This window comes from Drosophila obscura, unplaced genomic scaffold, assembly GCF_018151105.1.
Source record: "Drosophila obscura isolate BZ-5 IFL unplaced genomic scaffold, ASM1815110v1 contig_186, whole genome shotgun sequence".
Classification (NCBI taxonomy): Eukaryota; Metazoa; Arthropoda; class Insecta; order Diptera; family Drosophilidae; genus Drosophila; species Drosophila obscura.
The window spans coordinates 4,455,718-4,929,988 of NW_024542774.1; the positions used below are offsets into that span (position 1 = coordinate 4,455,718).

Genomic DNA, 474,271 nt, shown 5'->3' on the forward strand with positions numbered 1-474,271 from the left:
CCCATCCATTTGAACAATTTTAATGCGCTCAATGGATGGATGGATGCGGCAGGGCTGGCAGGGAAAAACTCATTAATATGGAAAACTTTTATGAGCCCAGTCGCTCTTGTTAACTTTGGTTGTAATTTCGCCTTTTAGCAAGGTATAATTTTAATAGCATACTTCCCTCAGAGCAGAGCTCCGCGGGAAGAGCGATGAAAGCACAGTCAGAGAATGGCATTGCATCCATATCCATCTATATAGAGCAGAGCAGAGCCGATGGTAATGGTAATGGAGCACGCTGCAGCCATTGCCATTTGCAGCCGGGACGACAGCCGTATAAATTTCGGTTTGCATACTTTTTGGTCATTAGATATTTAGTATAATGTGAGTTTTATGCTCGCAGCGGGCTTAACAGCGATATCAAAAATTGTATTATGATCGATTGCATACCTGGAAAGAATGCCTGAAATTTTTACGAGCATGCCATTAAAAAATATTTCCCCCCATCCAACCATCCATGTATCCCATTCCCCTTTGTACCAAAAATATGATGGTCCTTTGAGAGCCAGAGCGATGCTAGCGAATAATTGAATTTCTATTATAATTTAATGGGCAACTAAACACTCGGAGCGGTGCTCTGACGGGGAACTAATTCCGCAAGGAGTCAGCATCTGGAACTGCCTTTAATGAATAGTTGCTGAGCGGTGGGCAGGGAAGCGTATACGTGATTTATTCGTTGTTGGGCTCGGAACAGACATCCACAATTGACCAGACGCAATTGATTGACTTGCTGAAGGGTTGATTGATTCCCCCTCTTGCCAAAATTCTCGGTCCCGTCAAAAAGCATTCCCCAGGTTTCTGCTGAAACGCCCTTGGATGATTCCTCCTGCTGCAGCACCTCTATTGTGAAATTTTAATCTGGGAACTATGGCAGACAAATGCAGTTGGCTTCCACTCTCCTTAACCCCCGCCAATGTTTATTAGTGCAGGTAATTTCAATTAGGCAGCAACAACTGATACCAACCGCTGAGTGAAGTGGCAGTGGCAGTGGCACTGGAACTGGCAGCTAATTAAATTACAACATTCACTTCGGTTCTCTGTATCTGTGTGTGAGCTCTATGCAAATTGGCGTGTCCAATGTACATGTCCATGTCTATGTCAAGATACCAACGATTCCACATGTTCCCCAACAGACCGCATCTGACCCCATCTCAGAATGCGATAATTTGATTGGATCCAAATTGGTAGGAAATAAAGGAAAAAATCAAATAAAAGAAGACTCTGATTTTTCATAAATTTTTGTACTGAAAGTCACGCAAAGAAAGGATCAGTTCTGCTGTAAGAAGACCCAGGGTACACACCCAAACCCTGTGAGGTGGAGACGTTGTGCATATCACTCTTGTTACTTGCTCGGCTCTGGAAAATAAAACGTTGACAGTATCTTTAAGACGCTGCCTTGCAAAAGAGCAACAAAATAAATTAATTTCGTTATAATTAATTACGCTGAAGCTGAAGTGTCAGAGATTCCCCCTGAGGCAAAACCATTCATATTAGAAAGTGGAAGAAAAGTGCCGCACTAACACGCATAGTTTGTGCGATAGTCCGCAATATGGTCGGAATGACAAAAGCCAAAATGCTGTAAATATTTTCGTTGTTGGATAGCAAATAAAACCGAAGCCATAGCAAACAATTGGCCAACAAATTAAGGATGGCACAACATGGAACAATGAACTGAGCAAATGAGGACCGAAATACTGGCTTCTGACAATGGCTCTGGGTCTGGCTCTGGTGTTGTCTCTGGTCCTGTCTCTGGTTCTTCCCAGCTTACACAGCTTGATTAATTGCATTTCTCCTGGCTCAAAGGCGGATTTTCATGCAGAGCATAGCTACCGCTGCATTTTATAAAACGCAAAAAGTCAACGTGGAAACTTTGCGTTTCTCACGGGTGGGTTTTTTATTTCAGCTGCATTTCATTTTCACCTTTGAATATTTTTGGTAAGCAGCAGCAGGCACTGCTCATCCTTTCCTTTCCAGAACGCTCACACAATATAATACGTTGGGTATGTACCAATAAAATGCAGAATGGCAGTGGTGCAAACATATCTAGACAATAGGGAGAGAAATGCCCTGTAGAAAAAAGATGCATACATGACTTGAGCAAAGGATTACAGATTTTTCTGTTTATTGCTAGCGCCAGGACTTGACAAAGTCCGTCAAAGTTCGATAGGTGCCCGTCGGTAATCAAGGGTATTCAAAGGCATTCCGCAAAAAGGAAAATACCTCTTGCTGCCGCAGAGGCAGAGGCAAGCTGGGTACAAAAAAATAACGAACCATTTTCCAATAAATTTGCATAAGTTGCATCGGCAGCGGCGGCTGAGTTGGCCGTGCTGGCTGCTGCATTTTTATTAGTTTTCTACAACTTTTTCTTGCTATCTTCGTCGTCGTCGTTGAGCTCAGGGCCTTTGTGCTGGAGTGTGCTCCGAGGCATAGTTGTGGGCTCGTCAGGTGGGCGAGGCGACAGTCGAGTGGCAACTTCTTTGGTGCTTCATGGTAGTCGAGCTGGCAGTTGTTGTCGTTTCAATCGTTTAGTGCTGGTGGGTAGGTCTATGGTCTATGGAATAATATATTTACTTTATTCCCTTCTCTGGCAGAGAAATGCTCATTTAATTTCTCTGAAAAATCAAGAGCTGTTCTGAGCATCGAACACTTCTGTTTAACCAAATTTTAAACTAGTATTTGCATCTCTCAGTGACCACAACGAATAAAAATACATGCTTAAGTATATTCAATTGACCCTTTGAACCAAGGTCCGAAAAAGGCCGAACAAAATTGACCGAAAACCACAGAAAATAAACATGTGAATAAAGGCAATTGGGATCCATTCACAATGGCTGCAAATAAAAGGCGGAAAGCCCACAAAGAACTTAGACAAACAAGAGCACACACATACGCGTGCGATTATAAATTTTCAATGAATTGACACTTAAGGTCATGTTGGACTAAGCTCTTAATTTTTGCACACGTAGCCGTTGCCTCCAAGGTGTTGTGGGCAACGTTGCGTATGCTTGTTAGGTTCCGTCCTCTGTTCGGGGACCGACCGAGAGCCTTCAAGGCGAACCGAACTCGGCAAACAGTCTCCTCTCCTCTCCTATCCTCTTGTCTTTTTCTTGTTTTATTTTTTCTTCTTTTTGGTAAAACTTTCATCGTCAATGTAGCCCTGAAGCTGCTGCACATAGAATCACACCCATATATTCCCCATACACTCCCACCTTTGCCTGGGACTTTGCCCACAAAAATTGATAGAAAAATGTAAAAGTTTTCATCGGGTTTTTACTTCAGGAACTCAGGAGGTGAGGTGAGTCTGCCAGCGGATGGAGGATGGCAGGATGACAAGACTTTCAAGGACACAGAACAGCTACGGAACGCGGACTCGAACGACACCCTTGGTATTTCTAATTACCTCGAGGCAGGGTAATAAATGTGCATTGAAATTAGTTTAACTCATTTGGCCACAGCCATGAAAGAGCTCCATCCGCAGCTATTGCGCAGCCGCACAGAGAGCAAAAGAATCTCAGAAGCAAGGGATATTTTCTCTTACGGTTTTTTGTCACTGTGTCAGCCCCCCTCCACCTGAGGCTGTTTTTCTCTAAGTTTCTTTCGATATGTAATAATTGAATACAAAATACAAAATCAAAATTAATATCATCACACACATTTTGGCAAATTGAAATATGACTTGATCATAAATTTCTAATTAAATTCCTTTCACGTCCTTTCTCTGCGTTCGAGTGAAATATTTCGACTCATTGCATTAATCTCTTAAGCCCACACCTGACGCAGGAAGCCAACAAGACAAATGTTAATCGCATCAATGGTCAGAGGACCTTCCCATACTGTCAGATTCATTGAGTACACTAATACATATACTGAATTTGATGGCTTACTCTGTGTAATAATTTCGAATTTACTGGGGGAAACTACTAAGCTGAAAGTTGTATTTGTCTTCCCATGAAGAAAAGTAACGAAGAATAAAGCATATGCAAGACAATTCATGCACAGTCCAATACATATGTATATGGCTAAGTACGGATGTTGCTTAATATATATTTAAAAAGTTCTGACAGAGTTTATACTCGTATTATCCAAAAATGAGCAGGAAAAGTTTATTTTTTCATTTAATAGTTAAGGTTAAAACTTTTTTTGATTGCCTTGTTCGCAGATGAGAAGTAATTATTTCAGTTTTTTCTCTTAGAAGTTGCAGATAATCTGCATATGTTATTTTTCCAATTATTTCGAGATATCATTTTCTATTCCAGTCCTTGGGGTCAGTCAGCTCCAAATCCATGCCCTGCTGCCAAAGTAAGTTTTGTGGAGTTTCGTTTGGCCATATTTTTAGTTGCTTTGTGCAGGAATTCCAGTTACTCCGGACAACATGTTGTTACTAAATGAATTCCCCTAAAAAACTTGCCTGTTCTGGCAGGCTGGCAAACTGGCAGGCAGGCAATTTCTATTTCCATTTAATAGCAAAAGTTTTTATACAGCATTCGAAATTTGTGCCAAAAATATTCTTGCTCGTAAGGCACCAAAGTTTCCTGCTTTGCCATAAAAGCAAAAGGTGTGCCCGAGCTGCAAGGTTTACCATAAAAACAGAATCCGGCTGGGATTCTGGATTTGCAATTTGATTCGAATTACTTTGAGCTGTTGCTGTTGCTTCCTGCTTCTTGCTGTGACTCCTCTCTCTCGTGCCGCCCCCTCCTTGGCCATTTATTAAAAGGTTAAATTTCAAAACTTGAAGATACTTCTTAAGGCTTCTTTATGCAGAATTTAATAACCGAAACACGAGGAAAATGTGAAATATTTATGAGACGCTGGTGTGGGGCCCCAAATTTATTTCCCTTCCCCGAGGGGATGGTGTATGGTCTTCCGTGGGTGGGGGGTGCAAGTATCGTGGGAGAGGGGCTTTGAATTTGCAATTTCAATTTGAAAACAATAAACTAAGTCCATCGATTAAATCCTGCGCACGTAAGGCCGGCTGGCTTAGTTATCCCCGCTCGCCTGGCATTGTCCCCATTGTTCGGCTGCTGCCTCCACCCGTTTCGCTTTCCCGCTTTCCCCTTATTTATGCGGATTTCACCATGAAGTTTGGGGGGTGGTCCCTCATTATGCCAGCGATAGTATCGCCTCAAAAAAAGAAGACAGACTCAGAGGAATGGCCGGTCTAATGCTTCTCGAAGGAGAGCATTCGCGTCGGCTGCCAACCGAAATTTAAGAACAAGAACTTACGACCATAAAAAGCGGCTCTCTCTCTCCCTCGCCTCTCTCTCTCTCTGTATCTCAATCATTCCATCCTTCTCTGATTTGTCAGTGGTTGCGGATATTGCCCGTCGCTGGCGTTGTTTCATTTGTTGGGAGGGGGGCCAAGAAATAAATTTAGCGCGTAATCAGGGCTTAATGCTGAGGCTGGCCAAATCCACATAACAGCTGTCAATTAAAAAGGATAATTTCCATGATATCCATCACACTGCAAATGGGAAAACTAACCGAGGCCTTCGGTCCAAAAGGAAAAAGGGCAAAAGGGACGAAGGATGAAGCTTGAAAATGTTGTAGACCTGCTCTTGGCCCTGGTCCTGGCCCTGCCAATGACTCTGGTTCTGGTTCTGCCTTCGACTGCGGCTGATGGGAGTGAAGTGAATTATGGCCAACAAATTAGTGCGGATTAACACGGCTGTGTGTGAATTGTGCAGAGGGAATGGAGCGTGAAGTGGAGCCTCGATTTCATTTCGTTTCATTCGAGGAAAAGCCCTTTAAAGCCAAAGTCAGCTTGATTCATTGTGCACACAAGCGAGATTTTGATAGATTTCGATTTTGATAGATGCGGGGCCAGTGGCTTGTCCAATTATTTCCGTTATTTTTTGTTGCGCCTTGCCACTTAAAGAACGAGCGGACACGCAGAACGTTTTTGGGGGCAAGAGAGTTGTGCAGAAGTGGATCGCCATTTTGTTGCTGTCAAAGTCATGTGACTGGCGCGTTTACCAACACAATGCCAGGCACACATGGACAAACACACACACACACATATAGAAAGAGAGAGAAAGAAAGATAGAGAGACACGCACATAGACCCGCACCACTAATCCACTGAACCAATTTGCTAGACAAGAGCCATGTACATACATATGAGCACCACAATGGATATTGACAGCCGACATTCGTAGATGGAGTAGAAAATGACTGCTGGCTAAAAATGCAGTGGATAAAAAACGAAGGATGGATGCTCTTTCACGAAAGTCTGTGAATTGTTACTCAAAGCTAATGCTGTCATTGTAGTACTGCGTAAGAAAGACTTTTTCCTGCTGGAAAGAAACTGAAAGCACCCTGAAGAAAAGGAACCATCTTTTGTCTTGAATATATGTTGTCTCTACGCTCAGTGTGCACAATTCTTTCTCTACGGATGAAGAGTTTGCAGCTCTGTCGCAGCTAACTCTGAAGGACAGCTGTCCTGAGTACAGCGCTGCATGTTGGATGCGAATTCCTTTTGACAGAAAGTCTATTGCATACACATATATATGGCACACACACGTCCACATACGCTTCCATTTAAAGTCGACAAAATGTGGAGCAAAGATGTTGAAGATGTAGGCGCCACCATTTCGGTCACTGACAAGGCCAAAGAGGCGTCAAAGGAGTCAGACAAGTTTTTGTTGTTACCCAGAAAGCCAGGGCCTGGCACCTTTTTTTTTCTACTGGCACGTGCCGTCTAGTGCAGGCACCCATATGGCCAGCACCCACGCACATTTGGATAAATGTTCAGACACATACGAGTGGATGTGTATGAGTTCATGTGAGTGTTTCTTGTGGCAGTCAAAGCCAAAGCCGATGTCGATGCTGAAGTCGAAGCGGCACTATTAAAGCACAATCTCATTTTGGCATTTATTGTGGCAATTTCGCCAACAAACGATGCCATCCTCCCACTCACTCTTGCCCCAACACTTGGCCTCTCTTTCTGTCTAATGGCTTTCTCTGGATATGCTCCATCTCCTGTTGCTGGACCCCCACCAACCATTGTAGCGTGAGCTTGTGTGTGTGCGTGTGTGTTGTGTTTCAGTTACTAAATTCAAATACCAAAAAAATTGGAACAGAAGTTTGAATCATCCAATTCCAACCCATTTGGATGTGTAGCATGTTCTGCTGATGACTCCCATAACCATACCAATAATAATAATAATAATAATGATAATAATAATAATATTACAAGTAAGAAATACATATAGTATTGATGTGCTTGATATTTGAAAGCGATCTGTTTAAGCCGCGTCCTAATTAATAGGAATGCGATGACCATTGAATGGTAATTAATTATGCCTCTGCTAACCACAATTCTATCGAAATTTAACCAGCACCCACCCATGTCGGATGCAAAAAAAGTGGTCAGCCTTTGCCACAATAACAACGCCACTCGCACATGTCCCATTCATCATGCAATTATATTGAAAATTAAATAATGATGGAAATTCGAGCGGAGGCCTGCTCTGCTGTTCGGACTGAGTATGTGCACGGAACTCGTTGGTTTTCTGGGAATGTCAAAAGCGCTACAGCTGTTAATTCAATCTACTCATATTATATACTACATATATAGGAATCTGCTCCAAAAACCCTTCATAAAACCACCGCACCCTGGCCACATCAAAATGAAATGAATGCAGTTCCTCTACGCGCTCCCCGTAGAGGGGGCCAACCAGTACAATATCGAAAAATAGTGCCTAGGCAATGGGAAATTCACATTGGATCCCATAATCAACTGAAGGTCTGAACAGCGGGCTGCATTTGCATGGCATCGAGTAAATAAAGTGCTGAGTATTCAATGCAATTACATGGAGATGGATAGCGTTTTTCGGGACATTACCATTGCCCATTTAGTAGAGAGGGTATTCTGGGACAGATCCAATCGACGAGTATTGAGAGAATCAATGAGGACAATATGTCTATCTATATGTGTACGTATATAGAAAAGTGGAACAGTGGTATTCCTGGCTGATAGCATATATTATTTTGTTATTGTAGTCGTTATATCTAGTACTGTCTCTTGACTTTTATCTTCCATAGTTCTAGAAAAAAATGGGTGCACCTGATCTGTGGATTGTCTATTTCTACGAAAGAATTTGTTTGGAATGTGGCTTACAATTTAGTGAACTGTTTAATGGTTTCGGGCCGCATTGAACTAATTACTGTGAGTAAGAACTGCACTAATTACCCCAGAAACTAATTGCAACGGTCGTTTGTTCGGGAAACTTTCAGGTGTAGTTCACGAAAAACCTTTTTTTTTTTGGGAATGCAAATTCGATCATTGTCCAACCAGTTCAAATATATATACTTAGTTTCCATTCCATTCGGGACCCATTATTCTCGATTCGCAATTAGAACTTGCCGGCAATAGTAGTTTATCAGTGGACATAGTACCAGCGGGCGAAATTGTTTTTTGAAACACGCAAATTAAATGATTGTTAACTTGTGCGTGCCGTTTCCATGGCCTTTTATGCTCTCTTAAATTCTGTCGAAAGTTTTTCCGAGCTGCAAATGGTAAGTGGGCCGTGGGTGGTGCAACAAAGATGTATGCCATTGTGGCTGCCGTTTCATTGGCAGAGTTGCCAGAGTTGCAATTGAATCAGAGTGTTTGTGTTTTGTCTTACGCGAGCAAACACAATACCAGCAGAGGAGCTTGTGTGTGGCGGGCGGGTTGGGAGACGCGCCTCTAATGACATGGCCACGCCCACATATACTAGCTGCTGTCTGTGCTGCTCCCTCAATGTGTGTCTTTGTGTGTGTTGCTTTCTATTACATCGGTGTAAGTATCTACAGTTTTACAAGCTTGTCGCCAACAGCTTCTTAAGAGTCGAGTCGATTCAAGTGGTGGCGAGGAGAGGAGTTTGTTTGTTGTAGTCATTGCTGTTTCTGTTGCCTGGTGGCTGTTGTATGTTTGTGCATTGTTACCCCTCCTGTGGGGCGAAATAAACAGTGTAATTACAACGGGAGAAAATTGGCACATGCATAAATGATGGCGTATACGAGCTGCAAACGATGTTGTCAATTAAAGCAATGAGGGAATCAATGCATTGTTTATATAGTCACATTAATGCGGTACAGTGTGGCCTCCACTCCATGGATAACAGCTTGCCAAATCACATCCAGATGAGCCACTTGGGGCGAGTCTCCACTGTTTCATTCGCTTCTTAATAGGCAACCTTTTGTTTGGGGGCCACTAAAACGAATGCGAAACAATTGTTACATCGACACTCATTGACGCTCATTTGTGGTTTCCCTTGCACTGTCTGCCCTCTCTCTCTCTCTCTCTCCCCCCTCTCTCTCTCACTGAGCTTTGCTTCCTTCCGTTTATTGCCATCAATTATTTATACATACAATTATTCTTTTACCTTTGCCTCTGTATCCTCGTGTACTCGTACCCTGCCACCAATATACCTTAATCGGGGCTGAAGAGCAGAGTGCAATTGCCCGCTGCCTCCTTACCTCTTATTCTGCTTCCTCCTGCCGTTTCGCTGACTGTTTTTCTTGCCAAACGAATGGCTCTCCTGCCCTGGCCCAATTAAAGGTGACTCTTGTGTGACAGGGACTGGGATACGGATAGGGACTTGGGTCGGGTGCTAGGCAACGCCAACTGCAGCTCTCGCAGCTCTTTCATAAATCAAGCTTGATTAATTGGGGTCAAAGTGCACTACACCCATGGCAATAAGGCGCTCGTTTATTAGTTATAGAATAGTCGAGTCCCTCCTGTTTGTGATACAAGAGTTCGTGTCCATTGTTGCGAGTATAATTGCAATTTGTCGACCCACTGCAAGGTGTCTCCCCTTTGTTGCCTTTGCCGCTTCTATTGGCCATTCATTTTTAATCAGCTGCCAAATCAGCTTTAATGTGTGGACAGGTGTGCCGCCGTGTCGGTGGGAGTGGTGTCTGTGCGTATTTGTCGCCTCTTGAGAGCGCTTCACACACGCACTCACGCAGATTTTGCAGCCCCGCCGAACATTCTCACCTTTGCCGAAGGTTGTTTTTGCTCGCTAGCAGCTGCCACGTGTTTTCCTCACTTGTTTTTATGGCTTTTCTCTTCGTTTCCATTTTTTGTTTGTTTCTTTTTACAGGGTACGCGAAGGTTAATACGGTATGCTGGACTCTTGATGAGACAAGTTGGTCAACACCTATCCGTTTTCGTAGCCGCCTTGATGATCGAAAATATAAGCAGTATTTGGGTCTTAAACGTAGAGTAGCGAGTGAAAAATATAGCAAATTATTGAAGTGATAAAATCAAAGAGAAAGAAGCCAAAGACGAAGCCGAATGGGGGACAGTTGGTTGGGTATAACTATGATTATGATTCGTTTCAAACCTTCGTTACGCAGTATTTTATAGTCCTTTTCTGTGGTGTGGTTTACTCTCGTTTTCGCTTTTATTTATACGTTTTCTTTTCGCTTTTCTTACTGCATTTGCCTTAATTGGAAATGAACTTAATTTGGTCGGTTCACAAACATTTTGAAATCTTCAATGGGGCACGCAGCAGCTCACATGTGGCTGGGGGAATTTAGTTAAGCCGTGAATTCCTATGAATATTCCAAAACTCATATCGTAGATGGCTTCATCGGAGCCCACGACCCACACAGTTTTTTGTTCCTTTCGAAACTGGCACTTTCTGCTAAATTAATAGAATCAAATTTCGGGCAAAATAAATTCCTGTGATTGTTCTTAGCCAACTTGAGGGAACAGCTGCCGGAACCAGAAAAACGGAAAACAAAAATTTTCCAATTTAGAGTTGATGGATACGGTTGGGTGTGTGGGTGGGTGTGATTCATAAACCAATACAGCAGCATAGCTAGCAGTATAGCAATCTACGACTTTTTGTTTTGCTCTTGCATTTCATTTTCCGATCTGGCATCTAATGATATGGAAATAATTATTGATTGTGTTGCCCCACACACACACACACACACACACATGCAAATAAACAAGAGCTGTATGTGTATATATATTGGATATGTATAACGTATTATATTCTCCATTGGAGCTTAATAGATGTTGGCGCCTTCGTGCGTACATTTCAGTTATCCTTAAACTTTTGCGCTCCTTCTGCCCTCAGCCACCACATACGCTTGTGTTTGTGTGTGTGTGTGTGTGTGGCATAAAAAAACAAAATCCTAAAAACGGAAAACGGAAAAACAAGGCAAAAGCTGTTCGTTCGGATGAATATATATGGCCAAGCCATTTGCAAATAAATTGAATGCTCAATTTCAATAATTTTGCATACTCTCTGGCGCAGACAAAGTTGTTTCTAATCCATTTCGATGGATATCAAGGTCCCAGGCAACGTACTCGTACGTTTAGTTGAGTGTAGAATGAACGTGATGTGTGTGTGTGTAGGGTGTGTGTGTGTGTGAGTGAGTAGATTTGTGTCTCTAAAAATACCCACACCTAAACGAAGCCGCCCATCTGCAAAATGCGCAAATTCATGATTAAAAAACTTTTCCATGCCTCGAAGCAATTAAAGTTTTGTTCTCAAGGGCCATCCAACCGATTGCATAACTATAGTATTGTTCTGGAGTGTAAAGGTCACAGTCTAGACGGGCCCACATATACAATGTAGAATGTAATTTCTTTCTTCATTTCTCAAGAATTTTAATGCTATTGACAACCAGTTGTGGAAGCGGAGGGAAGTTCTAGTTGGCCTTGGCATAGGATTTTCCACGCTTGCTTCATATGGTACGACTACTTCTCGGAAGAGTGCGGATGAGGCACTGTTCAGCCGTATGTAACCAAATCAACTGAACGAAAAAATGAACGAATGAGTGAATGAGAGGCTGACTGAATGCATGCCAAAAAATGTTGTGCACTTGAAATTGTAAATTTTATTTCCTTATTTTATTTGCATAAATTTCCCCAGGGAAATTGAAAAAAATATACGGAATGCAGAATAAATGGGGGAGGTATACGAGGGCCTATATCCCTCCATGGCCTTGTGGCCTCATCCTTGGGCTAGTCAGAACCATTACGGTTCCCCCCCTATCCATATGGGTATGCCGGCCATCTGACATTCTAGTTACTCGTATATTCGAGTACGATTTATGGCTTCTTTGGGGCCGCTTTTCGAGGAGGCCCAACTTTTAATTTGTAGAGTAAACGTAAACCCAGAACCAGACTTCAGTCAAGTGTCTCGGGCATCGCTTTGGCTCTTCATTTGTTGTCAGCAAAATGTGCATGCAATTTTCTCCGAAAATTCCTTTGAGCAGAGGCACAGAGAAACAGACAGAGAGAGAGAGAGAGGTCGATTGGGACGGACATATGAGACGCTTGTCTGCTGGTTTGGCCAGCTCAAAATTTACCTAGGGGAATACTACATCCAACTCTCCTGGACATAAATGGGTTCTAGCCAAAAATTCGTACACAGATGCAATTAGGGTTTAGCTCTTCACCGATGAGGAGGAGGAGTTGGAGTAGGAGGAGTTGGAGTAGGAGGAGCAAGAATGAAAAGCTCAAACAATCTACATAAAGTGGGGATTGGCTTGTGGCAGGGCCACAATTCTGCTCTGCTCTGCTGCAACTTCCGTTTTCCGTGCCCGCACGGTTGGAGTGGCAACAAGTGCCACTTGCACTTTGACTGACGCGCCATCATCTTGGCTCGGCTCGGTCTCTGGTCTGGTCTGGTCTGGCTTGGGCTGGGTTGGGTTGGGTTACTTTTTGGCCGGGTTTGGCTTGGCTTTGGCTTGGCTTTTGCGACTGCTAAAAAGTGCGCAAAATGAAGTGCCATGGCGCTGTCTAAAAGGTGCTTCACCCACTCAAGTGCGTGAGAAGAGGAGCAGAGCAGGGCAGACCAGAGCAGGAGGACGGGAAAGAGGAACTGCGTTCATATTTAGCGGCTTTAGACATTTGCCTCACTCGTGAGAGGCAAACGAGGCAAGCTGATGGTCCTCGACCAGGTGAAGGCAAGAGGAGAAGTACCACTGTGGCTGTTTAGTTTTGAAAATTGAATTTCGGTCCGCGGCAGGGTTGCCATGTTGATTAATTGCATTCAGGGTTTGGAAACGCATCTGCTGCAGGTGGACTGCAGCCACGGCCACGCCACTTCTACTGCTGGGGCACGTGCTTCACACTGAAAACTCATTTCCACGTATTTTACCCAGCAGATTTATAGGTTTTCCTAAAACAATTGCAACCAAAAACAAGGCTTATTGCCAGCAAAGAACAATAAAACCTAAAATGGCCCCATCAAATCGTGTAAAAATAAATCTAACTCTGCGCCGTCCATCGCCCGTCACCCATCGATGCATTGTTATACATCGATCTATACAGCCCGATACGCAACTGCTATTGGTGTGTTACCTGCCGAAAACAGTTTAACTAGCATATAAAACATATGCAACCCCTGGCAGGCTATTGCATGACGAACCCCGAGTTTAGCTCCAGGGCATCGCAATTATAAAACATTTAAAAATAAATGGTTGGCTTTGTCCCTGTGCTCTGTGCTCTGTTCTCTGCCTGCGATTGTTCGCGGCCATCAAAATGGGGCATGCGGCTCCCATGGATAATGATGCTGCTTTTGCTGGGCTGTTGTTGTCGCACCTGTGTCCAGATGGAAGCGTGTGCAGTCGATTTTGGTGCTCTTTTCGGCAACGTTATTTGGCCAAGGTAAAACCACAGTACTTTGATTTATAGTCAATTTGTCTTAAATTATGCATGTGGCTGGCAGCAGGGGGGGAGCCGAGCCTCTTCGGGGAGTGATACTGCTGCATTTGTGTACCAGAGATCTTGGCAGATTCTTGAGCATATATCATATTTTATCACTGCCTAAATGCGGGCCATAAATAATTCGTTCAGTTCTTTTTCCCAACTGATTTAATAGACTGAACGCTGAAGAGTGCTCCGCACACTTCCCATTCTCACCTGTAATATGGCTGGCGGGGTCTGACGCATAAATTCAAGCCACAGTCACAGCCACACGCTGCTCCACTCAAAAAGTCGCTAATAATTTGTCAGATGTGGTAGGCGGTGGCGCCCACCGCCACTGCCGGCACATGGAATTTATTGAGGTGCTTATGCCTTCGAACATTTTGTCTCATTTTGTCTCATTTCGTTGGGCACACCACCCAGGTTCCATGTCCCAATCGTTTCTGTCCCTGGCAGCCGCCGTTGTGGCAGTCATTGCTGATCAATTAAACTGCAATTGCAACAGGACGCGGCAGCTATTCGGTGGACAGGGGTCAGCTTATGTGACCGTTAATTGGTTGCGGGTACTTTCGCTGTGTATCTGCACCTACAGCACTGCCTCCGCAATAGTCGCTGTAACAATTTATTCATTTGCAGGGCCGCAGTTCGTCTGACCGCTAATTATGCTCTGGCCAAAGAGCAGTAGCAGTGGAATGGAACGGTGGTAGTGGCTATGGCAGTGGCAGTGGCAGGGGCTGCGGCAGAAGAAAGTAATTAGGTTGTTTATCGAGTTCGCGTGGCAGCCATCGAAGTTACTCGATATTAATTTTCAGGCTTATTCCTTGGCTCTCTCTGACTGAAGCGCCCCCCACCACCTACTATCTCTCCCTCTGATTGCCAATTATTGAATTGTTTTCTTAGCTCCGAATGCTAGCCTCATTTACCGCACATGCTGACCATTGAGTGGTCAGGAGGAGGGCCCTCAAGTGTGCCATGAAATAATTAAAACTTTAGGGCCCACTGAAAAGGCAAAAGGAAAAGCGTAAAAGATATAAAAGTGAGTCCGAGCTGACTGACGGTTGCCCAAGCACTTGGCTCCGTTTGTTTCCCTGAATTTTCTTGAAATCTCACAAATTGAGAGATAAACATGAAACAAAAGAAATGGCTGAGTCGTTTGAGCACCTCTTGGGAATTACGGATGTTGAAAATATTCTTGAACCACCAAAAGAAGAATATAAATCAGTACATATCGATTGAAATCGTTAAGATATATTTTCTAACAATTACATATTAGTTCGAAGCAGAAAACTGTATCTAATGATAGGTATTGCGGTTTTTTTTTTGTTAAGTACAGATAGCTCTAATGACCGTAATCACTTTTTCAGGTGGACATTGACTATTACCTGTGTATGTAGTAAATTCAATAAAGTTTCCCCGTGGCTGGTCACTGGCCGCATCTCCAGGGAAGGATGCAAGCGAACCCAAAAAACCGTCACCACAAACACTTACACACTTGGTTCGGTTCGGGGTTTTTGTTCTGGTTCGGATACAGCCGCAGCACGTGGAATGGGAAGGTGTGCTCCGGCACATTCTTTTGGTTATGGCCCTCTTTCAGCTCTTCTTTGGTGGGGCCATTTTACCAATGTGCTGAAAATCAAGCGGTCGAGTCGTAAACATTTTTTTAATTCATTCTCATGCGGGCCACTGGAAAAGCGAGGGCAGGGCCCTTCAACCACCACCCACGTCCATAGAGGGAGTGGAGAAGCCATTAAACAGCTGCATGAAGGGCAGGAGCAGCATCGGCATCGGCAGCAGCAGCAGCAGATGGAGTCTGGCCCAGGGCCGTGGCTGGCAGCGTGTTGAGTGTTTGCGTTTTTCAAATTGTGTGAATTTATTTTGTTCGTGCGGTTCCTTGTGCTTTTGTTTTTATGGCGCCTGGAATTATGCTTATTTCGCCATTTCTGCTTAGCTCTTAAAGAAATTAAAAAAAAAGAAAGGAACAGCAGCGAGGTGGCAAGGACCTTGAAGGTCTTGCTCTGTGTTTGAGGGTGCTATGCTGCATGTGTGTATGTGTGTGTGTCTTACGCTTTGGCGCCTCCGCCGTAGACGACTTTTGTTTTCGTTGATGACGCCTTGGGGCCCTGAGCGAAAATAAAACCCAAGTCGCTGTGTTCCCTAAACTTTTCGCTTGTCTTCGCTAAACGCTGCCCATGGAGGGGGAGACCTAATAGGAGCAACGGGTAAATGGCCAGGACCTGAAATCACCTTTTAAAGTAGAGCACATATGTACATATATATGTACGTGCTTTCTCACAGCTACACTCGATGCTGTATTTATTCAGGATGCTTTGATTTGTCCGACCACACTCTGATTACTTTGACAGCAACTGCCACGGCCATACATATTTCTGTGTCTCTGTTTATCTTTCGACAGCAAACTCTGTCCAAGCCTGACATTTCCGAAGCCATTTGCGAATTGACAGCAACAGGAAGGATCCAAGCGACTGGGGATGGTTCACATGGACGAAGGAATATCAAAAACTCATTAAAATCACTTTTGACGTAAATACACTTAAACGGGCACAGGGCACTTCGGGAACTTCGGGGAAGTTAATTAAAGTTCACCTATTATGAGCTTTTCTCATACAATAATTAAAACTTCAAGGGCCAACAAATAGATTTTGTATTAAAGACGAGCTCAAAGAGCCTTTTCATCAAAATAAATTCATTTAATATAAACATCAGTACATAATATATATATTTATTATATAGTAATAAATGGTTTTCTTTTTCTTTTTATCTCATTTGTCTAGGCAATTTGTGTCTACCATAACACGCACAATACAAATCGACATTAAAAGGCTGCTTGCCATTCAAATAAAAATGTGCTCTTGTGCTAAGCGAATCGTTAACAAACAAAAAGAGAAGAAAGCGTGGGTAAGGGCGAACACTTTTTCAAAATAATTTCACACAATTAATGTGAAAAGCCATACGCAGACGTCCATTGTCGTGAACAATGGCTAAATGGAGACGGGTAAGCGACGAGGATCGACTGAAGGAGAGTCAGACGATTTATTTGTTGAGTGCAAATTATATTTAAAACCCATACACGAAAATATAAGAAAAAAAGTCAAAAATTGCCGAACAAATTGCTTTAACAAAAACACAAACGAATCAAGTGTACATTTTTTTTCCTATTGCTGATTTTGCAGATTTTCTTTTTTCCCGCGAATCGGTGGAAATGCCGAAACAGTTTTAAGGGGAATTCCAATTTAATGTATGTTCTTTTGTGGGCTTTCTGGAAGATCAAATTTTTAATAACTGTGTTCCCAAGCACATAAAAAGGACGCATCAAGCCAACGTTTGTTGTTGTTTAGACAAAGCCAAAAAGTTCTACTAACAATGCGAAATACCATAAAAATGTTTGCTAAGTAAGTTCCACTGATATGACTAACTTCATTTGTATTTCCGCCGCTCCAAGTACTTCCGCCGCTGCAAAGCGACGCGACGGTTGCCAGGCTCGGGAATGGGAGTGGCTCGCAGTCCAAAACGGGAGCACTTCTGGAGTGTAGAGGCTGGCTGTGGCAGAAGCAGCATGGAGCATGGATGCTCGTATTTACATTTGAACAGAATATACTCGTAATATATAGTTTATGGGCAGCCGGCTAAGCCGGTTGGCATATTTATGGGAGGGACCTGGTCTGGGGTCCTGTTTTATAGTATTTTATTTGGCCTTTGCATAATTCATAAATTACGTGGTAATCTGCGTGTAATTGCCCCGTGCCGTGCCCCCGATGGCAATGCGTAATTACCTTCTTTGTTTAAATAATCAGCCGGAGAGTTGCCGAGGCAATACCAAAATATTTCTTCATCGATTTGCCAGATCCAGCATCGCCTCGAGCGCGCACAAACAGTGGTAATTGTGAGCCTCGCTTGGCTTTGAAGAACCCTACACAGACCACCGACCACCGAACTCCGAACCCACCCACATATTCGGCACAAACAAATTACGATGCTGACCTCCACCGATGCTGGTTGGGTAAAAGTTTTGCCTCCGACTCAATTGAATCCCACAAAGGGGCACAGACAATTCCCTAGCATATTTATAGGCATTATTGCTGCTCAAGGATTTCCAGTCAACGATTTTGGCTCGTTAGTGAACTGACTTCTCAGCACTGCTTCTGTTCGCTGTTGTTGTCCGCTGGCCGCAGATTTATGTATGCCTCTGCCAAAAGTTTTTTAACAACATCCAGAATTTACGATTTTCGGAACACGCACACAGCACTCCGAGCTGACTCCTTAGGGCAGAGGGAAACAGTTAACTGGTCCTGTCTCGTCCGTCCCTTGTACAAGTATCTGTATCTGCATCCTTGGACTGTTGTTTGTCTTGCTTTGGAATTGTTTTGATTTACTAATGGTGGGCGGGCATTTAATTAGTGTCGCCAGAATGTCTGGCACACAAAAAGAGTCCGATAAATAGGCGTACAGACATCAACTATTGTACGAACTTATAATATCCTTATAATGAGACATGCCTGCTGTCGCCACCTGCATCCTGGCCTGCCAAAACATGCCTTTGTCATTCAAGAATAATCATAAATGTGAACATTTAACGTGCGTCTCCAACTGATTTGAAATGTTAATCACAAGCGAGCACAAAAGCTTAAATTCGGTTACATTTTCCTTTGCCCTTCACTCGCGAGTCTGGTTCTGACAATCATGTTAATGATGCTGTCAATGTCAATTAGAGATGAATTTTCAGAACGCCCCATGGCGACATCAAATGTCAAAAGCGGCGGCAGATCTCCAATCAATTTTATTCGGTTTTTGGGCTGAGAAACATTTTATTGAAATTTAAAATCGAAGCGCTCTAGGCCAGTACTGCAATCCAAATTAAATGCGATTCGAAAATGCAAAAAAAAAATACAAATAATATGCTGAAAAAATCGTTTCGATTAAGGAATCAAATACTGTGAGGATTATGTGCCAATTTTTTATTCATTTAATAAATTAGAAATAAATATGGAATTAACTACTCGTTTTTTTTTCATCTGTCATTCCGCAGGGAATGTTCCGGAAGAGTGTTGGGCGCTTAGGGCGTTACGCATAGCAAGCCGAAGGGCGTCGGCTTGCAAATATTCGGAGGGGCTTCGGTGCTCTCGTCAGAGTCTTTGCTTGGTGGTGGACGCGGTGGTGGTGGTGGTGGGGGTGGGTAGTATGGGTAAGGGGGATAGTATTGTGGTGGTGGATAGTGTGGATAAGGATAATGCGGATAATGATTGTCAGGCGGGGTGGAATGATGAGGACCGCCACTTCCGCCAGAGCCATGACCGCCACTTCCGCCAGAGCCATGACCGCCGCTGCCGCCAGAACCATGACCGCCGCTGCCGCCAGAACCTTGACCGCCGCTGCCGCCGCTGCCGCCAGAACCATGACCGCCGCTGCCGCCAGAACCTTGACCGCCGCTGCCGCCAGGACTATGACCGCCGGAGCTGCCAGAATCGTGGCCGCCATGCCCCCAGCCGGGATAGGGGTAGCCATGATACGGCGGTGGTGGATAGTACGGTGGATAGTACGGAGGGTACTGGTGATGAGGATACTTGGGGGGATATGAATCGTGCGGCTTCCTTGTCGTTGTCGTTGTCTTGGGCTTCTTAGTGGACGTGGTGGTGCCCGGGAAGGTGAACACCAGGTTGCCGCTGCTGTCGCCGGTGCTGAACAGCTTCCTCCACAGGGACGGATCAGGCCCAGCGACGTTCTCCTCGATGCTGTTCACCTCCGCGCTGTTCTCCTTCTTCTCGACGACAGGCTCGTCCTGGACGTGGGCCAGGGCCAGGGCTCCGCAGAGCGCCAGGCATAGGCACAGAGCCAACTTGGTGCGCATGGTGTGAAATGTTCGCTGCGAACTGATTGATAGATCCCATCCCATGAGCTATTTATACCTGACCAACCCATCAGCCAAAGAATCCGTCCAGCGCCACCACTGAGTTATCTTCCAGACACAGTAACATTCGCATTGTTCAACTGAACACATTAACCCAATTCGAGAGCATTTTCAAAAGACCACATACAGAAACTGTCCCATCACCGTGCCCCCCAAGTTTGCATGCAAATTAATTCCGCTTTTAAAATCAGCACAGAACACGCCCCACAATATATTCGTAGCTGCGGCTTTATTTGCTCAGACCAGCGTTGGCGATTAGTCCAAAACTAACGGTTAAGTTTTTGTGGATTTTTGCATTTTTTTTATGGCCCGAAAGCTGAACTGCCTATCTGGTTTCCACTCCTCAACGAAGATGCAGATGAAACGATCAATGTTTCGTATTAAATTTGTATGGGAATTGAGACGTGAATTTGTCATGATCGATCATGCGAATTCATGTGAAAACAGGAGCGATAGTGACAGAAACAAAGCAGTTCTTGGCATCAGTACTATTACAGAACAGAAGGCAAAGTCCAGGAGAGCCGAATGGAAAAAAAGAATGTGAAGTAAGTTCCGTGGAATCGATAGTTATATATAGTCATTGGACTTTACCAAGTACAAATATGCAACTGCCCATACAATATATAGGTATGTATGTATGTACAGGTACACTTCAAAAACAAACTAATGCCGAGAGTCCACTTTTAGACACTGACAAGTCACCCAGAGGCCGACACCCATTTATAAATACTCGAAGTGGATGGTATGGATGGTATCTTTGACTGAAACACTGATCCATTAATTACAGCACAGATAAGTCGTAGAGTTCTGACTATATAAAAGTTCAAGCTGCCGGCTAGTCTACGATTAGTTGGGACTTGAACTCTGGCACTGTAGGAGTAGTTCTCAACATGTTGGCCGCATCACTTTGTCTCATTCTGCTGCTCCAAGTCAATACGATTCCTGGACAAATCTATCAAATCTCAAGGATACCCGGGAATGGCAACGTTCAGATAATAAGCCCATACGGGGGCCAAGTACAGGTCTTTGACTCGACCGAGCAAGTCCGTCCTTATCCCTGGCTGTATGAGATGTTGAATAACCTTAACATCACAGCAAAGAGAACCACCGAGAACGTCCAGCTGATCAGTTCGTTGGGGAACGGCAGCTTTCAGCTAAACACGACACCCACTCCGAGCGAAGAAAACACACCGCTGCGCACGCTGCTAAGGAACTGGTTCTTCCGACCCAGCCCAGCCCAGCCCAATTTCCAAGTGGTAAACCTCGGAGGTCGGAACCTAGGCGATCTAGGCGATCAGAGCTACTGGGAAGACCGGAATCCTACGCAAGTGTTGCTGCCTCGGAGGCGGGTGGCGACTACCGGAAGGCGGCATCAGCAGCGTCGCATTTTGATGAGGAACCTTAAATACGGTCAGGCCGTGCTGATGAACGCCGATACCCTAAGAATGCCCTTCTATGAGGATGACTGGGAGGTAAGCGGCTGCAAATTTTGACAAGATATATCATAAGAATATGTTGAATCAATCTACATTTCAGATCGGCTCCAGTTATTCTGGCTGAAAGTTTCAACTAATATTTGACTACCACTAATATCTGAATATGAAATAAATGATTTATGTGCGTTAACATTCGAGTTTAGAGTTAACTGGGAAAGCTCTGGGACAGATAGATATACATATACAAAATAGCTACAAAAACTAGATGGAGAGAAATATATGCAAAACAGCCTCTGTGGGAGGCACTTATCGCTCTTTATTTTTTTTTTTTTGTTTGCTTTATTTTTGATTATCATTCAAGTGAGACCGATCTCACTCTCTCCTTCTTTCTCTCTCTCTCTCTCTCTCTCTCTCGTATACGTATACTTGTTAAGTTAATTAAATAAGTAAACAAAAGTGTGAAAGGAAAGAAACTGAAGAGAGAGACTTAATCGATTTCACCACTGACGCACTTATTAATGAACCGAAATTAGCATTTGCGTATCGCTGATTGGAGACATTTGCTAAATATGCAAACCCCATGGCCCGGCAGACTTAGTTGGTCGCTGAACGCGTTTCGATATGAATCTAATCGAGTATCTGCTGGGTCTGCTGGCCTGCAGCTGTCTGCGGACAGGTCAGGCGTGGGCCAGCCGCTTGGAGGCGGAACAGTCCCGCACAGCTGGGCCTTTACTCTACTTGCTGGCCTATCCGGCGGCCCTGCAACAGCTCGGTGGTGGTGCACTGCCCGGGATCCCCATTAGGAGGCCTCAAGACGAGACGCCCCTCAGCAGCCCCAACACCCAAGCCTCGCCTCTGGCCGACGAAGTGCCGAGCACGCAGAACAATCTGATACGCGAGCAGTTTCTGCAGGGAATTCTGCAGGGCCTTCAGCAGTCGGCCGGCGGTGCTGGCGGACCCACCGTTTCCCCCGCTCTGCTAGCAGACTTTCTCTCCCAAGCCAGCATCACCAGCACGAGCACCACTCGACTGCCGGCGATTGAAAAAGATGCCAACGAGGCGGAGAGCGATGAGAACATTGACTACATAGACTTCAAGAATGGTTCCCGCATCAAGTACGAACTGGACGGAGAGCAAAAGCCGGTGAATAAGATTCTCCAGCAGACCACACGGCGTCCAGCAATGGCTCGTCCCCGTCCCCATCCACAGCGCCAGCCACAGCCACAGCCCTACCTCTACTATCGACCCTACACCTCGTATTACTACCGAGGGGGCTGAGATCCAACCAATAAAGATAATTTATTCATAAATTAAAGATGATTGGCAAATTAGAGATGTTTTGTAATAGAAGGGCTCATCCCGGGTCATCAGTCTACTAAGATATGCGCTGGTCGTGTTACTTCTCTTCTGGAATTTCGCCCATCAAGACGATAAATATTCAAATCACTGAAATGGATCTCGTTCCCAGTCCAGCATACCTCTTTCAGTCCAATCTGAAGTTTGATCTTTTGTTGGTCGCAAGCACAATTCAAATTTACGACACCCTGAAAAACTGTATAAAACTCTTCGTGTCTGGCCACTGGCACATTAGTTCTGAACAAACCGGAGCGCCGTAGAATCCCTCTCGAATCGAAATGATCATCAAGACTGTGTGTCTGCTCTTCCTGTTGGCTGGTCAAGTCTATGGCCAGTCATTCAGTTTTGGAGTCCCCATATACAACCTGAATAACATATTCTCCGCTCTTACTGGGACGGGAGGCAGCTCTAATTCTGGCACAAGTTCAGGTTCATCTGGCAGCAGCAGCAGCAGCAGCGACGACGCTCAGGCCGAATACGATGCATACCTGAGTGAATACTACAGCAATTACTGGCAGAACTTCTACCAGAACCAGGCGTTCAATCAACTCTACGGTCCCTATGGACCATATGGTCCCTATGGAGGAAGACCAACAGGACCACCAACATCAGCACCAATCACAACGTCCACCGCAGTTATACCCACTTCGACACCGATCACAACTTCCACCGCTGTTATACCCACTTCGACACCGATCACAACTTCAACCGCAGTTATACCCACTTCGACACCGATCACAACTTCCACCGCAGTTGCATCCACTGTGGACCCGGCTACAACTCAGCGTACAACTCCCACTCCAGTTCCCACTGTCGACCCGGGCACAACTTCGACGGCTCTTCCATCTGTAGACACGGACATGACATCGGACGCAGTTGGACCGAAAAGGTTCCGCACCACTCCCCTACCTTTCCACTACGTGCCAGGCACTCTCCTGAGTCCCTACGATCTATACCGCATTAACGCCTACCAAAACAATGTGCACGGTGCAGCCTCAGCCTCAGCAGCATCGACAGCACACGAATCGGCAGTCTATATCCCATACGACTCCGTTCTGCACCGCCGATCGCGGCCAAGTCCTTACTTTGAGCTGGAGGGTAAGAAATAGAGAGGTGACTTATGTTTACTGTGCTTTCGAAACGATTGACTTATTGAATAAAAAATAAAGAAACATTCGACATAAAATGTTATTGCCTGCCGTTCTGACTTTCTAAGACCCTTGCACGTGTGCTTGCTTTCCTGTTTAGACTTTGAATAGTCCCCCTACCCCATCCATAAACATTCGAAGTTTATGAGTGTTGATTAAGAATAGGCGCGTTCCACTCTTTTGTTCTGATGGAGCGATATTCTATTTTAACGACGTCAGTGGGCTGTATAAAGCTCTAGGTATCTTGTCGTTACCTCTTCAGTTCTAGGCTAGCCGGAGCGCTGAACAATCTGTGTCTTGGAATGATATTCAATACTGTCGGTTTGCTGTTTTTACTCTCTGGCCAGGCGTGGGGCCAGTCGTTGAGCATACGGATTCCCGTGTGGAATGTTGCGGATGTGTTCTCTCGTCTTACGGGTACGGGATCAACCTCAACAAATTCTGGATCAACCTCTGCCGCAGGGTCAAGCAATGAGAACAACCAGGCGAACGAATACAACCAATATCTGAGCGACTATTATAGCAACTACTGGGAGAACTTTTACCAGAATCAAGCGCAGTATGGGCCATACGGAGACTTTGGACAATTCTTTCCTGATTACGCAACCACCACCGAAGCTCCTGCTACGATTTCAACCACCGCAACACCACAATCAACCACAACGGAGTCGCTTTGTGCAGTATTTCCTCATCTCCCAGTGTGCCAAATATCGACCACAACTGAAGTTTCGACAACATCCACAGCAATTCCGCCAATAGATTCGACCACATCTGGAAGCTCAACAACCTCCACAGCAATTCCGCCAATAGATTCGACCACATCTGGAAGCTCAACAACTTCCACAGCAATTCCGCCAATAGATTCGACCACATCTGGAAGCTCAACAACTTCCACAGCAATTCCGCCAATAGATTCGACCACATCTGGAAGCTCAACAACCTCCACAGCAATTCCGCCAATAGATTCGAGCACATCTGGAAGCTCAACAACATCCACAGCAATTCCGCCAATAGATTCGACCACATCTGGAAGCTCAACAACATCCACAGCAGTTCCGCCAATAGATTCGACCACATCTGGAAGCTCAACAACATCCACAGCAATTCCGCCAATCGATTCGGCACATCTGGAAGCTCAACAACATCCACAGCAATTCCGCCAATAATTCGACCACATCTGGAAGCCAACAACTCCACACATCCCCAATAGTTCGACCACATCTGGAAGCTCAACAACTCCACAGCAATTCCCCAATAGATTCGACCACATCTAAGCTCAACAACATCCACAGCAATTCCGCCAATAGATTCGACCACATCTGAAAGCTCGACAACCTCCACCGCAATTCCCCAATAGATTCGAGCACATCTGGAAGCTCAACAACATCCACAGCAATTCCGCCAATAGATTCGACCACATCTGGAAGCTCAACAACATCCACAGCAGTTCCACCAATAGATTCGACCACATCTGGAAGCTCAACAACCTCCACAGCAATTCCGCCAATCGATTCGAGCACATCTGGAAGCTCAACAACATCCACAGCAATTCCGCCAATAGATTCGACCACATCTGGAAGCTCAACAACATCCACAGCAGTTCCGCCAATAGATTCGACCACATCTGGAAGCTCAACAACCTCCACAGCAATTCCGCCAATAGATTCGACCACATCTGGAAGCTCAACAACATCCACAGCAATTCCGCCAATAGATTCGACCACATCTGGAAGCTCAACAACATCCACAGCAATTCCGCCAATAGATTCGACCACATCTGGAAGCTCAACAACATCCACAGCAATTCCGCCAATAGATTCGACCACATCTGGAAGCTCAACAACATCCACAGCAGTTCCGCCAATAGATTCGACCACATCTGAAAGCTCAACAACCTCCACAGCAATTCCGCCAATAGATTCGAGCACATCTGGAAGCTCAACAACATCCACAGCAATTCCGCCAATAGATTCGACCACATCTGGAAGCTCAACAACATCCACAGCAGTTCCACCAATAGATTCGACCACATCTGAAAGCTCAACAACATCCACAGCGATTCCGCCAATAGATTCGACCACATCTGGAAGCTCAACAACATCTACAGCGTTGCCTAGTTCTAGTAGCACCGCAGAAGATGAAGAAACAACAACTGAATCTTCCCTTTGCGCAACGTTTCCTCATCTTCCTGTGTGCCAAGGAGCAAAAACTGTTGACTTGGAAAGTGGTAATATCGGATCGGGTATCGCTGAGTTGAAGCCGGATCAGCAGTTGTCCATCATATCGGAGCCTCACTCTGTGACCTCGCTTTGTTTTTACTATCCCCGTCTGTGTCTGAAGCCCGAGCAGGCGCAGTTCGTGCGCTTGTCGGATGGGACAGGAAAGCCGCTCTTGCTAATATCCCCCATCATCGAAGGAAAACCATCCTCAAAGGATCATCCAACATTGTGGCGTGCCATAAGAAGACACAGTAGACAAACAGCTTCTCATCCGTGACCAAGTAACACACTTAATGTTGGAATCTTTAAATATACATACAATACAATTTAGATATATTGAGATATTCTAATAATCGGTATTGTCTATAATCATACAGACTCCTAGTTAGTTAGACAATTTTGTTAACTTAAGAGCTCTTGTGTTGTAGATGGCCCAAGGGCATCATCATCAGCATTATTGTTAGTTTGCAGAGGGGTCTATAAAAGCATTTCTTCCATTTGGCTCTGGTTTCAGTTGGGATCTAGGCATCGAGATGCGTGCTTTTCTTGTGCTTTTGGCTCTCAGTTCTCCAGTATGGAGCGAAAATTCTGACGGAACTTTAAGATCGCTTATTCCTCTCTGGGAGATGTCTGACCTGTACTCTCGACTTTCAAACACTTTCAGTCCACCAAGCACCACGAAGATGCCACAGGAGACTCCAGGAGCTCCTGCTTCGTGGGATGATTATTACAATGCGATGCTCAGGAAATACCGCAACAAGAAACAGGAGCTTGGATTATATTCAACAAATGAGCTGGTACCAGTAGATCCGATTCCTCGTCCGCTGCCTCAGCGTCCTTTGCGACCACTGAGGCCACTGAGACCCCTTCGACCGAATCGACCAAGACCAAGGCCAACCCGAAGGCCTACTAGAAGAACCACAACAACAAGAAGGCCAAGAAGAACGACAACAACTATAAAAACATCAACCTCAACATCAACCTCAACATCAACCTCAACATCCAACATCCACATCAACCTCCACCTCGACATCAACATCAACGACTGTAGCCCCCTCGACTTCAACGACAAGTAAACCTTCAACAACGACCGAGGCATCCACCAGTACCAGTACAACAATTGCTCCTACAACAAGCTCCACAAGTTCGATCCCAATAATAACAGGATCTACAACAACAGGATCCTCCACAGAAACTTCGACAACGGGAAGTGTATTATCAGCCCGACGTAGAAAACCAACTGTATCGCCGGAATCATCGACTACTCATCCAATCTGCTCCTTTTTCCCACATCTGTCAACCTGCAGTGCATCTTCGTCCTCCCAGAGCACTGCACTCCGAGCCCCGACAGTGCTCAGTGTGGATGGACAGGCGGCATCGGATGTCGATCTACAACCTGAACAGAAGTTAACAGTGCAGTCCCCACCCCAGTCCATGACCTCACTGTGTTACAACTATCCACGCCTCTGTGCCCAGCCAGAGGAGGCGCAGTATGTCCGTCTAACCGATGGCCATGGGATGCCGATGCTTCTTATATTCCCAGGTGGGGATAAACTGCCTCCAGCACCCACGGAAGCCTCAAAAAGGGCCAGCGGAATACAAGTCCATAGTTTGAGGCCTCCCCGACGACCAGAGTGGCAGAGGCCGCATGACAGGAAATATGTTTTTCGTCTAATTAAAAGGAGCAGGAGTCAGCTATCATAATTACATAGATACATATATCAATTAACACTGTCATGAGGGAGTCACAATCCTATTTTTCAATATATCGATGGATCTATAAAATAATGGATGCAATATCTTTGGCAACTAGTTATCAAATTTATGGATTATCAGCGATTTTGGGAGTCATGGCTGTGTCGATTGGAATGAGGGTATTCAAGATTAATTTACATTTCCAACAACGATTCACTTAGCAGAGGCTCACAAATATATCAATTATTAGCTCTTTTGTTTTTGCTTCGATCAGGGATTAAATTTAGGAGAATTTGGCTGCTGGGGAAAGTGATTAATTGGCTGGTTATAGCTGGACCCATTTCTATATGCAAAAGAAGACTTTGAATTGGTGAAATGTCGGAGATATCTGGCGGTTTTTTGGTTAGAGATAGAAGAGAAGATATATTCACAATTAAAGGACAGTGCAACAGCCAAAGGGGGAGAAGTCTTTAAAGAAAGCATCAAAGAGAGGAATTCTCATAAATTCAAATTTTGTCATAAGCCAACACACCCCCATGAATATGTTTGGCAATAATCGTGCTATAATTTACAGAGTTATTTCTTGCAGAGCTGGAACACTGGTCCACTAGGAAACGGGTTCGCTGATTAACCTATTAGCTGCTGACTTTTTTAGTGTTTAGGTATTTCTCTTTGTTTTCTTTTTAGCAATTCGATTTGCAAATTTAGCTTCTCTTTTAGGCTTTGCCCATGAATATATATAAAGGGGCTAATCGCAGTTCTGCATCAGTTTGGTCATGCTGCTGCTAGGGAGCGCGTTTCTTTGGCTTCTGTTTGCCGGATCCGATTGGTTCGCACTGGAGGCAAATGGACACGAGGTTCCATCTCAAATTCCTGTATGGAAAGTAGGACACGTTATAACGCGATTTTTCCAATATGTGAATGGAAACGATACACAAGAAAAGAAGAAAGAACAGTTCATGCCTCAGGAACCGCCACCGTATTACTATTATCCACCATATATGTGGCCAAAACTGCCAAAAACAACAACAACGACAACAGCTCCAACAACAAATCCAACTGAACCAACAAGAATAAGTCCTCTAGAGCCTTCCCTGTGCGAAATATATCCGAGCCTTTCGATATGCCAAGAAATTCAATCTGGGAGTCTGGAAGACAGTGATAATAGGATGCCAACAGTTCTGAGTGAGAGCCAGGAATTTGGGTCTGCTCATCAGCTGCAGCTGCAGGAGCTCCAGAAGCTAACGATCACATCAGAGGCCCATTTAGTGTCGTCGCTTTGCTTTTACTATGCCCGGCTGTGCAGGAATCCGGAGAAGGCGCAGTTCGTGCGTCTCACCGATAGACATGGCAAGCCCATGCTGCTGATATACCCGGCCACGGGAGAAGAGTATCCGCTTGATTTACGTAAAACCTTCAGAGTTAGGTCAAGGCGCACTCGAAGGCCTTCCTGGGAGAGATTTCCCAGGAAACTGCTCAGTGAACAAAAGACCAAACCGTAAATAAAACCGAATCTGACGAATAAATAATGTGAACCAGGGCTTCGAGAGTATATTTTATGGTCCATTATACCCCACAAATTGCGGGCCATCGGAATGTCAATCATAATTCTTTTAGCGTGTCGCAGATGCCAGCACAAATTGTGATCTATTCATCCAAACTGGTTTCAGTGGTCCCACTCCATCTCCATGGCAGCGACTCTCGCACCCCGACCCAGCCAGTCGCAGTCGAGCTCCATGAGCTACTGGTAGGTGAAATTAAATGTGCTCCGTTCAAGCCGCTTCCCTGTGGCCACTGCTGCCAATCTTTTGGCTTGTGGCAGGCTCCAACTGGGCAACGGCTGCGTCCCTGGAAGGGACACTGCAGCAGATACCGAAGCTGAATCTGACGCAAGTGCAGCTCATAGCGAACAACGCCAGCCTCAGGTGCAGCCTCATTCCGGAGCTGTGCGACTGGCAGCTACAGCTGTACTCGGGCCACCCTTTTAGTGTTCCATTATCCTTCGGGGAGTCTATGGTCAGCACCACCACCCAAGCGCCCAAAGATGTTGTTGCTGCTTCCACGCCCACAGAAGAGGTATTTTCGCTGCCGTCACTGCTGCTTGTGGCCCAAGTTGAACCCAAGCCGCGGCGGGAGAAGCGCAGGAAAAGAAAGCTCCGGCGACGACCAACTTTCGGCTTCTTAAGTAAAAAGCGATTTGTTTGGCTTTACTTTCAATAAAAGAGTTCACAAGTTCAGAATAAATTTGGAATTAATACCCGAACAACAAGAAGATATATTTTAATCATTTCACATAATCATCTCTCATTAGGGCCAATAAATCAGTGACCAGAGAATTACTGCGCGCTCTGGCCCAATGAAATCCATTCGGCAGCCATAAACGAAATTCCCAGCTCATTAATGTCGGTTCAATTTAGGCTTTACCTGACGGCCAGCACAGCGTGACCTGTTTAGCCCAATCTGGAAGCTGCTCGACCACTTTCAACTTTAACCTGCGCGGGGCAGGTGTGTGGGGCAGGGGTCGTCTAATGCCCATTAAGCTGTCTGTAAGAACTTTATTTGGCGTTAAGTAAGCCGTCACGGTTATCGCATTATATATTTTCTTATTTAAATATTTATAGATGGCTTTTTAAACAGCGGGAATTTAATTAAGTTGTCATCTCTCATCGCCTATGAAATTTATATGCACATTATTATGATTCTGATGATTGATGACGCCACGAATAATAATATGTTCATGGTATGTATGTAAGTGTCGGGTTTCTATTATTATTTGTCAGATTTTCATTTGTAGTTTGATCCAAGGGCACAGAGCCCAACTTCGGCTGCCTATCAATCGCTATCGGGTCTTTCTTCGTCGTCTGTGCTCCTAAGATCCTTTCTGAGCGAGGTCTCTCAGTACCTACGCATGCGCAAGATTTTGCACGCCTATGGGAAGCACACAGATTCAATAAAAGTTTCATCAATCTTCATATTCGGTTTTATTGCAAATTGTTGTCGCCATCAAACTGTAATCAAATCCCATTGCAGACTAACTGGCAAGTTGATCGGGGCACAAAGTTAAACACAAAGTGTCTGCGGACGCCCCGGCGGAAATTCAATTCGACCTCCTGCAGGACCCGCCACAAACACTAGCCGCCCCGAAACCCACCGCGTGGGTAAAAAGCAGCGCCCGTGGCTCGTTCATCGTCATCGTTGTCGGTGATGGTATCATAAATCGTATTCAAAAATGTTCTAATTTCCGCATATGGGAGTATCTGCCACCAATTTGTCGTAGTTTCAATTTCCTCCTGCATGCCAGTGGTCGAGGGACGTCGCTGGGAGCCCGGTCGACGCTTACCCTTGCCTTTTCCTTTTCCTTTGCTCTTGGTGCCCACAGGAGGACCTTGCGTGCTGATTTCCGGTGATTGTGTTTCCAATTCCTTCACTGGCTGCTGCTTGTCAATCGATGAGCTTGTACTGGGCTGTTGCGGAGCTGCAATCGGAGAAGCTGAAGCTGGAGCAAGAGTGACTGCTGGGCTTGCTGTCATCTTTGTATCAATTTCATTAGATGCTTTTGTTCTTGTTCCTGTTCCTTTGTGTGCGTGCTTTCGCTTGGCCTTCAGTCGGGTGCGCTTAGCATCGGTCTCGTTTCTCCCGGAATGATGGACCAGCTCGGTGCCCAGATGACCCTTTGTGTGTATGTCATCGGCACTCTGCGCTGTCAGCTGGCTGACAATCTCCAGCATTCCATTCGATTCCATATCGATAATTGTCTCGCTCGGCGGCTCTGTCAGTGTTTTCTTTACACTTGCCAGGGATTGCCCTGCAGGTGCTGTCACATCTCTCGAGGCTTCCGTTGTCGTCGAGCTGGGGGCAGTTTGTTCTTCTCCTTCTTTGGTTCTGTTGGCCTCTAGTGCACCACCATTGTGGTGCGGCTTCTCCTCTTCCTCTTCCTCCTCGGGCAGCTGTGGCAGTGCTAGTTCTACCTTCAGTGGGTGTTCCTCCTGTTCCTGGCCCATAACTTGTTCTCGGACTGGTTTCCGTTCATCGCCGGCAGACAGGGTATTCAATTGCACAATTTTCTTTGGCCCCTATACTCTGCACATGGAACTCGCTCGAATATAAATTTTCATGTGCGTGCGCTCTGCTTAGACTCGAATCCATTTGCAGCGGCGTTAATTGCTTGTTTACGGCCCGGGATTCTATTGTTCTGTCCGGCTGTTTGTGCTGCTCCCTCTCCTCCGGCTGCATTCCATTCAGCGTGAACTGGGGATAAAGCTCTCCGGCTTTATCGAGGTTTCTATAGTGGGTGCTCTGGGCAACGGATCTACGGCTGTGCTGGGACAGTTGCTCCAGTAGCTGACCCATGGGCGGAGTCAGACCCAGATCGGGACTGATGGCCTGCCAGGTTCGTCCTGGGCTTGTTGTACGCATAGAGATCCACATTGAAAACCCCATGGGCTGGGGCACGGCGCCAGTGTTTGGCAGCAGTTCCTGGAATGGACAAGCAAATCTTATTAGTCGGACTCCCAGGGAATGGCAGGAGAGGCTAGGAAAGGCTTACCTCTGACCCTGAGGGCCAATAACTGGATTAGCAATAGCAGCAGTGGCAGCCTCATGCTTGCAAATACATATTTTAGGCGTTGGCTCTGCTCTGTCCACGACTAAACCGATTTCGGACCTCTCAACCAATTTTATGGCCATCCAATTTGGGTCAGTCCACAACTAATTTGCATCGACAGTGTTCTGGGAATGTGAAAACACAGTGCGACCCGGTTCGGGTGAACCTGCTCTGACAGCATTGAAGATCATCATCGGTTATTATGGACAGTCCACTGTCTCGGAGAACTCGTTTCCCCCAATTCGATTCGGAGCAACGGCACTTTTGGTAGCAGCTAACACAATGGCTCTGTCATTGGCCATGTTAATGCCGTGCCATAAAATATGATTGTATTGCCACCTCTGAGCCAGAGCCTTGGCCAATCTAGCTGCTTTCTGTTGTGATGTTGTGCCAAAAGCAGCGAAAGTTGAAAGTTGTGCTTAGCATCACAATGGAATGCTAATGGAAAGTAATTGCCATAAAATTCCTACGAATGCAAAACAAAATCAAGCTTTGTTTTCCAACGATATGCCTGGGATAGTTCTGAATGGGGATGCAGTGCGTGTTAAAACTGTCATCTGCAGCTTAAGACAAGTTCTATAATGTGCCATCCTCCATTAACAAATCGGCTATAAAATTGAACTTCGTCTAAATGTTTTATTGAGAAACATTGTCAGCATGCATCGCTACAGTTGACTTTCCTCAAATGTTGTATGCGGAAGCACTGCATGGTATTCTGTCCAAGTAAGATACATTGCGCCAGAGAGGAGTGACAATTTAATTCAAATAACCATTTGGGGAAATTGTTTATCTTTAAGAGAATGTCAGAAACAGTTGAGCAACCGGCGAGAGTCAAAGAGTCAGCAAACGGACAAAAAGCAAACAATCTTGGCCAAGAGAGAACAGAACGACTGACAGCCCACACTTGGAGCACTTAAGCCTCGTGGCCTCGTGGAAGGCCTGGCCCATGAGATGGAGCAGGGACCCCGAGTTGGGCCGGGCCCTCGGCAGAGTAAGAACTGAGGATGTCGTCCAATGGCAGATTTATGAAAACTGTTGACATTTAGTTCTTCGAAGCGTAAACACGGATCGAAGACACCAGGCAACAGGGGATCGAAATTTCCATTCTCACAATGCATGCGGCGGTAGTAACGGAAAAGAATATAAAAGAGATCGAAAGAGGGCCCGCAGAAAGGACATCAAAGTGTGAAATGGGAAAAATGCAGATGACAGCCTTCGAAGTCGGACAAAAGCGGGGGCAGTGGCAGCGTCAGCGGCAGTGGCATGCAAGGAAATTCAGAAGAAAACAGCACATAAAGTCGATGGCCTCGTGCATCCATGGCATCAGTATTGAAGGCAGCTCTCGTCTGCTGTTTTCCATAAATGGAATTTGAATTTAATCGAATCGAATTTCATGTGAATGTGGATTAAAACAATAAGGGATTTCATCCATTATTTGATTAATCTGAGGCTTTAATGCGATTACGAGTATATGGCTTATAAAGCGTAGGAATATTAAATTCGCTTTGAAACTGACGTTGACATGTCCATTCTGTTGGGGCGGACTGATAAGTAAATAAGCTGATTGCGGAGCTAAAGTTGTTGAGCTGAAGAGTGTGAAGCTGACAGCAGAGTTGAAGGTGCAAATAAAAATATGCTATGGGCGAAAGGCCAGAGATGCAAATGAAATAAACAGAGGAAGAGAAAGAGTGAGAGAGATGGTCAGGGTAAGAGTGAAAGAGGAGCAGTCGAGCCAACTGTCGACTACGTCTTAATTAATCAACAGAAACAACAACAACAATTAACCGTAGTTGATTGCTATTGTTGCATGCCTCCGAATGAAAGGAGCTCAGAGGGGGAGCAAGACCGCCAGGAACATCCACTGGGGGGGAGAGAGAGAGAGCGAAAAAACTGCAAGATGCTTGGAGCGGAGAGAAAGTAGGATAGACTGCTGAAAAGTTAAGTTCCGGTTGAGATGCTTCCACTTGTGGTTGGGCTGGCTGGGAGCAGGGAGCAGGGAGCAGGGGAATATCCCATGATTAATTCAATTGCAACGGCAGCTCATGGCTCAGGGAAATTGCAGAAAACTTTAAAACTTTTCCAATGATTGCGCCTGGATGATTGTTTGTTTGACTGTTGTTCAGCCAGTCGTCGTTGTTGCTGCTGCTGCTTCTGTTTTTGTTGTTGTTGTTCTTCTTGTGCAAATACACACAATTTGCTTTGTCATTAGACGAACACTTTAAGCACTCGATTGCACTCTCCATCACCCCACTCTCCCCGCCTGACTCAGTCTCTCTCTCTCGGTCTGGTCGTGTCTGTTCGTCTCTTTCTCTTTGTTATCTCTGTCAACTGCTTTGGCTGCTCATTTTCAGCTGGCGAGTTCTTTGTCCTGCTTTTATTTGACCATTTCATTTGTTGCACCAGCCAGAGCCAAATATGGCTGGGGAGACGAGAGATGGCCTCAAAAAGAGGCAGGAGACAGACAGATAAAGCAAGTGAGATAGATATGGGGTGGCGGGGGGCTCCATTCACAGCGTTTTGCACATTTTCGCTTAATTTGAATCTTTCTATGCAAATGCCGTGCAACGGGCCAAAAAAAGAACCGCTAAAAAGCACAAAAATCCCCGCAAATTTGACTGTTTTTCCGTTAAATATTTCTATTTTATTTTGCAACAGATTTTTTATCCGTTTTTTTTTCGTCTGCACCAAATTGTTATTCCAATTTTCTTTGTGTACTTTTGCAAAATTTCCAGCTCTCGCGGTTCACTGCGCTGTCGTTTATTTGATATTTGCACAAGTATTCCTGTTTTTGTTTTGATATACATATGCACATATACCTCGGATAAGGGAGTTAAGCTGTGCATATGGCGAGGTCTGTGTCTGGGTCTGCCCATTGAGTATTGGTAAACTATGGAAGATAAAAAAATACTCGCTATGCTGTTGTTTTTAGCACACAATTTATGCAGTAATATCTTACATACATACATATGTATGTACATATATGTATGCTGGATCCCAAGAGTACTTTCATGTAGCTGCGAACGAATTGACTACGAGATTTTGTCTCAGTGTATGATATTCTGAGGGCTGTGTATACTCTTTTCTTATGTGTCTTGTCTCCGTTACTTCGCTGCTCCGTTATGAGTACTGAAATAGACTCGCTCAGAGAGGATCATAGAAGCGCGACGATGAGAGAGGCTCTCGTCGTATGTGGTCCATGATGTTGCTCAGTGCGAGTGAGAGGTAAATATTTGGTTACGAATTGCGCTGTAGAAAACATTCGCCATAGTAAGAAAGCTTCACAAAGCGATGAAGTTGGCTGAGCATATCCCGGTCCCGATCAACGCTGTGTACGAGTAAAAACCTTAACCCGGCCAATATTTATTTCTGGGATAATCGTATTTAGCTTGGTTCAAATATTTTTAATCAGGGCTCTCGCAGTTCGCTATTGTACAGGGATAGTTTCTCCCTCTCATTTGTGTCCTCGTTTGGCTCTGATTATTTTCATTCAAACGTTTTCCGTAGTAAGCGAACAAAAAGCTACAGCCCCTGCACGAGCGAATTAAATTAAACGAAATCGAATCGCACCGAATCAGTCTGGCTAATTGTTATGCAAGAGGCCAAAATGAGGCCATAAAAATTGGGAATGCCAATAAACTTTCTCTATCCTTTGGTTTTTGGCAGAGGGGGTGGCAGAATGTTTGATTTGCTTGCCTCGCCTTTGCATGCCGCAGCCAAACGACACTTTGATTTAGTGCAACAACAAAAATAACAATGTCGAGTACACAAAGCAGTGGCGAAAATGGCCAAAATGGCAGTGACACAGAAGCGAGGCAAGTGCCAGGCATAATAAAATAAAACAAAAGCTAATGGCCAAACAGAGCGAAACCGATATGCAGGCGGCAATTTTATGGCTGGTATAAAAGTGCCATTCCCACAGCCACATCCACATCCCACCCCCTCTATCAATATCTCACTCTGTATCTTTGGCCGCCCATCTGTATCTGTGGCGGATGCGGATGCCATCTGAATGTCAATGTGCAGCCTGCCTTAAGGCGGCATACAGTGCGTGTGCGAGTCAGAATTTATCGCCCTGCCACAGCTCTTCATCCATAGTTGCGACAGCGGGACTTGTTGCTACAACAGATCCACAACTTTTGCCACCTAATGCCGCATCAATATGTAAAGCCGAACAAGTTTCGGGTAGCACAAGTAGCACAGTCAAAGCGCCCAGCTAAGCCGCTTAAAACACAAAGAACACGAACAACACGAAACTTTAAGTTCATTTAACTTTTTCGATCAGCAGGAAGGCAGAGCCAGCCATCCAGAGCCAGAACACGAGACATAGCCATGGCGTGGCCAGGGCAATTTATGATTTATTAACTAGGAGAAAAACTCAATTTTTGCCCCGAGACCAGACCCACAGCCACACCCCTCTTCTCTGTTAAGTCAGTTAAAAGGATTTCTTAAACTTGAATGCTTTTAATTATTGAGAATTATCGCGAGCGTTGTGGCTGTAATGGAATGTCTTTCGGTTGTGGATTTGGCTATTTAAATTAAAGCATTTCTTCTAGTTCCCCTGCCAGTTCTGCCCACCAGCAATTATCTAAGCAAGTGAGCGTGTAATGTGTCCGGTTTCTGATTTTTTTTTTCATTTTTCTGTTTAGTGTCCTGTCCTGTCCTCTTTTGTCCTGTCCTGTATTGAAGCTGACCAGATGATTTATGCTTGGCTTGGCTTGGTTATAGGAAGAGCAGGAAAGGAAGCAAGCAATTTCGTTTCAATAAATGCCCTGTTTTGGACATTAAATTTTAATAGTCTCGTCTTGGAGCTAAATAACGCCAGACAGAGAGAGTGGAGTTATTTATGAAGTGACGCTCTAAAATTTATTTAAAACACTTGCAATAAATTCCAAGAGATTTTCGTATGATGTATTTATGCAACTTAATGTTAATGCGAATTTATTGGCCAATGCAAGAGCAGTGCTGCCTCAAAAGAAAGTCCATATTACACAGAGAAAGACTAAAAGAGAGAGTGCTGAGTGGTGAGCAGGAGGGAGCGGGTAAATTTGCCCCCAATCAATCATAATTTGTATCTGTCAGCGCAAGCAGCGACCGCGGCCATTGAGTGATGAAGTTGTCGCCATGGCTCACACACAATCGCGCGAAACACACACACACACACAGATACAGATACTCGCAGTGACAGAAAAGCCAACTAAAGTCAACCACAAATCCCTGCACAGTGGGGCACGTGTCAGCAAAAATTAAACAATTAATTATGATTCTATTAGGTATCTCTTTGCCGCTCGAGAGCCGTTTTGCCTCAACCGTTTTTGCAGGTTTCTAAACCACTGTGCGCTGGAAACTGATTCACTCTCATGACCGCCTTGCACTTCAACCACACTCACACGCATATGCATCCATTCTCCTGTATTTATACATGTATGCACTTGTATGTGTCTGTGCAACTCTGATATATCGCGAATTTGGATTTGCTCTGACAAAAGCCCGAAATCTCAAACAAAAGAAAGGAAAAGAATGAAAAGCTGAGAAAAGTTTGATGTGCTCCGAACTTGACAAATGTCTGACAAATCCTGTCAGCATCCAGCAGGCCTAATGAAACCCAATTGCTGCTTAGCTGTCTCCCAAGATATCAGCACAAACAAAACAAAATTGGTTTCAGTTTAGGTCCCAGGTTCCCGGATTCCGGCTAAACTGTCACTGAGACTGGGGACTGTGGCTGAGCGAGAGAAAATCTACGGCACGTGATGCCGCTCATCTGCGGTGCCGCCTCGTTTCTGTTTCAATTTGGACTTTGCTTTATGCCGGCTCTTTCCACCATAATTCTCTCCTCCAATGTACACATATTTATTATGATTTTTTTTCACACACGTGTGCGCAAAAAGTTCCCGTTAATAACGATTAAATGCGCCTGGGGACGGAGAAGGGTATGTGGCTTTGGCTTTTGTGTATTCCCAGCAGGTAGACGGCCAACACATTAGACTTGACCTCAGATGGCAGCGCAGTCCCATGACCAATGTCGGAGCATAAGCCGGAATGGAATTTCAAGTGAAAGTTTTTCCAGCCGCAAAAAAGTGTGCTATGAGAAATATTTTCGCTCCTGCCAGGGACTCTTACTCATCCCCGTCGCAGAGTGTGGTTTTGGTTTGGGACCAACTCCCCGAAAAATGGGGCAAACTTTCACTCTTGCCATGGGCTGACATTTAAAATGCCTCTCAGATGTGATTTGTGTCAAACTGTCGATACTGGCCAGCTCGCCGTCAAGTAAATCAAAGTCCTCTGCCTTCTCCAGCACCACCTGGTACTCGCCCGCTCTGGCACTGCTGTTGCTCCCTGCCGGACATCTGTCATTTTTCATGTTTGCCAGGAGTCAGTAGCCAGGAGTGGAAAGAGGAAGCGGATAACCAAAGCGAACGTGATTATTGATTGGTGCTCACCTAAATTCATGGCATCGCCCCTCGCATCCAGTCGCATCATTTATCTAACTTCGAGCATAGCCAAAAGTCAAGAGCTTGTTAGTGTGTGGCCAAAGCAGAGGACGAAAAAAGGAAACAGGAAGCGAGTCTGTGTGGTTGGGCAGAACGATAGATAGATGGATGGATGGATGGATGGATAGATACTCGTATATACCCAGAGGTGCAGAGATAGATGGAGGCAAAAAGTAGCCATGCAGCGCAAAAGTTTGACGTTTATGTGACATTTGAAATCAATTTGCACAACAATTGAATTCGCCCATTATCGATATCTATGCATGTTTCATGGTTATTGTTTGTTCGATGTTGTCGTTATGGTTGAAGTTGTTGCTATTTTATAAATTTTGCTGTCACTGCTGATGGGCAATCGATGCGTTTACATGTCAATTAGCAGTTTAGTGCGTGCAAAGTTGTCATAGTGGGTATTTGTGTGCATCCATCTATACACGTACACACATGTATGTTGCATATTTAACAAGCTGCCGCATTGTGGATGGTACAACCGCAGAGAGTGCCCCAAATTAAACAGACGCCAATTTGATGCATTTCCAACATTCCAGTTGATCATCCATAAACATTTAATTCAATCGGTTGAATTTCGAAATGCGAAAGGAAATTGTAAAATTGGACCTCGACCTGGACATGGACACAGCCGTCGAAATGGCTGATTGAATGTTTGTGGCAGGGACTGGCAGGCAGGTAGGCAGAGCCTGGATTTTATTCACTTGCATTATGGATTCCCAGCCATTTTGAGTAGTGCCCGTAGCTCCAGTTAGGTTAGGAACCAATGCTAGCCACTTTACGATTTCGCACTGCAGTATTTGGCCCAGGCATGATCATAGGTCTGGATTTGCTGTGGCTTTGGCCAAGGCAAACATCAACAAGCCAAAAACGGTAATTTGCCAAATGAGTAGATGGGAAGGATGCTGCTGCTGCAGCTGCTGCTGTTGCTCCCTGAAACTGCAACTGCCCAGATTTATGCCGTCTAGCCGCATTCTGCCGCAGAAAGGCGAATTGGGAAAGCAGGGGAATGGTAAATAGACATCCGACAGTACAGTGTCGAACATTTGTTAATTACGCATTTTCCTGCCCAGACCTCTGCTTTAGCTCCAGCTACAGCTCCATGTTTTGGAGCAGGGAATTCCTGTTAAGTAAAGGAGGGGATCTGCCTTGCGGCTGTAAGGGTTCAAGCCGCTTGTCCATTGCCCTCACTAGCTGCTTCCCAGCCGCTCGCTTTGGCTTTTAATGAAAGCTGCCCGAAGTCCTTATTTCCTGGAATCAAGTGGTTTTGGCTCTGCCTCTGGATGGGGCATAGGAAGGCAAGAAGAAGCCCAAATGAAATGCCGGAAGTAATATTTTTCATATCAGCATATGTTGTGGTCCAGCAGGAGCAGATAAGCCCCACCATATGCGCATAGATGTGGGCGAATAGAGCCATTCTTTGTGGCACTCCTCGCTAGCATAGTCCAAGTGGCTGCCAACTTGGGCCAGTGTTTGCTGTTGCTGTTGGTGCTGATGCCGGAAGTGTCTGGAACCCGTTTGCTTACTGGTCCCGCTCTCTCCTCTCCCTTGGCCAAGACAGGACTCGGAATCTGCCAGCACTGTGCATATGCAGATGCAGGGCCACAAAGATATGGCTTATAATATATATGTGTTTAATATTAAGTGGCAGCTGCTGCGAAGTTTTGGGCATACGCTGCGTATGAGTGTTGCTCAATTGCCTGTGGTTCAGGAAGGATGAAATTGCACTCAGAGAAATGCCTCTATGCTGCGGCATAGCACCGTAAGCTATTTACCATTCTCAAGTATTATTTTTAGCCCCAAGAAATATAATTGGGATGTGTAAAAATATGTCAATTTTAATTTGAATATTTCCTTCAGTGTAGAGGGCAGGATAACTACTTTTGTTGTTATTTATGCCCAACGGAAATGGGGAAGTTGGCTTCGTATGCATTAGATCTAAGAAGTTTTCCGCTGGCGAAGTTCTCCGTCCATGCCACGCATACCGCCATGTTGCACATGCACTTAAACGGCCCACTATTTGCCGCAGTGGCTGCCCCTGGCAACGTTTAGAGAACAATTTATTAGCAAAACAATTAATTATATCAATGCGCCCCCCTGTTGGTGGCTGTATGGCTCTGCCTGAAAGGATTATTGATTTCTGCCCCACTTAACAGCGGGAAAAGCTATCTGGGTATGCATTGGGTGGCTGTCCTGGCCTAAACCACAACAAGCTCCACCTGTAACTGGCAAAAACAAAATAAAAACAGAATGCGAACGAAAACTCTGTAGATTTTGTGGCATTTTCATAATTTATTATGCTGCCAGCTTGTCGGGTACATATCACCATAAATAATATCTATCCCGCCCAGACACATGCTCATACATAGATATGGATATGGAAATATATATACTACATACATATACATATAGTGGAACCCTTTTTTTTATGTGGTTTGGCTGTTGGATGATGCTTAATCTACATAATTTTTGGCCCCTTTCACAAGCGGTTTGATTTACGCACTGTGCCTAGTCATTAAAAAGAGAGGGCCGGCAAATAAAAAACAATTTTTAAGTTGCCCTTCTCCACAGGGTTTGACCCCTGAACTTGTTTATTTATTTGAGGTGTATAGAATAGGGCTGCGGCTGGGGCCAGCGGAAAGGTCGGTTTGGCTGAATAATATACGATACCCGCCCCGAAGCCCCCATGTGTACATGTGTTTGTATGTGTGTTTAAGCAGGGGCAAGCGATTAGAGTTTTGGCCCTAGTTTGCTGCTCCTGATGGGAGTTTTTCCTGGTATCGTTTCAGGCTATGTTTTTTGGGGGAGCATTTACATAAGTGCCATGCCCAGGAAAGCCTAGACATCATCCTGAACCCGGCGATTATCCCTTTTTAATAGACTCATAAAACGGTTATTAACTTTGTTGCGCACACACACTCTGAAAACCACAAAAAAGACCACGGCTACACAGCGTACTTACAATGTTTTATTTCATTAAAGTCATTTCTTGGACACTGCCTCACTCAATTTATTATGTGTGTTTTCCTTTGCTTAGTTCTGCGTCGGGGGTCCTTTGTCCGCCATGCAAAGAAATTGCATTTGGCAGTTGGCGTTAATAAATGAGAAAAAATGTGGAACTGGAAAGCGCGGCAGGAGGGGGAAGATTAGCGGCTGGAGTATTTTGGTTAGCGATCTATTCTAAAGAAAGGTTGGAAAGATTTAGCGTACAGATTTTCTTCATAATTTTAAAGAAAATTTCGTTTTTCACGGTTGAAGAACAAAACTATTTTACTCGTGCTAGTTATTTCTGATTTTGCAACTGGCCAAATGCAATTTCACTATTATGCTGTTGCTCTGAAACTCAGTTCTCCTCGCCCTCTTTTTCCCTATCTATATCTCGTTCACTCGCTCTCTGCCTCACCCCCTCTCACAACCCTCTCTCTCCCTCTCACTGTGTGTAGAAAATCCACACAATAGTAGCAAAACAAGATAAATGAAATTCTGATGCAAATTTGATTTGTTTGTAAATGTTCGACGTTGCACTGCTGCTCCACAGGAGAGGTGGCCGGGATGTGGCAGAGCCAAACATTCCTCGCTCTCTCTCTATCGCTATTTCTTTCTCTCTCTGTCTGTTTCTGTTTTAGTCTATCTGTGTGTTGCAACTGCTGCTCCTGCTGATGCTAGGGGAGTGGATTGGCGAGAGCATGGCAGGACAGCAGCAACATGTTGCCGCTTTTCTTGCTTCCCAGCACTCCTTCCCCCTCCTTGTATTTCAGTTGACATTTTAATGCGCGCATGATTAATTATGCAATTTTGCCATCGCTGGTTCCGCTTGTTCCCCGCAGCTGGCTTTGGGGTTTGTGCCTGGAGCTATTATGTGCTCCACTGGGGCTTCTCCCGGCGCATCCATCAGCATCAACTGAATTTCTGTCGATGGTATTGATACAATAGTCATGCATGCAATTAGCGGCAGTCGAAGAAGGCCGGAGGAAAATTTAAAGGCTGTTTAAGGGACGAAATCTGGACGAGTCATTCAAAGCCCGGGGCCTGCGTAATAAGTGGGGAAACGTGAGTGGAGCCCAAGACTTGGGACTAGAAATTTGCACGCCAGCAAAGGAACAAAAAGAATGGTTCCACCAAATGGAGTTTCCTGTTTGCATGCCATTTTCCACTGCCCCCTGCAGACCCAGTATCAGTCAGAATCGCAGTGACAATCGCAGACTGTCGGAAGCAGCAGGCAAATAGAACCAGAAATATCTGGGCGTTAATGCTGAACGGCCAATTTGAGGCACGTTTCAGTTATTAACGGGTCTGGGAGTCGGACTGGAGCTGGAGCTGTGCTGGGAATGCCTCCGCGGCGGGGGTTCGGGATCTGGCTGCTTGTAAAGTGCATGCCACGAACCATTTGGACACTGGCCATGCCATGCCGTGCTAACGTGACCAATATGCTTGTCATTGCCATAATAATCAGCTTTTGTCAGCACAGTGGCCAGGATTCAGTTTTCTGCGACTGCCACTGCCCCTCTCTCTGTCACTGTCTCACCCTCTTTGTGGTTTGCTTCATAACACATGAAGCGGCGTGGGGAATGGGGCATGCGGCATGGACTATCGTTGTGTGGACATGTTGCTTGTCACGGGTTTGTCCTCGCTTGCATGCAAATATTTGCTGATCCAATCGCTGGAGATGACACAAAACTTAGCAACTGTTTGCCACACCACTTTACTCCGATTGAGTTCCGTGAAGGCGCGGCCGGGAGGTGGTGGACTCAATTAGGAAAAAAAAGCTATCGTAATTAACATCTCCTAAAAGGTTTTTCCCATGAAAATCCAATCAATTATCTTACATTCCATTCATTAAAAGATCGATGTACTATTTCCACGAAAGAAAATTAATTTGGGACAATTTGGAACATAAATAGTTTGATATAAATTCACTTTACAATGCCCAGCTTTGGTGCTTGGAAAAGAGAACAACAAATGAATTAAACGTACACATAGTCAATTATGTTGTAGGAGCAAAACGATAAGAAAGTAATGCAATTTAAGGTCTTTATGTTAAAGGTAAGTTAAATTAAATTGGAGGCGTATTATGTTTCCCTAAGAGAAAAAACCATAGAAAAAATAATTGCGCTTGATTAAAAGGGTATTTAAGCGTTGAATGATTCAGTTTTAGTTCCTTTATTTTTATTTCGAGCTCATTTTAAATGCTTTAAATGGTTTAATGCCATCGAATAAAAGTTTTGAAAATTCAATACAAAAATTTTGTATACGATTTGTAAACGGGTGTGTTTTGAGTTAAAAACTTTCGTATGGCCACGCGGCTTTTGTTTTATTTTAACTATGTTACGTATACGCCGTGGACGCATGAACAATCAAAGGCAGGGGAAAGTTGAATTTGATTTTTACAGCTGTTGAAAAGGCATGGCCAGACAATAATTAGATTTTATACTTGACGTCATTTGATTGCCAGATGCGATTGTTTTACGGCCCGAGCCGAGTTTCCGTTTTTGTTGGCCAACAAATAGATCGGAGCGGTATGGAGGACGAAGGACGACGGCTGGCGGCTGGCTTAATGAAGTTGTCTCGTTGTAATTAGAAGTAATAATAATTTCCTAGCCTGCGCGAGTCATTATGAATTTGGATTGCGGCCAAGGAAATGCCATTAATCAAATTAGCGAGCGCATAACTTTTTATGATTATGCTGCGTGATAAGCGCAACTTACAGGGTTTCTACTCTGTAGTGGTGTATTCCGAGGGAAAAACTTGATAAAGACCCGAGAGGAGAGTATGAGCGACGACAGAGCGAGAGCGACAGCGTCCTGGCCATTTGCTTCTTGCTTATTGTTTAATTCTATTTATTTTTTAATAAACAATTTTCCTAATGAAATGTCTGCCTAAGGGGGCGAACAAGCAAAAGGGAGAGCAAAACCGGAGAACGACAAAGCGACAGGACGACAAGGCGATAGGGAGGAGGGGTAAGCAAGCCAGAGCCGCAAAATTAATTACGATAAACCATCCAAAGGGAACTGTCGAGCGCTGGGAGGGAGTCACCGAGTCTTGTAATGAGTCCACATCAAGTTAATAGTAATTGAAAAATTGTATAATAATCAAATGCAGCTGTTGTGTAGGTGGGAGTGAGAGCCACCTTTTCCATCTCCTACGGACAAACTTAGCTTACACAACCCATACACAAAGTCCGTACTCATCCTTTGCTTAATTAAGGAAAATTATCGCTCTATTGTTTGGCTCTAATGCATCCCCTCCTATCTGACTGCTGCCTGCTTGTGGCACTTGAATCCTTGCCATTTGCAAGTGCCAATTAAATTTCATGTCTCCTGCCACATGAGTGTACCCACTGGAGTCAGGCCGGGCCCTCTTTGATTTCAGATGCGTCCAGTACAACCGACTAAAATGAGATTGAGCACTTCGTGTACAAAGGAAACTAGAGATATTTTCCTTTATGGATATGCCCAATAATATCTATCAAATCTACAAAATTTAATAGTAGTAGACTTTAAGCAGCTCGAAGAGCTAAACGCTGATTTCTCTTACAGATGGACAGACCTGCACATCTGTGAGTAGAGCAGGCTTTGGAAGTTGTTGGTTGGTCGTTAGCTAACATGTTTATTTTGAAATATCGTGTGGAATGGAACCCATTTTGACCTCATTTACAGAGGAGAAAGGCGTGCTGCTGCCAGCACCCCAAAAGCCAAGTCGAATCCAACTGCAACTGCAAATGGAACTGCACTTTGCACTGATTATGGACAAACAGAATTTTATTGGCTTCTGCTGGGGGGCCTTGGATGTTGCTGATCCTGCTGCTGTTGCAGTGTCTGCATTTAATGCGGCTTGTAAGTGAAATTAACAGCAAAACTGCATTTGTCCCTTACCAAATGCCATTTTCCATTTGCCAATTTAGACATAAATAGCCAACAAGACGGCCCCAAACTGTCACCAATATCTTAAAGTCATTTAAGCCGTATGTTTGCCAGGGATTAGGATGGGAGTGGCATTGGCAGAAGGAAGGATATGCAAATTCGGACAGACATCCTTTTGCCTCCTTGTAAGTTTCAATCAAAATGCAAATATTGATGCAGTTGACATATGACGTTGTGCGGGACACCAGGCGGAGCGGAACGAAACGGAGCCCAATCCCCGGCCCCAGCCCTAGCCCCAGGATTCATACCCGACTCAGGCTCGAATCAGTAACGGAGCAGGCGAAACATACCACAGCAGCATGCAGATTTATGATAACATCGGCTACATGGGGGAGTCAGGCGGCCAGGACCAGGCAAGGCCCAAAGTGGGCAGGAAAAGCCTTCCAGAATGCAATAACAAAGGATAAAATAATAAGATTTACTCATGACTTGCTCTTGACTCTGCCAGCAAATGGATGGGGTAAGAGAGTAGATCTCTGGACGGCAGTGTGGGGCTGTGGAGGCATCCAACAATGTTTTATTAAAACATAAACACAAACAAAATCCCAGCGACAACATCAAAAGCCTGTTATTAAGCCTACCTTCTGATACCCTTTCAATTTTAATACGATTTTCTCAGAATATCTTAAGTAACAGCGACATTTTCTTTCAAAAAAATATAGATTTCCGATCCTGGTGGTTACACCTCAAGTTGAACCCCTGAGCAAGGCACAAAAGTATCTATGTGATAAGTATCTGGTTGAAGTAACACTACAGCTACACTCTGAAAGGGTAGTTTGGCAGCATCATGAACATCAGCAACTATGACAGCCAGGATACCAACAGATTGAATAATGGCAACGGCAGTGCCCTGGATCTGAATCGGGACAGGTGCTGTAGCAGGATGGGGGAATGGCAAGTGATGCTGGCTAGTAGATAAATTAAAAACAAAAAATATAACAAGAAGCAGGGGAAAACTCATCGCATTAAATTAGAGAGAGAACAGCAGCAGCAGTAGCAGCACACCCGACAAAGACAACAACAACGGCTGTCAAGGTGACTTTTTGTTATTATTTTTCAATTTCTCTGTGTTCTTCTTGTTCTTTTTCAGACTTGATATAATTTTTCAAGTTCCTTGTGCTGGGATGCGTGCGTGTGTGTGTGCATTGCTAAACAATATTTGATTAAGTTTAGCATAGAGTCTACATTTTGTGTGGCTCAGAGAAAAAAAAGGATGTTGGAATATCTCAAGTATCCCAGGAAGACAGAATACGAGTACAGTACCGGGATTATTGCCCATATGAGAAGAGTCGTTATGCCTTTTTTTTCGATTCGACACAATCAACAAAAACACTCCATTTGAGTGCTGCGATACAAAGAATTATGTTTTTAAATAACAAGCTACTAGTAAGAAAGGAGATTGCTCAAGATGGAGATTATTTGGTGCGGAAGGAAATATTAAGGTGCTGGGTATTTTTCCCATGTTTTAATTCTCGAACATTCTCGGGTGCAAGAATATTGAATATTGAAATCGACTTTGAACGAAGTCACCTTTGACCTGAAGAAGATGTTTTCACCAAGCTCCATTTTGCAGCGGTCGCGGAGGCAGAGTAAAAACATTTCCCTCTGTTCTTGATTTTATTTGATAGTCTTTGAAAGGCAATTCATCAATTTGACTGGCATATGCACATAAATCAACCCAAACAAACCCATAAAAAGCAACCGAAATGGGAAAAACTCTTCAAAGCCATTTATAGTTGTATTCACAGATGTGTGCGCGATGCAACCAACGAAATAAAACGAATATACAATATACATATATAAATTTACTGAAGGATGAAGGGAGGAGGAGGATGGTTGGCTGAATGGATGCATGTAGATTGCCACTTAACAGCAAAATAAAGTTGAGCACAAATTTTTAATTGAATGGCAGCGCATTGAAAAACTTTGAGTTTCCACTAAAATTGATTACACTCACCCGTCCACAGCCACATCCACATCCGCAAGCACAGCCACACGCACTCAGAGAGCGACCGATGCTCGAAAAGTTTTGAGATACACGCAGATTGAGATATTGAGGAAATTATTGAAGCAGAAATCGGCACTCGTGTCAAATGCATAACGTTGAGCTCAATACCAGTCTGCAAACTGAAACCCATGCCTGGTACTCAACTGAACTGAACTGAACCGAACCGAACGGAGGCTGAGGCCTGTCGTTTTGCCAGCATGTTGCAATTTATTCTAATCGCTTGTCGAAGAAAAAAATAGACAGAGACCGGAGTGGCTGGAGGCTGGAGTGGCTGGAGGCCCAGCGATGCGTGTAACGATGCTGCACATGGAGTCAACGGTAAACCAAAGCCGAGACCAGGCCAAAAAGGTTGCCAATTGAGTGGCGCCAATCAATCCTAGTGCCGCTGCCGTTGCCGTTGCCGTTGCTGCTACGGAAAAGTGTGTCAAAAGCATTCCCCCTCTGAGTCGGAGAGAGAGTGAGACCGAGAGCGTTAAACTCCGTGCTGGATGGAGGAACGGACGGCCAGTGGTTCAGAGGAACAGACAGACCAACTGACGGCTTGTTGTGTCGCTTATGGTACTTAATTGACGCCAATCGCATTGACTTGCACTCTCTGCCTCAGCTCCTGCCTCCTGCCTCTGCTGATGGCAAGAAAAATCACAGCTCGTTAGTGTTGTGAGCATACATTACAGGATACAGATGGATGGATGGCTGGATGGATGGATGGGTGGCTCGAAGGAGGACAGGTCTCAGGTACGGCAATCATGCGAAATTGCCAGGTTTTCAGTTAGCAGATTATTAAATGCTCGTGCCAAAACCAGCTGCATGGCACAGTAAGAGCAAACTGTACACTTTTTAAAGGGATTTACACTAACTACCTCCATTCATCGAACTTACCATTCATCACTTATGCCGGGAGTTTTCACAGCCTAAGCAATTCGAAGTGGGTGCTGCCGATGATGCTTCAGCAACCGCAACTCAGTTTATCCACCAAATCAAGAACAAGCAAAGGGAGCTACAGAGGCAGCTACAAACATGACAGCCAACACAAGAACAGCCCCGTTTATACATTTCCAAACCTCTGCCATTTAAAACACGTTCGTCTGACTGCACTGAAACGAAAACTCATGGAAATATTGAACGGTAAACGCTCTGGTAATAAAAGTATTAACGGTGACTTTATTTTCCTTCTACCAGATTCAGTCTTCAGTTAGATGGCTCTTTTCTCGCAATGTATTTTTGGGCAGTGTGTGTATTTTGTTAATGATTATTTGACGCCATGTTTGATTGACGTGCATCGGCTGCTGGTTCTGGTTCTGGCGCTCCCTGCCTTGCTCTCATTGTGTAAATTGTATTATGGTCTCTCTCTCTCTCTGTCTATCTGTCAGTCTTTCTCTTTCCACAGCTAACTCTCTACACTCCTCTTTGCCTGTTAATGGGACGCTAAAGACCGCAAGAACCACAAGGCACTTATCAATTTTTGCGCCTTTACAAAATGGCACTCAAGCGTGTAGTCGTGTACGCACTTCCGTTGATATCAGAGACATGCGTATGTGTGAGTGGGGTGTCTTTTCATTGGTGTGCGTGTATTAATATTCCGTTAAATTGACATTTACATGATGAAGATGAGGCTGATGACGCCGATGCTGATGACGTGTGTGTTCTAAACGCTTGCCCGACTTTTCCCCTCGGAAAATAATTCAAGATCTACATACGGTTATGTATGTAATTTATCTTCATCACAGCATTGAGTGCTTGAGAAAATCAAAGACAAAAGCACAACTCAAGTGCTTAATGTAGTTTTGATTGGATGGCAAAATATTGCATAAATATATTTTCTAATTATCGCTCGGTATTTGGGGAGTATGGGCATTTTTCTGTCTGTTTTTGTGAATGTATTGCTGACCACAACCACCTGACTAGTGTGGTGAAAATATAGCTGAATTCATTGCCATCTAACAGTTTTATCTCGCATCAGTTTTAATCACCCCTTTTAGAAATTCACTTTTCAATTCTATAAATGTACATATCGAACTTTGTGGAGAGCAATTTGGAAATCGACTTTTCGTTCATCCTTCAATAATACGTTCGTTTAACAGAACAGTTTAAGTGGTGCACTTTTTTGTGGGTGCTTCTGTCTGAGCGACAGTTTTGTGCTGGTAATGCCCTCAGCAATTTGCTAACATTCAACTCAGCCATGTCCAAAATGGCCTACACTTGCATGCCACTACAACAAGCTCTCCTTCGTGTCCGAGTCCGTGTCCGTGTTCGTCGCGTATGTCAGCCAGTATGCGTGTGCCTGATGTTGTTGGATAAACTATGTAGAGTCCTTGAAAAACATGCAGGCCATAGAGGCGGAATGCCAGCGGCTGCAGAAACAACAACGAGCGCAACAAATAACTGAAATAAAAAGGAAAAGTTAACAGTTGACATAGTTTAGAGTTGCCTGGCCAGACGGGTAGGATGGGTACGACGGGTTGGATGGGGGTGGCCGGGGGTGGCCGGGCTCTCGACCGGCAGGGAGAAAGCTCTCGGCTTGGGTTCAACAGCCACAAGCGTAAGCCGTTGAATGCGACATGGAATGAATGTCTTAATCAGAGTGTGTAGCTTTCGCCCCATCCTTTCCGTTGAATCAGTGAGCGTTGGTCGTTGCACGGGGTAAAAGGAAAATTGGTGCCAAACTAAATGAATTTAATTGCCGCAGGATATGAAAGTAATTATTTTGCAGTGCATAGACACAACACAGCCAGTGGGGAGTCGCAGAGTGGTAGAGTGTAGTGGCAGGGGTGAAGTGACAGTGTGGCAGAGAGGCTTAGGCTAAAAACGCAATGAGGCCAAAGGCGAACCTACTTCTGTCTCATTCGCATGTGTGTTTTGGCATCGATGCACTTGCACTTAACAGCAAAGGGGCATACCAAACGCACACGCCCCACGCCTATGCCCCATATGCACTGCACCACTGCAAATTGCCCCGCGGTTATTTCGAGTTGTTCTTTAATTTATTCTCTTTTATGCCTGCTCGTTCGTTGTCCTTGCAACTGGATGTGTGTTAGTGTGTCTCTGTATCCAGTATCCACAGTGTGGAGAGCAACAGCAACAGCAGCAGCAGCAGCACCGAAGAGGCAGGCTCTACAAAAGCCAGCGATGTGTTACAATTCCAATTGTCGTTGTCTCTCAATATTTCCAGCCTGTGCTGCGTATGGTGTGTGTGTGTGTGTGTGTTTGTGTGTTGTGTTTCCATGTGTGCGTCGATGGGAGGTGGAAGTGTAATGCTGCTTGTTTACAAGCCGTGTTCTCTGTTGCCTAGATCAACGTTTCTTTCTGTTCGTTGTTGCATTGTTAGTCGCGGGACCTTGTAACACTTTCGATCAAACTCTCGCATACTCATGTAAAACCGCCTACGGGCACACACACACACACACACACACACACACATGCGAACAAATGAGCGATTCTGCCATTCAATTTCAAGTCCAATTATAAATGGCTGTTGCGCCTGGTGCAGCTGGATTGATGCACCGCTCTCTTGAATGTACCATATATACTCGTAAGTACGGCACGGCCTTTAATAAATTAAGAAAAAAAATATAGTTTAGCCAGGATGGAGGATGCTCTGCTCATGGTATCTATAAACAAGATATGTACATTTTTGAATTAAAGCCATTCATCACACAGCTTTAAATAGCAACGAAAATAGGAACAGTTTGTATTACAAATTTTCCTATTTTAATTCCTTCTAAGTCATACTCATACTCATGCAGCTGTCGTAATTGGACGATCAGTAGAAAGTAGAGTAAAAAGCTGCACGAAGTAAAGTGTTCTCTGTTGGTACGATTAGTTTAAAATTCTTTATTTGAATGGTTTGGCTTATGGTGTAGTGTCGCTACTGTTCCTGGTCAAACTGTGGCGTCCGCACGTAAACGGGAGCCGGATGGGTCAGGCCGTAGTTACGCACAACCTTTGGGTAGTTGGAGGCGTACTCCTGCTGGGGGTAGCTGGCTGGCTGGTACGCAGAGGAACTCTCTTGGCTGGCCCGAGATCCCTTGCGATATCTGGGCGTGAACTCCCTCGGCTGATAATAGTAGCCGTTGTAGGCATCGATCAGGCGACTCACGTCCACGGGTGCTTCGATCGAGCGATCGAACGATCGAGTCTTGTGTTTTGGTGGTGGCGGTGGTGGTGGGAAGGGGTAAGGGGGATAATATCCGGGGTAGGGGTATCCGAAAGGTGGGGGATAGGGCGGGTATCCCCCATATTTCGGCGGTGGAGTGTGTCCGGGTGGCTTTCCAGAACCGCCAGAGCTTGGCTTCGAAGTGGTGTCGGTGCCGTTGATGATCAGTATGCAATTGACAGTGGGTGTACCCTCGTCATCGTTGTCACTACCACTGCCGCTTCCGTGTCCACTTCCGTGTCCACTACCATGTCCACTACCATGTCCACTGCTGCTTCCACTTCCGTGGCCGCTTCCGTGTCCACTGCTGCCTCCACTGCCGCTGGAGCCGCCCGAAGAGGAGCTAGAAGCACTGTTCGACTCGTATGCCACGCTAATCGACCGTTTGCTTTCCTCATCGTCCTCGTCCACGTTTTTGTTGGAGATCACGCACAGGGGCTGGCCTTTCTTGGTGATCACCTCCCTGGGGCTGGAGCTGAAGAGCGCCGGAAGGAAATTGCCAGCGGCAAGGCCACCCGTAACTCCAGCAGCCAGACCCTTGATGCCAGCAAACGAGCTGCTGAGCAGCCGAGCCTCGGAGACCATCTCCTTGCCCTGGGTGAGGCGCAGGAGCTCGTTGTACTCGGAGCGTGTCACCTGATGGAGGCGCACCACATGGGGACGACTCGTGCCTGCCAAAGGAGATGTTTATTCGAAGGAACCTGCACGCTGCCTCTGAAGGCTCTGTTCAAGGGACACTCACCAGCATGTGCTGCCGCGAGGCAGAGCACGAAAACTGCCAGAACCGGAAAGATCTTCATTGCGATCGCGAATAAGCTGGACTAGCTCTGCTCCCTCGCTTATATATTTTGAAAGTTGACGACTTTCCTTAGGCCTTTGTCATTCAAATCATATGTTCATCAGAACAGATGCTCATCAACAGAAAAGCCAACGCCCTAATCGACTACGAATCTCCATAATTAATGCTCTGACCCAATTCTCCCAGAACATGGCCATAATCAGACTCGTTTTATTTATTGTTTCTTCGAGCATTTCGACCAAAACATTAATTGTTTCCCTCGTTTCAGCCGTTTGTATGATAATATTATTTTTTATGGCTTGGCCAAATTAAAGACAGACAGTCCACAGCAATGAGTCATAGTCCATCATGATTTTGATCAATAAATAGAACAGATACATATCATCAATCAGTCTGTTGCTCGAAGATTCTTTCAGTCGGCTTCATTTCCCAGGTAAATGCCAAAAACCATTCCCAAAACATATTTCGTTTAAATGTAAACAATTTTATTTAAAAAGAGCTAATTAGCCTAAACTTTTTTATAATAGATCATAGATTTTTTATCATAGCCGTATAGATCTTCATCTTCCGCCTCATAGGAGTCCTCGTTTTCGTCCTGATCATCATCGGCCTCCGGCGTCTCATTTGTGGCTTGGGGCTGTTCGAAGTAGGAGTAGGGACCATAAGGATTGGGCGAGGGTTGACCATAGTATGGCTGGGGGTAGTAAGGACTTCCGATTGGCGTCTGCCCACCGAATGGTTGTGGTTGACCAAAGGGTGGCTGCGGACCGAAGGGTTGCTGCGAACCAAAGGGCTGCTGTGGCGGAAAGGGAGACAGCGACTGTCCATAGGGGGGATAGGACTGTGAACCATAAGACTGCAGGGGGCTGTATGGATAACCACCATAAGGTGAATAGGCTCCGTATTGCGGGGTGGTGGTGGTGGTGGATAGCCAGCTCCATATTGGCGTGGCAGGTCGGAGTGATCCTCGGAGCTATCAGCCGTGGATTCACTGCTAATATTATGTTTCTTCGACTTGGACCTAGATCTCTGGGGAGTCTCGCTGGTTACCTCCACCTCCGTTTGCTCTTCCACTTCCTCCGCTTGCTCCTCCACTTCCTCCGCTTGCTCTTTTACGGCTGCTTCTTCCCCTGAAGGAACTACTGCCGATTGTGGGTACCAATATTGTTGGCTTTGATATTGAGTAGGCAGCTCAAGGTCCGGTTCCTTCTTCAGCACCACAATGCAGTTAATGGCCTCCTCCTCATCTTGGGTATCGGTGGCTGAGCTGCGGGCAGAGCCCTCCTCCCTGGGCGCGTCCTCCCTCGTCTTGATCACGCACAGGGGCTGGCCATCGAAATCGACCTTGGTCTCCTCATTGGCCTTGCTCAACGTGGTGAGCCCCACGATCCGCAGCAGAGAGTGCCAGCCGGAGCTGAGGCTATCGCTGACCGTGGCGAAGCCACCGTTGATCAGTCGCGCCTCGGAGATGACATTCTTGCCCTGCGTCAGCTGGAGAACCCTGTCGTACTGCTTCTGGTTGATGCTGTAGACACGAACTAGCTCCTGACGCCTGCTCTTCTTACTTTCTCTAGTCGACGGAGATGGTGCTGTGAAATGAGAGGTTTATCCACGTGGCAGAATTTTCAGAGGAGATCACGCACCTGCATCTAGACTGGCGAAAAGACCCAGCAACATCATCAGCAGCAGCAGTGCTAAGCCCCGATCCACTGAAAGCTGCAGCATGTTCTAAGATCTGGACCTAAAACGGACTAAAATGGGTTCACTAGTCTCTGGTTTTATTTATACATATGGCAAGAACGGTAAAACAAACAAAAAATCGCCCCTCATATGGACTGGGTGAAAAATTGCAATTAAATAAATTTTTGACGGACAGACATCAGCCTCTTGAGAATCGTGGCAGCTGGCAACTGTCAGCCGTCGCGTCGCATTGATTTGAATAATTTAGTCAAATTTGAGACACATTTATACAAAATCGAGTCAATGAACGCGTTATTTCCCAATCTACTAGCAAGTAGATGAGATGAACCGGTTCTGTTATTCAGCTGAGAAACACAGAACTGAATGATTAAAGTCAAGTCGTTAACGACCCCATTAGTGGAGAGCAGACCCAGAAAAAGACAAGCGCCAAAATTTATTAAATTTTCTAAATCATAATTTTATTTCATTTCATTTCATCTTTGTGGTTGTGTGGCTGTGTTAAACATTCCTATCTGTAGATGACACACACGCATATACGGTATGTACGGGTATATAGAGTACCTGGTTTATATGTAGATATATGTATGGTATGTATGTACTTATAGCTGCAATGCATTTCGTATTTTGCTAGGGTTTCATTTTGTTATTGTTTGCACTCAGGGACAGACCTTAGCCTAAACATCTATGGGGACGGGACCCCTGGGAGTGCAGGGCGTCCGTGTCTTTGGATAAGTTCAATGCCAGCTCTGATAATGCAAAATCCAATCATTCTATATACAATATGTATGTATGTACGACGGTATGTGGTAACCGTATTCAATTTAGCTAATTCTCTTTTCACGTATTATATGAACTCTGTGTGGTTTTTCTCTGGATTCTCTGGTTCGCTGGATAATTAATTTACTCGTATGTTATGTGTGTGGTTTATGACAATTTGGATTTACTGATGTGCCGCTTACAGACTACTCGAATCGTACTCGTATTTTTCGGTTAATAGTTAATTAAAATTACAGTTGTTTTCTACTAATCAATTTATTTACATTGCCCCTGCCTGGCCAATTTGCATCGTATTCGTATTTGTATCAATTATCAATCGATAAACACAATTATCCGTTTCCTTTTTGCTTTCTTTTTTAATATCTCCTCTTGTTTAGTACTTTTTGTTGTTTCATTCTCTTCCTATTTCATCCAAAACTAATTATATACAATTAAACGAGTCTCTACGCCAATTGGGTCCGTCATCAACAAGGCGTTTACGCATAATGTTCGACTGCTGGACGAGTGGAGTTAAATGTTTTCCCACTCGTGGCTTATCGGCTTACCGGCTATACACACACACACATACAATACATGCTCATACGATTACGAGTACTTATCCATAGCTAATACCTAAAACTGATAAATGTGCAAAGCAACTGAGAGAAATATTTGAAAACGAAATAATCGGATGAGTGTTGCTTTGAAGTACTCTTGAGTAACTCTCTGGAATGGCAATTATTTACAGCATATTTCAATCGGTTAGCTTGGTGCCGTGGTCTACAGAAGTGTGTATACGGTACGCGTCCAGTGTGGGTTTATTGGCAGTTAAGGATTCCATAGAAGGAGGTGGAGGCTCAACGGAAGAGCTCTACGCGGAGGGGTTAGGGCTTGTGTTCTGGTTCGGGTTCGGGTTCGAAGCATATTAATAGCTAGTAAGTCTTATTTCGTAATGAGAGTGTGTGTAGGAAAGCTTAGCTATGGGTGTGCCATCGATGATCTGTTAGCAGTGATCGCAATCGGAACAGCTATCGATGGTCTGTAATCAGTAATTGTTGATCTTTTATCCAGTGCTGATTATAATTATACGCTAACGATTAGGTTCGTCGGTTATTAATTCGCTTCAATCAATGTAAGAACAAATCACATTTAGATACTCGGCAAATACTAACATTCATCGATCAGCTTATCGGTAGCTGATTAACGGTAATCGAAAAGGGACAACAAAAACAAATTTTCAGAAATTTTAAATGGATTTTTCTCTAATTTATTATGTGACATTTTATATTGGTATTTATTACTGTCTATCGGTATCGATGCCTTAGTCGAATATGAATTATCGATACCGTTGCGGATATCGATCACTTGCCAACAAAATCATCACAAATCACACAAAGATTAATAAGTATTACATCGACTCTTGTTTATTCTCTGTAAACATTAAACTAGATTATGATAATCCACGGAAAATGCATAGGTTTTCCTCGTGCCAGACGCTGGGCTCAGGGTCAGGCTCAGGCTCAGGTTTCCTCAGCCTTTGGCTTCTTTGCCCTACCCTTCGCTTTTCCTTTCCCTTTGTATGTTATCGGATAATATGTTTTCTTTTCCACTACGTGCACTCATCATCTTAGACATTAATAAATACTTTTTCGTGAGCCAACACAGACCTGACCTCGCCCCCAAACCAAACTTAAATCACCTTGAATGTGGGCCTGGTGTAGGTATGTGTGTTTGCCTTAATAGTGTTCTGCTGATTCCTGTTTTGCCTCATCGGCGTGTTGATTATTCCTTCATCTCATGCACTGATCAGCCGCGGGGCGTACGCGCAACATATTTCCCGTTGCTGCAGCTGCAGCTACCGCTGCTCCTGTTTCAGTTTGCGCCGTGACTCCTAGTGCTCCTCTTGTTTTCAGCGCTGTACGCCGGGGGAACTTGAGCGCCATAACCGTACCTGTGTTTGCCGTTGTAGAGACGCATCCACTCCCGGACTCATACCACTGCTGCAGGCAGCAGGAGACAATGCTAAGCAGCATGCAGCAGATGCCGCAGTAGAAGCTGTTGCTGTTGCTGCTCGAGTTGTGTTGCATAGCCGCCGGGTGTTCGCCTGCGCGAAAAACAAACAAGCAAATAGACACATGGATACAATTGAGAGGGAAATGCCTTTCAGTTCATCGGTTAATTGGTAATGCAAGAGGCACAAGGCAAGGCACAAAGCAAATGCCGCTTCCGGCCCGCTGATTGCCACTGACAGTGTCACAAACACACACACACACACATACACTATCTACCCTTCTCTATATATTGGTAAGTATACAATATATTGTATATATTTTTATCCAAAGACTTCAGTTTGCATGCATGCAGCTCCTGTTTGCCCCAAAGAACAACATGAGGCTGCTCAAGTTGTTACAGTTTTCGATGAGCTCTTGAGCACACAAGTTGCTCCAATAAACCTGACGGGCCTCCCTCCTCATCCTGCTCTGAGAACATCACATGTTATTGGCCTGAGCACTTGCTGCAAACTTTTAGTTTAGTTAAGGCTGCAAGCTGCAGCTGGAAATAATTTCCGCTCTGCTGCACAAATACAAACAGGCGGAAGAATCGGAACGAAAAATATGCATCGAGATGACTCCAGCGCACCGAACCCTCAACTCTTTTATGCCGGTTTTACCTTTCAATTGCTGAAGTCGTATTATATACTAAAAAAACACATACCATGTACATATGTGTGGTAGCCAAAGGCCTGGGGACATATATTATCGATAAAGTCATCCGATGTAGATACAACTTAGCAGAATTGATCAATTGAATCAATAAAGTTATAAATAGAAATAAACGATCTGCCTTTATAAAAGAGTGACTCGTACGCCGAGCAAGCTCACATCTTAGGAGACGGACAGGAATTTGAGTATATGCGGACTGGGGTCAAAAATGTTTCCCTTCCCACTGTACCGCTCTCTAGGAGTGTAACAAGAAGTAACTAGAAAATTTCCTGCTGCCTTTACTGCAATGCAATTACTGCACTGCACTGCCCCGAACCATACCGCGCCCTGCAATTGGCATAACAAATGGCGAATGTTCAGCCATTGCTGCTGGCAGGCAACTTCCACTTTCCGTCATAAACATGCAAAACACTCTGACAGCACAGGCACACAGATGCACACAAAGTTGGGTGGGGGGATAGGGGATGCACTACATATACACTTACCAATAATTACGTGCACATAGACGCTCGAGGTTTTCGCCACCGTGGGCACACAGGTGTAGTTGCCAGTATCGCCGAGCATGGCGTGCTTGATTTTTAATCTGCTCCGCGGAGAGAAACAGAGAAGGGGAAAAATAGAAACGGAGAAACGAAAACGAAAAGAACAGAGAAACATGGAGAAAATGAATGTCAGCGAGGGAATGCAGTTAGAATAAACGTAAAGGGGCTGCAGAAAAAAAATACAAAAAACTTTTGCTACTTTATGCGATTGCATAATGTGTGTCGAGCTGCCGCCATCGCCATGACTGGCTCTAATTCCGAGTAACCCTCCTCTTCCACTCCCTCTCTCTTTCGCTTTCTGCTTTTTTTTTAAGTCCTTCCATCTCTGTCATCCGCACCTGCATTTTATGGTCGTCTGGGCCGTTAGTTAACAGCATAAATGGGCAATGATCAGGGGGCTGCAACGAGAGACGAGGAACTAACTACTGCGGCCCCGACTCTTGCTCCTACTCTGACTCTGACTCCGTCTGTGAGTCAATCACCGCCTCCTCCTCTGACTCCATCTCTGGCTACTGCTCTGACTTTCACCAAAGCAAATTAAAAGTCACACACGGCTAACTTGAGCATCCTCCGGTGAGGATGGCATGGGATGGAAACCCAACTACCGTGCTCCGATAATACCCTGCCAAGTGGAGCTCAGTGGCATAATGACTTAGAAAGACACACAGTGAAAGAAAAACTACTTCTCGTTTATGCATTAGAAGGGTCCCAGATAGTAACCAAATAGTAACTCTCAGGAAAGGCATTTAATTGCAATTAGGTGTTCATTGCAAAGCAACTTTTACATATACTACAACACCTTCACCTGCGGAGATATGTTAACCAATCGAATCTCTAATCTCTTGAGACTTCAGTTTCATCACTTCAGTGGAGACTTCTCCTTTCTGGCCTGGCTGGTAGTATCCCCTTTGTAGACAATGCTGACAGGCCCAGGCCTAACACAGTTTACCTCTCGAAAAAAAAAACTCCTGCTTACACAGCCATACGAAGACAGCCAGGAGAGAGAGAGAGAGCGAGCGAGAGAGCAGAGTCTCTCCAGCCCAGACTTGTCCTTCGCTTTGGCCTTAAAATGTCATTCAAAGTCGGAGTCCGTGTCTCCCCCGGCTGCAAGCCAGGTTGGTCTTAAATGCCTGCCCCGACTGACTGGATGGCTGGTTTCTGGCTTGTTCTGGCTCTGGCCTTAATTAAGTGAGGCGGCATTTTAATGCAAAATAACTGAAATGCTCGTCGTATGTAATGTAAGGATGGGGAGAGTCGTTACATACCTCGAAGTCAGGCCGTCCGACCAATCATCCTCGACGCGGATGCGGGCCATGGAGCTGTCGATTTCATTTTCGCCCTTGCCATCGAGCATTTCGGTGCCTGGAATGCGGAGTGAGAGCAAATTGAATTGTGCGAATGAGGTGCGGATGCCACATTATGCTGCTGCGACAGAGGTTCATTACGCATACGCACCTTTGTACCAGAATATGTTGCCCAGCTCATGGGGTCCCTGCATAATTTTACAGGTTAGGTTAATGTCGCTGCCTGTCTTCACCATCAGATCGCTGGGCCCGAAGATTTCCGCCTTGAGTTCTGCAAAAAAAAAAAGAAAGCCAAAGCGACAGAGAACAAAAAGTCACTTAAGTTGCCAACAGACAAAGGCAGCTTCCGTATCGTAACAATGATAATAATAATAATGTTAATGATAACGTCCAAGTGCGCGTTTTTCTGACTGTAAATGTGTATATGTGAGTGAGATGGAGAAGGGAGAGGAAGATGGAGAGGGAGAGCATGGGCAAGGGCAAAGGGATGGGGATGGGCCCTACTTTATTACACAGACGCGTGTCTCTATTATGCTGGCGATAAGCTTTTGTTATGCCATATAAAAGACAGTAATATGCCCCGTGCTCGTACTACCTGCACTTCCTTTCTTTCTTTTGCCTTTGGCCTTCTGTTCTCTCTATGGAATTCGTCTAAGAGAAAGTACGATGAATTTCGCTAGCTGCTTTCTATGCCATCTGGAGCCAAAATCAAAATGTCAACATTGAAGTGCCTTTTGTTGTTCCCAGCGTCAATGATTTCAATTGAGAAAAATTCTCGTGGACGGCTTTGAAATGCGATTTTTTCTTAAAGCTTATGACTGCTGACAGTTGCCCTAATGGAAAACGTCTCTGCCATCGACGTTCCCCCCATCAAAACCTAGTCCCCCGTCTACCACTAATGCAAGTGCTAAATAACAGCGAAGAGAAAACGGCAAATGGGGAACAAAAAGCAACTCTTCCATTGCTGTTCCACTTTCACTCTTGCTTGCCTCGTAAACTGGCAGGAGGAAAAACTTTCGCAGGTCCTAAACAACCGCAAAGCCCGTGGAAATAAATTGCAGCAAAGGAAGGGATGGGCGGGGGAGCAGAGAGAGTGAGAGAGAGAGATAGCGGGAGGGCAGGGCGGTGGAACTGGGAGTGCAACTGGAACATCTGTACACAGGATACAGCTGCGGCATAAACATACGCATTGATGTGGCTAAGCTTTGCTGTGAGGGCTGCCATTCAATCGTGTTGCAAAACCGAGTGAAAAAACGAATTCTGAAAGCTCGAAAAAACCCTTTGGCGGAGGAATATGTTGCAAAAGTGTTTCATACTTTGCATGAACTCAAGCAAAAGCCGCTTCCCATGGAGTCTGCCGAAGGGTATATAGATTTAGTACTAACAGACGATTCAATATAGCTAGAGCATTGGTGTGTCGATACCCTGCTAATACCCAGATCCAGAATAACAGGTATACGTTTAAGAACTGAACAATATTCCTCCATTTTCATCTGCACAAAGGATAAAATAAAATCCGTTTGGCAGGCATCCCTATGGCCATACTCTATGACTTCACATTAAATTTTTACTGAACATTCGCCTTTAAATCAGGTGGGTATGTGTGTGCGTGGGAAAAGATAGATCAGACTGGTAGGAACCCAAAAATGTTAATCTAAATGAAATGCCAAGTGGAAAAAGTAATACACATCCTCAAAACAAAGAAGGGCGAACAAAGGCAGAATAAAATGGAGGGGAGAACAAACCCCAAATGGAATTCGAACACGCTGGACGATTATCTGGCTGTTTTATAGACCCGCACAGAAGTCGCTTCGCTCCGCTCTAGAGAAAAGCGCTGAGTATGGCACATTGTTGTTGTTGTTGCCCCAACCTCGTGGCAACTGCTGCTGCTGATGGTTGTTGTACCTGGCAAAACAATTGTGGCAGCGAAAGCTAACCGTCTATGACTTCTGGCAACGGCAACGGGAACCCCAACGAAAGGCGGACAGGACTAGAATGGCTGGGAAAATTATTGCCGCACACATGCAGCTGACAACGCGCTTGTGGTTCCCACGAGAAGCACGGGTGCTGTGGCAGGGTGTGGTTGGGTCAGGTGTGAATGTATGCGGAAGCCCGCATGCGGCAGGGGCAGAGGCAGATATGGCTCCATCTCTTGACTCTCGACTCTAGCTCCAGCTCTGGCTCTGGCTACGACGCCTCCTACTGCCTAATGCCCTACCTGCTGACAGGGAATACAAATGCGAGCAGTTTGCTGCACGGCCACGACGTGCAGTGGCGTGGATCTCCCCGAGGAAATTGCTTATTTAACTATAATTAGATTAAGTGTTCCTGGCAATTGGCGAGCTGCATTATGAATGAGGAATGGCCAGCCTAGCCGATGATGCTAGGCCCGAGCTAAACCGACAGCTGTTTGAAGTTTTCATTAGACTTGGCCACAGTTGACGTTGACCCAGGCCGAAAAAAAGTTGCAAGCTCCACTGCTGGCCGCATGCCAAAGTCAGAACGAGAAAGTGCAAAGTGTCTGTGTCTGTTTCTGTTCCTGGATCTCAGGGCAAACAAAGTCCTTACTGAGTCTTGTTTGCACACGAGTCGGGACGATGTACAGGCCCAGCAGCCCAGGCCCAGTAGCAGGGGCCTGGAATACTTTTTTGTGCAGCCGCAGCAGAAAGCGGAAAATGGGAACTTGGAAAGATGAGCAGAAGGAAATGGAGGAGGAGAATGCATTTTCATTTTTCTTGATTTCGCGCATAAAATGCGCATAAGCCTATATGGCCATAAACATTTAGAGCAATGAACTTTGCACAAGCCAGCATGCTGGCTGCAGCATCATGCCCACACCCAGCCCCCGACATGGCATACTTTTTGGGGCCAGACCGAGGACCATTACCATTGCAGCCTTGCTCCCGGGTATCCTTACTCTCTTACTCTCGCTGCTGTGGGCCACAGGGACCGCCTGTGTAGGGGCTGTAAAAATTTATTACCCTTCGGCTATGTTGATGCATGTTTGCACACATGTAACAACATCTGAGTATTTATTGCCCGAATAACCATCCCGAACTGGGGCGCAAGGGATCTGCCCGCATTTAAGTCTTTAAATTCTGGAGGACAATTAATCGGAAGCGATTATTTGCGGGGCTCCAATTGCTTGGAACTAATTGTCAAATCAAATAAACAAATTCAATTTGTAAAAGTCAGCCGCATTGCCAGCAGCACAATTGATGAAGTATTTGTGTGTGTCTACCCTCCTCCTCCTTCTCCTCTTAAGACGAATCCACTCCACTCCATTCAGTTCGTATTTGCCTGTACAGATCTGGCTGCCAGTCCCAGTGCCACTCCCATTGCCGCCCATTCCAGCAATGGCAAAATGAAAATGCCCAAAACATCATCATCATGGGCCGAGTCCCGTTCCGGGCCTATTCAGTACCCTCCATTGTTGTGATTATTATTATTATTAATAATTCGACGATGCTGCAGAGACATTAATCATTTCCTTTCCCTCTTTCCCACTCTCTCTATCTGCCTCTGCCATTCCGTTGTGCAATATCTCAGTAATTTATCATTGGGGCATTTTTTGGTCTAGGCATTCGCCAGAGAATGTAATTTGAGGAGCAAATGAACGAAATGGGAAGTAAAACATTTGATTGCCGAGCAAATTGTCCGGACCTGCCGCTTCCCCCTCTGTCTGCCTCTTGGATTATGTAACACAAGTATTCACAAAAACTCATTATACCCCTTCGGATCATTTTAATACACAGTATTCACAAAACGGAAAGAGTCTCGTCTCCCCTAAAGCTACTTAATTAAATTCGGTTACTTTCCAGTTGTTGGATGGTTCTTGCCTCAAGTACCTTACCTTTTGCATGCAGACAAAAATCCTTCTGCATCACAATATTGAAGAAATCCTTTGTTTTTGACAATGTCATTAAATGTATATCAGTTACCCGAAATCAAGAGTTCATTCATGGGCATTCGTAAGTCTTTGCCCATATAGAAAGTCTGGTTGGGTAATGGGAGTTCGAATAGGATTTATCTTATGAGTTTTACCAGTGATTGGCTCTATTCTACTCCTATTCTGTATGCAGGAAGTAAGAAAAATGAAGCAGCGGCTACAGCTACCTCTGGCCATAGCTGGGGCAATGGTACTGCTCTGCCCCTCCTCTGAATAATTATTTGCGCTTGATTGCATGCAATTTGCCGGCTGCTAATGTCAACAGCATCGCAGAAGCGTCTTAGGACATCTGAGGAGCAGCAAAAGGAGAAGGAGCAGGAGTAACAGCACCAGTAGAGTGTTGCTTTATGGAGCCCGAAATGAGCCATCTACTTGGCATCTCCATCTTGCCAGCCACGTATTCAAATTGCCTTCAATACCCCGCCCGCTCTCTCTCTCTCTCTCACTCTCTCCCTATCGCTGACAACTGCAGCGTTTCGTCTCTTCCCTGTCTTTGCAATTTGTTTTCCACTTTTCCCTCCAGTCTCTCTCTCTCCTCTTACAGAAACTCTCAACCAAGCCCCAACCCTTCCCCCTTCCAAATCACCCTTAACTAAGGAAGGTGGCGCTTACGCTTGATTACATTCGCGCTGGTAAACAAATTTTTCCAGAAACCCAACAACACCTTTCTTTTTCTTAATACGAGTATACTCTTCCAGGGAGTATAATGATTTTGTGGCCAAGCTTCAACGATATCTGCCTGAAACTCTGCATGAAAAGTTATTTCAAATCTGACTACTCATATGGTTTGTAACCGTAATGGTAAACGGTAATATGCAAGAGCATCAAAAGCTTCGGTTTCTCCTCTCTCTCTCTATCTCTTCTCTTGGTTTCTCACTATACTTTTCCTTGTCCTTGTCCTTGTCCTGGTACTGTCACTCTGCCAGCCGCTGTCGCTCAGTTTGAGTGGGACAGGGACACATAATTTAATTTACAATTTGCTCACTTTATCAGCACGTTTGGTAATTTGCCTTAAATTCAAAATTAAATCGAGGACGGAGCAACAACTCAGCGTCGTCTCCAGTTATCTGGCTGCATATAAACATGACCTCCACTGTAGCACCTAGGTGGTACTTGCCCCCCGCTTCACACTCTGAGAGTCTGAGAGTCTCAGAGTCGAGTCGAGAACATAAAGTTGGTAATTTAAGCAATTGGAGCGGCTGCTGTTGCATTAAAATGTCAAAAATATGGCTGCCTGGGCGGAAGAGGAGGCCCAGCACCGAACTGATGGCTGTGGTGGGGGTGAGGGCGGAGACGGAGGCGATTTATGTTTATGATGCGCTGGTCAGCCTGGCGCTATTTTGTGTATCATTCTGTGGAGTCTTGGTCCTGCCCCACTGTCTCTCCCCCCACCCAACACCCTGTCTTTCCGACCTCTCCTCTGGCTGACTGGCGTGTAATAGAATTTCAGTGGCGTCGAAAAGAAGCACAAGAAGCGGAGTGCGGGGGAAAAAACACACAAATTTATGGAATTTTTAGTGCAATTTTTTATTTGCATAAGCGCATAAAAAATTTCTGCCATAACAACAAACTTGTTTGCAGCGCGACAATGGCAGCAGACACCGCACAGTGGAACCACCAAACAGTCCCCCAGTTGCTAGATAAATACTTAAGTATTTGAATGGTTTCCAACTCTGGGAATATGTCACACTGTTACAAAACAGTTAACGTTAACAGTGCCTTCCATTAAATGTACATTTTGGCATGCAATCGATGGAGTTTCATCCAAATTGCTTCCCTGTGGCGAAGAATGCACTTGATCTGGTTGTTTGCACACCACTGTGCATACCACTGACCTGCTGTTTGCTGTTTCCGCATGAGTGGCATGTCGAATATTTTACTCGCACGAGTATATGCACACTTCTTTTTGGGCATTCAGATGTGTGCGAACATGGAAGGAAGCTCTGGGAGTACTCCTGGCATGGGCACAGTTGTGTACACATGTACATACATACATACGTGTATACGTACTATATATACGTATGTATGCACCAGTTTGGCAGTCATTTGCATTTCCGCAAATGTAATATTTATGACTTCTATGTGTCTCTACCCATGAGTGGGTCTAGCTTGATGCTGGGTTTGTCAGTCTGTCAAGGGTCTTCTGTTGGTTTAGTATGCGTGTAAACTTATATGCAAAACACTCTTTCGTATTCCTGCCGCCACTAAAAGATTCATAACCGAGTAAGGGCTGACCAAAGCATTTTATGCTGCCCCAAAGTCGCTTGTCCATGTGGCTAAAACAACATCCAGGCACACACAGAAACTACTGGTAGTGTGAGTGCGAAATCAGAGATCAAATAAGCTCATCGAGGGCACTCTTCCGCACCAGAAGCTTTTAGCTAAATGCATTTTGCTAATACGAATTTCGATAAAAATGCACCAACATCCCACAAAGGTTTGGCCCACAGCTGCTGTTATGTTGGGTACTCCCAAGGATCTTTCAAATGGCCATATAATCATCCATCCATGCAGAACGGCTGACGAGGCAAGGGCAAGGCACACTGTGTGGGAAGGGTCGTGTTTGTCTCCTGTTCCCTGCCCCAAGCTGAGAGCAAACTAATTACAATACCCAGAGGTAAGTAATGTTTATAAAGAGCTTCTATATAATCGCATATCCCCTTAACAGCAACAAAAACAGCAACAGCAACTGCAACAGCTTCAACTGCTTGGCAAGCCAATTTGCACATAATCGAATTGAAAATTTTATAATCACAAGCTGAAGATGATGCCCCAGAACCCAGTCCAATGCGGGCCACACACGTGCAGATTGCGTATGCAAGAGAGAGAGAGAGAGAGGAGGGGAACGAAACTACTAAGGGCGTTATGGGGCATATAACATGCATATTGTATGGCTTCCTTAAGCTCCGCTCCTTAAATGTGCCTGGCAAGCTGGAACTTCCAAAGTACATGTTATAGTTGTCGGGATGAAGCATTCTCTCTCTCTCGAAACACATAAAAGTAATCACTTCGGTGGCTTGTGACCAGCTTTGAGCGAGTCGCTCCCCCCTTCTTCTCACACTCATTCACAACCCTTTCGATTGGGTGTTTGGTAATGGGCAAAGTTCTGATTATAACCAAAGGCTGACACACACATCAAGGATAATATTATGCAACCAATTTGTTCCTTAAGGATACCCAAGCACCTATTATGCCGCCCTGTGGGACTCCAAGACAAAGCTAGGAGGAAAAGATATGCTCTAATGCATTTTCCACGATCATCAGTCAGCAATGTAATGTGAGGAGAGGGAACTTCAAATGAGAACACACTAAATCCGTGCGGCACTACTTACCCACAACATTGAAGGTGTACGACAAGGACATCTTGGGCTCTGTGTTGATTTGGCACTCGTACACCCCCGAATCACGCGGCTGGGGATACTTTATTTGCAGTGTCCAATTGGCCGAGCCATCGGGTCGCAGCACCTGTGTAGATATGTGTACAGAGAAGAGAAAACATTTGTAATCCAATATTAAGTAAGACCGTGTAGGAAACGCTCACCTGGAAACGCTGATCGGATGTGTAGGTGGCGCCGCCGGCGGTGAGTATATGCAGATCACGTTTTCGTATCCAGGAGACCTAGAACGGGAGCAGAAACAGCAGAAAATTGCCATGAAGTGCTTTCCTCAGTTACATTGCTTACGCCTCGGCGAAACGAAAGTTCCGCGCTTGGGGAGCATTACAAATTCCGCACTTAAAAGTTTTTCCCCACCCATGTGTTTCTTTTTTTTTCTTTGTGGCTTGTGTCTGCCGCTGTTGCTATTCACACCACTTAAAGGAGCGGGAGAGCCGCAGCGACAGGAAGTGGACGAGGATGAGGTGGGTAAAATGAAAAACAAAGCGTAAAGTTTTCTTTTCCGTTCATTTTTTCTTGTTGCCGGTTTCCGCTTGCCGCCTGCTCCTGGCGCTGGTTAATCTTTAACATTTTGCTTTTTGTTTCTAGCATTTAATCAACAAACAAACAACGCTCAGCAAAAGAAAACACAGGCGCCAAAGGAGTTCCAAAGGAGAACGGGGGGGGAGAACAACCACGAAAAGTTACCGAGCATAATCCGTGTACATTAGAGCGTGAAAGGACCAGCGTCAGACCGTATGCGCCACGTTGCCCGGAAATGAAAAACGCTCTCAGAGACCGTCATATAAATTGGTCCTAACAATTGGCAACTCTTTAAGCCAGACAGACGACTAGTTGAAAGGTCACTCGTTGCGTCCGTAGAATGTCCCCGAAGCTGCCTGCCTCAGCGCAATTTCCAATTGTTTCAAATAGCCTTCAATCCTTTGGGCCAAAATGGAATCGGTTGGTTGGCGAACTGGTGGAAATGGGGAAAATCGAAAGAAGGGCAAGCAATGAGACAGCTTTGACGCCATTTTCAGCCTTTATTTGGAAGCATTTTTATTATTCCTTGAATTACATTTTCATTTGATTGCCCAGCGCCTTGGCCTTCGCCATTGTCTTTGCCCTTAGCTGGAAAATCTTTTGGGGAAAGCCATTAACCATGATTTTGTGTGTCTCTCCCCGGACTGGGCCGAGATTTTGTTTCGTGCGGCCCGGCATCGGCATCGGCATTGAGCCCTGGCACACTTTTGTGTGCCCTTTTTGGCACATTGTTGCCAATTTATTTGATGACCTTAGTTCTTGTTCCCGCTGTTCCCGGCTATTGTGATACTCAATTTTAATTACATTGCAAAAGTTTTTTCCACAGCCCCGCCCCTGCTCCTCCTCTGGCCCACTGTCCCCGTGAACTTTAAATGTTTGCTGGCTGTCAACATTAAAGTTGAAAATATGCTGTGCTGCCTCATTAATAAAGTTAATTGCTCAGCCCCTTGGGCTTTTACCAAAACCAAAAGTCATCTTAAACGTAAACCATTCAACTATGTGCCAAATTCGGACTCGGAGGCCGGGCCCAAAGGATTGGCCATCTAATAAATTCATTCGATTCGGCATCACCCAGCCATTGCAGGCGGGTCACGTAATACGTAAAAATAAAAATCATTCGCCTGTAAAACTTTTATGGGCTGTCGCTTTTATGCCCATAGGCGATGTCCTGGCCTGGCGTGGCCTGGTCTGGCCTGGTCTGGCCAGATGTAAATTAAATCGCTCAAATCCTGGCTATCCAGGCTATCATTGTTGTGCCAAGCCCTGCACACAGATTTACCCATTTTCATTTCATTGCGTTTCATCGGACAATTGTCGCCGGCACACACAGCGTATGAGCAATGCCATAAAGTTAGCTCGAAATGAACTGCTAAAAAGGGATGTGGCACACACTAAATAACTATTCGAATGGGAATTCAATAGGTGCAGTTTCATTTCAGTCCAAACAAAGCCCTACTAAGCAAAGGTCTTGGGATGATTTTATATTCCAGGCCAGTTGGACTGACCCTAGTCCTGGCCCTGGCCCGCTCTTAAATATTTCATTTTGTCGCTGAAAACTGCAGAAATCAAAAGTGAAAAGTTTTCCAAACCCCAGACGGGAGACGACTAAAGCCCTGCTCAGGTAAAGCCAGATCCTCTGTCAAGCTGGATCTGAGTCCTCAATCTCAGAGTTGCTGAATTCCCTTGAGTGGAGGGAAACTTTGCTCTGGGTGTAATTTTCGTAATGTTTTTAGGTTTAAATAAATACCACAAGCATAGTTTTATATTATTTAACACTTTGTGTTCGTTGTGGCTGAGCGCTGTGCGGCCAAAAACTTTCGCTTTGCTTGCCTCTTCTCCTCTCCTTCTCCTTCTTCGTTGACTACTCTGACTCTGACTCTTACTTTCCTTTTGTTTTTCTGTCATCTACGAGAACAGTAAAATGAAAGAAGTTTCCGCTGCTTGTATGTATGTCGCTGTGTGTCTGTGAGTGTTGGTTAGGGCGAGCGTGTGGAAAACTTGGCGAAAATACATTAAAAACTTTGCTGACGCATTTTCTGCGTCTCTAGCCAAGAGAGACTTTAGACCCGGACCCCACTCGACAGAGCCAAAAAATAGTTGCACTTCCAGTTGCAGTTGCAATTGTAAGTTTGTTGCAGCACTGCCAGCCAGCCACTGGCTTTGTCCAAGCTTAGAAAATGGTGTGAAAATGAACGGAAAAGCAACTCGATCTCGTTTCTCCTGAAGGAGATTCCAATTGGCAAATTACTTCGCATCCATTTAATGAACTCGATACAAATTAAATATTTCCCTTCCACCAAGGGCGACAGTTGCCAGATGAAGACTTCAATGGCAACTTTGTTTTGGAGCAGTTTGTAAACAGAGTTGTAAACAGATTTAAAATTTGGTTCTCCTTTCAGAGCTTTCCCCTTTTTTTTGTGTTGTTTCGGTGGGGAAAGAAGTTTGGTTGTCTGCCGAACTGGCATTAAAAAGGGTTCGCTGCCTTTCCAGAAGGCCTAAAACTTTGTTTAATATACGCGTTTGCTTTGTTGCTGCTGCTGCTACTGCTGTTGTTGGTATTACAAGAGTAAATTGCTCGTGCTCATGTTCGCTGATGTAGCGCCATGGATGGAGCGTTTATGAAAATGTTGGCGGCACTCGGTGCGTAATAAATCAACAGTGAACGGACAATCCTGTGAAGTCAAGTTGAACAAGCGGATTCCGCGCCAGCTTCCGCCAAGGGCAGGCAAAAAATAAAATTCGGTGAAAAAACCAAACCAGGCCCATCACTGAGGGGGGAGGGGGTGGCACCCAGCTTGATATTGTAATGTCGGACTACCGCCCACACGGCCAAAAGGGGCCGGGGTTTCGGTGGAGAGGGCCCGGGCTAACGAACTAGCGGCACGGGCATAAATTACACTCCGCCTTGGAGCGGAGTGGCGCATAATGGAAGCCAAGCGCCGGCAAAGTTATTTGCCGTAACTGTTACACTTTCAATTTTGAGTTTATGGATGCAGCCCTGTCCTAGGCAACCGAGGTGGGGACAGGACTGGGTGCCAGTTCCAGTGCCGCGAAGGGGAAGAGCAAGGGTGCTTTGGCATGTCTTCGCGGGCACTGACAGGGCGCGGTTCCAGTCTGTCAATTACAATTAATGTTTGCAACTTAGCCCGGGGACAAGTTTGTTTTTCAGCCAGCGCATGCTTAACTGCCTCCATTAGGGGGCCGTCCGACAAAGGGATGCCGCTACAAATTTACACACATATGCACAATAAATCGATTGTGGCACAAGGATCGATATTTCTATGCTGTGAAACCTTCTGCAGTTGTGAATGAATATCGCAAGCAGGAAGCATTCCTTGAGCTACACTTCAGCAGCAGGAAATATCTAATAGCAAAGGCATAGAAACGATAGCTAAAACATTCTCAATTTTAAACAGAAAATGTGTTAAAATTTTTGGTATACTTTTTTTGAAACGAACTACCCAAAGGTCTAGCCACAAAGGGAATTACAAACAGTTATGGAGTGCGAGAAGATTGGTGAGTGGGGGCCCGATACTGCCCGATATGAGATACACTATTCGAGGTACCCGTTCGCTCTATCTGCAGTTGAGGCCACCGGCATTGCTGGTGACCACAAACAGGACACGACCCTGGAGCAGGAGCTCGAGGGTGCCCTGTCCTCAAGCAGTGCCGATGATACGCCGCCGGGCATGATCATTGTGGGAAGCCGCATCAGCGGCAGGGAGGAGCTAATGGAACCAGGCGGCGCAGACAAGGATAAGCAAAAGGAGGTCGCGATTGGATTAGGGAAAGATTTCCAGAAGGATGTTGAACTGCCACGGGAGCAGCAACCAGCCTGCTCCATGTCCCTGGGCTTTAAGCCACACGTCCAGTTCCAGCGGGTGCCACATGAGAGTGTTGGCCGCCTCCTGGCCAGCACAGAGGCTGCCCTGGCAGCCGCCAATAGCTCGGCCTACGCCACACCCATGTCCGCGATTCCGGAACCGTTTTCCACATTGCGTCACGTCGTCGACGAGGCCACGCAGTGCAACAATCTGGGCAACGATGTGTCCGCCTCCAGTGAGTCAATGACCTCGCTGGGGTCGCTTGTCTGTCGTATTTGTCATAACGCCGATAATCCCGAACAGTGAGTAGCCCTTTGGATATATAGGCCTATCTATTTATTTATCTATCTATCAATTACGTATGCCAGGACAGAGATAATGGGGCATACCCTGTAGGGCGGGCCCTCTGACTTTTGGGGGTATATTGTTTGGCTTTTTGTATGCCAGATGGGTTCTCGGGAGACTATTGACTCTGTCGAATGATTTTAATCTAGGTGGTGTGCGTGTTATGCCCCACCTTCGCTGTGAATTTACAGGGTATCTTCACTTTCATTTAATTACGTTTGAGCAGCCGCAAATTGTGCAAAGAATTAATTGCGTGACATTTAATGCATTTAGCGAAAGACCCACGAGCAAATGTGAATTTATTTTAATTATTAAAATTAACACTGCACGAAGCTTTTCCTGCCTCTCTCTCTCTCTATCTATCTCTCTTCGTACTGTCTTTCTCTTGGCAGCCGCTTATCTCGCTGGTTGGTTGGTTGGTTCGCCGTCTCTTAATCCCCTGATTTTTCATTGTTGGCGCTGTTTACATAACCCACAACCACCCACAACCACCCACTCCCATCCGCACCCATCCACACCCATCCACACCCACCCACACCCATCCACACTGCTACGCCAAACTCACTGTTCTCGCTTCACTTAGAGTAAGCTCCCCTTCGTACTTTGCTGATGTTTTCATTCCGATTTGTTTGCAGACTGGTGTCGCCCTGTTTGTGCAAGGGCTCGCTGACATATGTCCATGTGCACTGCCTGGAGCGCTGGATTAGCACCTCGCACTGCACGATATGCGAACTTTGCCAGTTCCACTACAACACGGAGCAGACGCTGCGGTAAGTGAAAGAAGCAGGAAGCAGAAAGCGGGCACCAGGCAGCAGGCAGCTGGAGATCAAAGACGCCCTCGGCTCACAGCTCCACGGCTTTTTAATCAGCTGAGCTGCCGCTGAGTCGGCTTCTCCTTTTTTCCGTACTGCTAATTGCACGCCCTGTCTTCGTCAGTGGTTTACTGGGACTCTGATTCTGATTCTGTCTCTGTTTCTGATTGTGATTGTGCATCGCTTTCTCTCCTTGTGATGTAGGTACTCCTGTCTGCAGTCGCTGCGAATTTGGTATTCGCGTGCCATGAGCCGCCGGGCCCTGCAGGAGGACTGCCAGATGTTCTCGCTGCTCACTCTGGTGGCCTTTGGGATCATTGGCACCCTGCTGGTGGGCATCCAGTACTATGCCATGAACAATCAGTCCTGGGCCATGAGCAAACTCTGGACCAAGTCCTGGATGCTCTTCTTTCTGTTCATGACGGTGAGAGGGATTCCTCACAGCTCTAATCTTAGCCTCTAATCGGCCTCTGCCTTCCACAGGTAACAGTGTACTTTGCCAATATTTTCATGCTGGTCAAGTCCCAACTGACGCCTTGGTATCGGTAAGTAGATCCGTAAGCGACTCTTGAAACATCTATCACATAGTCTTCCCCCTTTTTCCTCCAGCTGGTGGCAGTCTGCAAGAGATATCAAACTGATTCTGGAGAATCGGCGACCCTTTCCGAACCCGAGTCGCCTGAAGCACCTGGCCGTCGACGCCGGCTCGCTTTCCGCCTCCATGATCACCCATCACGATCAGCAAGAGCTGCCACCACCCGTGCCCGTGACCTCTGTGCCGACAACCTCCAGCGAGGAGGAGCAGCTTGGTAGCAAGGCCGGCCGTCAGTGGGGCAAGCGTATGGAGAGCGCTATGCTGGCTGCGGCCATTGCAGCCACAGTGGAATCGATTGCTGACGCTAGTGCCCGGGAGAGCGAGAGCAAGGCTGAGCAGGAGCGCGGCCAAGAGCAGCGTCGTACCGAGCAGCCATCTGAAGGCACCGGCAACTAAAGGGGCAATGAAAAGAGCCACGCAGACAGACGGACATTGGAGACGGAAAGGAGCAAGAGGCATGGCGGTGGCATGGCGGTGTTTGCGTGTCATTTGTTTAATGTAGTTTCAATACTTTTAATGAACTTTCCCAATGAGCGGACTTCAATTAAGTCCGGGCCTGATGATGCTGCTGTTCTAGTTCCTGTTCCGGCTTCTGTTCGTGGCTGTGTCCTGTGTCCTGTGTGGTGCGTGGTGCGTGTCGGTGCCTGCACTTTGCCTTTGACGGCTTCCTTCCCTTCGAGCCGCATAACTTCCGTTTCCTGTCTCGCCCCTTCATACCCAAACCGCCAAAAGCGAGGAAATTAAAGCTGATAGCAGTACGAGGCACGAACCAGGAGAGACTGGTGCTGCTGGCACAAAATGGCTGATGGGAGAGGCAGTCACGTGATTGATGGCTCATAAATTAGTCATTTTCCTTTAGTCGGTGTGTTTGTTTGTGTGTGTGTGTGCGTGGAGGGAACTCGTTAAGGCCAGGAACACGCCTATGCCTGTGACGGGGCAACACCCACAGGACGTTGCTCAGTTGTCGCCTGTCTTGTTTGGCCATTTTTCTCCCACCTCGAGTGCAGCCTCCAAATCACCCAGTAATTTAGTCTAAGCCTCTCTCTCTATCCCTCTCTCTTTCCACCCCCGTATCTCCCTCTCTATCACTCTGCTATTATCTAATAACAGCACGAGTCCTGGTTGCCAATGTACACTGGTTCAAGAGCCGGATTGAGTCAAGGCAACCTCCGTGCGGTGTTTGAATTTTGAATTATTAGACGCACAGTCACCACTTGTGACCACTGTGAGCCAACGTCTGGTATGCTCTGGCCAGGGGCTACGGCTAAGCCTGGCTAAGTACGGGACCGAGCTGGACTGAGCCGGAGTTGGGCGCCTAACGTGCTGGCCATTTTGACATATTAGGCCCTGGCAACGTCAGTGCTCATTCTGAAGGGTTAACAACCCACAGCGACCTTCAATCATTTGCCTGTGGACCAACCCAATGCGTAGGCAATCACGGCCAGAATGATTGAGTGCCTGCAAATCCCAAGCGGAATTTTCATCTACGAGTATCTGGCACAGTTTCCATATGCTCTTTTTTCCATTCCTTTATAGCTGGATCATACCCTTTCCGCGGGTCTGCCCGTTTCTCTTACTTCCATTGAAATGATGAAAAATTCTACAACTTTTTTCTTAACTTTGAATTATTACAATAAAATGTGTACAATATACTTCTGCATTTCCTCTAATATTTCCCATCTACAGAAAGAGATTAAGAAATCAAATTTAGAATTTTGCTAAATATTCCAGGGTATTTGCTCCTCTAAAGCCGACGAAAAAAATCAAATATCGATTGTCCATTTTGTAAAAAAATTTCGTATGCTGAAAATAGGATGACCACAAAAATTCACAATTGAAGGATAACATTTTTGATGCCACTTTGCTTTAAAAAAAAAGAGTACATATCTTAAAGACATATTAATTCTCTTAGGCTTGATGTGAATATTGCATATACACGTTGGTATTATCTACAGGATCCATCAAAGTTCTTTTTTATACAAATTCGGAAAGAGAAATGTTTGAACAGCGATGATCTCAAAATATATATCTTTTCGTCCTACATTATTTTTTGTTCAAGTTTACTTACGTCCTTATCGCCCAGCCGCTCCACGCGGCAGTGGAGGAAGCCGGTCTGGCCGACGGTTACGGTCAAGTTGCGCGGCACGTCAAAGTCGAAGTAGGGCAGCAGATTCGAGGGCGAGATGGTAGTGGTCGTGGTCGTGGGCGGCGTGGGGGCAATCGCAGCACTGTAGCCTGGAAGGAAGAACAGATCGAGAGGGCGGGGATGTAGCATACATTGCGGCATAAAAGCTTGTGCCAAATGGAAATTTATTTCCATTTTCATTCACACATATGTGTGTATGTACGGGGCAACGTATTGTATTGTTGGTTTTAGCAGAGCATTCAAATGCCCCGACCCCAAAAGGCCTGGCCACAACTTTTGGTGGCAGCCAAAGCCCTAACTGAAACTGAAAAGTAATAAAATTCGCATAAAAACTCGGCTCAAAAAAACACACATAAACAGAAAACCAACAAACGGATGTAGCGGGGCATAAGTGGGGGGATATTTGTGTGTATGTGTGCGAGTATATGGCACAAAAAATCCTCAACAAACAATTATATTTCGCTTTTTATTTCTTTGGCATTTGTTTGGAGAAGCCAGACTTGTACCTAAGTGCTGAGTTTTCACTGGAAAAGACTTGAAAATCGTTCAAGTCATTTGTTTAACCACGTGGATGGTTTTTGTCTTATTTAATAACGAGTGCTTGTAGAAAAATGTTTTTGAAGATACCAAAGGAAGTGTTGGGCATTTTTTAAATGTCATTTGACAACAAAAATATTCGAATTTTCATAGTTTAAAGCGCTCAGCAGAAGTCGCTCTGAAAAAGAGAAAATTTGGGTAAGAAAAGCACAACAGTCGATATCAAGCCGTACCGTTTAAGTTAAATATTCTTATCCCTTTCAGTCTACCGCGATTTCATATAATGAATTAACAATGCAATAGATAATGCCTTACATACTTGTTTTTATCCAAGTATAATTATTGGAATTCCGAGCTTTGTCGGCGTTCGAATAGATGAATACTTATCCATATTTTATTCCTAGTGAACAAAAGCGTTGGTGGGTGTGGGGGGGACTGGGCCAATTATGACAGCAAAGAGGTTTTCCGGCCATCAACGCATTTCACAAATGTTTATGGGCGGGGGAAAAGTTGTCCATGCAGAGCCAAAAAGTTGGCTGCTGCAGTCAGTTGGAGCCAAGTTACTGTAGATAAAGCCCAAAGAAGCAGACGAAACAGGGTGAAATAAGTTCATCAATACGACACGATGGGGGCAGATGGGGCTCAGTGCAGAATGTGGGGTGGCGAAAACTTTGCTCACATCAAAGCAACGAACCAATCGTCGTAGATCACAAGCAACCAACTGGAATAGGAATAATTGAATGAGGCGATACGAGACGAGTTTCAAACTGCTGCTAGCTGGCGTCAGTTTATCGAACTCCGTGCTAAGCTCCGGACTAGCAGTGAGGAATCAAACGGTCCCCCGCCAGGCCATCGCCTGCCGAAGGAGAAAAACTGCTGTTGCACATTTCCGTTTCCGCACGCGCCAAAAAAAAAAGAAGTGAAAACTTTTCTTGGGCGCACGCACAGGGCACATGCACACACAGACAGCTGGAAAACATACGCAAACTTTTTCCACATGCGTAGAAACGTGAAAACATGAATCGACGCCACCACAGCGAAGGTGGGGGTGGGCGGTGCGTTAGTGGTGGTTGGGCCACAATGGAAATGTGGTGGGTGGTGTGTGCTGAAGACATGACAAATTTTGCGATTTACTTTCGTTCTTTTTTTGAAAAATTTTTAACACAAAGTTAGATTTAATGCGCGCCCGCATCATTTTCGTACGTGCGGCGTTCCATCGCCTGCCAATATGCAAAACATTTCGGCATAGATAATAATGTAAGAGGAGCATCGGCAAAAAGTTGGAAGCTTCTGGCGAATAGGTTATGCTCTAACCTTGGTGGAGCGAAAAAGTCTTTGCGTGTGAATAGAATAGAATAGAATAGAATAGAATAGAATAGAATAGAATAGAATATACGATAGGAAGGAACTTATTTCTTATGATACTAAACTGTTAGGCAATATTAACCAAACTAACATCCCAATATTGCCATGTGATTATTACCACAGGTGAGTGAAGGTCGCATCAATATTATTTCAGCCGCCCTTATTCCATATTGTCCTAAGAGAGCTACCTACAATCAGGACCCTTCATGATACTCTACACTCTACCTACCGCCAGACAGATACCTACAACAGGCTATCACAGGCCACCGAAAATTAGCTTAGCCATGTTGCACGTATGCGTGCGAGGCGCATAAACAGTGTGCCCCGCGTGCCAGTGGGAAATTCACTGAACGGGAGCAGGGTGTCATGAAACGGAACTTAATTTATTGTTTATCAGCAAGCATGCAATTTATGCCCAAAACGGGAAAGATTTTGATCCAAAAATGTATCCCCAAACTCGCGGACTCCCGCTCTGGCTTGCCCTGTTTTGTGATGTCTGTGTGTGCGATGGGAAGTTTGTGCTAATTTTAAGTTTATGCATGGAAAATTGGCTCATGCTGTGAAAATTAACGATCCGGCTGGCGTCGCCAACAGCCTGTCGATGCCTCCAATTTGCTGTTTGCCTGTTTGCTTGTTTGTCGTGGGCCCACTGTGACATTTGATAACGAGAGAGCACTAGAACGGCAGAACAGCAGCTGGAAGCTGTCGGATGCTGGCCTGGGCCCTGGTCGGCCGCTTAATCAAAAGTGTTCAACACGCCCGCGAACGCGAACTGGCATGATGCATGGCCAAAAACCCTCCCCCCCCCGCCACCACGACAAAGCTTCGTCTGCGGTCGAAGGACCAAAAATATTTGTCGACTTTTCAACCCGAAAATTAGCAAATGTGGTGGAAAATGTTGCGGTTCTGGGGAGGCGGGCATGGGCATATGAATATTTATGGAGGTAATCCATGTCGAACGGCCTCAACTCAAATTTCCCCCGAAAAAACGAATGGCTGACTGTTTAGAGTCGATGGGCACATCAATTGAGCGTGAAATGCAGTCGAAGGTGAATATTTGTTCGCTGGTTAATCTCTATTGAGTCTCCACTGAAAGCATATTTGCTGAAGCCAAGTGGAACGTCGAGACCCCTTTGGATTGTTCATGATCCCGTGCACTTAAGGTTTAGTTGCACTGACATCGCACTGAGGCATTGAGTGGCAGAGTGGCAGTAGAGACGATGCACCCAGCAGGGGCTTCCTTCGTCTTGCTTGACTTGGCACAAAACAGTCTAGACGCCAGTGGAGGGGAGGACTACTGAGAGAGTGATTGAGCCAGAGACAGCTTGAGCTTCCTTAAATATATGCTGAGCTATCGATTATGCTCCAAAGTGTTTCCGTTTTGGCGTCGAACGTCAGTACCCCCCGCCAACCATCCTTTAGTGGGAAACAGCTATAAATATTTGCTTAGCGAATTGCTCTTGCAACGCTGTGTGCTCTCTGTGCTCGGGAAAATTCAATCAAACTCTAAATTTGAAATGAAAACGCTGATCAAGGGGCAAATTAGCAAATGTACGTGGCTATAACTCTAAGAAATGATCCCTTGAGCTCGGAAAATGGCTACCATGCAATTAGCGAGTATCTTTCGATAATTCCAATAGTTTTTGTAATCCATGCCCAAAAGCTAGGCAATCAGCAAAGTTCCAATTGAATATGCTCAAAGTAATCTGAAACTGAGCCAACGGGGAAAAAGTTGATTTGGCTTACACTTGTGTCCTGGTTTTCTGGGTCTTGGGGTGTATTTTTTATGCCAGTTGAGTAAGCCACAAAGCAATCTTTCTCTTCTCTAAGGTCTGGGTGAGCGAAACTTTCCTTTTCGAGCGTCGCCATTTTTATGACCAACAATGTCTGCCCTGCCCTGCCCTGGTCCGCTTTCATTCCATCACTCAGTTGGCATTATTAGTGGCACATTTGGAATTTATGATTATTTTCTTGTTGGATTCTGGCTGTAATGTGGCCCCTCCATGAATGCTTAAATACAAATACGCATACAAATCGGGCGAAACTATTAAAACTAGGCAGCCATGACTCACAATGAGGCGACAACTTGGGCAATCAAATGATTCAAGCTGCGATTCTTGACATCCCAGAAACTGTCGTTAGACAGCGCCGAGCGATGTCGCATTTCAACGAGCATGAAAACCCATGAAAATGTTGCAAAGATGAACCGCTACCGCCATACCATACCATCCCTCATTGAAAAACCGCCCCCCGCTTACATTTGCATGCGCCCCACATGTCGGGCAGTGGGTGGGGGAAAATTCCGAATAAAAATCAACCAAAAAAATGAACAAAAAATCGGAAACGAAATCAGATAAACGACTGCTGAATGCTGCTACAAGTGACGGATGTGTCTCGTAAACGCTTCGTCGAGATCGTTTCACAGATGGAAAATAAAACTCAGAAATTATCTGGAATCGGTTTAAGCCCACGCTCATGCTCTTGCACAATCAGAGGTGCGAGAAAGAGATGCCACCAACCCCTGAACAGAGGTGGTATCATCAAGGAGATGCGGTGCTCCGTATATCTATAGCCCCTTGTGCGAGCCACATGCTGAAGGCTTGAGTGTGTTGACACTGCCACCAGCACCAGCACACACATATACACGTACAATGATTGTCTAGTGGCACAACTGCTGGCGTTGGCAAGTTCCCACATCGGGGCGGTATTCCAGCTGAGCTCAGCAGATGCCTCACCAGCACCAGAGGGTCCTCAGTGCGGGCCACACCACAAAGTGCGCTTCACTTAAATACAGACATTAATCGGAGCAGAGAATCTTATTTTCTAGCTGTTGGCATTCCACACACACACATTGGGCGTACTTCATCATCGAAATCGATTTGACCTCGGCTCTCCACCGTCCGATCCATCCGCCCTGAAACTGCAATTGTGAAAACAATTTCAGCTGCTTTATTGTTTGTAAATGCAATCCTATATTGGTTAACCGGCAAATAAAAGTCGCTCTCTCACTCTCTCTCTCTCTAGCTACCGCTGGCTTTTTCTTTTCGAAAAATTGATTACACTTAATGGCGCAGCTGAAACTGTAAAGTACCGACCACACGGCGCGTATGTGTAATGTTGGAGCAATTATCATTGGCATATTGCAGGCCATTCGCCAGCATTTGGCCTGTGGCCATATTTCACTTCCCTCTCTGCCTCTCTCTCTCTCTCTCTCTCTCTCTCTGTCTTTGTCGTGCTTTCTCTTTCTACAGGAGCGGCAACAGCAGGAGGAAGCGCAAGAGTCCTGCGCTAGCAATTTTCTATTAAGTTTGCCTCCGTTCTGCCGATGCGAGCCCTCTCAGACATTGTGCGCACTTAGGCGCGACAATTAATTTATGGCCTAGACGTCCTGCCAACCCATAAATTATGCCCGCGAATGCCAATGAGAATGCGGGAATGCGAATGGAGAACACGGCGTACGAGTATGAGTAACGAGAGTTGCCACAGATACGATAGACAGAAACAGTAGGAGCGTAAAACGATACAAGTATCAGGATCGCAGGATACCCACAACTTATCGAGTGGCCCTCTGGCAATGCTGTACACAGTGTTGATTAATTACCCGCTGATATGCCGATACACACCCACACAGTTAGGGCCGGTCAGTCGTGACTGGTTATGGGTTCTGTTACATGGCAGCAAGCTAATTGCGTGCTGATTGAATCCACAGATTGAGCACAAAGCAATCAGCATTGAGTTGCGCACAGATCCCGAACCACTTAAAGATATTCCACCGCCAGCCACTGACATAGTTTTGTGTGTGAGTTTCTTAACTAAAGGGAAATCAACTCGAGTGAGCAAAGCTGACTGAACAATAAACAAGTCCGTCCTGGCATTGATTTTTATCTTGGCAAACTTTCTATTTGTCCACTCGCCTGGCTTTGTTTGAATTTCCTTTAAGTTTGCCAAAGTGCGAGGCTGCCTTGAAAATTTTCCGCCTGACTTCAAAGCAGAAATGCAAAAATGACATTTAGAAGTGCCGGAAAATGTGCAAAAACTGCTGGGGCGGTGGCTCGTCGAGAGCCAATACCAAATTGTATTGTGTGGCAGGCATTGAACTTTCCCCCAAGTGAAACTAGAAACGAGGAAACAATACTAGTACTCGCACTCGTCCTCGTCCTTGTACGTATGTATACCTCCCCCTGCCACACTCGCATGTAGCTATATATAGATATAGATGTGACTGTAACTGTTACTGAGAATGAGAATGCGGCTGTGTGTGAGGGCAAAAGTTAAGGCAGTGGGCCATGCTGAAAACAAACAAGTAAGTGAGCTATCGTTGGGATTCCGACTATAGGATACCCGCTATTCGTGGGACACACTCCAACCTAAGAAACAGCGCTCTTGCAAAGGGAACTTTTGATTTATTTTCGCTGCAGCAATTATTATTCGATCGCTAGGATTTTTGGTCATTTGCTATGGCGGAAACGCTTCCTTATGCCTGTTTTCACACTTTTGCACGGACACAACATACCCTCGAGTGTGCTTCGAGTAACGGGTAGAAACAAACACACACAGACACACATACACAGAAAAACTGCTGCAGACTTCTGGGCGTCGCTTTTATGGCTATCTGTGTATGTTGTTGCTGTTCTTATGGCCGACTTTTTCATGATTATGTCCCTCATTTCAGAGAGGGAATACTCGCAGAGAGGGTTGGGTTTTTTTTTGCCAGCAGCTCTGATTTAATTTAACAAAATGCCGGCAGCTAAGAACTTTGCCCTCTAGGCCATTGCCATTTGGTCAATTTCTATGCGAGTGCGGTATCTCTTTCTCTCATAATTTAGGACATTTTATTGGCCGTTTTTGCCGTTGGTCGATAAGAGGAGACAACGCTGGAGACAGTCCTTACCCACTGTCAGGAGATCTAGCGTAGGTCGTTTTTGTGTTGGTGTCGCCTGAAAGGCGTTCGCATCAAATTAGGTTAGCGGGATACGCGAAATGCGTATGAGTGATTTTTATGGGATTTTTATTTGAGCCAGGAGACTGCAGCTTATTGTCCCGCTTGGCCTAAGCCTCGTCTAGACATCCTACAGCGACGGCTGCTGCTCATTAGCCCCCGATATTTATGAAGCCTTTTGCCGCACTCCGCACGCTACGCCACGCCACGCCACTCCCCTTCGCTGGCAGCTGGATGGAGCACATTAACACTGCAAAAGTTTTCGTCGACAAAAGTAAACAACTTACAAGAAAATGCAGAGTCAGCAGCAAGGAAAACCCAGATAAGAATCTCATTTAATATGCACGTGCAAGGAAAACTCTCGCCCCGAATGGAAAGGGAATGCAAATGGCAAAGTTTCGTTTGCTTTAATCAGTGCGTAAAATATTCAACTGCAAGTGGCAGCAAGCAGCAAGGGAAGCTGCCACAGTCCGCATCCCCCTCCCCAAACCTCATTCCAATCCCATTTCCATCCCATTGCCGCAAATCTTTCGCTGACTTTTGTCTTTCTTGCGTTTCTTCTTTGGTTGAGCCCAACACGAGCCTTAAAAGTGGATTTACTGCATCTGCAGTTCGCCGTTGCTGTCGCAGACATCCTCTCTGCGAAACAATAGACTCGTCTCACGACTGTGGCTCAGACTCGAAGGAGCTGGCAGTATCCTTGTGGCCACGTAACTGATTCGTTTATTGTGGGCCATGAATTTGCACATGCTGAATGTCTGACAGCTGACAGGATAAGTCCCTGCCCCTGCCCTGCACAAAAAAAAACCAAACAAGCTGCACCTTCTGCTGGGTCTCTGTAATTTCGCGTGCAAAAATAAAACCGAAATTCCGGCGGTGGAAAATGTAACGAATGGCACCAACATTTATTGAAAATATTTCGCGACATTTGCCTTGAATGCAAACGAAATGAATTTACAGGGGAAAACGAGATTAAGTAAAAATTGTCGCTGGGTGAAGTGTTTGTAAATGACAGAAATAATTTCCAATTTAATGGTTTTGTACAGGACCAAGTATCGGGCAATCCACATTATGTTGCAGTCCAAAGTCTGAGGCCAAGGGCAAAGGGGAGGCGTCCCACACCTCGCACAGGCCACGACCTTTGTGCTAATCTTTGCTTGGGGCTTGAACGTCCATACAATCAGCGATTTGGCATCCCACTACCGAAATGTTTCAAGTGCTCTCTTCTGTATGATTGGATCTATCCTTATTCAATATCTATCTATATATCTAACGCATCTATGGGTGTTCAATGTATGAAATGAAACCGAAGAATATCCTGAGCACATTGTAAAGCTCCACCCATTATGAATCTTTGGTAAAAAGTCAAATGGAATGACAAATTACTTTTGTATGTCTTTGCCTGCTCCAATTTTTGGGTATGTCATCATGTCAATAAGTTTTCATTACATTTTTGCAACAGTTCTATGCATATTTTCACATGAAGTAAATTTAGGAAGCCGCGCGAAGCAGATCTACAGACAGAGGCAGAGAGGAGGCAGTGTTCCTGGGAAACATGCGAATCTCAATGCATGATTTCTTCATTGGTTGACAATGCTGAGGTTAAACCTTCCATGGAAATCAGTCAAATGTAAATGCAAATTGATTGCCTCTTCATCTTCCACTTGGGCTGCTTTACATACTTCGTCTTCCATATGTTTTGATGGCATTGATGGGGGAAGGGATTTCGTTTTCGCTGGAATTTATGCTCTCGGTGGCGCCTCGTCATTCTCTTTAATATGCCGCCCCAGTGAGCTGGCACTTTAAAGCTTGCCACGTAAATATATCTGCTTACAAAACTCTCAAGTTAATGGCCGACTCCCAGACTCTATTGGTGCTCAGAAGTCAACAAGTTGCGCCACAGTTCATCCCGCTACCTCGTAAGATTCCTGGGTCCACGGGCTACGCGCCCCTTCTCCAATTCAATTTGCATTGAGTATCATTGTTGTGGGTCATGTTGTTCTTGTTGCTGCTGCTGGACAGGACACAATGAAAGCTTAACGACTGGACCGAATGGAAGTGTGCAAATAAATATGTTTGCTGAGAGGGAAAAAACAGTCGAGAAAAAAAGCCAAGAAAACTGTCAGCCTCCATCAGCCAGAACGAACGAACGCTTATTCACAGTCCGGTCACAAATTCGACACCTACGCAACTACATATTGTGCCAATTTGGGGACCAAGTTGACCTTTTTTTTATGGAGTAGTAGTAGTAGCTCCTGTGTTTTCAGGCGGCCCCCCGACCTAGTCAGGGCCTGACAATGCATGCAAATGACGGCATTTTTCCTTCAGCCCCAGCCCCAGACTCTGGGTAGAGTGAAATGTGGCTGGTGCTGTTACTTTTGCTGGATTTTTGCCATTTTCATTTTCGTTGCCCTTAGATTCCTTTGTGCCGGGGCTCTACTTCATTTTTGGGTTACTTTGCCCCGGCTCACTGCTAATGTCTTCACTCCGGAATGGAATGAAATGGGGCTGCTGGCTGATGTTGTGTGGTGTGGTGTGGCAGCATGGTCTGACCTGGTCTGAGGGTTTGTCCTCTATGAGCTTGTTAGCACTCATAAAAGTGCCTAAGAGTATGCCATTCCAGGAGGCCTTTGTAATTTTATGCCCAACGAAAGCCAACACCGAAAGCAGCCAGGCAGCCTGGCAGCCACAAAAGGAAACGGAAAACTTTAAGTCCTCAAATGTGGCTACGTGTCGCCCGTCGCCCGTCACCAGTCACAGGTCGCAGGTCTACAGTCTCCAGTCGGCAATGGGAATCTGTATGCTAATTCCTGCCTTCAGCCTGCTGCTGGAAAACAAAGTAAAGTCTATGCTTCGTTTAGCTTTAATGCCTCATAATCAACACAATCATAATTTGCATGGGGCATGCTCCGCATAATTTTCCACATCATTTCCCAGCCAATGTCAACTAATATGCCACGGGAGTTGGAAATTAGCAGGAAACCCAAACGCACCCTCCTTCCACCTCTCCAGTTTCCCCAGCCGAAAACTTACGCAACGAACAGCGACAGCGACAGAGGCGCAACACTACCGAAACTAGAACAAGAACAACGTCTAGAAGCACAAGTGCAGCTCATTTGCCACTTGGCTTTGTTCAGGCCACTAATTGAACTCCATCTCGCTTGCCACAAACACAGCCAAGATGGCATGCCTCATTTAACCCTCTGGGTCTTGTGGGGCATGGGCATGGGCATGGGCATGGTTCGACGTAAGGCCTAAACCTGGTTATGTACTTAAAGCAGTTGCCATGGCATTGTTGATACCTTTGTTGGCTCAAAGCAATTCACCCGAGACTATCCACCAGATGCCTAGTATTGTTTTTGGATAGCTCCACTCAGCACATTTCGGGGATAGTGAGAACCCAAATTCAGATGAAGAAAGATAGTAGAAATCAATTTCGAAATGGAACAATGCGGCAGGACAAAAGAATCGGTGGTATTCAGCTCTCCAGCGACTGGCAATTAGTTTAATAATTTACAAATTGTCAGACGAATTCGAACCGTTGTGCGCTTAAATGCTAATCAAACACGCGCTAAGTGCACTAATTATGAGTTAATCAATTCGCATTTGAGAATTATTAATGCACACCCGAATGACACGGACATCAAATGTATATTTAATAACTGATTGTATTCATTGTTCGTCCCTGGCTGTGCATAACAAATGTCCAGGCAAATGATCGAAGCCACAGAAACGTCACCATTTTAACAGCAACGAATTGGACCCACACTTGAGCGCTGTTTTTAAGTCCATGTTAACTTGGCCAAAGTAATTGAGTGCAGGCGGGGGATTAAAGTCGGATTTAACCAATTATTCAGTCAATTGAAACCGACAAACGGCCTTGAGTCAAAACAACTAAAACAAAGAACGCTCTGAGAGTGTATTTCGACTAAAAGATACCCACTATTGTGCATGTGCATGTCCATTTGCCAAGCAAATTTTCAATATTATGCACATCAGGAACCGCATTCTACTGCCGGTTACTTGTACTCTGTAGCCGCCATAAAATTCCTGTAGAGTAAAGCCAATTCAATTAATTTTGTCAACTATTTCATTGTTTGTTGGATAAGCCGCCCAACTGACCAACAGGCAACTCGAATCAGTCATGACAACGTGTCGTATGCGCAACACCAGATTTATGTGTGCCCAGTGTCGCTAATTGATGCTCTGCCACATGGCGTATGCGTCATATTTGAATAGTTTGCTTAATTATATGTGGGGCAAAAACGTTTTGCGGTTTCCACTCCGCTGTCACTACTGTCAGTACAGCTCTGTGCAGCGTTGTCAAGCACCAAATTGACTGAAAGCCACATGAAAGTGAGGTTGAAAATTCGCAAATCCCATGGAATTGTGGATGACACGCACTTTCCCCATCGAAATGTAGCGAAAATTCTCATAAATGGAGACAACTTTGATGAAATAAGTTTTCTGGTCTCTGCTGTTCCCACTGCCTCTCCCATCGCCCAGACACTCACACAATTAAAGTAAATGATGCTCGGAATGGGAATGGGGATGGAGCATCTTGCGGCAATATTAGAAAATAAATAACTTGATATGTAGGGGAATTACTTTTGGCCATTTTGTTTTGCATTTTGATGAGCTATACTACCATACGATGGCTGGCGCACATCCAATTTATGCCCACGGCTTTTTCTGTCTGCCTCCTACTAACAGAAGGATACACACATGTGTCCATATCTGTGCGTGTTTATGTTAATGCCTGTGTCTACTAATATATCAGAAAATCGATTTTACGCACAGATGAAGCCTCGTCTCCGCCTGTCTGAGCTGACCCGCTCCTGCACTTCTGGCCTCCTGTCCTCCCGGCCCCCTCCCCTCACACACAGCTTTAATGGACTTTAAGCTTTAAGCACATCTCATCACTCAAGCAAGGAGTCCATAAAGCATGGACAGTTTTTCCTGACCTTAAGCTAAGGCTGGACCACCGCCTTGGCTGTGGAATTGAATATTCCATTAATGCGCAGACAGGGACAGATGATTGTCACTCAGTCGGTGACCATTCAAATGAGATTTCCCCACACACACACACAGCATTCGTGAAGGGTCAGGGACAGGCACTGGGATTGTGCATAGGCATAAATTCCAAATGATTTGCGCTGATTGCCCGGAATTGTAATTAAAGTTTTACAACCTAATTAAGGCCAGCGAACCGTTGACGAACTGTACCGTACCGCACTGTATATGTAGGCTGGCTCAAGAGTTCTTCAATTAGGCCAAGAACAGAGAGGAGACTGTTGAACTGCTTGACTGGTAGACTGAGAAACCGAAACATAAACATTTTAATGACTGACGAAAAGGGCGATCAATGACAGGCATTGCAGTGCGCATCCATAAAAGTGACCATTAAATGCCAGACCAGGGACCTCGGACAACGTATTATCCTTGTCCGCATGAGGCCAGTGTGTGTGTGTGTGTTTGTAATGGATGTGTTCACATGCGGACACATCCACATGCGGAAATGTTGTTTCCTTGTCTTTGCTTTTTATGGCTTTCCAATCAAATAATCACAACAAACGTTTATCGCCTTGGCAGGCAGCAGACACATTCCTATTCATTAGAACCGGCCAGAAAGGACATAAAAAAAAGGGGTCCTGGTGCTCGGAAGCCCTTAGGAATCGCCTGGTGTTCCAGGAAATACGAGTAGCCACGCAAGAACTGAATACCACCACTAATTACTTTTGCTTTTCGAGCATGAAATGCTGTAACAATTTAAGCCAGCAGCAAAATGCAGTTAAGACACCTTTCTGTATTCCCTTTTCGCATTTAAATGTTGCATTCTTTGTCGGCCATTAAGAGGCGGTACTTTGTAGCCGGCGCAACGGCTACGGCAACGAGTATTTTCCATGATTAATACGAAGCTTATTTACATATATTTTCGCCTCCTATTCAGCACTTGTTTTCTCTGTTGCAGACCTTTTCCTCTTGTTGCATGATTTACTTATCTCTGGTACTCGTACTTTCTATCTCTATCTCCATCTCTATCTCTTGTTTGGCTATGTTTCCTTACGGCCATTGCCTCTGGCCATTAGAATTGCACTGTGTTTTTTATGGCCAGCGGACGGAATGCGCTGTGGCTGTGGCATACTTTCTGCGGCTAAATACATTTGGATGGCTGCCTCTTGATGCAATTTAAATGATTAACTATTTTGTTGTGCTTGCTGAGTGCAGCAAACTTTTCCCCGAGCTAGTCCCAGAAGTGATTTACAAAACATATTTCCATGAAATTCCATTTCCCATTACCCGGGGCACTCGTTGAAAAGTCTGCGCTGAAAGCGCGCCCTTTTCTGAAGTCAATTAAATAATTCTCGGAACTGCTTTAATGTGAAATTGGTCCGCACTCAAGCAGTTCTACCTGTTTCATATTTTTTTTTCGCCCCCAAAGGATCTCTGTTTCACATTTCGTATTTGTTTGCTGGCTCAGCATCGCAGAGGTTCCATTAATTTGGCCCATTCATTAATTGAGTCAGTCACTAATTTATAAGCCTCTGTCCTCTTTGTTCCTGAGACGGAGTTTTTTTGTACAGGACAGGACGGGACGGGACAAGACACAACAGGACGGGACAGGACAGGACAGGACAAGACAGGCCTAGAGAGAGGCTGCGGATACGGATACCGACAATGGGAAATGATGAAATGTAAACCAAAGGAAAACATCAGCAAACAACAGCAAAGGAAAAGGAGCAAACGGTGCAGGATCCGAAGCAAAAGGCAAAAGGGACTGAGACGGACAAAGCGAAAGCTTGGCGCAAATTACATGTATAATCAAGTGAAGAAATACGAGCGCACATTAATAATCCAGATTCATTAAGGCCTGCCACTGACCCAGAGAAAAAGAGAGTGAGAGAGAGAGAGGGACAGAGCTGGAAGATACGTATACATAACCCGAAACAAGGAAAAGCAAACAAATTGCAAATTGCAGTGGCCGAGCTGAAATCGGCAGAAAAAGGGCAGAAAAAGGTCTTGAAATAGCCGAACCTAAATGCCAAATTGCTTGGCCAACACTTTTCCGCTCCAAAGTGCGCTTTTCGCTAATAGCAGGCTGACCAGCAAGTGATAATGAGGTGTGGTGTGGTGTGGTGTAGAATGATGTTCATACTTTGGAATAGCATACTCTATGTTGAGGAAATATTTCCATTCCACACACGGTCCTAATGTAAGAGTTTCCTTTACAGGAAACAACTTTTATTTCCGTACAACAATACACACCAATATAGGTAATTTTTGGCTAACAATTTAATTAATTTTTCAAAAACTTAAAACATATTTAATAGGTCTTTATAATAACCAATAATAATAATTTGGCATGTAGTACGATTCTTGTGTCTATGTAACTAATCCCTCAGTAATAAAGATAATTTCTAGGTAGTATATTTCAAGTGATCTTAGAGACATATTCGGTGCGATCGGAATAGTGTGAGCTAACGAAAATTGTGATTTTCAGGGTATATACTCGTACTCGTAGCCCCCCGTTAAATTATGAAAATATACTTTTCTGCAGTTGCAGCAGCTGTTTCTGTAAAGTCATAACTGGCAAATGGAAATTTGTAGATGTTGTCAAATTTAATTAAACGCCACTTTCGGCCGGGGCCCATGAATAATCGACGGCAAATAAAGAGAAAATGAAATTATTTTGAATTTGTCACTGTCGCGGTTTGTTGGCAGTAAGTGGCTGACATCTCTCTGCTCCGGCTGTCGGTCCGTGCCGTCCCCGTGGTTGCCAATGAGACACGGAGCGGCACTCGAAACAAATTGCCACATCCACATTCAGGATGTTTCGTCGGATGGCGTGGAGCGACTCGTCTGGTTCGTGCACCTTAGCAACCGCAGCAATAACCTCGACTTTGCCGCATAAATCTTCATCAGTCAAAGTAAGAAGAACAACAGCGAAACCACTGCCACAGCTTCAGCCACTGTTACTGACACTGCCACTGCCTCTCCTCTGCAGCTATGGCAATTTTCAGTAAGAGTCTCAGTTTCATTCTCATTTATTTATTTATTTTATATTGCGTACAGGCTTTAATTAAAATTTATATAAATACATTTTTTTTCGGCAATTATTATGCTTGCAAGGAAAAGCCTGCGCTTCCTGGCGCTGCTTCTGCTTCTGCTCAGTGATTTATAATGAAAAGTTGGCTGTCGCGTCGCCGGTTTCAGTGCTAACGAAATGCAAACATGCATACTAATTACATTTAAAACCGTCGGCTAAGCCAAGTTAAGCACGAAAATAAATCCTTTTTGCCCCAGTCAGGAGTAGGAGCAGGAGGAACTGAAGCCGGAGCCGGAGCGAGATATGAAAAAAAATGATTACAAGTGTAGGATGTGTAAAGGGATATGATCTCCTCTCCGCTTGTCTCTCATCCTTGGAAATTATTTGTAAATGCTGTTTAAAGCCGCCGCTGAGAGGCTTTTTATTTCCTCATCCCACCCCCTTCCCCTCACGACTTTTTCCGCAGCTCGTGCTTATTATTTGCATATTTCTGCCGCAACAGAGAGCAGAGCGTAGAGCGCATAGCGCAGAGAGATGGAAATGTGTGTGTTTGTCCAAGTGGCAGCGGAACTCTGTGGTTACTCACACTCTTTGTGTGTCCTTTGGATGTGTCCGTGCCCGTGCCCGTGTCCGTTTTGTATGTGTTGGGACATGCTGCCATAATCAATCGCAGTTGGAACGAACAATCTATGCTAATTCTTGGCTATGCACATAAATAAATAAAAGAATTATTTTTTCCCTATGCCATGTCTCCTCCTTCACTGTTGGAGCGTCTCTTTCGCTCGTTGTCATTCAACTTTATTAAGAAAATGAAATTCCAACATGCCGCTGATGTGGTTCCACTCTTCTTTTCCATCCTTGACTGGCTCTGCTCTCTTTCTTCTTTATTCTTTCGTCTTCTGGTTTCTGCTTTCCCAGTTTTAAGCAGAATTTCCCCAAGCGAAAAGCACCAACAGTGCTAATCAAATTATGAGTGTGCGAGTGCGTGTGAGTTTAGGTGTGGGCTGTGAGTGCTGCTGTGGGTGCTGGTGTGGCTGCTGGGCGTGTGTAGGCGGGCTTACTTTTTTATGATAATGTATTTAATGAAATGCCATATGGATGTTTATTAGGATATTAAATATTTAAGCTGGCAGTCGGAGGGAAGGCCAGGCGATTGTGGCCACATCACGTACTTCAATGAGAGTCGCAGATAAACAAGAGACAAGCAAATAAGGTTGACGGATGTTTCATTTGTTTCTTATGTGCAGCATAAAATGTTAATTAGCTGCAATGCCTCCTCAACTTTTGATTCGCTTTAAGGACACGCCACACATTCCATATGTTGCTTTAATTTTCTGTCTGAGTGATTTAATTAATGCCGCCACCTGGTGTCTGTACACAGTTCGACAGAGATCCCCGATGCTGGTGTTGTTTGGCAAATTTGCGCTCGATTGGTTAATAGCGTCTGCAACTGCGACTATCATGTATCTCCTTCACTTTCTCCTTATCCCTCTACCTCTTTCTCCATTTGCCTGCGTATCTGCTTAGCAATTACGTGTGTGCCTAAGCCATAAGTATACACAGATACACCCACACACCAACACAGATGACAGATGATTAAGCTTGGCAAACATTCACACAAATAGACGTTTTGACTGCTTCACTGCATTTCAATTATTTGGGCTGGAGCTGGAGCTTGAGCCTCGGCAGAAGCAATTCAAGACTACCGGAATTGATCAATAAAATAGATGCATAGTACACCGTTAGAGGCTCCCTTTGAATATCAAATTCTGTCTGAACTCAGAACAATAATCTCCTTAGTACTTCTTGGAATTCCTAGCTCAAGAAACAGGCAAAATTTTCAAGGAAAATAATGCGGGGAAAAGCTGACTCTATATCGAACAGAGCTCAGCGCTCAGAAATATGTTTGTATATCAAACAGCCTGTTGTCCACTGAATTAATTGCAATCACGATCATTTCTGGATATTATATATCAACATAAATGTGATTATTGTGGATGTCTTTCTGAGAAGCGTAGTTGCACCAAGGCTCCGTCATCCTGCCATTCAGACAGAGGCTACATAACCATATACCCCTGTGCTGTACACAGTATAACAAAAGCCAGAAGCGTCGGAGATTTAGGAAAGTGATACATCAGCTGAAAGGAGATGGGGAATGAGAATGGGACTGGGACAGGGACTAGAGAAAAGGGCCTAAAAAGGGGTTAATGAAAATGAATGCTACACTGGCAGATTCCCGCTTCCGACTCTGCCCCCCACACACACACACAGACACACACACTCTTTTGTGCCAGAGTGTGCCATGTGTGGGCCCCTGCCCATCACCAACTCGCTGGCTCTCTGTTTTTGTGCACTTTCCCATGGATCCTTTGTGTGCTGTGCTGTGCTGCTCGTGTCCCGCGGGGGATTTCAACATAATGAATGAATATGAATTTACTGTGACATTTTTAACTGTAGCGATATTTTCCGTGTAGCTGGCTGGCTTTTAGGCGCAATGCCTCTTTGTTTTCTCATTTGTCTCGCTGGCGATGTCGCTGCCGCTGCCTGCCGTCAAGTGAGTGCACATAATGTGACCATCCAAAGACACACACTCCACTCCCATATCAATCATTGTGGATTATAAAATGTGCCACTGACTGACTGATGCAGGAATGCAAAGAGAGCTGCCGGCAGGGACACAAGTCAGCAGAAGAGTAGCCGCCGCTTGCCCCACCACCCCCCATCCTGGGTGGGAAGCAACCAGCCAGACAGATGGCAAATGTATCATTAATATATAATGCGCCAAAAAAAAGTATGCAAAACTTTACGTTGCCGCTTTTTTTCTGGCTGCCAGGACCTGTCAACAAACTCGACTCCCGGCCCGCACATTAAGCGAGTTTTGTGGCAGCTAAAAGCCAAAGAGGGATTAGAGTACGGTCTCATATTGGACTTTTATTTCGGATTCGGATGGTTATTAAATGATCTACCCAGCAGAGACATAACCACATAGAAATACAGTGACAGAGAGAGAGGGAGGGAGAGGGAGAGAGCTTCTCTTGGGAGTGTATGAGGTTGTGTGCTTAGGCTGTCAACATTTGCTTTGGAACTTTTGCCCGCACTCGAATAAACTTTAAGGCAGAAAGAACATCAAACTAACAGCCAACGAGGCATGTTAAGCCAACTGCAAATTGCCTCAGTGGCAGCCGCAACAACAGCTCCAAGAGCCCACAAAAGAGTCAGCTTATTAACTGCCTGACAACTTTCCTTCCCCAGCATATATCAGAGCAGCAACAGCAGCAACAACAGAATCAGCAGCTGCATCTGCAGCGCCATCCACAGAGCCAACGAGGAAAAACAAACAAAATGCTGCCGGCAGGAAGGCAAAACTAGAAACTGCACCTGCAGCAAACTTGTGGTTGCAACAGAAATAATTAAAAATAATTACGACCACAGCAACAGCACCAGCAGCAGCACCAGCAGCAGCAGCAGTAGCAGCAGCATGAGAAAAAGCTGAAGCCAACTTAGGATATTGCAGCTGCCGGGGATATGAAGTTCCAATTACTTTGCAGAAATCCTTCTCTGTGCCAATGACAGTCGCAATCCCAGCAGTAAAATTAATAACCACTCATACATCTACGAACGGGCCAAAGGCTAGCCATCACAGCACATAGGGAATCCATTTCCATGGAGATTTCCATTTCGTATCAGCTATTTACACCAGTTTCTCCTTGCTCCAGCAATTATGTGCAGCAGTGGTTTCTTCACAGAGGGAGCATCGCGAACGCGATGTGGTTCGAAGTGAAGGCATTTCACAGCAGCTCGTATTGAGTTACGACTTATGACATTGCAGAACTTTTAATCAAACGTTCCGAAATCAAACCAAATTCTAATTACACTTCGCTCCATTGGGGACATACATGCCCACAGCACACTCTCTCTCTTTCGTGTCCTGATAATGGAATGTGGCTTAAGTGCTACATGGAACAGGAACAACCATTAAGCAGTACGACATTTCTCAAATTATTTTAGATTGCCGTTCAAAGGAGGGGCAGAGGGAAAAAGAACCGGAAACAGGACATGTTGTACATCATAGGCCAGGGCCATTCACTCGGCTTTTAGCTAAGCATTGCTTATGGCTCGGCCAGCAAATTATCAAATCCATCCTACGCACAGCAGAGTCGCATTGGGGATTGTCCAGGCCCACTGCGCCATAGAGAGCCATCTAATGTCCGCACGTAGTCAGGGTCGTCCATTCCCTCGCCCACTCTCTCTCTCTGCTCCCCTCTTTTTCTCTCGCTCTCTCGATCCCTGTGAAATTTAACATATGTGCCCCAATTTGTAAGTGTGTCCTGTGTATTCGAGAATTGTGCAATTTTTCAGGCCTCCTCCCGCCCCCCAACCACAGCTGGCCCAAGGGATAATCAGATTGAGCGCAGCTGAAGGAGGAGCTGAGGGCAGCAAATATTCGTTGTGTTCCTTTTGACAAACTTTATTTAATGCCGTAATTTATTATGGCAGCTCCCGAAAAGAGCCAGCGCCTACACAGTTCAAGAAAACTAAATCCCTGAATCTTGCACCAGATTCTTAGCCAAGAAGTCTTGCCCTGCCCTAGCAATTATTGTGAAAAGTCAGTACAAATTTGCCCAGGCAGGCCCCAAACCAATCAACGTCCAATCAGCGCAGCCCCACTGCGATTCCAATATTTGCTGAAATTATTTGCAGATGCCGCCCAACTGTGCCTGTGGCCACAGATACGTCTTTATTTACCTACCAATACCAATCTGGACAGATACATATGTAGAGGTTGTGGCTGGCACTCATGCCAACCAATTTTCAAATCTAAGTGTTATTCGAAGTTTTTCTGTTTATATAAATCATCTGTGAGATGCGTTAAAATCAAGTAATTTTTTTGGTACTTTTTAATCTACAAGCTTTGTATTTTCTGGCTCTTCATTTATCGATTACGGCTGTAAGTCTGCAAAAAATTGCTTCCAGTGTTTGTGGGTTGCATTCACTGTATCTCCTTAGCACGGTTTTAATTACATGCCGGCATTAGGCTGAGAAAAAATGAGTCAAGGGTTTCCATTTCTTTTTAATGGGTTTTTCTACTCTTTTTTAGGGGAAATTCAAAGAACTGTCAAAACACAACGCGTTCAGATAACAAAGCAACCACGTACTCTGGCTTAATATTCATTGGGAGGGAGGGCCACCACACAACAACAACAGCAACCAAAATGGCAGGGGAGATGCGGTCCCAACAGCAACATTTGGCCAACGCACACAACCGACGAAAAAACACCCAAACAAATTGTCTCGCCCATCTGAAAATGCCTGGGAGCGATGCCATTTTGATCAGCCATTGAGGCGACTTAATTACTGCGAACAGGCAGCGCTGTGTGGCCAAACAGCCGACCAAATGGCCAACTGCAGGAGCTGCTGGCCACAAACATAAAAGTGAAATTTGCGACTGGCCATAAAAAGTTCAATAGACGGCAACGCCTCTCTCTCTCAGTCTCTCCCATGAATGTCAATGAGGGTGGGTCGTTGAGTTTGGGGGGATCGGGATAAATATGAAATGGAATTGAAATGTTAATGGGGCCGCTGCTGCTCTTTTTGGGTGTAGCAAATTGGTCGCATTTTCAGGGTCAGCGAAAGTTTTCCGCTCAATCTTTCAGCGCAAACAGAAGTTGTAATTACCCTAGCTGGACATGAATATGCTTGCTCACTTCGTATTACCGTTATGCATCTCACTGAGAGAAGGAGAAAGCGTACACAGATAGAGGGAGTGAGAGAGAATCGAGGACCTTTGCCTAGTTTCGGGCCTCGTGCACATTACGTATACTCAACGTCTTCCGGTCTCGTTTTTTTCGTGACCAAGTTTAATTGCTTTCTGCTGTTTTTAACGGCCCAAACCAATTGTGTATGTTGTTGTAGTTGCTGCCGCTGTTGGCCACTTGCCAATGCACACAAACAGTTGCATTACGGCCGCTGTTGCATATTCCGAGGCGCCTCGTAAAATTACCCTACTGACTGGTATTGAAATTTCGGCAGAGGCCAGACAAAGTCAAAGAAAATCCGCTGCTAGCCTCTGATTGGTGTATGGGATTGCCCCAAAGAGAGAATTACGATTTCGTAGCAATATTTTCGGTGAAAATTCGGACCTAGTCAGACATTTCTATCGTATTGATCATAAGTGTATGATTTTCCAAGGGTATTTGAAGCTTCGACTCGCGGCATTCTTCAATGTATCGCACAGCCAGCCTTGTGGTGTTGCTCTTTTTTCACGAAAGGACACCACAAAATTAAGGCAAATGCTTGAGTTCAGTGAACCAAATGTGGAACAGTTGGTGGCTGCTTTCCCGCTTGTATTTTCATTATTTTACTGCTTTTTTTTAGTGTATATATGGGAGGCTGTGTGTGTGTGTGTGCTCCCCTTTTTGCGGAGAAAACAAATGCGCATAATTGTCGAGCGCGAACCATAAAAATGTAGAACACGACAAGCTCCCATAAATGTTAGTTGGCTGTCAATTCTTGTTCGCAACTTGATAAACGAGTGAGGCTCGGCATAACTAACTGTTCTTTTGCACCCTCTCTCCTCAGTCACTGCTTTTCAAATCTTCCAATCAATGCAAAGTGGCAAAAGGATGTTGCCGCCTTCTCCTCTCACTGTGCATATCAAAGGACTCTGCTCGAAAGTTTGCCCCCCAACTTTCGGCCAACAAGGGCTAAGGAAACGGGAAATGAAAAACGCTTTGACTATATAAGAGCTCCAAAGCGGAAATGACACATCAACACAATTGCAAACGGCACATGCACACGTACACAAGTATACTCGCACTCTCACTCATACGAATAAAAAAATAGACCCTTGAGTGGGTGGGCGTGGGGCAAAAGGACGAACCAAGGCGAAATAAATAAATATGACACGCGCGAGCGCATGAGAAATGCGTCAGCCCCCCAGGCGCCAAACTCTGCTGACAATACACCAGCAACGGAGGCAGAGCCAGAGGCAGCAACTGCGACAGCAGCAGAAACTGCGGCAACAATAACAGCGCTGTGAGGCAGACATGTACAACAAATAAATACGAAACAAGTGAAAGTGCTATAGTGTAGGCTTGCGGCTCAAAGATACCCACTATTAGGAAACAAACCGAACTAAACTCCTACACAAATGTCTTTATCTCTAATCAAGTCAAAGACTCCCCATAAAATACTCTTAGATATATACATAAATACATACTAGCTGTCTAATTTCCTGCCCCTTTACTCTATTTATATCTGGTGGTCGACTTCAAACACAAATATTATTTTTGGGGTAGGCCCTAAATGAACACAGTAATAAATAAAACAGTGCACAAATAAATTCCGTTTCCAGAATGCCATAACCTTTCAAAATAAATCACTTTTCTATGCCAATATTGACAGCCATTTTTTGTATGAAGTAAGTGTACATTTCTCAGACATTTGTTTGGCAAAACTAAATAGTTTAATTCACTTCATAATCCCCATTGTAAGAAATACAAAATACTCGGGCAAAATTGCTTGCGCAAACATGCAACAATCTGCTTTAAAAGTGAAACAAATCATTCGGCTCAGCGAATTGAATTGTTTCACAATAATGCTAAAAGGATTTCTATAAATGCTTAATTAAAGAACTTGAAAGCCAATCTAGAATCTAAAAGAGGAATTTATTGACGATTAAAATTGCACAAAATAATTCAATAAAAGGACTGAGGATATACTGGGAACCACAGATGCCCAAAATACACAATCCGTAAGAGGTAACACCAAAAAAGACAGCGACGAAAGGATAAGGAACCAATGCGGCTCAGCTATGGTAGGGAGGCCACCCTTTGTTGCTACTGTCGCTGCCGCTGATGTGTCTGTGTGAAATATTTCGGAATGACAGAGCAATAAAACTGCTACATCAAGGGCGGGGAGGGGGGACACGCACACACAGCAACAGCATAGACAATTGTTGGTTGTTTCCTGCTAGTTGGGGGCCTTAAACATGCTTATTTCGGCATCTCTTCCATCTACATCTCCAGCTCCATCTCCAGGCACAGCGACACAGCTTCCCTTAGTTCCAGCTCCATCACTTCCATAGCCCTTGGCTTGCCCCTCCTCTCCTTGTTTTTGTGTGGAATTTTTAATAAAAACGGCTCAGACAAGCTCGAGGGTAGTCGGCTCAAAGCAACATCTCATGTAGGTTACCGTCACGCCCCGTGGCATGCAACAGCAACAGCAACGGGAACGGGAACTTGGTCCCTGGCACGTGTGGCGGAGTCTCTGTGTTAATAAAACCAAATTTTACTTGGGGAATCATTGGTGCCTATACGACTTTTTTGAGCCGCGCAACTGGTTTATGTTGCTCTTGTGGATTTATCGACAGGACACCCGTACAGCTCACCTCTTTCGGTTGTACCCTCAGAAACTAAGAGCGACAATATCCATTTGAAGACACTTGTCTGTCTCTATCTGCGTGTCGAGTGCTAGTACGAGTATCTGTTTGTCTGCCCGTATCTGTGTGTGTGTGTGTGTCTGTTAGTAGTATCTGCCTCTGTGTGTATCTATGTTTTAGTTCAATTTGGGTTAGCACTTTTGGCTAAAGGCTTTAAAATCGAGCTGGCTGGGAGGCAGGCCAGCTGCTCGAGAGTTGCCGCTGGTGGAGTGCTTTTTAATAGCCACGCCCAGGCTCAAGGCTGTTGGAAAGGTCGTAAAGCCGGGAGGTCTGGGGACGCGGACCGACCACACAATGGATTGGGTACAGAAGGCGGCTCCACTGAACTGCTCCAGTTTCGGGCTAATTTATGAAAGCAGCAGCATCTAATTTGGCCGACAATAAACAAAACAATTCTCGAGCCATGGTTGGACTCTGAAAATTAGTTGAAATCAAATGCATAAATTTCTGTTTTTCCGTCTCTCTGGTACGTGACCGAAATGATTCCGTTTTGTGTCTGTGGAAATTGTGTGCCAAGTGAGTCAAAAAATAATATCCACATACAGACGTACGTGCTGCTGCCCCCTTTCCTACTACTTCCCTCCCTCTTTCTATCATTCAACAAAAACACAAAAATAAAAATAGAAAAATTTGACGAACAAAACAAAACAAAAACAAGACCCACACTCACACTCAGGGGCCCAGAGGAAGCGGAAGCATCCATCCACTGCATAGCCCCGGCACACAAGCCGTAGCTGTCATATAAATGTCAGATCCATAAGTGTTACGAAAGCAGCGGCAGTAAAGAAATGCTTGCGGTTGACCTGTGTAGAGAAGAAAACTTAAAACGAAGAAAATTTCGGTTTGCTAAATATATATATTTGGAGTCCTCTTTTTATCCCCTCCCCCCGACAACACGATGCCTAAGATGATATGTAGCTACCAAACCTAAGTCAAAGATTCGAACAACTTTTTAGTGACTTTGGCTGTGGCATGGTCACGACAAAATGCAACCTCAAGATTTCCATACTGTGGGGAAACACATATGCTCAGCGGGGTCGACACACACCCGCACGCCACTCCATCACTGTTCCGGCTGAGCTTGTAACCCCGCATTCATCATTCAACGTAAATTCCAGTGAAACCATATGCCATTAAAAATCAACAAACATCACAAAGTTTGTTTCCTCAAGCATCTTGTGGGAATAAAAAATTTGTGTACTCCAGTATCTGCTTGTATCTGTATGTGTAAATATACTATATGGAGGAGAAATCAGGTCTGCTGCCCACGCCTTATTGATAATGTGCGTTGGCCTTGAAGCCTGGGCCCGTCGGGTCCTGGGACTGACTCGCCTCAAAGTTTGTGTGAATAACCTGGGCCCCAATAGATCTCATCTCTTCTCTCGCTCCACTTTCCTCTCCTCATCGCACAGTTGAGTATGTGCTTTGCATACTTTGAGGCGCCTTGAAAGAACTCATCGATTTGACTGTATTTATGGGGCGAAAGTGGGAGTGGGTGAGTGTGTGCGTGATGCCTGGCACTTGTCTGGGCCAATGCGTGGCTTCATTCATCAGTCTGACACCGCTGAATGATGTGCCCCACTGATTGCCAAGGGCCGCAGGCGAAGCGGCCTAAAGCAGAGCACGCTCTATCTCTTTCTTGCCATTGCAAATTCTTCCTCCCTTTCTTACCATTAATTATCCCTTTTCTATATGAAATATGTATTCCTGATCATTATCATCATCATCATAGGCACACAATTCTGTGTATGTGTTAAATTTTTCAAAAACTGTGCACGGCTTTAAGCGTTCAGTAAACTAAAAAAAAGGGAACCTTTAGTCAGCGTCGATGTTTGATATTTTTTCTTAATTCCGTCGCATTGTGTTTGCATTAACTGGACTCAACTGAAAATCACGTCTCCCATTATTGCTTTTGACAATAATAATTTACCAACTCTTTTTTGTGGTTTCGTGGAAAATATTCGCAAAAATATTTTACCGTGACATAGGGAAAAAAAAACATTCGACACGTGGTAAAAAGGAGAAGAAGGAAAGGAAAGCCGTTTGTTTGCTTTTCAATGGCAAACAGCTGTGCAAATAACTGCAATTTTGCATACTGCATACCGCAAGTACGAAATTTATTTATTAATAAACCAGAAAACCAAACAACAAGGGACATCAGGAGGGGAAACGAACGCTGGCTTTTATGAATTCATTACGGGAAATATGCGCATTTATTTATCAGGTTTTTACCCATCAATTAAGAGGTGGAAAAGTATCTGACAAACAGTTATCGATCAGAAAACAGCGTTTTATAGTCAATTTATTTGCAGGGAATGCTCAATGGCACATACCTTTTTTAATTAATTTTTTCTTATTTGCAGATTGCAGAATCTGAATACCATTCTGTTTTTTTCAACAGTTTTGGTTGGCTCTAATTCATTGATGAATTGTCCCGCTACGTTTCGATTCTATCATTTGACATTTAAGTATACGGAGTGTCACTCTCATCGCCTCGTCCATTAAGCAAATACATTTTTAATTGCATAAGTAGAGAGCACACAAGACAACAACCTCAAGGAAGATTCGCATGGAATTTGCTTTGATTGCTTTTTGCCTTTTTGCAAGTCCGTCCAGTCCCGTCCTCCTTAGGACGTCCTCAAATGCCAGAATGAGGGAATTCTGTTTGTCTGCGCTTAGCCCAGCTTCAAGTAGCTTTTAGCCAAATGAAATGTCAGACGGAGAGCAAGTCAAAGGAAAGGAAATGAAACAATTTGCGCAAAAGTGAATTGCATTTTGAAAGTACGAGTATTTCATTCGAAAATTACAAACCGAGAGACGAGACGAGTCGAATCGAGTCAAGAAGATGGACGAGAACAATTGCCATGGAAAATGATTTAAAATTATGTTAAAATTCATGTTGATGGCTGTTGTTGCTTCCACTCTGACTGGACAAAACAAAACCAAAGAGTGAGAAGGAGTGAAGGGAAAATGGGACACTGAAAGCTGAATAAAGCAAACACTGCAACCAAAAGCCAGAGGCCAAAACCCAATGGCAACAGTTTCTTGTGTCAACTGCCACATGCAACACAGCATCAGAAGCAGCAGCACGAGGGCAGCAGAGTGTAGGAGAAGTAGAGGGAGCTGCAACGACCCTGACCAAGCATCAACAGCATTTTCCAAGTGTCTGCCGCTCGTTAGTTTTTGTTTTTTCCATTTCCACATTTCTATCTAGTTCTGGTGCTAGTGATGCATTGAAAGTGAGATTTTTCTGCCCCAATGTTGCAGAGAGTACATATTATATAAAAATGTATGACACGCATGCCTTTGCATGTGGTAGGGCACACGCACACACTCTCTCTGTGACTATCTCTATCTGCCACAAGTGCTGGCTCTGCATGGTCTGCCATTCATTCTCAGACAGCAGCGGCAACTCTTCAAATGATTGCTGCACTAACCTTGACGGGTGTAGGACACGCACCAGGACTAGGATTCGGATCAGGACCATGGAATGTGCTCGAGCGCCCACTTCCACCCCCTCTTCACAGGGTCACACATTAAATGCTTTCACCTTTTGACTTGCCACAAAAAAAAAGGGAAACTTTTCCTCTGTCTCCCCACAGTTGAATTAAAATTCTCAGCACAAAAATTCAAGAATTTCAATTGGCAAACTTCCTCTTTTATGCTCGCCCCCACCACGGAAATTGGAAGGGAAATCCAGGGCGACAAAAGAAAAACCTTTTGGTGCGGTGGTGGAGCGGTGTGTGGCTGGAGAAGGCAACAATTAGAGCAGCCAGCGCTTGGCGCAAAACAAATTAAATTTAATTTGAAATTAAATGAAAATAAATTGGATTATTTAATTAAAAAGGCCGCGCCGAGAGGAGGGTAAGGTCTCACCTCTAAGCAGCACCATCGACAGCAGCAGCCAACTGATGAGCCAGTTGAGTAATCCGAAATTGGCTCTGGCCGGGAGCAAGGATGATGCCAATGCCGTAGCCAACGGGGGGGACAACGATGTCGGGCGGGCGGACATTATACTGCTGTTTCTGTAGTTGTTATCCGCAAGTTTATTGTTATTATCGTTGTACTCTCGTCACGCGATCCCCCTGCAAAACGCGGTGCGGTGGACAGGAGATGTCGGGGTGTCTGGTCAACTAACGATTCCGTCAAATTAGACCCGGGAAGCACTCTCTACTAAGCTCTGCCTGGGGAGCAATGAAAGTGTTTTTTTTTTTTTTTGATTCGTTGAAGGTTTCCCTTTTTCCGTTTTGTCGCACTGTTTCTTTTTAATCTTCTGCGGTTGAAGTTTTGCACAACATTTTCGGGGCACAATGTCTATGTTATTACGAAGGGAACTCTGTAGATCTCAGAACTATATACTATAGACAGCACTGTTTCACTGGAAAGTAAGCGAACCACAGAGGCTCATTCATAGGGTACTATGCAGGCGATTATTGCATTTTAATCGCCGGTCATTAATTCGCCATTAACACGCAAAGGGGCTCATTAGGCCTACGGAACACTTGGCACTCGGTAGTACTGAATCTGAATCTAGCCAGAACTGACCGCGCACCATAAATCAAGAGACGCGTGCTTCGCTTCCGAGTCGCAGGATGGAACTGAAAGGCGAGTGGCAGTCGTGGTCGTGTGCCCCATGCGGCATAACGAATGCTGCAAACCTCGCGCCACTCGTCGTCGTGCCCCACTCGGCTTTCCCCCAAAAAGAGAGCCCCGAAGAGAGCCAGAGAACTCTTAGAACTCAGATTATTGGAGCACGAAATTGCGAGCCAACTTTGAAGTGAAGCTATTTACATTTTATTTTTGTTTTGTTTTGTTTGTTTTAAGTGCATTACTGCCTATGCACTCGATTGTTGTACCCATTTCTGCCTGCAAATAATTTGTAATATATCTTTACAGTCTGGCACACACATGAAATAATTTTTATAGAATACAAGTGAGCGGTATTCGTGATCATTCGTTGGATTACATTTCAGATATATGACCAGGAATTAGCATTCTGTTGTTGCTTTATTAAACATACTCAAATGTAAAACTTTATAAAATTATAAAATGTATGCTTCTTTGGGGAATATTTATACATTCGTATAAATCAATATATATAAATATATATTTAATTTGATATTTAATGTAAAAACTAAATACGTTCAGAATCTAAATCTAATTGAATTCTGCTTTGCCAGATCTGCTCTTGTGATGTTCAATGCCTAATTATTGAAATAAACATAATGAATGGTAGTACAATTGCCTCAGTAGGCCAACAAGTTCTACGGACAATATGCAAAACCCAAAAACTCTCAAACTTATGTCCTGCCGTAGGTCAGTTAAGCAGCACGACTCGTACACGTATAAGAGATATGCCCGACTCTTATACAGCCCGATGGCTAAGAGAGAATTTCCTCCGCAATGAGCGTTGGCTGAAAACAAACTGTTGGTTTTTCTGGTCTCCTCGAAGTTCTCCTCCATTCAATTGGTCAACAAAAAAATGCATTTTTAATTAATGCCCGTAATTAGCCTTTTTTTTTCTTTAGCATCCCTTTCGTGGTTTTATTGTTGGGACCTGGTCACACCACACCACACACACAGTCGCAGCCAAACAGTCACAGTGGCAAATACACACAGACTCATGCATACGAGTGTGTATGTAGAGAGGAGAAATTTTCAATCAATTTGCGAAACTTTTAATTACAAGTCAATTTCATTTTGTGCAAACAAACAGATCAAATGCACTCGACGGACACATAGGTCAAGTCGAAGCGATTAAATCAATTAAATTAATTAGAGAGAATGTGAAATGTATTTGCAGATTGGCCAAAACTTTTCCAGCTGATTATATTTAATTAATTGGCCCCCGGCTTTTGGCTTTCCTGCTGTCACACTGGAGACTCGACTGTCTTATGCAATCAAGTTTTTAACTTATAAATCCTTCAAGGTCGTCGTAATTAGGACACACACACACACACACACAGAGCCCCCATATTCAATATGAACACAGTGAAAACGCATTAAATGGGCAAATAATGTAGCTGGCAGAGATGGAGGCACATGTCAATCGCAAGCCGATTATAGATAAAGTAAAAGGCAAAAAAGCAAAATTTGTAAACTTTTTAATTGAAACAATTTGTACGAATTTTGCCCAAAAGAACCCCCATGAAAGCAAAAAAGAGCAGACAAACTTTCAGGTTTTGCTTTTAATGTTCGTTATCAAGAGCCTTGAGCGATCATTTCCAATTACCTAACAGGACCACGACCAGAGCCAGGACAGACTCCAGGACCCTCGGTCCGTCTCGGCCTTTGGGTGATTTCTTTATTGAATTATTCGGCTGCTTTAACATTGGTGGGGAGTGGTAAAAATAATATTCTGTATTGATTTTCTATATTGACAAACACACTACACAGTCGCTGCCCATAAATGCGGCGAATCTGTTTCGTTTTCTATGCGGATTTCCTCTGGCACATCATTATTCCAATCAGAGACGCACGCGCGACTCACAATTGGATTCGGATTCGGCTTTGGATATGGATCTGGGTGCTGGGTGCTTGGTGCTGGTGCGGCGTGCCGGTTAGGGGTGAACAAACAAATCAAAAATCTATTAAGCCTCTCGGGGGACCGGGACCCCGTCTGAGCCGATTTCCTTGCGGTCACGTGTCACCACGGAGCTGCCTGCAATGATACTCGTATCTCGTGCTGCCTCTTGACATCCACGCCGAAAACGCCGAACACTTCCGGATCCCGTTTCGCTCGGCGTTTGGGGGCTTCTGGAGAGAGATGGCTTCATTAGGAGTGCAGCGGTGAAAGTGATGACCCTTTGGTGGGACTGGCGCAAGGGTGGAAAGTGCCATTAATTCAAATGCCAGGCAACAGCTTGTCACGGCAATGAGCCAGGGCCAAATTACAGCCGCACACACGCTCTCACGTCCTTTTCCCTTTCAACGAGTTCCATGCCCACCAACTTGTTTACTCTTTGGACAAGAAGAATTTTCAAATGATTATACCCGTTGCCCGTTTCAGTCGTTTACAAACATTTTAACGATCAGAAAATAATGCCACAGATGCCGATTTTTGCAGTACTTTTGCCCGTCTGTCTGAATGAAAAAATCTCGTAAACAAAGAGCTATTGTTTTAATAGCCAAAATATGGGTCTGGTCTTCTTCCACTGCCTGTTATAAGATTCGTTAGCAAAGGGTACTCTTCATTCGGCCTATCTTGGCTCCCATCAAATTGTTTTGATTTTGAGAATGCCCGAGTGTTCCACCTGCTCTCTCTCTCTCTATATATATATTCCCCGCTCTGTTCTCAAGAGATCTCATAAAACAAAGGGGACCAAACCCAACCAAAGCAAAAAAAAGCAAACCAAAGCAGAGCAAACAAACGCAAAAGGGAAAAGAAATGAGCGGCACTGCAATAAAAATCAAACCCGCATAATTTAACACGAGTGCGCGCGCTCTCTTCACAGCTGACTCGGTGGGGTTGGGTAGGGGAGGGGAATGATGGCTGCGTGTGTGACGACACTTAGGAATCCAAAGGAGGGGGGATGGGTGCCAAACATCTCAATTATTTGTGTGCTCGGGGGAACCTACCCTACATACACACCCCTCCGCACACGCACCGTGTTCTTCGAAGGCGCCTTATTTTATTATCAGCCCAGCGACAACAGCAACATTAACATTTAAAACAATTTTCAATGTAGTAAAAATATCTGTAAAAATGCTTGCAAAGGCCAAAGGAGTGGACGAGGGAGAGAGAAAGAGAAGGAGAGCCAGAAGCAAGAACAAAGAAAAAAATCAAAAGCATTTACTATGTGTATTTGTGTTTGTATTTTCACTTCCCGCACAATTCACACGCCTCGCCTTCATACTTAACACCAAAAGCAACTACACCTACACTTACCAGGAAGAAATGACAGCATCGGCAGCCGAAGCTTTGCATACCCTTGAATGTCCATCACCGTTCTGGAAGCTACTCGTACACGATATACATACATACATGTGTAGTTTTTGTTAAATTTTATTTAATCTATGACAATTGTTATATTTAAATTTACGTATCTGTATTGTGGCATCGAAAATCATTAATTCTCTGCCGGGCCAAACGTCTGATAGAACTCATAGAAGTTTCTGCAAGGGTACAGAACGAACAACCGCAAGGAGAGTAAACAGCTGCAGGAGAGCACTTGCCCTCGACCCTGTCCCATTGCCCACTCACTCCCTTACTGCCAGTCGCATAGTGTGAGAGAAAGGGGCGGGCTGAGAGGGCGGCAAGCAAACCAGCCAGCCAGCCACACAACAACAGTTTTTCTTATCGCTCAAATGTCATCGACTGTCGGCAGTTTTTGGCTTTCGCTTTTGCTTTGACTTTAGCTTTAGCTTTGCCTTTGGCTGCCCCTCCCACACCACCCATCTTCTGCCTCGACTCGCAAAAGGGCGTTCATTTGTGAAATTCTAGCCATGCCCTGGGGCGGCACTTGCGGCATTTAGTTAGTAATTTAGCGCATTTAGTACGCAATTTCTGCTCTAAGAGGGCTCCGTTTGAAGCGGGGGACCAGCACTAGGATTATAACTAAGATTGGGGGCCGAACCGGCAACTGCTCCACTGGGGGAGGTCACACACCCGGTCATGGCCTTGGTCATTAAGCTGCCACTACAAAATAATTGTAGTTTTTCTTCGTGATTCTCTCATATGTATGTACACATATGTATGCTGGTACACTGAAAAAACGTTGTCACAGCTACACATGAATCAATCAACAGTGCCGCTCGGGGAATCTGGAATCGTGTTACATCGAGTACATTCTGTTACATATTTTCTATATTCGACATTTTCCCTCAGTGTATGTGAACAATCTGATGCGAGTATACTCTCAACGGTAGTTTGGGCGAATCAGAGATATGGTAATTTGAGTTTGGTTTTCTTTTCGGTGATGGTTTTCTCTCCCTCCCTCTGTCCATCTATCCCTTCCTAATAGTCTACACAGTTTAATCACATCAACCACTCTTTCCGACTCTGACAGAACTTTCAAGGCATTAACATAAATAATAAATGATCCCTAATGCAATTCCTGTTTAGGCCAAGGCGGTTCGGTTCAGGCTAAGGGCAGACAATAACATAAACATTGCATTTGGCCAACTGGAGATCTGACGAACAAGAAGCCTCAGCTGGGACAACATTAATAGTTTGCTAGACAAAGACCAGCGTGGAGGTCCTTTAACCACATAAATTTCGCATCCAAATCAATAAGAGAAACCCAAAACACTGGAGCAGTGGAAGCCAGCGGAAGCCGTTGACATTGGCTTGTGTTAAAGTTAATAAATTGTGGCCAAGTAGGATTTATGTGCCTGGGCCACTGCCCTCGACGGCAATGACATTTCAATGTTTACATAAGGCCCAAAAGCAAACCATAGGCAAAGACAGGGTAAATTTGGCAAGGGGAATGGGGCATGGGGCATGGGGCAAGCTGTCTGTGTGTGTTTGTGTGTGTGAGGCATGCTTCGTGCGTGGCTTTTTGTATTAATAACCATTCTGGCACTTCGATGTGCGTGACGCTGCAAATGTCACTGTGTGGGCACATATGCATTGGGGAAGGAATCAAGGAACGCCCACGCCCTGGCCCATTCCTTGCACTGTGAAATAAACTCATTCGATATTCAATCTTAAAAGATATATTTACCTGGAACCTATGGCTATTCCTATGACGAACAAATTTCCTCTACTGGCACCAAGAATGAGATTACAGGAAAACTCCCATGGATTTACACATCCCAATTCCAAGAGTCTTTGCATATAATTAAATATCCATTGGCAATTTATTATTTTTTTATTTTTATTGATAGAAAAACTTTAAGCTCAAACTTGTTTTCAGAAGTCAGATTAAGGTACAGATTTCTTGAGCTACACTCCATTTTCGTGCAGTGTAGAATGTCGTCAGAGTGCATGTCAGCAAATCATAAAATATGTCAATGCAGAATTTCCCCGTGTCATCCGACCATTTATAACAGAGCGCACCCGTGAGGAACAATTAAAATTTAATAAACTTATCGAAATCAATAAATAAGTGATAGCTTAAAGTAGGTTACGGGTCGGTTAAGCCTTAAGTCTGGGCTCAGTGAACCCTCTGGTCGACTCGCCGCTTCGACTGGCGGCGGGATCGGTTGCGGTTGTATGTTTTTGTGGTCGCAGCAGGTCTTACCTCCACCTGACGCCGCCGCCTGACTCCTGAGTTGAGGACTATGCAGGTGACGCCACCGGATGACACCGTGCCCGTGCCCGTGCCCGTTCCAGTGCCAGTGCCCGTGCCCGTGGCTCGCTCCTCGCCAGACGGCGCTGAGCTAATTTCATCGCTATTGATTAAATCATCAGTAGAACCTCTGTGGCTGCTGCTCCGACCACTGATGGCCTCTCCATCGGCACTGCGGCTATTGAAGCAGATCTCCTGGGCGGTGCCACTGCTGCCTGTCGTTGAGGAGGAGGTGGAGTTCAGCAGATTGGACACATACTGAATAGTGGCATTCGAGGTGATCACATCAAAGAGTATGGAGCCGCCCACGCCCTTGGTGATGCCCAGGGCGAACCCTGTGATTCCGGACAGAGCCGAGGCAAGCGATCTCCCAGCCTCGGAATTTTCATCCAGGCCAGTCTCCCGCAGGGCAGCACGCAGCTCCCGCACCGACAACGGACGCAGGGCCAATCGACGAGCTACAAACCAAGCGAGAAAATTAATCGGTTCCACTTTGTCTCCCTCTCTGTCGATGTCTATTACCATCAACTCCTGCACTGAGGCCCGCGACGAGGATGATGGCTAAGCAGAATGCCCCGAAATTCCCAAAAGATTTCATTTTGTCGATGATCTTTCGCTCGGTCGCGTAGAAACCCAACTGAAACATTCGGCAAGTTCTGCCCGACTTTTATGGCCCACAGAGAGAAGACAAAGAAAGTTCAGCCGATCGTTTTGCATATGTAAATTCCAAACAAAACAAAAAACACTCTGACCTCTGGCAGTAGGCACTGCGCAGCCCCCCACCCAACCAGTTTTGAACAGATTACAGTCATCGGTCATTTTTATAGTATACAATACAGGTAGTCATCGCATTAGAACTCTTGAAAGATAATTCCTCCTCTACATCGGCATCGCCGTCGCCATCATCGTAGTAAGGTGTTAGATCGTTACCTGATTTCGATCCAGTGTCGAAGCAGAACTCCCTGACGGAGGCCTCACTTGCTGAACTTTCGCTCTCTTCGATGTCGGTTACGTTGGCGGTGATCACGTCGTAGATAAAGACCCCGGTGAGGGCCTTTCCCAGGCCTATGGCAAAGCCAGTCACGGCAGCAAACCCACTGGATACAGATCGTCCCAGAGGCTGAGTGCTCTCCAATTCGTGTATCTCTGCGCGACTCAGTGGTCGAAGTGTCAGATGGCGCGCTATCAGAACAAGGGGAAACCAATTAGTTGATGGACTTGGTGAACTCAGGACTCCGTCCTATTCACAACCTGATGTGTCGCCAAGGAGCAGCAGGGCCAGCAAGAGAATCTTCATTAGCGTGTGGCTGCTGTTCATCTTCAGCATCAGTGACTCGGCTGGGCCTGTGCCTGTCCTACACTTTGATTTATATGGCCGGGGCCAGTCTTGAGCATCCATTTGCATATCCACTAATCACTGACGAGGCTGGTAATCACTCATCACCGGCCCCATACATACTTATATATTCCCATTATAGGTAGCGAATTTCGTATGTTTCGTTTTCCTAATCAAGCACTTTCACTTTGCCAGATATGAATATGGAAACCTGGCAGATGAGCAGCGTTGAAGGCGAAAGCAACTGTGAGGTCTCAGAGATTTGCATTTCTCTCAGAAATTCGGCTGGAAACAACACACAAAATATTCTCGGCGGCAGATGACCTGCAAATCGAACCATGTCACAAGGTGAACCAAAACGTGTTGGTCCCCAAGCCACGATTCTTATGTAACCCAGTCGGCGACAGTGCCAAAACATTTCTCCTCGTTAGCATTTCTGAATTTTTTGCTTGTTAATGCCCTTGTGGAAGCATCCAAAGTCTCCGCCTGTCAGTTCAGCATCCAAGTCAGTGTATGAGTCCTCGTCACTCCATCCATCTGACCATCATCATATCCGTCTCATCCTCTGCTTCTCCTTCACTAATTAGGAACACGCTTACACAGATATCCAGCCGCGGTCCGTTCTATTTCTGCATTCTTGAGTTTCAAGTGTCAGCCGTGTTCGTTCATCTATCAATTATCTACAGTTTATTAGCTTGCATCTGCCAGGATTTCTGATTCAACCGCTGATCAAGCCACCGAGTAGGGCAGAACTATAGAAGGCATACAAGATTCATTTAAGATCTTTCCAGATAATCTTTTTCCAGTAAGGCATTCCAAGCTTCGCTTGTTTTCGCTATAAATTCTAAATCTGTGTCTGGGGCGGAAGTATTAACAGGATTTGATAGCTTACAACTGCATACTTAAGAGCAAACCAGAGCTGGGGAATATTGTACGGGTTTGTGGGTGGGTTAGGGCGTACTCCTTGAAGGCGACAGCAGTAGTCTCCGGTTGCAGTTTTATTTGCCACGTACAAGTTGTGAATGGCCGGGCAAAGTGGCGCATAAAAAGTTTTACTTGTAGCTTTGTCAGACATTTGCTTTTTAAAATGGCTTAAAGCTGACATCTGCCAATTGCCTGGGAAGTTTTTGGCTTCCTTTTGGGATTGGAAACCATCGCCCCTTTCCTATTATCCGTTTCTCGCTCTTATTTTTTTTTTTTTTGCGGGCACTTAAGTGTCAAGCATTTGTGCAACAGCTGCAATGGGGCAACAAGTGAAATGGATGCCGAGCTGTCTGCGCACGCGAACAATGCCACATCAACATAATCATTAGCATCATTATGGAGCGCCTTGTGCGCTTCTGTGGCACGCCTGATTGTTTGTGATTTACGCTGTGGCAGCGCTTCTTTCGCATGAAATCATTTGCAGCTCGTTAATCAGTTGTGACGTTGCCGGGGTCTGGAAGAGCTCCAAGCACGGAGCACCAAAAATATGCCTAGCATGTGGCAAAACTTGAATTCTGCAGCTATGCAACTTTCACCATAATCTCCCTTCACATGGCTCCAGCATCTGATGAGTGCTATAGTAGCTTTGGTGCTTACTATCTAACATCATTAATGTTGGTTTGTAAGCAGCAGAGGAAGTACATCAGGATTGTTATTAGGGTTAAATAGACATGTCTCGTAAAGCTCTCCCTGGCCATCGCATCTTCTGTGGAATGCGGGGCATCTGTGCAGCTTTGGGCCAATGTTCGTGGTTTCTTGTTCGCCACGCTCCTACACCTCCAGCAACACAATGAGCAGGCACCATAATTTCATCGCCTTTTTTGCGGGTTTTATGTGGCATGGCTGACTGAATTTTATGCTGTGCAACAGCAGCGGGAACAGCCAAATGAACATGCAACCTTCAGTAGCAGCAGCGGCAGCAGCAGCGTGGCCGGAAAGATGCGGCGATAGCAGGGTCAGCCAGCACAGAGCACGGAGCAACGAGCACCAATGGTCCCTGGCAGGGGCGGCAGGAGTGGCGGACGTGGGCATATTTCAGCAGCTGCGCGAGATAAAGCAGACGCGATGATAAACCTCAACTGTACACTCAGCGAAAAAGTCTGAGCCCTGAAATTGCTCTGCAATAAATAAAATTATAATAAATTCCATAAATATTTACTCCATCATAGAATAAGTTATTCTCATGCAAGTTATGCTTATTTTCCGCGAGTGTATTTCAATATATATATAACTACATATGTATATACACTTATCCACATTATGGATAACACAATTTATAAAGGGCAGCGGACAGGAGTGCAGTTACTTGAGGACCATTTGCTCGTTAACATTAAACGCCTTTTGTGCATTACGAGACATTGCCACTGCCGCATCCGTTGTCGCTGCCACAGATACTGACTGCGCAGATACTCGTACTCCCGTGATAACACTTTGCTTTGATGGGCGGACATTCGGGCAGTTGATGGGTCGTCGCCTCTTAAGTGTGTTCGATATATCCAATCAATGCTGGCCCATTAGCGCGCTTACGACCAAATATGGTTATAAGTTGCATCAAAAGTTGATGGCTCCATTGTGATGGTTTACTTTTTATTTACGATGCGATTTATGCGCCTGGCTGGGGTAACTGAAACTCCCACTCATCCACTCCTCTGCTGGGGGGCCAATGTCTAATTGTGAGAACAAGAACATGCGTAGAACGAAACAAAACGGAGCGAAACTTTAGTTAGCTTAGCGCCATAAATCATTCTTTATTTCGCTCACACTCACGCACATAGCCAACCCCCCATCGCATCGCTTGCATAATGTATGGGGCTGGACATTAGCACCTTCCTGGTGGCCAGCAAATCAAGTCTCGTGCTCGGTCCGAGTGTTTCTGTGGCCTGTAATTAATTATGGTGTTATTTTATTTAATTGTGTGCGGCATTAGCAGGACCAGGCACTCCACACCCGCGATGGTTAAAGGTGTCTGCAAATGGGTTTCTGTTTCTCCGCCTGCAAGCCGAGCAGAAATAGATCTCTTTTCCTCTGTTCTTCTGCATGCTCGCATTAAAATAAATATGTACATATTTATTTCTATTATTTATCCTATATGGTAAACTTCGACCTTTTTTGTGCGTAAGCATTTCCAACACTTTTCCCATTCGATGTGATTCAGTTATTGTCCCCCCAATCAAAGCTTGTTTGGACGACAGTCAGAAGTTGTTGTCCTTTCAATTGTCAGGACTTGAACCGCTGACAGCGAACTTTTGATGGGGGTCATGTGGAAAATTGGCTGGGAATTTTCCCTTTTCTGGCTTGCTTGGAAGCCGCCTACCCACTTATGTATGTTGGCATTTTAAATTAGCGTTAATTGAATCCATCTGGGCGGAGATTTGATTTCCTTTTTTGTGTTTCTGTCTTGCTGTGCTTTTGGACATGTCAGCCAGTCAATCAGTCGCTCCATCACTCAGTTAGCAAGCTGTCAGAGCTGTTTATGTGTGTTTGTGTGTGGTGTAGAGACGGAGATGGCCATGAAAGTGGATGGAAAATTCTCTAGCTAAGGCCCTTCCTTGAATCGAATTCGATTGGACTTGGCTTTGGTCTATATATAATTTGAGCGAGATTGTTGCGCATATGTTACCCGAAATGCAGTGATACGGAAAGCGATAAATAGTAATAAATTAAATATGCATTCTAATTAATTCTTAATGTCCTATGCATGGGCATGGAAAGTCCCTGCCCTAGATGATCAGAAACTAAGGGAAAAACAAAGCCTATACCCATTGCATTATGGCAGAGTATTCCCAAAAGTCAATGGCTTTTGTTTATATATTTTATTTATAACATTTGTTTCCCAACTAAGCTTCCAGAGGTTAATCAGCCAGAAAATCAACAGTTGCGCATAATTAATGTGTCCATTTCCATTTACATTTCAATGTGCATTGAACCACAAATGTGCAGCAAACAATTTATTAACTGGCTCCGCCTCCAACTCTTTCGGTGGTCATTTGCAACCATTTGACAGCCCGACCGTTCGCCTGTCCGTCTGTCCATCCGGACAGGCCCTAATTAATTTTACACTTTTCCACACCGCAGCTGTCCCTTATCGACGGTTTCTTTTGGGAATTTCATAAATACTTAATGCAAAATAATTAACAGGAGCGATGGGCGAACGGACGAAGGCAATGATTGATTGCCTCCCGTTGGCATTTTGACAATCATAAAATTTTCGTTAATCGAGTTTTATTAATTAAAGCCGACATCCTCCCTCCCACAGGCAGTTCAACAAACGCTTTTGAGGTCTGTCACCAGATACTTTTACCAGCTTAGCCAAAATCCCCTGCATACTGGAATTTATTGTGAATTTATTTTCTCTCTTATTTCTCTCTCTGTGTCGAAAGATGCAGAAATTTAATAACACATTTTCATTTATTGAAAAGTGCCGAAAATATTACAGGTTGCAGCCACAAATTCAATTCAGACTTTAGTTACTGTGAGACTATTTCTACGAATTTGATTGGAGATACAATTTCATTATTTAATTATGGCATAGTTATTGCATAAATGTGAATTATTATATTTCTTTTTTTCAAGTATTTAACAAATAATAATCAATACGTACCATACAATAGTACAACGGTATCAATGGCCTGCAGCTGCTGCATCCTTAGTCTGTTTGATTCCCTTGTAATTATCCCAGAAACTAAAATGATGTCTATTTTAATATTTACACTTAGATTTAAAAATGAATTTCAACATATTTGCTCCGATAATTGAACTAATTGATCTAAATATTACGTATTTACTTAAAACATTTTCATATTTTAATTAAATACATACATATATTTCCAATCAAATGCAATATATTATATTTATTTTAAAGTGTTTTTCCATTTAAATTGGTTTGTTTCTTTTTACTATGCCATTTTGCTTTAGTTTTATGTCCCTCCAGTAATTAAGCTCCGAAAACTCTTCGCTTCGGGTCGAACCCCGAAGCAATTCCTTACCTATTGTTAAGATGGGAATGCATGTGATATGTTAAATGGTAAAATGGTTTGCACTACCCATACACTGGATACGTTCGTGAGTTTCGTCAGATTATTGTATCAAAAAAATAAATCAAAGCAATTACTTAATGGTTATTTATGGCACCAACTACACAGGCCAATGGGTTAATGTTTATGGCCATCACTGATGGAACCACTTCCAAGGGCTCAAAGTTCAGTTCGTTTTCCTCCGTTCAACGCTATGGCGGTGCTGTACTTTTTTCGGGAACCGGAGACCCTCTATGACTGTGCCAGCGTCATCTGCGGCATTCAGTTCGTGATGTGTTGCAACGGGTTCAGAGGAGGGGGCTCCAGTTTCGCGATTACCCGCGGCAGAAGGATCTATTCACTGGGCGTGGCTGGGCTGACGGTCCTCGTTCTGATCGGCTCGCTTAGCGCCCTGTTGGGTAGCGAGGAGATCCGCAAGCGGATGGCGGCCGCCGACAAGATGGTTCTGAGCATTGCGGCTCTGGAGGTGGTCATGTCTACTCTGGTGTTCGTAGGCACGGTGGTGTCCCTGCAGGCGGCCGGCCGCCGCCACTTGGGCATCTATGTGCGCCTGTCCGCGATGGATGCGATGCTGATGCGGGACTTTGGGGCCAACCTTAACTACCGGAAGCTGCTAAGGAAGAACATTTTGGTGGTGGTGTCGTGCACCGTGCTCTATCTGGGGGCCATCACGAGCGCCGTGGTCCAGATGGCCACCGGTCAACGCACCTTGTTCCTGCTGTCCGCCTTCTGTTACGTCTTCGTGACGTGCGGTCCTCACTTCACCGGCTACGTCTACATGAGTCTCGTCGAGCTGCTCTCCATTCGCTTCCGGCTGCTCCAGAAGATCCTCAGTCCCAAGTTCCTCGAGTGGCGGTTCCCGCAGCGACAGCTTAGAGAGCAGCGCATCCGACAGGCCGTGGCCATGGTCCAGGAGCTCCATCAGCTCGTCCTGGAGATTAATCGTGTATACGCCATCGGTCTGTGGATGTCGATGGCCCATGATCTGGCCATTGGCACCAGCGAGCTCTACATCATCTTCGGCATGGGTATGGCCAGCATGGAGGAGGGCCTCGAAGACGAGGAAATGGAGCAGCAGAACGGCAGTCGCGTTCTGCTGGGCTACGTGGCCCTCTGCATGGCCGTTCCTCTCTACAAGCTGCTCATCGCACCCTTCTACTGCGAGCGCACGATCCTAGAGGCCCGGCGGTGCCTCCGCCTCATCGAGCAGCTGGACAACTGGTACCCCAGCAGTCCTGCGATCCGGCAGCTGGTTAACTCTCTGATGAGCTGGTGCCTGCAGTTTCGTCAGCAGTTCACCATCGGCCTGGGCATTCCCCTCAATCGAACGGTCTTGACTCTGGTAGGGGGCCCGTTGGATTGCCTTCCCCGATTCACAGTCTAATTTCGTCTGCTTCTGCTTCCAGTTCGTCGCGATTTTGGTCAACTATCTGCTCATTCTCATCCAGTTCGCCATGACCCAGAAGATGGGCGAACAGATTGAGCTGCAGAAGGTGGCCCTGCAGGATTGGATCGGTATCTAGTGGACACGAGAGCGTCCGACTCGTAATACAGATGCAAAGTCTCCTAACAATTATGAAACGCAGTGTACGAGGACACTAAGTATGTTTTGTGTGGGTGTATATTTTTCATGGGCTAAATTAATTTACTGGCTGCGCCTCGTTAACATGGAAACTCCATAAATAAGTCACCTCCCAGGTGGAAGGGAAGCTCCCTGTTGCAGGCATCTCGCGTCCACTGTCCAGGCCCAGGGACCAGCCTCACTGCACCCAGGAGAGCCGACATGGATGCTGGCTAATGATTATAAGGCTTGTCGTTTTATTTTATTTGAATTTTATGCAAATTTCCTGCCGGAAACCGGCTGGGTGGGACACTGGCGGACACTTTATCAATGCAGGCCATGCCCAGGTGGCAGCCCCCAAGGGCCCGGCCAGCTCTTTGCTAATTGTGGGGGTGGGTAGGGGGAAATAATGAAATGTCCATTGATTTTTCGAGCAAGCACCACACAGAAACTGACGGGAAGCAAACTTCCAAGACAAACCGATCGATCGGGAATGCCCAAAGAAAGAAAAAGAGCACAAAGAAGGAATTCCAATTCCTTTCCTTGTCCACAGTTTATACGTATTTCCGATTAATTTCGAAATCAATGTGGAAGCATACACATAAAGACAGCAACTACTCGTATTATCCCGGCCACAGAGCCACATGCCACATGATTGTTATTGCTTCAATTTACGGCCTGGCTGAAAGGGAGTCGTGGAATATTTATGGGAAGGCGGCCGTTATGCCCATCGTTACCATTGTCCAGGGAGACATGATTCGTAATTGAATATTATTTTCTCGATCTCTCTCTCGCTTTCTCTCTCTTTTGCTCCTGTAGGTAGAATTCCTTTGTTTCATTCAAGTATTTTCGATTGGCATTACTGCAAGCAAATACCATACGAGCACGAGTATATACGAGCGCCATATAATTTGCAATAATTACCAATGACAGCCTCCCACTCTTTGTCCCAAGAAATGTGTATAAAATTACGAGTCGTATTGCATGCGACTAATTGAAAATTGATTGCGTTCACTTAGACCAAATAATTACCGAAATAATGTTTGACCCAATAAAGTAAAATATCCCAGGGCAAAGCCATAGAAAATGTTGCATTAAATTTGGAATTCTGTTGGTCGGCAGCTAAAGGCGATTGTCATAATGGACAAAACGATTACATAGCCCATATATACAAACATATGTACAAATGTTATCTAAAAAAAAACTGAACTAATTTCATCATTAATTGGGGAAAAAAACCATCGGCACATAACAGTTTTTGTGGTCGAAACAGTTTTTCCCAACTAATGTTTGCTTTGGATAATGAAACTACGAGTATGTTTATAATCTACTTCGTAGCATTTGTATTCGATTGTACCAAAAATAAACTAAGTAGATACTGTCTTGTACACACATACATATGTAAGTATACCCAACGTATTTACCTTGGACTTCCACAGGAAATAGTGTGTGAAACTATTCCATCACTTAACCTCCTCCGACAAGTCCAATATATTGAGCATATTGTTAGCAGCGAGGGAAATATACTACGTCACAAAGGAAAGCTGCCAAGGCCGAAGTTTTGAATACCCTAGTATATCCATTGCTCCTTAACTAAAATTTCTAACGTTTGTTCGATTATTTCCCAAAAAAAAACTAGGCTTAAATCCTTTATCCTTTATAGGGATAGTATGTAAGAAGTATCAGTCAGAGGGAATATACATATGTACATATATATATGTGTATGTTCCTTCTAATCGTTGCAAACATCTGATGAAAATCATAATACTCTCTGTCTTGCTATACTTGCTATATCCGTACTCGTCCTAGCTTGCGCGAGCAGAACTGAGGACGACAAGCCTTTGTAATGTCCAAGCCGAAAACGCATAATAACGTAACCCGCTTTACTTAACTAACTCATTTAAAAGTTTCACTAATAGCATGTCACACATGGCCAGGACGGAGCACATGGCGTGTGCTTAGCCCAATTAAAATGTGGTCAGGGCTGAAGCTTTTACAGCGCGCGAGAGTTGCCCGCATCAGGAGGCGAAGCAGGAGCTTCCAAGTGTGAGAATGAGTATGAGGATTCAAAAGTTGAGGCAGAGCAGCAGACTCAGTGGCTGAGGTTAAGGCAGGGGCAGGAGAAGGAGGCGGAGGCGGAGGCAGAGGCACCATCTGCTTCAGTTTATGCACAAAAGTTGCAGCAACAATGGAGGAATAGTCGCGTTTTTACTCGGCGGCTCGCTTCCATTTTGGAGCTTAATTAGCGGGCGGCAGACATTCCAACTTTTTGCATTCGCACCTGCATGAGGAGTACAATGGGAGACAAGGTGTGTTTGTAGTCAGAGATAATGCAAGTTAGGGCACAAATTAGGGTTAAGTTAGCTGTCCAAAAGGATTCATTATAATTATGCGACTCAGCGGACCGGCAAAGCAGTGCCAGAGCCACAGATAGAGTCCAAAGTGATATATGTATACGAGTATGTACGAGTACACTCTCCGACTCTGAAATTTGTCAATGAGATGGGCATATTTCCATTAATTAGTTTTGTCTGTTTGCCCTCACATCTCCTCACTCTGTCTGCCTTTCTCCTTGTGGTACACACGCACCCTTACCTACTCGTATGTAAATATTCTGCCTGTCAAGTCAATCTACATTTATTTATTTGCATAACTTCCACTCAATGTGTCAAAGCTAGAGTCGAGTGTGGGCCTGGCACTTGTTTCCTTGTCAGATGAGTCCTGGCCATGTTTGCTCAGCATTTGACAGTCAAACAGAGAAATGGAGAGAAATATATGGAGAGTGTCCCTCAGCGAGCGAAAGCCAATTCACATGCAAATATTATAGCTATGCCACTCTGTGGGGGTGGTGGGGTTGGATTGGGGTGCAGGCAAACGTTTGGGCAGATTTTCATGAATGGAATCAAAGTGCAAGTGAAATATTACGCATACCACATGCATGACTGCAGCTTCCCAGTAAACCCTTGAATGCTACATAATTTATGGGCAATCAATTAAAATTTTCTCTCTCTCTTTCTGTTTCTCTCTCTTATTCTAACTGGAAAAGAAAAGGGAATTTGATTTGATCAACACCTTGTGGCAATCACCTTGGGGAGGGCCTTGGGGGTTCAGGGTTCTGTTCCATTTGTTTGTGTCGAATTTCGAATGCAAATCCACTCAATTAAGGCAATTTCACTGGCATTTTAACAGCTGCGGGTGGTGCGGTGTTGGATTTTGAATTAAATATGCATTAACCGACTAATGTATGTAGTTTCATTGCCCCTGGTCCCCCTCGTACCCATCAATGTGCTTTCCCAACTTCAATTCCTAATGAGGCCAGACACAAACATTTGCCCACGACATAAGCATTTTATGGCTGCCGCTGGCTTATGGCTGTTTATTTATTCAAATGCATCTAAAATAGCATGAAATGCCATAAGGAGGCGGCACTTAACGAGCCCAAGACGGAGGCTGGGACGGCACCGAGAGAGCGCGCAATCAAAGACGGCGAAAGCGACAGCGAGAACCCTTCAGGTTGAAGGATTCCCCATGTCACGGCATAAACACTAAAGCCCCCTTGCACCCAGGGCAATGTCAAGAGCGTCATACACACACACACACACACACACATATGTTTTTAAAGAGGGGCAGGAGGAGGAGAAGAAGGAGCAGCATCTGGAGAAGACGGTGGCGGCATCCATTAATGCATTCACTAGTCTTCCTCGTTTGCCAGGCTCCTCGCTCATTTTGTTTGCACAGTCCAAGCAAACGACTTTACAAGTGTGGCAGCTGCAAGGACATGGGACAGAGGAGAACCATTTCAAAAAACACGAAAAATTCAACATACCGACTACAAGACACCCATTATATGGTAACGGTTCAATCAACTCTCGCTGCGAAAGCGCCGCAGAGACTTCGAAATGGTTTGCTTTAGCGCCCATAATTGAGATCCAGAAATTCAAGAAATCAGGCACTTGTATGTATGGGAAAATGGTCCTTTTTTATTGGCATTTTGTCATGCATTGCCGTGAATGGAATATATCCTGGAGCCCTACGATGGCCTGGGTGTAATTTCAGAGCTGCATTTGTGTGCTCATCTAATTCAAGTGCAGAGAAACAAGCAAATTACAAGCATTTTGTGCAAGCTGCCTAGGCAAAAAAGAGCCAACGAAAGGGCAAAGGTTAAGGCCACTTAAGCAAAAGCTTTTAATGTGTTCACTTTTGCCACAATGGACAATCTGACAATCTGTAATTTAATGCACAGACCACGGGGGCTCTGAAAACCTTCCATCCTAGTCGTACGTACACTCACACATCTGATGACACCATAATGATCGATCCATGCAATAGCCCTTCGACTGCGAATACGCATTATAATTTGCAAATTGGATTTCTTCCACACCAAATCAATTGAAATCCCCCCCACACACACACAGACACACGTACACCAAAAATCAAAAGGCTTTGCGGTGGTCAAGCCACACCCTCCCTGCCCCGAACCGAACCAAATCCCAAACCATAAACCAAACACCCCGTGGGGGACAGACAGCGGGAAACCCCCCACTCAACCCAAAAATGCAGCGTAAATTGCCAAACATCAACAGCTTTGCTGGGTGTGGAACGAGAACTCATATGAAATACACTGAGAACGAAGTTCGCATACAATAATGAGCTGAAACTTATATATTTATATGGAACTCAAGCCAAGCTGACGATCCCTACAATGAGAATTTGAGTCATGGAAATGACATACGATGTAATATATATGTGCAATAAAGCTTCGTTTGCCAACGTATAAGGGATGTGTTCTAAGCTGTACTGTTCTTCTGTACTGAATCGAGACCATTAAATTGAGACATTTTTTCGCTGTGTATTTTATAATATTTACCCCATGGAGAGACAACGGCCGATTGCATTCTATCTCTGGCACATATGGCCCCACAAATCTAGGCATTAGAGGCCCTGCTTCCACTCCAAAGCCCCCCGAACACCCCCATGACCGGCAAATTGTCAGTGCAGTCTGTCATGCGTGTTTGGCACAAAATTCGATCAGAGTCGACAAAGCGACAAGTCAGCGACGCTAATTCCATTGAGCCATTCAGTCGAGGCCTCTTCCTGCTTCCCGCTGCCTCGCCCATTTCCACACCCATTTTGTATTTGGCTTCTGGGTGGGGGCCTTTGGGCGGATTCTTAAATATTCCTGCACAATATTCGGATCCCCATTTAGTGATAATTTAAAGCACTTTTTCATACACTTGCAGCGCAAAATCTGAGACAAGCACATCCACCGGATGTCTGGGACAAAAAACCGATGCAGGTTCAATATAGGAGGCAGATGTTAGAGGAATGGCGACACAAGAAAAGAGACGGATACAGGGGAGATACGGGAAAGATAGCGGAGAGAGAGAGAGAGATGCAGACTCGGACGGAGATAGAAAAGAGATGCCAGGAACAGCAGCCGAAATCGGTTTGTAATTTGAATTTGATTTTGGCAAACAATTTCGGAATGCGGAAATTGAAAGCGCATGCTGGGAAGCCGCTGCCTTTTCCACTTTTCGCCCTGCCACAGACAGCGAGGCTTTGCCGGGGTTCCGTAATTACAAACGGAAGGCTGATGGGTAAGTCCCCCCCACCTCCTCACCCCAACCACCTAGTGCTCTTCCTGTCTTTTCTCTCTTTCTATGAAAATAAACCCAGCAACAAGCGGCAAAACGCGTTAAGAAAGTTTCGCGGTGCCCAAATTCCAACAAATTGACAGACAAGACGTAGGTACATACATATACTTACATGTTTGTAGTGCAATTCGCGACTATATCCTTCTACATAATGTACTCATAATGGTGCGCCCGCCGCCTTCTCCTTTGGCCCCAGCCTCCTGCCGCACTCCTAAAGTGGTCGACCCTCGCGCATCCATTTAATTGAAGTGAAATAACATTTTGTATCAACGTCTAACGAGTGCAGCTCTCCTTCAGCTCTTTCTTTGCGCCTCCCTTCAACTGTTGTTGCAACATCTGGCATACATTGCGGATGCGCAACATTGAGCTCTCTGGAAAGTGAAAATGTTTTGTCCTGTGTCGTGGGAAGGGAAATCTGTGGCAATGCGACCAACATGCAATTTGCAGCATGCCCACCGACATTTTTGTGTCTGCCATGGGGGAGTGCTACTGTGTGTGTGTGTGTGTGTGTTTGTGTGTGTGTGTGCCCATGTGTGGGTGTTTGTCGTTTGAGTCAACTTTAATTGAATCCAGCCAAGATGCTGCCATATGGGGCAAATGCGTGCAGGTTGCACCAGCACGTCAAGGTTCAGCTAATGAAATTTGGATTGTTGATGGCATCAACAGGAAACAGAGTTCAGATCTGAGCGGAATTGCCATACGCCACCCACCCCCGAGTAAATGGACGATTACAATGGCACTGGGAGAGTACAGAACCATTTCATAAATGAGATTGTAAGGGAGATTCTCCATAAACGCCATATAGCCATCGATTACCATGATTACTGATCCACGGATCCTTCTCCTTCACAAAAGAATCCCCTAAAGAGTACTGCAGGTGGTCATGAAATTGCAGACTGAGAAGTGGGTTGAATATCTAGTTGGTATCTGTTTTTTGCGTTGTCCTTGCGCCCATTTCTGCTCCTGCTGACTTACATATGCTCGCCCCTTTGGTCAAGCCTTGCGTTTGACTTGTGCTGTGGCGCATTTCATTTTAATTCGTTTATGCTGAAGATGCATGCCACTCCCGGAGGGATGGACCGACACCCACTTCAGCCCCTAAATGTCCGAGCCTCAGTCTCCACATCAGCATCAGAGCTGCTCCATTACGCTAAGTGCCGTGTGAAGGAGCAGGATCCTGGTACTCAGTGCTCAGTGCTCGGTGCTCGGTGGACGCTGCCTGCAGGATATGCAATGCATTTGTCACTGTGGAATGCATTTTAGCAAATGTTGGCCACGTTTTCAAAATTACACAACACAAACAGCAGGAGATGGCGCTGCAGTCGGGGGAAAAACGTTCCGTTTCGGAAATGTGTGGACGGACTTCTCGTGGTGTTGCCTCCGCCCTTGTTGTTTGTGCGTGGTGTTGCTGTGGCGGCATCTGAAATTAATATTTGCACTCAAAATGCAATTTTCCAGGCATTTCCTCTTCTTTTTCGGTGCTGCTGCACTTTCAGGGGAGAGTTGCTGGAGGGCCTGTCACTTGTTAGAGCTGCTGTTGCCTCACGTACATGCCAGCCACTTCCTGTGTGCCTCGGTGCCCCCTTTTACTTCCCTCACTCCTTCTCTCCCTCTCTCTCTCTCTCTTTATTTCTCGCCATTTCTCTGTTGTGAACACCCTTTCATTTTGCATTTTCCGTTTAGTGGCGAGTGGGAAATGCAGCGCCGCGTAAATGAATTTGCCATTTCTCATGGAGCTCAAACCAGAGCCTGAAACGGAGTTGGCCCAGAGACCCGTGACATGGCCATTTGTCAAAGCCAGGCTCACACAAACACACACACACACACAGGCACACATACACAAACACATTAATAGTTAATTAAGCAGCAAGTGCTACTGCGACTGGTGCTACTTCTGTCTGCCTTCCTCGTGTTGTTGCCGCTTTTGGCTGCAACATCCCGGCACCTGCAACAATAATTGCATTATTCATGAGTTGTCGCATGTGGGGCTGCCATTTTGAGCAACTCAATGCCGTAATAAGCGGGTTGGTAATGCCGTAAACAACGGCCCAAACACAAGACGCTGCCAAGTTCAAGAACTCAATTAAGATGAGCGAGATAGCGATAGAGATGGTGTGCCTGGGAAGAAGGAGATGGAGACGGAGATAGAAAGGGCGCGGCAGGGAGACGACTCTCCCAAGAAGTTCCCTCGAGAATTCTGCGCTACCATCGTTAATCTTACATGCAAATTCATATTAAAACTATGCCCTTGTTCTGTCTCCCTCTCTCACTCTCCATCTTTCTCTCTCACACTCTTTCTACGCTCAACTGCCGCAGCAAAAAAGTTGTTAATTTTTTGTATGCCAACTGTAAAAGTGCCCCACCCCTTCCCGCTGTATTCCACATCCGCTGTACCGCTGCCACTGCATTGCGGAATGCTTCTCTTTGTAATAACATTTTGTTTATTTGAACTTTCATGATGGTAGGCCACGTCGGGGGTTGGCTGCATCCATCACTCCCCCCGATAGAGATGAGCAGCTGGAAAGCTGACGTAGATCCGCAGATCTGGCCTCCTTCCAATAACAGCAGCCATTCGCATTTTATGGAACTAAGTGGAGAGTTTGTGCCACCGCCAGCCACCGAAAATCAACAAGCAGAGGAGTACGAAAAATGCTAATGAGCCCCTCTGTAATTAAAATCCCACATGCAACATGCAACACACACACACACATGAAAGCACGGAAAAACACACACACAGATGGGCAATGCAATGGAGTCCTTGCAGCTTTGATGCAATTTCAACTAATTAGAATTTTATTAACTAGAAAATGGGCAGATTGCAGCTTGGCATTTGTTGAGGATTGATTTCACTTAGATAAACTCAAACATACAAATTGCCATTGCCGATTCGATTCGATGCGACTCGACTCGACAGCCAAGCAAACAGTTTGCCAGCTGAATATTATTCACATTAAGCACATATGTATAAGCCATGTCAGAGCGAATCTACATTGCAAATAGGAAGCCCCAAAACCCGAAACCCGAAACCCAAAACCCATTTTCAAGGCCAAAGCCAAGCCTGCTGGCAAACAAACAGAAGCATTTGCATTTCGCCAAATATCGAAAAGTTGCATATGCATAATTTGACAATAATCCCAGTGCAAAAGGAAAACAATGAGCAAGATGCCCTACGCCACTCGCATCGGCTATTGCGATTCCCTGAAATGTATAATGAAAATTGTCGAAAATTTTTTATTTGACTCTAGGCTGTGGCAACAAAGAACCATAAAAAACCCACTCACAATGCCAGAATACAATGCGTCGAACAGAAACCATTAGGTATGAATACGGCCTGTTGTAAGTGACATTGCTAACACATACTAACATATGTATGTACAGACCATTATGTACCCAATTAGCACGCTTTCAAGAATACGAGAAACACTCGTTACTAGATCAAAGAGTTTAGTCTGTCTGACAAGTCTATTGAGGCTCTCCTTTAGATTCAATGAAATCCAGCTCCCAGAGCATACGGGTGGGTGGGCCATATTGTATGTGGCATGGGGCATGTGGCATGTGGCATATATGGGTCAGTATAGCGGCCGTAAGAATAATTCAAGGTTTCAGTTGAAAGTTTTAGATGCACTCGGCCCATTCATATGCAGGCCGTGCGTTATGTGGAAACTTTGGTAAACTGATAAACCAGATTACTGTAGAGCATCCTGGCACAGTTTCAGAACTTGTACACAAACAAAGAAACATACATAGATAGACATACAGACAGAAGAAGTCGAGAAAGAGACAGTCAGACACTGTCGAGAGAGAGAGAGAGAGAGAGACTCTTGCCATGGTCTCGTTCCTTTCAATTTCCATAGTGTAGGCCATTTTATAGAGTGGGAGAATAAAAATATAATAATAATAAATGAGAATAAAAAATAAGAGGAAAAACAACGAAAAGCATACAAATCAGAAAGAGAGACGAAGCCACAACAAATTCGAATGAAAAACTTTCTAATGAGTCGGCATTACAATTTCAAATTTGTTGCGCAAATTATTATGAAACTTTTCTGTGTGTGCCGAATAACATGCTCAAACTTGTGTACGAGCTCCGAGAGTTGGCATACAAATGCCACAATAATTTTACATACCCTTGCAGGGGGTATTATTATATTGAGCATCTGCTTGTCCCTGCTTGTAAACATTTGCAATAAAGATAAAGATGCGCTCTGAGAGCGAGCTCGCGATTCACACGGCTCCCGAGCGGCATTAGCTTGTAAGCTAGAACCCAAAGATAAATTATAATTATATAATTGTGCATAGTACCCATGGATATCCGAGAGTATCTAAGCTTCATTCCCTTTGTTTTTTGCCCTTTTGCGCACTACAGCCCTACTCCCACTAGCACAGAGTCTATTACAAAGGGAGTACATAGAGACCATAGTTCTGTGGCATTGCTCCCCACCTTGTCAGAGACTTCAACGACTTGTGACAGTTTCAGTCATTTTCAGTTTTGACATTTAATTATTAAATTATGTTTGTTGGAAAACTCTAACGAGCAGCTCCATGGTATTGTTGAAAATGTGGCACTCTTCAAAGGCACATAGCGGCAGCAACAATTGAATGTTTTTGACAGTATTCTGAAATTAAAGTTTCCTTTTATGCGCTTGTCTTTTGCCCCCAACCGAAATCGTTTAAGTGGCATGAATAAAATATAAACAAAAAATATATACAACATATATTTGGAGGGAAGAGATACATATGTACATATTCATGTGTGTATGTATGTATGTAGGTAGAGAGAGGACTGTGCGGAGTGGCCAACAGTTCGCACCTAATTTAGTTTATTATTTCATGATTTCATTTATTTTGTGCCTGCGGTGGGCCAAAAAATTGTCGGCCAAAGTGGATTAGAGTGGGGTCGGGCCGTAAAAAGAATTTCAACTTGCTGCCGTGCTTTTTTATTATGCGTACAACATTTGCTGCTGTTTTGAATATTTAAATCATTTTATTTGCCACGCCACTTAGTGGGCCGCATTCAACATTCACCCCGGAGAGCAGTGCTCCCCGGCTTCGCACCTGGATCATTTATTCACGCAAAATGTCAGCCAAATCTGTGCCGTGTTGGCCAGTGTACACCGGCCCTGTCACCTTATGAATTTAGATTAAACAATTTGGCCATCAGGTTGAATGCGCTTTTCGCCTCTTGCAAAATGTATGGCGAATTTGTTGTACTTTGTTTTCGTTCTGTTTATTCCGTTGCATTGTTTTAAATCAGCTTTATTTTATTTACAAAAAGTTATCAACTATTTGACGCACTTAATTCAAACAATTTAGCTCTGGTGCAGATTTTCCAATCGATTTAAATACATTTGTGCCTCTTGACATTTAATAAGAATTGATTTAATGGTGGTGCTTCTGCTCTTCGATGGAATTAGAAAATGATTTTCATCTTAAACGCTTACTGATATTAATGTCCTTGCTCAAATAACTTAGTTCCGTCAGGAGTTTCCAGTTCCAAATATATCTTAATCGATTATCGAGTGTGTCGCCCAAAGAAAGAACTTTCTGCCCTTCTTCAAAGCTCACAGCAAGTGGCCAGCTAGCTACGAGTATTCCCAGACAATTATGCTCTGATTGCACACGTTTTAGCTGCCATCGAATGTCATTGCGATTCCGGATTGCATGTCCACCGGACAATTGTGCCTTCGTAAAGGTAGAGGTACCTTTGTTAATTGCAGTTGGAAGCGTCTTCTGGTCAATGAGCTGGCCGGGCGGAAGCTCCAATGGCACTTGATGTGCATTCGACATTAGTTCGTTAGCTGCAGCAAATGGCCAGCAAGTGGGCCAGCAAGAAAGGCACTTGAGCTCTGGCCTCAACGAGACCTGAGAGCGGCGACCTCTGGTCCGGCCAAACGGGCAAAAGGGTGCAAAATGTCAACTTAAGGCGCCGGCAGGTCAGGGCAGGGCAGGGCTAGGTAGGAATTATAAAAGGACTCACAGACGAATGCATTTGCTATGTATGTATGTATTTACTTGTCGTATAGTATATGTATTAAGGGAGGGGTGGGGATATACGAGGATGTGCATATACCAGGTGGACTGGGATACACTCCAGAAGGCATAACAAAAGAGCTGAAAATTAAAAAGAGACAAGCAATTAAAAGGGCTTACAGCGAGGACAAGGAACAGGAGGAGGGCAGGAGGAGGTGCTGGTGCTGGAACTGGAGCTTGAACGGGAACGGTAACAGCTGTAACTGTAATTGTTGTTGCCCCTGCAGCATAATTGCCGGCAGGATGCAACGCACGCGACCACTTCCGCTTGGCTGGCACTGTGTCCTCCCTGCCAGGACCCTGCCAGCAGAGCAGGCAACGGAATACCCGGCAAAGAACTCATAACGTGGGCACATTTTCCGCACAAAATAAATGGCAGGCCGGAGTGCAGCAGAAATTAATGGCAGTGCAAACAACAAAAGCCAGGCCCTGGGATCAGACGGGGATTGCCCACACCCCACTTGGGCACAGGACCTCTGTCCCGTTCCCCGCCTCCGTGCGCATCTGCTGATGCGTAAGTTGTCATCTGCTGAATGGCCAAGTCCGCAGTGCTGACGGCTCCTGCACCACTGCTCTTCCTGAGGCTGCGGCTGCCTCTGGCAGGGACTTTGCATAATGCGCATACGCCGTGTAAGCCAGTCGGGCAGTCGGTCAGACGCCCAGCCACCCAGCCACCCAGACGGCATTTCGCCATTGAGTGTTACTTCCGGTTTCAAAGAGCCCCCCCATGAGCAGGGCCCTGGCTCCTGTGGCAAGAACAATTATAACAATTGCCTTGTAGCTACACGAACAGCAAACCAACTGTGAGCAAAAAATTACTAACAAATTTCACAGTCTGAGGGGGTTTCGTTACGACCCATCCAATACCAATACATATATAAAAAGAAAAAATCTTTACCAGCTAATAAGAAATTTAAATTTCAAGCGTTTGTACATATGTACGCGGTTTGGCGAGTATTTATGACTAGACTAGATACTATTAAGATAATCAGATACTGGGTTCAGTTGTTAAGGTTATGAATAGTACAAAATGTATCCTGTAATTGCAATATTAATTCTAATTGTTTAACTTATTGAAAACTTATTGAAATTAAAAAATATTTATATTTATTTCCCAATCATTCAGTTCCCAAGTGCATGGACGCGCCTCGCAACGCAGAACTGTTCATGCCCTCGCTTCCGACTGAAGAAACAACGAAGCAGGAGACACGGCGATGAGCGGTGCGGGAGCACGAGCCCCAGAAACATAATGAAATACATGGAAGATGGGCAGGGAAACCCGGAGCAGCAGTACAATGTGTGAATGCAACTCCACAACATGTCGTGGCTCCAGCATCCTGTGCCGGTCTTCGCTACACACCACACCACCTCCGTTCCGGTCCGTTCTGTTCTGTTCTGTTTCGAGCCGTTGTGTGGGGCACAGGCCCATCATGGTGGCAATCATAATAATGGCATACAATTTAACAGCATTGCATATCGGAAGGAAATCTCAGTGGTCGCAATCTGGACCTCGTCTTCAGGCGGCAGCCACCTTTTGTGGCTGGGGCTGGGGCTGGGGCTGACGCTTGGACCTGGACTCATTGCATTTGCCTACTTATGTACTTAAGCTGGAAGAGGCGGCGCTGGTGTTGGCACAGTGGCTGAGGCTACGACTGCTGCAGCACGGTTAAAGGGGCCACTTTGAACGCTGTTCAAATGACAATTGCAGGTCTGGACCCTGGTCCCTGGATCTACAGGGAATTGTTGCAGTTGTTGGCCCGGCTTAAATGCGAATGCATTAACCAAATAAATTATGCATTTTTCTGCCATACAATTCTGTCGTAGCCGAGTAGGCCATGAGATTCTTCCCAGAACACTACAGTCAGAATGAAGAGACAGAGACCCTATATTACTGGTCCTTAAAGCCCCACCAATACCCCTGGCCAGCCATCTAATGAACATTCAAAGTGATGGGTGACAGGACCTTTCTACGACAATAAAAGCAGCCAAAAGGCACGATTTCCTTGGCATACTGGAGTCGGAGTCGGAGAACGACCGCTTTTCACAACGTGTCTAGGTCTTGGTCCGCTCTGATTGCAGGCGCCAATTAGCGTAATATTCGCAATATGCCTTTGTCTGCGTGTTCATTTTTATTGCATTTCTTGTTCTCTTTGAGGCGCCAAGAAGAAGACCCTGTCCTGCTTTCCACGACACATTGGCTGGGCCTGGTGTCGTGGTAAAAAGTTTGCAGTGGCAGATGGTTTTAATTGCTTCCTGGTTTGTTTTTTGCCAAGTCTTTGAGAATTAGTTTAAAGGCATACTTGAGAGCGAGAGCAAGCATCTAATTGATATTGCAAAATATTTATTGTTGCCAGGGGGGGATGCATAGCAGCCGGGAGCGCAATTTAACAAATGGAAAACCGGGAAATACAAATTGGAGCAGAAGGAGCCACAAGCCGCTTAGGGGCGAAGAGTCGCTCGGAGAGTCCGCTCGTCTGTTCAGAATCAAATGTGTGTCAGCCGCAGGTGAGTGCCCCCCGAATGCTTTTGAATATTTCCCCCTTTAAAATTTGAGTGCTGCTGATAACTTTACGCCTGTCACGCCCAAACATGGCGGGCGTTTTGTCCACCGTATGGAGTGCCGAAAAATGATTTCATTCACTAGCCAGCGGCGGCGCCATGACAGCGGTGTGCACACGGTCTTCTTCGGTCCGAGATATCGTTCCGGCTACAAACAGAACACGGAACGTAAACAAAACGCGATAGGGAAAGCCTCGAATGAAAATGGAAATATGTGCCAGTCGCTTATCGGTAAACAATGGAGAAAAAAAAGAGATATGGGGCTCGGGCGATCGACTTTACGACTGATTAACAGATCTATGGGTCTTTAATGCTATGCAAACAGTCCAAGAGGCAACTTATTTCTAGACTTAACGCTAAACTCGAAACTCTTCCTACAAAAATGGTTATATACAAAATCCGTCGCAAGCGTCGAGCTACTCCTCATCCTTGATGCAGTTCTCGACCAGTTCGCGCAGATTCGGATTCTCCATGGCTGCTGCAATGCGCTCCTTGTCATTGATTTGCTTATTGACTGTTTAAAAAGGGTGGAAAAGAGATACAATTTAGCAAATTCCCTACGCATCTCATTGAAGAACCATCTCACTTTCGTCTTCCGTTTGATGAGCTCCTTTTTTGATGTAAATGTCCAGCTTGATGTTGTGCGGCAGACCACGCTCCACCTTCACGCGTATACACAGCCCTATCAGCGTGGCTAGGGAGCAGTGCGGCACCGTTGGGTTGAACTCGATGCGTACCTAGCGTAATATCAAACAAATCGGCGATTAAATCACACTCGAGCAGACTGCGGGGCGTGCGTAACCTACAACAGATACATTCGAGCGTGTGGGGGGCTGGACAAATATGCCGTCCTCGTAGATCACATTCAGATCCTCCAGAGTGCAGGGCTTCTCCGGATCGCGTATGCCGCGCAACAAGTCTGCAAGCAAAAGACGCATCGAAATTACATAATTCTGGAGGGGGGTGTAAAAAAAGCGTAATTTTCCGCACCGTAGATGGTCTCCTGCAGGTCCGTGGCATTCCGGTAGCCAAGCTCTTGCAGCAGTGCGTCCTCGCCGTAGGCAATCGCTTCATTATCCATCGACATCTGACTCGTTTTGCGCACTAAATCGTCCGCTGATGTGCGGCCGCCAACGCTGTTGCTGCTGTTGGTAGTGCCGCTGCTGCTGCTTTTGTTGCTGCTGACGCCTCCGCCACACGACGACGTCACGGGTACGACGCTAGAACCTCCGTCGGACTCGGAGAGCTTGCGTTTGATGTAAGACAGCATATTTGAACGCCGTGTGGTGTTGCTCTTTGTCATAAAGGGGGAGCAGCTGCTCTCTTATCGGTAACAAACGATTTAATCTATTACGAATCACAACGGCTGCAACTGTATGAGGGTGCTATAGGTGTGGGTATGTGTGTGTACTCAGTGCAGCATAATTGTGGTTTATGTTTGGTCTAGAACGATTTTTTCGCCGCTTTTTGTTTAATATTTTTAATTAATTGTCACTTCACCAGCTGATTTTTGTTTGTGTAAATTCCAGGGCTGCACAGAGCCACCTTCTCTTTTCAACAGAGTGGCAGCGCTCTCGATACCATATTTTCGATAGACGATAGGCATTTCCAAACAAATTCGGCGCGCTTTTATTTCCAAAATAAAGTACATATAATTATACAGAAAATTAATCAGTTAATTAAATATAATTATGCAGATATCGCCTTGTCTGTGCAAATTGTTTGTTGACAGCTGACACTGCGGCGCGTTGGCAACTCTATGTTTTGTCTGCGTTCTTCTTAGCCGGCGCATTCAGCTCAAAAACGAAACGTTTTGTTTTTATTGCAATTCTACCTATCCCACTGTGCCCACAAATCTGATGGAAGTCGAATCGTTTTCGCACCATTGTACTTAACAACCAATCAGTCATAAAGCAGGCCTTGATTTCGAACAAACTCGGCCAATTTCGAGCTGCCCGAAAAAGTCTGACAAAAATTCATTACGTTTTATTTTGTCGTACGGATTGTTTCTTTTTTGTGAGAGCTCGTCGGAAAAAAGCAATTTTGCTTTTGCCTTTTGTAAAAAAAAGGAAAAAGTTCGTAAAACGCGAAAGAACCGGTCGAAAGTAAACGCGAAGCGGAATCAACAAAAAAAAGGTAGGCCAAGAAAATAGTGGTAAAGTGATAAAGTGCGTGTGAAGGCAGAGAAGAAAAATCAAGATGGCGCTGAAAGTGAACAAGGCTGGAAGTAAACCGTAGCTTTCCATTTCCATTCCGCGGTGTAGTGCCTGCAGCTACCTGCAATCCGACATTCCAAAGTCAAAACTTGGCACAAGCGGTTCGCGAATTTTTTTTGTTTTGGGAACAAATTTGCGGTTGCGTGAAAACTTTTAATTTGTGTCAAAACAGTAGGCTAATTTTTTTTCCGAATTTTCCTGGTGAATCTCAGATTGTATTCAAAATGGTTGCCGAAATTTCTGAATCTTCTGTTACCATTGCTGCTGCCGATCAGTGCGTGGACATGAAGGAGGAGCTGCCGGCAGGCAACTACATCCTGGTTGGCGTTGATATAGACACCACTGGACGTCGTCTGATTGATGAGGTTGGTATTATGCCAGAGGACAGGGTCGTTGACCCCTTGCTTCGGACATAACCCAACTTTTCTCTCCGTCTACCCTTTGCCCCTTTCCAGATTGTCCAGTTGGCTGCCTACACTCCAAAGGACAACTTTCAGCAGTACATCATGCCGTATATGAATCTGAATCCAGCCGCTCGTCAGCGTCATCAAATTCGTGTTATTTCGATCGGTTTTTATCGCATGCTGAAGTCGATGCAGACCTACAAGGTACATACATACACATACATACATCCCGTTTTGTCCACTCCTCAGATACATACATACATACAATATGCACTAATTCGAACATATTTTTCTCTTAGATAATCAAATCTAAGTCGGAGGTCGCTGCCCTCATGGACTTTCTCAACTGGCTTGAGATGCTGGTCTCCAAACAGGCCAACACAGATGGCATCGTAATGCTATATCACGAGGAGCGTAAATTTATACCATACATGATATTGGAGGCGGTCAAGAAGTACGGTCTGATTGATAGATTCAATCGGACGGTCAAGTCTTTTGCCAACACTTTCAATATGGCCAAGGCCTCCCTTGGCGATACTAATATCAAGAACTGTGGTCTACGCAAGCTTTCGATGCTCTTGGCCAAGCCCAAGGATGACATTTCCAACAAGGAGAATGAACCCGAGAATGTCAAGAGGAACGGCAGCAGCAACGATAAAGGCCCCAAGAATGGATTAAATCACGAGCAGGACTGTTTTGAGGGGAGCGCCAATGTGCGGGCCAAAATGGTCTACAACGTGGCCCTGCAGTTGAGCAACTCTGAAAGCAAATCCGAGCCAGAGACTTCGGATGAGGTGGCTAACCTTTTCAATGCCGTGAAACCATTTGCCCAACTTGTCAGCTCAGACGTCATGGAGCTGCAAACCCAGAACGAGAACCTGGGGCGCCAAAACTCATTCCGTCCGGTCTTCTTGAACTATTTCCGCACCACACTGTACCATCGTGTGCGTGCCGTGAAGTTTCGCATTGTGCTGGCCGAAAATGGCTTTACTTTGGATTCCCTAAAAGCTATTTGGACCGAGAAGCGCAAGGAGGGCTTGGAACTGGTTCTGACAGCGATTTCTACTCTGAAGCCCGAGGAAAAGACTGAGCTGCTGGATCTTCTGGACAGCTTCTACGACCCCAGCAAGGCGACCATCAAGCCGAGTTTCAAGCCCAATGGCACTCGTCGTCGCACTCGGGCCAACGGTGCAGCATCATCGAAGAATGGAGCCATGAGCTCCCGCTCTACCAGCGCCGAATTTGGTGCAGGTGGCGACAAGTCCCAGAGTCAATCATCTGTGCCCGACTCCACCACCAAGTCGCCCTCGCCCAGCAAGACGGTAGGACGTTCTCATCGCAAACGCAACAACACTCGCAACAGCTTTGCCAATGCCAAGGGACCCAAGAAGGCTGACCAACTCGCATCAAATACGGAATTGAACACATCGGCCCCGGAATCTGTACCCGTGGACAACGCAATGCCCACACAGCTGCCGCCAATGGCGCTGCCCACACAAGTGGCCATTGCGGCCACCAACTAAAGCTCCAAGGAGAGGGGAAACAGTGCAAGTAATTAAGTTCTTCTTTTTATATTGTTGCATAACTTTGCTTTGCTAGTATTGCTTTGGTATCTCCATCCCATGCCGAGATTTACCTTCTCGGGTGGGTTCGAGATTGTAGATTGTTGATTAATTTTATGAATTGCCTATGCTTGTAATATATTATTGAATTTGTACATATACATACATATAAATGAGAGAATCGAAACGTGATCTTTCAGTAGTTTTTCAGTATTATTGTTGGATTCTTATCAAGCATATCGAATTTGCAGCCACTAAAAGAAACAGACACTGAAAGCCCCACAAAAGGACGAAGTATGGAGAAAGAAATATTAACACTGCGAACTTTTCCCCTTTCAAGGCCCCAAACACAGATTAGAAACAATGTCAAAATTTTAAGTGTATACACAAATTTACAATGCAAATCTACATAGTACGCATATATGTGAGCGCGTGGCCCGTAAAGACTATATGAAGACTGAATGTTGTACAAAACACTCGCAGCCAGCCCGGAGCTTGCTGGCTGTCGAGAAGTGCTTAATCGAGACGTTTTAAAACTATTATTGTAACTTGGATGGTGCGCCCAGGTCCCAAGCGAGGTGCGCTGTGCTACGCTACCACACACGAAAATCAAATATCGACACATTGGAGCACGTAACTTCGTAATGAATTCGTAATTACGAATAGAGCGTACAAATCGTTGCGTTTAGGCATAGTTTTCCAAAAATACGATATACAACTGCACTGTACTGTCGAAGGGCTATTGGAAAAATATGTTCCTAATAAACGCCTCGATTAAAATTTTGCATTGGGCAGGTCGACATAAACACACTAATAATTAAGCAAACCCGTATCAGGTCCCTGGCCCAATGTTTAAAATTCCACTTAAAAGCCTAAGTACACACAAAAAAAACCAACACAAACCCTTCTGTATTCACACACAAACAATGAAATCAATTAAGAATGAAGCGAGAAGAAACTAAAAGCTCAAATCACCTGTAAAATGTCAAATACATTACTAATATCATGGTATATTTCATTTGTATGAATAAACGATTATAGTGTAACGATATATTGTGCGCATCACTACGCCCATAAGATGACCATCACTAAGTGTGACCGCATACCACTGGAAGGAAACATATGATTCGCCTGGCGATCGTTTCGTTTCCATTGCTAGTGTGGTTCAGTGCCTCTTGGTATTTGTTTTTGTGAAGGTTTTAAATGGAAGTCGATCCGGAAGAGCCTCAGGAGGCGAATACATCGTTCTACAATGGCTATCCACTTGACTTTGAGTACTTTAACATGGCCCACGGCATGCTCGTGGATATTAGCGAGGAGCTGCGCGAAAAGTTTCCCAATGAAGAACACTTCAAGTTGCAGCAACTGAACACTCTTTACCTGGCCGCTCGGAGCAGCCAGATGATGAGATTCGTGGAGGCTCTCAACACCTCCAACAGCAAGGCGGTGCAGACATACCTGGTCAATACAGTGAGTATCGTGGTGTGGCAGGTGCAGCAATGTTATGGCATGGAAACGAGCTGTGCGCTGCCTGTATTTACTACTGCGTCATTAATGAAAATCGTTGCTATATGTATACATATATGTATTCGGTTTATATGTAAAGTTGATGGTCTGCTGCCCGCATAGAGCGCATTTTATACGATCCGATCCATTGCTGGTTTTTGGGTATTTACTTGGTTTGTCATTGTTTATGGGAAAGTGAGAGAGAGCTATAGAACGGGAATGAGAAGCGATCCATATGCTCTTTCCAATATACAGGAGACACTCGATAAATAAGAAAATGCAAAGGGGAACGGTATAATATTTTTAGTTTCTAATGTTCTTGAGAACATGCCACAAATATTTACAGAACTTTATTTAAAAAATCGAATTGGCATAGCATCTGTCTAGCCTAACGGACGTTCACTGTACTCGTTTATAACTTTACTGCCTGCCAAAAAGACAAGTAAACAGTAATTGTGTTAATTTGCAAACTTAATGATCGATTCCACCGCACACTAAACTCTATTTAAGGCCTGAACAGTCACTGTCACATTGAAATATCTGATGGATACAGCACTCGGGGTGTACCAGTACCATCCATCTTTGACCAATTACTCATGGCTAGGCGTAGGGGGAGCGGCGGCGTCAGCACCCTCTCTGGACACGAACTTGGCCTGGCGCCAGATCGAATGATTTTCAGTTTCCTGAAATGTGCGTTTATTAATTTGTTTACTAACCAAATGTTCTGCACACCTTTTGCCAGGAGAGGGTATCGGATCGAGAGATTGCGCCTCTGCTGCGCCTTAATCTAATCGAACACAAATCAAATCCCATAAATAATGCAATCTTTATGGAGTCAGAAACACGATTGAAATTCGCTTTCAAAAGTCGAATGAATGCGGCGGCTTGGCTTACTCTGCCTCTTTTTCGATGACTCTCTGGAATGCAGGGTAACAGCTGCGGCCGGTAAACAAACCCCTGGATAGAATGCAAGGACCTCTCTCCGGGAACAGCTGTTTGGGCCGAGGGCTCGTGCGCAGGCGGCCGGCTCTCTCCCTTTCGATTCAACCCCCAAAGTCTCAGGGCAGTCTTTGGGCCCTTCCCTTTACGAGCATGTCTCTCATATGCAAACTTAGGGTTGGGAATCGAGCGCTCGTTTCACTGGCGAAGTTTTATCGAATTTTTTCGGTGTTCGTCCGGGCTGGCAGGACCTTCTATGCCTCGGCAGCTGCCAGTTAAGAATTAGATTCCAGGCCATGAACGCGGATCTGTATCGGTAAAAGATTTCCTCCTTCATCGCCTGGGACTTGGCTAACACACACACACACACACATCAATCTCTCTATAACATTGTTGCAGCACACGGAAGCGGTGGTACGAGTCCGCCTGGCCAGGACCGAGCTTCTGGCGTGGAGCTAACGACACCATGCCCGTGACCAGCTACATAACGTATCCGGCGGTGAGTGCCGGCCCCTGCAGCCATCAGTTTCTTGACCCAAATTCTCTCTAAATGCAAGGCCAATACGCAATTGCCAGCCGAAAATTGTCATGTGCTTGGACTTTGGCCAGCCTGGATGCTGTATGCCTTGCCTGCAATCGTATGGCGCTGGCTTGTAATTTGTACACTCGCCGTGCCAAAAGGCAAACAAAGAAAGCGCCTGCCCCCCCAACCGAGCCATCATTTGGTTCCGGCCAAGTGACAAGAGTTGTGCTCCGAACGGTTTTTCCCACAGATTTATGCTTTACATTTCGTTTTACATTTTCCGACGCACTATTTTCGTCCAACCTTGACTGTGAAACGGCTGCGCACGCACATCATAAGCTTTCCCGTCTAATTCTCATGCTGTCTCTTTTTGTTTTTCCTACGCTGTAGAATTTCGATCAGCCAGATGGACAATCGCTGACCCCGCTGACAATGGCCGCCATGTCGGGCAATGTGACGTTTGTGAAGACCCTGCTCTCGCACTACGACGTGGATCTGGAGCGGGAGTGCAACGTCATCTTCGATGGCCTGGTGGTGTATGGAGCCACAGCCCTGTGGGTGGCTGCTGGCATGGGACATCTCCAGATCGTAAAGATGCTGGTCCAGGCAGGAGCGGCCATCAATCACAATACCAAGGCGCAATCATCGCCCCTGCGAGCGGCCTGCTATGAAGGTGGAAACTGGTGTTTCTATGAGCTTCCTTCTGTGCGTCATTCATAACTTTTCGTCACATTTTAGGTCGCCTGGACATTGTCCAGTTCCTGATAGAGCACGGAGCTGATGTGAATGCCACAAATCTGTTCAACAACAATACATTGATGATTGCCGCCTACAAGGGGCACCATCTAGTCGTGAAAACGTTGCTGTTGAACGGTTCGCGTCCCAACGATCAGGCCTTGTGCGGAGCCACTGCTCTGCACTATGCCGCCGAGAGCAGCAATCTGGATGTTGTGCTGGTTCTGCTGGATCATGGAGCCACATTAAAGAAGAACGAAATCGGCATAACGCCCGCCCTGCAAGCAGCCGAGCGTCTGAATGACGATGTTGTCGAGGCGTTCATACAGCGGCCGGACCTGATGAGCCTGGAGGAGCGGATCACAGCACTGGAACTGCTGGGGGCCACCTATGCCAATGACAAGACTAAATACGACATCAATCGGGCCTATAGCTATCTGCTGCGGGCCATGCAGTTGCGTTATAGCGATCCCCGGGGCGTGATCCGCAAGAAGGTTCAGCCCCCAGTGCCCGCCTACGACAGTTGGTTCGAGACCGAGAACCTGCCCGAGCTGAACGCCATCAAGCTAAACCACCACTCCATACACATGGAGTCGCTGGCCATACGGGAGCGTATTCTGGGGCGCAACAATCCAGACGTCCCCCAGGCCATTGTCTACCGCGGAGCTGTGATGGCGGATCATGGTCGCTTCGACCAGTGCCAGATGCTGTGGAATTATGCCATCGATCTCCGCATGCGAAACAATGTAAGTAGAATTGGAGACTCGTCGTGATTAAGTATTTAAATTTAATTGAAAATCCATCCATCTGCTTGCAGGTCTCTGTGGATCGCGATCTGCTGCGCTTTGCGCAATTTTTTGCCCAGATTCTGCGCGCTGATAATCACCGCCTCACCCTCGATCACGTTCTGCCCGTGCTGACCAAGTGCCAACAGGAGATTGAGAACAACAAGTTCAAGATACGCCAAGCGAAGCCGAACACGTGTGCCAGTCTGCTGCAGGACCAGAACAACCAGAACTGCATCACTGCTTTGTATTTAATCAAGATTGTTACTCAGCTGGCGCGTCGCAAGAAGGACCAGGACATCAACGAGGCGCACATCCAGGAACTATTCATTGTGGTGCGCAAGTTCATACAGAACGACACTCGTCTCAACGACGGCCAGACGCTGCTGCATATCGCTGTCAATGGAGTGATGCCTGTGGATGAGTTCTACACGAATGAGATGTTCAGGTAAGCCATGAGATGTCCAGCTCCGACTGTGAGTATAGCCACCTCTCCTGCCTCTGCTAACAGGTTCCCCTGCTATGCCACTGCCCTGGTTTTGGTCCACTGCGGTGCCTCTGTGGTGGCCGTCGATGGAGCTCGCAACACACCTCTGCACATACTGGTGTCCAAAGTGAATTCCTCGCAGGACCGACAGGGCGAGATGGCGCGCATTCTTCAGCTGTTTGTGGAGGCAGGTGCCCACTTGGATGCAGTGAATGCCGCGGGACAGACAGCTGCCACCGCCTGCAAGCAGGGTGAGTTCCATTACTGCATAATCAGCGCATATCATCCACTAAGCATATCCTCCGTTCTGTAGTTACCTTGGCCAACCTACTGCACGGCCATCAGAATGCGCACACCAGCCTCAAGTGTCTGGCGGCGCGCACCATAGCCACACACAGGCTGAACTTCAAGGGTCTGATACCCACGCAACTGGAGGCGTTCATCCAAATGCACAGCGTGCACAAAGTGCTCCCGTAGATAGCCAAAATATGCCAGGATTACTGAGTCATTATAGCTGTGTGTAGTCTGTACTCTGAGTGTATTCTGAGCCATGTTGGAACGAGCACATTTACTTTTATGTATCAACAATATGTACATACATATGTGCAGCCATTAGCCAGCCGCCATGCGTGTGTGTGTGTGTGTGTATATCGAATTTAGCGACTTAATTTAGCCAAAATGAAGAAGGGAAACGTTTACGTTTTATTTTTGTACACTTTTTATTTATCAATCGCCATTCTTAATTTATTTACAATTACAATCTGCAACAACTTTGACTGTACTTGGACTGACTGTTTGTTTGTAACCATTAACCATTAATCGTTAATCATTAATCATAAATCATTAATCATAACCATACTTATTAATCATACTTCTGTAGAATCATTTATACATTTTTCTATGTAAAGCTATGTATGTACTATGAGTGGTGTAATTAATGTTATTATTCGCAGTGCAAGTGGGCGCAGGCCACCTAAGTTCAATCAATCGAATTGATTTTGTTTCGTTTAGGTGCAACTAAAATAAAAAGATCCAACTAAAATCTATCTGTAAATCACAGCGGACAATGACAAACTACCAGTATGTACAGATCAAATCAATGCTTAGTTAGGTGGACTAAATATCTAAATATTAGCATCGCTTATCTTGTGATTATTGTGGCGAACCTGTGGATAGACCTGTGGCTGGCGCATCACCTCCTCGTACGTCGGTGGCGGAGCTGAAAATTGATGGAGGAACAAGGTAGATGACTCCCCACACAGACACCACACTTGTCAGCTTGCTTACCATTGATCACATAATCCTCGTCGTGCATGTAGGCCGGATTAATGATGGCATCTGTGGGATAGGCACGCTCAACTGTGCGCTCTTCCAGGGTGGAGCGCTGCGAGCGATGCGAGTACCGCTGCAGGTTGTCAGTGTTCCGGTGAAAGCTATCCATATAGTGGTCCTCGCTCTCCACATCCTCGTGCTGCAACTGTATCACATGCACCGAAGGACGACGTTCTGCCAACCAGTTGAAGAGAGGATACAAAATACGCTCCCAATAATTACACCACGAACTCACCCGTATCGGCAATGGCATCTGTGTAGTTCTCGCCAAAGCGAAACGGTGCGGCCAAGGACTTTTTGCACTTGAGAAACAGCACGATCAGTATCCAGCCCAAGATGAGAACCAGATAGACAAACCCCAACATACTCATGTAGAGGCCGTACTGTGTGGGTTGCCCAGCGGCGACCAGAGCTGGAACTTTTCCTTGGAGCCAAGCTCTCTAATCCAATGTATATCCAAAATCGATAAATGCTGTCACGCTGGTGGCGGCGTCTTGTGGAGTGGTCATTGTTGTCGCCTGACGGACTGGCACTGAACAACTAACCCTGCACACAGTCAGCTAGCAAGCAAGCATGATAGGCGGGACCGTTGTCGAGACTGGGGCTGGCCGTCGCCATATCAGCGGCTGGCCACAACAGAGCGGGTACAAAGCGACAGTGGGCCAGTGGGTGGGCACACACTCCCGAGCGAGAGCAAGGGCCACCACGTAGACGCATGAAGAAGTCCAGTTAAAATTTTGGCCACCTTTTGATTTCTGGTTAAGCATTTAAAAATCCGATTTGGCCGTTAGACTAACGCCAAAGCAGCAATATACAAATGAAATTCCCTGTACTCGTACCATATGTGGATTTATAGTCCCACCCTGCACCCATTGCGCAGAGCTTCCCCTTGGGATGAGATATGAGCTCATTTCCATGTAAAATTAACTAATTTAGCGGAAAGTTCGTGTTGAGTGTCGCTGATGATGTTGCTGTGACGTCATGGCTATAAGGTTAACAGACCACTTAGCATTATGCGGCTATTTGGTAATGTGCCAACCAATAATAGACCCACGGAATTGGCCCAACAGTCCCTTATGAACAACGCTACGCTGCTTCGATTGCAATTGGCTTTTATTTCTCATTCCACAATTGTTTGCTTGCTCGGTGCCTTGGAATTGGTTAATAAATTATTAAAGCCTTACGACTAAGAGGGTCATGACTTATGGTTCCGCTCCTAACTTGAAGGAGGCGTACCCTTAGCTAACACTAATTCTAGATGAGCTCAAGAGGGCTGGGCTGGGCTGTCGCTGGCTGACTGCACCTGCACCTGCACAGTGGCGGCTAAAAACAATAGTAGTTGGAGTGGAGTACCTTTAATTCTTCATTGCTGCATTTTTTGGCGCTACTACTATTACTTTGGCCGCTGCTGTCAAGTGGCTCTGGGATGTGTATCGATTAGCTTATGGCACGAGTGGGTTAGTGTGGTGGCGCCAAGTATTTGGATTAGTGCAGTGGGTAGTGGTTATGGGGTCCTTAGGGCTACGGACTATTATCCTATGCAACTACGCAAGTCGGTACAGTTTCTGCTGTACTATCACATGTTTTATTGAGTGGGGATCCTGGTCCTGCTGCCTCCTCTCCTCTCCTCACAGGCTCGTCGTCGCCTGCAGCTTTAGATAGCGCGTTCCGCTCTCCGCGTCGGCGAGGCGGGCTATGTGATCCGAGGCGGCGTAGCAGGTGGTCGCCGTCGGAGTGCCCGGTCGACTGTTGTTGTTATTGTTGTGTATGCTGCTGCTGTTGCTGCTGCCAACGCTGCCACTGCTCCTATCCGCTCCGACGCCGCTGCCATTGACACCGCCCGACTGGCGGAGGCGCGTGGCGCCCCAGATGAGCACCAGCACGGAGGTGACCAGAACGCCCAGACCCAGGCCGGGCAGAAAGCTCTTGTTGAGGGAATCTATGACCGTGTAGCTGTGCAGCAGTGTCGACTGCTGGTGAGGATGCGTCTGCTGGCTGCCCGCCATCGTGTTGAACTGTCGCTGGTTGTGCTGATAGTCCTCGCTGGCCTCCTGCTCCTGGGAGTCGGGCTTCAGCTCGTTGGGCGTGTAGTAGGGGCGTCGCTGGTACTGGCGCGACACGGGAATGGAGCCCGGACTGCTCAGCTGCAGCTGGGTGATGTTGGAGCATCCGATGTTCAGGTCCGCCTTCGGATTCTGCTCCTGCACCATCACCAGACAGAATCGGTAGCTGAGAGTAAAATCGAGAAGGGATTGGATCGGTGAGTGGATAATCGGGAAAATCGGGCAATTCAAGCACTGCTTACCTCTCGCCTATGTCCAGGGAGGAGCTGTCGGGAACGATGACGCTGACCGTGTTCTGGCCATTCACCACCTTGCTCTCGCAATGGATCTGCAGATGGGAATGTGGCATTTAAGCAGGTGCAAGAGGCAGGAAGAGTAGACGTTCTACCACTTACCGGCGAGTTGTCGATGAGGATCTCATTAATGTTCTCCTCCTTGTAGACAAAGATGGCATCGCACATGTAGTCCTTCTTGCTGAGATTCAGCAGCCAGGTGAGGATCAGGCCATAGTCCGCCGAGTAGTGCAGATCGTGTAGAATAATCTGCGGAAGGAGGGAAACGTTTTGATTTATCTGCACATCGCACATCGCACTCTGGTCTGGTCTGCTCTGCTTCAGTTGCTCCTCTCACCTCCTCGGACAAATCCCTGACGGGCGACGTCTGATTCGGCTTGGCCAGGGTCTCCAGATGCTGCATGATATTGGCATTGTCCTTCTCCACATTGTCCATGTCGCAGCTGAGCGTCTCCACGGGCACCTGCAGCAGCGGAGCGCCCTCAAGGCGCGGCGGGGTCACACAGGAGGCCGTGAGGCTGGAATGCAGCTGGGAGACCTGCAGCCACTCGGCGAAGGGACGAATGCTGCAGTCGCAAGAGAGCGGATTGTCCTGCATCTGGAGGCTCTGCAACTCGCGGGCTCCATCCATGGCGTTCCTAGCCACAATGGAGATGTCGTTCCCGGCCAGCCGCAGCTCCCTCAACGATGGCAGCGGTGCTATCAGATCCGAGGTAAGGGCGCGCAGGAAGTTATGCGTCAGGTCCAGGACAGTCAATCGACTCAGATGCTGCAGCGAGGAACTGGAGATGGCCACAATGCCGTTGTAGCTCAGATCCAAGCTGTCCAGAGCGCCCAGTCCGTAGAAGGCGTGATCCTGCAGCACATCGATCTGGTTGTGGCGCAGCGAGAGGCTCACCAGCCGCGAGAAGTTGGCCAGCGCCTTGTTCTGAATGCTCTTGATCATGTTCCGATTGAGATTCAGGCTCTCCAGGTTCCTCATCCCAGCCAGCGTCTGTGCGCTGAGCGGTCCATTCAGATTGTTGGCCGTCAGGTCGAGTTGCCGCAAGCTCAGGCACTGGCTCAAGGATCGCAGGCTCTGGGCATAGTCGCCCAGCCGATTGCCGCCCAACTTGAGCACCTCCAGCTTCCGCAGATTGCTGAAGGTGCGCTGCGATATGCTCGAGATCTGATTGCTGCTCAGCTCCAGGTACACCAGATTGGTCAGGCCCACAAAGTCGGCCGTGCCCAAGGCCTTAATTTTGTTGTTGGCCAGGTCCAGGCGTTCGAGGGCTCCCAGCGTGGACAGGGCATTCCAGGGCACACTGAGCAGAGCGTTGCCGGGCAGCCCCAAGGCCTGCAGGGGACCCTTGATGCCCAAGAAGGCAGACTTGTGCACCCGCTTGATCTCCCCCGAGGAGATGACCAGCCCATGCAGCGAGACGCCGTCGAAGATCTTCGCATCGCTCAGAAAGGTCACGTTGCGCAAGGAGCAGTCGAGCAGCGATATGGAGTACGGGGAGGTGCGCAGCCTATCCGCCAGCAGCTGTGAATAGCATCGAGCAGAGTCCAGGGTTAGTATAGGTCTACCAATGCATCCGCAGTGGATATTCTTACCAGCAGTCCATGCAGATCGATGTTGCATCTGAGGGTATGTGGCAAGTCGCATCCGCACTCGAGCTCCGCATTCCGGGAGCCCGTTATATTGGGACACTTCCATTCCATGAGGCCATCGTCCACGGGCAGGGGCAGCGAGGAGACCTGCTCGGCCTTCCTCTTCCTGGGCGTGCTCTTGTTGAAGTACTTTACGGCCGAAGACTTGGACTTGCTCTTCCCCGTGGTGGATGTAACGGGCACGGCAGCCGCCGACACCACATAGGCAGTGGGTGTGGTTGCGGTGCTCGTTGATGTCATAGGGACACTGGTAGAAGTCGTGGAAGTCGTGGCAGCCACTGTGGTGGTGGTATCCTCAAGCAGATCCTTGAGTTCATTGGCCTCTGTCAGCGCAGAGACCAGACAGAGCAGCAGCACAAATAGGCTGCAATGTAAATGGAAAAATTTTCATGGAAATTATTATTATTATATTGAAAGCAACAAAACACTTGGATACAACAGCAGCAACAGCAGCAACAGCAGATTATGCGTTTTTAGGTCAAGCAGCCACTGACACTCTGACACAATATGTGGCACCCACACACCACCCAACCCACCCGAAGGTGTTTGTTTGAGTTAAAGCGGCCCACGCTTAAATTTGCATTGTGCCTGCATCCGAGCTGATCGCTGCAAGACAATTTGCCAATTTAGAGCTTAACGCAATCAAAACTCAAGCGATTTATGCACTGTGAGATAATCTGTGCGGCTTTTGCGGGTGTGCGCGGAACTCAATGAAAATTTCACATTTCACATGATATTTCTGCACCCCCAAAGAGATCATCTCAACGAACAGGCCACCACCCAGCCACCCACCCACCCAAGCGTCGCGTCGCGTCTCATCTTGTTGCGCCTCCGCCTCCCAGTGACACACTTAAGTTGCGTGCGAGGCTTTAAAAACCCAGAATTCAGTCGCTACGCATCCAGTGCCATAGAAATAATTCCGCAGCAAAGTGCCCAGTGCTCGCAGTTGCCGTGGAAGCCTCAAATACACACAGAGCAGGATTAGCAGTGGTCCCATCTACACTCTCACTATCACTCTCGTTATATCCTGCTCCTCCTCCTCCTCCTCCTCTTCCTCATATCCATGGCCAATCAGATGCACAAGAGTGGTGCCCTAGTCCTGGTCCTCAATCTGTTGCTGCTGACACAGTCGCAGACGGAGGCCAAGCTGCTGACACGCTGCCAGCTGGCCAAAGAGCTGCTGCGCCACGACTTTCCCAGGAGCTATTTGTCCAACTGTGAGTCGTAATCCCAGACAAAGCGTTGATTTAACCGAGCTCTGTATTTGCTAGGGGTCTGCCTGGTGGAGTCGGAGAGCGGACGCAGCACGTCCAAGTCCATGCAGCTGCCCAACCAGAGCGTCAGCTATGGACTCTTTCAGGTGGGTTATCTCATCAACACTCTGTGCATGTCCATGTAAATGACCCAAACCACAAACCAACAGATCAACAGCAAAAACTGGTGTCGCAAAGGTCGTCGCGGTGGCATCTGCAACATCAAATGCGAAGGTGAGTCGAGTCGAGTCGAATCGAGTCGTCTACCCACGCGCACAAGGAGAGAGTATGAAAGATATTTTTGTGTGTGTTTATTACAGAGTTCCTGAACGATGAGATCTCAGATGATTCACGCTGCGCCATGCAGATCTTCAATCGCCACGGCTTCCAGGCTTGGCCCGGTTGGATGAGCAAATGTCGTGGGCGCACGTTGCCCGACGTCTCCCGCTGCTAAGACGGGGCTCCAGACCTGCCCACAATTTCCCCGACTTGCTCTGTAGCCTTAAACGTACTCTACTATTAATCTAGCTACTAATTAATATACAGCTTAAGCCATGATGCCCCGTACGATAATGTATTCATTCTGCAAAATGCGCAGTTTCTCGCAATCATTTCCAGGAATCTCCACTATCAGCTCTGAGGCGATGCGATGCATCGCTGATACTTGGCTTGAACTTTATTGAACTTTGTCTCATATTCGACTGATAAGACAGCGCCCAAAGCAGGGGAACTTACGAAAGCTATGACAGACAAATGCAGACAGATATCAGCTCAGAGCCACCCCAAATGGGGGAGAGTCCCAACCCTCAGACCACAAATACACAGAGAGGAAAGCACTCAACCATGGCATTCATATCGTTCAATGTGCAAGTAGACTGCCTTATCAGCTTAATCATCCAAAACGGAGAGCATTCGCACTGAGAGACGGACAGAGAGAGAGAGAGAGAGAGAGTGGGAGAGGGAGGGCCCGACGATCGTCGGTGCGATCGGTGTGATCGGTGCGCTCGGCATTTGGGGAGAGAATTTCCTAAGCGCCCCCCAATCTATGGGAGCAATACTTGGGGAGCATTTGGCTTTCGATTTTAGTACTTCAGCTCGGGTCAGCAGCGTCGCACCTGGCACCTGGCAGCTAGCGAGCGACCGAGCAAACGACGTGTGCAAATGAGATTGAAAAGCACGCCATCGAGTACGAAGCCCACGAAACGCGGTAAGAAGATACTCGGGCACAGCAGTTTATAATTATACCTACTCATAGCTACAGATACTCCGCGAAACAAACTCGTTTCCTGTTGTGTTGTTCTGCCTCTGCGTTCATTAACAACATGAAGTAAACAAACAGTTTGCTCTGCCAGAAGTATCTGTGGGGAGAAGTCACTCACATTCACTCAATCCCATACCCATACCCATTCTCATTCTTTGCTTTGCTGATCCGTGTATGCAAATCAAACAAAAGTGAAACGTGTACGTGCGTGTACTTAATGATCAAAGTAGTACCAATCATAGTTTGTACGCTTTTTGGGTGCCTTGAGAAGGTTTGAGAGAGACAATGCTAAGATAGAAGATCACAGAAAGGTAGATAGTTCCATAGAGAGCAAGGTGGGGATTAGCACATCGATGGGCATACAGGGTTTGCATCAAACATTGAGAAGGAACCAATCAAAGGCATCAATTTCTGTGTCCATCATTCAGATTCAGTCTCACATGAAATATTACACCAAATACGAGTGTACTTAGGGGAAATAGTGCATATAGAACTCGTTCGTGTGTGTGTGTGTGTGTGTGCGTGTGTGTGTGTGCTGGTCTGACTAATTAAGTATGCCCATAAATGATTAGCAAGCCAACAACAGCACACCCAGAGCAGACTTATCAAAATACGCCGAGCAATTCGTTTAATACTTTGTACCTGCGGGCAATACTTTAATGTCGCAGTCTTGCAGTTGAAGATGAAACCTCTTTGGGTGTGTGTGATGCCCGTGCTGGTCCTGCTGCTGTTGGGATCTGAGCGGGCAGAGTCCAAGAAGTATCTGCGCTGTGAACTCACCCGCGTGCTGGTGGAAAATTACAACTTTGACAAGACTTTCCTCTCCAATTGTAAGTGGTGCAGTGGCTGGAAGTTGTGGGACTTAAACCCGGATTATGATGTATTTTTTGTGCAGGGATTTGCCTGGTGGAGCACGAGAGCAACCTGGACACCAGCAAGGTAACGCGCAAGGAGAACGACAGCAAAAACTATGGCCTGTTCCAGATCAACAGCAAGGACTACTGCGCCGAGGGACGCAAGGGCGGGCGATGCAACATGAAATGTGAAGGTAATTCCACTCACTTTTTAAGCCATGTCCTATGTACATATCCCACTGGTACGAGTATATCGCATTGTGTTACGTTCTTAGACTTTTCCAACGATGACATTGGCGATGATATTGCCTGTGCCAGGCTGATTCAGGAGCGCGACGGCTTCAAGTACTGGAAGGGATGGGATCGCTTCTGTCGCAATCCCCAGAATCTGCCCAATCTGCGTGTTGCCTGCAATCTGCGTAGCCTGTCGCCTCTGCGCACACCCCGCAGCTTCTTCTACATCCCAGGCTGATAACTTATCCCCTTTTTCAGATATACTATATGTAAAAAATACGATACTAATGTATATAATTGCTTGCTCAACTTTGCATTTGTTGCACACACACACGGGACACAGATCTGCGGCTGCAGGGCCCTGTCCTCTTTTCTGTGTCTACAAGTGGGCGACCGACCACTGGTGGGGGGGGCTGACAATGCTGGGACCAAGACTGCCACTAAGACCTTCACTGGGGATGGAGCCCGTGTAATTGATAGCTGCGGTGCAACATGCTGCAACTCGATTCCCATTCAAAGTCAATCGTACAGACTTACTTCTTGGCACAGAGCCATGCACACAGCACACAGCAGACAGAACAATATCATTTTGTATTTCCGTTCAACAAAGGCGGCATTTCCGTTTGCCGGGCAACAATTGAGTGCGAGATTGTGGTGGTGTGTGTGTGGTGTGTGTTCTACAACGCACCGCAGGGCATCGGATCAGGGAAGCGTAGCATGCAAAGCCATGGTAACAGGTGGAAGCTCAAAAATCAGAGCGTAACTACAATACAAATTGTACGAGAGACACAATGGCCAAACATGGCCAAGAGGAAGCACTGGCCTGGCCCTGGCTCCCCAACTGTCCGGTTGCCTGGCTGCCTGGGGTCTGTCTCTCCCGGCGGTTCCATTAGAATGCGCTTTGCATATGTACGTGGTCAAAATAAATCAGTTCTTGGTAGAACAGAAAAGTGTTGTGTTGACCATTGCCTGCACGTAGGGGCAGGGGCAGTTTCAGGGGCAGGGGCAGGGGCACTGGGGTCTGGCAACATCCTCAACAACAATAAAAATTATTTAAAATGCAGCTCAGACGAATAGCCCGACACCGACTCCTCCCCTGTCACGCTAACTGGTCAACGGCTCGCAACGTTTGAGTGCCTCTAATTTCCGCCCTGCCTCCCTCCCCCCACTCACCACATTGTGGCTAATTATGCATAAAATGCCACGCCTCACACCGCCAAGGATCTCTTTGGAGTCGGAGTCGGAATGGGAACGGGATCGGGTCGAATCCAACCGCTGACTCAGCCAGATGGGATGCACACTCAATCACATAGCAGTTGTTTGGTTTGGCCAACTAGCCGATGCTCCTTGGTGGCTGTTCTGTTTGACTTTAAACTTGCCACAGACTTGCTAATCAATCGACAACCAGTCGGCGCTCTGAGTACCAAACAAAACCGAAAAGAGCTGGAGTCGTCGTCGTCGACACCTCCTCTCTGTGTGGCAGACTGGAGACGCCGGCTTGGGTTGATTATTCTTCTGAGCCAGCTCCCACACACCGGAGCTACGAGCTGCGACTGTGCAGCAGATGGAAACGAATTCGAAATACTCTTTCGGGGTACTCTTCTACTACAGGGCTACGCCACCGATCCTTAGCTAACTTAAATTTGTATCCAAGTATCTTTTACTGCCTCCAGGCGAGTCCCACAGCTAATGGACTCCTCATCGTACACCTACCCAATGCCCAGGGCTCTGTGTTGTGGCTGGTTGGCTGTTTCGCGCGCTGTGTGTGTGTAGGCGCACAGTTCAAGCGCCATCATCATTATCATCGTCAGCCGGAGCCGGGCAGGCCAGCCGAAACTGACTGGAATTAAGGCACGTCAACGGAAATAAACCTTCGCGCACGCATCCGTGTATTGGTGCCACATATGCACATACATCTGTGTGTGTGTGTGTGTATCCGTGTGAGCCAAATGGTTGAAAATGGTTCGAGCTGTGTGGGTAACGGCATTGCAACGTTTTCTGTGGAACAGACCGAAGCGAACAGAAGAGACTTGGGCTGCCGCCTGTAGCCGGTTGATGCTGGAGCCAAGCGGCGATGTCGAGTCACAGATGAAGACCAAAAGATACAAAGATATGATAATGATGCCACAAAATGGGTGTGAATGTGTGTGTGTGTGTGTGTGTGTGTGCAGCTGACTCTTCAAACTTGCCGCAAAATACGAAATATACGAAACTGATTGAAAAATTCCAAAATGAAATCATTTGCTGCTGCTGCTGCTGCTGCGGCTGCTATTAACGAATCGTGTAAAAGTCGGGTGTTTATTTTTGCTTTTCTTATTTTTTTTTTCCATAAGTTAAAACTTAAACTGGCACACAAGCACAGGCGAGCCTAATATATGTATGTATTATTATTATTTGTTGTTTTTCTGCAGTTTAGTTTGCGCTCCCCAAATGGCCAAAACATGCGATAAGCCATTGAACAATTAAAAACGCGTTTTTTTTGCTGGCCTGCCTTCTTTGGCAACCAACAAACAAAAAACTAAAACCCAATAATTGTCGATTGTTTACAACGAAGTGCAAATTCTCTTCGGAAGGTAGTCGAATTAATTGCATGAGAAAGGAGTTACTAGAGGTATACTTTTGCAGCAATTAAAGGGTACAATTACTCCAGTTAAGATGTCAAATATAAATACTGTACATATCTAAAATTATTAACTATTTATTGGAAATTCTAGCATAAATGAAACGATTTACCACAAGTTCAGCTTTAGCTGATTCTTTTTCTTAAAGAATCTCTGGCTTGAAGTATCTTTTTTGGTTGTTGTTTAGTTACCGCAAGCGAATGACATGAATTGCTGTAAAAACAGCAGCGCAGCAGTAGCCAATTGGGCAACATGTTGCTAATCATAATGACAGCAGCATGTTGCATAGGTTAAAGGCGAAATTACCAATTTGCTATATCTTTCGGTAGTTTGGTAGTTTTATAGTTTTTTTTTTGCCATATTGAATATCAACCTGCTGTGGCATTGTTGGCGCGTTGAAAGCGCAACGAAATGTGGCTCTTGGATGTGTGTTGTGTCGTGTCGTGGCTGTCCCGCTTGGCGCGTTGTGTGTGTGTGTGTGTGTGGCAAATGAAATTTATGCCTAGCATGAAAATAGTAAAAGTTAGCTGCAACAGCCAGGCCAGCCAAAGGTCGAAATGTCACGCAAGTGGCAACCACAGACGTGTTGCACACAACAGGCAAAATAAAACCGAAGCAGCTGCTTTCGAAATTGAAGTAGCCACAGCAACAATTGTGGTCTGGCGTGAGTATTTAGCATGCCAAAAAAAAAAACGAAAAAACCAAATGAAAAGAAGGAGAAGACAAAAGGCGACAGGAAACACAGGCAAAGGGGATTTAATTGTGTGGCCCATCCTCATTCTGGGCCCCTGGATCAGTCCCTACCTCCTTGAGCCCTGTGAGAATTGGATGTGTGAATGACGGGACGCATTTGCTCCTCTGTGGAGGTAAGACGGAAACGGATGCTGGTCCTTGTCTGAATGCAGAACCACATCAATGTGTATTGTATTTACATTTACAACACGAATACTCGTACAATAATAATTCAATTATATTGCATTTGGAGTGCTATTCATGGATGCATTTGAAGTTATTTCTCTTGATTATTTGGTAATCAACTGCTACCGAATATTAAATTTATAATATCATTATCAATAATATAATTTAACACATAATTGATAATTTAAACAATTTGCAACTGCCTTCGCTCCACTATTTTCTTGTTGACAAGTGCCTGATGCCACGAATAAAATGCATGACATTCACTTGATTTTTAGAAAATACATACATACTCGTATGTTTGTATGGATGTACACAAAATACTCACCCCTCGGGGCAAGTGAAATGAGCTACAGGAGGAGACGTTCGATGTGGATGCCCATAAATTTCGAACCTCAAATTGCTTTTAGTTGTTCGCGGTGGCTGCCGTCTGCGACGGCCATATTAATATGCAAATGGCAGACAAACACACAGATTCCGAGCAACGAAAATCCAATTTAATTTAAATGAAACACAACCTGGTTCCCTGGTTCATTCATGCTCGGACAGGGCCTGACGCTGAGGCGCTCGTAAAGTGCAAGATTTGGTGAATAAAATAAAAATGCATGCGGACAAAAGCCGGCTTAAGACCGTTCCACCAAATAATGGTTTGTTTACCTTGGACCAGGGGTAATCGGATCGTATTGGTTGGGATCAGCCAGCCAACTGTTCATCCCAGAGAATAGCACATGTGCGGGGATTTGTGTAGACACAACAAGAGACCCCCGACAGAAGTTCAATTTTGCAGCAATTGCCGTCACTTACGGGCTACTTTGTCTCCGATTTGGTTAATTGTTCGAGTGCCGGTGCTTGTCCGAGCAGCTGCCCACGTGAGTGTTCCATTAAAAAGTAATTTGCCCAACAGAAAAACTTGAAAACAGACAAAAAGCCAAAGCCAAAGCCAAAGCTAAATCCAAATCCCATTCAAACAGCAAAAACACTGGCAGCCCCAACAGGCCGAGCCTCGGTAGAGACGACAGTCAGCCGCCACCCACACACTTCCGCTGACTTGTCTCGGCCCACTCTCGAAAAATAATACTCACTAATTTTATTTCTCCGACTTGACTTGTTGTGGCTGTTGTTTTGTCTCTGGTTTTTGTTTGGAGGAGAAACAAGTTTGTCAGCCCAGTGATTTGCAGTTGCGGTGACAATATTACCAACAATTTGAGACTAGAAGCGAGTCCACGCAGATCCAGAGAGCTCAGCAGCAGGCAGATTGCGATCGGAATGAATTTGCCAGCAGAAGGATGCCGCAAGGTTTAAGAATATTACAATCATTGGTAAAAAGAAACTCTGACTTATTCTAAACGCCGAGAATAATTGGTTTTATGTTATACTGCCCTGATCACAGACTGATATATAGTTGGTCCCTTAACGCTAGAATTTCATGACGATGCATGAGGAATTTCCCTGCTGCCCCTCTGCACACCAGCACAACCAGAGCAGGCCATAAACCACACAGAGAAGCCAAGTTCACAGCCCACACAGGCACCGGAGAGCGAGTGGAGGAGCAGACCGCCAACGCATGTGCATAATGCTAAATCGACTGTTAATTGCGACATTTCGAAAGCCGTCAAGTCAGGCCGAACTCACACACACACACACACACACACACACACTGAGTCTCCAACAGATCCAATAAAATGGATATCGCTGTTCGGCAGTCAAAAATTGAATCAATTTGGTAGGAAAATATTAAACAAGAAGAAAGCTGACTGGAGTCTGGGCACGGAAATGGGTCTGAAAATGAACTAAATTAAAGATATTATGCGACAACATACGACATGCCACATACACATACACAGATACAAATACACACACACACACACACACACAACTGTCGGGCCCACACCAAGAGCTCCACTCCGCAGCCCACACACAAATGCAAATGCCAGAGACAGCGCCAACTGCTGCGGCTGCTTGGATGCTGCGGAGGAGTATGCTAAGTGAATGGATGCTGGATGCCTCATGTGCACTGCCAGAAATCCACACAGATCATATGCCTGGTGAAGATGCCAAGAGAAACGAAATCCCCAACATGTTCATTCCCCAAGACAGTGTTTAGTTTCGGTTTAGAATCATCTTCGGGGTAGATCATCTGACTGTTAACTTTATTACCTCGACGGCGACACACTTTGGGCACAAAAGTAAGTGGGCAGGTAGCGGCAGCAGGCATATATATCTCTTGGTTGCTGGCTGCCGCTGTTGCGCTCCCATTGCCAAATTTGGCAACTTGTTGTGGAGCAACCAGCCAACAGTTAAAAGCCAAGAGGCAGCAGCAGCAGCCGCAGCCGCAGCAGCACCAGTAACCAAGTAAGTGGCACAAATGTATTTTTATTTATCTCTCTTTTTTTCTTGGTTATTTTTTTCCCCTGTATTTCTGTCGTTTCATTCCCGCATCAAAACGGACGCCCACAGACGAGCAAACAAAAGACTTAGGCAACGAACTTGCCGGCCCATATCCATAGACGACACACACACACACACAAACCGACGCAATGGAGAAGAACAGGGAGACGGAGCCCAAGCGGCTAATGAGCAGCATGTAAAGCAGTAAAAAATTATATAAACATTAATTATGAACAACAATCTTTGTTCCGTTTTCATTGTTGTTGTAGGCGTTCGAAAATGAAATGAAAATACAAAGATTTTCTTCAGCTGTAACTCAAGTAGAAAGATCCAGAGCTGCCTGCTGTGAAAATGATAAGTTATAGAGAATCGGGAAGAGTATATAAAGGGTTAGAGAGGAGGAAAGCCAACGACAAAGCGCTAATTGCGCGTAAAACCGAGCAGCAGATGTGGTGAGCCCAGGCCCCGGCCGCCTCCGTGTGTGGGTTCATTTTGAATTCCCTCCCCTCCCAACACTACCATTTCTTCTGCGTCTCCTCTGTTGCGTAGGTTGAACAAACTCCCCCTCCGTTGTTGCATGTATATTTGAGAGATATTAGCCCATTAAACATAACGAAAGATGAGAGAAACGCAACGGAAGAGTTGACTTTAAGTTGATTGAAATCTTTATAGCAAAAACATTATAATTTCCAACACGAAGCGGCCATCGGGCGACGTCGGAATTAAGACTGACTAAGCCGAATCGCAGTCAATTAGATTAGAGTGTTATTATTAGATTAAAAGCCGCTAAGTTCTCTGGCACACGAAGAGGCAAACACAAAATAGCCAAATGTATTTCACGACTCTTTTCTTATGCCATTCCAAGGCTGTCTGTCCCACCTCGATTTCTACAACATAAAACGTTGTGGGCGTCTCTTTTATTTGCCTTTTGTGGCGACTCACCTTAGCTTTGGCCACATCTTGCTGGTTGCTGCCAAAGTCCGGAGATAGTGTGGCATGGTTCTTTATCAGCGTGCGAAACTTAAACAGAGAGCAGGCAGGCAGGCAGGCGATCGCTGGCAACGTTCATAGAACAATAAACAGCATTAACCTGGCCTCTACCTGGCTCTGGCACTGACACACACACACACACAAACACAAAGCGGCTGTCTTCTGCCTTCTGCTCCAGAACGTATTTAGAATGCGATAAAGATCTTTACGGTGCACCGACGCCCAGGGAGCGACAACAGCGGCAATAAATGGATGGAATGGGACGTCAGTTGACACCGCTGGAGCTGGACAGAAGGCTCACACACACGCGCACACACACTCGCGGACACACAGAGGCACAGTCGAAATTAAAATTTCATTCATGAAAAACTACCGACCGACTCGGAGTGCAACTCGAATAATAGTCAACTGAAAGAACCGGAAACGGATGCGAATCCGACGCTGTTGATGTTTGTCTTGCCCCCCGCCAGGATTCCAAGAGTTTTGAGGGATGATGACGCGGACAAAGACGCTGTCGCAGGTAGGCTGTGTGCCACTCGCGATCGTAACTCCACTGACAACTGGCGACGACCGTTCGTTGGGTATTGTCAAATTTGCATTTTTCACATTTGCCGCTTGAGACGAACGTTGGCTGCATGCGGCAACAAGGTGCACATCGACAGAGAGGAGAACGGAGGAGAGCACACGCTATCAAATGCCACGAACTGAACACGACCACGTCTGAAACTCGACTGAGCGGCCTACGCTCAGGTAAGGCGGCTCGAGCCGCCACCAGAATGATTTCATATGCGTTGTCTGGGCTGTGCATCTGTATGGGTGTGTGCCTGGGTGTTTGCCTTCGCGTTCGGTCGATTCATTCACAAATACTGGTCCGGTCTCTGGTCTCTGGTCTGTTCGCTGTTGTTGTTGACTTCGGCTGAATGAGCCGCCCCGCCTCCGCCTGCAGTGTGGCAGTGTGTGGGCAGGCATGGAATTGTAAGAGTACATATCCACGCGGTTCAACTTAATTCTCATTTTTCGCTTGCCAAAGATCGCCAGAGCCCAGAGCCGCATTCGACTGCAGGCTTAACCCAAATACTGGCCACTAACTAGCCGTTTGACTGGCCATCGTCGGGCTGCAAAGAAGTGCTGGATGGAAAATAAATCACGCAGCGGAAAAAGTTCTCACACTCGACATGGCATCTGGCATGACCATCGCTGGCCGTGGGCTATTTGATTTTCACATTGAATGTGCCGCAAAACAATTTTCTTGTTTATCCATTTATTCCCCAAGCGGACTGGGAGTAGCGCAATGCACAAATATGGACAGTGGAAAACGGGTTACAATGATTAGCACGCCGCACACACGTCTACGTCAACTGCGTATGGTACGTATGCTACGAATGCTACGTCTGCTTGGTCGGCGGCATCATTGGCAGGAGCAGCCAGCCACTGGGGCAGCATTAGATCTACGTGGTAACGGAGAGTGCTAACTTAATTAATTTGTGCTATTGTCCACGGTTTCCGTCTTGAGGGGCACCATCGAGGGCGGTATGTTCAGCGTCTGCAGTGATTAGGAAAAACAAATTAGTTGCATAAATGTATTCGATTTTGAATTATTAACTCACCTTGCCCGGACAAGCAGCCTCGTACTGATGCTTTAGGCTTTCCATCTCGTAGATGCAGGTGGACAGGGCCGTGCGCAGCTCACAAAGCAACACCATGTCGGAACGCAGCTCGTTAAAGGATGTGCATATATCCTCGGTGGGCGGTGGCGCGGGATCTGTGAAGAACAATACAATTAGCAAATGTAGGACAAAGTCCCAGTTACTCAACCTACCAACTTTGAATTCCTGTATGGCCTGCTCGAGAGCCTTCACCTTACGCTGACCAATGTTGGCAGGCAACTTCATCTTCTGCGACCGCAACGAGACCCCAGATCCACGCAGATCGGCAAACTTGATGCCGCTGCTGCCTATTTCGATTGCATTCACCACCGAGTCCACCTTCGAGGGTCGCGGCTGATGGTGCACCTTCTTCTTGTGCAGTTTCTTTTCGTATTTGCGAGTGCTGGGCGTACTGGATGCATGCTCATTCTGCTGATCCGCCTGCGAGATGAGTTTTTGTAGATCCTGCGTTTTGCGCTCACGCTCCTTTTTGCGAGCCTCGATCTTCTTCATCTCATTAATGAGCATCTGCTCCTCCTCCACCTGCAGGGTGGTGCGCTTGAACAGTTTCTCAAGCTGCTCCTTGCGGCGCCGCTCGTGCTCCGGATCATACGAATATATTTTCTTCTCTATGGTCTGATTCTTGGCCTTGGCTAGCAGCGCCACGACCTCATAGTACCGCTCCTTGAGCTCCTCCACAGTTTTGTCCCCGTGCTGCTGACGGTTCCAACGATCCGCCATCACGATAAAGCGAAGATCAAAGCTGTGACAGGAATGGTTAATGAAATACTTTTCCAATGGCTAATTCGAGCTATTTACCGTCTTGCCAAGTCAAACAGATGATCCGTCTGCACCTTGCTCCAGTTGGTTATGTTGTTCCTCAAGTGCGCATTGTACTCCGTCATGGTGTAGGAGGGGATTTCCAGCTGTACGTTGAAATTGGCAAACGGATACTCTCCCGAATCATCGCTGACCCTTTTCCAGTGATGAAAGGCGGCTGAATCGGTGCGCGCCGGGTTGGCAAACGGCGCCCACTCCCACTTGCGCACCTTCTTCATCCCCAGCCGCGCCTTGGTCTGCTTGTAGCCGCCACCAATGCCCAGTGCCGTGTCTGTGGGCAGCAGCGGCGGGGCATCTTTCTTGTCTGTGTAGAGCAGGGCGAACACCTCGCGGTGCATGCCCTCGGGACGCCGAGAGGCATGTTTGGTGCTGGTAAATATAGTTTTTCTTAAAAATGCTCATTTTACTCAACAATATATTACTGTTTACCGTTCGAAGTTGCGCTTTTTTGTTGCAAGAAAGGAATCCTTTGTCACTTCGGGCGTATTGGCACGCTCCATGTCCAGAATATCACGTACGTCGGCCGACATTTTGCCTTCTTACTGTTACTTAATTATTAATGAATACGATTTAAATTTATATTGTTTACTTTTCGTAAAAATTCGCGAAAACGATACAATTTGACAATGAGACCGTATAAGAGATACCTGAAAATCTAACGTTTGCACTTCGGAAAATACCGATTTGTCTTTATATTACAGTATATTTCGGAGGTATATTTTATGGGTAAGTCCGTGGCCACACTGGTTGCATTTAACGTGCTCAAGACAGGCAAAAATTATGTTGTTTTTCTGCCCATCGTGCGGCAATATATTGATCATTGAGGAAGATACAGATAGCCACCGCTTCACATGTAACACCTGCCCATACATATCGAAGATCACGCGTAAGATATCAACGAAAACCTTTCCCCGCCTCAAGGTAAGTCCATCAATTTGATGATGCAATTTAAGTTCCATCAACAATAATGCTTGACTTTCCGTCCACGCAGGAGGTGGATCACGTTCTGGGTGGCAAGGCGGCGTGGGAGAACGTCGATTCGACGGACGCTGATTGTCCTTCGTGTAGCCACAAGCGAGCCTATTTTATGCAAATTCAAACCCGGTCGGCTGACGAGCCCATGACTACATTCTTCAAGTGCTGCAACCACCAGTGCGGTCACACTTGGCGGGACTAATGCTCCACCTAAAAACACTGATTATCACTCGTCTCCTTGGGCAACAAGCCCACCCCAGATTCAGCACAATGCAGCCCCGAACAGTGGAGAAGAAGACACCGGTGTGTCAAGTGGAGGATAGAGCCGCTCTGAAGGTGGCTCGGCAATGCCTGTTGGGCGGTCAGGTGATAGCACTGCCCACAGACACTGTCTATGGGCTGGCATGCGATGCCAACAACGAGCATGCCATCCAGCGCTTGTACGAGATTAAGGGAAGAGACGAACACAAGCCTGTGGCCATCTGCGTAAACAATATTGAGGCGCTGCGTCGCTATGGTCAGGCTGCACACCTCAGCGACGAGCTGCTAACTCGTTTGCTGCCGGGCCCTCTGACCATTGTGATTGAGCGGACGCCCGAGTTGAGCAATCGTTTCCTGAATCCCAGCACCTCCAAGATAGGCATCCGCATTCCAGACTTCAAGTTATACGCGATCTGTGCTCCGTGTGGCACGAACAGCCGCTTGCCCTGACCAGTGCCAATCGCTCCAGTGCCCCCAGCAGCCTCCAGGTGACCGAGTTCCGTTCGCTGTGGTCCCAGCTGGGCGCCGTCTTCGATGCTGGTCAGATTGGTATCACCGAGGAGCGTCGCCTGGCCTCTACTGTGATTGACTTGGCCACACCAGGATACTATGAGATCGTGCGTGCTGGAGTGGCCCTCAAGCAGACCCTGCGCTTGGTGGAGGAATATGGGATCAAGCCTCGCAAGGATATTGCTCAAATACTATAGAAGGATCGGTTCACCGATGAGTCTTTAAATAAACTATAACTTTATTTGGTTTAATTTTGATCATCCTGCCTTGCCTTGCTTGGGTGAGGGGACAACAAGATGGGATTAAAAAATATATACATATGTATGTAAATCCGTGGATGTACATGATTGGAACTATCATTGAAAAGACTCTTAACTGGTCAGTCTTCTAGCCTCGGGCTAATTGTAGTGGCTAGTCTTGGCCACTTGAATGGGCGCACGTCGTCTGGGCAGCTCGTTCTCCAGCAGTCGCCAACGCTCTGGAGGCCATACGATTGCCACCGCCTTCGCCGTCATCAGACCCAGTGCCACCGGCCCGAATGTATTGCTGTCCATGGAGTGACCCGTGTGATCACCCTCCACCCAACAATGGCCCTGTGGGACGCTCACTATCTCATCGCGGTAGCCTATCGTGGAAACCACATCGCCCTGCAGGCCGACCACACGTTTGATGATCTTCTGGGCGGGATCCTTCGGCGAGACGAGTGATATTATGTCCCCTCTCTCCACATCACAGTTGTGATTCCCCCAACGCAACAGGAACACATAATCCCTCACATCTGCCACTGGATTGAGTGCGGGCTGCATGGAGGTACCTGTATCGGATGCGATGTGGCGTGATTCTCTCTTAGTTAACAAGCAATCCCTATAGCAGGCAACTTACCGTCCACTCTGGCTACATAGCCCACGCAGTCGAGGAAGGTAATCCCCAGTGGCAGGCCGTAGAGTACAGATTTAGTAAAGAAACGAAATGCCATGTGTCAGGTACGGGCAGCTGATGCGGGTCCGTGAAGTTACAAATTCTCTGTTGGACACCTGACACCGGTTTGGGGCTGCAATCCCCAGCCTTTCGATTCCGCTTAGTTACAATCGACCAAAAACACTAGAATTAATACATAACCAGCCAGAATTTGGCTGAGTTTCGTCGCCCCAAGCCTTTTGGCATTCGCAGCGAACGACCTGCACAGTCGGTTGTTTATGCGCCAGTAAACAGGGTGTCTGAACGGAAATACAAATACGATATTTATTATAGTAATATAGATTATAGCAGTGAAAGCAAGTAAAAGTGAAGTTTCCAGCTATTGTACTATTGTTACAGGTGATGTGGCCAAGTTTTATTTTAATTTGTAGTGAAAAAGAAATGGGGTTGACTGCTCTTGGACAGGTCTCAGCAGCCCTCCAGCTCTCTCGGAATGGGAATATCGTTTTGTTTGGCAAAATGAAGGAGAGCCTTGTATTTGTTCTTCCAGTTTCCGACCTCGATGCGTATCAGCTCGTTGTCTTCGTGCCTTTGCTCTAGCTCGGTCCATTCGCACGATTTTTTCGTCTCCAGCTCGTCCTTTTGCTCGATTCTCTTGATGCGGCAACTGGCAGCATAGCCGCGGTTCTTCAACGTGCGTCTTCGCTGCTTCATCCGCACGATCTCCTCGCGGTTGAGGCCACGCATTTTCAGGGTCCGATTCAAGTCCCTCACTGAAATGGTGACCAGCTCGTCATCCGTGATGTCGGAAATGGGACAGGGGGAAAGTGGTGGCTAGAAAAGTTCATACAATATATGGTTTTATATCGTTTATAGTGAATTTCAAAACAACATACCAACGAGGACTTTCTTTCACGCTTGGATTCCATTTTAAATAGGAATAAATAACTTTTTAGCTAAATTTTTCTTCTCCGACGGAGTTTTTGCGTTGTTATTGTGGGACTGACCCTCAGAAATATACCGAAAATATATCGTAAATATACCCAGAAAAAAACTAACTTAACCCACTTAACACCCCTTTATTTAAACAGGTGAGCACCTTGAGGTAAACAGCAGATAATAATACTCTTTGTAAATGTAAATGTGTAATAAAGGAATTTAATAAATTGATGAAACTGATTAAATATACCATTATACACCGATGTACCGTAAAGATCCCTTCAACTTCATTTTGACGTAAAATATCCAGAAAAGTTATTGTTACATATTCGAGTGCTATAATATTTATCGTTCAATACAATTTATAAAAAGGCCGAGGTTTTTCAAATGAACCTGTAGTACATCTTCTGTCATTTCTGCATAGTTTCGATGCAGCTGCATCCATTTTCATAGCATTCAAAGATAAAAAAATTAACAACTGAAAGACCTCAATTCATTTTTGATTGTTTCTTACCCTGTAAGGGCAATTTTTTCAGTACTATTTTCGCTTTTAATGGGAATGGCAAATGCATATAGCTTTTCTAGCAACATAGGAGGGGTCTTCTCACTAAAATTATAGTTGAAATAATTCCTAATATGATTTTTCAGGTAGAAGGTGTGATAGAAGCGGCGCAGCATGTTTTTGTCGCTTAAGGTACGTGTGCTATGCGCTTTGCTGTGCAGCTCCCTCGCTAAATCCTTGTGGTTTATGTACATTAGGAATGTTTTCAGCGTAACCGGATATTCATAAGATACGCCTTTGAAAGTGATCACAGTCAGATCAGAGTCACTGTCTGTGCTTCCCATAGGGTCCGCCGTTTCATCTTTGCATCTCGTGGATGATCTCTCAGGACATCGCGGATCAGCATCTCGCGTATTTTAGAAAGGAACACTCTAAAAGCAAAAATAGAAACGCAATTAAAATGTCGAAAACTACAAAAACTCAGAAAACAGAGATACTTACGGGGCTGCCTCTAGTGGATCTGTACGATTCTGTTCGGCTGCCTTTTCAACTCCATTCGATGCCCTGCAATGTACAAGCCATTTCAAAATAACACGTAAAATGCATTCATATTTCCATTTACCCTTCTGACTCCGATTGGCGCACACGCTGAGCAAACTGGAGAAGCCTCACCCGCAGCTCGGGGGGCGCAGCTCTAAAGGAGTAGTGGTACCTTACCCGGAAGCCCTCATCTGTGTAGAAGGCGTGGTAGAAGCGTTGCATCAACTGTTCATCCGTAAGATTCGTCGCATCTTTCCTTATTTTCTCTTGGTCTGATGTCCTGATCTGGTAAATCAGGTCCTTGTAATTGATGTACTGACAAAAGCATTGCGGGGGTATGGGATATTCCCATCCCATATGAGGTGTGACGCCTTCAAAGGTTATAATTGGTTTGATAAGCTGTGGTTCGTCGAGTTCCTTGGGTTCATTAGGACTGTCGGCAATAACTGAGCAGGTCGGCCGACTCAGCAATTTTTCGCGTACCACTTCGGGACATGGTTTTAATTTGAACTGGAATCGTTCGCGGATTTCTGGCGAGCTGTAGAACTGTCTGAAGTATTCCCTGGTACACTGCCTTTTGGATAGATGCTTGTACTCGTCGCAGCTCCGCATTTGCTTGGTGATTTTATTTAGATTCTTGATGTACTTTTTAAAAATCAAATAGGCCACAGGTGCATCGTTATCCGTTTCCGTGATACAATCTGAGCTTTTGGGTCGCTTCAGATCTGGGGATAGTTTAATCAAATCTGGAAAAGTTCGCCTCAGCTTCTTAGCTTCCTTGCGACTGGGTATGGCCAGTAGGCGAGCGCTCATGTCCGAGGTACACGCTTTCAGGGTGTACTTGTATCGCTCCCGAATCTCTGGCGTCAGATAGAATGCCATGTAATAAGCATAGGCACAATCCTCAAAGCCCATGGGCGCATACTCGGGGTCATTGAGCTTCAGGTGACACGCAATACTGTACAGGTTTTCCAAATATACCGCGAATTCTTCATAGCTCACAATCGAAGAGTCGCTGTCAAAGGGACAAAGCGTTGAAGCGTTCAGTAGGTCGGACACACTCGTATTTATGTAACGTGGACTCACCTGCTTTTGTTATGTTCAGCCAAACTCTTGACTGCCGATTCATCCATGGCTTGGCCACATTCCAACAACTTTGGCATCAGAGCATCAGGTGCCTTGGGGAATATATTGGTAGACTTTCGCTTTTTGGGAAACAAGTAGAAGTTTTTGTAGAATCGCCGCCACCGATTTTGTTTCTGAGTGGCGTCGGGCAGGTCTGCTGGCGGGCTTTTATGCTTGTGTTTCATAAAATGGCGTACCTTCTTCTTGTCCACGTACTTTTTAAAGGTGTAGTAAGACACGGGAAAGTTGAACTTTCCCATTCTGTCAATGATCAAGAAAATTAGCAAAAAATGTGGCATAATGTGGTACGGTACTCACTTGCCCACTTCGACTGTTACACCATCGGCCGATTCATGCTCAAACTCTTCGGGCGATGCATCCTCTTCTGCTTCCGGCATAGAGAGCAACCTATCCTTGATTTGTTGGGGACACGCGCACAGCCTAAACGGGTAGCGCTCGCGGACAGTGGCGTCCTTGTAGAAGGCGTTGTAATACCACATTGCACACTTTTCCAGCGTTTTCTTGACTCCATCGACATCACCATTCCCAGCATGGTCGCATTGGACCTTGAATGCAATGCTCGGCAGGTTCTCTATAAGCTTAATAAATTCCTGAAATGATACTGGCTGACGCCTTTAGGTAGAATACATTTTTACGTTGTTACTTAAATTAAGTAAATTTCACAATGTGTTGGTAGACTTACTGCTTGCTTCTTGGCTTTGGCTTGGACGCCTTTTTACTATTGTTCGGACTAAACATGCTGATTTGAATTGAATATTGAAATAACGTAAGTAACGTAACGTAAACGACAACAAAATGATGGGATGGAACGTCAATAGGAACACCAGCTGTTCTGCGGCAGAGAGGAGCTGTTTTCGACTACCGTTTTTCTATCTATCGATCTATCGATATTTTTATATATCAATTAACTTACATCCCTATTTCGACGCCAAATGTTAGCGCGAAAATTCCTCCAATTTCTGCAAATGCACAGTGTTATTTCATCAAAATAAAATGGATTCGCAGCTAATTTATCACAATGTTCCAACACCGCCGGCAACAAACATACCGCTGGCGGTTGCGGCACCAGACGGCGGCTTCCTTTATGCCGGCGTACGCAGCATAAACTACATATCAGCAGACCCGGCAAACACCGCGGAGAAGTCGCAGGTTAAAATCATGTCCACGCGCTTCAACATCATTGCACTCGATGTCAGTCCCATGTGGGGCAAGCGGAGCCAGCCATTTGCCATAGTTGGCGACGATCTGAGTGTGCAAGTCTGGGACTGCATGCTGGGCGGGGCTGTTACCGGACACAAGGCGCATCAGCATCAGCACGAGGCACGCAATTTCAGGGGAAACCGTCCCTTTGAAACGTCTGTGCTGATGAGCTACATGAGCAACGGCAATATACTTTCGATAGATGCCAGCGATTTGGTTATCTACTGTGTGGCCTCTAACACCTATTGCCGTCGTCCCATATTCATCCCGTCACGCGTGCACCGCCTCGAAGTCCTGCGCTGCTCTCCCTATAACGACAACATATTTGCCGTGGGCACGGCCTTGGGAGCTGTTTTAGTGTGTGACCTGCTCAAGATGAGCATTCTTTACAAGTTCACTGGCCACAAAAGCTGCATCAATGGATTGGCATGGCGGCAAGTATCCCTTCCCTATGAGGAGGAAATGTTGAATGAGTTGTCCTCACGAGCTGAGCAGTGGCGCAGTCACAAAGCAAACGAGGATGAGGTAGCCGAAGCCAAAGTCGAGGTCAAGGTCGAAGCCGAAGCCGAAGCCCCTTCCAAACCAAAACCGAAACCCCCTCAGCTCGTCAAGTCGAAGGCAGCCGAATCCGATGATCCGTTTGACATTTACAACTTTGATCATCTGGAATGCGAATTCGGGGCCCCAGTCGATGCTCGTCGCAAGTCATCCGACGATTGCGGCGACGACTTTGTTGGCCTGGAGAAGCCAGCAGGGGCCGCTGCTCTGGATTTTGTGGAGGCCTGTGAGAGCATGAGGGCGGATATTATGGCAAATCGCTCGGAGGCAGGTGGCGAATCTGGCCACCAGCATGTGGAGGTCACCTTAGACGACTGCCAGCCTACAAAGCCAACTGGTCCCCTCAGCGATGCCAGCACCATAAGCAACAATGGCAGCCGAACAAGCAACAATCAGAATGCCGCCCTGCCCAGCGACTCGACCGAAGGCAGTCTGGAGGTGATCCAATACAGCTCCTCCAGCGACGATGCCGTGATCGTCGATGGCGATGCAGCTAAGCCGAAGAGAGAGGTGCTGCATCACATCTATCACCGGGCCGAAGTGCACGCACCAGAGACACCTCAAATTCAAGTGAATCCCGTGCCGGATTCAATAATCTCATTGGTTGAGGAGAGCAGCACAGAGTCCATCAATTTGAGTTCCATAAACTCGTCCATTCGGCCAGACGTACTCCTGGTCTCCATTGACTCCGAAGAGGTGGTGATGATCTGGAATACGAACACGGGCGCCCATGCCGGCAAGAACTACAGTCACATCAAGTCAACAGGTGAGCTCCATGTGAAAAATAAACAGCCCTGGACCATGCCTTTATCCCTGGATCCCATCTTTTCAGATCAGTACTGCAGTGTCCTGTGGCTAAATGACCGCACCATTGTCTCCCTGGGTCGGCATCAGTTGTCCTTCTGGTCGCTGGTATATGACCGCAAAGTGCTTCGCTACAAGATCAGCAAGGACAACGCACACAAGTGCGGCACAAAGGACATACTATCTGTGGCCAGTACTTGCAGCAATCGGCAGCTTTGGGTGTGCAAAACCAATCGCACAACTGGACTGATGGATCCCCTCACTGGCCTCACAACCTCCCACTATAGCTCACTGGCATTTGGAGTGCGGGCCATGGTCGAGTGTCCGGATGATATGAACAAGTAAGTAACCCGTGAATTTTCTTAATACATTGCTCATTTTCGTATTTTCGCTCCCTCGTTGTGCAGAATCGCACTGGGATGTTCGGACCGTCGCGTGGCTTTCTTTGATCTGTCTAAACTTCAGACGAACGGCGCGGCCATCAACACTTATAACGTTGGCAGCAACGTCTACTCCCTGGCTTGGAGTCCCGACTGCTTGCAACTTGCCTGCGGCACCTACGATGGAACTGTAAGTTTTTACTTTGATTTTATTTCAGAAACATTAATCAACGTTCAACAATAGGTAGTGATACTCGACGTGGAGAGCATGAAGGTGAAGAGAACCATTCAAGGGCCCCAAAAGAAAGAAGTCTACAGTTTGGTGTGGCAGGATAACTACATCTACTTCGTGGTGAACCGCAAGCTTTACCTCGTGGACGTGACCAAACCCAAAGCCGGTAAGTGAAGAAGCTCTGCTCAGCCTCGCCTCGCCTCGCCTCTCTCATTTGTGCTGTCGTGTGTTGTACATCTGGTTCTGTGCATGGCGCTGGCCATAGCTGATCTTTGTCTGGGTATCGTGGGTCTGTCGCTTGCGTATCTCTGCCATGTGGATGGTCTCGCGGTGGTAGTCCCACGCATTCCATGTCACATTTATCCAGTTGGGGGCCGACAGGTCGTTGGTGACCACCATTTCGGTTTGACCTGCGAAATCTTGTTGCTTCGGAGGTTCCACAATCAGTTCCTGCAGCTCTTGGGTTATCAGCGCTTCGTCCAGCTTGAAGAGCAACGCCAGGTTAGCACTATTGAAGATCACCTTCCTGAAGGCAGGTATGAACTGCTCGAAGCAGAGCTCCGTGAAGCGGGCGTACATGTGGTCCCTCAGCCCAAATGTTATGTTCACGTTCATGCAAAGCTGCCGCGTCACCTTTGCCGGCAACAAAAGCCCGTTGGTTATGGTCAAGGTCAGTGCACAAAAATCCTTGATATCCGCCTGAGCTAAGCTGCAAAAGTTGCCGTCCGTGTGGAAGTCCGTCAGTATGGCCATGCGATCAAGAAAGTTGGTTGTTTGCGGCTCCTGGATGCGTCTGTTCAACGCCTGAAGCTCGGCAATTGTGGCCTCTGCCAGATCCTTAATCTGAGGGCCCACCAGCAGTTCCAGTTGCTCCCGCAACTTGTTTAGCTCGACAATGTGATTGAGGAAGTTATTCAGATTGCTCCACACCTGCGAGATGTACACAAAGTGGGGCTAATGGATGCCCAGAGGGGTGTTAGAAGTGAGCTGACTCTTTAGAGGGTGAGGCTTTCCACTTACGAATATCAGCTCCGAGTCGATGGCCGTGCGCATGGCCAGCGTGTCATTTATCTTGGCCACCACACAGTCGTAGCGCTTCTGCTCCACCTCAATGAGATAGACGGTGCTCTCATAGCTGCCATGCAATGTGCGCAGGCAGCGCTGCAGCATGGCGTAGATGATGGAGAACTGATTCAGGCGCTGCAAGTGCTCAAGGGGCACTCGATAGGTCATCGTGGTGTCCTTGGGATCCAGGTGAATCAGCTCATCGATGGCGGTTTGGCAAATCGATTGCATTTTGGCCGCTCCATCCAGAGCCAGCTGGAAGGCAGAGCTCGTGTTCTTCTGCGCCATTTCCAGGTCGCCAACGACTGAGATGGGGGGAAAAATCAAAACCGTATACGGTTTACAGATCGCTGCACTCACCAAATCTCACATTCTCCCGGTCCCCATCCGGACCATCGTTGTTATAGATGACGATGCCGCCCACAGTGGCCGCCAGTCGCTGGAGGTACTCCAGTCGATGGTACTTCTTCTTCAGCACATAGTTCTGCAGGTCGCTACGCCCGATCACGCTGTTCAGGGCCTGGGCGGTCAGCTTGAGCAGCACGTGGTTCTTGGGACAGCCCAGGTTGTAGCAGGCCACAATGAAGACCTGCATCTTGGCAAAGAGCTGATCCAGCTGCGCCTTGCTGCAGCTCTCCGGATACTGGAGAATGTCGTCGATGAGCAGCTTCAGTTCTTTGAGGAACTTCTCCTCGTACTGCTCCTTTACGTACTGCAAGTCGATGGCCCGACCCTTTTTCATTACCCACGACATCTTCATGTTGGCCATGGTGCAGTCCACCGGACTCACATAGCTCTCTACAATGCCGTCCACGAATCTCATCATGGCACAGGCATTCTGCTTGTTCAGGTCGCTCTTGAGCAGGCCCCGCCGCAAGTCGCGGGCAAGCAGATGCACCACAAAGATGATGAACTCCTCCTCCACATCCAGGTCGAGTTGTTCGAAGCGCTTGATAATGCGCCGCCCAATCTCCACCAGGGTCTTGTGTCGCGGCATTATAACTGAACAATAAATTTGATTTGTTAAAGAGGAAAACTGGGGCTTCAACTGAAGGCAAATGTGGAAATGTAGGGGCTGCTTGTTATTTCTTTTTTTAAGCCGTTGCTCCTGGAAACGTCAGCCTACTTACTGTATTACTCAATACAGTGGAGGGGGGCTATATATATGTATATCTATGATCTGTTCCCCAAAAGATGTTAACAAGCTTCACTTCCTTTGCATTTCTTTGACAGAACCTCTTGTTCTAAACCTAATGGAACGCCCGTGTTTCTTGAGCGTTCGTGGACCTTTCCTGTTTTTGGGCTCCGAGGACGGTGTACTGCAGTTGCACGAACGTAGGCCCGACCGGAATCCCAGCTGGGGCCCAGCGCTCCGCCAGTCTGCACTGCTGTCTCGGTACGTTACGGACATTACCTGGAATCCGTTGGAGAGCAATGTGTTTGCCGTTGTGGGCCACGACAAGCATATCATAATACTGGAATTCCTTGAGGCAGAGCGCAACTGGAGGACGCTCCATACATTCACAGCCAGCGATCCAAAGGGCTCGATCACCTCGCTGAAGTGGAGCAACTGCCAGAAGAACCATTTGCTCAGCTTCCACATCGAGGGAAAGGTGTGCATGTGGGACACTCAGGATCCGAAGAAGGCGCCTCTGACCATCACCTACCACTGCCCCATGTGGTGCGGCATGTTCCTGCCCTCCGATGAGAATGTCGTGATGTGCTCGGGCAAAGCGGTCTCCCTGGAACTTATCAATATAAAAGACGCCTTGGCTGGCGACGAGAGAAACATTTGCTCTAAAGTGGATGGACTGCTCAATGTCAAGTGGGCCACCAAATCCCTGGTGCAGTCGTATGCACCGCCCGCCAGTGCAGAGGTTAAGAAAAATAGGCGCACCGGTCGACGAAGGTATCAAAAAGGCTACTCTGGAGGTGCGCGTAAAGTGCAAGAGGTGGGAGTCATCCCAGATCGCGAGGCGTCGAATGACGGCCAAAAAGTAGAAGAGATGTTCGGCGCTCTGAGCCTGGACCAAAAGAAACCAGAGCCAAGCCAGAGCACAAACGAGTGCAGCAAGTGCAAGGAGAATGACGCTGCCAACCAGGCTCCCGAGAGTGTCGCTACCGTAAGTCAAAGGTCAATCTAGATGTCACCATTGCACTTCATTACGCTTCATTCTGTTTTCAACCACAGAATAACCGCACCTGCCTCTACCTAACTCACAAGGATCTCAACAAGAACGCCCTGGCTAAGCTGGCCATTGTACTGACCGAAGATGCGGTAAAGATTGACAAGTCCGTGCTCCTGTCTAAACTGTTCGGCACCAAGGTGATGGCCAAGGAGCTCATTGAAGCGGAGTGTAAGTGAAGTTCAAGCTCGAGCAGAATCTCAATGACGTGAGAATTATTTCAGTGACCAACTTAAAGCACTCCAATTCGAAGGATATTGCACCACTGTGCCTAACCATATCCACATTTAAGCTGCGCAAGGAGTTGGAGGAGCACATTGCCAACAAGACACTCACGGAAGGTCACCTGGCTGTGGCCCCCTCAGTGTCCTATGTGTAAGCATTTGGCCACGTCCTTTGCATCACTTTGCATCACTCGCTTAAATCCCAAAATTTACTTTTTAGGTTTTGGAGAGACTGTTGCGAAGCCTATGCCAAGCAGATGGAGGAGAAGGGCTACATCATGCATGCGGCCACGTATCGCTTTAGCTTGGGCCAGCACAGGGAGGCCATCGATCTGCTCTTGGCCCACGAGTATTTTAAGGAGGCCTTGGTCCATGCCCGCATCAGCCTGCCGGCCACTGACCCCATGATAAAAACCATCATCAATCAGTGGTTGGAGAGGCTGGAGAAGACGGGAAACTTTGGAGCGGCTGCTCTGATGTAAGTGCCACATCGAAATGCATTGTAGATAGTGAAAAACTAATGCCATTCCCTCCACAGCTGCGTGCTGGACAACGAGATGATGCGTGGGTACACCTATCTGCGCAAGTTCCACAATTGCACGCCCGAGATTGCCGATCTAATGGCCCAGATTAAACGCATCGGCCAGCTGGGCGAAGTGCTTGATGGCTGTGCTCCCGGCGAGCCACCGGCTTTGAATGGCGAAGCTAGCGACCAAGTTGCCTAATTGTTATTAAGTTTGATTCAAACATAGAAAAGGCTGTACACACATGACATTTATGCATTTCATAGCAGAGACTAGAGCCTGCGCCTTAAATGAAGTATTTGATTTAATCAACGAAGAATGAAAATCAAAAGAAATTCACAATAGTTGGAGAAAACACCAAAATTGATTTTTGAATAAATGAAAATGAGAAACATTAATTAATTAGAACCCTAAGTCCCAGCCCCAGGCCCAGCGGCCTGGGCCATTCATTCGAGCCACTTCTTATCAGGCATAAGACCTGCGGCCCAGACAAAGGTATGACCGTTAGGCCTTATTTTTGTCTGGTCTGGGCCTTTGTTTTTGGCTGGAATCAAATTATGCAAATGCCGGGCGGGGAGGTGCCCGGCCTCTGTCCCCACCTCCCTCCCTGCCCAGCATCATTGCCAGTTAGAAATTAAGTCTTAATTGTTGGTACAAAAGTCAGGGCGAGTGAACTTGCTGCACGGCAGACGACCAGAAAACCAACAAAATCTACAAGCAGGCAAACAAACAAACAAACGAAATATTCAAATGAACGACAGACAGAAGCAGAGCTCGAGCTCTGGCCTGGTCGGGGGACCGGGCCCCGAGCACATTTCAGTTGCCAAACAGCCGTCGTAGCGCTCGCTCAGCTGGCGCGCAGATCAGAATCCATGGTTCGGTGTCGTTCGGCGTTCGCTTCGTTTCGTTTCGCGTTTCCTCCCAAGTCATTTTCGAATTTCACTTTTAACTGTTTGTAGGCAAGCGCGCCAACTCGAACGTACCGTTACCGCTGCACGTTACGGTTATTTATGTGAGTGACCGAGAGAGGAGAGGAGAGGAGAGTAGAGTAGAGTGGTGACCCATCCACACACATATGTATGTATGTACGATACGTACGATGCAGATTGTGTGCGAGTATTGTCAGCACATGGCATGTGCGTGTGGCTCTGGGGAGGCGGACTGAAAACACTCCGCAGTTCTCACGTCCCATCAACTTTGACTTGACCCAGCTTACGCTTGCGCTTATGGCCTAACCGTTGTACAATTAAATAACAATTAGATTATAATTATGTCCAAAAGCACATTTCGCTTTTGCAAAACAAGTTTTTTCAGTTTATTCAATTTGTGCGGGTAAAAGTGTTGAGAACAAAAGTGGTCCTCCCCCCCTCGTCCCCTCCACCGACTCCGCCAGCATAGCCTCAAGCTCTGCTCAGCGAACGACGCAATTTGCATGCGCGACAAGACAAGCCCAAAAGCTTCGCTTCTCTTCTTCGGGCATGACTCAACATTGAACAATTTTTGTCGTATGCGCATGCGTGTATGTCTGGTGTGTGTTGTGTGTGTGTGTGTCTGCGAGTGTGTCGTCGCTGAGGAGCAATCATTTCTTGGTTGACTGATAATTTGTACGATTTTCCTTACTCTTTTTGGTGTATTTCTTATGGGCTTGTTGTAACTGCTTGGCTTGGGCCGGGGATTAATTGGAAGTGAAAGGTAGTCATACACATAGTAAACCCATTCATGTAGTTTTGATTGCATTTTGAAACGCATATCATAACGGTAGCATTCATTCATTTCCTTTCCTCTTCATTTCGACTTCATTCCATTTCGACTTTAACTTTACAATATAATAATAACAATTTGCATAACTTTGCTGCTGCATTGTTGCTTATTCATGCATTGCATTCAGTTGGCAATGCACTGAATGGTGTTGCCATTGTTAATGCTGTGTGTTGTACGGTACGTAGCATTGTTGCACTTCTGCTATTGAACCCGCCGTCATGCCACCGACACGCAACGCAACTGCAGTCATAATCGCATTAACAACAATCACAAAATTAATTCAATTTCACGACTCGGAAAATACAATGCAAAAGAAATAAATAAAACCAAAAAATATACCAGAGACGACAACAAAATATTTTGAAATGTGGTTCAGATGGCCTGGCATGGCCTGGGTTCACAGAAATTATGTTGAATCTGCATAATTTCGTAATCATCGCAGCGGGAATACCTCGCTTCGACATGGGTGTGGCTTGGCTGGCACTCAGTCAAGGGCGCACTGGATTCGTTTTGCCACCTTTCCCTGCCACTCCACAGCCAGTGCTAATGGGTAGCAGCAGCAGCAGCAGCAGCTGCAGCCCCCTCTGTGATCCCGAAACCCGTTTCAATGGCGGCAGCTTTGCCCCCGAAAAACCGGACAACAACCCAAAGAGCTGGCTAAATATACATATGTATGTATGTACATGTGTATCTATTTTTGTCCAGAAAATTAGCAATAAAACGGAGTTGGCTTGCAATTCTTTCCGGCCACCAAAGAAAGCCAGAGGCAGGCCAAGCCACTGTGAGACTGGGACTCGAACTCGGACTAGGACAGGAAAGAGCTTAGTGCTGGCAGGGGGTTTGGGGGGCCCAACTGTGCAACGTCTGCGGAATGTCAATGGGGCAAGTCAACGCCTGACACATTAAGGTGCGCATATCCGGCGCGTCGCTCCATATGGGGAGGACGCAGGCAAAGAATAGCCCAGCCCAGTCCATGCCGCAGCCACAACACGCCCCCATCATATTCGATGATCATGATGATGATGATGAAGATGATGTTGATGGCACACCTGCGCGATGACGGCATTGACAGCGAGTTCGTCGCCTCGTCTGGATGACGCTGTCTATTATAGGAAGATTACCGTATCCGTCTAAGCCGCTAACTGCCTCTAGCTCTGACTCTGGCTGTGAGTGATGTGTTGGCGAGGCGTCTCAATTGCCTACACTCCACAACACAAGATCGTGGGCAATTATATTACCTCAGAAGTGGGGCTCAGCTCTCACTGAATGGGCTGAAGATTATCAGCCATTTAAATGGTCATTTAGGAGATGCTCTGGCTGCTTCTTCAGAGTCCTCAAGTAGCTAGCCCAATATACACGTTGACTTTGTAGTGCAGTGTAATTGATTAAATGATTTAATATTAGTTTTGCTTGGCTTTGGCGAGCACACAAATTCATTTGTCATGACATAAGGCAACAGGCACTCCACTCCACTCGGTAGCTGGCAACAGTTGGACAGAGTTAATATTTGAGCACGCGCTGGCCCCCTCACTATATATACATATGTATGTACATACATATATCGTCCATAAACATTGGTTTAGGGTCAAATATTTGCTTGGCTAGCGCCGTGGGGCATAACAAAAGATTTGGGCAAAGGCAACGGCAACGAACTGGCTTTGTAGAAAAGTGAAAATCTTCTAGAGAATATGGCACAGGCCGTTAGCTCTCGAAAGATACGACACTCGAGAGAGTGAATGTGTGTGTGTGTGTGTGTGTGTAAAACAAGTTCGTTGCCTAAGTCTTTTGTTGGACGAGTATTTTGTATATCGAACAGCTTGAATCGTCTCTCAAAAACACAAACACAAACGCTTGGCCACTCATTCGAATTCTCATTTCAGCATCAACCTAGCATGACAAGGCTCAATTAGGCCGCTTAACGCTTTCATCCAACCACACCAGACACCAAGCACCAGCAGCAGCAGCGGTCTGGACTCAAAACTCATTCAGACATAAACCAAGATCTAGAACTAGAGCTTCTTCCCGCCACGCATCGCACCACTGACCTCCTGCGGGCGAACCAAGGCCGGCACCAGCTGGTGGTTGAGCAGGCAGGCGGCTTACCATTCCCATCTCCCTTCCCTTCCCTTCCCATCAACACATACCACACTTTACTGAACAATCTTCTACTACCATCTTCTGCCGAAACCGCTAACACCAACCACAACTACAACCGCAACTGAAACCGAAACACGAATAAAATGAATTATCAGAAGGCCAGTGAAAAGCATTCGCCGTCCTCATTGAAGCAGAGGCCGTCGGCCAACGGCGGCAGCATACAAAACTTTTGGAACGAACGCATTATGGAGCGCTTTATAAAGGCGAATCTATTCATTATATGCTGCGTGGTGGCTGTTCTTATGCTGGTGAGTAGTAGCAGTAGTACTCGTAGTGCACTGGCGAAAAAGTCCTCTATATTCTCGATACACATTCAATACTATATACGTTCAGATTAAGATGCTTTAAGTACCAGATGAGCACCAACTTAGATAGGCAGATAGTTAATCTCTTTTGCTCCGGTGTGGGCACAACTTGGTGATATATGAGCAACATATCTTCTGCCATCCCTCCTCCGTAGATCTTTCCGTCTGTCTCTTTGGTCGTCTTGTCTCTTCAACTGTTTGTCCGGGTCTGTCCGCTATCAGTGTGAAAACATTTTTGCCCCATTAAGTGAAAACGAAATGAAATCGTTTTTGTGCATCGTGCAAAATGTTTTGTTTTGCTCTCTGTGTTTGTGCTGTCAGAGGGGCAGAGACTTTGCAGATGGGGGAGCTCATTAATTGATTGATGGATGATTGTGGGGCAAAGATGTCTCCGGTTTTTGTTCCGCCACATACGAGTACCGACCACATCACACAGCATCTTCTTTTGCCATCTTTTGCTTGATTTATGTTTTCGCTTTTCTTTTCCGATTGTGGGTTAATTTCCATTTCCATTTCTCTCATTCCGATTCGCCCGCCCCGTGCCACGGCAGATTGTCTACCTGGGTGCCTTCTCGTGTGAGGTCTCGTGGATACTGGAGGCCCATGGAGAGCTGCCCTTCGCCGCCTATACGCTCTGCACGCTCTACTTTGTGATGTTCGTGGCGACCACAATTCTGATCCACGGTCTGGTCAGCGGTCTGTGCTGGCCCCTCTTCGCCTGGTCGGGCATCATTGGCCTTCTCTCCATCCCGGAGCTGGTCTTTGTGATGATCATGACCACACAGCACTGGGTAAGCACTGAAGCCGCACCTGCTACTCGACTACTGTTCCATAATTCCATCTATCCGATGATTCCAGGGCCTGCAGTCCGTGCACGGTCTGACGGAGCTGACCTCGTACCTGATCCGCCTGATCATCAACTGTTTGGCGTTGATCTGCGTCATACCCACGGGGATTCGATGGCGCCGCGAAACGCAGGTGCTCAGCCAGCTTCAGGGCCTGGCCACGCGACTATCCCTGCAGACCCCGGCGCCGAGCGTGCCCATGACCAAGGCGGATTCCAGGCGCTCCAGCCAGCGGCTGAGTGGCTTCGAGAATGCAGGCTATCAGCTTTGCGACGAAACGGCTGCCAAGCTGCCACTGGGCCCCGGCTTGGGGATGGGACTGAACAACCAGTGCGGCAATGGCAGCCAGGCCTATGGCTCCCAGAACGAGTTCAATGCCAGCATGTTTGCACCGGCCCTGGCACAGCAGTTCAACAATGCCGCCCAGATGCAGAGAGCGGGCGGAGCAGGGGGAGGAGGACCTCCTGGACATCGCGCCCAATCTCTGATGGACCTGCGCTGCACCTTGCCGGGCATGTACAACCCCCGCCACGTCCTGGACACAGAGGACAAGAATGCCAAGTACTTCAACATAACCATCGACGACCTGAAGAACAATCTCCAAGACTCGCACCGGCCGTCACCTCCCTCGCTCATCGGCTCGACCAGCAACGATCCCATCTACTGCTCCATCGAGCCCAAGCAGATGACCCCGCCGCCGGCCCAACAGCGTCCCAACCACGGCCATCGACCCAGGGGCAGCCACAAGCAGCCGCCGCCGGGACAGCTGTCGAGGAACTGCATCTCGCTGGAGAACCTGGACGGGATCAGCAAGGTGCAAAACGACCTGAACGCCTACGGCAACAACCTGCTGCAGAACTACACCCAGCAGCAGCAGTACTACCTGGCCATGCTGCTCAATCCCCTGCACCAGCAACAGCAGCAGCATCATCAGCAGATGCAGCAACTGCAACAGCACCACCACCAGGCGGCAGGGGGCATCTACCGCAGGCCCTCCGCCTGCAGCTCGATTGGCGGATTCACCGGCACGGTGCTCGCCCAGCCGCGACGCGGCTCACACCACAGCCAACAGATGCAGTACTACGGCGGCTTTGGGTATGCCAACTACGCCAATCCCTACATCACGGCCAACAGCAAGCTGTCGCTGGGCAACGAGTCTGACGACTACCGCAAGTACCGCGATGTGGCCCTGTAGGCCGTGTCCAGATTCAGTCCAGTGCAGTGCAGTCAGTCCAGTCCAGTCCAGTCAGTGCTTAGATTTTACTTTAATTATAGATTGTAGGACATGCTCGACATAGAATGAGATTCCTCGGAATAACGACCAAAGAGCCACAAACTAACTCAGTTTACGTTCGCAGACCAACACGTGGTGGGGGAAGGAGAAGCGACAGACTAGACTCCATGTTAAGTTATAGTTTACCCAGAGAGGAACTTGCTAAAATCATCGACCAACCAACTAGCACCATCAACTAGATTCTCCCTAAGTTTAGACGTAAGCATCGACAGCGAACATTCATCGTTTAATATTGTAGCCTAGGTATACGAATACGAATAACAATACTCGAATAATCGAATACTCGGACTGATCGTCAGTCCCAATTGTAAGTAAAGGCAATCATGTTTCACTTGAAGCCCAACAGATCGGCCAGGGGATTGTCCCCAGAGCTGGCTGGAATGGTTGCTGCAGTGCGGGTTCTGCTGGGAGCGGGCTTGGCCACACCTTGGGGCAGAGGCACAGGCGTAGGCTTGGCCTGTTTGGTCGTTGCAGCCCCTCCGAATAGATCATCATCGTCTTCGTCATCGCTAAAGAGGCTCGTGCTCTTGCTCGCCTGGATGGGCGCGACCTTTTTCTTGGGAACAATCTTCGCCGGCAACTTGAAGTCCTCATCCTCGTCGCTGCTAAACAGAGATGCTGCTGGCGGTTTGGAGAGCACCTTGGCCTGTACAGTGGGCGGAGGGGCGGCCACTGCTGCACTGGCAAACAAATCGTCATCGTCGTCGCTCTCATCGAACAACTTGACAGGTTCCACCGGCACCGTAGGTGCTTGTGGCTTCAAGTGATCTTCCGGCGGCTCACTGTGCAGAGCAGCAGTCATTACCGTAGCCTTGGGAGCTGGCATGGTCGACAGGGTCTTTGCTGAAGGGGCCGACACTGTCATCGCAGGACCAAAGAGATCCTCATCTTCATCATCACTGTCCAAAAAAGATCGTACCAGTTTGGGCAGGGCGGGGGTCTGGCTTGGAGCCGCTGCTTTCGATTTTGGAGCTATCTCAGCTGCTGGCGGCTGCCCATCTTCCAGCACACTCTTGGCGTAGTTCTCCTTCCTGCCCTGCCTGGTCGAAGGTCGCCTTCGAGACGGGCCTCGAGCGCGTGTTTTGTTCACATGTTGCAGGCCGTTCTCCCTGCCGATGAGGGTGGAGGTGGAAGTGGAGTTGACGTCCTCATTGGTATCAGACACTGACACTTGTGCTTCTTGTGGGGGATGCGCAGGCTGCTGTTTCTTTGGGAACTTGGGCAGACCTCCGGCGCCAGGAAGCAAAGCCTGAACATTGATGTTGATGTTGGGCATCTTCAGTTTCTTCACGGGAGATGTGGGAGTTGGCGGGTCAGCTGCTTCCTGCACCTTGCTGTGGTCCACTTCATCAGATGGTGGATGCTCCTCCTCCTGCACAACGGAAGGCTTGGTGGGATGGCTTTGCCCTACCGCTCCTGCGCCTGCTCCTGCTCTAGCCGTTTCACTGAAGTCATCATAGAAAATCGTATGGATGCGTGTTGTAGTTGAAGTAGCCTCGACTGGGTGTGCTGCAGATTGTTGCAGCGTCTCAGCAGCATCCCCGTCGTCATCGGGTGGCACATCGCTGAACAACCCAATTGCCCCATGGTCGACTGGGGTTGCTGCCGGGGTCTTGTTTGCAACTGGAATCTGGGGCAGCGCCGGCTCAAAGAAGTCCTGCTCGTTCTCAAACATTTTCGAGGCACTCAGGCTGCTGAGACTGCTGCTGCCGAGTGTCTGGAAGAACTCGCTGTCATCCGGAGGCTCCTCGGAGAAGAGACTTGTGTAGTTCTGCATGATTTGCTGGGCAGCATCGAGGTCGGCATCGGGCTCAGTCGAAGTGGCTTCTTCTTTGGTCGATTTATTAGTGATATCAGCCACCATAGTTATGATGGGGTCTTCATCGTGATCCAGGTCATCCGGCGGAGGGGTCTCTGAGACCGTTGGACCCATCTGTGGGCTACCAAAAAGATCCGCCATGACATCTTCCGTTTTGTTCGGTGGCTCCAGAGTTGGGAGGAGTGTCTCTGTCCCTGGTAGTTTCTGTGGCTTAATCTCTGCGTCCAACACTTGTGGCTCAATCTCATTACTAATTTCCGTCGTAGTAGCAGTAGCAGCCTCTTCTGGCTTGCTCTTTGCTGTGCTCAAAAATGAATCATCATCGCTGAAATCTTCGTTGAACAAGTCAGCAGCTTTGAGTGGAACAGTTTCACGTGCGACCTGCTGAGGGTTCGATTTCTCTTCAATAATCTCAGTGGCTGGTGCGGATTTGTTGTGAACATATTCGTTCTCCGGTAATACCTCCCGTTGCTTCTCTTCAACTTCCTCCGCTGGCTGGGTGTTCCCTTGAACAATCTTTAATTTCTCTGTTTTGTTATTAGCTTCTCCATCTGCTGAGGGTTGTTCAGGCTGATTGTGATCCCCGCCTATGGCAAACAAGTTCTTGGACTTTGGCGTTCCGAATAGATCCTCATCCTGGATGTCATCAAAAAGATGCTTCTTTTGTGCCACATGCGTCTCTACTTTCTTTTCAACTGGCAGATATTTCTCTTTAGCTGACTCCTTCTTTGAGCCAAAAAAATCTGTGACATCATCCTGATCATCATCATCGAACAAAGAGGTTTTTCCCACCAATCTGTCCGAAAGTTTGTTTGGCTGTGTCGATGGCTTGACAAATATATCGTCTATATCCAAATCATCATCATCGAATAGCGAAGATTTTAGTTTTTGGTCTGGCGGCTTTGGCTTGGGCGAAAAGGAACTCAAGAAATCATCTTCCAGGTCATCATCGAATAGAGATTTTGGCAACGGTTTCGCAGGCTCTTTGGGAGGAATTTGCCTGGGCTTGATACTCGAAGACGACGGCCCGTCATCAAAGATGGGCCCTGACAGATCATTGGTCGCATCCCGAATCGGAGTTTGCGTTGGGGTGGGGCTCAAGGGTGGACTGTCATCAAAGAGATTAACAGTCTTGGGCTTGGGCTGAGTTGCTACAATCTCATTGATCTGCTTAGGGGCGTCCGGTTTGGGTACTTGATCCACTGGCTTCTTTTCTTCAGGCTGCTTGTTCCCTTGATTCGATGTTCTAGCGGCTGTTGAGTTGTTTCCCGCCTTGTTCTGCACCTTGTCCACGATTTCAGACACTAGCGAGTGGAACTCATCATCATTAAAGAGATTGACAGGCTTGCGCTTGATTGGGCTGGAATTAGCGTCGGTTCTCTTAGGAATTTGTGTGGCAACAGCTTCGCCGAATAGCCTTGGGGGCGGGTGATGGGCGGCGCTGCTGCTGCTCGAACTCAGGGAGCCCTCCGATGCGATGAGCAAGCGTGCTGCAGTACTCCTAGGGCCAATGGCAGGTGAAGATCTGGGCGAGGATGAAGTAGATGGCGGATCATCGCTTGGCGGTGATTGCCGAAGGGCAGCAAACAAGTCACGTTCATGGGGGTTCCGTTGGCTGCTTATAATTGGACGTGGCTGTGTCCTATTGACAGCAGGTTCCCTTAGATGGTCAGCAGGGGCTAAGATAGGAGCTGCAGTGGCAGGAATCTGCAGCTTAACAGGGGGCACAACTACCATGGTCGCCGAGGCCAAGGATGAAGAGTCGGATAGCTGTGGCTGCACAAATTTGTTCTCTTGCTTTGGTGTCTTACTAGAGACAGGCTCCCTCTCATCCGATGAGCTGGACGAGAATTCCTCTGACTTTTCATCATCGCTGTTCTCTTTGCTATCGTAGAGTCCCGCATACTTATGCTCCTGCCATTCCTTGGAGCCAATAATGTAGGGCAAGGGAATGGCATCGTACGGGTTCATGGCGCGAAAGATTGTTCTGTCAATTTGAAAAGTTAATAGGGAGGGAATCTTCGTAAACGTAACCCACATACGTAGAACTAACTGGCGCATCTTCATCGTCCGAATCGTTGGGCACGTCAATGGTCACCGGCTCAAAGTTCTTGCGAAACATTTGCAGATTGTTTTCTAGAAATTCTTTCGACATTTCCTGCGAACTTTTTGGGGGAGACTCAGGCTGCAAGCAGATATTGATCATAAATAGTTCCCCAATGAAAATTCATTGGCTTATGGCACCTTCTTTTTCTTGTCAGCTGGCATCTCAAAGTCGTCATCGTCAATCTCCTGCACCCGGTACTCCACAAACTGCTGCCCGAACTGAAGCGAGCGCAGGCTATTGGTGGCATTGCTCAGCGCTATATCGGCTTGCCTGACAGTAGTTTCGAACTCTCTCAGATTCCGAGTGGTCCGTTCCCCTCGTTCTTGCAAGTTCTAGGCAAGAGAATATTAATAAATAAATAATAATAATTTTTTTGATAAGCGAACTTGAGAGATGCGCTTCATTAGCGCCAGAAGAGCACAATCGCCAGCAAAGTTCCATTCCGGTGCCTGGGCAGTAATATCTGCTATTTCTGCACTTATATCCATTGCCACTTGAAAACAGATTGCAGATTTACAATTTAATAACAATAACTAATGAAGACAAAACAAAGAAAACGAAAAAGTGCACCACTGCACAACAGTGATGAGAGCCATTCCAATAACTGTTACTTGTTGCTAGCCAATAAAAATCACTGGTGATTGGGTTGATTCGGAGAGGCAACGTCGTATAAATGATAAGGAAACTAGAAGCTAAGCTATCGTTATAATTTACTTAATATAGTTATTTAGTATCTCATTTATATATTTAAAATAGATTTCTAGTCACGGTTTAAAAAGATATCACTGTGTTCTTAAAATCTATCGCTCATCACTATCCGGCCAGCTGTTTTTCAATCGCTATCGATAACGTCGATATTGATAGCACGTGTTGTGGAAGCGTTTTACTTTACCATACCATATATTTATTAAATATTAATAGCAGTTTTATTTAAAATACAATGGCTATGCTGGCAGAACCACGTCGCCGCAAACGGTATAATTTGTGCCCGCGCGGCAAAGCGCTCTACGAAGGTAAAGTATTCAAAATCAAAAGTTGAAGGAAAGATCTGAATAATGGCTATTTCGCAGATGATGCTCGCTTTGGCACCAAAATGCTGGAAAAAATGGGCTGGACCAAGGGTAAAGGTCTTGGCGCCAACGAGGATGGCCAACAGGAATTTGTTCGAGTTCGCTTGAAGAACGACGCTGAAGGATTGGGCTTCGAGGCAAGGGATGACCAGTGGACCGTTCATGAGGAGGGATTCAATGGGCTCCTTAAATCCCTCAATGGTGGCGCTGATGAAACCAATGGTGCAAACGGAGCGGCCTCCGCATCTGAAGATGAAGCCAGACCCATGGGTTTCGGGTTTAAAGCCGCAGAACCCGAGGAGCCACCTAAAAAGAAGCTCAAAGAGAAGATCAGTGGCATATCGCTGGAGGAGGCGTCCAAGGCGAGCAAGGCGCGAGTGCACTACAAGAAATTCACACGGGGTAAGGATCTATCGCAGTACAGCGAAAAGGACCTGGCCAATATTTTCGGCAAAAAGGCCACCGAAGATATTGCGGCACCAGTGAAAATAGAGCTGCCACAAGTAGAAGAAAAGGAGATAAACCCCAATTTTAGTGGCGTCACAACAGTTCCCACTGGGCTTTCTGTCCATGATTATTTCAAGCAGAAAATGGAAGCCATGAAAAATAGACTCAAAAATGGAAACGCAGCTACCCTGACGCAAAGCAAAGAGGATCAGACAGAGATCGACCAAAACGAGCCCATCAAAAAGAAGAAGAAAAAGGACAAGGAGAGAACGGTCGAAGTGCCTGCTGAGGTGGAGGAAAATGTAGAGCCTAAGCTAAAGAAAAAGAAGAAGTCGAAACGTGCGTCCGACCATGAAGTTGAGCCATCAGATAAAACTGAGAAAGAGAAGCCAGGGGAAGAATTATCTATAGATGAAACAGCTCCAAAAAAGAAAAAGAAAGCAAAGGAAATTGTAGAAACCATTGAGAGAGCCATTGCTCCAGAGCCAATTCAGGAAGTAGCAAACGAACCGTTGAAAAAGAAAAAAAAGTCAAGGGAAGGTAAAAAAGTGGTCGAGACCAAGGAAGTTGCAGAATCCGAAGAAGCGACGGCCGTTCCACAAGAAGCTGAGAATACACCATCATCCAAAAGTAAAAAGAAGAAAAGATCGAAGGAAACAGTTGAAAGCCTTTCAGAGCCTATTGAGGAGAAAGCCAGTAAAGTCTCAAAAAGTACACCTGAAGAATCCTTAGAAGAAGTTCCACTGAAAAAGAAAAAGAAGTCCAAGAAAGTCAAGGAGATAGACGAGGACATTGGATTGGAATCAGAGATCACTGAAAAATCGTCAAAGAAAGAGAAAAAATCCAAAAGCGATGTACCTGAAGATCCCACAACAGCACCAGCAGTTGACAGCGGAAGGAAGCACAAGGACGCTGTAAGTGCTGAACCCAACTCATCCGGCGATAAAAGCGATCAATCAGCCGATGAAGATCAGCCTGAGGAGCTCTTATCTCTGGACGAAATAAAAGAAAAAATCAAATTATTCAATATCTGTACCATCTCTCAATTTTGCGCAGACAAATTCCAAATGTTTGATATGAATGCGTTTCGAGACTCGACGCTGACTGAAATAACAGGCTACGGGAGCAGCGAAAACATGGAGCTGAGGGTGGAGGAGATGAAGCACGACGACAAGCGAATTATGGACCTTTGGAGGAATGAATCTTATGCCAGCTTTAAGAAATCTGATAGATTCACAAACCTCAGATATCCGCAGCAGGTGAAGCGCACAACGCTACGGGCAGTGAAGAAAAGATTCGCATTTCAGGCCATCTAATTAAGGCAAAACGAAATATATGTAATTCAACGTGATTCTTAATACGATTTGTTTGTACAGAAAGAACTTAATTAAGTAAATTTTAAGCTTCATGGTCTACATTTTAATGTGTAACGCCGTTAATTAAACTGAACTATACCCCGCAAAGCTGTGCCATTATCTTCAGTCTTATCCATAGAACCAAGATGCGGCGTGACTCTGGTGGGATATGCACTCCACTCCACTCTAATCCCCCTTTAGTCTGAGCTTCAATGCTAATTACTCACGCTGGTGTACATGTGTGGTATTGTAATATCAATGGGGTGCCGCCTTACAAGCTAATAATGAAATGTCAACATGCTTAAGACTAGTCCGGCGTCCCATTGCGATTCGCTAGACGACGTGAACGTCGCAGTGGTCTCTTGTCCTGATCGGAGCTCTGTTGACGTTTCTCCGACCGATTGGCGTTGTTTCGACTAAAGTTGTTCAGATGAACGTGCGTGTCCCACTGCGAAAGAGATACAAATGTGAAAAAAAGCCATCCACATGGACGCCACAATCTGTTTTTGTCAACTTACCGAACCGGACACGATTTCCGAGCGCACAGGATGCCAGTCCAAGTCCCTTACCACATTCCTGTGTCCCTCAATAGCCTCTTTAATTCTGCCAGTCAGTACATCGTAAACTGTAACCAATACGCAATTGAAGCTTATCTTATTGAATTTCTTTTCCATTTTGGCTACTCACTAATAATGCGCCCCGTAGAACAGCCTGTGTAGATGAAACGCTGCCCAGTCTGTTCCAAGGGCGAGAACTTGGCGCGCAGCAGTGTTTTGGTTACTCTATGGCCACGATAAGTCATTATGCTGGAGTCCCCCTCCATGGCCTTGCGGGGATCGTAAACTGCAAAAGAACCATTAAACAATAAATGCAGCCTGGAAATGTCTCGTATTCCTTACATGATTGTGGCACCCGGTTCCAGCGATAGTCCCACATCGATAGCTCCTGTCGCTCATGCCTGGTCCTGCTGCGATTTCGCGTGTTGCTGGGCTGCCTCAAGTCCCACAGCTTAATGCTTTGATCTTTGGAATTGGAAAGCACATAATAGCCGTCGTTGCGGGAATCAAGGTACGTGACGCCATCGTAGTGGCCGACTAGGGAGACCACAGCCTTGGACAGTTCCCGAGAGCGGAATGAGGTGCGCAGATCGAAGACCTTGATCAGACCGTCATCGCAGCCAGCGATTATCACATTTGGATCCTTATCATGAAGGTAACTGACGGTGTTCACGTCCGTGCCAGGCATCCTATGAGTGCGAAAGATTTGGGTGGCCCGCGTTTGAATGTCTGTTACGATGACCATGGAATTGTTGCTGCCACCAATAATGGTGTCGCCCGTGGGTGAGTACCGAAGCGAGAATATCGCAAGTCGCAGATTGGGCAATCCATGGACATCGATCCATTGGCAGTCGTCCTCAGTGCCGCTCACAGGCATAATGAAAACTGCAAGAACATGCGTGTACAATCGGATTTTGTAATTCCTGCTATGCGTTATGATGAACTCAGCAAGAGTAAAAAAGGGTCACACAACTTACACGAGCGGGACCAGGTGCTGTAGGCAAAGTGCTGGCCATTTGGACTGAAGTCAGCATCAATAATGCTCCACTCGACGTCGCGGGCTCTGATGCGATTCAGTAGATGATAGGTGCCCTTCGCTCCGTCATAGATGCGCACAAAGCCATCTGCAACAGGTAATACGTGTTTAGCGAGGTAAAACTTGACCGTTGTGTCAACCCATTCTGACCTTGACAGGCAATCAAGAGCTTGTCGCCCCGCTTATCAAACTTGGTCACAAATACTTTCGAGTCCAGCGACATCAGACGCGAGGACTTTTTATTTGGTATATACAGATTGGATATATAGCGCTGTTGGTTCTGCGAGAACGAGGCAGTGCCAGGCGCGGCCAGGCCATTTTCTCGCTGCTGCAGAGCGTGCAGGAGATTCCAGCGTTCGTTCAATGGCTTGCTGGCGAAACCACTCAAGGCCCTTATCTCTTTGTACATGTCGGAGCCCTGCAAATTCATGACGTACTCGTTAGTCTCGCCTCGATAGAAAGCTAGAGTATTTCATGATTACTTGAAATTTGTGCAGGTTTGGCTCTCCGCGAATTTTGGGCATTTGGTTTGTGTGAAAGCAAGTATTACGCATTTCCAGCTCCATCGCATTTACAGTAAAGTTGATATAATTGTTAATGTCACTGTTGCCTGAAGAATCATCGTCGTCACTTAAAAGACCCACTTGATTTCCCATTCTCCGTTCTTTTCCAAATGGGAATTAATTTTCTTTTTGTTATTAAATCCACAGTTTTAATACATTTGGTCTAGAGGTGTCAAACCAAAGAGGGCACTATCGATAGTACCGATATTTTACTGCTAGCTTCTACTATCGACGTTTTTGCGACTATCATGTGGTTCACACCACGAAAAGGAGGGGAAAGTCACCACGAAAACGCTCTCTTCCCTCAAAAAAGAGAGCCAATTTTGAAAACCCACCACGAATTGAGAGCGAAAAATGTCAGTATTTTTTGTGCGCTAAATGAATTTGGCGGTCATTTTCAAATGGAAAAATAAATAGTTCACTTGACTTGTTTTGTCGAGTGTGACTGGAACCTCAGAAACCGAGAAAAAATAGCTTAACCCCGCTCTATTTAATCAGGTTAGTAACCAGTAAATATCAACAAAAAAGGAATTAATAATTAATCGTTTGACAGCTCTAAGTTGGACATTTGTTCGAAACGTGAAAAATATGTGTGAATGCGTTTCGCATGCGGTCATACTTTTTGGTATATATTTGTGTGATACTAGGGCATACCGATTTCTTTTAGTGCTGAAAAACGAAGTAAAGCATTTAGAATTGCGTTGTTACAACAAAACACCTGATATGGTATATACCATGCGCCCAAACATATACGATTTCTATGTTGGAAAACAGCCAAGGCCCGCCAAATGATCGTATTCAACAAGACTTTAAGCACAATGGAGATTGCATTGTAGCATTGGAGGTATATTAGTAGTATAGTGGGCATTCGCTCACATCCGAAAAGGTTTTTACAGTCTGTTTGAATTCGACCATTAGGTCACATAAGAGCGGGATGGATGGCTGTACCTTATGATTAATTGTACCATGGTTCGTGGAATTCGATCTGAGACTCTGAGCCGAGCTTTGCTATTATTCGAGAAAGCGCTACATAGCTAGAAAAAGCTTGGCTCAAAGCGATCTCGACAACAAGCGTGGTTGGTTGGAACGGTCGGTCCAACTCGAATCTTGCAACTGTGTGAGTTGTGTGTGCGTTTGCGTGTGTGGTGTTGTATTTGTGTTTGGTAATGAAATTTGGTTACATTCCCAATCTGAAACTTGCCTTGGCTCTTCTCGGCCTAAACACACGAAAAATGCCAAAAATGTAATAAACCAAAACGAAGAATCGGAATTCCTCACACCATTTTACCAACTCTGCCGTGTTCTGTGCTTGTGTGTGTTTGTGTGTGTGCTTGGATTTTGCTGCTACACCAGCTCGTGGCGTTTGTGTGCGTGCGTGTGTGTGGAATTGATCATAAATACTTTTGCACAACGCGCCCCTCCACAATTCCAGAAGAAAGTTGTTTAGCATATGCGTCCGACCAGAGGCGCATAGACCCCGGGCAAAGCGGAAAGGAGAGGAAGTGGGAGGGCCCCAGCAGCACGGCAATAAGTATGTCAAAAAGGGCCTAGAACTGCAGCAACAAACAAGGCACGAATCAGCTACCCAGCTACATATATCGCGTGTGTATAATCAAGGCGAAATAATAAAAATAGTAATGAAGAAAGAGAAATAATTTACAAACAAAAACTGGAACGCGCGAGCCAGACTCGAAAAAGTGAAAGATTGCAAGCTGACGTTTGATGTTGAAGCAGACGCAGAGGCTGAGGCTGAAACTGTGTTTAACTGGAGTGACGTCGTTGTCTCAGTCATGGCCTAAACACACTCACACACACATATGTGCATTTGTGCACACATGGGTGGGGGGGTTGCTTAGATGCCACCACCACCTGTCATGGGCGCTGGCTGCACACACCGCTTCCCTTCCCTTCTGCTCATTCCGGAGCATAGTTCCAGCGACAGTTCCAGTGTCACTTCCACTTCCAGTGCTGTGCTGCAGTTTTCAATTACTGTTTTGCGACTCATAAATAATTTTCGTTTTCGGTGTTTCGGTGTTTGTGCTTCTAATTTATTGCCTATTGCGAGCTTGTTTTGGGCGATTTCTAAAAGCAGTCCATTGTGCCATTCAATTAGCACACAAGTGCCTGGAATCTGCCGATTTGCCCAAGTAATTCTCGTATAGTTTCTCTTGTTATCCGGTTCGTTTTGGTATCTCATGTTCAATATACATACATTTGTATGTATGTATCCCCCCCACCTCTTCCTGCATTCATCCAAAAGTGACGCAATCATTTGCATTTTATTTCAATTCCTATGATTGTTTCACTCTCTGGCTGAATAACCAGTTGCTGGCTGGCTGGCTGGCGTTCGTTTCGTTGCGTTTATCAAATCTCTAGTATCGGACTCTTGAATGCTATTAGCTCTGGCAATTATGCCAATTCAAGTTCATTATGCTGTTGCTGTTGTTGCCGATGCCGCTGCCGCTGCCGTTTACTGTTATTATTGGGTATTTATTTAATTGTCATTGTTAGCGCTTCGAACCGCAGCCCGAAACGAATCGAAACGAAAGACTTAGGCAACGAACTACCCTCCCATCGACCAAAAATTGAAACAGCCGCCAATCCCCAGATGCAAATGTCGCTGCGACCGTGCGACCGCTTATCAATTTATTTAAATGATTTCTGATTGCAAGCAATTGTTTAAGTCGAGCCACTTTCATTTTCCTTTATTTTCCGCCTCAGCCTTTGTCTTTTGCCATCATTTAAATCATATATTTACAGCATTCCATCCGCACTCGGATGGAAAGGAAAGCTGGAAAGAAGGCTAGTTTCCGACTCGGGCATACCCGCTAATCCACTATCCGTTCTACTATCCATTGATGGGATCAATAGGCTTAATAAATTTCCACTATATAGCATATCCTGCCCACAAGTCAAAAATATCTTTCAAATGCAGATCAACTATCAAATCATTTATTGACTCTGAAACCCTCCCTATTCTCTGATTTCGACACACATTCATAGAAACCTGTATACCCATCAAACAGTACGAGTACAGGGTGGAGTAAATACGGAACAGTGGAGAGACAATATGATGCTTTTGACAGGTATGCGAAATTCTATGCGAGCAGCTCCCATTTCCTCCTCCTCCTCCTACTCTTGTTCTGTAACCAAAGCAGAAGCTTCCCTGCTCGTCTCGTCTCAGTCACACCCAAGTGACCATGGTGGCATGACGTGTGATGTGAGTCGCACGAGGCGTTTTGTCAAAGACGCCCCCCTCCAGCCCCCCTCCCCCTAAGCTAATTGGCAGGCCAGGAGGAGGCAGGGCTACTCCTCAGCATTATGGATATCCGTATCCACATCCACATTTATGTTCATGTCCATTACAATTATCATTACACGCTAATTATGTCAAAGCAATGTCTAATTGGACCATTCAATCACACCGATTGTGATCGCATCAACGGATCATACGCTCTTTTCGTTTGTCGCCCTCGTGGGCGTTTCCATTCATGGATTGTCAGTTGTTGATTGATATTCGATTGCGGGGGCTGGACAACAAAACTATTCCGACGTAGAGATCAGTTACTCATCGCTGTGGACCACTGGTGACAATGTAAACTTGGGGGGTAACTTCTTGGGGCCGTTCACACACCTGGAACGGAGCTGCTGGAACGCTTGTCCGTCAAAAGCGGAACAAACTTTGATTCACAGCCAATCACAGTAATTTTGTGTTACAAAATATATTAACGGCCTTCGCCGCGTTTGCATTTGCATTTCCATTTTCCAACTCTTCATCTTTCAATCTTTCCATTTTCCATTAGTGCTGGAGCTGGAGCCCAAGTTGGAGCTGGCATGCCATCCGCCGTTCGACTGGGGCTCTGGCTCCGGCCAGCAACCTTCGGTGGGAGATGGCGGCGAGGTGACTATGCAACACACTCCCCCTCTCGATCCACTGGCGCAACGCTTAACGTTCATTAAACTTGAAAAGAAAGCAAAACGATGACGCTGACGAGGCTTCGACTTCGACTCTGACTTCCACTTGCAGTTTTGGCTTTGTCTGAGCTGAGCCGAGCCGCATTTGTTTTAATTTTGGTCAAAGCAACAGCCGCGTGGCAGCCACAGCAATAGCAACAGTTACAGCCGCAATGGCAGCCACAATAAGATTCAATTAAAGTTACATGCACTTGCCTCGAGGCGCATACCCGTAGATACAATATGCGAGTACTCGCATATGCTTTTTTCCACTTCAATTTAATTGTTGCAGCGAAACAACAACTACAACACGAATAACCGAAAGAAAACAACAATCGCGTCAATTAATCAAATGGAAAATGCAACTTTTGCTGGTGCCAGGCGTCTGTTGAAGGCGGTTCGGCGGTTCGTTCGTGCCACAGCAACAAAAGGCAGCAAGTTCAATTGTGGCACGTTCAACGCAGGCTCTGGCTACCAGCACGAGGTCAATGGCAAGGCGAAATACTTACCCGAAACCCAAGCGCAGGCCCAGTCCTATTCCGAACCTGTAACCCTTTTCGTACCCAAAAATGAATCGAATCCGCCTCTTGTCCACTTAATTAAAATTCATTAATAATCTGTTCACAGTTGTCCACAAAGCAGCCAAAAAGCCGAAAAAAAAAACAAATACAAAAAAAAATGAAAGTTTTGGCTCGGACGCCTGCGCAGAAACCAAAGTTTGTGTGGCTTTGACTTTGACTGGGCATTGGGGATGGGGCTGGTGCTGGGGCTGGGGCTTTGGGCTGTTGGCCAGTTTTGGTCTGGGCCAAAATCTAATCTCAACTTAAATAGGAAATCTGTCTCCCACTCAGCCAGTAATCAATTTGGTCATTTCTCGCTTATTTCCGTGGCACACAGCAGCTTCTGCCAGCAGCGGACGGATGATGAGGATGAGCGGCTGCTGATGACGAATGACGACGAACTGAAAGTGTCGAACCCCCAGAACCAGAACCAGCTCGACGCACCACAAACCAGCACCTTGTTCGGAAGCTGCGCCTGCAGAACAGATACGATTTCGAGTGAAATTAGAAGAGGAAAAGAAAAGTGACATATCCAACTGGCAACTGGCGACTGGCGGAACCAGTCTCCGAAATACCCAACGATACACACACAGAAGGAGCTGGAGAGAGGCAGGCAGCAGGCAGAAGCAGCAGCAGCATGTATCGCCCAAATTTCTACGAGTCGACGTGCCTGCGGTGCAGCGAGACCGTCTATCAGGTGGATCGTGTGGGGCCACTCAAGGATTTCACATTCTTTCATTCCGGTTGCTTCAAGTGCGTCCACTGCGGCACCAAGCTAACGCTCAAGACATATTTCAATAATCAACACAAGCAGGATGACAAAGAGGTAAGTGCCAAAGCCAAAGCCAGTGCCAGTGCCACAGACGAAACTACGAAAGACTCGGGCGACAAACGCGTCAAGCAGACACAGCTGCAAGATGTAAAAATGCGAAAATGCAAAAATGCAATTCGAATTTCGAACGACTCTACGACACTTTTCCGTGCCCATGCATAATAATAAATAACTCTGTTATTGCACTCTGCCGCAGCAGAAATGTGTGTCAGTGCGGTCTGGTCTGTCCGTCCGTCTGTCCGTCTGTCAGTCTGTTTGCCTGTCATCTATATGCAGCAGCAATATGCATATTTCTCGTTCATACATAAGTGTGCATTTATGTACACGAGCGTACAGTGCGTATCACAGTTATAAGACTATTACAGCTGTAGCAATCTTATAAATATTTACTCCAAAATTGGGTTGTAATTCAATAATTCAAATTATCAATTCAAACACACATTTTCTATGACAGGCGGTCTTAGATCGTTGACATTCCAAGCACGAACCGCGCTGTACTTTGGAGTACACTCGCACTGCCACCTGCTGTGTGTAGGTGCAGCGGTTTGGTGTTGCATTTGCAAGTGTCTCGTATCTTGGGGTCTGCTCACGCACTCGAAACGAAGCCGAATATGGCAATGGGGATATTGATTTGGGCATTAGATATAGATACAAAATATAATGATTCGACAATATCTTCCTCTAAAAGGAAACTCTAAAAGATAAACTTTAATTGGTACCAAATTAGAATTCGGTTAATAGCCTCCTCTGTCGAATGTGAGGGATCTAATGGAAGAATGGGCAATGACAAATCATTTCTCGCGCCTAGAAGCATTCCATTTATAAGTCAATTAATGCTGCATTAACCTCTTTCTTCTGCAGGTCTATTGCAGTTCCCATGTACCAAAGAGCGGACCCGGTCATCTCGATCAGACAGCGGTGGGCATTCGCCAGGCCCTGAATGCGCCGCGCACGAGCAAGTTCGTGAACGAACAGATTCGGGGCACGCGCACCGAGATTGACGGTGAGTAGGGGCTACAATTGATTCCTCGTGGCCCACAGCCTGGCTGACCGTTCTCCTGGCTTCGGCCTGTTCTGTTCTGTTTTGCAGGTGCCCCACTGGGCGGTTCGCGTCAATCCACGCCCAACGGCTACGTCGGCCGCGAGGTCAACTCCCCGTCACAAAACGAATCCGACTACAAGTACGGCCGCTTCGACGCCAGTGCCCTGCACATCGCCCATGCACTGAAGCAGACGGAGGTCCAGAAGGCCTACAATAAGGCGCGCGAGAAGCCGATTGATTTCTACCTGGTAAGTGACCATCGTTGATGGCAGCAGAAGCAGACCCAGACCCCACTCTGCCCCAAGAAGTGGCCGCAAATTAAGAGATTATTTAGTGCAGAACATGTAATGAAATTTTAAGTGGCTAGCGGTCCGCCGGCTGGTCAAGTGTGTATCCCCATCCCCTGTCTCTGCGTATCTTCAGTTGCCGCCAAGTTCTCTCCGAGCTCCAGCGATTGTGCAATGCTTCTGCGAGTATGTGCAGAGCCTAATTAATGCACTGCCAGCGCAAAGTCATGATTATGTAGGCTAGTGTGCTATTTGCACCTCTCTGAGGGGTTGCCTGCCATATCCAAAAGAAGCGAGAATGAGAAGAGGCTGTCCACGGGGGCGGAACACTAAGAAACCCTGCCAGATTGATAGAACATTACGAGTACTCGTATGCATATATAATAGTCATTCTCCCCTCTTCCAATATTCATCTAAAGACTATTGGGTACAAGTATTATTATCACTTAATATATAATGATTTAAGCAGCACCCAACTGATCTAGTTGGGGGAAATGGAAATCCACGCAGAGATTTCCATTCGAGTGGTGGTGGGGATGGACATGATCGCCCAGCTTGATTATAATTTATTATCGTGCTGCATCGGCACGGGTCCAGGTCTACGACTAATCTGGCTGGCTAATCTCTGCATGATGCTTGGGTGAAAGCATTATAATCGCATTCAAATCGCACAAGTTTTGCTTTTCTTTGCCACTGCCATTGCAAATGCCAAAAACCGATTTTTCTTTCACTTTCGAGAATGCCACACGCGAGTGGCCAGCAGCAGCAGCATCACCACCAGCACCACTAGGAGCATTAGCAGTACACCACCAACAAATATTTTTATTGCAACGCTCAATTTAACAAATTTCGAACAGGTGTCTGATGGCGGCACACACCACCGCAACAGCCACAACAAACAAACCACAAAAAAACAACATACATACATACATATGTGAAAAATTGCATGCATGCAATCATTAAAAATTTTCCATGTTTTACAACTGCCACGCACACTCCCTCCCTCACACACCACACACCAAACACTTGAGCCTGCGCCTGGGTCTAAGCCCGGGGCGGGCACACTATTTTGGCCAGCAGTGTGGCTGCCTGGAAGCATAGATTTCCATATACGGATACAAGTACAGCCGTGGCAGTGGCAGACATAGACACGTACAAGACAATGTGCCGTCACCGTCACTTGTTTTTCCGGCTGCGCTTGCGTTCGTTCGGTAAATCTAAATTATGCGCAGCACAGTGAAAGTAACGGCAAGCGAAGCTTTTGCCAGCGATAGCTTTTCTCTGCAGAGCGAGCGCCATTCTGATGGTGAAGCTTACGCTCCCACTATACTCTCTCTTCTGCACGCTCTCTCCTTTCCCTGTCTTGGGTGGTGGTGTCGGTGTCTTCAGACAAGCCATGCCCAGCCCAGCCCTTATGCAATGCACGCGTATTTAAACGCCATGTAATCGTCGTGTAATTTGGCGCGCCGATTCCATATAAAAGTCTCACGCAGCCGCAGCGCCAGCGGGACAGACAGGCAAAGCCACAGACACTTCCTCATAGCTGAAAGCTTTTTGCGCATTTCTGTCCAAACGCCAATTTTACAATTTATGCCACCGTTTTGGGCTTTTTTGTTGCTGCTGCTGGTTTTTCTGTTGTTGTTTGTGTGGCCGCTTGCGCAATAATTAATTTCAACATTTTTAGACTTTCGTTTTCGTTCGGTTTTGATTTGATTTGGTTTTGCTTTGCTTTTGATACGATTTGTACTCTGCTATTTCGCTATTCCGGTCTTTTTTTGCCTTTGTCACCGTGGGCGTCGCGTCGCATAACTGTACGTACTGCTTCTCGGCTTATGGTCATGTTCAAAACCAACTCTAAGCCGCTCACGCAATTCCCACCCCCATCCGCTGACCAGCGCAGCGCTTTGCCCATTGTCAATGGGGCTTTGAACCATTTAGTGGCTGCCAGCTGCTTATTACTTGATTTTGCTTTTGTTTCATACATATTTATATGTATATATGTAGTTATTGTTTTGAACTTGACATTGAATTTCGGCTTTAATTACACATTGTTTGGCCCGTTGCATGGCGCTAAATGCTTTCTGAATGCCCCTCTAGTGTACATATTCCCATGCGGAAGCTACGAGTATCAATTTGTCAGAGCTTTCAAACTGTATTTAGTTGGAAAGAATTGAGGTACTGGGGATACCCAAACCTATATTTTCTACTCTGTTTTGGTATATTTTAAAGACAATTGCTAATCTTTAGTCTCTCTGGGGGAGAGAGATTACATGTGGTTCTTGTAGTGAAATCTGTGATTGAGGTCCCACATAGGAATCATAAAGAACGACATTTTTTGTACCCTTTTGCCACACGAGTATAATGTAGGGAAATTGAGTGCAGCCCGCTGATGCGTAATTACGGCTGAGATCACTGCGAATGAGGTAACAACCATTTGTGGCATTGCCTGAGAAAACACTAGCCAGATTAGTGGTCACAGAGAGCGGGCGCACAGACCCGCAATTATTGTTGCACAAATGCAAACAGCAACGCAACGGTACATCCGATCACCGGCCAGCAATTATCGATGGACAGACGTGCACTTATCGATGGGCGCACGCAATGCGTGGCGAGTGTGTGGGCGGGATGGCGGCAGATGCAACTCCAGTTGGAGACGGGGTGGTGCCGGGCCGGGCCGGGCCGGCCGGTGCCTAATGCCAGACATTTAGCCGGGTCTGGTGGCAGCTCAGGCGTGGCATTATAATTAGCCAAGTTAACAAGCCAAGCATTGCAAAAACAACAACCCAAACCAAACGCTCGAAATGCATTCGGCGAAAATGCAGGTGGATGGATCGTTGCGAAAGCTTTCACCTAACATCTGTCCCGCTCTTCTGTTTATAGGCCCGCGAGGAGCAGGCTCACCTGGAGATGAAGCACCGCAAGGAGGAGGACGACCTGTATCGGAGATTTGCCAAGAAGCGCGAGGAGGAGGATCGCAAGATCCAAAGCGAGTTCCAGGACGAGTGGGAGCGCGAACTGCAGCGCCTGACGCACAAGTTCGAGAAGGAGTTGGCCACCTCACGACGCAGCCGGGACGAGGCCAACGTTCTGACGCTGCGGCACGAGCAGCAGAAGGAGGACCTGGAGAAGAACATGACCCTGCGCCGGAGCAAGAAGAAGGAGAGCATCACCCGGAAGATGCTGGAGCACGAGCGTTACGAGACCGCCGCCCTGGTGGACAGGCAGTCGAGCGAGATGCTGGAGCTGATCAGCGCCCGCCGCTCCGAGTACATGCAGAGCGAGAGCATCTTCCTGGATGATGAGTTCAGCGAGGGCGCCGTGCCCATCGAGTATCCGCTGAATGCCCCCGTTCCAGCACCGCCGGCGGTCAGTAAATTCCAGATCTACACGGACCCCATAGAGTTTGAGGATGTGGATCGCATTGCCATCTCCGTGGCCCAGGAGGACCAGAAGACGTTCACGGATCTGGTGCGCCAGCTGGTGGGACGCTGCACCACCGATATCGAGAAGGCCCGCACCATCTTCCGGTGGATCACAGTCAAGAACCTGAATGCCATGCACTTTGACGATGATCTGCGCGGCGACACGCCCATGGGCCTCCTGCGTGGCATCAAATATGGCACGGAGAGCTACCATGTCCTGTTCAAGCGCCTCTGCAGCTATGCCGGCCTCCACTGTGTCGTCATCAAGGGCTACTCGAAGAGCGCCGGCTACCAGCCCGGCGTGAAGTTCCAGGACTCACGATTCCGCAACTCCTGGAACGCCGTCTACGTGGCTGGTGCCTGGCGCTTCGTTCAATGCAACTGGGGAGCCCGCCACCTGGTCAATGCCAAGGAGGCTCCCAAGCAAGGACGCGGCAAGAACGACAGTCTGCGGTGAGTCCACTTAACAGCAGATCGAGAATGTGTCGGTATCTAATCCAAGTTTCTCCCTCTTCAGGTATGAGTATGATGACCATTATTTCCTCACCGATCCACGCGAGTTCATCTACGAGTTCTATCCGCTGCAAGAGGAATGGCAGCTACTGAAGCGTCCCATAACGTTGCGCGAGTTCGAGAATCTACCCTTTGTGCGCTCGCTCTTCTTCCGGTACGGCCTGCACTTTGCCGACGAGGGCTATGGGGCTGTGGTCTTCACGGACGACACTGGAGCGGCAACTGTGCGCATCGCTATGCCCACGGACATGCAGAGTTGCCTGATCTTCCACTACAATCTCAAGTTCTACGACAGCGACGAGGAGCTCTCCTACGATGGCGTCTCCCTCAAGAGATTCGTGATGCAGTCGGTGATCGGCAACATTGTGGCCTTCCGCGTGCACGCCCCATGTTCGGGCGCCTTTCTGCTGGACATCTTTGCCAATGCGGTGACGCCCCAGGAGTACCTAACCGGGGAGCCCATGAAGTTCAAGTCTGTTTGCAAATTCAAGGTGAGTTTCCCTCCCCGGACCTATATCCCTCCATCGTCTGCTCCTGCTAATGGGTGAGCTGACATTTTCTTCCGATCAGATCTGCTGCGAGGAGCTGCAGACGGTGATGGTGCCGCTGCCGGACTGTGCCAGCGGAGAATGGGGACCCACAAAGGCCACCCGCCTCTTCGGTCTCATTCCCATCACGCACCAGGTGGGTTAATTGGTCATTTACTCTGGTAAATATGTCAGTGCTTATTTACTTCGTGCTTTGCAGGATCCGCTCATCTTTGCCGGGCGCAGCCTGGATTTACAATTTCGTATGTCGCGTCCGCTGACAGATTTTATGGCCACGCTGCACAAGAATGGCATCGAGGAGAAGAAGCTGGCGAAATATGTGACTCACAGCACGCTGGACGACATTGTCACGTTCATCATTAAGTGAGTGCAGAAGGAAATGGAAAATTTAATAGCAATTCAGTGCAATCATTCCCGTTCCCGTTCTTGTTCTCAATCCCGTTTGTAGCTTTCCCGAGGAGGGTCAGTACGGACTCGACATTTACACGCGTGAACTGGGCGCCCCACAGCATCACCATCACCACAACAACAACTCCTCATCCTCCTCCGGCGAGAAACATTTGTTGACGCACTGTTGTAAATATTTAATCAACTCGTCCAAGCGGAATTGAATTGGTTCGGAGGGCGGAGCTGGACGTGGAGGCGTAGCTGTAGATGCATGGATGCATTCTTGGACATATGGAAGGCGGAAAGCGAAGCGGAGCAAACATACACACAAAATGCAATATTAATTATAGTCTATACTTAAGCGGGAGCTTAACAAATGTTTACCATATCACAAAAGTCCATTATGGAGGTGCTATCTGGCAGCAAACTGGCGAAAATTGAAATAATCCGATGATAACAATGCAGGAGGATGGATGGATGGATGGATGGATGATGACGATGAGAAGAATGATAATCGGAACTTGTAAATACTCTAGACTCTAATCATTAGACCTTAACGATGCCTAGTAATACCAACCCTAAAATCAGTTCTTAATTAAATTGTACATCTACCGATTAATGCTTAATAATTTATTACGTGAAACGCAATCAACTCTACATTCTACGAGTACACATATACATACATACATACATACACGTACGTACACACATATATACGCGTACATCCGACTTGAATTCGAAATGTTTAATGTTTTTGTTTTGTTTAAGCGTTCATAATGTGAATAAAACCTTATTATACAATTATCCTTCAAAGACTAATCGAAAGCACTTCCGTAGGCCGTCAGCCTTGCATCAAGTTTAATTATACTTTATTTGTTCATTCTTCTTATCGTACAGAATTTTAAGGTTGACTTTCCCCGTTCAAGAGCAGAAATGGTGTGGCTGAGAGAATGATGGTTGGGTTGTGTGGGGGAGGGAGATGCACGGTGTATGGGGCATGTGGCAGGGGACACTTATTGTTCCAGTTGTCGTCCTTTCCTTCTTTTCGGATTTTCTTTCTCTTTACGGGGGAATTTTTCACTTAAAGTTAAAGAAGAAATACATAAATTTCTTTCGTGTTTTTTTTGGAGGATGCTCTCTCGCTCTGTTCCTTTTCTTCTGTTAGTAAATTTAATTTTAAACGTGAAACGCAGCACATCTCGATGGTTATTGTTGTTGTTGTTTTTGCACTTGCATGTTGCTGTGTGTGGCTGTTGCTAAAGTTGTATTTGCCCACTTAAATGTTTCGCCTTCCATTCTCGTGCACACTGCAATGAGAGTTGTGGAGCGATGGCGGAAAGCCAAAGGAAAACATAATTAATTAACTTTTTAATGAACAGCAGATACAGCTGAATGAAGGTTGGTGTTGGTTGTTGGTGTGGTTGTATATAAGTGTGGATGGGTGTAGATGGGGGATGGGGTTGCAATGGATGCAGGATGCTGCGCGATATGCGATATGAGTTTGGATTGGGATAAGCCGTGACACAATTAGTAAATTAATAAACAAGTATTTTCTGTTTATTTTTTAATGCCGAGTTCCACTTAATTTGGTTAACCATCGATATACAATGAAGAGCACAGATGCACGCCGTAAGAAGACAAGGGATTTATTGTTATTAGCAGAGACCAAACAACAAAATCACTAGTCTTCCATACGGAATACACTCCCAGGAGAGGCCAATCGGTTAGTTAGTTTTGGATGGATGGTTGTTGGAGCGATTTGCGAGTTAAAAATATACGATATATAGATATGATACGATATCAAAAGCACTTAACACTTAGGACCCACGACTTGAGGCACCGTTTCCGAGTTAATTACGCACAGAATTAGCTTTTGGGGTGGGAGTTTGATTGGGATTAGGGCAGGTAATTTGTAATGTGTGTGTGTGTGTGTGTGTGTATGTGTGGTTTTGGGTTAGTCAAATGAGAAGGAGTTGAGTGCATACTTTGATCTGCTTAGTCTGTTTGCGACACCAACCTCTGTTGCAGCAGATACTGGGCCATTTGTATTTGCTTGGGCGTGCCCGAGATGGTGATTATGCGATCGTTCGAGTTGGGCAGGGGCTCGTCGATGGTTATGTACGCACTGGACTCATTCCGAATGCGGCGGATGCGGCCACCTCCCTTGCCAATGATGGCGCCAGCCAACTGAAAAACAAACAAAAATCATACAAATTAGCAATCAAATTGGACCCGAAACCAAGTCTGCTCCACCACTCACCTCCTTTGGAATGGTGACCTGTGTGCTGTTGTTGGGGTCATGACCCTGGGGCACATTAGTCGGAGCATTCGGGCTCCCGTTGCCGCCGTTGCTGCCGCCGCCAGCGTTGAAGCCACCAGCGCCATTAGCACCGCCCAGGGCTCCAACGCCCCCGTTGTTGGCACTGCCGCCTCCCAGGCCGTTGCCCAGGCTGCTGTTGCCGCCCTGATTCTGGCCGAAGCTGCCCAGGCTGGGCAGACTGTTGCTGCCGCCCTGGCTCTGGCTGAAATTGCCGAGACTCGGCAGGCTGTTGGCGCCCTGGCTCTGGCCAAAGCTGCCGTTGTTGCCCCCAAAGTCACCAGGACCGCCGCCAAAACCGTTGTTGCCAAAGCTGCCGCCACCGCCAAATGGCCCGCCGCTGCCACCACCAAAACCAGCGCCAGCAAAGCCACCGGCACCGCCACTGGCACCGCCAAAACCATCCACATCACCGCCACCGCCGTTGGCCCACGGATTGATGAAGGATTGTCGCGCTGGCCCATGCCGCCACCGCCGCCGCCGACTCCTACGCCAGCACCTCCGGTGCCTGCACCAAAGCGTTCAGCGCCACGTCCTCCACCGCCACTGCCGCGACCTCCGCCAGCATTACCGCCGAATCCTCCGCCGTTGCCGCCACCAGCAGCGCCGCCAGCACCAGCTGCTCCTGCTCCCCCGTTGCGGCTGCCTCCCCGCTGGCTGGGGCGAGTGCTGCCACTGCCGGTGCCATAGCCGCCGTACTCATCCGCATAGACGCGGTCGAAGTTCATCGGATCATAGTTGTGGATGGCCCCCTTGATGGGCGTGTCCCGAGTGAGGGTAATCACCTCACGCACCGCCTCGATGACCTGGGCCTGCTTGCCCACCGTCTGCACCACACGATCTGTGCTCTGCGGAGCCACATTGGAGAATACCTTCAAGAAGCGGCAGCCGATGCGCTGTAAGTGGAGAGATTAGAAAGGAGATTAGTTTCACATCGTACTGGATTTCTGGGAATATGGTTTTCCCGCTGAGACCCCGCACTATATCCATAGGACTAGGCCTAAGACTAATCCTAAGCCCAAAGGCCTATCATTTCCCGGAAATCAGAACAAAGAATGGCACACACACAGAGAGTGGTCAAGGTCTATTGAGAGCCGAGTTCAAATCAATTTGACCGTGACACAGACACTGGCCCTGACCCGTCCGTTTCTGTAGATATTCGTATGTGTGTCCTGCATCCTGCCACAGCGGGCAATGGCTCCTAAACAGCATGAAGCAGCAGCAGCAGCTGAAAGCGGCAGCAGATGTCAGAGGCAGGCACACAGAATGAGGTCTTCTACCTGCGGCATCGAATGGTTCGGGGCAGCTGCTTGTCTCTCGCTGGCTGCATGTAAAGTGGCAGGAAGTTCTTCTTGCCTCTGCCTCTGTCTGCTCCCCTCGGCTGGCTTTCTTGTCTGCAGCGGAAGTGTAAATGGGAAATTCGATAGCCACTTAAGAGGGGAAGCAGGTGGGGAGCGGATGGAACAGATTTCTGTGTGTGTGTGTGTGTGTGTGTGTCAATGCCTGGAGTCCCGAGTTCGTCCCGCTTCCGTTGCAGAGCCTTCGTTGCTTGGCGATTTCCTTAGTTTTTCATCAGTTTCATTGGTGCCGCCGCCTAACTGCTGCCTGCCGCTTGATGATTGCATCATTCCTAGGCCCATTGCGTGTTCCCTTCTCGACTCTCCCTGTCTTCGTGTGTGTGTGTTTGTATGTGTAGCAATGACCAAAGGCTGCGTCATGTTCCCTTCCAGCTATCCAGTTCTACCCTCTCCCCCCTTGGCTACAGCTACTCCCAGGCGACAACTCGTTGCGTGTGCTCCAGACAACAATGGCGACATCAAAATTCTGAAGTGTTTCCTCGACCCCCCACCCAATTCCCGCATGCCTTCATTCACATCACCCTTGTGGCAGAAGGGGCGCAGGATGTGGAGCCTTATGAATGGCCAGGCCAAATGAGTTGAGTCACACCAACACTCATACACGAAATACGAACATAAAAGAACGAGGTCCCATGAGCATTCCAGCGCCCAAGAATCCCTGAATCAAAATTATTAAATTAAAACATGACAATGCCACTACTCTCTCTCTGCCTCTGTTCCACTCTCGCTTGCTCTCTATTAACTGTATTTTTATGGCTGACACACATAGATAACAAATAGAAACTGTAGCATACTTTTTAGCTGTCCAACGAAACATACAATATTTATGGGCCAGGGCGTGTCGCCGCCTTCCCAAATCTATACCTTATATTCCCCAATTATTCGAGCTAACTCTTTTAGCTTTTTTCATTCTTTTTCTTTTTGGCGCCGTCCGACATGGACGCACACGCACATCCTCGCCACTGAGGCATGTGATGTGGATAGATATGCCAGCAATTGTTGTTAGAATTTGTACATAATTATTATTATTAATATAACTCAGGGAATCACCAACAACAAACCGATCATTTGAATGTGTAAATAAATATTTTAATGTACACAACTTTTTCTATACCTTTTAAAAGTTTGTTATCCACTTTGAAATTCCACACCATTTTCCACTTTACCGAATTTAAATTATATATTTATTTTTTTCATCACTGTTTTCTTAATTATATGAACAGCAGGAGCAGCAGCAGCACCGGACTGCTGCCAGATAGATGGAGACAACAGTGGAGGAACAGGACCGTGCACGACCAGCACCAATGTCGAAATAATTGGGTTCAACGATTGCCAGTTGCCATGTAAGGCGACAGAGACGCAGGCAGGACGTCGGCAGCGCACACACAGAGAGAGAGAGAGAACCAGAGAGAAAAAAATGGAAGCACACACAAACACGCGGCGCATATACAAAAAGGCAGGCAACAGCATGTGCGTCTCTTCTTCTTCCGATTCGTGTTAGCTTGTGTTTGTGTGTGTGTGTGTGTGTGTGTGCGTGTGTCATGTCAGGCCCAAAAAGGATACGCAGACAGGCTGCTGTGTGTGGCAGGGCAGCTGCTGCTCTTGCGATAACTCTGCCGCCGTCGCTGCTGCTCCTCTTCTCTGCTGTTCTGCTTTGCTCCCGCTGGCAGCAAACGGAACCGGTGTATTTCTTCAGTTCGCCTCATTTCAAAGTTTTCGTCTTTTTTCTTTTTTTTTTGTTGCTTTTTTGTTGTTGTTGTGTGCGCAGGCGCAGACGAGGAGGAGAACAAAAAAAAACCGAAAGTAAATGTTTTGGACATAATCCAACAACAACTTTACATAGTTCTACAAACACACACACACATTCGCACTTTTATATGTATGTGTGATATAAGACGAGAGCAAACTTCACACGAAGAGCGGGGACATCATTAACAACAAATCGCATTCAATTGATATGCAAAATCTTTAAGTGATTCATGTATGCATCGATGGTGCTCCATTAAAAGATTGTAGGGGATTACCAAGGCGGCTAAGATCCCCCTATCAGCCACCAGCACCAGAAGCAGCAGAATAAGCAGCAGCAGCAGACGAAGTAGAATATTGAGAGTGCCAGAGCCAGAGAAAGAGAGCATCTCAAGCACACAGTGCTGGTGGTTGGGTGGTTGGTGTTGGAGGGATAGCCAAAAGGCAATCAAAATTCACTTACGACAGCAGCAATTAAAAAACTTTTACCTACAGCTGCGGGCAAAATGATAGTAGTGCAAAACAGGCACACAAAATATGCAAAAAGCTGTTGGCTTTAATTGAGAAACAATTGTACGAGTATGTTAAAAGCTGTGATACTATTTTACTGACTACACCGGTTTTAATCACTCCCACACAGGCAGACAGGCAGGCAAATCTGGAGTACAGCTCTCCAGTTCTGTATCAATTACCGATGTCTGTTCGATATAGTACTCCTCCCTTCAAGTGGCTAGCTGAGAGCAGAGTGGGGAAGGAGGGATGCCACAAATAAGGCGGAAGAGTGGAAAAACCTTCAAAATAATTTTGTGTAGTGTGCGACCGAAAACTAAACCGGATATTGATACAATGTTTTCCCCCTTGCCTTCCCTGCTGATGCCACTAACTCCTGCTTCCGCCACTATAAACTGATGAATCAAATGATGATCAAAAAACTCGTTTTGGCAGCCAGAAAAGCTGTCGGATGCCAGGACGAAATTCGTTTCAATAAAGGGTGCCACAGAATTCTCGTCACAGAATTATATAGAAGGTTTGGTTTCTTAACTGAAGGTACTCTCAGTCCTATGGAATCAATGTATTTTCGAGTCAAGGATGGAAAATCACAGTAGTTTTCTCCCTCCCCCCTCCTCGTTTACTTACTTCAAAGTGTTTCTTTCTTTCTTTTTTGTAATAAATAATAGTATCTATTCTAATCTGGCCGTACCCTTACAAAAGGGCACCCTTTATGAGCAGTGGCATGTGGAGTTTACTGCGTAGCACCTGTTTGGCATTCATTAAGACGAACAGCGTGCAACAAATGTAAGCCGCAGGCGGCAGGCAGGCAGGCAGAGAGAGAGCAAGAAGAGTGCAGGAACAAAGCCAGGCGGCCCATTGGCACGCTCAATCCTCAAATGCATTTTAGGGCATTTTAGGATTTACAGACATACGCACAAAGGAGGACGGCTGCAGGATCAGTGTGTGGAGACGCAGTAGAAGCAGCAGCTGTCGCTCATTATTACTGCCGCTGCCTTGGCAGATGCCATTGTCCCCCGCCGCTCCTTCCTTGCTGCCTCCTTGGCACAGGACAAAATTTTACTGGTGGGGGCACACAGGCATGAAACCTGACGACTGAGTTGTTCTCTAGGCATTATATGTACACATACGAGTAGATATCCACATACTACCATAGGGAACACATGTCCGGACACACACAATGTGACAGGACCTGGCGCTCTGCGAGTTCGGGGGAGATGTGTATTAAGAATGATCTAGGGCAGAAATAGCAACAAGACTCTACCCCAGCCAAGATGTATTAGAAGCCAGAAGTAAGCAATTACTATAACCTCGGGCAAGGTACTTCCTTGGCAAGGGGAAAACCGAACGTAAACCGGCTTTGCTGAGGCCAAAGACAGAAAGCCAGAGCGGGAAATGGCTGAAGACAGAAGACTAAGGGAGAATGGGGAGACCAAATGGCTCACTAAATGGAAACAGCTGCTGCCCATGGCCAGGCCATGCCTTGCTGCTGCTGCTGCGGCTACGGCTGTTGCTGCCGCCGTTTTTCTTGCCGCAACAATGAAGATGGAAACGAGGACGACTTCCTTTTCAGCACAGACCAAAGAAAAGGTACAAATGTATAAACGACAAACACATGCTCTGAGGCAGACACAGTTGAGGATGCTGATGCTGCCCCACGGATGCTGATGCTGTTGCTGCTGCTGGAGGCTGATCGTCATCATCATCATCTGCTGTGGCCATCAAAGCAGTAGCTCAGCTCAGACGACAGCTGCAAGGATGCTGCACGTATAGGAAAGCCATAATAAAAGGAAGGAGTACGAGATAGAAGGACGCTTCTTTCTGCCTGCCGCCGCCGTGGACTTGTTGACCTCCATAGAAGTGTGCAGCAGCAGTAGCAGCAGCACAGAAATATGAATATGCATGAGGGGCAGCTTCATGGGAGACTAGGTGTGCGATATTATATTCAGAGCTGGCAGAAGGGGGAAACAAAGCAAAGTAAAGCAAAGAAAGCAAAGCCAGAAAAGCGTGCAGGACATTCCAATTAAAATGCAGTCCCACTCGTCGCTAATTAATGAGAGCCCTGCCAGCTCACCTGCTGCTGATACGCCTGGAAGGACATGCCTTCCACTTAACTGCATTTCCTATCCTAATTGAACGCAGCAGCACCTCTGATGGGGGAGACATTTCTGATTATTTTGAACTTGCGAATTGCGCAATTGAAAAGAGTTTCACGTCTGCTGCCACATGCAACCTGCCGACCTACCTATCCTCACGTGTCAGCAGTTATGAATGCACTAGACGAAGCTCAAGCCAGCTTCAGTAAAGCGGCGGCACTGACAAGTGTGTTATGAAAAAGGCGTAGTAGCAGCAGGACGTCAGCAACAGATTCCTTCTCCGCTGCATGAGCATTCACGTTCCACACACCCACACCGACACCGACACCGGCACCCACTTTCGCCCTTGTATTGCTATCCATTCGATCGATTCCCTCCCATCATCGATGGAGGTGCATTCTCCTGTCGCAAACAGAGAAATGCACGCGGAGCAGCCGACAGAAGGCAGCAGGAATGTATCCCCGTACAAAGTTTTCGATTTAGCCAAGCGCAAAGTTATGTTGACGGGTTTCAGCTTCACGTGGCACTGCCTCAGTCGCCCCCCTCACTCCGCTGCTGGGACCATCAAAAACATGTCAAATATTCCCACATAACCCATCCTGAATTGGATGTGCTTCTCATTCTCAGGCACACCATAACAGTTATAAGTCCAATTATGTTAACCTTCATGCCACAAGCGTCATGGATGGCTAGCGATGTCCGTTGACCGCAGACTACTGGGGTTGTGTGTGTGTGTGTGTGGTGGGGGATTGCAGCATTACAGGATTACCATGGACACGCGCGCACTCAGGACAGACATCTGCAGGGAAGGTACTCAAAAAGCGGAATAGCGGAAATACCTAAATTAAATAGGAGCATGTTTAAAATATTGAAAGGAAAACATGTTCCCAACGTTTTGCAGTAATTATTATGCCGACCATATTCATTACTGCAGCATTATGAAAATAGTTGGATCGAAGCATAATTAGTGCATACTTCAAGACTGTACTTCGGAGGTGGTAGAATACAAATAAAATATATATAATCTACCCCTTAATCATGCACACGACATGTATATATTTTTGTTTGCATACTCTACTATCTACTCTGTTTTTAGAGGAGCCCAGATTTAACGCGATAGCACGGAATGGAGTTTGAAGTAGAAATTGTTAGCATTTACTCACATCGCGTATCTCCTTGATCTTCTGTCCACCTTTGCCTATAACGCAGCCGGCCAAGCTCTGATGGATCAATAGGCGCACATCAAAGTCCTCATCGCGCTGCATGCAAAGAAAGCGATTGAATGGAATTGATTGGAGTGTTATCATATGTGAGGAGAATCATATCATATTACACTTGGGCGGGCGGCACTTACCTCTTCAAAGTATTTCAACATTTCGGTGATTATCTCCAGAGTTGCCTCGATATCCGCCGATATTTGGATGGTCCTGTGTTCGGTGTTGAGCGAGCAGTTGTTAGGCGTGCATAGAGATATGTATAGGATGGTGAGTGGATAGAAAAAGAGAGAGAGAGAGAGAGAAAAGTGAGGGGAAAAACACATATTAGAATTGCACATAACATTAACTAGAAATTAATTCAGGTCTAAAAATGGCCTTCTTTAATGTTTGTGGGGAGAACTAGAGAACAAACTTTGCCAGATAGAGAATCGGTGATAAAAATAGAGAACAAGAGGGAGAGAGATGGAGATTCCCCTCCCAAGTGCCATTCCATGTCACATCATATATCATAAAATACGAGTAATACCACCACAAGGACACACAAGACGCTTGCTGGGGGGACTTGGGATGTCGGCATATGGATGATCTCAGGATCTCAGGCCTTTCGATTCTCGGTTCCTTCAGAGTTTAAGCTCAGGCCGTGCATTTGGGATGGATTGGGCTTAGCATGGTACATGGACATGGTACATGGTACGGGGGTGCATTGTGGATTAGTATGCGATTAGGATTAGGTTTTTAGCGAGAGCGAGATCAAGTTAGATTCGGGCTAAGAAGGCTGACCTTCTGGTCAGCACAAACTACACACAAACTGGATATACGGGATATACATAAGATACTGTGCGCCTGGCATACGAGGAGGAGGAGGAGGCATAGGAGGACACAACACACAATATTAAGATAGATATTTGGATAGATTGTAGATAACTATAGCGCATACAGGACAAAGATATAGATATAGATATAGATATATATATATATCTATCTATGTGTATCTATATATGTATGGGTTAAGGTTAATGCTGACAAGAGCTCAAACTCGATGGGGTTTCGTGTTTGGCTCGGTTCTCGTCAATTCAATTTCAATATGGCTTGTACAGGAGGAGAGATGCAGATTATATAGTATCTAATAATTGGTAAGGTTAAAGATTTGTATGTGGTTTACCGTTCGGGGCCTTGGGAATCGTCGACAGACACAGCTGCTTTATACTGTGTGTGCCACACAGAGACGCACACACACACATATATAGTCGAAGACACGGGCGGACAGGCGGGCGTTATGTCAGGCAGGCGGGCAGACGGGCGGTCGGTCGGGCCAGACGGTCGATGGTTGGGCGGGCAGACAGGCGGTCATTCGGTCGATGGGCGTAATATACATATAGATTTTTTTTTTGTTTTTTCGATTTTGGATAATTTTTTTTTTTTTTTGGTTTGGTTGATTGATGCGCCATATATATAAATACATCACAGGGAGAAGGGACAGGGCCCAAGCATCCACATAGAGTGGGAATATGGGTTCATAGGCATATACATACACATATACATGGATGTTCAGATATCAGATTATATAGAATTCAATTCAATTCAATTCGATTCGATTGGATTTGGTATTGGTATTGGTATTTGGTATCATCGGGCCAGTTCAGATTCAGATTCGGATTCATATACAGATTCAGATTCGGGATACAGATCGATCGGTTACCCAGTACCCGGGTGGGACATATAGACCAGAGACCATGGAGACCAGCGGTGCAGAGTGACGGTGCGGGCGGGCGGGCCGGATGGTCGGTCGGGCGATTGTTTTTTTGGTCGGATCGGTTCAGATGATAATGTTGAAGATTTTGTTGGGCGTACGAAACCGACGATTTATTTCATTTTTCAAACAATTGGATTGGTTTTTGTTTTCGATTTGTTACATATATGGGGTTTACGCAAGAATAGAGAGAGAGAAAGAGAGAGAGAGAAGAGAGAGAGAGAGAAAATTGTTCATTTAGTTAAAAGGTTAATTAGCGTATAAAACTATCGTTTTATTGTTTGTTGTTGTAGATGTTGTTGCTGTTGCTATTGCTGCTGTTGTAGTTCTTGTTCCTATTTAGTTATTGTACTCAAAAACAGGGGGGGAAATTTTATTCTCCAAGTTTCATTTTAAACAAAACAAAAAAACAAAACAAAAAAATTAAGCGCCTTTAATACATTTCAGATTCAGATTTTTCTGCGATTACACATACGAAATATATATATAAGAAATATATCTATGGGTTGGAACTTCCTTTTTGGAGAAACGAAACGATAAATAAAGAGAAACCAGAGAAACTAGAGACGGTCGAGAGAGTGAGAGACAGGGGAAAGAGTTAAGCTGAGTGGCAGACACCCGTTAGTAAGTGAGAAGCGTGTTTTGGTCTTATTTTGATTCCTTGCTGCTGCAGAGAGAGACAGAGAGAGAGTGAGAAAGAGAGACAGACTGGCAGGATCCGCTTACAGAGACAGAAAGAGAGAATAGAGAGGGAAAAAGAGTGGTGGTGATAAGGGTGGTAAGGGTTTATGGTGTTGTAGGGACCAGACCGGCACAGAAGACAAAATTTGGTTCGGTTTTGGTTTGGTTTTAGCTTCGGTTCGGTTCGGATTGGATTGGAGCTCTCGTTCCTGGAGCTCCGAGTGGGTGGGAGAGGGGTAGAGACAGGATGCGAGATAGAGAGACAGTGAGAGAGTTCGCAGGAGAGAGACACACACACAATGACAGAGACAGAGAGACAGACGCTTTTGGGATGGAATCTCAAATGGTTTTCATTTGCTTTCGACTTTCTAATTTGTGGTGCAAAAAATAAAAATAATGTACTTGTAAATAATACTAGACTAGACGCTTTCAATTGTGATTGTTATGCAGATTTTTTTTTTTCTTTCTTTTTTTTTGGTTCTTTGAGTGATTGTCGTGGGTGGTTGGGAAGGGGTTTTTATTTCATATAGTACCTGAGTCCTCATCTTCTGGATGTGCTGTCCTCCCTTGCCGATCACAGCGCCAGCGATCTGCCAAAGAGAAAGAAATTAAAAGATCGAGAGATAAAGCGAGAGAGAAATTTTATTAGAAAAGACTCTCCACGGATATATGTACGTATATGCATGTATCACAGCAGCGATTCATCTGTTCATCGTACTTACACTGCTTGGAATTAGTATGCGCACGGTATCCTCATTACGGCGATTACGCTTCTGGTCCTGTGGTCCGTCTCCTGCATCGTTCATTTCACGCTTCATTCTTATACTCTCTGCAACATGTACAAGATCCGAAAAGGCAATTCGATTATACATTTATACCATATATATTTTAGGTAATGGTTCACTGCTCAGATACTACAATGCTGATCTCTGGTCGGTCGGAATCGAACTGATACACGGGGCGGAGCGGAGCTGCCTGCCGTCGCCAGATCAGCGACAAATAAATCGATGTGGGCCGATCAGAGTCACAGACATAGGCATCAGGTGAGTGGCAGCAAGTTGTCTGCTGCTCCACAATTAAAAAAAAAAAACAATTAAATTCAAGCCCGGCTTGGAGCCGATTCGTGAATCGCAGCTGCAGCTTCACATGGCTACGGATCCATCCGTGAGCCGTCGCTGGGTTGCATATACGCCCTAAAGCACCATCCAAAACAGAAATGGCGGAAATGCCAGACAGCCAACGCTCAACCAGAACTCTGTACGATATACGAGTGTGTGTGTGTGTGTGGCAGCCACTGCCACAACTGTCACACACTGTTTGCATAATTGAGAGCAAACGTGTGCAATAATACAATACAACATGTAACGAAAAATTATTCATTTATACAGAAAAATGCCAAGAGGCTGAGAGTTTGATTCAACTATTTGTCGGGGGGGCTTTGTCGGCGGACTCACTGCTGCCCACAGAAAAATACACAAACCTCCAATCATTTATATATAGATATATATATATTTTTTTTTTTTGTAATTTTTCTAGCACTTTGGGCCTTTTTGTATACCCTTTGACGGAAAGGTTAGCTGAGCTTTTTCAATCATTTCATTTAATATATGCAATATTACATCCAAACCTCTGTCTATATATCTAACATCTAACATTCCATTATTCTCCATCTTTATCGATTCATTTGCCAAACTATATTTATATATTTATATTTGTATCTATTTATCTGCTGGAAGGGTATTTGAAAAGTCGCCCTCTAAACATTTCGCTCTCTCATTTTGTTGGTACTTATTTGCTTTTATTTAATTTTATGGAGTTTCCATATGTCAAAACATCAATTGTCCAAGCTGCTGCTGCCGCTGCTGTTAAGTTGTCAAAAATCTGTCGGATATTCGTATAACAATGGCCAAAACGACGTCGGCAATGGAAGATTAAACGATTTTTTTCGAGGGCTCCCATTGGGGGAATGACTCAACTTGAAATTGAAATTAAAAATTGTTGAGCGAGACTGTACCACAAGTACTGTATAGGTGTTAGATGTGTGGGAAGAGCTTAGGGAAAGGGTTGCCAGCCATCGCCTTCAATTCGGGGGCACTTTTGAGATCAAATTGGCTAGAATTCCGACAAGGTAGCACACGGCCTCAAAAAGAGACCAAAATGTGGTTACTCTTTTTCTTTAAAAATTGTGAGAACAATTTAGGAAACTAAGAAAACTTCGGACAGTCTTATACTCCCATAAAATGATCTTGTAATCTATCACAGAATTACCTTGTTTTGCTTTTCAAACAAATATCACAATAAATCACAAATAAATATATTTGTGTTTTTTTTTAGGGGTACATCTTATAGATTTCCCTTACACATTCCACTGAATTTTCCAACTTTTTCACTCGACAGTTACATAATACTAAGACTTGTGACTTGTCTTTCGTCCAGATGATTTCAAAGGAGAGCAGAGCAGAGGTGCAGAGAGCACCGCTTATGTGTCCTGTACAAAAACTAATGAATAGTATCCGCCAGAACTAGCGCTATTTATATGAAAAATCCTTCGACATGGTGTCCTGGGGGCTGGCCAATCGGAAGCTATTGGGGATCGGATATATGACAGCGGAAATCGCTGACCAATAGAATTCGTACAAATGTACCAAGTGACAATACCTTAAAAAGGGGAAGTGCCTATGGGTACCGGATGCTAGGCAACCGCTATAATTGTACTGGACTGACCACAACACAAACTGTTCTATAGGGGAATACGGTATAGATAGAATAGTCCTTCCCTATGTACGAAACGTATCGAAGAATGTTTAGTCTCATTCTCGTGTATATACAATGATATTTTTGTGGGGGAGTAAGTGCATTTATTTCTATTGGAATTGTATGTACGCATATGTATGTTGTACGTATTTGGAGTATAGATTCTTTATATAAGAACACGTATCGATGCTCCACCTCCGAAAAAAACCAGCGTAAAGTACTATGTGAGTATTACATATGTATGTATATGATGACTAAATAATTTTATTCAAAATCAGATTCTTGAGCGCCTGCGGGATTCTTCTTAGCCCTGCCCTTGTAAAAAGTACCACAATCTTTGTTTATCTGAACGCTAGACATTAATGGAGAGCCTAAGTGGTATGTGGTAGTCAGTCACCCTGTACAAGAACTCACATCGCTCCACCTTTCCGCAGAACTATGTACATTATATACCTACATATATATATATATATACATATTGACAAATTATATAGTCACTGCCTATACATATGAACATATGTGTGTGGGGGGTGCGTAATGAATTTTCAGTTTGGCATTAGTCTAATAACCGAAGAAGTATGGGTGGGCCGTGGGGCTAATACACACATGTATGTGTATATAGACTCCCTTTTGGAGCAGCAGAAGGTAAAAAACTGCAGCCGTCGTGCAGTTTTCTTTGAATTTTAGATGAAACTTCAGCTGATGTTTTCCCATTATGCATATTTTAAATGGCAGCACCAGGAGTAGTAGTTGCCGTTGTCGTCGTTGTAGCAGTAGAAGGCGGTCGGTCCTCCCCGTTCTTCTAAGATAGCAAACCGTTTAACTATTGATAGAGCCCCCAATAATAGTCCCTCCAGAACGGTTCTACGGCTAAATGCCTGAGAAATGCAACAAATTGCGCTGACCTGGACAAATATCATTAGAGGGGTCTGGTCTATCTAGAATATGGATGTGAATGGATGAGGACGTCATTAGACTGCGATAGCAAGCTGCACTGTGGGGAAACCCAACACTTAAAATTCGCAGAAAAACCACACTGACTGAAACAAATATAGTTTAAGCGCAAATATGAATATTAAGTCGCAAATGAAGCTTCTATTCATAGCCAAAGTCATCTTGTAAGGGAAATGCCGCAAGCGGAGGTGGCCAGAAGATTGCTTCCGCTTTGCAGTACCTTCGATGGCCCCTGCGCACTGCTCTGATTGCATTTTGCGGTCAGTATGAGGCCAGCTCTTGTTTGCCAGGAGCATAACGCCGCCTTCTTCCCAGTGTACTGTACTGTAAATGCATTATTCAAGTAATTGCTGTAAAATCGAGAAACAGTAGCTCGTCAAAGGCATAGAACCCAGAGCCCACCCAATCCATGTGCTACACATAAAGCTAACCCCCACCACCCGACGCAAGCCACACCCGCACGCAGCCTAATGAAACTCTGAGAGCTGGAACAGCCGTTCCGAAGAGCTCAGAGATCTAATTATAGGGACAATTTCAAAGGCCCCAGGACGAGACCGAGGCACAGGCCCAGGCCCAGCCACAGGCCCAGGCCAAAAGAACCTTGGAAAGTTTGTGCCTGAAAGCGGAAGTGGCCAGAAGATTGCTTCCCCTTTGTGAGCACCTTCGATGCCCAGCACAGATTGCATTTAGCGGTCAGTGTGAGAAAAACGCTCCCATCGAGCGTAAGCACAGCTTCCCAGGAGCAGGGTAGAGGGCACAGCCAGGGGACAAGGACTGTGTAAAAGAGAGTGGAAGAGTAAAGCGAAGCTTTGGAATTCCTGAAAGTGACATAAATGACAGGTAAGCAATTATGTGAAAATCATTTGATTGCTGTCCACATCCTGTTCAAATAGCCTTTGACAGCGCACACGCCGCCGTCCCACCACCCATCGTTTCGACCTGGCCCCACATCCTCCCCCATCCAACAAACAACAACAAATGCAATAAGGACAATAATTTAAGTTGTTCGTCCCCCAGGCGAACGCGCTTGAAACTTTTTTTATACATATATGCCCCCCGGGCCCTCTGCACACACACACACACACACAAACATACAGGTGGGCTGGGTGACCACAAAACAAAAGAAAAACAGGAACAACAAAATAAATGAAGGGGGAGAGAGAGAGAGAGAAAGGGGGGATCACATGTCCAGCGAGACGTGGCAAACCACATGAAAACGCGCTTCGTGGCTACCCACCAAAGAGCAAAAGGAGTCGACCCCACACACAGAGGCACACACACTAATGCACACGCCCCATCGCTCTTATGCTCTGGCTTTCTGTGCCTGCTCTTTTAGAAGCATTGGTGATGTGCATGTGATTGCGCGTGCCAATCTAACCTTAAAACAAGATTATTCTCTTATGTAAATAAATGCCAAAGGTTCCATAGCTGGTAAGATGATTGAGGAAGAGCAATCTACTTACATTTTGTTTTTATAATAGAAACTAGCGAAAAATTGTCTATATGTATACCAAAATTTTGAATATTCAGCCTGGCTCAGTCTGCCTTAATTTTTTTTTTTTTTTAGAATTGGAATATAATTTCAAAGCCAGAAATAGAAATTTTCACGTTCACTTTAAACATATGTAGTTGTATTTGTATGGGAATCGGTAAAGATCACGCGATCCGTAAGCCAAAGTCGAAGACATGACGAGAAAGAATCGTAGAGCAATCGTGTCTCTTTCTTTCTATAAGTGGTGCCGTGTTGTATCACGTGTCACGTAGGCATCTCTCTCCTTACCGACCTATGTGTATGTGTATGTATGGCTAAGCCTTCAACTATCCCTTTCCTGTCCACTTCCACCTACACCCCTTCAGAATTCTTTTTTGCCAGCGTAATTGGGCGGTGGGTATATGCGTTCCAACTCTATAATTTAGCGGAAAAACAGCTAATGGACGCCATGTCCAACAACAGCAACAACAACAACACAATAACCCCAAGCCCAGATACCCAGACGAAAGAAGCAGGGCAAAGCGGAAATGCATACAATTGACAATTCTCATCGTCCGCGCTAGAAAAATAGATAGCCGCCCCCTTTTTCAGCCCTGTATATGCATATAAATATGTATGTGTATGTGTGTGTGTGTGCTGTCCACTTCAAGGCTTTTATGGACATGTCAGCGTGCTTAGCGAGCCAAGTCGGGAGCCAGCACCAGCCATCGACATCGCGTGTGTCTCTTTAGTGGGGGTGGGATAGGATAGGATAGGAGGTGGGGTTGATGTCGGGGTTCAGCTGGTCCCTGCGCTAATAACTAATGTGCTTATGGCGTGTGCCGTGTGTGTTCCTGTCCCGTTCTATCCTGTCCTGTCCCAACTTTCATGAAGAGTTAAACTACAGTAAAACTTGTCTTTGGCTGCCAGCTCTCCTTTTCTCCGCCCTAAAGTTGTTGAATTATTAAAAGACTTCGATTGAGAGGTACTTTGCTTCCTCCTCCTCCCCACCCACCCACTCAATCCTCTTTTCAGTTCTGTGTACCTTAAGCCGCCTTATCAACTGCATCTCGAGACATTCATCTTTGGCTAATTAATTGGAAATACAAGAATCATTGTGCAGCAGAAATAGAAATACCAGTCAAGGCTTCAAAATCAATAAAACTCGTTCGAGCTGTGCGGGAGGGTTGGGGTAGAGGGAAACTTGTTTCAAGTATTATTTTACGATTTGCATAAAAAAACATTCGCGCTGCTTCGTTTTTTCATTCGTCATTCGAGAAGACAAAAGCTATCAAAAAAGAATCATTGAGTGGAACATGTTTTGCGATTGCGAATGGCAATGGGGCTGAAGAGGCTCCCAAGAAGTGGGGAAAGAGAAGAGCGAATGATAGTCACATAGCATTTGCGTCAATGGCTAACAATTTCGTTGTTCTTGCATGGAGACCCCCCCCATCCGTCTACCCATGTCAACATAAGCCCAATAGATACTTATTAGATACATTTAAATGCGGGCAAGGGGAACAGACATTTGTACTATCTGGAATGGAACTGGAACGATGGTCATATGGGAAATCATCAAAGCGGGCAACATCCGACAGCGAATTGCGGTACAATGGCAGCCTCCCAGTTCCATATTATTTGTTATTTATTTCATTTTCCCCATGCTAAGCTGAGTGCATTGGAAACAAGGCGAGCATCATAAATTTTACATGATATATGGAAGCTCCACTCTGCCACTAGAGATGGGCGCGTGTGCAGCACGAGTACGCATGTAGAAAAATTACCAGTGCAGAGCATGGATTAGAAGAGTTTTTTATATATATTTAATTATTAGATATATTAGCACAGTCGATGACATATCTGTTGAATGATAAGATGTATTAAATTTATGGGATCTATTTACTGCTCGTGCAGGTGAGGTTTACACGAGCACGCACGATGTGGAGAAGATCACATCTCTAGCTCCTATTTACGAATGTACAAGAGAGTACACAAACAAAAGCAAAAACAAGGAGAGAACGAGTGCGAGAGCATTTGCGAGTGTATGTGTGTGGTTCCTAAAATATAGGCCGATACACCCCTCTAAAGAGAAATTTGTAGACATGTTTTGCAAAAGAACAAACATAGCCATAGAGCTCGCTCAATAAGCTGCAAAAAACATAATGGAAGTTCACTATTTACTAGAGAATTCAGTTCAATGTCAATGAACGCGCACAAACGGCTGGGAAATATCTATGCGATTGCTTCATACGAAATAAAGAATGCCGAAGCTACATGCCATCCTCATACATACACACACACACACAGAGCAAGCACACCAAACAAGGCAAATAAAAGCGAATTTTTTGCACAAAACTGGAAACTAAACAAAGCAAAAGAACAAGAACAAAAAGCAAAAGTCGAGGTCTCATAATAATTAATGGGAAAGGGAGAGAGGCTGTGACTAAAGTTAAGAGTGCCAGTGGGTGAGAAATCACAGCGAGGAGTAAATGGGGGGTAATAATGAGGTGTGCCTAGGTGGCACACACTCATTTATTGAAGATTTGTTTGCTTCGCTCATTATCAGACGACACGCAGATGTGTGTGAGAGAACACACAGATAACTCTCTCACTCTGTTCGACTCTTCGATAGATGCTGCTGAGGCAACAACAACCGTAACTATGAATAAAATATAGGTTAGGCCTCTTCCTAATATGTAAGTGGTCGAACGTTGAACTCGACTTGTTGTCGGCTCCAGCGAAGCGTGGGAGCTGTTTTGGAGTAATAACATCAGCGGCGAACGAGAGACAGAGGGAAATGAAACTATTTTGTTTTGATTTTATCTCTGCCGCAAAAAGAAAGACAAGACAAATAAATTATAATGAAATTATATGCGCCAGCACATGCGGTTGAGCGGGCGCTTCTCCCCCCGCCTTCTGTGGGTAAAAGCGCGTGGAGAAAAATAAAACAAAACAAGAGACTAAAGCGGATGAGACAACAACAGCAACGGCGGCGACTCTGTACCTGGGCCAAACGAAAGCCGGCCTGAGAGCGCAAGGGAGAGGACAAGAATGTATGTGTCTGTGTGTGCTCTGGTGGTTGTAAATGTAAAAGGGAAGCCAAAAGAACGATCTGGGCTGCGTGCGGGAGGGGGTTCCAAAGACACTGGCGGCGAAAAGTGAAGAAAAATCGGCATGCACTGTATGTATTGGCAAAACTTTTCACAGAAAATGTATCCGGGAAAACACAACACTTCACACACACATTCACCCCGTTTATTTGGCCCGCAAATTCGCTTTTTTCCCGTTTTCCAGCGCGTTCCCAGGAATACACTTACCTATCTGGATGGTTTGTCGTAGCTGCTTTGCGTTGCTACCACAATTTAAATGTTTGCTCTGATAAGCAATGCACAGAAATATATTTAACCACGAGTTGGTTACTTCAGCACTTGCTGAAAATATTTATTATTCAATTGTACAGAAAACACACGATAGAGTTAAAATTCACAGATGAATTGCAAAATGGCAGAAAAACACAAGAGGTGTCAAACCAAAGAGGGCACTATCGATAGTGTCGATATTTTGCTGCTAGCGTCTACTATCGATGGTTTTGAGACTATCATGATAGTATTGAGCTACAGTCGTTGCGCCTTTGATATGTTTGGATTGGCCGCTATAAAATACGAAGACAAATTTGTAAACAAATCGACAAACCATTTTTAGAATGGACAAGTTCCTAAGAAGTTTCAATGGGTTTTTAATTATTATTTGAGCCCGATACTATTACGATAGTATCGACTGTTTTTTTCAAAACATTCAACGTTGATATTCCTCGATTTTGATATTCCGTTTAATATTACTAGCTAGTTGGCACTCTCAGCCCTAAACAAATAATTTTATCCGATAGATACATACATTTTCTACAAGATTGGCAAGTTCTCAGAACTCCTTTATATTGGAATATTTACATATTGAGGCTCAAACAAAAACAACATAAAACGAATCTGACGTCGTTTTTGTGGCGCTGCCAGACTCGTGCAATTCGTAGTTGCTGCGGGCTGCCATACCATGATATTTTGTGATATGAAATTCGTCAATTTTGATATTCAGTTTAATATTACTGGATAGTTGCCCTCTCAGCCCTAAACAAATAATTTTATCCGATAGATACATAAATTTTCTATACCTTTGTATACCTTATTTCATTTAATTGATGTTAAATTTGTTGTTCCAAGCCCCATTGAAACATTAATAATGATTTTATCCTAGAAACGCGAAATCAAAAAAAAATCGTCAAACAGGAAGAAGAAGAAAAACAACCAAAGTTGCACAACAATGCTGTGCAACATTCTCATGTTGCTGAAAGAGAGCAAATTTTGAAAACCCACCACGATTTGAAACATTGAAACATTATTTATGATTTTATCCTTGATTGACATGTTTTTTACCTATTAATGCACATGTTTGTGTTTTATATATACATTTATCCCGGTTCTGATACCAATTATTGGAACCCGTGAGCTGCAAAATTTCGTTAATATCTTTAAAACAGAGAATGAGTAGTTTCTGCATTAATTGGAGCCTGAAATTACAAACAATATCTCAAGTCCATAATATCCAATTTTCCCAAGGTATGCAGATTGTTTCTCATTCCGTGCCAAAGTTGCACAACAATGCTGCTACTTCATTTCCCCATGTTGCTGAAATTTTTCCCATACAAATAAATTTATCTTACGGGAACGCCTAGGAACGTCGTAACAATGAATCTAAGTTTCACGTTCCCGTAAGATAAATGTGGCTCCCACCACGAAAAGGAGGGGAAAGTCACCACGAAAACGCTCTCTTCACCTCGGAAAAGAGAGAAAATTTTAAAAAACCACCACGAATTGAGAGCGCAAAATGTCAGTATTTTTTGTGTGCTAAATGAGTTTGGCGGTCATTTTCAAAAGTATATATATGGAAAAATAAATATTTCACTTGATTTGTTTTGTCGAGTGTGACTGGAACCATATGCCGTAAATATACCGATTAAAAAAATAGCTTAACCCCGCTCTATTTAATCAGGTTAGTAACCGGTAAATATAAAAAAAACACTTTTTTGAACAATCTTAGTATTATTTCGCTTAAAATATAGCATTTAATAGAATTTTTTAATAATAATTATTTGAGCCCGATACTATCAGTGATACCGATATCCTCGTTTGGATAAAATATATCAAATACGATATTTCAGTGCGATAGGTGGAACGAATTCCGCGTACTATTTTGAAAATACTTTAGCCGGTGGATGAAAATACAATTTTTTCCCGCACATATCATACAAAAATTGATGGTCTGAATATTTACACAGGCCCCATTTAGACACACAATGCTCTTCCAATGGCTTTTAAAAAAAAAAAAAATTTAATCGTTTTTAGTATTTTCTAAAATTTTCATTCCTTACTTTCTCCAAACTGGTCACACCTAAATAGGCAAACACTTTGTTGTGCATTTTTTGAATTAAATCGCATTTGGCTGTTTCGCTTTTAAAGTGTAATAATGTCTGCACAGAACACCGAACCAGGCCACGAGGACATAGAGGCTGCCTTCAATCGTCACAGCAAAATTGTGCCCGAGGTGAAACGGGCCTACCAGGAAGCTATTGATCAAGTTTTTGCGGATCTCAGGCATGCGGCAGATTCTTGCAACTAAAAACAATTTTCCTATTAATGTCATATATATTTTTCACCATGCAGTGCGGAAGATCTGGCGCCCTTTGCGGCCATTCACTCAGAGCACGGGGACACTTACTTGGCCACCGATGAACTGGTGGGTTCCATGCGTAACAAAATGACGGCCATACTGAGCCAACTGAACCAGCACTTTTTTGACAGCAACGATGTGGAAAGGAAGCTGGTCGAACTGGAAATGCTAAAGGAGAAGTTTGCCCCCTATGAAGGCCACAATTGGTTGGTTCTTCGCCTGCACTTGTCGCCCTGCATGCCCTGACTTGCTTTCTTTTCAGGAACGTCAACCGCTTGTCCCCGGAGGACTACACGCGTCCGGTGCGCATGCGCCTGTTGGATTCCAGTATCCGCGTCATGGAGAGGGAGTTGGCAGCACAGGATAAGGCAATTGAGGTCTGTCTTCCGCTCAATCGCCACTAAACGCGAGGATTAATTCGTAATTGTTTCATTACAGGTTGCTGTGGCCATAAGCAAATCTAATCGAGAGCTATTGCAGAGCCTGCAGAACGAACGCGTTAAAACGAACGCCGCGATGGAAAAGCAGATAAACCAGTACACGGAACTGGATCCGACCCTATTGCAGCTCGAGCAGTCGATCAATGATTCGTTTTTGCCACCAGGCTTTGATCCACTATAATCCAAACGATATTGTTTTGTTAATATATTTTGGTTTACATATACATAATGTTTGATGTCTTTTTTGTGGTGCCACCATACCTTGTGGTATATTCCGTGCAGGACGTGCAGCAGCAAAAGGCAAAATCAGTTATTCCCAATGGAACGCTCGAGCAATGATTCGATTTTGTATCTATAATAAATGCAATATTGTTCCGTGTTCATGGATTGGATTATACCGCGGTCGAATTTGAGCTTTGATTTTGGTCTGCATATAAAACAGTCTTTAGCCGTAAGAGTCGATATTGGACAAGAATGGACTCCTAAAATGTTCATCATACATACATACATATATTCCGGGCATGTGTTTTTTTTTGTAAATCGAGGCATGCATATACACACATATAGAAGGCCATGTGCGTTAGTGTGTGGCTCTTGCGCGGAGTTCGTCGGTAAATTCGAACACTTGTGCAAATTGAAAGTGCTGCCTATTTTTTATTGTCCTATATAGGACATATGGAAGGGGAAATACGTGTGTGTGTGTGGCCCCGCTTTTGTGCTTAAATTCGCACGAGAAATCAATTTTGTCAGAATCGATCGTTATTCACAGTCCTCCTTCTGATATATTTCCGCATTCCTGGCGTATTTTTGTGGGTCTACCACCAAAGCTTAGGAAAAATCGTGCACACTTATTGAAGGCTACACGTGTTTGTTAGTGTGTGGGTATTGCGCCGGCATTCATGTATAGAAAGCTGCACACTTGTGCGAATGGAAAGTGCTGCCTATTTTGTGTCGTGTGTAAATGTGTTGGTGTGTGCTTTTTGAGTCGTATTTTGGATTCAATTTGAACGAGAAATACAGTGTTCAGAGACGAGTTAATCATTGATTAGAATCCTCTTATCTTTTTAAATATTCCTGGCTTAGGTATTCTGGGTCATATTACCAAAACTCCGGCAAATCAGCAATTTTCACACCTACACCTGTGTTGGTGTGTACTTTTTGCGAGCGTTCATGTATAGCCGCACACTTGTGCGAACTGAAAGTGCTGCCTATTTTTTCGAGCTGTCATTCGATGTCGCTGCCGCGCAGGGTCAGAACCCTATAAATTCGGGGACACAGGCGATTTCGTTCTTTTTAATTCCCAGTCGCCGAGTAAGTAAGGAGGTGAGCTCGCTCCCTGACAAACAAGAAAGTGAGAAATCAAAGTGAAAAAAAACGTGCTCCGCATTTATGTGCAAAACTATTTTCGGTTTCAAGGCTACGATTCCGTAAATATTCGAGGTGATGTTAGACTTATCTTGTTACTGTACGATCAGTCTTTCCTCACCTCGAAAATTTGTTGAAAATTGTGCATTTGCCAGTTCGAGTGTGCGGAAAACTTACAGCTTGAGACGCCACGTGTAGAGTTGCGCCATTTTGTTTTAACAGAAATTAACACGGCGCGTTGTGACTTTGTTCTTTGCTATTTAAACGCCACAATTTGCCAGGCGTCGATCTGGAATGAGCATTCAACCAGTTTTAAACGATTTGTATTAATAAAAATTCCGCTTTGATTCCGCTTGGAAATTTTAAAAATTGAATATCAGTTTGGTGGTGTGCTCTCCATAGTGCAGCGTGATAATTATATGAATGCGTATTTTGAACTAAACATTTTGTGCAAATATTAAAATCAAATTGGGTTCTGTTTAAGTATTAGTACAAATAGGGCCCAGTTTGGTTTTCATATTTAACCAAATTTTACACCGACCTTCGCAGCGCTACAGTCGCTCATACAAAAACACATGTACATACATACATATGTACGAGAACGCATGATTCCGCCATTTTCCAAGAAATTCTCGCTGTCGGTTGCGAGCTTCGGGACAAAAAAAAAAAACACCAATACCAATGCAAAAATCCGTCGTGCTGCCTGTCTCTTTCTAGCGGCTCGTCGTTGATATCGGCATACCCATACACATATGTACCTATGCGCACATCTCGAATGTTCATATGTTATATATGTATATTTCTATGAATATTTGGAAAATTTTATGATCCAATTGGACACCGTTTGAATATTGTTACAAATTGTGTTTAGTTTGATCATAATATTAAACCAAATTGAAAATCGCCAACATAAACATAAAAGGTTTTCCAAGGTTTCTCGCCTTGCTTCGGGCTTCAAAGATCCGTTTTGGCGCCGTTGTGGTGCCTCTATGTTTGTCTCGTTTTCGCGTCGTTTGCTGTCCAGCATATTTTTTTCATTCCCTTTTGTCCCTGCCGAGGCAGAGACAAACAAAAGCTATGGCGAATGATGTGGACAAAGAAGAGATGTCAAATGTGTTGTTGTTTTTCTTTGTGCGTTTGACTTCTATTTCTTTGAGATCGTTGTCCGATCTGCTGCATTCTGTTTTCGGTAGTTCGCGAGTGCGGCGAAAGTGAAAAGTTAGTTGCGTATTGGTTCGGTCGTTACCTTCGGGTTGGTGGATGGGCAAATACTTTGTTTTATTAATCAGTATTGCACGTCCTTCAGCCTGAAAGTGCCTGTTGCTGGGTTCATCAAATAAATAGGGAATTATTAATCGGTAAACAAAAAATGATCAGTGAACAAGGGAAGCCTGTGATGAATCGAACTGCTTTGATTTGTAGGCCGGGGTTCCTGCAAATGCGGATTCTTAAACGTATTGCACTAGCCCCGGTCCATAGAATAATAGCAAAAAGCTACGATTTAAATATTGATCGGAAGAAGCTCAAAGAATATCTGTGCTGACGGCGCATTGCTACGTAATTCTAAAAAAGTGCAGATTGAGAAGTGAACAAATGACCGGCAACTAATTTATAGGCACGAACTAGTGACAATATTTTGGTTATTAATAAATATTGCACTTTTTCGTGCCTATAAATTTGAATGTCTCTTCTACTATTCAGAAATATCTTAAAAGTGATTCGATTTATAGCTGAAACTAATTTCAATGAAGACATAAACATCAGCGATCAACCATTTAAATTATTCCTTAATTATTTTCAGGACAGAGATTGTGCAATACATTTTCGTTTTTTAAATATATTGTCAATCTCTGTCACGAAAATATTCAAGGTTTTCTGCAAACACATATCGGTAGAAAGTGGAATATCATAAGTGAGTCAGTTCTGTGAATAATGACAAAAAATGTATAGTCTTGAATCTGTGCCAATATATAAGTTCTTAATTATTATGGCACTTTTTCAGGCCTATTCATTTCAGTGTCTCGGTCTACAGATTAATTTCTTCAAAGTGATTTCAAATCATAACTAAAGGTTAAATGTGCTGTGATAAACTACAAAAACATTTATAGGTGAGAAACAGTGTCAATGTTTCTTTTATTTTTGTAATATTGCACCGTTTCTTGTCTCTAAATTTAATTGTCTTGTCTAAAAGTAACTCTAAAATAATGATATCTTGGGCACTTTATTTTGCCCTTGTTCTCTTTGAAATTCCTTTTCGCGAGAAATAAAATGCCGTTATACGGAACAGCAGTGTAGCAGCACACGAAGTCAAGGGGTGCGAGCGAGATGGAGATGGATACACAGTTACAAGCACACATTTATTTTGTTCCTTTCTTTCCTCTTTGTGCTTTTGGATCAGAGAGGAATTGCTGGCGTACCGAGAGTGCAAAGCCGTAACAGTTATAAAATGTATATTTGTGTGTGACTTTGTTTTTTTATTCCTCTTTGCTCTTTATTGTCTTTGAATGTTTTGCAGAGTTGCCAGATGTGCGCATTGAGACGTTGGATCTAGTTCATACTATCTGGTTCTCTCTTCGTGGGTTCTTATATTATATTATTTTTTTTGGTAGGGGCTATTAATTGAATTGGGTTAAAGACTGGCATTAAATAGTTTAATTAACATACATTCCTATAATTTAATTTTAGCTGAGTATTCCCCTCTAAATGTTGCAACAAAGTAATAATAACAGGCACTCCGAATGAAATCAGCAATTTTAATTAGTGAGCTCCGCTGGTTGCATTTGTTTGCACGTGATTTACCGTTGCCGCCATGCATTATCTGCCCGCCACCAGCTCCATCGCGGCGGAGAGCCTGTGGCCAGTCTTTTGTCTAATGATGGGATGGTCATTGGTTTGGAAAACTAACAAGAAGAGGCAGCACCTCTTGAATAATGCACCAGCACGCGCGAAGCCAACAAGTGTGAAATTGGGCGACGGTATGGTGGAATTAAAGGTGTTGGTCCTAACTGTGCGCCAGATGACCACCAAAGGAACGGTGCACTGCATCGGCCTCTCCAAGGGAGGCGCCGCAGATGAACAGCAAGTACCGTAAGTTTCAGCGTTTATCCATGTGTTACATTTAACTGATTTTGAACTGATATTTCCCAACCCACTCCCCGCAGGGCACTTGCTGACATCGGTGAGAATCTGCCATTCGTGCTGATAGCAAACACAATTACATAAATGTTTGTTTGGCCAACAATAGACAGCTGCAGCAGTGGCAGCAGCAGAAACGGCAACCACAACGACAAGATTGCATAATTGCTTGTAGCAAAAATGCTCCCACAATTTCTCATCTCCGTCATGAGACAAACGAGCCGGCTGATTGTTATCTCTCAATTCTGGCCGACAGAGAGGGAGAACGAAACGAGAGCAGCGCTACGATACAATCCTCCAACAGTAATGTAAGCTTCTGTTACTCTCTTTGGCAAGCTTTTGCATGGAAAAGCTTCTCTGTTGGCAGAGATGCGTAGAAGCCACAGTGGATCGACTGGAATCGTGATTAAATTACGTCTGCTTAAAATCGTAAAGAATTATCTTATCTATTGGGAACGAAAAACGAGCGTTCGAAGTTTCATATTCCGATGGGAACTCTTTCTCTTCCTCGTCCAGTGCGGCGCCTCCTGGGGAGTGGGGTAGATATATGGAATATAGGAAATATACAGGGTAGTATAACGTTGTGGCACGTGTGCTGCTACTCTCAACTTTTCTACTGGTTCAAATGACTAACTTTTATGCAATGCAGTGCACTGTAGACACCGCGCAGCGAATTTCTCTCTTTCGTGACTCTGACTCTGCCCCTCTTTGTGGGCTCTCTCTCGCGATCGCTAACGCTTGCTCGGGGCTGAAGCGGCTTCAAGTGAGTTTGTTACCTGGCGACCAGCAAACAGCTAAGACGTGTCCGTACTCCTCCGTCTCGTGGTCTTCCACTCAGCATGTAAGGCCCCCGTCTGTCCAGTCGTGTTTTGTGTTGTGTGTGTTCGCGTTTCGTTTTTTATTTGCCGTTGTCATTTGGTTTTTGATTTGTTGAGTATTGGACGGACTCCATTCGGCCGCCACTTTGCTGCCTCTTGGGCATTCTCTTCTGGCTTTGTTTCATAATAATTTGCCGTCTGTGCGCCGCCAAGTTTGTGTGTGTGTGTGTGTGAGTATGTGTTGTGCTTGTGAAAACGACAAAAAGGCCAAAGAAGAATACAAATGAAATGTTATGGCCCGCCGCCGCTGGTTGTGGAGCAAGTGCCGTTTGTTCTGAATGATTATAATAAATAATATGCCGTTTGTCTTTCCGTTTTCCGACAAATTAGATTCGAAATTTTTGGGAAATGCCGCCTCGTTCAATGCAAATGTGGCGCACTCTGTGGCTGACGGCCCTCTGCTGTGGATTAGCCCAGGCCAAAGGTAAGCTAAGCTACACGCCGTAAATTAAGCTCAAGGTGCAAGCTGAAAGCTTTGCAAGCTCCCCTCTTTCTGCCAGCCAGCAGCATCGCAACGTGATGTCATTTTGTGCGCAATGAAATGGAAAATATTTGTGTATTTTGGCCACACCGAATCCGCGCTAAGGTGACCTCGTTTTCAGTCATGTGGAGTACACATTTTGTGGCCATTTGAACTGATGGCCAAATTTAACGATCGTTAAGTGTGCGGGTGCGGTTGCGGGCGATGGTCATCGCTGCGTCACAGCAAAGCTTGTTATTTCTTTGACGAAAGACTGAGGCAACGAACTTGGTGCTCAAGTGTGTGTGGCCCTGTCATGATTTACTCACCGACAGCCAGAGCTGAGCTCTCTTCCTGCCTTATAAGCGGAATGGTTTGGGACTGGGATTGGGATGGATGGCCATGCACGGCAAATTCTCGGCATATGTATGCCCTGGCACATTAGTCATTAGCTGAGAACCTGGTACTGGAACTGGTAGCCGTAGCCCTGCTGTCTTACAACTAAACAAACGAACCAACGATCAAGGCGCGGCGCGGTGCGGCAAAAAAAACAAAAGAAACAGCAAGACACCTACACAAACACACCTGGTGACGGGGAGGGGGTTTGGGGTGGGGCCTGGAACATGACACGTTCAAAACAAAAAAAAACAACATCCAAGGCAACGAGATAATATCGAAGAGAGAATTATGAAAAAAAATGCGATAAATGAAAAATAAAGCTATAAGCCCCCACAAGGTAGAAACGATCGAGTATTGGTTGGGCCTTATTAAAAGGCAAATCAAAAAGGAAAGGAGAATTAACAGCCCGCCCTCTCCCGCCAGTCGGTCCTCTCTTTGGCAAGTGCAAAAAAGTTACGCGAGAAAAATGAAGAAATAAAAGCGAAATAAAGCTGAATCAGGCGACACTCGACTCGACTCGACTTGGACGCCGACGTGTAGGCGAACTGGTCTCGGGAATTAAGATGCAGCCTAAAAATACATAAAACAGATACAATATATAATAATATATGTATATGTGTGTGCATCTCCATATCTGGTAGTACACACACACCCATACAGTAAGAAATCTATAGAAAAAGCTGAAGACGAGGCTATAATTTACGGGAGAACTCTCCTCCGTTTGCTCTCCTCCGAAGCGAGACAAGAGCGGCACCAGAAGGCGGCAGCAGCAGCAGCAGCAACAGACGGAGCTGAAAGCCAAATTATATCTTTGCCAACTGTTGAATCGGCGCGGATGACGAGGAGGAGGAGGAGGCAACGGGGGCGTGTCTGACTAACTAAAGCGAAACTTTTGTTTGTCTGGGGGTCTGTTGCATTAGGAAAAGTAAAAGTCTCTGGCTTGTGCGTTGAAAACTCTTCGAGTTTTGTATGAAAGCCAGTAAAGTTCTCTTCGTATTTCTCCACTGAATCTTTGCCACTGGAGTGGAGATCGGTATCGGATGCTCGGATTGTCAAATTGAGAAGAAACGACACTGGATGATGTCATCGCTGCCTTGGTGGGCAGCGGCAACGGCAGCCTCCACAGTCCAGTGCACACAATGATGGGATGATGACCTTCCCCACCAAGCAAACGTCCGCCCCCCTCATGCAACAAAACTGACAAATCATCGAACTGTGATTAACTCGTTTAATTGCCGGCTGTGCAGCGCCAACACGCGACCTTGTGGAGCCTCCTCGTTCTCCTCCTGAAGACCGCTGCCGCTGCCACAGCCACATCAAGATCGTTTAATTTATGGCCAGAACGAATGTATGACTGAAGAACTGGCCATATAGATATAATAAATTGTCGTCTATCGCAGAGGCTGTAAATCTTCCCATCCGCCGTTGTCGCTTCCACAGCCGCCCTCTCTCCATTTAAATAACATGAAGAGAGCGAGACAGGAGGCAGAGATCGAGCATTGTCGCATTAAGACAAAACATTGACATTGCATTGTGATGGGATGGGATGGGGGATGGGATCGAAGGAGGAGCAGTCGAGGGTGGGTCGCGACAACGTGGATGGAACAATAATGATCAGCGGATCTGTGACAGGCAACAGAGAGCTAGCCACAGGGGAGACTCTCCGCCCCAGCGGCCAAGAAGGACAACACAACAAACGAAATGCTCGTAATAAAGAAATTGCCAAAGTCTCGAGACCCAGAACCAGACCGAGACCAAGACCAAGACTCCAAGACACCACATCTATGTCCATGTCCATGTCCAAGCTTCGCCACATTATGCCAGCGGGCTTAGGCTCAGACTCAGAGACAGAGCATTGGGATGACCACAGCAGCGGCCAAGAGGAAGAGCCAAGACCAAGACGATGACCATGATGATGATGATGAAGCTGATGCCACACAAGGCAAATAAACCGCTTCGGCATCGGCTGTGGCTGTGGCTTTGGCCAAGAGAGACTTGGACTTCGCTTTACATTTTTGCCTTATGTGTGCGAAAAATGCCAATTTTAGAGCAAGTCCAGCTCCCCAATGGCTATGTCTGTGTGTGTTTTGGTGTCTGTGTGTGTGAAAAATTGCCCGTCTAGACAAGCGCAACAGGCCATAACAGCCCCAGCAGCAACAACAACAACAGCAACAAGCAACGAGAGGAACAAGAACAATCAAAGCCTTTTGCTAAGCTAATAAAATCGAGCCGCTGCTTCTTCGGTGCAGACTCGTGTCTGCTACATGGATGCTGGGTTGCTCCTGCCACCTACCCTGCCGCTGTCCCTGCCGCTATATACCCACTCCCGCTGAACTCTTAACCCATTAATGGCACTCAATGTTGGAGTGGCTGACCCAGAGAAATGATGCGGATGGGTGAACACGTTTGGGCCTCATACGAGTACGAGTATTTGATCGATGTGTGGGAATGTTTTTGGTGGAATGTCAATGGATACATGCTGCACATGGGATCCTTTAAAGTTTAAACACCTGCAATGAAACGATGCCTGCACTTCGGTTGGGTCTACAAATCAATACAGAAATTGATCCTTGAACATTGAAGGCATTCGCTGATTTGACTCTTGGGTTAAGTCTGTGGTTTCTGCTGCTGAATGCTGTTTCCTCTTTTGCCATTCATCCTCTGTCGCTTAACTCTTAGCCCATTAAGGAACACTTCTCATAAATGATATGATGGAAATCGGAAAATATCAATGAATACGAAGAGATATCTCTTTTTTTTTTTAGCTATTTCCGCAAGTTTACCAAGGGTTAAGGTCGTTGGTGGCTGCAACAATGCCTGCTGCCCTTGCCCCTGGATAGGTGGGAAGGGGGCTGGGGTCTGAAGCCTGGCCCAGACCTTCTTCTTCGCCAGGCTCCGCGCGGCAATGGGCAGATTAAAAGCTCGCGATAACAAAACGAGCAAATCGAATAGAGAGGCGGCTTGCTTAAAGGGCAAGTTCTGGACCTGCAGCGGACAGCCGACTCTGAAGATCAGCCGGAGGCAGGGGCCCTGCCCAAGTACTCGTACTTTGGGCCGCCCTTTGTTGGCCGCCCAGGCATTTGTCATCAAGTGCCTGGGCATCCTTTTGTTTGCCGGCACATCTTTTATTGAATAATAATCCGATTGCCCTTTCGACCAGACAAAGACAACTTCACTTGTTCTGGCTTCAGCTTCAGCTTTGGCTTAAGCTTGGATATGTGGATATGGATATGGTCATGTCTTTGTTGGCTTTGTCTACGATTTGGGGCTTTAATTAGTTCAACTTTGGGCCCAGACGCAGACAGCGGAGCAGACAGGGGAGGGATTTGGCAGCTTTGGGGCAACACTGCATCGATTGGCGTTTACCGTTATGCGCTGACCATTTTGGCAACAAGTTGCTACTCGAAATCGGAGAGAGAGGGAGAGAGAGAGAGAGAGTAGAGGTGAGGCGGCCTAAAAGGCTTTCGGCTTTCAACTTTTCCTTTGGCCACTGTACAATCAATTCGCGCGTCCGTCCCAAGGCAATTTCAATCGGTGGCGACTCCAAAACACATGTGCGGCGTGTGGCGCGAATTGCGTAAGAAGAGTGACCAGAGCGGAGAAAGAGAGTAAGAGGGGTGGGAAGCAAGCAGTGGCTAACTGTATATGTACTCTCGACCACTAACGGGTTTGGCACGGCACGGCACTCCTCCGGCACCGGCACTGGCTCTCGCTCCGGCTCCGGCTCGAAGCCAACCCAAGCATAAGGCATGCGTATTACACAAGACTAATTGTATTAGGCCAAGATGTGGCAACAGTCGCAGCGGCAACAACAGCCACAACAACTGCAACTGCAACTTCTGCGAAATTTGCATGTTCTCCATGTGGACATGCCTGCCAAGAAGGCGAAACTGAATAATTTTATGGGAACTCTATGATAAATACCTGTAGAAGGAACATGCCCCAAAGATAACCAGACAGACGGAGAGAGAGAGAGAGAGAGAGAGAGATAGGGGTAAGGGGCAATTTAAATGAAGTTTTGATTGAGTTTCAATCTATTCTTTCTCCTTTTTAAACCACAAATCAATTGCCAAACCTCTCAACACCAAAATAGAGAGAGAAATAGCAAAAATCATAGAGAGATATAGGAAGACGAATTTCATGTAACATTTATTCAGGGAATATGAAACTATTTAGATATAGATCGATGATTTCGTTCCATTTTCAGTGGTGAACTATTCTCAATGGAGAGAAGAGGTACCGTGGAGCACTGTGGGGAAGGAATTCAATCTATTTGGGATTCCATTAATCTTCATAGCGCAAACTTGTGAAATATGCCACTTAAAAAGAGAAAGAATGTAATAGCTCTTTGATCGAGCTACAATCTAGTCAAGATTCTTCAATCTGCAATCCACTTTCCATGCTTTTTGCATACCAAAGATCCACCACTCCACACAACTCTCCCCAACCATTAATTTCCGCTCTCATTTCATGCAGAAGAAAAATTTACTTTAAAGAAATTGTCAAGTGTCGAGCGCCCAAAGGCACGGCCGAGAACATATTTATGAGGCCTGATAAGACGATCGACTCGAACTGTGGCGATGGATCTTGGCAGCGGAGATCTTGGCCCCGCCGCGACTTGGTTTATGCGTGTGAAAGCGGCCCGAGGGGACAAGATGGAATCTAGAGCAAATATTATGTAAATTGTGCGGCGCGGCAGCAGCCGAAGAGGGAGTCGCCTGGGGCGGTTGTAGTGGTGGTGGTGTTGTGGTAAAACCTGTAGCTAATCCTGGTGGGCGCTCTCGTGGAGAGTAACCTGCTTACCGTTAGAGCCAACTCTGTGTCCGAGTCGAAGTCCCCAAGCGGCTCGTTGGGTTTTTAATTACCAAATACGCGAATGCAAAATGCAAAATGCGAAATGCAAGCGGCTGCGTAGAGCGTTTCAAACGCAGCCGACAGCAGCAGCTAACGGAGCTGCAGTGGTGCCAGAACAGGATCAACTCCACATGGAAATAAATAAGGCGTAGAGGAAAGCGTAGAGAGAGAAGGCCGAGAAGGTGCGTAAGCCACCGTCCGGCCCCTTGGGCGGGTTGCAAGCAAGAAATATGGCTGCCACAATTGCATAATTTATGCGAAATTTATTTAATCTATTAGACGCTCTGACCCGCAACGGCGGGGAGTGTTCTACTACCTCACCTCCTCTACCACTGCGCATGATAAATTGCATGTCTAACTGCATGTGGCAAATTTATCATATTTATTTGTTGTCCCACTCGACGAAGCAGATGGGGCATGTGGCTGTTTCTGCTGCTGTTGTTTGAATCGATTGAAGGGGCAACATAGCAGCCAGCACTGCCAAAGATTGATCGCCCCTGGGACCCCACAGTACGAGTATTGTGCAAACTTTTGGCTGAAAGAAAGCTTGTTTCTTTTGTTCAAAGATTTCCATATACTCTGGCCAAAGGTATTGAGTTTTAGCCAAGAATTATTTAAAATTTAATCAAAGGGTATGAAAAGCTTTGATCTGCGGCAGTTGAATAAATTTCGGTTCATTTTCAGGGAGTCACTGACCGTCTTTGTATTTCTTTCTATCTCTTTCCCTTAAATGCAGAGCATATTAACATACGTAAATAGATTTCCAAAGAAGCAAGTGCGTGTGCGGGAATGGATCGGATCTGCTCTGGGGGATGAGTGGCTTTAAGAGGGATTCCCAGCACAATTTGCACACGCCACACGCACCAAAGTCAATGACATTGCAAAAACAAAAACAAAACGAAACGAAACGAAGACAGCAGAGCGGGAGAGAGCTTATCGTGGCTGTGTTGTTGCTGTTAATGTTGTGTGTGCTTTGACTTTTAATGACAATAATAACAAAGGCTATTAAAAAGGAGAGAAAGAGAAGAGCAGCAGCAGCAGAAGGAGGAGGAGGAGAGCAGAGAGACTCTCGAATGTCATGTGTTCGGGCTGTTTATTCTGCCAGTCTCTTCGCTTGCTCTGATTAAAAGTGTTGACGTTTAATTATCCCAGTTTCCATTTTTAATGGCTGGCAGAGCGCATCAAGGCGTGGAGGAGCAGCAGTTCTGGGCGATAAAATCAACGAAAAATGGCTGTTAATTAATTTATTGCAATTCGAAGCCTGATCTGAGCCCCAAGAATCAGCACACATCGAAATGAACTGGATTTTTGAGTTGGTTGTTGGAGATTTGCCAGCGTTAGCAATAACTAACGAGGAGGGAGAGCCAGTTCGTGTCCCGACTCTTTTGATGTGCTCCTCCCTCATGTTGCACTGCCCGCAGCAGCTTATCAAAGAGAGCAGAGCATAGCAGCGCACCGCAGCGCAGCGGTGGAGGAGAGAGGGAGCACGTGAATGCGTTTGAAGTCCAAATTACATAGAGCACAGAGGGGAGGTGGAGGAGGAGCAGGAGGAGGGAGTGGCTGCTTTGGTAATTGAAAAGAAATGCCCAGAGATGCATATCCAAAAAGAGAAGTGAATAAAGCTCAGGCATCCCACCAGGAAGCAGCACGGGAGAAGACAGTTAGCCGGCGGTCAAATCAAGCAATTTTCCACTCCCCTCCCTTAACCCCCTGCCCCATCAGTTTGATCGGGAATCCAGGAAGCAAGCGATTCTGCATTCCATTCTTTGAATGGTTTCGCTTTTCTTCAAGGGCAAATTGGATTTGGATTGCATTGGATTGGATTGCAGCCAGCACAGTAGATGATGACGCATAATGCACTCTTGCGGTTACACCACGCAACACGGTTGAAGATTACTTTTTTTCCAATTAAATAATAGTCTGGGCATTTTCCCCGATCTCCATAGAGAGAACTTGGAAACTCAACTCTGGGAAAACAATGGAAAAAGGTTCCCACTTTTTCAGAGCATGCGACCACTGTGCTTGGAGGTTGTGCCCCCCTAATGTTAGTGTTTCACACTGAACAATTGCAGCGTAATATTTTTCAACCTAGAAACTTGACAAGTCATAGTTTTGTTTGCTTATGTAAATTGCTCCAAATGTTCTACATAATTTCTGTAATTTCTGTAATTACGTTTACTTACTATTTTGCGGCAATTTTTAACACAATTTCCAACCGAATTTCAAGCCATGTTGGTGTGTTGGTATCTATTAAGAGTAGAAAGTGTTTTCACAACAGAAATAAATTAAAATTTAGGGAAAACTTTCTTTAGTTTTAAACGTTGTTTCTCTCTCTCTCTCTCTCTCCCTATCATTCGGCAGATGCTGGTCTTAGATTATTCTTTATCTTGTAACAGAGTGTTGCTATTTCTGTAGAATTTCAATTAAAATGTCGCCCAGACTCCTCCTTCTCCTTCTCTCTCTCTCTATCTCTCGTTCTGTCTCTCTTTGTGGCGGCAATTAAAAGCGCCGCAGACAAACGAAAAATAGAGAAGAGCTACAGAGAAGAGATAGATAAATAAAAGGAGAAGAAAATGCTGTTAATAATGCCGCTTGGCATGTCCAAAACGGTTATTAACGTGGCCAGATGGCCAGGCATGCGATACACGACCGACCACAAATACGAGTGGAGTACTCGTACTCCACGGCCCGCCGCCTTTCAACAAGTTTGTGCCCGGACAAGCGATGACCGTGCCGAGATGCAAGTTAACCCGTCCCCTGCCACTGCCCACTGCCCCCTGTCCGAGTCCCTGGTCCCCCGGTCCCTGGTCGGAGCCATGGCCATAAACTACGCACTTATCAAGATGCGTAGAATGGAATGCCTACCCAAAAACCCAGTTGGACAATTATAAATCAAGCTGCAACAGTCTAGTCTCTCTCTATGTGCCGCTCTTCCCTTTGGTGCACGCAATCCGCGGACACACTGCAAAATAATAATGTCAATTGCAGGTGTGGGCCAGAACACGACACTCGCATGGCTACCTCTCTCTCTCTCTCTCTCTCTCTCTCTCTCTCTGTTTTGTCTGTCTGTGGCTAATGCCCAATGCCCAAATGTGGCCAAGACAACGCCCACGGGTAACGTTTTTGGGCATTAAGGCTCTTGGCGACTGGCCCGCTAATTCAATGCAAAATAAAATATTACCGCTTTCATATGGCAAGGCATTCCCTCCTTGCCTCCTTGCGTCCCTGCCTCCACAAGTGTCTCCTTTCATCTGCAAAGCCAGGGCTTCGATGCAATAAATTTCCCAGTTGTTGTAATTTTGGCTGGCGGTCACTTGGTCAGTTGGTTGCAGGCCAAAGCTTCACAGCAGGCCATGTCCCATATACGAATACGAGTACGAATACTCTCGTTCGCTGTGCACAATATAGTAGATACACAGCTGCGGTCAAAATAATAGAAGCGTTCTCAATCGCAAAAATCCAACTGCTCCATGAGATTATTTACTGTGGCAACTCTCTGGAAATATTAAAGAAAGAATTATAATGGAACAGAAACCCTGTCTGCTGAAAATATAATTTTGGAAGCATTTACTATTGGTGTGACCGCTGCTGTAACGAGTACTACCACAAGTACCGGGCATGGCACGGCATTGGCATGGATGTGTGGATGTCTATGTCTATAAAATATTTCCATTTCGTTCCTTCTGCGGATGGACGGACGGGACACCTTTGGCGGTTCCGAGAGGCGCTTCAGTTGATTAGCCTAACCCCGGCAGAGATTTATGGGCTGACCCTATCGATAATTGTGAGAGTGGAGACTGCGACTACGACTGCGACTGGGCTGCTTTGTGGCCACAATTAGCAATTGGGTTAAGGGTTCAAAAGGTGTCCGAACCTCTTTGGTCATTGGTCAAGACTCTGCCCCCACCCTCTCTCTCTCTCTCTCTCTCTCTCCAATAATCATTTGATTAATGACCAGTGCTGAAAATTTTTGTGTGTCATGGGCCCAAAGGAAATGTGTCAGATTCGAATCAAAGAGAAGCCATTTGATAAATGAGACTCGCAGCATTCGAGCCATGGCATCGGGGCAATGAAATTCTCATTTGTGGCCAACACAACAACAGCAACTTTTATGGCCAATTAAGCGTAAAAAGGCATCGGGCCATGGTAACAGCACAACACCAGCCCGGCCGGCTGCGGCCATTTGGTCGTTACATAAAAAGAAAACGCAATTATATGCCGCCACATCGAGCGGAGAAAACTTCTTCCAGCGAATGCTCTTCGTTAATTTCCATGGGATTAATATGGTAAAAACAGTTGAAGAAGAGCCCGACCGTCGACAGCCGAGAGGCAGCAAGAACAACACTTTCTCGTGCTGCCAATTGAATTAATTCGTATGATTACGAGTAGAGTTTCTCCTAAGTATTTTCTTATTAATTTGTCTTCGGTGTACACTGTACACTGTACAGTTAGGCATGTGGGGAGCGAGCTTTTGCCTCTTAAGCAGAGCTCTCTCACAGCTCCTCAATGTGCATAGTATGTACAATGTACATATGTATGTATGTATGTACGTACCCCTCTCGTAGTTACTGTAAACGCATTCTCGTCAGAGGCAAATGACTCAATAGGGGCAGAACAATGCACCAATTCGCTTTCATTCGAAACTTCTTAGCGGTAAATGCTGCAGTTTCTGCTCTGCTCATTACCCGTACACAATGCCATACCCTTACACAGAGGGTCGCATCATTCTAGGAATGTGCAGATATGTATATATTTTTAATAGAACTTCTTCACTCGAACTGCAAGGGTGTTGCACACTTCGGTTGCCAAAAGTTCGACTTATTGCCGTGGTTTTGCTTTTTTCCTGCCACGAGCATCACGAGGGGCCAAGAGAGAGCCAGCGTGGCAGCTAAAAGGCGGAAACCAACAATTTAAGCTGAAACGCCGCCGTGCTGAAAAATGTGTAAATAAGCGAGTGACTGAGCGAGTGACTGGAAAGCGATAGAGAGACAGTTAGAGAGATAGAGAGAGAAAGAGAGAGCGACTGAATGAAGGCTGAATGAGTGAATGAACAATGGACGTGACGCAGAAATTGCGACAAATTGTCAAGGCAGAAGAATGGGAACCAGAGCCGAAGTCGAAGCCAGAGCCAGAGTCGGGAGCCCCAAAACACGAGTAGGTTTACAGTTACGTCACGCATTTGTCATCGAGTCGGTGTAACAAGGCCGAATTAATTCAGGCCCAAAGAACGATCACAGATCGCGTAACAAGATGCTCGGAGAAAAGCAGAGAAAAGCTTATTGGTGGGCTATATTGATACACTTTCTATGCGGCGAGCAGCAACCGCTGGTTAGCCCCCTCGGAACAAGACGAAACTCTTTTGACATTATAAGCACCGTGAAAGTATCGACTAAAACCCCTCCCCCCCACCTCTTTGCTGGCTGCCTCCTACCCTGGCAGTTAATAAATTTTGCTCAACCTCCCACCAACAAAAAAATAAAAAAGAGATGTGCAGCAACAGCTGCAGTCAGGTGGCAGTCCCAGCCTAGTCATGCCTCATGTACCAGCCGGCCTGGCCACATGAGGTGGCAGCACGGAACAGCTTTTTGTGCATGCAACATTTACATTTACATCTGTTGACGCCGCTTGAGCATTAAGCTTAACCGTCTGCAGTCACCGTCGCAGTCACAGCTCTGAGTCAAAGTCAAAGTCAAAGTCATGGGTAGCGTCCATGAGTTGGCGAGAGGCATGGCCATGCCACACAGTTGTGCTGCATCCGTTCTTTTGGCCAGGTTTACTGTTCGTCTGCCGACGTTTCCCTCCTGCTCTCACTTTGGCCGGCACTCATGTCCAAACTGTTGTGTAATTTAATTAGCCAGCTGCGCATAATGTTCACGCCGGACAAGTGGCCGGACAAAGTAGACTCTTGGCTTGCCTTGCCTTGCCGCAGATTTACCGTTCCCCAGCTGCTGACGAGACTATCTCGGACAGACGAGGGAGGAGGAGCAGCATTTTGCATCTCATGTTTTAAATATGGCCAAATGTGATGGCAGATCTCCTCCAGCTATCCAGCAAAGCCAAGTTGGTTTTTTCGGTTCGGTTCAGCTCGGTTCACCCAATTGATCATGCGTCTAATTTAAGCATTGCAATTGCCCCAACCACTGGGGGGGAACAGGAATAGGAATAACGCTTTCTAGAATCAAGTTTCCACTGATCGATCTCCAAATATTATTGATATTAATTGAAATGCTGTGACTGAGAGGAGATCTGAGATTTATCTAAAATTTCCATTTGGCTTAAAGGGACAGCTCTTTGGCAGAACTGTCCAAGAGAGATCTTTCGCTAGACTGATCCTTCTTGACTGTTTGTTCTCAGTTTGTCTGTGCAGAGAAGCGGCAGGGGTTGATCGGTTAATGCCACAATTTATTGGCTCAGTATTTGGCCTTAATGCAGTGTTATTGATTGGCCGCCAGGCGTAGCACATAATTTCCGGCTACTGCATCGAGTGTTGAGTTGATGGCTCCGACTCTCGACTCCCGACTGGAGCAGTGGAAGTGGCATGGCCATGGAGCAGGGCATTCACATTGGCTCCGTGGCGATGGGGATGGGATGGGATGCTGCTACTGGACTGAGACTGTGGCTGAGACTCTTGGCCAAAGACTGCTGACGCAATCAGCTGACGGAATCAGAATTCTATAAATGGCAGCTAGAAATTGCGTCATTTGAAACAATTAACAAACAAAAAGTTGTTTGCCGATAATGATGCGAGGCACCAGAGGAGAGAAGTTGAAGAAGAAGGAGGAGGAGCAGGAGGAGGAGAAGCGAGAACGAAATGGCAATTTGCGCTGGCAGCATATACAATTGACAGCCACTGTGTGCACACTGAAGACTGAAGTGGCACGAAGATGCCGCCGCCAGCCAACAGCCAGGGCGTGCAGATCAGTTCAGGATGGTTCCTGGTGCCTGGTGCCTGGTGCCTGGGCAGGAGCTGTGGGTCCGAGGGAGAGAGGGAGTCGGAATGGATCTCTAATATCGCAACTAAATGCTTTACAATTATCACATTTGTAGCCAGTTTGTGGTACGACGGGAGTGGGTGGTGGGGGGGGGCCCAAACGGGTTTTCTTTGTCCATTGCATCTCTCTCTCTCCTTTTTTGATGGATTTATGCGGCAACATTGACACATTGACACTGCTTAGCATATTGGTGGAGCCATTATCCATTAGGCCTTGGCAACACCCACTGCGACTCCGAGTGGCGCTGACCTCCACCTCCTGCTTCTGCCACCCCCCTCCAGCTCCTCCTCCTCCTGCTCACCCGTTCGCAGTACCATTCCCATCTGCAGTTGAGGTTTTCTAATTTATTTTGTATGCATGGCCGTTAAGTGTAATTGGTCATTGAAAAGGATGATGGGGCTGGCTGCCAGTGGTGCAGCAGTGCAGCAGTGGAGCGGTGGGGTCTAGAAAATTACCAGTATTTCCTGTGCCCCAGCCCCCAAGATTGATGATAATCGTGCGTCGTGTGTGTCAAGTTAGTGGCCCAAGCAATTCCATGCCATGGCCATGGCCATGGCCCGACCAGACCAGCCCAGGCCAGGCCAGGCAATTTCATTCGATAAGAGATGGAGGAGAGCCGCAGGCACAACGAATTCTCTTCGCACAGAGGTTATTTGCTATCAGTCGACGCGAAGCCTCTTGTCATAAATGTGAAAGTCACAAATGGATTGAACCCCCTCTGCTGGTGTAGCACCCCCACCCCCCCCATGTCTCTTGAGTGAGGATCTGTCTCCCCGTTTACCGTTTAGTGGCCAGAGTGGATAGACGCCTGCGGGCCTAACACTTCCCATCTGTTGGACCACAAAGAATCCCGAAAAATACGAGTAGTTTGCTGATCGCCCAGATCTACTCGTACCTAGTTGGTGGTGCCGATGCCGATGCCACCAGCAGAAGCAGCAGCCAGAAACGTGACTGGAATCCCACACAGACAGAGACCAGGAGACATTGAGTCAGACAATTGCATAATCTAGCCATGGCCATGGCTATGGCCATGGCAATTGCCATTGCAATTGCAATTGCAGTTGCACTTGCAGTCCCAGACACAACATGGAGATGCATTTGAAGTTGCCACACACACACACACACACACAGAGCTCATGAAACAATTGTTTGCCACACTGCTTAGTACATCAAGAGAAATTACATGAAAACTATTCAGAATTTATTTTCATCTGCATGGCAGTGGGAACATTTCTCTATATGTATCGAATATATGTAGTACATCCATATGATTCCCAAATAATACAGCACAACAGATTGTTAAATGGATTTATTTAATAATCAATTCTTAGTGGATCGTGGTCGAAGCGCACTACGACAGCAGCAGCAGCAGCAGCCGAAAGCTCAGATCATATGCAAGCAGAGTGCAAGCTTTGACGGGAGAGAGGGAGCTTTGCGTTAAGAACTTGAATACATACATACATATGTGTGTACTCTTATGTAGAATGATTAGCAGAGCAAACATTGTGCTCTATAGCATTCACTTGTGATTTAAACTATGCAATTTAATAGCGTTCTGCTCCTTAAATAGTTTTTGGTAGCTTTTATTATACATATTGTGATCTGCTGGAGGCCCTTAGAATCTGCTCCTGCAGATAAAATTTCTCTCAGTGCAGACCAGCTGAGCAAAGTATAGGAGTAGGAGGGATGGTGGAGGCTGAGTCAACTATTCCCGAACCGAATGAGTGGTAGGAGGAGGAGGAGGAGATGTCTTTCCCACCTTTCACGACTACTCTTCTTCCACCCAGCAACAAAAAGACAGAGAGAGAGAGATACACAGATAGATGGAATGAGAGGGAAGCTGGCGATGACTGAGGCAACAAAACGATGCCATTTGCATGGCAATGATTTGGTTATTTTGGCCCAAGGAGAAGCTTCCCTTCCCGTTTCTTTCCCTCTCCCTCTGCGCCCATTCACTAGGCTTGACTTGTTGCGGCTTGGCGTGGCTTGTAAACGGTGTTGCACGTTGCAATTGTCGGTTGTTGTTGTTGCTGTTCTTGCTATTGTTGCAGCAACTGTTGTCTTATTGATTTGTGCATTCATTTGATTGTGCGCGCGCATTTGTTGCCAAATTGTTTGAAGGAGAGCCGTGGTGGAACATTGTCGTGGCTGCTGATTGTGATATGAAGGAGGAGCCTGAGGAGGAGCAATGGATGGCTGGCTGCTGACTCCCCCTGTCCACAGTCTGTCGCTGGTTGATGGCCCACCGAATTGGTGCTGCCTCTGCCGTGATATTTCAAAGAACCCCCCTCTCTGCACTGCTCTCAGCTGAGGTTCTTTTCCGCGGAATTTCGCTACGGGTCATTTTGGTTGTAATGTAATTTCTTTTAAATTTATTGGTAATGGAAATTTATGCCTTGCTGCAACGATTGCAGCGCAACTCAGCCTGCTTACATGACGATCGTTCGATGGTTGCGGGGAGTGGGGTAGGGCAGAGACAGAGGCATGTTCATGCATGTGGCACGTTTTGCTGATTTGTCATGTTCACAGGTTAAATGCTAATGCCCGAATCTGACTTCGATCCGACCGGCCGCCCACTCCACTCCACTCCCAGCCAGCCGCCTTTCAATCTGATTCCAAGTGCGCCAGGAGCCCCTCTGCCCCCCCGACTAAATGTGGGTTAAGTGGTTTAGGGTTCTCGGTTCTCACGAGCTGACTCCGCTTGGCTTGGCCCATAAAAATGGTGTCAAATAAATTGTAATCAGCGGCGGGCAATAAAAATTCAATCAATAAAAGAACATGCAGAACATCTAGAAAAGGGCCCACCGCGCATCGGAATTCAATTATTTCGCACCCAAGTCGGTCGCGCACTGTCCCGCCCACGGACACAGACACCATTCGGAGGCAACAGCTTCATTCGGTCTGGTCCGGCATCGGCATCGGCACTGGCATCCCAGTCTTGGTCATCGTTTCGTGGGCGTCTCTCGATCTCAGATGCCCAGTAGACACCAACATCGAGGGTATATGGGTTTGAGGCAGGGGTTTTCGTTCAGCAAATCAGAAATGAGCATCAGATGTTTGCATCTTTTTCGGTTACTTTGCGGGGCATTTAAATCGAATCAACGACAGGTTCCCCTCAATTACTGGCGAGTGGCTTCTTTCATCCTCTCAGTGGAATGGATGTGGCGTCCATGTCTACCCTAATTTCAGGGTACATCAAGCCTTTTCGACGCCTCATCTCCGACATCCTTAATGCACTCTTAATGCCCTCGCATTTCCTTCTCCATCTGTTGTTCTTGGCGGAAGTCATTCCCCGCTTTGTGGGTCTCTGAATTTTAATTTCTCGAGGCGCCGCTTGCATTACGCCCACCTTGAGGCTGCTACTACGATTACACAAAGACCACGGGGCCCCCTTCCGTTCTGGTAGAGCCGGAGGCGCCTGCAGCCACTGCAATTGCAATTTTTAATTACCTGTGCCCAGTGCGTTTCCGCATTGGTTAGCCCTATCTCAATGTTCCCAGCGGATTTCACTCTTTTGTTGGCTAATTAAAAGCGAATTATTGCATGTCCATAGATCAGAGACAGAAACCAAGAAACTGAGAGAGAGAGAGGAAAGCTGCGAAATTCCGATCTGGCAACTGAAATTGTGAAATTGTTAGATTTGTTGTGCCATTAGTACGCAGATTAAGTAGTTATAGTCAATTATTTAAATTAGTTTTGCCGTCTACAGTGAATTGCAGTAATAGTCTGATGTGATCTGCCCTCCTGCACTGCACCCTGATCCGCTCCAGATCCTTGCCCGGCTAATGGCCTCGTCGGCAGAGAGAGCATTTAAGCCGATAATTTTGTGGCATCCTACACATGTTCGACGGTAATAAGATTTTGATTGCCGGCCCCGGACGGGACCGAACATGGCTTGGTACACTCGGCCTGAAAATTATGCCACAGCCAGAGACCGACCGACCGATAGACCGACCGAAGCGCACCAAACTAAACCAAAGCAGTGTGTGAGTGTGTCTGGGGCCTAATGTCAGGTTTTTGCTTTCCACCAGCCTCGAAAAGCAGCCCTGCGGGTCCATTAAGCCAACTCAATAAAAAAAGAGCACCCGACGTGGGGCGGGAGAGTCAGAGAGAGAGAGAGTGAGAGCGCGATAGAAGGGGCGCAAAAAAAAAAACAAAAGACTTTAGCCACAAACTCGCTCCAATAGCAGCACATGGCAATTATGTTTGGCAATTGTTTAGTGTTAGTGCTGCTTGGGTCCATCTCGTCAATGTCCGTCCGTTCGTCTGGATGATGATGATGGCGGTGGAGAAGGCGTGGCTCTGGCCAGACCAGGCCTAGTCCAGTTCTGGCCGTTGACGACATGCTAGCCCACTTTTTAGTACATATACGAAGAATGCGGCAAAAACAACAATTTGATTTCCATTTTCGCTGCTTTCAGGCTCCCACAAGGTGCACTGCTCGGAGGATCAGATGAGGGTGGACATTGGCCTGCCGGCCGCTGAGAAGGACGAGAGCCCACCACAGATCTATCTGGAAGGTCTCAAGGGCTATCCGGATGAACGCTGCCAGCCGCAGATCGACGGCTCCCTGGCCGTCTTTCGGCTTTCGCTCAGCGACTTTTACGAGTGCGGAGTCACGCGAATGGTCAACCAATTAACGGTGCGTCCCGACCATAGGAAACATAGATAATTTCGATCCTTAACTCTCTTCCTGTCTGTGTCTGTAGGGCAAGAAAGTGTACTATCATAAAATCATCATCGAATCGGCCAGCAGCAAGGAGATCGTCAGCGTTAAGTGCATCACCACCACAAGTGGTCCCGTCTATAATGTCATGATGAATGCCACCACTACCACAACCAGCACCAGCTCTAGCACCAACTCCAACAACAACTCTGGCCGCGGCCTGGTGAAGCGCGATGTGCTGCCGGCGGGTTTCCAGGAACCAGAGTAAGTTTTTGGCCGCCCGCTCCTGCTGCCGCTGCCACTGCCACTGCTGTCTCCTTGCAATTTAATTGCCCATAAAAAATAGCATCTATGCATATTTTTATGAGCAATCTATGCAAAAGTTTATGGCATATTAAATGGACCATTTCAGCCCAGTGCAGTTCCAAGCCAGGCCCAGACTATCATTGGTCCAACTCCAAGCCAAAAGGGCCATAAATCAAACCTATCCTACGTCTCCCCTATCGCTCCCAGTGCTGTCTTGCCATTACCAGGAGGTAATTAGCCGCAAAATCGATGCCGGCGGCTTCACATGCGTTAATACCTCCACAGTCAATTTAATTGCGGGGCGTGTCCACGACTCTGTCTCTGAGCCAGCCTCTCCTCCAGCCTCCAAACCAATCCGATCCAATACAATGTTTGTTTTTCATTGCCCGGCGTTGATTTACAACCACCTTTGGCGGGGAGTCTGTCCATGTCTGTCCGTTCCCGTTTCCGTTCCTCCGTGGCTGGGCGTCGGACATCAGCTCATTACAGGACAAGGAACCCCCTGAATCACAATGCCACAATCGAGAGAACTGAACCAGTTCTGTTTCATACAACTGTTTTGCAGGGATCTGGAGATCACCACGTCGCTGACCAAACGCGCTCCGGAGCCGCGTCTCTCGATTGGCGTCAGCCAGGATGGCCAGAAGTTTACCAGGGATTTGACAGTCAAGTCGGTAAGTTGTCCAGAAATCAAAAAACGTTGAAATTGTTTAGCTGATTTTATGCAAAAACCAATCGAAGGGAACTCCTTTGACCATGGAAATCAACTTGGACGAGGACTCGGCTCCTGTTTATGGCTTGGGTGTAAACTATCTGGATGTCACGGACACGCACACCTCCTCGGAAACATTGATATTTAAGGGGTAAGTCTGTCGGCCGGTCCTAGCCCACTGACACACCGTCCATGACACTTTTCTGCATTGCCCCTAGATGCACTGTGGATCCTTATCTGTTCGAGAACTTCAACACGATCGACGGCGACATTTTGAGTGCCAAATTCAAGGCCTTCAAGTTTCCCGACTCCTCGTACGTGCAGTTTCGAGCCACGGTGAATGTGTGCCTGGACAAGTGTCTCGGCACGCAGTGCTCCAACAACCAGGTGGGCTTCGGCAGACGCAAGCGGGAGATTAGCTCGGCGAATAAGGTATACGAGATTTCGCTGGCCATGTTCCTGCAGGTCAACGACATCGAGGGGGTCAACAAGAGTGAGTTTCTGAAATTGCCTTTCCACTGCCGGAACTTTTGCTAATAGTCACCTGTACTCCGTGTTCTGCCCCACAGATGAGGTCCTGCAGCTGGAGGAGAAACTGCGGGAGTTGAAGCTGGCCAATCAGCGCCTGGCTCGCAACAGTCGTGGGAACTTTGTCGGCAGCTCTGTGGAGCAGACGCCTGCCAGTGCTGTGCCCGCCTTTGTGGTGGACGAGCGAGAGCTAGGACATCTCAGTTCGGGTTCGGGTACGGGTACGGCCGGTCTGTCCCTGGCCTGTGTCTGGACGCTTCTCTGCGCCCTGAGTTGGCGGCTGATGTAGAAAGCATTGGCACACACACACACAGGGACAGGGCGAGTTGTAAATCTCTCAAGCGGCTGGCGAGCGGAATAGCAGAGCGATGAATGTTAATCAGGTTGGAATTGCGTGCAGTGGCAATGAAGGAAAGAAGGAATATTAATGTACTACCTACTACTAATATACACCTATACAACTTTGTGTAACTGCCATTTACAAAACGTAATTAACTTTAAATGAATGCGGCAACTTAAGTAACTTTCAACGACTTATGGCAGCCGACAGACATTGCGACAGACAGACAGACAACAGTGATTCTTATAAAAATACACAAACACACACACTTTAAATATAAATATATACATATACAGATTTGGAAAAATTGAACTCGGTCTAACTCGTAAGCACCTACTAGTCTCCTAAGTGTAACTGTTAAGCTAATTTAAATAACGACTAAACCTAAATGAATTAATTGATTAAACGAAACTCTGATTGAAAAATGTCTTTCCGGGGGCCACGTTTGGTTGGTTGTATTCTGTCACGCAGAAATCCCAATCCCTAATTAATATTCAGCCATCAGTCAAAACAGTTTCAAAGAGGTTTTTGTATTTTTGTATTTTTCCGTATATGTATTGCTATATTTCACCGAATTACGGTCACACCATTAACCAGGGATGATTAAAAGAACATCGATATCTGAAGTGCTGCCATTTTAGCTTACTTCTAGCATTTTTTTGAAAATCAAAATGTAATCTCTGTTACGAGACTGCATTGCTATGCTTTCCATAGCTAATGTGCTGCGTGCTCTTAGAAAAAGTCATTATTGATATTTCATATCAGCTTGGAACAACAAATTAAACATTAACTAAAGGAAATACGGTATAAAAATGTCATACGCGTAGCAGAAACTTGGTTGACCAGCAAAAATGACGTCACATTCCGGTACACAGAAAAGATTTATGCTTTTGGCCGTTTTTGTTGGAACACAATCTTGTCGAGCTCGTCAGTATATTTACGGTATATTTTGATACTGACAAGGTATATTTCGGCGGTATAATTTATAGATAAGTCCGCGGTCACACTGATCTCCAGCTGTACAGCGTTTGCATAGTTTATTTTGTTTTTGTAAACTATGCAAACCGAGAAATTACAAGCATACAATACAACAGCTGTCAATGGTAGGAGGCAGTAGCAGCTACACAAAACAAAAGAAATCAGAAACTTGAGTCCACCAACGGAGGGAGTGACATCTATATGAAATCTGGTACCACCACATCACAACGTGTAAATTCCTCAATTCGATTTCGCGAAAAAATTATTATTTTGCCAGCCTGGCGGTTAGTCCACGACGACAGCAATGAATCTGAAAGTAAATATAGCCAGCTTGCACAGTGCCAGATGCTAATGTCCGATGCTTTACACGCTTTTTGGACACGGCTGCTCAACCAGAGGGCTCAACCAATACGACAACAGCCGCTACACAGGGCTTCCATACCCACCGCCACCGATTAAAAAGCAAAGCGAAACGCGTGACGATCGTCAGTTTAATGCCAATGCCACAGTAGACAAGGAGTGCAGTGAACGCCCACCCACCAAACCCCCCAAAGATGCGATCGCGGAAAGTGCTGCTTATAGTTGGTTTTCTAATTACGTGGACCTACGCCACCTACTACCTACTGCTTCGCAATACCGGAATCAATTTGAGCAGGACTCAAGCGCATCAGATGTACCGTCTGAACGTCGAGGCGAGAGATGCGAATCAGAAAAGTCACGAAATGGCCAAGTATCTCTTCCAGTTGGTCAAATCCAAGTATGACCAAGCACAGACTGTATCGACGCCCCAGATAAGCATAGTGGCGGCAGAGATCTCCGGGGAGTTGCAGGATCAACGAGTGGCAAAGCAAACCCCGGCGCCGATTCCAACGAGAACATATATGGGCGATGGACTGCCTGTCTTTCCCGTTCTGGTATTTGCCTGCAATCGGGTGTCCGTAAAGAAGTGCATCGATAATCTGATTCAATATCGTCCCAGCATGGAACAATTTCCCATTATTGTGTCACAGGTACGAGGAATGAAACATAATTTCTGCAGGCGGCTATCCTTATCGTTTTTAATTCTTGGTTATTTTAGGATTGTGGCGATGAGGATACCAAGGAGGTTATCCTTTCCTTCGGCAATCAAGTAACCCTCATTGAGCAGCCGGACCAGAGCGACATCAAAGTTCTCCCCAAGGAGAAAAAGTTCAAGGGCTACTACAAGATAGCCCGACACTATGGCTGGGCTCTGAATACAACATTTAAAGTTGGTTTCGATTTCGCCATCATTGTGGAGGATGACTTGAACGTGGCGCCAGATTTCTTTGAATATTTTCTGGGCACACACCAACTGCTCAAACAGGACCCTAGTCTGTGGTGCGTCTCCGCTTGGAATGATAATGGCAAGGCTGCTGTTGTGGACGTTTCGAAGACAGAGTTACTATATCGCACCGATTTCTTCCCCGGTCTCGGCTGGATGCTCACCAAAGAGCTGTGGAGCGAGCTCTCAGTTAAATGGCCCAAATCGTGAGTGGATCAATTATACCGACACCAACCAATTGCTAATTGCCTCGAAACTGTTTTAGCTTCTGGGATGATTGGATACGCCATCCGGCCCAGCGAAAAAACCGCGTATGCATCAGACCGGAGATATCTAGAACTCGTACTTTCGGAAAAATAGGCGTATCAAAGTAAGAGATAAGCGCCACAATTGTGGAAAACGGTCCACCTGATTTCTCTTTGTTCTTTTTTTAGTGGGTTGTTCTTTGATAAGTACCTAAAACACATTAAGCTCAGCGAGGACTTTGTGCAGTTCACAAAAATCAATATGAGCCACTTGCTAAAGGTTTGTACCTTTTGTATATCCCTGGCTAACCCACATAATGACTCGCTTCTCTTTCAGGATAATTATGATAAGTCCTTTGTGCAGAGTGTCTATACGTATCCCATTGTCACGTACGACGAACTGCGTCGCAACTTGATAGCCGCCGAGGGACCAGTCCGCATCCAATACACCACACGGGAGCAATATAAGCGGATAACTAAGATGCTGGGGCTCATGGATGACTTTAAGGTGAACCGATCGATATATATATTCATTCCCCTAATACGAATTTGTATTTCATTGCAGAGCGGGGTGCCACGCACTGCCTATCACGGCATCGTCTCCTTTTACTACAACAAGCGACGCGTGCATCTGGCACCCAATGCCAACTGGAAGGGCTATGATCTCTCGTGGAGCTAACGACGCTAAGAACCAACCAACACCAACCGAACCATCACCTACACACACACACACACACACACACACAGCTACGTGTGCTTGCAATACCAAAAAGTAGTCCTATGTTTATTTTTACAAATTTTGTTTGACCAATTAGTTAAGTTGTAACTATGGAATCTCCTTGAGCAGGCAGCATTGCTGCACTGCATGTGTAACTGAACAGAAACAGAATCAGAATCAAATCAAAAGAGTCTCCGCCATGTATACATAGCTCTTAATTAACTAATCTGTGTGGCTCTTGGGAAGCAATGAAACGCAACGCAACGTAATATATTGTAAATAAGTCAGTGTTGTTTGCTTTTGTTAGAGCTTACTAACTCACTTCACTCCATTGTGTTAAATGCAATTAGTAAAAGCTAGCAATAAGAAATAGTTTTAAGAGACAGGATAATAACAAAGTTTGTTTCGAATATTTGTCATGTCCCCTCCGCCACCGAAAATAAGGTCTCGAATCCGAGTTATACATATACACAACAAATATCTACCGATCTGACCAATAACTCACGATCGAATAGTTCTTAATTATTCTTCTGGTGTGGCCAATTAGATCGTTTTCAGTTGAACGAGTAGTACGATTATACTGAGATGACATACTTCAAAATTAAATTAATTGTATAAGCGAATACGTATTACGTGCCGACTGTAAATCGGAAAGGGCTTACTTTGTAGCCCAAAACAAACTAAATGTAACTTCAAATGCAATATCAACGGAATGTGGTGCCCTGATGAATGGTGCGACTCCCAATTTACATGTTTGGAAGAACTAGCTAAAACCAACGCGACTTTGTACGCGGTAACACTTTCAAATAAATGTAAACATTTTTTTGTAATCCTGGAGTTGGATATTATGTACACCGTTCAGAGGGTATTATAATTTTGATAGTATGGTTGGTGTTTGTATCACCCAAGGGAATCTCACTGGTCGATTGGAATCGGTTGTTTTGCCCAGTGCTCTCACTCTCTCAATACGAATACAGTATAGTATTGCTTGATTTGAGGTTTTCTCCGCTCACACACATAATGTGCACTTGTTATGACGGAGATCAGCTCATACTGCGCTATTTTCAAAATGTTCCGTATCATCCCATCTTATCAATTTAGTATTAAAGCTGTGGGGTTTTCCCAAGCCTGCAGGAATTTACATAATCTGGTGTTTTCATCAGTTCGCAGTAGGTTCCCACTTGTTCTGTTTATTGACTTTTTTATTACCGAATTCCCTTGGCATTGCTAATTACGCAAAAGCAAAAGTGGTTGTACGTCATCGTTCGCTTCCATAGACATCTCGTCTCGTTGTTCGTTCCCTTGATTGGCTTTATGCGGGTTACAGTGCCAGCGAAAACGATGAAAACAAACACCAAAGTGTTACAAGGTGGGTTGCGCACGCGTGCTCAGCCACCCGCAAGCAATTTGTGCGCCACACAATTGTCAATTTCACCTCAAATTCTGATAAGCGGTTGCTGGCCTACACTGACAGAAATGGATGCGTGGCTAGTGACAAGTGAGGATGCATCACCAGATACACCGGGGGAGGTAATTCTGAATCACATTCATTCTATACAAGTGGCTTTCAGTGAGCATCCAAGTTGCATAAGTTGGGGCCCCAGATTGTTAGTCATCCTAATTGCCCGCAGTGTGGCAGTGTTCTCTTATCAGCGAGTGGAGCTGCTGCCCTCAGCACTCGTAATTTTCGCTTTCGTCTACTCATTACGTAGGGCCAAGATCCGACTGAGGCTACCCCGCTCCGAGGGACTGGTGATCAGTTTCAGTTGAATGCAATCGGCTCACGACAACACAACGCGCTAAAATGCAGTTGACGCTTACATTTCCGGTTATTTCGCTGTGGCTGCTGCTGGTGCTCTTGGTCGTTGGTGCTCGTGCACAGGATATAAGGCCTGAGTTCCCTGAGGATTTTCCACGGCCGACAACGGAAGAGGCCATCACAACCACAGAGGAGGGTACGGCAGAAGAACCTACGACGGCCACTCCCACAGAAGAACCTTTTACAAGTGCATCAGCAGAAGAAGCTACGACTCCAGCATCCGCAGAAGAAGCTACGACAAGCGGATCCGCAGAAGAAGCTATGAGTGCAGGATCCGCAGAAGAAGCTACGACTCCAGCACCCCCAGAAAAAACTGCAACCACAACCAAAGAACCATCAACCATCACAACCACAACCAAAGAACCCATCACAACCACGACAACAGAAGCACCAAAAACCACCCAGGCCACAGAAGCACCTCCGATCTATACACCACCATACGCACCACCAACAATTGCCAATCGACCTACTTACACCACCAGAAATCCTTGGATCTTGAACGAGCAGGCCGAGCGGTGCTATCTGAGAGATCAGAGGGACTACGGCTATCGGAATGGCGGCTGTGGACGTAAGTATCTGCTCCGGATTGAGGAGAGAGTGAGAGAGTGGGTTCGAGGTCAGTTTTTTCATTGTGTTTGCGCTTTAATTTGCAGCTTGGGGCTGGCGGTCGACGATAAGCTGCTATCGCTGCTGCTACTTCGCCAGCCATAACGTGGCCGGTTGCAGTAAACTCCATCGTGGCCGCTGTGGCTACTACTAGTGAGGAACGGAAACTCCAAGAAAACACCAGCTGTAATAGTGAGTGAAACACGGTTGTAATAAAAATCTCGAGCACAAATGGTAGTCAAATTGAATGAGTCAGCGGCCAGCAGACAGCAGCTTTGAATCAATCCAGATTGTACACATTGCCTAGGTTCAGGAAGCAGTCCTTCAGATGCTGTTGGCTCTCACAGTAATCGGGGAACGGGGGGGCCAGCACATCGTACATGATGCGGATTAGGTCGATAAACTTTTGCAGCGCCTTGGCATATTCCCCGGTCTCGTAGAGCCGTTTGCCGGTGCGCGTCATCATTTCCGTGTCCTGCATGACCTTGAGTCCCTTCAGGATGTTGGTCACCTCGCCGCAGGTCACGCACTTCACAATAAAGTCATTGCAGCTGGGTGGCACCTCGATCACGGCCGCACAGTTGTTGGGCGCCTCGCAACGGAAACGGATCACGTCCCGTGGCAGGTCCTCGAACAGGGGCCAGTTGTCGATGCACGCATCGCAGCAGCACTCGAACCAGTACAGCTCCTTCATCTTGGCCTGGCGCTCCTCGCGCTTGTCCTGCGTGTAGATCGGTCCGTAGTTCTCGTTGATGGGCAGGCCAGCCTCGATGGGTCGAACACTGTTGATGTGGATCGTGGTGCCCCGGAAGTAGCGCACAACTCCGGGATCGCACGAGTGATTGAATAGGGCCAAAGTGGGATAGATGGCACCGCCAATGAAGATGGATTTCTCCCTGCCCGTCGAACGGAACTTGTGCAGTTCCGCCACCTCGTGGGTGTTGAATTGGATGAACTGCAGACTGCGCAGCACCAGCGAGCAAATGGCTCGAACCTGATCCGGCTGTGGCTCGGCGCCAAAGTAGCCTGATGCCTCCAGGCATTTGGTCAGGAAACGGGCCATCAGCACGTGCTGGAAGAAGTTCGATGGCTGGCGCTTGTTCTGATGCCGTTCCAGCTGGGCTACCCGCCGGAAGTCGTCCTTGGGAAGACTTAAAAGGGTTTAGAATCTGCGAATTAAATCAGGAAGCATATTAGACTCACCTTAGTAGCTCCTCTGGCGAGAGTTCCTCATCAATCGTTGGCTTCAATTGCAGAAAGTATTCCAAGGGTTTGCTGGCAAAGATCCTCAGCGCAATGTGATTGTTGATGGATGCTCCAGATCTCCAAATGATGGGCACGATGCCACACTCATATTTATGGTACTTCTTGGCCGCTTCGTCCCGACACTGTTCCGAGCAGTATATGACATCGGCACACCGAGGACAGGCGACAGGAACCACACTCCTGGAGGGGAATACATGTACTCAAAAGATCTCAAACATATGCTCCCATCATCTCACCTCACAAAGCAGTTCTCGCAATGGCTCTTGGCAAATTTCTCCAGCAGGACGGACACAAACGGCCGCTCTACGAGCAGCTCCTCGCCGGCCTTCACATCGGCTGCGGCCCGGGCAAAGCGTCCCTCCTGCGGGCTGCGATCGATCCTCACCAGCGGACTCACATACTCCTTCTCCGCCGGCAGAGCTGTGGCCTGATCGAGGTCGATCTTCTGCTTCTGTTGCTTGGCCGCCTGCTTAGCCGTGCGCGGATCTTGTAATAGCATTTTGATCATAGTCATGGCATCCAGATTTAGCTTGGACTTCTTGTCGAATGTAAGTGCGGAGTCGTCCATTGCTGTGATGCACTTTCTAGGTAAAACAGAGGAATGTTAGAGTGAGGTACAGGAGCGTAGCTGATAATTTGATCTCACTTGAAGGCTTCAATCGTATGGGGATAGTCTTTGAGGGCCATGTAGCATCGAGCCCGTCGTTCGTACAGCTTGTAGATCAAATCCTTGGGGTAACCCAGGTCGATGGCTCGTCTGATATCGATCAGGCACTCCCTGCAAATATTTCGAAATAATTCCCAAGAACTTTCCTCTGGCTTTATCCTTACTGATATTTCTGCATGTGGTACAGAGTGGCAGAGCGATTGGCCAGCACGATACAGATCTCAGCAACTGTTGGATACCAGCAATTAAGAAACGTGTATTAAATCCACTTTAGGAACGTCTCACCATTCTCATTGGGCAATGACATATAGCTCCTGGTATAGAGCACCATTGCCTCCAGCCATTTCTTCCCCTTGAAGGCAGCCGTTGCTCGTTCCTTGATCTCCGCGGCCAGGGGGGCACTTTTGCCATCGAATTCCGGCCGAATTCCGAATTCCCCTGCCTGCACCCAGGCCAGCTGATCCACATAGGCCACGCGCTCCTCATCGCTTCTACACCCCGATAATTTGGCTATATCCGCCTCGCAGGTGTCGCCCGCCTGCCCCTTGAGCTTCAGATAGTATTCGGCAAAGAAACCCGTCTTCTGGCTGAGTGGAGTTTTCATTTTGTTTTATCAATTTTTAGAGTCACAAATTATGCAAGTTTTTAAATAGCTTTTGGTATTCGAGTACTCCCGGCACAAAAGCTGCAGACAAACTGAATCTGAAAATTCGGGAAAATGAGACGACGACGACAACGTGTGGTATAAAAACAGCATTTCGGCATTTTATTTATAGATCCAAGAGAATGCCACCCAAATAATAAAGAGCAAGGGCAGAAAATGAGAGAACAGATCGCTGAGAGAAAGCATTCTAAGAGTTAATAGCGTTTGTTTACTAACAAATTTTGTTGCGGAGAGGCACCTATAAACGAAAAAAAATCATCCCCATATCATTCGACTATTAATTCGGTTCGACACAGTATTTACCCTACACAAAAACGCTTTTATACTAAATTGAAAGTTCTCCTCAATTGGGGTAAAAGTTAAAAAACATATAGAGAAGCTTCATATGAACTGGGTTCTTTGGCGCGATCGGGTTGTTCGCCTCTTTAGCTCAGTGGTAGAGCACTGGTCTTGTAAACCAGGGGTCGTGAGTTCAATCCTCACAGGAGGCAAGAATCATCTGCAATTATTTGAATTCTATTTTTTTGTTAATATTTTGTAGATACATTTTTATACAGATCAGATTGATGATTAAATACTGATAAGATCATCATTACGTTAATGATCGCTTATGGAAATTCGAAACGAACTCAAAATATAATTAAGCAAAAATAAAACCAGAGCTTTTTAAAAAGTTGATTTTTTCTTTATAAATAAAATCATAAAATAAAAGTTAATAACAGTAACAATTAAAAAATAATTGTTTTCCTTTTTTTTGTTTAAAAATTGCCTCCTGTGAGGATTGAACTCACGACCCCTGGTTTACAAGACCAGTGCTCTACCACTGAGCTAAAGAGGCTTGAGGGAGGCGCGTGGCAAAAGCAGAACATGAAAATAGCGCCCTCTAACTGTTGTGGTTGCTGTTGCTATCCGCGGGTTGTTCAAAAAGTTTCAATTACTTTGGAGAATTGAGTGCATGACAAAATAAATTAATGTTTACGTTATCTGGGAATCGGCACTTGAGTTGAGCAGCTGCTGTCTAGCATCTTTGACTAATGAAGGAAAGTCGAAGTTCAATGAGAACGCTCCATTTGCGGGTGTATTGGAGAGGGAGCTCATTATTCCAAGAGGCAATTTGTTATGGGTAAATTGTAAGAAAATGTCGTGGGAAGTGGCAAGATGTAACACCTAATTGGGTCGCTCCGACTGTTAGTAACAGAATTGTGCTGCCTTTACATCTCAGAGCATCGCAGGCACAACTGTACGAGTGCTGTGCTTACTCGCCGTCAGCACCATTCCACATATCAAATTACCATAGTTCAGCCCTTTGGCATTTAAGCTGGATGCAAATCCGTTAAAGCGCCCAAAAAGAAAAGGTGAAATGCGTAAATTACAGTGTCAACATTACAACGCCCACTTTGCCCGTTCATTTGCTTCTTTTACGGGGTGTCCCGCCGTGAAATGCATTATTATGCACAATGAAAAGCGAAACCGAACCCAAGCCGCACCTTAAGGGTGCATCATGTTGGTTACGGCTGTATGTAAATTTCCCTAAGCTGTTGAATAGAAATAGGAGTGGGAAACGGAACGGAATCGGAATCGGCGTCCTCGCCCAGTTGTTGACTTTGGCCATTGTAACCCGCTTCGCACCGGGACTGTGGCCTGAAACAGCGCCAGAAAATATTAGCTGGGCCCGACAACTGTCAACTGGACATGACAGCGTGTCGTCAGTCATCAATCATGGAAGGGGTTTCAGGCGCTTCTTGCTTTCTTTATTGTCTGTGTCAAAAACAATGTAATCATCAGGGCTTATAGCGGATTTGCCATCCCTTGCCGACAGCTGTCACTTGTAGTACAGTTGAGGCACTCCAAGGATGCCGCCTCGTCCTTCCTGATTGAACATTGTCAATAAATGTAATCGCTTCGAGCCACTGCCACAGACGTCATTGGGCAATGTTTATGAGCTGTCATCCAGGCGCAAAATATTTATCACTCTCAGGGAGTCGCATCCTTGCGTCCTCAGCCACCCCTAATTATAGTGCATTGTGGCAGTGCAGCTCTGGGGTCCTCCGGCAGGATACTACTGAATGCATTTCGTCCACTCCCTGACCCTTCGTCTGTTGCGGAACTTGCGAATGTTAATGCAAATGCGAATGCAAATTCAGGCGGAATAAATGACCGGCCTCCCCCTTCCAGAGTTAGACCCCAGACCGCTTTGATTCATGTTCATTCGAGAGCCGACAGTTAATTACAGTTTATTTTGTTTTTTCCTCTTCCCAGCCCATTCTGCGTACTCCTCTATGGTTCTCGATTGCACACAAATATGCGAGTATTTCACTGGACTTCCGTTGCACTTTAGTTTTTTGTTTTGTTTGTTTTAATACCCTTCAGAATGGTCTGTTTGCTTGTGAAACTCCCTATAGCTATTGGAGGTGTCTTTTCAACCTTACACCTTTACTTTTCGGCATAATCTTTAAAACTTAGAACTTAAATTTCAACCATTTTAAAGCTCTTCTTATTTTGTTGGACGAAAGGGTATTTGTTTAGTATTTGGTAGACATTGAGTAGCTATTTTCCGCTTTGCAATCAGCTTCCGTTTTCGTTTGGAATGGGTTTTGTGGCGTAATTCTCTCTGCTGGCAGATCTGTTTGTACTATGGCCATTACTCGTAATGTCAACTCGATTCGCACTTAAAACACATCCAATTGAAAACCGACAACGCTAAACCGTGCACCTGCACTCCTTCCTGCCAACAGCAATTACAATTACAACAAAAGAAATAATTATACAAAATTTACCCCTTAGACAGCCGCACCAGCCCAGCACCCCCCTTCCTGCATTTCAAATGTTGGCTAAAATGTCATTAAGGTGGGCGACGAATTTGGCTGTTGACATTTTAAAAACGTCATAAATAATTTATAACAGACATTTATTTTTGCATTTTGGCCATTGTCTGAACGAAAAGTCTTGAAAATGGATTTTATAGATCTTGTACTTGATTGCTTTGATTTTTTATATTTTTTTTTTCTGTCCCAGCTTTGGGTATTGGCCATGTCGGTTTTATATGCAAATTAAAGTGTGCCACTTAATTAATTTGAGTCGATCGGATCAGCATTTAAATAAATTAAGGTCTACGTTGATCGAAAAATCCAGTTGTGTTGGCAATTTGTGGTGTGTCTGGGTCTGATTTGTATAGTGGCGAATAATACGACAACGTGCGAATTTGAATTCAACATTTTACTCAGCGCTCATTCGATTGAGGCTCCCTTAAGTTCTTAGTCCCGCGATCAAAGGGAGGCATCAAATTTCCACTATTCCCGCAACTTGAACAATTGCCATTCATCAAACTCTTTTCTTAGTACCGAATACTTCCTGCATTGACATTTTCTTCTGTGATTCGACGTTTCCCATTTCCCTGATCAACCAATAAAACCCTCCTCTCCACATGTGGCGCCCCTTCTTTCTTGAGTGGGAATTGTCAAAAAGCGATAATTTAATTTGTATGCCATTAGGGGTAAACGCATTGCTTGGAAAGCGCTTCAGACCGGAATCGGTTCAAATTAATTAAAAACTCGAAAAATGCGAAAAGAAAGCAAAACACGAACGGAAAATGCACTGCAATGTGTGTACAAAGGCAACAATGGAAAGTGCTTCAGCTCAAGTGGAAAACAAAAGCTAAACGGGAAAAAGTAGACTGCCAGCCAACATTCCCTCCCTACGAAAATCCCCCGACAGAAACCCCTTTTGAGGGGGTTGAAAATTGTGAGTCTCGAGTGCGAGTGCGGCGGCGTCGGCGGCAACAGCAGCTGCACAAGGGAAGGGACCGGACAGGACAGCGACTGGATGTGGCACGTGGCGCAGGCGCTGTGGCAGTCGGCGCTGCAGGGCTAGGATCTGCAGGGAACAGGCTGGTAAGCTGTTACATCAAGCCGTCTGTCCCTGTAATACAGTTACAACCTGAGATTGATGGGCCTGGCCAGACGAAAGACAGGGATGAGGAGTGACAGACTGTGATGAATTGGGCGGCTCCCCCCTGCCAGTATTCCATCTCCCTATGCCATTTTTTGTCGTTCGATCTTTTTTCGGGATGCTAATGACGATCCCTTTGGCTGTCGGCAGGCATTAGCCTCATATTTCTATTCCGTTATGTCTGAGTTTTTTTTTGTTGCCCTGCAATTTTACACTAAATCAGGCAATTTTTTACCCAATTCTGTGGTTCTTTGTTTCCATTTGACACATTTCGGATAGATTGGCAAAAAAAAAAAAAACAGATACAGAACGAGAGAATTAAGAGGTTTACGATGCGTAGAAAATCCTTTTGCGGTTTATGTGTGCTCGATTTAATGCGATTTAATGGCAATTTGGGCATTCTGCGTAATTTTGGGTAATTCCATTTTCCCCTATCCAATTCCTATCCCCAACAGAGACACATTAAGAGCAGCTGTTAAAATTTTAGAGGTGCACAGCACGCGACAGTTGTCCTGCAGTTTTCTTGTCCTGCTGTGCGCCTTGTGTCGTCATGAGGTCCCCAATCGATTGGGTTTTTGGGTAGTTTCTGAAGGAAACTCCCGGCCAAAGATAGACAGCCTTCCACTCGCGACCTGGCTGCAACTGAAGCGCAAAGATCGTTGATCCATTTTGCACGCACTGCTGCCTCGAAACTGAAATCGAACTGCACTCAACACTCAACACGCGGGCACACGCAAGGAGAAACACACACCCGCGGACATGCGTGCCAATCAAAATGATGATGTGAAAATATTTGTTCATTGGGCATGTCGTTTTCATTTCAGTCCTAATGGCTCCATCTCCCATCAACAGCTCTCGACTCTTGGCAACAGGTGAGCCCCGAGTTGGAGTTGGCCCGAAATTTCTTTGGCCCTAATTGTCATGGGCCACTGAAGCGCAGCGCCCAAAAGCCGATCTTAATGTTGATTATCCGCCGAATGTGTGTAATTTTTGTGAAATTAATATCCGGTCGGCCCGACCTTGGGTCTTCCATCTCCCCTTCCCCCTTCCCCCGTTTCCCTTCTCCAGCTCAAACTCTCCTTCACCTTTGGCACAGCATTTTCCTTTAATTACATTTAAAAGCATTTATCAGCTCGAAGACAACGAGGCACAATAACAAGAAAAAGAACAACTGTGTCAACATATGTTCTCCCCTCGCTTTCGTTCGCCGTCTGTCGCATGCTATCTTTTGTGTCGCAGATACTCGTACAAAGATACAACATTTAGTACACTTAGTAGTGCAAGCTCAGCTCTTGTTCTGAGATAGTTGGCTGTAGAAATTGGGTTCTGGGACGCCCTCAAAATGTGGGCCTCTTTAGCTCAGTGGCAGAGCACTGGTCTTGTAAACCAGGGGTCGTGAGTTCAATCCTCACAGGAGGCATTTCCCAAGCTTCAAGCTCAGCTCCCAACCAACCACCCATCATCACCACCATCACATATATCTGATGGGATGGTGGGAGTTGAGGCAAGCTCTCTTTTTGCATTTGTTCATCTAATTTAACTAATGGATAGCTAAGACATGTCCCGAAAGATTTCAGTTTCATGGATCGCGGATTAAATCTATTATGTATCCCTGCCATTGGATTGGGAACTGCAACATGGCGAAGAAAATTTCCTTTGGAAAACGTTGAGGTTACTGCAAGCTTGCAATCCCTTTGATATTTGCTCCTTTGTACATGGGAATGGGAATACATACTACATTTTTAGTGGCTCCTGTTTTACCTACGTGGAGCCAATTCGGCTTAAAGATCCTTTGAAGTGCCGTGACAATCTTCACTTAGTTCTCCCATGCTCTTCCTTCCGTCTGCTTCTTTATGACCTTGTCTGTTCCAGCCACGGATACTCGATTCGTGCACCTGTCCCACCAGTTGAAGGACTTTCTGGCGTTCCAAATATGCGATCAAGTTCCGCTCTCATTCGTGTTTAGTTAATACCAAAATTGCAGTTAGTGGCACAATTTATGTTGTCTCGCGATCTTCGAAATGCTCCATGGACACGCACACCTTTGGAATGGGAAAAGGGGAAGGAGGAACGGGGAAGAAGAGACACGAAAAGTGTCTCCAGGTAGCAGCACAGCAGAGTGTTTTCTTTATGGCTTTTCATTTGTGGCATAAATTCAGTTTTAATTGAGGTTACAACTGGCTACTTGTTCGGGGATCGAAATTCCATCCACTTGGCATAAATTACTGCATAAAAAACCCGATCCGAGCTGAGCTGAGCCAAGCAAAGGCGACCCCTCCCTCGCCTAGCCTCCTGAGACGTCTCCGTTCTGTTTTCAAGTACCACAAAAATGTTCGAATTTATTATGTTTACTGTGGCCTTTGCCCCTCAATCTGGTTCTGGGAATCCGAGAGTGGAAAACCCAAAGCAGGTCGAGTTTTTCCAGGCACTTGCGGTCTTCTTTTTTTTCCCTTTTTGTTTTTTTTTTGTTGTTTGTTGATGTCGGGATGGAAATGGAAAACCATAAAAAGTGTAGCCATGTATAACTGACAGCGACAAGTGATTTCCCTTTGTTTCCCCTCTACTTCTTCTTCATCTTCTTTATGGAGAGGAAGTGTTGTTTCTTTGGTTAAATTATTGTTTGGCAGGCAGCTAATATCTCTTCGATTCTCCATTCTGGCTGGCCGACGAAATCTTTTCTTTCGATTGCTGGAGAAACGAAAGACTGAAGCGACGAACGCGTATGGAAATGAGCTAACAGTTTTTGGACCATTTTGTAATACCCGTAGACGCCGGTACAGCCCAGCCGCACAACGGTAAAGCACATTTCACTCTCCAGCTTTTTGGTATATTTTGTGATGGGCTGGCCCGCACTTTTGTCGGGTGGTTTTGATTTATAGCCAGACAGACGGGGCCGCACATTAGCTAATCGAAACGATATCAACTCGAAAAAGTTTCGCAATTAGCCGGGTCATGAGGAGGGGTGTGGTGGGGTGGCGTTGGGTTGGTGTGTCGAGCACTTTAAGCGCGTGAGAGGCGCATGTGTAATCCTTTTTTTTCTCCTTTTTTTTTCATTTGTATAATTTTGATTTATGTGTGCTCTTGAATTTTGGTTGTTGTGTTTCTATTTTGGACTGCATTTAATGGACGGAAATACAATCAACGCCGGCAGGAAGAGCAACCCCTACACACTACGGTCCCACCCTATATCATATCATATCCTATCGCATCCTATCCCTCGGACCGGGTGAAGGGGTTCGTTCTTCGGGATTGTTGTGATCATTTTAATTGACTTTGCGCACGAGCGCGTTCACTGGAGCGTTGCGCACTGTCGAGAGATAAGCGTGAGTGCGCCACCATATGTCCGCCTGGCGATGATGCAACTGCAGCGGCAGGCAAATGAGCAGTCCCAAGATGCGGCAGTGCTGGTCGTAAAAATCTCGGATGCTGCCGCAGCGCAACAGCAACAGCTGTCAAAATATCCAAGACACCCACAAGAGCTGGGGCGAGGCGAGGGAGTGGGGTTCAATGCACTGGAACTCTATTAACCATTATAATCACCATCGGGTCGCGTCTGGCCCAATAAATCCACAGACCAGCCCAATGCACTTCTATCTCTCGCTCTCCCTCTCTCTCTCTCTCTCTCTCTCTCTCTTCCTCTCTCCGACTCGCGTTCTCACTCTTGGCACACAAACATCCACCCAGAGAGTGTATTAATAATAGTCTCACACAGAGCGAGGAGTGTTTGATACCAGCGAAATATCTGACTCGTAGCGCTCGAATTATACGAGTATATGCCTTGATCCACCACCACCACTGTACGCAGAGAGCAGCTCAAATAGAGACAGAGAGAGAGAGGGAGAGCAAATGTGCGCCTGCGTTGGCTACTGATCAAGCCATGACGTTCAGTCTTAAAACAGACGCGACCAACAACGTTGTGGCTCTCGCTCTGCGTGATATTTCGTTTCATTTCGTATCGTTTCGTTTCGTGTTGTCGTCTGCGCCTGCGCGACTTTTGAACCTTCTTCAATCAGCAATCCACAGGGGAAGAGTGAGAGAACGGGAGACAACAGCCAACTCCTACGCCTGCGCCGCTGTCTATGTGTGTGAGTGTGTTTGTTCAGTTATTTCAAGAGTAAATTTCCTGTGTCCGCCCGGAGGAAGACTCTATAAACAAAAGGAAACACAGACATAATTCAACGAAAAACCAACGGAAATAATTAAGCGAAAAATTTAAAAATATAATTTACAACAAATCTGTGCCGTTTGCCATTTAGTAACGGTCGCGATGTGGTTTTAAATGGCAATCCAAGCCGAAACAATACAATCGGCCTAAGCATCGACATCATTGATTTATGTCTCAAGTGTAAATAATTGGCACAAAAGACCAAATTGAGGCTTTCCGCCCTGCCCCTACCACTGCCACTGCCACTGTCCTGCTCTGTCCCATTCCATCGCCAATCAAATGCAATGAAATGAAATGTTTCCATTGACTTGTGCACATTTGAGAGCATTTCCATTGTTCGGGTATTGGTTATTGGTTAAGCCCCTGTCGATCTGTGCTTCGAAACAGTTTTCAACAATCGTGGAAATCACTTGCTGAAATCGAAAGGTTCATCATCGAATCAATTGTCGCTGGCTTAGTGCATTCTAAATACTCGTACAGTGCAAACAAACCTCCGAGCCGAACGAGGTCGTCGTCACAGCAATAATAATGATGATGGAGCAATTTTCACCCTGGTTTTTTGTGTGCCTCTGCTGGAAGGCCACTCCTCCTAAATATCTTCTTTTGGCACCTGCCTTACATAATCCCCCGAACAAACGCTGGGTGTACGGTTCTGTTCTTATATTTGAATATTTATGGTAGAGTGGAGTGGAGGGACTTTCAGATCTGCCATCTTATCATGACAAAAGAGTTGGAGAAAATTGAAATCTCATAAATAAATTACTTGACTGGAATCGGTTGGCCATTAAAACGCGATTTGCCTTCTTGATGGGGCTTAGATAAACAGCAATGGCAATCAAGTTCAAAGTTTCTCGCAAAAACTGATTCACTGATGAGGTTGGAACCTCTATTGGAATTCCTAAGCAGCCGCAATCAATCAGTCAAATATGAGTCGCCGTCTGAGTATCCGATCTCTGACCATATAATTACATATGAAGTTTCTGCGGTTGAATCACGATCTCAGGCTCTGTCTGAAACGTTCTCTGGGTTCTATTGAATTCGAAGGTAAATGCAGTGGCAGTTTCTCCTCCCACCTACCTGCCTCCATCTCCATCCCGTCTCTGCATCTCGATTTTGTCATTAATTTTAACTAGAAAATTTACTTTTGGGAATCGTTGATTGCATTTGAATAACAATTGTTAGTTCTAACCGAATTGTGTGTGTTTCTGTTTCCATTTCCTCATTGAAATGCCAAACCCTTTATCGACTTGACAGGATGTCTAGGCTGGGTCTCGGGTCTCTGGAGAGGCTTATTTACATATTCTTTGGATTCTTCTGCTGTTTGCCTTTGACTTTTGTCTGCTTTTTGATGTTTTCAATGCTAACAACCTAATCAAAGTTTTGTTGTGTTTCAGGCATTTGTTGATATGTAAATTTTTGGATGACTGTATTTTATTTTTATGTGGGCTTCAGGTCGTGTGTGTATGTGTTTGTGTGTGCGTGCGTGGACTCAGATGCAACAGGGGACTGTGTGCCGCCTTTTGTTTTTGGCTACTCGACTCGTAACTGGGAATAGAAAGCACAGATTTGATATAACTTTGCATACATCTTCATGCTGTTTGTGTGCATGCGTGTGCGTTAACTAATCTGTCCAACTGTTTCGGCTGGGGGTTTCACTTTCATTCAAGAGAGAAGCTGTAACAATTAAAATGAGAGTAGCAAATCTCCATTTCGAAAATAAACCAAGCCAAAGCTATTGATGCTGAATTCGCTTTCGTTGCGATATGAACGTATGTATATCCGATCAGGCCCGGCCATGGGCAATTTGCACTTTCCTAGCCACCGATCTGAGTCCGGTATTAAGCCGACTTTCTAGAATTGATTTGCATAGATGATTTGTCCAGTGCAAAGACTTTCACGACCCCAATCTGCACTGCCAACCAACCAGCCAGCCAGCAGAGAGTTGAGCGAGCAGCTGACATTCTAACTGTGCGCGATATTCCCTCTCAGTCATTTATTCGAGAATAATTGCCCACTGAAATGATGGGCAATTATCAGCTGACATGACGGCAACAGCTGCACAACAAACAACTAGCACGGTGGTGCCTCAGTTGATAGAACAAATTAAATATTTTTTCATTTTAAAAATTAAGCTAGTACGGGTAATAAGACTGAAGTGTGTAGAATGCAGTATTTGCCATTAATCTTACAATATCGGAAAAACTAGTTGCTAAAATTAAAAAAATTAGCAAGTTTTCATTCAGTTTCTCAAATCGAAGCTTCACTGTGCTTTCGATTTTCGGTTCATCATAAATGCATAGCCACACGTACAGCTACTTACAAGTATTAACCCTCTATATTATCACAGCTAAATGAATACCTGAGAAACAATTAATTCTGATAATAGTACGTAGTATATTTCACCTCAGTTCAGACTTAAGCCCTGATGACAGATGTTTCACTGTACAATTGAGTGTTAGAATAACCTAGCAAGTGAGCCAGCCAACGACCTCTCAGGCAACTCAAATAGATAACTAACTAACTCTTCTACCCCAACATAAAACCCGAACACAACAAAGAAATCTCCATATTTATGTCAAGTCCATTAAGCTTATTCTCAGCCAGATGCCTTTACTGGTCCATTTCGTAGGCCATGTACCAGCCAGCCTCCGAGTGTGATTAAAATTATCAATGTCGCGACATTGCCTTAGTGACACTTGTGCAAAGTACAAAATACATGCCAAGCCGGGCCAATTGTTGGGTAAATTTGTATCTGCGAATGTGTGTGTGGAATGAACCCATAAATTACTCAACCACATACCATATCACCGGGGAGCGCAGGTGTTTGGTAACTACGACCTAGCAGGGTTAAGGTATAAGAGAAAACCCCAATAAAACATAAAAAGAAAAACAAACTCTTTGCGCCATTGCCCCCTTGGGGCAAATGTTTATTCATAAAGGTTATTTATAACTGAATTAAGCTAATTTTAATAATTATTTCAACCTTGCTGACACTTTGCAACCCATGAAATAAATATATTTAAAATTAGCGGAAATAAATGGAAAAAAAAGAAAATTTGGCAATTGCCTCCTGTGAGGATTGAACTCACGACCCCTGGTTTACAAGACCAGTGCTCTGCCACTGAGCTAAAGAGGCCTCTGGCAGACGGGCGTCTAACGGCGCATACAATCTACGCGCCAACAGAATGCTTCTTAACAGAATTCTGGAAAAGCTTAACAGTGACAGAGAGAGGAAGAGAGAGAGAACAGACCATTCGATGTAGATATCATGTAAAGTTAGCTTGAGCGCAGGAGGGCATAATTTGCATTAAGCGAAGCGTCACAGATCTAGCTTGGAATCGAGTTTTTTATATAAATTTACGTACACATATTATACACATATTGTTAGAACCAGGTGTCATCTCCATTTAAGCAATTGAGCAATTTAATTTGCATTGTTCCACAAGCTGTGGGGGCGGGCGAACACTGGCTGGCACTGAGCTCATCTCGCAACAATTTTGTGGGCGCGTTCAAAACTAAATAAACAGGCTTGGGGCCCAACAGAAGAAGGGGCGTGTCAAGAAACGCCTTCTAAATACATTAGAGATTTTGTAAATTGGATTTTGATTTTGTTTCTCTGCATTAGATTAACACAAAAGTTTTATTCGATGTGTGGGAAGTTTTAAAAATCCATAATAATACTCGTATTATTGACTTTTCTCACATCCCAACGGAATGCATATGATACTCGTCCGAGCCAGGCATCGAATACTAATTGAGATCTTTGCTGATTGGAATTTACTTATGATCTGCAACAGAGTCGCAGTTAGAGGCCTGGCACCGATCCCGCGGGGACCTTGGCCAACAAGTTAGGCGACATAAGATTCAACTGCCATCGAGACAAATGATACACGGGTAAAACGGAATAAACGTGTCATCGTTTTGTGGTTTTTGGGTCATTTGGTGTGTGCTTTAAGCCAAAGCGGAGCAGCCGACGGCACGTCCAATGGCAATGGCGGGCTGGCTTGTATGAGATCTCTCGGCTAGACCGGAATTCGGATTCGAACAAGTTTCACTTGCCACCTCGACCTGCCACTTGCCACTGTCCAGTGGACATCGTTCCAGTTGCTTGGCCATCATCATCATCTCCGACGAAAATGCAATTTGCAACTTGAATTTAAGAGTACAGTACGGTTAGGTAGTATCACGATTTGCAGCTTGTTCTTGGTTTGAAACATTGTTTCGGTGCCTTGAGCCAAATTGCTATATAAACTTGGCTCTTTGTCATGTTTCTATTTCTGTGGCTGTGGCTGTCTCCCTCTTACAGCCGGACGCCGGAAACGCGCACAAAATAAACGTAGACTAAATGGAAATGATTATAGAGCTGACTGTACTTCAAGCGATAGAGATGGACTCGTGCGGCGATCGTGTAGAGCTTGTGGGAATTTGAAAAAAAATTGATATAAGTACCTGTATTAAATAGGTAGCTGACAAATGATACAAAGGTTCTCAAGACTAGAATTTGTTTTTCTTGCTGGAACCCCGATCACGCAACCATCGCCAATAACTTAATTATTAGGTAGTTGTACTTGTTCTTGGTATGGTTGCGCTTCAGTGGCTTCAGCGCCCACATCACATGCACGAGGCCGGCCTGGGAAGCACCTGAGCCTGAGCTGGCTCTCGCTGCACTTGCTCTCGTTCTTATTAAATGGGAGAGAAGACAAAAGGAGAACCCTTCAAAGTTGGCCACGCAAATTTAAGAATAATAATTACATGCATATAAGGTAGCTCCCAGTGGCAGTGTCTGCATATACTCGCACCCTCGTAGTTGAACGATCTTCATGCTTGACAGACTTTTCCCACAGCCAATTGTAACCGACACTGCTGCAATTTGAGGATAGTTTACCAGCTAGATACCGGCATTTTCTAGCTAGATTCCTCTTGGATCCCCTTAATTTCATCCCATTAGCAAAGCGATCCAACAAACTTCAACCAGCGACAGAACCAAATCCGACTGCTAATGTGCGAGTACTCGGCGGGGCCTCTCTAAGCCCGGCATCTAGTCCATAATTAGACACTAAAGCGAAATTAGATTAATGATAGGCCCACATTGGGTGAGCTAACCAAAACAAGCTAGTGCCACTCGTCTCCCCGCCCTGTTTTGCCCAGCTAGTTCCTATTCCAGCACGCAATGCCAGAGATAGGCCCCAAAAGACAGACGTAGACAACATGCTGATGGAGTTCTTAGCTGAATTTTGTAGAACGCTGCTCGAAGCGTTGCCAGCATGATGATTATTCTTCAAGACAAATGACTTACTTGCTCCCCATCTTGAACGCTGACAAGCAAAATAGTACAATGTCAAAGTGATGTTGTTATATACATAAGATAAAGATAAATAGCAGAGGAAGCTGTACCCCACCTCTTACGAAAAAAAAGAGCAAAAAAAAATATTGCTGGACAAGGCCAACAACACGCGGTGTTCCCAAGCGGTCCCCTGACCGATCTAAGTACTAACCGCGCCGCGCCCGACGCTGCTTAATTTCGGTGATCGGACGAGAACCGATGTATTCCAGCGTAGTATGGTCGTTGGCGAAATTCGACTGCTAAAACTTCTAGTACAAGCAACTAAAGCTCATTCCATCGAGAGCTTTTCAACGAAAGTTTTTTCCTGTTGGTTGGTTGGTTGGTTGGTTCTAGGTCGGTGGTCTTCTTCTTCACACGGTTTTCCATGGAACTCGTTTTCCTGCCACTTTAGAGCTCAATAAAAGCCAAGATAACGGTGTTTGGCAAGCGCTTTTCCTGCGTTCATATGAGATAAATTTAGTACGAGTGTGTCACAAGTATCTATGACAATTGCAGCCAGAGCCCATATACATACATACGAGTATGAATGGAAGGGCTTTGTCTTCCAAAGCCGACAAAGGCAAAAAATAAACAAGTGAAAACCCATAAAGGGAAGAGTGGAATGGGCGGAGAGGGAAAAGAGTTGCCGTTGTCTTTGCCGGCACATTAAGTAATGTGATCTATGCAACCTCATCTGGGAGATTGTATCTCCCAGAGCGTATGTACATGCATATATGTTGCGGCTGTGCGAATCTGCATATCGAATGCATTTCTTTGTTGTGCCACTGGCACTGCCACCACCGAAAGTGCGTCCACAGCTAAACCATAGCTCATTTGCATATGATGAACATCATTTCTTTACGCCCCAGCTCTTTCCTCGTTCCTACTCGTAATATGAATGATATGACGGCAAAAAATCTTGACACATGGGACGGAAGGAAGGTTCTTTTTCTCGGCTAATTAAACTGGCTTCAACGAATCGAATCGTAAATGTAACGTGCCAAAGTTGTTAAGAGCGGCGAACCGAAAATTGCAAACCAGAGAATCGTGCCCCACAAGAGTCGCTCAAGAGTGCCCCGACTAGAAGGTACCCTCTAAAATGGTGGGATTTATGTATGGAAAATGATTTCACGGGAAAGAAAACTCTAAAGGCTTGAATAAATATATAAATGCATATTTGGAATTCTATTAAACGTGTGGAATATTCATTTGTTGCATTTCCAATAATGTAACTTTGGTATATATCTTTGGCTGTATCTTATCGATTTTAAACATTGCTTTCTGCGTATTGCAATATACCCTTATGCTCTACCATTGAGGGCCTTAACAAGCACATGCACACACAGACATACAATACATACACATGTGTGTACATACATGCATATGCATCTGTCTGGCAATTGTTTATGTTTTGCGAAGCGGAACGCAAATTAAAGTGACTTTTGAGGAGCTACAGCCTGGGCCTGTCTTGTGGGGCTGTCCACTTGCCAAGCGATAAGTTCAAAGTGCACTCACAAACACGAAATATATCACTGTCAACTTACCCAAGCCAAATCAAACCCACTACACTACACTCCCGCTCCACCTCCGCTCCAGCATGCCACTTAAAGTTTCTCTCTTTTGTCTCTCTTTTTTGCAGTGCTGAGAGCTGAGCGATTTCCATCATGGACACCGGAAGTGTGGTTAGCGAACCGATTTCCGCGCATCATCGCGCCTTTGCCAAACAGAAATCCGCCTCCATGGTAAGTTCATTCGATTGCAGAAACAAAAATCTATATATGTACATGTATCTGTTCAAGCCGATTGTGTAAGGCCGGCCACATTATAGAAACCGAACTAGCAGAAACATACTCGTGTATGTGTACACATAATTAATGCAACAACTATCGCTTGTTGCCTGTCCCGCCCTGCCCAGCCCTGCCATGCCCCATTGTCTGATTCGATTATATAAGAGCGCAAATGCTATCTACGCTAATTAGATGTTGACACGCACATCCCAACCCAAACCATCCCAGACAGACATTGGCCACTAGGCAGATGGGTACAAAGCTACCTCGAATACCCTCTAATACTTTGCATCGTTTCACGCTAGAAAGTTTTCAAAAATGAAAATTCGAAAATTGCCAAAGATAAATCACAGCTACATGCAATCAAATACCTGATGAAATATACGCAATGAAGGCAATTCGAAGTCTTAGTACCTCTTGTAGTTCTTTTGGTAGTTTATTTTTTTCTGTGAATTCTGTAGGCTAACTTAAGGAGTGCTATACCAACACTTCGTTCGTCGAAACTTAATCGCCAAGAAATATGTAACTGCCAGCTGGCATCAAGAGTGGAAAACACCGAAAGATGGAAACACCCAAACCGTTTTCGACAATTAATTGCAAATTGCATTTGAATGCATTTTTAAGCAACACTTTCACGCGGCCCACAACAATGCAGAGTCATTCATTGCGATGCAACCTGTGCATTCGGTTGCATTCAACCGATTGGGATTGGGTGTTCAAGTATCTAAATATTTTACCAGACACGAGTACGAGTACGAGTATTATGTGTGAAATAATGCATGTGGGGGGGACTGGCCGAAGCAAGTGGAATGAATAAGTGTGTGAAAAGTGAAATTATGATTCAATAGATTTAGCATACAAGAGAATTCCATGCAAGCATATCCTAGGAAGTGCAGCCAAACTGGTAAAAGTAAAAGTGTTGGCAACGCGTAATCTGGGACCCCACACCACACAGATCTTTAGCATTTGGCTTCTGTAGTAACAATCATAATAGCCACATGTAAATTTAACTTCACCCAAATGAACCTCTCTCACTTGCACAATACTCGTAAGTTGGAGATACTTTTTATTTGTGCGGTGAAATGGGGAGAGGAATATTCACAACAAATGATTTCTGCTTAGCAATTTAGTAGAAAGAAGTCCGGCGACCACAATGGAACTTTCACTCGCAGCGAAATGATTGAAAGCAAGAGTGAGTGACGAATACTCACTCTTACATACAGTACATACTCGTATGCTTTGTTGTTGTCTGCGTTCGAGCATCGATCATCAGCATCATCCATAGCGATGCGACTCATTAACCGGCAGGTGTTTAGTCAAGGGGTGTTGGAGAGGAAACCATAGCAATAATATCTATAAATAGTCGCAGTAAATTGGCCATAACTAATGTCTGAACAAATATATTGTTAGCCCAAAGATTGAGTAACGACTTGAACGGAATACCAGCCGTACACTTTTCAAAGTACGCTTTTCCACAAACCTCACCCCAAAGTCGGGTCTGCATTTCACACCCTTCTTGACGACAGATACAGATCCGATCCCTTTGCTACCATTCCAACGGTCAATTAATTCCTTCCACAAAATTACATCAATTACTCAACAGCATTGAGCAAAAGATTCCAGCCTGCATTTGATATTCGAGACTCTCTTTTAATATATGCAAATTTATTTATGATCTGAATGGAAAAGTCAAGAAATTTTATAGCCCAATCCGCTGTGTGAAGAAGTTCTCACGTTCTCCCCTGCTGCCTGGACTCCCGGCTGGACTGGACACTGTCCAGTCTCGATTTCCTCGACTTCCCCTATTCGTTATTAATTTTGTACAAATTTCTCAACAACTGCAACTTTCTTGAGCAAAAGGTAAGGGTTGCCAGCGAGGGGTGAAAGGAAGCTTCAGTTGTGTCAAGGCGGTGGTTGTTGCACTTCTGTAAGTGCAGCTGAGACAAGACTTTGTAACGGTTCGGCATTTATGGGGTGGTGTGCAAATTGTTTCATGTGCCAGAAGGAAGTACACACTGTGCAGCCTTATCCTTTGGGAACGAGATTAAAAACTCGCATGCGGATGAATAAGTAAATATGCTGCAACTGCAAATCAAAAATTCATCACAAAAAGGCGTGCCACGCCCAGGTTGGAATATACATGTAATAAAATCAAACGCTTTTAAGATAACCCAACTCATAATATTCTGTGGTTTGCCGCCTAGCATTTATATTCTATAAACAATATGATCCGATAAATGAATAAATTTTCTACAGTTGTGGCTAACAAATTCTAAATTTCCAAATTTAAAATTCGAAACACACTGCTTTCCGACTTTTTTTTAATGTTTTTTTTTACATTTTCAAGAGTAAATTATTATTTTTATCTCAAGCGTTCCGAATTTGTATGGAGATTACTAATTAATGTTCGGTAGGGAGTTGGCTTCTTTCGCTTTAAAATAAAATTTCTACATGATTTTTACATGGCAAAATACATAAGCACATACATATGTACGTACATGTTTAGCTTCAAGCTCGAAAGCCCCAAAAGCTCCAACAGCGCCAAAACGAATCTCACCTCATCAGCTGATTTCTCTGTGGCACCCCACCACGGCCTGCTGACGTTCTGTGTTTGTTTGTTCAAATTTTTGTTTGTATTTCCTTTGAATTGGCCTTAAGATAAGTGTTTGTTGTAAAGTACAATACATTTCCATTGATTTCGCGGGGGCTACCTCTGATACCTCTGATAATACCTGTGATAAGTGTGATAAACGAGACAGATTGTACGCGAAACTCTAGCAACAACAAAAACAACAAAGTGGTGCTCAATTATCAGTAATTTACAATATTAGGAAACTTGATTCCATAAGCCAACTGAACTGATTAATGTTTAACCAGAAATGAGTCTGAGCTTATATAACAAGTAAACAGAACAGAACAGAAACCGAAGTACAAATACGGAATACCGAATACCGAAACCGATCGAGCAAAAACCATTAGAACCGAAGCTCACCTCGCCGCCATCGTACCGGGAAATTGAAAATAAAATGCGAATCGTTGGCCCCAGTATGCTGTCAGCCCTCAAGCGGCTTTCAGTCAGCCATCAGAATCAGCCGATATTGGCCAGCAAGCGCGTCAGAGCCCAGTGGAACCCAACAGACGCTATCACTACGATCAGTCCACAGTCAATACGGGACAATGAGCCTGCCGGAACGCAAACCCTTCACGCCGGACTTCTTCTTCCGTCAAGTACGTAATCCGAACGAATCCGAATCTGATGAAATTTCCCAGCCGAGATTAACCATCACTGCCAACAGCTGTTCGATGGGGAGAGCAGCACCTACAGCTACCTGCTGGCGGATCTGAAGACTGGCGAGGCCGTGATCATTGATCCCGTGCTGGAGCAGGCCAAGCGAGATGCCCAGCTGGTCAAGGAGTTGGGCTTCAAGCTCAAATATGCCAGTGAGTGAAAGGGGAGGGGCACTCTTATCACCTTGGAGATAATTTCATCATCATACGCACGTATTTCAGTCAACACACACATGCACGCGGATCACATAACGGGCAGCGGTTGGCTCAGAGAGCTGACGGGCTGCCAGTCGGTGATTGCCGCCGCCAGCGGTGCCAAGGCGGACTGCCACTTGAATGAGGGCGATCGCGTCGAATTTGGTAGCCATGTCATTGATGCACTGGCCACCCCGGGCCACACCAATGGCTGCATGAGCTATGTGATCAAGGATCAGGGCTGCGTCTTTACCGGCGACACACTCCTAATACGCGGCTGCGGACGCACCGACTTCCAAGAGGGCAGCCCCAAGAATTTGTATGAAAATGTCCACAGCAAGATCTTTACGCTGCCCGAAAACTACCGCATCTATCCGGCCCATGACTACAAGTGAGTTGAAGGAGGACACAAACAAAGAGTATATCGAGTGCTAACACTTTGATGCTTGCAGAGGACAGCTGGAGAGCAGCGTGTGGGAGGAGAAGCGCTATAATCCCCGCCTAACCAAGGATCTGGAGGAGTTTATCAAAATCATGGACAACCTCAACTTGCCTTATCCCAAGAAGATAGATGCGTCGCTGCCCGCCAATCGGGAGTGCGGAGTCTACGATATACCCAAGGAGTAGCCCATGCCAATAAAGTCCCCACAAGTGCATCTAATTAAACGAACATATATCACAGTACTTCCAAGAGATTTGTAATCTATCAAATAAATATGCCTGTGTAAAATCTATATTCAATCCTGATTTCTTACTGCCGAAACACTTAGCCTTTTGTATGAGGAAACTGAAACTGATTTCTTGCGCATTTTTTACTATTTTTACAGACCATTTTGAATCCGAAGGGCTGTGGCAGTGCTGCCAAGTATAGTCTGCACACGGCAGTGACTGCCGAGAGCCATGAGCCGGGCAGTCACACGTCCACGCACAGCTCCACCACGGGAAGACGACGCAAGGGCGGCTCCCTGGGCGGCACGCTCTCATCCCGCTCCACGCGCAGCGAGTCGAAGGAGCTGCGTTCGGCTCTGCAGGATCGCGAGGCCGTCATCCAGAATCTCCGCATTCAGCTGTGCCTGGGAAAGTTGCCACGCCCCAGCGGACCGCCGCTTGACGATTCGGAGAAGCCGGCGGCGGAGCAAAAGTTGAACCGACTCAAGTCCGAGGCGGAGAACAAGCGCATCAAGATCAAGAACCTAAAGGGCGCCCTCGAGAAACTAGACATCACAGAGTAAGCAATGAAAGCAGATCAAACCGAAGCAGACTGGAGCTAATCCGCATCCCATTCTCTTCCTTTCGCAGCAACATAGACATACGCATCCGTCAGGCAGAGCTGGAGTATGCCCTGGGCCGGGAGGAGCTTCAGATGCTGTCCATAGTGGAGGAGGCGCGCGCTCTACAGGCCAGGCTGGAGAAGTCCAAGCCGGAGGCCCAGACCCTCTACAATATTATCAGCTCTGGGGTGTCGCTCAGCCTGCATGCGGTGCATGCGACGTCCGGGCGATGGGCAGCCCAGCAGCGGGCCGATCAGCCGGGATTCTATGTGGAGTGGGCCCTGGAGGGCGACGGACTGTACAAGGGCGATCGCATACTGGAGATCAACGGACGCCTGGTGACCAGCAAGACCAAAGAGGAGCTGCAGAAGCATGTGGGCAACTCCGGCAAGTGCCAGATGGTGGTGCTGCGCAAGAAGTCCCTCCCCATACCCCAGAAGCAGCTCGACCAGGAAAAGGAGAACAACATGCGACTGCAGCATCGAATCTCTTACTTGGAGGAGCAGGTGCGAGAGCTGCAGACAGTCAAGGAGCAGCCGCATCACCAGCAGCAGCACCAGAACCAGCATCACCACCACCAGCAGCAGCTGCATCAGACACCCATGCGACAGGAGTCGCAGCATGTGACCAGCATCAGCATCTCATCTCCCCCCTCGACGCCGCCCGAGAAGCCGCTCATCTTCCAGCGGGGCAACTACATCACCACCCTGGTGGGGGGCAAGCCAATAGAACTGATGGGCGACGACGGCGGTGCCCAGACGCCCGCGCATGTGACCAAGACCCTGATCAAGGAGAACACCCACATCGACATGCGCGAGCGACTGCCCCACATGTATTCCATGCCCTCCAAGTCGCTCTCCGCCTCGAAGATCTCCATCAACAGCGACTCCGCCTACATGCAGCACCACAGGCGCGAAAAGGAGCGTCACCGGGAGCGTCGCGATCGGCCACGCGATCCCCTCCAACAGCAACAGCAGCTCCATCGCGAGCATCTGATGAGCCATGCCCGCAGTGTGGAGCACCTCAACCAGTACAATGGGTACGTAAACAGAGCTGTTCCACGGGGTTCCATCCATACTAATCTCTATGCTAACTTCAGACTGGAACGTAGACGGGACACGCCCCGCCAGAGCGAGGCGCAGACCATGCGCAACCGCCTACCCAGCGACATGAGGAGCGTCAAGTCCCTGGACTTTGACAGCGAAAACGAATCCAGGCCAGCGACGGAGACACGCACGGTGCGACCCACGCCGCCCAAGAAGCCCCTGCGACTGTCGCTGCAGCGGGCTCAGAGCCTTCAGACGGTGGAACTGCACCCTGGCCACGACCTGGAACGGAAGCGGCCGATGAAACGAATGCATCACAACAACAACAATCACAACAAGAGCGCAGCCTCGCCCACGGACGAGGGTCAGACGATGCTCATCGAGAACTGCAATCCCCTGCACACAGCCTCCCTGGGCAGGCACAAGCTCATCTAAGGGGTGGTAACACGAACACACCCCCACCCCCCACGTAGTGTTAATCTAAACCCCCCGACTGCCAACAGATGGCAGTTAACACCAACAGGCGGACATGTGCAAAATTATAATTAGAATTACGTTTACCTTTAGGCAGTCTTCTCTCACGTAAGGGGGAGACGAGACTCACTGTGCACTGTACTCACTGTACTCCATGCACACTCTACATCGATAAGTAGGGCTTGGCTATAGTCTTTAGTATTAGCAGTAGACCTGATAATTGAGAGATCATTGTATTTTATGATGATTTTATTAGCAAAATATTAAGCAGACATTACTGTAAATACACGAATAATTCATTTAAATTGCTTTTGTTGTTGAATTTATTTTTATATAATATTTTATAGCCACCAGTGTAGGACCAGCCCTCACACACTCGTATATTTTGTGTGACTATTGAAGCTGATAAGATTTAATTGATGGCACCTAAATCATTGATAGATAAGTGCTGAGCAGAGGTAATCCCCATTCGAAAGTTGATTTCGATTCACATTATTCAAGACTCGAAACAGTTTCGCAGCGGTACTCCAGCAATAAGGAGTTTTGGTTAATTTCTCAATCGAAACAATTAAAGGTGAGACTACTTTTAAATGAAAAGAACACGTTCAAAAATATAAATAATTTTTTAATTAAATTGGATATTCAAATTCATTAAGCACCAACATTTGAGTTTATTTAGTTTGGTCCGTAAATCAGTTTAAGAAATTACGAAGTATTTTGGATCACAATCAGTTCTTCAGATAGGAACATTGACAAATATCAGGCAGACAGGAAAATGTAAGCCGTCCATTACCGTGAGAATCGTAAATTAGAGATAGAGCAGAGCAGGTACCTATCGGCCCAGACCAAAAGAGCCAGCCAAAAATATTCGAACCGAAAATGGAACAACGAGAGGCGGGGTACCTGTCCAATAAACAAACACTCATAATTCAATCATTGGTACCTGAACTGAAGTGCTGATACAATGGTGCGTCCCTTTATCGTTTTCAGTTTGGAATATGTTGCGAATTCTTGCGATTGCACTGGCATTCTATGCCACAATACTATGTGCGACTGCTCAGCCGGTAAGCCTCTCGAGGATTAACCAATACTCCATACTCCATACAATAACTATACATTCATAAATTCTAATACGGCCATTTGTTCGCCCTCGGACGACGGAAAATATCCAGAATAATTCATCAAGTCTGCCGGAACGCCAGCCCTTTACTTCGGACTTTTTCTTTCGTCAAGTACGTAGTCCGAACTTCTCCAGTGAAAGCCTTTCAAAAACTGTCTCAACTGATTCCACAGCTGTTCGATGGGGAGAGCAGCACCTACAGCTACCTGCTGGCGGATCTGAAGACTGGCGAAGCCGTGATCATTGATCCCGTGCTGGAGCAAGCCAAGCGAGATGCCCAGCTGGTCAAGGACTTGGGCTTCAAGCTCAAATATGCCAGTGAATACTATATTATATGTAGAACTTGAATCACTTATTTAATATTTTCCCAAAGTCAACACACACATGCATGCGGATCACATCACGGGCAGCGGTTGGCTCAGAGAGCTGACGGGCTGCCAGTCGATGATTGCCGCCGCCAGCGGAGCCAAGGCGGATCTGTATCTGAGGGAGGGCGACCGCATTGAATTTGGTAGCCATGTCATTGATGTCCTAGCCACCCCGGGCCACACCAATGGCTGCATGAGCTATGTGATCAAGAAGCAGGGCTGCGTCTTCACTGGCGACACGGTTCTGATACGCGGCTGCGGGCGCACAGACTTCCAGGAGGGCAGCTCCGAAAGTCTCTACGAAAATGTTCACACCAAGATCTTTACACTGCCCGATAACTATCGCATCTATCCGGCCCATGACTACAAGTGAGTTGAAGGGGGATTAATATAAAGAGAGGATCGAATTTTAATCCTTTCATTCTTGCAGAGGACAGCTGGAGAGCAGCGTGTGGGAGGAGAAGCGCTATAACCCACGATTGGCCAAGGATCTGGAGGAGTTTATTCAGATCATGGACAATCTTAACTTGTCATATCCCAATAAGATAGGTACATATGTTTATGGCTGCTACTGTACACTGAGATTAAAACTAATGGAACTCTTTCAGATGTTTCTCTTCCTGCCAATCGAGAGTGCGGAGTCTACGATATACCCAAGGAGTAGTCCGGGAAAATATATGTAATGTTCGTGTAATTAAATTGTTTAATAGATGCATTGAAAAAATATCCAAGTTTATGTAAAATATAATTTCTGACCAAAGCTTTGGCATACATGAGCTTCAAAGCATTTCCACTATTTTTATCCACCACTGTCGGCACGAGCCGAGCACGTATTTTGAGACGCGATAGTGAATGCAGCAGTGTGCAGCATGATGCTTATGCACTCGAAACAAATCTGGGCGCCAGTGTGTGGGCTCGAGCCGAGCACGTATTTTGTGACGCGATGGTGATAAACTTTTAAAATAAACCTCACGTTAGCGTGTCTCTGCAGCCGTTTGAACGCTAGCGAAGAATGCAAACATTGTATAAGGGGGTTAACCACTCATTGTTAAACTCGTAATTGAACAATACAATTGAAAAGTAAATCTAAACGATTGATAAGTTAAAGCTATTTCTGGTGTTTAAATGCTTCGACTAACCGTTCAAATTCAGAACTTGATAAAGCTTTGCGAATGTGCGAGAGTAATTCAGAGAGGAGAGAGCAGAGAGCAGATTTCTCCCACACACGACACGATCCGATCTCAGGTGCGCTAAAGCTCTCTTCCCAGTCAAAAAAAGTTGATTTGCGGCAGCAGAGCCCGCAACTTGTCCGCAGTTCTCAGTCGACTAGTGCACAAAACGGTTGTTTTTTCGGGAAATATAAAGAATCATATCAGCATTAAGTACTACACTCCATAGGCGCTAACAAGGTGAGTTACTGGGTACCCAGCACCCCCGCTGAAAACAAAAACAAAAAGAACAAGTGTGAGTGAAACAATTGGCGAAGGTGAAGATAATTACTAAAGCTGAGACGTAGATCTGTTTGAATTTATTTATTTATTTATTCCTGTGAGCCAGTTTTCATTTATGAACTCTGATACTTCGCATTGAAACCAGTTACCTTAGCGCAAAACGCAGCTTACAATTACTCATTATTTTACTGTTGTTTTTTTGGGTTTATTTTTTCGCGCTGCGTTCGTCGTCCGTCTTGCCCTTGGATGGGTTAAAGTAACCAGTTATTCTTATGTGTGTGTGTGTGTGTGTGTGGGTGCAAGACTGCACTTGAGTCCCAATTTAAGCTGTCGAGAGGAAGCCAAGCTTCATTACAGTCCCCACACAATCCACGATGCCGCTACCTACGGCTTCGCTTTTGCTGAGTTTCTGATCAGAGGAATGCCACTTCCCACAGAACAGAACACTGTGGAACACTTGTTTGCCATCTTCTACCTATCGTATTGAAACTAATGTAACACTCTTATCTGCATATTTGGCATCGTTTACTCAACTCCATTGTTTGCAAATTCAATTCTTCAGCATTTTCAATGATGGGTACTAAAATTCTAACAATTCTATAAAAATAATTACAAGTATCATGCTGTTAGAATAGGCAAAAATAGCCAAGTCACATTCGAAAACTTTCCAGAAACTAGGAAAAACAGCAAAGCTGATAACTCTTGATTGAGCTTGAACGCTTGGCCATTAGTTTTCAATCAATTACGTTCGCTGACAGGTATACCTTTAATACCAGCCATTTGATGGACAACCGATGATTATTATCCGTAATTTGTCGCAAGGGTCTGAACTATTTCCTCCCATATATAAACAATGATTGCATATTAAAACAGGAACAAACTACGAGTGGCGCTGCCCTCAAATAAAGGTCCGACAATCGCATTTGACTTTTTTCTCAGATAGGAACTCCTTGGGCAGCCATAACCGTGAGAATCGTAAATTGTCGCCACACGCTTCGAGTGCAGATAAAGCAGGTACAAAAGAGCGTAACCAAATCTCCAGCATATCGGGAATACCAAACTGATAAGCGGCCGGCAGGCCTGGCCATTAAACGAGCATTTCTTTTGATGAACTCATAATTCCAGCTCATAATTCATTCACTGAGCATTGGAATTGAAGTGCGTATGAAAAAGAGATTGTTGATTGACCTTCCCCCAAGCCACGCTTAACCCTGTGTAAAATGCTGCTCAAATGTTGATTGGTGTGTGTGTGTGTCTGTACATTTATACGGATGGGTACTCGCATATACATATATCGTATATCATATATGACCCACAAATCGTTTAATAAACTGAGGTTAAAAGCTTTTATTCCGCCTGCCCGATTCAATGAACGGACAGTGTTCAAATCAAGCGAATATTCACCCGATGACGTGCTGGGTAGAGATGAGCGATAGCATCACAGGAATACCTTTTTCACCTTTTTGGGGGGCGCCTGGAACTGTTCGGACTTCGAACTACTTTATTTCCAGGCATTTAAGTCTGTCTGCCTGGATTGTTCACTCTCCTTGGAAGCATTACTCTACCCTTAACTCGAACCCTTGTTCTATTTCAGCTTGGAATATGATGCAAAGTATTGTCATCACTCTGGCACTCTGTGCCACAATCTGTGCTGCTGCTCAGACGGTAAGGGCCAACAGAGCGAGATGATGCTCCACAGAACATGCTTCTAACTTCTAACACTTATTTAATTTAATCCCGATTGCAGCGTAATACGCCCATACAGGCCATAGCCTATGTGAGCGGACCCGTCCAAGCGGACGGCAGCCAGGTCAAGGGGAATGTTACCTTCACACAGAACGACTGTGGCCAGAATGTCCATGTGCGTGTGCAATTGGAGGGTCTGAAGGAGGGCAAGCACGGCTTCCACGTCCACGAGAAGGGGGATCTGAGCAACGGCTGTACCAGCACGGGGGGTCACTATAATCCCGACAAGGTGAGTTGTCTGCGTTGCAAGTCTCCTTCTGCCTCAACTAATGAGTATTTTGGATTCCTTTGATCTCAGGTTGATCATGGCGGTCCCGATCATGAGGTGCGCCACGTGGGCGATTTGGGTAACCTGGAGGTCAACTCCACGGGCGTCGTTGACGTCACCTATACGGATAAGGTGATCAGTCTGACCGGCAACCGTGGCATTATCGGACGTGCCGTTGTTGTCCACGAGGGCGAGGACGATCTCGGACAGACCGATCACGTGGACTCCAAGAAGACGGGCAATGCGGGTGGCCGTATCGGTGAGCAGTCTGATCTGCCAAAGCCCTTTACATTTGATTCTAATTCAATATTTGATTTCCCTTGCAGGCTGCGGTGTGATTGGTGTTAAGTAAATATCTCTCTCTCTCTCTCTGTTCTCTGTTCCGTCAAAGAAAGACAAACTCGAATGGCTTTCGAATATTCTTTAATAAGTACTCGTATACATGTAACTTCGGTGCCCTGGCTAATGGATTGTTCTTACCCTCTCCCTGAGACTCCATTCCCAACCATACCATCCTGTCCACATAAACACCTCCTTCTCTTCCATTAACTGTCGCAGTTCACTGACTCTCTCCGCCTCTCTCTCTCTCTCTCTCTCTCTGTCTGGGTCTGTGTTTGTGTGTAATAAAAACAACAATAATTAACCGAAATCTAAGCTAAACATATTCATAGTATATATATATACCTATATACATATATATATATATATAGCAACTCATTCATATTTTTGTTGGCCTAAACAAACTCTTGCATCGATTGTTCATTCGGGGCGTGGGGAGGGGGTGGCCACGGCGTATTGCCTGCCACTTTTACCCCTAATTTGTACTAACATCATTACCATTAATGCGTATCGAACATATCGTACATATACGTATGTATGTATGTATGTATGTTTATGTTGGGGGGGGGGAGGTATTGTAAGGAGTAAGACCATCTGGAATGACTTACACCCTAATGAAACTGGAATTCAGTTTACCTAACCACAACGCTCTCGAGCTCATCAATCTATGCTAGTAGCTTCAACTTCTGGTCTGGCTTCTGTCTTGCAGTGGCGCCCCACAACAAGAGGCAGCACAAGTGGCAGCGCCTATACGAACACCATCAGCACATCATGTCCATCATCAGCCCCCACTGTACTATGTGCCCCATGAGGAGCCACAAGATCATGTTGTCTATCCACTCCAGCGCTATCCATCGTACCCATACCCATACCCATATCCGTATCCGTATCCGCACCCGTTCTATCTGTGAATCCGTCCTCACCCCGCCCTAGCTGAAGATTAGAATACATCTGTGCACCCAATCTTACACTACTTACAGCTCGGATGTGGACGAGTGGCCATGCCGCGATGGCGGCGTCGGAGGCCTGCGAAGCTCCCTCTCCATTCTAACCGTTGTCGTTGCTCTCTTCCTCTCGCGCAGCGTCTAACCCTGGCATGGGATCGTTCATCTAGCACACACACACCCACACACATACATACACGTACATTAATAATACTCCAACAGCATTATCCACCCAAACTAGAAAAAACTGAAGAAAATAACCAACTAAGTTAATTGTACGAGTATTACGTTTGAAATATTTGCTAATAAAATTTGTTATAATGTCAATCGGATTGAACCTTTTGGAATTGTTAAGATAAGTGACCAAAGATAGCACCAAGCGCTTGTTCCGATAACCATATCTTAGCCTTTATAAATTTACCAACAGAAGTCAAAGAGAACTTCTAATCTACGGCATGTTTCATACCAAGTAGTTCCACAAATTGTTATATTATTTTAAGACCTGCAATCTAGATGCCTGTTTCTTAACACTTTTAACTCACATTCCCATTGGACTTTTACTTTCTTAATCATTAAGTGTCCTTCGACTCCCACTCGGGGACTACAATTAAGCGGAAACCTTCAGCAAATGTTGGCCATCCCATAATTCATAGAACTGCTGTTTCTGTGGATTGTCCAGCGGATTCTTTCCAGAACTGTTGGTCAAGCAACAGTTTTTTATTTTTTATTTTTTTTTTTTGGTGAAATTGCCTAGATTTCTCCGATCAGATAGGACCTCTCACAGGGAGGGAGTCTTGAGGCACTCTGGAAATAAGTCGCGACACGCAACATTAACATCACCCAAAGCCTCTCTCTCCACCCCAGACCACACCACAGAATCACAAATGGGGCCAACTGATGACTCGACGGTAGCATACTTCTGGGCGCCTTCAATTATTTGCACAGTCTTGAATTCGGGTTCTTGGAGAGCGTTTATAACTTTCGTTTTGTTTCCTTTCGTTTCCTTTGCACCTCACACGAAAGCACGCAATTAATTTCTCCTTGAGCCCGGTCTAGTCCAAAGTGTGAAGTGCCTGGCGAGCCGAAGCCGGAGCCTTAGTCTGAACTTTAAAGGGAAATTCCAGCAGCGTTTTTTATGGTAATAAGTGCAATGACCCGCCAGGAAAACAATGGTGCGGTAAGGTAAGCTTCACGCAACACAAAAATAAAGAAAGGAAAGAAAAGGAAAGGCTGGTCTGGTCTGGTCTGGGGGGCGCACGTAAGCAATCACCCTGTCCACTGTGGTCAAAGTTGTTTGGCTTTTGGTTCTGTATCGAGTTACTATTCGAAATGGGTTACAAAGCATAAAACCAGCACCCCATTCCCTCTTCACAATTCCCTATTCCCTATGCCCATTCCTATCCCAATTCTGAACTAATCATGCCTGTCCGGGGCTGGCTTGGCCTGAATTCGAAACGGGCCCCTAAGACTTTCACTCACTTTTACTTTTGTTACCCACTACTGCCCACTACTGCCCACCGCTCCAATCCGTTGCCAGCGCCAACCTCCAACTGGCCACAACACCAGCGCTCGAGCGCCGAGCGCCGAGAATGCTTCTAAAGCCCAGCCGGACCGTGGCTCTGGTCAGTTCGTGGTTTAGCTTCCCATTGACCGCACGCGTCTACTGATCACACAATTCCCCGGCATTGCGGTTCTCTGTCTCTCCTGCAACTGCGTTCCATCCTAATCTAAAGTTGCAATTGGAATTGGCTTCCATTGAGTAAAAATCAAAATGCGTTCTTGCGGTCCGAGCTTAATCAAATATGTTTTGTTTGCCTTCAATGTGCTCTTTGCGGTGAGTGTTAATTAGTCTTGAATACATCAAACTTCAGTTTTAAATGTGACGTCAGAGGGGTCTTCTATAAGGATACGTAATTTAAGTAACAGAGCCATGGAAGTGCATGTTGCAGGAACTGATGATGCTTGGCATTTTCAAGCAATTTCTTTAAACTAAAGTAAACTATATCTTCACTTTCAATGGCAATCCCTAGCTATCCCCGCTGATAAGCCCAAGGAATTCCAATCGAACCTAAATCGTATTGATTTCCGATTCATATTGCCAAATGGCCTGGAACATTCCAACTATGTGTAATTCGCCCTAATAAATCCACTTTCAGCACTATAATCACGCTCATGCACAAAGTCTTGTTTAGTTGCCTCATTTAGATGATTATCGCTGGAGAATGACATTTGCATTGGCCATCGAATGGGCTCCGAATGAGCCTGGTAGGGGGGGTAGTTGCAGCTGGCAAATGTGATTTGAGTGTATTTGATTGTGCCAGCATGCAATTGGATGTACGATGTACGACACGACCACAGAGTGTCCTTCGCATTGACCAACAGAGCAAACAACTCACTGGCAATGACATGAACGTGGACATGAACATGGAAATGCCATTGACGTGGCGTGGAAATGTCATGGGCTGTGGGTGGCGCTGATGTCAATCGTGGGACAATTAGATTTGGAAATGTAAATACTAATACGACTTGATTGGAAGCCATTAGCCTAATTGTACGCGGGATATACGTACACGTGTATTGGGGGACTCTGTGGGGCTGCACTCTCTGGCATTTGTTAATTGTTTTAATCGAATCCGATCACACGCTTACAGCTCTCGGGCCTCGGCATACTCATTGCTGGAGCAATTGTGCTGGCCGATGTCAATGAGTTCAATCACTTTGTGGAGGGCCGAGTGCTAGCACCGCCCATTGTCTTGATTGTGACGGGTCTGATCATATTCCTGATCGCCTCGCTGGGCTGCTTCGGTGCGATCAAGGAGTCACCAACGCTCCTGCTAACGGTAGGTGTTCTCGAACAGCTCCTGCCCCACCGCAGAAAACGCTTCTAACCAAGGTGCATTCCATTTACAGTTTGCTGTCCTGTTGGCCGTCATCTTCATCGTTGAGCTGGCCGTGGGCATTGCCGCCAGCGTGTTCAAGAAGGACCTAGAGATGATGGTGAAGAACTCGCTGCAGGAGTCCATTAAGCGCTCCAGCAGCGAGGACACCGTGGCCTGGGACAACATCCAGCGCAAGCTGATGTGCTGTGGCGTCGATACCCCGGCCGATTGGAGGGCCATCAGTGCCAACAAGACGCTGCCGGCTAGCTGCTGTCAGCCGCAGTTCATCGACACGACTGTCGGGCATTGTCTGGACTCGCCGGCCCTCGGCAAGGACAAGTACTACCAGGACGGATGCGTGGGCAAGCTGAAGGATCGCATCGATAAGAACGCCAGCATCCTGATCGGTGTGGGCATCGGCATTGCCTTCATCCAGATCCTTGGCATTATTCTCGCCTGCTATCTGGCCTCCTCCATACGGCGGGAACAGGCCAAGTAATCCACATCGCATTCCCCCTTCCTGTTCGTTTACCCATTCATATCTCTATTATTGATAACTATTGAAATGTATGTAGTGGAATTTGTCTAATTTACGCTCAACTAATCGGAACTGCATACGAAGAATATGAGCAGCAGAAAGCGCAACAATCTCACAGCTGTCAACTGTCCCCCAACCCCCCCAACCCACCATCCACCACCCACCCAATCATTGCTTCCTCTTTGTCAATTAAACTATTCCAAAACTTAATTTCTCTCCAATGTTTGCAATGCTCGAAATGTAACTGCAAAGTTATATAATCCGCTGACTGGGAGCCTTTCTTTTTCTCTCTAATCTTCTATAGTTCTCCCACCTACTGTTCCCAGTTTCTGTAGCTTGTTGCGCTGTACGACAGACTCAAACTAATTGTTGCTTTTAATTATCAAAAATAAAAATAAAAATTACATAAAACAAGACAAAGGAAGAGGCACTTGGTGTCATTTGGTGTCGTGTCCTTTAGTTATTTATTGTTTTTGTTATTTGGAGGGAACTACTCGTACATTCGATTGCAATTGGCCAGGCACAACGTCCACACAAGCTTGGATTTGATTTGCTAGCCCCTAGGGGGCCGTCTACACCAAAACAGTTAAGCTAACAGAGGGGGCTGCATGGCCTACACAGCTACGCAATGGAATGGAATGGACGCTGCTGATGTGTCTCAGCCGTGTGTGTGTGTGTGGGTGCGATGGCGGTATAACAAGTGCGGCAGGTTCGGCTACTTCTACGTCCACTAGGGGGGTGGCAAATGCAATAGTAATGGTCATGGTCCATGCTCCATGGACCGGAGTCTACGGCTGACTAATCCTCCACTCTCACTTGCTCTGCAGGAGGGACTCGGAGAGGCGCTCGATGGCCGTGGCGGCTGGCATCTTGCGCGAATCCTTCTCGCTGACCTCGAGTGCCGCTGCCGCTGCCTCGGCGGCCTCTGCCTCCTGCTGGACGCGGGCCTCCTCCTGCTCGCGCTGCTTCTGGAAGTGACGGAACTCCGTGGGCGTCAGCATGCCGCGCAGCACCGTGTCATAGCTGACACTCACGCCCTTGGCGCACATCTTCTGGAAGAGCTTCCAGCACTCGCGCTCCTTGATGCTGCGCACGTACGGCGGATAGTTGTGGTCCTGCTGCTCGGAGCAGTTGGCCGCGTTGTTGTTGTTCTCCTTCTTGGCCTCCTCCGGCGACAGCATGCTGGAAGGGGCATCGGCACCACCGATCGGCCCACCCTGGGCCTGCATGGCCTGCTTCCTCTGCGGCTGATCCGACTTGGAGCCGGACCCTTCGCTCAGAAAAATGGAGACAGGCGGCGCCGTCGGCGGTCGATTGGCGCGTATACGGGCAGCTAGAGGGGCTATCGAGCCGCGTCGGATCATGTGCGAGTACTCCTTGGACGCCAGTTGGAAGGTGGGCGGATAGCTGTCTTGAAACGAGACTGCCAAATAGCTTTAGCTCAGTCGCTAGCGTGGGGGGTTGGGGTGGGGGTGGGGGGATCAGCTGGGATCTTGAGACTTACCCGATTTGCCCGTCTTCCGCAAGAGCGGAGCCCTTCTCTGGGGACTGCGCTGCGTGGCTCCCGGCGGCTGTTTGTCGCCACCGCCACCTGGCGTGGAGGTCGCCGAGTTGTTCTCCTCCCGCTCCGAATCGCTGCCCTCGGAGCTCAGCAGGGACACCAGAGTGATGACATCGGGGGCCACAACGCTGCGAGTCCTGCCCAGGGTCTTCTTGCTGGAGGCGTCACTGCCACCCAGGAGGGAACTGCCCTCGACTCCCGCGGTGGGCGATGCCCCGCCAGCCACCGAGGAGGCGGTGCGCGTGAAGATCTTGCGGCGGCGCAGCTTCTGCTGGCTCCGCTTGCTGGCCGCAATCACGCTCTTGCTGTTCTCGTCCAGACCCCGCACCGGAGCGGACATAGCACGCACCAAGGGCGGACGTCGCTGTACGGTCAGAGCAGTTGGCGACACACTCAAGGGATGGGCTTGAGTATTGGGAGCTGCCGCTGGTTGCGGCCTGTGGGGCTGCTGCTCACCGCTCTCCGTGGCGCTGTCGATGTCACTGGGAATGGGCTCCTGCTCGTTGGTGGCCCGAATCGTCTGGGCCAGCACAATGTTGAGATTGATGCGATTCTTGTCCGCCTTGGCGCTGCTGCAAAACGGAAATGGATGGAAAATTGGATGGAAAGAAGCGAAAGTTTTGAGTGACCTGACCTGACCTGACCCGGCCTACTCTTCCCCTCTGCCTGTCTGCGTCGCTACCACTGTGCTCAGGTCTAAATTTAAATCAAATTATTTGGCATTAGTTTGAGGCAATTTATGCTGTTCTCGATTCCCAAGCATGCAACACACCCACACCCGACCAGGCACAGAAATAGAAATTAACTGGCGATGATTCCGGTTACTCCCACAGCCGAACCCACACCCACACCCTCAACCACTGCCAGTGGCAGTCCCTCAGTCGTGTGTGTGATTGGGTAAATGAAACCATGTCAATTACATTTGCAATTTGCACCCGAAAAAAGGAAACGTACAGAGCGAGTGGAGTGGAGTGGAGTGTGCTGCCACGAAAGTGAGTCCATAAATCTGTAGGAGTTCGTTGAACCCTCCACACTCACACAGTACACATACTCCCACCATCCCCCCCCTAGCAGCTATCTTGTCAGGCAATGATCGACTTAAGTATGCCGCAAGTCGGCTCCGGCTGACTCGGGAGTCGAGTCCTGCTGCTCCTTGCTCCTAGCTGCTATTGCGAGCATGTCTAGCGTGTGTTATGCACTGCACATAAAACTTTGACGTTTGATTCTGGTGTTAAGCATGCAAATTGTTGCCCCCTCCCTCCCTCACCCCATCCCTTCTGGGGAAAGTGTCATTTTCGGCATAGTTATATATTTACATAGATAATATCAATGGGGAGGCGGTGTGGGTGTGGGGGCTAATACGCACCCACCTGACACCAAGGTCAAACAAATGGTAAGCCCCAAAGCATATGTAGAGGTATTCCATGGGTAAGAATGTCAGAACTTTCGTTCCATATACTGCCTACGAGGAGCCACACTGACAATACCGCAAACGAGGATTCTTGGAGCCAGAAATCCTTGCGCAAATGTTCCTTTTGTTCCCCAAAATCTAATTCGTACTTACTTCTTTGGATCCGCGTGATCGGTCGGAGGGAGCCTTTCCGGCTCGTGGTCCAGCGATGGCTTCAGCAGCGAGGACGTGGAGGACCAGGCCGCCAGACTCCTCTCTCTCGGCCGCAGAGAGCTCTGGGTGGAGGTTACGCGCGGGGCAAACTTCGGCGTCGGCTCATCGACGGCGAGCGTTGGCTGGCGGCTCACGGGATAGAGCTTCTGGCGAATGTTCTCAATGGAGCGGCCGACGGAGAGGCCGCGCGATAGGTAGCCCCGCTGCTGGGCCGTGAACTTCGAGGCGGGCTCGATGAAGGAGTGCTGCTTGCGCACACCTACGGGCGGAGGTAGCGGAAAGCGCGCAGAGGTGGCGGTCCTGGCCGTGCTGGATGATCCGTTCGACGTTCCAGCTGTCTGAAACCGACGACGGCTCGACACAGACAGCGACATGATGGCGACAAGCAGGCCGACCTTTGATTAGCAACGGTGACAATGATAACGGAACCAAATGGGAGTGGGAGTGGGATTGGGTATGGGAATGGGGATACGGGATTGTCGATTGTCGAGAGGACGGGGCCTGGATGACTAACAGTCAGTCCTGTGTGGGCTTGGGGTGGGGTTTCAATTGCCAATCAATGTGGCACATCGAATGCAAATCAATTACGAAGTCATTAAGCCCCCCCCCAGAGGCAATAACTTTGTCAACAAAGCACAGCCCAGCCCAGCCAGGGGAAACAGAGAAAACCGAAAGCCAAAAAAAAAAAACACCAAAAACTGTAAACCAAAAGCAAAAGCAGCCGCAGTCACGAAAGCGAAAGCCACTTGAGGGGAAGTACCCCAGCCCGCCGCTCCGCCGGAGCCTATTCGACGCGATGTTGTGGCCGGCCCCAAGCTCTACTTATGTTCTGTGTTTGTGATTGTGGAGGCTTCCACGTCCACACTGTTTGCCTGCCGTGCACCGACTGCGTTTTGTGAATGGAAAGCTCCGGCTCCTGCACCAGCAGGACCAATCAGGCTTCGTATCGAATCCGCTTTCGGGCCTGTGTCTCACTGTTTATGTTACCAACAAACAATCAACAAAATCATATCGTTGGCAAGGAGTCAGCCAGCGCCGCGGTGCCTGTTATGCTTACGCTCTCTCTTGGCTCCGGCTCCGGCTCCAGTTTGGTTTGGTTCGGTTCGGTTGTTTGTTCCATTTCCGGCCCACACGACCACCCCCACACATCAGCGCCGCAGACACGTGCAACTAGAAGCCCTCCCCCCTGCTCCATGCCCCGTCTGTGGATGGGTCTGCCAAGTTTTCGCTCAACTCAATGAACTCGCACGAACTTTTGTTTTCATTTGGCTACGCCTGCAGCCAGCAGCCACAAACCAGAAATGTAATCGAATTCAGCTGAAACGAATGAATCCTTTCTTATTTTATTGTCACATCTCTCACACAGGACACGGGCTGTACAGATGCCAGTGGGTCAGAACTCTAAGCGAGGACTTGTTGCACCGCCATTACACACGCTACACGCCATTGCTTTTCAGTTCTACTCTGTTAGGTTCAGCTGCTGCTCACATCGATCTATCTTGAGGCTCAGAAGCCGATAAGTGGGTAAGCCTTGCCCATGAATGAATGTGTCCTCCGGAAGGCAGCAAGAGAGAGAGAGAGAGAGAGAGAGAGTGAGAGGAAATGCGTACGAGTTGCTCAATGTCAATATGGAAGAGTTAGATGTGTGTGTGGGGAGCATGTCTTTGGGGTAGGTATTCTCCTCTCCCGTTAGAAAGTGAAAAAACTTTCATATTTGTGACAATTTCAAATTCATCAAAGACATGCAAAAGTTGCCGTGCGCGTCGGCAATCAAAAGAAAACGTAACGTACACAGGTGAGACGAGGCGAGACGAGACGCAGGCAGGGACGTAGCGAGAACAAACAGAAATGGGCATAAAACGGAGCTGAGAGCTGAGCAGCAACAACAGGCAAAAGGAATGCCCAAAACTAAATCAAGCCCAGTCCAAGGTCAAAGCCACATCAGCCATCAAGCAAGTCATTTCCATATATGCCAGTAAATACGAGTAGGTACTATATACATACATATACCTGCCTATCCTACATGTTGGCGTTGGCTCTGCTGGCATCACGGCAAATAAAATGTACTTAAAACAAAACTGAAAGGCCCCTTAAAGTACGGAATTGCGGGTGGTAGTGGTACCCGGCATTAATCATTTCAAGTCGATATTTATTGCAGGTGCTCGATGACGCGACTTTGACTTTGACGACGGGCCATGTACCCACACCGATCAGACACACAGGCAGAAACCACGGACCACGGGGGCGAGTGGGAGCGGGAGCGGGAGTGGGAGTGGATTCCGTTTCGCTTTTTGCAATTTATAATCAATTACAATGGAATTGCCGTAAATAAGCAGAGCCAAATAAATGCATATTAGACAGAATGGTCGTAACCAAATACGGAGCGGTACCAGCAAACTTTATTCCGCTGTCATGTCAAAAAAAAACAAAAAGAAAAAACCATTTTAATTGAGAAAATCGGCATAGAGGAATTTACTGTGCCTGGAACAGGGTAACCAAATAAAAAAGATTGCAATTGTATGGAGTGGATAACGTAGGATTAGCAAAATAATACACAAATACATGGATCTAAAATTCAGTTAACAAAACGAGTACTATTCAAAACGTAACAGCAACTCAAGTATCGATAGCTACTTGCTACCGCAATCGATATACCGAAACTAGCAACGCTGGGGAGCAGCTGATAGTGTGACCATCAACTATCGCCAGACTTCGTAAAATTTCGTCAACACTCGAGCTGTCAAATGACGTCGCTGCTGTCGTGGCGTTCAAAGTAAAAAGAAAGTGTCAGCGGTTTTGTTGGGCGCTCCTGGAATTAAGCGAATTTTCAATTAAAAACCACAGCAAAACCTACCGGAAATGTGCCGTCAACTGGTTGCCCTCTGCCTGATCGCCCTGATGGGTGCATCCGGTGTCTACGGAAGCTGCAAGGCCACCGTGTCGTCGTTTAGCACACAAGATGCCACCATTCTGATGCAGCTGGCGCACGTTGCCGAGCTCACGCTGCAGTGCAGCAACTCTGCACAGCCCAGCCTGTTCGCCGAGTTCCCCTGCGGCAAGGTTGTGCCCGTGGCCAAGATTGGCGACAGCAAGTACCAGGTGAGTCCCCCCCCCCCAATCCTCACATCGCACTTCTTGAACGAAATATTATAATATGCCGATTGCAGGTGAGCTGGGTGGAGGATATCAAGCAAGGTAGCAGCGGCAACGTCCAGGTGCGTCTCTTCGATGAGGATGGCTATGCCAACGTACGCAAGGCACAGCGCGACGGCGATAAGGTCTCGTCGGTTAAGTCCCTGCTGGACATCACCGTGCCCACCAAGAGCGCTTACAAGGGTCCCTGGGTAAAGGCCGAGATTCTTGCCGCCGTCCTGGTGACCGGAGTTGCGTACTTCGCGTTCACCACCAAGAGCAAGGTTCAAGCCTAGGATTGCATCTCATTCGATGTAAATTGCCGACCCATTGAATGAAATTCATTCACCTATTTCACGTAGCAACAAATTAGCGACTCCGAGCTGGATCCTAGAGATTTTTTACCAATAAGCATCCAAAATTGGGTTGAAAATAAAAATTTTAAAAAACCGAATGCGTCGAATTGAGAAACGAGCATAATTAAGGATGCGCGGAGTTGTACAAATACTTGTCAATTTGCCTTGTCAGACCAAGTGTCACTTGGTCCGATTGACAAACGATGTATTCAATTAGTCCTATCTTATCTCTGTGCTCTTAATTACTTGTCTGTGCGAGGATAAGAACCTCTGCGCGCCTCTCACCAGGCTCATTCATTGGCGGCCACGGCTCATCTATGCTCGGCAACCCTACAGCCCCTACTGGGGACCGATGACATTCCGGGTGCACACCCTGAGTGACGGCGGAGCAGCTTCCTCGCCCATGAGCGTGGTGTATGCGGTCTGCGTCCGGCTGTTCGCCGTCTGCGGCTACCTGGACAGCGTGCTGATTAAGCTGGAGGATAAGCGAATGGCCGCAGGTTGGGGTCTTCCAGCAATGGCGCATGCACAACAGGCAGGCGGCGATCATGGGGAGCAGCATTCCGCTCAATGTGTCCACGATTTCCATGGTATACAACGGCATGGCCAACTATGTGATTATCCTGGTGCAACTGCTGTTCCAGCAGCAGCAGATCAAGGATCGGCAGAGGGCCATGGGCAGGGATGTGGACATTGTAGGGCCAATGGGTCCCACTACTCATATGGATTAGCTTATCTCGTTTACCTTTAATGTTCATTCATTAGTGCATAGCTAAAGAATTCTCTCTGGACAGTTCTTCCTGTTTATCACAGAACAGAAGATTGGTTCAGCCAGAAGCAATGACTAGTCGATACTCGTATGCGGTGTATCTTAACTAAATGAATCTTAATCTGTTCTATTACTTGAAGAAATAACTGCGGCAGCTCCCCGCGGCGAGTTTTTTGCGATGGGAATAGGTGGAGAGCGTCCTCATAGCACTCTTCAGAACAGTCGCATATTCCGTCAACTCGGCCTTGGTGAAATTGCTTATAAGACTAAGATCTTCGTAGCAGAAGTAGCAAATGTATTCATCGTCCATGCCATCCCACAGGTCGAGAAGCAACTGCAAGGAGATTATTAAATAAATTAATCAATGATGGATGGATGGATGGGGGCTAAGGATACGCACGGCAAGGAAAACAGTTGTCAACGTTGATTCTGGGTTGATTTCTTTCGAGTGGTGGAGAAGAATGACCGTGGTGACGAGGTGATAGTTACGAATCTTGGGCAAGTCCTTCGCAATGCACAGAGCCTGCATCAGGAGGATTGCATCTTTGGCGGCTTTGCTCGTCTTCTCCAGCAGCGACAGCTCGTATTCAGCGGCGATCATCAAGAACGTGGTGGCCTTGGATCTCTTCGGGCCAGGCGCCGCCTTCGGTAGAGCCTGGCACCTGGATCCGTTCGATATAATTTTTACGGCTGGCGCGAAATCAATGAAAAACTCGCGGGCGCTCGATATGGCATGGATGGTGTGGCAGTTGTTGCGCCTCTTGTAGCGCAGCATGTAGATCTCACGCCTGCCCCTGACAGTGGCGCCATGGGCTTTGTCGAGGATGGCCTCCATCCAGGCATGGACATCCTCTCGTTTCAGCTCGGATGCATCAGTCAGCAGATTGTCCAACACAAACTTGCTGCAGGGCACATTCTGGAAATTCAAATGGCAGATCCCCGGCCGGTCCTGGTCCTTTCTCACGTTAATCTTCTCATAGGAGGGGAACTGTATCTCCATCATGACGTCGTACTTGTTGTCGCTGCACAGGCGAATGCCGTGCCCGCCACTTCCTGAGAAATGAGAACGGAATGAGAACTTCCTCCCCTCCCCACACCACCCTCTCCATGCACACCCATCACTCACCAAAGACTATTGAGTTGATTGTACAAGTTTCCTTCAGTTTTTGATCGTCCCGCCACATTTTTACCATAAAATCGAGAATATTCCTAAAATCGACATCATTCTGACCATTGAATGGGTTGCGCAGCTCATCGGCAATTTCCTGTAGCTGCTTTTCGAACACGGAACTCATTTTGTGCTTAAATAAAGTGGATAAAAAGGATAACCATGCATTGAATGAAACAGTTTGGCGATACTTGTATTCCTTCTACGAGTATAGTCGCAAAATATGATATTCGATATCAGTTTCAAGAAGAATCCCGAAGCATGATTCTGTTAATGAGTAGCACTATAAAATGTCTTACAAGAACAGAGCGAAATCGCATATGGACTTGTATTGGTATTATACATATGGTAAGACAGACTAACCTCCAAACACACCGCAAAAGGACCGTTAGACATTCTAGGCTATGCCTTATGAGCCCCAGATCATATGGGCTAGTACCTCCTACTCTTGCGCTTGGCATACTTGAGAATACTTTTCATCCATATTCCAGTGGAGAAATGCCTCTGAAAAGGATCTTTCAATAGGTTAATGATTCCAACCGATCCCATACATATGTCCCATACGGGATATTGGGCTACTTCCGAAAAGATCGACGCTCCATGTCCATGTCCAGCTCAGTCACTGGAGCTTACTCTCCTCAAAAACTTATGGGGGAATTTCAAAGGCAAATGCAAATACTTCTACCCAAATCGTATTAAAGTGGTGAAGGGAATTTATTGACCAAAGCCAGGCCGGTGCAAGAAGTTCATATTAAACATCAAGCAAAACTACCAAGTATTTTAATGAATAGCATTTTAATGAGAAACATGAATTTATCTCTGTTATCAGTCTATAGTTGAAACTATTGTGAATAGCATAGTGCATATATAGAAGTATTTATGTATCTACGAGCATGATTGGAGTTCTACGACACATCGTAGACAAATCTAGAAATGAATGGTCAAAAATTGTATTATGGGTCCAGTGATTTGTGTCCACTCTAGGAGGGGTTTCCACCTGAGTGAGATGATCCAATAAGCTCCACCTTTCGGTGCAGTACTCCCAATAATTGGGACTTAGTAGAGCTGATTGAGAACTCTAAATTTTGAGCTAGAAATGGATGCTTTCCTTTTGGTCTGAAGATAAATTTAGGTATGCAAATGGATTGAAGTTATGGCTACGAATATATTGAAAACATAAGATGTAATTTGATGAGACTTGGAATGAGGCATGGCGAATAGGGAAAGGGGGTAAGGGCAGGGCAGGCGGGTCAGGTCAGGTTCATACGGGATACGCTGCTGTATGGGTTTGACCACATGCATATGTAGTGCAGTTTGCATCAAACTCCAGAGTGCCGCTGACCAGCCGTGGGACGTACATATGTACATATGTATGCTTTGGTCCGCTTTGCACCGACCAACATTCACACCAATGCACGTTGTACATAGACCTGCATGTATATGGTATGTACTGCATCCAGATTATATAGAAAATCACACACACATGTACATAGAACATACACATACATATGGATGTACATATGTATGTAGTGCATGTGAGAGGGAGGTACACACGCAAAGCGCTCAACAGTGCCGCACTCCGGACATCGTTTATCGATTTACAAAAGGCAACAACAACAACAAAAGCTCTTCCAGCGGCAGTAGGTAGGCCGCTCTCTGCACCGTCCACCCCCTCACCCGCTTCCTCCACCGCTTCCTCCCCCGCTCCACAAACACAACCAAAACAGCGGCGGAGAGACAGAATTACACACACATACACAACTAATACATATGTATGTATGTACGCCCATGCATAGCCATGCCTTCACCGCCGCCGAACAACGACGGGTAGGGCAAAACGCCCAACGCCCCACCTTCCCCCACCCATGCATCCATCCTCCCACCCTGCGGCACATCTTTCCACAAAATGTTGCTGCTGCTGCTGCTTGGGGGAGTGGGGGCAGCTGGCAGAAGGCCATGATGATGATGGCGATGATGATGATGACTATGGAAGAGGCATGCCGGGAGCTGGCAGAACGGTGGGAGGGGGGCCGGTCGCCAGGACGAGGCAGGCGGCTGCCACTGACTGCCTGAGTGTGCGTGTATACAGTGAAAGAGAGAAACAGCAAGCCAGGGGAGCTAGGTGGAACGGACGTCGCAGTAGGAGCTGTCGCTGGCTGAAGGCTGAAGGAAGGCACGGGCATAGAGAGAAAAGCGAAAAAATATAATAAAAGCAACAAAAACCCGCACAAGCGAAAGAGATACAAACACACACACGGACAGAGAAACACACGCAGCTGGCACATACACACACACACACACACACACAGGCGCCATCTACGTGTTAGTTTGGGGCTCAGCTCAGTCCGCCTCGCACAAGTAGGCAAGAGGGCGCGGACGAGAAGGCGTGCAGTGGCTGGCTGTCGAGAGGGGGGTTAACTGGTCGTAGGTTCGGTCGCCAGCAGTCAGCACTGGGGCTGAGTGGGGCCTGAGTGGGGGCCGACGCCAACGACGACGACGACGACGACTACGTCGCTGGCAACAAAAACAACTTGGAAAAGGAAAAAGAGTCGCAACAAAAGCAACAACACGAACTGTTGTCAGAGGAGATGAGGGAGACGTGGGGCGTGGGGAGAGACGACGAGAGAGCGGCGGGCACAGAAATTCTACGGGACTTGCTTGGATCGATGGAAATTGAGCAACTTTTCTGGGCTCCCTCGCCTGCTCTCTCCCCTCCTCTTGGATGCTGGGCTAAAGCGGTACAGCATAGATATGTATGTACATGTACATATTGATGTACGTACATACAAACATGCATACATACATATGTACAAATGTGAACAACGCTTTCACAGTAAAAGCTCTGACGCAGCGACGTCCGATAAGGACAGCGAGCGAAGACCACAGTGATCTGTGCTTAAGCAGGCCATACCCCAGCATTGGCACTTGCGATATTTCTTCCATTTCCGTATGCCTCCAAATCAATGACCTTGAACTTCAGAGTTGCGTCTGTGTGCTATGTGTGCGTGCAGGCAACAACACATTCTGGCGGCACGACACGTGATGAAGGTGCAACAGTTTCTGCATCGGAAATCAAATAAAGGTGCATAGAAAGCTAAGGAGGCTGCGAGAAGAGAGGCAGAAAGAGAGAGAGAGAGAGAGGTAGGGTGTGGGTGTTCACATCCACTGCCTCGCACTGTTGCGATTTTGTCGCGCTCACGCACACATACAGCAACAACAAAATGAAACGGCAGCAGCCACAACTAACAACTAACAACAACAACAAAAACAATCTCATGTTTTTGCCTTGTGGGGAGGGAGGCGGCGAATGTGGGCGGTTAACGTTTCTGCTGGGGCTGCGGCTGTTGGAGCGGTGCGACGCTGCGCGTTTTATTGCGAGCGCCAAACTGCGCTGCTGCCGTCTATATGTCTGTTGTATGTGCCTCCTCCTCTGCCTCTGCATCTGCCACTGCCTCTGCCACTGCCAGCTATGATGATGATGAGGTTGCCTTCTTGTTCTTCTTTACACGTCCTCCAACGACGGTCGGGTCGGCCGCGTCGCTGTTGGGGCCCGCTTTTGTTGTTGCTGCTGGTGGTGCTGCTGCTGCTGCTATGTGTCTGTGTGTATATGTATGTGAGTGCGCAAGAAGAGTGCGGGCCGGAGGGTGGGTGGAGAGGCATGGTCTCCCTGCTGCCTGGCTTGGCGCCGCTGCTGCTGCTGCCGTTGCCGTTTCTGCTGCTACTGCTGCTGTTGGGTTTGTGCATGCAGCTCATCGTCTCATTCAAGTGTCCAACTTTTGTCGAAGCGGTCATACAAAACGGCAGTCGGACGGTTTCTCGCTCACAGTTTACTCTCTCTCGCTCTCTCCGTTGGCGTTCCGTTCGGCTCTCTGCTTACGCCTGTGCTGGTGGCTGGTGGAGCGGCCGGGGAGACACACAGAACGCGGCTGGGCGGTCAATAGAGCGCCTACCTACACGCCTATAAAAAGACTTCGCCCGTCCCGAGCAACAGAGGTTTTGGGTTTTCGAATAACCGTTAGCAGAGCCAGCCCCAGTGAACCGTTGACAGCAGGATGAAGGACACAAAAGCGGCGCGCGCAATTAGCGAGTCCTCAACCACGTCCGATAACACCTCCGACTTCATCGATATCGTGAAGCGGTACGACGTGGTCTACAACAACCACAATCCGGACTACAAGAACGTGGAAGTAAAGCTGAAGGTGTGGACGCAAATCGCGGACGAGATTGGGCTGTCAGTGGGTAGGTACCAAACATAGTACCTATGTAGGTCTAGAAATAGCAGCCCTGCGGAACACGCTTAGTTAAGGTATACCAACATATGTACACATTTTTGTAGATATTTAAGTATGTACATACATATGTATTGAAAGGAAGTCTTGTGCCTTGAATGCTCTGGCGGCGGTTGAAATTGAATTACGTAGAACATACGTACATACACATGCATGCAAACATACATATGTGTGTACCTGTCAGCCGCCAGCGGACAAACTCTGTCGCCGACTCTGCTGCGTCGCTGCGAATCGCGAACCGCCGGCCTGATACATTTCGTACGCTTGTGTTCGTACACCTACAAACGTATGTATATACATACGAGGCGATGGTGGGATTGCGGAGTGGGGAGCGGGCAGCCGGGACATGGTCATGGACAGGACGGGGGCGGGTAGCGCGACTGCGGTCGGCAAATTGCAGCGAGAAGCAGAAAAAAGAAGCAAAACACTGCCACTGGCACGCAGCAAAAACAAACAAGCACAGAAGAGCGAAACTGATACAAACTGCGCGCTCTGATGCTGAGAGAGAGCGGCCAAACGACCGGACAAAGAGAGAGAGAGAGCGTTTGTCAAAACAAAAATATTGCGCGGCGTTGCCAAATGGGAGCCAAAATAACAAACCACCTGTGCCAAACATTCGTTAGAATTGAAAAGGTGATTCTGCACGAGACCAAATGATAAGGCGAAGGGAAGCCGTGGGTTGGCAATCGTTAGCTTGCCCCGAAAATAGCTGATACCGTACTTGACTCCACGTGCTCGCGAATGTGTTTGATATTTGGAGTTTAAAATCGGGCAGCATGCGTACCATATACTTTGTACATATGCATATCTCCACATACATATGTATGTGCAGTAGCAGTAGTAACCATTTCAGTTCTTGCACAGACGTCTTGCGTCTATTTTTGGCGGACAGGAGACACGCTCACGTTTAAGTCGTTCTTTAAACTAACCCATTTAAAGAACCCAATGCAGCGCGCTTCTAAGCAAATGGATTATGCTAATAACTCACCATCACTTCGAAACGAACATGTTGATTGGAATGCGTGCAACTGAGTTTTAAGCAAATTCTTATATTTTTAACACTTACGTTCTTATTTAGCTTGTAAGTTATTTGTAAACAAACGGAATGTCTTCTCCACACTAACTTTGTTGCTTATACTCACACGTTTATGGTGCCAAATTATTTTTGAGATGCCGAATATGCCGCGCCGTTTCAGCGCTTGGCCTGCTACCGCGAGTTTGCTATCGATATCGGAACTGTTGGTGATTTTTGTGCTGAAACGCAGAAAGAGCCAGAAAAAGCTATGCAAATTATCGAAGATTCCGAATGAATGCACCTGCGTTCCAAAATAACTAAAACCCTGTCACATCACACTGCAAAGAAGCGTCTAATCACGTCCACACTATTTTTGCAGAAGCCTCAAAGCGAAAATGGAAGAACTTACGCGACAGTTACACAAAATATCTGCGCTCCTTTCGAGTGGGCACCAAAACCTCCAAGAAATACCAGTATTGGGCCCATGCCGATCACATGGAGTTCCTGAAGCCCTTTCAGGGACCGGGCAGGTAAGAGGACGAACTATATGACCCAATTGATTTGACCTTGCTGATGGAATCGAATCTCTTATTGATTGCAGAAACTCCGCCAACGGCAATGGAAAGTCAAATGATGAGGAGGACACCGAATGCGACTTTGGCTACCAAGTTCTGGCCAAGGCGACTAGCAACGCAGGCGAGGATGAGCTGAAAATTACCATAGCCACTGCATCGGCCAGTTGCTCGGCTCTGAGCACGAACACGGTGAACACCTACACGACGGCCGTGACCAGCACAGGAGCACCCACACTAACGCCCAGCCTGGGCGTGGCTACTCCACCGAATCTGATCTCCCCTGGCAGCAACATAGGAATGGGTCCCCAGAACCATAACAGCAACAGCAATGGCAGCCTCAACTGTGCCGCAGTGGCTCCTCTCAGTGCCCTGACGCCGCCTGCCACCACGAATTCCAATAGCGCCGTTGTCCTGCCCCTGCCCGCCACCGTTAGCAAAGCCAACTCCAACGCCAATGCCCTGGCCTCTCTGGCCTCTCATCTGCCCCTTGGCATGGGCGTGGGTGTGGGTGGACTGGCACAGCAGATGTTCCCACTGGCCACGCTAAAGGCGGCTGCGGCCGCTGCTGGAATTCCGCTGCCTCCCACTGTCACGCCTCCCAGCTGCAGCAACGCCAGCAACAGTAACGTGGGCTGCCTGATCATCGAGCCGCATCTGTTCGCGGCTGCCGACAACTTCAAGAAGGAGCTGAACGCAGCTGCTGCGGCCGGAGCACCGCTCGGTCTCTTCCAGAACTTGGCCAATCAGGTCCAGAACGCAAACAACCTAAGCCTGAGCCGCCTGAATGGCAGCAATGGACTCCTGGGCAATCCCACACCACCACCTCCACCCCCGCCCGTTACAAACGCAACGAAGGTGCGACGCGTCCAGCCCTCTCCCCAGACAGCGGCCATCAATTTAAGTTGCTCGGCCCCGCCCAGCCAGCAGCCGACTCAAGCCAAGATGCGCAAGATCAGCGATCCCCGTTTCCCCAGCGACTGGGATGTGTCCGCCGTGTTGCAGGCCAACCGCGAGCTAGACGCCAACACTCTCTTCTTCCTGAGTCTGGCGCGACAGGTGCGTGCCATGCCCATGAAGTTCCAGTCGCTGGCCAAGATGCGTTGCATGCGCATCGTGAGCGACATCGAGCTGGAGCTGGAAAACTATGACTGCAACGGGGGAGCGCCGCCCGACGAGACGGTCGCAGCCAACATGAAGTACTGCAGCATGGACACTCCGCCACCTCCGCCCCAGGACGGATCCATGATGATGGCCCCGCATTCTATGGCCCCCGAGGGTTCCACGGAACACTTTGTGTACGTTATGTCCCCCTCGCGGGTGGAGAGCATGATCGACATATCCTCCGACGAGGAGACCACAATGAACGGTGGCGCTTCCGCCGTGGGATCGGGATAGGTTTACTGACATGGCGTGGCGTGTATTTATGTACAATTTATCTTTAATTATACCACTATGTATATCAATTAGAAGCATTTGGACTTTTTATATCTTGCATGTCTAGGATCCAGATGTTTGAATGAATTCCATTCAAAGGGTGAACGCGACGATCTTGGTAAAGACCGGTGATATCCAGCAGGGGAGTCAGCGAGCTGAGCCTTGAGTTCGATGGCACAGCCGTCCGCATCGAAGAGACGCACCTGTTCACCTGCAATCGTCATATTTGGTCGTTAAAATTTCGTTCTAGAAGTGCGTTTAGATGGGGACTCACCTGGTACTTGCTTTGCTGGCATCTTGGGTCCTGAAGTGTCCTTACAGCTTCAGTGGAAACCGTGCTACCAGTTGACGGGACATTTGGTGTTTGCTGAGGTGTGATTACAACCGTTCATTGTGGTCTCCTCGTCGGAGGATATGTCGATCATGCTCTCCACCCGCGAGGGGGACATAACGTACACAAAGTGTTCCGTGGAACCCTCGGGGGCCATAGAATGCGGGGCCATCATCATGGATCCGTCCTGGGGCGGAGGTGGCGGAGTGTCCATGCTGCAGTACTTCATGTTGGCTGCGACCGTCTCGTCGGGCGGCGCTCCCCCGTTGCAGTCATAGTTTTCCAGCTCCAGCTCGATGTCGCTCACGATGCGCATGCAACGCATCTTGGCCAGCGACTGGAACTTCATGGGCATGGCACGCACCTGTCGCGCCAGACTCAGGAAGAAGAGAGTGTTGGCGTCTAGCTCGCGGTTGGCCTGCAACACGGCGGACACATCCCAGTCGCTGGGGAAACGGGGATCGCTGATCTTGCGCATCTTGGCTTGAGTCGGCTGCTGGCTGGGCGGGGCCGAGCAACTTAAATTGATGGCCGCTGTCTGGGGAGAGGGCTGGACGCGTCGCACCTTCGTTGCGTTTGTAACGGGCGGGGGTGGAGGTGGTGGTGTGGGATTGCCCAGGAGTCCATTGCTGCCATTCAGGCGGCTCAGGCTTAGGTTGTTTGCGTTCTGGACCTGATTGGCCAAGTTCTGGAAGAGACCGAGCGGTGCTCCGGCCGCAGCAGCTGCGTTCAGCTCCTTCTTGAAGTTGTCGGCAGCCGCGAACAGATGCGGCTCGATGATCAGGCAGCCCACGTTACTGTTGCTGGCGTTGCTGCAGCTGGGAGGCGTGACAGTGGGAGGCAGCGGAATTCCGGCAGCGGCCGCAGCCGCCTTTAGCGTGGCCAGTGGGAACATCTGCTGTGCCAGTCCACCCACACCCACGCCCATGCCAAGGGGCAGATGAGAGGCCAGAGAGGCCAGGGCATTGGCGTTGGAGTTGGCTTTGCTAACGGTGGCGGGCAGGGGCAGGACAACGGCGCTATTGGAATTCGTGGTGGCAGGCGGCGTCAGGGCACTGAGAGGAGCCACTGCGGCACAGTTGAGGCTGCCATTGCTGTTGCTGTTATGGTTCTGGGGACCCATTCCTATGTTGCTGCCAGGGGAGATCAGATTCGGTGGAGTAGCCACGCCCAGGCTGGGCGTTAGTGTGGGTGCTCCTGTGCTGGTCACGGCCGTCGTGTAGGTGTTCACCGTGTTCGTGCTCAGAGCCGAGCAACTGGCCGATGCAGTGGCTATGGTAATTTTCAGCTCATCCTCGCCTGCGTTGCTAGTCGCCTTGGCCAGAACTTGGTAGCCAAAGTCGCATTCGGTGTCGTCCTCATCATTTGACTTTCCATTGCCGTTGGCGGAGTTTCTGCAATCAATAAGAGATTCGATTCCATCAGCAAGGTCAAATCAATTGGGTCATATAGTTCGTCCTCTTACCTGCCCGGTCCCTGAAAGGGCTTCAGGAACTCCATGTGATCGGCATGGGCCCAATACTGGTATTTCTTGGAGGTTTTGGTGCCCACTCGAAAGGAGCGCAGATATTTTGTGTAACTGTCGCGTAAGTTCTTCCATTTTCGCTTTGAGGCTTCTGCAAAAATAGTGTGGACGTGATTAGACGCTTCTTTGCAGTGTGATGTGACAGGGTTTTAGTTATTTTGGAACGCAGGTGCATTCATTCGGAATCTTCGATAATTTGCATAGCTTTTTCTGGCTCTTTCTGCGTTTCAGCACAACAATCACCAACAGTTCCGATATCGATAGCAAACTCGCGGTAGCAGGCCAAGCGCTGAAACGGCGCGGCATATTCGGCATCTCAAAAATAATTTGGCACCATAAACGTGTGAGTATAAGCAACAAAGTTAGTGTGGAGAAGACATTCCGTTTGTTTACAAATAACTTACAAGCTAAATAAGAACGTAAGTGTTAAAAATATAAGAATTTGCTTAAAACTCAGTTGCACGCATTCCAATCAACATGTTCGTTTCGAAGTGATGGTGAGCTATTAGCATAATCCATTTGCTTAGAAGCGCGCTGCATTGGGTTCTTTAAATGGGTTAGTTTAAAGAACGACTTAAACGTGAGCGTGTCTCCTGTCCGCCAAAAATAGACGCAAGACGTCTGTGCAAGAACTTTCAGTTCTTGTAGTGGTTACTACTGCTACTGCACATACATATGTATGTGGAGATATGCATATGTACAAAGTATATGGTACGCATGCTGCCCGATTTTAAACTCCAAATATCAAACACATTCGCGAGCACGTGGAGTCAAGTACGGTATCAGCTATTTTCGGGGCAAGCTAACGATTGCCAACCCACGGCTTCCCTTCGCCTTATCATTTGGTCTCGTGCAGAATCACCTTTTCAATTCTAACGAATGTTTGGCACAGGTGGTTTGTTATTTTGGCTCCCATTTGGCAACGCCGCGCAATATTTTTGTTTTGACAAACGCTCTCTCTCTTTGTCCGGTCGTTTGGCCGCTCTCTCTCAGCATCAGAGCGCGCAGTTTGTATCAGTTTCGCTCTTCTGTGCTTGTTTGTTTTTGCTGCGTGCCAGTGGCAGTGTTTTGCTTCTTTTTTCTGCTTCTCGCTGCAATTTGCCGACCGCAGTCGCGCTACCCGCCCCCGTCCTGTCCATGACCATGTCCCGGCTGCCCGCTCCCCACTCCGCAATCCCACCATCGCCTCGTATGTATATACATACGTTTGTAGGTGTACGAACACAAGCGTACGAAATGTATCAGGCCGGCGGTTCGCGATTCGCAGCGACGCAGCAGAGTCGGCGACAGAGTTTGTCCGCTGGCGGCTGACAGGTACACACATATGTATGTTTGCATGCATGTGTATGTACGTATGTTCTACGTAATTCAATTTCAACCGCCGCCAGAGCATTCAAGGCACAAGACTTCCTTTCAATACATATGTATGTCATACTTAAATATCTACAAAAATGTGTACATATGTTGGTATACCTTAACTAAGCGTGTTCCGCAGGGCTGCTATTTCTAGACCTACATAGGTACTATGTTTGGTACCTACCCACTGACAGCCCAATCTCGTCCGCGATTTGCGTCCACACCTTCAGCTTTACTTCCACGTTCTTGTAGTCCGGATTGTGGTTGTTGTAGACCACGTCGTACCGCTTCACGATATCGATGAAGTCGGAGGTGTTATCGGACGTGGTTGAGGACTCGCTAATTGCGCGCGCCGCTTTCGTGTCCTTCATCCTGCTGTCAACGGTTCACTGGGGCTGGCTCTGCTAACGGTTATTCGAAAACCCAAAACCTCTGTTCCACAGTGCTCGGGACGGGCGAAGTCTTTTTATAGGCGTGTAGGTAGGCGCTCTATTGACCGCCCAGCCGCGTTCTGTGTGTGTCTCCCCGGCCGCTCCACCAGCCACCAGCACAGGCGTAAGCAGAGAGCCGAACGGAACGCCAACGGAGAGAGCGAGAGAGAGTAAACTGTGAGCGAGAAACCGTCCGACTGCCGTTTTGTATGACCGCTTCGACAAAAGTTGGACACTTGAATGAGACGATGAGCTGCATGCACAAACCCAACAGCAGCAGTAGCAGCAGAAACGGCAACGGCAGCAGCAGCAGCGGCGCCAAGCCAGGCAGCAGGGAGACCATGCCTCTCCACCCACCCTCCGGCCCGCACTCTTCTTGCGCACTCACATACATATACACACAGACACATAGCAGCAGCAGCAGCACCACCAGCAGCAACAACAAAAGCGGGCCCCAACAGCGACGCGGCCGACCCGACCGTCGTTGGAGGACGTGTAAAGAAGAACAAGAAGGCAACCTCATCATCATCATAGCTGGCAGTGGCAGAGGCAGTGGCAGATGCAGAGGCAGAGGAGGAGGCACATACAACAGACATATAGACGGCAGCAGCGCAGTTTGGCGCTCGCAATAAAACGCGCAGCGTCGCACCGCTCCAACAGCCGCAGCCGCAGCAGAAACGTTAACCGCCCACATTCGCCGCCTCCCTCCCCACAAGGCAAAAACATGAGATTGTTTTTGTTGTTGTTGTTAGTTGTTAGTTGTGGCTGCTGCCGTTTCATTTTGTTGTTGCTGTATGTGTGCGTGAGCGCGACAAAATCGCAACAGTGCGAGGCAGTGGATGTGAACACCCACACCCTACCTCTCTCTCTCTCTTTCTGCCTCTCTTCTCGCAGCCTCCTTAGCTTTCTATGCACCTTTATTTGATTTCCGATGCAGAAACTGTTGCACCTTCATCACGTGTCGTGCCGCCAGAATGTGTTGTTGCCTGCACGCACACATAGCACACAGACGCAACTCTGAAGTTCAAGGTCATTGATTTGGAGGCATACGGAAATGGAAGAAATGTCGCAAGTGCCAATGCTGGGGTATGGCCTGCTTAAGCACAGATCACTGTGGTCTTCGCTCGCTGTCCTTATCGGACGTCGCTGCGTCAGAGCTTTTACTGTGAAAGCGTTGTTCACATTTGTACATATGTATGTATGCATGTTTGTATGTACGTACATCAATATGTACATGTACATACATATCTATGCTGTACCGCTTTAGCCCAGCATCCAAGAGGAGGGGAGAGAGCAGGCGAGGGAGCCCAGAAAAGTTGCTCAATTTCCATCGATCCAAGCAAGTCCCGTAGAATTTCTGTGCCCGCCGCTCTCTCGTCGTCTCTCCCCACGCCCCACGTCTCCCTCATCTCCTCTGACAACAGTTCGTGTTGTTGCTTTTGTTGCGACTCTTTTTCCTTTTCCAAGTTGTTTTTGTTGCCAGCGCCGTAGTCGTCGTCGTCGTTGGCGTCGGCCCCCACTCAGCCCCAGTGCTGACTGCTGGCGACCGAACCTACGACCAGTTAACCCCCCTCTCGACAGCCAGCCACTGCACGCCTTCTCGTCCGCGCCCTCTTGCCTACTTGTGCAAGGCGGACTGAGCTGAGCCCCAAACTAACACGTAGATGGCGCCTGTGTGTGTGTGTGTATGTGCCAGCTGCGTGTGTTTCTCTGTCCGTGTGTGTGTTTGTATCTCTTTCGCTTGTGCGGGTTTTTGTTGCTTTTATTATATTTTTTCGCTTTTCTCTCTATGCCCGTGCCTTCCTTCAGCCTTCAGCCAGCGACAGCTCCTACTGCGACGTCCGTTCCACCTAGCTCCCCTGGCTTGCTGTTTCTCTCTTTCACTGTATACACGCACACTCAGGCAGTCAGTGGCAGCCGCCTGCCTCGTCCTGGCGACCGGCCCCCCTCCCACCGTTCTGCCAGCTCCCGGCATGCCTCTTCCATAGTCATCATCATCATCGCCATCATCATCATGGCCTTCTGCCAGCTGCCCCCACTCCCCCAAGCGGCAGCAGCAGCAACATTTTGTGGAAAGATGTGCCGCAGGGTGGGAGGATGGATGCATGGGTGGGGGAAGGTGGGACGTTGGGCGTTTTGCCCTGCCCGTCGTTGTTCGGCGGCGGTGAAGGCATGGCTATGCATGGGCGTACATACATACATATGTTTTAGTTGTGTATGTGTGTGTAATTCTGTCTCTCCGCCGCTGTTTTGGTTGTGTTTGTGGAGCGGGGGAGGAAGCGGTGGAGGAAGCGGGTGAGGGGGTGGACGGTGCAGAGAGCGGCCTACCTACTGCCGCTGGAAGAGCTTTTGTTGTTGTTGTTGCCTTTTGTAAATCGATAAACGATGTCCGGAGTGCGGCACTGTTGAGCGCTTTGCGTGTGTACCTCCCTCTCACATGCAATACATACATATGTACATCCATATGTATGTGTATGTTCTATGTACATGTGTGTGTGATTTTCTATATAATCTGGATGCAGTACATACCATATACATGCAGGTCTATGTACAACGTGCATTGGTGTGAATGTTGGTCGGTGCAAAGCGGACCAAAGCATACATATGTACATATGTATGTCACACGGCTGGTCAGCGGCACTCTGGAGTTTGATGCAAACTGCACTACATATGCATGTGGTCAAACCCATACAGCAGCGTATCCCGTATGAACCTGACCTGACCCGCCTGCCCTGCCCTTACCCCCTTTCCCTATTCGCCATGCCTCATTCCAAGTCTCATCAAATTACATCTTATGTTTTCAATATATGCGTAGCCATAACTTCAATCCATTTGCATACCTAAATTTATCTTCAGACCAAAAGGAAAGCATCCATTTCTAGCTAAAAATTTAGAGTTCTCAATCAGCTCTACTAAGTCCCAATTATTGGGAGTACTGCACCGAAAGGTGGAGCTTATTGGATCATCTCACTCAGGTGGACACAAATCACTGGACCCATAATACAATTTTTGACCATTCATTTCTAGATTTGTCTACGATGTGTCGTAGAACTCCAATCATGCTCGTAGATACATAAATACTTCTATATATGCACTATGCTATTCACAATAGTTTCAACTATAGACTGATAACAGAGATAAATTCATGTTTCTCATTAAAATGCTATTCATTAAAATACTTGGTAGATTTGCTTGATGTTTAATATGAACTTCTTGCACCGGCCTGGCTTGGGTCAATAAATTCCCTTCACCACTTTAATACGATTTGGGTAGAAGTATTTGCATTTGTCTTTGAAATTCCCCCATAAGTTTTTGAGGAGACTAAGCTCCAGTGACTGAGCTGGACATGGACATGGAGCTCCGATCTTTTCGGAAGTAGCCCAATATCCCGTATGGGACATATGTATGGGATCGGTTGGAATCATTAACCTATTGAAAGATCCTTTTCAGAGGCATTACTCCAATGGAATATGGATGAAAAGTATTCTCAAGTATGCCAAGCGCAAGAGTAGGAGGTACTAGCCCATATGATCTGGGGCTCATAAGGCATAGCCTAGAATGTCTAACGGTCCTTTTGCGGTGTGTTTGGAGGTTAGTCTGTCTTACCATATGTATAATACCAATACAAGTCCATATGCGATTTCGCTCTGTTCTTGTAAGACATTTTATAGTGCTACTCATTAACAGAATCATGCTTCGGGATTCTTCTTGAAACTGATATCGAATATCATATTTTACGACTATACTCGTGGAAGGAATACAAGTATCGCCAAACTGTTTAATTCAATGCATGGTTATCCTTTTTATCCACTTTATTTAAGCACAAAATGAGTTCCGTCTTCGAAAAGCAGCTACAGGAAATTGCCGATGAGCTGCGCAACCCATTCAATGGTCAGAATGATGTCGATTTTAGGAATATTCTCGATTTTATGGTAAAAATGTGGCGGGACGATCAAAAACTGAAGGAAACTTGTACAATCAACTCAATAGTCTTTGGTGAGTGATGGGTGTGCATGGAGAGGGTGGTGTGGGGAGGGGAGGAAGTTCTCATTCCGTTCTCATTTCTCAGGAAGTGGCGGGCACGGCATTCGCCTGTGCAGCGACAACAAGTACGACGTCATGATGGAGATACAGTTCCCCTCCTATGAGAAGATTAACGTGAGAAAGGACCAGGACCGGCCGGGGATCTGCCATTTGAATTTCCAGAATGTGCCCTGCAGCAAGTTTGTGTTGGACAATCTGCTGACTGATGCATCCGAGCTGAAACGAGAGGATGTCCATGCCTGGATGGAGGCCATCCTCGACAAAGCCCATGGCGCCACTGTCAGGGGCAGGCGTGAGATCTACATGCTGCGCTACAAGAGGCGCAACAACTGCCACACCATCCATGCCATAGCGAGCGCCCGCGAGTTTTTCATTGATTTCGCGCCAGCCGTAAAAATTATATCGAACGGATCCAGGTGCCAGGCTCTACCGAAGGCGGCGCCTGGCCCGAAGAGATCCAAGGCCACCACGTTCTTGATGATCGCCGCTGAATACGAGCTGTCGCTGCTGGAGAAGACGGGCAAAGCCGCCAAAGATGCAATCCTCCTGATGCAGGCTCTGTGCATTGCGAAGGACTTGCCCAAGATTCGTAACTATCACCTCGTCACCACGGTCATTCTTCTCCACCACTCGAAAGAAATCAACCCAGAATCAACGTTGACAACTGTTTTCCTTGCCGTGCGTATCCTTAGCCCCCATCCATCCATCCATCATTGATTAATTTATTTAATAATCTCCTTGCAGTTGCTTCTCGACCTGTGGGATGGCATGGACGATGAATACATTTGCTACTTCTGCTACGAAGATCTTAGTCTTATAAGCAATTTCACCAAGGCCGAGTTGACGGAATATGCGACTGTTCTGAAGAGTGCTATGAGGACGCTCTCCACCTATTCGCATCGCAAAAAACTCGCCGCGGGGAGCTGCCGCAGTTATTTCTTCAAGTAATAGAACAGATTAAGATTCATTTAGTTAAGATACACCGCATACGAGTATCGACTAGTCATTGCTTCTGGCTGAGCCAATCTTCTGTTCTGTGATAAACAGGAAGAACTGTCCAGAGAGAATTCTTTAGCTATGCACTAATGAATGAACATTAAAGGTAAACGAGATGAGCTAATCCATATGAGTAGTGGGACCCATTGGCCCCACAAAGTCCACATCCCTGCCCATGCCCCTCTGCCGATCCTTGATCTGCTGCTGCTGGAACAGCAGTTGCACCAGGATAATCACATAGTTGGCCATGCCGTTGTACACCATGAAAATGGTGGACACATTGAGCGGAATGCTGCTCCCGATGATCGCCGCCTGTCTGTTGTGCATGCGCCAGTGCTGGAAGTCCTCCACCTGCCTGCGGGCCAGTGCCTGGTGCGGGAAGTGCTGCGCGTAGAGGCCAAGCAGGCGGAGGCAGTTTCGCTTCTGCGGAGGAGGAGGAGGAGCAAGAATGATCTCCTCTCGCTTAATCTCAGCTAAGGAACACTCACCTCCCGCTGAAGCAGATAGCCATAGGTGCTGGTGATGATTAGCTTGTAGGAGTGCAGCGCGACGTGGAGCAGCATGAATGTGTACTCCAGGTCCCAGGCCTCGGAGCCCAGAACCTTCTGGCAGATCACGTACACGAAGCAGGTCATCAGGGTGAACTCGTAGAAGAATCCAGCGGCAGCGGCGAACCCAAACACGCCGTTCAACTCTGCCAGCAAATGGGAGCAGCGCTTGGAGAACTCGAACAGCTTGGCGATCTTCCGAAGGGCCGTCTCTTGTGGACCAGTACTCGGCGCGTACTCTTGATGCAGCAGCTTCTGGATGAGGCGCAGCCGCAGCCGCACGAAATCCATGATGCCAATGTGAACAAATCCCACCAGCCCCAGGGAGCTCGTAAGGAGGGTGTAGGTGACGGCCATCAGCAGGGTGGACGGTAGGCCGCAGGTGCACCGAACGAGGTCAAAGATGAGCGACACTGAGAAGGAAAAGAAGCAGATGGACACAATCCCCGTTCCGTACCAGTACTTGGAGCGGGTGCGCTGGTATTGCCAGCGCACGGAGGGAAACTCCACGGAAATGTCCAGGTCGAAGCCCTGCATGTTGGCCAGGAGCTTGACGTGGCGGCGTCGCTGGACGTCCAGCGTGAGGAAGTATTCCACGTAGGTGATCGTAGAGCTGAGGCACTCCCACATGACGATCATCTTGACCACGGGTGTTAGGTGGCCCATCATGGCGGCGCCCATTCGCTCATCCTCCAGCTTAATCAGCACGCTGCCCAGGTAGCCGCAGACGGCGAACAGCCGGACGCAGACCGCATACACCACGCTCATGGGCGAGGAAGCTGCTCCGCCGTCACTCAGGGTGTGCACCCGGAACGTCACCAGTCCCCAGTAGAAGAGAAGGCTGTATAGGTTGCCGTAGCAGTAGATGAAGCCATCGCTCGACGATTTGCGGGGCTTCATGTGGCCGCCAATGAATGAGCCGGGCGAGAGTCGCGCAGAGGTTCTTATCCTCGCACAGACAAGTAATTAAGAGCACAGAGATAAGATCGGACTAATTGAATACATCGTTTTTCAAGGGTGGTTCATTAATGACACCAACAATCATACAATCTCCTATCACAGATCTCCAGTTAGCTAATGCAAGTGGCTCAATCGAAGTAACGAGCCTTACTGGATTTAAGCTATGATATTCATAGGATCCTTGGCCAGCCGTACGTATGTTTCTATAATTAATTACGATTGATTATTACGCATGCATATGTAGATATGACAGCACAATTAGACAGCATTTGCCATTGCCAAAGCGGTTTTATTTATTTGAAATTCATACAAAAGTGTACTGGCGTACTTTACTTCTTGGATTTTGGTTGCTGGCGTTGCTGTTGGTGCTGGTGCTGATGCTGTTGGCATTCGGTGGGTTGCGTCGGAGTGCCTTCTGCAGGACATGGGCATCCGCGGGCTCGATGCGCTTGTAATACTGCTCCTTGGTATCGACGATTTCGAAGCCAAATTTCTTGTAAAACTCAATGGCGCCATCATTGTTGATCTGCACATGCCTGAAATGCGTTCAAAAGTTAGTCCGTACAATCTATCTGCAATATTTTGTGGTTCCCTTACAGAAAAATGCTATCAAAGTTGCCGTCCTTCTCCGCGTAGTTCAGTATGTGCTCGAACATCACGGTGCCGATCCCCAGGCGCCGGTAGGGCGACAAGCAGCCAAGTGTCATGATATAGAGGCGTCTCTGGTTCTCAGTTGTATCGATGCGGCAGCAAACGGCCCCGACCACAATGTCGTTGTAGTAGGCCAATTTGGCCAATTCGCCAGCCTCCAAAACATCCACATAAAACTTGTCGTTGTAGGAGACCGGGAACACCACTGTATTGAGCTTCTTCAGTTGTTTTATGTTGTGCGGCGTAACGTCGCCCAAGTCGATGCTATTTCTACAAAATTAAAAAACCCAAGAAAATCAGACCCGCGACGACGCACACTTTTAGGTTAGAATTTTTTGGGAACCTCTGGCATGCGCTATCTAGGCAGAGGACACTTAACTCACCGAGTCATAGTTGTTTAGTAGGTCCTTACGATTTAATAATGCGCCTAGCGCCAATTAATTATGATAGAAAAATGTGTTTTAGCCGGACAGCTGTTCGGAACCGAACCCGGGTTGCTAGAAAAGCTATCGGTTTTGGTATCGATAGTTTCAGCGCATTTGTGAGCAAACAAATATATCGAATAAGTGTGTCGTTTCTGAATAAAAAAATACGCAGGCATTTAAAATCTTTACCAATTTTTAAATTCACTCACAAAAAAGCAAACATGAACCCCAACATGAACATGATGCCGATGTCGGGCCCGCAGATGATGCAGGTGATGCAGTCGTCGCCTCAGCCCATGATGCCGGCAGTCCCACCCGGTCCCGTGCCCCAACAGCAGCAGCAGCCCTTGCAGCAGCAACAACAGGCCGAGAAACTGGACAACATATCGCGGGTTAAGAGTCTACTGGGTCCGCTGCGGGAGTCGATGTTCCTAACCATCCGATCGAGTGCATTCACGCTACAGCAGAACAACCTGGCGGACAATCTGAAGCGGGATACTGGAGCCCATGGCCATCATGTGCCACGATTCGATAAGCATCTGGAAGACTTCTATGCCTGCTGTGACCAAATCGAGCTACATCTGAAAACGGCGATGCAGTGCCTGCAGCAGCAGAATTCCTCCAACCATTATCTGCCTGGTCTGGTTACGCCGATGCGAATGGAAAGCTTCATGCCCGAAAACACCGGACCCATTCCTTACCCCACTTACTTGAATACAGTGCGAGTGCACGTTCAGTCGGCGAAGGACATTCACGACACCTTGATTAGTGCAGCCCAAAACATATCCCAAGCCGATTGATAGTTGTAGTGCATTTAGGTTTACACTCTTATCTTATTTCAAAACACTAGCTCTAAGAACAAAAAAGCCGGGTTACCTATTGTATGGTATGTACAACTAGTAGTACTATATTAACTGATTGTATAGGATGTAAGTAGTTTCTAATAAACATATATTTAGCACATTTAAAATTAATCATAAATATCGGCAAACTGCTTATCCCTATGTTCTTTAGCGTGATTTCAACATTAAATGCAACATGTCTTCTCCGAAAAAGACGTCCAAGCTGAAGACAAAAAGAAAGCGGTAAGTCTTCCAACGAATTGTGGAAGTTCGCTTAACTCGAGTAACAATACGAAAATGTATTCTGCCTGCAGGGATGAAATTAGTCGGCCAGTATCATTCCAGCAATTTAGAAAGCTAATAGAGAACCTTCCGGACATTGCATTCGATGTTCAAAGCGACCAACGTAAGAATGATGTAGGATCCGCTCCGGATCTGGAGCGACCCCGAAGCACCGAAGTGGTCACAGAAAGGGCTGTTCCACCTGTACGCTTTGACTTTTTCTGCGACGAGTATAAGCATCTATCCAAAAAAAAGTGTGCCAGGGAGTACTTGCAGTTCTACAGTTCGCTCGATATGCGTGAGCGATTTCCGTTCATATTAAAGCCATGTCCTGGAGTGGTGCGCGAAAAATTGCTGAGTCGACCGAACCGCTTATTGCCCGATGTCATTGCCGAGAGTCCTAGCGAACCCAAGGAACTGGATAGCTCTGGTCAACCAATTGCAAAGACCAAAGCCGATCGTTAGCCAGGTCATCGAAAAAAGTTAAAAAGGCACCCGAACAGATTCGAACAGCTCCAATAGAGGCAGACCCGTAAGACCCGTATTTCTGTTTTCCTAGTTTTTGTAGTTTTCGACTGTTTAATTACGTTTCTATTTATGTTTTTAGTAAGCCCAGAATATTGAAAGAGGCAGCCCAAGAAAACGCCGCAGACCCGGCCGTTTGCGAAGGTGAAGCAGCGGAAAGCACGGATTGTGAAATTCTTACCCAAAATACTGAAAACATTCCAACTACAGGGTAAGAAACAATCAAAAAAGTATTGAGATCTTTCAGTTTTTAATTTTTTTGTTGATCTTTGAATGCTAGGAAAGTGGCTGAAAGGTGTGTGGAGCCCGCAGTGCAGTCTGAAAACAACCCGCCTAAGAATTTAATGTAAGTATTTTGGCTTACACTGCTGGATTAGACTTTGAATTTACATTACATTTTTTAGTGTCACATCCAGCCAGCCGACTTCGTTGAGCTCCGCGAACCAGTATGATGTCATTGTCAATTGGGAAAGGTAAGACTCATCATCACTTTTTCTGGTACACCTCTTGTGTGTGGGTAATAACTCTCATGTTTCACTATTGAATCAGACATTACCACATCCACACCATCTGGTAAGTTGTTTGTCAGATTTGCTTGCCCACGTACTCACTGTTCTGCATTTAGTTACCGTTGTGTCCATTTGCCCGCCCACCAAACTCAACGCTCAATCTACCAGCTTTGTGGACATGGAAGAAGTGGATCCGGCCTCCCAGATGCCAAACACACAGATTGATCCGCTTATGGAGACCATGCAGGTTCCGGTCAAGCAGGAGACAATCACGTTTCTTGACAAGATGCGCGGCAGCTGCATCAACAGCGAGGATATTCTGTGGGAAAACATTGATACGGAAGACAAGATTATTAACTTGGACGACAGTCAGGAGTCGCTTTCGAACTTGGCCTGCTTTGCCATTCCCACAGTTCCGACAGCAGTTTCGCCATTTAACGGCGTTACACCTCCACAGTTTCCAGAAAGTGAGCCAGCTGTAGAAGTTAAACAAGAGGATGGAGTAGAGACTGCCTGCAGTTATCCATACAGAATTCGAAGTCGCGGCTGAGCCTGAACCTGTGGCTGTGCCTGTCGCAATGCATCAGCTGAATATGATGCAAAAGAATGCGGCGGCGCTGCCTCTACATGAGCCCACAAAACGCAAAAATATAATGCCAGTCGCAAACCCAGGTTGCATCAAGAAGCCGCGTCTGATGAAGGAGACGGTGCCACAGCTGCGACACGAATTCCGGGCCCTACCACTACACGCCGTGGTACGCATCGAATCGTCCGACTTTGATCCCGGCTCAGAGAATGAGCAGCCAACCACATCCTCGTCACAAGTTGCTGAGCAGCCAACCACATCCTCGTCACAATTGGCTGACCATGACAAGCAGATAACAGTAACCCCTTCGCAGGATTTTGCCTCGGGAAACACTCTTCTAGCATCCTCCCAGCTCGACGACCTGTTAGATGCTCCGAATGTTACGCAGCGCAAGGTAAATGAAGACGATAATGTAGCAGGTAGCGATAATATTATCAACAAGGGGCCTCCACTAACTTTAAACCTAAAAAATTGTGTTTTTATCTTTTCAGAAACTGTAATGCCATTGATAGCGTCTCAAGACGTCAGACTTAAATAAAATGTTGAATTTTTCCAATTAAAAGTTCCTTTTTGGTTTGGAGAAATTAAATTCGAAAAAGTCGCGCCAATATATTTCGATAGCTGAGTATCGAAACATCAAAGCGCTGCTCTGCCGATAGCTTTAGTCTAAATTGCACTTAATAAAACCAAATGCGTTTCTGTTGATTGTTTACAAAATTGAAATTATAAGATTGAAATTTTAAAAAGCTCAAAACGACCCCTGAATGGATCGTCTAGCGCAGGTTTTCACCCAGCAGGACGAGCTAATCGCTCCGGTTGGGGTTTACCAGAATGAATATGAGGCCATCAAGGAACTGTACTCTCTGCCAGCGGAAAAGAGGCAGCGCTTCCAGGAGCTGACGCTTCTGGTTCTGGTGGACCTGGAACAGCCGCATGATAGGAAATCGTTAGCCGAAAGATCACGGATGTGGCGCGATAGGGGCAACCGTCTATTTAGATCCTCCGCAAAGGAACTTGGTCCAGAGGCGGAGGCGGAACGGGTCCTCGGGGCATGTCGCCTCTACACAAGGGCCGTGCTAGAAGCAGAAGACGTTGAAGGTGAACTTTGTTTCGCATTTGCTAACCGCGGAATGGCACTGCAAGAATACGGCTACTACCAAGAGGCCTACGACGACTGCGCCAATGCCTTGGAGTTCGGGTATCCCAGGAGACTGCAGCACAAGATAATTATACGGCAAGCTCACTGTGCCTCGAAACTGAAACGAACCGAGCAACTGGCGGAGCACATAGCGTGCTTGGATAAGTTGGAGCTGAATGAAAGCTTTCGCCAGCAGCTGGAGGATCTAAAAAAGAATCTGGAATTGCTGCAAAGCCAGTCGTCAAACGAGGAATCAGTCGATGATCAAGAGACGTTCGATCCCATCCAGGAAATGTAATTGTCTTGACCAATTAATTGACTTTCGGGTGGTATGTTCTAACCCATTTTCATTATTTCAGCATCAAAGAGTCTGGCAGCCGTGGTCGCTACATGATTGCCAAGGAAGCCATGCCGCAAGGCAAAATCATATTCAGGGAGCAGGCCACCTGCTTTGTGCCCCTGGAGCAGAGACTAATTTGCCAGCAATGCGCCTCCAGCCTGATGTGCGCTCCCATTCCCTGTCCCCAGTGTCGGCAGCGAGTGGTCTACTGCTGCCGAGGATGTCGCGAGCGCCACGAACCCATCCACAGATTCGAATGTGTCGCTTACCGCAAAGATCTGCTCAAAATGGTAGGCGTTTCGCACTTGGCGCTGCGCATGGTCCTGAGCTATATGCCGTCAATGGTGCCACAGCTGCAGGCATGCCCAGACTCGTCCGAGATGTGGTCTACGCTCATGACTCTGGCCACGGGAGCCGACAAGGAAGATGAGCAGACACCGCAGTATCTGCAGAGCCTGCGCATGATAAGTCACCTGGACAAGGCGCCTCAGGCAGAGCTGGTCTACCACATGCTTTGCGCCAACCTCCTGCAACTCTATCTAAAGGAGTACACTGACTACTTTGATCAGTTCCAGGCCATGAATGCCTCCCTTGAGGACTGGCACTTGATTGTAGCCGCTTTAATTCTACGTAGTGCCGGTCAGCTCCTGGTTAACGGCCATGTCGGGGACGCCCTGCTGGCAGTGAACCTGGAGGCCAACGAGTTTGGTCTACTGCAGCCGGACATGTGGCGGAAACCCCGCCACCTCAAGCTGGGTCAACTGCATAATCTCAGTCAAACAGAGCCCCTCACAGCCATCAATCTGCCCTATCTGAGCCTCTGCAATCATGCCTGTGCCCCCTCCATACGCACCAAGTTCGACGGCTGCACGGCGGTCAGCTACTCGGCAGTGGAAATTGGAGCGGGCGAGGAGATCTTCAACTGCTATACGATGGACTACAAAAAGAGCATGATCTGCCAGAGGTCGCAGCCGTTGCAGCAAGTGTACAAATTTGACTGCAGCTGTGAGAAGTGTACTCGACCAGATCCAGATCAGGACTACGTAAATATGAAAATTTTCTTCGGATTCAACAATTAAATAATCCATCCCTCACTTGCACAGTTCAAGTTCCATCGGTATCGCTGTGATAACCCAAACTGTCTTCGAGAATTTTCGCCCGAGCCACTGCCCCACCAGACTAACCTCAACTGGTGGATGCAGCGCCCGGATGCAGCAGAATCTTCCGTTTCCTGCCCTGTCTGCAAAGAGACCCAAGTCTTCGCCTGGTACAATGATTTTATGTGCCTCATCGACGGCTGTGGTGAGGTCAAAGCAAGACGAGCACTCTACAAGGCATTCGATGGTCTGGACAAGTGGTTGTTGGGACACCACATCTTGAAGAGGAAGCTGGCGGAGGTGCTCATCGAACCATGCTTTGCTGAAATGGACGGTAAGATACGATACTCGTAAGATACATTTCAAGAGAATTGCAATTATTAATTCCCTTACAGAGGGTTGCGTTTTGGACGACGTGGACCTCGAGAATCTGACGCGTATAATCGAGACACAGCTAGAGGGCACTGCCGCTCAGAGTGGCGCCAACTCGATGGAGTACCTCAGCCAGATGACCTATCTGTGGGATCTATGGGCATTGAGCAAATGCAAGCGAAGCGACCAACAACTGCAGGAAATGAGGGGCAGGCTTGAGTATCTTGCCGCTGAGCAAAGGGAGATCTTCGAGAATTATTACAACGAGTTTATTGAGCAACAATGTAAATAACGCTTTGTACAATATAAACCCATAAGTTTTGAGTCGTGGAACAAAAAGGTCCTCTGCTGAATGTTTGTAGCTCGAAACTTAAAAGGCGTTTACATTGGCAGACGTGCGGTCTGAATTTTGATTTGGGTGCTTGATGACAAGGAAAGAAAAAGAAATTTTGAGAAATCAAGAGAATTATGCAAGACGACAAGAAAATGGACGAAAGAGAATTAATTCTCACATTTATTTATTATTTTTAGACATTTCTTTGTAGAGTTTGTGGGAGTTCTTCAAATTATGAAAACCATCGAAGTTCGTCTCCAGCAGCAAAAAAAGTCTCCAGGGGTCACAAAAATGTCGTATGATAATAATACAATCACTTTCAAGTATTTTATTTAATGATTTTATGTATATGTATTTTCACCTTTTTGCACAACCATACATTTTTAGCGCCAAAATTTAATTTTAGATCTACAAGTTTTGGTTGTTATGCTTTTAAGCGTAAAAGCAATCGAATATATCGAATAGACGCACATGAATCAGAGACCGACGCAACTTTTTGCCACCTCTAGGTCCATATGCTTAACCTATGTAAAAAAAAAAATGCGTCTCGGGCAAGCCTCAAACTTTTGTCTAATGGAAGCACAACAATAAAAAGAAATCGAACCACATAAAGACAGCTGTTTAATGTTCACGAACTAGTTCCGTGTAAGCCGCAAAGAAGAATGAGAAATAAAAAGCGCAAAAAAATTAAAAACACATTGGCCGCTCTTCTGAATTAATACGAAATACTAGAGTTATATTAAATGTCCGTCAGTCGGTTTCAAGTTTAGAAGGGTCATTTGCGTAGAGCAGCTAACCGTTGTAAGCTGACTTATCTGCCCCCGATCGTGTTGTGTTGTTAGTCTTATCAAAAATACATTATTCATTTGGTGCTTAAATAGAATCCCTATAGTACATACATATTTGTACATATGTATATTTTTGTTTGCCATAAAAAAAATTGCATATTCAAATGTTTCCGTCCCTGCAGTGCGTCGAATTGATTGTATTGTGTGAAAATAGAAGCCAAACAACGACAGCGCCACACCAGTTGCTCTGATTCCGAGTTGCTATGCCCTCCGTGTCCCGTTTACGCCTCTCATACCGACGGACAGAGTTCGCCGGGCCAGGTCTTTTGAATACTTGTGAGTAATTTCATTTCATAAAGTTATGCATTGGTTTATCTATATATATAGTACAGGCATCGTAACATAACCTTTCGATCTTGGAACCGATTTAGGGGCATCCCGTTAAATACCCATTTACTCATTTCATACTCCTACGCACACTGTATTTATGATTCATTATTAATCAAATCGTTCTTAAAACACCCCCTAAAAATAGTATAAATTGTAAAAAGAATTGATAAAGAAATGTTACATTTCAACGGTTCTCTCTAAATGCGATAAGATTATTTCAACCATACCCACAAACACCTGGTTACTGCTCGTCTGCCCAGTCTCCTCCCATTGTATTACTTTGTTCCTTTGATAAACAAAAAATAAAGAAAAAGCTAAAAATAATAGCTTTTGGCCCATGAGGGGATCGAACCCGCGACCTTCGCGTTATTAGCACGACGCTCTAACCAACTGAGCTAATGGGCCGCGGTGACTCGGTCCGCTAAAAGGCAATTTGATGTGAGCTACAGCGTACACATTCACATTTCCTACCCTACTCGGAAAAAAGAAGCACGATTTATTTAATTTTAGGGGGTATTCTGCCTTTGTATTGCTACTCTCCAATTTATCTCCTAATGCATCCTGATTCACATATGAATGTATTCAGTTCTATATGGCATAGTACATGTATGTATGTTTGTATGGTCCACTTTCACTTCGGCCAACAGAGCCGATGGGGTTCGTGGTGCGACCGAGTCGTTGGAATCAACTTTGTGCCTTCGCCTGTGGAGGATCCGCAGTTGCTTTTTGACTTCTGTGCGGCTTGGTCCTGTTTGCCCCAACGGTGTGCCGTTTCCGTGTGTATTTTGTTGAAAACAGCGAAACCCGTGGGCCATCCATCGCATTTTATGAGTTGGCCTGAACTGAAGCGTGTGAGGAGTGTAATTGGAGAGCCCTAAACGCTTAATTTATGGCTGCAGTTGACCATTTCGTAGGGCTAGTGCCGCTAACAAGAAGTTCAATAATTTGAAGGTTCTCCGCCTGAAGTATTTTAATTATTAAGACTGCCACACTCGCAGCGGGGTCGCTAGAGACAGATTTATTAGAGCTTTCGTCGAAGGTGCTTAAGCCACTAACTAATCGTATGTTGTACATATATGTGTCTATACTGCAAAGGGACCAATAAGGAAATAGCTCCGATGTTTGAGCTAAGTACAAGCCCCTTGGCTTTTGAGTTTTAAGCAAAAGGCACTCAAAAATAGATAATTTGTGTGTGTGTCCCCCGCTCCAATTGTCGTTCTGGCTCCTAATGCATGTGCGTGACAAGGAAACGCTTTTAAATGCCAGAAATGCAATGAATTTTTGATGTTTCCTAACTGTTGAGAGTATTTCGACTACTTGCCAGCCATTTCGGCATTCGAGGCGACATTTGGGCTCCTCCCGCTCCCCTTTAAAATTACACATTGCCGGATGGCAGGGCGCGGGCGCCTGCTCTACTACAGCAGGTGACTTGCCTTGCCAGTTGTTTTGGTTCTCAACACCTGTCTGAGCCAAGGTTGGACGGGGAGCCGAGTCGCAAGGCAATTGCCTACGGATTTTGATTTGTATTTGGATATGAAATCGGAACATCCCACCCGGACTGGGACTGGTACTGGTACTGGGAGTGGGACCCACCGCGGCACAGCAACGATTTGAGCCAACCGCCTTACATAAGCGATGTAAAAGTCGAGTCCCAAGAGACTACGGAGCAAAAGTGCCTTCCTTGATGGATCCCACAACAAACCGAGTGCCTATCAGTACACGGACTGAGCCTTAAACCTGAGTGCCTTAGGAACTAAGCGGAACAAGCAACCAAATACACCAACATACACAGGTGAGATGTCGGGGAGAAACTATCAGCGCCAGAGCCTGGAACTGCGCAGTCCGGATCAGGACAACAGTCTGGAGGATGTCGGGGACAGCCGTTTTCGGAACATGCTCGGCTCCAGTGCCAGCCAGAGGCGTCGCCAACAGCGGGTGGCCCAGCACCGGCAGGAGTCGTGGTTCCGTCACTCTATGCCGCCGGCCGTCAATCGAGACTTTGAGTCTTTGGAGCATCTGACACCCAAGACAAGCAGCGGACTGGACGAGCAGTTGGCCGCCTCCGTCTCGAACAGCGTCCACAGCGGTGGGAGCTCCACGCTCTGCGGCAGTCGGGGCGGCAATACGGACAACTTTAGCATCCATCTGAACAGTGCGAACAGCAATCTGGGATTTATAGACTCCGACACTCCCAATACGCCGATCACTCCACCCAGATCGGCCTCGTCCTCCATCAGCGGTGGCCTGCAGCCGCCCGCATCCGTCTCCACCTCGGTGGGTGGCACGCTCTCATCGCGCCAAGGCGCCGCCGGGCTGCCTCAGAGCTCCCATCGCAGTCGTAAGGACTCCAAGAGTTCCATCCTGTCCAGACAGAGCCTGGCACAGCGTGGCCTGCGAATGACAGCCTCGTTTCTACGCAGGAAACGAAAGGAGTACGAAGGTGAGTAGGATTCCTGGTCTTATATTCCGCCCCATGGCCATGCCCCATCCGAGATGTGGCAATAAGCATAAGCATCCCATTTTGTCGCGACAGTCGTCGGATCAATATTGTCGACGCCCTGAAGTCTGTCCTTTGGTGGGGTGTGCGGGACCGTGCGGCATTCCGGAAAGAGTCACTGCCAGAAAGCTAGAGTAGTAGGGATTGGAGAGAGGGGGTCTCTACCAATTTAAGTATTTAAACATGTTTCCCGTCTACGTTGCTCCACTTATTTTTTAAGGGCCCGCGCCTCTCCACAATCCCTTCGCAAAGCACAGTCCGAAGTCAGTTTTGTCCCCTTTGCACCGCTTCTAGGCAGACTGACCTAGATTCATTTTACACTACCGCACACAACAACCCACCAACACCAACACCAACCCCATCCAACCCCACAGGATCCGCACGTCCTGTCGCATGTTTGGCCATGTGTGTGCAGAATGGGCAGGGGGGCGCATGCATCGTCACAGTGTCAGAAGCAGAGGCAGAGGCAGAAGTCGTTAGGTGAACAGTTAAATGAGCGAAAAAGTCATTCGAGTTGCATTTGAGAAGAGATTTTATATTATTTTGCACTACACAGTATTTTGGGCTGCCAGCAGCCATTCCCTGAGGGCTGCCACATCGGCAAACACTCCGGGATAGTTGGCGAGGGCGCATTCGCGACCCCAAGAGACGACGCCCACGAGCTGGCCCCCGGATACCAGAGGTCCGCCCGAGTCACCCTGGCACGCATCCTTGTTGGCAGCCGCCGCACAAATCATGGTCTCCCGGATGAGGCCCCCATAGCCGTAGGTGGAGCTGCCGCACTCGGACCGTCCAACGATGCGCGTGTCGATGTACAGCAGCTGGGAAGAGGAGGATCCCGAGAACGAGGTCGATCCCCAGCCGGAAATGCTCGCTGCTGCTCCATGGACAGGCGCGGAGGTGGCCAGTTCGATTGTCTTGATGGTGGAGCTCAGAGTGAGCTTGGTCCTTAGGCGAATCACTCCGATGTCGTTCATCTTCGAGCTGGCGCTGTATTCCTCGTGCACCCGGAATGCGGCCACCTGGACGAGGGACCCGCCCAGGTTCTTGTAGCTGGTGCCGGCTCGCACCTTGAGGTTGGAGGTCGTGACCGGAGACAGCAGACAGTGGGCGGCGGTCACAATGATGGTGTTGCTGAGGATAGATCCGCCGCAGTAATGGGAGCCCGAACGCTGCAGCGACACTTGCCAGGGATGGTCTGCAATGGAGGTCTTCGTTCCGCCTACGATCCTGCCACTCAGCGGCGAGTGTGGCTCCAAGCCCGTGGGTATCACAGCTCCATACGAGGAGGCCAGTATGGCTAGCAGGGTGGCGAATTGAAAGAACATTTCTCTGGGGCGCTCTCTCTGGCATTCAATGGCTAAGTGGCAACCGAGGCGGGCCTTATATAGGAGTAGCTGCCAAGCGATTATGGTTATAGCCAAAACAAGTGGCTTTATGAGCAGGTGGCCATATATCAAACCCAATAAGACTGCAAATAACTGATTGCAGTGCTCTAACCCTCCTCTAACGTGCAGGTGATTGCTGCCATCACTCTGGCAGTCAGTCAGTCAGTCAGAAATTGTCTCCTGTCTCTTCCCAGTGGGTGCTATAAATTTCTGAATGACTATTGATTTCACGGCTCGGGAGCCGTGCATCGGAAGGCGCAGAGCGTGTGCATGTTTGACGTAGGTCAGTGGCCCTGTGACCAGTGCAGTGTCCCTATCAGCTGGCTGTGTTTTTACGCCTTGAAAGGGCCATAAGGCTCTTTTAGCTCACGGATTGATTGGGACTTACCAATTGTAAATAGTTTACTGCAGATAACTCCTTCCGTCCCAAGAGCCAACTCGTTGTAAATTGTCTTTGTTTGCCCCCCCATATATATTCGTATTGTATTTATGTATATTTGCTCGCAGATAGCACAATCCACCTGCTTGTTTGGTAAAACCCAAACATTTGGATGCAGAAGAGCGGCTAACGCGCTGCGTTTAAAAGTACAAAAATGTGTCATGAAATATTGTACATATAAAATTGCTTGCCCTGCCCCATCCGCACGTATTACATTCATGTCCTTGCCCATAATAAAGTGCAAAATATGGGGCACAATTAAGTTAAAAGTGTCACGTCGCCAATTTGAAACATCCGTTTTCCGCATCCGCATCCGCTTCTTTCTGTTTAATTTTCCGAGAATCGAATCGTAGATGGGGCTGGAGCATGGAGTAGTTACAAATTGGCCTCCTCGCTGAGGCGCCGCGTTGGTATATCTACCCCACTTAGATTCTGCACAACATACATAGTCCACAATCAATGTTAGATCAGATATTTGAACATTCGCTCTTACCAAGTTCTCGTCCGGGAGCAGAGACGTCTTTTCCAGACGCATCTTCAGGTTGTCAGAGTAGGTGTAGTACTCGACGACGCGCTTGAAGGTGACATTCTTTTTCGCCTTCGTGCTTAACATCCCATCGCCACCAGAGCCAGCATCCCTCAGGATTAGTATGGGCTTGAGTAAAACTTTCGGAGTTTCTAGATCAGTCATTATAGTTTCTAGCAAAATATAGTACTTTTATATAATATAGACAGTAGAGAATTTCCAAGAGATATATTCAAAATGAATGCTTTGTCATGGGTATATTGTCACTAAACAAAACGACTAAAAAAAAAATTTGTCAGAAGTGGGATTCGAACCCACGCCCTCAGAGAGGACCAGAACGCTCAACACTTTCGTTCAGAAAGCAAGATTCTATATCTTGAGTCTGGCGCCTTAGACCGCTCGGCCATCCTGACGCTTGCGGAGGGCATCGCTAAAAAAGCTCCGTTAAATAAAAACAAATATAATTGTGAAATTTAATTTATTTTAGTGTTTTCGGCGAAACAGCTAGTACTTTCCTTGAAAATCAGAACGACCATAAATTTCCCATATCATACCATATTCACTTAGAATAGTTCCATTGCTAAACCATAAATTTTATACAGAGCACTTGGAACTAATTTCCCCGATTAGATCCCGCAATAAACCGTTTAAATTGATTGAAAACTGACATTAAGATAAACCCATACCAAACGCTTACTCAATATGGCAGGGTCTGCTTGCCCGGAGGTTGGGTAATTCAATCATCCTTGATGGCAAATTGAATTGACATTTCACTTGGCTGGCTGTCTTGCAAGGAACTGACACGTTAGATCATCCATCGCTGACATCCCATGACATCATCGCAGGGGTTGTGTCGGCCATTACATGGTATCCCTATGTGCACGGCATGAGATAACATAATTGCGCAAAACCTTTAACGGGCTTAGCTTATCTGGCACGGAATTAATTGCATCCAGGCGAACCACTTTTTAATTCCCAGAGTGCTGGAAAATTGAAAAAAAAGAAAAATGTATACAAAAAATAAAAAAGTATTTTCTGGCCCATGAGGGGATCGAACCCGCGACCTTCGCGTTATTAGCACGACGCTCTAACCAACTGAGCTAATGGGCCACGTGTCTGCTGCTCGGCAAAAGCCGTATTACAGCCCCAGACAAATTTGACTTTACAGTGGACTGCTTGCTCAAAATGTTTAAGTGAAACATTGACAGAACAAGAACTGTTAGTTCGACATAAGCTGATACTGTTAAACAACATTTAGCGCTGCTCACAGAAATGGGGTTTGTGACACACAGTCAGCATGTGTCAGGATGGCCGAGCGGTCTAAGGCGCCAGACTCAAGATATGGAATCTTGCTTTCTGAACGAAAGTGTTGAGCGTTCTGGTCCTCTCTGAGGGCGTGGGTTCGAATCCCACTTCTGACAAACCTTTTTTTGTCACTTATTTTTTGTCGTTCTTTTTTAAGGTTCATTTATTCTCCTTTTCTTTTCTGCGGCAATATGTATAATATTTAAACTGAAAATTCTTCTCCGGTATGAACTTGCCCTTGTGAAAAGATTGTGAATTGAATAAATCGGGCTTTTTTTAACAGGCCCATTAGCTCAGCTGGTTAGAGCGTCGTGCTAATAACGCGAAGGCCGCGGGTTCGATCCCCCCATGGGCCAGGTTTATTTTTTCCTTTTTTGTCCCCTTGTGTTCTTTTTGCATACTATTTTAATGTGTGCTGATGGAAAATAATGATAATATTTGGGCCTGGGCTTGGTGTGTCCCGTCATTCTCATCATTTGTCAGACGACCATCCTTTCATTGCTTGACAGCAGACCTGTGTCTGTTTGTCTGCTTTAGATGGCTATGATAAAAAAGCTATTTTGCTGAGGCTAATTACTAATTTTACCTAGGTTGGCGGTACAAGCCCCCGTATGTAAATCAGCGTTGACCACAGAAATGGAAAAGATTCGCGTAGAGTAAAATTGATTTCTAGCGTGCGGCGTCTAGTATGTGCGGTCTGGCAACGCTTCCACGCCAATACGAAAATCCACTAATAAAATCTGCCTTTGTCGAGTCGAGTCTTGAATGCCCTCGATCTTCGAGAATACATATGTTAAGGCTATCTTAACATTGCTTTTTGCTATTGTAGCTATTCGATACTTTTTCGGTACCGGAAAATGAGACACAAGTTTGGATAGAATATACATTTAATATTGTATGCTATGCGTTACAAACATCTGAACAACTATAAAGTACCCTCTTCAAGGGTATACAAATCGCCTCTCTCTCCCACACGCAAACACTTGATGCCCAGTGCGACTATGCTCAGTTGCTTTCCGAGCTCCAAGAAAAACGTTTGTGCGCCAGGTGGGGCTCGTGTATGGGACCGGTTAACGAGGTCGACGTGTTTAGTAAACGGGAGATAATATTGTAAACCAAGTAAATACTGTGGATGCTAATTTCACATTAAACATTGTTTTCGGAGTGATCACAGTGCGTATCGTCGGCTATCGGATGCCTGAGAACGGCTGGCTGGCTAATTAGATATTAGTGACTGTATGAAAAGTACTCGTGCATGGGCAAACAACACCAATATAAAGGTCAATTTAAATTATATTAGATTGAACGTTTGTGGCATGGACATGGAAACAAGAAAAAGCATACCATGTACACAAGTAGAGAGCTCCGTCAATTTATGGTTTGATTTTCATACGCCGTGCGGCCCCAAACGAAGAGAAACAGCTGTGCCAGAGCATACAATTTGTAGAAGCCATGGAATTGGCGATTTTTCATATTGTTCAATTGTCACTCAACTCTCCTCACTCCCTGTGTACCACCCACCAATACGAATGCAAATGCGGACTCTCGTGTGTGCCGTTTCGCATAGAAAGTGGTTTTAGATTCTCTCTCAAGCCGTTATTCACTCCCGAAATCCTCTCTTTGGCCTTTTCTTTGCTCTCTACGAGTTTTTTAATTGTTGTAACTGCTGCGCGATCGCTCTCTTTGCCAATCAGAGCCTCTCCTTTGGAGAGCACCGAACAGGTGGAACTGTTGCATTTTGCTGTCAAGATTGGAGATACCTCTTTCCTCCCGTGGGTTGACTGGGCGTGACATATGGCATCAGACTTCGTTCTAGAGAACACAATACACACACTCAGAGATGAAGTCGACTCGAAGGCATCACCTTTTCGTGAGTCAGTCAAATGGTTCGTCATCGTTATAATGTGGTATTTTGAAAATAAAGTTAATACACAGCTGATTTTTGCTGATCGGTTGCCAAAACTGTGCCGCAGTGACATTGCACCACACCGCACTGCATGTAGAAAGTTGTTTCTTTTAATAATTTTCGTCACTTTTGCTTTCATTTGCCAAATGCTAAATTAATGAATATAAAGAGAAACATTATTTGTTTGCTAATTAAAATAGGTGATTCGTCTAATCAGTCATACTACCATTGGCATGGCATTCCATTTTCCCCCCTCAATTACATAAGAACAAACAGTACCTTTATTTACTACATCTGCAGTGTGAAAATACAGTCAAAGCTCTCTTTGGCGGACACCAACTAAGGCTTTAGGTGCTGTGGTGCTCTCTCCCAGATAAATGGCTAAAGCAGAGACAGGACTAAGATACCTTTCCATCAAGAGAGTTTCCACTGTACATTTAGAAGTCCATATGGCTGCTAAAAAGCGATTTATTTCGGCGCTTAGTGGTGACATCGAAATGTGTATTCCCCCGTCCAATGTTGGTCGATTGCCAATAATTGCTATCGATTTGATTTCACAATTGTCTGTGGGACGTCTTTGTTGTACTGTCGCCTGGCCCACGTTCGTTCTGACTTCACTGAATCGGTGACATAGTCAAGTACATATTTTCTCTGTATCTTTAGGTGCGACGGATGTCTGTGTTTACCTTTGTTATGGTACGAAGCCCCCGTTACCCCACCGCATGATAAACATGACTCAATAGAGTATTCGTATGAACTGCTCTCATTGTTGTCATGTTCTATTTGTAGGGGAGGCCTGAGGGGTAATTATCACCTGTTTGCATTCTGCGCAGTCTTTCCTTGCGAGTTAACAACAGCTTCTCCCGATACTACGACAGTTCATGTGCACTCGTTGCGGTGACCTTTTCCAGTTGAGAATCAATTAGAAATCCCAGATTTAGAGATGTTTGCTTTAGTATACGTTCTACTCTCTACTTGCACATGTGGCAGTACATTCCTGCGGAATCCATTTAGTTATACGATATATGAAATCCACAAATAAGTAAATACGCTTGGAATGAATCCAAAATACTTATTTCTATGTTGATGCTGGTATTTTTAGAACGCGTCGCGGCTGGGGGAATAAATTTGAATAGCGTCGCGAATATACATACATATATATGTATGTACACATGTATGCCCACACTAGACAGATCCCCACCCCTATCTGTCGGAAGTGATGGCCCCCCCAAGCTATTTACGTCAGACTCCATACAAAACATACCAATTTTCGTGGGGTTCTTCCCTTGGGTTCGGGAGAATCGTCTGCTACAGCTCGTATTCCGGCAATTGTTATATGTGGAAACTTGCTAATAAATATTTATGGCCAATTTCCTCTTTAACCAGTGAAACCTAGTATATAATTACCCGATTTGCCAGCCTGTGCCTAGTCAGCCCAGCTCCAGGTGGACATATCAAGGACAGGCGCGGGCGTGTAGCGGGATTTGATGTTGATTGGCACCACCCACAGAGTTGGTGCCTGAAGAATGCAGGACAGGACACTTGTAAGAAAGTGGAACAATCGATAAGCTTACTCACTCGCATTGGCATTTGCCAACTCAAGTGTATTATTGCCTTTGTCAATGGTATCTAATTTTAAGCTATGGACAATGGCACTGCACTGCCCTGCACACTCTTGATGGCCATTTTAAAGCATATTGAGTGCCATGGTTTGGTTCAGACGAGTATGTTTCGGTCAATGGTTACTACGAGTACGTATGCATGTATAATGACCACACAGTTATTGCCGGAAAACACGTAGGGCATAAAACAGTACACGCAAATGGAAATTTCTGCGCTTCGCCTACCTTCCAATCGTTTGAAACGGAACAGACAAACCGAGAAAGTTTCGTTGACTTCCGCCTTCACAGACAAGGTCGATGTTCCCTAAAACTCCCCCCAAACCCTTGGTACAAGTGGTTAATTATTTTGATGACTGTCGTCTATGGGTCTATCTAGCGTGTTTATCCCCCCAGGTGCTTGACCAATTGTCGGCTTTAATTATTTCCAAGTTTTAGGGTATTGGGATTTCGGGATTTTAGGGTCGATATCTGGCAATCAAAGCTAACTACAGTAAAAAGGTCCCTTGGCGGCCCAAGAGAGCGTTCACTGTACATGAAAATGTGTGCTCGGTCCTGTCGGGACACTTGGAGGCGGAGTTGTTTACCATTTCTAGATGGCTAACGATAATGGAGTTGAGTGCCTATACAGACAGCAGTAGAATAGAATAGAATAGAATAGAATAGAATATAAAAGCCGCGCTCTGGTCAGCAAATCAATACAGTATAATAACAATAAATACAGTAATAATCGCAGCAAGCCTGTGAAAATCAAACACATATGTACATACATATGTACATACATATGTATGTACATACAAATATATTGCTAATAACTGAACAAATCAAAATGACATAAACGTAAAATCAAAAGTGCAGTGAAACCTTCGAAAAATCAAACTAATGAACTAAATTTAAACGCATTAGATCCGAACAGTTGAGAACGAACTTGAAGTGGGCGCGGCAGTGAGAGTGTACTTAATGGGTGTTCCAAAACCATGTTAACATGGCAGATCCCGGCAAGAATGAGAGCGACCGCATCGCAGGGACAAGGAGCAGCAGCTCAGAACAGGACGGGGGAGTCCGCCGTACTGGCAACGGGCAGAGCCAGAGACAGCGGCAGCAGCAGCAGCAACAGCAGCAGGAGACAGATGGGAGCAGGACACATCCGGCGGCGGACCCCGCCCAGGCCCCCCTCGATGTGTGGGGCCTCCCGGAGCGGGCGCAGACTTGGATCGCAAGCAGCGTGCGCTGGTTGAGGCGGGAGGCAATGCGGAGGACAGCAACCACGGGACCAACGAGCTTGGGAATTTCCGCCGAGGAAGGCGACTCCCCTGGTGGAGAAGACAGTGGCAGGCCGCCACCCGATCGCAGGCCTCCTGCGGAGATTGAGCCGTCTACCGATGGAAGTATAAGCATCCAAGCGGCCTCCTCCTCGCGGCTAGGCGAGAACGCGAGCGTAGTCGACCGCTCGGAGACCGATGCCAGCATCAATCATAGCCGCCTGCCTGGCTCGCTCAGGGCGGTGAGTAGGCTCTCCTTCCGCTATCTTATGGACAAATCCGGCCTAAAAAGGAAAACACGTAAAGGTGCTTTCCCTACTCTTATTACATATACTTCTAAAACTTCATTCCAGGGTATATTTACATGTGCATCAGTCTTTGGAAAAGCGAGTCCTTAGCTTTATTTTATTTGTTTCGGTTATTTTATGGGAAATTCGGAAAGAACTCTTGCGGAAGGAAGGCTGTTTCCGTCCGTAGTATTCGGTGCTACCACGGACGGAAACAGCCTTCTTGACCTTTTCTTTTCCGTTTAAAGTTCTTTCAACCGTTTTGAGGACAGTTTGAGTCTAATATTTTCTTTAGTTAAGAAAGGAAGTTTATCCATAAAGAGTAGAACCAAAATAAAATATCTACATATGTATATGTATATTTATATGTTACATCTTTTGTCTATCGAAACCATGGAAAAGAGTATCCCATAGTCGAGACAGTTTACTGTCTCTCTCTCTTGCGCTCTCTTTTCTCTTTTATTTTATTTTATTTTTTTCTGTTGTGTTGTTGCAGCTTAATGATTTCGATTAACAGCGCTCTATTTTCCCCTCTCTCTCTCTCACTACATGTATATATTGTTCAGTTGCGTGTTTTGTTTTGCTAACCGTATTCGCTTTCGCTTTTGTATTTGCATCACCATCTTCCAACCCTCCGCGTATTCCCATTTCCACCCTTCGTTATCTGCACACGCATGGCGCATCTGTCTGTGGACGTCTGCTCTGTCGGTGGCTGCGGCTGTTGTTGTTGTTGGGTGGCTCTCTTGGCACAATAACCTGCAGCTGAAACGAGCTCTTCTTCGTTACCCCCTTTTATCGTTGTCCTTTTTGCTGCCACCAACGGCACACATTCCGTCGTGGATTTTCAGTCGCAGACGAGAAGCACATCGCAAAAGTTCTCGAAATACGCTGCTCGTGGATTTATTTCGCGTGTGTGTGTGTGTGTGTAACCCCTCCAGGATAACAGTTTAAATGCAACTGTTTTTTTGTCATCGACACCACCGCTCCAGCAATCAAAACTTCCATAGACTTTAAAGTTAAAGAAAACTTTTAGCTGCAATAAAGCCCTTAGCCAATAATCGGCCATCACGTGCTCTACACCATTCAAGGTGTGACAAATCGATACCATTAGAAAAGGTATCCAGAGAATGTTACGCATGTTGTTGCCAGGTGATGGGCCAACCAACAGTACTATGTTCTATGTCTATGCTAACGACAGCCAGGAAAATACCGTAGAATTCTAAAGTAAAGAGCAATTGCCTGCAGCAAAAGCAGAATTCCGATTTGATTAGAAATAAAAAATACGCATTCGAAAGCCAAGTGACAACAGTGTGACTGAGTGGAGCGCAGGCGTCCTTTCTGAAGAGCTCGCAGCTTCTCTTATATCGCGTACGTTTACGTTTACGCCCACTTGTAGCGTGGCATCTCTCTTGGCGTCCCGAGGAGTAGTCGAAACCTGCCATCCTGCTGTTTTCCAAACGCCAAAACGAGTCTCCCGGCGAGAGCATTGCCTTCGTGCCCGTCGGTGAGTGCGATTCAGGATCTGAAGAGCTACACCAGCTCGGGGAAGAGGAGGAGGAGGAAGATACGCTGGAGTCGGGCGGCGCCAATGCTGGCGCATCGTCTTTGGATAGGCGCCAGCGAAGAGAAGGTCGTTTCCAGCATCCTGCCCAGCATCAGAACGAAAGCCGTTGGCACAGAATGGCCCTACGGAATGTCTACAAGGCGCTGCGCATTCGCTGGAGCAGTAAGTGTCGTGTCGTGTCGGGCATAGCTCTAGGTCTCTTTGGAAATTCAATCAATTCTGTACCGAATCTCGAAATTGCTGCTGCTGTACAAATCGATAGCGCCATGTTTGTGAGCTGCCCTCCGCCGAACCCCAGGGGCCAACTCACCAAGATGCTTCGGCACGCTCACATCATCCCGAATGTGCTGCCCTGCGAGCCGCAGGCAGTCATCCAGGTGCTGTACCCTTGCGACATCGTGGTGGAGCCAGGCACCACCATTTCTGTCGATGCGGCGGTCAAAGAGCCCATCATTCGATGGAAACCCGAAACGCACCGGCTCTACACCTTTCTGATGATCGACCTGGACATGCCAAAGTCCATGGGCCAGTACCTGCTTTGGATGGTGGGCAACATCCCCGGCTGCGATGTGGTGCGGGGAGAAACCATTGTTGCCTACATGCCCAAGCGCACGGCGGAGGGCAAGCAGTACCATCGCAGTCTCTTCCTGGCCTACCAGCAGTACCTCGAGTTGGACTTTGACGAGCCGTATCTGACGGCCTCCGACACGGTGGGACGCGCCCACTTCGATGTGAATCGTTTCGCGATGAAATACGCCTTGGGCAGTCCCACGGCTGCCAATTTCTTTGTGGCCGAGTGGGATTGGGGTTGGGAAGCCGATTAAACTAATAATAAACCGGTGGACTATCTATTTTAATAGTTTTTCAAAGCGTTTTTGGGCTGGAGTTGGGGATGCGGAATCTTTGGCTCCCAGAAAATACTAATTCCTCGCATATTTATTGCCTGCTTTCAGATGATGAGGACATCACCTCGTCCGCTGGCTTCGATGCAGAGGATGGAGAGAGGCGTGTCATAATCCTGAATGGCGCACAGCCCGCTAAGTACTGCAACAATCGCATAACGACGGCCAAGTATAAGTAAGCAGCATTCCGGCTATCAATTAATGTGACATTAACTGTATCTGTATCTATATCTGCCTGCAGCATAATCAGTTTTCTGCCCTCGTTCCTGTTCGAGCAGTTTCGACGATACTCCAATTGCTTTTTCCTGCTAATCGCATTGCTGCAGCAAATCCCAGATGTATCGCCGACGGGTCGCTACACAACTCTGGTGCCCCTGATGTTCATCCTGTCAGTCAGCGCCATCAAGGAGATCATTGAAGATGTGGTAAGTATTTGTTAGCCGAGCATTTACGCTGCGCACGGGGCTCATATGGTGTCTTTTCCGCATCCACAGAAGCGCCATCGCGCCGATAATGAGATCAATCATCGACACATCGAGCGGCTGGAGAACGGCACCTGGTCGACAGTCCGCTGGTCGGAGCTGACCGTGGGGGACATTATAAAAGTAACGATAAACACATTTTTCCCCGCGGACCTGATTATCTTATCGTCGAGGTAAGCGCCAGCAGACTCCATTGTTGCCATATGTATGTTGATCCCCGCCCATTGACCCACTTTCCCATTTTCCAGTGAGCCCCAGGCCATGTGCTTCATTGAGACGGCCAATCTGGATGGGGAGACCAACCTGAAGATACGACAGGGAGTGACTGCCACTGCGGGACTGCTGGAGACGAAGGACCTATCAATGCTGCAGGGAAAAATCGAGTGCGAGCTGCCCAATCGGCATCTGTACGAGTTCAACGGGGTGCTAAAGGAATTCGGAAAGCAGTGAGTAGTTCAATCATTTGGCTCTTTGTCTTTGGTTCCGTCATGATTTCAATCTGTGTGTACTTTGCAGATCCGTGCCCCTGGGCAACGATCAGGTGCTGCAGCGCGGCGCCATGTTGCGGAACACGGCCTGGGTGTTTGCGGTCGTCGTCTACTCGGGCCAGGAGACGAAGCTCATGAAGAACTCTACCTCAGCGCCGCTGAAACGGTCGACCGTCGACAAGCTAACCAACACCCAGATCCTGATGTTGTTCATGATCCTGATCTCGCTCTGCATCACCAGTGGCCTGTGCAATCTGTTCTGGACCCGAGAGCACTCGGAAACGGACTGGTATCTGGGCCTGAGCGACTTCAAGAGCATGAGCCTGGGCTACAATCTGCTCACGTTCTTCATTCTGTACAACAACCTGATACCCATATCGCTGCAGGTCACCCTCGAGCTGGTGCGCTTCCTGCAGGCCATATTCATCAACTACGACATCGAGATGTACTACGAGCCCTCGGACACGCCCGCGATGGCACGCACCTCGAACCTCAACGAGGAGCTGGGCATGGTGAAGTACATATTTTCGGATAAGACGGGCACGCTCACGCAGAACGTGATGGCCTTTAAGAAGTGCTCCATTGCGGGGCATGTATATTCCCCTCAGCGCACACCGGAGGAGTCGCTGCTGGTGCAGAACATACTCAGGCGCCACGAGACGGCTGAGGTCATCGAGGAGTTCCTGGTGCTGCTCTCCGTCTGCCACACCGTGATACCCGAGCGGGGGGATGAGGGCATCATCTACCACGCCGCCAGTCCGGACGAGCGCGCCCTGGTCGAGGGCGCCCACTTCTTTGGCTACATCTTTGACACCCGCACGCCCGAATACGTGGAGATCAACGCACTGGGGCAGCGCCGTCGCTATCAGGTGCTCAATGTGCTGGAGTTCACATCGGCGCGGAAGCGCATGTCGCTGATAGTGCGGACGCCGGAGGGCAAGATCAAGCTCTTCTGCAAGGGCGCCGATTCGGTGATATACGAACGCCTGTCCGCGCATGATCGGCAGTACCGTGACCGGACGCTGCAGCACCTCGAGGAGTTCGCCTCGGAGGGTCTGCGCACACTGTGTCTGGCCGTGGCCGACATCCAGCCAGATGTGTACGAGGAGTGGCGAAACACCTACCACAAGGCAGCGACGGCGCTCCAGTACCGCGAACGCAAGCTGGAGGATGCGGCGGACCTCATTGAGATCAATCTGCGCCTACTGGGCGCCACCGCCATTGAAGATCGCCTGCAGGACGGCGTGCCGGAGACGATTGCGGCGTTGCTGGAAGCCGGCATATTTATTTGGGTGCTAACCGGCGACAAGCAAGAAACGGCTATAAACATAGGATACTCCTGCAAGCTGATCTCCCACGCCATGGACATAATCATCCTCAACGAGGAGAGCCTCGACGTAAGTCCAATTGCCAATTGATCAACAAACTGAGATACTTATTCAATTGTTCCCACTCTCCTCAGGCAACCCGCGACGTTATCCTACGCCACTTTGGGGAATTCAAGAGCTCGACGGCCACCGACTCAAACGTGGCCCTGGTCATTGATGGGACCACACTAAAGTACGCCCTGAGCTGTGATCTACGGGGCGATTTTCAGGAGCTTTGCCTGCTCTGTCGCGTGGTCATCTGCTGCCGCGTGTCGCCGATGCAGAAGGCGGAGGTGGTCGAGATGGTCACCCAGAGCACCAAGGCGGTGACGCTGGCCATCGGGGATGGAGCCAACGATGTGGCCATGATACAGAAGGCAAACGTTGGCATTGGAATATCCGGCGTCGAGGGTTTGCAGGCGGCCTGCGCCTCGGACTATTCGATCGCCCAGTTTCGGTTCCTGCAGAGGCTGCTGCTCGTGCACGGGGCATGGAACTATGCGCGCATCAGCAAGCTGATCCTGTATAGCTTCTACAAGAACGTCTGCCTGTACGTTATCGAGCTGTGGTTCGCCCTCTACTCCGGCTGGTCGGGGCAGATCCTGTTCGAGCGGTGGACGATTGGCCTTTACAACGTGCTCTTCACGGCCATGCCCCCCTTCGCCATGGGTCTGTTCGAGAAGTTTTGCACGGCCGAGACGATGCTTAAGTACCCGATGCTGTACAAGCCGTCGCAGAATGCCAAATTTTTCAATGTGAAGGTCTTCTGGATCTGGATCTTCAATGCCCTTCTGCACTCGGTGTTCCTCTTCTGGCTGCCCATGGCCGCGTATACATCGGATGACATCTGGAAGGATGGCAAGACCAATGACTACCTGATGATGGGCAATTTGGTGTATACGGTAAGGCATCTATCACATTCTGATCAATTATCAGTTCGAAACTAGTTTGAATTTCGTATTTCACTTTGATTGCAGTATGTAATTGTGACGGTATGCCTGAAGGCGGGCCTCATCACGAACTCCTGGACCTGGCTGACGCACATGGCCATTTGGGGCTCCATAGTGCTCTGGTTCGTCTTTGTTGTGATTTACAGTCACTGCTTTCCGACATTCAACATAGGCAGCAACTTCCCCGGAATGGACATCATGATGCTGTCCACGCCGGTGTTCTATTTGGGACTGGTTCTGGTGCCAGTCACCACCCTACTGATCGATGTCATCTGCAAACTGTGCGTCAATGAACCTTAACTCTAACCATTCGATATACTATAATGTGTGCTCTCTGCAACCGATCTCATTGCAGGATACACAATACTGTGTTCAAGACCCTCACGGAGGCAGTGCGGGAGACTGAGATTCGGCGCAACGATCTCGCCGAAGTGATGAACGAGCCTCGATCTTCGTAAGTATCGATGCCACGCCACGCCCCGCACCTCTCGTAGAGTCACGCTTTCCCTCTGCAATACATATCGTAGATGCATATGTACTCTTATTTAGTTATTTGTTTGTCTCCAAACAGAGAGTCAACAACTACATACCACATATATATTTTCAATTTGAATTGTTGCGCATTTGTTGAAACTTGAATCTGTAGATCCCTCTACCTCTACCTCTCTACCAACTCTAACCAATCAAAGGCTGATTGAATCTACACATACGTGCCTTACACATACATATATATATCATAATATATCTATATATATATATCGATATGCTTCCTGTAGTAAATAGTTTGCACCACAATTTACAGTACAGTACCTACCCTTTTAGCTCTAATTATTATTTAGCGTTTGTTTTTGGGTCATTTATGCATTTGGCATTTACTTAAACTTACGCCATGCATCATGCCTCATGCCTCATCCCAGTAATCGCACTCCCACTCCGACTGCCACTTCCACCTACCCAAATTGTGTTTGTTGAACTTTCGATGTATGTTAGTGATTACCATTCGTGTAACCAAAGTCTCTTGTTGAACATTGGCCACTAAAAATTGCTCGAACCCTATCTAAAATTGTATACAAAATAACCATACGAAACGGAACACAACACGTAATAAGGACATAAGGATACGAGGACGCACTGGTACTGGTGCTGGGTGTACCAATGTGCATAATCTACAAGGAAACGTGTACTTAGAATTAGAGATTAAATTGTGTACATACATAGTTTTAGAGCTGAACACATTGTTGGTTGTTCCAGTGAAGCACACACACACACACATAAATGATCATTCATACAATGAACTGTAACAGACAACTATAGATCTATAGATACATAAATATACAACTTAAAGCACACTTAGCTAATGAAAAGAACAGATTTCCCTACATACGAGTATATACTGTACATACATATATGTTTACTTAGTTTTGTACGCATTTTGTAGATCTAATTGAGCAATTTTGAATGCAATTTAAATTGATAAAATTGAAACTGAACTGTTTAGTTACTATTGTTGAGGCAGCATCGCATTGCTTAACAGTGCATAATTGATTGCAATCAGCGCATTTAAAGAAACAAACACAATTTCACTGGCTCCAGTCCAGAATGCAAAACAATCAATCAGAATCAGACTTAACTCTTACTCTTAATGTTACTATTACTCTTACTATTACCACATGGATTGTTATTCAGTGTTTTAATCAGTTTTGAGCAAGTATCTTTTGAATTGAACTCCCTAAAATGTAATCTCTTTATCCTTCTCTATCCCACATCCATCCATAAACAACTTGCAAACTCTTTTGTAAATCATTTTCGCTGATGGCTCCTTGATCTTATACTTGCAATCAATCAATCAATCAATCAAACAATCAATATCCATGCACCCATTTGCCGTCATTAGAGATTCTGGTTTTGCTTACGCCCTGGGCAAGCTAATGCGTTCCAGCTCAGTCCTCATATCCCGCCGGTCCTCATTCACTGGCAGCAGAGACTACACCCTCTCAGTCGTCCAGCCAGGCTCAAGCCTACGCATAGAGAACCTAGATATCGAAGACGACAGCGTCAGTCAGCAGCGGAGCAGACGGCGGCAAAACGAGGCAGCAACGGGAACCAGCAGCAAGCCGCGACGTGTTGCCGGCGGCACTGCTCTGAGCGCCAGCTCCACCTCCTCCACTATCACTACCACGCTGCATATGTGAACAACTGGAACCAGGCAAGGAAAAGCAAAGCATTATGGCAGTCAAATTGTCTTAATAGTGTTATATTGTTATTAAATAAGTATACATACCTTTTTAAGTGGGATATTTACCTGTATGCGCATTGAGTACCTTCTAGTAACTGTCGAATTCATATCATCTATCATATGTATAGACTTAAACGTGTGAATGCGGAATATTTATACAAAGGAGTATATGGTATTGTATGTGCTAACTATTTGCCAACTGTGATAGTGTCCGAAGAGATACTGTATGTAGATCGATGGACACGCTACGATAGACAAACTAATGTCAAAGCATTCCCAACATATAGGTATACATATATGTATGTAAATGTGTACATACAATTAATTAATTATTAATATTGTACTTTAGTTTTATCTTTTCTATGGCTGGATGTACTATAATTTACAGTTTTAAGAGACGTGTCAGGTTGTAAAAGTAAAAATTCAGCGACTACTCGTACTTAAGTGTGTTCCCGTTCCCCCTCAGTAAGGAGGTGCTTATCCAACAATCGATTATTAACTACGTATACCTCCTACCTATCTATATACATACTATTTACGGAATGTGATGTATATTCCCAGATGATATTTATGTATGTATCTATGAATGTAATGTATTTATGTATACCGCACCGTCCTTCACAGACCGCATGCAATTTTACTATGCCGATGATACTATATGTACACTTACTCTATGGCTGTTGAATGATTTAATCTTTAATCTGATCTGATATGATCCGATCTGCTCTGCACTTACATATGTATTTTGTATTTATATGATTTTATTTTGTATTAATTAACACACAAAAATGCGACTTTAACCAATCAAATCCAACCACACCCAACATTTGAAACCTGAAACCCAAGAACACACAACAATAACCAATAATCAATAATATAATAAATCAAAAAAGTCAACAGCAAAATTCTTTAAAATGTTTACTTGAAATTTTTATGAACATTTTCTGCGTAAATGTCTGTGTGCGCAGTACTATGTATGCCTTGGGATCGATTCTTCGGTGTAAGTAAATCGTAGATAAACCTGAAAACCCATTCCCACACCACACCACACCTCACCACACCTCACCACACGTACTCGTACAACCCAAAACACCCACAAACATACACTTATATTGCATCACACTGTCATACCATACCAGGATTTCGATAGGATAGGGGGATTTAGGACGGAATCAGTGGTAAAACCAATTGGGATTAGAACAGGGCACTCAAATAAATAAGAGTTTATATTATGTATAGTCAAACACTTGATTTATGGATTTTATTATTTACTATTATTCGTAGTGTCAAAGATTCGTTTTAATTTTTGTAAGAATCGCATCTTTGCCTTTTATTTGCCATCTCCCAAATACTAGTAGGCTCTTCTCAATTTATTATGTACTTTGCATGGCCCTACAATTTTGTACACCTGTACACACCTCGTTATTCATCCTGATTTGATTATATGTATGTACTTAATGCCCCACCCCCGCCAAGAGCCACGATCTGTCACCTACGTTTCTATATAATTTAGAGATTGGATTGAGTACTCGAATAATTTTAATTGTTGTGTAAAGTAAAGTGCTAACAATTCAAAATGGAAAATTCTAGATTAAAATTAAATGCAATAACTCAAATCCTTTACAAAATTAAATTCCGTTACTAAATCATAACCGCCCCCCCTCAAAAAATTAACCCTACAGATTCACGGAAACTGCGAGGCTGCTACGTAATGTATTTACCCGTCGGGCCAACACGAGAGTCGAAACGGAACTAGAACTATCCCGTGAGTACAACCGAACCGCCTTAACCACTCAGTTTCTAGGAATAAGACTGTACTCGTAGAACGCAGTGGTAGGACTTGACCTTTAGGTTTGAAATCATGTCCGAGCCGCACTTCTAGAAAAAATATGGTTAATATTTCGTATTTCTGGGCTCCTTCAGAAGGGGAGAATCTTTATACCGTGTACCTCAGAACACAGATAAACACAAAGCTCATCCACACATAACCGATACTACACATCAAGAACTGCACATACATATGTACTACATTGATTGCCATGTATGTTCGACGATTGTTAACTGAATTATTTATGTCCTCAGATGGCTACGCATTCTCACAAGAGGAGGGCGGAGCTGTGTCCCAGTCTATAGTTATACGTGCATATGATACCAATTTGCCAAAACCCGAAGGCAACTAGTCCAGGAGCGCCGACGTTCGAACCGATGTGCACACAACATTTAATGATAACTTATCAATGTACATATAGCATCAACATTTAAATATCAATACACACAGTTTGTATGGAAGCGATAGCTGACATGCCCATGAACATATTACGATCAGTTCACCTGAGCAGAAGTGAAAGCAATCACTATTCTGGTAGGCCAAACATCACACTAATCACATTTATTCTTTATGTGTCTTACATTAACAACTTACAGTAACTTAAACGTCTTGTAGAAGCAACATACGAACATACATATGTTATATTAAATATGGAACACGCATGCATACACATACATACGCGATATGCGAATATCTTTGCTGTTATTTATTTTGTAAGATCGGAAAAGATAGTGAAGAGGCTAGAAATTCGTTCGATCGTGTCATTCGTATCTGTCCTTATACTTTGTGCTGCTTTGTGATACGGACACAGACTTGCATTCTTTTTCTAAAACTAAATCTAAGTAACTAAATACTGTAAACATTTGTACCTATAAGCATTACATTTCAACAATTGATGTCGGCAATGATCCTGTATTTTTTTGTCACTAAATCATTTACAAATGTAGATTCGTTGAAAATAAATCATATTTCTCGACAATTAGTTTCATTTTTTATCGCACGGCGGGACAGTTTCAAGTGCTAGTGCGAAATTAGATTTCAAGTCCAATCTCGACCGCAAGCCAGAGACGAGACACCATGAGAAACATGGATAAAACGCACAGGTGATTGTGTTATACTTTTAAAAGCTGCTTGTAAAACTGAAAGATGGAAACAGGGTATACAAATGCCCATACTACCGGTATGGCAAGCAACAAGTGTTCAAATGACGTAACATTTGATGCCCACTTACGTTTGCGCTGCTATTTTGTGTTGACCTTTTTTGTTTAAGCATTTTATAAACAATCAATTAAAAATTTTTCCTTAAAATTAGCCAACTTTGTAGAAAATTTATTCTTCTATAGGATAAAATTATATGTTCAGGGCTGAGGCTCCTAGCTAGCTTGTAATATTAAATCGAATATCAAAATCGAGGAATATCAACGTCGAATGTTTTGAAAAAACAATCTAGTATCGATCGTGATAGTATCGGGCTGAAAAATTAAAAAAAAACCATTGAAACCTTTTAGGAACTTGTCCATTGTAAAAATTAGATGCCACCTGTCGATTTTTTTACAAATTTGTCTTCGTATTTTATAGCAGCCAAACATATCAAAAGCGCAACGACTGTATAGCCACTAACCATACAGTATATAGATGTGCCAGTTCATACAACGAAAGGGGCGCAAGCTGAGTGTTCTGCCCGGCTCCCAGCGCTTCGGCTTGAGGCTGGACACGGTGGCCCCACGGGTCGGGCTGGGCCGTCGGCATGTATGACTCATGTCGAGAAGCGAAGCAAGCTGAGAATGTGCAAATGTATGTGTGTAAAAGACACGAAAATTTTGTATCAATTCTTAGCTGCCGAAACCGTTTGAGTCGTTTCCAGTTACGTAAAGTGTGTGTGCCATGTATTCACACATACTGTGCTGTGTGTGGGCTCTACAATTGTTGGCCGCTTGAATTGGTTTTTCGTTTTGTTTTGAGGGCTGATGTGATGTAGCGACCTATTCAGGGCCGGATCAACCCTCAACCGGGCCCTGGGCAACCATCAATCTGGGGCCCTCCTTTATTTTGTATTATTTCTCAGTGGCTATTATATTATATATTTATATATTTTTATTCATTATTTGGAGTTTTGTTTTTTCAACAAAATTTTTCTGTTATCCCTAGGGGGCCCTAGGCAACTGCTAATCCGGCCCTGGACCTATTCCCGTCGTAAGACTTCATATTTTCTTGGTGTGTTCTGTCGCTCGACTCGACGCGGGTCGGGTCGAGGCATTGACGAAGCGGTTCATAAAATATTTTTTCGTTTTGTTTTGAAAAGCGAGAATGGGGGGGTATTTCTTCCATTCTCTTTTAGGCTAGCCTTTGCCTCTGCTTTCGGCTTCGTCAATGACTCAACCCGCGTCGAGTCGAGCGACAGAACACACCAAGAAAATATGAAGTCTTACGACGAGGTCCAGGGCCGGATTATCAGTTGCCTAGGGCCCTCCTAGAAATAACAGAAAAATTTTGTTGAAAAAACAAAACTCCAAATAATGAATACAAAATATAATAGCCACTGAGAAAAATACAAAATAAAGGAGGGCCCCAGATTGATGGTTGCCCAGGCCCGGTTGAGGGTTGATCCGGCCCTGAATAGGTCGCTACATCACATCAGCCCTCAAAACAAAGCGAAAAACCAATTCAAGCGGCCAACAATTGTAGAGCCCACACACAAGCACAGTATGTGTGAATACATGGCACACACACGTTTACGTAACCTGACCCAAACCGGCTAACACACCATCATCCTAATTTGGAGTGTACACGTACACAACACATGCATGCTTGCTGCCATCGGCTCGTGTGAGCCCTAGCCCAAGGCGGCCATTTCCAAAGCCGAAGATCTGGGAACGTACGCTGCAAACTCAGCTTGCGCCCCTTTCGATGTATGAACTGGCACATCTATATACTGTATGGTTAGTGGTATAGCGCAACCGTCGATAGTAGAGACTAGCAGTAAAATATCGATACTATCGATAGTGCCCTCGATGGTTTGACACCTCTAGTAAGCCGGGAAAACGCTAAAAAATTTGGACCAACATGGTAATGTATAATCTGAATCTTTTGTTTGAATCCTTCTCATGCGAAACACACATAGGCCAGCTTCATGCTCTCTCTCGCCATCAGTATTTTCTGTGTTGCCTGTGTCTTGGGTGAACAGTTACCCAATATATTGCTAATCTTAACAGATGATCAGGATGTGGAACTGCACGGAATGTACCCGATGTATGAAACTAGCAAGCTTCTGGGACGAGCCGGAGCACAGTTCCACAATGCCTTTACGCCGACGCCCATTTGCTGTCCAGCCAGAGCAAGTGTTCTCACTGGACAATACGCACACAATCACAGAACCTTTAACAACTCTGTCAGTGGAGGCTGCAACGGCCCAAACTGGCTGGATCGGTCGGAACCCCGGGCTTTGCCAGCTGTTCTTCAGAACCACGGCTACCGCACGTTCTTCGCTGGAAAATATCTAAACCAGTTTAGGGGGGCGAAGGTGCCGCCCGGTTGGAACGAGTTTCATGGCTTGCACGGAAACTCCCGCTACTACAATTACACGCTGCGCGAGAATTCCCAGAATGTCAGCTATACATCAACTTATCTTACTGACCTGCTGCGCGATCGCGCGGTTGACTTCCTACGCAGTGCCACTCGAAGCGACGAGCAGAGGCCATTTTTTGCAATGGTTGCCCCGCCAGCGCCGCATGCCCCATACACACCTGCACCACGTCATCGGGGAGTATTTTCCAATACGAAAGCTCTGCGCACCCCCAGCTTCAATAATCCTACAGAGGGTAAGCTGTGCCACATGTGTATATATATTGTTAAGTTCTTTTGTATGACCGTCTAATCGAATGCCCCAGATAAGCATTGGCTGGTTGGATCGTCCGCACGTCTGGCGGATGAAACTGTCGCCACCATAGACAGATATTTTCAGGGGCGCTGGGAATCGCTTCTGGCTGTCGACGAGTTGGTGGCCGCCTTGGTGGCGGTGCTAAGTGAGACGAAAGCCCTCGACGATACCTACATCATATACACCTCGGATAATGGGTATCATATGGGGCAGTTCGCACAGCCGTTTGACAAGCGGCAGCCGTATGAAACCGACATTCACGTACCTCTGCTAATGCGGGGTCCAGGCATAGCAGCAGGAAGCCATCTCCACGTAGCCGTCAGCTTGATAGATCTAGCTCCGACAGTTCTGGATTGGGCCGGCATAGCTGTTCCCCCCTACATGGATGGGCGGTCAATTCGCGGGGATCTGTTACAGGCGGGTCGGGCAGGCCGGGATATTACGCTACATCCGCCATACCGCCACTCGTTGCTGATAGAGTATTGGGGCGAGGGCAACGATGACACCTACAACCCGTCCTGCCCTTGGGAACGCAGTGATCGATTAGCGGAATGCACACCTGAAGCTGCCTGTCACTGCCAAGATTCGTGGAACAACACATTCGCCTGCCTGCGAGACTTTAAGTATAATGTCGATCGCATATACTGTCAGTTTAATGATAACGAGGTAAGTCATCATCCCAAAGAAATACAGTTTGAAATTATTGTTCCTTTGTACCAGCACTTTTCAGAGGCATATGACCTCTTGCAGGATCCTTATCAAATGTTGAACATTGTCTACGACCTGCTGCCGATTGAACGTGCGATCTATAGGCTGCGGCTTCAGAACCTAACCAAATGCTCTGGCCACTCGTGCTTAGTATAGTCAAAGCTGATGGGGAAATTCCCAGTGCAACTTGTTATTGCTTATAGCCAATGAACACATTGCGGTGAGATAGTTTAATCTTGTTGATCTGTTTGCTATAATCTCAATGTCAAGGTGCATCATGCTACAAAATTTCTCACTACTTGCAGTCGCAAGTAGCACCTAAGCCAAATGCAACAACTAAATACATTTATAGTAAATATAATTTATATATTAGACTGCAAGTTTAGTTAAATTTGTTTATTTGTTTATCATAAATTTGTATGATTTAAGTATCAATGTGTATTTAAAGTTGGATATTCCAATTGAACTAGCGGGAGTACTGCAAATTTAAAGGCGTTTAGAAGTTGAATTCTTTTGATTTAGCTATCACTTACATGCTGGGCAGGTCGGCCTCGGCCTGAGACAATCGCATTTCCGTTTTGGTCGACAGAAACAGTGCGTCCATCCGGACGCGTCCATACTGAAACTTTTTTGTTCCACACGCCAGCCTGATCATCACGGGCTACAAAGTTTTCTCCTTGCACCCGAGCATCATTAATGCCGCGGCGTCCACGTTGAATAACATATCCTCCGGGACCAACATCTACAGTTCGGCCAGGACGCTCAACGTGAAGTTGTGGGCTGCGGCGTCCACGTTGAATAACATATCCTCCGGGACCAACATCTACAGTTCGGCCAGGACGCTCAACGTGTAGTTGTGGGCTGCGACGTCCACGTTGAATAACATAGCCTCCGGGACCAACATCTACAGTTCGGCCAGGACGCTCAACGTGTAGTTGTGGGCTGCGACGTCCACGTTGAACAACAAATCCTCCCGGACCGACATCTACTGTTCGGCCAGGACGCTCAACGTGAAATTGGGGCTCTCGTCGGTTACGGCGTCCGGCGTGCAAGCCATTGTCAGCAATGTTTCCATTACCAATTTTATGCTGTCCATTTGTAGCTGAAAAGCTAGGACCGGTAATGCTGTGCGTAGCTATAGAAATGCACATTTAGTGGAATTCTTAGATAGTTCTTATAGCTGGACTGTACCTGGTCCTCCGGCATTTTTTCGGTTCACAAAAGTGTTGCCACTCCCATCCGTATAGACGTGTTCGCCCCGCGATGGAGTGTTCTGAAATTTGCCGTCTACTCCGGGCACACTATAGGGGCCTTCATTTTGTCCGCGTATATATACCTGATTGCCAGGAGCTCCAAATACATGGGGCCCATCGCGACCGTCGTATGTGTGTTGGGGATCGGCAGCTATAATAAATATATATCTTCGGTTAGCACTGCTGTGGACATCTCGACCAGACCAGGTTGCTCACCGACGCATAGAACGCCACAAACCACTAAGACGACTGAGCCAAAAGACTTCATTACGCGAATATTCAGTGATGTTCTCAGACAGAATGCTGAGTTGCAACTGAGCTCTGCTTGATCGGCTACTAGTATTTATAGTAGCTAAGCGACTGACATAACATTAGCTCAGACACCTATCAAATTAGCAGCTGGGTGAGCTTTCAGCAGCCGCCTCTGAATTTCCCCAAACGTCACAATCTTATTTGATAAGGCAATGCGATCGGGAATTTCAGAAAAAATCTTACACTATACACTCGTATCACATATGTAATCGTATTGCATACAGAGAGCACTCAGGGTTGTACAGTACTATTCGAGCCGTTGTCTACCCATCCGATTGAGTTTATATTGTAGGTGGTACATTTCTTCAAATCGATCGAAAAGCCAAAACTTTGGCAAGGAAAAGAACAATTTGTATACATTATAATTATTTTATACGTTTAAAATCCTTTCTTTTCCATAGTTTTAGTTACAAAGCGCATAGACAAACAAATTCAATTCCAATTGAGAAAAAACCATAAATTTAAAGGAAAGCTGCTGTTTTCAGATCGGTATAGCGTTTGTACTGAAGTTGAATTGGCATTGACAATGAGTGGCTCGAGCTCGCCAACGAGCTATTCCTCCGGCACTTTCCACTGCAGCTGCTTTCCACGCTCGTACAGAGTTTTGAGGGCACTCGTGAACTTTTTGTCCGCCTGCAATTTCAAGTAGTGCTTATAGAGCTGCAGAGTGGTCCGTGCATCCTCAATGGAGTCGTGAGTCTCCGACTGTATCTTTGTGCCTGGCAAATTTAGGATATATTTAGCAAAAGGTATTCCCAGTCAAAAAAAAAAAAATACGATTACAAACCCAAGAAATGCCAGGCCAGAAAACGCAGCGATACCATTCGATGGTGTGGCATGTGGAACAGGTGCACCGTGTCGATTATTTGCTCGGAGGGCACATAGATGTTGATGACCCTAGAGTGGCCCGAATCTATTGTACCATCTGTTAAACGTTTAAGTATTTAGGTTTCTCACCTGAAATCATTTTTGAGGCCATGTCCCACAAATATGACACCAACATCAACCAGATATTTCAACTTTTGATATGAATACTTGAGGGCCGTCAGTCGCTTATTGCTGAAGTTCGCATCCAAGTCGCCGGGCTTGATCCCAGAAAATTGTGTTAGGTAATCCACGACCTTCTCTTGTGTCGAGATGTAGTCGTCCATGAATGGTACTCCTTCGCTCGCTCCTTGTCTGTGGGCAACGATTTTCTTGATTAGAAAGGCCATTTCGTTGAAGTACTTGACTTGCAGAATTACTTACCCGCGAATACATGAAATGCGGGCCACGCTCATATGGCATGGCTTGATGGTCGCTGTTTTACCATCCGGACGAATTTCATTCTCCTCTGGATTAAGTGTTACGAATTCTGCATCCATTGCGACCAAGTCTCCTGACTGGGGCATTTCGTTGGATTGCAGCGGCTTCAGAGTTGCGTCTGTGCTCAGGTTGCTTGAAATGGGACTCACCATGTCCTGATAAAGTCCACCGATCATTACTACTTGCCCCATACTAATTGTTTGTTACACTCACTTGTAGAAACGGATTGGACAAGCATACAGGTGAATCGGTTGCTTCGTCGGATGGACGCGACTCTTCGGGTACTTCTGTTGTGTCTGGGCTGCTCGCCAAATCCAATTCCTCCTCAATGCTTCTGTAGAAGAGCACGCATGGCACTTTCCAATCCAAAGTGAACCAAACCGACTCTTGCGGCGACACAGGTGAAATGCTAAGGATGCTCAGTTAGCGTCAGTTAGTTGGCGTACCAAATAAACCTACCTGAAATCGTTAAAGATGTACCACTGGTGCTGCGAATCCTCCGAGGTCTCTGAAGCTGCCAGCTTCATGGTGTGGTACTGCCGCTGCACATTTATCAGGGAAACAAGGTTCTTTTGGGTGCCATCATCGACTTGGCAGACGACGGCGTGTAATGCATACATTCGATTGATTTCGCCTTTTTTTATGGATGGTTTCTCCCCCTCCTCCTCCTGTTCGGCTTTCTCTGTATCTGATTGCGTTTGCACGATGAGCTCGCCCTGGTCGGTGATGGTCATGGTAAAGGTCAGCGGGAACCAAGATTTCTGGCGACCGCTGGGCGAACTGCTCGAGTTGTTTGATTGGCTCGTATGCGACGGAGACTTTCTGCAAGAAGTTCATAAGTATTTATATAGACGTCCCTTTGGAATTTATCTAACGGAGCTAACCGATCCGGGTGCATGAAGTGGCAGTCGCTCCGCGAGCAGTTGGCTCCATAGCGACAGGGTTTGCTTGTGCTGAGGGAAGCCGATACCTCCACAGACGGCTTTTCGTTGCAGCGATTGAGATGGCGCTTCAGAAAGCCAATGTCCTTTTCGTTATTGAGGCCGCAATTGATGGCTAGCATTTGCGGAAGAGATGACACCTGGTAAGAGTAAATTCGATTAGAAATCTCAATCCCACAGTCAGGTGCGTGAAATCTCTCACCTTTACGCTCTGATTAGTTGGCGAAAACTTTTTACAGTTCTCGCAGAATGCCTGAATGCTCTTTTCCGAGCTGAGAGAACGCTTCAAAATAGTTCCAAAGTTGAAATACTGCTCACTATCTTTGATGTGAGTGGGATATGACATGTTACAGGCCAGCAGCAGGTTCTCCTTCGATTTCTGTGAAATTAAGTCGTTTAAAAACTATGCTCGCAAACAATTGTATTCATTTATCTCTACCTCAACGTGACATTTGATGCAGCGGTTTATGCAGATCTGCTTAGTGCCAAATATTTTGCTAATGTCCGTTTCTGCGTTTATTTTGCTGCGTTCCCTATCATCATCCTTGGCGGTGTCATCTATTAGTGTGGATTAAAACGGGGATATACAACAATACAATCGAATGCAAAAAGTCACCTCATACCTACCACAAATTGAGTCGTATAGGTCTGTGGAGACGCTTGTGTCGACTGTGCTTGAGCTCTCAGCTAAAACATAAACTTTGTTTAGTATTCACACCCAATCAGGATTTTTCAGGTTTACCATTATTCGGGGCATGCACAGTGCCGCCTCCCACAGACGAGTTCTTGCTGGAATCGAAGATTTCGTAATGCATTTGATGCAGTATAAATCGGTTCCAGTTCTGTAGATGGTTTTGTTATCTCCAAAGTTCAGAATATTACCAAATATATGTATAGAACTTACCTGTATCAATGTGATTAGGTTTACATTTGCCGACCGGTCCGTGAGGATCAAGCCCAAGGCGGAAGCCTCCGGCACTGTGCGAAAAGAACGCAGAAAATTGCTGGCTTGACAAGGCGAAGAAGCTGCAAAAAAAGAGCGAAATCAAATTAACTTCACCGCTGGTAACTGGGGCAGGTGTGGACCAACCGCTACTCTTGTCCAGCATGTTGAATAGGAAGCCCAGCTCACAGGACAAGCAAAACTCCTTTGTGCAGACATGTTCGATGAGTTTCATGCGCAGCGGCTCTGTAAAGTACAGGATCTGCAGAAGGTGTGAGCGTATAATTATTAAAATACATTGGCTATCATTAGCTGATAGGGATGTCAGACCTGCAGCATGGAGTTGCAATAGGAATTCGGCAGCGTCGCCTCCAATCCTGCGAAGCACGTCTGATTGTGTTGATCGAAGTCGAAGTCCTGAGTGCCAAGCTTTGTGTACTTGAGCTCAACTTTACGATATCGCCTTGGAATGATTTTGACGCCGTTCTCTGCCTTGGTAACCGCCGTAGCTCCGTTCCCATTAGTGCTGCCTGCTCCCCCTGGTTCAATTACATACGGAATCTGATTCCGTCGAGCTGTGCGTGGATTCGGCGAGTACCCAATAGGGCCTTGCATTTTCATGCTGCTCAGTACATCGGGCTCAATGGTCTTGGGTCTGTGGTAGCGATAGTGCAGCAGCTCCTCGGGCCAATCGGAGAACCACTGTGTGCCTGTCGTCAGGTGGGGCAGCATGATCGATGACAGCGGGAAGTTCGTATCCGTAATCGAAACTACAGGCAGCTGCGGCACCACATCTGCGAACTCGGTGTTGCGCGAGAAGGGATTGAACTGCGGCTGAGGCGTTTGCACTGACGCAATCATGTTTATGTGGCCCGACTGGTCGCCGAATGCCATCGCCTGCGAAGAGGAGCTTATGTCGAAGCTGAGGCACTGGCTGCCATTTGTGTTGATCTGATACATTGAGACTCGAGGCTCGCTTAGCTCGACAGTGTCGACCAACTGAATTTGGCCGTAGCTGGAGACGACGGCCAAGCGGGATGTCAGAGATGGGAGAAACTTGAGCATTTGGGGATCAATGAGAACTTGTATGGGGGAAATTAGTCGCAGCATACGCAGGTCGTAGACCATGAGGAAGCGATCTATTGCCAAGTTGTTCTGCCGCCCGCTATAGCCGCACGAGATAAGAAGGTTGCCCTGCACACTAAAGTCGGAGAGGACATTGGTATGAGTTTTAATTGTATGCTGCACACTCAAGCTGTTCAAGTCGCGCAGCGTGACCGTCCCAAACTGATCACCGGCAAAGAGGTATCGCGAGTTCTTGCGTAGCACCGTGCAGCCGGCGGCGCCTACGTGTTCCAATCGGGTTTCCTTTAGCGTACGCAAGTCAAAGTCAATCAGCTCCTCCTGGAGTCCAGCCATAACCAAGCGATTGGGTGATAGTTGCAGCATGCACACCATTTCCGCCATATGATTGGATCTGTAAGGATCCCAGCCGATCCATTGATATCATTCATTTGCTCAGACATTTCTTCACTTACTTGTGAGTGAACTTGGGAAGACCTCTTCGAATTTGGTGTCGCAGCGAGGTCTGCGTTAGCACAAGCACTCCCGAGTCCAGGGTTGCGATTTGACGGACTATGTCGCTTGCGTGCACTTGGAATGATGTATATTTTTGCATGGAGCTCGTATAGTAGGAGGTGACATGGCCCTGAAGATACGACTTGCGTTAGCAGAGAAATATCAATGCCCAAACGGGCTTCCTCTTACTCCCTGGTTTCCCATCCACAGCAGCTCCTCATAGTCATCGAAGACCACACTGGAGACGCCGAAGTGCTCCCCACCATCGGCGAGAACTGGGACCAGTTCCACATAGTCAGCATCGGTGGTGCCTATATTGAAGCCATTGAAACTTGGGGAAAAGTGTCCAGTGCCGCGCGCTGGTCCCCCATCGTAGACATCTGAAACGTAAACAAAGGAGAAAGCTTTTCTGATTTTGTGCGAATTTCAATAATGCACACGCATACAAATGCAAGCGTTTGTGTTCGTATGCACATATCTGTGGAATGAGAATGGGACGACTGACGTTCGACGTACTTAATATATCCTCTGAGGCGCCGATTTGATCGGAGCCACAATAAACGTAATCCATCTGATCTACTACACTGTGCTTGTGTGCATATATATTTTTTGTTTGTTTTGTTTTACTTCTTGCTGGTTGCCAGCCGTTTTCGTTTGCATTTGGGGCACTCTATCGATACCACAACAACAATTACATACATCGACACGAAGACAGTGCTGCCAACTTTTCATCAGAAAAAAGTTTACTTGGACAAGAGACAAGAAAAAGGCCTAAAGCCAAGTACTCCATCGGAAATTAGCTCGCAAACAGAATCGTGTTAGATATTAAAAAAAAAAACCTAATTTGTCTAGTAACGTGATACGATACTCAATAGTGGTTTTACAGTGAACCTGACACCCATAATTACGATGTTACGATTTTTAAAGCATATTATCTTTAATTTATAGATTTTTTTGTGTCTTGTCCAAGTTAGAAACGGCTTTTTTTTTCTGATGAATTATAGTGTTATCAAATCAAATTTTTTCGATAAATACACTGATCGAAATACAATGCTGCGTACAACATCCACCGTCAGCAGGAAACACGGAATATATTTTGTCAACTTTTTACGGACAAAAATTAAAACAAGAATGGCAGCTTTGCAGCAAATTGTGGAAAATAATGAACGCGCTGAGGCGTTAGTTGAGTCCCTCAAGTCAGAGGCAAGTCAAGTATTCTGGGACTCTAAAAAAAAAAAAACTATTTTCATCTCACTTTTGCGAAAACAGATGGCCGGGATCCAATATCAGCTCGTGCTCCGCAAGAAACAAGAGCTCATCACGGAAAACGCCGCACTGGAAAAGGAAATCGAAGCTGCATTGGCAGAGCTAGTGCAACTCGAACTCAAGAATGGCAAGCCACAGATATTGGTCCCAGGCAACCGATCATTCTGCACCGACGCCGCCGCAGCAGCAGCAGCAGCGGTTGCTCCTTCAAATGGACCTGCAAGTGAGACGAAAGCGCCTTCCGCTCCACCAAAGGAGAAAAAGGTAAAGGAAAAGAAAGCAGCTGCCGAGAAACCCAGTCCTGTTGCAGAGGCTCCAGTTGATGTCGGCCGCTTGGATCTGCGCGTTGGAAAGATTATTGAGGTGGGTCGTCACCCCGATGCGGATAGCTTGTACTTGGAAAAAATTGACTGTGGCGAAGCCGCCCCACGCACGGTCGTCTCAGGCCTGGTAAAGTTCGTGCCGATCGAGGAGATGCAAAACCGTATGGTTGTGGTCATGTGCAACCTGAAACCAGCCAAAATGCGCGGCGTGACCTCAGAGGCTATGGTGATGTGTGCTTCGACGCCGGACAAAGTGGAAGTGCTGAGCCCACCTGTGGGCGCAATTCCTGGGGATCTCGTTCACTGCGAGGGATACACACGCCAGCCGGATGCTCAGCTAAATCCTAAGAAGAAGGTCTTTGAAGCGTGTGCTCCCGATCTAATGACGAATGCCGACCTGGTGGCATGCTACAAGGGCTCAGCTCTGCATGTTCCTGGCAAGGGCAATGTTGTCTCTCAGTCTCTGAAAAACGTGAATGTGAAGTAAACCAATAAACGAACAAACTCCGATAATTCTGACACGCCTCGTACTCCACTTGCTCAGCGTTTCAGGGATTTGATTTAATTTTATTTTACAGGATTTTACATCAACATAACGACATTAAATTTAGTATTAACAATAACTTTTGTATGTATGTATAGATAAAGCATATGCATAAATACTCCGTACACAATTTGGCGGTTCGTGTGGGGGGTGGGGGTTCCTATAACTTCCGACTGATTGTTAGCGATTACGTTGTGGTTGCTGCGGCACATCGGTCCGGTATATGGCATTGGAATTGGACTCGACGACTATCGTTTTTGTCAATATGTCGTAGGCGGTTCGATTGTTCTTGAAAAATATCATAACAACGCAGATGGGAAACAGCAGCGTCATTACAAGGTTCTTCGCAAGGGCTCGCGCGAAGGCCCTCAGCAATTTTGGGGTCTCAGCGGGATAGAGCAGGGCTCTCAGTGGTTCCCGCTGCGGCTGGAAAACAAATTGTGGCACGACGGGTGCCTGCAGAGGAACAACTGCCTCCACATAGTGTATGCGTATCTTCATCAGCGATTTGCCAGGCGTAGCTCCGTTGTACCAGACAGTCCAAACTGCCTCATAGCAGCACACTATCATCTTGGTTAGCATCTCGATCATGAGCAGATCGGACGACATATTTATAAAGTCCATGGAGATGTCGAAGAAGTTCACAAAGAGATCCTCATCTTCCAGTGTCCTCCGCATAACGTCCTTGTCAAAATCAATATCAAATAGATTCACTATGCCAAAGGTCACAATTATTTTCAATATGAACAGGATGAGCATGTCGATTGCCTCCGCAACGGCTCGCTTCCAAAAGGGCGCGACCACATACTCATAGCCTCCCACACGCTGTATGGTCTCGTGCTGTTGGATCTCGTCCAGCACCCGGAATCGGTTGAAGGCGGCCGGAGCTGCCGCAGGTGCTGGCGCACTTCCAGTTTCCTGTGCCCTTAGCGGGGGACTCGACAGGATGGGATTCGGTTGAAAGAGCTGCGGGTAGTTGGCGAGCAAGTAATATGGAAACATTGCCATTGCATTTTGTGAGATGGATGCTTGTTTTGCCCATTCGGAGAGACTGGCGAAATACGCTTCCTTCGTTGTCAGTTCCTGGCTGATGGCTGGGTCAGTAAGAAGCTTTTGCAGCTTCTCTTCGATTTGCTCGGTCATACTGTCGACCGTATGAAGTAATTTATTATTGTATTTTGTTTTTTTTTACTTTTTTTTACTACCTCGGGGTTGACGTGTTTTTGAGCTGCTGCTAGAGGTGGAAAAGCATCGATGTCGTTGTTTTCGATGTTTCAGATTAAAACATCGATGAAACGTGATGTTTTGCAAGGTAAATATTTAAAATCGAGCGGGAACTTTGTGAGCCTCGGGCAAACGCCCAACTTTTATACCCCTTATACGACTATATGTGGGATCCCTTCCATAACAATGAATGAACGGGATTTTTAATCAAGTAATATTACACAGTTCGAAGTTGTTTAATTTATTCCTTAAATGTAGCCACTTACAAAACGAATGCATACATTAATCCAACACTCCAGCCATGATATTTAATATTCACTTTGAGAAACAAATGTGAGATTATCTTAAGATGCGGACCGTACCGATTAAAAGTACATTGCCAAATCTTTTACTTAACATACTCTCTTTCTTGCATGGATGATTTATGCACGATATATGTATTAAATCCTAGCTAATATTTCAATAGAACGCGTACATACACATAATTCGGAAGTGCATTATAGGTTTTAGTTGTAGTTAGATTTTTATTATTTTGGTGTTAGACAAAGTTATGGTATAATTGGAATAGATTCGGCGAACGGGCGCCGCACTGCACACCCTGTACTGCCCTGCAAACCTTGAACATTTTCTAATACATGGCTCGACGCGAGAGGCAAGTGGATAATTCTGCTATCAATACGTGTGTTTTGCTCAAACGCGTCTCTACACAACTAACTAACTGGCAAGTTGTACATCAAATGGATATAACCTTATCATCTCATCACACATACACTCTCATCTGCAACGCGAGACATACGCTTGTCTTAAAATTAATTAAAGGAATACATACATATACATAAATACAATCTGTATTTATTGCCAAACATTACCGATATTTAAGTTTCCGAATTGCTGATTCAGATTGGATGGTACTGAGGAGGCAGTGGGGCCAGCCGAGGCGGGGAATCCAATCGGTCCGGTTTGGGGAGCCATAGGCAAGCCAGTGGATAGGGGTTGCATGACATTCATGGAGAGGCTCGCCAGCTGTGGGTGTTGCTGCTGCTGTGAAACCGCCTGCGGGTGTGCCCCAAACAGGGGCATCCCACTAAGAATGCTTTGATTTGTCTGCATCAGATTCGAGCCAGATCCTTGCACAGGTAAGCTACCGCCTGCAGCATAAGGACTGGCGCCAGAGTTCAGAAACTGTCCACCGCCAAAGCCGACTCCACCCACACCCGCCATGCTCATTGAATTGGCACTCGAGCTGATGGGGGCGTTGCTGAACGCGTTCGGAGCAGCCATTACAGGGGCATTGTACATGCTAACTGAGTTCGGGGGCGTCATAAATTGATGTGGAATCTGCTGCTGCTGTTGCTGATGCATGTATCCGCCAGGAGCCATGCCTGTGAATCCGCCAAAATTCAGTTGCGGATTATGAGTGGTAGGTGTATTTCCGTACAGAGCCAGGATACTGTCCTTAGACAGCTTGCCAGACTGGTCCTTGTCGTTGGCCCCATTCCCCAGCGAGCCTTGGTTGAAGAAGTCCTGCTCCTCCTGTGCCAATGAGTTGGGCTTTGAGGCCAGCAGGGCATCACCATTGTTCCCATTAAATTTCTCCTGGTGACCTGTGGCAGTATCAGTCGGGATGATGCCACAGCTGCTGGCACTTAGAAAGCTGGTGAAACTTTCGTTTTGAAGGTCTTGGCTAGCAGTGGTGGCAGCCCCACCGCCCACTATGGGCTTAGTGGGCGATGAAAGCCCCAAAAGATCACTTTCGCCGGCGCTGCTATTTAATTGTACACGATGTGAGGTCTTTGGGCTGCAGCCGCCAACTTGGTTCGGCTTGGGCTTGGGCAATGGGGCGGGTAGTGGCGAGTTTTTGGATCCAGTCGCCGATGTGGAGGCGCGCTTGTCGACAGCGCTTGCAACGCCACTGAGACCCAAGCTGGCTTGGGTACTTTTCTTTTTCCTCTTCTGCCGCTCTAGTTCTTCATCGATTTCCTTGGCCCAGTCTACTTTGGGTGGTGACGGCGGCACCCATTCGCGGGCCAAATACTTTTTGTGTTCGTACTTTGCACGAATAAAGTTCTCCAATGCGGTGTCCGTTTGTGGCCGTCGGAATCCGTCCGGAAGCTGCGCCTCGTACACGGCGCGGGCCCTAGAGTTTCCCATTTGCTGCAGCGAGATCACTTGCTCCGGCGTCCAAGTATCCAGATTCACTGACTTGACACGTGATATATGAACACCCAAATTCCGGTGGATGCCAGCGCAGCGGATGCACAGGAACATGCCCAAGTTCCAAGACGCCCAGCGGGGACCTGTTAATGAATGCAGTTCATATTTTATAGTACTCTCAAACTCACGACTGTACATAGATGTACATATTCATGTAAATGATGAAGAAAATTTCTTTGCAATCCTGGCAAGCTATCAATTTTATTTATCTCACCAGTCAACCCATTCTATTATGTTGTGTACATAAGTTCACATATACATAGATAAGTATGGATGCATATGTGTGCTGATGTACATCCGTACGGTCGCCAGTAGCGAAATAAATCATAAATTATGTATTGCACCTACCTTTGGCATCGCAGTCAACGCAATATTTGTTATCTTCGTCGCGTAGCATTTGGGTTAATAGGGTTTGACATTTTTCCTGTATCAGTTTGGTGCGTTGGCCTGCATTTGAAGAAGAACTCATTTTCCTGCACTTGTCTCTTCGCTCCAATGTATTGATGTTTGCGAATGTACGTGGATGTTATGTTGTACTGTACGTGTGCGCTGCTGCAACGTGGCGTTGGAGACGAAGAGGTGCTTTAGACCTTATCTACTCTTTTGCATGGATACAAACACAAGCAAATTTATTAATTTTGGTTTTTATCAGAAAAGTTTTGTACCGAAAAGAGTACGGAATACGTCTGCGTAGGGTATATATCGATATATATATTTTGTGTAATATATTTCTCGATGATAGTTTTTTGCCCGATAGTTTTGTTTGATATTTAAATTTTTGCGAATTTGACGGACTAAAAACAGCTTCATTCCAATAACAATTTTTACTGAACATAAGTAATTGTATGTAAATTGCCCATACCAACTAAAGATTTTAGAAAACATCGCAAGGTACATCCAACATTGATAGTACTACATCTACATGTTTTTTGCCATTCCTAAAAAATAAAATTGAGCGCTTAAATACGAGCAACCGGGCATAATTGCTTTTTTTCGATCTACTTTTTCTCACTTTCTGCCTCCTCCTTTCCAGCGCTCAAATGGCAGAAAACGGTTAAATTCAAATCTGAGATACCAGGCGAACAGAAATCAGCAGAAGGTCGCTGCTTTTTTAATTTCTCTTTTTTCTTGTTTCTATTTGTATTTCGTTGCTCTCTCTTTTCGCTCTAATTTATCTCATTTTCTGCATCCACTTTCCACCGCTCAAATGGCAGAAAACCGTTAAATTCAAATCTGAGATACCAGGCGCACAGAAATCAGCAGAAGGTCACTGGTTTTTTTAATTTCTCTTTTTTAGTGTTTCTCTCTATATTTCCACCGTAAAGTGGAGGCAGAAAATGAAAAAAATGAGAGCGAAAAAAGAGAGCAACGAAATACAAAGAGAAACATGAAAAAGAGAGAATTAAAAAAAATCAGCGACCTTCTGCTGATTTCTGTGCGCCTGGTATCTCAGATTTGAATTTACCGTTTTTTGCCATTTGAGCGGTGGAAAGTGGAGGCAGAAAATGAGAAAAAGTAGATAAAAATAGGGAGCAACGAAATAGAGAGAGAAACACAAAAAAAAGAGAAATTAAAAAAAGCAGCGACCTTTTACTGATTTCTGTGTGCCTGGTATCTCAGATTTGAATTTAACCGTTTTCTGCCATTTGAGCGGTGGAAAGTGGAGGCAGAAAATGAGAAAAACTATATCGATAAAAGAGAGCAACGAAATACAAAGAGAACCAAGAAAAAAAGATAAATTAAAAAAAGCAGCGACCTTCTGCTGATTTCTGTGCGCCTGGTATCTCAGATTTGAATTTACCGTTTTTTGCTATTCGAGCGGTGGAAAGTGGAGGCAGAAAATGAGAAAAACTATATCGATAAAAGGGAGCAACGAAATAGAAAGAGAAACACGAAAAAAAGAGAAATTAAAAAAAGCAGCGACCTTCTGCTGATTTCTGTGCGCCTGGTATCTCAGATTTGAATTTAACCGTTTTCTGTCATTTGAGCGGTGGAAAGTGGAGGCAGAAAATGAGAAAAACTATATCGATAAAAGAGAGCAACGAAATATAAAGAGAAACAAGAAAAAAAGAGAAATTAAAAAAAGCAGCGACCTTCTGCGGATTTCTGTTCGCCTGGTATCTCAGATTTGAATTTAACCGCTTTCGGCCATTTGCGCGGTGGAAAGTGAAGTAGTAACTTGGTGCTATATTTGGTGAGTTTTTCAGACTGTTCATTTGCCGTGTCAACAGCCAGAGATATCGCCCTACCACCAGCAGCAAATTCATGAAACGACACATTAGCAGCAACAATTGAAAGCAAAATTACAGTTACAACAAGTCCTTAAACTCTAACAGCAATGGAAACACAAATATCCAACCGCAATATCAACAACAGCAGAGTCACCAGGAGACGATGGCGCGCCCACATAAGAAGCCTCACCAGCTATAAGAATGAAAAAAGCAAGCAAAATGATTGAATTGTTTTAAATCAGGCAAAGATTTTAGAGACGTGTTAGGAAAGAAATCTTGGGCGTGATTATTTCGAAATTATATTTGTTTGATATTTTCCTCCAATTAGCCAGTTAGTTATTCCTTTAGTTGGTATGTACTAAGTACTAGGTCCTCTGGCTTTTACATATCTCGTACTAAAAAGCGGAAAAATAAAACCAAGCGCCGTTAACTATATAAATTTAAAATATTTTAGAAACCACCTCCCCTCCAGTAATAGAAAGTTGTTAAAGTATACGAAAAAAATAGTTTATCAATGAACACAAAAATAAATATTTTGAAAATAACGAATACGATGCATGTGGTCTTATCGAAATGCAACAGTGTGTACCTGGCTTTGCGTTTTACGAGTGCCGCTTCAAAACAAGCCACCTTTCAAATAGATTGTATACCTTGCCTCAACTCTCGATTAAACTCTTACTTATGGAGGACCTGAAGAAAAAACTAGAGTCGTGTCTTCTTATACTAAACAATGGTGTTGAAGCCACTAGTTTTAGAAATATGAACTGGCTGAATGTACGGTAAAAGAACTTACAGTGTCAGAGAAGATATTACGATGGTTCTTTGTTCGCAGGATTTCTGTGCGGCTCTATTGGAATTTTCATCTGCTGTCCACAAATCTTTAAGCGATCGGAAGCAGAACGACAAAGGTCACGAGTCCGCAGAATTGGTTTGTCTTTGCCTAACTCAGATTATGGTGTGTGTGCGGCAGGTAGAGTGCACAATGAAACTGGCGTCTGGCTCTGCAGTTTCGGTAAATATCTCAACAAATCTCATATTTCTGAATCTTTTAACACGTTTATATATAAATTTGTTTGTTATGTTAGGCGAGCCACGTTTATTTCTTCGATCGCATACGCTGGTGCCTGCAACGCCTGTTGCATCTTTATTCGAGTGAAGAGTCTATAGATGATGGTCAGGGTCGCTCCTTCCTCAAGTTGCTAGACTCCACGTTGGACACGTTAGCTCTGTTCAGTTCAAACAATGAGGAAAACAGTGATTTGATGAACTTTCCGAATACACCTGCAGAAATCCTGGCCCTAAGCGCACAGCTGCGCATTAACATCGATTTGCTATTGGGCCAGACATTGGGGTTCGCGAATGTGGCCCTGCAGCAGGATAAAAGGGCACTAAGTGCCCTGTGCCAGAAGGTAGGCAGATCGATGTACCTTCCATTCCTTATTATACTTATATTTTGTTATTGAAGGTAATTCGCGAGCTCAGCGCATTTCAAAATGAATGCAAAGTCCGGAACTCGTCGAGCTCCAATCTCAAACTTAAGGCCATGACACTGGAACAGGCGCTTTATCAGCTAGAAGATTTCATCAATGATGCCTTGCTGCGTTTGGTGTTCACCTGCTTTTTGGATTTTCAAAAGTTCTCGGTGGACAAGATACGAACCCTTTTGAGGAGCAGTTCGGATGATGAAGCTATAGCTGATGAATTCATTGCCGATTTCGATGTGAATATCGATCGAGCCACCCAGATTGGTATTTTTGCAATTGCCTTTGCCCCCAACTTGAAAAGTATGCGATCCTTGAATTCCGAATATTACAAATAGAAAAATGCGCTAATCTCATTCAATATTTTACCGCAGTGAAAACGATGATGCGCAGCTGTCTGGCTTCCTTTGAGTCGTTGGACACTAGCCTGATACCTTCCCTGCAGGCCATCGGTTCCGACCTGCACTCGGAGGTTTTGGAACAACACTTCGACGAGGAAGTGTCCAAGTTTAAGGCTGCGCTACAGGAGATTATTGACAGTCGCGCGTTTCTTGGCTGTTGCTTGGAGATCCTCACGGCAGGCATTAGTGTGGCCGAGAAGCACTACGAAAAGGGCGCATTGGAGGACTTGCTGCAAATGGCTCTGTTCGTGCTGGAGCATTTTCAAGTGGAAGTCAATCGAACGGTTTTGGCTGAAACGAAGCTTCAGATCGGGCAGGAGTACTTGCAGCAGTTCATACAAATAATACGCGAGTGCAAAGCCATACTGATGTGTGCGTCCCAGGTGGAGCAGAAACGTATCATCAAGCGCTTCAAGATACTGCGGACGGTTTTGCGCAAGCTACATGGCTGTATCGGAGCTTCAAGTCATCGTGAAGAAGGACCGAACTCCTTGGAATCTCATTTGATGGACGAAACCCAAGCAGAGCTGATTGAAACCAGCTTTTCGGGTATTGCGACGACCCAATGCAGCATCCTCTACGACACAGTGCGTAGGAGGAGATTGGCTAGAGCCCCCGAGACAAAGCCTAAGGAACGTAATCAGCAAAATCTAAAGTCAGTTAACTATAGTGTGCGGCGCCGTAAGTAGAATTGCTAGAATTATAAATTATGAAATTATCTCTAAAACTTGTGCTAATTTGCAGGGGAAAGTCTGCGCACTGTGATGTTTAAGCGACAAAATATGGCGGAAAGCAAAAGAATGTATACCACAATCAGTAACCAATCTACAAACCTACAGATAACAGGTAAGTCGGACATGCTTACTCGAATTTATTTGAATACATGGCTAGTTAAAACATTATTCTAGATATACTCGAACAACTTACTGGAATGTCAACGGGTGTCTTTCAATGCTGACTGCGCGCATCTTCCATTATCAGATTGTAAATAACTAAAAATAGTTTTAAGCACTCCATAATCGAAGCCCCACGATTTGAATTAACGTACATCAGAAGCTAAATGCCATTGGGCAGGTGCGACAAGTACAGGGAGACATACACACGCAGATATGTATGGTATTTTGGTGGTGGAGAGTGTGTTAAGAGAAACAGTTCTTTGGCTTTTCCAAAAATAAAGCAATACATTAAGTTAAATACAAAGTAAAAATTACACTTGGTGGTGCAACGGAGCAGCAGCCTTTTTAGGCATCTGTAGGCCAGCCAATTCCAAAATGTGAAGCCGTGTGGCAGTAGTAGTCCCTATCGATTTTCCAACTCGAACAGAAGTACGACTTTAATCACTAGCAGATACATACAGCTATTTGAGTGATACATGGTTAGACGTTAGACCATGCAATCACAATTCAGCGACAAGTTAATTTCTGAGAATGAAGTCGAGGCCCCGTCCACGGCCAGCGAAGTAAGATACAGCGGTCCAGGCAAAGGCGATACAAACAACCACCATGTGGTCCCGCTGGGAATCCTCATGGTACTCTGCACAGTGTATCTCGTGGCTGTTGGGGCCCAACGATACTATTTCGAGCCCGGCGTTGCTGCCCTCGACCTATACAGTTCCGATGTTTCTCTCGACGAAGGCTATCCGGAAACTATTGAGGACATGCCAGTAAACTACCTGAGATGCGCAAAGCTGGAAATCTTTGGAAAAGAAACCGCACAAGATAGTGACAGCACTCCGTCTGGCAACCAAATGGCCAAGCCACCCCAGTCCAGGGCTGGCAAACGAACTAGAAATGGACCAGCTGGAGGCGGTGCTAGTAAGCGTCCTCGCGGGGGTAAAGCTGTGGAGAGCAACAGGAAAAAGCAGGAGCAACCCAAGAAGAGCAACACAGCAGAGCCCATAATATATCTGTTTGCCCTGGTCTTTATTTATCTGCTGCTGAAAGCTGCATCCGACATTAATCAGCACTACAAGTCGGTAAGAATAATACATTCTGATCCTTCTACTAGATGTGTTTCAATTACTTCTGATTCTTTTTATAAACAGCAGAACAAAGGTGACAAACGTTTGCGCCGTTGTTCGTTGCAATCCTATGCACAAATACATAAGCAGGATCGGAGGGCCTCAAAAGGTATTTCTCCAAAAACTTTGCCAAAATTTTAGGGGTGTCATGTAACTCGCTGGGCCGGAGATTACACAACAAACAGTTCAGGTTAATGAGGGAACAACTTAAATATCTAAATGTACTCTACTCTACTCGTATTTATTACTACTATTTGTGTACTTAGTAAACTTTCTGTACTGTGAAGCACTTGTCCACTCATATATATACATACATATGTATGAGAGATATCTTTCTGACTGTTTCAGAATAACAAACTCTTTATATATTGTATACTTTTGATCTCTACAATCCTTCAATGGCACCTCTACTATAGTGATATATGTATTTATACTATCGTGTTGATGTACGTTTATGTATGTTTTTGAATCGTCCTCACACTATGCCTATCTTCCACTCCTGCTGTGTGAAACTGTACTGAATGTAAGATATATGTATCTATTAGATTACTTGCTGGCATACTCTGTCCTACGTAGTACTATACTATATATGTGTATGTGTGTAATCGTAAAATAAATCAAATACTGTGCGCTTCCTGTGATCACTTTACGAATATGTAGCCATGCCCAGCTTGCGTTTTATTTAACTTTTCCCATGGGTGTGCTACTGTTACTGAAAACATTTTGCTGATCTATGAACTGATCTGACACTATCTGATCTTCACTTTCTGCACGCACAACCGCTCTTTCATCACGCCACGCCTTTCATCACAGTACTCGAAGAGTCACCGATTTTCCGGCGCAGGCACATACTATTGGGAGAGGTGCGGGCCTCGTCGGTCGATCGCTATAAGTACACACTGAACGAGGAGGGAACCCACACCGTGTGCACCCCGCGGACACTCTATCATCAGCACAGGGCTCCAGCCGCATCACCGTTAGCATACAGACCGGCAGGAGATCGAGATTCTGCAGCACGCACTGGTAAACGCACACAGTTACAGTCACGGTATGGTATGTCACGCAAACAGCTCTAAGCCAAACTGTTTTCTCCCTCAGAGACGCGCCAAAATCGCCGCTCATCCGTCCCCATCAGCATAGACTATCAAACAGTTCATGTATCAAATATCAGTCCATATACTTCCGAATTGGCCAGACGCGGCTCTGTTATCAGCCTCACAGGTCCGAATCAGCCAAATGTAGATCCAAATGCTGTGTCCAGTGGAACACTTGATCCGAAACGTCGCGTCCGCATGATAAATCGTCATTAAATCCAGGATTCATTCAACTCAATCAATCCTTCAACAACGATCAACAAGACAATCAAATCAATAGAAGACAACAGACGACAGTTTTTTCCCCATAATAATTGGATAAATCATTGTGTCATCATATGTTTGTTGTTGTTCTTAATGCGTTTCTTTTAATCAGTTAATTAATTCATTAAGCTATAGTATTATTCAAGTATTTTAAAACGTACCCGCCCATGCAATCGGGAGACACCAGAATTTGTACACACTTTTCCCGTATTGCACAAGCGGCGTGCGGCAGAACGAGGAAAATGTATTCCCATCCATTATGCCGATTTCTATGGTACATTATTCTACTTAAGGCAAGATTAAAACCATCTTAGGATAGCGTACAGCGTATTTTGGAGCTCAGTACCTACAACATTATCATTAACTACGAACTAACCTACAATCTTGTGATGCTCATTGCAATGACAATTACATACGTTTATGTATCTTCGAAGCGGATGACAGGGTGTAAGAAAACATTAGTTACATATTTATACTCGTATCGTATTGGATTGTTGAGTCGGAAACTTTATTTTGGAGATAGAGTAATGGAATTTGGCCTGCAATCAGCAGGGGCACGATGTGGCTTAGATCTAGTACACTACAAGGATATTCTACAAGGATTCTTCTTTATCGAATTTTGCGCTAGCTTCTCCTATTATATTAAATTTTAAAATAAATTACGTATTTTAATTGCATGTGGTTAGACAGGACTGGACAGGACAGGGTGCTATTCCATTCCGTTGCATTTAACTAAGCTCGTTGCCCTCGTAGAGACTCTCGCAACTCTCCAGCAGGCGCAGCACCGGCGATATGTCGTACGGGTAGAGCTGGCGGGAAACTAGGCGAGATATCTGCAGGCGCAGTCGGATCAGCACGCCCATGGCCTCGTCCAGCATGGCGTTTCCCATGCCAAAGCTGTGGCAGCTGTGCACAAACATGGTCCAGTTCATGCGGATGTACTTGAGCAGGCGCAGCAGATAAAGCAGGAAGCAGGTCTCGTTGCTCACCAGCAGATCCAGCAGCAGGTCCGAGCTATTCGAAGTCATCTTGAGGAACTCCAAAAACGTATACACAGGATTCAGCATGGCCACCAGTTCGGGAAAGGCATTGTTGCGAAAGGAGATGCCCGACGTCACGTCCAGGGTGCAGACCATGGCCTCGATCAAGTGATCGTCCTGGTCATCGAATAGGTGAATCAGGATCTTGCTGAAATGACACTCCGGGTGGAACTCCAGGGTCTGCTTGATGAACGTCTCCAGCTTGCTCAGCACATCCCGAATGGAGCGCTCAATCAGCATCATGTCCTGGAAGGCATCGTAGTCGCTCGAGTCAATGGACGAGTCGGACGAATCGCTGCGTATCTCCTTCACTGTCACCGCAATCGACTTCAGCACCAGCAGCACCATCTTCTGCAGCAGCGTCTTGTCCATTTCTATTAGGTCAAGCGGCGGCATTGGCGCTCCATCCTCGCCGGCATCCTGCGGTGCAAGATCTGCGGACCGAGCCATTATCGATATGGCGATAGCCCCATTCGCATAAACGAGGGGTGTGCCGTTGTAGCCAATCAGGCTGACCATATTGTCCGGCTGGCGTCGCGGCAGGGATTCGAGTATGCGAAACCCACGGACATGGCACACGATCTGGTGGGCCAGCTTGCAGGTCTCCTCGGGCAGCATGTCCTGCAGCGCTAGCGTGGAGCCATAGCACAGGGCCTCATTGAACAGACACAGCATTTGCTTGTACACGGTGCACGACAGACTGTGGTTGAGCAGCAGCTCAAACTTGTCCAGCTGGGCGTAGTAGGGTCTCGTCTCGTCAATGGATAGATTGGCCTTCACCGAAATGATGTTCTCCCAAAGCTGTAGGAAATTGAGAACGCAGTGCTCCGCCGTATCCTGGTGGGTTGGAGCCATCAGCTCCGACATGTTCTTCACCAACGTAGGCCACTTGTGCTCCAGTTTCTGTATCGTGATGCACTTCAGATGTGTGGTGTCAAAGCTCTCGGAGTCGGTGAGAGTGACCACGTGACATCCGCCGGGAACAGATGCTGGTTGTGCGGGATGAGGGCTAATCGTATCATCATCGTATAGGCCGCCGTTTTGCCTGCGTCTCTCCGTCTCCCTATCTCTGCTTTCTGGCTGCCTCTCGGTCTCGCCCGCTGCATCGTCTCTAAACTGTAGCGCAAAGTAGTTGGTCGCCAACGGCTGATCCTGCACGGGGAAGTGCATATAGCTCACAGCGGCGTCTGCTGGCAGGGCCATAGACGATGCAGCAGCACCAGCAGCACTCGTGGTCGTCATCCAGTCATCGTCTAACGGATGCGTCTCCATATCCTTCCATTCGACGATGCGCTTGATAATGTCCAGGCTGAAGTGGATCTTCTGCACCGCCGCCTGGTCGAGATGCTCGAAGTTGAAGAGTTGGTCAACGATTTTCTGCAACCACTCATCGTTCAGTTCCTGTTTGGCAATCACCAGAAATGCGGCTAGCACACGTCCCGCCAGGAATTGCACATAGGAATTGTTGTAGCCCGCCAGCACGATGATCTCGTCGATAAGCTTGTTGTCGTTTCGAATCAAAGCATCGCACACGTCCATTATTCTCGTACAAATGAAGCCCTTGGCATTCTGCTTCAGGTATATGTCGAACAGCAGCTGCAGATTGGACAGGAACTGCAGCAGCTTGTTGGTGGGCCACTCCCTAAGGTAGGCGATACGTTTCTGGCCGTTTGTGTCTTGCGAATAGTGCGACTGGAACGGCTTACGAAGTGTTCGCTCCGAAACGCCACACAGGCACTGGCGCGTCAGCGACTGCTCGAATTCCAGCATATCATCAATCGATGAAGATGCCGACGCAATGCAGTTGCTCCTATTGCTAATATTACTACTACTACTGCTGCTGGTGGTGATGGTCAGCAGATCTGGCAGTTTTGCGGCGCGATCCACTTCGTCCTTTGTGGCCTCCGGTTCGGTTTGCAGCTCGGATTGTGGCAAGATATTGTGGACTAAGCTCTGTACACTGAGCAGCTGCGCATAGGAGGCCGCCCGGGAGCTGCATGGCGTCGCTGTGGGTGAGTTGTTGGTGCTGCTGGGCGTTGACAGCGAGTGTGTGGAGGACGAGGAGAGCGATGAGCATAGATGATGATTCTTATTGTTGTTGCTATTGGCATCGAGGGCATCCCGCCGATCTAAGATGTCCGGCGGTGACGGTGGCGGGGGCAATGACTTGGAGCCAACTTTGATTTGTTTCTCAATTTTCTGTCTCTTGGTCTGCGGCTGTTCGTTGTGAGCGACTGTTGAGCAGGGACAAGCATCGGCTATGCTGCCACTTGAACCACTGCCAGATCCGGCTCCAGATCCAGCTGCAGATGTAGTGTCCATGTTCTTTGACGTACCCGACGTCTTTGGAATATTTTACTGGATAATGCTTCACGTGCCCGCTGTAAGTTATAAGTCCGTTTAGGCTATAAAATCAAAGCAGCAGCACGAATCGAATCCACATACATACGAACAAGTATTCCGATTTCGTTGGCGTTGCACTGCCACAGCCCAAGCCAGTAACAGCTTCCGTGCTACGCGCACACAAGGTTACGTGTGCAGAGACTCTGTTCCTTGGTTGGAAATGCTCTTTTCTACCAGTTATGCCTGTTTATTCGTGGCAGATGCAGTCGATATACCTGTAGCCAGGTGGGCTAATGGCTTTTCCTAACATTTTATACGACCACAATATGTTTTATACACACTTGTTGCTCACTTGCCACTGGACATGCCAATGTTTGTATTAGTTTCACTTCACTCTCTCGCCTAGCCGATTCGTTTGCCAGTGTTTCACTACAGATTGCGATGCGCACGGTTGGTCAGAACATCTAGCTCCTCTTGTTTATGTGATTTGCACCAGTTTTATTTTGTTTTATTATATTTTTGTTGGAAAAACAACTACCTCTCTTTCTGGTTAAAGTAGCGAGCGCGTCGCCATCTTTTAGGCAGTGTGACCGCGGATTTTAAGATCAAATATACCGTCCAAACTCAGAATTATACCGAAATATACCATCTCAATTTCAAAATGTACCGTAAATATACCGAAGAAAATATCGAACTTAACCCACTTAACACCACTCTATTTGAACAGTTGAGTTGAACACTTTGAGTTAGTTTGTACATTCTTCTTTTAGATAAATCAAATCAACTGAACTGCATTAACTGTTCAATTATTGGATTACTTATAAAAATGGGTTTAAACAAACACGGCCAACGCATAAAACGGTTTTAGCTACGAGCATGGACATTTGTAAACCCTATTTCCTTAAATTAATATTAAATTTCAGGTAAAAAAGTACGGTCCAGTGGCTCAAATATTTAAATAGAGGCGTATTAAGTGTTAAGGGTTAAGTTCGTTTTTGCTCGGTATACTTTTAACGCAAAAATGAGCAATTTCCCATCGAAGCTATCGGTATCAAGAAAAAAATGAAACTATCAATGAAAAAATGAAATGCGTTTCGTAGTTGCCATCTTGGCGGAAAAAGGAAATTACAATTTATTTAATTCACAAAAACGATCATTAACGATCACCAAAGGTTGTCAAATTACAGAAGTAAATTCAAAATTGTAGGTATTTCCGAATACAAATCCAATCAATTCGATTTGATCTGCAAATCAAAACAAATGCTTGGCCGGCGACCTGGCAACTCCGCGTCTTGTTTTTCATTTGACATTGAAGGAATTTTTGACAAATTCCAGCGGTTGCCGAGAACGAAAAGGACTTTGGAAAAATTGCTGCGCGGCTCAGTACGTAATAATTATAACGGCGAAGTTGTGGACCTGTGTTCCGGAACTATACCGGATCCATAGAAAACAGAACCTGTGTCTAGTGCCAGGAACAGTAACAGCTGTATTTAAGTGAAGTGTCGCGATTTGCTCTTGCAGTTGACTTTTGTTTTTTGCGACTTTAAGTTGTGTTAACGAGACCCCACCTCCCAACCTTCCTAAAGAAAAATGGCTGGAACCCTGCCCGCTCTAAACGAGGACCCCGCTTTCAAAAAGCTTCAGGAGTACTACGATGCTAACCACAAGAACATTATTATCAAAGATTTGTTTGTGAATGATCCAAAGCGGTTTTCGAAGTACAGGTGAGTGGGTGGCAGAAAGGACAAACCTTTATGTATCTATATGCATAACGAGGGAGTATACCAACAAGTTTTTATGCATACATACATAAATTGACGAGTATGTGTATGCATACACACTTTCATAAGCATGTGTATGTATGTACTTTTACTTTCATCATCGAATGTAATGTTTCAAGTTCGCTCCCGACGCGTTTGTCCTTGCATAAGGTCAAAGTAACGACCTTTGCTTGTATCACTTGTCGCTTTTGCTTTGAGGTCAAGTGATTTTCCATTTAAACGTTTACGTTTACATTTTTATCAGCCTACGTCTGCGTACCCCAAATGATGGCGAGATACTACTGGACTACTCAAAGAACCGCGTCAACGATGATGTGTGGCCCTTGCTCATCGAGTTGGCCAAGTCGCGGAGAGTGGAGGCGGCCCGCGAGGCAATGTTCAGTGGCCAGCACATCAACATAACCGAGAACCGAGCCGTATTGCACACCGCGTTGCGCAATCGGAGTGCGGACCCGGTGCTGGTGGATAACAAGGATGTGATGCCAGATGTGCGTGCCGAGCTGCAGCACATGAAGGAGTTCACCAACAAGGTCATCTCTGGAGTGTGGCGTGGAAGCACTGGCAAACAGATCACCGATGTGGTTAACATTGGAATCGGTGGCTCCGACCTGGGACCCTTGATGGTCACCGAGGCGTTGAAACCCTACGGGAAGGGCTTGTACTCCCATTTCGTGTCCAACATCGACGGCACCCACATGGCGGAGGTTCTGAAGAAAGTCAACTACGAGACAACATTATTCATTATCGCGTCGAAGACCTTCACCACTCAGGAGACCATCACCAATGCGACATCGGCCAAGTCCTGGCTGTTGGAGCATACCAAGGATGTAGGTGGATTGCCGTTTCAGTTGTTTGAATTTATTTTAGATTTCCCCCATTTTGCGCTTCTAGGCGGATGCCGTTGCCAAGCACTTCGTGGCTCTGTCGACCAACAAGGAGAAGGTCACTGCCTTCGGCATCGACAGCGCAAATATGTTCGGCTTCTGGGATTGGGTGGGAGGACGCTACTCGCTCTGGTCGGCCATTGGGCTTTCCATTTGCTTGTCCATTGGGTTCGAGAACTTTGAGCAGCTCTTGGATGGTGCCCATTACATGGATAATCACTTCAAGTCGACGCCATTGGACAAAAATGTAAGTCAAGATTTGTGTGGAATATTTGTGAGCGACTCATACCATGTTGAAATATTTGGTGGTATGGTTTTCAGGCCCCTGTCATTCTAGCTCTGCTTGGCGTCTGGTATTCGAACTTCTACAATGCTGAAACGCACGCCCTTCTGCCATACGATCAGTACTTGCACCGCTTCGCCGCCTATTTCCAGCAGGGTGACATGGAGAGCAACGGAAAGTTCGTTAGCAAGTCGGGCAAGCCAGTTAAATATAGCACTGGTCCGATTGTGTGGGGCGAGCCTGGCACCAATGGCCAGCACGCCTTTTACCAGCTTATCCATCAGGGCACTCGCCTGATCCCATGCGACTTCATTGCCCCCGCCCAGACGCACAATCCCATTGCCGGCGGCAAGCACCACAAAATTCTACTCTCAAATTTCCTAGCCCAAACGGAGGCTCTAATGGCCGGCAAGACGGCCGATGAGGCCAAGCAGGAGCTTACCAAGGCCGGATTGTGCGGCAACGAGCTGGAAAACTTGCTGCCACACAAGGTGTTCGCTGGCAATCGGCCGACGAACTCAATTGTGGTGAAGAAAGTGTCACCATTTACACTGGGCGCATTGATTGGTACGTTTGACCGAATTGACTTTCACAACATCAATTAATCAACATTTAAATCATTTAATTTTTCAGCACTCTACGAGCACAAGATCTTCGTGCAAGGCATCATTTGGGACATCAACTCGTTCGATCAGTGGGGCGTTGAATTGGGCAAGCAGCTGGCCAAGGCGATCGAGCCGGAGCTCGACACTTGCGTCGAGGTCTCTTCTCACGACAGTTCCACGAACGGTCTAATTAATTTCCTCAAAGCAAACTGGAAGTAAATTTGTTCGACCATTTGCTGACAATTAAAATAAAATGAAAGCGCTCGCGCGAACACACCACACACACACACACCTATTAGTAGTTACTGAGCTGTTATTGGATGAGCTTCTACTTATGTATACTCAAACTACCTACAGAATAGAAAAACCGAACCCTGTTCTTGGCACAATATTCTACCATATTATTATAGATTGGAAATGGAAATGAAATGTTTACGTTTGCTTGCTAATGACAAAATCTCATGTCGGTAATTAGAAAATATAATTGGCTCCCTATTTGTTGTTGCACGTAGTTACTAAACACAAAGAAAAATAAAAATTGCATAGAATTCAGTGTGGAAAACTGTTTGGAAAACTACTCTAGTTTAATTGGTTCGGCTGGGTTGGGTTTGGGGTAGGACAAAAAAGAAATTGCATTGGTACCTAACATATCGCACAGAGGAATAAACTAATCCGTTGATTCTCGCTCAATCGCTGTCGCTCAGATCGTCATCGTCGGAGCCTTGTGTCATTGCCAGATCCTCCTCATCGGCCGCCACGTCATCGTCTGCTGCCAGGTCATCGTCCGCAATACTGTTTGAGCTAATGTTCTGATCTTCTAGGTCGCTCCAGTTGCTTTCACCCTTTGCGCTGTCACTGAGCGCGTCTGCTGGATCATCTGAAGAGCATAAAGATTGATTTATACGATACGACTGGACTGCTAGTGCTATTAATTGCATAATACTGACCTTCCTCTTCTTCGTCCACAATTAAAACGTTGCTTTCATTCAAATGATTGTCTGCATTTCGTTTCATTTGACTTATGATCAGGTTGACGCGACCAGAAATTCTAAACGTAGACAATATAGAAATCCGAGTTGAAACAGTATACATTTAAAATATTTTCATTGGAATCAAAAACGACACCAAATTTAACAAAAAATGGATAATAACCCCGTCTCGGACTCGGATCTTATTGACCGCAAATATTCGCAAGCCTCTATTCTGATGAGATCGCGTCGATTGAAAATGACTTCGGACAATGAAAAGTCGGACGGTTTAAACGCGCTCATTGTGCCCCCCATAGCTGAGGTCGAAAGCATCGCCAATGCAGTGGCCCAATGCAATAAGCCAGTTTGTGATGACGCCGACATGCAGTGCATCATGGACTTGGTGGACTCCACTCTTTGCGAAGCCCTGACCATAGTGCAGTCAGATCCACGGGGACTGTTTTGCTACAAGTTGCCTGACACACCGAAATGCGCTGCCGCCAAAGTGCCTACTCTGGTCGATATTCTGACGAACATGGAGGAAAATGGCCTCGCCACTTTTGCCACAACAGTGGCAGTGAGTGATTATGGGCCGAGCTCGGGCTCCAGCGGATTGCTTCGTAAACAGACAACTATTGGGACATTCGAGTACAGCACGGTACTTTCTGAGATCCAGGACTTTATTGGCCAGTGGCAGCTGTCGCCGGACACAAAGTGTGCGGTTCTGAGCAACCCCATTCAGCACGATATTCCCATTAAGGGAAAAATCTACTTTGTCGATGCACATTTCTCTCGGCCGACGCCACGTTGTCCCAACCCGCTGGCTGTGGCAAAGGTGCGTTTCATCATAACAGTTTCAAAGGTCCTGCAGAAGCACTATCCAGTGATGATCACATATCGCTTTGAGGGCTACAACACTCTGTACTACGCGGTGGGCGAACGTTCGCTGAGCTCTTTAACTTTTCAAAGATTCTACATTGATACCATTCTACACACCAAGTTGGCCTTTTACGCTGAGGTCTGCGAATGTCGCCACGGCACTGTCGAGAAGCCCAAGAAGTCCAAGAAGGGCAAAACCTGATGCCAATAAAACTTTCTCGATTTACCAAATACTTACTGTAATGCCTCCGAAAGACAATGCATGCGTTGCTCCGCCACACCTAGGCAAATTCCCAACTTTTCGCGCAGGGCCTGTTTGTCTTCAGACATCAAAGCACTCGTGTGCGTGCAGGCCAGTATTTGAAGCCAGCGTAGGGCAGATGTAACACTGTAATTTATGGAACCATTTAGGTAAATCTCACATTCAATGTACACGCAACTAGGAAATGCACTTACTTGGCATGCTTTCCTTGTATAAGTATTGAGAGTTCGTTCACCAAAGGGTTGACATATTCGAGCGGCAGGCGGTCCAATGTCAACTGTATCGTCTCCGTATCATGTGTACTGAGGACTGCGTCAATCATGCTAAAAAGGAAGACTATTAGGTGGGCTCTTCGGCATAAAATAAATCAGCATCGTACGCCTGATCCTTGCTGTGCAGCGCCTGCATAAGGAGCTGTGTCTTGCTTTGTGTCTGCAGTTTTCCAGCACCCAGTTTGTTGGCCTTGATCTGCAGGTGCTGCAAGCGCGCCTCCATCGGAACGTCATTTTGCACTTTCTTCTGGGAAATCGGCAGAGCACTATTGTACTCGACAATCTTCTGACTCACTACAGGAGTGAGAGTTTTTTGGGCGACCTGCGAGGCCTGCACTTTGCCCTTCTTCTTGGCATACAGTTTCTTCGGGTCGGCGCGAACGATAACATTCAATTTCTCAGCATAGTTGGGGGTGAAGCGTTCAAATTGTATTTGTTTGCGATTTCCGTAACCAAACAGAATCTCGTGCGACCGATTTGTGTCGGTTACAAAGTGAGAGGCCAGAGCATGTATGGGCTCGACAGTATCGGCGCCATCTGAAACGATTTGCAGCGATGTCTTCGGCTTCACGAACTTTTCGGCGGACAAACTGCGATGGTAAAAGCATGAATTATGTATTGTTTCTGAAATGTCAATGGTTTTTTACCTATTCACATTCAACAGATATATGTGTATGTTGCCGTTGCGCGTCACACTCGCCACCCGCAGCTGTCCGTCGTCGTGAACCTCGCTGGACAGACAGTAGGCCAGATCCTCCATGAGCAACGTGCAGGAAGACGCCTTGTTTTTGCCCTTCTTCTCAATCTTCCAGAAGCAAATGACTCTCTCCATTCGAGCTGTGGTCAGCACGAATTCAGCATTGTCAGTGCCCACAACGCTGCTGATGGCATTAACCTCGCCAGAGTGCCCGGTAAAGGTTTCAACCAACTCCTTGGTATCAACATCATAGACCTTCAACTGGCGTGAGCCAACTGCTAGGGTCCGGCTCTTTGGGAGATACACAATGTTTCGTGGTTTCTCGGGTCCAATCTGCCAGTCGCTGATGCAGCGCTCTTGCTCAAGCGACCAGACAAGCGCCCGGCAATCGACTCCCACGGTATACAGATGCCCCGCATTGTCGTACACAATCGAGGTGACTGGTCCGTCGTGACTGTCGCCACTTAGAGTACGTTCAATCTGCAATGGCACGAGAGCATTACTGGGTTATGCGCTTCCATGAACTAATCGATTCTTACCTTTCCCTCGGCCAATGAATATATAACTACGATGCCTTTCAACGTGCCCAAAGCAATGTAGAGTTGGTCGCTGGCCGCATCTTGGGTCGGCAGACTCTTGCGCGACTTCTTGGGTCGCGTCGCGGCCACCAAGACCCACGTGAGCGCTGTGCAGGGGCCGGATACCTGCAGGTTCGGGGTGAACTCCTGCTTCAGGGTGTTTGTTTCTGTGTTCCATACTCGCAGTATTCCCAGCTCGTCAACAGAAGCAAAGAGTTGACCACCATTGGGAGAAAACCCCAACACGTGCTTCTTGCCTTGCGACATTGTTATTTTTCCAAATCTACGTATTTGCGGCAATGGGGCTCTTATCGATACCTATCGATATAATAACGGAATATATCGCTAGTCACTATTAAAAGTTCCCAATTCAAATGGTAATGCGAAAACGCCCAACTGTTCAGACAGTAAGCTTATTCTAATAGTATTTAAACTTCACTAATTTCATTCGGGAATAATATGTGTTCTTAGGTACAAACTGTCAACACTTAATGAAAGCTGTGACTCAAACGCACCAAATATGGTCTAAATCAGATTCTAAAGCCTGCAGAAGCGTATTTTAAAAAAAACTATAGCGAATACATATATAAGCCATTTCCCACAATCTCTATTTTTCTAGATAGCCAGTCTAATAATGTCATAGCACCTTTATAAAGATCCGATAGATTCCGATTGAACTATTATTTGCTCTCATCGCTAGCAACATCGATACATTTGGTCCAGAATATTCGCCGACCGCCGTCAAATTTGAGGTTAGACAAACTCTTGCTGAAACCCGACCGACCTGCTGTGTGAAATTGAAATCTGTGTATAAAAATGGCTTTATCTGTACCAAAAGCACCCGGAGTATCGCAGATGCTAAAGGATGGCGCACGGGTAAGTGTAATATGAAGGATATATAAGAAATGGCCCAAATAAACTCCGATTCCATTGAAATTCTGTGAAAAATAAAAACATGCCTTCTCGGGGAGGCGCGTGATTAGTCATCGCCATTGCAAAAGTCATGCATTTTCTGGAAAAATGTCTGAAATGATAATTTGTCTCGTATCCTCAGATGTATAGCGGGCTGGAGGAAGCCGTCTACCGCAACATTAGTGCCTGCAAGGAGTTTGCTCAGACAATGCGTTCCGCCTACGGCCCCAATGGCATGAACAAAATGATCATCAACCACATCGAGAAGCAGTTTGTGACCAGCGATGCCGGAACCATAATGCGTGAGCTGGATGTTGAACATCCTGCCGCTAAGCTGATCGTTATGGCCAGTCAAATGCAGGACGCTGAGGTCGGAGATGGCACAAACTTCGTTGTGGTGCTGGCCGGCGCTCTGCTCGAGTCTGCAGAGGAACTGCTGCGTTTGGGCATCACCACCGCCGAAATAGCCGATGGCTATGAAAAGGCACTGGAAAAGGCACTCGAAATTCTGCCCAAATTGGTTTGCCATAAAATTGAGGACTATCGTAATGTTGACAAGGTTAAGGATGTCCTTCGCACAACCATCATGTCGAAACAGTACGGCCAGGAGGACTTCCTCAACGACCTGGTGAGCAAGGCCTGTGTTTCCATATTGCCTAACGAGGGCACATTCAACGTGGACAACATTCGCATATGCAAGATCCTTGGCAGTGGTCTGCACAAGTCGGAGGTAGTCCGCGGAATGGTTTTCAAGCGCTTCGTGGAGGGTGATGTCTCGTTTGCCGAAAAGGCCAAGATCGCCATATTCTCGTGCCCCGTTGACATTATTCAGACGGAGACCAAGGGCACAGTATTGATTAAGTCGGCGGATGAGCTCATGAAATTCTCATCTGGAGAGGAGAGTCTGCTGGAGAACCAAATCAAGGCTATTGCCGATGCTGGTGTAAAGGTTATCGTTGCCGGTGGCAAGGTTGGTGACATGGCCTTGCATTTCCTCAACAAATATGGCCTCATGGCTGTGCGTTTGAACTCCAAGTTCGACTTGCGCCGTTTGAGTCGTTCCGTAAACGCGACAGTTCTGCCGCGCATTACCACGCCTAGCCAGGAAGAGTTGGGCTACTGTGACAAGGTGTGCATTGAGGAGCTAGGAGACACGACAATCGTGGCATTTAGGTGAGTAATCCCATTAAATACGTTGAATAAAACAGTCCAAATAAAGTGGTGTTTTCGTTTCAGGAATGAGGGCAAAGACTCGCGCATTGCCACAATTGTGATCCGTGGTGCCACAGACAACTTCATGGACGACATTGAGCGCGCTTTGGACGATGCCGTGAACAGCTTCAAGTGCCTGACACGCGATGGACGCTATCTGCCAGGAGCCGGGGCCACCGAAATTGAGCTGGCCACCCAGCTGTCTGCGTATGCTGACACTTTGCCCGGCCTGGAGCAGTACTCTGTGCGCAAGTTTGCCAACGCTCTCGAAGTCTTCCCCAAGGCCCTGGCCGAAAACTCTGGATTCAATGGAACCGATGCTGTCAACCTACTGTATTTGGCTCACAATTCCGAAAGCGGCAAGAACATCGGCTTCGACATTGAAGCGGAGACGGCGGGCACAATAGATGCGACGAAGGCAAAGATCTTCGACTTGTACCAGGGAAAGTTCTGGGGCCTCAAGTATGCTGTTGGTGTGGCCACAACCATCTTAAAGGTGGACCAGATTATCATGGCCAAGCGTGCCGGAGGTCCCAAGCCGCGTCAGGCTGCCGGCAGTGATGATGAGAGCTAAGCATCTCCCTTAACATCTAATATACTACCCCTAGTTTCTCCCGCTCCTACAAAAAAAGCTTCACACACGACTCGCCGTGGAAATTATAAATTTCATTAACATCTCTCACACACTCACATGCCTTCACTCACTCACCTACATGCACACACACAGTTTCTTGTATTAATAAACGTAACTTACGAAAACTGAGACAATTGTCTTTCATTATTCAGGAAATAAAACAATTTTTGGTTGTGTTTTCGCACCAAACCTGGTGCCTCCGCTAGGATAACTCATCTATGTTAGTTTCCGCATTTTTATTTTTGGAATATAAGCAAACGATTAATTGTATTGTTCATTTGAGTTGATTACAATAGATATTTCAAATGCTTATTTGCAGATACATTTCAATAATATTTGTGTGGGACATTCAGCAAACGTCTCCCATCATCCCAGTGCGGAGACAGTGCCGTCCCAAAATATTTGTATTAGTTTTCGAATAAAATACGATCTCGTTGTCGCTTTTCAATTGAAGTGAATAAAACTTGTTAAATCTTGTGATATCTGATTCGATGTACATGCTCTCGACTAAAATGCTTGTGCTGGTGATTCGTTATTTTTGGTTACCTTTTAGTATTAATAGTGGTAATAATTGCACGAGGGGTATGCCCATAGCGAACGGAACGGGCACGAGCCCATCCGTGCTCCAATGGATGGTTCGTTCACCTCTCCGCCGCAGCATACCTCCTGGCTCGCCCTAACAAATGAAAGTATATTTTAAAGAATAAATATCTGAATGCAAAGTTTTCGGCAAATCGAAAATTGTTCTGCTAGATGTCGGAAAGTATGTGTGGGCTTCTAAACCAACTGCAGTTTTGATCTGAAGGCCCCCAAACTAAAAATTCTCAAAATCCATCCGAATGCTAATTTTGTGCCACATTTTGCTGTTTGCTCACGACAGCAAACTGTGGCTCAAAATCTCGGACAAAGTTCTCAAACAAAATGCCTCTGCAAAAATGTGTGATTCTTAAATTAACTCTGCTCTACGATTTTTCATTATCAACTAAAGTCACCGCCAATTTATAACTATTTAAATGCAACACTGGAAGAACCGACCGATTAAATTATATAGTTGCATCATTTTCATCATCACAACCCGTCTTCTCTCTGTCTGGAGGCTGACCGATTGTCACGATGAAAATCAACACATATATTTTTTTTTGTATCTAACATGTACGAGTATGGTATGTATGATATGTGATACTATTTATGTATACGCGTGCCTTCCTAGCTGAAATCTCATTACTATTCATTCCAATACCATACAAATATGCCCATTGCCACGTTAGAGAGTATAAAAATAACATTTCTCCTGTGATTACTTTGCGTTTCATGCTAATTACATTTTAGTATATTGCCCGTATCTCAGTTATTTCTATGACAATGAATAGATGTGGATGTGGTTGTCTGTAGGAAATAATACAAGTGTTATCAATTTAGAATATTTTCACAGAGTATTGGAAACAAAAATCACACATTCTTTTCAATTGTCATTTTCGGTAAGATTATCTTAAAATGCAGAAAATTTACGAATTATTGCCTGGTTCAACTGAAATTAATTATTGTTCTAAAATACAAATACAAATCTTTAATTTTCATTGGATATTGTGTGAATCAAAATGGATAAACTACGCTAGAGAGAGTTAAATATTGGATTTGTTCCATTCTTTGGTATTATATGCTTGCTGCCGTTACTACAGCGGTTCGTAATATATTTGGACTAAGAAAAACTTGATAATAAACGCACTAAAGTTTGCGATAAGTTCAACTAGCTTGTGGGTTTGTTGCATTTCTGCTAATTTTAAAGCTTTTAAAGTAATTCGATAATATATTTGCGTATATTTAGCTTTCTTTGTTTGTTAGTAGTTTCCATGATCCAACCATTGCAATATGGTCTGGTGGTCAACGAGCTGCGTGGCTCTTTTTCAAAATACAACGATATTCTCTTCATTTCATTGTTGTAGATGTCTTGTCATTTATCAATATTCAATAAATATAACAGATATTTCTCGAAATAAGAAGCCAAAATATATGTATCTTCTGTTGGGTTTACGTTTATTGATAAATTTGTTTGTCGGATTATGATGATAATAGGGTATATAGATATATATATGTGTGTGTTTCGGTTTAAACTTTTAGTTTAGGTAGTTGTAGTAGTAGAAGTTGTAGTAGCAGTAGTAGATGCTATAGTCAGCGCATTGATTTTCGTAATAGTTGGGATACTCGGGTACCGAACAGCATTACTATTCGCATAGAGACAACTCTGATATATCTTTGGGACAAATGCTTCGATTATGAATTTGGAATCTTTCTGTGGGCTTCTGTGTATAAACTTGTACACCTGTTAACGTGAATGGTACATATTGATATATCGTTATATATTATTCATAGCAATCGTAACTTTATATATTGCTTGAGACAATTTGTTTTGTTGTTATAGTTTTTGCACAAAGAGAGTATATTGAGATATATTGATCCAGGTGGCGTTGACTGGTACTGGTGTCATTATTACACATATACATATTTATCCATCTTTCTAAATTAAAAATAACCTATACGATCTGCATATTAATGCAGAACTCAACTGCTTCCGCCTTCAATCGCCAACTCCAATCTCCTCCTTAAAGAACGGTGCATGAGGACTTTTCACGGAATGGATTTACCTTCTGGCTGGTGAATCCAGTCAAAAGGTAATCCTCCTGCTCGTGCTCCGTGATGTACTTCATCATTTTGGCGCACGACTCCGAAATGGTCTGCCGTTCCATAGACGCCTCGCGACGCAGCTGGTCGACGACAATTCGCTGCTGTTGTAGAGATGATGACATTACGTCCATGATGGCTGTCTCGGATAGGCCTATGGTTGAAAAGTTTCTCAGTGATACTGTGATATGCAATTACAAGGGTGGGTGGGGATGGTTGTGGTTGTGTGGTCTGGATAAGGTTAGCGAGTTCAAAAGCTCTGCTCTGATTATTTCTGTAGGGATGTCGGTTTGGTGTTTTGGATGATTCTTAATTGTTCGCTGGAAATAATAATAAAAGAAGTGCATTGCAGCATGGTAATCGTTTAAACATTTGTTTCAATTGTGTGATTTCCACACCAGTACAACATTAAACAAGCGACAGCGACATTTACTATAGATATTCTGTTCTGCAGAAAGACACAGCTTGGAAGGGAGTTAGATAGGAGTTTCAGACATTCGAAAGAGAAATAGATAGATTAGTGAGTCACACTCGTAGATACACATGTAAATTAGGGGATAATCACAGCGCGACATATGGTATGAAAACGTGAGTAGGCATAGTTTAATCGATCGATAATTAACCGAAACCTTGACTTCTGCACAGAGCAAGAGCAAGGTTTTGTTTAAATTATAGGAGGAAGAGAGACGGTAGCATAACATAACTTTGAAAGGATTTTGCAATAAATAAAACTATATATATATATATTTTTTTTTTTTGCAGCTATAAAGTACACATGTGCATACATACATACAGATGTATGCCCATATGATTAACAGATTTTTCCCGACACAGTAACAGAGTTAGAAGTAAGGAATTTAGTTAAATGCACACACAACACACAACTACAATTTCATGAAACTAGTTTTATTTACCAGCTTTGTTGTTTTGTTATATATTTTTCTTTTTCCGAAACGCAGCAGAGATACACACCCAATAGAGGTGTCAAACCATCGAGGGCACTATCGATAGTATCGATATTTTACTGCTAGCCTCTACTATCGATGGTTTTGCGACTAGCATGATAGTATCGAGCTATAGTCGTTGCGCTTTTGATATGTTTGGATTGGCTTCTATAAAATACGAAGACAAATTTGTAAAAAAATCGACAGGTGGCATCTAATTTTTACAATGGACAAGTTCCTAAAAGGTTTCAATGGTTTTTTAATAAATATTTCAGCCCGATACTATCACGATAGTATCGATTGTTTTTTCAAAACATTCGACGTTGATATTCCTCGATATTGATATTCCGTTTAATATTACCAGCTAGCTGGGACTCTCAGCCCTAAACAAATAATTTTATCCGATAGATACATAAATTTTGTAAGAGATTGGCAAGTTTTCAGAAGTCCTTTTTATTGGATTATTTACATATTTAGGTTCAAACAAAAACAGCATAAAACGAATTTGTCGTCGTTTTGTGGCGCTGCCAGACTCGTCCAATTCGTAGTTGCTGCGGGCTGCCATACCGTGATATTTTGTGATATGAAATTCGTCAATTTTTATATTCAGTTTAATATTGCTAGCTAGTTGGCGCTCTCAGCCGTAAACAAATAATTTTATCCAATTCCTCAATAAATTTTGCACAGGATTGGCTAGTTTTCAGAACTCTTTTTCATTGGATTGTTTACAAAATAGGGTTAAACAAAAACGGCCAAAGCATAAAACGTAAGTGTGTACGAAATTTGACGTCATTGTTGATTGTCCACCAAGTTTCTTCTACGCGTATGGCTTTTGTATGCCGTATTTCTTTTAATGGATGTTAATTTTTGTGTTCCAAGCTGCTTTAAAACATAAATATTGCATTTTTCTTAGATTGAGATGATAAAATAAAATACTTTTTGCTCAATTTTGGCATAAAAAATACCATAAAGTATTTAAAATACGATAAACGGTCACGCTACATGGACTGGAATCAAAAAATAACAGTGTTGGTAAACGGTCAGCGTGCTAAGGCGTGCTTTAGAACACTCCCCCCTAACCAGGTGTGTGTGCGTTTTCCCGGCGAATGTCAAATAAACTGTTACCAGTCGCTCGGACAATTTTAAAGCGCTAAAATGGCAAACGTGCGCTGTTTGGAGAAACTATTCCGTCTACAGAAGCTCCTGCTGCCCCTTCGTAAGTAATCCGTCTCTAGGCGCGAGCCTGTTATCACAGTCCAAAGCCCCATTTCGCGCCATCCAATTCGCAGTTCTCGGCCATTACGAAAGAGAAGCGGGGAACAGCTGTTTTCCGATCGAGAAACGAAAGGGTAGGGGGGTGAATGTCGAATGCCACTGCCGCCGGTCATAGTTTTTTAGAAATTTTTGTAGTAAAAATTGTCAGTATTCCTGTGAAAAAATCGTGTGAATTTCGTGCAAATTGAACGTGGACATGGAGCCAGCTATCGAGGCAAACGCCGCGGCAGCTAACCTGCTGAGGCTCATCAAACAGCTTCTGCTGGAGAAGGCCTACGAAGGCGTCCGAATGCTCTTCCTGAGTCCCAACGAGGCGTCCAGGAACATGCAGCACATGCCGCTCATCGCCATGGACATATACAACGATATTTGCGTCGTCAACCTGGTGGACGAGGTCAACGGCCGGGAGCCGGAGCTCTTCGATTGCGCCAACGAGCTGCTGAAACTGGTCGCCGAGCACGCCCCGCTGCAGGAGATGATGATGGAGCTAATGGAGAAGATTGAGGAGAGCAAAAGCCACGCTGTCTTTGCAGCATACCTGCGGGCCATGCAGGTAATCCTCCTGCGCCAGGGCCAGGACAAGCCCCAGGCGGTGATGTGGTGTCTGCAGAGCGTGGCCACCTGCCTACACGATCTGCCGCTGCCGGAGTATCTGAGCGAGGGCTACGACGAGGCTGCGGGCCGCCTCGTGGAGCAGGAGAAGCAGGTGGAGGATCTCTTGGCCCACTACATAACCGTCGGCTTGTTCGAGGCTCCGCTGCTCGTGGAAATTTTGCAGCGAGACGCCCGCCCCGACACAGTGATATTCCGCCACTGCGCCATGTCGCGCCGCAACGCCCTAGCCTGCTTCCTTGTGCAACTTCTGGGCAAGCCGCTGGCCCTTCTCGAGATGAGCTACGTGAAGGACGACCTGACCCACACCTACGTTCATCAGGTGGTGAAGAACCTCACCCAGGAGGCCACCAAGACCATTGGCGGCGACCCCTTCTATCTGCTTGCCCTGGTGGAGAAACGCGCCCGTTGGGAGCGCAAACTGAACGCAGCAAAGGGCGTCTACGAGATGACTAGCCAGAATATTTTTCTCATCGAGGACTTGATGCCCCTGCATGCCCTGGCCATGTACTACCACGCCATCTTCGTGCACGACCTGTTGCCGCCAACGACACCCAAGATTTATTCGCCAGTCTTCCTGTTCGAGTCGGTCCTCTATCTGGTGACTGAGCTGCTCCGGCAGCCGGAGCCACCGCTGCAACACTGCGGCCTGCGCCTCTTCGAGCACATTTTGATCAACTGCGGCGTCACATCGGTGCCCCATTCCTCGCTGCAGCTGGACGTCCATAAGCGATTATGCGATGAGCTCTGCAAGATTGTCGGCTACTCGCCACAGGTGGCACTCCGCCAGCTGGGACTGCACGTGCTCCGGCACTACATACTGGCCTTCGATGACCAGGGAAAGTACTTGATCCTCAAGAACCTGCTGGAGACGCTGCAGCACGACGGCCTGATGGGCTATCTGAGTGCCATGTACAAGGACCTGGTGGACAAGGCCCTGACGGCCCACAGAAAGTGCAGCGTCAGAATTCCCCCTGAATTTGACGGCAAGCATTTCCGGGAGATGCTGATGCTGTGCGTCTTTGTGCTGCCCAACGACGTGAAGTCGGATTTGTTGCTGCACGCTGACCGGATCTGCAACGCCATCAACATCTTGCGGTACTTTGCAGTGATAGACAAGCAGAACATCACCGGATTCTGGGACGTTCTGCCGGAAATCGAGAAGCGGCTTCTGGTGCCCCTGGGCACGGCCCTGGACTTCTCGATGGCCCACTACAAGGCGTACAAGGAGCGCGTGGAGAACGGCCAAAGTGCCTCGGACGACGCCCTAATGAAGAAACAGCTGCAAATGCTGGCCGTGAACATCAGCAACAGCGGCATCGCCGGTGATGGCGACAGCAGTCTGCCCGATATCGGACGCCAGGAGAAACTCGATGTGCTGGCCAGCTCCATCACCAGCCTAGAGTCGCTGCGTTCGATTTATGTGCGCGCCAACGAGGTAATCGAGCAGAACGCCCGCCAGCGCAAACTCCTCCAAGACGCGGGCTCAGCTCCATTCCCAGCCCCAGCACCCGTGTAGGCTCTTAACTTTATATATTTGTGTCCATAACGAAAGCGAAATGATAGCGTAAACTAATTGTATGTGTAAACAGATTAGAAACCGAAACCGATACGAACAAGCGAACTGTGTGGTGTGTTTGGGGGATCTACGGGGTGGCGATAATTGGCCGACAAATGGCATATGGAGCCGCTGAGTGTGCTAATCAATTGGCCACAGAGGCTGGCTCTGTCTCTGTCTCTGCCTCTGCTTCTGCCCGTGTTGTCCGTGACTTTAATTCGGGGCTCATGCCTGCCTGTGTGTGGCTTCTTTCTATTTGCAGATGCACAGAGCTGTCGCCTGTCCTCCCTGCACCGACAGCTGCCCCTGGCTGCTGCATCGCTGGCGCGGGGCTATGCCAAAGATGCCACAGAGAAGACTAGTGGCAACGGAAGTGGCTTGGAGGACTTTCGGGCACGCGAGGAACAGCTGGAAAGGGAGCGGGATGCGGCCGAGGAGGCGGCTGCAAAAGCCACACAAAATGAGTCCGGCGGTGGGGGAGGAGGAGCAGGCGGCAAGCAGCATGAGTCTGACGAGCAGAGCGCCAAGCAGGCCAAGGTGGATGCCATACGCGACAAGATACTCGATGCGGCTCTGGAGCATGTACCACAACACGGCTGGACAAGGCAGGCGATTATCCTCGGGGCGGAGCAGTGCGGCTATCCCAGCGTGGTGCATGGCATGTTCCCCGAAGGCGGCTTTGCCCTCGTCTCCCACTTCAACGGCAGATGCAACGCCCAGCTGGTGCAGAGTCTCAAGCAGAAGACGTGCAGTGGCCAGCAGGATGTAGAGAATCCGCTCGACTTCCTGGTGCAGGCCGTGCGTCAGCGCATGGAAATGATTTCCCCGTACAAAGCCCAATGGCCGCAGGCCATGTCCCTAATAGCACAGCCGCAGCATGCGTCGACGGCGCTTGCCCAGGTGCTCACACTAGTGGACGACATCTGCTACTACTCGGGCGATCGATCCGTGGACGTGAGTTGACGCGAGTAATCGAAATGACAATAGATCTGATTGTCTGATTATCCTTGCAGTTTGGCTGGTACACGCGGCGCATTGGCCTGGCGACCATCATGAAGATGACCGAGCTGTACATGCTGCAAGACACCTCCGCTGGCCATGTCCAGACGTGGGACTTCCTAAAGAACCGCATGGACGAGGCCGTGCAGCTGCAAATGGCACTCTCCCAGACCGAGGGCATGACGCACACCTTTCAACGTTCCTTTAACTCGGCTTTCATAACGGTGACGACCCCCCTGCCCCCTCCGATCATCGACCCACTCACTCTTCAACTTTTTTCTCCACCACACAGGCACGGAATATACTCGGCCTGGGCTTCAAGCGGAATTAGCCCCGAGACCTCTTTGCTTCACGCAGTCCAAAGAAGGAATGGCAATCCATTGGTGTGGATTCCATGGATCCTCCCCCCCATTCAACGATCTACACTTATATATATACCTTAACCCTACATGTTTATATGTATGTACATATATGTACGTACGTCTTTCTACAATCCTGTGGTTTAGCTGGAGCTGTAGCTGGAGCTCGCCTGAGGCTTCTTTCGGCGGTGATGATTATAGTTCTTAAATGAATATCTTAATAAGAATTTCTTTGGGGGTTTATCGCTTATGAGGGGGTTCGACCACAACTATATTTTAAATTTGAACAAAACAAACTGCATTTATCCAGGAGGCAGCCGATGGCGACAGCAGCTACCCCAAAACAGGGTAAACGTTTGAGGGCAGCAGCCATCGCCAGCAGGCACCTCCCTTGACTACTCATGCTGCTTCGTCCTTTTTCCGGTCTTACTGGGTCGGCAGAATAAAGCCTTTCGAGACGGAACTCTTGGGCAGCACGCTACACGTTTCCGACGGAGCCCTTTTGGTATCCAAGTGTTCCTTGAAGAGTTTACGCAGCTCGGTAGCAAGATAGCTATGATTATGTCGCGAAGGCTTGGATGTGGTTAGCTCGACCACACTTCTGTTGCTGGTCTCCGGGTCTGCCGTTTTATATGCCGAAAACCATGGGGGATTTACGATCTTCTTTGCAACACCTTTACATGGGGGGCGATGGGGTTTCTGGGGTCCCGCTACACCAGCGTACAGCTCCGAGATGCCCCTTATCATGCTGGAGCGCTTTCGATTCAACGTCCCCTTGCCGAAGACGACAAACAGATCCAAATCGAGCAGCGCCGTGAGCAGACACCTGATGAACAACGAGTCGCTGTCCCTGAAGGTGCCACGCAGCAGCTTCAGCAGCTCGTCCTGCTGCCCCAGCAGGCCCACCAGGTCGCCCTGGTCCTGTCCGTTCCTGAACCACTTGTACTGGTGGTTCAGCAGCTGCATTTGGAACACATAGTCCTGCATCATGCGCATCAGCTTCCCGATAGTCTCCGGAGCCATTGGCAGGGAGACATACCCCTCATCGTTGAACAGAGAGAAGGTGGAGAAAAGGGCATCCGGATAGCCACTTATCTGCACCTTGTACGCTCGTCGCCTCCGCACGATCTGCAAGAGACCGGAGTAGTTGGCGTGAAGCAGGCGCAGCAGCATGTAGTGTATGGTCCGCGTGGAGCGTTGCATCTGCACGGCCAACGTGGCGATCAGCTTACAGTTCAGCTCCAGCCATTTATCGGGCAGCGTGTCGCACTGGTTGGGGTAAGGCCTGCTCTTGTCCGCCAGGCACTGGCACCCAGCGGCGTCACGGTAGTTGAGGCTTCGCTGCATCGAATAGCTGCTGGCTATGGCCCGCACCGGACAGTGCGGACAGGCGTAGGGAATCTGCTTAAGGCTGCGCGGGCTGCGGTAGTTGCACATCGTGGGTCTTGATAGTGAGAACAATCGCAAGTCTGAAGGGTTTTTTGTACTCTGATATTTTCTAAAATTTTGATAGCTTTTAAGAGCTGAACGAGCAAATGTCCAAAGGGGCCAAATCGAATAGAGGTCTACACACCACTGAAGAATAGAAAGAATCGTACGTTTGGGAATGATTAAAATTGTTTCTGCTGCCAGGAGCACTTGCCCGCGTAGCGGATGACAGAAATGGCACAGCAATAGTTGGAGCCTCAGGTTCTCTTGAATCTGTTTTCAGTGTTTATTTCAAAGAAATGGTAATCTACTTGTAGCTGCTTCCCAGCGTTGTCTGTATTTGATTCGAATCTATCATATTGCACATTAAACGCATTAATTTGCGTACTTAATGAACTCCATTTCGTCTGTCGGTTATCCCACTAATGCAAAGGCTCCAAGTAAGTCTCTTCCTGCTTGGCTCTGCTGCTGCTGCTCCTCCTCCTGCTCCCCTTTGCTGCAAGGCTCTGGCTGGGGCTGTGCCTCTGTCTTGGACTTCAAATTGGCTTCTGCTTGCTTCTGCAGGCGAAGCGGCATCTCGTTGGTGGCCAAAATCATGCCGCCCAGACGCTCTTGGAGACATGTGAACGTGGGTCTATGGGAGGGTATCGAGCTCCAGCAGCTCTCCATCAGCGCGAACCTAGACAAGTGGCGGAAAACCAGTTGGCAGTGGAGATTCACTAGAGTTTGCTTTCACATACGTTTCGGCTGTGCAGCCCTCCGGCCGCTTCATGCGGTGGCCTTGGCGCAGCATCTGGAGCAGGTCGCCTGGCGACACAGATGGATAGGGCATTCCGCCGAGGGTCGTAATCTCATAGAGCAGCACACCAAAGGACCAGCTGAAATAAAAATATGTAATCGTGTGAAAAGCAATCGATTTGGGGACGACTTACACATCGCTCTGACTGGTGTACACCTGGTGGGTGAGTGACTCCAGGGCCAGCCACTTAATGGGCAGCTTTCCGCTGCCTCCGGTCTTGCGGTAGACGTTCTCGTGGTAAACATCGCGACTGAGCCTGAAAGCAGGTGGGGACGATGACTGTGAGAAAGCAACGCTACGCCTCCGGTACACTCACCCAAAGTCGGCTATCTTGATGCTGCGGTCCAGGGAGATCAACACATTGCGCGCTGCCAGATCGCGGTGGACCACTTTATTCTGCGCAAGGAACTCCTGCAATGCGAGAGATGGGATATGGGATATGGTGTCCCTCGATCACATATGAAATGCGGCTCCAATCACTCACCATGCCCACGGCGACCTGCTGGGCAATATCCAACAAATCCGCGTACTTCAGTGGCGCTCGTTCGGGACTCAGCTTGGGGTCTGTGCGCGAATCAAAGTATTCCTTGTTCTCGAAGGTACGCTTAGTTCCTAACCCTTCCCCTTTATCTGGATCGACCTGCTGGGGCTTCAACACTTTCAGGACTGATGGCAAGGTCAGACCACTGCCAATGTTTTCAATGTCATCGAGTCCATAGGACTTGTTGTCTGCGGCATGGCTAAATCTAGCCAGAGAGTAGGTCTCCACGCGGCTGCTGGTGCGCGTCTGATCAGCGTCGGACTCCTCCTCTACGGTGGACAGCATGGAACAGTTGATCTCCTCAATGCGCATGTTCTGATCCTGATCTAGATCCAGCGAGGGACCACGCCTCGAACGTTGCAGTCTGCGCTTCTCCAATTCTTGCTTTTGCTTCTGCTTCTGCTTCAGGTGGACTCCACTGCGCTCCTGCCGAAACTTCCACTCCTCGCTGGATAAATGGAAATTAGATTTGGCTGCCGCTGGGCATTCCCTCCATTCAACTTACCGCAGAAAGTTTTGCAGGCTGCCGAGGCTGCAGTACTCGATGAGCAGCATCATGCGATTGCTGAACCGTGTCGAGTAGCCCACTATGCCCACAATGTTGGGATGCTTGCCCACCGCCTTGAGCATCTGAATCTCACACTTGAACGCATACACATCCTCTTCGTTGGGCTCATCTTTCAGCAGCTTGACGGCCACCTGTCGCTTCTTGTACACGCCGCGTCGCACCAGGCCAAAAGCACCCTCGCCCAGGACATCCATCAGGAGCACAGTATGCGGCTCCACCTCGAGATCATCCACAAAGTCAAAGCTCTCGTTGGCCGAGAGGGTGACCAACAGGCCGCTGCTGTCTATCAGTGAGAGGTGGAAATCGTTCTGATTGGCCTTCTCCTTAGACTCCATATCCACGGCCTGAGCGTCCTGCCGACTGCGCCTGCAGCGTGTCAGAGAGCACAGCATGGTGAGGCAGCAGATGGGGACAATTATAAAGGCGATGAGCTTGATCAGGTGTCCCTCTATGCGAGTGAAGGAATATCATCAGTTATATGATTGCGGATGGACCTGACTACGCCTCACCCTTTAGCCACTCTTCGCGAGGCGCCTTGTCCAGCAACACCCCAGAGGCATTCCGGCCGCCCGCCGTATGCGCCACCAAGTGCACCTCAAAGCTGGATCCTAGCACCTTAATACTGGGAATGAAGCAGTAGCTCGCATTTCCGTCCAATGTGAAGTTCGCCTCTTGGCTTTCCTGGTGCAGATCGAAGATGTGCAGTGTGTAGTAATCGGGCAGGTGGCTGGGCCGCAGCCAGCTGACATTTAGTGCCAGGGTGTCCGTTAGATACTGCTTCTGAGTCACGGACAGATTTGACGGTTTGGCGGGTGCTATAAGATGGATAATGTTAGGTGGATTTCATTACCCACCGCCTTGGGATGGGTTTGCCTACCGCAGAGCGTGTAGTTGAAGTGATGCCAGTCCAGACAGTTTGGAGCCTGCACCTCCAACCACTCCAGGTCGCTCTCCAGCCTTCTCTGTGTGTTCACCGTCCGCACGCCCACCATGTACTTCTCTCCGAACTCCAGGCTGTCGATGGTGTGTCTGTACAGCTGACGCGGCTGTGGATGGCAAGACGTGGGAATTATTATAGTCCGGTCCGCCTACTTCTACATTGCTGCCACTTACATCGCGAAACTCCACTTGCATAGGCGTATCCATGGTCTCGCTTTGCGTTGAAAAATACACCAAATCGAAGAAACAGTTGCGGTCTGGAGCGGAGCAGCAAACAATTGTTACGGTTGCAGATGGGATAAGATAATGCAAAGCACCCACCTGCAGTCGGCTGCCACTCGATCTCGGCGGCAATGTGTTGCCCATCGTCCTGCGGCTGAAGAAATCCACGCAACTTAACGGCACCCATCTTGCTGGGCTGATAGCCACGCTTTAGGGTGCCAAATGTTTCCTCGTTGGCTATCAGGGAGTAGCTGCCATCGCTGTGCACAGCCAGAGCGGTGATGTTGTGGTCAGTGTAGTTTTTCAGTGAGTGCAGGACCAGGAAGTTGTCATCTGACTGCAAGGGGAAACGATTAGCCTCAACAAAGATCGCCAGCACGTCTTCCACTCACCAGAAACAGCTTCGACTCCACAATGTCCTCACTGGCAGCATTCACCTTGATTATGTAAGTGGCGTTTGGTGTCTGCCCCGGCTCCAACCGACTGTGCTGCACCCAATCTATGCGGAAGACCAGCATGGACTCTGTGCGGCATACCATCTTCAGTTGGTAGTTCTCCTGGACTCTGCGCAGCGCTGCGGGTGCATAGTCGCTGTCCTCGTGCTCCCTGCACGTCTTGAAGCACTCGAGAAAGCTCTGCAAAGCGACATCCGGTCATTGGGATCGTGTTAGTAATCCCTTCTGGAGGCTCACCTTTGTTTCTTCCAGACAACGCTGGGTGCAGGCGGACACCTTCAGCAGTGTCTCGTCCTCCGAGATCTGGCTCATCAGCAGCAGCTCTCCGCGGTTGCTGCCAATCGTCAGCCAAAAGAGGAACGCGTATTTGACATAGAAAATCATCATTTTGGTATTCCTGTTTGATTTCTTCAGTTCTTCTTGTTCGACTTATGTATATACACGCGGATGTATGTGTGTATGCAAAATATATTTATTTCTTCGAGGTGCTTAATAGGTTTGCTTTCTTTCAGGGCAGTTCACGCAGCGGTTATTGCACTTTCAATTCGTATGCACTTTGCATCTTCAATCGACTTCCCTGTGGCCTTTCAGTTAATGCTGGATTACTCTGCACAATATGTGATTTTATAGAGAAATTAATTCTTGTCGAAATCTGAACCACCGCACACGGATTATTCAGCTAGAGTTAGGCCGTGAGAGTGAGACGACAGTGAAGCAGCGAGAGCAGCGAAAAGGTATGATAAAGGCGGTGAATAACAGAATGGAATAAATTTTATTCTGTTTTGTTTTGTGCTGCTTCGATGTCTGTCTGTGTGCCGTATGCCTGTCTGTATGTCTGTGCCATGCATTTGAAATGCAAAAATTCGAAAATCATATCATCAGGGGATCAGGGGAATTGGGCAATGGATCAACGATGCAACGGAATATTTACACCCGCAGCTTTTTAGCAGACAAGCGCATGTTTGGAATGTGCCAGGAATCTCCGCTCCTAAAACGCGTACATTACCTTATCCTATTTCATGTTATATTTTATTGTAATAATCATATTTGTCGTTCCCGCAGTGTAAGTAAAACTCGGATTCGTATTTCTATGATCGTTCTTCTACCAGCATATCAAACTGTTATTAAAGACTGGGACTTAAGAGTCTGGAAGCTCTGAGTTATGTTTTATTTATAATGCCAAATATCAACTACATTTACTTTCACTTGCACAAATTCGTATTCGCCAAATAACTGTTAGTTCGAGTTTTCGAATTAACTTTCCGAAGCTAATTCGAAGTCAACGCATAGCGATACTTATGAAAATGCACCTCTGTGAACGCAAGAGTGGCGCCTGAATTTAAAATGCGTTGTTTCGAACAAGGAACAATTTCGCTGAAAATGTATTTATTGTAACGGACAGAGAGGAATGGAACCGTGGGTATCTTTATAATTATTTAGTTATTAATTTAGTTTATCTAAATTACGTTCCCTTAGAAATTCCCACCCATTATCAGAAAATGATTCACTAATCTCAATAGACTACCCATAATTTCGACAATCCCAAGTGCCTGTTGCGACCCAGAGTTGAATTGAAATTTACCTTTCACTCATTGTGCTAAAGGTCGAAAAGCGTCTAGCTATGATACAGAGGAATATGTAGATTTCGGTAGCAGTATTGGTGTAGTACCATAGTCGACTTTGACCCAAAATATATGATTTCACAGAGGCTGATTAAAAGCCAACCAACCATTATCATCATAATCGGAATTCTGTCGCCCCCAACAAACAAAGAACTGTTGAGCAGTTGGTGGCTTTTAGCAACTATTTCATCAACTCAAATACTGATAATGATAAGTATAAGTGTTATACATTGGAAATTGTCTGGCTACTGCTCTGGCTGTCGCTCAGTAGCTTTTCAGTAGTTAGCAGAGTCAGAAGACTGTCTTTCGATTCGCAAATTGGTTTTGTGGGACAAGTGGAAACATGAAAATCGAATGGGCTCCTCTCAATGTTTCGCCGGCCAGGCGTTTGCAAACGGCAATAACGGCTCTCTTCACCATGGCGTTCTCCGTGCTGTTGTTTTCATCCTACCTATTTGTTGCTGCTTCACTGGTAAGCCAGAGATTGCTATAATTGTCTTTGGTTCAGTACTCGTATATACCATCTTGTGTCTAGATTTATGGCGGACTCATACTGCGCAGCTTGATACTCATCTACTTGGTCTACATGTACGTGGACCACAAGAGAACCCACTCCATCATTGATAGCAATGGGTAAGCCCTGCCATAACCCTAGTGGAAGTATTCCTAGTACCCATCCTCCACAGGTGGATGTTAGCTCGTACCAATTACCTGTATCGGAGCTATCGCAACTACTTTCCCGTGGAGCTAGTGAAGACAGTAGAGCTGCCCCCAAACCGAAATTATATTCTGGCCAGCTTCCCTCACGGCATACTCGGGTAAGTGCGTCGGGCAGGGCCAATCTTATCTAAAGCCACTCCAATTTCGATTCGCTACTGATTTCCCGCAATAGAACTGGAATCGGGATTAACATGGGAGTGGACATATCGAAGTGGCTGGAGTTGTTCCCCCAGATCCGGCCCAAGGTTGGCACTTTGGACCAACATTTCCTCGTGCCATTTATGCGGGAGGTGCTGCGTGCTTGGGGTCTCGTGTCGGTATCGAAGGAGGCTCTGACCCACATGTTGACCAAATCGAATGATCCGAAGCATGCGGACAATCGCGATGGCTTCACATCCAATGCGGTGGCCATCCTTGTGGGCGGAGCCCAAGAGGCCATGGACTCCCATCCAGGCCAATACACACTGACGCTGAAGAGCCGCAAGGGATTCGTCAAAATGGCCATACGAACAGGGTAGGGTAAATGCAGGAAATAGTCCGTCCACATCTTAACTTAAGTTACCTTCCTCTTGCTGCAGTTCATCGATTGTGCCCTCATTTTCCTTTGGGGAGGTGGACATATTCGATCAGGTGCCCAATCCCCCGGACTCCCTACTCCGTCGCGTGCAGTCCGTGGTGAAGAAACTGACGGGCGTTGCCCCGCTCATACCAGTGGGTCGCGGTTTCTTTAATTACACCTTCGGCTTCCTGCCCCAACGCCGTCGCATCGTTCAAGTTGGTGAGTATCTGTTGAAATTAGGGAAGTAGAACAAACCTTAATACCTAATATATGTTCTAAATTCCACAGTGGGTGCTCCCATCGATGTGGTGCAGACTGCTCAGCCGGATGCCGCCTATGTGGACAAGGTGCATGGACAAGTTATAGAGCAACTCGAGCGGATGTTCGATCAATACAAGGGCCAATATATACCGCATTCAAAGAACACCAAGTTGGTTATACAGTAACCTGAAAAACAGCAATACAATACATGGATATTTTCATTGAGACAATGTGATCTTCAATCTGCTTTAAAAGCATTTATTAAGAGTATAAATACATACATATATGTTTGCTTATTTTAATTTAATTATTCTGCTCCCTATTGTGTTTACTGCTAATTTCTTGGACTAACATATGATCAAAATTTGTGCAGAATTTTGTAATTCTACCGAAAGATACTTCCATCTAGGGCTAGCAATTATCGTGAGATATATTCATGGCTTCTGGGAGTATACTACATGGATATTTGTAGTACATATATTTTCACCATACGTCACTACCTTCGATGTTTGCCGCTTATAGCGCACATTCTATATAGTATATAAGTAAATGACTCAATTAATTCGCTAGTCGCATATGTTTGTCGTGCATTACATTCAGCCTTTTGCCAGTTGAACATTGTGCGCCAGCGTTGACGGTTCTGTCTGTTTGCTAAATGCGAGAACATTCTTGGCACGGGATCGCCTTCTCGGTCAATATATAAGCGAATCGTCAGCATAATTTACGCAGAGCATGAATGACCGGCATTGAATGATACAAATCTTTTCCACGCGCTCAATTCTCAGTGAATTTTCATTAACGTGGGAGCGCTGAGAACGGGTTGCAATAACACTTTGATATAAATTGTGAGTATTCTATATACATATGTGCATGTACCCGATACTCGCCAGACAGGTCGCATTTATTGCATTAATTGCACAAACGAAATCCGACTCTTATCAAGAAAGAAACATTTGGCATTTGGCTGGACAGAATGCATGTTGGGGAAACATATTTCCCAGAAGCCGCACTGATTACGTGGAGAGTGAAGAATAATGTTCTAAAGGTCGGACATGACATGCCAAACGTATATCGAAATCGCAACGGCCCCAAACTCTTATCGGGGGCCCACTTTGAACCCGAAACATATAATTTGCCAGACGATGATTAAAACTCAGCCACTTGGATTATTATTACTGCCCGAACGACGATACTCGTAGATATACAGTAGGAGGGGTTCGGGGCTATTTAAAGCGTTGGGATACCAGTGATAGCTACACTCTTAGTTTCTGCGAGACGAGTACCGTGTACACACATACACACTAACAAGTTTTTAATCGTTAACACCTATTGACAGCTGGGGGGCCCACTGCCCACTGATAAGGATAAGTGCAAGTGCTTGTATTACGAGTACATACGAGTATATGTACATATTGTATATTTAAAATCGTTAAAATCGTGACTGACATTCAGTCGCTGGAGTGCCGTTGAAAAAGGCGGTTGATTGTTTGTATTGGTATTGGACTGCGGAAAATATGAAAATTGAATGGGCTCCTCTCAAAGTGCCGCCACGCCGGCGACTGCAGACCCTGGTCACGCTCTTGATCACGTTCACGTGTTTTATGCTATCAATATCTGCCATACCGATTATTGTCGCTTCGCTGGTAAGGCAATGGATGTTTTACAGAGCTATGGGATCATTGGATCAGCTAAATACATTTGCACTCCCTTCAGATCTATGGCGGACTCATTCTGCGTAGCTTGATACTCATCTACTTGGTCTACGTGTTTGTGGATCACAGGAGAAATAACTCCGTAATTGATGGCAATGGGTAAGTGCAGCTCACAGCAGACTTTTAGGAAGTAAATCCCATTTAAAAATCTCTTTTAGCTGGCTTTTGAACCGATCCAATCGCCTGTATCGGCACTATCGCAACTACTTTCCCGTGGAGCTGGTGAAAACAGCCGAGCTGCCACCAAACAAAAACTATATCTTGGCTAGCTTTCCGCACGGCATACTGGGGTAAGAATGTCGACAGATAGCCAATCTTATCGAACCACTCCAGTGACGTGTACACACATATGTACTGATCCCCGAAATAGAAATGGAATCGGCATCAACATGGGCCTCGATATCTCACGGTGGCTGGAGCTGTTCCCCAAGATCCGACCCAAGGTCGGAACTCTGGATCAGAACTTTCTGATACCCATTGGACGTGAGGTGCTGCGATCTTGGGGCCTGGTGTCGGTGTCGAAAGCCGCCCTCAACTATTTGTTAACCAAATCGAATGATCCCAAGCATCCGGACAATCGCGATGGCTTCACATCCAATGCGGTGGCCATACTTGTGGGCGGAGCCCAAGAGGCCATGGACTCCCATCCAGGGCAATACATTGTGACGCTGAGGAACCGCAAGGGATTTGTCAAAATGGCCATACGAACGGGGTGAGTAAATGTCGGAAATACGAGTAGTAAATATTTTAATATGGAACTAACCTACGCTTCAATGCAGCTCACCGATCGTGCCAACGTTTTCCTTTGGGGAGGTGGACATATTCGATCAGGTGCCCAATCCCCCCAATTCCCTGGTCCGTCGCGTGCAGACTGTGGTGAAACAGCTTACGGGCATATCCCCTCTGATTCCAGTGGGTCGTGGCATCTTTAACTATTCCTTTGGCTTCCTGCCCAATCGCCGTCGCATCGTACAAGTTGGTGAGTATCAATCAGGTTGCGATTTTTGTGAAGGGGAAGACTTAAACTAATGAATCGAATTTCCACAGTGGGCGCCCCCATCAATGTGGTAAAGAGCGATGAACCGGATGCCGCCTATGTGGATAAGGTGCATGGACAGGTTATTGAGGCTCTGGAAAAGATGTTTGAAAAGTACAAGAACCAATATATTCCGAGCTCAAAGAACACCAAGCTGGTCATCCATTAAACGGAAAAAAAATCCTTAAAACATTGCGACGAAATGTGATCATAGTTCAACTTGCATTTAATATAAATCTTAATTTGTTGTTGTTTATTCCAGTTTGTTTCTCCCTTTTTCATCCCTCACATTTTAAATAGGAGTTGGGCGCCTGGCAACATTTGGTTTTTCTTTCGCAGCATTGGTTTTTTATTCGCAACATTTGGTTTTTTCGCAACATCTGGCAGCACTAGGAAAATTTGATTTTTTCATTCGAATATTTTACATGAATAGGCGAATATCTTACATATTAGTTTCTTTAAACTTTTTGCCACTTCCACTGAATATCAAAATTGACGAATTTCATATCACAAAATATCACGGTATGGCAGCCCGCAGCACGAGTCTGGCAGCGCCACAAAACGACGACAAATTCGTTTTATGCTGTTTTTGTTTGTACCTTAATATGTAAATAATCCAATAAAAAAGACTTCGGAAAACTTGCCAATCTCTTAAAAAATGTATGTATCTATCGGAGAAAATTATTTGTTTAGGGCTGAGAGAGCCAACTATCTAGTAATAGTAAACTGAATATTAGGAATATCAACGCATCTTGTCGTGTCCTTTTGAATACTTACGGTATATTATTTAATCAAGTTCCAATTTATTTGTTTATATATTAAGATACGCTTCAAAATGACCGCCAGACTCCATTTATCGCATAAAAATATCGATATTATTCACTCTCAATTCGTGGAGAGTTTTCAAAATTTGCTCTCAATTCGTGGAGAGTTTGCAAAATTTGCTCTCAATTCGTGGAGAGTGCTCTCTTTTCAGTGGAGAATAGGGTGTTTTTGTGGAGACTTTCCCCTCATTTTCGTGGTGTGGCAGCATGTTGCTGAAATTTTTCCCATACAAAATCAAATGTATCTTACGGGAACGCGTATGGAATAAAGATTCATTGTTGCGTCATTCCATACGCGTTCCCGTATGATACATTTGATTTGTATGGGAAAAATTTCAGCAACATGGGGAAATGATTTAGCAGCATTGTTGTGCAACTTTGGCACGGAATGAGCAACAATCTGCATACCTTGGGAAAATGGATATTATGGACTTGAGATATTGTTTGTAATTTCAGGCTCCAAGTAATGCAGAAACTACTCAGTCTCTTATTAAAAGACATCAACGAAATTTTGTAGCTCATGGGTACCAATAATAGGTATCAGAACCGGGATAAATGTATATATAAAACACAAAACATATGCATAGATAGGTAAAAAATAACTCAATCTTACGAAAATGCAATATTAATGTTTCAAAGCAGCCTGAAACAACAAATTTAACATCAATTAAAGGAAATAAGGTATACTAAAGCCCATACGCATAGAAGAAAATTGGTTGACCAGCAACAATGACGTTACATTTAGTCAACATTTAAGTTTTATGCTTTGGCCGTTTTTGTTTGAACCTTAATATGTAAACAATCCAATGAAAAAGAGTTCTAAAAACTAACCAATCCTGAACAAAAATTATGTATCTATCGGATAAAATTATTTGTTTACGGCTGAGAGGGCCAACTATCTAGTAATATTAAACTGAATATCAAAATTGACGAATTTCATATCACAAAATATCACGGTATGGCAGCCCGCAGCAACTACGAATTGCACGAGTCTGGCAGCACCACAAACTACGTCACATTCGTTTTATGTTGTTTTTGTTTGAACCTTAATATGTAAATAATCAAATAAAAAGGACTTCTGAAAAATTACTAATCTTTTAGAAAATTTATGTATCTATCGAATAAAATTATTTGTTTAGGGCTGAGAGTCCCAGCTAGCTGGTAATATTAAACGGAATATCAATATTGAGGAATATCAACGTCGAATGTTTGGAAAAAACAATCGATACTATCGTGATGGTATCGGGCTGAAATAATTATTAAAAAACCATTGAAACCTTTTAGGAACTTGTCCATTGTAAAAATTAGATGCCACCTGTCGATTTTTTTACAAATTTGTCTTCGTATTTTATAGCAGCCGCAACGACTGTAGAGCGCAACCGTCGATAGTAGAGACTAGCAGTAAAATATCGATACTATCGATAGTGCCCTCGATGGTTTGACATTTCTGTCAAAGTGGAAAAATAGTAATAAAATAGTAATTTTAACAGCATTGTGTGTGTGTCGGACATCGGGCGAATACCGCCTACCGCAGTTGACAAAATAGCTGTCGCCAATACGTCAATATATCAAGTTACCCATCACATCACATCATCTTGGCTATGTACATACATACATTGCCTACGAAGAAGGGCAGAGCAGAAGAAAATTCGTGGTCAATCGCTGTAATTTTGTGAAAATTCGGTGGCCGTCTCGGTAATATCGTAATAACAAAAGGCAATAAATAGCAAGAGAAAAAAATCTGATTGAAAACCAGAGCTACTGCTGCTGCGAGCGAACGAGTGAGTGTGTGAGCGAGTGAGAAAGATATGTATGCATTTGCATTTCGTTGTGTGTGTCAGTTGTCGTCTCTTTCGACTCTGTTCGGTAAAAGTCGGCCTTTCCACTGAAACCACTGTGTGTGAAAATCGGAGAGGAAAAGAAAGGAGATAAATTAAATAATAATAATGTGTTACATCGATGGACACAGTTTGTGCTGAATTAAGCACTGTGCCTGCCTAACCCCCCGAAACCCAAAAAGAGAGCAGCCACAGCAAACGCCTAAACACTTCTTCGCCCCGGCCCGATCGGAAATTTTATTTTATTGGTAAGTATAAGAAGAGTGCCGCGCAGTTGGACGGATGGGATGGCGAGTCGGGGCAGCCAGCGCCAGCAAATCAATACTTTAAGGGGCTGCCATTCCGTTTCGTTAGTTTTTCTTTACCATTCGTTGGCAGTACCAGCCCCCGCCTTGTCCGCCAGCGACACCGCCCCCGCTTCCGCCCAGCATACAGCGCTTTCAGTGCTTTTGTGTGTGTGTGCTGCTCTGTAACAACGAGTACAATTTTCTGCACATACGAAAAAAAGAAAGACCGAATAAAGAAAGAAATTCACATAAATTTATGTACAAGTGTCTCTCTCCCTTCGTGACCATCTCTGTGTACGTGTACGGTTGCGTGTGTGTGGGGTGCTGTGTTTTGCGTTAATTTTTAAAAAACAGTTGTTTGGCAGAAAGGGAATTTTCGGTGCTTGTATTTTTAGCCTCCAAGCTCCCGTACTTAAATTATTTATAACCCACTCGAACGTTTCCACGCAATGATTTACGCGATAAACGCTTACGAAGCATTAATGTTCCCAAAACGAAAATCCATTGGGGAAATGTAAGTTTCCTATACATGTATGTACTTGCTTACGTATGTTCGTTATGTACAATATGTATATATACATACCAATGAACAGACCTATTCCCATGCGTACATACGTATGTACATGGGTGGGCGTGTGACGACCCGACCCAATCCTGCCCCCCGCAATCATTTTCCCGGCTATTGAAAAAAAACCGAATTGATGGGATAAATAATTGATTGGCCCTTAAATTTCCGTATTTAGATTCGGGGGCGTGGCAAGGAAAAAAATACAGCTGTTGCGAATGTTAATCCATCTAATTTATCCAACAAAAATTAAAATTTCCAAAAGGAACAGAAGAATCGTCTGTAAAGAACAAGGACAACCAGTTTCCATTCAAGTTTATCAAAGTTAAAATATAAGTAAATATGTGTAAGCCATTGAAAAATGTCAATTGCAGTTTAATTAAATAATAATTATGTGTAAATAATAAGGAAAGTCATTAAGTCATTGAACAAAATTTGTGAAATTACCCTAGATTTGAGTTCATTTGAAGCGTGGTTACAAGTCAAAGCTACCTCATTTACCCAAGATTAATATCTAAGATAAAAAAATCTAGCATTATATCATTAGGAACAGAAAATGAGCGACGATGTTGAGGGTATTGTGGTGCGACTCTTGGCGAGCTTGGTGCTCCACGGCGATGCCACGTTCAAGATACCACGAATGGGCCTGGTCTCGGGGAAGCCCGGGAATGGGAACGGATATCGCCGAGTTTCGTACAACAATCGACGGAGTCGCCATCGATTCTGCTTGGTTGTGTACATGCTGGCCAAGATTCACCGCCTGCAGGTGAACGGCGGCAGCTACACCGTCCGGGGGCTCTACTACGGCGATCCCCAGCTGATACGGACGCAGTTGCACATTGCCGCAGCCAGACTGGACGTCTGTCGTATGCTGAACACGTCGCCCACTCGTTTGGGAGTGCTCTCCGCCTCCAAGGGTCTCATGGCAGGTGAGTCGTGGTAGCTAGGCGATCCGCACTTCTCATGCTAATCAACTGTTGATCTCTTGCAGGCAACATACGGATGCTCATGACTAACGGAGATGTCCTGGACTGCAGCGTATATAGCGGAGCTATCACGTTGCCCACGAATACCGAACAGGTGGACCGCATTGTCACCCAGGCGGATCTTGTGCTGGTTGTCGAAAAGGAGTCTGTTTTCGAGAGCCTACTGGCCCGCGATGTGTTCAGCACCTTCGGGCGTCGCTTCATCCTGGTGACCGGCAAGGGATACCCGGACTGTAGCACGCGGCGCATCGTACATCGACTTTCCGTAGAGTGTCACTTGCCGGCCTACATACTCGTCGACGCCGATCCTTTTGGCATTGAGATAATGCTCGTCTATCGCCTCGGCTCGCAGTCCATGAGCTTCTCATCGGGAGACCTTGCCACGCCTACGCTCCGGTGGATTGGCCTCCACCCCTCCGAAATACCGACACTCTCCAGCGGTGCGGTTGCCCTTAGCAGTAGGGATAACAAGAAAATCGATGACATACTCGCACGCGGCCACATAGGTCTTGGAGTGCGACAGGAGCTGCGCTCGCTGCAGCAAATTCAGCAGAAGGCCGAAATCGAGAGTGTCATTGACTTCCTTTCCACCGACTACATTCCGAACAAAATAAATCGGAATTTATTTCTATAGACTCTCCGAAAGAGAATTATTGTACCCACCTAAAACCGAACACTGAAAGTGTTCTTAAATAATTTTAAAGAAAGAAAAACAAAAGGCAAAAAATCAATCATGTCAAATCCATTTTCAACTATATTAAAAATATTCGAGTATTTTTATTATAATTTCCTTTATAAGTAAGACGTAAATGAACTTCTGCTTGGTCTACGAGTATTACTGATTGATTGGTTAAATTCAATTCAGTTCAACATTTTTGTAAAAAAAAATTAAACTTGTGGCAGAATTCTAAAGTTTCTATCAAGTAGTGTAGAGTTTAAGCAGAATCGATTTTGATAATCCATAAAATTGGCACAATGGAAACTCGTTTAATATCAATAATCAACAGAAATATCAAATTAATTAACTAATTACATTCATCTTTTTAACCACCAAACGCAATGTAAATGGAAAAAAAGGAATATTCCGATTCCTGAATGGACTTTTTAAAGCGTAAATTGTGTAAAGTATTAGACTTAATATAATATATAACTGGTATAACATATGGTCTGAGATTAAAATTAGTGACTGGGAGATTAATTTAGGCAGGGGTATGAGTAAACAATCGATCAAATAGAACAGGGTTTGTTATTGTTGATTTGCAACGATATTAATGTATTTTTTACTCTCACTCTATTTCCAGATGTTAAGTAGCTCCACGGATGAGAAAGGAATGAGGAAGGCCCCCTGGCATTAGGATAACTTTAGGAGGAGAAACAGTATAGACTCACCGGAAAGTACTCAAGTGCAGTTCGGGCAGGAGAGAAGAGCCGATACGCCCGATTGAAACTCACGATCGTTGTGGACGTATCAACCCCAGCAGAACCTGCACGGACCTCACGATTACTCATTACTGAGCCATAAGCAAATTGGATTTGGTAGAACTATGTCTACAGCAATGCGAACCACACTGCAGCCAGTTCCTGAAGCCCTGCCAGCCGAGAGCGTTTCAAATGGCACTGCAACCACCGTTGCCGCGCCATCGGCCACAACTTCGAGTGCCACTGCGACGCCTCCCCTGGCGGCTGTCTCAAGCACAACCACCTACGCAACCAACTCGATCAGCACATCCTCGCATTCTGTCAAGGATCAGCAGCAGCATGATTCCGCCAATGCCAACATTGTTTCACTGCCACCAACGACAACGTCTGTAGCCAGCACAACGGTGATGCCCATCATAATATCCTCGAACGCGGTTAGCAGCAACAGCCCTGCGGCAGCTCCCACGCCTACGGTCACGGCCACTCCTGCGCCGGGTGTGGTGACATCTACTCCCGCTCCCGTGCCTGTTTCGGTGTCCGCTGTCTCGGCCACGGCAAATACAAACCACTCGCACCAGCACAGCCATCAGCACCACCATCACGTGGCCAACAACATGACCACGGACGGTGCCAGACTCTCAAGCAATAACGCAACTGCTGCGGCCTCCACGATCAACCATCACCACCACCACAACTCTGGCACCGGCGTGGGCTCGGTCGTGCCCTCCTCCGTCAACAAGAACGTTCTCAGCACACACTCGGCTCACGCCTCTGCCATCAAGCAGCGAACCGCATCCGCCAAGGTGAGTCCCGTCCCCAATTGATATGCGTTCCATTCTGTAGCTTTAGCTGTATCTGTTACCCGTCCAGAACTACACATGTCCACTACTCATCCTTCTCGTTCGACCTTCTCCCTGTTACTCAGAGTATCGTTGTACTCAGGTTTGGGTTATCATTATTCCCTGTATAGTCCATTAATTAAGAGTCAAATGTCCTATATTCTCGTCGGATGGGGGAATTTACTATTTAACTTATGTATAAATATTCGTAAACCAATCTATAATTGGGGTTGTCGAAATATATCATTTGTGAATGCATCATGGAATATTCGGCACAGATTGGAAACCATTCAGAGTGGTTCAGACTGCCTGAGTAAACTGTCTGTTGTACGAGTCCATTAAGGCCCATGTGAACTCATTACCAATTCGTACTCGTATGTCCTATGATCATATTTCATTGCTTTGCTAAGGCAGGCGGCTCTTCAAAATTTGATTATTCGGAATCTAGAACATTTTTGTGATTTTGGGAATCTTAGAATATTGAAAATTAGTATACTACGTATTAACCGTACTGTCAGTGTTGGACAGTGCAAAGATAAAAAATACAAACAAATGGGGACTGAATAGTGTTGGGTAACAGCAAGAGCAACCTCGTCAAGATTCAAATTTAAATTTTAAAGATATTAAGAATTGCTACGAACGTGTAGGTGTAGGTGGTATATTATCTGTTCCCTCAAGGCAATAGTGAGATCAATAACCAGCTGCAGCTGTAAATGTGAATACATACATATGTATGTTCATAAAAAAGAATGTTTGTGCAACTTGTAGACATGCTAATTGTTAATCAAATCGCAAATCAAACAATCTTTAAACCACTTTGAGTTGGATTCGCAATGGGAAGACACATTCTTAGAAAATATAACAAGTGAGTCAATAAAACAATGCACACCTTCTCCATTCAGGAAACCACATTTATTGTATTTAAATGGTCAGCTGTATTGATGATAAAGCTGCCAACTCTTTTGTTGTGGAGGGAGGGATCTGCAGGCGCTCACAGAGAGCAGTACAAACTTGTAACTGTTTTGATTTCCATTTGGTGTGCGTTATTAAACACGACCACACATAAAGTCTACAATAAATACATTGGTATATAGATACAGGCGAGTAAATAAGCTTAACAAGCTGCCTTTTTCGATTACGATAGGTTGTGTGTGTGTGGGCTCGTGAGTAACTGTGGGAATATAACCGTTCCTTTGCCATTCGCATTGTTCGGTTGCAACAAAGCTTTCGCAAGCTCCAATCCAATCCACTCTTTGTTTGGAAGCCAAGTTTAAACTTATGCTTCCTACTACTGCTGAAGATCCGTTTGAAGCATGCCAAAGCTTCCTATTTCTCTGGCTGTCCCGCTCTATCTCTCTCTCTCTGACGAATATCTTATACTCGCATTAATATCAGTGTGTGCGTGAGATACACACATATGCGTTGTGAATCACCTGCAGTTTACCTGCGCCCGTCTCCGAAGACTGTGTCTGTGTGTATAGGGTGTGTCGTGGCTGTCTTTGCACATTGTACGACCGAACAGCCGCTCTGAGTAAGCCCCGATGCAGAACTTTTGCGAAAACACAAACAAGCCCGAAGCTCGCCACAATAATAACAGTACGAGCAACAGTCGAGTCGCCTCCACAGCCACAGCAATAGATACAAGCGATGGTCGAAAGCTTGTTTTAGTATTAAGTTCCACTTCACTCGTGTGGTCACTGTCGTCGTGTTCGTCGCGCCTCGCCGTGCCGTACCGTCGTTGTTGTCATTATCCGTCGCGTCGCTGCCTTCCCCGTCGACGATCCGACGATATCGTGGTGGTTATCGCCCAGCGATGATTTGACTCGGAACTTTTTAGCATTATTCGCATTATACGCGTTTGCCATTGTGACCGTTATCGCGCCGAGCACAAGGGTAACGGGCGGGCGTTACGTCAAAAAAAAAAACCTTAAAAAAAGATTGCAAAAAATATAAAAATAAAAACGAAACGCAGCAGCAGCAGCAGCAGCCAACGCTCTCCGGTTAGTGGCTGCGCAGTTAGTCAGAGATCTCCCCCAGTGGCAAGAGTAATCCAACAGCATCCGCGACAGAACTATATACATAACTACATAGGTATTACGACTGTGTATTAGACAGAGGCTTGAGATGACATCAAGGGCAGCAGGACGGGCGGGCGGCTGGAGAGGGTGGGATTGGGGGAGTCACAAATACACACACGCACGTGCGGACTTGTTTAAAAATAAATTCGGTAAAATAGTGTTTAATTTATAAATTTCAAATGTATGCCAGTGTGTGTGTGTGTGTGTGCGGGAGAGAGAAGAGCAGAGCGAAAAAAAAAACCACAACAAGGCAATCACAAGCAACAATTCCAGTGGAATGAGTACATTCAGCTGGAAAGTAGCTTTACAGCCACTTCATCGCCGCAGATTCAATAAGAAAAGCCAATTGGGATGATAAGTTAATTTAATTATAAAGTATAAAAAAGTGGCATGGTGCAACAAGCAAGCAAGAGAGAGATAGAGAGAGAGAGCAAGAGCAAGAGCAAAGGCAAGAGCCAGAGAGCAAGCCAAAAGAACGAAAGCGGAATGAAAATGAAATATGAACAAATTCCTACACACAGATACACATACACACCGCTACATTGCAGCAGTGAATGAGAGTGAGACGGAGACAGACAACAGCGGAAAGCTAGTGTGTTTGTGTGTGTGCGGACAAGTAACGCTTTAAAAACAACGTAAACGAGGTAACTAGCAGAAACAGCACCAAGATAGAGTGATAGATAGATGGATAGAGGGAGGGATGGGGGGGTGTGGGGAGGCAACAACAATAATAGCTTTTGCCCCCAACGTGTGGGGCTTCATCGTTGTCTGTCTGTCTCTCTGTATCTCTGTCTCTCACTCTCTCGCTCTCACTCACTCTCTCTGTGTCTCCGCGTTCGCCAGTGTGGCAGTAGTTTGTTGTTGTTGTTGGTCATCTACTCTCTGTATCTACGTTTTCGCCTTCGGTTCGGGCGTGCCGAGGCTTACGATCCACACCTAGACATTGAAGCTGATTCTGCTGCCGTGTGGATCGCATTTAGGCGACAGTGGAAATTATCGGGAATGCGTCTTGTACACATAGATACGGATATGTAAAGTGCGATAACTGATAAGAGCAGTTCCCTCCCCTCGGTCTCTTTTAGGCCTGAGCAGACTCTGTGATCTGATATACAGGAAGGTAATCTAGATATGTAAATAGAATGTGCAAACACCCGTACATCTGGATTTAAGAGGCGTATCAGACAGGAATAATAAAGACCAGAATAGTTTGCCATAGGCTATAGGATAGGTTACTGTTACGGTGACTGGGAATGTTGACTGCGATTGCGACTGGAACTGAGACTGAGAGACAGAGACTCGCCTCAATTCTCATTTATTTGTGCTGTTAATGCTCTAATAGAATTAAACAAGATGAACTTTTGAAAAGTCGCAGATACAAAGCTGCGAACGAATCGTGATTGTGCCATACAGACGAACAAGTTTATCATACAATAACAATAACAATAACATAAAATACAATACAATACAGTACTCGTATGTATGTATGTACATACATACATATAAATATAAATAATTCTGGAAAAGGGCTCTCAATGCTGACACACGAAAGAATACTATTGCTGTTTGGTGGAAATTGCATCTCCGTGGAAAGGAATATGTGTCACTGCTTCATTGGAATTGGGACAAAAACTGTAACAACAAGAATCGACTGCGATCATCCGTAAGGCCATAAACAACCATTCAGCAGACCAGACCAGAGCAGACCTTCGAGAATCAGTTGGCTAACAAAGAAACCAAGCTCCCATCATGGGCCAGACCTCGAGTCACCGCCAGACCCACTCGAGCAGCCACAATAACAACAATAAAGAGGAGCCTCTCGCCACCGCCACCGCAACATCACAATTTGGAAACCGGCGCACGTCGGGGCGCAAATCCACATCGTCGAAGCATTACTCAACACTGGTGCAGCCGTTACGCAAGGACGAGCTCTCCCTCTTGCGCGACTCCCTGCTGCGCAATGGCAGCATTATGCGCAAGAACATGGGCGATCCCCAGCGAAGGCCAGTGACGATCAGCGAGCTAAAGCCACCCCAACCGGCTGCCTCGTCGAGCGCCGCCCACGGAGGATTGGAGGATAATAACGGGTCGGTTGTGCCGCAACCCGGGGAGGCGGCCAGCAGCAGTACCAACCTGATGGCCTTTCAGGTGCCGGTGGACCGCAGCGCCAAGACTGCCGACCTGGCCGCTGAGTCGGTTGCGGCTCCCAAGGAGAATCGCAACGAGTTCTACATTGTGGGCGATGGCTACCACCGGACGGACCACTGCTACTTCCGCGGCCCCAACGGGGAGTTCCACAAGCTGCCCTCGGACTCGTTCCACAAAATGTCCGAGGGCTGCTTTGTGCGCATGGCGGACGGGGTGTTTCGGCGCCTCGAGGTGCCCACCAAGGCGCAGATCTCGCGGCGCTCGTCCAGGGCGGAGGACATGGGCGGCGGCCCCGATGCCACCAGTACCGCCAGCACAGCCACCAATGTGAAGAGCCAGCTGATGAAGTTTCTCAAGCGATCGAAAAGCCATACTCCTGCCACCATTGCCAAGCTGCAGAAGGACAAGGAGGAAGCCCGTCTGGATCGGAAGCAGCGGCTCGCCAATGCCATGCGCCAGAAGAATCTTGCAGCGACTACTGCGGCGGGCCAATCCTCATACGGAACCTCATCCGGCGGCGGACCGTTGGGCAGCCGGAACAACAAGATTGTGGTGACCATGATTGAGAACGGTGGACTGCCAATTGTGGCCACCAGCAAGGCGGAACGACCTAAGGCCAAGGATACCACATCTTCCAGTGACAAGGCGCGCGCCTCTAGGGTATGTATACGCAGAGCCTGGGGGATGTACTTAGGGAATGATGGGGATGATCTGATTCGCGCTTTTATTAGTTTTAAGTCTCAGATTGATAGGGTTTTAAGCAACCTACACAGGCTCAGCATTTGTTTTTCTTGTTTTTTTCCCGGAATTCTCTCTACTCGCATTTGTTGTAATCTTGTCCGCAATTAGCAATCCATTCATTCTCCCCCAAGCATAGCATTTCACATACGAAAATTGCACCCTGTCGTTACGTTCATTCAATCTAATCGTAATCGCCTCTTTGTCGTTGTTTTTTTTTCATATATGACAAACTTTCTGTGACTATCGGTTTTGGTGTCTGTGTGTGTGTGTTGTTCGTGCTACAAATTGAAACAATTTTCGATTTGGTCTACTAACATTTCTATTATTTTGATTATGGCTTTTGTTTTATTTCAGATTTTTTGTTTCCCCCACCCCCCCTACATTAGATTCCACCCTTCCCCAAAAATCCGAGCGGAAATTAACATTTGTTTTTGCTAATTGCACACTTGACCTTGACCGGGTTTTTATTGGAGCTCTGATACTGGAGACTAAATCATATTGATTAGAGTGGTAGCTGGGGTAGCTTCTAATAGGTTCAATAAATTATCGTAGGTCATATGAGCATTTAGTGGCGAAAGTCGAAAAGACATTAAATTCCCATGTCTATCTGGCATCTAACAAATCGTAGACTATCACAGAGATAGGATTAGGATCTTTTAATGGAATTTAATGGAACGGGGTCTTAGCTCCTCCCTAGGAGTCGGATGTTGTTTTCCTAGTTTAATGTGGACTAAGAGGCAAGTTATTCAATTGCCTTAATTAATGCAAACATGTGTGCGATATTATGTAGATACGAGTAGCGTAGAGCATACCAGGCTGCACTTGTGGATTGTTAATTAACTGAAATTTCCGTAACGACGAATGTAAGGAAACTGTTTCAGTTATCCAATTTCTTTCAAATGAAATCTCGCACATATGCGAGTACACACGTCGGTTGTTGAAAGTATTTTGGAGGAATTTGAGCTCTGGAGTTTTACTGCATTTGTAGAACTCGTTCCTCGGTTGTCTGACTCTCTTATGTTTACCTTTTCCATTATATCATTTTGCACATTTGTATCTCGATATCTTTAGCTGTTGTTCCTGGCTATACCCTGGCAGAGGGTATTATGATTATTCCCAGAATTGTGCAATCCCGAAATCGCTACGATCAGATCGCTAAAAATTAAACACGATCGACTTACAAGAGTATGTCAAGCGAGCTAGAGAAAAAACTCTTGTTTGATATGAACTAATTTGCAAGCAACCAAGATAATCAAAGCAGGAATTTAGTTGAATATCCGATCCGGAGTGGTCTTTCCTATTAAGTAGTCATGTCATCTGATGGGAAAACTTGAATTTTGATATTTTAGACCATTTCAAAATTCGGTCATTTCCCCCCACTTATGTCAGTCCACAATCTGGGGTTGGTAGTCATGTGGTTGGGATCAGCCATAAGCCAAGCCATTCATCCCTATAGACATTGAACAGCAGGTTGCATGAGCGTGCTACATCAGATCGGGCTGAGCAGCAACCATTTGCATAACACGAAGATTTGCGTCAATCATTGGAGGTGCTCCAGACCAAGACTCGAATTTGTTTAAAACTGCTCTCAGCAATCTCTACCTATCTCTGTCTCTCTCTCTCAGTCTACGCGAGAAAACGGTTTCTGCTCAGCGTTACGCTCAGGTGATATCAGCTGCACACACATACACATAACCACATGCATGCACACGCGCTCACATCCGCACACATTCATAAATCAGCGCTCCAAAACGGGGCTCTCTGTCGAGATACTTTTTTTGGGGGAATGATGGGGGCCTGCAGCAACGTGTCTGTGTGTGAGTGTTTTTTTTAGAGAGAGAGAGCAGCCCATTGAATCCATTCGTGTGAGTGTGTATTAAGGCCGACGTCTCTGCCTCGGCTCGGCCGCCATTCTACGATGGCTCTGCCTGTGCTTTGGAGTACTCGCACTCGCTCACTCGCACTCCAGTTGCTGCTGTTGGTTCGTGTGGCTAAAGTGGCTATTGCTCTTGGCTCTTGGCTGCTGAGCTGTCGTTGTCGGTTGTCGTTTGCTGTATTCTGCTCCTCTGCTGTCCGCTGCCGCCTGTTGATTGTACGAGTAGTTGGCTCTGAAGCTGGCGGCGCGTTTACGTCAGAGTTACACACGAACGGATGGAAGAGACGGACGGCCGTTAATAAAGACAAATAAATCTTAAATATAGTACTGCCTACACCTCTCCGCTGGGTGAATGCAAATGCGAAAGAACTTTCGAAAGCCCCGCGTGTGTGACTGATAAGATAACTGCGCGAATAAAGAACAAAAACGGGATTTGTGCGAAAAAGTGATACTCTGCTCCCAAATAAGGGGGCAAATATAAAGAAATATCTATATATAAATCCTAACTGTTATGAAGCAGTGAAAAAGTCGGCTTAATTGTCTAAAAAGTAGTTCATTTGCTTTCGACTCTTTGCCTGCCTCTGTGTTGGTGTAAAAGCTGCATTGGTGTTGGTTGTGTGTGTGTGTGTGCATTGGAGCTTTTCAGCTGCTCACTGAACCAAAAAGAAGCTAACGAACAAACGAATTTTAGATACTTGTACATAGATACATAGATAGATAGATCCCAGGCATTGCCACTATTTGGGCAGTAATTAAAACAACAACGGAAAAATAGTAAGAATTGCGTTCAGGCAAAATGAATCATAAAGCGAAAAGAGAGCTTGAAACGAAACAGCGATGGGAGAGGGAGAGATGTAGATGGAGCGGTGGAAGGGGGAGGGTGACACACACTGTTAAGCTGGAGAGCATCTCAGCTGGGCCTCCCACAGAAAGAGAGAGAGAGAGCGTGAGAGCAACGAAAAGCCAACATACACACAAACACACACACATGCTCAGGTAACAGCTTACGGCGCAGGTGTGTGCGTTGGCCGGAGCGTGTGTGTAGGTGTTTCTATCTATCTCTCACTGTAGCCCCTTCTCGCTCACTCCACTAACACATCTATGGCCATTTCTTTCTGGCACTTATGTATGTAGCTTGTGTTTATTTCAGTGTCACCGGGGAGACAGATTAGCTCTTGTCCGCCTTTTGTCGTAAATATTACGCTCACAGCAGTTTTTTTTTTTATACATTAGATATATATATGTAAGTATGTATACCTAACTATACATACATGCATACATATGTACGGATGGAAGTTAATTCATTTTCGAGGTTTAAATGCGCCTCAACTGCGACACGTGTGTGTTTGTGTGTGTATGGTGTGGTTTGTGGCCAGGCGACAAAACAAACAAAGGCGACTTTGAATTTGTTCCCGTTTGCCGATCAGCATTTAGAAAGCAACTGTAAAGACGTGCACACACACACACAAACACAAACGCAGACACATAGGCACACACAGGTGTAAAGTGGAGTAGAAGTAATAAAGTAAAGCGAAGTAATTAAATAAACGAGCAAAAAGCCAATGTTCTCAAGCGAAAACTTTAAAATGTCAGCCCTAGACACACACACACACACATCCAAACAAAGCTGTCACACCCACACAGGTGCACTAGCGTGCCGAAAGCAGAGAAAATAATCTCACCCTACCTCCTCCCCCCTCACCAAACACTATCTAAACTTACAGTGTAACAAAAGGAAGTGTGGCCAGCCGACATAAAAGAACAATAGCTACAAAAGCTACAAGAAAAAGTTGTGATCTCTCCGACAAGTACTTATGTACATGGTGTGCAGTGCACCCCACACACACACACTCGCACTGAAGACAACAAATACATAAAGCAGCGAAGCAGCAGCTAAAGCTACAAGTGGAGCTACCGTTGGAGAAGCAGAATCAGAAACAGCAGCAGAAGCAGATTCAGAATCAGCAGCGTAATGGAAACACCTGACCTGAACCGTGGCGATACCACACGGAAGAGTGTCCGGCTCTATGCAGCACGCAAGGGGGCCGCACCGGCGCCGCCCAAGCTGACCGTACCTCTTCCCGCTAGCACCAGCATTAGCACCACCACCACCTCTAGCAGCAATAACAACAACAACAGCCATAGCAGCGAAATCTTGCCGGAGCGCGAGAGAACACTACTTGCCAGCTCGCTGAGGACTCCCGCTGGTCCCAGCCACAAGGATCTCGAACCCGATCTCGATGGCAGCGCACAGCTGCAGCATGACGACAACAACGGGGACGGGTTGGGGATGGTGGAGCTGCGGCGACGCGAGGCAAAGCCGCCCCTGCCGCGTGTGGCCGTCTCTGCCATGCCGACCCTGCACCCACAGCCCAAGGAGCGACAGAAACCGCCGCGCACACTGATGTCTGCCGAGGACGATGTGGGAGTGACCTTCGCCCTGGGCTCCATAGAGAAGCACATCCACAATGTCGAGGAGAGCTTCAAGCAGCAGCAGCACCAGCAGCAGTCGCAGTCCTCGATGGACGTGATGAAGATGGAGATAATGCGCAAGCAGAGCAAGCGGTACGGCGAGACGGAGAACCTTCTGCGGCCGGGCATCAGTGACATGTCGTCGGAGAACGACTTCCAGTACCTGGGTGGACGGCGTGCCGAGCTTGATGACAGCAATGAGCAGATGCTCTCCGAGTTCCAGCGGGGCAGCGACGGCCGCAACTCCATCGGTGCCTACTCCAAGAACACGGCGGTCGCCTCCGGCGGCTCTGGCGCCGTCAAGAACAAGCTGGCGCGCACCGCCTCGGATACCAAGAACACGGACACTGTGCTGGCCATGCGGGCCACGCTTAAACAGAAGCACCAGCATCCGGATGAGAAGCAGTCGACTCCGGCCTGGCGACCAGCTGGTACGGCACCCACGCCGGCTGTCAGGACCTCGACAAGCCGTGGAGGCAGCAGCAACAGCGTTGTGGACGGTATCAGCTCGTCCAAGCTGACTGCCACCACGATATCGGCGTCCAAGCGGCGTGAGGAGAACTTGCGCCAGTTCGAAGCGCTCCTGGCACAAAAGTCCCATCGCCATGCGGCATCGGGCGGGGCTGCCGGATCTGGGAGCAATGCCAGTTCCAGCTCCAAGCGGCGCTCGGAGCGGCCCATTGTGGCACCCATTCCGCCGTACAGCTCGATTCGAACTGAAGCTGTACCCAGCTCGCATGCGGTCCGGTCAAGCGTGGATCCGCGCTCCACATCTGGCTCCAGCTCGGGGTCTGCATCTGTGGCGGCTGCCCCAGCTGTGGGACACCATCGCACAGCTCCTCCGGCACCCAACGCGGTGGTGAACCGCAGCAATGCGTACAGCAACCATGTTGCACAGGTAAACCCTCTCTCTATAAGCCTCCCGACCGACCAACCGAAGAAGCACCTGAACCCATCTTACAAACCCCCTCCTTCTGTCGTACCAATCGTAACAAATCAATCCCCTTATTCACTGAGACGGCTAGTGGGGGGTAACAGATATTAAATATTTCCCCTCCCTCCCATAGAGATATAGTGAAAGTTGAACTGATCCATTTCTGCCTTACTCTTCCAGGGTTCCCCGAACCTGCAGATGCGAAGCAGTGCTCCCATGCGATGGCGCGCCACCGAGGAGCACATCGGCAAATACAAACTGATCAAGACGATCGGCAAGGGAAACTTTGCCAAGGTGAAGCTGGCCAAGCATTTGCCCACTGGCAAGGAAGTGGCCATTAAGATAATTGACAAGACCCAACTCAATCCTGGGTCACTTCAGAAACTCTTCAGAGAGGTTTGTCCTTTTGTTTGTCTTCCCATTAAATTAATGTCCTCAATCGTGCATTTATTTTCTCCACTCCACTCCAATCTGGCACACAGGTTAGGATAATGAAGATGCTCGACCACCCCAATATTGTGAAACTGTTTCAAGTAATCGAAACGGAAAAGACCCTGTATCTGATCATGGAGTATGCGTCCGGGGGCGAAGTCTTCGACTATCTGGTACTACATGGTCGCATGAAGGAGAAGGAGGCGCGCGTTAAGTTTCGACAAATCGTCTCAGCTGTGCAATACTGTCATCAAAAGAGAATTATACACAGGTATGCGTCGTCATCTGGGGCTATCAAATGAGGCCATAGAATATTTTATGCAACATTCTCTTATTCAACAGGGACTTAAAGGCGGAGAATCTGTTGCTGGACAGCGAGTTGAACATAAAGATCGCTGACTTTGGGTTCTCCAACGAGTTCACGCCCGGCTCCAAGCTGGACACGTTCTGCGGCAGTCCACCGTATGCGGCCCCAGAGTTATTCCAAGGCAAGAAGTACGATGGCCCCGAGGTGGATGTATGGTCGCTGGGCGTCATCTTGTATACGCTGGTGAGCGGTTCCCTGCCCTTCGACGGCTCTACATTGAGGGAGCTGCGCGAGCGTGTACTCAGAGGCAAATATAGGTATGTGATGCGATAAGATGAGAATTTATATATAAAGTTGCTACATATAACTCGAATTTTTGGATCTTTACAGAATCCCCTTCTATATGTCGACGGATTGTGAGAATTTGCTACGCAAATTTTTAGTACTGAACCCCGCAAAGCGTGCTAGTCTGGAGACAATCATGGGCGACAAGTGGATGAATATGGGGTTTGAGGACGACGAGCTCAAGCCGTATATAGAGCCAAAAGCCGATTTAGCCGATCCCAAGAGGATAGGTAAGACGGGTACTGTATACGAAATTCATTACTAATATTATTAACGATTTGTGTGTGTGTGGAGTGGAGTTTTGCCTGCCAATCTATCTTTTGTTATACTCATTATGTATCTGCAATGTAATATTACTAATTACTTTACCCAACAAACCGTTGTTGTGTGTTTTGGGTTTTATATTTTCGTAGTTTGTAAAATTGTTCACGGATGTTCACCCAGTGTGGCCCCAGAGAGCACCAGCAGCTGTTGTGTGCTGTTGGGCTCTGGCAAAGCGATGGGAGGGATACCAGTAATGCCTTCTCGATCTTGATTTTCGTTTGTAAATTCTCACTCACATAGCTGCGGCGGGGCCACAAACCGGTGTCAAAGGTTCGCTCTCGATTCGGCGTAGTGCCTACAACTTGATGTTGATGGTGAATTTTCTGATCGACGAACGGAAACCACCCCAAAATGTATGCAATAACGTCGAGAGAAACGCTATCTACGTCACACAGCAGACAGCCCCTCGCATTAATCGCATTAATCTCTGTTCTATTTCCCACTTGTGCCTTCTTTTTCCTCTACCTCTGCCTCGCCCTCTGCTCCAACAGACCGACCGGGAGGAGGCGAATGCCAAACGAGCTCAAGAGAACGGAAAGTGTTGAATGTTGACACGAAATTGGTTTTTCCTTTTCTTTGGTTTTTCTTTCTCGTTTCTCGATTTTTTTCGTTTTCTTTTCTCGCATCTTTTGTACATAGCATAGCTATCCTGTCTGTATACACACACACACACCACAACTCACTTAGTAAATGTTTTGTTGATGTACGAGTTTAAATATGGGAAATAAATTGATTTCTCCTGAGAACTGAGAACTAATTTCAATGCGAGTCGAGGCGTTCCATCAAGTGTAAAGCTGTGAGAATATTGAGTCCGGTTTGGGGTCTGCTGCAAGTCGAATGTCAATCTGGTGATGATCCTTAGCTAAATATCGTTTATTTTGCTCGCTGCATGGCTACACTTACATACATATATAATCTATGGCTGGTGCGCCCCATGCTCCACGCTCCACAAATGCTCCCAACTCTGAGTTCAGATGAGAGCGTGGCCTGTGGTGTGGGAGCTCCTGGCTCCTAAAATATAATGCAACTGTAATGATTTTGCATGCGATATCTAAATGTGCTACATTCTTCCACCAATCCATTCAATGATCACCCTACTCACACTTCTCCTGTTTGTCCTTTCGCGCGATGCACAGAAGCTCTGGTCGCGATGGGCTACAACCGACTAGAGATCGAAAACTCGCTCTCGCAGGTGCGCTACGATGATGTGTTCGCCACGTATTTGCTGCTGGGACGCAAGAGCACAGACGTAAGTGTGGCGGCATTTTCTTGATTTTCCATCTTGCCCTTATTGTTCCCTGGTCTCTCCCTCTTCCGCCTCCAATGCAGCCGGAAAGTGACGGATCGCGATCGGGCTCCTCACTCTCACTGCGCAACATCTCTGGCAATGATGCGGGCGCCAATGTGGGCAGTGCGGGCGTGCAGAGTCCCACACATAGAGGGGTCCACAGGAGCATATCGGCGTCTAGCACTAAGCCTAGTCGTCGGGCCTCGTCCGGTGCGGAAACATTGCGTAAGTCCCGTCAAGGGGCTAACCGCTTATCATATGTAATGCGACCCATACTAATCAGAATCTCACTCTTTCTCATCGCAGGCACCGGACCGGCAAATGCAGCCGTCACTGTGGCGGCCGCGGCGGGAGCTGTGGGCGCGATCAATCCAAGCAACAACTACAACGCTGCAGGATCAGCGGCGGATCGTGCATCAGTGTAAGTGGCATATGCAGATTATGGCCCCTACAATTGGTTGCAACTTTATCATTTCCCATTGCAGTGGCAGCAATTTCAAGCGCCAAAACACCATCGACTCGGCCACAATTAAGGAGAACACAGCGCGCTTGGCCGCACAGAACCAGAGACCAGCTTCGGCCACCCAAAAGATGCTCACCACGACAGACACAAGTATGAGGATGCCTAAAGCATAATGGAGACCAAGCTTCCATCTGACCCGATCAATTCCCCTTAATCTGCTTGCAGCTCTGAACAGTCCCGCCAAGCCGCGTACGGCAACGAAGTATGATCCGACGAACGGCAATCGCACGGTGAGCGGCACCAGTGGCATCATTCCACGCCGCTCCACAACGCTCTACGAGAAGACCTCGTCGACGGAGAAGACCAACGTTATCCCTGCAGAGACAAAGTACGTGAGACCGGAGCTTGCCAGCTGTTTCTGCCACCCGTTGCCCTGGGCAACAGTAGTGCCTTTGTTTTCTTATGCTGAATTAGTTTTCCTTACTGCTGTATCGAATCCCGGTTATTGTTTGCATTGTCATATATAATACCCTCGTTTGGCAGGCACATTTAGTTGTTCAGTTCGTCGTTAGTTCGTGGAGCCTGTCCTTTATAGTTTTGTCTTTGGTTTGCGCACGGCTGCCCGTTCACGGAACCGCTCGGCCTAGAAAGCATTTAGTCTGCATTTTGGCCAGTGGAGTGCAGTGCCCTAAAAGGGGGTCATACAGTGCCGTGGAATTGGCGACAACACCACCAAAAAAAAAAAAAACCCCCCAATAGAAACGTAATTGTATACCGTCACGCACAATTCAGTTCTCTTTAGTTGCCGTGCAATCAGCACAATTCAAAAGTGATTTCGTTTTAATTTGACTTTCGTTTCATTTTGTTCCAATCAAACCGAAAAACCTTAACCCATCTAAAGAATACCAAATCAAAACCAATACAAAATTACTCGTAAACCACAAGCAATACATACGATACCTACAACCTATTTACGATTACGATTCTACCATCACTATGCACGTAACCAGCAGCGGATCGGCAGCTCCCGCTGGAAAAGGTCATACGAAAAGCGCGTCTGTATCGAGCCCTCGCCCTTCCACAGACGGATGCGTCTCAGTCTCGAATGACCCGCTCGGAACGAGGTATACACTTGTCTAATTAACAATCAAAAAACGCAAAAACTGTATACAACATTTTGTTACTTTGATTATCGGATTATTTGAAACTCAATTACTTCTTATCATTTCAAAGATTGGCTGCCATTTGATTTATTTGGGAGAATTATTGTGCATTTTGACATTAATTTAGACATGTCACCTCCATAAATCACAGTTTTCATATCAGTCACCATGAGCTCAATAGATTCAGTTTTCAATATATTTAAACTAGGCCGAAAGCAACTCCCCCTCCCTCATTGACATATAAACCTTCATTTATGTACATACCTTCGATGTTATTCCAAGAAAAGCCTCCCAGATAACCACAATTTAAATATGTACCTTGGCGGGTTGATAGATAGATATGGGCAATTTTTTGCTATATAACACCGGAGGCCACGTCCACGTCCTTGCTACCAACCGCTCCTTGCAAAGAATTCAAGTGATTCTCGAATCCTAATCAAGAATTTTGTTTGATTTGTATCTTAACCTGTAATTCATCGTTTCTCTTTGTATCTGTTGCCCAATTAATACCCATTAGCAAGTCATTTAGAGCGAACCGGATCCCAGAGACTGACAATAATTCTCACCAATCTAAATTTAAACCGAAAATCAAAATTGAATTAAAAAATTCGTGCTGTGCGTGTTGTCTGAGACTCGGCTGTCGCAAGTAATAGATCTGTCACATGGTTCTGTATGTATAGATATTTCAGATTAGAATTGGAGCGATATTGACAGTGTGGATACCTTTGTATTTTTAAGCGCGTCCTTGGATCATTGGCCATGTGGATCAAGCCCTTTATACATACATATATGTACATATGTATACATATGCCTGTTTCTATAAATAATTTCAATGTATTTCATTTGAATATTATTACTGTCTGCTGACTCTACTATTATTAGTATTTATTGTAGTGTTGGCCTTTTCTCTTTTTGGTTCTCTATTCGTTTTGTATTCTATTTTCGATGTATTTTTACCGATCTAACCATTTGATCAATTGAATAATGTAAATCTCTTATCTTTTCATGTTTTTTACAATTTTAAACATTGTCTGTTTACAAACCAAATGTCTAATTTGATAACTACTACACTACCACATATGTACATCCATTCTTTGTGGCGTTCTATATCCGAAACAACAAATAACACCACCAACCAACCACCACCTACGAATCTGAATCTGAATCTGCAACAACCTTCTTCGTCTTCCTATCGACGCTCGCCCAATTATTGTATTACTCTACTACTACTACTACCACCTTTTCGTTCGTAATCGCAATTCAAATTGAAAACCTCAACCAAAAAAAAAAACCAACAACTAAATTCAATTTATGTTCGTTTGCAAATGAAACTAATGAAATGAATTTTGGTTTTGAATTGAATTCAATTTGGATTCGAATCGAATCGAAACAAATCGAACAAATTTGGTGAGTGAATATCCAATCTTACGTTAAGAGATTTTTTATTGTGCCTCATTTAACCAAGGGTCGTGAGCGTCTCCATATACACACTGCAAGTAATGCTAGTGAATACAAGTATAAGATAGATCTTTATTGTAACATTCGATAACTATGAATGATCATTTGTATTTTTGAAGTTGTTTGGGTGTACAGAAAGCGATCGCGACCCTTCTCCCCATATACAGATACAGATGCTATGTATAATTAAGTGTGTACAACTAGCGTAGGACTTGGCTTTATTTTTCCAATTTCTGTTCGCATACTTTCGCATAATTTGTCATTCATCTGAACGAGATTCAATTCGCGGCGATGTCAAGGCACACATACTAATACTACTTCTATAAACATGAATTTGAATAGCAACTTGCCCGACAGTTGCCCAGTAATTGGCGGCCCATCCGATTAGAAGATCGATCTGTTTTGCGAGGGTTATACGAGACTGATCAAGTGAATAGTTTTTTATATCGTATTCGCATTTGGATTGTCCAAACACTGAGTCAACCAACACTCAGCAAAATCGGAATATCTGAATATCCGTTTCTATAAATTCATAATTTCTATTGTTTCCGTTTCCTCTCATGCATGTCTGTCTTCGTCAGTCTAAATCTATTGACAACTCTACCATCGCCCGTAAATTGAATTTTCTCCATTATTGTGTGTTTTTTTTTTTCGTTTTTCGTTTACTGTTACTGTTAAATGCTTACATATATCCCAGATTTATACTCGATTTGAAATAGCTTGTTATTGTGCTGCTGTTGTAACCTTGTGTACCCGACTGATCATACTAACTATATGCTCTTCAATGTACGACTTCGATGTGTCTACTCCATGCGTAGTTTCTTCAACTGTAACTCTAACTGTTACCTAAAAATTTCGAATATCAGAGATGCAGAGAGAGTCCCATCTAAATACTGTCGAATGTATCTGTTGTGTCTGAAGTACTCAAACGTCGCAAGCATGAGTCATCCAACGCTTTCATGTAGATCAGGAACTGGAACATTCGGTTCCCTGTATTCTCTTCATACTTACACACATACAATACAATACATACATACATGCATATGTATAGATATATTGTACCTGCTCTCTCAGCTTTCCAACGTACTGCATTGTGGCATTACTACTATGTTCTACTATATTCATGTTCATTCAGGAATTGATGTATCCAGCATATTTGATAAGAATCGTATCTTTAAGTGCTTGTCTTCTTGAGAAATTTACATGATCTATTTTTATTTTTTCTTTTCATTTTGTTTATGTCTACGACGCGATTGATAAAAATACAAAAACCATCAACTTTTGGTTATCGCCATATATTTATCACATAAACCAAACAAACAAACTGCTTGATTCGCGCTGTTCTGAACACCCACCCGCCTGCCGCCATCCTACATACATGTCGTCATTGCCAAATGCCAAAATCAAATCGAACCGAATCGATATCAAATACAAATCCAACCCCCAATCAATCGATAAATGATGTCCAAATCGATGACACAATCGTCACTGGATGGGAACGAAACTCCAAAAACCCCAACCGAACCGAATCGATGATGATGTGGCGCCGCTCTCCTTAATAATCATCCGAAACACTCATCCATCCAATCATTACTCATCCCCATACGATCAAACACTCACCCTCGAACGGTTCTTGTACAAACAATTACACAAACAAATATTTTATGGAAAAAAAAAACAAAAACAAAAAATTAAACAAACCAAACCAACATTTGTATACTGATAAAAACATATTCGTTCCCTGAAATGCGATTCATTGGATTTGAATGTACTCCGACGAACCGATTCGAAACTGATTTGATTTCCATTCATACCTATGTGTGCATACATACGTATTGTACTTGTACATATATAGTCTGTTCGATCGACTTAGAATGGCATCGGCTGTTAAATCAAGCAGACACTTTCCAAGGAATGTTCCATCACGTTCAACCTTTCACTCTGGTGAGTTTTCTGTTCACTTATTTTTATTAGTTTTAATGATAATAATTTAATTTTATCCACACCTACTAAACCCAACCCAAACCCCCGAAAACTAGGCTACTTAAATCCTGCATAGCTGTTAATCGAGTAATCGTATGATAATCGATAACTAAAACGATAAATCATTTTGTTCATTCGATACCAATTAAATCCTGCACATCCACATCCATATCACATCCAGGCGCGCTCCGATTATTTTCAGTTTTCAATCGATTATCTAGCTATCGACTATCAAATCATTTAGCTGAATGTTAATTTGTGTTATCGTACCGTTCCGTATCCGTAATATACCGCACCACATCGCTTATAATTTCCGCGATCTGTTGCACACACCTTCCATGCACGTTTGTTTGTATGTACGTATGCCTTCTGTACTTGATCCTATCCCTAATAGCCTCTGCCTCTGCCTAACCTTCCCATACCGCCACGCCTGTATATATCTTTGTGTGTTTGGAAATACGAATGGAAAACTATTCATAGCAACACAAAATGTTCAACGATAGATAGAAACAGAGACATTCGTCTGTCCACATTCAGCTACCGCGATACCCATAAACCACTATACAAATAAAATATAGAAACTATTGTTAATCTAAAATCTGGCATAAATACCATCGGGGGCAAAGTGCACTGGAAGCACTGTTGCACAGTGCACTTTGTGCCGACACATAGGGCATATGTGCGAGAGTGTGTGTACATATACAAATAAACATCGTAACGCTCTAATCCTAGTACATATGAATGTACGTCAGTATTACTAAGGAGCTATCCAGCTCGTAGATTGTGTCCGTGTGTTGCACAAGTATGTTCGCTGCTAACCGATATGATCGTTGCTCTCCACAGGTCAAACCAGAGCACGAAACAACACGGCGCTGGAATACTCGGGCACAAGTGGCGCCTCCGGCGACTCGGCCCATCCGGGGCGTATGAGCTTCTTTTCCAAACTCTCCTCTCGTTTTAGCAAACGGTAAGTGCGAATCAAAACTATATCTACATATATCACTCGAAATGCCAATTTGATTTCTTCAGTTAATGGAATATTAGAAGAAAAGCAAATGCAAACTGCAAACTGCAAATTCGAATTTGTTTACTTTTATCGTTATTCGTTTTTAATTTCTTTCTTTTTATTATAAATACATCATTTATTATTTTTCGTTTTCGTGTTTATTTACTCTGTTTTCGTTTGTTTAATTTTTTCTTGTTTTTCATTTTATGTTTCATATATTTTTGTTTCGTTTATTGCATACACCCGTGGGTATATACTATTTAAATATGTTTATGATCATGGGTGTGTGTGTTTATGTTCTGTACTGTACAAAGTCCATTCTGCATATCAATTCAGTCCAGAACGAGTTTTTGCTTACCCAAGCCAGCTCCAAGTTATCGCTAAAACAAAAAATACGCATTGAGCATATGACTAAAAATCGTTCATAAATATATCTTCAATATGCGGATTTTGACACAATACTTTAATTCTTGCGATTTTATGGTAGCCATAGATGGTTTTCATCATGCTAAAAGTACTATAAGTACATACGTACATACATACCATTATTAACGGACAGTCCTTGAAGTCAATGATAAAGACAGCCGGACAGGGAAATGGACATAGACAGAGGACAGAACGTGCATAAAAATTGGTTTAAAATCGGTTACAAATTACCTGGTACTGGGAAATTCGATTTTGTCTGTTTTATTTCTACACAAATCCCAGGAAATCCCACAAAGACATATTCTTGACAATTAATATATGATAATCAACTAATTTTCTTAGATAACAGATCATATTTCAATATGATCCCACAATATCGTCTGAGTCGCACTGTATTTGCCTCTCCGTGAGTCTTAAATATTTTCAATAAATGCACTAACATTTCTGTGTATCATTTCTGTTTTGTTTAATGTCAATCACGTGATATTTATGCAAGTTCGTTTGTTTGGCGCTTCACCCAATCACCAATAAGTATCACCATTGTTAATGTCCACAAAACCGGCACTTCAGAAAAAGCAAAGATACCGAGAGATAAAGAGAAAGAGCCAGAGAATGAGACTGAGACTGAGGGGAATCGATGAACCCAATGAAGGTGTAGATTAAGTCTTGCGGCTATCACGGAAAACAATTTTATTGTGCGCCTATCCACCTAACCGACATTACCCATTAACTTTTACTGCTTCTTATGCACATGCGCAAAGCTCTGACCGTAGGATATAATAACGTTACTAACAAACAAACAAACCGTTGCGTGGGTGGTTCGAGAGAAGAAAGCGGAAGAGCAGCACTCCACTCCCATTTGGTTGCATGAAAAGATTTGCGGTCGTGATTTCATTTGATTAACTTTGATTTTACGCGAAAGAGGAGTTTTGTAATACATACAAAATTTTGAAATGGTTACTTATTTGCCACTAATGATAATATGCACATGTTTTGTATATGAAATTTTTATTATGGTTTTTTTTTTGCTTTCTTATTTTGTTTCTTTTTTCCATTCTTTTGAACTGAAAGTCTTTCAGAATGAAAGTATGTGCATATGTATGTACTACTATATGTATGTGTACGAGTATGTACCCGAACATCTAACACGCCTAACGTACATACAGGACATTTGCCTAAGAACAGACTCAAATTCGTATATGCACCGACACGGACCAGAGGCACGCACTCAATGATTTTGTGATGGATCCTCCATTGGTGGGTCGGTCCATTGGGTTCCGTGGATCTGCGTATCTGTGGGGGTGCATATGCCATTTCGGGGCTGGAACGACGCATGCATTTACTTGCTAATACATTTGTATTCCTACTCATATTTACTTAGCATATACGTACGTACATATGTATTTACTCAGTGATATCCAAATGATTGTGTGTGTGTGTGTGTGTGGCTCAGCCTTGGGCAACAATGAATGAATAAATAACTGTTCGGGATGATCGTTCGGGATGATCTGCCGATGTCTCAGTGCCTCGAAACGGGAGTGGGCGCGGGTGCGTGCCCCTGCCTGCCCGCTAACCAAATGCTCCATCATAAAATGAAATAATAACGATATGTTGACTGCCGAATCGGTTGCAAGACTCTGTATCTTAACCTACCTCTGAAGTACAAATACAAAAATACAAACAAACCAACCATACATACATACTGCATATGTGACTCCGTGCAATAGGTGCAATGCGTGTAATACGGAACTGAATTTATATCTGATCCATGACAAGTGCAAAACTGCCAAAGTCTGTCGTCTGTCGCTTCCTCTCTACGCTCTCGAAATCTCCGTCACATCTATGATTTGTTTATTCTTGTTTGAACTTATACTTTCAATATACATATGTATATACATACTATATGCATATGCGATATTTTGTAGTACATATTTCGAAACCAATCCTGTATATCCACGTATCCACGTTTGCTTTATACGACTCTGTACTTGCATTAAATCACCACACCGCTAGGAAGGCTCTCCTTTGTACTCGTCTCTTTTCCTTCATTTGTTAAATACATGATCAGTTTAATTACGATTACGATAATAATATTGTTGATAATTAAAAGACAAAAAGACAATGTGAAATGTACAATGAACTTATCAGTTGTTGAAGAAATATTGCGTTTACTTTTCTTTTTCTAGTACGAAGAAACATAAAAAAAAAACAAAACAACAAACAAAAACAAAAACTTTTACCATTATTCCGTTTTATTCTTATCTGTCTTCTTTGGTTTCATTTCTGGTATTTGTTTTACCCATTATTAATATTTTTTCCAGCCGTGAATAATTTGTTTAAAATTTTTTCTTTAATTTTAGGCCAAACCAGTAATTAACAAAACAAGCATTAACTACTTCTTGTTAATAGTTCTAAAACTGAAACTGAGACAAACGATTCCCCTAGAGTAAACGCGCGTGACGGAGAGGTACAGAGAGAGATATATGATATGATATGAACAGACAGAGTACAGAGATAAGGTCGATTCAGATCGGATCGGGTTATTTTGCTCCGCGTCGTTTCGATACCGATCCGATACGAATACGAATACCGATACCGATACACAATATCGACTACGATTACTGCTTTCGATTTCAATTTTGATTCCGAACCTGGTTCCGCTTCGAGCCAGCAGCCCCTCAAATGAACACCGACAACGTTGAGTTCCGTTGCGTTAATTGCGTTGCAAATTTCACAAATGCGCCTATGTTTTATTACAATTATTAACTAATTATACATATACATTTATATAAATTAAACGTACATATACATATACATATATATATTTAAAGTAAAGCAACAACAAACACAAACCACGAACCCTTTGTTTTCATTGTTTTGCAAAACGATGCGAGGAGCGACCAGCGCATGGAAGAACAGAACAGAACAAATAAATGAATGAAATGAAATTAAACGAAATTGCAATGAGAAACGCAAGCAAGCGGGGCGATACGAGCACTCGTGTAATAATGCAATAATCAGAGAGAATCCTGACTACGATTATCACGATTATGGATCACACCAACTACTAAATATTACACCTACGAGTACTATACCCAAACTACACATAAATAGAATCTATAACGGATATAACGGTGTCACGGAATCACGGAAATGAACCACGCAATGAAGTGAGCATGAGAGAAAACGTGCAGAGCAACTGAGTAACACAGAGTAGTAGTACACGTACACTGAACGTTGTTAGCCTTAACTGAACTCAACTAAAATAAACTGAAACCCAAATCTAAACCGATCTAAGCTGAACTGAAAGTAAAATCAATAAAACACCAAAAGAAGTTGCTAATTGTGTAACTACTGTATGATCATGATCTTAACTTTTATTTAGCGATATCTGTAGTTGTATGTATGTATGTTTGTATTGTATGTATGGACTGTATTTGTATTCCGATTTGAGCTTGCACTAAATTGTATCCGTGGATCATACAATCTGACTTCAGCCAGCCAGCCAGCACTCCAGCCAGCCAGCCAGCCAACCAACCAACCAACCAACTAACGAACTTGCAATTCATAAATCACCCCCCTGCGACCACCAACTGCGCCAGAGCTGAACAACTCTGGGTGCAGGGACCCAGAGGGCAGAGTGGCAGCGTTTTTTTTAGCATTTTAAGCATACCACGTAGTCACTACAGAAAAATAAAAATGGCAGAAATTAAACAAATTAAGCTTAAATTCAAGGAATAACAATGTATTACCACTAGTGCATGCGACCATTTTATTTGTACAGATGATTATCTATAAATCGTGTTATCGTCGGACACCTTCAGTGGCTCGACCCGTAGTTATCTTTAAATATTAAGTTTCAAAGAAATAACGCATAATTAAAACAATTGATAATTTAATAAATCCATAATAAATGATGTGAAACATTTGTGAGCAAAGAAACCTCTACACGCATTTCAATTTTATTTCTTTTCTGCATTTTGCATTTTCTGGATCCCCCATCAACCCTCCCCCACCACACATCTTTCCACAGACGGCAGCCTGAGCTGCGGCCAGTTAGCACAAGTGCAAATGTCCGACTAAAAGGACCCTAAATAGGAGGGGTTACACACTTAGATTGGGAATTGTCCGGCTGTCCGTGAGGAGTCTTTTCACTCTCCAAATAGACTAGGCAAAAGCGTGACATTGAATATATTTTTAACTTGCATTGCTCTGATCCAATGTAGTGAGCTATTTCTGACCTAGTTTGGCAAAATTCTACATACTGACAATGACAACTCTGGATACGAGCATTTGCCAATATCTGATGACGGAAAATCATGTTTAAGAAATCAGTCTTTTGGCAAGGAATGCAGCCTTCTAGCTGTCTTGGGGTGCTTATTCTTAGAACATACCTAAAATTAGTTTCATTTTAGTAAAAAACTCAGATCTCAGCTAAACAGCTCGGCATTTGAAAGGCCATATACGCTTAATTCTTGTCACAGAAAATGTATAAACCTCAATATTTTTGTGTGGTTGGCGAGACAGTTCGTTATTCTAAACCGGTTATTTAATTTCAGTCAATCAACCACGGAAGAGCCAGCGAAACCTCGTGTGTTGCGCTTTACTTGGTCCATGAAGACAACATCGCCCCTGATGCCCGATCAGATAATGCAAAAGATACGCGAAGTACTGGATCAAAACAACTGCGACTATGAGCAGCGAGAGAGGTGAGTACCCGGACAGAGATTAGGAGGATAATCGCGTTTGTGAATTAACTAATTGGAATTGACTAGGTTTGTTCTCTGGTGCGTGCATGGCGATCCCAACACGGACTCCTTGGTGCAGTGGGAGATTGAAGTGTGCAAGCTGCCGCGACTCTCCTTGAATGGGGTGCGCTTCAAGCGGATCTCTGGTGAGTGTGGAGTGATGTTCTGGCACTAGCAGAATACTTACTGCAACACCTTCTTCTCCCCGTATTTCCCCAGGCACCAGCATTGGTTTCAAGAACATTGCGTCTCGCATTGCTTTTGACCTACGTCTGTGACTTAAGCAAAATAACCATGAGGGGATCGCCGCCGCCGCTGCCGCCAGGGATACTGAGGCCGACAACATCTCCACTGACTACCGTCGGACGGCCAGCAATGACGGTAGCAGCAAGCTGTCAGATCTTTCGCTTATGTGCCGATCCCTGACCAGTCAGCATGGCTCCCAGCGGCGCAAGAAGAGCAGGCTGTCTAGCGCGGGAAACGAGGACTCGAAAAAATCTGGATCCTTGCATTCGGCATTTCAAATGTACTCGCCCTTTAGCTCCAAGGAGAATCTGGAGTCAGGCGACGATATACAGGCAGCACGCCTCGGCATAGTGCGCGATCAGGACTCGCTGGGGATGGATGAGCAGCCCAGCGATTCAATTGTGCTGCCCCTCTGCAGTGAATTAAATGCGATAAACGCAATTTTGGAGGAGGATGGCGATGGCGTAGAACATAAAACGCATGATTCTATCAAAGCGGCAAACAAAGGTCCAACGACCACATCTACGGACATCAGTGTCAGTGGCCAGAAGGGCAGAGGTGATGATAGTAGTTGCAGTGGCAGCGGCAGCGGCGGAAGCAATCGAATAAAAAGGAACCTCAAACATACGGGCAGCCTCATTGTGCGCAAACTAACAGCCTTCAGGCACGGTGGCTCCGAAAAAAAAGGTGCGACTAGGACAAGCACAATATCAAAGGAGTCACAGGTCCCACCCGAACAGCATGGACAGCATCAACCGGCCAAGGCTGAGGAAAAACCAAACACCAAATCGCATGTGGCAATGCTACGCACCACAACACTCTAAATATAATGGAACCGGGTCGTAGCATGCGAAAAAGTTCTAGATATGTGAAGGGGAAATGTATAAACGTCTGTAGGTATCTATTGTATGCATATTTGCTAAATATTTGGGTCAATGCGTACTGAAGGTCTCTACACTCTATACAGAATCTCAAGTAAACAATACAAGTTAGTGTCCTTCATTGATCTAACGTATTGAATAAGCAACTATGTACATGCTCTCGTATAACAATCGAGTAGACGAGCTCTGCTCTGCTAAATATGTATCTACACTGACAATGCATTAGAACCCACATAGATACGCACATATTTACATACAATACAGTAATTGATAGGAACATAGAGAAGGCCTTCGGACGATGGGCTAGAATCAAGAAAATACAAGTATATATATATAATCATGACAAAAAACACACACAATTCAATAAAACAATAATAATAAATATTAACAAGAACAAATCAACGCTCTATAAACTGCATTTATGTGTCGATATCCAGTAAAAATAATTGCTTGGCAAAAAAATTATCAAAGTACACAATATACACTGATATCCAAATTCGGGTTGTTTCATTTTTAAGAGATACATACTTTAATGAACGTTGTTTGCAAAGCTTTAGGGCAGCATCAGGTATATTAGTATAAAGTATCAATGCTCGGATTGCAGTTCGGAAAGCCGAAGTTTTTCTTCTTCAACAGAAAGAGAAATGCCCAACAGGATCTATTGAAAATGTCAGGACCTGCTCGAATATGGTAGGTGGGATAAATTGGTACTTATACCTGAAATTTTGATTAATTTCATTCAATTTGAACAGTTCATAGAACACAGACAAGAGATGTACGTATATTACTGTTAAGGCGTCAAATTTACTCAACCATTCAGAAATGAAATATGCAAAACTCAGATGCAATTATGGCCAATTGTTTACACATTTTCCACTTAGTTCACTCTATTTGCATAACCCAAAGAGAGGATAGAGGCTAGGCTTGGGCTCTATGCGACTGTTGAATATTTCTGAATCAGACTTTTATGCGTTGTGGAGAAGTAAATGGGTTTTATTAAAGCAGAACCGATCTCAAGTGAGATGTAGAAAAAGACGACCATTTATCTTAGTTGATTTGACAAGTATGTGGAGGCTCAAAATCAGTCTATTAATACCAAAACATAGTTACACTTAAAGTTTGCAACCATCATGATTGTGACGCATTTCTAAAACACTTCTAGACCTTCGAGTAAATACATGCAACGTTTTATATATTTGTTGTTAAACGACAGCTGATTGCAATTTATGAATAAATATTAGGATTAAGAAAGAAAATACATACATGCATACACAAACACACACATAAGTATATAATACAAGCATAAATATGCCTACATATAAAGCAAGCAGCTTAATACATATACGCCCGAAAATATCCTCACGTAGAAAGCTCCCCTACCTAGAAGAGATCTTTAACAATTTGCAGACAGTTCTATTGTCATATGCACAATATTTTAGAACGTTCTCTTACTTCTGGTATTTATTTTGTCTACAAAAGGGTGAACTTCGAATTATATAAACAGAAACAGATGTGAATTGTTTGAAAACACCATTAAATCAGAAAAATGATAAAGCCGATTATAGAATTTACAAATAATCATGTTGTAAGATTATCTGATATACATACATACATAGATGTTTTAATTAATAAATATAAAATGGCATAACTAAAATACGTTTTGTTAAGTCTTTCAGTTAATGTGGGGATGTGCGATGCGAGATTCAAAAGCTAAATCGGAAAAATGTTCAGAGTTCCTCATCAAGGTTGAAGTCCTCTGGTGGAAAATCACCCACAGTCACGGATAACGGTGAGACGAAGCCGCCATAATTCGGAGGGCACACAAAGTATACTTTTCCATTGACACTGCAAAACGGAAAGACATAAGTTGGCATTTTAGATTTAAAGGTTTCCATGATGAGTAGGTACCTTCCGTTATTCTTTCCCAGTGGTTCATCATACTGTATTCCAATGAATATACCACTTTTCCCCTCAAGTGGTCCATTGTACTTGACCGTACCACGGCGTCGTGGATTGCCCTGCACAGTCACCTGAAGAGCATGAAAAAGCAGTGCAGTCAATATATTGTGCTTAGGGAGATCCTATTCAACTCGATTACCTCGCATCGTTTATCAAGGACACACAGCTCGGCCTGCCTTTGCAGCTCTTCCGCTTGCTGTCGTTTCTTCTCCTCAATCTGCTGCATTTCCTCCTCGTTGTACTTCCCCAGGCGATTTTGTTTCAGGTAATTCCGCACGGAGTCTGATCTTTGGTCGTACTGGTCTTTGCTCAGCTCGAATTTCTCAACTGGGGCGTCAAAGCAGAAGCTGGCGAAGGTATCAATTACGTGGAGGCGAAGGCCATCGCAGTTGACATAGTATCCCAGCTGGGCATCGTTGTTATCCAGGGTGTCCAAAAGCTTATCGCCTTTGTACAGTTCCACTTTCATGGTGCCAGCACTCGCGCCTGTCGATATTTCAAGCTTGCTCTGCAGAATGAAACCACCATGTGAATTGAATTTCACTAGAATGTTCGATTTTCTGGAAATGTGTTTCCATATGCACCGGCACTACGTACCTTTAGGGCAGCGATGGTTAAGTCTTTGGCGAGCTTTACTTCGAATGCAACGGCATCATTATGCGAGTTGGATATATTAACTTTGACGTAATCAGCCATCTCAAGAATCGTTTACAAAGGGTCTGTTGGGACGTAAAGTTGATATCACAAGGCTTTTGGAATGGAAAATACGAATTTAGAATGAAAATAAACCAAAATTCGCAAGCTGGAACAAATTAGTCACGGCGTTTTCAAAATGAACTAACGCGTTCTACAAATACCAAAAAACGACAACCCATCAAACCAAAAGCTCGCAAATGATTTCGCATACGAGACTTGACCCGACAAAAATATCGCAAACGAATCAACTAAGAAAGATATATGATAAACTGTCTTTCAGTTTGTGGTGGTAAAAAACGATTAGGCGATACTCGCCAGAAATAGTGTTTTACTGGACATTTCTGCTCGATTTCTACCTCGAGTGTTTTGCGAAAGAAAATTGTATCACTCGTACTACACACTATATCTTATCTCGGCTGAACAGCGGCCCATATGGGTTTGGTATTCGATCACTAGACTTTAAGTGGAACGTCTGCTTATTTATTTATACACGTTTCGTCTTGTGATTTATAAAGTGTGATTTGTGCTTGCAACTTAAATCTATTATTTGGTGTTCTGTGGTGCTGTGCAGTCTATTCGTTTATTCAAGTCCTGTATTCATTCCATCTTAAGATGCCGCCAGGATGTATGGACGTATGTCCTCCACATCCAGCAGTTGCTCTGGAGCCACTTGCTCCCCGCACATGGGGCATTCGCCATTCTCAGAGAGTATTCTGAAAGAATTAGTACAGTAATCCGCACTGGATCTTTACCACAGTTTAAACTCACTTTTCCATCTCGGCACGGAAGCAGAGAAAATCGCATTGTGGGCAGGAGGTCATGAGCGTTTTGATGATGTGCTGACCCGTAGCTATGCAGATGGGTAGCGTGGTCTTGCAGCTGTAGCACGTTACTTCCATATTGGCCAAGTTGGAGTCGCATATGGGACACTCCATGGTCTCATCGTCTATCTCATCACGCAACTGCTTAATGCCCTTTGGAGCCTTGCGGACCACAGATTCAATTTTCTTTGCATAACGAGTATCCAGTTGATTGCGATAGTCCGGACGCATCAACGTGGAGGCATAGGTGAACGCAGACTTCTTGAGACCCGCCCGCTGACACTCAATTACCGTGGAGGTGAGAATGGGTATAATATCTGAAAGGCCAATGAAACTATCAATCAACACACAATATATGTATACTAATAAATCCATTCTTACGCTCTGGGAACTGGGATATGCAAGCAGCCACTTGCACCAGCAGCTTGGCGGCCAGGAGATGATTACCCAGCTTTACATGTATGCGGACCAGCGTGTAACGGTGCAGCAGGATCAAGTTGTGCCGCATTTCGGCCGATACAGATAGGTTGTTGCGTCGCAGTTCCTGATACATTGAATAAAGGAGGTCCCTGGCGGATTTGTAGTTTCCTGCGATCTGCTCCTGATTGGCAATTATCACGGCTGTCTTGGCCGCATCCTTATAGTGCTTTCGAGCCATATACAAGCGGAAGAGGTAGCGTGGATCTTTGGGAACCCCGTCCACCTCACCCAAGAGAAACTCGATGAGTTGCGAGGCAAGCTGCTCGTTGTTCGATGTAGCCACGCAGTCAATTGCCAGGGAGAGTGCCAGCTGTTCCTCATTGTTGAACGCAGAGGCTTTTAGCAGAAACCTCAAGGCCTTGGTAAACTCACGTGCCAAAAAGTAATACTTTCCAGCCTGCAATGTATATTTCTCACTTTCAAAGTAGTGAGCCAAGGCCAGATAGTCGGAGGATTTCGCGTTTTCATAGCGTTCCAGGAGTTCGCCATGTCGGCGCAGCTTGTTGTGCCGCTGGGCCAGAGCAAATGCTTCCTCCACACAGCCACAGATAACGAGAAACTGAAGAGCCTGTTCAATATCTCCAATCTTCTGATAAAACTTGGCCAGCAGTTTGGCCGCGTCCATCGATCGTGACTCTAAGACAATTTCCGAGGCTGCATGCGGATCACACAAATGATCAAGGTAAATCCTAACGCAAGCATCCAAATCTCCGGCAATGCGATAACACCGTATGGCTTCTTCGAAATGGCCGTCACTCTCCTTGGCCCTGGCATAGGCTGCATGCAATTTACTGCTCTTCACCTTGGAAAGTACATTGTTGGCCTTATGCCACATCTTCAGAGCAATGTAGTGGCCGCAGGCCTCATCGTAAAACCCTCCACGCTCATAGAGTCCCGCAGCCTCTGTCAGATGTCCGACAGTAGCCAATAACTCCGCACAGTCGAAGAGGAGCTGCTTGTCCAGGAGCTCCACGGCATATTGAATCTATTGAAGGACAAGGAATGAACTTTTCTGACTAGCTTCCCACGGAAAAAAATGTCTTACGCCTCGTCTAAAATCACCGGCACGTATTGAAGTTCGAGCAATGCCCATCTTGCAGAGACGTACATGCTCCTCGAACTCAGGTGTACTTTCCAGCGTAGCCGACTGATCGGCATCCTTGTCGTTAATTAAATCCTCCTTGTAACCCTTCTCGTAATGATACAAGGCATCCGCATAGTTACCACTGGAAAACAAAATAAAAATGTGGTAATCATGACTTTTGATTGTTGAGCTAAATCGCATACGTGAATTCCAGCTGCTGCGCGTATTCCCTCGCTATGTAGGGCACCTCTTGCGGGTCGTGCTTGTGCGCCAGAAGAAGAGCCTGATCCCATTGGAGGAGGTCTCTACACAGTTCCAGAGCCGCTCTTGTATATACGCCCTTGAGCATATGTTCCTTTGCCTGCTCGTACTGAGCCAAAATCGTGCAGCAGCAGCCGATCAGCATGTCCAGATCCTCCACATATCGGAGCTCACTCAACGCATTTACCAGAGCTGCGTCGCCCAATCGTCGATAGGCCCGAATCGCTAATGAATAGTTAGATGCCGTGGATTACATGGGTATGTTGGGTGCAGTAATCTTACCAATATCTGGCTCTAGATCAGCAGTGGCCTGTTCGCCAAACTCTCGCCATGCGCTGCTCAAGTTCATCTGATCGCAAAGCTTGTACGCCTCGTCATAATTCCTGAGGCGTAGAAGCAGTTGGAGGTTCGCCGCCTGGCTATTGCTAGGATTCACCACATGGGTGCTGAGGGATTGCGTAGCGTACTGTCCGCCGTCCACGTGGAGAGCCATTTCGCCGCCGCATAGTAGCAGCGGCCATTGCCCAGGATTCAGCTTGGACTCGCCCACTTTGTGGGTGTGAGTGCCCTGCACGGAATGGCGTACAAATACGTGGGTGTTCACAATTCTGGCATCGTAGCTAATGAAAATGTTCGGCTGCGTGAGATCCCAAAGGCAGCCGAGGCACTGCTTTGGAATCTCCGGTATGAGCAAGGCCTCCTCCAGTGCGGGTAGGAAAAGATATCCTTGAGCATGGTCGTCAATAAAAACGATCTTAGTTCCTTCAATGTCCATAAACAGCTGGCGAATACCCATGCTATGCCGGTAGATGGTACAACTGTCCCATTTTTCCAGCGAGTAGAATACTAGATGTCCTATCTGAAAGAGAGCATTCCATAGAGCTGTAGGGGGTGAGCTATAAAACCCGACTAAGATCAACACTCACATCGGTTGCAAATACCAACAGTTCCTGACTCAAGGCAAAACATGTGATCACTGCATCGTTGGGCATGTTCGGCAGGGCGCTGGGAAAAGTCGCCTGAAGCTTGTCCTTGCAATTTGGATTGTCTGCAGTGATAGCCTGCAGGATCAACTGAGGTGGACAGAGGGCTGCACAGTACTCAGCATTCATCTTCATACTTGACACATTACGCGGGAAGTCTCGCTCGCTCATCGGACGAGGCTCTTCCCCCAATGACATTCCCAGAGAGTAGAACCAAACATGCTTGTCGATCCCAGCAGCGAAGTTATAGGGGCCAACAGCTATAAAAGTAGGCTCTCCCTCCAGGGGCAACCGAAAGGGCAGTGGCTTGGACTTGTCCGGCGCATACACATAAATGGAAACCTCTGCCAGGCTGCTGAGCATAACGATCCGCGGGGCGGAGACGGCAAATATTTGAGGGAGTTTGGTTACATAGATATAGACGGTGCCACTATTAGTTGTTACTGCCAGCAGTTGACCATCCGGTGACCAGTCGATCATTTGGACGCCAGCATGATCTGGCACAGTGATGATGCGCTCGGTTTCTTGCAGATTTGTAATCGAGTGTATCTTTATGCTGCTGACAGACGACCGTAGGATGGAATTATTATTTATATTTAGCCATTAAGTCATTGACTCACCTGTCATCTCCACAAGAAGCCACGATATCCAATGTCGGGCAATACGCCAAGCCCGTCAGCGTGTCCTTATGATTCTTCACCTGCCAAAGCTCCTGTCCCACGTCCTTGGGGTGGGTGGAAATGGCCACCACATGGCCGTTGGAGAATCCCAGCAATATATAGCCGTCCCCGAACCATTTGTGCTGCAGCAGTGAGCCGTAGCGACTCTGAAAGCCCAGCTCTGTGGGATTTTCCGGATCTGGTAAGTAGTAGAGAAACAAGGTTCGCTTTCCAATGATCATGCTGATTGCATTGTCCCCAGCAATCCGATCATCATTCGCCATTTCAGCGAAATACATATCGGTGGGTGCATCCCGCAGCTGGACCACACGCACGGTGTCCCCATCTTCGTTGCTTAACGAAAAGCTTTTGTCCTCCGAGCCAAGCGCGAGCAGATTCTGTGCCGACCAGGCGCCGCAGGTTATTCGCTTACTGTGCTTGCCCAGCACTGGGGTCGGACGCTTTCCACTGCGGTGGTTGTAAATCGCCAAGTTTCCTCGCCCCGTGCCGACGGCCAACAGCTGGTGCTGTTTTGACCACAAAATGCACGTGAGGGGATCGCGCAGTCCAGTTTCAACGCTGATCTTCTCCTGCGTTCCATAGTCCCAGAGAGTAATGTTCGGGGAGCCGCTGGTGATGATTCCCAGCAGATCCCCCTCATTGTCCCATGCAAATCCTGAACAGAGCCTGATGCAATAATTGTGATACATACAGATAAATATATTTGAATACATTTTACGTGGGCTGGACTTACCCTGCGAGGATTATGCGCTGTACCAGTTGTCCCTGGCGATTGTACAGCGCCACAGACCCATCTGTACCAGTAGTCGCAAGCAAAGCCTTTTGCCAGATGAAGTAGACGTCGCCGATGCCGTGCGGATCCTCGTATTTGTAGAGTATCTTCTCGAAAGACATTTCCCCAAATACAACCTTTTTTCTATATCGAAGAAGCCCTCATTCTGTGATCTACAATTTTCCGGCTTTTGTTTACCGTTTTCCCGTTGCTATGATACCAAACACAACCACCACTATAAGAGAGCGTGCGTATGTGTGTGTGTGCATATCTATGTGCACCTGTTGATTTCACATGATAAAGTATCGTAAAAATAAATTGAAAATATTTTTAAAAGAAACAGCTGTTACATGCACATTTTTTTAAGATTTACCAACACTACCTCGGTTTCGGAAAATTTTCCAAAAAAAAACTATAAACAAAATTTGTATTTCGTTTCTTTCGGTTAATTTGTGTCTGGACAAGCCCTCTTATAATGGCGGATGACTTGCCGGAGCAGTTTGACCTAATAGTCATAGGCACAGGTAAGCTGGGTAGCGATTGATTGTAGCTTGAAGTTGGTATGAGTCATACAAATCTGGATGCCCTTTTCAGGCTTCACTGAATCTTGCATTGCCGCGGCGGCCAGTCGTGTGGGCAAGACCGTACTCCATTTAGACATCAATGACTACTACGGTAATGTTTGGGGCTCAGTAGGAGTTGAAGACCTGATTCGTCTGTTGGCCAGGGATGCTGCACCACACTCGACGCTACGCAATGGAAGCTACACCTGGCACGACGAATCTGCTGCCACACCCACGTCAGAATCGGATGAGATGAAAGTAGAGAATGGACATCTATGGACGCGGGAGACAGTGCTGGCCATGTCGCGTCGATTCTGCATTGATCTCTGCCCACGCATACTCTACTCCGCTGGAGAGCTGGTGCAGCTGCTTATCAAGTCCAACATTTGCCGCTATACAGAGTTCCGTGCCGTGGATAATGTGTGTATGCAACAGAACGGAAAGATTGTTGCCGTACCCTGTTCGCGCAGTGATATCTTCAATACGAATTCGTTGACTATAGTGGAGAAGCGATTGCTGATGAAATTTATGAATGCGTGCAATGACTACGGCGAGGATAAGTGCAACGAGGATACTCTGGCTTTTCGGGGCAGAACGTTTTTCGAGTATCTGAAGGCGCAGCGCGTGACGGAGAAGATTTCCTCATGCGTGATGCAGGCCATTGCCATGTGTGGCCCCAACACTAGCTTCGAGGAGGGAATGCTGCGCACTCAGCGATTTCTCCGCAGCCTCGGTCGTTATGGCAACACGCCGTTTCTTTATCCCATGTACGGGTGTGGGGAATTTCCCCAGAGCTTCTGTCGTCAGTGCGCTGTGTACGGGGGCATTTATTGCTTGCAACGATCAGTGGATGACTGTGTCGTAGATGCCAATTCAAATGAAGTCTTAATAAGTAGCGCCGGGACAACATTCCGTGCGAAACATGTGGTTTCTGCTCCTAGATATCTGCCAGCATCGCGTGACTACGCGATGCGTCCTCATCTATCTCGCGGCTTGTTTCTATCCTCCAAGCCTTTGGGCAATCAGGTGCTCAATAAAGGCGGCGGTGGCGTTAATATCCTCCGTCTGATGGACTTCGAAGGAGTCCGAGAAGCCATATTCATTCAGCTCTCGCACTTTTCTGGAGCTTGTCCGAAGGGATTGTGTAAGAAGCAATCGCTAACTAAAAGTTAAACTATTCGTTATACCTTAATTAATTGCAGACCTATTCCATCTGACTACGCCCGCTATTTCTGATGATCCTTCGGACGATTTAAGGCCATTTACAATGCAGCTTTTCCAGGACGCCGATACGGAAATCGTATTCAGCTCTTACTTTACCCTTACTTCGCAATCGCAACCAGATAAAGGTGGCGCAGATGATTCCGTTTACTACACAGACGCGCCTAGCTACGAGATGGATTATTATGCTGCCATTGCCAATGCCCGAGTCATCTTTGGTAAGCTATACACGGATGTGGAATTTTTGCCACGTGCCCCAGATGTCGAAGAGATTGTCGTCGATGGAGAGGATCCAAGTGCCTTGAACGAGCATAATTTGCCCGAGGATTTGCGTGCGCAGCTGCAGGATGTGCAACAGGCGACTGAAAAAATGGATATACAAGACTAGACATAATATCTATTTGAATGACAACTACGCTTTAACCATAGTTAAATCTACCTTCATCAAAACATTATCAAAGCACAACGACTTTAATGTGGAATATACGCTTTTAACGTAAATAAGAACGAAAGATATATATTATACAATGGTATCTGTATACAAGATTTGTTTGCATATATTACTATATATTTATTAGGTAAATTAGTTATAAGGTCTAAAACTACTAGTATATAAATGTGAGTGCTTCTGTGCATTTTGCTTTGATAAATATACCTTTCGAAAAATATGCATTCTAATGCGTTGTAAAAACGTATTTCTTTATATTTATTGCTTGACGGGTTTCTGTGTGTGTTTGTGTTGTGTGTTGGTATTCGCACGAAGACACAAATAAAAGTAGGAAATATAGTAAGAGATTAGGGTTAATAGTTAACCGGGAAGAACATTTTACGTAGTCTTATCAATTTGGAGGCAGGCAGCTGCGAGATGCTAAAATATCTTGTTGATTCGAGAATGTCTTCGTTGGAAGATTGATACAATTCAAAAATATATAAAATATGAAACGAAACAAAACAAAACATGCGATCGAACAAAATTAAAATCAAAAAGGGAGGAAAAAGTTTTCGTACGTTATTTAATATATGTAGGTATGTTTGTATGTTTTGCCGACGACGTTTATAACCACATTTCATTCCTGTTTTCACTGCATTTTACAATAAAGCTTTTGTGTTTTCATTTCTTGCGTTTTTTTCGAACCCTTTACACTGGATTGAATGATCAATATGGAAGATGCGCGAGATGAAGAAACATTTCTGGATGAGAAAGAACTAGCTTCTGCAACTCGAACGCACTTCCTTTGAACTCAACCAAACGCAAAGGGTCTCTGGTGAGTTGAAATTCTATTTTCAGTTGCCTTGCAAACTTGTGAGTCGCTATTTCTATATCTTAATCAGATTATTATTGATATTCTGCTGGCGTTTGCGCTTTGCATTCATGGCATCCACTATGGGCTGCCGTTTGGCATTGTATTTCTTGTTCAACTGCTCAATCTCCAGCTCCATTTCATGGTCAATGTTGCTAAGACGCTGATTCAGATCGTCGAAGGTAAGAAACTTAAGGAACTCAAATTCGCCCTCCACATATGCGTGCGATTGCGAGTGCATATGTTGGTTCTGATATGCGGGCGGCGGTTGAGCTGGAGCCACAGCCGGGTGTCCCTGCTGAGCCAGAGGCGTGGCATTGCTGCGCAGAAGATTCTGTTGATTGTTGATGGCAATGAGCTGATCATTCATCAGTGGATAGGCCATGAGTACATGCTGTTGCTGCTGGTGCTGCTGTAGCCCGTACTGATTGATTGCCGAAATCTGCTTGAACTGCATTTCCATGTTGTGCTCCCAGTTGCTTACGTCGTTGGCTCCACTGGCCAGATGCTGCTCCTCCTGTTGTTGCTGCTGCTGCTCGGCTGCCGCTGGGGAATACTCTGTAGCCGTCGCCTTGTCATCGCCACGTGCATCGCCAGCATTTTTACGTTCGAAATGCTCCAGGAACTGAGGACGATACCGGTTTCGAGGCTTCTGATCGTCGTTGCGCTTAGCCGTTGTCGAGTCGTCAGAGTCAGAGTTGATAACCATTGTGCCTGAAACGCATTCAAATACTATTACAACATTCTCCTTTCTGTTTGTTTTAGGTTTTCCTTACCCAAGTTTGACTCCAGCTCCACCATGGTACCACTATCGACTGCTGGTACATCCAGTGGAGATGAAGCAGACGCAGCAGTCACGCCGGCTCCCGTTATTGCCGCTGCCCTGCTCAAACCTCGGATGCCACCCGGTCCCAAGGTGCCTTCGTCAATATCTGGTTCCGGATGCGCTATCATAGTTGCATCCGAAGCCGAGCTTTGCTGATATTCACCGAACTTTTCAGGCACCAGCGTGCCAGGATCATCAATGAAGGTCTTCCCTGTGCCATTGAACTCGGTTTCTTCCTCCTGCATGTGTTGTAGCATACTGTTCTCCTGGGTGGCAAGACTCTTGGCCTGACTAGAGGCCAACACTCCGCCAGCAGCCCGATTGGCCCGCTGTTGTTCTCGAATGGCACAGGTCTCCTCCAGCATGTTCTTCAATATGGTACGGTGCTTGGCATTGCGTATGAACTCATGCTCCAGTAGCTCTGTAGCTGTGGCCCGCTCATCGGGAGCCTTCACCAAGCACTTGCTCACAAAGTCAATAAATTCAGTGCTCCATCTATCTGGTTCCCGAAACGAGGGCGGTGGCTTTTGAGGTATCATAAAAATAGCCCGCATGGGATGTATATCACCGTAGGGGGGCTTTCCCTCTGCCATTTCAAGGGCTGTGATGCCAAGGGACCAAATATCCGCTACACAATCGTAGCCAATCTCCTCAATAACTTCGGGCGCCATCCAGAAGGGAGTTCCTATGACCGTGTTTCGCTTGGCCATCGTGTCTGTGAGCTGGCCAGCCACACCAAAGTCGGCTAGCTTGGCATAGCCTTCCGTGTTGAGCAGTATGTTGGCAGCCTTGATGTCTCGATGTATTTTACGGCGCAAATGCAGATAGACCAGTCCTTTCAGCGTGTCCGACATAATGGTGGCTATCTCGTCCTCTGTCAGCGTTTTCTTGCGTAGGCGCATTATGTCGGAAACGCTGCCCGCCCCACAGTATTCCATGCATATCCACAGGTCATACTGCTTAAAGTACGATCCGTAATAACGTACCACATACGGAGAATCGCACTGTTGCATAATTGATATCTCCTTGATGATCTCGTGCAGGTCGGACTCCACCGGCACCAGCTTAATGGCCACAATGGAGCAGCTTTCCTTGTGGAGGGCCTTGTAGACGGAGCCATAACTTCCCTCGCCCAGTTTGTACATAATGTCGAACACCTTTTCCGGCGGTTGCAGTAAACTCTCCTCCGAAAGTTTCTTCAACTCTCCATTCGAATTGGAAGACATGTGACCGGCCATTATGTACTTCAGTACAAGCACAATATCTGCGCGTATATATCTATTTTAGCACTTAAATACAAAGATAATTGCCAATTTAAAGCGACATTTTTTCACATTTGTTCTTTATAGAGGTGTCAAACCATCGAGGGCTATATCGATAGTATCGATATTTTACTGCTAGTCTCTACTATCGACAGTTTTGGGACTATCATGATAGTATCGAGCTACAGTCGTTGCGCTTTTGATATGTTTGGATTGGCTGCTATAAAATACGAAGACAAATTTGTAAAAAAATCGACAGGTGGCATCTAATTTTTACAATGGGCAAAAGGTTTCAATGGTTTTTTAATAATTATTTTAGCCCGATACTATCACGATAGTATCGATTGTTTTTTCAAAACATTCGACGTTGATATTCCTCGATATTGATATTCCGTTTAATATTACCAGCTAGCTGGGACTCTCAGCCCTAAACAAATAATTTTAGCCGATAGATACATAAATTTTTTTGGAAATTGGCAAGTTTTCAGAAGTCGTTTTTATTGGATTGTTTACATATTAAGGTTCAAACAAAAACAGCATAAAACGAATTTGTCGTCGTTTTGTGGCGTTGCCAGACTCGTGCAATTCGTAGTTGCTGCGGGCTGCCATACCGTGATATTTTGTGATATGAAATTCGTCAATTTTGATATTCAGTTTAATATTACTAGATAGTTGGCCCTCTCAGCCCTAAACAAATAATTTTATCCGATAGATACATAAATTTTGTTCAGGATTGGTTAGTTTTTAGAACTCTTTTTCATTGGATTGTTTACATATTAAGGTTCAAACAAAAACGGCCAAAGCATAAAACTTAAATGTTGACTAAATGTGACGTCAGTGTTGCTGGTCAACCAAGTATCTTCTATGCGTATGTACTTTTGTATACCTTATTTCTTTTAATTGGTGTTAAATGTTTTGTTCCAAGCTCCATTGAAACATTATTTATGATTTTATCCTAGATTGACATGTTTTTTACATATTAATGCATATGTTTTGTGTTTTATATATACATTTATCCCGGTTCTGATACCTATTATTGGTACCCATGAGCTACAAAATTTCGTTGATGTCTTTTAATAAGAGACTGAGTAGTTTCTGCATTACTTGGAGCCTGAAATTACAAACAATATCTCAAGTCCATAATATCCATTTTCCCAAGGTATGCAGATTGTTGCTCATTCCGTGCCAAAGTTGCACAACAATGCTGCTAAATCATTTTCCCATGTTGCTGAAATTTTTCCCATACAAATCAAATGTATCATACGGGAACGCGTATGGAATGACGCAACAATGAATCTTTATTCCATACGCGTTCCCGTAAGATACATTTGATTTTGTATGGGAAAAATTTCAGCAACATGCTGCCACACCACGAAAATGAGGGGAAAGTCTCCACAAAAACACTCTATTCTCCACTGAAAAGAGAGCACTCTCCACGAATTGAGAGCAAATTTTGCAAACTCTCCACGAATTGAGAGCAAATTTTGCAAACTCTCCACGAATTGAGAGCGAAAAATGTCAGTATTTTTGGTGCGCTAAATTGAGTTTGGCGGTCAATTTGAACTTAACCCACTTAACACCCCTCTATTTAAAAAGTTGAGCACCGCGGAAAATAATATTGTTTGTACATGTTCCTTGTAGATTCTCTTTACTTACCACTGTCATTTACTTTAACTGCGCTTAAATTCTTCAGGTTTATAATTTTCGTGGGAAGTTTTGAATATCCCTGGTCGACAGTGTTCTACGTTCTTTTTGTTCGGAAATTGCTTTCCTTGATTTTGATATTCCGTTTAATATTCCTAGCTAGCTAGGACATTCAGCACTTAAAATATTATTTTATCCACTAAATGAATCAATCAATATTTTGAAATTTAATAAATTAGTGAAATATATACATATATACATACATAAGTATGTATGTATTAACCTAACCTAATAAAGTATGTATACATATTTATTGGATGTTTATTGAAAATAAGTACTAAATATTTCAGGAAATTCTGATTCAACTCATGCCCGGCTACATCCAGGTTCACTGACCTGAAGCGTACATCTGTATGAAGAGATTACTGGTATCGTATAAAAAATAATATAAAATGAAACCACACATATAAAAGTAATAGGCGTCCTCTGGGCTAAGGTTTTGCATTGATATGCCATACAGCACTATAGCGCTGCATTGTTGCTGCAAGAGAAGTGACGAGACTACAGTGGGCAGCATTATATGATACATTGGCATTTCCTTATCAGTCGGTATGCCTTTTGGGGTACCCTAGCAACGCGCTCCATAGAAACGACACCCAACAGCAACACAAAAGACCAGGAGCCGCCACCTACTGGTGGCTAGAAAATTCCTTCGCTCAGTTTGTTGTTCTCACTACGCGGGCGAAGTTCTACGGCAAATGGCTCAAACGGCACGCATATCTACTGCCCACGCCTGCGGAACGCGACCGTCGCACGACTACCATGCCACCTCCATATCGCTGAAGCATCGCTCCAAGTCGGCTAATCCACCGCAATTACGTCCACTTAGTGGCATCCACGGGGCAGCGGTGCGACCCCGTTATGTGCCGCCGTTTTCCATACAGTCGCAGCAGAAAAATACCGTTGTCATCAACGGGCCCATACACGAAACCGCCGCGAAAACGGCAAGTGCCAGGGGGCGGGCCCCAAATCCGAAATGTGCGTAGTCCTGTCGTCTGGAGTCTACACCATCCGTTGCTTATTTGTTGTTTGTTTTCCTAATGACACCTTATTGTTGTTTAGGCCTGAAAAAGCAGCAAAAATCCATTTCCACATTCAATCTGGGAATGGGCTTCAATGCCTGCCTGCCCGGTACCGACTCTGGGCGAGGCACTCTGTTTCGAATGTACTTCGATCGTGGTGACTTACCCATCAAAATGGAGTATCTCTGTGGTGGCGATAAGATTGGATGGACGGTGAGTACATAAACGAGTACGATATAATATATAAGGGAATTTGGTTGCATCTAAATATGGAAACACTGAAGCTGGGAGGGATACTCTTATTTGTTTTCTAACCATCAAATTGCATGTAACTCAGTGACCTAGCCCGTATTTTGGTTTCGCCTTAATTCCGTATATTTGCGTGTCCAATTACGAGTATTTCAAGTGTAAGCTAAAACTGCAGCTAAGAACAGCAGTGTGCAAATAATATGCCATTGTCTATTTCCGGAGTCAGTAGAACAGTCGTACAGACGACGGCCGGGAAGGAGCGAACGATTCCGGCCGGATTCAGACTGCTGACATTCAAAACGTCGCGCCGTCCAAGTGTCAATCAGTCAGCCCGGCAGAAAATGCTAGTGTGTATATATTATGTACATATGTAGGTGTAGTTGTAGGTGGAGGATCCACATTTCATGTGTGTGACGTGACCCTTTCTTGTTGTTTCAATGTCACAGGCCTTGGGTGTCTTTTGGGTTAGAGATATAACATGGATTCGCTTCTAAGTGGTGCGTTTGTTTATCCAGGCCAAAATGCCTCCGTGACGGCGGCTCAGTGCATATGAGTGATGTGTGATTGGCATTATATTATTTGCGTCATTTGGGTTGAAGGTCAAAACAAAGGAGTTCACGCAGCTATAATGGGAATTGATAGCACTCCACTCCCCATCCCCCAAAAGTCTTCATCAAAAATTTAATTTCAGGGCTAGTCTCCATGCCAAAAAGACATACTTACAGCGGTACAGATATATTTACGTTGAAAAAATAAAAATGATGCTACATATATGTATGTACATATATACGTTAAGATTAGACAAGGTATATTTCCATTTTGCAATTTATTTAAAAAAATTTCCATTTGTAAAGTAAACAAAGAAACGTCATCTTAATAGAAATCAGAAAACAAAAAACCGTAATAGGCATAGCGTGCACATTTACACTTGCCCAGGGAACTGCCGAACTTCGGCTTGAAGGCTTGAACCCTTTTCCATCTATCCACTTCGAATCAATTCAAAACTAAACGATGTTCTGGTAAATAACCCCTTAGGTGGACATTGACAAGCTGGACTACAGTCTTTATCTGCCGCTCTTTTTCGATGGTTTGGCCGAGACGAAGCATCCGTACAAGACCTATGCCCGCCAGGGAGTGACGGATCTACTGCTTGCGGGCGGAGAGAAAATACACACCGTAATACCGCAATTAATATTGCCCCTGAAGAGTGAGTACCTGGCGCGACGGAAAACTGGATTTGCCTGGCACGCAAATGCCTCGAACTTTTTCCGTTTGATTTGCACCTCAGTCGTTCACCGAACCTTCTCCTTCTGCTCTGTTCTTTTCATCACCATTTTAGACGCATTGAGCACACGAAATTTGGAGGTAATGTGCACGACACTGAAGATAATACAACAACTGGTGATGTCCTCGGATCAGGTGGGTCCGGCACTGGTGCCCTTCTACAGACAATTGCTGCCAATGTTTAACGCTTTCAAAGTGAAAAACTGTAAGTGCCTCTGATTCTGATGCTCTTCCCTTACGGTGTGTGCTTAATATTTAAAGCTTTTACAATTTCCCTGCAGTAAACTGTGGCGACGAGATCGACTATGCCCAAAAGAACAATCTCAACCTTGGCGATCTGATCGATGAGACGCTCCAGGTGCTGGAACTCCATGGCGGCGAGGATGCCTTCATCAATATCAAGTATATGGTGCCGACTTACGAGTCGTGCTATTTAAATTGAAAACCGCTTTTATGCTTTGCTCTTTTTTCATCATAAGTATTTATTGTAATTTATATATTACAGCATCAAAGTAGATGTGATTAATTAAATTCAAATTTGTTACCAAGGATTACCTCTTTTTTTTTTGTTCATTTTTCATGCGCTGGTTAAGGGGGGGTGGGTTATATAAGTATGTGTGTATATATAGTTGAGTATATATAATTTGGTCGGCCCATGCCCTAGAAGGGGTATGGACAACGACACGGCACAGCAGCTTCCTTATAAGCAAAGCTGCTGCGCCTTAGATAGGGTGCTACTTGGTGGGGGCGTACTCGTTCTTCTTGACGTTGTGCGGCGAGTAACGGTTGTACAGGCCCCAAATGGAGTTCATTAGCTTGTCGTTATACTTGACAGGAGAGTATTCCCGTTCTGGAAGCAGGGAGCCGTCAGTCAGAGAGAGTTAAATGCCCATTGGCCTTGTACTTACGAAATGAGTTGTTGTCAACTGAATTCTTATCTGTCCCAGATCTCATGCGGGCGACGATCATGTCGCGTTCGTTGAATTGCTGGCGAATCTTGCAAGCGGCAAAAGCACCCTGAGGCATGGCCATCTTAGCAGCTGTGGGGATACGAAATACGTGTTCAGATGCATTGAGAAAAGGAGTTCTGGGTGTCCTAGGGGCTACTAACCGCTGAAAGATATGGTGTTGAGAACGGATAATATGTCGGATCTTCTCTGGGTGCTTAACTGATTCCAGCACTCTGCGAAGTGCTGATTGAATTTGTTGGAATTTTCGGTCTGCTGCAGCAGCATTCAAAGACAAAAATCAAATTCCGCGGCGAATTGGGTAAACGGGAATATTTCGCTTTGCCGAAATATTTCCAAGAGTTTTTTTTAATGAATATAAATTTGCTTTCTTAAGCCAATTAAATTCAATTTATTAGCACAACTGGTTTCAGTCCACAGGGCATTTAATGCCAAAAATGTTTAATTGGTTTTTCTCGATAATCAACGAAAATTTTCATTAGCTCACGCACTGCACAAGGTTCAGAACTGAACTGAGTTTGCCGCTTCGAATCCATTGCAATTTATAGACCGCGTGTTCAGACCTTCTCAATCGGAGCCGAGGCTTCTGTGGCGATAAGCGAAATGTGGACCCGTTAGAGAGACGGGAGATCACGTTGCTTTGATAGCACCGGCAGGCGATCGATCGCCATTTTGTTTTTGGAACATTATCAGCTGCATTTGCTCTTGTTTTCGTTTTGTTTTGACTACTAGTATTGAGGCTCCCAGGCATGTTTCGAGGCATCAGCGAATACATGTGTCACAAAGAAAGAGGCCCTGATTCGGCATCAGATATTTCAGATATTTCGTTAATCGGATAACGGTTTTTATGCGAATCCAGGGCCGATCTAAGAAGAAGCAAGGATTAGTTAATTTAGCTGACCTTGAAGATACATTAATGTATGGTTCGAAAGCTCAATTATAAGGCAGTTAAAACCGGTTTAAGTCACATTCAAATATATGTATACCATACGTAAATACATATACTATTTATGTATTTGTCTGGGATGATTCTGATAGTATTAAAAACTGACCTAAGTACAGGTTGTTTATTTATATTTGTAGTAAAATAATTATATTGTTGACAATAAGAATCCATATATTATAAAACCTCCTCTACTCGGTGCGTGTGCACCTTTCATATGTAATTTGTTCTGAAATAATATTTTACAGACTTTTTAGGGGGGTATGCGGGTATTCGCAGGGTTTTACCAAGTCTTTTTAATAAACTCGAAAATGTATAGATAATCAGTAAACAATAATATAGAATGACGACCAGTAAAACCAGTGTATGGGCACATAGTATGTAGGTGGGTGATCCGATCTCCATGACCCCGCGACCACAAGAATACAATCATACATACAAATCATTTAATTGAGTGACGCGCAATGTGTTTACTATTAAAGTTAATCTTTGCACAATGTTCCCAGCAAGTCAAGATGCAGATAGCTCAAGCGATACTCTGTAATGTGTGTTCCTAATTCATGCAATCATTTCAAACACGCTTTTTGGTATTTTTAGACAAAAAAACAAAAAAAGGAGGCCCGAAAAATAAACATATTTAACTGATAATGAGAGTGTATGCAGCCAAGAGCGTCTGTCTATGATCTCGTAGAGCCAGTCAGTTATACTGATTAAAATTTTTACTTTTGAATTCGGCTGGCGTGTGTTCTGATAATGAATATACCCAATCATCTTTGATTCTCTGAGAGAGAGGGACCTTCTCAGCAAAGTTCAACACGCCGTCAATGACATTTGCAAAAATCTGACGTAACAATTTCAAGCAGAATAACAGCTGAACATTTGATTTGAATTGTCAAGTTATCGACAACTGCTTGGCGCCATATCAGTGGGCCAAGTACGGTTTTTCTCGGTATATTTACAGTACTTTTGTAACATGAGGTGTTTTTCGGTATATTTCTGAAGGGTATCACTAAAATTGCTAAAATTAACAACACTCTGCTGAAATTGAGAAAAAAGAAAAACACGGGAAATTGTTAATTAAAACCATAACCTACATCGGCCAAGGCAAGCACAGACTAAACCATGACGTGGAAAAAGCAGATGGCAACTCTCGCAATGCCCTACTACTGGGTGAATATATTGATGGCCCTTTCGTATTTGCTGGCCAAGAAGACAAAGTTTATATGCACCCGCATCTTCAACCTTGGAGAAGAGGACGATGTCTGCGATCTCGACAGCCGCGAGGCAGAAATACTATTCTTTTTACTTATCGTCGTTATGATAAGGTCGCGCAAAACCGGCAGCGTCACCATGATTAACTATCTGTCGTCGTCGTTCCTCTACACAAAGGTGGCCAATGCCATACTCTGGGGCTACGCCGACTTTCGCTTTGGCCTGGGCTTCCTTCTGATGTGCGTGCTGGTGGGCATGGTTCTGCCGGAGCCGTCGTACCGGGGGCCCGAGCACATAACCTACTTCCGCAATTCCCAGGTGTTTGAGGAGGAGCTGGTGCGGGACAAGCGCACCAGTTGGTTGATTTGCTTCTACACCGTTTGGAATCCGAGCTGTGTCCACTTCGCGCCCGTGTTTGCCGAACTCTCCCACGAGTATAACGCTGAGCATCTTCGATTTGGAAAAATTGACATCGGCCGTTTTCCGGATGTGGCGCAGAAGTATCGCATTTCGGACAGCAGCTTCTCCCGCCAGTTGCCCACAGTTGTGTTGTTCCAGCAGGGCAAAGAAGTGGACCGTCGGCCCTGCGTGGATAACAAGGGCAAGCTGCAGAAGTTCTTCTTCTCCAGCGACAATGTACGTGCCACATTTGGACTGAACCAGCTATACAAGCAGGCTATGGAGCGGTTGCCGGAACCTGCCAAGAAGACAACGTCTCCTCTGGAGTCCAAGAAGTCGCAGTAGTCACTGCTCCCAGCCATCAATCTCATTTCTGCGTGCACGTGCTAATGTTTGTTTATTATATAGTTTTTAGTTTATTTTAATTTATTGGGTGCCCGCCACCGTTATCAACTTGTGGTCGTTCCACAAAACGACGTCGCTGCCACCGCCTCGAGGACACGTACAATTGCACTAATAATTGAAACTACTTGTCACTGAATCGTGTACTAGCATACGTAGCCATTTTATGAATTACATATTTAATTTGTAGCTAACCAGATGTATTCAAATTGTGGAATGAGTAAACGGATTATGTGTAACTTTTCTTCTTTCACTGTCTTTGATATTTTAACCAATTAACTTAAGTGACCATTTCCCGTTGTCAGTTGTCGCAGCGTCGTTGTCTACATCTATAAAAGGTTTGCGCTACTCGAAGAATAGAGTGGGAATATTTTTTGGATACAGAAAGTAAAATGGCATACATATAATCATATTTAAATCAATAAGCCGAGAAATATTGGAATGTAGAGTGGTTTTTTTTGGCATTCTTGCCCCACTGTGAAAGTTATCGATATACATATATTGGTTTCGAGTTTCGCTAAAAGCCAAAGGTTCGCATCTTTGCTAACGACCGCTGCATTCAATTGTCGGTTTGATTCTAATTGCATTAGAATTGTATTTTGTGAGTGGGCATGTTATGGTAAGGTAAGCAATGATGTTTGCGAAGCCTTGCCAAACTAAAGTTATTGTAAAGTGCCAATTATTTGGGGAAACATCGTCTGAAAGCCTATCTGCTCTTGTTTATGAAATATACAAATGGAATGGGGTTGGTTGTGTCTGTTATTGCTGCGAATGTGTAAAACGAAAATGTATAACAATGGAAATGGCACAACAAAAATGCTTCCGGCGTGTTGCTCTTCCCATTGGGGTGGTAGACGGCGGTCCCACGCACAGTCAAGCGAGTACCCGGGCCAGAACCAGGACGAAATAATCGCAAATCCCTTTTATCCATTCAATATGCATACATATGTATGTACGTCGTGCACACATCCACAGATGAACGACTATAAATGCATAAATTCAGGCGACTGCACACACAGCCACATCCAAAATAAGGCTGGAGCCAAGGGGCAAACTGGCAGATGGGAGCAACGCTTTTGCGGTTAATATTTTTATTTTTACTTTATTTTCAATGAAACGGCCTGGAAATGGCCATTGTACTCTTGTATGTTGTATTTTGTAAATAATATACATAATTGTGTCCCATGTGCGATTTATTTACGCAAATGTTGAATTTCAATAGGGCGTGCGATGGAAGGACAAGGCTTTCAACCGCAGGACTTGCGGACAATTATAGAGGCTTATGTCTCTGTGTTTAATCAATGCGCCCTCATCCTAACTGTCGCTGTCGGAAGCCGTAGCCCCCTGCTCCAATATTGACTATCAAATGTTGTCAACAGCTTCTCACGGCCAAAATCCAATAAGCTGTGGCTGCACAGAGCCAACAAAACGCATTGTCGTCGATATTTTCACGTTGATTTTCCTCATTGCCACAGCCAAACACCGCAGCCACATTCAATTGATTTTGAGTGATTTTTCCGACGATACCCTTTTATTCCAAGAGCTGTGGACAATCGCGAGTTATCATTAAAATATTCACAGCCAACTCTGGTAAAGTCAGAAGTGAATATTAAGTATACATATTTTGTAGTTACCTTAAATATTGTAGGGCATTCCCTACAAAAGGGCATTCGAGCTTCGACTTTCCATTGACTATGCGATCTTACTCGTTTCGTTTCGTTTTGGGGACGTATTTTTTATTGCGTTTTTATGTCAACACCAGCTGCTGGCGTCTTAATATCGTTTGGTCGACACTCCGAAGTAGATTTTGTGTATTTCTGTCAATTGCTCACAATTAAATTAAAATTCCAGTCAATGCCAGCCGCCGTTGGAGTGGCAAGCCACGGGGAATTGCCGCAACAAAGGACTAAAAGCAGCCAAGGCACAGGTGTTACATTCCTTGGTCGCTACTAATATAGCAAACAAAACGCATAACAGCTAAATGGAAAACAAGTGAGCGATTGACAAACTATATTTATGTATTAATACAAATAAAATAAAAATAAAAAAAAATATGCCTCCTCCGTGACAATGCGTAATTGCAGCATTGCCGTGACCAGGATTCGAACCTGGGTTACCACGGCCACAACGTGGGGTCCTAACCACTAGACGATCACGGCTACGAAGACACTTGAAACTAGCGTTGCAAGTAGCGCACAAGAGCAATATAGAGCGGCGGCCACCACTTACTTGCAGTTCTTTCTCTCCAAAATGTTTGTGGAGCAACTACTCCTCTTAAAACACCAATCACAAGAGCAATAGCAACCAGTGAAAGTCCAACCAAACCCCACCAACCTGACCACAAAGACAGAGCCAGAGGCCGACACAAGGCCGAAAGACCGATAGACAAGCTTTTGGATCATAAATTAATTTGCGTTTGCAATGGTTTGCCGCCAAGGCAAGGTAGGTAGGTGGGGTGGGGTAGAAATGGGTGGGACCGGTACCGTTGCTTAGCTAAGCATTTAAAATCGTTTTGCTCTCAGCTCTGTTTCGTTGCTGTTATTGTTGCTGCTGCTGTCAGTGGGTTCTCGGAGAACAGAATCGAACTCAGTGCATGAAAGGCAGACAGGAGACTGGGTTTCCGAAAGTAAAAAGTTCTAAAAATAACAATGAATAACTTTTAGAGCACCCGAAACTGAAATAATGAATTTATTGGATTTCACCCTGCATATTTTGTGTACAGATGTATAGATATGTACATGTACATATGTACATATCTCTGATCCATCATCAGCTAACCTAGGCAGTCTAGTCTGTGTTCTTTATTCATATTTATGTATCTATGCAAATATGGCGGCTTTAATCCGTAGGGACATGTGCAAGTGAAATTTCAATTAACGCATCCATATTTATTGTGGTCCCAGAACAAAAATATTATTTCTTCAAAACAAAGCAAAAAATTACTAGGTTTATTAATGGGGGTTTAATGTTGTTGATGTGTGTGTTGATGGCTTTCCCTCCAGGTTATTTGATACATATATAAATATAAATAAAACTAGTATTTCCAAAGCGGCGCTTATCAAAAATTGCTACCCCTAGCCGATAACATATGTATGTAGTACATATGTAAACGCTTATGGGGAAAATCTTATGTTCTCCTTATGTTTAAGTGATAATCATAAATACGATTTTTTTATATAAACGCTTCAGTTTCAATCAATACTTGTTGAACTCCCCGGCAGTCCTTTTTTGCATGGTCCAATTAATAAATGCAAAGTAAGCTTGCGTGCAGTACATATCCATATCCCCATCAACTCTCTGAACTTTCCCTCATTCGACATCCCCATTGCCAAGTTTGGATTGGCAATAACCGAATCTCTCCAACCGAAACTTGAACAATCCAGTTTCATAGAATTTAGCATTTAACGATTTTGTAATTAACCATAAGCACAATATTATTTCAATGGGACTTTTTATTTTTTGTGTTTATTTTTAAGCTATTTGAAAACGCGAGTTTTTTCTCATGAAAGGGAGGGGGTTGGGTGGGATAGATGAATAAAGGCTGAGCTCGTGATTTCGGTTTTCTACCGCAAAAAAAAAAAACGCAAAAAATGGAAAAGTATTTACATGGAAACTGAAAATTGCCCAGACAAAGACAGAATACACAGGGGATTTTTTGCACGTATTTTTCATGAACTGCTCTTTCAAATGTGAAAAAAGCTGACCGCTTTTTTATTAAATATGAGTGGGAAAGCACTCGCGCTCCAATAAGTGCGCAAAGGGTCGGATGTTTGGGCTCTGGACCGGACGACCACATAACAAAGTCTCGACTGTGCTTTTAACTACACACATTGGTGAAAATTGGCATATAGCTTCACAGTATTCAGTTCGGTCATGTCATAGCGTTATGGCGTTTTTACATACATATTCGTACTCTATTTAAACATCGATATGACACAAAAAACGTGCCATTAAACTCTGTGACATTCAGCAATCACTGATGAACTTAGGATTAGGAGTCTTTCCAGCCCCTCAGCTCACAGATAGCAAATTTTAGAGCCACTACCAGTATGTCTGTCGACTGCATGGACACGTTTTTTGCTATCTCAGGCTATGGTCGTTGCTAACTTACACCATTAGCTATAAATATGGTCTGTTGCACGACAAACTGTATAGTCGGCAGCAAAATGCTGATGGATACGGACCAGGCTACTGGCAATATCCTGTCGCCATACAGCTTCGACATACCTCACGCGTTCGTTTACAATGAAAGCGACTCGTCGGAGCAGCTGTTTTGTGGGCCCTACATGGAGATGGCAATGCACTTTGCCGAGGCGTTTCGCTATCGACTGCTGCTGGACGATATGGAGAGCTTGCCCAAGAAGTCTGTGGTGGAGGAGGATATTGTCAATGGGCAATACAACCTTTCGCTGCACGGTGTACTCATCAGGCCCATGGATGAAGATCAGTTTGTGGAGGAAGTGCGATACAGCTACCCGTTGGAGATGATGATGAGCTGTGTGATGGTGCCGCTGGACCCGGAGCTGCCGAAGTGGATGTACGTGGTCTGGCCCCTGGGTAGATACATCTGGACCACCCTGTTTCTTGGCATATTCTACGTGGCCTTACTGCTCAAGTATTTGCACTGGCGCGAACCGGCGCAGGCGACCCGTTCTTTCACCAGGAACATGCTCCAGGCCATGGCCATCCTGATGTTCAGCCCCAACATGAACATGAATCTAAGGTTGAGCCAGGCCACATTGCGCGTGAATTTGTTCTACACGATGCTCTTCATGCTCGGCTTCATTATCACCAATTACCACTCCAGCCACATGACTGCTTTCGATATGAAGCCGGTGTTTACCCGTCCAATCGACACATGGTCGGATCTGATTTTCTCACGACTGCCCATCATTCTGCCGGAGACGTTGCTGGAGGAGCTGCGCTCGCTCCCAATTGTAGACACTTCCCCGCTGGAGCCACAGCTCGCTTCGCGCAGCTGACAGGACTATCAGGCTCTGCTGGCGAGTCCTTCGCGCTCCTATGCCTATGTGGTAACCCAGGATACCTGGAAGTTCTTTAACCGCCAACAGCGCGTCCTCATCCAGCCCTATTTCCGCTTGTCCAGTGTGTGCTTCGGCGGGCTCTTCAACGCGATTCCCATGCGAAGGAACGCGAGCTTTGCCTTGGAGCTGGATCGATTCATTCTGTACGCTTGGCAGGCTGGTCTCTGGAACTACTGGGAGGATGTGGCCTTTCGATACGCCGTGCGGGGCGGCTATGCCCAAATCTTTCTGGACACCTACCCCGTGGAGCCGCTGGATCTGCAGTTCTTTACCACAGCCTGGCTGGTGCTAGTGGTGGGCATCCCCGTAAGCTTTGTGGCTTGGTGCATTGAGATATGTGTGCACTGGCGGAACGCGCGGCGGGTCCAGTACGATCCCTTTGAATGCTATGGCTGACAATTTGCTTATCACTTATGTTGATCAAATAGATATTAATCATTTTGTTTGTCAGAACAAGAGGCCAAGACACACATCGAATACTCAAGGGGGTTCTTTGATATGTAAGGAAGGAGTGATTCACTGCTCGAATGCGATTAGAATGCATATTATGTGCTCGTTGTACACGGTTTTAATGGCTGCCATGGGGCAGCCATTGCCTAAGTACTCCCATTGGAGTTTCTTATCGAGCCTGAGGTTAACCTGCGTAACAAATCGAAATGCGTACCGTTCAATTATTCCGTGGAGCTTCATTGGTCAAGTCATGCGGTCATCTCTACTGATACGAGTCGGTATCCTGGCACTGGTCGCTGCGCAGTCCACACATGGCTGGAACCTGCGATACTTGTGCAACCTATTGAGTCCCTTTGCTCGCTTGGCTGTGTTCCAGGAAATCGTGTGGTTTGTCAGTCAAAAGCAGAGCGTGGACGAGATTGATCAGTTCATTCGCCTTATCGATGAGGCATTCGGAGCGTCCGCCACACAGACAGTCGTCAGCAACAACACAGAGATGCGAATGAATCAATCGCCGGCCAAAAGGAACCACATAAGCTTTGTGTTCACCACGGGCGTCGATGATCCCATAATGGAGGTGTTCAGCAAGGTGTTGCTGGGTCGCCACTTCTACTTCTCGCTGATTATGCCACTGGGGAAGGTGGCTAGGGACATGAAGCCGGTGCACGATCTCCTGCGATTTGCCTACGACCAGCAGTTCTTCAACTCGATGATCTACTTCGAGTCCGAGGAGGGAATCAATCAGCTCTACGGCGTCGTGAAGTTTCCATCTATGCAATTTGTCAATCGCACTGATATCAAGAAGTTCTTTGCCGATGCCTCAAAGCGGATTTTGAGCGCCCGCTCGGATGTGGAGGGATTTCGTTTCCCGACTCCTATGCGACAGGACTTGCCGCATCTGTTCGAGTCCCGCGGCCACTACGATGGCAGCACCTATCGGATAATAGAGACCTTTGTCCAGTTCATCAACGGCAGCTTCAGGGAGCTGCTACTGCCACCCGACGCCCTCGGCGGGAAGGTGATCAACATGAAACAGGCCCTACAGCTGGTCCGGGATCGCCAGGTGGAGTTCTGCGCTCATGCCTATGCCCTGTTCATGCCGGACGACGAGCTGGAGAAGACCTATCCGTTGCTGGTGGTGCGGTGGTGCCTAATGGTGCCGCTATACAACAGTGTGTCCACATATTTGTACCCCTTACAGCCCTTCGATTGGACAGTTTGGTTCTTTGTCATAGGATCGTTCTTTGCTTTGCTCTTGCTTGAGCTGGCGTGGCTTAAGATGTTTGGGCCCGCTCCAGGGGTCCATACCGGAGTGCTTAGCTCGTTCTGCTACATTATCAATGTACCCACTGAAGGGCAGCTTCAGCGGCCGTCCCTGCTGCGCTTTCTGCTGCTCTTCACGGTCTTCTTCCATGGATTCTTCCTTTCCGCGAACTACACGTCCACTCTGGGCAGCATTCTCACCGTCAATCTATTCCACGCCCAGATCAACAACATGGACGACATAGTGCGGGCCCAGCTGCCAGTCATGATCATTGACTACGAGATGCAGTTCCTGCTGGAGATTAACCAGGAGCTGCCGGAGGAGTTCCGCAAGCTGCTGCGGCCGGTGGACGTTGGCATCTTCGCGCAACATCAGACAGGGTTCAACAGCTCCTTTGCATACTTCATCACGGAGGATAACTGGCAGTTTCTCGACGAGCAGCAGAACCACCTGAAGCAGCGGCGCTTCAAGCTGAGCAACATCTGCTTTGGCTCCTACCACCTGGCCTTTCCCATGCAAATGGACTCGTCTCTGTGGCGCGACATAGAGTACTTCACCTTCCGCATTCACTCCTCGGGACTGCTCTACTTCTATGCCCGCAGCAGCTTTGCGGCTGCCCTGCACGCAGGCCTCGTGGAGCGCATCCAGGACAACCAGGAGTACATAGCGGCGGGAATGCAGCACTTGGCCATTGCCTTCATTTATCTGCTGGCCATGAGCGCAATAGCTGCAGCTGTGTTCGCCATGGAACTGCTTAATTGCTCGATATTTAAACACAACTAAATGGCATTCTGCTAGTGCTTTGAACAATAGAAAACTTTGTTTGAATTGACAACATTTTTTGTGCAGTTTATTTACTGTTGTGTTCCCTTGTGCATACGCAATATTCCCTCACACTCTCATGAAGCTTCTCGTCGCCTCAGGCCCACATACTGGTACCATTTGATCTCCACAACAAAAGCAAGTCCGGCCAGCACCAGGCCCAGGCACCATGTGCGCAGCATGCTCGAGAGGAAGCTCAGACTCAAGGCGATCGGTTCATCATCGAAAATGGGAATTTTTATGCGATGCAGGTGCACCGCTTCCCAGAACGCCTCGCGCTGCCAGTGGTCCATTAGGCCCGCCTGCTGGGCCACCATAATGAATTCCTTCATCGGCGAGCGCAGGTGGGAGTCGCGGTGCATGGGGTAGACATGGTAGTAGGGACCCTCGCAGATTTCCGTGAGCCGGAAGATGGGTTTCCGCAAGTGCAGCTGCTGCATGTCCAGGAACTCCCAGCGATCGGTGGTCACAGTGTAGCCGAAGCTCGTGTTGAATGGCTCCCGGTGCATGTCCAATACCTGCTTATCCACCACGTCAACCTGTTGAAAGAAGCTGGCCGTATACTGCCGAGGCGTTTTGGCCATGCGATCGTGCTCCACACCCATCATCAGGATCCTCAGATTCGCCTCGACTATGTCCTGAACAGTGTGGATTTGCTTTTGCGGCGGAGCCGTCGTGAAGAAGCTCGTCATCCTCGAGATGTACATATTGGACGTGACAATTCCCATGATTGCGAGCAGCAGATACAAGTATCGCATCCGCAGCGTCGGCGTCTTGATGATGTATGTGGGCGCCATGTAGGTCAGGGTGCAGACGGACTGGAGGAGAGCGGCACTGAAGTCGCGCGGTCGCAGGGGCGAGCAACACCAGATGGCCAGTGCTATGTAGAAGACGAAGAGAATTATCGAGAGCCAGACGTCGTCCTGCAGCGCCTCCCGCATGTACTGGTCCGCTGGGGACTGATTGAGGAATGGCACCATGAGGCAGCAGTCGTTGATGCCAATGGGGTAGCTGTAGCTGACCACGTACTTTCCGAGCATATCGGTAAACGAGTGTATTAGCGTCTCGTATACGCCCTGAGCCACCAGCTCCAGGAGATTCGTTATGTTTAGATAGCTTGTGGACACGTTCGTGCTGGTGTCCAGGATCGTGGCGTTCACAAACTCGAGGAATCCCAGAAACAAGTTGCCGCTTGTACCGTGAACAAAGTTATTCTCGTAGCTATTGGTGGGACGGTCGGACTTGAAGGCACGCGGCAGGTCATAGAGTATGGGGGTTTTCACCACATAGCCCTTCATATTCTTGCTATGTTTTTTGAAGAAGTCCTCGGCTCGCCACGAGTCTGTCTTATTCACCACTGACCCAGTGGGGTAGGGATCCAGCAGGAACACATTGTTCTTGATGGTAATCAGCACTGTGTTGATGAACTGCTTGCTCCACACCCAGTCGTAGATGGCCTTGATGTCGTTTGAGAACTGTGTAAAGGAGTCGAAGCTCTCTTCAAAGTCACGGGTCTCCAGTGTGGGATACAGTATGAAGATAGTCTTTATCCAGTGAGCTCCCCGCATACTTTGTGATGCCAGTTCCATAATGGGGTCGTCACGTTCCGTTGTATAAACCATCACCAGCGAGGGAGTGCTGATGAATTGCACCATCGGAATGGCGGCATTGTACTCCCGGGTTATGAATAAATTCGGAGCTAGGGGAAAGGTCGTCCAGAAGTCGTGAAAGAAGTCCAGGGACTCCTTGTTCTTCAGATCCAGCCTCTCCGAAATGTAGAAAATAAAGTTCTTGAAGTGATACAATTGAGTAATCTCGAATAGCAGCTCCAAAACGAATGTGGTGTTGAGCAACTGCACGTTGCCGCCTTCAGTCCCATTGTGTGGCACCAGGTCTCCAATGGAAACCCGCTCCTTGAGTATGAGCTCCGCTGCATGGTTGTCCATATTGGCGGAACGAATGCCAACGGGCTACTGACAAGTTGAAGGACGCACCGCCCTTTACGTGTGGGGCCCATTCAGTCGTCGCACCCGATGCAGGAAATTCGTGAGTAAAGCTCACCTTCATCAACAAGACACAATTAGAGTTTCTGTATGTCAGTAATGGCTATCAAATTGTACAGGAACGGCACGGGGTAAGTAAATTCCCACTTGTATCGCTTTAAAGTTAAATAGTTAAATAGTTAAATAGTCTTATTTGTGTACTCAATTGAAAAGGGAAATCTATTCATCGAAGGGGATAATTGCATGATTTCCGGGCCCGCGTATACTGGCTTCGCCCCTGGCTTTAAATCAGCCCTGCTAGCTGCACATATTCATTATTAACACATAGACCTCTACCGCCATTTTATCTCAAGTGCAAATCAGGCATATTTGGCATTTAGCGGTTTATGCCACAAGGGCTATATAATTGGACAAATCGGTGCGGGTCATGCGATCGGAAAACCTGCGACTGCGGCACGGCGTTTTGTTCTGTCCAAATGAATGTAAATATGTATGTCAGAGCCCCCAAATCGAGGTCGACACGACTGCAACCTGTACAGCTGAGGCTTAAAGTCTTCAGAGTCAACTCGTTGTTGGGGCACACTGAAAAAATAGAAGGTACATAACAGGTATGAATGCTCACTCACACACATATTTTACAGATTAAGTTCCCATACTTTGGTACTTTATTCCTGTTTTTTTTTTAAAAGGTATCTGTATATATTTTCTGTAAAACACTTATATGCAATCAAGCCGACACAAACAGGCAGGCACTGGGAGCGTCCTTTGAATGGCGTTTTTGCCTGTCTCGCTGCTAAACGATGCTGACCCGTTGCCATATTGCAACGCTCATTAAATTTTTAATTGCCGCAAAACTCTTTAATTGATGAAAATGCCACTAGCCAGCAGTCTTGGTGAGGCCAAGAGGCCACATGCCCATGCCTGCCTGGCTAATGCAATTAGGTACGCATACACGAAGCCAACAACCCACCCACCCACATGAATATCCACTTTGGATCCCTACACACCACACACACACACACACACACACACACAGAGATACAAAGTCATCTCCAATGCTTGCGGCTTAAAATATTTATGATTGATGCAGCCAAGAGATCATCCTCTTAGTCGTCCTTTTATGCCTTATTGACAGAATCATATTCTGTGCTTTGTTCGCCGAGTGATTTGTCAAAATAGAATTTAAGGCTTAAGTTACCCCGCAGTTGGTTCGGATTGGCATTATGCCCCATTGTATTCTCGTAAGGCACCCAATGCGTGGGAACGCGGCCGGCTGTCCGACACCTGGAGCTACACTTAGGTCGGAAGAACAATGTGAGTGTGGGACCTGGCACTTCAAAACTCACAGGCAAGGCCGTCACATTGTGTTGCCTTATTTGGGCTATTCTTTGTGAAATTTTTTCTTTCCTAATGTTTTTGCCAAAAGCGTTCAAATGCATTAGCCATACTGTTGAGCTTAACGCGTCTTGTACCCTGTACGCTGCCGGTATGCGTAGGTATTATAGGCTTATGCTAGCTTATAAAATACATTCAACCGAATAGAAAACAAATAATTCAAGCCTGAACATGTAGTAAACAAAATCCCTTTTAAAGCAATTATTTGGTTGTCTAAAATACTCCCCCAACATTTAATTAGTATCATTATCATACACTATTCATCAATACAAATAAAAGCTAATTGTTTGATAGTTGACCCCAGCAATCGCATGAGTCTTCACGTGACGGTTGCGTTATGATGCCAGTCAAGTCGACACAATCTGAAATTAAGCAATAAATTTGCCACCCCCCAGCGCTCTCTGACTTTGGGGTCTGTACGTATCATGCTCTTTTCGTCTGTATCTCATTTCGGTTCATTTTAGATACAATATTTTTCAAGGATTTATACGAACATACATGTAAGGATATCTACTTGTGCATGTGAGTGGGGATGGAATGTGTTTTTGCCATTTCTAAGCGGAAGCGAAATACGCGAGAGTAGTGGAAAGCCCTCGAGTTGTTTCTCTGCCGTTGCTCATGTCAAGTGCCAGCTGCTGTCGTGCCCCACGCCCCATGTGCGACGCTGGGGCTGCACTTTCGACATTTAGTACTGCCCCCATGGTTGGTTACTTCCCGAGTGCCCCGTGCCAGATCCCATATCTGCCCACGCCCCGCCCATCAACCAGCAGGTGTGTTTGACTGCCACCGCAGCATGTGTCGAAGCGTGTGTAGGTTGTGTCTGCATCTGTGTCCGTGTGCCGAGCAACTAACTGTTAAGCGAAATTACCGCAATCTCCGCACGTCGAACAGTTTTTAATGCTGAAAAATGTATTTTCTAATTTACCTCCCTTTACCCGCTATGTTGTCCGTGTTTTTTCACCGTTCCCTTGACCATCCGCAAGCCCAGTTTTCGGCTCCGACAACGGCTGTGAGAGAGCAGGTGCAAGCAATGGGTCCTGGCTGGCCATGTTAATGAAAAGTAATTATTTTTGTGCTTAAATTCCCGTTTACTGATGCCAAGGAGCAGCTAGACCAAGGGAATCACAGTTTCGTCGAAGGAGCTCAGAGGGAGGCCAGCCCCATCCAGACAATGCGATCCGTCTCTGAGGAAAATGCAATTTGCACATTAATATCTCAGCTTTAGCTAATTTTCAATATTCAACTTATGAGCTACCGGTGCACCGAGTGCTTGCCGCTGGGTAGAGCTCCGAAAAAGGCAATTTCCGTATTCTTTGATGCATACTTTAATGGGCTCTGGCTCTGCCCCTGCCCCTGGGAAGGTGAAAGGGAAAGGATAACGAGAAGGAAAAAATAGCAAAGCTGATTTACCATCAAGGGAATACTCCCACGTTGTGGTACAAGGAAAGTGCGCAGCAGTGCGAAAGCTCATAGTGATATTCGTTGCAACAAACACCGTACCCCAGGCACATAAGTAATCACGTTACGTATACGTAGTTCTCCGGATGTGCTCAATGCAGGAACTTGACAATTTCAATATGTCGTTTAAAAATTATACAAAATTCAATTGTCTACCGCGCAGTGAATGACAGGATGTGACGCTTCAATTTTTTAGCTAAAAAATTATATAATAAGTAAATTCTTGATGAAAGGATATGGCACGTTTCCCAGTCAACTTTGTTTCAGGTAGTACGAGCATTCCTTTGGCATTAGGAGCTGTCTGACTCTTCTCTTAGTTAAGGGCGAACATTTTTATTAACTAAATTAAATGAAAAATAGTTAAGGCATTGCAGCATCCCTCCAAAGTTTGCCCACTTAGCCGGCATCATGGCATTTTGGCAGCTGGTGGAGATTTCTTTCCCTCTGTATAATTTAGCCATTTTATGCCGCGAAAAACAGAGTAGACCAAGACACAAAAAAACCCTCACGTTGCCTTCACGCCTTTTCGCTTGCTTTGGCCTTTTGCCTCATTATCTCTCGCTCTCTCTGTGTCTGGGCCAAGCAACAATTGCTTGCTCCGTGCACGGACCACGTCCAGACGGGAATCGTTCGCTAAATGAGTCAAACTGGATGAACTTTTTGGCTGGTCCTCCTGTCTAGAGCTACCAGGGCAAGCGGCGCATTCGAGTGCAACTTTCTGGCGGGCAATAATAATGTTTGCAATTAAACTAATGAAGACATTTGCTGCTCGCTGATCAGTAACCAAAGTTTCGGAAAAGTCAATTAGAATCTCTCGGTATGCCCAGAGTGCAAGTCCGAAAGGCAATCTCTTAAACATTGACCACGTAATGCGCAGATTTCTGCATTTTCCGAGCATCTAGAATATTGTCTGTGCAATCTGTGCCCTGGTAAGTGCCATACTTTGACACTGAACAATATTAATTGAGTATTTTTGTTGTTGTTACGCTTGTTGTTCTGACATTCGAAATGGAATAGCATTTTTTCGCACCATAAAAAACGGCACGCAACCGAGGGGCTTGAAGAGTTGTAGATTTAGGGATGCCTATGCCATTTATTGAGGGTGGATTCTATAACTGTAGTGACTGCCCTCGCAGTTGCATGTTTGCCCGGTGGTCTGTGCATTTCAAATGTGCCATAGCAGGACAGTTTGAAATGGGTAAATGACACCGCTTGCACCGCAGAAGAGCGCACCGTTGTCACCAGCAAACAACCGGGTGGATGGGATGGGACCGAACCACTTGGCATGAAAAAGTTTTTGCCGCACTGGCAGCAGTTACAACCACACGGATCCTGAACAGGAGATAAACTGAGATGGTTACAGTTGGAGAGGCTACTCTAGGGAGTGCAGCCATCGGGATAATGGCTGAGAACTACGAGTGCAGACGGAAAGAAACTAACCATTTTCCAGAACCCAACATAAATAAAAAGTACTCGTTTTTAATTTAATTTAATATTGTATTTTATTTTATTTTATTTATTTTTGTCGCATTTGAATTAGAGCTTTTGGCTGCTTTTACAATATTTGTCTGCATAAAGTTTCATAACACTTCTCTGTCATTTCTCTGTTAATTTGTATTGTAGATGGATCTGCAGTACCTTTTTCTGACTTTGTAAATTCTGCCGTTAGCAACTGCACATTGAAATACATTTAGAAATTTATTTAATTGCCTGTTGGACTTTGGTTTTGGGTTGGATTCTTTATCTTTTTTTGTTTTTTGTTTTTGCTTCTTTTTTAAAGTTATCTTTGTGCCTTGGCTTCTGTTATTATTATCGTATTGTTTAGTTTATTAAAAGATAAATAAAATCTCTCTTTAAAGCAAAAGTTGTATAACTAAATAATTTCTTTACAATTAAAATTATGCGCCAACAGTTCAAATGGTTTCGCCTTTAAAGTATCCTTTTACGTTAACACCCATTTATTATTCATTAAGCATTTATCATAATTACAATCTTTGGCTAATTTGACACTTAAAGCGGAAAACTTAACAACATTTTGTTGGTTTAATTGCCATTTTATGTATTAGATTACATGATCTTCATAGACACTTACTGCTAAGTACAATAATTATTATTAATGTTTTTAATTCGTAACATTTACTCCTTACTGCTTTACTGCTTTACCCATTTACTGTTACCGTTACTGTTGCCGCTGTGTTACTGTCACATTTACTGTTCAATTTCGCTACTAATAAAATATACTTTATATGCTATTCAATTTACTCTAAGTATATTTCTGATGGGAGCCTCCGCCTCCACCACAGAAGGAGCACTACAGAGGCAGGCGGCCGGCCCTAGCCTACTTTCGCTCAATATTCCCTTCAAAATATAATCGAGTGGAGAGGGCCTCCCTTACCGTATTTACTTTTACTTTAAGTTAATTTTAACATGGTGGTATTCTGCAGTCAGCGTTTAGAAGAGATTCTCTCATAGTGATGGCATTCATTGGTAGATATACAATAATATCTGCTTGGAAAGGGATTTGTATAGTTTGGTTTACGTCTTGCTGGAAGAGCAGCTGGTGGGTAGTTTTGAAAAATTATACGAGTAGGTGTGCAGGCAAGGATTGAGTCCAGAAGCATGCTACATAAATCAAGACAGTTCGAGATGGGAAATGTTTCGGCATAGCTGTGGGATGGTACACACATCCTATAACTGGTCTGACCGATTTCAAATGGATTTGCAACTGCTGTTTTGACAATGTTTGTTTCGGATCTAAATACGTTGTGAATTTGGCTTTATACTTGACCAGGTTGCACCAAAATTTACAATTCGACTACTTATAATTGTTGCTCTATGTCCACTCTGTTCACACACTTGGTTAGCTATCCATTGTTCTTTGGTTAAACGTAATACGACACGATACGACACGATACGATACGTACGTCGTTCGAAGTAGCAACATCGAAAAAGTTGTCCAAAAGGATTAGCATATCGGTAATATATGTATGGTATATATCTACAGGTATGTATATAGTTCAATAGTATTCATGCTGTTGGTATGTATATTAGTATGTATATTATTTGTGTATATGCTGTACTCGTATTTGCTGTATGCAGCATCTTGAATAATACATTCTTATGTTGAATATCCGGCCTGCTTTTGTATATCCTATCGTAGGTTCGTTATTAGTTACATACATCATACATATAGTAGATATATAGTTGTAGTTGTTGCAATAATAGTTGTAGGTATGTATATATGTATATGCACTATGTATAGACACAATTTGTTCACAATTCTCTCTAAGTTTATTTAGAAATAGAGGCGGTGGCTTTTATTTGGACTCCATTTATACATTTAGTCAGTGGAATGAATTCTAAACAACAGTTCAATTAAAATGCAGAATTAGCGAGACAGAGGGAGCAAGGCTTTTTGGCGGCATTGACAGAAGTATTAGTAGTACTCTACCCTAAACGGCCTACCTTACATTCTCAAACATTTGGCTACACAAACGAAAACCTAAAACCGCTAACACAAGCCGTCAAATTTAACACAGTACATTTAAATTTATTTTAGTTTATTTGTGTATATATATTTTTTTTTGCTCGTTTTGTTTTTGTTTTTATGTATATAGCAAAATCACATTTGAATCATGTATTTTTTTGTGTGACAAATATCTAAATCACGCTTTTAAAATTGCTTCGTTTGGCTTTTATACAACGCTTCGCAGTTTTGCGTAACCCAATTCAGGCATTGTGATACATTGGGGCGTGGCTCATTGAAGGGGAGTTCTATGTATGTGTGTGTGTGTGTGTGTGTGGATGTGTAGTATGTATGTTAGCACCCAGGCATATGCCTCAGAGGCTGACATTTATGGAAAACATCGTTGCGACTAACTGGCATTTGCTGGGCTAAAGTAAATCGATTTGCACATGAATTGTGTGGTGTGGTGTCTTAAGCCTAGGTATTATTGTGTTAATTAATATTCATTATGTATTACTTACTATGTATTACTCGTATAGTATACAACTATAGTTAAGTTTTACTTTGAAATTGACATTAGGATCCTCCGCGTTGGCTCGCATTGTGAAATGCTTTTGGCCGAACTTCGACTTGCTTAAGTTCATAAATTATAGTTCTTATTGCACCAGAATTGTAAATAAAAGTGTTCTGTGGTGCAGTTACATCTACGCGTAGTTTTAGCTAAACCAACTACATATATGTATGTATACGGGTATGTATGTATGTGCGTATGTATATATCCAATAGTTATTGTGCATTTTTCTAAAATAATTGATAGACAATTGACTCTAACCTTAATTACTCACATTTATTCATCATTCTTTAAGTTGGTGTAATTCATTTATTGTATCGGTTTATATTTCATTTCTGTGTGTGTGTGTGTGTCTTAGGACTACCCTACATACAAGTATCATTAGGTATGTGATGCACGGAAATACTGGATTGGATGAGAAATGAATAAACCACTTGAAAATGCGAATTGAGCAAATGACACGGAAGGGGGATATCAATATCAACTTCAGTTTCAACATACATACATATGTGTGTATATGTACGTTTCCCTTATATGCATATACTATAATGTGTTTAAATTTCTTCTGTGGGAGTTTTTTTTACAAATTTTTTATACTAAACGCTACTCTTCTCACTGCAAAGCATTTATAAAAATACAAAATAAATTACACAAAGCAAATGAACCTCCGAAGCGGGTTAATATCGTGTGCAGACCCATTTGGGTGTCCTTTAATTTTATGATTACAAACGATTTTCAACAGTATTAATTTACAATTTGTGGTCATTGACGTCACTATTTACAATTGGACTTTGTTTCCAACAAAGCTTCAAGCGAGTGTTTATCCTTTTTATTTTCAAAGACACACTCGTATCAAGGCGATATGTTAAATTTCGTATGTGTTATGTGGCTGCAGCGTATATCCCTAACATAACGAAAATACAATAATAGCGAAACAATCACGAAATCTCAATAATCTTAATGTGGCAACTCATATTTGGTCCCTTTGCTTACATTTCGAGTGCTTCCGATTAGCCTTTCTCTCCAATCCCTCCAGTTATTGCTTTCCCCAAGTTAATGTACGTGTATGTGAAGATTAGTAGTTAATAAGCTCTTGGATATGAGTTCTAGAAAGGCGAAGAATTGCTGCTAACCCAATGAAAACACCAATAAGTACGAACTGCGAGCTGAGACAAATTGAATTCTATCCGGTGCCCAGGCGAATCAAGCAAACCATTTTTTTGGACGCGCAATTTATTTATTTTAACTATTTCATTTGGTTGTACATTGGGGGACAAACAGTTTGGCATTTGTCATGGCTGCCCGAGCTGCAGCAACTGCCATCAATCAATCGCCACAGACCCGGACATGTGAAGTGCAATTTACCGCCAACTACAAGACAACAACAAAATAACTGAAATAATATTAATCCTGGCAGATAAATAAAGAAACAGCTATGTACATTTGGCCACTGGTACAACCATTGTGGTCCCTGCTGAAACAGAATAAATGGAGCATAGGTAAATACACGCTTACCCCATTAGAACGGAAAAAAAACCGGGCTCAACGGAAGGACAATGGAAGGAAAACTGTCTGGGCTAAGACCTGAGATGAACAAAGCCAAAGGCAATGCATTTTAAATGGAATATTTGCGTAAGTCGTTTGGTTTCTCGTTCTCCTGTCTGGATTTAAAATGAAATAATAGACAAAGGATTACAGGGAACCGATGGACAATCTGCTACTTTACATAGGGTTCAGCTTAAGTAAATAATTTATTGAGCCACAAACAGAGAGACACGGCCAAAGACATGGCTTTGGCATTTAGATGACTGCTTCGGCCCGGTTCAGATGGGTGGGTCTTGTGGAATGGCTGCACGCATGTGGCCCAAGTCGGTTGATAAATGGATCTGTGAACCAATGATTGACCCCTCTTTCTGGTGATGCTGCTTCCAATCGCAGCGGGGTGGGCTTAAAAAAGTTTACCCTCAGATTAGGCGGGTCGGAAAACAGGCACGGCCGGCAGGCAGGCGGCCTTTTAATTAAACAATGCTTAATGCAATTTCACAAAATAGTTCAACCAGAAAACGATTGGGGGAAGAGCCCTTAAGACAAGACAAACAGTCCAAACATTTGCCGAGTCAAGTTACGCTGAAGTTCGCAAAAATCTAAAAGACCAAACACATTCGTGAATGGCAGATGCTTTAACCGTTTCATTTGCTTGCTGAAATGTTGGTGATATTTTAATTTAATTGCACAATTTTATTTAGGGTTCCATGCTGGAAAATTTGTATGCTGCTATCTGCGCCATTTCTGGGCTGTGTTCATTTGAAATCTCTAATTTGTTTGGCGTCTGACTGAATCTAATTATTACGTATTGTATTGTATGCCCACTAACAGAATTAAATGGGTTGCGGCTTTTATTTTGCGTGTTGGGGGAGAGTAAATTAGATTATTGCCGGGATTATTCGATTTCACTTCTGAATGCGCTCGCTAAAGCCAAAATTGATTTGTTTTTCATTTTCTCAGCGATTCACAATTAAATTTAGTAGACTAGCATGTATAAAAGACATGACATGAAAGTTTAAAGCATAAAATAATGCATTGGGAAACTTTATTGAACAAATGTAACCGGAAGGTGCGATTTTTTAAATATGTGGCATAAATTTAGGCTGAAATGTATGGCAACACGAAAGATGTGATCCAATTTGAATACTGATCGAAAGTCTGACTCCAACACACACCTCCACCTTTTGTGATCCCTAAACGACTGTTTTGGTTTGCATTCACTTTGGCAACGACAAAGCTTCCTCCTCTCCCCTGTGAGCTCGTGGGGATTCTACTGAAATGGTTCGTAATAGCATTACTTACCGCATGCAGGAGGCAACTGAAGATGGCTAATTAAGTGAGTATCCAAGAGCAACAAATACGCAAACTATTAAACATACGTAACAAAACAATCTTGAATATAATACCATAAAATGCTTCGCGACTTAATTAATTACTTGAATTGAATTGTTATTGTTCTTATTGTTGTTGTTGTACTTGTGATGGAAGGTGTTTTTTTACTGTTGTTGGATTGGTTTTTGGTGGTTTTGTAGGTTATATATTTTTGGGGGCTTGGTGACTGTGGTGCTGTTGTTGTTGTTGCTGTTGTAATGCGGCCACTAACTGAACTTTATCTCTAGTTGTTGTTGTTGTAATGTTGTTGTTGTAGTTGTTGTTGTTGTAGTTGCTAACTGTAAATATGATAAAGGTATAGTAGAGTGAGTAAAGTGAGTTGAAATCGAAGGAATCGAGGTTGTACGAGCATTACTGCAGGAGCACGAGTAAATTGCTCTTAAATAAAACAAGGTTTTTCGTTCGAGTTTCTTTTGTGTATAAGTTTAAGTTTTTCATTTATTTTTTTTCTGTTTTGGTATTCTGGGTTTTCGTCTGCTTTAAGATCAAAGAATTGTAGTATTATGTATGTACTCGTATATTTTTGTATTTGTTGTGGCATTGCTGTTGTTTTGTGGTAGTTAATGTATTCGAGAATTGTCTTTTTGTTCGTTTGCTGCAAAACTTGGCTTAAAATTAAATAAGTTTCAATGTTCGTTTACAATTTTTGTTCTTAGTTTTGCATTTGCACTACAGCGATTTCATCAGTTTGCTTATTCTTTTTCTGGTTTTCTGATGCTAACAACGTTTAATAAATAGTAGTTTTGAATATTTGTTAATAATTTCTTATTTGTGTGTTTGTGTGTGTGTCTGTGTTTGTGTCTGTGTTGTGTTGTGTCTGTGTGTGTTCCTGTTGAAGCAAATTTTGCCGTGCAGTAAATGATATATTTTTTGTTTGTCTTTTGTTTCTGGGTTCTGTTAATACTTCCGCCTCGCTCAATACCTACTTGTACTTAAATTTAAGCGAAAGATGGTCGATTGATGTACATTTACATGTAGTTATATATATATATATATTTACATATATATATATGTATGTATTTATGTATGTATGTATGTATGTATATAAGTATGTTTGTGTGTCTAACTGCTGATTATGTCTGTGTGCCTGTGTGTAAATGCGACGCAGAAATGTTTCAAAAACTATTTCGTACATAGATTCAAAAATAAGTTATCAAAAGGAGTTTGCTGTGATTATGTTGCATTCGTAGACTTATATATGTATTTAGTATGTATGTTTGTATGTATGTATGTATGTATGTTATGTATGCATGTTCGTCTGTCTATATGTAGGTATGTAATACGTGTACTTAGTATTTATGTAATGTATAATTATGTATTTGTATTTGTATGCTTGTATGTATGTATGTATGTAAATGTTAGGTGTGTAAGTATTACGTGTAAACTACCTCCCTATTTATTCACTAAATGTATTACAATACGATTTCTTTACGACTCTTCAACTAAACAATTAGAATTTCGATTTAAATTTGTCTCTATGCGATATTCCCTCTTGTGGGCTTGTGGGTAATACGAGTCCCTACTGTGGCCCCACAGTCGCGGCCTAAATAATGAGTACACACTCCCCCAAACCGCAACGCAATGGAACAGAAAGCTCAAGGCGGAGACAGCGAAAATTGTTTGTTAATGCATTAAATGTTTAAATCGTTTAATGAGATTGTTTTATTCGGTGGATTAGTTTAACAAGTGTATGTTTGTGTGGCCGTGTGTAATAAGGTGAGTATTCGGCTTGTGTAAAACTGGGAATCGTCTTCCGCCACACAATCAACTCTAAATTAAAGTATAACTAACTAAACTAAACTAAATCGATCAACAGAAATTCAACTAAATTGCATACTAACATTGCTATTACTATCAGATGAGAGTGTGTTAACTGAACACAGGTCAAATCATATTGCACACGGTTAACGAAACAACTTCCCTGCTGCCCAGCGCTTCGAATGTGTGTGTGTGTGCGTTTCCGGTTATCGGTAATGGCTCTTGCTGTGGGTATATGCATCTGTGTGCTTACAACCGGTAATTGTTGAGTGGAAACTACATACATACGATATCTATGGCACTGCTGTGCCTAGAACTGGCCAGTTATCGGTGTTTTCCAAAGCGGCGTTGGCTGGACTCGAACTCGGAGCCAACCCAGAGCACCGACAATTGTGATTGCACCAACAGAAATACAATACACCAACTAATTGGGGACTAAATATAGGAATCGTTCCGTAGAGAGGGGGCTTAAAAATGCTAATAAATTATTTAGAGCCCTGCGATCCCAGGTCCCAGAGTCTCCAGGGCCTGTGTTGGGGCCCCTGGGTGGGTGGATTATTTATGTTGCATATCAGGAAACTAAATAATGTTTGCTAGATACAATGACTAATTCACTAATACTCGAACATTGGTCAAATAATTTCATTTACTCTTTAATTTCGTTTCTTGCTTTTTCGTTTATGCTGCGCTGTGGCTTACATTTCTATAGACTGCACACTAAGACATTAATGTATATATGTATGTTTTATAAGAAATCTTCAATATATATATATATATATACATATACATATATATATTTATACGCGTTTAGTACATAATAGACATATATTGAAAATTCAAACGTGCTAGAATTTGCGTGTATTTATTATAACTCATACGAGCATTGATTTGTTTAGATTTTTTCAAAATTATCACCAGTAATTACGCGTACGACTACACTATGCAGTTGTCCGTTTGCCTTTAAAACATGACTTCGTCCTTCGTCTGTCTGTATCTGTATCTTTGTCTGTGTCTGTTGTGTAGTGTGTGTGTGTAATTCGTGGTGTAATTATGTTTATGTTTGGCTATGCCTGCCATTGTACTCCCTTGCCCTCAATGTATGCATGAGTTAAAGTAACTATAATACTCATAATACTCATAGTTTTGGGTGCTGGTAAGAGTATATTTGTTAGTTTTTGGGATTCGCTTGCATTTAAAATTGACTCACGCTGCTTCGTATTATTCCTCCTATTAAAACTATATGTATATATGATGTATATGTGTATGAGTGGTGTCTTAATACCTTGCTCGTTATGACCTCTTCTGATATATATATATACCTATATATATTTGTTTATATATAAATATTTATGTATATAAGTATTTGTAAGTGTGTATGTAAGTATAAACTATAAGCCTATAAGAATATAGTTGATCTTGAATTCGTTTTTTTATAGTTTTATTCATTTTTAATTCATGTTTGATCTCAATATGCACATGCACTGTAGATAATTATGAATTCGTTTCGGTGTACAAAGTTCTTGGTTTTGTTTAGTGTTTCTCTTTAGCTTCTTGGGGAAAATAACTCAAATCTTAGAAAAGGTTTGTAGCAACTAAAAAGTCTCTTGATCATAGAAAATGTTTAGCAAATTGAGTTTATCCTGTAATTGGTAGGTGGTAGGCTTGTAGTTGTAACTCGTGTAAGCATCATGGAAGGAACATAGGTGGAAAAGCGGAATTCGAGTACTCCGAAATGTTGCAATATAAAGCTCACTGAAAGACACATTGGAAACAAAAGCAATTGTTCTTCTGTTTCCTTCCCCCATATAAAGTATTCTTGTAGCCAGTTTTCAACTCGTGTGTGTGGTGTCGTATTGCTGTTCTTGTGTTTATTGGACGGTTTCACAAATTTTCATAATTTTGGTTTTTTTGATTCTTGGTGGTTGTCAATTCAATACTGAATAAACTGGTCCATTTTGTATTGCTGGTGTGTTCAGGCAAAGCGCTTGAGATTACCATCAAATTCTGGGATAGACTCTGTCCATGGGCCATCGTCAATCGTGAGCAATGCCATCCCAGTCGAACAAATCATGGATTGGGAACACAAGTTTGAATAAATCGGAACAAATGCGCCTTTCCTGGAGTTGAAAACTACAAGGCAATTGCAAAACGCAGAAAAACAAAGGAACGGAAAACAGAACAAAATAATTGGTACTTAACATAACATGCAAATAGCGAACGCTAGCCGACTTTGCGGCCTTTCCTCTCGTAACAAGTTCTGGCCGCCAACAGCCTTAAAGTGATTTACAATTTCAATTTACCAGAAATGGCTACTTAACGAAATTTGACTAATTTTCTTTGATTTGATTTTGAATGCGTAACTCAAGCTTAAGTAATTGATACTAGAAAGTAATTTTCTTGCTAAATTTTAATTTGGGGAGCAAGCGGAAATGAACTAAAAATAATTGTCCTAGTTTTCATATCCCTTAAATTTTGATTTTTAAATAATACTTTAAAGTAGTCGGTAATTACAACGTATGGCTTAGGCCCGTTATTGGATTCCGTCGATTATTTGTTTAATTGGTTTGCTCTATATGTTTACTCGTATGTACAATTCTTGGCGTTTTCACAAAGGATTGTTGCAAGGACTATGCTCGTTCGCCATTTTGATGATCATTGGAAAGTGTTTTGGGTAGCTTGGATTATCCTTTTTACATTTATAA

General features: G+C 45.8%; 91 protein-coding genes and 10 non-coding genes across 160 annotated transcripts; 55 read left to right on the forward strand and 46 right to left on the reverse strand.

Annotated features, from left to right (window-relative positions):
- Positions 1–18,769: 18,769 nt before the first annotated feature.
- Positions 18,770–19,561, reverse strand: LOC111081141 (transcriptional regulatory protein LGE1). The gene has a single exon (XM_041593168.1). The coding sequence runs from the start codon at positions 19,559–19,561 to the stop codon at positions 18,770–18,772; it is 792 nt and encodes a 263-aa protein (XP_041449102.1).
- An 882-nt stretch (positions 19,562–20,443) lies between these two features.
- LOC111081134 lies at positions 20,444–21,181 on the forward strand. Its single transcript, XM_022377087.2, has 2 exons — positions 20,444–21,093; positions 21,158–21,181. The coding sequence occupies exons 1-2, from the start codon at positions 20,512–20,514 to the stop codon at positions 21,179–21,181; spliced, it is 606 nt and encodes a 201-aa protein (XP_022232779.2). The 5' UTR covers positions 20,444–20,511.
- Positions 21,182–21,678: 497 nt separating this feature from the next.
- On the forward strand, positions 21,679–22,335 carry LOC111081135. The gene has a single exon (XM_022377088.2). It carries the CDS (start codon positions 21,679–21,681, stop codon positions 22,333–22,335), a length of 657 nt encoding a protein of 218 aa, XP_022232780.2.
- Positions 22,336–22,691: 356 nt separating this feature from the next.
- LOC111081137 (mucin-5AC-like) lies at positions 22,692–29,226 on the forward strand. The gene is given in 8 exon segments (XM_041593169.1): positions 22,692–23,511; positions 24,024–24,804; positions 24,837–24,912; positions 24,915–25,735; positions 26,721–26,783; positions 26,785–27,323; positions 28,607–28,896; positions 29,146–29,226. Coding segments are annotated over 8 exon segments (3,471 nt in total).
- Positions 29,227–29,235: 9 nt separating this feature from the next.
- On the forward strand, positions 29,236–29,695 carry LOC111081140. Its single transcript, XM_022377095.2, has one exon. It carries the CDS (start codon positions 29,237–29,239, stop codon positions 29,693–29,695), a length of 459 nt encoding a protein of 152 aa, XP_022232787.2. The 5' UTR covers position 29,236.
- Positions 29,696–30,606: 911 nt separating this feature from the next.
- On the reverse strand, positions 30,607–32,076 carry LOC111081138. The gene is given in 4 exon segments (XM_022377090.2): positions 30,607–31,542; positions 31,544–31,832; positions 31,834–31,951; positions 32,022–32,076. Coding segments are annotated over 4 exon segments (1,398 nt in total).
- Positions 32,077–51,350: 19,274 nt separating this feature from the next.
- LOC111080338 (serine, glycine and glutamine-rich protein) lies at positions 51,351–52,453 on the reverse strand. Its single transcript, XM_022375895.2, has 2 exons — positions 52,396–52,453; positions 51,351–52,324 (listed from the first exon to the last, which is right to left on the reverse strand). Exons 1-2 carry the CDS (start codon positions 52,451–52,453, stop codon positions 51,366–51,368), a joined length of 1,017 nt encoding a protein of 338 aa, XP_022231587.2. The 3' UTR covers positions 51,351–51,365.
- Positions 52,454–52,980: 527 nt separating this feature from the next.
- LOC111080335 lies at positions 52,981–54,177 on the reverse strand. Its single transcript, XM_022375892.2, has 2 exons — positions 54,096–54,177; positions 52,981–54,041 (listed from the first exon to the last, which is right to left on the reverse strand). Exons 1-2 carry the CDS (start codon positions 54,175–54,177, stop codon positions 52,981–52,983), a joined length of 1,143 nt encoding a protein of 380 aa, XP_022231584.2.
- Positions 54,178–55,316: 1,139 nt separating this feature from the next.
- LOC111080337 (zwei Ig domain protein zig-8) lies at positions 55,317–102,999 on the reverse strand. The gene is made up of 8 exons (XM_022375894.2): positions 102,271–102,999; positions 74,989–75,155; positions 66,969–67,046; positions 66,760–66,892; positions 59,630–59,749; positions 59,440–59,536; positions 58,118–58,215; positions 55,317–57,013 (listed from the first exon to the last, which is right to left on the reverse strand). The coding sequence occupies exons 1-8, from the start codon at positions 102,404–102,406 to the stop codon at positions 56,700–56,702; spliced, it is 1,143 nt and encodes a 380-aa protein (XP_022231586.1). The 5' UTR covers positions 102,407–102,999; the 3' UTR covers positions 55,317–56,699.
- Positions 70,703–73,480, forward strand: LOC111080336. Its single transcript, XM_022375893.2, has 6 exons — positions 70,703–70,860; positions 70,930–71,470; positions 72,149–72,283; positions 72,530–72,749; positions 72,809–72,870; positions 72,935–73,480. The coding sequence occupies exons 1-6, from the start codon at positions 70,842–70,844 to the stop codon at positions 73,314–73,316; spliced, it is 1,359 nt and encodes a 452-aa protein (XP_022231585.2). The 5' UTR covers positions 70,703–70,841; the 3' UTR covers positions 73,317–73,480.
- A 5,492-nt stretch (positions 103,000–108,491) lies between the features above and the next one.
- On the reverse strand, positions 108,492–109,233 carry LOC111080334 (putative per-hexamer repeat protein 5). Its single transcript, XM_022375891.2, has 2 exons — positions 109,149–109,233; positions 108,492–109,084 (listed from the first exon to the last, which is right to left on the reverse strand). The coding sequence occupies exons 1-2, from the start codon at positions 109,222–109,224 to the stop codon at positions 108,492–108,494; spliced, it is 669 nt and encodes a 222-aa protein (XP_022231583.2). The 5' UTR covers positions 109,225–109,233.
- Positions 109,234–109,434: 201 nt separating this feature from the next.
- Positions 109,435–109,944, reverse strand: LOC111080333. The gene is made up of 2 exons (XM_022375890.2): positions 109,878–109,944; positions 109,435–109,808 (listed from the first exon to the last, which is right to left on the reverse strand). The coding sequence occupies exons 1-2, from the start codon at positions 109,942–109,944 to the stop codon at positions 109,435–109,437; spliced, it is 441 nt and encodes a 146-aa protein (XP_022231582.2).
- A 5,229-nt stretch (positions 109,945–115,173) lies between these two features.
- On the forward strand, positions 115,174–116,503 carry LOC111077980 (putative gustatory receptor 57a). Its single transcript, XM_022372504.2, has 2 exons — positions 115,174–116,322; positions 116,387–116,503. The coding sequence occupies exons 1-2, from the start codon at positions 115,174–115,176 to the stop codon at positions 116,501–116,503; spliced, it is 1,266 nt and encodes a 421-aa protein (XP_022228196.1).
- Positions 116,504–131,040: 14,537 nt separating this feature from the next.
- LOC111077955 (MIP18 family protein galla-1) lies at positions 131,041–132,311 on the reverse strand. The gene is made up of 4 exons (XM_022372475.2): positions 131,775–132,311; positions 131,591–131,703; positions 131,371–131,521; positions 131,041–131,298 (listed from the first exon to the last, which is right to left on the reverse strand). The coding sequence occupies exons 1-4, from the start codon at positions 132,085–132,087 to the stop codon at positions 131,201–131,203; spliced, it is 675 nt and encodes a 224-aa protein (XP_022228167.2). The 5' UTR covers positions 132,088–132,311; the 3' UTR covers positions 131,041–131,200.
- A 456-nt stretch (positions 132,312–132,767) lies between these two features.
- LOC111077954 (maternal protein exuperantia-1) lies at positions 132,768–136,017 on the forward strand. Of its 3 annotated transcripts, none has more exons than XM_041593305.1 (5): positions 132,768–132,920; positions 133,213–133,365; positions 133,456–133,608; positions 133,704–134,955; positions 135,170–136,017. In XM_041593305.1, the coding sequence occupies exons 2-4, from the start codon at positions 133,225–133,227 to the stop codon at positions 134,925–134,927; spliced, it is 1,518 nt and encodes a 505-aa protein (XP_041449239.1). In that variant the 5' UTR covers positions 132,768–132,920; positions 133,213–133,224; the 3' UTR covers positions 134,928–134,955; positions 135,170–136,017. The 3 variants fall into 3 exon arrangements, with proteins under 3 accessions (XP_041449239.1, XP_022228165.1, XP_022228166.1); XM_022372473.2 differs by having other exon boundaries at positions 135,218–136,017; XM_022372474.2 differs by having other exon boundaries at positions 135,307–136,017.
- A 59-nt stretch (positions 136,018–136,076) lies between these two features.
- On the forward strand, positions 136,077–140,718 carry LOC111077953 (protein fem-1 homolog B). 2 transcript variants are annotated; one of them, XM_022372471.2, is made up of 7 exons: positions 137,621–137,727; positions 137,811–137,910; positions 138,325–138,607; positions 138,673–139,415; positions 139,487–139,902; positions 139,966–140,192; positions 140,255–140,718. In XM_022372471.2, exons 1-7 carry the CDS (start codon positions 137,708–137,710, stop codon positions 140,416–140,418), a joined length of 1,953 nt encoding a protein of 650 aa, XP_022228163.1. In that variant the 5' UTR covers positions 137,621–137,707; the 3' UTR covers positions 140,419–140,718. The 2 variants fall into 2 exon arrangements, with proteins under 2 accessions (XP_022228162.1, XP_022228163.1); XM_022372470.2 differs by lacking the exons at positions 137,621–137,727; positions 137,811–137,910 and adding an exon at positions 136,077–136,436.
- Positions 140,484–141,819, reverse strand: LOC111077952. Its single transcript, XM_022372469.2, has 3 exons — positions 141,509–141,819; positions 141,229–141,447; positions 140,484–141,160 (listed from the first exon to the last, which is right to left on the reverse strand). The coding sequence occupies exons 1-3, from the start codon at positions 141,642–141,644 to the stop codon at positions 141,066–141,068; spliced, it is 450 nt and encodes a 149-aa protein (XP_022228161.1). The 5' UTR covers positions 141,645–141,819; the 3' UTR covers positions 140,484–141,065.
- Positions 141,820–142,894: 1,075 nt separating this feature from the next.
- Positions 142,895–156,535, reverse strand: LOC111077964 (slit homolog 3 protein). 2 transcript variants are annotated; one of them, XM_022372486.2, is made up of 6 exons: positions 155,754–156,535; positions 145,226–145,646; positions 143,967–145,154; positions 143,732–143,878; positions 143,579–143,664; positions 142,895–143,502 (listed from the first exon to the last, which is right to left on the reverse strand). In XM_022372486.2, the coding sequence occupies exons 1-6, from the start codon at positions 155,807–155,809 to the stop codon at positions 142,902–142,904; spliced, it is 2,499 nt and encodes an 832-aa protein (XP_022228178.2). In that variant the 5' UTR covers positions 155,810–156,535; the 3' UTR covers positions 142,895–142,901. The 2 variants fall into 2 exon arrangements, with proteins under 2 accessions (XP_022228178.2, XP_041449238.1); XM_041593304.1 differs by lacking the exon at positions 155,754–156,535 and adding an exon at positions 148,859–148,959.
- Positions 146,006–147,094, forward strand: LOC111077975 (lysozyme). Its single transcript, XM_022372500.2, has 4 exons — positions 146,006–146,499; positions 146,554–146,642; positions 146,706–146,769; positions 146,856–147,094. The coding sequence occupies exons 1-4, from the start codon at positions 146,346–146,348 to the stop codon at positions 146,987–146,989; spliced, it is 441 nt and encodes a 146-aa protein (XP_022228192.1). The 5' UTR covers positions 146,006–146,345; the 3' UTR covers positions 146,990–147,094.
- Positions 147,615–149,178, forward strand: LOC111077973 (lysozyme). The gene is made up of 4 exons (XM_022372498.2): positions 147,615–147,742; positions 148,465–148,626; positions 148,692–148,844; positions 148,926–149,178. Exons 1-4 carry the CDS (start codon positions 147,697–147,699, stop codon positions 149,120–149,122), a joined length of 558 nt encoding a protein of 185 aa, XP_022228190.2. The 5' UTR covers positions 147,615–147,696; the 3' UTR covers positions 149,123–149,178.
- Positions 156,536–157,050: 515 nt separating the features above from the next.
- LOC111077971 (DNA methyltransferase 1-associated protein 1) lies at positions 157,051–158,919 on the reverse strand. The gene is made up of 5 exons (XM_022372496.2): positions 158,717–158,919; positions 158,267–158,656; positions 157,621–158,210; positions 157,409–157,563; positions 157,051–157,344 (listed from the first exon to the last, which is right to left on the reverse strand). Exons 1-5 carry the CDS (start codon positions 158,815–158,817, stop codon positions 157,279–157,281), a joined length of 1,302 nt encoding a protein of 433 aa, XP_022228188.1. The 5' UTR covers positions 158,818–158,919; the 3' UTR covers positions 157,051–157,278.
- Positions 158,920–159,012: 93 nt separating this feature from the next.
- Positions 159,013–159,464, forward strand: LOC111077977 (DNA-directed RNA polymerase III subunit RPC10). Its single transcript, XM_022372502.2, has 2 exons — positions 159,013–159,208; positions 159,279–159,464. Exons 1-2 carry the CDS (start codon positions 159,068–159,070, stop codon positions 159,462–159,464), a joined length of 327 nt encoding a protein of 108 aa, XP_022228194.2. The 5' UTR covers positions 159,013–159,067.
- Positions 159,464–160,284, forward strand: LOC111077972 (yrdC domain-containing protein, mitochondrial). Its single transcript, XM_022372497.2, is given in 2 exon segments — positions 159,464–159,923; positions 159,926–160,284. Coding segments are annotated over 2 exon segments (765 nt in total). The 3' UTR covers positions 160,231–160,284.
- Positions 160,254–161,149, reverse strand: LOC111077974 (mitochondrial inner membrane protease subunit 2). Its single transcript, XM_022372499.2, has 2 exons — positions 160,916–161,149; positions 160,254–160,847 (listed from the first exon to the last, which is right to left on the reverse strand). The coding sequence occupies exons 1-2, from the start codon at positions 161,007–161,009 to the stop codon at positions 160,432–160,434; spliced, it is 510 nt and encodes a 169-aa protein (XP_022228191.1). The 5' UTR covers positions 161,010–161,149; the 3' UTR covers positions 160,254–160,431.
- Positions 161,150–161,251: 102 nt separating this feature from the next.
- Positions 161,252–161,964, reverse strand: LOC111077976 (transcription factor MafG). Its single transcript, XM_022372501.2, has 2 exons — positions 161,848–161,964; positions 161,252–161,785 (listed from the first exon to the last, which is right to left on the reverse strand). The coding sequence occupies exons 1-2, from the start codon at positions 161,878–161,880 to the stop codon at positions 161,420–161,422; spliced, it is 399 nt and encodes a 132-aa protein (XP_022228193.1). The 5' UTR covers positions 161,881–161,964; the 3' UTR covers positions 161,252–161,419.
- A 109-nt stretch (positions 161,965–162,073) lies between these two features.
- Positions 162,074–164,871, reverse strand: LOC111077970 (protein telomere ends associated-like). Of its 2 annotated transcripts, XR_002608209.2 has the most exons (7): positions 164,761–164,871; positions 164,376–164,690; positions 164,019–164,318; positions 163,015–163,947; positions 162,894–162,956; positions 162,405–162,823; positions 162,074–162,325 (listed from the first exon to the last, which is right to left on the reverse strand). XR_002608209.2 is itself a non-coding variant. In XM_022372494.2 (6 exons), the coding sequence occupies exons 1-6, from the start codon at positions 164,814–164,816 to the stop codon at positions 162,706–162,708; spliced, it is 1,785 nt and encodes a 594-aa protein (XP_022228186.2). In that variant the 5' UTR covers positions 164,817–164,871; the 3' UTR covers positions 162,074–162,705. The 2 variants fall into 2 exon arrangements, 1 of the variants encoding a protein (XP_022228186.2); XM_022372494.2 differs by having other exon boundaries at positions 162,074–162,823.
- A 111-nt stretch (positions 164,872–164,982) lies between these two features.
- LOC111077963 (protein rigor mortis) lies at positions 164,983–171,629 on the forward strand. The gene is made up of 9 exons (XM_022372485.2): positions 164,983–166,602; positions 166,669–166,981; positions 167,048–167,210; positions 167,265–167,418; positions 169,551–170,440; positions 170,509–170,674; positions 170,728–170,878; positions 170,948–171,205; positions 171,266–171,629. The coding sequence occupies exons 1-9, from the start codon at positions 165,072–165,074 to the stop codon at positions 171,450–171,452; spliced, it is 3,813 nt and encodes a 1,270-aa protein (XP_022228177.2). The 5' UTR covers positions 164,983–165,071; the 3' UTR covers positions 171,453–171,629.
- On the reverse strand, positions 167,212–169,417 carry LOC111077966 (cilia- and flagella-associated protein 206). Its single transcript, XM_022372489.2, has 3 exons — positions 168,678–169,417; positions 168,273–168,622; positions 167,212–168,206 (listed from the first exon to the last, which is right to left on the reverse strand). The coding sequence occupies exons 1-3, from the start codon at positions 169,312–169,314 to the stop codon at positions 167,463–167,465; spliced, it is 1,731 nt and encodes a 576-aa protein (XP_022228181.1). The 5' UTR covers positions 169,315–169,417; the 3' UTR covers positions 167,212–167,462.
- A 426-nt stretch (positions 171,630–172,055) lies between the features above and the next one.
- On the forward strand, positions 172,056–177,931 carry LOC111077962. 4 transcript variants are annotated; one of them, XM_022372481.2, is made up of 4 exons: positions 172,056–172,263; positions 174,893–175,417; positions 176,026–176,265; positions 176,333–177,931. In XM_022372481.2, exons 2-4 carry the CDS (start codon positions 175,253–175,255, stop codon positions 177,512–177,514), a joined length of 1,587 nt encoding a protein of 528 aa, XP_022228173.1. In that variant the 5' UTR covers positions 172,056–172,263; positions 174,893–175,252; the 3' UTR covers positions 177,515–177,931. The 4 variants fall into 4 exon arrangements, with proteins under 4 accessions (XP_022228173.1, XP_022228174.1, XP_022228175.1 ...); XM_022372482.2 differs by having other exon boundaries at positions 175,265–175,417; XM_022372483.2 differs by lacking the exon at positions 172,056–172,263 and adding an exon at positions 172,533–172,855 and having other exon boundaries at positions 175,265–175,417.
- LOC111077961 (WASH complex subunit 2) lies at positions 177,821–182,129 on the reverse strand. Its single transcript, XM_022372480.2, has 4 exons — positions 181,926–182,129; positions 181,677–181,871; positions 181,475–181,617; positions 177,821–181,419 (listed from the first exon to the last, which is right to left on the reverse strand). The coding sequence occupies exons 1-4, from the start codon at positions 182,025–182,027 to the stop codon at positions 177,942–177,944; spliced, it is 3,918 nt and encodes a 1,305-aa protein (XP_022228172.2). The 5' UTR covers positions 182,028–182,129; the 3' UTR covers positions 177,821–177,941.
- Positions 182,130–182,380: 251 nt separating this feature from the next.
- On the forward strand, positions 182,381–184,519 carry LOC111077989 (PIN2/TERF1-interacting telomerase inhibitor 1). 2 transcript variants are annotated; one of them, XM_041593019.1, is made up of 3 exons: positions 182,381–182,552; positions 182,610–183,970; positions 184,113–184,236. In XM_041593019.1, the coding sequence occupies exons 1-3, from the start codon at positions 182,480–182,482 to the stop codon at positions 184,134–184,136; spliced, it is 1,458 nt and encodes a 485-aa protein (XP_041448953.1). In that variant the 5' UTR covers positions 182,381–182,479; the 3' UTR covers positions 184,137–184,236. The 2 variants fall into 2 exon arrangements, with proteins under 2 accessions (XP_041448953.1, XP_022228207.2); XM_022372515.2 differs by having other exon boundaries at positions 182,610–184,519.
- On the reverse strand, positions 184,358–186,755 carry LOC111077990 (DDB1- and CUL4-associated factor 11). The gene is made up of 7 exons (XM_022372516.2): positions 186,487–186,755; positions 186,155–186,422; positions 185,946–186,092; positions 185,311–185,853; positions 185,099–185,254; positions 184,930–185,036; positions 184,358–184,859 (listed from the first exon to the last, which is right to left on the reverse strand). The coding sequence occupies exons 1-7, from the start codon at positions 186,658–186,660 to the stop codon at positions 184,719–184,721; spliced, it is 1,536 nt and encodes a 511-aa protein (XP_022228208.2). The 5' UTR covers positions 186,661–186,755; the 3' UTR covers positions 184,358–184,718.
- An 824-nt stretch (positions 186,756–187,579) lies between these two features.
- On the forward strand, positions 187,580–198,916 carry LOC111077950 (hillarin). Of its 6 annotated transcripts, none has more exons than XM_022372459.2 (9): positions 187,580–187,684; positions 191,419–191,907; positions 192,775–192,916; positions 193,004–193,203; positions 196,123–197,117; positions 197,182–197,668; positions 197,748–197,861; positions 197,925–198,088; positions 198,174–198,916. In XM_022372459.2, exons 2-9 carry the CDS (start codon positions 191,719–191,721, stop codon positions 198,334–198,336), a joined length of 2,454 nt encoding a protein of 817 aa, XP_022228151.2. In that variant the 5' UTR covers positions 187,580–187,684; positions 191,419–191,718; the 3' UTR covers positions 198,337–198,916. The 6 variants fall into 6 exon arrangements, with proteins under 6 accessions (XP_022228151.2, XP_022228150.2, XP_022228153.2 ...); XM_022372458.2 differs by having other exon boundaries at positions 187,582–187,684; positions 191,422–191,907; XM_022372461.2 differs by having other exon boundaries at positions 187,583–187,730.
- Positions 198,917–198,964: 48 nt separating this feature from the next.
- On the reverse strand, positions 198,965–218,502 carry LOC111077951 (heterogeneous nuclear ribonucleoprotein K homolog). The gene is given in 10 exon segments (XM_022372465.2): positions 198,965–199,419; positions 200,130–200,299; positions 200,373–200,872; positions 200,875–201,325; positions 207,303–207,398; positions 207,494–207,566; positions 208,519–208,562; positions 210,321–210,377; positions 210,510–210,616; positions 218,284–218,502. Coding segments are annotated over 9 exon segments (1,518 nt in total). The 5' UTR covers positions 210,606–210,616; positions 218,284–218,502; the 3' UTR covers positions 198,965–199,388.
- A 1,888-nt stretch (positions 218,503–220,390) lies between these two features.
- On the forward strand, positions 220,391–221,502 carry LOC111077987. The gene is made up of 4 exons (XM_022372514.2): positions 220,391–220,611; positions 220,681–220,893; positions 220,950–221,064; positions 221,126–221,502. The coding sequence occupies exons 1-4, from the start codon at positions 220,484–220,486 to the stop codon at positions 221,306–221,308; spliced, it is 639 nt and encodes a 212-aa protein (XP_022228206.2). The 5' UTR covers positions 220,391–220,483; the 3' UTR covers positions 221,309–221,502.
- Positions 221,503–224,727: 3,225 nt separating this feature from the next.
- On the forward strand, positions 224,728–226,140 carry LOC111077993. Its single transcript, XM_022372523.2, has 2 exons — positions 224,728–225,579; positions 225,654–226,140. The coding sequence occupies exons 1-2, from the start codon at positions 225,302–225,304 to the stop codon at positions 225,712–225,714; spliced, it is 339 nt and encodes a 112-aa protein (XP_022228215.1). The 5' UTR covers positions 224,728–225,301; the 3' UTR covers positions 225,715–226,140.
- Positions 226,141–226,364: 224 nt separating this feature from the next.
- LOC111077986 lies at positions 226,365–246,185 on the forward strand. Of its 2 annotated transcripts, none has more exons than XM_041592948.1 (8): positions 226,365–226,468; positions 226,836–226,929; positions 243,632–243,852; positions 243,920–244,140; positions 244,748–244,856; positions 244,924–245,045; positions 245,113–245,387; positions 245,464–246,185. In XM_041592948.1, exons 2-8 carry the CDS (start codon positions 226,854–226,856, stop codon positions 245,709–245,711), a joined length of 1,272 nt encoding a protein of 423 aa, XP_041448882.1. In that variant the 5' UTR covers positions 226,365–226,468; positions 226,836–226,853; the 3' UTR covers positions 245,712–246,185. The 2 variants fall into 2 exon arrangements, with proteins under 2 accessions (XP_041448882.1, XP_041448883.1); XM_041592949.1 differs by having other exon boundaries at positions 226,407–226,671.
- A 574-nt stretch (positions 246,186–246,759) lies between these two features.
- Positions 246,760–249,045, forward strand: LOC111077985 (alpha-1,3-mannosyl-glycoprotein 2-beta-N-acetylglucosaminyltransferase). The gene is made up of 7 exons (XM_022372511.2): positions 246,760–247,056; positions 247,137–247,750; positions 247,819–248,249; positions 248,309–248,413; positions 248,478–248,568; positions 248,626–248,796; positions 248,854–249,045. Exons 2-7 carry the CDS (start codon positions 247,295–247,297, stop codon positions 248,965–248,967), a joined length of 1,368 nt encoding a protein of 455 aa, XP_022228203.2. The 5' UTR covers positions 246,760–247,056; positions 247,137–247,294; the 3' UTR covers positions 248,968–249,045.
- Positions 249,046–250,762: 1,717 nt separating this feature from the next.
- On the forward strand, positions 250,763–251,674 carry LOC111077959 (flocculation protein FLO11). Its single transcript, XM_022372479.2, has 2 exons — positions 250,763–251,393; positions 251,479–251,674. The coding sequence occupies exons 1-2, from the start codon at positions 250,811–250,813 to the stop codon at positions 251,583–251,585; spliced, it is 690 nt and encodes a 229-aa protein (XP_022228171.2). The 5' UTR covers positions 250,763–250,810; the 3' UTR covers positions 251,586–251,674.
- LOC111077956 (SET and MYND domain-containing protein 4) lies at positions 251,622–254,066 on the reverse strand. Its single transcript, XM_022372476.2, has 6 exons — positions 253,650–254,066; positions 253,529–253,592; positions 253,344–253,475; positions 252,934–253,281; positions 252,635–252,877; positions 251,622–252,582 (listed from the first exon to the last, which is right to left on the reverse strand). The coding sequence occupies exons 1-6, from the start codon at positions 253,966–253,968 to the stop codon at positions 251,712–251,714; spliced, it is 1,977 nt and encodes a 658-aa protein (XP_022228168.2). The 5' UTR covers positions 253,969–254,066; the 3' UTR covers positions 251,622–251,711.
- Positions 254,067–254,447: 381 nt separating this feature from the next.
- Positions 254,448–254,519, forward strand: Trnat-ugu. Its single transcript has one exon. It is a non-coding gene; the product is annotated as a tRNA-Thr (tRNA).
- Positions 254,520–254,794: 275 nt separating this feature from the next.
- On the reverse strand, positions 254,795–254,866 carry Trnat-ugu. The gene has a single exon. It is a non-coding gene; the product is annotated as a tRNA-Thr (tRNA).
- Positions 254,867–259,324: 4,458 nt separating this feature from the next.
- Positions 259,325–259,396, forward strand: Trnat-ugu. The gene has a single exon. It is a non-coding gene; the product is annotated as a tRNA-Thr (tRNA).
- A 2,484-nt stretch (positions 259,397–261,880) lies between these two features.
- Positions 261,881–275,830, forward strand: LOC111077957. The gene is made up of 5 exons (XM_022372477.2): positions 261,881–262,061; positions 269,104–269,206; positions 273,562–273,962; positions 274,034–275,044; positions 275,105–275,830. Exons 2-5 carry the CDS (start codon positions 269,129–269,131, stop codon positions 275,484–275,486), a joined length of 1,872 nt encoding a protein of 623 aa, XP_022228169.2. The 5' UTR covers positions 261,881–262,061; positions 269,104–269,128; the 3' UTR covers positions 275,487–275,830.
- Trnat-ugu lies at positions 265,206–265,277 on the reverse strand. Its single transcript has one exon. It is a non-coding gene; the product is annotated as a tRNA-Thr (tRNA).
- On the forward strand, positions 272,044–273,470 carry LOC111077958 (persulfide dioxygenase ETHE1, mitochondrial). The gene is made up of 5 exons (XM_041592913.1): positions 272,044–272,352; positions 272,390–272,479; positions 272,548–272,692; positions 272,762–273,125; positions 273,187–273,470. Exons 1-5 carry the CDS (start codon positions 272,278–272,280, stop codon positions 273,359–273,361), a joined length of 849 nt encoding a protein of 282 aa, XP_041448847.1. The 5' UTR covers positions 272,044–272,277; the 3' UTR covers positions 273,362–273,470.
- Positions 275,831–276,027: 197 nt separating the features above from the next.
- Positions 276,028–277,739, forward strand: LOC111077982 (persulfide dioxygenase ETHE1, mitochondrial-like). Its single transcript, XM_022372508.2, has 7 exons — positions 276,028–276,099; positions 276,516–276,589; positions 276,698–276,757; positions 276,819–276,963; positions 277,019–277,382; positions 277,444–277,562; positions 277,622–277,739. Exons 2-7 carry the CDS (start codon positions 276,524–276,526, stop codon positions 277,675–277,677), a joined length of 810 nt encoding a protein of 269 aa, XP_022228200.1. The 5' UTR covers positions 276,028–276,099; positions 276,516–276,523; the 3' UTR covers positions 277,678–277,739.
- Positions 277,740–278,314: 575 nt separating this feature from the next.
- Positions 278,315–282,088, forward strand: LOC111077984 (extracellular superoxide dismutase [Cu-Zn]). Its single transcript, XM_022372510.2, has 6 exons — positions 278,315–278,422; positions 280,059–280,129; positions 280,212–280,439; positions 280,509–280,737; positions 280,805–280,826; positions 281,798–282,088. Exons 2-6 carry the CDS (start codon positions 280,067–280,069, stop codon positions 281,904–281,906), a joined length of 651 nt encoding a protein of 216 aa, XP_022228202.2. The 5' UTR covers positions 278,315–278,422; positions 280,059–280,066; the 3' UTR covers positions 281,907–282,088.
- Positions 282,089–282,647: 559 nt separating this feature from the next.
- On the forward strand, positions 282,648–285,314 carry LOC111077983 (CD63 antigen). The gene is made up of 3 exons (XM_022372509.2): positions 282,648–283,595; positions 284,413–284,601; positions 284,672–285,314. The coding sequence occupies exons 1-3, from the start codon at positions 283,533–283,535 to the stop codon at positions 285,137–285,139; spliced, it is 720 nt and encodes a 239-aa protein (XP_022228201.2). The 5' UTR covers positions 282,648–283,532; the 3' UTR covers positions 285,140–285,314.
- A 316-nt stretch (positions 285,315–285,630) lies between these two features.
- LOC111077981 lies at positions 285,631–289,235 on the reverse strand. Of its 2 annotated transcripts, none has more exons than XM_022372506.2 (3): positions 288,304–289,235; positions 286,683–287,311; positions 285,631–286,589 (listed from the first exon to the last, which is right to left on the reverse strand). In XM_022372506.2, the coding sequence occupies exons 1-3, from the start codon at positions 288,735–288,737 to the stop codon at positions 285,991–285,993; spliced, it is 1,662 nt and encodes a 553-aa protein (XP_022228198.2). In that variant the 5' UTR covers positions 288,738–289,235; the 3' UTR covers positions 285,631–285,990. The 2 variants fall into 2 exon arrangements, with proteins under 2 accessions (XP_022228198.2, XP_022228197.2); XM_022372505.2 differs by having other exon boundaries at positions 285,631–286,601.
- Positions 289,236–291,115: 1,880 nt separating this feature from the next.
- LOC111077979 (translocon-associated protein subunit delta) lies at positions 291,116–291,949 on the forward strand. Its single transcript, XM_022372503.2, has 2 exons — positions 291,116–291,462; positions 291,531–291,949. The coding sequence occupies exons 1-2, from the start codon at positions 291,223–291,225 to the stop codon at positions 291,789–291,791; spliced, it is 501 nt and encodes a 166-aa protein (XP_022228195.1). The 5' UTR covers positions 291,116–291,222; the 3' UTR covers positions 291,792–291,949.
- A 637-nt stretch (positions 291,950–292,586) lies between these two features.
- Positions 292,587–294,199, reverse strand: LOC111077992. Its single transcript, XM_022372519.2, has 4 exons — positions 294,152–294,199; positions 293,747–293,921; positions 293,021–293,673; positions 292,587–292,954 (listed from the first exon to the last, which is right to left on the reverse strand). Exons 1-4 carry the CDS (start codon positions 294,182–294,184, stop codon positions 292,751–292,753), a joined length of 1,065 nt encoding a protein of 354 aa, XP_022228211.2. The 5' UTR covers positions 294,185–294,199; the 3' UTR covers positions 292,587–292,750.
- Positions 294,200–297,840: 3,641 nt separating this feature from the next.
- LOC121404158 lies at positions 297,841–301,133 on the forward strand. The gene is made up of 3 exons (XM_041593308.1): positions 297,841–298,027; positions 299,472–299,622; positions 299,694–301,133. The coding sequence occupies exons 1-3, from the start codon at positions 297,841–297,843 to the stop codon at positions 301,060–301,062; spliced, it is 1,707 nt and encodes a 568-aa protein (XP_041449242.1). The 3' UTR covers positions 301,063–301,133.
- LOC111077991 lies at positions 301,079–305,001 on the reverse strand. Its single transcript, XM_022372517.2, has 4 exons — positions 304,498–305,001; positions 302,898–303,048; positions 301,376–302,826; positions 301,079–301,312 (listed from the first exon to the last, which is right to left on the reverse strand). The coding sequence occupies exons 1-3, from the start codon at positions 304,682–304,684 to the stop codon at positions 301,440–301,442; spliced, it is 1,725 nt and encodes a 574-aa protein (XP_022228209.2). The 5' UTR covers positions 304,685–305,001; the 3' UTR covers positions 301,079–301,312; positions 301,376–301,439.
- Positions 303,287–309,903, forward strand: LOC111081361. Of its 3 annotated transcripts, none has more exons than XM_041593310.1 (4): positions 303,287–303,376; positions 308,566–308,740; positions 308,814–309,466; positions 309,533–309,903. In XM_041593310.1, exons 2-4 carry the CDS (start codon positions 308,572–308,574, stop codon positions 309,734–309,736), a joined length of 1,026 nt encoding a protein of 341 aa, XP_041449244.1. In that variant the 5' UTR covers positions 303,287–303,376; positions 308,566–308,571; the 3' UTR covers positions 309,737–309,903. The 3 variants fall into 3 exon arrangements, with proteins under 3 accessions (XP_041449244.1, XP_041449243.1, XP_022233102.2); XM_041593309.1 differs by having other exon boundaries at positions 303,371–303,454; XM_022377410.2 differs by lacking the exon at positions 303,287–303,376 and adding an exon at positions 308,208–308,335.
- Position 309,904: 1 nt separating this feature from the next.
- On the reverse strand, positions 309,905–311,232 carry LOC111081358 (putative gustatory receptor 47b). Its single transcript, XM_022377406.2, has 2 exons — positions 310,273–311,232; positions 309,905–310,207 (listed from the first exon to the last, which is right to left on the reverse strand). Exons 1-2 carry the CDS (start codon positions 311,230–311,232, stop codon positions 309,905–309,907), a joined length of 1,263 nt encoding a protein of 420 aa, XP_022233098.2.
- A 329-nt stretch (positions 311,233–311,561) lies between these two features.
- On the reverse strand, positions 311,562–312,463 carry LOC111076396 (probable N-acetyltransferase san). Its single transcript, XM_022370196.2, has 3 exons — positions 312,327–312,463; positions 311,890–312,213; positions 311,562–311,828 (listed from the first exon to the last, which is right to left on the reverse strand). The coding sequence occupies exons 1-3, from the start codon at positions 312,332–312,334 to the stop codon at positions 311,597–311,599; spliced, it is 564 nt and encodes a 187-aa protein (XP_022225888.1). The 5' UTR covers positions 312,335–312,463; the 3' UTR covers positions 311,562–311,596.
- A 23-nt stretch (positions 312,464–312,486) lies between these two features.
- On the forward strand, positions 312,487–313,175 carry LOC111076394 (mediator of RNA polymerase II transcription subunit 29). The gene has a single exon (XM_022370195.2). The coding sequence runs from the start codon at positions 312,590–312,592 to the stop codon at positions 313,166–313,168; it is 579 nt and encodes a 192-aa protein (XP_022225887.2). The 5' UTR covers positions 312,487–312,589; the 3' UTR covers positions 313,169–313,175.
- Positions 313,176–315,853: 2,678 nt separating this feature from the next.
- LOC111076393 (SET and MYND domain-containing protein 4) lies at positions 315,854–318,463 on the forward strand. Its single transcript, XM_022370194.2, has 4 exons — positions 315,854–316,544; positions 316,610–317,633; positions 317,694–318,021; positions 318,083–318,463. The coding sequence occupies exons 1-4, from the start codon at positions 315,877–315,879 to the stop codon at positions 318,349–318,351; spliced, it is 2,289 nt and encodes a 762-aa protein (XP_022225886.2). The 5' UTR covers positions 315,854–315,876; the 3' UTR covers positions 318,352–318,463.
- Positions 318,464–318,956: 493 nt separating this feature from the next.
- LOC111076372 (probable phospholipid-transporting ATPase IA) lies at positions 318,957–341,593 on the forward strand. Of its 15 annotated transcripts, none has more exons than XR_005967763.1 (12): positions 321,141–322,011; positions 333,318–333,441; positions 333,508–333,691; positions 333,761–333,921; positions 333,997–334,194; positions 334,265–335,633; positions 335,699–336,505; positions 336,581–336,834; positions 336,909–337,007; positions 338,448–339,088; positions 339,139–339,195; positions 339,256–339,707. XR_005967763.1 is itself a non-coding variant. In XM_041593286.1 (11 exons), the coding sequence occupies exons 2-11, from the start codon at positions 319,445–319,447 to the stop codon at positions 338,743–338,745; spliced, it is 3,567 nt and encodes a 1,188-aa protein (XP_041449220.1). In that variant the 5' UTR covers positions 318,957–319,038; positions 319,364–319,444; the 3' UTR covers positions 338,746–339,705. The 15 variants fall into 15 exon arrangements, 10 of the variants coding, with proteins under 10 accessions (XP_041449220.1, XP_022225831.1, XP_022225832.2 ...); XR_002608030.2 differs by having other exon boundaries at positions 338,448–339,076; XM_041593286.1 differs by lacking the exon at positions 321,141–322,011 and adding exons at positions 318,957–319,038; positions 319,364–319,517 and having other exon boundaries at positions 338,448–339,705.
- Positions 319,903–319,976, reverse strand: Trnai-aau. Its single transcript has one exon. It is a non-coding gene; the product is annotated as a tRNA-Ile (tRNA).
- LOC111081355 (trypsin alpha-3) lies at positions 322,583–323,434 on the reverse strand. The gene has a single exon (XM_022377403.2). It carries the CDS (start codon positions 323,394–323,396, stop codon positions 322,617–322,619), a length of 780 nt encoding a protein of 259 aa, XP_022233095.2. The 5' UTR covers positions 323,397–323,434; the 3' UTR covers positions 322,583–322,616.
- On the reverse strand, positions 323,930–324,658 carry LOC111081357. The gene is made up of 2 exons (XM_022377405.2): positions 324,389–324,658; positions 323,930–324,327 (listed from the first exon to the last, which is right to left on the reverse strand). The coding sequence occupies exons 1-2, from the start codon at positions 324,584–324,586 to the stop codon at positions 324,271–324,273; spliced, it is 255 nt and encodes an 84-aa protein (XP_022233097.2). The 5' UTR covers positions 324,587–324,658; the 3' UTR covers positions 323,930–324,270.
- Trnal-caa lies at positions 324,715–324,834 on the reverse strand. The gene is made up of 2 exons: positions 324,797–324,834; positions 324,715–324,759 (listed from the first exon to the last, which is right to left on the reverse strand). It is a non-coding gene; the product is annotated as a tRNA-Leu (tRNA).
- On the reverse strand, positions 325,458–325,531 carry Trnai-aau. Its single transcript has one exon. It is a non-coding gene; the product is annotated as a tRNA-Ile (tRNA).
- Trnal-caa lies at positions 325,723–325,842 on the forward strand. The gene is made up of 2 exons: positions 325,723–325,760; positions 325,798–325,842. It is a non-coding gene; the product is annotated as a tRNA-Leu (tRNA).
- On the forward strand, positions 326,009–326,082 carry Trnai-aau. Its single transcript has one exon. It is a non-coding gene; the product is annotated as a tRNA-Ile (tRNA).
- On the forward strand, positions 332,559–333,221 carry LOC111081356 (putative odorant-binding protein A5). The gene has a single exon (XM_022377404.2). The coding sequence runs from the start codon at positions 332,631–332,633 to the stop codon at positions 333,186–333,188; it is 558 nt and encodes a 185-aa protein (XP_022233096.1). The 5' UTR covers positions 332,559–332,630; the 3' UTR covers positions 333,189–333,221.
- Positions 341,594–343,569: 1,976 nt separating the features above from the next.
- Positions 343,570–345,590, forward strand: LOC111081360 (N-acetylglucosamine-6-sulfatase-like). 2 transcript variants are annotated; one of them, XM_022377408.2, is made up of 4 exons: positions 343,570–343,683; positions 343,739–344,435; positions 344,505–345,160; positions 345,245–345,590. In XM_022377408.2, the coding sequence occupies exons 1-4, from the start codon at positions 343,681–343,683 to the stop codon at positions 345,356–345,358; spliced, it is 1,470 nt and encodes a 489-aa protein (XP_022233100.2). In that variant the 5' UTR covers positions 343,570–343,680; the 3' UTR covers positions 345,359–345,590. The 2 variants fall into 2 exon arrangements, with proteins under 2 accessions (XP_022233100.2, XP_022233099.2); XM_022377407.2 differs by having other exon boundaries at positions 345,215–345,588.
- Positions 345,584–346,782, reverse strand: LOC111076415 (immune-induced peptides). Its single transcript, XM_022370224.2, has 4 exons — positions 346,672–346,782; positions 346,394–346,606; positions 345,736–346,337; positions 345,584–345,680 (listed from the first exon to the last, which is right to left on the reverse strand). Exons 1-4 carry the CDS (start codon positions 346,721–346,723, stop codon positions 345,669–345,671), a joined length of 879 nt encoding a protein of 292 aa, XP_022225916.2. The 5' UTR covers positions 346,724–346,782; the 3' UTR covers positions 345,584–345,668.
- A 350-nt stretch (positions 346,783–347,132) lies between these two features.
- Positions 347,133–352,214, reverse strand: LOC111076410 (PAN2-PAN3 deadenylation complex catalytic subunit PAN2). The gene is made up of 17 exons (XM_022370218.2): positions 352,051–352,214; positions 351,724–351,914; positions 351,495–351,664; positions 350,287–351,433; positions 350,104–350,218; positions 349,918–350,039; positions 349,756–349,855; positions 349,641–349,700; positions 349,453–349,571; positions 349,216–349,392; positions 348,957–349,153; positions 348,532–348,894; positions 348,286–348,481; positions 348,016–348,227; positions 347,725–347,946; positions 347,555–347,664; positions 347,133–347,486 (listed from the first exon to the last, which is right to left on the reverse strand). Exons 1-17 carry the CDS (start codon positions 352,103–352,105, stop codon positions 347,320–347,322), a joined length of 3,723 nt encoding a protein of 1,240 aa, XP_022225910.2. The 5' UTR covers positions 352,106–352,214; the 3' UTR covers positions 347,133–347,319.
- Positions 352,215–352,557: 343 nt separating this feature from the next.
- On the forward strand, positions 352,558–353,789 carry LOC111076413 (aminoacyl tRNA synthase complex-interacting multifunctional protein 1). Its single transcript, XM_022370222.2, has 2 exons — positions 352,558–352,737; positions 352,804–353,789. The coding sequence occupies exons 1-2, from the start codon at positions 352,585–352,587 to the stop codon at positions 353,608–353,610; spliced, it is 960 nt and encodes a 319-aa protein (XP_022225914.2). The 5' UTR covers positions 352,558–352,584; the 3' UTR covers positions 353,611–353,789.
- LOC111076414 (protein FAM8A1) lies at positions 353,629–354,942 on the reverse strand. The gene is made up of 2 exons (XM_022370223.2): positions 354,873–354,942; positions 353,629–354,811 (listed from the first exon to the last, which is right to left on the reverse strand). The coding sequence occupies exon 2, from the start codon at positions 354,808–354,810 to the stop codon at positions 353,848–353,850; it is 963 nt and encodes a 320-aa protein (XP_022225915.1). The 5' UTR covers position 354,811; positions 354,873–354,942; the 3' UTR covers positions 353,629–353,847.
- A 149-nt stretch (positions 354,943–355,091) lies between these two features.
- On the reverse strand, positions 355,092–357,812 carry LOC111076411 (stromal membrane-associated protein 2). The gene is made up of 2 exons (XM_022370219.2): positions 357,454–357,812; positions 355,092–357,188 (listed from the first exon to the last, which is right to left on the reverse strand). Exons 1-2 carry the CDS (start codon positions 357,572–357,574, stop codon positions 355,744–355,746), a joined length of 1,566 nt encoding a protein of 521 aa, XP_022225911.2. The 5' UTR covers positions 357,575–357,812; the 3' UTR covers positions 355,092–355,743.
- Positions 357,813–359,912: 2,100 nt separating this feature from the next.
- LOC111076387 (serendipity locus protein alpha) lies at positions 359,913–362,407 on the forward strand. Its single transcript, XM_022370186.2, has 7 exons — positions 359,913–360,110; positions 360,169–360,348; positions 360,422–360,745; positions 360,802–361,120; positions 361,192–361,899; positions 361,963–362,064; positions 362,127–362,407. Exons 1-7 carry the CDS (start codon positions 360,018–360,020, stop codon positions 362,174–362,176), a joined length of 1,776 nt encoding a protein of 591 aa, XP_022225878.2. The 5' UTR covers positions 359,913–360,017; the 3' UTR covers positions 362,177–362,407.
- Positions 362,408–362,512: 105 nt separating this feature from the next.
- On the forward strand, positions 362,513–365,216 carry LOC111076388. Of its 2 annotated transcripts, none has more exons than XM_022370189.2 (4): positions 362,513–363,193; positions 363,266–363,347; positions 364,052–364,261; positions 364,337–365,216. In XM_022370189.2, exons 1-4 carry the CDS (start codon positions 362,609–362,611, stop codon positions 364,546–364,548), a joined length of 1,089 nt encoding a protein of 362 aa, XP_022225881.2. In that variant the 5' UTR covers positions 362,513–362,608; the 3' UTR covers positions 364,549–365,216. The 2 variants fall into 2 exon arrangements, with proteins under 2 accessions (XP_022225881.2, XP_022225879.2); XM_022370187.2 differs by having other exon boundaries at positions 363,263–363,347; positions 364,337–365,212.
- On the reverse strand, positions 364,681–368,567 carry LOC111076386 (protein lines). Of its 2 annotated transcripts, none has more exons than XM_022370185.2 (2): positions 368,086–368,567; positions 364,681–368,017 (listed from the first exon to the last, which is right to left on the reverse strand). In XM_022370185.2, exon 2 carries the CDS (start codon positions 367,956–367,958, stop codon positions 365,325–365,327), a length of 2,634 nt encoding a protein of 877 aa, XP_022225877.1. In that variant the 5' UTR covers positions 367,959–368,017; positions 368,086–368,567; the 3' UTR covers positions 364,681–365,324. The 2 variants fall into 2 exon arrangements, with proteins under 2 accessions (XP_022225877.1, XP_022225876.1); XM_022370184.2 differs by having other exon boundaries at positions 368,082–368,567.
- Positions 368,568–369,226: 659 nt separating this feature from the next.
- On the forward strand, positions 369,227–372,106 carry LOC111076399 (glucose-6-phosphate isomerase). Its single transcript, XM_022370200.2, has 5 exons — positions 369,227–369,703; positions 370,005–370,587; positions 370,652–370,891; positions 370,966–371,494; positions 371,561–372,106. Exons 1-5 carry the CDS (start codon positions 369,570–369,572, stop codon positions 371,749–371,751), a joined length of 1,677 nt encoding a protein of 558 aa, XP_022225892.2. The 5' UTR covers positions 369,227–369,569; the 3' UTR covers positions 371,752–372,106.
- Positions 372,081–375,492, reverse strand: LOC111076398 (WD repeat-containing protein 43). The gene is made up of 7 exons (XM_022370198.2): positions 375,150–375,492; positions 374,561–375,090; positions 374,021–374,503; positions 373,836–373,964; positions 373,618–373,767; positions 372,480–372,580; positions 372,081–372,409 (listed from the first exon to the last, which is right to left on the reverse strand). The coding sequence occupies exons 1-7, from the start codon at positions 375,453–375,455 to the stop codon at positions 372,219–372,221; spliced, it is 1,890 nt and encodes a 629-aa protein (XP_022225890.1). The 5' UTR covers positions 375,456–375,492; the 3' UTR covers positions 372,081–372,218.
- Positions 372,609–373,607, forward strand: LOC111076401. Its single transcript, XM_022370202.2, has one exon. It carries the CDS (start codon positions 372,673–372,675, stop codon positions 373,579–373,581), a length of 909 nt encoding a protein of 302 aa, XP_022225894.1. The 5' UTR covers positions 372,609–372,672; the 3' UTR covers positions 373,582–373,607.
- Positions 375,493–375,899: 407 nt separating the features above from the next.
- On the forward strand, positions 375,900–378,075 carry LOC111076400 (T-complex protein 1 subunit theta). Its single transcript, XM_022370201.2, has 3 exons — positions 375,900–376,064; positions 376,243–377,273; positions 377,337–378,075. The coding sequence occupies exons 1-3, from the start codon at positions 376,005–376,007 to the stop codon at positions 377,884–377,886; spliced, it is 1,641 nt and encodes a 546-aa protein (XP_022225893.2). The 5' UTR covers positions 375,900–376,004; the 3' UTR covers positions 377,887–378,075.
- Positions 378,076–379,959: 1,884 nt separating this feature from the next.
- On the reverse strand, positions 379,960–381,644 carry LOC111076402 (guanine nucleotide-binding protein subunit gamma-1). Of its 2 annotated transcripts, none has more exons than XM_022370203.2 (2): positions 381,540–381,644; positions 379,960–380,779 (listed from the first exon to the last, which is right to left on the reverse strand). In XM_022370203.2, exon 2 carries the CDS (start codon positions 380,757–380,759, stop codon positions 380,547–380,549), a length of 213 nt encoding a protein of 70 aa, XP_022225895.1. In that variant the 5' UTR covers positions 380,760–380,779; positions 381,540–381,644; the 3' UTR covers positions 379,960–380,546. The 2 variants fall into 2 exon arrangements, with proteins under 2 accessions (XP_022225895.1, XP_022225896.1); XM_022370204.2 differs by having other exon boundaries at positions 379,960–380,945; positions 381,540–381,634.
- Positions 381,645–382,629: 985 nt separating this feature from the next.
- On the forward strand, positions 382,630–386,581 carry LOC111076384 (ubiquinone biosynthesis protein COQ9, mitochondrial). Its single transcript, XM_022370180.2, has 4 exons — positions 382,630–382,785; positions 385,277–385,968; positions 386,028–386,237; positions 386,306–386,581. The coding sequence occupies exons 1-4, from the start codon at positions 382,725–382,727 to the stop codon at positions 386,342–386,344; spliced, it is 1,002 nt and encodes a 333-aa protein (XP_022225872.2). The 5' UTR covers positions 382,630–382,724; the 3' UTR covers positions 386,345–386,581.
- LOC111076382 (glomulin) lies at positions 382,817–385,080 on the forward strand. Its single transcript, XM_022370176.2, has one exon. The coding sequence runs from the start codon at positions 383,041–383,043 to the stop codon at positions 384,973–384,975; it is 1,935 nt and encodes a 644-aa protein (XP_022225868.2). The 5' UTR covers positions 382,817–383,040; the 3' UTR covers positions 384,976–385,080.
- A 196-nt stretch (positions 386,582–386,777) lies between the features above and the next one.
- Positions 386,778–388,001, reverse strand: LOC111076383. Of its 2 annotated transcripts, XM_022370178.2 has the most exons (2): positions 387,605–387,679; positions 386,778–387,500 (listed from the first exon to the last, which is right to left on the reverse strand). In XM_022370178.2, the coding sequence occupies exon 2, from the start codon at positions 387,393–387,395 to the stop codon at positions 386,799–386,801; it is 597 nt and encodes a 198-aa protein (XP_022225870.2). In that variant the 5' UTR covers positions 387,396–387,500; positions 387,605–387,679; the 3' UTR covers positions 386,778–386,798. The 2 variants fall into 2 exon arrangements, with proteins under 2 accessions (XP_022225870.2, XP_022225869.2); XM_022370177.2 differs by having other exon boundaries at positions 386,778–388,001.
- A 68-nt stretch (positions 388,002–388,069) lies between these two features.
- On the reverse strand, positions 388,070–392,518 carry LOC111076381 (tyrosine-protein kinase receptor torso). The gene is made up of 13 exons (XM_022370175.2): positions 392,331–392,518; positions 391,562–391,931; positions 391,262–391,504; positions 390,969–391,206; positions 390,822–390,904; positions 390,586–390,754; positions 390,218–390,523; positions 389,646–390,156; positions 389,084–389,588; positions 388,916–389,010; positions 388,733–388,855; positions 388,541–388,678; positions 388,070–388,479 (listed from the first exon to the last, which is right to left on the reverse strand). The coding sequence occupies exons 2-13, from the start codon at positions 391,709–391,711 to the stop codon at positions 388,215–388,217; spliced, it is 2,826 nt and encodes a 941-aa protein (XP_022225867.2). The 5' UTR covers positions 391,712–391,931; positions 392,331–392,518; the 3' UTR covers positions 388,070–388,214.
- Positions 392,519–393,200: 682 nt separating this feature from the next.
- LOC111076392 (diacylglycerol O-acyltransferase 2-like) lies at positions 393,201–394,844 on the forward strand. Its single transcript, XM_022370193.2, has 6 exons — positions 393,201–393,418; positions 393,482–393,579; positions 393,633–393,764; positions 393,839–394,180; positions 394,245–394,444; positions 394,514–394,844. Exons 1-6 carry the CDS (start codon positions 393,290–393,292, stop codon positions 394,669–394,671), a joined length of 1,059 nt encoding a protein of 352 aa, XP_022225885.2. The 5' UTR covers positions 393,201–393,289; the 3' UTR covers positions 394,672–394,844.
- Positions 394,845–395,933: 1,089 nt separating this feature from the next.
- On the forward strand, positions 395,934–397,482 carry LOC111076385 (diacylglycerol O-acyltransferase 2-like). Its single transcript, XM_022370183.2, has 6 exons — positions 395,934–396,129; positions 396,200–396,297; positions 396,357–396,488; positions 396,569–396,910; positions 396,978–397,177; positions 397,246–397,482. The coding sequence occupies exons 1-6, from the start codon at positions 396,001–396,003 to the stop codon at positions 397,401–397,403; spliced, it is 1,059 nt and encodes a 352-aa protein (XP_022225875.2). The 5' UTR covers positions 395,934–396,000; the 3' UTR covers positions 397,404–397,482.
- Positions 397,483–400,053: 2,571 nt separating this feature from the next.
- Positions 400,054–429,804, forward strand: LOC111076375 (MAP/microtubule affinity-regulating kinase 3). 22 transcript variants are annotated; one of them, XM_022370166.2, is made up of 17 exons: positions 405,610–406,083; positions 407,410–408,875; positions 414,419–414,634; positions 414,721–414,941; positions 415,013–415,294; positions 415,368–415,561; positions 416,783–416,895; positions 416,976–417,159; positions 417,241–417,355; positions 417,420–417,547; positions 417,623–417,785; positions 418,408–418,521; positions 421,874–421,962; positions 422,845–422,968; positions 427,993–428,142; positions 428,209–428,327; positions 428,401–429,804. In XM_022370166.2, the coding sequence occupies exons 2-17, from the start codon at positions 407,817–407,819 to the stop codon at positions 428,457–428,459; spliced, it is 3,330 nt and encodes a 1,109-aa protein (XP_022225858.2). In that variant the 5' UTR covers positions 405,610–406,083; positions 407,410–407,816; the 3' UTR covers positions 428,460–429,804. The 22 variants fall into 22 exon arrangements, with proteins under 22 accessions (XP_041448773.1, XP_041448775.1, XP_041448774.1 ...); XM_022370167.2 differs by having other exon boundaries at positions 405,612–406,083; positions 415,368–415,552; positions 421,892–421,962; XM_022370148.2 differs by lacking the exons at positions 405,610–406,083; positions 407,410–408,875 and adding exons at positions 410,789–411,380; positions 412,557–414,202.
- LOC111076376 (meiotic recombination protein W68) lies at positions 400,058–402,855 on the forward strand. Its single transcript, XM_022370169.2, has 3 exons — positions 400,058–400,144; positions 401,296–401,677; positions 401,740–402,855. The coding sequence occupies exons 2-3, from the start codon at positions 401,305–401,307 to the stop codon at positions 402,366–402,368; spliced, it is 1,002 nt and encodes a 333-aa protein (XP_022225861.2). The 5' UTR covers positions 400,058–400,144; positions 401,296–401,304; the 3' UTR covers positions 402,369–402,855.
- A 525-nt stretch (positions 429,805–430,329) lies between the features above and the next one.
- Positions 430,330–432,106, reverse strand: LOC111076377 (tubulin-folding cofactor B). Its single transcript, XM_041592843.1, has 4 exons — positions 431,865–432,106; positions 431,407–431,775; positions 431,217–431,338; positions 430,330–431,153 (listed from the first exon to the last, which is right to left on the reverse strand). The coding sequence occupies exons 1-4, from the start codon at positions 431,961–431,963 to the stop codon at positions 431,036–431,038; spliced, it is 708 nt and encodes a 235-aa protein (XP_041448777.1). The 5' UTR covers positions 431,964–432,106; the 3' UTR covers positions 430,330–431,035.
- A 326-nt stretch (positions 432,107–432,432) lies between these two features.
- LOC111076374 (WD repeat-containing protein 19) lies at positions 432,433–437,263 on the reverse strand. 2 transcript variants are annotated; one of them, XM_022370147.2, is made up of 9 exons: positions 437,006–437,263; positions 436,213–436,938; positions 435,536–436,148; positions 434,892–435,468; positions 434,552–434,834; positions 434,310–434,490; positions 433,166–434,249; positions 432,732–433,101; positions 432,433–432,676 (listed from the first exon to the last, which is right to left on the reverse strand). In XM_022370147.2, exons 1-9 carry the CDS (start codon positions 437,164–437,166, stop codon positions 432,571–432,573), a joined length of 4,101 nt encoding a protein of 1,366 aa, XP_022225839.2. In that variant the 5' UTR covers positions 437,167–437,263; the 3' UTR covers positions 432,433–432,570. The 2 variants fall into 2 exon arrangements, with proteins under 2 accessions (XP_022225839.2, XP_022225838.2); XM_022370146.2 differs by having other exon boundaries at positions 435,536–436,151.
- A 153-nt stretch (positions 437,264–437,416) lies between these two features.
- LOC111076391 (rab proteins geranylgeranyltransferase component A) lies at positions 437,417–439,466 on the forward strand. The gene is made up of 3 exons (XM_022370192.2): positions 437,417–437,568; positions 437,639–438,751; positions 438,810–439,466. The coding sequence occupies exons 1-3, from the start codon at positions 437,520–437,522 to the stop codon at positions 439,214–439,216; spliced, it is 1,569 nt and encodes a 522-aa protein (XP_022225884.2). The 5' UTR covers positions 437,417–437,519; the 3' UTR covers positions 439,217–439,466.
- Positions 439,318–442,330, reverse strand: LOC111076390 (serine/threonine-protein kinase hippo). The gene is made up of 2 exons (XM_022370191.2): positions 440,906–442,330; positions 439,318–440,843 (listed from the first exon to the last, which is right to left on the reverse strand). Exons 1-2 carry the CDS (start codon positions 442,191–442,193, stop codon positions 440,146–440,148), a joined length of 1,986 nt encoding a protein of 661 aa, XP_022225883.1. The 5' UTR covers positions 442,194–442,330; the 3' UTR covers positions 439,318–440,145.
- Positions 442,331–444,455: 2,125 nt separating this feature from the next.
- On the forward strand, positions 444,456–447,320 carry LOC111076379 (parkin coregulated gene protein homolog). Its single transcript, XM_022370173.2, has 5 exons — positions 444,456–444,899; positions 444,984–445,156; positions 446,228–446,399; positions 446,532–446,681; positions 446,758–447,320. The coding sequence occupies exons 1-5, from the start codon at positions 444,620–444,622 to the stop codon at positions 446,916–446,918; spliced, it is 936 nt and encodes a 311-aa protein (XP_022225865.1). The 5' UTR covers positions 444,456–444,619; the 3' UTR covers positions 446,919–447,320.
- Positions 446,939–447,953, reverse strand: LOC111076380. Its single transcript, XM_022370174.2, has 3 exons — positions 447,588–447,953; positions 447,385–447,516; positions 446,939–447,326 (listed from the first exon to the last, which is right to left on the reverse strand). Exons 1-3 carry the CDS (start codon positions 447,709–447,711, stop codon positions 447,211–447,213), a joined length of 372 nt encoding a protein of 123 aa, XP_022225866.1. The 5' UTR covers positions 447,712–447,953; the 3' UTR covers positions 446,939–447,210.
- A 1,427-nt stretch (positions 447,954–449,380) lies between these two features.
- On the forward strand, positions 449,381–450,639 carry LOC111076389 (thioredoxin-related transmembrane protein 2 homolog). The gene has a single exon (XM_022370190.2). It carries the CDS (start codon positions 449,510–449,512, stop codon positions 450,341–450,343), a length of 834 nt encoding a protein of 277 aa, XP_022225882.2. The 5' UTR covers positions 449,381–449,509; the 3' UTR covers positions 450,344–450,639.
- A 1,848-nt stretch (positions 450,640–452,487) lies between these two features.
- On the reverse strand, positions 452,488–452,559 carry Trnah-gug. Its single transcript has one exon. It is a non-coding gene; the product is annotated as a tRNA-His (tRNA).
- Positions 452,560–454,486: 1,927 nt separating this feature from the next.
- LOC111076403 lies at positions 454,487–455,850 on the forward strand. The gene is made up of 2 exons (XM_022370205.2): positions 454,487–455,337; positions 455,386–455,850. Exons 1-2 carry the CDS (start codon positions 454,528–454,530, stop codon positions 455,839–455,841), a joined length of 1,266 nt encoding a protein of 421 aa, XP_022225897.2. The 5' UTR covers positions 454,487–454,527; the 3' UTR covers positions 455,842–455,850.
- A 295-nt stretch (positions 455,851–456,145) lies between these two features.
- On the forward strand, positions 456,146–457,942 carry LOC111076404. The gene has a single exon (XM_041593172.1). The coding sequence runs from the start codon at positions 456,146–456,148 to the stop codon at positions 457,940–457,942; it is 1,797 nt and encodes a 598-aa protein (XP_041449106.1).
- A 116-nt stretch (positions 457,943–458,058) lies between these two features.
- Positions 458,059–459,927, reverse strand: LOC111076405. The gene has a single exon (XM_022370208.2). The coding sequence runs from the start codon at positions 459,925–459,927 to the stop codon at positions 458,059–458,061; it is 1,869 nt and encodes a 622-aa protein (XP_022225900.2).
- Positions 459,928–474,271: the final 14,344 nt, after the last annotated feature.

What these genes read in the sequence shown, in the direction of transcription:
- LOC111081141 (XM_041593168.1), bottom strand. Translation starts at nt 19,561, where the DNA reads ATGCGCACCAAGTTGGCTCTGTGCCTATGCCTGGCGCTCTGCGGAGCC.
- LOC111081134 (XM_022377087.2), top strand. Translation starts at nt 20,512, where the DNA reads ATGTTGGCCGCATCACTTTGTCTCATTCTGCTGCTCCAAGTCAATACG. An exon ending in TCTATGAGGATGACTGGGAG is followed by an intron (nt 21,094 to 21,157) that starts GTAAGCGGCTGC and finishes TCTACATTTCAG; the next exon opens with ATCGGCTCCAGTTATTCTGG.
- LOC111081135 (XM_022377088.2), top strand. Translation starts at nt 21,679, where the DNA reads ATGAATCTAATCGAGTATCTGCTGGGTCTGCTGGCCTGCAGCTGTCTG.
- LOC111081140 (XM_022377095.2), top strand. Translation starts at nt 29,237, where the DNA reads ATGTGCTCCGTTCAAGCCGCTTCCCTGTGGCCACTGCTGCCAATCTTT.
- LOC111080338 (XM_022375895.2), bottom strand. Translation starts at nt 52,453, where the DNA reads ATGAAGATCTTTCCGGTTCTGGCAGTTTTCGTGCTCTGCCTCGCGGCA. An exon ending in CCTCGCGGCAGCACATGCTG is followed by an intron (nt 52,325 to 52,395) that starts GTGAGTGTCCCT and finishes CTCCTTTGGCAG; the next exon opens with GCACGAGTCGTCCCCATGTG.
- LOC111080335 (XM_022375892.2), bottom strand. Translation starts at nt 54,177, where the DNA reads ATGCTGCAGCTTTCAGTGGATCGGGGCTTAGCACTGCTGCTGCTGATG. An exon ending in TTTCGCCAGTCTAGATGCAG is followed by an intron (nt 54,042 to 54,095) that starts GTGCGTGATCTC and finishes CTCATTTCACAG; the next exon opens with CACCATCTCCGTCGACTAGA.
- LOC111080336 (XM_022375893.2), top strand. An exon ending in TCTTCTTTCTGTTCATGACG is followed by an intron (nt 72,750 to 72,808) that starts GTGAGAGGGATT and finishes TGCCTTCCACAG; the next exon opens with GTAACAGTGTACTTTGCCAA. An exon ending in CAACTGACGCCTTGGTATCG is followed by an intron (nt 72,871 to 72,934) that starts GTAAGTAGATCC and finishes TTTTTCCTCCAG; the next exon opens with CTGGTGGCAGTCTGCAAGAG.
- LOC111080337 (XM_022375894.2), bottom strand. Translation starts at nt 102,406, where the DNA reads ATGTCCGCCCGCCCGACATCGTTGTCCCCCCCGTTGGCTACGGCATTG. An exon ending in AGCGGCTGGGCGATAAGGAC is followed by an intron (nt 67,047 to 74,988) that starts GTAAGTAAACTT and finishes CTCCCGTTCTAG; the next exon opens with GTCTCCTGGATACGAAAACG. An exon ending in CATCCGATCAGCGTTTCCAG is followed by an intron (nt 66,893 to 66,968) that starts GTGAGCGTTTCC and finishes ATATCTACACAG; the next exon opens with GTGCTGCGACCCGATGGCTC.
- LOC111080334 (XM_022375891.2), bottom strand. Translation starts at nt 109,224, where the DNA reads ATGAAATCTTTTGGGAATTTCGGGGCATTCTGCTTAGCCATCATCCTC. An exon ending in CCTCAGTGCAGGAGTTGATG is followed by an intron (nt 109,085 to 109,148) that starts GTAATAGACATC and finishes CTTGGTTTGTAG; the next exon opens with CTCGTCGATTGGCCCTGCGT.
- LOC111080333 (XM_022375890.2), bottom strand. Translation starts at nt 109,944, where the DNA reads ATGAACAGCAGCCACACGCTAATGAAGATTCTCTTGCTGGCCCTGCTG. An exon ending in GCTCCTTGGCGACACATCAG is followed by an intron (nt 109,809 to 109,877) that starts GTTGTGAATAGG and finishes TTGTTCTGATAG; the next exon opens with CGCGCCATCTGACACTTCGA.
- LOC111077980 (XM_022372504.2), top strand. Translation starts at nt 115,174, where the DNA reads ATGGCGGTGCTGTACTTTTTTCGGGAACCGGAGACCCTCTATGACTGT. An exon ending in ATCGAACGGTCTTGACTCTG is followed by an intron (nt 116,323 to 116,386) that starts GTAGGGGGCCCG and finishes TTCTGCTTCCAG; the next exon opens with TTCGTCGCGATTTTGGTCAA.
- LOC111077955 (XM_022372475.2), bottom strand. Translation starts at nt 132,087, where the DNA reads ATGACAAAGAGCAACACCACACGGCGTTCAAATATGCTGTCTTACATC. An exon ending in CACGCTCGAATGTATCTGTT is followed by an intron (nt 131,522 to 131,590) that starts GTAGGTTACGCA and finishes ATATTACGCTAG; the next exon opens with GTACGCATCGAGTTCAACCC. An exon ending in TCATCAAACGGAAGACGAAA is followed by an intron (nt 131,299 to 131,370) that starts GTGAGATGGTTC and finishes CTTTTTAAACAG; the next exon opens with TCAATAAGCAAATCAATGAC.
- LOC111077954 (XM_041593305.1), top strand. Translation starts at nt 133,225, where the DNA reads ATGGTTGCCGAAATTTCTGAATCTTCTGTTACCATTGCTGCTGCCGAT. An exon ending in GACGTCGTCTGATTGATGAG is followed by an intron (nt 133,366 to 133,455) that starts GTTGGTATTATG and finishes GCCCCTTTCCAG; the next exon opens with ATTGTCCAGTTGGCTGCCTA. An exon ending in AGTCGATGCAGACCTACAAG is followed by an intron (nt 133,609 to 133,703) that starts GTACATACATAC and finishes TTTTTCTCTTAG; the next exon opens with ATAATCAAATCTAAGTCGGA.
- LOC111077953 (XM_022372470.2), top strand. Translation starts at nt 136,170, where the DNA reads ATGGAAGTCGATCCGGAAGAGCCTCAGGAGGCGAATACATCGTTCTAC. An exon ending in TACACGAATGAGATGTTCAG is followed by an intron (nt 139,903 to 139,965) that starts GTAAGCCATGAG and finishes CTCTGCTAACAG; the next exon opens with GTTCCCCTGCTATGCCACTG. An exon ending in TGCCACCGCCTGCAAGCAGG is followed by an intron (nt 140,193 to 140,254) that starts GTGAGTTCCATT and finishes TCCGTTCTGTAG; the next exon opens with TTACCTTGGCCAACCTACTG.
- LOC111077952 (XM_022372469.2), bottom strand. Translation starts at nt 141,644, where the DNA reads ATGAGTATGTTGGGGTTTGTCTATCTGGTTCTCATCTTGGGCTGGATA. An exon ending in AGATGCCATTGCCGATACGG is followed by an intron (nt 141,448 to 141,508) that starts GTGAGTTCGTGG and finishes ACTGGTTGGCAG; the next exon opens with AACGTCGTCCTTCGGTGCAT. An exon ending in CGAGGATTATGTGATCAATG is followed by an intron (nt 141,161 to 141,228) that starts GTAAGCAAGCTG and finishes ATCAATTTTCAG; the next exon opens with CTCCGCCACCGACGTACGAG.
- LOC111077975 (XM_022372500.2), top strand. Translation starts at nt 146,346, where the DNA reads ATGGCCAATCAGATGCACAAGAGTGGTGCCCTAGTCCTGGTCCTCAAT. An exon ending in CAGGAGCTATTTGTCCAACT is followed by an intron (nt 146,500 to 146,553) that starts GTGAGTCGTAAT and finishes TGTATTTGCTAG; the next exon opens with GGGTCTGCCTGGTGGAGTCG. An exon ending in CTGCAACATCAAATGCGAAG is followed by an intron (nt 146,770 to 146,855) that starts GTGAGTCGAGTC and finishes TGTTTATTACAG; the next exon opens with AGTTCCTGAACGATGAGATC.
- LOC111077973 (XM_022372498.2), top strand. Translation starts at nt 147,697, where the DNA reads ATGAGATTGAAAAGCACGCCATCGAGTACGAAGCCCACGAAACGCG. An exon ending in CAAGACTTTCCTCTCCAATT is followed by an intron (nt 148,627 to 148,691) that starts GTAAGTGGTGCA and finishes TTTTTTGTGCAG; the next exon opens with GGATTTGCCTGGTGGAGCAC. An exon ending in ATGCAACATGAAATGTGAAG is followed by an intron (nt 148,845 to 148,925) that starts GTAATTCCACTC and finishes TTACGTTCTTAG; the next exon opens with ACTTTTCCAACGATGACATT.
- LOC111077964 (XM_041593304.1), bottom strand. Translation starts at nt 148,944, where the DNA reads ATGTCATCGTTGGAAAAGTCTAAGAACGTAACACAATGCGATATACTC. An exon ending in TCGATCTGCATGGACTGCTG is followed by an intron (nt 145,155 to 145,225) that starts GTAAGAATATCC and finishes TGCTATTCACAG; the next exon opens with CTGCTGGCGGATAGGCTGCG. An exon ending in TCCTCATCGACAACTCGCCG is followed by an intron (nt 143,665 to 143,731) that starts GTAAGTGGTAGA and finishes TCCCATCTGCAG; the next exon opens with ATCCATTGCGAGAGCAAGGT.
- LOC111077971 (XM_022372496.2), bottom strand. Translation starts at nt 158,817, where the DNA reads ATGTCGGCCGACGTACGTGATATTCTGGACATGGAGCGTGCCAATACG. An exon ending in CTGTTTGACTTGGCAAGACG is followed by an intron (nt 158,211 to 158,266) that starts GTAAATAGCTCG and finishes TTCCTGTCACAG; the next exon opens with CTTTGATCTTCGCTTTATCG. An exon ending in AGGCTGCTTGTCCGGGCAAG is followed by an intron (nt 157,345 to 157,408) that starts GTGAGTTAATAA and finishes TAATCACTGCAG; the next exon opens with ACGCTGAACATACCGCCCTC.
- LOC111077977 (XM_022372502.2), top strand. Translation starts at nt 159,068, where the DNA reads ATGTTGTTTTTCTGCCCATCGTGCGGCAATATATTGATCATTGAGGAA. An exon ending in AAACCTTTCCCCGCCTCAAG is followed by an intron (nt 159,209 to 159,278) that starts GTAAGTCCATCA and finishes CCGTCCACGCAG; the next exon opens with GAGGTGGATCACGTTCTGGG.
- LOC111077974 (XM_022372499.2), bottom strand. Translation starts at nt 161,009, where the DNA reads ATGGCATTTCGTTTCTTTACTAAATCTGTACTCTACGGCCTGCCACTG. An exon ending in CTATGTAGCCAGAGTGGACG is followed by an intron (nt 160,848 to 160,915) that starts GTAAGTTGCCTG and finishes CATCCGATACAG; the next exon opens with GTACCTCCATGCAGCCCGCA.
- LOC111077976 (XM_022372501.2), bottom strand. Translation starts at nt 161,880, where the DNA reads ATGGAATCCAAGCGTGAAAGAAAGTCCTCGTTG. An exon ending in GTGAAAGAAAGTCCTCGTTG is followed by an intron (nt 161,786 to 161,847) that starts GTATGTTGTTTT and finishes GAACTTTTCTAG; the next exon opens with CCACCACTTTCCCCCTGTCC.
- LOC111077970 (XM_022372494.2), bottom strand. Translation starts at nt 164,816, where the DNA reads ATGTTTAGTCCGAACAATAGTAAAAAGGCGTCCAAGCCAAAGCCAAGA. An exon ending in CCAAAGCCAAGAAGCAAGCA is followed by an intron (nt 164,691 to 164,760) that starts GTAAGTCTACCA and finishes TTCTACCTAAAG; the next exon opens with GCGTCAGCCAGTATCATTTC. An exon ending in GCTGAACATAACAAAAGCAG is followed by an intron (nt 163,948 to 164,018) that starts GTGAGTCCACGT and finishes TCCCTTTGACAG; the next exon opens with CGACTCTTCGATTGTGAGCT.
- LOC111077963 (XM_022372485.2), top strand. Translation starts at nt 165,072, where the DNA reads ATGGATTCGCAGCTAATTTATCACAATGTTCCAACACCGCCGGCAACA. An exon ending in GGAGCTCATTGAAGCGGAGT is followed by an intron (nt 170,675 to 170,727) that starts GTAAGTGAAGTT and finishes GAATTATTTCAG; the next exon opens with TGACCAACTTAAAGCACTCC. An exon ending in TTTGGAGCGGCTGCTCTGAT is followed by an intron (nt 171,206 to 171,265) that starts GTAAGTGCCACA and finishes TTCCCTCCACAG; the next exon opens with CTGCGTGCTGGACAACGAGA.
- LOC111077966 (XM_022372489.2), bottom strand. Translation starts at nt 169,314, where the DNA reads ATGCCGCGACACAAGACCCTGGTGGAGATTGGGCGGCGCATTATCAAG. An exon ending in CCGGGAGAATGTGAGATTTG is followed by an intron (nt 168,623 to 168,677) that starts GTGAGTGCAGCG and finishes CCCCCATCTCAG; the next exon opens with TCGTTGGCGACCTGGAAATG. An exon ending in TCGACTCGGAGCTGATATTC is followed by an intron (nt 168,207 to 168,272) that starts GTAAGTGGAAAG and finishes GGCATCCATTAG; the next exon opens with CCCCACTTTGTGTACATCTC.
- LOC111077962 (XM_022372481.2), top strand. Translation starts at nt 175,253, where the DNA reads ATGAATTATCAGAAGGCCAGTGAAAAGCATTCGCCGTCCTCATTGAAG. An exon ending in TGGTGGCTGTTCTTATGCTG is followed by an intron (nt 175,418 to 176,025) that starts GTGAGTAGTAGC and finishes GTGCCACGGCAG; the next exon opens with ATTGTCTACCTGGGTGCCTT. An exon ending in TCATGACCACACAGCACTGG is followed by an intron (nt 176,266 to 176,332) that starts GTAAGCACTGAA and finishes CGATGATTCCAG; the next exon opens with GGCCTGCAGTCCGTGCACGG.
- LOC111077961 (XM_022372480.2), bottom strand. Translation starts at nt 182,027, where the DNA reads ATGGATATAAGTGCAGAAATAGCAGATATTACTGCCCAGGCACCGGAA. An exon ending in CAGCTGACAAGAAAAAGAAG is followed by an intron (nt 181,618 to 181,676) that starts GTGCCATAAGCC and finishes ATCTGCTTGCAG; the next exon opens with CCTGAGTCTCCCCCAAAAAG. An exon ending in GATGCGCCAGTTAGTTCTAC is followed by an intron (nt 181,420 to 181,474) that starts GTATGTGGGTTA and finishes TCAAATTGACAG; the next exon opens with AACAATCTTTCGCGCCATGA.
- LOC111077989 (XM_022372515.2), top strand. Translation starts at nt 182,480, where the DNA reads ATGGCTATGCTGGCAGAACCACGTCGCCGCAAACGGTATAATTTGTGC. An exon ending in CGGCAAAGCGCTCTACGAAG is followed by an intron (nt 182,553 to 182,609) that starts GTAAAGTATTCA and finishes GCTATTTCGCAG; the next exon opens with ATGATGCTCGCTTTGGCACC.
- LOC111077990 (XM_022372516.2), bottom strand. Translation starts at nt 186,660, where the DNA reads ATGGGAAATCAAGTGGGTCTTTTAAGTGACGACGATGATTCTTCAGGC. An exon ending in CAAACCTGCACAAATTTCAA is followed by an intron (nt 186,423 to 186,486) that starts GTAATCATGAAA and finishes ATGAATTTGCAG; the next exon opens with GGCTCCGACATGTACAAAGA. An exon ending in CGGAAATCGTGTCCGGTTCG is followed by an intron (nt 184,860 to 184,929) that starts GTAAGTTGACAA and finishes TCTCTTTCGCAG; the next exon opens with TGGGACACGCACGTTCATCT.
- LOC111077950 (XM_022372459.2), top strand. Translation starts at nt 191,719, where the DNA reads ATGTATCGCCCAAATTTCTACGAGTCGACGTGCCTGCGGTGCAGCGAG. An exon ending in AGCCGATTGATTTCTACCTG is followed by an intron (nt 193,204 to 196,122) that starts GTAAGTGACCAT and finishes TTCTGTTTATAG; the next exon opens with GCCCGCGAGGAGCAGGCTCA. An exon ending in TCATTCCCATCACGCACCAG is followed by an intron (nt 197,862 to 197,924) that starts GTGGGTTAATTG and finishes CGTGCTTTGCAG; the next exon opens with GATCCGCTCATCTTTGCCGG.
- LOC111077987 (XM_022372514.2), top strand. Translation starts at nt 220,484, where the DNA reads ATGTCTGCACAGAACACCGAACCAGGCCACGAGGACATAGAGGCTGCC. An exon ending in CCCTATGAAGGCCACAATTG is followed by an intron (nt 220,894 to 220,949) that starts GTTGGTTCTTCG and finishes CTTTCTTTTCAG; the next exon opens with GAACGTCAACCGCTTGTCCC. An exon ending in CACAGGATAAGGCAATTGAG is followed by an intron (nt 221,065 to 221,125) that starts GTCTGTCTTCCG and finishes GTTTCATTACAG; the next exon opens with GTTGCTGTGGCCATAAGCAA.
- LOC111077993 (XM_022372523.2), top strand. Translation starts at nt 225,302, where the DNA reads ATGCATTATCTGCCCGCCACCAGCTCCATCGCGGCGGAGAGCCTGTGG. An exon ending in GCAGATGAACAGCAAGTACC is followed by an intron (nt 225,580 to 225,653) that starts GTAAGTTTCAGC and finishes CACTCCCCGCAG; the next exon opens with GGCACTTGCTGACATCGGTG.
- LOC111077986 (XM_041592948.1), top strand. Translation starts at nt 226,854, where the DNA reads ATGCCGCCTCGTTCAATGCAAATGTGGCGCACTCTGTGGCTGACGGCC. An exon ending in GGGATTTGACAGTCAAGTCG is followed by an intron (nt 244,857 to 244,923) that starts GTAAGTTGTCCA and finishes AACCAATCGAAG; the next exon opens with GGAACTCCTTTGACCATGGA. An exon ending in CATCGAGGGGGTCAACAAGA is followed by an intron (nt 245,388 to 245,463) that starts GTGAGTTTCTGA and finishes TCTGCCCCACAG; the next exon opens with ATGAGGTCCTGCAGCTGGAG.
- LOC111077985 (XM_022372511.2), top strand. Translation starts at nt 247,295, where the DNA reads ATGCGATCGCGGAAAGTGCTGCTTATAGTTGGTTTTCTAATTACGTGG. An exon ending in TTCCCATTATTGTGTCACAG is followed by an intron (nt 247,751 to 247,818) that starts GTACGAGGAATG and finishes TGGTTATTTTAG; the next exon opens with GATTGTGGCGATGAGGATAC. An exon ending in GGCTCATGGATGACTTTAAG is followed by an intron (nt 248,797 to 248,853) that starts GTGAACCGATCG and finishes ATTTCATTGCAG; the next exon opens with AGCGGGGTGCCACGCACTGC.
- LOC111077959 (XM_022372479.2), top strand. Translation starts at nt 250,811, where the DNA reads ATGCAGTTGACGCTTACATTTCCGGTTATTTCGCTGTGGCTGCTGCTG. An exon ending in TCGGAATGGCGGCTGTGGAC is followed by an intron (nt 251,394 to 251,478) that starts GTAAGTATCTGC and finishes TTTAATTTGCAG; the next exon opens with CTTGGGGCTGGCGGTCGACG.
- LOC111077956 (XM_022372476.2), bottom strand. Translation starts at nt 253,968, where the DNA reads ATGAAAACTCCACTCAGCCAGAAGACGGGTTTCTTTGCCGAATACTAT. An exon ending in TGCGAGAACTGCTTTGTGAG is followed by an intron (nt 252,878 to 252,933) that starts GTGAGATGATGG and finishes ATTCCCCTCCAG; the next exon opens with GAGTGTGGTTCCTGTCGCCT. An exon ending in TCGCCAGAGGAGCTACTAAG is followed by an intron (nt 252,583 to 252,634) that starts GTGAGTCTAATA and finishes AACCCTTTTAAG; the next exon opens with TCTTCCCAAGGACGACTTCC.
- LOC111077957 (XM_022372477.2), top strand. Translation starts at nt 269,129, where the DNA reads ATGGACACCGGAAGTGTGGTTAGCGAACCGATTTCCGCGCATCATCGC. An exon ending in AACAGAAATCCGCCTCCATG is followed by an intron (nt 269,207 to 273,561) that starts GTAAGTTCATTC and finishes CTATTTTTACAG; the next exon opens with ACCATTTTGAATCCGAAGGG. An exon ending in GAGAAACTAGACATCACAGA is followed by an intron (nt 273,963 to 274,033) that starts GTAAGCAATGAA and finishes TTCCTTTCGCAG; the next exon opens with CAACATAGACATACGCATCC.
- LOC111077958 (XM_041592913.1), top strand. Translation starts at nt 272,278, where the DNA reads ATGCGAATCGTTGGCCCCAGTATGCTGTCAGCCCTCAAGCGGCTTTCA. An exon ending in CTTCAAGCTCAAATATGCCA is followed by an intron (nt 272,693 to 272,761) that starts GTGAGTGAAAGG and finishes CACGTATTTCAG; the next exon opens with TCAACACACACATGCACGCG. An exon ending in TATCCGGCCCATGACTACAA is followed by an intron (nt 273,126 to 273,186) that starts GTGAGTTGAAGG and finishes TGATGCTTGCAG; the next exon opens with AGGACAGCTGGAGAGCAGCG.
- LOC111077982 (XM_022372508.2), top strand. Translation starts at nt 276,524, where the DNA reads ATGTTGCGAATTCTTGCGATTGCACTGGCATTCTATGCCACAATACTA. An exon ending in CTTCAAGCTCAAATATGCCA is followed by an intron (nt 276,964 to 277,018) that starts GTGAATACTATA and finishes ATTTTCCCAAAG; the next exon opens with TCAACACACACATGCATGCG. An exon ending in GTCATATCCCAATAAGATAG is followed by an intron (nt 277,563 to 277,621) that starts GTACATATGTTT and finishes GAACTCTTTCAG; the next exon opens with ATGTTTCTCTTCCTGCCAAT.
- LOC111077984 (XM_022372510.2), top strand. Translation starts at nt 280,067, where the DNA reads ATGATGCAAAGTATTGTCATCACTCTGGCACTCTGTGCCACAATCTGT. An exon ending in TCTGTGCTGCTGCTCAGACG is followed by an intron (nt 280,130 to 280,211) that starts GTAAGGGCCAAC and finishes TCCCGATTGCAG; the next exon opens with CGTAATACGCCCATACAGGC. An exon ending in CAATGCGGGTGGCCGTATCG is followed by an intron (nt 280,738 to 280,804) that starts GTGAGCAGTCTG and finishes TTTCCCTTGCAG; the next exon opens with GCTGCGGTGTGATTGGTGTT.
- LOC111077983 (XM_022372509.2), top strand. Translation starts at nt 283,533, where the DNA reads ATGCGTTCTTGCGGTCCGAGCTTAATCAAATATGTTTTGTTTGCCTTC. An exon ending in CCTTCAATGTGCTCTTTGCG is followed by an intron (nt 283,596 to 284,412) that starts GTGAGTGTTAAT and finishes ACACGCTTACAG; the next exon opens with CTCTCGGGCCTCGGCATACT. An exon ending in CACCAACGCTCCTGCTAACG is followed by an intron (nt 284,602 to 284,671) that starts GTAGGTGTTCTC and finishes TTCCATTTACAG; the next exon opens with TTTGCTGTCCTGTTGGCCGT.
- LOC111077981 (XM_022372505.2), bottom strand. Translation starts at nt 288,737, where the DNA reads ATGTCGCTGTCTGTGTCGAGCCGTCGTCGGTTTCAGACAGCTGGAACG. An exon ending in GATCACGCGGATCCAAAGAA is followed by an intron (nt 287,312 to 288,303) that starts GTAAGTACGAAT and finishes TCCGTTTTGCAG; the next exon opens with CAGCGCCAAGGCGGACAAGA. An exon ending in GCGGAAGACGGGCAAATCGG is followed by an intron (nt 286,602 to 286,682) that starts GTAAGTCTCAAG and finishes GCTATTTGGCAG; the next exon opens with TCTCGTTTCAAGACAGCTAT.
- LOC111077979 (XM_022372503.2), top strand. Translation starts at nt 291,223, where the DNA reads ATGTGCCGTCAACTGGTTGCCCTCTGCCTGATCGCCCTGATGGGTGCA. An exon ending in TTGGCGACAGCAAGTACCAG is followed by an intron (nt 291,463 to 291,530) that starts GTGAGTCCCCCC and finishes TGCCGATTGCAG; the next exon opens with GTGAGCTGGGTGGAGGATAT.
- LOC111077992 (XM_022372519.2), bottom strand. Translation starts at nt 294,184, where the DNA reads ATGTCTAACGGTCCTTTTGCGGTGTGTTTGGAG. An exon ending in CTTTTGCGGTGTGTTTGGAG is followed by an intron (nt 293,922 to 294,151) that starts GTTAGTCTGTCT and finishes ACTTTATTTAAG; the next exon opens with CACAAAATGAGTTCCGTGTT. An exon ending in AATCAACTCAATAGTCTTTG is followed by an intron (nt 293,674 to 293,746) that starts GTGAGTGATGGG and finishes CTCATTTCTCAG; the next exon opens with GAAGTGGCGGGCACGGCATT.
- LOC121404158 (XM_041593308.1), top strand. Translation starts at nt 297,841, where the DNA reads ATGAAGGACACAAAAGCGGCGCGCGCAATTAGCGAGTCCTCAACCACG. An exon ending in CGAGATTGGGCTGTCAGTGG is followed by an intron (nt 298,028 to 299,471) that starts GTAGGTACCAAA and finishes CTATTTTTGCAG; the next exon opens with AAGCCTCAAAGCGAAAATGG. An exon ending in CCCTTTCAGGGACCGGGCAG is followed by an intron (nt 299,623 to 299,693) that starts GTAAGAGGACGA and finishes TATTGATTGCAG; the next exon opens with AAACTCCGCCAACGGCAATG.
- LOC111077991 (XM_022372517.2), bottom strand. Translation starts at nt 304,684, where the DNA reads ATGAAGGACACGAAAGCGGCGCGCGCAATTAGCGAGTCCTCAACCACG. An exon ending in CGAGATTGGGCTGTCAGTGG is followed by an intron (nt 303,049 to 304,497) that starts GTAGGTACCAAA and finishes CTATTTTTGCAG; the next exon opens with AAGCCTCAAAGCGAAAATGG. An exon ending in CCCTTTCAGGGACCGGGCAG is followed by an intron (nt 302,827 to 302,897) that starts GTAAGAGGACGA and finishes TATTGATTGCAG; the next exon opens with AAACTCCGCCAACGGCAATG.
- LOC111081361 (XM_022377410.2), top strand. Translation starts at nt 308,303, where the DNA reads ATGTCTAACGGTCCTTTTGCGGTGTGTTTGGAG. An exon ending in CTTTTGCGGTGTGTTTGGAG is followed by an intron (nt 308,336 to 308,565) that starts GTTAGTCTGTCT and finishes ACTTTATTTAAG; the next exon opens with CACAAAATGAGTTCCGTCTT. An exon ending in AATCAACTCAATAGTCTTTG is followed by an intron (nt 308,741 to 308,813) that starts GTGAGTGATGGG and finishes CTCATTTCTCAG; the next exon opens with GAAGTGGCGGGCACGGCATT.
- LOC111081358 (XM_022377406.2), bottom strand. Translation starts at nt 311,232, where the DNA reads ATGAAGCCCCGCAAATCGTCGAGCGATGGCTTCATCTACTGCTACGGC. An exon ending in GCTATCTGCTTCAGCGGGAG is followed by an intron (nt 310,208 to 310,272) that starts GTGAGTGTTCCT and finishes CCTCCTCCGCAG; the next exon opens with AAGCGAAACTGCCTCCGCCT.
- LOC111076396 (XM_022370196.2), bottom strand. An exon ending in AACTTTGATAGCATTTTTCT is followed by an intron (nt 311,829 to 311,889) that starts GTAAGGGAACCA and finishes AACGCATTTCAG; the next exon opens with GCATGTGCAGATCAACAATG.
- LOC111076394 (XM_022370195.2), top strand. Translation starts at nt 312,590, where the DNA reads ATGAACCCCAACATGAACATGATGCCGATGTCGGGCCCGCAGATGATG.
- LOC111076393 (XM_022370194.2), top strand. Translation starts at nt 315,877, where the DNA reads ATGGATCGTCTAGCGCAGGTTTTCACCCAGCAGGACGAGCTAATCGCT. An exon ending in CAGATCCAGATCAGGACTAC is followed by an intron (nt 317,634 to 317,693) that starts GTAAATATGAAA and finishes TCACTTGCACAG; the next exon opens with TTCAAGTTCCATCGGTATCG. An exon ending in ATGCTTTGCTGAAATGGACG is followed by an intron (nt 318,022 to 318,082) that starts GTAAGATACGAT and finishes ATTCCCTTACAG; the next exon opens with AGGGTTGCGTTTTGGACGAC.
- LOC111076372 (XM_022370132.2), top strand. Translation starts at nt 321,369, where the DNA reads ATGTCGGGGAGAAACTATCAGCGCCAGAGCCTGGAACTGCGCAGTCCG. An exon ending in TGGGCAATTTGGTGTATACG is followed by an intron (nt 336,506 to 336,580) that starts GTAAGGCATCTA and finishes CTTTGATTGCAG; the next exon opens with TATGTAATTGTGACGGTATG. An exon ending in ATCGATGTCATCTGCAAACT is followed by an intron (nt 336,835 to 336,908) that starts GTGCGTCAATGA and finishes ATCTCATTGCAG; the next exon opens with GATACACAATACTGTGTTCA.
- LOC111081355 (XM_022377403.2), bottom strand. Translation starts at nt 323,396, where the DNA reads ATGTTCTTTCAATTCGCCACCCTGCTAGCCATACTGGCCTCCTCGTAT.
- LOC111081357 (XM_022377405.2), bottom strand. Translation starts at nt 324,586, where the DNA reads ATGACTGATCTAGAAACTCCGAAAGTTTTACTCAAGCCCATACTAATC. An exon ending in TGCTCCCGGACGAGAACTTG is followed by an intron (nt 324,328 to 324,388) that starts GTAAGAGCGAAT and finishes TATGTTGTGCAG; the next exon opens with AATCTAAGTGGGGTAGATAT.
- LOC111081356 (XM_022377404.2), top strand. Translation starts at nt 332,631, where the DNA reads ATGTTTGTGAGCTGCCCTCCGCCGAACCCCAGGGGCCAACTCACCAAG.
- LOC111081360 (XM_022377407.2), top strand. An exon ending in CTTCAATAATCCTACAGAGG is followed by an intron (nt 344,436 to 344,504) that starts GTAAGCTGTGCC and finishes CGAATGCCCCAG; the next exon opens with ATAAGCATTGGCTGGTTGGA. An exon ending in GTCAGTTTAATGATAACGAG is followed by an intron (nt 345,161 to 345,214) that starts GTAAGTCATCAT and finishes CCTTTGTACCAG; the next exon opens with CACTTTTCAGAGGCATATGA.
- LOC111076415 (XM_022370224.2), bottom strand. Translation starts at nt 346,723, where the DNA reads ATGAAGTCTTTTGGCTCAGTCGTCTTAGTGGTTTGTGGCGTTCTATGC. An exon ending in TTGTGGCGTTCTATGCGTCG is followed by an intron (nt 346,607 to 346,671) that starts GTGAGCAACCTG and finishes TATTTATTATAG; the next exon opens with CTGCCGATCCCCAACACACA. An exon ending in AAAAAATGCCGGAGGACCAG is followed by an intron (nt 346,338 to 346,393) that starts GTACAGTCCAGC and finishes GCATTTCTATAG; the next exon opens with CTACGCACAGCATTACCGGT.
- LOC111076410 (XM_022370218.2), bottom strand. Translation starts at nt 352,105, where the DNA reads ATGGATTACGTTTATTGTGGCTCCGATCAAATCGGCGCCTCAGAGGAT. An exon ending in GCATCAAATGTCACGTTGAG is followed by an intron (nt 349,393 to 349,452) that starts GTAGAGATAAAT and finishes TTAATTTCACAG; the next exon opens with AAATCGAAGGAGAACCTGCT. An exon ending in TCTGGCCTGGCATTTCTTGG is followed by an intron (nt 347,487 to 347,554) that starts GTTTGTAATCGT and finishes TAAATTTGCCAG; the next exon opens with GCACAAAGATACAGTCGGAG.
- LOC111076413 (XM_022370222.2), top strand. Translation starts at nt 352,585, where the DNA reads ATGCTGCGTACAACATCCACCGTCAGCAGGAAACACGGAATATATTTT. An exon ending in TTGAGTCCCTCAAGTCAGAG is followed by an intron (nt 352,738 to 352,803) that starts GCAAGTCAAGTA and finishes TTGCGAAAACAG; the next exon opens with ATGGCCGGGATCCAATATCA.
- LOC111076414 (XM_022370223.2), bottom strand. Translation starts at nt 354,810, where the DNA reads ATGACCGAGCAAATCGAAGAGAAGCTGCAAAAGCTTCTTACTGACCCA.
- LOC111076411 (XM_022370219.2), bottom strand. Translation starts at nt 357,574, where the DNA reads ATGAGTTCTTCTTCAAATGCAGGCCAACGCACCAAACTGATACAGGAA. An exon ending in CGTTGACTGCGATGCCAAAG is followed by an intron (nt 357,189 to 357,453) that starts GTAGGTGCAATA and finishes ATTCATTAACAG; the next exon opens with GTCCCCGCTGGGCGTCTTGG.
- LOC111076387 (XM_022370186.2), top strand. Translation starts at nt 360,018, where the DNA reads ATGGAGGACCTGAAGAAAAAACTAGAGTCGTGTCTTCTTATACTAAAC. An exon ending in TAAGTGCCCTGTGCCAGAAG is followed by an intron (nt 360,746 to 360,801) that starts GTAGGCAGATCG and finishes TTGTTATTGAAG; the next exon opens with GTAATTCGCGAGCTCAGCGC. An exon ending in TACAAACCTACAGATAACAG is followed by an intron (nt 362,065 to 362,126) that starts GTAAGTCGGACA and finishes ACATTATTCTAG; the next exon opens with ATATACTCGAACAACTTACT.
- LOC111076388 (XM_022370187.2), top strand. Translation starts at nt 362,609, where the DNA reads ATGCAATCACAATTCAGCGACAAGTTAATTTCTGAGAATGAAGTCGAG. An exon ending in TTAATCAGCACTACAAGTCG is followed by an intron (nt 363,194 to 363,262) that starts GTAAGAATAATA and finishes TTTTATAAACAG; the next exon opens with CAGAACAAAGGTGACAAACG. An exon ending in GGATCGGAGGGCCTCAAAAG is followed by an intron (nt 363,348 to 364,051) that starts GTATTTCTCCAA and finishes CTTTCATCACAG; the next exon opens with TACTCGAAGAGTCACCGATT.
- LOC111076386 (XM_022370185.2), bottom strand. Translation starts at nt 367,958, where the DNA reads ATGGACACTACATCTGCAGCTGGATCTGGAGCCGGATCTGGCAGTGGT.
- LOC111076399 (XM_022370200.2), top strand. Translation starts at nt 369,570, where the DNA reads ATGGCTGGAACCCTGCCCGCTCTAAACGAGGACCCCGCTTTCAAAAAG. An exon ending in CGACGCCATTGGACAAAAAT is followed by an intron (nt 370,892 to 370,965) that starts GTAAGTCAAGAT and finishes TATGGTTTTCAG; the next exon opens with GCCCCTGTCATTCTAGCTCT. An exon ending in TACACTGGGCGCATTGATTG is followed by an intron (nt 371,495 to 371,560) that starts GTACGTTTGACC and finishes TTAATTTTTCAG; the next exon opens with CACTCTACGAGCACAAGATC.
- LOC111076401 (XM_022370202.2), top strand. Translation starts at nt 372,673, where the DNA reads ATGGATAATAACCCCGTCTCGGACTCGGATCTTATTGACCGCAAATAT.
- LOC111076398 (XM_022370198.2), bottom strand. Translation starts at nt 375,455, where the DNA reads ATGTCGCAAGGCAAGAAGCACGTGTTGGGGTTTTCTCCCAATGGTGGT. An exon ending in ATTCATTGGCCGAGGGAAAG is followed by an intron (nt 375,091 to 375,149) that starts GTAAGAATCGAT and finishes GTGCCATTGCAG; the next exon opens with ATTGAACGTACTCTAAGTGG. An exon ending in TGTGGACGAAGAAGAGGAAG is followed by an intron (nt 372,410 to 372,479) that starts GTCAGTATTATG and finishes TATGCTCTTCAG; the next exon opens with ATGATCCAGCAGACGCGCTC.
- LOC111076400 (XM_022370201.2), top strand. Translation starts at nt 376,005, where the DNA reads ATGGCTTTATCTGTACCAAAAGCACCCGGAGTATCGCAGATGCTAAAG. An exon ending in TGCTAAAGGATGGCGCACGG is followed by an intron (nt 376,065 to 376,242) that starts GTAAGTGTAATA and finishes TCGTATCCTCAG; the next exon opens with ATGTATAGCGGGCTGGAGGA. An exon ending in ACGACAATCGTGGCATTTAG is followed by an intron (nt 377,274 to 377,336) that starts GTGAGTAATCCC and finishes TTTTCGTTTCAG; the next exon opens with GAATGAGGGCAAAGACTCGC.
- LOC111076402 (XM_022370203.2), bottom strand. Translation starts at nt 380,759, where the DNA reads ATGGACGTAATGTCATCATCTCTACAACAGCAGCGAATTGTCGTCGAC.
- LOC111076384 (XM_022370180.2), top strand. Translation starts at nt 382,725, where the DNA reads ATGGCAAACGTGCGCTGTTTGGAGAAACTATTCCGTCTACAGAAGCTC. An exon ending in GAAGCTCCTGCTGCCCCTTC is followed by an intron (nt 382,786 to 385,276) that starts GTAAGTAATCCG and finishes TTCTATTTGCAG; the next exon opens with ATGCACAGAGCTGTCGCCTG. An exon ending in TTAACTCGGCTTTCATAACG is followed by an intron (nt 386,238 to 386,305) that starts GTGACGACCCCC and finishes TCCACCACACAG; the next exon opens with GCACGGAATATACTCGGCCT.
- LOC111076382 (XM_022370176.2), top strand. Translation starts at nt 383,041, where the DNA reads ATGGAGCCAGCTATCGAGGCAAACGCCGCGGCAGCTAACCTGCTGAGG.
- LOC111076383 (XM_022370177.2), bottom strand. Translation starts at nt 387,809, where the DNA reads ATGTGCAACTACCGCAGCCCGCGCAGCCTTAAGCAGATTCCCTACGCC.
- LOC111076381 (XM_022370175.2), bottom strand. Translation starts at nt 391,711, where the DNA reads ATGATGATTTTCTATGTCAAATACGCGTTCCTCTTTTGGCTGACGATT. An exon ending in GTTGTCTGGAAGAAACAAAG is followed by an intron (nt 391,505 to 391,561) that starts GTGAGCCTCCAG and finishes GTCGCTTTGCAG; the next exon opens with AGCTTTCTCGAGTGCTTCAA. An exon ending in TGCAAGTGGAGTTTCGCGAT is followed by an intron (nt 390,755 to 390,821) that starts GTAAGTGGCAGC and finishes TGCCATCCACAG; the next exon opens with CCGCGTCAGCTGTACAGACA.
- LOC111076392 (XM_022370193.2), top strand. Translation starts at nt 393,290, where the DNA reads ATGAAAATCGAATGGGCTCCTCTCAATGTTTCGCCGGCCAGGCGTTTG. An exon ending in AAAATGGCCATACGAACAGG is followed by an intron (nt 394,181 to 394,244) that starts GTAGGGTAAATG and finishes CTCTTGCTGCAG; the next exon opens with TTCATCGATTGTGCCCTCAT. An exon ending in CCGTCGCATCGTTCAAGTTG is followed by an intron (nt 394,445 to 394,513) that starts GTGAGTATCTGT and finishes TAAATTCCACAG; the next exon opens with TGGGTGCTCCCATCGATGTG.
- LOC111076385 (XM_022370183.2), top strand. Translation starts at nt 396,001, where the DNA reads ATGAAAATTGAATGGGCTCCTCTCAAAGTGCCGCCACGCCGGCGACTG. An exon ending in AAAATGGCCATACGAACGGG is followed by an intron (nt 396,911 to 396,977) that starts GTGAGTAAATGT and finishes GCTTCAATGCAG; the next exon opens with CTCACCGATCGTGCCAACGT. An exon ending in CCGTCGCATCGTACAAGTTG is followed by an intron (nt 397,178 to 397,245) that starts GTGAGTATCAAT and finishes GAATTTCCACAG; the next exon opens with TGGGCGCCCCCATCAATGTG.
- LOC111076376 (XM_022370169.2), top strand. Translation starts at nt 401,305, where the DNA reads ATGAGCGACGATGTTGAGGGTATTGTGGTGCGACTCTTGGCGAGCTTG. An exon ending in CTCCAAGGGTCTCATGGCAG is followed by an intron (nt 401,678 to 401,739) that starts GTGAGTCGTGGT and finishes GATCTCTTGCAG; the next exon opens with GCAACATACGGATGCTCATG.
- LOC111076375 (XM_022370148.2), top strand. Translation starts at nt 412,805, where the DNA reads ATGGAAACACCTGACCTGAACCGTGGCGATACCACACGGAAGAGTGTC. An exon ending in ACAGCAACCATGTTGCACAG is followed by an intron (nt 414,203 to 414,418) that starts GTAAACCCTCTC and finishes TTACTCTTCCAG; the next exon opens with GGTTCCCCGAACCTGCAGAT. An exon ending in CAAGAGGATAGGTAAGACGG is followed by an intron (nt 415,562 to 416,782) that starts GTACTGTATACG and finishes CGCGATGCACAG; the next exon opens with AAGCTCTGGTCGCGATGGGC.
- LOC111076377 (XM_041592843.1), bottom strand. Translation starts at nt 431,963, where the DNA reads ATGGCTGATTACGTCAAAGTTAATATATCCAACTCGCATAATGATGCC. An exon ending in TAACCATCGCTGCCCTAAAG is followed by an intron (nt 431,776 to 431,864) that starts GTACGTAGTGCC and finishes TTCATTCTGCAG; the next exon opens with AGCAAGCTTGAAATATCGAC. An exon ending in CTGGGAAAGAATAACGGAAG is followed by an intron (nt 431,154 to 431,216) that starts GTACCTACTCAT and finishes TCCGTTTTGCAG; the next exon opens with TGTCAATGGAAAAGTATACT.
- LOC111076374 (XM_022370146.2), bottom strand. Translation starts at nt 437,166, where the DNA reads ATGTCTTTCGAGAAGATACTCTACAAATACGAGGATCCGCACGGCATC. An exon ending in TGATCTAGAGCCAGATATTG is followed by an intron (nt 434,835 to 434,891) that starts GTAAGATTACTG and finishes ACTATTCATTAG; the next exon opens with CGATTCGGGCCTATCGACGA. An exon ending in CATATCCCAGTTCCCAGAGC is followed by an intron (nt 433,102 to 433,165) that starts GTAAGAATGGAT and finishes TTGGCCTTTCAG; the next exon opens with ATATTATACCCATTCTCACC.
- LOC111076391 (XM_022370192.2), top strand. Translation starts at nt 437,520, where the DNA reads ATGGCGGATGACTTGCCGGAGCAGTTTGACCTAATAGTCATAGGCACA. An exon ending in CCTAATAGTCATAGGCACAG is followed by an intron (nt 437,569 to 437,638) that starts GTAAGCTGGGTA and finishes TGCCCTTTTCAG; the next exon opens with GCTTCACTGAATCTTGCATT. An exon ending in AGCTTGTCCGAAGGGATTGT is followed by an intron (nt 438,752 to 438,809) that starts GTAAGAAGCAAT and finishes AATTAATTGCAG; the next exon opens with ACCTATTCCATCTGACTACG.
- LOC111076390 (XM_022370191.2), bottom strand. Translation starts at nt 442,193, where the DNA reads ATGGCCGGTCACATGTCTTCCAATTCGAATGGAGAGTTGAAGAAACTT. An exon ending in GGAGCTGGAGTCAAACTTGG is followed by an intron (nt 440,844 to 440,905) that starts GTAAGGAAAACC and finishes AATGCGTTTCAG; the next exon opens with GCACAATGGTTATCAACTCT.
- LOC111076379 (XM_022370173.2), top strand. Translation starts at nt 444,620, where the DNA reads ATGGCTCAAACGGCACGCATATCTACTGCCCACGCCTGCGGAACGCGA. An exon ending in GCGGGCCCCAAATCCGAAAT is followed by an intron (nt 444,900 to 444,983) that starts GTGCGTAGTCCT and finishes ATTGTTGTTTAG; the next exon opens with GCCTGAAAAAGCAGCAAAAA. An exon ending in ATTAATATTGCCCCTGAAGA is followed by an intron (nt 446,400 to 446,531) that starts GTGAGTACCTGG and finishes TCACCATTTTAG; the next exon opens with ACGCATTGAGCACACGAAAT.
- LOC111076380 (XM_022370174.2), bottom strand. Translation starts at nt 447,711, where the DNA reads ATGCTGCTGCAGCAGACCGAAAATTCCAACAAATTCAATCAGCACTTC. An exon ending in CAACACCATATCTTTCAGCG is followed by an intron (nt 447,517 to 447,587) that starts GTTAGTAGCCCC and finishes GTATCCCCACAG; the next exon opens with CTGCTAAGATGGCCATGCCT. An exon ending in AGTTGACAACAACTCATTTC is followed by an intron (nt 447,327 to 447,384) that starts GTAAGTACAAGG and finishes CCCTGCTTCCAG; the next exon opens with AACGGGAATACTCTCCTGTC.
- LOC111076389 (XM_022370190.2), top strand. Translation starts at nt 449,510, where the DNA reads ATGACGTGGAAAAAGCAGATGGCAACTCTCGCAATGCCCTACTACTGG.
- LOC111076403 (XM_022370205.2), top strand. Translation starts at nt 454,528, where the DNA reads ATGGTCTGTTGCACGACAAACTGTATAGTCGGCAGCAAAATGCTGATG. An exon ending in AGCTGCGCTCGCTCCCAATT is followed by an intron (nt 455,338 to 455,385) that starts GTAGACACTTCC and finishes CGCAGCTGACAG; the next exon opens with GACTATCAGGCTCTGCTGGC.
- LOC111076404 (XM_041593172.1), top strand. Translation starts at nt 456,146, where the DNA reads ATGCGGTCATCTCTACTGATACGAGTCGGTATCCTGGCACTGGTCGCT.
- LOC111076405 (XM_022370208.2), bottom strand. Translation starts at nt 459,927, where the DNA reads ATGGACAACCATGCAGCGGAGCTCATACTCAAGGAGCGGGTTTCCATT.